At 37.6% G+C, this 552,304-nt stretch overlaps 26 protein-coding genes, 1 long non-coding RNA gene and 1 pseudogene across 45 annotated transcripts; 15 read left to right on the forward strand and 13 right to left on the reverse strand.

The window, feature by feature from the left end:
- Window positions 1–6,268: 6,268 nt before the first annotated feature.
- LOC6040229 (ribosome biogenesis regulatory protein homolog) lies at window positions 6,269–7,683 on the forward strand. The gene is made up of 3 exons (XM_001849620.2): window positions 6,269–6,552; window positions 6,618–7,364; window positions 7,433–7,683. Exons 1-3 carry the CDS (start codon window positions 6,404–6,406, stop codon window positions 7,593–7,595), a joined length of 1,059 nt encoding a protein of 352 aa, XP_001849672.2. The 5' UTR covers window positions 6,269–6,403; the 3' UTR covers window positions 7,596–7,683.
- A 1,740-nt stretch (window positions 7,684–9,423) lies between these two features.
- LOC6040230 (lethal(3)malignant brain tumor-like protein 3) lies at window positions 9,424–34,944 on the reverse strand. 4 transcript variants are annotated; one of them, XM_038262193.1, is made up of 8 exons: window positions 34,815–34,944; window positions 30,642–30,885; window positions 29,838–30,371; window positions 14,703–17,438; window positions 10,946–11,177; window positions 10,558–10,884; window positions 10,326–10,491; window positions 9,424–10,262 (listed from the first exon to the last, which is right to left on the reverse strand). In XM_038262193.1, the coding sequence occupies exons 3-8, from the start codon at window positions 30,255–30,257 to the stop codon at window positions 9,671–9,673; spliced, it is 4,473 nt and encodes a 1,490-aa protein (XP_038118121.1). In that variant the 5' UTR covers window positions 30,258–30,371; window positions 30,642–30,885; window positions 34,815–34,944; the 3' UTR covers window positions 9,424–9,670. The 4 variants fall into 4 exon arrangements, with proteins under 4 accessions (XP_038118121.1, XP_038118123.1, XP_038118124.1 ...); XM_038262195.1 differs by lacking the exons at window positions 29,838–30,371; window positions 30,642–30,885; window positions 34,815–34,944 and adding an exon at window positions 29,288–29,579; XM_038262196.1 differs by lacking the exons at window positions 29,838–30,371; window positions 30,642–30,885; window positions 34,815–34,944 and adding an exon at window positions 29,284–29,579.
- Window positions 34,945–40,590: 5,646 nt separating this feature from the next.
- LOC119770257 lies at window positions 40,591–49,799 on the forward strand. The gene is made up of 2 exons (XR_005278736.1): window positions 40,591–42,054; window positions 49,255–49,799. It is a non-coding gene; the product is annotated as an uncharacterized LOC119770257 (long non-coding RNA).
- On the forward strand, window positions 42,054–49,008 carry LOC119770256. The gene has a single exon (XM_038264778.1). It carries the CDS (start codon window positions 42,469–42,471, stop codon window positions 48,886–48,888), a length of 6,420 nt encoding a protein of 2,139 aa, XP_038120706.1. The 5' UTR covers window positions 42,054–42,468; the 3' UTR covers window positions 48,889–49,008.
- LOC6052250 (homeobox protein 5) lies at window positions 49,708–307,981 on the reverse strand. 6 transcript variants are annotated; one of them, XM_038264780.1, is made up of 14 exons: window positions 306,793–307,981; window positions 223,610–224,824; window positions 201,887–202,054; window positions 199,005–199,103; window positions 198,639–198,734; window positions 194,434–194,970; window positions 81,832–82,077; window positions 81,041–81,595; window positions 72,289–72,529; window positions 71,632–71,661; window positions 53,120–53,306; window positions 52,888–53,053; window positions 52,552–52,828; window positions 49,708–50,159 (listed from the first exon to the last, which is right to left on the reverse strand). In XM_038264780.1, exons 2-14 carry the CDS (start codon window positions 223,941–223,943, stop codon window positions 50,144–50,146), a joined length of 2,952 nt encoding a protein of 983 aa, XP_038120708.1. In that variant the 5' UTR covers window positions 223,944–224,824; window positions 306,793–307,981; the 3' UTR covers window positions 49,708–50,143. The 6 variants fall into 6 exon arrangements, with proteins under 6 accessions (XP_038120708.1, XP_038120707.1, XP_038120710.1 ...); XM_038264779.1 differs by having other exon boundaries at window positions 223,601–224,824; XM_038264782.1 differs by lacking the exon at window positions 198,639–198,734 and having other exon boundaries at window positions 223,601–224,824; window positions 306,793–307,980.
- On the forward strand, window positions 62,398–64,109 carry LOC119770696 (annotated as a pseudogene).
- A 3,667-nt stretch (window positions 307,982–311,648) lies between the features above and the next one.
- On the reverse strand, window positions 311,649–313,161 carry LOC6047561 (protein nutcracker). Its single transcript, XM_001864571.2, has 2 exons — window positions 312,581–313,161; window positions 311,649–312,432 (listed from the first exon to the last, which is right to left on the reverse strand). The coding sequence occupies exons 1-2, from the start codon at window positions 312,669–312,671 to the stop codon at window positions 311,711–311,713; spliced, it is 813 nt and encodes a 270-aa protein (XP_001864606.2). The 5' UTR covers window positions 312,672–313,161; the 3' UTR covers window positions 311,649–311,710.
- A 200-nt stretch (window positions 313,162–313,361) lies between these two features.
- Window positions 313,362–314,008, forward strand: LOC6047560 (dihydrofolate reductase). Its single transcript, XM_001864570.2, has 2 exons — window positions 313,362–313,451; window positions 313,521–314,008. The coding sequence occupies exons 1-2, from the start codon at window positions 313,372–313,374 to the stop codon at window positions 313,990–313,992; spliced, it is 552 nt and encodes a 183-aa protein (XP_001864605.2). The 5' UTR covers window positions 313,362–313,371; the 3' UTR covers window positions 313,993–314,008.
- Window positions 314,009–316,069: 2,061 nt separating this feature from the next.
- LOC6047556 (FACT complex subunit spt16) lies at window positions 316,070–331,586 on the reverse strand. 2 transcript variants are annotated; one of them, XM_038262258.1, is made up of 9 exons: window positions 331,306–331,586; window positions 330,971–331,234; window positions 322,689–323,964; window positions 322,425–322,623; window positions 321,503–322,369; window positions 317,252–317,520; window positions 317,053–317,182; window positions 316,903–316,956; window positions 316,070–316,795 (listed from the first exon to the last, which is right to left on the reverse strand). In XM_038262258.1, the coding sequence occupies exons 1-9, from the start codon at window positions 331,372–331,374 to the stop codon at window positions 316,567–316,569; spliced, it is 3,357 nt and encodes a 1,118-aa protein (XP_038118186.1). In that variant the 5' UTR covers window positions 331,375–331,586; the 3' UTR covers window positions 316,070–316,566. The 2 variants fall into 2 exon arrangements, with proteins under 2 accessions (XP_038118186.1, XP_038118187.1); XM_038262259.1 differs by lacking the exon at window positions 316,903–316,956 and having other exon boundaries at window positions 331,306–331,584.
- A 3,135-nt stretch (window positions 331,587–334,721) lies between these two features.
- Window positions 334,722–337,142, reverse strand: LOC6047555 (protein arginine N-methyltransferase 7). The gene is made up of 3 exons (XM_038265371.1): window positions 337,019–337,142; window positions 335,189–336,814; window positions 334,722–335,132 (listed from the first exon to the last, which is right to left on the reverse strand). Exons 2-3 carry the CDS (start codon window positions 336,812–336,814, stop codon window positions 334,731–334,733), a joined length of 2,028 nt encoding a protein of 675 aa, XP_038121299.1. The 5' UTR covers window positions 337,019–337,142; the 3' UTR covers window positions 334,722–334,730.
- Window positions 337,143–337,520: 378 nt separating this feature from the next.
- LOC119769305 (speckle-type POZ protein-like A) lies at window positions 337,521–338,576 on the reverse strand. Its single transcript, XM_038261286.1, has one exon. It carries the CDS (start codon window positions 338,574–338,576, stop codon window positions 337,521–337,523), a length of 1,056 nt encoding a protein of 351 aa, XP_038117214.1.
- Window positions 338,577–338,876: 300 nt separating this feature from the next.
- LOC119770068 (protein roadkill-like) lies at window positions 338,877–340,011 on the forward strand. Its single transcript, XM_038264255.1, has 2 exons — window positions 338,877–338,942; window positions 339,003–340,011. Exons 1-2 carry the CDS (start codon window positions 338,896–338,898, stop codon window positions 340,009–340,011), a joined length of 1,056 nt encoding a protein of 351 aa, XP_038120183.1. The 5' UTR covers window positions 338,877–338,895.
- Window positions 340,012–346,547: 6,536 nt separating this feature from the next.
- Window positions 346,548–347,069, forward strand: LOC119769306 (speckle-type POZ protein-like). The gene has a single exon (XM_038261287.1). The coding sequence runs from the start codon at window positions 346,548–346,550 to the stop codon at window positions 347,067–347,069; it is 522 nt and encodes a 173-aa protein (XP_038117215.1).
- A 344-nt stretch (window positions 347,070–347,413) lies between these two features.
- LOC6047554 (ubiquitin-conjugating enzyme E2 variant 2) lies at window positions 347,414–355,544 on the forward strand. The gene is made up of 4 exons (XM_001864564.2): window positions 347,414–347,838; window positions 353,912–354,054; window positions 354,120–354,245; window positions 354,313–355,544. The coding sequence occupies exons 1-4, from the start codon at window positions 347,823–347,825 to the stop codon at window positions 354,451–354,453; spliced, it is 426 nt and encodes a 141-aa protein (XP_001864599.1). The 5' UTR covers window positions 347,414–347,822; the 3' UTR covers window positions 354,454–355,544.
- Window positions 355,545–359,228: 3,684 nt separating this feature from the next.
- On the reverse strand, window positions 359,229–364,614 carry LOC6047563 (cytochrome c1, heme protein, mitochondrial). Its single transcript, XM_001864563.2, has 4 exons — window positions 364,451–364,614; window positions 363,861–363,905; window positions 359,970–360,545; window positions 359,229–359,907 (listed from the first exon to the last, which is right to left on the reverse strand). The coding sequence occupies exons 1-4, from the start codon at window positions 364,520–364,522 to the stop codon at window positions 359,680–359,682; spliced, it is 921 nt and encodes a 306-aa protein (XP_001864598.2). The 5' UTR covers window positions 364,523–364,614; the 3' UTR covers window positions 359,229–359,679.
- Window positions 364,615–372,083: 7,469 nt separating this feature from the next.
- Window positions 372,084–390,925, forward strand: LOC6040243 (protein LSM14 homolog B). The gene is made up of 8 exons (XM_038260005.1): window positions 372,084–372,392; window positions 377,073–377,423; window positions 378,656–378,945; window positions 379,011–379,193; window positions 383,293–383,424; window positions 383,864–384,105; window positions 389,067–389,413; window positions 389,476–390,925. The coding sequence occupies exons 1-8, from the start codon at window positions 372,272–372,274 to the stop codon at window positions 389,481–389,483; spliced, it is 1,674 nt and encodes a 557-aa protein (XP_038115933.1). The 5' UTR covers window positions 372,084–372,271; the 3' UTR covers window positions 389,484–390,925.
- A 3,660-nt stretch (window positions 390,926–394,585) lies between these two features.
- LOC6053695 (protein lin-37 homolog) lies at window positions 394,586–395,304 on the reverse strand. Its single transcript, XM_001869702.2, has 2 exons — window positions 395,277–395,304; window positions 394,586–395,214 (listed from the first exon to the last, which is right to left on the reverse strand). Exons 1-2 carry the CDS (start codon window positions 395,302–395,304, stop codon window positions 394,586–394,588), a joined length of 657 nt encoding a protein of 218 aa, XP_001869737.2.
- An 8,130-nt stretch (window positions 395,305–403,434) lies between these two features.
- Window positions 403,435–412,013, forward strand: LOC6040245 (YTH domain-containing protein 1). Its single transcript, XM_038260006.1, has 3 exons — window positions 403,435–403,915; window positions 408,083–408,310; window positions 411,009–412,013. Exons 1-3 carry the CDS (start codon window positions 403,879–403,881, stop codon window positions 411,911–411,913), a joined length of 1,170 nt encoding a protein of 389 aa, XP_038115934.1. The 5' UTR covers window positions 403,435–403,878; the 3' UTR covers window positions 411,914–412,013.
- Window positions 412,014–421,088: 9,075 nt separating this feature from the next.
- On the reverse strand, window positions 421,089–425,946 carry LOC6040246 (transmembrane protein 134). 2 transcript variants are annotated; one of them, XM_001849635.2, is made up of 2 exons: window positions 425,296–425,946; window positions 421,089–421,780 (listed from the first exon to the last, which is right to left on the reverse strand). In XM_001849635.2, exons 1-2 carry the CDS (start codon window positions 425,505–425,507, stop codon window positions 421,462–421,464), a joined length of 531 nt encoding a protein of 176 aa, XP_001849687.2. In that variant the 5' UTR covers window positions 425,508–425,946; the 3' UTR covers window positions 421,089–421,461. The 2 variants fall into 2 exon arrangements, with proteins under 2 accessions (XP_001849687.2, XP_038121871.1); XM_038265943.1 differs by having other exon boundaries at window positions 421,089–421,816.
- A 2,624-nt stretch (window positions 425,947–428,570) lies between these two features.
- Window positions 428,571–445,612, forward strand: LOC6053181 (citron Rho-interacting kinase). Its single transcript, XM_038262166.1, has 6 exons — window positions 428,571–428,851; window positions 429,562–429,659; window positions 429,723–429,869; window positions 429,994–431,849; window positions 441,835–444,104; window positions 444,444–445,612. The coding sequence occupies exons 1-6, from the start codon at window positions 428,629–428,631 to the stop codon at window positions 445,487–445,489; spliced, it is 5,640 nt and encodes a 1,879-aa protein (XP_038118094.1). The 5' UTR covers window positions 428,571–428,628; the 3' UTR covers window positions 445,490–445,612.
- A 3,401-nt stretch (window positions 445,613–449,013) lies between these two features.
- On the reverse strand, window positions 449,014–457,902 carry LOC6050833. The gene is made up of 5 exons (XM_038261288.1): window positions 456,928–457,902; window positions 454,660–454,670; window positions 453,753–454,387; window positions 450,365–450,473; window positions 449,014–450,268 (listed from the first exon to the last, which is right to left on the reverse strand). The coding sequence occupies exons 1-5, from the start codon at window positions 457,800–457,802 to the stop codon at window positions 449,238–449,240; spliced, it is 2,661 nt and encodes an 886-aa protein (XP_038117216.1). The 5' UTR covers window positions 457,803–457,902; the 3' UTR covers window positions 449,014–449,237.
- On the forward strand, window positions 453,407–454,614 carry LOC6050834 (pupal cuticle protein). The gene has a single exon (XM_001867327.2). The coding sequence runs from the start codon at window positions 453,507–453,509 to the stop codon at window positions 454,383–454,385; it is 879 nt and encodes a 292-aa protein (XP_001867362.2). The 5' UTR covers window positions 453,407–453,506; the 3' UTR covers window positions 454,386–454,614.
- An 18,045-nt stretch (window positions 457,903–475,947) lies between the features above and the next one.
- On the forward strand, window positions 475,948–477,047 carry LOC6050831 (alcohol dehydrogenase). Its single transcript, XM_038264985.1, has 5 exons — window positions 475,948–476,097; window positions 476,163–476,399; window positions 476,456–476,629; window positions 476,687–476,844; window positions 476,902–477,047. The coding sequence occupies exons 1-5, from the start codon at window positions 476,005–476,007 to the stop codon at window positions 477,032–477,034; spliced, it is 795 nt and encodes a 264-aa protein (XP_038120913.1). The 5' UTR covers window positions 475,948–476,004; the 3' UTR covers window positions 477,035–477,047.
- Window positions 477,048–477,122: 75 nt separating this feature from the next.
- Window positions 477,123–478,492, reverse strand: LOC119770322 (lectin subunit alpha-like). The gene is made up of 3 exons (XM_038264986.1): window positions 478,353–478,492; window positions 478,012–478,290; window positions 477,123–477,271 (listed from the first exon to the last, which is right to left on the reverse strand). The coding sequence occupies exons 1-3, from the start codon at window positions 478,431–478,433 to the stop codon at window positions 477,167–477,169; spliced, it is 465 nt and encodes a 154-aa protein (XP_038120914.1). The 5' UTR covers window positions 478,434–478,492; the 3' UTR covers window positions 477,123–477,166.
- Window positions 478,493–481,075: 2,583 nt separating this feature from the next.
- LOC6053183 (alcohol dehydrogenase 1) lies at window positions 481,076–482,656 on the reverse strand. The gene is made up of 6 exons (XM_038264987.1): window positions 482,411–482,656; window positions 482,114–482,350; window positions 481,883–482,056; window positions 481,791–481,822; window positions 481,292–481,420; window positions 481,076–481,224 (listed from the first exon to the last, which is right to left on the reverse strand). Exons 1-6 carry the CDS (start codon window positions 482,552–482,554, stop codon window positions 481,107–481,109), a joined length of 834 nt encoding a protein of 277 aa, XP_038120915.1. The 5' UTR covers window positions 482,555–482,656; the 3' UTR covers window positions 481,076–481,106.
- A 6,933-nt stretch (window positions 482,657–489,589) lies between these two features.
- LOC6050837 lies at window positions 489,590–516,997 on the forward strand. 4 transcript variants are annotated; one of them, XM_038264434.1, is made up of 6 exons: window positions 489,590–489,771; window positions 492,748–492,837; window positions 505,795–506,454; window positions 511,549–511,623; window positions 516,031–516,284; window positions 516,352–516,997. In XM_038264434.1, the coding sequence occupies exons 3-6, from the start codon at window positions 506,281–506,283 to the stop codon at window positions 516,551–516,553; spliced, it is 705 nt and encodes a 234-aa protein (XP_038120362.1). In that variant the 5' UTR covers window positions 489,590–489,771; window positions 492,748–492,837; window positions 505,795–506,280; the 3' UTR covers window positions 516,554–516,997. The 4 variants fall into 4 exon arrangements, with proteins under 4 accessions (XP_038120362.1, XP_038120363.1, XP_038120361.1 ...); XM_038264433.1 differs by lacking the exon at window positions 489,590–489,771 and adding an exon at window positions 492,200–492,294; XM_038264435.1 differs by lacking the exon at window positions 492,748–492,837.
- Window positions 516,998–518,192: 1,195 nt separating this feature from the next.
- On the reverse strand, window positions 518,193–548,767 carry LOC6050838 (RNA polymerase-associated protein LEO1). The gene is made up of 3 exons (XM_038261464.1): window positions 548,270–548,767; window positions 543,148–543,279; window positions 518,193–519,539 (listed from the first exon to the last, which is right to left on the reverse strand). The coding sequence occupies exons 1-3, from the start codon at window positions 548,342–548,344 to the stop codon at window positions 518,337–518,339; spliced, it is 1,410 nt and encodes a 469-aa protein (XP_038117392.1). The 5' UTR covers window positions 548,345–548,767; the 3' UTR covers window positions 518,193–518,336.
- Window positions 519,836–543,080, forward strand: LOC6050839. 6 transcript variants are annotated; one of them, XM_038261467.1, is made up of 3 exons: window positions 519,836–519,926; window positions 519,986–520,348; window positions 542,306–543,080. In XM_038261467.1, the coding sequence occupies exons 2-3, from the start codon at window positions 519,994–519,996 to the stop codon at window positions 542,983–542,985; spliced, it is 1,035 nt and encodes a 344-aa protein (XP_038117395.1). In that variant the 5' UTR covers window positions 519,836–519,926; window positions 519,986–519,993; the 3' UTR covers window positions 542,986–543,080. The 6 variants fall into 6 exon arrangements, with proteins under 6 accessions (XP_038117395.1, XP_038117397.1, XP_038117396.1 ...); XM_038261469.1 differs by lacking the exon at window positions 542,306–543,080 and adding an exon at window positions 539,389–539,984; XM_038261468.1 differs by lacking the exon at window positions 542,306–543,080 and adding an exon at window positions 538,549–539,313.
- Window positions 548,768–552,304: the final 3,537 nt, after the last annotated feature.

Genomic DNA, 552,304 nt, shown 5'->3' on the forward strand with positions numbered 1-552,304 from the left:
GTACATTTTGACACTTTCTGGGTTATTGCATATTCTGAAAGTACTCCTAATAAGCTACCTCTCCACCAAAAATGAGCAAAAGTTACTTCAGTAAAGTCTGTTTAATCATGATTTTAAATAAAGTAACATAAACAAAAGCTCTGCCATCAGCAGTCCCTGTTTATATAGCCCTGTCAACCTGTCAAACAAAAGACTACACCCAAAACTGGCAGCGCTAGTCCGAGATAATGATGGTCTCGAGTCGAGAGAATAGTGGTACCATTCACGGACGCAGAGAACACAGCTCGAGATGGGCGATAGAACTATTCTCTCGAGGTTCATTTGCAAAAAAAAGTTCATCCGTCAAACAAAAAACTAAAAGTGTTGACTACGGGAATCGAACCAGAGACCTTTGACATACCATTCCAATGACTTAACTGCCTCGGCCACCACAGCTTGGTGACCAAGGAGAGGTCAGAAGTCGATGTATGACACTTGTTGGAAATTTATTGATTCAACTAACGAATGAACTCATTTGTTATGATGGTGTGAGTTGGTACCATTATTCTATCGATTTTGGCACTGATCCCTCAATAAATTTTGAGAGAACGATTATCTCGACTGTGAATTTTGGGTGTACATAAACCTCGTGACGGAAAAAAAGCTACATGAACAAAGCGCCATGTACATTCGGCGAAGAAAAACGAATCATAACAAAGCGCCCCCCTCAATGACAGCAGGGTGATATCGACGTTGGTGATTTCAAAAGGAGTTATGTTTGTTTTACTCAAATAAAATTACGAAAATGATGTTTTATTGAATTTGGATGGTCAAGTATCAATAAAAGCAACGTTTTTCATCATTTGTTATCATTAGAACATCTTATATTGCTTTTATATTAAAATGGGAATTGAAAATGGATGCTCAACATTCAAATGCGTTTTTCTCAAAACGCATGGTTTGTACATGATGCTTTTTGAAATGTTGGCGTCGATATAATGTTGGGTTTCAAGCAACTTTTGTATCACAGCTGAGTAAATCGATTAAAGTAACAATTAACCATAACAACTATCAATATGGAATACTTAATCATTAACGTCTTTCAATTTAGAGGTTTATCTTTCAAGAGAGGACAACTCCAGTTTTAGTAATAGTGACAACCGTTTTAGTCCTATTCGATGAATTTAAAATCATTTTTTTATGTAGTTCACAGACATAACGGAAAAATACATATTGCTTTATCTGTGGATACCAAAAGTGCTCACTTTCACATTTAAATTTATTTATTCATTTTCTTCGGTTAATTTCTTTTGTGATGTTAAAGACGGTCCTTAATTGAATGAAAAGATTTGCTGAACAATATATTTTAAAATCCATAAGGCTCCTTCTGCGAAGTTATTAAAAAAAAAATCATCACAAAAGTCTGTCGGGTTCCTTTATCGAGGAGATTGTTATCTGACTGCTTCCGCAAAGAACTCCAGCACAGATTATTCATCATTTTTTTTTTTTTTTTATCTGACTACCATTACAGAGGTCTGTCAGGCTCCAACACAGAGGAGACTTTTTTCTGACTACCATCGCAGAGGTCTGTCAGGCTCCAACACAGAGGAGACTTTTTTTCTGACTACCATCGCAGAGGTCTGTCAGGCTCCAACACAGAGGAGACTTTTTTCTGACTACCATCGCAGAGGACTGTCAGGCTCCAACACAGAGGAGACTTTTTTCTGACTACCATCGCAGAGGTCTGTCAGGCTCCAACACAGAGGAGACTTTTTTCTGACTACCATCGCAGGGGACTGTCAGGCTCCAACACAGAGGAGACTTTTTTCTGACTACCATCGCAGAGGTCTGTCAGGCTCCAACACAGAGGAGACTTTTTTCTGACTACCATCACAGAGGTTTGTCAGTCTCCAACACAGAAGAGACTTCAAAATTAACTATGACTAATCAATTATAACGGCAAAAAAACGTTGCTCAAATCAAATTTCAAAGCAAAACATTGTTTGTCAATTTCTAAAAATTTCATTAGAATTCTAAAACGATAGTTTTCAATTTCCACAGCATCAAGCAACAATCTAATATTGCATCAAATTCACAGTAAAAACTTCTCGTCAATAATAACAACAATCAAATCTTCATTCAAATGAGAACTAAACATTTTTCATTAACCATAAAATTAATAATCAAATTTTGCATCAACTTCAAAACAAAACATTGGTCATCAATTACCATATAAACAATCAAATATTGCGTCAAATTTAAAACTCAAAATTGCCCATCATAAAACAACAATCAAATATTGCATGAAATTTTAAACCGAATAAAAATACCGTTCTATAATAACAATACTCAAATTCAGAAAACAAATCTTGGCCTTCGATTGCCACAACAAAAAGCAAATCTTTCATCATATTCAAAATAATAACTGGTTTTCGATTACCACAATATCAATCAAACCTCGTATCTTACTCGAAACAAAATATTGGTTTTCATTTATCGCAAAAATAAGCAAATTTGTCATCTTATCATAACAAAACATTGGTTTATAATTCCTCATCAACAATCAAATCTTTCAATCAAAAATAACCCTGTAAATTTTGTAATTTGTGATTTTATTGGACTTTGCATCAAGTCATTGCCACAACAAGCATATCTTTCATTAAATTTAAAACAAAACTAACAAGAAGCAAATATTTATCTTATTCAAAAATAAACATTGGTCTTCAATTACCAAAGTAACCAGAATCCAATCCAAAATAAAAAATTAAAATAATGATCATGATCATCAATAATAACAACAATCCATAACAATCAAATTTTGCATCAAATTCAAAACAAAACATTGGTCGTCAATTATAATAACAACAATAAAATTCAAACAACAAATTTGATTTCAATTACCAAAACAATAACTAAATTAAAAACAAATTATCTACCTTCAATCGCAAACTAATCCTCCATCAAATTCAAAACGAAATATAAAAAAAAACGAAGTTGACTTTATAGCTGTCGGCCACCATTGCTAGTACCAACCACTAGTGTCTTCCTTTTTATCTACAAGGACTTCGCCGCCCTGGGCTCCTAAGTGTATGAAAGTATGGCACGGAGCGACGGCGCCGAATACCCATATTTACACAAAGAATTTTAGAGCGCCCGCCGCGGATTCGAACCGGCGACCTCTGGATTGTGAGTCCAGTGCGCGGTCCGATTGATCCACACGGGCGGACATTCAAAACGAAATATTGATTTTCAATTTCCACAATCTTGTCAAATCTTTTGTCAAATTATAAACAAAATATTGATTTTCATCAATCACAAAAATAAGAAAAAAATTGAAGTCTAATTCGTAACAAAACATTGGAGTTTAATTTCCACAACAACGATTAAACATTGCATCAAATTAAAAACAAAACATTGGTCGTCAATCCAAACAACAACAATCAAATCTAAAGCAAAAATGTGATTGTACAAAAACAATCAAATTTTGAGCAAATTATTTGCCTTCAAATTCCACCATAAACTCAGTTATCACAACGAAAAGCCAAACTTACTACTTCAAAACAAAACATTCGTTCCCAATATCACAACAACAAGCAAATCATTCATTAAATTCAAGACCGTCAATTATCGCAGATAGTTTTATGCCTTTTATCAATTTCAAATAACAAGTTCAAACAAAAATCTACCTGTTTCAAAACACAGGCAAAACAACAAAGCGAAACTTTGGACCTGCATCTTGGCAGGTAAACAAAACTGTTGGATTTCACAACACAACAATTCAAGCAAAACAAATGATCTTTCATGAATCAAAAAGGTTCGACTTACCGGACTGTGCCATTGTCGTGATCGGGGACTTTCTTTTATAATAAAAACACAGATATTTTGCAATTAACAAACAACACGTCTTATTCCACAGAAATTAACCACAAAACTGATTTGACAATCTTCATTCTCTCTTTCGCCGGCCGCGCGCATCTCGTTGTTTCCACGCTCGTTGTTCTCTCTCGCAGCTCGCTAGCGCGCTCTCGCACTCAATCCACAATTAGCTAACAAGGCAATATTCATGAAGGTGCGCACTTTTTGTTGCGCTCTTAACTCTTATTTATGAATTATATCAATCTTATAATAAATACTCATTTAATAATTTATTACATATTCAATCCTGCAACCCATAATCCCTACAAAGGTGTGCATGCCTGGCACGAACACTCAAAGCGTGTTCTAGCGTGCTGCTCGTACTGACTCAGAGCAAGGGTGAGATGTAGGTGTAAGGGCAGTGCGTGTTCGTCGGGAACCTGGTGCATAAGATCGGTCAAGGCCCGTTCTTACACTGAAAATTGCGAATTGCGAATTGCGAATAACTTTCAAAATTCAGATTGCAAAAAAGTATAAAAATTGAAATATCAAGCCGTAGTCTCAACATTTAAAACAAAGGGTTTTAAAATGCATTTTACACTAGTTCAGTTGTTTAGCAATCATTAGTTTTCAAAATATGTAAGATTTGACGAAAACATAAAATTTAGCAAAACAAAGTTGTATCGACATTTTTTTAAAATTCTAAAGATTTTTTGAATAGCTCAAACATGTTGAAAATAATTAAAAACGCAGGGGAATGCATTTTAAATTGATTTTAGCTTTAAGATTTAAGATTTGACGAAAACATAAAATTTAGCAAAAAAAAGTTGTATCGACATTTTTTTAAAATTCTAAAGATTTTTTGAATAGCTCAAACATGTTGAAAATAATTAAAAACGCAGGGGAATGCATTTTAAATTGATTTTAGCTGATTGCACTCATATTTCCAATGACATTTTGACGTTTTTTGAAGACATATTTTATTTGCCCCATGATTTTGACGGGGTGACAACCTCGTTTAAGACAATAGCTTATAGGACCTTTTATTGCACACTTTGCACCAAATTCTCCACCCTTGCAAATCATAACTGCACACCAAATATTTGCACACTTGAAATCCTACCCCTTCTCCCCCCGCTCGCCTTGAGTGGTGCGTGTCTCGACTGAGCTTTGTTGCTTTCGAACACTTTAGAACAGTTTCAAACTAGGGTGTGTGTCTTAAACAGTTTTTTTCTGCTGTAGTTTGAGGTGTGCACTTTTGTATAGAGCTTTCCACAAGTTGCACGATTGTCTAAAAATCTTTGCAATCTGCAATATTTAAAAAAAACTCTAGATAATGTTTTGAAAAATACATGAAACCATGAACTGCCAAGTCGACGGTAACATTTCAAAAGGCATCATATACATTTTAAACACTTTCTGGGTTATTGCATATTCTGAAAGTACTCCTAATAAGTTACCTTTCCACCAAAAATGAGCAAAAGTTACTTCAGTAAAGTCTGTTTAATCATGATTTTAAATAAAGTAACATAAACAAAATATCTGGCATCAGCAGTCCCTGTTTATATAGCCCTGTCAACCTGTCAAACAAAAGACTACATGAACCTCGTGACGAAAAAAAAAGCATCATGAAAAAAGCGCCATGTACATTCGGCGAAGAAAAACGAATCATAACAAAGCGTCTCCCTCAATGACAGCAGGGTGATTTGGACGTTGGTGATTTCAAAAGAAGTTATGTTTGTTTTTCTCAAATAAAATTACGAAAATAATGTTTTATTGAATTTGGATGATCAAGCATCAATAAAAGCAACGTTTTTCATCGTTTGTTATCATTAGAACAACCTATTTGGCTTTTATATTAAAATGGGAATTGAAAATGGATGCTCAACATTCAAATGCGTTTTTCTCAAAAAAGATGGGGTGTACATGATGCTTTTTGAAATGTTGGCATCGAAGTGATGCATACAAAATAGAAAATTGTATGGCCTTTTTATTAATATGAAAAAAATCTTTTTTGGTCATAGGGAAGGTCTCCTCAAATTTAAAGTTACAGTGGACTCTCTCGTTGTCGATATTGAAGGGACCGTCGAGAGCGGGAGTTATCAAATTATAATTAGAACGGAAAATCAAAGCAATCTATTTGAAGGGACTGAAAAATTTATTGACAGCTGGAGCAATACTGATATCGAGAAGATCGACAGCCAGAGAGTCCACTGTATTTAAAACTAAATTACAAACATTAAATGGAATCTTTAAAAATCCGGTCGATTTCGTCGGAAATTTCTCATGAGGGATTTCTAAAAATAACACGAACTGGCAACCGCGTATAATGAACACAAATGTTCATCGGGTTCGCCAACCCAGCACCAGATGTCGCTTTCGGTGGTAAACATATTTCAAAGCGAGGTTATGTTTACAAAACTTTGACAGCAGCAGCCAGGCAGCATGTTCGTGTCGTCCGCATAAACATCAAAATACCGACGTGCGTTCGTAACTTTAAAACGTGTTTTGTAGCAAATCTTTAATTTGTGGCGGATTTTCAAAGTAATTCCGCTCAAAAAGTGGCAAAATGGACATCGTTCAGGAAGTTCTGCAAAAGCAGAAGAAGGATTTGGAGAAATACAAGCCGATAACGGTGGAAAAGCACCTGGAAGTTACCGTCGACGTCGGACACTTGATGGCCACAGATCCCAACTATTTCGACGACGATTTGTTCAAGTGAGATTTCCGGATTGCTTTGGTTTTGTGGCGATTTTGGTTCTAATTTGTGTTATTTTTTTTAGGAAAGACCAGGAACAGTACCTGATGGATTTGACCCGGGACAATACACAACTGTTGATCAATGCCGTCTGGGAACTCCCAACGGAACGGGAAGAGGAAGCCGTTGTCGCAAAGATGCCTGCCCCGAAGACAGCTCTACCTCGCGCCCGGAAGCTGCCTGTGCCGAAGCCGCTCACAAAATGGGAAGAAATCGCTAAAGCAAAGGGCATCAAGAAGCGAGTCCGGGACAAGAAGGTCTACGATGAGGTGTTGGACAAATGGGTTCCCACCTACGGCTACCAGCGGTTCAAGGCCGAAAAGGAGAAGGATTGGGTGCTAGAGGTGCCCCAGAATGCGGACCCCAACAAGGACATGTTCCAGGAGAAGCGAGATCTGCGCATTGACAGGATAGCCAAGAACGAAATCGCCCGGATGAGGAACATTGCTCGCGTGAAAAAGATCCAAACCCCGCGTACGGGCTTCCTCGGACCGGACGCGGCCTCGGCCAGAGAGCTGGTGACGGCTGCCAACGTCGCCAAGGCGTCCACGGCGTCGGTCGGAAAGTTCCAGGAGAAGCTGACCAACGAGAAGCAGGCCCGCGGAATCGGCGTCAAGGAGCTGATGCCGGGACTGAAGCGAAAGCGCGCCCCAATCACGCTGCCGGGCGAGAAGAAACGCAACCTGGAGATTGTCAACAAGGTGCTGAACAAGAAGCCACTGATCGACGTCGAGAAGGCCATTTCGCTGCAGAAGGCCGAAGCGAGGGCAGAGTAAGAGATCTGAACTTTGAAATTGCAAAAGTTGTTATAAATTCTAACATAATTATTTTCTATTACAGACGTGACAATGCGGACCAAGAGGGAGGCCCGAAGAAAAAGAAGAAACAGCAGGGCAAGAAAGCGGCTAAGAAGGGTGGCGCGTTCGGCCGGAAGAAACCGAAGGGAGGCCAGGGCAAGCGCGTTGCGGGCAAACGGTCGGTTGGTGGGCGGAAGAGGCGTTGATGGGAGTGCTAGAGTGTGTTTATTTCGGATTAGGATAAGTTGAGTGTAAGTAATAGAAGAGAATATACATGTACGATGTAGAGAGGAAGATGCCTTCTAAATGTTAAAATCCGAAAATCTTTGTTTTGGGGGAGGGGCCCATTTTGGTCGTTTTGGCCGTCATAGTCATTTTGGTCGTTTCGACTATTTTAGTCGTTTTGACCATTTTGGTAATTTTGACCATTTTGGTTGTTTTGACCATTTTGGTAGATTTGGTAATTTTGGTCGTTTTAGTCGTTGTGGTTATTTTGACCATTTTGGTAGTTTCGGCCATTTTGGTCGATTTTGTAATTTTGGTCGTTTCGGCCATTTTGGTCGATTTGGTATTTAATTTTCGTTGTTTTGGAAATTTTGGACGTTTTCGTCGTTTTGGTAATTTTGACCATTTTGGTCGATTTGGTCATTTTGTTCGTTTTAGTCGTTGTGGTAATTTTGGTCGTTTCGGTCATTTTGGTCGATTTGGTAATTTTGGTCGTTTTCACCATTTTCGTCGTTTTAGTAATTTTGGTCGTTTTGACCATTTTCCTCGTTTTGGTCATTTTGGTCGTTTTGACCATTTTGTTCATTTTTGTCGATTTGGCCGTTTTAGTCTTTTTGGTTGTTTTGACCATTTTCGTCGTTTTAGTAATTTTGGTCGTTTTGACCATTTTCCTGGTTTTGGTCATTTTGGTCGTTTTGACCATTTTGTTAATTTTTGTCGATTTGACCGTTTTAATCTTTTTGGTCGTTTTGTCCATTTTGGTCGTTTCGGCCATTTTGGTCGTTTTTGCCATTTTTGTAATTTTGGTCGTTTTGACCAATTTGGTCGTTTTGGTAATTTTGACTATTTTGGTCGTTTTGGCTATTTTGGCATTCTGGTCATTTTGACCATTTTGGTCGTTTTGACAATTTTAGTCGTTTTGGTCGTTTTGATCATTTTGGTCGTTTTGGTAATTTTGACCATTTTGGTCGTTTTGACCATTTTGGTCGATTTGGTAATTTTGGCCATTTTGGTTATTTTGACCATTTTGGTCATTTTGACCATTTTGGTAGATTTGGTCATTTGTCGTTTTGATGATTTTGGTAATTTCTGTTTATTTTGTCATTTTGGTCGTTTCGGCCATTTTGGTCGATTTGGTAATTTTGGTCGTTTCGGCTTTTTTGGTCGATTTGGTAGTTTTGGTCGTTTTGACCATTTTCGTCGTTTTGGTAATTTTGGTCGTTTTGGCCGTTTTGACAATTTTGGTCGTTTTGACCGTTTTGGTCGTTTTGACCATCTTGTTCATTTTGGTCGATTTGGCCGATTTATTCGTTTTGGTCATTTTGGTCGTTTCTGCCATTTTGGTAATTTTGGTCGATTTGGTCATTTTGGTCGTTTTGACCATTTTCGTCGTTTTTGTCATTTTGGTCGTTTTGACCATTTTGGTCGATTTGGTAATTATGGTCGTTTTGGTCATTCTGAACATTTTGATCGTTTCGGCCATGTTGGTCGATTTGGTCATTTTGGTCGATTTGGTAATTTTGGTTGTGGTAATTTTTGACGATTTGGTAATTTTTATCGTTTTTGGTTGATTTGGTTTTTGGCCTTTTAGATCGTTTTGGAAATTTTTGTCATTTTGGTCGATTTGGTCATTTTGATCATTTTGGTTGAATTGGTCTTTTTGGTTGAATTGGTCATTTTGGTCTTTTGGTCTGGAGTTGTTTTTAAGTTTTTTTTTCCGATATTTTTTTTTTATATTTGATTTTTGGGTGTTTAAGAATAGAATTTTTTAAGGTTGGTTTTTTTTCGGATCATCAAAATAGCTCAGACTTTAATCAACTACTTCACGAAGCTGCAAGATTTATTATCTTTTATTTGCTCTTGATTATGTTGCTTGATTTATTCTCAAAACTTGGAAGAAATTTCGTAACGACACTATTTACAACTCGAACGACGACAAAAAGGGGGCGAGAGGTATACCTTAAATAAGCAAACTTTTTTGCTGGTTCTGCAAACTACCTTTAATACACTACAAACTCATAACTTAAGCTCTCCGACGCCGCCACTCGATGGCATTTTAAAACTTGAGAAAATGCTTCTCCACTTCGAGCCGCAGATGAATGATGCGGTTGTACAGCTTGATGGCCGGTCCCAGCTTCACGTCCAGATACTTGACCAGATCGTCCTGCGTTAGACTCAGGAACGCGGCTCCGTTGATCTGCTCGTCGCGAATCTGACTGGCGACGAGGCCACACCCGGGGAACCGCTCGACGTACGAGGCCACCTCGTCCACCGACCAGCGCAGCGGATTACGGTCGTACTCGGAGAGGCCGTCGGTGCAGCGATCCAGAATGCGCGAGCTGGCCTTCCACAGCCGGTACGATTGCTTGAGGCGCGGACCAAAGTCGGAGATGACGGGGAGGGCCGTCCTGACGAGCGGGTCGAGGGCGGCCGAGGTGGTGATGGTGGGGGCGGATGTTGGTGGTTCTTGGGTGGGTTTTGCTGCTAGTACGGCAGGGGATGAGCGGGAGACCGGAAGGACGGGGCTGGGTTCGTCGAGTTCCTTTTTGATCTTCTTCGGAGCGGGGACGTCTGGCTGGATGGCGCCCGCTGGGGGAGGGGCAGCCGCTTCCGGTGAGGGATCGTGACCGTTGGTCGTTACGATTTGTCTGAAGAGGGGGAATTACATTATTTGTAAAGATATTTCTTAGTTGAAGAAATGTAAAACTTACTCATGAGTAACTCTCAACTGTTTGCGGTCCTCCAGCAGCCAGTTGTTGGTCCGGTACGGACATTCACCCACTTTGGTGTGGTTCCGATGGCTCAGGAATTTCGCGTTGCCCTGTCCCAGGCAGAACGGAATCTCACACGTGCTCTTGATCGATGCTGGCCGATGATCTACAATCAATCACATTTGCAATTAGTTATCTGAAAGTGACCAACGCTCGTTCCAATAATACTCACTTGGCGGAAACTCGATCGGATGGGCCGTCCGCTTGCACCAGTTCATCGGGTGAATGTCCGGGCTGTCGTCCTCGATCCAGAACGAGTAAAAGTTGGGCCACCCGTCGAAGCACACCTTGATCTCGTACCCGTCCGTCTCGATGACGGTCGCCGGCCGGATCAGCATCTGGTTCTTGCGGTCCACCACCTCCAGCTTCATTTCCGGCCGGAAGTTCATCGGGTCGCGCGTCTCAAACAGCGTCTTGTCCGCCGGAATGATAAGCCGGCCGATGCGCCGCGACTTGATGCGGATGTACTTGGCCCAGTCAAAGTCACCCTTGGTCCAATCTAACAGAAAAGTATCGTCAATTTCTTGAAATACAAACTCTCTCCCTAAGTAAAAACCAACCTGGCGGCGCCGTAATGCTGTACCCGTTCTCCTGGTGCCAGTTGATGTGGTGGATGTACGGCGACCGGATGTCCACCCAGTAGTCGTACCGCTCGTCCCACCCGTCAAAGTGCACCAGGATGCGGTTGTCGATCTTGTCGGTGACCGAGGCCACGCACACCTTGCCGGACTTTTTCAGGTCGTCCGCCTCGAGGCTCATGCCGACCTCGAACTTGTTGGTGCTTTCAGATTGCTGGGGTAAGAAGAAGGAAACGGGATTAGGTTGAGGAGTTGATAAAATTTTCAGGATGGGCAATCTAATTACATTTTTGAAATACTAATATTTTGAATATTATGCACGTCTTTTAAAAACATCTAATTAGGCACATTTTTTTCCTCAGTTTGCAATGAAATCAACAGGTTTTTCTTTTATCAATAAATCGATACCCGTGTGCTCTCTTGTACTAGTTAGATAGGAATCCCAGCAAGTTTAGTACAAGAGAGCACAGGCATCGAAATATTTTTTTAATAATGCAAAATAAATAAATGGTTCAAATTTAAAATTCGCTCATTTTTGCCTTCCTCACCTCAAAGAGGAAAGGCTATAAAATCACTCGAAAAATGAACTTCTTAATTCGACCTCGTTGACCCACCTTCACGTATACCTATCGACTCAGAATAAAATTCAGAACAAATGTCTGTGCGTGTGTATGTCTGTAAGTCCGTGCACCGAAAAATATGCACTCAATTATCTCCGGACTGGCTGAACCGATTTGGACCGTTTTGGTCTCATTCGATCCGTCTTGGGGTCCCACAAGACCCTAGTTAATATTATGAAGTTTAGAAAAGTACTTCAGAAGTTATGCTAAAAAAACGATTTTAGCTAAACTTCGGAAGATTGTAAAAAGGGTGGTTTTTGTAAGAAAACCCGTGAAGCTATATATTGTTAGAAAGGTATTTGAAAGACCTTTCCAACGCGTTCAAAAGATTGAAGATCTGACAACCCCATCAAAAGTTATGAGCACTTAAGTGTTATTTATACATTTTTTTGAGGCCGGATCTCAAATATTTTGATAAAAAAGTTGTCCGGATCTATCATGCAACCCATCGTTGGATAGGTAATCAAAAGACCTTTCCAACGAGCCCAAAAGATTGAAGATCTGACAACCCTATCAAAAGTTATGAGTACTTTAGTGTTTTCAATACACTTTTTTTGAGGCCTGATCTCAGATATTGTGATAAAAAATAAGTGTTATTTATACACTATTCTGAGGCTGTGTAGAGTATTCACTTTATGAATGCGAGGAAGGCACCAACCACCTAAAGGTGGATTTAGTTACGTTTTATTTATAACTTTGTAGCAAAGGTTATCACAAATTGCTTTATAGGTACATTATAGTAGCTGTCAACATTTGGAGAATAGCAATTAATTAACGAAAATATAGCAATTAAAAACCTAAAATTTAAGATTTTTTTAAATATAATCCAAATTTCTAAAATTCTGATTTTTTAAAGTTAGTTTTAACATTTTCCAAATTCTAAACATTTCTGAGCCATAATGCGTGATGGTGCAAAATCAGAATCTGAAAAACATATTTTTTTCAAATTTGTGAATTTTATTTTAGAATTGTAGAAAGTGAAAATTTAAATAGAAATTCAAAATTTTTGTACATAGATTCTCAGAATTTAAAAATTTTACACTCTTAAAGAGTATAAATTTTAAAAGCTGAAAATTTTTGAAGATTAAAAATTTAGAATCTGAGATTTTTAAAATTTCAATTTGATTTAAACATTTAAAATTATATGATTTTACAATTTTTAAATTTTAGAAATAATATTTTATTTATTTGTTTATATTTTAGAATCTTGGAATTTCAGGATTATAAAATTGTAGAATTTTGAGAGTTTAATTTTAAAATTTAATTTAAGAATTGAAAAATAAAAAAACGATTTTTAGAATTTTTAAAATGTTAAAACTAAGTTTAAAAAAATCAGAATTTTAGAAATTGGAGCAATTCTATTCTATTTGTATTGTAAAATTGTAGATTTCATAGTTAAATATTTCCAGAGATTTAAGGATTCTTAAATTTAATAAGGTAAAATTAGGAATTAGGAAATTTTAAATCTAGATTAAATTTTCAAAAAGTCCTATCTGTATAGTAAACCCATGACTCATAGGTTGTTTTGAAAATCCATTCTAGAAATTTAAGATTTTTAAAAATTAATATTTTTTTTAAATTTAGCTTGGGCGTTTGAAAATGGTGGTTCTAATAGTGTTCTAATTTTAAGAATTTCCGAAATCTTTTAAATTTCCGAAATCTCAAAAATAAATTTACGTCAGTACCTTGCAATTTTTCAAACTAATGATTGCAAAACAAGTGAACAGGTGTATAATGCATTTTAGAACACTCTTTTCATTAATATGTTGAAACCATGGCTCTAATTTTAATTTTTATACTTTTTTATGTTTTGAACATGAATTTGTTTTTTTTTATTCTAAGTCTTGGAATTTCAGAATTTTAAGAGTTGAATTTTTAATTTAAATTTTAAAATTCGATTTAAAAATTTGAGAAATTTTAAATTAGAAATTGAATAGAAAAATTCGAAATTCTAGATTTTTTTTTTAATTTTCAAATTAAATTTAAGAAAAAATTGAGTTTTAGAATTTTAAAATTCCATATTAGAGTGTAACAAAAATGACTTTTTGGCGGGCATTCAGGGGTTTGTTCCGGTGGGCATACTGAGCCCAAATCCCAAATATGAGCTCGATTGGACGTAACAGGAGCTGGCGCTCCGCCCTTCAATTTTAAATGGGATTTAACCCGTAAAAAAAGATTTTTTCAAAAATCACAATTTTTGAGGCATTTTGGCCAGTGAAGCGTTTACCAAAAACATCACTGGCATGTAGGCCAGATCCTTGCGCATCTTTTGGTACATATAACATTGAAGTTTGGAGCTCGGTACAGACCTTCAAAGTTTGGCATTTTTTCGAAAAATCGGTCCCAGCAAATTCAAATGGCGTCTCGAGCGTCGCGAGACGCGACGCATATCTTTTTTGCCGGGGCCGGTTTTTCGAAAAAATGCCAAACTTTGAAGGTCTGTACCGAGCTCCAGGGTGCACCAAACTTCAATGTTATATATACCAAAAGATGCGCAAGGATCTGGCCTACATGCCAGTGATGTTTTCGGTAAACGCTTCAGTGGCCAAAATGCCTCAAAAATTGTGATTTTTGAAAAAATCTTTTTTTACGGGTTAAATCCCATTTAAAATTGAAGGGCGGAGCGCCAGCTCCTGTTACGTCCAATCGAGCTCATATTTGGGATTTGGGCTCAGTATGCCCACCGGAACAAACCCCTGAATGCCCGCCAAAAAGTCATTTTTGTTACATCCTATTCCATATGTTTTAAAATTGTAGAATTTGAACATTTTAAAATTTTCGAACTTAATTTCATAATTAAATATAAATAAATTCCAGAATTTTAGTTTCAGAACTTCAGAATGGTAGAATTTAAGAATTTCATAATTCTAGAATTTTAGTTTTAGAATTTTGGAATAGAAGAATTTTTGTTTTAGAAATTCAGAATATTAGAATTCAAACTATTAAAAACAGAACTTAAACATTTTAAAAATTAGAATTTGAGAAATTGAACATTTGATAAATTCAGGACTTAAGAATTCCAGAATTTGAAAATTTTAGAACAAAGAGCTGTAAAATTTTAAAATTTTTGATTATTAAACCCATCTGAATTCTCTCGACTAGCTTCTTCAATAACTTACCGTGCCATTCAAATGCCCAAACAGGTACCGCGAAGCGGCCATCGAGCGCGTCTTCGTTAGATACTCCTGCCAGCGGAAGTTCTCGTCGTACCCTTTGGGCGGCTGCAGAACGCGTCCGGTTTTGCGACACCACCCGGGCGGGAAGATGTCCAGCGAGTCCGCGTTCACCCAAAAGTCGTAATCGCGCGAGTACCCATCGAAGGTGAGCTGCATCCGGTAACCGCGCACTTCCATGATGGTGCACACGCAGAAGAGCGAGTTGTTTTCCGGGTCGATCGCTTCGAGCTTCATGCCAGGGCGGAATTTGTTCGTTCCGGTTGGGTAGGGGTTCACGAAGAGGTTCAGGGGGGAGGGGGTGCCCTTTGTTTGGGCGAGGTAGCTCTCCCAGGCGAATTTGGGTTCGGGGTCGGTTTGGGGTTCGCGCTTGGGGATGAGGTTTTTCTCTTTGAACGCGTTGGTGAAGTTGAGGGAACTTGCGAGCGAGTCGTCGTCGCTGGTTGGGAGTGGGGTTTGGGTGGACAGGGCTGATTCCGACTCGGACGAGGCGACGCCCTTGCGTTGGAGTTTCTTGGAGCGGGCAATGCTTGAGAGAAGGGGTTCGTTCTTGGTTTGCTTCATGCAGGCGACCGAGCAGTAGTCTGGGGTGGCGAACTCGCGGGCCGTGCCACGGCACTTGCAACCTCGGCACTTGTAGGACCCGTCCGACGGGTTGAGTTTACGCTTGTTCTTGCCGGAGGTGGTGATCCTCGTCTGGAGAGGGTCTTTCACTGATTCGTACACGTTGGTTTTAACGTGCTTCAGATATTCCTTAGTTTCCATCGGTTCTACAAGCCCAAACTGGTTGAACTGGAAGTGAAGATAGCTGTTCTTGATGTAACCTATGCCGTCGTCCCACTTGATCAGATCTGATGGCGTCGATCCTATATCGCCATCAACGAAGTCTTTGTCTTCTTTGTCCTCATCCTTTGCGTCTCCTCCACCCTTCACCGACCGTGACTCGGAACGACTTTTCTTGCCGCCTCCGCCCATCGACTTCTTGTAGTTCTGGATGGCCGTCTGCAGCTTGTCCTGGTCGTAGGCCGGCGGTGATTCCGACGACGTCTCCTCCTTCTTTGGTGGACTGATCGTGTGCAGGCTGGACGCCGATGTCTTGATGCTACGACTCTCGTCCGAGGACATTTCGAACTTCTCGCTGCACAGCAGTGACGAGTGGATCGTCTTCGTCGAGCTGCTGCGCCGACTGACCGACGAGCTGCGGCCGGACTTCTTGATGACCGACAGTGGCTTCGGCATCGGCGGAATTTCGTCCTCCGGTGGAACCTCGGGCGCCACTTCCTGCTGGAGTGGCTCGGAAAGCCTCCTAGCAGGAGCGACGACTGGCGCTTGCTGGTACTCCGAATTCGCACGCTTCTGAAGTCTCGGACTCTTGATCTGCTCGTTGAGCAAATCTTCAAGCGTGACTTCCTGCTCTTCCGGCGTCTTCGGACGCTCCTCCTCATTCACAATCTTCTGCAGCACCGTCTCTTCCACCTCCTCCTCCTCATCTTCCTCCTCTTCCTCCTGCTGCTCAGCAACCTCCTCACCAACATCTTCCTCCATCGATTCCGTCGAAATCACCAAATCACTGCTGTTGAAGCTCTCCTGACTCTCGACGACTCCCCCAGCCGCAATCAGCAGCTGTTCGGAGGTCGTGGACGAAACTTCCGCCTCGGAAACATCCCCCATCGTCGAGTTGCTCGCCAGCTGCACCACTTCCGAAGTCGTCGGTTCCAGCGGAACTTCCTCCACAGTGACCGCTGCCACCGGAGTGACCAACGGAGTCACCGTGATGCTGCTGTTGTTGGTGCACGAGTTCAGCACGGCCTGGACGCTCGTGGGAAGGTGATCGATGCGGGGCAGCGGCACCGAACTCGAGCTCTGCACGATGATCTGATTGCTGGAAGGCGACGGCATCCGCTGCCGTTGACCGCCCTGCGGGGCAGAAATGATAATTTTGCGCTTCAAATCCGGCATCGAAACGGGCGAAAGCGGAGGCGTGGACACAATCCGCGACGCCACCTGACCATCCGCCGGTTTGTAGTAAATCTTGTTGATGATCACCTTGTTCTGGTTGGGCGACAGAACCGCACCCTGCTGCGGCACAATCGTGGACGCAACGGCCGCCGCAGGCGAAGCCGGACGAATCTGCTTCAGCAGCTGCGCAGTCTGGGGAGATTGCGGTTGGGTTGGAACCAGCTGCGGAAGTGGCGGTCCCTGTTGAGCTTGCTGCAAGGAAGCCGCCGCTTGGATGAGCTGCTGGCCCTTTAACATCGGAAGCTGTTCGTTCCCGGCCGTCACCTTGATGGTCGTTCCGAACGGAAGCACGTGGTGGCACACACTGGATGGGCTTCCAGCGGCGGCGGCGGCGGCAGCAGTGTTGCCACTGTTGGCGGCCACCACCTCCTGGGGTTGAGCCGGCTTGATGACCGTGCTAGTGTAGTTGATGACCGGTTTGGGCGCGATCGGTTTGAGGATTTTAATCGACGAGGGAAGACGGCCGGCAGGGCCTGGAAGGGTGAGTGTGGGAGGGTTGGACGACGAGGATGTCGACGCTTGGATCATGGTGACCTGTTGGGGAGCTGGTACTGTTAGTTGCTGCTGCTGCTGGTTGATCACGGGGCTCGTTGTGATGAGCTTCTGCTGCAGGGACATAATGTTGGTGTTGCCGATCTGCAGCTTGAAGCCGGGGGTTTGCATCTGGAAAAGAGATAGAATAAAATTTAAACTCGTTAACAATATGAGCAATGTTTGGAAAAACGTCTTTATTGTTCCAATATAGGAAAACAGAACATAACTCGAGTTTTTTTTGAAAAGGTCCTATAAACAAAATTTTCACTTTTTGCTTTTTGGGTGTTTTTGAATACCCCTGACTCAAGGCGGTTCTAAAAACACCCAAAAAGCAAAAATTAAAAATTTTGTTTATAGGACCTTTTCAAAAAAAACTCGAGATAAGAACATTATGATGAGACTTTGAACAACGATATTTCTGCTTTTTTTATTTTCATCAAACATTGCGGATACTTTTATGTTGCCAAAGAAGCTTTTTTGCCTCATTATTTCATTCATACAAATTTCCATACAATTTAAAAAAAAATGTGCAGTGGTAATGTCACAAGCATAGCCGAGCTCCTCTCGCTTTGGCAGTCGACTGTCAACTAAACAAAAAATAAGGAAGTCCCTTGCTTAAGTAAGGAAGCCTATTTCAATCAATCAAATTGTCATTAAAAGTAAGGGTTCTAAAACCCTTCGTCAAGCCGTTACAGTCCAGACTCAATTATCTTAAGCCTTAATTATACGAAGTCTTGAAGTTAGATTATCCGAAGGTTTGCATGGGACTTTGAAAAATAAGACCGCCAATCACCACCATTTTGGCCGCCATCATGGATTTAAAAATTGAACTTTAGTTTAGTTTATAGGTCATACTTAGGCTCGACAATAAAAAATAAGACAACGAAAAGTTGTGATTCGATTATCAAACTTCAAATCAAATTTGCGATTCGATGTGGAATATTCAGTGCAATATTCGTAATAATTTTGAACAACAATTGGTTTGATTTTGTACATTCCGTTCCGCTTTCACAGTTTTTTTTTCTAAATATTTTAAAATGGAAATCCGCAAAAATGTGAGATGTTGGCTTGAGCACTTAAGCATTTTTTAGAATCTGTCCTGAAGGCAATGAAATATATATTTTCATCCATTAACAAAACAAATTTGAAGGCATTTGGCTGAATCATTGCTGAGATTAGAGGTGGGCAGAAAAAAAAGAGCAAGTCGCTCAAAAATCCGGTTCACTAAAAAGAGCGAACGAACTATGACTCACAAAAAAGTGCCTCGATTCGTTTTGAAACTCTGGTCTTTTGAAAGAACCGTTTCATGATGGAATAATTATTAAACTTTTGTCTTTTTTAATTATCAAAGTAAAATATGTCAGAATTGTGTATACGGTGTACTTTTTCATGTACTAAATTACTTCAAAAGTGAATGATTTTCTGAACAAAATAAGGAACTTTTCATTGAACTGATCGTAAAGAAACATTAGAGAATTGCCCGAGTACAAATTTGATTATTTCAAAATGCTTAACTTGGAAAATTTTGCCGAAAAACTACTAGGGGAGCTGGGGGTAAGACGGCCAGGCGGGGTAAGACGGCCACCCCACTGTTTTAATAAGTATACTAATGAATATTACAAAAATGTTTAGCAATACTGTTCCTCATGCTAAATAATGCATATGGAGTCACCTTTGCCAGAAATATTGTTTGAAATAGTATAAAAATAGCTCAAAATAAACAAATAATTTTTGAACTTGAAACTGGACGTAATTTTCATGAATTACAACTTAGGCATTTTTGTTAAATAACAATATGTTTTTCTGTCTTCAAATATTTTTTCATGTTAAATTGAAGTTTTCCCTAGATTATGTCCCTCGAAAAGTTCAAAAATGCGATGAACTGTTTACAAAAATGTTTAAAAAATAATTTATTTGGGGGCAAGACGGCCACCTCCTCCGGGGTAAGACGGCCACCCGTAATTTGTAGATTTTATTTGATATAGGTTATATTTTTGACGGTTTTTGACTATTAAGACATATTTGTAGATAAAGGAAAAGCATTTTCAATAAAACTATCCATTTTTAATCAAAATGCTGTTAACTACCGTTTCGACAACATTCTTTACTGTGATATAGCAAAACTCATTGAATAGTATGAAATCCTATCAAACTTTTCATAAAAATCGCTAATTTAATATTGTTTACATAATTTTGATTTACTTATTCTAATCGAAATACACAAACTAATTTTTTTTTGTATCAAATTGTGTTTGTTTTGTAGTAAAAATTCAAAGTTTTTCAATAAATGTGGTCGCAATAAAATGAAATTCACTGAGCCAAAATATGAAATTTTTTAAACAGCATTTTTCTTCACATTTGAAACCTGATTTTTTACAACCAAAAAAGTTATGATGTTCAGAGAAGTCTGTTCAACCAACCTTGTAGGAATTTGGGTGGATTTAGCAAAGTTATTAAGTTAATTTATAGCACTGGCCGTCTTACCCCACATGGGTGGCCGTCTTACCCCGCGTATTTCATATATATACGATTTCAATTATTTTTTTAAAATTGCAGAAAAGTATTGAAAATTGGTTTTAAGACCAACTAATTTATGTCATTTCTATAATGGACTAGTAGTAGAACAATATGTACGTAATTTGAGATCAAAATGATCTGTTGTGTAAATTTTATTAGACTTTTCCCTTAGGGTGGCCGTCTTACCCCCATCTCCCCTAAGTATACATATCCGAACTGCTCTTGCCCGATTGAACTTTTGCATTTATAGACTTTTTTGAATGTAAAAAAGAGTTGGCAGAATATTTCCTCAAAATAAAATACCAGAATTTGTTTAATTTGAGCAAGACTAAACGAAATTTCGTAAAGTTAATAGCAATTTTCTTCAAAATCCTTGATTTAAGTTTGGCTGCTCTATCAATCCAATTATTCTAACGTTTAGATCTATGGTTCTCAAGCGAATCTTCTCGTGTTTCGCTTTTTTTTTTAAATTATGTATAAAAGTCTAATACAAACATAAAAAATCACACAATTCTATAAACTAGAATGCAAAATTTTGAAAAAGGGCGAAAGAGCCGTTCAAAAGAGCGGCTCATTTTAAAGAGCGAGCGAAAATGAGCGGCTCCAAAAAAAGAGCGGGTGTCGTCATGCACACGACATATTTCTTGAGAGTCTTCACCCCAAATTTCAGCCAATTTGGTCTATCCTATCTTCAGATATCGTGGCACCCGTAAATAAACTCGGTGATTCTACTCCTTAAGGAGTGTGAAAAACAGCTGTGGCGGTGACTTCAGAAAATCGAGTCTGGACTGCAGTACAAGTACAGAATCAGAAAATTCCTTCTTGTCGTATGATTTCGTTTCATACGAAACATCCTCATTAAAACAGATACGATGTGGAATATTCAGTGATTCGTAATTGGTACCATGCGTCTCCATGAGTATGAGAAAAAAAGACGGAAGTCGGATTCGTGATCAGGGACAAAAATCACCCCTTAGGACAAAGTTACACGCAAATCGTAGAAGAGTCGGGGAAACTTTTTACGATTTCGTGTGAGCTGGCGGAGAATCACCCAACTAAAAGTATCATGCTTCTCCATCAAAATGAAATCCCAGCACATTTTCCTGGGGTTGCATGGTACTTTTAGTACGAGTACGATTAAGGTGACGACTTCTATCATTGCCACGATTTTTATAAGTTTTGCTTCTTTGACAATATTTTGATAAATTTCCTTCTAGGGGAAATTCTCGTATGTTTGGCAGGTTAAGCACTCGCTCCTAACTCCATCCAATTTGCTGATTTTCACTATTTAACCAACTTATTTTGTAAAACTGTTTATAGAAACTTGCTTGCTCACTTCCTATTGAACTTTTTATCATTCGATTTTAGTTGAAAATGCGTTTCATGAACTGTAATTGAACGTCAAAGTGCGGCATATGTTGACGGCCTCACCTTAATGTATCAAAAATCGTATTTTATTTATTTATTTTTGCAGAAAGCGTTAAAAACATGTTTTTTAGCCTTAATCGCCAAACAAAAAATGGGGTTAAATTATGTCAAATTGGATTCTGCTGGTTTGGCGTGGATAGAAAGATCTGTGTATGCATTGCACGTGTTGTATTCAGGGGAATGCCAATGGAATGAAGATTTAGCACTTGACTCGAAAAACTGTCCCAGCTGTTCCTCAACGCCATCATAGTTTTCTTATTTTTCTCCGCAAATCTGTGTGTATGTAATTTTCATTATCCAACGACGCGTTATTTGTCCAATGAAAACGACAGCTTATTCGAGCCTCTATTACACAGTGCTTGAATTTATTAATACACTCATCACAACACCGAGCACAGATAACACCCATCAGATCCAGCCCATCATACCCATGAAAGCTGTAAATGAGGGAAAACACGCAACAAATGAACACTTTTTTTCGTTGTTGTTGTTGTTGTTGATTTGCGATTTAACAGTTTGTTGCTGAAAGTTGTTGCATCCCAGACTCGGTTACAATTCTAAATATTGATTTTAATTACAGTCAGTCAACCAACCATGCGGCTACACTGCTACAGTCGCTGAGCCAAGTAAAACACGAGAATTAGCACGTTTTGAACAAGCACTACAGTCTTCGCGATGCCTTCGAAGCGACCGACCTTCACCAAAACTGTTCGGCCTGCTCAAGGTGAGGAGATTCGCCAAGTTACGCACCTCACACAACCTGAAACTCTCAATCGGTCCATGTTGCCAGAAGAAGCTTGCGATTGAAACGGAATCGGAAAAAAGCAGCAGCACAATATGTTCTTAAATTGAAGCACGATTCGATCTGACGTGAAACTTGCATCACCATCAGCCATGTTGTTGGTCGGTCGCACATTTGCATCTCACATTAAGGTTCAGATTCAGAGTGCGATTTGGAGACAAGGATGAAAACCCACCTGCCGGTCAAGCAGCACGCTCCTTCCTGTGTTGTGTGTTACACCATTACCATCGATTGGAGCTGACCAACCTGGACTGAATATCGCAAAGTTGCTTATCTACACTCGACGATGTTGTGCCTGTGCCAGAGTCTTACGTGAATCACAAAACGAAAAAGCATTCCCACTAAACTCGTTTATTCGCTCTCGCTTGTTTCTTTCGCTTTTCCACACAAAAGTTCTACAACACTCGCGGGTCTCGCCCAATTAGTCTGAGGCTAAACTAGATTTTCGAATAGTCTGCTGACAACACATGATCTTCTCTGGCGTAAATTTTTGCTAGCTCATAATGAAACTACTACCGAACGCTGGATTGGCTCAACCGACTGCTTACTGCTGACTGAACAAGCTGAAGTTGGTGTAGTTGCGTGGGTCCGCGCTCTCTCTCTCGGTGTCGGCCACCCGGCACTATTCAGTGTTCACTCTCCTCGTGTGCCAAACTCAACTGAACACTGTGCGAATGACGACGATATGCGGCAGGCTCATTGGAACACTTTGCTCCGATAGCTGTGCTGTGGGGATGTTAGGGTAAGCGGATGCATGTTGGGTTTAGATGTGGTATTTTTCAAAATATCTCGTATTACCACGGAATCATATTTGTAGTCCACGATTCAAAGGAATAAAGGCATTAACTTAAGCAAGGGACAAGAACAAGAGATTTGGAAGAAGAGAATCGTTGATGCTCTACTTTTTTAACAGGATAAGGGAAAATCTCCACGGTATCCTTATGCAAGTTTTGCTTAGAGTTGAGAAAGCTTTCACATTTTCTCATCTCTTTTTGAATGAATTCTATAAGTCGCCCAAGTAATAATTTTAACGTGTTAATGTAGATTCATTTTCAAATGCACCTGTGAGTTATGCAAAACTTGTATAGTTCTGAAATTCGAACTTGCATTCAAACTTGCATTCTGTTTCCGATTCTTAGATTCATCTTTATCTTTATCAGTACAAGTCCTTCTTATCTTCACTAAACTCCACGGTCAAGTGGATAGCATTTTTGCTTACCAATCCAAAGGACGGGGGATTGAACCCTGCCGTGAGCTCATGTGATTTCAGTCATTTTAGAATTCAATGAGTCCAGAACTTTCTCGAAGGGAGCAGATGGCAATCGAATCGAAATATCGCGACACTTTAGGGAAGGTGACCTATGGAATGTTAATATTTACTTTAACATTTTAACATTAAGTTAAGAAATAGCCACTGAATCCGCTTTGTAAATGCGGTCCCGAGATTCTTCATGGGTCATGGGAAAAAATACTTTGCTTTTACCTGTTCAAATGTTGCTCCAGAAATGATAGCGGTCAATATTAGGGTGGTCCGAACTTTTTCAGAAGCACTCCGGTGTCTTCAAAAAAGTTTTTTTTTTCATAAAATTATTTTTATTAGGTCCTTTTCGGTACTGGGACCTGGTTAGGACCGAGTCAGCTTTTGTAACTAAATTTTTCTTAAAGCTAAGAGTAATTACAGAGGATCTTGTGTGTAAATTTTAGTGGGAGGGGAGCCGATTACCCGCGGCTTCAGAAAAGTTGTAGGAAAATTTTAGAGCATTTTACTGATTTGTGTTAAGGTAATTATGAAAAATAGTTTTTTTTTATTTATCAATTTAGGCTTACGTCGCAGCGAGTTACTGTTCTCTAGACATTTGTAGCTCATTACAACAAACATTTCTGTTCCAAAAGAATGGAATTTGGACTTTTTTTTATCTGAAGATATAGCTATTCTAGTTATTCTCTACAATTTCACATTTTTTTTCGCAATTTCTAAATTTTTGATTTTTGAATTGGATGAAACATTGTCCATGCATGTCCCTACCTCCAATTTGGCATCATTCGGTTTTCCACACAAATATCCATAAAATGTTGGGGACTGTTCATGCAAAATGGGTATGAAATGTTGTATCTTGAGAAAAGATTTTCTGATCGATTTGGTGTCTTCGGCAAAGTTGTAGATTATGATTAGGACTTTTCAGAAAAAATAAGTACACGGAAAAACTTTTTTTTTATTTAACTTGCTATCACTAAAAGTTAAATTCTAAAAATACGTATTTTTTTATCTTTAAAATTTTGATATGTTTAAGGGGACTAAAAAAGATATATTCTGGGCCATAGTGCGTAATGGTGCAACATCTGGTTAAGGAGTTCTTTTTTTTAAATCGTGTTTTTTGGAAAATATCAGAAACTCAATCCAAAAAAAATGTTAAAAATAATTTTTTAAGCAAAATTTGATATTCAATCGAAAATTACTTCAATATTGTTTTGATAAAATGCAACGTTTTCAAGTTATAGCTACTTTTAGGCAAAAATCAAACCATCCACATTAACGACCCCCGGGTCTTTTGTGGTCCCTATTGCAAGTTTCTGCTCGAACCTAGGAGTCCGTAGGCTTGAATGGGGAGAGCACTCAAACCTCTTTCGAGTCCAACCGCCGCCAGCGATTCCACCGGAGTAGGCTTGGTTTGGTGTGTTGTTTGTACTTATGGCATGGAGACGACTCATACACCTGGAATGACTTAACGGCCTAACAACAACTAAGGCCGGGACCGACATTTTACTTCCTCATCCGATGGAAGGTTGGGGCAGATGGGAATCGAACCCAGAATCATCCGCTTACAAAGCGGACAGCGTAACCATTCGGCCACGCGCTGCCACAACTTTTAGGCATGAATGTTCAATTTCTTTTCGTTTTTCTTTGCATTTTTAAAATCGGACAATTAGTTCTTGAGATACAGCCTCACAAATAATTCAAATAGATGCTAATAATTTTTTCTAAGTCACCTAATTAGCCTGTATTTTTCCACTGACGATGTCTCGGGAACTATCCGATTTTCATTGTTAAAAAAATGAAACTCTGAAATTGTCTGATCTCTTCAATAGACATATTTGAAAAAATATACAATTTGGTCAGAACTATGTAATTAGGAAAATTATCTATTTGTAGACCTTTTTCAAAAGTAAATCTTGATTGGTATTTCAATTAGAACCTACTTGGAAGCAAAAACATTTATTTTAAAATTTATTTTAGGAAGAAATCAATAAACTTGGAAATATTTTTGAACATTGGTTCAATAACATTTACAACTACTAACTAACAGCCTCATTTTATCGGAGCTTAGTAGAAAATATCCGCGCAATATTTTTACTGAAGAGCTAATGATTTAAGATTCATGAAAAAAACGTTACTTAATCCACCAGAAGGTGGTTGCTGCCTTCCTCCTAAAAGCCTTGCAACCACACACTACGAAAGTTTTGGCTAACGCTTACTTAGTAAAGACACTATACATCTGAGTGCTGCCATCTATGATAAATTTATTGAACGATTTGAAAGCACTGCAGTGTTTGTGTGCGTGCACTGAGCGGAAAGTTCCGACAGCCTTTCGTCGGAGCTTTCAATTTATGTAAATAATGACCCTTTTTATTATCAACCAAAACAGTTTTTCGAACATAACTTTTAATGTACTGCACCAAACCGGATGAAATTTAAAAAAGACTTAAAGAACCTGAAGATGAATCCAAAAACAAAGATCCGGACAAAATCGGTCGAGCCAGTTCCGAGAAAAGTGAGTGAGAAAAAAAATTCTACGTCCATCCACACGCACAGACATTTGCTCAGAATTCGATTCTGAGCCGATATGTATACGTAAAGGTATATCTTGGAGGCTTATTTTAAAAGTTCAATTTCTGAGTGATTTTATAGCCTTGCCTCAGTGAGGTGAGGAAGGCAAAAATGCACAGCAAAAAAAGTGACTTGAAAATTATGAAAAACAGAAAATAAGTCAAAGATAGTAGCATAAGAACAACCAAAAATTATGATATCGATTTGCACATGCTTATACTGCATACGGCACATTATACCATCGCCAACTTTCAGACTATAGTCACGTGTCACAGTTTGCATACCCGGATTAGAGAATCTTAATTTTTAACTCTTTTTTGTTCCTATATAGATGGTGACTGCTCGCTCAACCTAATTAACCACGCGGCTGATTCGATGGCACTTCAAAATCATAACTCGCGAGAACCCCGGAAGGAACAATGTTTGCTATAACTTCCACATACCTGTGCTGAGCTGTGGAGCATGTTTTATTCTATACGACATGAGCATAGCATATCGCAAGCGATCCAGCAACCATCAGGAGAACCCGGTTTTGAAGTGAAAATTCATTACACACACTTGGCTGGCCAGGCAAGCATGCTACACTTATACACGAAAATTGTGTCCATGTGATATGGGAGGGAATATGTATATTACGCGAACCGGCACACCGAGTATGGGAGCGCAGAGGTAGAACAGGGTTAGTGCAGTTAGTGTTGAACTAACAATTATTTAATGAAAATTTTAATTAGTCAGTTTATATATTAACTTTTATAATTTTGATAAAATTTATTAGAGCAAATAAAAAAATATAGTTAATGTTTTATTTATTTACTTTTGATCAGTGGGAGCCAATCATCTGGTCACCGTTTAACTCCTGAAGATCCCTACTTAATTCGTCAATACCGGCGCCTTTCCAAGCTACGATATGGGGTGGACTTTAATAATACAAACTTACTGGTCAGTACAAAAACATAAATGCGTTTTTATGTCTAGTAAATATAATTTTGCACGACGATTAACTCGACGACCCAGACGTCAGCATGCCTTTCGATCATTGATGATATAGAATGGGTTTATTTATAAAGCAGAATAAATTTGGACACTTTACGCATTAAATACATTACGACGTTGTGCCTTCTGATCAACGAACGAGCAAAAGATAAATTTTCCCATAATAAAGAAATCCCTTTTTACTATAAATAATTATTTCACAACCACGCAGTATCACTGCTCATTAGGCACACGACGAAAAAAAAAAAACAGTAAACGAAAAGAACAAAAGAAAACAAATGACCCGGTGGCATACAAACAAAATCAATTTCACTCGATTAATATTATATGAGCCTCTACTCCAAAGCAAGCATTCTTTAGTTGGAACCGTAAAGTTTTTATAGAAAATGCAATTTCAATCTTGTATGCTGCGGCAATGAAAGGTGTGTAAAGAGTAGGTTACTCTATTGCAGGGTCTAATTCAACGGGTGTACTAAGATTGTATCCTAAATATCTAATTTTTAAATTATGTGTAGTTGGTAGACTAGTCAACTTAATAACCGTTACGGTTTACGGAGTTAGAGACATACGACAAGTGCTGAAAAAATCAAGGTTTGCATATTTGTTTGCTATTGTGATTGCAAAAAAAAAAAAAACAAATCCTATCCAATTAAAATTAATTTCTGGCCTCGACAGATTGCGTGCTCACGTCCGTATGCCACACGGATAATTTTGCTGTTTAAGTTACTTGCCTTAAAGGTGCTCTCAAAAACTTTAGTCGACTTATAAACTTTCATCCATCAAGTAATCTTAAAAATTAAAAAAATATATCAAAAATTCAAATGATTAAAAAATCTAAAAACCAAAAAATTTTCTGTAATTTCTGTAAAAATAGAAAATATATAATGAGAAATGAAGACATAAACTTTGAGCAATATATAATTTTTTTTCGGATTTCAGAAGTTTTAAATGTTTTGACATTTAAGATTTTTAATCATTTAAAATTTTTGATTATTGAATTTTGAAATTTTTGGCAGATTAATTACTTCATCAATGCTAAAAAACAAGTTTAAGGCCTGAAATTTTTAGTTAAGTTTTTTTTTGCTTTCACTTTACAATACAAGTGTTGAAAAGTTCAACTCAAATGGATGCTTCAATAGTAGTTAATGCAACAAGTTGCAAAGAGAAGATTTTTTCAGCACGAGTCGTACATACCCATTTCAGTGCTGAAAAGTAGAACTTTTCAGCACTGGTTTCGAAGGGTATTAATTTTCCATTCTATTAATTTTTGTAGAGAAAAGTAGGCCACTCGCTCGAGAATGACAAGAAAAGTAAATAGTTTCACGACGGAATTGCAAAAAGTACATAACGTTAATGTTATTTTGCCAATAAAAAATATCGTTTCAACATTTGAGAATGATAAGAAAAGTAAGCACAGCAAAAAATCCGAAATAAAAATTCACTTGGGACGGAAGGGGCCACCCTTTATCGGTATACAAAAACAATCATTTTTTAGCGTATTGCATCGAATCGTGAAATGTTAAAATGTTTTGTTGAATCAAATCTCGTACAGGCTGGTAGCACAAAATATTTTCTCTGCGTGCTGTTAAGGGACTATTTTTTTTATAAGTGTGATTAAACCATATCGAAAATGAGTTGGAAAGCTCACAATCACTCTTGAACCAAACGGAATGGCTTGGAGAGTTAAGGAGCTATTACACTATGGTAAACAAGCAAACAAACTCGCATATTTTGACAGTTTGTCTGCGTTGTCTGTTCGCAAACTTTTGGTTGCATAAACGTCAGCTTGCATTCATTTTGTTCTGTTTGCGAGTTTGGCAAACTGTCAAACGCGAAAAAGTGCGAGTTTGTTTGTTCATTGCCATAGTGTGATAGCTCCTTTAGTCGACAAATCTTTTTTTTTATATTTCTTCAATTAACATTGAATTGGACATTTCGAAGCTTAACCCTACCTCATGAAATGCAAGCTTTTGTAAGCATTTCTAAAATTTTAGATCATTTTTACTGAGGTGGTTCATTTTACCCCCTGGCTCTACAACTCAAATCACTTTATATGGCGATACAGGTCAATTTTTTTTAAGTAAATGAGATTTAGTGTTTGTCAATACAAATTCCCATTAGAATTGCATAGAATGTCCTTATTTAGACTTTAGATTCGCCGTACCTGTTATTTTAATCAAGGAACTTTTGGTGAACAACACACATAATAATACACGTGTTTGTCAAATCTCTTCTTTGTTATACGCTAGTTGCTATCACACAATCCTCTCGCAAGTGGCATTGATTTGCTGGAGTAAAAACCGTATGGTTGTTGTTTTGGTATTTTCGTGGAAGGAATGTCTCACAGGTGTACTAGCATGTTGTGGCCCAAGTTATCCTAGAGACACACTTTAGAAAAGAGCGTTTACTTGCCAACGTTCCAGCAGCACCGATTCTGGAGCCCAATGTGCTATCACTCCTCACTGCCCGACAAAGACAGCAACCACCATCTTATGTTTGCTTCCAGAATCAAAAACGACACGACACTACTGATGGTTACCACTGCAATACTTCTTCCACCTCTTCTTACAAAAAACACTAACTAGGCATCCGCATAAATCTGAAAAACTCGTTTATCGAAACAGCAGCAACACCAGCGGTGGTGGCCTCTCAGAGCAAATGTATCGAACACACAAAATTGCCAAATTGAAAGTACTCACTCGCGTATACACAACAGAGGCAGGCAAGAGGCAACAACGTGACAGTCAAGCCACGAACCGCACTAGATAAGCCTTGGCTCGAGCGGCGACGACGACGACGTGTGTTTGTGAGTTATAAAAATAAAGCGTTCAAAAGTGCTGAGATGCGCTGAAAATGGTCAACGCGACTGCCGAACTCGTGGAACATATCTAGAGAAGCAATCTCTCTCCTCTGTTTTGACTCCAATTGCTGAATGCATCGTATCAATAGCGCAATGACTTACCTTCTGCTGGAGGCACTTCATGGTTCCGGCGGGCATGAGCTGTACGGAACCCGCTCCGGTTCCGGCAGCCATCACGACCTTCTGCATGAACTGACTCGACGGCTGGTGCGATGTTTGTTCCGCCGTCACGACGTTGATCGGAATCGCCATCGGCGTGGAAAGCGAGTCCTTGTTGAGCACGATGACGGACGTGGCATCGACGAGGGACGGTCCGGCGGCCGCCGTCCCAAAGGACAGCTGCGGCGGTGGCTGGACCGACGAGTTGGGCACCAGCAGCGAACTGGTCGCGTTCAGCGTCAACGGTCCGCCGCCGGGGAACAGAATCGGCGAGTTGCGCTGCACGATGACCTTCTGCTGCGGGGGCTGAGACTGCTGGGCCAGAGCGGCCCCGACGAACTCTTCAAACTCGTCCGGATCCATCGAGCCGCTTCAAGGACACTCGCTCTCTTCGCTACTCGAGCAGGGAAGGAAGTGGTCAAACGTCAAACGCGTAACTTCGGAACACACTTCCAAGGATCGTCAACACTCTGCTCCCTGAATCGAAAGTAAGAAAACACAAACACTGGTTATTGTTCAAGTTATGTAAATTAACAGTCTGGACCCGAAGCCTGATTTTTCTGTTACATTCTTATTGGAATTCCATATAAACTGTAACGGGGATTGCAGGCACCGGGTCCTGACTATTAAGGACAACTTTACGCAGCGTTCAAAGGGAGAATCGAAAGTACCTTAAGCGAATTTGCGAACCTTAACGCGACTTTGTACGTAATTTGTGTGGCTTGTGTGTTTTCGAAATTCACTCACCTTCAACTTTTTGGGACACGCACCAAAAACGGGACAGAGGATGGCCGACACCAACTTGGCGATGATGATTGCGTCTGGACGGGGACGATCAACGGAATCCGTAATCTGGTGGCAGGTGAGAAATAGTGGCAGCATAAATCCTTCTGCCTGTTTATGTTGCTACTGCTTGCTGACTGACTCTGATGGGTCGACGTTGGTGATCAGTGAGATGATGATGAGTGCGGCGGTGAGAGAGTGAACGTGACTAAAGGAGAGCGAGAGAGAGAGTTGTGAGAAAGGAGAAGTGGGGTTCATGAGTGAATGGTGTTGTTGTTCAGCTGGATGAAACCATGAATGAAAATGTTTGATTCGAAAAATTCAATGCTGATAACGGAATCAGTCTACAGTGCAGGCTCGATTTAATGAAAAATAAAAACACTTGTTTTGAATTAAACTTCAACTAAAAAAAAAAAAATAAACTGCTGATAAATATACATATTTATCAAACATAGGAAAAATATACCCATTCCCATCACTCTAAGCGGTGGATGTTCGATAATCAGGAATGTTCCTTGAAATTTACTAAAACCAAGTATACCAACCAGTAGAACAGCTTTTTGTGGACATTTTTGGTTTATTTGAATTTTACCAAAAGTTATTCCTATTCCTTTTACAAGCAATTTACAAGAAAATTTCTGAGTCTATTCTAGTCAGACGAAAATGCACTGGTGGTGGTGGTTGTTGATTTATATGAGGCAGCTTTAACTTTTGAAGCCCACGCAATTTCTACACTGTAACTGAAAATCACACTTTGCTGAGTTCGTTTTAACTTTATATCCGAAGAAAAGGTGATTTTTAAAGGAGTGTCAAAATTACCCCCACTGTCCATATTACCCCAAACTCCCCTACCATTTTCATAGAAAGTCTCCTGGCATAACTGGCTCTCATTGTCATGTTGTGCAAGTAGTGTTGCCGGCCTTTGTTCTTTATTTGCCTTCGCTTTTCGCTCGTTTTTCGTCAGCCTTTGACGAGAATAGGCAAAACGTCAAATGACTCAGCACAGCAAAAAAATGAAAAATCCGATGGTAAAATCGCATGCAAAAGCATGCACATCACCTTCGTCAAAAAGACACTGCATGTACAATTTTTGTAAACACAAAAAAAGTTGCAACCGACGGGATTTAAACCCAGCAACAACAATACGGACTAGGGCGCTTGATATTTAATAACATGTTTCTGAAAAAATGATATGGCGAATTAACAATTAATTAACGATTAGAGGGTGACGAGCGGGAATTCCCGGGAAAAATTTTCCGGGAAATCGACCATTTTTGGACCTCTCGATTCCCGGGAAATTTGGTCGAGAGTCCCGGGAAATTTTATACTTATGAAAATCGAAGAAAAATGTTCTAAATTAATCAGAAAAACATTTGAAAAATTCGAAATGGTTTAGAACATTGGCTGTTCACTTGTCGTACGTTCCAATAACTATAATTGAGAGAAGCCCAAAAAATGTGGATCCCAAAATTTAACTTAAAGCATACTTAGCAGAAATGAAATATAAAGTTTATTTTTTATTTTTGTATTATTAATAGTTTTGAAGAAAACCCTTTTCAAAATGTTCATTTTCAATATTCTCTCTCAAGCATAGCTATTTCATTGTTGATGTCAATAAGTCATTTTGTGTTTCACATCATCCTCAATATTAGAATATATTTTGGAAGAAAAAACTCTGGCAATTTGTAAAGATTGCCTCAATCTTTGTTAAGGTCCGCCAATTGTGAACATTCAATTTTTTGTCCCAAAAAGCTCAAAAACGATTTTGTATTTGCAGATTAAAAAAAATATCTAAAGGTTGAAATAGTTCCTTGAAGTAATGAGGCTACTAAAATTAACGTTTCTTTTAATAAGTATGAATAAATTGTAACTGAATTCATTGAAAAGAAATAAATTAATGACTTTTCTATTTTCAATTATTGGCATTATTGGCATAGTTAAAAAAAACTCCCGGGTCCCGGGAATTCCCGGGAAATGGCCAAATTCAACTCTCGATTCCCGGGAAATTCAAAATCTCGAGAATCGTCACCCTCTATTAACGATCAACGCAACAGATTAAAAAAAGACCACAGACACCAATTTTTTTTTCTACAGACGTTCATTGATACTTTGTAATTTTTCATAGTATCACAACTGTTCAATGTTTAAAGCATTTTGTGATTTTTTTTTGTTAAAAAATTATGGAAATAAGGCCTTTAGCACCTTCAAGAAAGATACAACTAGCATATGCTGATTAATTTTGGTGCAAAAATTCGATGAATTGAAAAAAGTATAAAAATGCAAATTACGAGCCATGGTTTCATCATTTAAATGAACAAAAAAATGTTTTAAAATTAATTATACACCTGTCCACTTGTTTTGCAATCATTATTTTCGAAAATATCTCAATATTGACGATTTTTTTTCGAAACGACAAACGTTTTTGCGGTGCTAAATGTTGGAATTTCAAAAAAAAAAATCCAAATATTTTTGAAGGAAATCCAAACATGGTAAATATGATTATCAAAGTAGAAAAATGCATTTTAGATTGTTTTCAGTTGATCAGACTTCTAAATACATGGAAAATATTTGCAACGGGCTTATTCAACGTCAAAAATTGGACAAATAGATTGAGCAAATTATTGCTCCCAGCTATTTGATTCTTTTATCAAGGGTGCCTTATCAACTTTTATTAATTGAATAAAAAAAATAAGACAATTTTACCTTGGAGTGGCAATTACAGTCCAGACTCGATTATCCGAAGCCTCGATTATCTGAAGTTTAGATTATCCGAAGGTTTGCATGGAACTTCGGATAATCAAATCATGAGCAAAAAAGTTTGTTTTGTATATATTTTTTATTTTCTTGCTTTTAACATCAAATTCGAGTTCTACGACCCGATTTTAGTCAAATTTGAATGGTTGATTGCCTATTAAATTAAAAAATGCATTTTTCCAATATTTCATCATCGCCATTTTGGCCGCCATCTTGGATTTTAAAATTCTAAATCACTTTAGACTTTAGAATAGTTAAGGTGTCATACTTAAGCTCGACAATCAAAAATAGGCCAATGAAAAGAAAAATTGTGATTCATCTATACGAAGTAAATTTTTTCCAATGCCTTCGGAAAATCCTGAAAAGTATTTGTATGCATGCTGATTTTTAACAGGGGTTTGAAAAGTTGCAACAGTTTTTTTAAAAGAAGAAAATCTAATTATCTCTTTTCAAAGTAAAATTAACACCATCGTTCCGGTTGAACGCACCAATGAGAGTCACGCAAAAGCATGCTTTCAAGTTCACTCACCGCTCACTTTGTTGACTTTTTTGGGGGCTAAAACTATTTCACTTCTCAGCCCTCACCCACTTTACTGCGAGATAAGGAAGTTCTCATAATTTGAGCCACGCTCCGTAAATGGGATTCGATTTTTAATTACATGCATTGCGTAAACTGATTCATCCTCAATGATCAATGATCAAGGTTGAGACACGTTGGCCCTCGCTGGCATCCCTGCTAGGTGAATTGACGGTTCATAATTTGCTGCTGGCATCACTGCCAGCATGTTTGTGTTGTTGAATGAAATTTGTACAGGACCAAATTATTCCAGAATCACATTAAAGTGCTTTGTTTACAGTTACACTAAAATTGTTATTATTTGGCTACGATATCCAGTTATTCTGACTTTTTATCAGGGCGCGGTTCATGCTTTTCAATAAAAACTTAGACGAGTTTCATTGTTTGCTAATTTAACTAAACGTAATTGTTGCAGGAGAAATTTCAATTCAAGGACAAGACTAACGCTTATTTTAATGGACATAAGTTTCACGAGATCGAATAGCATAGTTTTGGTAGAATTTATGTGAAGTTACGTTACACATGATTTTGATTTGTTATTCAATGCTGTCAAGCAGTTGCAAGTCAGTAATTAATCGTATTTCGATCATAAATCGAATTATACAAACTTAAGCTACGTGATTTAAAAGTAATTCACATCGATCAAGCGTTTTGAACAATAATAAGTAGACGGAAATTGGCGAATGCCGCTGTAATTAACCCAAATTTGACAGTTCTTCAAGTCCAAATTTAGCATCACAAAAGAGATCCAAAATGTGATCAAATCTAATCCCACAACAGCCCCAACAACTTCCAACTAAACTTACCGAACGTTCCTCCTGAATTATTGAGAACTTCCCAGGTAATTTCCCCGTAAAAATCGCACTTGTTTTCCACACACTTTACACAAAAGTTTCGCACCAAAAACTGATTAACTCTCACTTGTGACTGCTGTTGCGACGCGAGACCGAATGAACACGCAGAAAAATGCACCTAGCCTTCTGTGGACGTGTGTGTTTGTGTGCACTTGCATCCCCGTGAGCTGGTTTCCTCCAAAGGGTATGTGTGTTCAACTGTCAAAGTTGTCATGTGCGTCATCTTTTTCGTTAAAAATTGTGATTTTATACAGAAATTTATAGGAAAAGTAATTAAAACATAGTATAATTAAAGGTAATTAGAATTTACAATGTAATTAAATCTTATTTTTCCAGTTTTTACCTTTCAAAAATTTAGCTTAAATTTTTGACTCACAGTCCCTTTGCAAAAATCCTTTGTTTTGACGGGTGATAGAACAGTTTTTGAGAGGCTCTCCGAGAGAGCTAGCGCGAGTAGCGGTCAGGATGTCACTCACACTATTTAAGAAACGTGTTTTCCTTTTTGGATGAAAGATATTGCAATGATCGAAAATATACGCAATTCTGTGTCAAATTTCTTCAATAAAACGCCAAATTTCACTTTCCTTTCTCACGTTGATACGAAACAAACAATCAATTATCGAAAAATCAAGCACCGTTCGCCAGTGTCACGCGTTAAGCCAACCATGTGAGAGAGTGGGAGAAAGTTCACTCACGCACGCGTGACCTTGTAGTGGTGAGAGCGAGAGAGTTCATTTGTGAGAGAGAGTCATTCATTCATAAGATTACTCGTGTGCCGTTAGCGCTGTTGATGACTTTGCTCACATGGCACACCGCCGTACACACCGTTTTGTTTTGACGATGCGAGCGCGCACCCGCGAAACGGTGTGCTGACGAACTAGCGGGCGGAGCTGTCAAAGGTATTTGACAAGGGTAAGGGGAGATATTTTTGATTCGGCTTAAAACTGCCAATAAAATTTAAAACATGTTTAAAAAAAATGCAAAGCTGTGCTGAAGAATAGTACGTTTTTGTGCAAAATTGTAATTTTCCGAAAAAATATCAACTTCGAGAACCATTGCAATGTTTTGGAAAGTATGTTTATATGAACAAAATTTATGTATCTCAAGAATCTGCGGATCTCCTCGAAGGGTTTTAAAAGCATGAAGGGCAAATTTTTTATCAACCAAATTTATTTATTGCGGGAATTCGATCAAACCCTTTGGTATTAAGAAAAATGCAAAAAATGGGCTTGAATTGAGATGGACACAAAAAATAGAAAAAAAACAAGTCAGAGTTTAAATATTTCAAGCAGAAACCGAGGCAGAAACATTGACAAATACTTTAGGAATTTTCGATGTACAAAACCGCAAAATTTTTTTTTGTCGTATCTTGCATTTTTTGCAAACTAATAACAGCATATCTAAGGTACTTTTTTATAAAGTCCTATGCGTCATGGGTTTCCCCCAGTCTTTCTCGAACCCGGCCAGAGTCTAAGGCGTGGTCTAGGGACAAAAACCATGAAAAATATTTGCATCGGCCTGATCGAATCACAAAAAAATATTTCTTTTATTTTTAATTGTCGAGCTTAAGCATATCCCCTAAGTGATTTAGAATTGTCAAATCCAAGATGGCGCCAAAATGGCGGTGATGAAATATTGAAAAAAAATGCATTTTATAATTTTTAACCCTCTACAACCCAACCCCGCCTCTAGACGGGCTTCGATTTAAAAAATCGCCAAAAATCCATTTTTCAACCAATTTTTGATCTTCAAAAAGCATTGGAAAGAAGAACTTTTAAAATTTTGGAAAATTTTAGGGTTGGAAGTTTGACTTGTTTTATGTGACTTTGCCAATGTTTTAAAAATGCAATATTTTTGGGGGTCAACTTTGGCTGTGTTTTTTACTAACATTTCCTATATTTTAAGTAAAAAGAAGTATGCAGTAATTTTTGTAGTGCCCCAGCATTTATTTACAATTTAAATGATAATGGTTCCATTTTATAGCAGAAAATGTGAAAAACATGCAAAAAATTGAAAAAGTTACTGTAAAAACATGAAAAAATTAGATAGACGAAATGTAATTATATTAGGTGGTAGAGTAGGCCAAATACTACCAAAAACAAACATAAACTAAACAAGATAAACGCAAATTAAAATACTTAAAATGAAACAAGAAAAACATAAAACAAGAAAAGTAAAGTTTTTCGTAGAACAAAAGTTGCTCAAAATGACCTCCTGAACACGGGAAAAATAAAAAAAATCGAAAAAAAAATTTGGGCAGTAGAGGGTTAAAGCAATCAACCATCCAAATTTGACTAAAATGGGGTCGCTAAAATCGAATGGCTTCGGATAATCGAATCTGGTCTGTATTGCTTTTTTTGAAAATGTTAAAAAAGGTTGGAAAAAATATTGCGAAATTATTTTAAGATTAAAAATTAAATTTGCAATCGAAAATTACTTACATTTCGAAATCGTGCACCGTTTTAGAGTTATATAAAAAAAAATATTGTTCGGCTTCAAAATGTGTATAATTTACACTTGATCATAACTTAACCCACCGGAGGTCGCGTACGTGTACTTTGTGCACAGTTTGTAAGGGCACTTGTAAGTAAGGCGAAAACACGCGACTTCCCGAAGGAAGATAAAGTTGTCAGATCTTCAGTCTTTTGTACGCGGTCTTTTAAATAACTTTTTAAAAATATAAAAATTACCTCTTTTTTCAAAAACCAAACCAGGACTTAAGCCAAAATGATTTTTTAGCATAACTTTTGAAGTACTTTACTTAACTTTATAATTTTTTAATAGGGACTTATGGGACCTTACGATGGATCGAATTTATACAAAACAATTATGCAATTATTTTAATCAACATATCACCACACACAGACATTTGGTCAGAATTTTATTTTGATTTTGTATACGTGAAGGTGGGTCTAGGAGGTCAAATTTAGAAGTTTAGGAAATCAAAAATCATGTTCTCAATTTGCAATCTAAGTAGGCGTCTTTGGAAGTCAAAACAACTCTGGTGAAAATTTTACCGACATCGGTAGTGATTTCCGAAAATCTTAAAAATATCTAGGTTATGGATTTAGCCCAAAGTTTAATAATACATAGTTCGATGAAAAAAAAAAATACACTAAACCCACGATGGATAGACACCAACTGTTGTCAAACGAACGGGATCACTTTTTAGTTTGACACCCCCCTTTTACACGGAGTTCACACACACTACAAAACGTTTGCTTTGATAGAGTGCGTGAGCGCCGTGTAAAAAGTGACCAACCTCCGAAGGGTGAATTGTATAACAAATGAGGTAATTTTTGAGATTTCTATTTTTAAAACTTGTTTTTTGTTGGGTTTTGCAGGAACATTTGTGGCCCTTACCTCTATGTCTCAAAAGATGTATGTTTCTTCCATCATAAATTAAAAAAAAAAATCGTGCGTCTAAAAATCCGAGTTTTGAATATTTATTTAAAAGAGGATTTTTTTTTCAATTGTAACACTTTTTTTTTCTTGAAGGTCGAAATGGTGAAAATTGATCAGAAAATGCCAGTTTCCCATAATTTCGCTGCCTGCCAGCGGGTGTTGGATTGAACCACACACACATTATGGGTAAGCGCTTTGCTACCTTCCAAAAAGTTATAGAGGCCGCTATTCTGAACATTTTTCTCCTGGCAGAACTTTCAACAGTAGTTTTTGGATAAAGAAAAAAAAAATGTTGTGGAGAGCCCCTAAACACTAAAAGGTTGAAGACAGACTTGTGATATATTTTTGACATTTTGTTGGCAAGGAGGAGGAGGATAAATTTTCGGCACACAATCATCGCAACCCCACCGTCATAAATTTATCATTTGTTTTATTTGTCATTATTTTTCTTCTGTTTTCTTTCCTTCTCAGTTTGTGTTTTCAAATTATTGATTTTAATTTCCTTTTTTTTCTTTCTTTCATCAATATAATATATGCATGACGCACTTAAACGCTATGTGTTTTTTCCTCTTTCTTCTTTTTTTTTATAACCTTTTTCCACTATTTTTGTTGAAGTTGTTTTTTTTACTGCCTTTCTGTCAGGTTATTTTTCAATCCTGTTGCTTTTGTTGTTGTTGTTGCTAGAAAGTAATAGTTACGTCCAAAAGTGTTCTCTCGTCTGGGGGAAAGTCCTGCGTCCGAGTTTCTGTGTATGTTTGTGTCAAGCGGAAAGAGGGACTTTTCGCGGTTGTATTTTTTCCAAATTGAGTTTGTTGAAAAACTGATCTAATTTTTTTTGGTTGCAATTATTAGGAGTACACACGGCCTTTGTTTTCTATACATATTTTTGTTTAAACTGTTCAAATTTACGTTTGTGGCTTATGCGTGTTTTTGCTTTCGTTTAATGTGTGTGTTTTTTTAATGTTTATTTTGACTTGTTTCTTCCCCCACATTTTTTGTTTGTTTGCTTGTTTTCTGCTATATGATTAGATGATCACGGTAATTTTGAAAACGTCACTAATTGAATGTTTGTGTTGTAAGAGTGTATTTTACTTTTTACAAAATAGTTCCAGCTTATTTATAGTGTGTGTGTGTGTGTCTGTGTTTGTTTCACTTCAGCGTAGTTTTCGCCACTTTCGTCCAATTAAATGTTTATTTTCTTGTATTTTTTTACTTTCCTACACGATAATACAACGAAAAAGCGGAACAGTCGACTTTAATGATTTTTTTTTCTGCTTTTACTTACTAGCATTTTTGTTGTTGTTTATAAACGTTGCTCTTTCCACGACAATTGCCACTGATTTAGAATTTCTTCAATACGATTTACTTTCAGCTTTATTTCTTCTTCTTTAACTTCGATGAGTCGAACGCACCAAACGCTCCACGTGGTGGCGACGTCGCTATTGTAATGTATTTTTTTGTTTTGCTAATGCGTGTGAAATGTGACGCATCTTCAAATTGGCAAACCGTAGTATTGAGACGAAAAAAATACAGAACAACGGTATTTGCTATTCTAAGCTTACAGATTGTATGAATCGATTTTATTTTCTTGCTACGGAAAATGAAAAAAATAATTAAAGGGAAAACGTCCTTGATTTTTTTTCCTCTCTTAACTACACTTTACAGATAAAGTAACGTAAAACTTACAACGAAAGTAATAGATGAACGAAAACGAAAAATTAAAAGTAATTTGTATTGTGTTGATTTCTCTCTTATCGTTCTCTCAAATCGCATTAACCTTTACAACTAGTGCAAAAAGAAAGAAATAAAAACGGGAACAAAACTAGTTACTTTCGCGTCCTGGAAAACGATTCGCCGAAAAATCTCGATTTTTCGCTTTATCTCACTAAAATATACACAAAAAACGCCTTCTTCATTCAAGTTTTGTTCGTCCCCGCTTGCATCGCATTGTTTTTGTTTACGTTGTTATTTTCGCCCTATTTTGATTTCCAACTGCTCCCAATCAAGAATGGTTCGATTAGTGTAATTGCTTATTTTTGTTGTGTGTGTGTCGTCACTTCGTTTTCTCACACTGCGCGCTGCTCTTTTTTCGCTTGTTTAAATGTTTTATTGTGTTTAATGATTCCACTATAATTTTACTTGTTTTTATAGTATGAGAGTGTGTGACTGTTTTCTTTTTTATCTGTACGTTTAATTTGTTTTTATCAATTTAAAAAAATATGTCCATCCAATTAATTCTCTCAAATTGTTCTCTCGATTTGTTCTATTTGCTTGCATTATTTTGCATGTTTTTTGTTTAGTGGTTAGCAATGTAGTAATGTTTCCACAAGATATGTACAAATACAGAGCTTTCCATGTTCCAACCTATTTTCTCTTTTCAGAGTTTTTCCCCCCAAAGAAGTGTGTGAGGAGTTAGGCTTTTTTTGCCGCAAACATCGAACGCTTGAAATTTGGCAACCATGCCAGCCGCTGGAGGTTGACCGATTTGCGTGTCAAAAAGGTGTTTTCTTCTTCTTCGCCTTCTTTTATTATGTTTTTTTTTCTTGTGATAATACAAGATACCGTTGTGTTTGGAGGTGTGATATCTGCGTGAGTGCTGTTGCTTTTAATTTTTGCTCCAAACAATCATTTTCGGTAGCATTTTCGGCGGCGTTATGCTTTTGTTGGTTAATATCTGTTTATGTTTCAAGAGAAATAACAACCAAGATTAACATTTACCAGAGCATCTCTATCTGTAATTGTTAGTTTAGCAATAATTTATTATGAGTTTTAATTTGGCAACGTTTGATTGAAGTCTTTTCTTACCGACGAGATGATGAAAATCTGTTCAAAATTCTCAAAAGAACATCCATGAGAATATCATTTTCCCATGAATTTCACTTTCATTAATCGTCAGCCAAAATTTACGTCAATATGTATTGGTGAGATCGAACCATAGAGCTATCTAAATGTAACCTCACTTTTTTTCGTGTACGTACACGCAAACATGCGCACGTAGATAACTCTATTGAGTCTACATTTTATCTCACGCGAGAGAGAGCTCTTTCGATTTTCTCTCTCAGTGAATCTCTTTAATGAAGACTCTTCTAACGATGGTGCGTGCACAAGGTATATTGACATATGTAAGGCAGGGAATTTCAGAAAAGTGAAAATTTGACAATTTTGTGGATTGAAAAACGCTTTAAGAAGCATTATTTTTTTTTTGAAAAAACAAATCCGCTCAAAAAGTGGTTTTGATCCAGGTTGGCCACAGAAAAGAAAATCTGTCTTAATTTGTCTGGAATATAAATATAAAATCCCCTTTTTGGGAAAACTACTTTTTGACAGCTGGAAAACCTGCCTCAATCAAAATAAACAATACCTCCGCCATTTTCGAAAATTAACAACAAACTTAGGCAACTTCTGACATTTCATCTTGTGATCGTGAGAATAAATTTTGTCTCGCGCGAGAGGGAAGAGAAAAACTGGTCTCTTCGATTTTCTTTCACAGTGAGTGCTCAACGAGTCTCTATCAAGCGGGTGCTACACTTATTGTCAACTACAAACAAATAAGCCTAAAATGCATTGTGTCTAGACGTCAAAATATCTAGAGTGACATTTAAAAAGGGCGTGCTATCGAATTGTGTAAGATGAAGATTTAAAATAATTTAAATTCAAATTGGCGTAAAACATAATTTGACGTTCCATCTGTGTATGTATTGGTGAGATCGATTTTTCTCGAAAATCTCGAAACTATTTTTTTCACCATATCTCACAAAAGATAGAAGAGGTGCTCGTTCTCTTTTGGGTTTTGTTGGCACCGCCGTTGGACAACACCGCTAAACGCACCGTGCCGACTCCGGCCGCTGCGCCGCCTGTCAACCTGACGTTGTCAGCCGACTGCGGAAGTACGATTGACAAGAAGACCGCGTCGTCACATTAACTCACATTTTGCAGTTTACGAAGCGAAGAACAGTTATTCTAGTTTGCAAGAAGATTAAAATTGGATTTCTTCACATTTTTGAGCAGGGGCTAAATATATCGATTTGTTTGATTTCGGATACGTGAGTTAAAAAGGGCGCAAAAATGTATTTTGAAGCTAATTGTTTATTCTAACACGCAGGTTGAATTAAATAGCAGGTGGAAAATTGTATTGTTCGATCAACCCAGTATCGAAGAAAACTAATTGATGTAAGTTGGTAGATTATATGGCTTAGATTCGATGAATTATTTCTCTCTAAATAAACTTACAGTTTTGAGCTGTACGTACACACGCAGCTGCAAGAAGTTTTCATTTGGTGATCGGAACAATTTTCAAAAATCAATTACGATGAGCGCACCCGGGAAACATAACCTCACCGGTTACGAGTGTGCTCTGTGCGAAGAACCCCCCAACGAGGAAAGCCAGATGGTATTCTGCGAGAAATGCCAGGGCTTTTTCCATCTCCAATGCGCCGGGGTCACCGAAGCCAACAAGGACCTGTCATTCACTTGCAAGAAGTGCACTGGCCTGGGTGATACGGTCGACCAAACCGGCGACGAAGATGACGGAGCAACCGTCGTGGACGGCTCCAAGAAAGTGGACGAAACCCTGCCAGGCAAGCCCAACCCATCGGTCATCAATAAGCCGGATGGGTCAACAGAGCAGGAGGACGCGGAGCTGCAGCATCGGCTCGAAATGCAGCAACTCCAGGAAGCTTTTCAAAATCAACTCCGTCGAGAGCAGGAAAAGCGATTGATGATTCTTCGTCTGGAGCGGCAGATGCTGGAGCAAAAGGCGGCGCTGGATGCCGATTTGAACCAGCGGAGAAATGAACTCTACGTGGAATTCAGGCACGTAGTCAACGGGTCGCAAGAAGAAGAAGGTGCTGTAGGCGGAGGAATTGTGCCTTTCAACGACTATCGTGGAGCGTTCCCGAAGTATTCTACCCCTATCAAACATCCCGACGTGAAAACTGGCAAGTCAGCAGAGAACTCGTTTTCCAGACCACCGGGGCCGAATCCACAGAATCAATTCCAGTGGCCAGCACCACCGCTACCGGCGCCGTCTCCGCGGCTGACTCCGAACCCAGCGGCGGCTCAGAACCCAGCGCCGGCCCCGAATCCAGTGCCGGTTCCGAATCCAGCGCCGGTTCCGAATCCAGCGCCGGTTCCAAATCCAGCGCCAGCTCCGAATCCAGCGCCGGCCCCGAATCCAGCACCGGCTCCGAACCCAGCGCCAGCCCCGAATCCAGCGCCGGTTCCAAATCCAGCGCCGGCCCCGAATCCAGCTCCGGCTCCGAACCCAGCGCCGGTCCCGAATCCAGCGCCGGTTCCAAATCCAGCGCCGGCTCCGAATCCAGTGCCGGCTCCGAATCCAGCACCGGCCCCGAATCCAGCGCCGGCTCCGAACCCAGCGCCGGCCCCGAATCCAGCGCCGGCCCCGAATCCAGCTCCAGCCCCGAACCCAGAGCCGGCCCCGAATCCAGCGCCGGTTCCAAATCCAGCGCCGGATTTCTACGACGTGCCCGAACTGACTAGAGCGCAGATTGCTGCACGAAAAGGACCATTTGCGAACCTACCAGTGTTCACGGGGCGGCCAGAGGACTGGCCCATGTTTATCAGCAGCTTTAACAACGGCAACCGAGCCTGTAACTGGACCAACCTCGAGAATCTCGGTAGACTTCAGACAAGCATCCAAGGACGAGCGCTGGAACGAGTGCAGACCAGTCTGCTGTACCCGGAATCTGTCCCGAGGGTAATCGAGACGCTCAGACTGCTCTATGGCAGGCCGGAACAACTACTCCACTGTCTCATGCAAAAGGCTCGGAAGGCGGAGTCCCCACGAGCAGATCGCCTCTCCACTTTCATTAATTTTGGCGTAGTCGTGCAACAACTGTGCGACCATCTGGTGGCCTCGGGACTGGTGGATCACCTAGTTAACCCAATGCTTATCGCGGAACTGGTGGAAAAGTTACCCGATCCAACCAAGGTTGAGTGGGTTCGGTACAAGCGTCAGTTCGCTGCGGTGAACTTAAGCACGTTTGCAGACTTTCTCTCGGAAAGAGTGTCCGAAGCGACGGAGGCCACAGCCTACTTCGAACCGCAGGAGGAACGACGCCCAAACCGAGACCGCCATGAAAGGAAGCTGAAAGGTAGAGACGAGGGATTCTTAAACACACACGTAGACGCCGAGCAGCTGTCGAAGCAGAGCAGGGGTGATGATTATGGAGGTCGCAGACCATGCCGCGCTTGCAATCGAACCGATCACCGCATTCGGTTCTGCGATGATTTCCTTAAGCTGGCTTGGGAAGCTCGAATGAATATTGCCGAGGAGTGGAATTTATGTCTGCTGTGTCTCAATGAACACGGGCAAACGCGTTGCCGTTTCAAAGGGCACTGCAATGTTGGAAGTTGCAAAGAACGTCACCACCCCCTGCTACATCCTTCGGGTCCGGCGGCACCGCTTTCGACGGACTGTCACGTGCACAGTTCGGAGCAACACCCCGTAATCTTTCGTGTGGTCCCGATCAAGATCTACCACGATGGTCGCTCGTTTGATGTCGTCGCCTTTCTTGACGAAGGTTCGTCTTTCTCTTTGATGGACAGCAGCGTTGCGGATCAAATGAAGCTAAAAGGAACCAGGAAGCCGATACTCGTCAAGTGGACAGCTGGTATGAGTCGGATGGAACGAGATTCAAGGTCGGTGGATGTGACGGTTTCCGCGGCGGATTCTCAAAACCGATTTCTGCTGCGCAACGTGCACACGGTACAACACCTGCAGCTTCCAGAGCAAAAGGTGCAGTATTCGGAAGTGGCAGCTCGCTTCAAACATCTACGTGGTCTCCCCCTGGCCGACTTCGCAAATGGTTCACCGCAGATTCTGATCGGCCTCAAGCATCTACACGTGTACGCTCCACTCGAGTCGCGCATTGGAAATCCTGGAGAGCCAATAGCTGTTCGGACTCAACTCGGTTGGACAATCTACGGCCCTCAAGCTGGTGACGATGTAGTGTCTGGGTATACCGGCCATCACGCTGCCGGTAATCTGTCGGACCATGACCTACAAGAACTACTTCGTAGACATTTCACCTTAGAAGACTCCGGACTGGCCATCTCTGTGCTTCCCGAATCAACAGAGGACGGCAGAGCGCGAGAACTGTTGGAGAAGACTACAATCCGAGTCGGCGATCGCTTCCAAACGGGGCTCCTTTGGCGCAACGACTACCCGCAGCTACCGGACAGTTTTCCGATGGCGCTAAAGCGCATGCAAGCGCTGGAACGGAAGTTGGCGAAGGATCCGGCTTTGCAGAAGAACGTGGATGATCAAATCGTCGAATACCAGCGGAAAGGCTACGCCCACGTCGCTACACCCAACGAGCTGAACCAAGCTGAGCCGGGCAAGATCTGGTACCTACCCTTGAACGTCGTTAAGCACCCAAAAAAGCCGGAAAAGGTCCGACTTGTCTGGGACGCCGCAGCGTCCGTCCGAGGGAAGTCACTGAACACAGAGTTGCTCAAAGGACCAGACCTTTTGACAAGTCTGCCTACCGTGTTGAGTCGCTTTCGAGAACGCCCCATCGCTTTCGGCGGCGATATTGCCGAAATGTACCATCAGCTGCAGATTCAACCGAGTGACAAATCCGCCCAGAGGTTCCTGTACCGGTCCAATGGATCCAGCCAGCCGGTGATCTTCGTGATGGATGTCGCCACCTTTGGTGCGGCATGCTCACCCTGCTCCGCTCAGTACATCAAAAACAGGAATGCGGAAGAGTACTCCGAGCAGTATCCGGACGCTGTTGAGGCAATCGTTGGAAGTCATTACGTCGATGACTATTTGGACTCGACGTTCACCGTTGGAGAGGCCATCAAGCGAGCTACCGAGGTCGCGTTCATCCACTCCAAAGCTGGGTTTCAACTACGCAAGTGGGTGTCAAACAGCCCAGAGTTCCTGCAGCATTTTGGAGTTCAAGTCGAAAGCCAGCTGGTAACCGTCGGCGGCGACAAGAGCAGCGGTATGCAGCGAGTCCTGGGCATGTCCTGGAACACGATCGACGACGTTTTCGTGTTTGTCACGAACCTGCGCGATGATCTTCAGCCGTACCTAACTGAGGGAAAACTGCCGACCAAGCGGATCCTGTTAAGTATCGTCATGAGCTTCTTCGATCCCCTCGGCTTGTGGGCGCTATTTACTATTTTCGGCAAAATCATAATCCAGGACCTGTGGAGAAATGGGTGCCCGTGGGATCAAGTCTTGGACGAGACCTCGGCAGCAAAGTGGTACAAATGGATAGCGCTTCTACCTCGCGTGCAAGCCATGACCGTCCCTCGCTGCTACTTCCTCGGAGTTAAACTGTCGGACTACGTAAACCTTGAACTCCACGTGTTCACTGACGCAAGCGAGGAGGCCTACGGGGCCGTCGCGTACTTTCGAATTTGGGTGTACGGAAAGCCGAGAGTGTCGCTGGTGACCGGAAAAGCGAAGGTAGCCCCGCTACAGTACATGTCTATTCCTCGCCTCGAACTGCAAGCCGGAACACTAGGGGCTCGGATGGCGGCGGCGATTAAGGCGAATCACACCCTCCCCATTAAGCGAACCGTTATGCACACCGATTCCGCGACGCTGTTGTCGTGGATCCGGTCAGACCACAAGAAGTACAAACAGTTTGTAGCCCATCGAATCGGAGAAATCCTCAGCCACACCGACGTGGACGACTGGCAGTTCGTAGCGACCAAGTTCAACATCGCTGATGTGCTGACCAAATGGGGAAAACACGGACCACCACTGGACGGCGACAGCGAATGGCTTGGTCCGGAAGAGCTGTTCATACCAGAAGAAGACCTGATCCTGCGGGAGCTGCCGGCGCCCAACGTCCGAGAAGAACTGCGAGCTTTCCACCTCTTTCACGAGATCGAATTCGCCTCGTGCCTCATCGACCCTACTCACTTCTCACGATGGAAGATCATGGTAAGAACCGTCGCCTGCGTGTTTCGGTTCATCACCAATCTGCGCCGGAAGCAGAAAAAGCAGCCAATTCAGACACTACAAGCCACATTCAACCTGGAACGGTCCGTGATGCGGACCGAATCGCTGGTGAAAGTCCCTCTTACCCGCGACGAATATCAACGAGCAGAGAACCACCTGTGGCAAGCTGCACAACAAGAAGGTTTTCCGGACGAGAAGAAGATTCTGCTTAAGAACCGGGAACTGGAACAGCAGAAGTGGCACTCCATCGAACGTTCCAGCCCACTACACCGGTTGGCACCTTTCCTGGACGAGTATGGAGTCATCCGGATGGAAGGACGTTCGGCCCACGCCGAATTCTTACCCTTTGAACAGCGGTTCCCCATCGTGCTGCCGAAAGGACATGTCATCACCAATAAGCTTCTTGATCTCTACCACCAGAAGTTCGGCCATGCAAATCGAGAGACGGTGGTAAACGAACTGCGCCAACGGTTCTACGTCCAGAACATCAGAGCTGCAGTCCTGAAGGTGATGCAGACCTGCACGTGGTGCAACAACAACAAGTGTCAACCAGCAGTTCCCAGGATGGCCCCTCTTCCGGTGCAGCGCCTCACACCCCAATTGCGTCCATTCAGCTACGTAGGTATCGATTATTTCGGTCCCGTAATCGTCACCATCGGCAGACGCACCGAAAAGAGGTGGATATGTCTGTTTACGTGCCTTGTAACTCGAGCAATCCATATGGAAGTCGCCCACAGCTTGAGCAGCGCGTCGTGTATGATGGCGATCAGGCGTTTCATCAGCCGGAGAGGTGCACCACTGGAGATCTTCTCCGATAATGGCACTAACTTTCAAGCCGCCAGTAAGGAACTGGTCCAGAAGGTCAAGTGCATCGAACTGGAATGTGCGGACATTTTCACAGACGCGAGGACTCGCTGGAACTTCAATCCTCCGGCGGCGCCGCACTTTGGTGGAGTTTGGGAGCGGCTAGTACGATCGGCGAAGGACGCACTCAAGGCTCTACACGACGGAAAGAAGCTGACGGACGAGATTCTTCACACCGTGCTGGCTGAAGCTGAGGACATGGTGAACTCACGGCCCCTCACCTATATCCCGCAAGAATCTGCTGAAGACGAAGCAATAACGCCCAACCACTTCATCCGCGGTCTTCCTGCTGGGGAGCGAGAAGAAGCCAACGTTCCGGCGAGCTCAGCAGAAGCACTGCGCGACAACTATAAGCGGTCTCAACAGCTCGCGGATATGTTGTGGCAGAGATGGCTGAAAGAGTACGTGCCCACCGTCAACCAGCGGACCAAATGGTGTGCAGAACAAAAACCGATCGAAGAAGGAGAGCTGGTTTACTTGGTCGACGGAAACAACCGCAGAACCTGGATTCGGGGTATCGTCGAGAAGGTCATCCGAGGAGTCGACGGGAGAGTACGTCAGGCAATGGTGAGAACTTCGAAAGGCGTTTATCGGCGTCCCATCGCAAAGCTAGCGATACTGGAGTGTAGGAGTAAATCTGACCAGAACCCTGGTCCTGGACCAGAGTTACGGGAGGGGGAGTTGTTGGCACCGCCGTTGGACAACACCGCTAAACGCACCGTGCCGACTCCGGCCGCTGCGCCGCCTGTCAACCTGACGTTGTCAGCCGACTGCGGAAGTACGATTGACAAGAAGACCGCGTCGTCACATTAACTCACATTTTGCAGTTTACGAAGCGAAGAACAGTTATTCTAGTTTGCAAGAAGATTAAAATTGGATTTCTTCACATTTTTGAGCAGGGGCTAAATATATCGATTTGTTTGATTTCGGATACGTGAGTTAAAAGGGCGCAAAATGTATTTTGAAGCTAATTGTTTATTCTAACACGCAGGTTGAATTAAATAGCAGGTGGAAAATTGTATTGTTCGATCAACCCAGTATCGAAGAAAACTAATTGATGTAAGTTGGTAGATTATATGGCTTAGATTCGATGAATTATTTCTCTCTAAATAAACTTACAGTTTTGAGCTGTACGTACACACGCAGCTGCAAGAAGTTTTCATTTGGTGATCGGAACAGGTTTTGCTCTTGGTTTGCTACACCCTCAGTAAACGTAAAACTTATACAAATGAGAACAATTGCTCAGCGAAACTTATTGGAATTTTCAAAATGTTTCTTTTCATGAAAAGAACTTTTTTAAATAACTCTTTTAAAATTTTCATTTGTTTCAATCTGAAAAAAAAAATCATAAAATTTCCCCCATTTCAGATAACCAACCGATCCCACGAGCACTCGCTGCCGCCACCAAGAAAAATGCTACCGCCGATTCGTGTGTTTTTGCTCCGTACTAATTTCTTCCACAAAGCCACTAACCGCTAAATCTCACCACGTTTCTTATGTTTTGTGTTTTCATTATCATTTTTTGTTATGTTTGCTCGGTAACATTCTAATAACGTCAACATTATCACAGTATTATTATTTTTTCCTTTAATATTTTTTTTGTTAGGTTTCCTTTAATTTCTTACTGAAACATTTTTTTTGCTGTGTTTTTTTTGTTACTGCTTTAATATTTCTGTTTCTTTTTGCCGTTCCCATCCCCCGATGACCCAGAGCGAGTTCGACTACAAACAAAACTTGTAGGACCTTCTGTTACGGTGCAAACGCCGTACCTTACCTGGGTGACCAGAACCTGGAATCTGCTGCTGCTGCTGCTGCTACCAATCGTCAAAGGGTTAAAAAGTTGCGGCGTGATTCAAAAATTTAAGGTTCCGATTGGGTTGACAGGAAGTTCCGACTTCACCAGGGTTGGCTGCTAATTATTTCAATTTGTGTTACTGTTGCTGCTGCTGCTGATGGTTGGTTGGTTGATTTATATGTACACAATCAAATGGTTGTTGTAGTAGTTCTTAATAAGAAATGTAAAGTAATGAACGGCAAAATGTCTCTGTTTGATCCTGCATTGCAGCTGTCATGGCCTATGAAACCTGTGAAAGAAAAAGTGAAAGAAGATTGTAAGAATTAATGCATAAAAAGTTACGTGATTTAAATTTAAGAATGCGTATGGAAGAGCCATGAATAAAAAAACAAAATCCCGACTTATTTTCAGGGCATTATTTTACAAAATACAGCACAATTAGTAATACTTTGTAGTATTACAAAAAAAAAACATTTTTAAATCATTCAAAATTATTTTAAAAAATTGCAAAAAGACTTACGCAACATAAAAATAAAGCAATCCAAAATATTTCAAACTATTGAAACATTTTTAAACTTGGCATTTCATAGGGATGAAATTGAGTCTGGGGGTGAGATTAGGTCATATAAAAATGCAGAAACCCCGATGGTTTGACACCAATTGTTGCCACTTTAGTTTGATACCCTCTTTAGCAGAGCTGCCAGGGTTGGCAGAATGCCAGTTTTTTCGAGTACAGCCAGAATAAATATAAACCATTATCTGTTCAAGATGTTGACAGACTTTGCATTTTCTGCAAATTTGGACGACTTTTTGATTAATATGAACGATTTAAATGCAAAAATGAAATTTTCAGAAAATATTTAACACATTTTAAATGTAAATTCATCCTTTTTGAGAACCAAAATTCAAATAAACCATCTGAATTCAACAAAATTTTGAACTACAGTAGTTGTTCGGTAACTGGGCTGAGAACGTAGCCCAGTCACCGAATGTTGCTCGTTAACTGGGCTGAACAAAAAATAACGAGGGGAATACCGATGCATAATATTTATCAGTTGAAATATAAAAATAAAAGTTACTCAAATTTATTTACAATGCTTACTTTTCATTTTTCTTTAATTGTAACTTGAAATTAAACAAAATTTTGAAAAAAGTGTTTTTATTTATTGAATATGATTTTTGCATCCATCTCGGTCATTTTGATTTGTTTTGGTTTTTTGACGTTTGTCTGCTTTTTAACTGGGCTACAGCCCTTACTTACTCAAATTCGGTAAAACACAAAAGACAATGAATACCAAATTTAAATAAAATTTTACCGTTATCGAAGAAACGAAGTTGACTTTTTATAGCTGTCGGCCACTATTGCTAGTACCAACCACTAGTGTCTTCCTTTTTTAACTACAAGGACTTCGCCGCCCTGGGCTCCTAAGTGTTTGAGTACGGCACGGAGCGACGGCGCCGGATACCCATATTTACACAAAGAATTTTAGACGGGCGGGACATACCGTTATCGACAGCTTGAATTTACCGATCGCTCGACAGCTGAAAATCGAACTCGGTAAAAATAAGTTTTACAAAATTACATTTTTTGTATCAATATCGGTAACCTTTTACTTATAACTGCTGAACGTAAACTTAAAACTACAAATTTCGGTAAAGCTAACACGTAGCAACTATCATTTTCGTTCATTTTTCTACTGATTTTCATTTTGATAGAAGGATTACTGATCTTAACTTAACTTTTTCAAGTACATTTGAATGAGTATTCACCGAAATCGATAAAATTTTGATCGGGTAACCATTTTTCAAAACGAAAAAAGGAGGTATTAGACTGTTTTTTGTTTGTCATAGTCTAATAACTCCTTGAGTTTAGTAAATTTCAAAATTACCAAATTTTAGATAAATTTTACAGAAATCAGTAGCTTTTTATTTACCGATATGATCAGCAGTGGAACATTGGGTTCAATAAATGTGTTTTGGGAAAGTTCCTTCCATAATTTTAAAATATTGATGCAAACGACTAAAAATTCAAGGAAAATTGAATGGTGAAACATATTTATTTTAGTTTTAAATAATTTACAGTGAAAATATTACGTATCGGATCCAATTAATTCTTTCGCAGTAGTTAGAAGTTTAATTCTCCACTTTACCCATCCGGGAGGAAAAAGTGCACAGACTAGTAGTAGAAACCACAGTGTCAGTATCGAGAATCGATCACCAGACCTTCTACACATAATATCTGTCCCTTTACAGTACCGACCAACACGGTTCGATGGTCATTTGTCAATAGTAGTCACTCAATGGGATGAACAGTTTCAATGAACGAATGAACATAATTTCGTATTGGTGTGCGTTGGGGAGAATTATTCTCACGTAATTAGTACTGTTCGCCCAGTCGTCTGTAGTGGGTGGATAAAGAATCGTTCTGATCGGATGAGTTTCGGCCGAGAGCAAGTGAGTTGAAGTTGCTGTTTCGACTTTTTTATATTCTGTGGCATTCTGTGAACTCTATTTTGATATTTTTTTTAGGTAAAATATCTGAAAAGGACATCAGAATTTAAGTATATTTTTTTTTTGTCAATTTCAAGATTCAAATAAAGATTAAAAATAATCAAAAAAAAAAAAGTGAAAAGATACAAAACATGTATGTGTATTTTCGCTCAAAACAAGCGACAACGTACCTGGTGAGATGTCGACTGCCTTCGTGCACCGCCATCTCGGAGCTTTTGAACTCGTTCAGCTCCTTCCGGATGGCGGCCTTGTCCTTCGGGGTGAGCCGCGTCCACGGTTTGTCCGCCCGCCGGTCATAATCGTGGGCCTGCGTCACCTCGATGTAGTCGTTAAAGCGGATGATCTTCTTCTCCTTCAGCTCGTCCACGGTGGGTCGGAAGCTGAGCTTCCGCAGCAGGTAGCGCTTCTTCTCCTCCTTTTGCTTCTTCTCCTCGGCCGGAGTTTGCGCTACAAATTGGGGAAAGGTCAGTAATTTTATCTAGCGAATTTTAGTTGTTGAGACTTACTCTTCAGGATGTTCCGCTCGACTAGCTCCTCGGCCGTCGGTCGCATCGACAGCCGCCGGATGAGCCGCGCCCCGATCGCTTCCTTCGACTCTTGCTTCTCGTTGTCCGACTGCATCTGCAGGATGTTCCGGTTGATCAGCTCCTGCCGGTCCGGCCGCAGGGCCAACTGCAAGTTTAATAAACAAAATTGTTAATTAAATTTTAAATTATTTAATCACGTTTTAGAACCCACCTTGATCGAGAGGCTCTCCTTGCGGGCGATCTTGGCCGCCCGGTCGGCGTCATCCTCGCGGTAGCAGATCGGGCCGTCGTTCTGGTCATCGTTGTCCGCGTGCCCTTCGCGGATCACGTACGGCCGGGTGTTTTCCTTGTTCTCGATCGTACTCGGTAGGCCAATCTGGAAACGCATCGGTCGCGAGCTGCACCGAGAGAAATGGAGAGAATGTTAGTTGAAAGAAGTTTACAAGTTTTTGAAACAGTTGAGTTTGTTCTCCCAGCACTCTTGAGGGTGTCGGTGTCGGTGAAACGTGGAACATCGGTTGAGAGTTAGAAAAATAAAACAAAAATGTAAAAACAATGCATGATCGATTGTTAAGAAAATCAATGAGTAAAGTCAAATCAAAGGAAGAAACGAGAATTGGTGCTAAGCGATTTTCATGATCACTTTGGTCGTATTGGTGGCGCAAAGTTTGTTCACGTTTTTGGTTGGTGAGTGAGCATTTTGAGTTCATGAAATGATGCTTCTATTTGCTATAACAAAAATTAAATTAAATTATATTGTTAGCTAACAACATTCAATACAACATCGAAAATAACCTAGAATAAGTAAATAACATGCAGGGGTGAACACACACACGGAAAAGTGCAAAGGTGTAAGGTTTGCAGAAATATGTAATTATGTCTAACGATTTTGTTTTGTAATCTTTGTAAAAAAATTAAATATAATAATATAAAAGTTTAAAAAAAAGTTGCTCGACTTATGTTCATCTATGAAAATAATCTTGATTCAGTACTTGTTCGGAAACTGAACTGCTTTCTAAGAAGGTAAATGACAAATAAACAAACCACAAAGATGAGACATTAAAAACGCTAGACGGGCTCAGTGGATAGTATATCCGGCTTAATCTTTATTAAATCACATAATTTATATCGCTCGATATTGTCTCCCACGGACAATAAATAAACTATACAACTTCGGCGCGACCACTTCCTTCATTAGAAGAGAGGCAATTTATTGTCGCGAAGCCAGTTTACGAGTCCCCATAAATCTTTGTCTCATTTTTTTATGAAGCCCCACCCCCTTACTTAACTAATCGGTTCTCCATGGAACGTAAACACAGGAAAAAGAAAAATTGCGAACGAAAGACCAAACAGCAAATACGACCACGACGTAATTGAATTTATGGAAAATCCTTAAACCGCACTATTTATACCTTTGGCACGACCCATCGCGAGCGGTACATTTTTCATCAAGCTCAAGCTTTCCACCGTCGGCGGGCTAATCCGGGACAGGATTAGCCTCCGAAAGAAAAGAAAAACGGATCCTTTTCTATTTTATTTTTTTTTTGCGCCAGAAAGACTTGGTCGGTCTGCGGTGGGAAAAACAACCAACAAAGGAGTTATCTGGTGGAAATCGCAACCCCGAAGTCCGACCGGATCTTTGCGCTTTGAGGGTGGGGACCACGGAAATCTTGTCTTGATTTAGGTACTCGACTGAGCGAGCTTAAGCAAAATGTTATTTTTACTTGGAGATAACGTTGCTTTTATTTGATTAAAATAATCTTAAAAATAAACAAATATTGAAAAAGCCGGCTCATGTCTTGCTCACATAAGACACCTAGGTTATGTTATCCTCCTGCAAGTGTTTATCAAGAAGAAATTAATCCCAGCTTTTCCCATAGAGCCCAACCCCCAGATGGATGGGGGTGTTAAGAACGCCGTTTTTAATTTTGCATACCTAATCATCATAATTCCTAACGATACAAGCCACTCAGCGCTTTTGGTAAACATAGTTTTCCAAGGATCTTTGGAGTGACAAGGTATCGTTGTCATCGTCAACAGCCTGCGGAGTGGAATCGCAGGGTGGCCACCTCGGGAAAAAACCGGGAAAACCGGGAAAAAACCGGGATTTTTATCCACCGGGAGAAAACCGGGAAAAACTCGGGAATTCGACTGACAAACCGGGAAAATATTTTTAGTTTAGTTAAAATTTGACAAAAGCCTCTTTAATTTATTCAATATGTTCTTTTCTCAATTAGAATATTATTCCTGTTATTATAAATGAAGAATTCGTGAAAACTATGTTTGAATTTGTGTAGTAGACTCATGCTTCTTGGTTATGGATGTTTTTGTATCCTATTATATTTTTACATGGCGATTTTTTTCATAAAGCAAAATGTTTCCTCTACCAGCGATTCTCAACCTGGGGTACATGTACCCCTGGGGGTACCACGAGCAGTCTCAGGGGTCGGAGGACAAACCCACAATGGCGAACATTTGTCCCAAACAAAATATTTGAGAGAATAAAAAAACAAATTGCTTTGAATAAAAAAATAACAACCATGCTTAAGGTGCAATGAATTACGGGCGAATTGTTTTTGACCAATCAGAAAATGTTTAAAAAATATTTGAATGATAAATCTATAATTTGCATTCGTTTAGAAATTTTATGAATTTGAAGTAAAGTGCACCGTTTTTGAGTTTTTTTGTTTTTTTTTTCTACAATTATTTGTTTCAAATTTGTATATGCAACAAAAGAATCGATCAAAAATGTTCAAAAAAGAAAGCAGAAAAGATTTTTCTCAACCATTTAATAGAATAATTTTTCAATTGAAAATAGCTACAACTTCAAAAAAATACTATTTACAAAATTTAAATTTACATAAAAATAAAATTTAAAAAAATATGGGGGATGTTTGTAGAAATGAAAAAGACAACGAAAACTTAATTTATAAAAAAAAAATTCTCTAAATTTAAAGAAATTTTCAGTAGATAGTTTTAAAGAAAAACAGGGAACAACATTTTATTTTGAAGCATTATTGAGAGCGAGTTTTTCACCAATGTGTAACAGGTCGTATTTAGGTGCTCCGATTTGGATGAAACTTTCAGCGTTTGTTTGTCTATACATTGTCTATACAGATGAACTCATGCCAAATATGAGCCCTCTACGACAAATGGAAGTGGGGTAAAACGGGCTTTGAAGTTTGAGGTTCAAAAAACATAAAAAATCTTAAAATTGCTCGCGTCTGCGTAAAACTTCATCAATTTTAACACTCTTAGATGCATTCGAAAGGTCTTTTGAAGCACTTCAAAATGAGCCATAGACATCCAGGATTTGTTTAACTTTTTCTCATAGCTTTTGCAAATTACTGTTAAAAATTGATTTTTTTAAAACCTTAATATCTTTTTGCAACAGCCTCCAACACCCATACTCCCATAGGTCAAAAGTTAGGGAATTTCATGGACTATAAGCCTACGGTAATAACTTTTTGGCCAATCGCATTTTTTCTCATAGTTTTTCGATTTTTCTGTATCAAACATTTTACAACGTTAGTTTTTGCCCTGTAGGCTTCCATAGCGGCACTTTTTAGTCCCATTTTTGTCATATTCGGAATCCTCGGAAAATTTCACGTAAGTTAGAAGTATTGGAGTTGTAAAGTTTTATCCAAATCGGAGCACCTCGTTACGACCTCTAGAACAAACCGAGCAATATTTACAAAAACTGCCTCTGAATTGAAGAAATGTACATGGACGTTGTGTGGCCTATCCAGTACATGTTTTTAAACAACTCTAGAAACAAGATTTACGACATTTTTAATACTTCAAAATTCATGTTTCTTTCTTCGTGAATTGGAATGTAAAAAAATCTCATGCAAACGAAAAATTTCATGTATGAACGCTAGGGGGTACCAGCAGCTCAAGTAACACGAAAAAGGGTACCTAGCCTAGAAAAGGTTGAGAACCGTTTTTTTTTTTTGTTCATAACTTATTTTTATTAGGTCCTTTTAGGTGCTGTGACCAGGTTAGGACCGAGGATCAAAAATAAAAAAAATAATAAAAGAAAAATAAAAAAAAACCGGAACTGATCTAGATTATCATTTTCTCGTGCCATGTGTCAGCAAGTGTGCGATCACGTCAATCTGTTCCTCGGGTGTCTTGCACTGCCTCAAGCGACCTCTGTATTCTCTGTAAATGGACCACAGCTCCGACTCGCTGTACAGCTTCGGTTCGCCTTGCTCCGCCTTCGGGGTTGCACCGGCGCCGGCGCCAGTATTATCTGGACTTCTTCCTGCGGGACGAGGATGTTTTTCTTCCGTCCCGACGGACGGCACCGCTCCAGGTAGCGGAGGAAAATCCGCCGCGGTAAACACAGCTCCTGCCGGAGTCTGTTTGTCCTTCTTCCATGCTGGCGGCTTCGGCTTGGACGCCTGCTGCCTCGACTGGATGAACTGCGCACGTTTGGGACAGCTGCGGTCCAGACCCTCGTGAGATCCAGAGCAGTTGACACACTTCTTGGCTTCCGTTTCTTCTGCTTTGCACTTTTCCGTGCTGTGGGCACCCCCACAGCTGCTGCACCTGGGCTTGAGATGGCAGTTACTGGTTCCGTGACCGAACTGCAAGCAGTTCTTGCACTGGGTCACGTGCGGTTCTTTGTTCCGGTAGGCCACCCACCGGACGACGACTGGTCCCACTTTCTTTACCTTGCTACTCAACTCCTTCAGACTGGTGTGCCTTGGGGAAGAGCACGATGAAAGGCGTCTCATCGATGGCGGGAAGCTGCTGCTTCCGCCTGATGGCGTGTACTGCCAAGACGTCCAGCTGATGTTCCGTCTTTAGCAGCTCCTTGATGTAATCCGGTTCCACGTTCGGGAGACCTCGCATTACTACCCGGTGCGGTCTCGCACTGCGCTTTCCGTGCGTGTAGAACTGCACCTTGTTCTTCTTCAGGTGGGCTTGCACCGTGTCGAAGTCGTCGCTCGAGAAGCACGTAATTTTGGTGCCGTTCCGCGTCAGTTTGTGTTCCGGCTGGACATCACATGTCGACATCACCTTCGCAAGACGGGCGAAGCTCGTTTCTTTCACCACCAGCGGCGGCTGCTTCTTCTCTCCGGTCGACTTGACGGGTGCTGGTACCACGGGGGTGGATTTTTCTGCTACTGGGTTCGCATTGTTGTTGTTGTTGCTCTTCTCCGCGAGCGGGCTGAACTTGTTGTTGCTGAGCAGTTTCTCCACTTCCTGGCCATTGCCGTCGTTGATCTCCTCCTTAGCCTTCCTGCGCCGAACCTTGATCACGGGACGAAATTCGCCCCCGTCCTCTCCTCCTCCTTCGGAGTCTTCCACCTCCATGCCCGTCGCCGCCTGCGTTTTGGGTTGGAACCCGTCCGGTTTCTCCCACACACTTTTCTTCATGGCCGCATTCCAGTAGAACGGCCTTCCATCCTCAGCCCTATGCTCCGTCCACTCACTCTCCGCCGTCGCGGCCGCCGCCATGGCCGTCGGCGAAAGTTAAAAAAAAACAACGTCAAAAACGCGCTCAAAAGACACACGTCTGCTCTGAGCAAGCTGTCAAACTGGAATGGTTGAGAACCGTTGAATTATAACATATTTCAACATAAAAAAATAATATCATGGAGTTTCTGTTTGTAAATATTATTTTATTTGATAATATTTGAGATTCTCAGCCAGACAAATTATTAAGGACAAATTGCAATGAATTTTTTTTTGCAAAGTTTTTTTTAAATGTCATTTGAAATTTATGTAAAATTTTCAGATATTTTAAAAATACAATATATTTAGAATTCTGCTACAAAAACGTCACTTGAAATACAGGCAATCACTTTTAGGTGGTTACTACATCAACACAAAAATTGAGATCATGTTGAAAATAAGGACGATGCTAATATTTTTCAAAATTTTTGTCCCTCGGCTCTGGCCGGGGTCAAGTGGGGGAACAATCCATAGTCCTAACATTTGAATGCAAAAAGTGTACATTTACACTAGTTTATTTGTTTTGTCTTCAAAAAATTTAAGATTTGGCGGTAACAAACAAAAATAAAAGATTATTAAATTAACCCAAACATGCTTAAAAATGATTCCAAACGCAAGGGAATGCATTTTATATTGATTTCAGCTGGTTGCACTTAAATTTCTATTGAAATTGTGATGTTTTTTGAAAAATATTTTTTGCTCCCTGATTTTTCGAGGCAACTAACGAATTAACGAGCATTTACATAACTGTTGATAACAATTTATTTTTGCAATTCTTTTCTTTAAAATTAATAAATTGTAGTAATAATTAATCTCATTCTAAAAAATAAAACGATTTTTTTATTTTGAGGTTATACAATCTACATGTATGATGATGAAAAATCCCAATCATTATGGAAATTAGATGTTTGGATTGGAAACAGATAAAAACGGCTTCGTTTACAACTTACTTACTTTTTACTCAAGATTTGAAAGCTTTCTTGAGGAATTCAAACTTTGAATCAAATGTATGCGTTCAAAAAGTATGTTGGTACTAACGTTAGCCTAAAAAAACATTTCGGAAAATTCCTTCTGCGCTCGGGAGAAAACCGGGAAAAAACCGGGAAATTGAAAATCGAAATCTGGTGGCCACCCTGAATCGCCTATAAAGAGACTGTTTGGCATTACTAGTTTTTTTTTTAAATTTAGAAAATCTCTAAAAATATCAGATTAATTTTTTTATTTCGGGCATGGTTTTATAATAACAACATATTTTTTATTGATAAAAAATAAAAATTAAAGTAACTTTCAATTTTTCCGTGTATTGTTTGATTTGGATGAAACCATTACCATCGATTCCTTATGTCCATAATCTTAAGAAGAGATGGTCGATTTAGTATATCCGGCAAAGTTGCAGATTATAGATCCAGGACTTTTTCAAAAAAATATCTAAGGGGGTAAAATTAATTGGGTAGCACCAGACATCCGATACATGTCTGGGTAGCACTTCGAAATACTATTTTTCCTAATTTTCTTTCTTTGAAAGGGCAAATTTTTGTTGTTAAAGGTTTGATCAACAGTCTATACATATCATAACTTGAAAACAAAATATCACGAAAGTACTTTTTGTATGCACATTCAATTTTAAATCCAAAAATGATTTTTAAAATGAATCGTCATGCACTATACTGCCCCTGATCGCATAAATGTCCCATATGCATTTTCATCGATTTCGAGTTATTGATACAGTTTTGTTCAAAATTGTGTGCTCTTTCAAAAGAGCCTATAACATCCAGTACTTTGTTCTAGAAATCAGGAGAAAATCCAGTTTTTTCGCGAAAACTTAACACGTAGCCTTATGTATGGGACAAACTTGAAATGCGTTTTTCTCAGCTTGCTGTTTTTGCATATGGGACATTTATGCGAACATGGGCAGTATACTGCTCTGATCGCATAAATATTCCATATAAAGCGATGAAAATGCATCGATTTTGAGTTTATGATGCAGTTAGGTTCAAAATCGTCTAATAATATGAAAAAAATCGAAGGGAGTAAATTTTGTTAAAATCGAGTAATTTTTATAAAAGTTAACTAAAAATAAGGATTTTTTCCGTGTACTCATTTTTTCTGATATTCCTGACTATAACTCACAACTTTAACGAAGATACAAAATCGATCAAAAAATCCTTTCTCAAGATACGGATTTTTGAACGTTTTCATTGAACTGTTTTATGGACAGCATCCAAGTTTGTATGAAAAAAAACTAATGATGCAAAATGGCTCATTTGGACATAAAGAATCAATGGACGAAAGTTCATCCAAAAAAAAAAAAAAAAAAATTCAATTCAATTCAATTAGTTTTTATTAGTAAATAATCAATTCACAATTTCGTAATTCTTATAACCTAATAGAGTTTTGGAGTACCTTTCAACTATGATTTGTACTATAGTTCATTTTGATGTAATTGGATATTCTAACAATGGATTTGCCAACAGAAGGAAAAATTATTAAAAAAAAAACCTTCTAAATTTGCTAAGGAAAAGGATAGAGATAGAAAAGCTTAAAACTAGATCACAGTTTGTTTTGTCTTTTGACGTCGAAAAACTTCGCTGCACAAGGCAGCTTATCCGTTGTAGATATACTTCATCATAAGCTCACTCAGAGCTTGGAATTGTTCTGCCTTGTTCCGGCAGGCACGAAAGCGCGTGAGCATCTCTCCAGCAAGAGCGAAAAACTCGGGAAGCGTGAAGAGATCATCTCCGGTAACGTCTGCTTGTCCTGGTGAAGTACCGCTCCCAGAAGCGGCTACTCTAGCGTACGAACCTCCCCAACCGGGAGGGAACGCTGGGTTGGTCGATGGAACCGCTCCGCCGCCAGCTGCTGCAGCGATCGTGCTCGAAGTCTTTGGAGGTTGGCGGGGCGCTGGCGCTTTCTTCTTCTTGTCCTGCTCCTCGAGGTACTTTTTCCGCGCGGCACAGCCACGGAAATTCGCCGTGTGGTTTCCACCACAGTTCGCGCACTTGACGCGCGCCTTGTGCTGCTGGGCGTTTTCCCCCAGCTGGTCTTTCCGCGGAAGATTGCACCTTTCGGTGAAGTGGGTCTCACCGCACTTTACGCACCGGGGCGGAAGATTACAGTTTCTTGAACCGTGTCCGAATTTTTGACAGCGGTGGCATTGCGCTGCGTCGGTCGGATTCTTCGTGTAGAATCGCCACGTCACGAAGAAGCCGTCCAGTGCCGAGGGGCGCGAAACTGGCCTTAATATATTTAATTTGCGCATTTAATGTATTAAGGAATTAAATTCCTCTTGTCAACTAACATTTCGACGCCAACATTTCAAAAAGCATCATGTACAAACCATGCGTTTTGAGAAAAACGCATTTGAATGTTGAGCATCCATTTTCAATTCCCATTTTAATATAAAAGTAAAAGAAGATGTTCTAATGATTACAAACGATGAAAAACGTTGCTTTTATTGATATTTGATCATCCAAATTCATTAAAACATTATTTTCGTAATTTTATTTGAGTAAAACAAACATAACTCCTTTTGAAATCACCAACGTCGATATCACCCTGCTGTCATTGAGGGGGGCGCTTTGTTATGATTCGTTTTTCTTCGCCGAATGTACATGGCGCTTTGTTCATGTAGCTTTTTTTCCGTCACGAGGTTCATGTAGTCTTTTGTTTGACAGGTTGACAAGGCTATATAAACAGGGACTGCTGATGGCAGAGATTTTGTTTATGTTACTTTATTTAAAATCATGATTAAACAGACTTTACTGAAGTAACTTTTGCTCATTTTTGGTGGAGAGGTAGCTTATTAGGAGTACTTTCAGAATATGCAATAACCCAGAAAGTGTCAAAATGTACATGATGCCTTTTGAAATGTTACCGTCGATTTTACAGCGCCCAACCTGCTTTGTCGAAAACATTGATTTGTTTTGCGTCTCCTTCGCACACCCGCCTGTCAAGTTTGTGTTGATTTGCAAAAATGAGGAGATGCCGGTCATTTGTTATTGTTTTTAATTTATTTTCGCGAATGTTTCCGAAAGTAATTACATAGTAAATTTCGGTTGCAAGGTTCAAAAGGTTTCGAAATGCCGCTCGGTTGGTCTCGAGGCTGATTCAACCCGCATCAACAAGGAGGTCATTGAGCTGAAGGGCAAGTCCATCGGGAAACTGATCGCTTCCGGCCGCGAGAAGCTGTCCTCGATGTCGTCCGGTGGTGCTGTGCCCGCCATTGCCGCCGAGGAAAAGAAAGAGGATTAGAAGATGGAAGAATCCGAATCCGAGGACGACATGGGCTGCGGTTTCTTAGAACAAGGGAATTCCCCGTGGCCACATCGCTGCTGGCGGTTGCACTGGCGTTTTTGCCCCGAAGACGGCACTGTTCTAGCAGTGGTTCCGAAAGTGCACAAACTGTTTAATTCTACGAAATACAACGAGAAGGAAAAAGGTCGATGCTAATAGCACATGAACAAAAATAAGTGCAATAATTATTTATTTCATTTTTTTATTCAGCTGCATGTTGGTACTTTTGGCTTTGAGTTGTTGAAACTGAAACAATAAATAAAGAATGATCTGCTTGTGTTTATGCTTCCCACGATCAGCACGATCGCGGGTCCGTCGAAGTTTCCGCCGGCACGGCGATCAGCTGGTATAATTACTGTGCGTTGGAACTGGAATCGGTTGCTTCGACAGAGGTTCCCAAGGGACTCACCTTGGACGAACTTCTAAAGTCGGGTTCCATCTCGGCGACGGTTGTTTTGTTCTTTTCGAAGAATTCCGGCATGGCAGGTTCTTCCTCCGCTACTTCTGTTCGGCTCGCAAAGCAGGTGGGGATTTCTAATCAGATAAATCAGCTGCGGCGGCCACTATAACTTCGGCTGGTGCGTCGCTTGACGGGGGAGAGGTATTGTTGCAGAGCTGCTGCTGCTCATGGAACTGGCGCGATAATGCGATGGCCGGATTGGAGTGGGTGGATTTTCAATCCGCTCGACGACTACTCCAGCTCAACAAACAATAAATATAGATTAAAAATACAGAATAATGAGGCGTTGTATTTTCCAAAGAATTAGTTTGTTCTTTCGCTTGTTATTCCATCGCCATTGGGAAGAATCCATTGTGGTCGCCACCGTTTGGTGATTGCTTTGGCGTTGTTGGACTCGGCCAGCATTTCGATCACCGAGTTACCATTTTTGGTGAAAAGGTCGGTTAGGTTTTTGGACCTGGGCGTAAACACGGTCGGTGGCATGAGGGCCGATTTATTAGCGCTTTGTTTTAAGCATCGGCTGAATTTTGTTTCGAACCGTGGCCACATTGGTGGAACTGAGAAACGTTGCCAGCGAGGAAATGCCGAGTTCCTGAACCGGCTCCGGTCCGCTTCTGATGGGAATGCCCATCACCTTGAAGGTCTTTTCCAGATCGCTGACCTCGGTCGTTAGCTTTCCGGTCACGATGGCAAAATCCTTCTGCGGCGTCGTGGCCCGCTTCTGCTTCTCGATCTGATCGTGCGTGTGCACCGGCTAGGACATCAGCGTCTGGAACAGTTAACATTCGGAGGCGGCCAGTTGCTTTGCGCACACTCTGCATTGTGTCCAGCTGCTGCTGGGGCGCCGGCTTAACGATGTTGATCGCCGTAGACCAGTTACGACTCAAAACAAGCTCCTCCTACTGTTGGGAAGGTAGCTGCTTCCCGGTGCTGTTGATAAATTCCTCCTGGGCCTCTGCCAGCATGATGAAAATGTCCAAATTTTTACCTACAACAAAGATAGAAACAAATTGTATGTTTTTTGTGAATTTACCACGTTGGTAGATAACCCATATCGTACATTTCCATTTGCACCGGCCTTTCCCATGTCCAGTCCCGGAAAAGCACTCGTCACGACTTTCATTAATTCACCCAGTCCTCCTCCGTCGATGTTGCTGTTGCACTCGGCTTCCCGCTTCGAGATTTTGTCCCGGATCCGGTGTTGTTGTAGAAACAGAAGCCTTGCATTCGTGCCAGGAGACCGCTCTTTACGGTACAGCAAAGACAGTGGCAGGGGCTGCAGCTCGGTCTGGCCGTTGATGGGCTAAGGATCGTTTCGGTCACGGCGGTTTTCTGGAAGTTAGTGGACGATGCGGATTTGGCGGTTGTGTCGACGAAAACGTCACTGGAAACCGCTTCTGGCAAGCCGCCTGCTGCGCGGCCAAAGCATCAGCGCAGGACACTTCATTTGTGAATCTGGGCCCTCCGGATTGTCCGCCTTCTAGAATTGGTTCCCTACTAGGTTCCCCAGCACCGCACGATCTTTGTAACAAAACGTTTCTACAACACAACAAAAACAAACACGCGAGATGTCAGACTGTCAAACCCGATATCAAACCAATGTGGTGTAAAAAGAGGTGGCAATGTTTTGATCGTCCACAAAAGTTAATTCCTCGTTAATTAATTAATTTTGGCAGTTAATTAATTAATTTATTTAATTTTTTACTACTGTCCCGCCCCTCGTCCAGTGCTTTGATCCGCCGTAGGTCCTGGATTTTGACCGACCCACGATCGAAGTACAGGAGGTACAATGTATACGTACCTGTCACCGTTGTCGATTTCGAGAGCACTTTAACCTCTCGAGGCTTAACCTTGACGCCCGACAGGTGTTCTTCCAGGTCGGAGATCGGGCGGTCCGGATATCCCTGAAGGACGATCTTCACTGGGACCTTCTCTGCTGGGTCAAATGTGAAGAATTTGAAGTTTCGCAACTTCAACTTCTTCACCACCAAGTCGAAATTCTGTTTTTTATGCGTAATCACTTGCACCGAAGTTTTACTAATTTTAAGACAATATTGGAGTCCCTCAAGCAACTCGTCAACATCGTCCGCCAACGTATCAACAACAAAAATTGGAGGTGGTCGTCGTTCCTTCGGAGAGTTACACTTTTTCTGCTTTCCTTGCTTGCGCGCAAGTTCATCATCATCATCGTCGTCGCCAGTACTGCTGCTGTCACTGGCGGTGTTGTTTTCTTCTCCACTCAGCATCTCAAATTCGTTGCTGGTGGGAACGTTGGAAGTGGTTGTTGTCGTAGTGCTGGTGGACTGCTGCTGCTGCTGCTGCGGGCCGGAAGTGCTTCCGGATGCCCGGGTCGATTGTCTGACACGTGTAAAAAAGAAGGATCGGTGACGTCACCGGGCACGCTCCCGTGCGCGATGGCGGTCGATGCGGCGTTGGTGTGTTTACCTTTCTGCACTCTGCCGGTAGATGAACTTCGCGGGTTTTTCGAGGCCGCACTCGAACTGCCACGGCCACGGCCGGCCCTTGGCATGCTGGAGCAGCAAACTCGCGGGTAAACACTGTTAATTACGGCGAAAAAATCGAAAAGTTTGAGGAGCTCCAAACAGTTGACTGTTGCTGGCTGGTGTTGCCAGTCCCGATGAAAAAAAAAAAAAAAAAAAAAAAAAAATAAAATACGCGAAAAAATTGCATAAAGCTAGATAATTGCTCACTTACAAAAATTTGTTACAGTCACTTACAAAATTTGTTAATGGTACAATTTTAAAGTCTTAGTGATTAAATTTATTTGATTTCTAATCCAGAGGTCGAGAGTTCGATTCTAGTACCGGGATGACGAAGTTTTTTCTTAAAGAAAATTTTAGGAAATTTTATAAGCTTGTACGTTGCTGGGGTTTGAATTCCGCAGGCTTGAATAAATATTTTTATGGGTAAAGAAAAAAAATACATTCAATATGTAATTTACCATGATTTTTCTTTCAAAGAGACGAGCATGTTTCTTCATGCGATTTTACCTGTGTTTGATAATAATTTTAAAACAAACCTTATTGAACAACCAGTACACCACCCAAATAGACAAAACTTGTTTCTACTAGAAAATTAATTCCCCAAAACCTAGACTACACCACAAAAGTTGTTATCCCGTCGTGTCGCCATCAGCAACTCAATTTCCACTTTGTGCTGCCGGTTCGAGCTTCACTGGGGGAAAACTTTAAGCACCCAGGTTATTAAATTTTCATTCAAACTGCCGGCGGCCCGGTTTTCGTCGCGCGTAGGTTTTGCAAACTTTTGACAAGAGACCTACCGAATATGCTTAAAGGGGACATCCGGTGATCTAATCAGTTTGCTAGACTTGAGTCCTTGCGAGAGTTCGATTGAAATGATGGTAAAAATAATTTCAATAATAACTTTTTAAAAATTGTTGCATGAGGAAGACACTGCCAAAAAAACGATGCAAAAAAAAAAAAACATTTCAGATAACAAATCTGATTGCATGTCAAGGGTTACTCCTAATCACGTGTACACGGGTCCTTGTAACGAATAGACACGACACTTAAGCTTAACTTTTTTTTCCGAGTTTTGCCAAAATACAATCCCTGCGTGACCAGGCGACGAAGCAGGCTTGGAAAAGTTTTTTAAGTAAATTATGTACCAAAGTTTGTGCTACACGTTCTGAGTAGACTCCGCCACTCCGACTGTGGTGGGCGGAATTAATTTTCCTATTGTGAGTTGAGCAACTCACCCATCATCGACAACTCTCGAGTGGGAATAAATTGCGCCGAAGTGTTGAACGGAATTGATCGTGATGGCACGTTTTTGTTTTTGGCGCACGACAATATGAGCTATTTGAGAGAAAATTTGTCAATTTCATGTGTTCATGTGTTTATGTATTCTTGAACATTTGTTCATGACATCATGAATCATAATTTGATAAAACCCGAGAAACAAGGCTTACCTGCTATAATTCCCTAACGTACTTAAGAGGACAAACAAAAAAAAAAGTTAAGGTAACAAGTGCACCTTCCCCAAAACAAGTCCCAGAATTCTAATCCCGATCCTTGCCTGTGCTCGTGAATTTGTGTGGCTGTGTTTATCTCTGTGTTATTTGAGACCGCACAAAAGGTAAACACGCTGCCGGGTCCTATTTTCTCTGATGAGATATCCTCCTCCTAGACCACAGATACCGGTGACAACGGTTGTGTTGTCGTCACGGACGAGGAGGTGGGCCCCGTAGGCACTTTAATCCCGGAAGGTACAGGCAAACACGCGCCGGAAAGGGGGAATAACACACACATACATGAAAGCAGCACGGTACGGCCCGATGTTGTGTTTGTTGTGGTAGCACCCCGAGGACCAGTTGTTCAACTTCTTGTTCAACACGTCCAATGTTTGGAGCGGTGTGTGACACGTGCGAATGTAGATTTGGGCACGATGTTGCTGTCTTAAAGATAGGTTGATTTGCTTCAAATCAATTTTTATTTTCACAGAGTTGATTTGAAAATTATCTCTTATCGTCCTATTATTCCTATCCAATCATAAATTGAAGCCCAGATTGCCCAACATTCATCAAGTCATCTTTAAATTATGATCATTGCATCATCAAATAACAAAAACTCTAAAATTAATAAAATTTTATTGCAGCATGAATGTTATTGCAGCATGAATGTTGTATAATTTCCAAATTTGTAAAATTGTGTAAAATAACTTTTATTTCACAAATCTCCGCATTTTTAAAAAAAGCTCCTTAAAAAATATCTCTTGCGCCCTGCCTTTGATGAACTAAAAGTTTAGAAAATGATGGATTTGGATTCCGTTGAAGTTTTTGAAAAAATGTCGATTCCGGCTTTTGATATTTTGCTGACTCCGATTTCAGGACCCCAAAAAGAATCGAATCCAATCCGAATATTGAATAATGGAGAAATCCGTAGTAACTTTTCAAAAGGGCGAAAACTTATATGTAAACAAACAGTCTATCCACAGAGTATCCCAGAGTGTCATTTTAATTTTTTGGCTCCATAGGGTTTGCTGGTAGCAGGCGTGCGATGTACGATGCATTTTTTTTAAATCAAGACTAACATTTCAAAAGAACGTAATAATGAATGTTTGACCCTTTTTAAATGTTAGTCTTGATAAAAAAAATTAAAATATTGTTTTCGGAAAGATCGGAAAATTTTACGAATGTTTCATGTTTTAACAGTGAAAATCGGACCATTAGTTGCTGAGATATCGAAATTAGAAAATGGTGGGTTGTTTGGGAGAGACTTTGAAAACATACATTTTCCTGTTTTTAAACCTTTGCATGGCAATATCTCAGTAATTAAGGGTCGTACAAACAAAGTTCAAAAAAGCAAAATATAGATCATTTTCTCAGCTCTTCAAAATATTTTTTTTATTTCAAAAAATGGCAAACATTGGTACTAATTTTTTTAAATGAATAACTGCGATTTTTTTTTCAAAAAAGTAAGCTAAAAGTAGCTATAACTTGAAAACGAAAACGAAAACGAAACGTGTCTAAATCAAAATTTCATTGAAGTACTTTTTGATTGCAAATTCAATTTTATATCGAAAAATGAAAAATTGTTGCAACCAATATCTTGTGTTTTTAAAAAAATCAGTATTGATTCAAAAAATCATAGCTCGGTCAAAGATTTTTTGCACATTCTGGAAATTTCTGAAAATTTGGCATTTGGAGCCTAACATTTCAAAATGGCACATAACTTTTGTAAACAATAGTGTATCCCTTTCACTCGAATGACAGTTTACATAAGGTGTGAAAGGGACACACTCTTGTCTTAAAAAGTTATGTGCCCTAATGAAATGGCAAGCACGATTTGATGTCACCTAAAACATAGAAAAAAAAATAATAAAAATAGTGTATTTTTGCAAATAAAGTTTTAGTAAAAAAAAGTAAAATTAAAAATCACCAAAAATAAATTTACGGCGTATCATTTTTTTTCAGTTTAGTCCTTATCCATACCTACAACTTTGCCGAAGCCACCAAATCGATAAAAAAATTCCTTCAAAAGATACAGATTTTTGAATTTTCATATATCATTTTTGTATGAACTGAACAGCTGCTAAATCTGTACGGAAGATTATATGGACAAACAAATGATGCAAAATGGCTCCTTTAGGCATACTGAAGCCACCAAAAAAATATCAGCTGGATTAAAAAATACAAAAAAAGTCGAAGAGACGTAATGCATTCTGCTGAAACGCTCAACCAAACCACAAAAAAAGTCGAATGACCGAAATCTCAGAGAAAAAAATCGTTCCCGAACTTTTCAAAAAGAATGTCAACCAGTTAAAGATTTTTTGTGTATTTCATTGTAAGCACCACTTGAATTAATTTATTCCGTATTGTTTACATACATTGTTCATCTACGAAAGGGCCATTTTTCGATATGTGACGTTACACCTGCAAGTGAAGTAGTGAAATCGATGTTCCGCCGAATAATCCAGACGAAGATTTTTTGAGTTTCATTTTACCAATCTTTCATGCGTGAGAGAGGAGAGCCATATTCTCTTCCGAGTTTTTCTCTTGATGTGCGTCAAAAGATTTTCTTTTGATGAATATTCTTCCATCGCTGATTACAAGTATTTATATTTTTAATTATTTGAATTAATTACGCAAATTTTCAATTTGCAGTACTTGTAAGTCTTTATTCAAGACTCCGAGAATCAAGTTTTTCTGTTGTTAGCACTCACTCCGGGCAGAACCGGGCGCTATCTAAGTGAGTTAAGCTTTTCCCAAAGAGATCGCCCTTAAACGAATCTCACCCAAATCGGGCCTGGTGAACCAGTGCTGAGAAAGTATTCTTTGGCTTTTTGTTGGAAAACTTGTCTACCTCGTGTTTCTGTGTGTGGGTGTGCGCGCACATTTGTGTGTACAGGGATATTCTTCCAAGAATAATAAATTATTCCATTATGATGGTAATACACTTCTTATATCTTGTTTGTGCACATGGGTGTGTGCGAGTGGGCAAGTTGTGTGCACCTCATTCAGCCCAGCATCCGTGTGCGACACAAAACTTAAGTCTGGAAGCATACATTGTGCTCAGAAGGATTACCGCAATGCATCCAAAGACTCCTCCGTTTTAGGGTGGGGTGACCAATTGTCGTACTTGAAAGTTGCAGGATCTTTCCAAGAGGAAGGATTCACATTTTTAAGCGCAGACAATAAAGTGAACAAAAGTCCCCACAGAGAAAAGTATTATGTTGGCACGAGGATGCTGCACTTGTTTATGTTTTAGGCAACCGTACCAGTGACAGCCAGAAAGCGTATGACAGAAACGTATTTCTCCTCGTTAAGGGACGTGGCTGTCTGGCACATTTAGAGATATACCAACCACCTACCCCCCTTCTTTTTCTTTGGGGGTTTAACCACAATGACGACGGGGATTAAAAGTCACTAAACAATGCATCTGTGGTAGGGGTGGGTTGCTTAAAATTTGCTGTAATTCTGGCATAACTAACTGTAATCACAGAGATCATACTTTTAAAGGTCTAAGGGGGGATTACAACTCGGCATTACGGATGTTTCGGTGGGATTATATCGCATGGATTGCGTAACTTTTACCTTATTGATGAAATGAGATGATTGTAATTGTCTAAGGAGATTAGCTTGCAGTTGCATGCGCAGTCACATTCTTGGACAAAACACTTTTAAATTCTAAAAATGTCTAGAAAGCTAAGCCGATTAGTTGAGGATAAATAGGGGTTTGCTCACACAAACTACGGATTACGATGAGTGCATTTGTATGCGTAGTTAAAAAAACTAAGAAGTGGAGGATTTCCATGTGAGAAAAATGTGTGAATGTATGGCGTGTAAGATTGGCGACAAACAAATTTACCACCGTTCCACACAAATTTTCGCGGGGCCAGAAAATGCCCAGGCACTGTAAATGTATCAGCATATTCCAGGTCTAATAAAACTTGTATTTTCTCATAATTTCGCTGCCGGCCATCCTTTTTGAACGAGAAGCCAAAGGTCAAATACTGGGTGTAAAAAAGTACAAAAACAGCGGTGAGCACTAGACGGCTATTATTGTTAGGTTAACTCCGAAAAAAAAATCAAGACAAAAAAAATATAACGGGAATCGATCCAATGACCTTTAACTCTACAATGCTGGGCCTTTACAGTTTCGGCTAGCACGGCCAGCTTCAGAAGATCTTAAGCCAAAATATGACGAATATGTATGCAGAAGAGGCAATCTGAGAACATTATTCTCACGCGATTAATATTATTTTCTCAGTCAAATTTGAGGTCGTATTCCTCTCGAACGTCTGCTGTGGGTGTAGAAACTTCGTTTTTTTGTGTCATACCAAGAGTGTAAGTTCAAACAAATGGGATGGGGGATGCAGAAAATGCAGCAAAAAATCAAAAAAATAATACTAAAATAAATCACAACATGTTGCGTTAGAGTGAAACAAACAATCAGTGTGAGTGTGACAGAGAGAGAGGGAGTGAATGAAACGTAGAGACGGGCACTATAAGAATGAATTACCATATTCTAATCCGTGGTCGTAAAACTGGCCTAAAATGTACAGTAAAGTGGGATAGAAATATCGTTTAGTGTGGTGGGCTATATAGTTGGTATGATGTTTATATATTTATTTAGGTTTTTGACTGAAATTGTAGACTTCGTTTTGATGGGTATGAAAAAAATAGGAGAAAATAGAAAAAAACAGAGAAGCAAACTCTTTACGAGAGAAAACTTAACCAATCAAAGCCCAATTTTTCACTGCCACTAACTTTACAGGGAGAGTCTCAATCACAAAAATTAGATCGAGAGAAGATTTTGGTACATTCCAGAGAGTTACAAGGCTAGATAGCACGAGAGAGAGAGAGAGGGGAGGGGTACCACACGCACACACATACTATCTAAGACACAACTCTAATTCGTTTGCAGAAAAGTCGACGACAAACGAAAACGGGTGTGATAGATGTGTTTTTGATGAGGATCTGTTTGGAAAGTATTTTCATTTTTGGGGAATGATTGAGGTTTTCGGAATTTTTGATTGGAATGATTTAAAAATCCTGTTGGGAACTTAAAATTTCTCCTTAAAAATTAAAATTCTTGTAGATGATTTACAGCAAATTTGCTGTCAATTTGAAAATTTTAGTTAAAGTTTACAAAAAAATCAAAACCGTCAAAACTTACTTGATCGTGGCCGTCGCGTTGTTGTCGTACCGGACCGTGAGCGTCCGGTTGTCCTGCGTGGGCGTGCCCGGGTTCGAGCCCTTCTTCTTTAAAGCTGATTTCAATGGCACTGCGTTGAATTTGGGCTCCTTCGCAGGGATTTCGTCGATACGGTTCGTATCGATGGCGGGATTTGGTTGCGACATTGTATACATGTACTCCTCGTCCGAGTCGAGCTCCTCCTGATCATTGTTTTCATGATCTGTGTTTGTTTTTTTTCGGTGAGTTTGGAAAAGAAGTAAAAAAAACCGGAATTAGAATTAGAAAATATGATAATTTTAAATTAAATTAACTGTTGTATTTTTTTAAATCCTAAATAATCTTTAACAGCAGCAATCAACCCAAATGATTTGACAAAGTTTGTCAAAACGTCAGTGATTTATTAAAATTCAATGAAAAATGTATAAATCTTGGTATTTATATTAACCTCAAAGAATCATCTCTTCTGTGAACACTACGCAGTAGGCCTGGCCAAACCAAAACAATAATATTTATTTCATCACGCATAAACCGCCAACTCATTGAATCAACAAATACCCAATTCCGACAATAACCTAATAATTTCCACCCAAATTTATTATTGGCAACGCCAATAACAATGTTCATCACACACACATACACATTCTTTCCAGACATTCTACCGCCAAATTTGGGGAAACGATTGCGGCATCGCGTGCTTGTTAGTGATTAGTGGGCACAAAATCGAAAATCATCGTCGTATTGTGCACGGTGTGTGCGCGGTATGATTAATTTGTTTTCATGTTTTAGGGTACAAAAATGGTAAACCTACATCAAACCAGCGAAACGCTTAGCAAACATCTGTTGCACATTGCATATTTTACCCCAGTAATCGGAGGGGTGTCACGTGTCAATCACACAAACACATACAGAATGGATTTCGTTATTAATGAAAGAGCACTAGAAAAAAAGCAAGCTCAGCCAGACATGTCTAATGCATTTCATTGCAGCTGTCAATTGGCATAATCGAGGAATGCAAATCAACAGGACGAGGATTTTTTGTTGCTTCTGTTAAATTCTGCTAAGTGGGAAATGCTTCTATTCGTACTACGGTGTCAGGTGGGTTGTACCTCAACAGGTGGCAAATTTGCGTCAGCTCTAAAGTCTACGAATTGGTGAAGGTGAAAGGCTACTTGGTTGGCTATCATATACAGGTAGGGTGCTGCTAATGTTTACAGCTTTGTGTGGAGGTGTGTTTCCGAAAATAGCTTTCCCTTCAAAGCCATTTTTAAAACAGTGAAATATTGCAATTGAATTATGCGTCAAAACAGAAAACAAATCTTTTCCATTTTTGTAGATTGGGGTGTTTCTAATTTCTAAGTATAAAATATTAAATTTTAAAAGCATTACATGTGAGCAATTCTCTACGAAATCGGTCTTTTTTTAGAATTTTAATTTTTGTGTTTTTTAATCCGACTGAAATTTTTTTGGTGCCTTCGGTATGCCCAAAACATGAAAAACTGCGACTATTTTCAAAAAAGTCACCTAAAAATGGATTTAACTTGAAAACGGTGCACTTTATCAAAATTTCACTAAAGTACTTTTTGATTGCAAATTTGATTTTACATCAAAAAATGAAGTTGAAAAATTTTTGCGACCAATATTTCGATTTTTTTTTAAAATCAGTATTAATTAAAAAATTCATAACTCGGTCAAAGATTTTTTGCACAACCTTGGAATTTCTGAAAAGTTGTCATTTGATGTCTTCTAAAACATATCAAAAAATGAAAAAAAATAAAAATAGGTTTTTTTTGTTTTAGTGACAAAAAGTTAAATAAAAAATCACCAAATTTTTTTATACCGTGTATCATATTTTTTCAGTGTAGTCCATATCCATACCTGCAACTTTGCCGAAGACACCAAATCGATCAAAAAATTCCTTCAAAAGATACAGATTTTAGAATTTTCATACATCATTTTTGTATGGACAGCTGCCAAATTTGTATGGACAAACTAATGATGCAAAATGGCTTCTTTGGGCATACCGAAGGCACCAAAAAAGTTTTAGTCGGATTAAAAAATAAAATCGAATGACCGAAATCTAAGAGCACTGCTCATGTGTAAAGTTTTTCTATCCAAATGTTACAAACCTAGCTTATACGAAACATAATGGGATGGTTTCTGACGTAATTGTCATAAAAATGGAACAAATTCGTTTAAACTGCCAAACCAATCTATTATTATGGGCCAGTTCTGGAAGTATTTTGTATGAAAAATTGTGACATATAAATTTGCAAAATCGTTATATTTTGTTTTTTTTTATCTTAGATTTTCGTATACAAGCTGAACAAGTCAAAGGACAGGGCAAAAATTACCTGCTTAAATCTGCCAGCATTTTTTCAGCTATAAATTTAGAAAAATCAACTAAATTTTAAGATAAAATTTACAGTTATACGAATTCGTTCAAACTATCATATTAATATAATTTTGAAACAAGCTTGGAAATTATAAAAATCAACTAACTTTAAAGCTAGGTTATCAAGTTTTAGAAACTGGTTCATACTGAACAATTTTTAGTTAAACATAGAAAAATTTAAACAAAAAGGTTGAAAAACTAGCAATTTTTCTGTAACATTCACGAGACTTCCCCTTCTGCTGTCAAAACATTGTAAAATATTTATGAATTTATGAAAATATATCTCTTCCCTAAATTTTAAAGTCTATTTCCGATTTGTGGTCCCACATTTGAACATTTTTAATATGATTATACGAGTTTTTCCCAGTGCTTATACAAATTTTTAGAAATATTTTTTGACCCCTATTTTTTTGGGAAGAGACAAAAAGTTGAAAAGAATACATTTAAGAGTTTCCAAATTATTATATTGTAAATAAATAGGGTCAGGACCTTCCTGATAGAATGTCTCTTTTTTACAGTTCCATCCATCGCAAAATGGTGATCAGATATTGTTATGCATGTATATTTTAATTTCAAGGCAAGTCTTTTGATAAGTATAAAATTGAGTATTTACAAACACATTATTTTGCTCTAAGAAATTATAAATCCCAAAAGAGCGTTTTTAAGTTAAGCATTTCATTTAAAGTTTAAAACAAATGCTTCGAAATTAAAAACAAATAAAAAGGAAAATAAAGCATTTTTTTCATTCACCAAAAATCTAAGATCCGGGAAATAATTCTAAACAGAAAAAGTTGAGATTGGTTAACCGTCAGATACCAGATTACCGAAATTAATTTTTGAAATACAGTCCAGACTCGAGTTTCGAAGTTCTCCAAAAATTTGAATCCGGATCAGCAAATATTCAGATAATCAGTTACCGTTTTATTTTAGATATACTTTTTTTGATCGTTGCTCCAAAGTGATTTAGGAATAAATCATCCAGAATGGCGGCCAATATGGCGGTGATGGACTATTGCAAATAGTCATTTGGTAATGAAACAGGCCATTGACTATTTAAATTTGACGCTAAACTCGAATTTGACATAAAAAATTAGAAAATCAAAAACAAGCGCTTTGAAATTTGAAGATATTCGGTTAATCGAAACTTCGTATATTGGCGTCTGGACCATTTTTGCATTTCGATTGTTCGAATTGGTGAGAAAATCTATTGAGTTAACAAACCAAAAAATTTAAGCAATTCACCTAAAAATTAGAAAGGTTAAGAAATTTTAAATATTTTAAATCATTTCAACCGAACATTACCCACTCTCAACACTCCCATCTGCTTAATGACGCACAGAGAACATTTTGGCATTACGCTCAACTTTGGCGCGTACACAAACGAGCACTTTGCCGAAAATAATGACGCATTTGTACGGCGGGGGTAGAGTAGCCGCCCCGAGGGAGTAACATTGTGGGACGGTTGAGGAGTTTACAATTTCCAGTCGGTCGTCTCTTGACCGACCGACAGACGGACTATAAACAGACCCAGAGAAAAGAAAAAGAAAGGAGGATTCATTCAACAGTTTTCGCGAGATTCTGGAAAATTGGTTGGTTCTAGAGTTTCATAGGTTTATGCATCGTTTACTTTTTTTGGTCGAAAATATGCGCAAAATGTTTATATTTGTTTTTATGCCAAGCTGACGCTTCTTGCCAAAACGGGTTGGTTATTTTTAAAGTGATGTGCTGTTTATTTCTACGCAATGGTTTCAAAAAGGATCAAATAATTTATTTATTTTGAAGAAATTGTAATAATCATTCAAGTTAAATACATTTAAAAGAATCGTAATTTCTAAGATTTCCTAAAATGAGATCTTTCACAAACTTAATCAAAATGTGAAAAAAATATTCCCTTAAGATGTGTGTGACGATTCATCATCGCTGTGGTATTTCGATTGGAATGAGACTTGGCGTCTTTTTTCGCGTGCGTGGGTGGTAGCTTTTACACATTTTTTTACTCTCTCTCTCTCTCGTCTCAATCTCTACCCATACATGAGAGAAAGAGCTCGAGAGTGAAGAGGAAAAAATTGCGAGGAAAATTGGGTGGTGGTGAGGCGATGTAAATGTGAGAATAAATAAATAAACAAATTGTTGGGACCGCGCGCGCGACTGCGAGTCGAGAGCCATCTGACGAGTGGTTCACTCCATACGCAAATTTCACATTTATTTATTGCGTGGTAACAGGATGGAATGTTCATTCATGGACTAAACATTGAATTGAAGATGCTCACTTGTGTGAGGAGTGTTTGGGTGTGCCCTAGTTTGGATGGAAGTCGGTCGATCATGTGTGGGAGGTGGGGTTTGATCGGATTTTGATTGGATTCACATTAATTGTGTGCCTATTAGGTGGGTTGTTGCTAATGATTGTTTGGAAAGCCTTTTTAACGACATTCTTTTGTACCTATTCAAATGAATAGATACAATTTCAACGGATTTCTCCACTCCACCTAATTGATATTGTGTTGACATTTTAATTACTCTACTCGTTAACATATTAAAATAAAAACGAATTCTAACTCTCTCTCAATCGAAAAGATGAGATTACTAAATATTCGAAAACCTGTTACTTTTGAAGGAATTTTCTGATCGGAGGCTGACAATTTCTGGGTGCCAAAAATTTGACGTTTTTCTTCGGTTTAGATTTTTTTTTCATTGCCAATTTCAAGAAAGTTTCTGATGTTTTTTTCTCGGATTTGTTTGTGCTGTAAGTGAATCTACATGCTGAAGACAAAAGTGAAGCTCTGCGAGATTTTTTTTTGTGTGGCGTAACGGAAAGGATTTCCGTTTAGTTCCAGCCGTTCCGGCAAGGCCAGAAGTTGTTCACAACCCGTGGATGCCTGGATTCGATGATGTTCTAGTGAAGCAACAGCATCTCAAGTGAAGCAACAGCATCGTATTCGATGTATATTCGGTTTGTCGAATGCATTGAGGACCCTTGGTGAGATCTTTCCATACGTTTTTTTTGCCAGATTATTCATATTATATTCTATTTATCAAATGAAATATCCTTCCTACCTCACCCCATCCTCCATGTCCCTCATCCAAATTACATCCCCACCTCCTCCCTCTTCCCCCTCCTAAAATAATCATAATTACTTGCCAAATTTACACTTACACACCCAACCACAACTCATTCGGAGCGTTTGGTACGGTATGTCCACGCATCCTTCCTCCCCTGTTGATTCTGTGAAATGTGATCCGTTCTCAGAATCTGTCTCTGCGGTTAATGCAACGCAGTAGGCCTGGCCGCTTTAATTTTTGCAATACATTTTCGGGGTTACTCGGATGTAATGCAATCATTAATATTGACAAGAAAGGACTTGGGGCGTAATCTAACCAAAAGTTCTTCCAGGATGCTTTCTTCGGACTGGCTGCGCTTGTGTTTGATTAGATTAGATTAGATTAGAAAACCTGTTACTTTTGAAGGAATTTTCTGATCGATTTTATGTCTTCGGCAAAGTTGCGGACTATTCAGGAAAAAATAGGGACACGGAAATTACCGAATTTTAAATTAACTTTTATTTACAGAAATTCAATTTCCTAAAATCTGTATGCCTTAAAAAATATATGTTTCAGGGGACAAAAACCCGCAACTTTTAAGGGTGCACAGCAACGAAGGATGTTGTTGTCTTCTTATTCCAAAAGTGTCAAACTTACGGACCCAAGCCATAGAGAAACATGGACAGAAACTTTTAAGCTCATTTTTTTTTGGTTTTAAAAAAAAATGTGTTTTTTGTGAAAAATAGAAATTTGAGCTATTTTTTAAGTTTTTGATGAAAATCAAATTTGCAATCGAAAAGTACTTATTAGGCCGATGCAAATATTTAAAAAAGTTTTTGTCCCTCGGCCCTGGCCGAGGTCAAGGGGGGGGGCAAAAAAATAAAAAAATATAAAAATTTTAATAACAAGCCATAGTCTTTACATTTAAATGAAAAAAGTGTTTTAAAATGCATTTTACACTAGTTTAGTTGTTTTGCAATCATTAGTTTTCAAAAAATCTAAGATCTGACAAAAACAAAAATTGTATCGAAAAAAAAGATTTTGCATCGAAAATTTTCAAAAAATCTAAAGATTTTTTAATAAACCCAAACATGCTAAAAATGATTTTAAACGCAGGAGAATGTATTTTAATTTGATTTCAGTTGGTTGCACTTGAATTTTCATTGAAATTTTGAAGTTTATTGTAAAAATATTTTTTTTGCGCCCTGATTTTTCGGGCCAATTTTGAAAGGGGGGGTGACAAAAACTTTTAAAAATATTTGTACCAGCTTTAAAGATTTTTCGATAAAGTGCACCGTTTTCAAGATATTGCAACTTAAAGTTTGATTTTTAACTGGAAAATTCCCGTTTTTCGATATTTTTAAATAGTGGCAATAGTGACTATTGACAATAGTTTTTGTCAATTTCTAAAAACATTTGTTTCGAAAAGCAAAAAAAAAAAATGGAGGAAAAAGAAACAAGAAAAATGTTTTTTTGTAAGTTTTGTAAGTATTTGAGCTATAATTTACTAAATTTAAGTGAATAGGTCCAATATAGGTTCTAGGCTCAAAATAGGGACATATACCCTATTTCAACACTTTCTAATGCCAATATCTTAGCACTAATTTTCAATGTTGAAAAATGAAACATTTGTGAAATTTTGTGATCTCTTCGATTTTTTTTTTGAAAATTTTGGAATCAAGAATAATATTTTAAAAAGGCCAAGCATTAACTATTACGCCCATTTCAAAATTTTCAAAATATTTATTTCGATATGATCATAATATTTAACAATGTTTCATTTTGAAACAGCTTCAAGATACAACAATATCTAATTTACGAGATACAAAAGTATTTATTAGGATGTAACAAAAATGACTTTTTGGCGGGCATTCAAGGGTTTGTTCCGGTGGGCATACTGAGCCCAAATCCAAAATATGAGCTTGATTGGACGAAACAGGAGCTGGCGCTCCGCCCTTCAATTTTAAATGGGATTTAACCCGTAAAAAAGATTTTTTCAAAAATGTCACTTTTTGAGGCATTTCGGCCACTGAAGCGTTTATTTTCAACATCATTGGCTTGTAGGCGAGATCCTTGCGCATCTTTTGGTATATATAACATTGAAATTTGGAGCACCCTGGAGCTCGGTACAGACCTTCAAAGTTTGGCATTTTTTTTTCGAAAAATCGGTACCGGCAAAAAAGATATGCGTCGCGCCTCGAGACGCCCGAGACGCCATTTGATTTCGCCGGGGCCGATTTTTCGAAAAAATACCAAACTTTGAAGGTCTGTACCGAGCTCCAGGGTGCTCCAAATTTCAATGTTATATATACCAAATGATGCGCAAGGATCTGGCCTACAAGCCAATGATGTTGAAAATAAACGCTTCAGTGGCCAAAATGCTTCAAAAAGTGACATTTTTGAAAAAAAATCTTTTTTTACGGGTTAAATCCCATTTAAAATTGAAGAGCGGAGCGCCAGCTCCTGTTACGTCCAATCAAGCTCATATTTTGGATTTGGGCTCAGTATGCCCACCGGAACAAACCCTTGAATGCTCGCCAAAAAGTCATTTTTGTTACATCCTAGTATTTATATAACTAACGCCCTTTTCAAATGTCATCCTCAAGTGCAACTAGCTCTATATACACATAAATGGCTTACATGATCATATGATAACATGAAAACATCGCTGTATAGTTGTTTCGGCCAAAAAAGTGACAGAAAGACGATTTTTTCAGCACGAGTCGTACATGGATAAATACGACTGAGAGTTTAAATAAAAAAACAAGTTTTGCTAGTTGAATACCTATTTTTTGCACATTTTGTACTTGTTTTTTTCTCGGGCCGTCAAGATAAGTGTCAAACTCCTAAACAGTATTGGAAAGGATTGACTTTCGATACAAATTCACCACTCAAATTGATGCTGAAAAGTACTTTTCAGTACTGTTATTCTTTGGCGATGAAAAATAGGCTGTTTCGTCATTCGAGGATGACAGAAAAAGCATGATTTTGTAATTTAGAAATAACTAAAAGCATATAAATTATTGGCCAACCTATGCTGATGGTAACTGATGTTATCAATGCTATCAATCGAGTAAGCAAATATATTTTGTGCATTTTTAGTATTAGGGTATGACATTTTTGAAGGAAATTTCAACTTTTTTTTTTTTAATTCTCGATGTACAGAGATGTAATTAAGCTTGAATAAAGCAATTATGATTAAAAGTGTTGCCCCAATGTATACCGTTTCTAAAATGATTCGACACGTGGCATTTCGCTGCCCTACGTGCAGTCGTGCGTGCGTGCAGTGTGTGTACTCACCATCGTAATCGTAATCGTTCATATCTAACGGTATAATGTTACTCGCGCTAATACTATTATTGCTACCGGTAGTAGTGGAATGCACATTAGTAGAGCCATGCAGCTGTTGTTGCTGTTGTTGTTGCTGCTGCTGTTGCTGCAGCGCTTGTTGCTGCTGCATGTGTTGCTGGTGTTGTTGCAGGTGCTGCTGAAGTTGCTGGTGGTGTTGCTGGTGGAGTGCCTGCTGTTGCTGCGTCATCGACCGTCCACCAATCAGCGTGGGACTCGGGGTGGAGAACATTGGCGGTGGCGGAATCGGACCGATTTCGGACACCGGAATCGGCGGTTCCGGTAGCTCCGACAGCATGATGTGGTTCGCCAGGTGGTGTGAGTGCGGGTGCTGGCCATGGCCGTGGAGTTGGTGGTGTTGCTGGAGGGCCTGCTGGTGCTGTTGGGCCACGGCAGCCGCCGCCGCGGACAGGGCCGCTTGCGATGGGAGTTGGTTGGATTGCTGCTGGTGCTGGTTCTGCAGCTGTTCGCTGTTCGGCGGTGGCGTCTTCCGTTGATTATCTTGAACTGTAAGGAAAGAGAGAATGGCATTTTGGGTTAGTTCTTTTTGATCAATGGTGGTTCAGTTTTGCAGTTCAAATGTGTATCAAGCCTTTTTACTAAACAAGTCTGGTAGCAGAATGAATCAATGTGTGTGTGTGGGTGGGTGTAACTCAGCGGTCTATGGTGAGACGAACGAAATGGACAAGAAGCAGCTACGAGAGCAACATCAACACGCGCAACGCAACGCTACGAGTACTTACAACCATCGCTGTGGTAGCAGTGACCCCGGCGGGTCGCAACGGACAGCTTGGCCACGGTCGCCGGAGGTCCGAGCGAGTTCGGACGTTCCGGCTTCGGCTGATGGTGGTGGTGATGGTGCTGCTGCTGCTGCTGGAGTTGGTCGGCAATGGTCGCCACCTGGGACGATCCTGCCGACGACGAAGTCGACTGTTGATCGACGCCATTGGCGCTACTACCCTGGCCGTCAGTCTTTTCTTTCCGTGGCTCTGTGTACGTTTGTGTTTTTATGTGTTCGAGGTTACATTTGTTAGTGGGTCACACGGACGAGACACGACAACATTCAAAATTGTTGGTGGATTGTTGCAAGAAGTGGTTGTGGTGGTTTATTTGTAGTAGTGCGAAGTTTTGGAGGTGCGCGCGGGCATGTTACGGTTAGAATTGGGGGGAAGAAAAAGAAGAAAAAGGGAGAAAAACAATGTAGCAAAAGCGACTCAACAAACACACTAAAACTATTCAAACGGGTGGGTTGACTTAAAGGGGTTCAATTTAGTGGCTTTGTACACTAGTTTTAAAGTAATTCTAGTACTTCGAAAGGCGGTGTGTTAGTGGCGGTATCTAGTTGCTAGTATTGGACGGTATTGTTTCTATTCATTTGTTTCGGTGTTTCTGACTGGAGCTAGAATGTTAGAGCTGCGTGTTTGGCAATCGATTGTTTCCTGAGAAATTCTCATTGTAGTGTGGCTTGTGCCGCTCTAAACTACACGTTGTGCAACAATATCACTCGTTCATACCACAATTTCTCATCATTCAACCAATTTTATCTGAAATTTAAAGAAAGTTTATGAGAACTACCATGCGTCTCCACCAAAAAGTAATCCCAAGGAGACGCACGGTGATTCATCTCAACCCTATTTAATAATTTTTCCACATATTCCATACGTTTTTGTATGGGGAAAGTCACTTTTTAATGTATTGTATTTTTTTAGTATTTTAGCCAATCTTACGATTCTTGTCAAAATAGCCACAGTAGATGATCGAGAGTAAAATGGTCACTTTTTGGAATGAGAGGTTGCCGCTAGAACCAAGAGATTATGCGCTAGAATTACACAGTAAACAATATAAAACTTGTAGGTAAAGAACGGTGTAAATTTAATCCAATCCATGTAATTTTATATCAATTTACCCCGTAAAAAAATGAATAGAGAAGGTCTGAAATTTCATGGTGTAGTATTATCTCTTGTGTTGGTGAAAATCTTTATTTCAATTTATATTGAAAAAATTTAATTACTCCGGAGAAGACGTGGATTAACACATTTTTAGAGGTAATAGAACCAATTTTTCTGAATTGGAAGATGTAGCAAATTCTAGGTGTATTATTTCCATGATTTATTTTTTAACTTTTTGGGTTCAAAAAATACAATTACACGTAGAAAGGGTAAATTCATATTTTATTAGAATGAAGGTAAAACAGTTCTGGATCCTACACAGAAAAAAAGAAGTTTTTCAGTTGCATGTGAATGACCTTAGAGCAAAAAAAAAAAAAAAAATGCAATATTTCATAAAACTGTATGTAAAATTACTAGTTTTTGCTGTTAAAATTGAAAATAAATATTAATCATTTTTTGAGGCATTGATACACATTTTTTCTAATACAAGGTCTGAGATGTTGATTTTTTTAGTGTAATTTTACATCAATTCATGAAAAGAAAAAGTTGGTATAAAAGAATATAATAAAACTAAGATTAAAAACAAAGTAAAAAAACAGTTTCGTAAGGAGGAAAATTTGTTCAATATTACCCCATTTTCGATGTAATTTTCCTTCAATTAACGTGGAGAAAGTTCAATTACCTATTAAAAAATGTAATATCACCATATTTTTTACTGCGAAAACTACCTTATTTTCAACTTAAAAATTGTGTTAGTCTTTGACGGTATAAATAAACTTTTTTGTGATGTAGTTTTTCAAAATTCTTTCTTTGTGAAATTACACATAAAAAGAGGTAAATTTTATTTTTTTTAAATATGGATAGCACATTTGTTTGCAATTAAACTTTTAAAAATTTTCAGATGTAATATAATTATGATTTTTAATCTGCACACAGTAGAAAGTGGAAATATAAAATCTGTATAACTTGATGGTTTAAATGTACATCTTTATTAATGTAATTTTGTCACAATTTATGTTGAAAAATGAAATTACGTTCAAAAAGCTGTGAATTTACACAGTTTTGAGGTAAAAAACAACATTTTTTTTACTGAATTATTAGATTTACCAATTTAATATGTCATTTTTCTTACTATGAGTAATTGTGCACAATTTTTGGATGTTTAAGCGCCATTCCCACTAAAGAGAGGGTTCTTCGCGTTCAATCAAACACTTTGAAACCGACATCTTCCCGCCAGCTGTTTCACACACGTACACATCGATGCGAGACATGTAAGTAACACTCGTAACATGTGTGAACCTCGCGAACGTTTACGTGCTCCAGGGCCATTTGACTCTATTACCGATATGGGTTCGTGCTGGAAGTTGATCGTTAAAATCGTAACAATTTCCCCAACGCTCTGTGCGAAGAAACAAAGTAACATTAAGCCCAGCGGTTGTCGTCTTCGTTGGGGGGCAGGTTATCCGTTCAAATTGTTTGGCTATTTTTGGCAACCAAAGTCTCAAACAGTCGTCAGCACTTGGCTGAATAATACCACGGTTCGATATTCGTGTCACTGAGGACGACGGCGGTGGTTTGAGACTTGACTGACGCCGAACGACCTGACTCACCGCGGAATTTGGGCCATTGATCCTTTGAGACACCGTCGTCGTCGAAGCGAAACGGTTCGATTTGGTTGATTTGGTAACACTTTGGGTGCAGTGTTTTGGGTGTGCTGATTCAGTTTTGTAAAATTACATGTAATGTTGTGTAAGACAAGCTTTTAAAATTCATCGAAATTCATACGTTTCCGAATGTTACATGAAAGTAATTTGGATCGCATGTAAAATTGCATGTAAGTAATTTGGATTGAATGTAAAATTGCGCGCTGCAAATTTTACATGAAGCTAAATTTTTAAATGCTTTTTTATTGAGCATGCAAAATTACTAAAATGTGTAATATTACATGTAAAATATGCAATATTTTTGTGGTAGCAATACACTTCACTGTACGACAATAGAAAGCCTAAATTTGGAAATCGAGCTCGACCTTGTATTTTCGATTTGAATTTCACCTTGAATTTAATGCCATCGCAAAACGAAGGCAATAAATCATAATGGATCAAGAAATAACAACCGGGTTGTTGAAAGCTTTCGGAAGACAAGTCGGTGAAAGCCTCGCATAATAAGTGGAGCATATCTATTCTTAAAAACCACTCCACTTCCTAAAGAATCGCGCACCGTCCTGTCAATTTCAATCGTGCGCAAAGTAGCACAATTTTAGCATTTTTGAGTAGAACAAAAAAGTTGCATAACAGTCGCGAAACTTTGCTCGCCAAATGATAAAGTTAAATCCGCTGCGTTTTTTTCCTTTCGCGAATAAATGTGGCAGCCTTGAAAGTTTTTCGTACGGCGAGCTTTTCGCGAGAAAGCTTGCGGTTCACCGCGCATAAATAAAGTGCGAAAATATTAATTCACTCCTTGTGCGGTCCTCAAACCAACCGAATCGTGGTGGTTTTATCGCCAGGGTTTTTTTCCGGTTTCCAGACGAAGGCGTGAACATTTTTGAGTGATTCAGAACTAAATTATAAATATTTTTGCTATTTGACAAAAAAAAAACTTGTAACTTTACATGCAAATTAATGTAATGTTTTCAAAACATTCGAATCGTTACAATACTGACATGTGATCAGTTTTTAATCTAAGGCATCATAACTTGTTTTTTTATTCTTTATTTTCATTAATCTGGCACACATCTTTACATGGAATTTACATGCAAATTTATGTATTTTTTCAAAGCAATAAATTTAATTATGAAAGAGGATATTCAAATATATGTGATTTTCACAAGAATTTTCCATCACTGCCCCAGCAATCCCTTTTCCAACGTGGGGAAATTGATTGGAGATTTTTCTTTCCGTCGACGAGAAGCAAAACCGCGCACACTTGGAAAAAGCTTTTCTGCTCATCACAAAGCCAAAGTTTTGCGTTTGCCACCGCGAAGAATCAATGATGCAGGGTGGATGCTTAGTAAGTTTCTTTCTTAAAAGGACTTCCTCTCTCCTGGCAATCTCCCTGTTGAGATCCGCCAAATCGGTTGAGTAATTGACAAAGTTTTGCGCACCACAAAAAGGGGTGATAATCGGTGAACACACGCAAACACGATGGAAACTGTCTGGAATTTTCAGAGGGGATTTGTTTTTTTTTTGAAAATATTAGAAATTTCTGTTCATTTCTATGTAAGAATGGTAGGTAATTTTGCACATAACTGTAAGTAAAATTACATGACTTGCCTCTTCTTAAAAAATAAGCAAAACTAAGCAATCATTTGTTTCAATCACGCCTCAAGAAGCTACTCAGTAGACGGTATCGAACCGAATAAGAGGATTTAATTTTATGTTCTACATTTTTACACTTTCTCATTACGTGCTGACGAGAGAGTAAAAAAACGGAAAATCTCAAGTTGGCTGGAAAACCCAACGATAAGTGCAACACTCATAACGGGAATGAAAAAATAAAACGAAGAAAAACGCAACCATGGGGTGGTCATAAAAGCCACCGTGCAATGTTTCCCTGCGGGAGTTTTTCATCAATCTTGCTGAACCGCCACCGCACCGGCAGCCACGGTAATAAAAGGGGATGACATTTGCGCGCTGGGATGGCCCCCTTCTAAATGAGCAACAGAGTTCGATTTGAGAGCTTTTGCGTGTTTTGATTCGAACTGTTGCTTGAAAAACATGAAAACGTTTCTTGAAGGGTTTGAAAAAAATACATGAAAATGACTGTAATTTAACATTTAGCTTGACTTTATCAACTTTGAGATCTAATAAAGTTAAGTTCATCTTTTTTGTAAGATTCAAAATTATGCATTAAAAATCGAAAATTTGTGTTTGAAAAAATTACATGAAATTGACAGTAATTATGTATTCTACGTTTTACTTTATCAAATATGAGTTCCAATAAAAGTTTATTTCGTCTTTTTAAGATTCGATAACATGTTTTAAAAAAGTGACATTTGGTTTGAAATTGTCAGATACAAATTTACATGGAAGTGACTGTGATTTTATACCTGATTTATTTTCCTCTTCAACTTACTTCAGAAACGAATTAATGCTTGGTATTCGTTCACGAGATGACACTCATTCCACAACCCACGCCATTAAGGAGGGGCGAAACTTTTCCCACCAGTAATTTTGTGGTTGTCCCAGCTGCTTCATAACAGCGTGTGTGAGGGGGTGGTTAATGAGTTTAACGATAAATGACAACACAGTTGAAAAAAGTGTAATTTTAAGAAAAAAATTCAATAAAAATCTTTTCGGAATTTCTATAAATGTCATATCGATAACTCCAAAAACCTTATCCCAAAAATTTTGCCAACCAAATGGAGCAAAAAGTCCTTCCATAGAAAGGGAATCAAATCACGTAAAAAGAATTATGCTCAAATTATGCTTTTATCTTGGAAGCAGGTGGCACAACAAAGGCTTTATTAGTTTTGTCACACCCACGGCACGGGATGACAGATCTACTGGGCTGGAAACAGTTGCAGTGGTTTTCGCAGGCTGTTTGCATGGATGGAATTGCGTAGGCGGGATTCTTGGAAGAAGAGAGACCTCGTTGATTAGAAAATTGAATCAGTTGGAAGAGGCTTCCATTTTTTTGGTCTTCAGTTATGCACAAAGAAAACGTGGTTAACGTAAAATTGAATGAAAATTTGTAATTTTACGTATAATTTGATGTAAAATTTAAGAGAAAAAACTACATTTAAATGTTATTCCTTTTATGATAAAAGATTGAAAGATTACACAACTCTTCATCAAATCGCCAAATTAAATTCCCTCCTCCAGCAAACAATTTTAATTGCAAAACTTTGCAACCGAAAAGCCGAACCGCCCACGAGCAAATTGAATCACAAGTCCTTTCCCCTCCAATCAATCTTTCGGTAGCCCCAACCAACAGAGGCCCCGGATATCCGGACGCGATCAATCGAACCCCTCTCGAAATTGAATCGCAACTGTTGCGAGCATTGACAACATTCACTAATTTGATTCTAATTTCATTGGACTCTCGAATTTCCCAGCGTCGAAAAAGAGCACACAAACAAAAAACAGCGATTCAAGGAGCAGGTCAAACGTCTGCGAAACGACGACGATTCTCGAATCGAATCTTCCACTTGAATGATTATCACTGATTTTCCGTTTCGCAGGCGATATTTTTTTTGTGATGTTCTTTTCTCTTTAGGACGATGCACTCCTAGACTTTGGGACGTCGTAGAAATCGAACGTCGAAAGGAAAAAAATCTTTTACTATTCGAAAGTCATCGGCTTGGCTGAGAGAGAGGGTAAAGTGGGATGATTCTGGACAGTAAAATTACATGCACTGTGATGTAATTTTTTTGATGATTTTCACATTTGAAAAGATGGTTTATTTGTACATATTTTTGAGTTTTAATTCAGGGTTTTTAACCAATTACATAAAAAATCATGTAAACTTTATTATTTTTGTTTCTAAAACCTGTAATGGAACTATCGATTTAATGTTATTTAAATTTACAAAAAAAGTAACGTAAATATTACACTTATCTCTCGTAGAAAAAAAAAATTGCGTACGGCTTTCCTCTAATGTTGAAATAATAATATTGTCCCAATTACAGATTCCTCAACCCTACAAAAAGATAGCACTCTTTATCGATATTGTTGAGATAAAACTATAGCAGAAGACAAAAAATCACACCAAAATAAATAACACAAAAAAGCGAAACAACGCCGAAAAGTTTCTGACGCGAGAAAACTTTTGGCTAAGGCAGTTGTACAAACAGAAAGACAAGTTTTTTTTATTCCCATTTCTACTGCTACTTTCTTTGTTCCATGGTGGGAAAGTTATTCCCCGCACAAAAAAAAAATAGTGACTGGAATTTCGATAGAGGGAGAAAAGGGGACAAGACATTTTCCTGTCGGACCAGCAAAGAGGCAAAATTGGCCAATCGAAATCCCGAAGGGATGGGTGTGTCTGGTCGGCCATCTGGTTTTGGCGATATCGAAATTAGTTTCTGTCAAACTGTAATGTCGAAAAGGGGGTGTGTTATCGGGTGGAATTTATCGGCGGTGACACTTTGTGATATGAATGTTTTCTTTGCAGTCGGTTATGAATTTAAGATTGCAAATCTTCGTATTTATTGCAAGTAATTAGGTAAAGTTGCATGTAAATTTAAAATTTTCTCCAAAGAAAAAAGTACATGATATATCATGTACCAGAAAGGATTATGACAAGTGATGTAAATTTTAATTTTTATGGTTTATTTAAAAAAAAAAGATTCATGACAGATAAGTTTTTTGAAACACCACAAAAAAAACTTAAATTTTACACTTCCTTCAATGTAAATTTTCTTCAAAAACAATGTCAAATAATTTGTAAACGCGAGAAATGAAACCACTATCATTTCTCGCGCTTACAAATTTTTTAACAGAACATGTTCATTCCAACTGCAATTATGTTCCAGCTCATTCGATACGTATTGAAAACTCATAATTGGTAGAAATTGGACGGTTGCATTGAAATTACATTTTCACACGACTCTCATGTAACTTTTAGTTATCTGTTACATGACATAAAAAAGTAGCATTTTTAAAAATTACTTTTGTTTTGATGAAATTTATTTACAAGATAAACAAGAAATAAAGTTTTTTTTGCAGAAATAATCTTTATGGAAAAAATTACAGTTACTTTAGTGTAAATTTACATGAAAAGCGTTTATCGTTCGCGGATTGATCCATGTCACGCCTAAATATTGGAAATAAACATATTTATTTCATTTCCAATTACATTCCATCCCTCGAAAGGTGTTTATGATGCTTTCCAAACACCAATTTTCAATTTACTTCCGCTTCCGGAAATCAGACCAAGCGAAAAAAAAACTGGAAATAACCCAACATCGATTTCCGGTGCCAGAATGCCTCGCTAAGAAATGATGGGAAGGTTTTCCTTTTGATTATAATATAATGCCATTTCCCCGTGGCCGATTTTCCCCGACGGCCGGAACTTTCTGCGCCAACCAAGACATTCCAATATCAATCCGGACTATTTCCGGTGGTGGTGGCAGATCCCCTTCTCGAGCGACGGTTGTTGTGAAAAAGAGCGGTACAAATGTTTATGTATGATTACATAAGCATTCCCAGGGTCTTCTTTTTATTGAGGGGAGAGAATAAGAAAAAAAAAAAAGGTTCGAGGAACAGATGTGCCATGCAGTGATGGCAAAAGTTGAAATTTGGAAAACCTTTGTTCACCAATACACTGTCATTGAGATATTCGAAAAAAAAATTTCATTTCTCCAAGAAAATTGTTTTCTCTTCACAGAGCTGAACAGCTCGCCAAGAGTTAATACATTGCTCACAAGAAGAAAAATTGAACAATGCTTAAACATGTCACCACCTGCTCACTGTGAGCACTTCTAAAATTTGTTTGGCAACACTAGCTTTTTGTTTGAAGAATAATTTTTAACGTTAAATTTGACAAAATTGATATTATGTCAATTATACTTTTTTTAAGTTCAATTTATTTGCAATGTAGTCAAACTTTGGCACCTCTGACACCACTCCATGGAGACAGAAGGAAAAAAAACTATTTCTGCAACTCTTTATTATAATTTGATTCGTTTTATGTCTCCTGTCAGCTCTGTTGGAAGGAAAAAAGGGGCAGGGAATTTCCTTTTCAAACATCGTCTTGGAATCCTGCACCGGAGGAGAAAGCACCGGCTCAAAACTAGCTCCATTTGCAGCAGTACAAAGAAAGAAAAAAAAACTTGAAATCCGGAAAATGAAATGAAATTTTTATGCTTCCTGCGCTTCTGTGTGTGAGTATTGGGTCGTTTTTCCCTCTAAGCTCGAAAACATAACCCCTTTGGTCTAGCTTTTCCCCTCGCTGACGGCCATTTGGTCGTTTGTTTGTTTATTTAATTTTTTATTGACATTGAACTTCGGATGCGACTGCCGCGCCGTGACGAGGGAGCTGGCGTTTGGTCTTGAAAATTTCAGTGCCAAACGGAATTGGAGGAGAACTTGATTTCGACCTAGTTGCTTGCAATTTTAATGGTATTTTTAAAAGAATTAATTCACTTTTTAGTGAAGCCATGACCAAAACGTGGCTGAGAATAGTTGCAACTTGTATTCAATATCATATTAAAGCAAAAATCGGGTGTAGCTTGCATACAATAAAGGTAAGATAAAAGCACGACATCTAGTGGTGAATAGACGCATCTCCAATACTCTAAATGCAATTTTCCAACAATTTCAACTCCATTATTTCCGATGATAGGATACCGTCAAGTTCAATAAGCGTCTTTCGCTACCGCGATCACATTACGGATGGTTTCAGGGAAAATTCGATTTATCGAGGACGTCCCTTTCGACTATGAATTGAATAACCCTCGAGAGTCTGAAAAAAAATCCAAGAAAGTAGGGCTTCTTGAAACATTTTGAGCAAGTCAGTCGAGGGTTTACGGGAAAAGCCTCAATTGAGATATATGTTTCCACTCCCACTTCCATTTCCGTTTTCCCTGGAAGCCTACTCCCTCGAAAATTTGCCCATTCCCACAAAACGATTTGTCAATTTTATTTGTTTTTCCTCTTACGAAACCGGCGTGGCGTCGTCGCCGTTTTCGACGTCGTCAGCGCCTAGATCAAAGATAAAACGGCTCCTAGAGACTAACGCTTTCCGTTCCGCTTGGCTTGCCTTAAAAAGGACACACTTTGGGGATTCGGTTACCTGGTAGAGGGAGCCCCCCGCCTTGATTCCAGCTCAAACATCATTACAGCGAGCCGACATCAACAAGGCACCACCAGTCGGGAGCAGGTCGTTATCGAATTCAATTTATCGAAATTAACGATCCATTTTTGTGACTGTGTGTTTTGCTGTTTGCGTCCAGGATTTCTAGTTCAATGCCAATGGAACCATTCCCGTAAGGGCAGACTCGGCCCTTGACACTGATTTCTCAGAGGAAAACCAACTTGATGAAAAACGATTCAGGGCGAGGCTGCCAAGAAATGGTTGTGCCCTCTGCAGGGCAATTAAACGTTGGCGAAGGTAAAGGACACGAATAAATGAATTGTTCAATTTCCTGAAGCAATTATGTGGTCAGATATAAAAAATGTCCATGAAAATGTCAAAAACAGTGTTGAATTAGATGGAAAATCGAAATCTCGTGACAAAAATGTGGTAACTTGTATACAATGTCATACAAAGACCACAAGCAACTTGTATGCAATGAACGTTAGATAAAAGTCCGACATCTGGTGGCGAATATGCGCAACTTCAACAAACACCACTCTAAATGCCATTTTCCTAAAATCCAGCCATGTCTACCCCATCAAACAATGTTTTCTGAGCCTTTAACAAGAAAAGCTCTTTAGAAAAGCCAGCCCCAACTATTCCACTATTCCAACTTTTAGTTCAAAGCCGTGACAGTTGAAAGCTTCCGTCCAACACTCTTCCGAAATGGCACGGAGGCTTAGGAGGACTTTAACGGTTGCGACATCCCGTTCTCAGCTGAGCTGAGTCGTAAAGTGACCGGGGTTTTTTAAACATTTTTAACTTGCGTCACACGCCGACTATGTAACTGACAGCTGTGACCGAAATGCGAAAGTTATGAATGACTGGCCCCGGCTACTACTATGCTGTGTCGTATAGAGGAAATCTCGCACGCTTGAATGAACTCGAATTCTTGGAAATTGAACTCATTTTCTGAGAAATAAAAAGTACACCAACGACGTACACAAAGGCGATATGCTGGTTTGCTCGCTTGCTGTGAGCAGAGCAATTTTTGCAGCCATAAAAATTACCGAGACGGAAAATGACTGGCCAAACCCAGATTTCGCTGGCGAGAAATGACTCCGGGGTTGTTACGTTCTTGCGATACGAGATTCGTGGAGAAGCTGATATTTTTGACAAATTTTGCTTAAGTAATTTGCTATTTTAAACAAAGACGAACCAATTTTGCTTTCTAATCTAATCTAATCTAATCAGACCCTAGCGCAGCCAATCTTTCGAAGGGATCCTGGAGAGTGCCTTAGGTTAGATGACGCCTAGCACTCTTCTTGTCATTTATTAACATTTGTAGTGCGCCATTGCATCGGAATGCATTGAAACATCACAAGCGTTAAAGCGGCCAGGCCTACTGCGTAAAGCCGTATCGCAGAGATGACTCGTAACTGGGTTGAGTTTGAGCACTGAGTGTTCGAACAACAACACAATTCTGAATCGACAGGGGAGGAAGAAGCGTGGGGACACACCACCATACGCTCCGAGATTTTGGGAGATTCGTTGGGAGCACCATGCTAAGAAGGTTTGGTACTCCGGGACCCTCTGGGATGGGACATTGTATTTCCACGAATGCCCTGGACACTATTTGCCGTGGTTATAGCGCCACAACTCGCTCTCTGTAACAGTATTCCTTTTTTTTTTTTTTTTTAATTATTAATTATTAGTTCGAACATTGTGTCACGTCACGGTGCACTGGTCGATAACGTTCCCAAGTCACGATGATGTTGAAAATTGCCCGAACTGCTTTCAGCTCAGACGGCGTTGTCGATCCTTTCTCGAGATGAACCAGGTACAGTTGATCACGATACTTGATGTCCTTGTTGTGTCTCGTCATCTTGAAGACTTCGATCACGTTCAACTTAAGAGTTTTGAGCTCTTCTTTCAACACACTCACATCCATGTCATACAGGCCTCGGAGGACCTGTTTCATGGGGCGTTTACCTGGATCGTCATGGCTGTAGTATTCAATCTTTGTGTTGTTCAGGAAATCCCGAACGTAGTTGTAATCCTTTCTGGTAGGTAGCAGAATTTTGAGTCCATCAGCACACAAGCGAATGGAAGCTCGTAAAGCACCAGATTTGTTAAATCCGGTCAGCCACTTTCGCACCGAATCCGATGACGATGTTTTCACAAAAATGGGTGGCAACTTTTCCCGTCGTTCAAATTCTTCCTTCTCGCTCACGTCCACAGGGAGGGTAGCGAACTGGTTTCCAGACGAATTTCGAGCGTCCTTGCTCAAACTGCCTGGCTTTGCAGGTAGCGCTTCGGCATTCTTTAGCTTCTTCAAATCTGCCGATCCTGCTGGTGAGGACCGCCTCTTTTTCTTGCCGTGAGGCATTTTTGCACTTTTTAAGCACTTTTCAGGAGCTAATATCCAGGAGTACCTCACTGATTGGTGAACAGTATTCCTAATTCCAGTCCACTCTCACCAAGTCGTCATGGCCTAGTGGTTAGCATTTTTGCTTACCAATCCAAAGGACGGAGGATCGAACCCCGCCTCGAGCGACTTTGATTTTTCGTTCATATTCATCATTTCAAATTTATGTGTTCTTAAATTTCTCGTTGAGAGCAGATGGGAATCGAGAACCCAGAATCATTCGCTTACAAAGCGAACACCGTAACCAGTCAGCCACGGCCGCTTCCCAAAAAGACGAACCAATTTTGCTTTAAAAAAAAAACACAAATATTTGAAGCATAATTTTAAGCTTAGAAATTAATAAATACTTTTTTTAAACAAATTGTGTTCTATTGACCCAAAATTGTTTTGGTCGGGTTTTGAAAATTAAAATTTTGCTATAAAAAATACAAATATTGGAAGCTTATGCTTTGAAATTAAAAAAGTATTCTTTTTAACAAATTGTGTTCTGATGACTCAACATTATTTTTATCGGGTTTTGTAAAGAACTTATTTGCCATCAAAAGAACACAAATATTTGAAGCATATTATCTTACTTTGAAATCATTAAGTATTTTTTATTTAACAAATTATGCTCTAATGACTCATCATTTTTTTGGTCGGGTTCCTAAAACTGAAATTGTAGCTGCCTGAATACAGCTTGTAAGTTTAGTTTCTAGAAGACTAGGAATTTTCTTTAGCAAACTAGCGATGAAACACGCTTTTACGAATTAATGTTGAAGAAAAATGGATTATATCAGTTAATTTGCAGACACACTTTTCCGTTCGTCGAGACAAAATTGAATGTATTATCTTTCACAAAAAAAAAAACAAAACTTGCTAATCGAATGCAAAAACTAAATTTGCTATTAGTTTAACAATCAAAACAAGGTGTGATTAGTTGTCCAAAAGCAACACATAATTTTTGGTAGATTTTTTTTATGGATTTTATAAACATATTTTTCTAACAAATTATGTTTTAGTAATCCATAATTCTCTTGGTTGGTTTTGCAAACACCTTCAAAAACAAAATATGCAATCTGAGAGATATTTTTGATTTATGGTTTAATACCAAATGAAGCTTAAGTTTCTTTACCCAGCACTGGTTAAAAACATTCAAAATTATGCAATTTCCACCCAGGGTTCATATTAATTATTTTTGCCATAATTTTCCCAAACCCGTCGGTGACGAGATTGCCATATTAGCGAGTCTGCGGCACGTGTGGGAAGAATAAACACCACAATTTTTAGTACCACCACCACTCATTCGAGAGGGCGCAGTAAAATAATACTCTCTGAGTTTTTCTTGTTTTCCTGCCAAAAAAGGCACGTAAATGTGTGTGTGCATGTGTGATGCTGCTCGTCATTTCCCTAATGATGGCAGACGAAAGGAATGTTTTCCTTTCCTCGTGGGAAGAAAAAATAAGTGGAAATAAATCTCCCATAACTTTCCTTTCCCCCCGCTTTTCACTCATCTCATTAAGTGTGTGAATGTGTGTGAGTGCGATTTTCAAAAGTGCAATGACGTTTAGTTGGGCATGTATTGGTAACCACTAGCTTAGATGGGATTTTCTTTTATTTTGTTTTCGCTACTTTGCTCAAAAATGCGCAAAACCAAACAAACATTGGAGCGAGAGGGCAAATTTTACTACTATTTGCTCACAAAAATTTATTTTCGGGTCGTAAAGTTCGAAAGAGCTCAAACATTGCCGCCGTCGGCATATGGGTAAACCAAAACAAAAAACCAAACAATATATTCGCGCAAACCGTACAAAGCGGAATTTTTATTTGTTTTCAATTTTCAAACTGGCTTAATAAAGAGCGCACTCACACAATTTTACGTGTAAATTTACATCGCAAAGGGCGCAAATGAAAACATGGTGACATTTTCGAAATTACCGATGGCTTTGGGAAATTGCTGCGATATTTTAACGATTTTTCCTCTTCTATCAAATCCATCCTCTGATAGCAAATGTGGCGAAATTAATCGGAACGGCTTGCCGGTTAAATGTTTGTGTGCGACCCTCTGGCAATTTGGCCGCCATTTTAACCCATCACGAGCCATTTAGCCAGCTGGGCGTAGATAGGGATGCTATGAAATGTTATTAAAGAATTCAGTTTTTCAAGTTGTGTAAGAACATGATTTGTTTTCAAGAAAAAAAAAAAAACACAAGGTGCTAAAATTAACAAAATGTGTTATTACAATTCATGTTTACTTGTATTGTTAGTGTTGCAACGTTGATTCAAAACTAACAGAAAATGTTTAAACTAACAAATATTGTTATTTTGAATTCATTGCTATCAAGAAATGTTATTTTTGACATTTTTTATCAGTCTCACAATTCAAATAGAATTATCATCCATTTTAAAACCAAAAAATGCCTTCAAAGTATTGCGCACTAAACCTTGTTTATCCCCTTCTAACCAAGCTTTATGTATTCTGTCAAAAGAATTCTGCTGTTTGTATGCGCAAAAAATATGGTTCCCCAGAACCAACACCATCATCCCGATTCGTCGCCGGAGACGACAGATAAATCGAGTCAAAATAGCAATATATTTCGCAATATGTGTGCATGACAAACCCCGACAGATCAGCCCAGCTTCAAGTCGTCCCGAGACTGCCGTCGTCGTTTTTCCTCACTTTTATTTATTTTATTTATTTTTTTGCCAATTTTTCCCGTGTGCGTTTTCTTTTGTGTTGTGAGACGCCCCGTAGTATCGTTTTTTTTTTCGTATGATTATAAACTTGGGTCGGCAAAGGCGTCTCCTTTTATTGTTATTGTATTCAGCAGCTAATAATACGAAAGTGTGGCAGAAACATTCGAGATAAGACAGCAGCAGCAGCATCAGTAGCAAAACCAGCAGCTGTCACTGTCTGTCTGGTTCTGAACTCTTGCTGGTTTGGGGGCGATAGTAAGTGGAGATGAGACTTTCCAATCAAAATAAAGAAATGTGTAACGCCATAAGAGTTTGTCTAGAACATAGTTTGTTAGATTTGTTATCGTTACAATAACTTGAAAACAAAGCTTGTAGAAGTTGTTAAACAAAAAATATACTGAAATATCGTAGATTGCAAAACAAAACATTGAAAAAAATTTGTGGCTAAAGGAAAACTTTTAACAAGATATGCTAGTTTTGAAACTTTCAAGCAACAAGAAATGTTCCGCTTAAGCTTCATTTCTCAGATTACACGTATCATAGTGTGTAGAAAATTATTCCCGAGCAAAGCCAAGCAATGGATTGTTTTTTCTCACTTGTCATCTGACGCCCCGAATCATTTGACATTTCTGATGTTAAGTTACTCGTGAAATTCCCCGTTTCCTTTTGCATTAAAGTTGATTGCATGAATGTTACGTCTTCCTCGACATGCTCGCTCAAACCTTACTACTCGTTTGTACAAAAAACACGATTCCGTCACTCTCACCCCGGTAGAACTTTTTTTCCCGGACTTTTCCTCTTGCTTTCCATTTCAGCTATCAGACAACGCAGCGAAGAACGTGTCGTAAACATGTTTGAATTAATGCGGAATGTGAACAGGGGAAAATATGTTGAGTTGATTTTTTTTTCTATTGTAAATGTTTTGAGAAAATTTCGTAAAATTGTGTAATTTTGAAAAATATTTAAGAAAATTCTGCTTTCCGTGTTTAAAGCTTTCGCAGTAATTTTTTGTATTTGTGATTCTTAGCGGGCATTTTCCTGACTAAGTCAAAAGACAAATAAAAAGTTATTTTTTTTCGTCAATCAGAAATTAAACAATTATTTTTCTTAGAAAAAAAAGAGCCAATTTTTTCCTGCGACACGTTTGATTGGAGTCTCAAAACAAACCCTAACCTTTTGTCCCAAGGTCTCGCGAAAATGATGTGAGGAAAAATGGTACACACTGAGGCGCAAAATCGCGAAGATAAATAGAACCACTCAAAAGGCGCTCAAACAAATGTGAAATTTTAATTGCCATGTTTTCTAGTTTGTTTGCAGCACGATAAGTGCGTGTGAAGTAATTAATTTTATTAAATTGTGTCACATTTTTCTATGGGAAATCAGTGTATAAGAATTCAGTGCAAATTCTGTCTGAATTTTTACATCAAATTTAAGTAACTTTCGAAGCAGTTCACACTGTTCACCCTAAAATTGGCTTTCTTGTTTGCGAAATCAAGCCCGGGAGGGGGCAAACACAAATTTCCCATAATTTATGCGCCACCCATTTTGCTGCCCTTCATCGAACACTTGTCTTCCAAGAAGCAGGATTTCTATATACTGTTTGTTGCACCCACGCGCTCAAAACCTTGAATGAATGCATTAATATTCAGCATAAATCCCGGATTGGATCCTTTATCTCCCACAGTTCCAACGGCGAGGATCTTCCAACTCATGGACCAATTGGACCAAAAAAAGGGAAAGAGGAATCGTGTAAAGGTTTTACCCTCTAGTGTCCAAATATATTTTTTGAAAAAAAAAATCTACTTATCATGATATTTTTTTTTTCAAATTTCCCCAGTTTAGAGTTCAGTTCTTCAAAATTTAAGTGAAATTAGCGTTTATTTTTTTTAAGGTAATGCCAGCCACTTTTTGTCGCAACCAATTTGGGTCACGCCCCGTTTCCAGATTGATTTGAGAAGATTTAGCTAAACACAAATATTTACTTTTTAGAAAAAGCATACAGGGATATCGGTTTTCACCGTCATGAGAAGACTACTTGAGACAGTTTTGGGGCAATTTGTTTTTCATCCCCATCAAAAGAGTGACGGCTTTCGGTTGGACAGTTGAGAAATTTTAGGGTGTCCCGTGAAGTCACTTTGTTGGAAATAGAGTGGAACTAATTTGGTTTGAGTTTTGCGTACACGGACCGAATCACAATTTTCAAAAAATAATCTTGAGCGATTTCTTTTTCTAATACAATTGTTTCGAGAAAAAAGGTTTGTTAAAAAGTCACTTGTCCCTTTTCAATTGTAAATACAGAAAATTTTCGTAATCCAATATTGCGGAAATTCGTCACATTCCTCAACAGAATCTGTATCGCGAAAAGTATTTTCGCGTCGTCACGTCGCGGCCGAATCATTTTTAATATCTGGCTCAAGGTAAGATTCGCCGCCTCTCTTTCGGCGCCGATTTAATTTATCCCCGCGATTTTCCGCCGCCTCGAAAAGGCTAGTACGACACTGCTGGCTGGAAGGAGTAAACAACGGAATGACAAAATTTTCTCACGAGAGATTCACCAACACACACATGTGAAAAAGTTGAATCCGGGTGAGGGTCGTGAGCTGCACATTTAAAAAAAATGGTATTATTACATCGATTGCGGTTTAAAAGAAGTGTAATTTTATCTCCAAAAATATGTAATTTTGCATATTTATATGTGTAAATTTACATATTACACTTAAATTGAGTTTTTTTTACATAAATTGAGTAAAATTACATCGAAAAATAGATAATATTCGAACACTACATTTTCAACCTTCCATTTTTTTTATTGCGTTAGGATTGTTTCCAGCAATTTCCATCAAATGTAATAAAATGTTGGTCATTTCACATAAAGTTGGAAACAATCGCCAGTTTGGTTCGCAAAATTCCACCGAAAACCAGATTCCCCAGCAGTAGCAGCCAACAATGTAAACTTTATAGCTAATCAATAAATAATGTATTTTCAAACAAAAATGCCACACCTTCTACTCCCAACGCCGGAGATAGCTGCTGCTCTCCCAAGTAAGATAAGAGAAAATATTCAAGGAATTTCCCTCCTGCCACGACTGCTGCCCGGCCAGATACCAAAAACCGTAACAGCCATTTATCTTCGAAAAACCCAAAGTGGTCCGAACGTCGGCCAGCCAGAGCACTTCTACGGAATGTGCACCGGTGAAAAGGGAGATTTTTCAGTTTTCTATTTTTTTTTTCTTCTAAGTAATATATTTTTTATAAATAAAGAAAATATTTGAGAAACTAACAAAATTAAACTTATTCTTTTACACAAAGTTTAGTTGAAAATTGCAACCTCAATTGTTCCCTTTTGGTCTAGAGGTATTTTGGTTATTTGGTCATTTAACACTGGAACGCCCAACGCATGTCCAACTTACACGGACGCCCAAGCCTCCCAAAAAAGTTGGAACGGTAACTTCAACTCGCTGGTTCTCGGGCATAACTCAACCAATCGGGACGATTCTTGTTTCCAGTAATTTGTAAGAATGTCTAGATGATTCTAGAACTTTGCAGAACTTAATTTGATCAAATCTGTAATTTTTGCGACCGAAAACATCGTTCCACCTTTTTTCAAAACAACTGCCTCCGCGGAATTTTTGGCGATTTTTTTTTTGTACGCGAAAAAAAAAGTTGGAACGATGTTTTTAATCGCAAAAATTACAGATTCGATCAAATTAAGTTCTGCAAAGTTCTAGAATCATTTAGACATCCTAACAAATCACTGGAAAGAAGAATCATCTTGATTGGTTGAGTTATGCCCGAGATCCATTGAGTTGAAGTTACCGTTCCAACTTTTTTGGAGCCGTGGGCGTTGGAATGTTAATCTTCTGGTCTTTTGGTTATTTGATCATTTGGTCATTTGGTCACTTTGTCATTTGATAATTTGGTCATTTGGTAATTTGGTAATTTGGTCATTTGGTCATTTGGTCATTTGGTCATTTGATCATTTTATCATTTGGTCATTTTATCATTTGGTCTTTTGGTCATTTGGTCTTTTGTCATTTGGTCTTTTTATCTTTTGGTCATTTGGTCATTCGGTCATTGGGTCTTTTGGTCTTTTGGTCACTTGGTCATTCGGTCATTTGGTCTTTTGAACTTTTTGTCTTTTTGTCTTTTTGTCTTTTTGTCTTTTTGTCTTTTTGTCTTTTTGTCTTTTTGTCTTTTTGTCTTTTTGTCTTTTTGTCTTTTTGTCTTTTTGTCTTTTTGTCTTTTTGTCTTTTTGTCTTTTTGTCTTTTTGTCTTTTTGTCTTTTTGTCTTTTTGTCTTTTTGTCTTTTTGTCTTTTTGTCTTTTTGTCTTTTTGTCTTTTTGTCTTTTTGTCTTTTTGTCTTTTTGTCTTTTTGTCTTTTTGTCTTTTTGTCTTTTTGTCTTTTTGTCTTTTTGTCTTTTTGTCTTTTTGTCTTTTTGTCTTTTTGTCTTTTTGTCTTTTTGTCTTTTGTCTTTTTGTCTTTTTGTCTTTTTGTCTTTTTGTCTTTTTGTCTTTTTGTCTTGTTGTCTTTTTGTCTTTTTGTCTTTTTGTCTTTTTGTCTTTTTGTCTTTTTGTCTTTTTGTCTTTTTGTCTTTTTGTCTTTTTGTCTTTTTGTCTTTTTGTCTTTTTGTCTTTTTGTCTTTTTGTCTTTTTGTCTTTTTGTCTTTTTGTCTTTTTGTCTTTTTGTCTTTTTGTCTTTTTGTCTTTTTGTCTTTTTGTCTTTTTGTCTTTTTGTCTTTTTGTCTTTGTCTTTTTGTCTTTTTGTCTTTTTTTCTTTTTGTCTTTTTGTCTTTTTGTCTTTTTGTCTTTTTGTCTTTTTGTCTTTTTGTCTTTTTGTCTTTTTGTCTTTTTGTATTTTTGTATTTTTGTGTTTTTGTCTTTTTGTCTCTTTGTCTTTTTGTCTTTTTGTCTTTTTGTCATTTGGTCACTTGGTCATTTAGTCATTTGGTCATTTAGTCATTTGGTCATTTGGTCATTTGGTCTTTTGGTCATTCGGTCTTTTGGTCTTTTGGTGACTTGGTCATTTGGTTATTTGGTCATTTGGTCATTTGGTCATTTGGTCATTTGGTCATTTGGTCATTTGATCATTCGTGTCTTTTGAGGTTTTGGTCTTTTGGTCATTTGGTCACTTGGTCACTTGGTCATTTGGTCATTATTCATTTGGTCATTAGGTCATTTGGCCATGTAGTATTCTATGTTTGTTTTCTGCCTTCTGTTTTCTGTTTTATTTCTTCTGTCCTTAAAATGATGCTCAATTTCTCACTGTGCATAAATTTGTTTTCTGGCCAGGGCAGGGCACTTTGGCTTTCTTGGCAAATTCACCCGCCCAACCCGGGTCCCGCAGCGCACTTGAGGAATGCCGTGTGAACGGATACATCCATCAGCGGCTAGGATTTTCGCCGGTCCGAACCGAAGCTCCAAATCATGCCCAACTCAGCTGATGGTGGGCGGTAGGGTGGTACTCAAATTTGAGTGATTTTTTTTGTAAATTTTTGTGGACAAAATTGGTACTATTTTTTCTTACTATTTAAATTTTCAGAAAAATACTAATTTTTTTTTAGATTTTCAGACGTAATTTGGTTTAAAATGTTAAAGAACCTCCCTAATTATTAACGTTTTTCAAGAAGGACCAACTCTGCAACACTGCTTGATTGATATGCTTTTTCTCGACTTCGAGCGCGGTTTCACTTTTCTACTATGAACAAAACAAGGAAAAATCAATTGTGTAATTCGAACCACAAAACGAACAAAAGCATTTTGGCGTATTGGTATGTTTATCAAATTTAATAAAATTAAAATTTACTGCCAACACTTTTGCCTTTCCTTCGGGCAGACACAGGAGGATTATTAATGTTTGAGAACATTTTTCAAGCTGGCAAGAAGCGACGAACTCGAACGGTCGACCTGAGGGTGGTGTTTTGTCAAGATCAAGGCGTCACCCTGTAGACGATGGCGCTCGACAACGGCTAAAGTATAAACAGAACAACTTGCGCAAAGCCCGTGACAGTGAAATGATTAATTATTTTTGGCTTGAGGCGAAAAAGGAGCAACTGATGAGAAAGCACTTTTGGGAAAAGTTGTACTTTTTGCTTTTACAAAAATTCTTGAAGAGGAATTTCCTGTAATGTTCCAGCAATGCCTTTCAAGAACATTCTGCGTAATATCAAATCCCGCAAGACCACCTGCAGTGCTGCCATAATCGCTGGAAAGCACTTTTTTATGGCACTCGTTATTTCAATTGTCTTCGGGCATCCATCTTGACAGTTATGGACTTCGCCACCACCAGTTTCCTCCCTTCCGGTGACATCCCTAAATGAGCTTTTCATGGCCATCAGCGATGGCTTCGCCGCCCTCCGGAGGATTCCGAAACGCTCGCGGGAGTAAATAAATGGACGCTGATAAAAGCGGCAAGTATGGTGAGTTTTTCCTGGGGATTTTCCCTATTTAACGCTCTCGCTCTCGTAGCCAAAAAAAAAAGCTAGCATACTTTAAAGGGGGTACGCCGCGGTGTGATTGTAATGTATCAAAGCACACTTTCGAGCGGAGAACTTTGCTCCACCTTGAAGCGGCGGCTCGTAAAGCAGAACTGCTCCACGCCGAAAGTTTTACAGGGCGCAGTCAATTTTGTTAAAACCAGACATCGCTCGGGGTGGGTCTGGAAAAGCTGACAGGGCGTAAGGAAAGTTATACGATTCACGCGGGGCAAATCGAAAGTTCATCGGCAGAAGTGCACCGCCCGCAAGAAGGTGCGATTTTCCAGGTTTATCTTAGGGAAAGGGATGGGAAATGTAAAATTTAATTTATTTTTATTAAAAAAAATGTTCTAGATATTCAATTTATCTGACTTCATGAAATTTATTTTCTTTATAAAAAAAGGTTCGAAATAATATTTTTTCACTTTAAAATTTTTATGGGTAAAGTCGATTTGTATTTTTAACATATTTATTTGTTTTGTTTTATTCATTAAAAAAATAATACCTATCGATTAAGCACAAATTTACATTGGATATTAACTTGAATAAACTTTTTTTTTAAATTAATATGTCCATGTTTAGGATAGATTTAAAGATTGGTCCGCTATTTTCATTTATCATATACATGCATAAAAATTTCTAGAAGAGATATTTTTTTAATCTTAAATATTTTATATTCTCAATGTTTGAAATGCGCAAACATTATTCTACATTTTTTATACCAATTTTAAATTGATCTTTATTCAACAGATTATATGTATTCGCTAAATGGTCAAATGGACAGAAGATCGAGACAAAAACGTTGAGGAAAAAATGGTACAGGCGCCTAAAAAAACATGCATTTTCAATTTTTCAATTTCTGTATTCTTTAAAACATCACAAAATTTTTGAAGATTTAAAAAAAAAATTGGATTTTTTCAAATTGTTTTCTAAGATTTTTTACATGTTTGAAACATGATCATTTTTTTGAAATTTAGCTTGAAAGTGAAAAAGACATGCGAAAGTTAAATTTCGATATAGTGAAAATATATTGTTCTAGAAATAGTCAGCATTATTACAAATGGAAGTTTCAATAAAAATAATATTTAATATAATTCTGTCAGTTTTGTAGTCTTCTGAATAAAATAGTTTGGAGTTTTGACTAATTATTAACGGAGATTTTTGTTTTATGAACAATAAATATATTTTTCAATGTTATAATTGTAAATTTTACAATGTGAAGGTACAAAAGTTTTGAGAACATTTTTTTAGTGTACGTGCAAAAAAATGTAACAAACTCACCATGTTTAGGTGTTTTTTTATTTTTAAGTTCAGTTTCATTCGGAAAACAAAATCCGGCTGATTTTTTTTATAAAGAAATATTTCAACTAAAATAGATATTACTGTCAATGAAATTGAATGAAAAATTTCATTATCGCCATACATTTTTCAAAAGCAAATCAAAACTGAAATAACGATTATAATCATAACTTATAAGTTATGTTAGTTGTTTTTTTTTAGAATTTTAAAATTTGAAATTTTAATTTCATGCATCCTTGAAAATGTATTATTTTCTGATAGCATCATACAAACATTAATGATTTTTTTTATATTTTTCGCTCGAAAATTTGAATTTTTTAAAGGTTTTTTCTTCTTTTTCATTTTTGAAAAAGATCAAACAGTGGAAAGATTGGAATAACCAATGATCAAACTTGAAAATTAAATTTAAAATTTAAGTATTTGATTAAATTGATATGTTAACAAAGTTTAGCATTGCAAGATTTTGTTTTAGTTTAGAAAATAATGTTATATTTCAGATTTTTTTAAGTAAAAAGAGTAATTTCCAAAAAAATCTTTTTATCCAGCGATTGATTTGAAGAAGAGTTTTCATGTTGGTAAAGTTTTTAATGTTCTGTTATTATTGACAAGTTAAAAAAAATATATATTTTTTTGTGTTTTTTTTTTCAAACCAAATTTCCCAACCCTGTTCACTGCATCTCGGTGCATGCTTTCGTGTACTTGAAAAAAAAAAAAACTTTTTCCCTTAACTTTTCCCGACACTCCTTCCCCGATGGAAAGCGACGCCTGCTTCTGCAAGTAGTTTTCCATTGTTTCGCCGGGAATTCCAATTTAGTTTTATTCCACCATAATTAAATGGCATAAATCATCGAAATTGTTTCTGACAAGGAACGTGGTGGGTTTTTGCGTGGGGAGGGGGCACGAATCTAGAAATAAAATAGTATTTTAGAAAAGTTGAACCAACTATGTGCTGTGTGTGCTGTCTGCGGTGAGCAGGAGGAGTAATTATTTGCCAATGTGGGGGATTTTGAGACTAACTTTTAGCCGGCGCTGGGGATGAGCAGTTGAAACTTTTCCCGAAAGCTTTTAAAAACATTTTAGAACTGTGTGTAGTAGTAGCTCCTTCCGCAGCGCATCGAACGAAGGCAAATACAATTAATGACTTTTTACCGGCGCGGGGCGAGGGAGATTCAATTATCCTAAGAATAACTTATTTATTTAAATAAACTTAATTTCAAATCGAGTGCTTCTCAAGTGCTATTTCCAGTGCAAACAGCCATCTAAATTCCAAACAATTCCAAAATCAGATTAGTCTTGCGATACGACATTCCGTACAGCACCACCATCCATTTTCGCACGAACGCACACAGACACACCGACGAAACACTCGTACACACTCTAATGTCAAAGACACCGTGTAATCAAATTGTACACACAGTTTTCCGCACAAAGCGCTTTTCCAGACCTGCTCCCAGCCCTCCCATGAAAGCTTTCTCTCTCTCTCAGTCCCAGCATCCACAGATGAGATCCCCGTCTTGGCCAGATGTGGCCACGTGCACGCATGCGGACCGAGACCTTGAATCTGTCAGAGCGATTATGACGGGGGGAGATTGGGGGGAGCATCCTGGCCAGGGACAACATTGTACCTTTCCCCCCGGCCCTCTTGTCCTTCAAAAAGAAGTTCAGAATCATAACATAGACAGGCAGAGAGAAAGAGCGTGAGCGAAAAGGGATGCCGATTTTGTGTGAGAGAGAAATTGTGAGAGAGTGAGAGACGCGTGGTAATGCTTACGAACAATGTCGTTGTGGAAAATTCTGAGTTTGAGAGAACTGAGCAATTCTTTTCACCGGTCAGGTGGTTGCGTTTACAACTAGGCTGTGGGGACTCAATGTTGAACGAGTATTTATTAGCGTGATTGGGAATGATTTTCTGAAAAATAATTTGAGATTTGGATCGATAATCCGCCAAATATACTTATGGCCAAATGTTTCCATACAAGAAAAGAAACTTTTTGTTTGTGTGAATCGCAAACAATAAATATCCCTTCTTGATGATTTCAAAGTTTTCAAGATTACAAAATTTTAAGATTTGCAATTGAAGAACTTTTGAAGATTCGAAGATTGAAATTTTCAGGATTTAAATTTTTTTTCTGCATCATTGCATTTTTTCAACCTGGTTCATTCTGCGTTAGTTTATATCGAATGTTAGCTTATAACCATTAAAATTTCATCCGATTTGGTCGGTCTAGTTACGAGTACTGGTGAAAAACGTAAAAAATCTCGATTTTGCTCTGGGCGGGAAGGGGTTAAGATAAGAAGATTTGAAGTGAGGAAGATTTTAAGAATAGAAGATTTAAAGATTTGAACATTTTTCGGGATATAAATTTAAGCTTTCGTGTTCTTCTTCTTTTACCCCAGCAAAGTAGCAGATGTTTTATATAGTTTTTCTGCTCTCACTCAATGAATTGAGATCTAATGAATTTATTTCATGCAATTATTGTATTTGAATGTTTTTGCTGTAAGGCTCCAAAACTCTGCATTTTGTCATTAGTTAAGCAAATTGTATTATTCCTAGAACAACAAATAAACATGAATTGAATTGAAGATTTGAAAATCCAGAGACATTAACAATTTAAGATCATGAGGTTAGAAGATTTGATGTGAGGAAGATTTAAAGATTTGACGATTTAAAAATTTAGAGATAGGATTTCAAGATTTCAAAATTTTAAGATTTGGTGATACGATGATGTGACGATTTAAAGATTTGAAGATTTGAAAATTTTGAGATTTGAAGTTTTGAAGACTTAAAAATTTTGAAGTTATAAGATTTGATGGTTCGAATACGTAAAGATTTAATTTTTTTTATGTTTGAAGATTAAAGATTTGAATATATGTTTTTTTTTTATAATAAACATGTCTGGGGAATGCTTCATCAACAAATATATATTTCTCTTTGATAAATTATGATCATTTTCTACACAAATCAAATAGAAGAAAAAAAAAACTTTCAAAGGTTTTTTTGAGCAACTTTCATGTAAATTTGATTTTTTTATATCCAAAATATTTTTCAAACTTTGTATTAGTATTTTACAATTATTCCTGACAGTTCAACACAACTTTCGTGAATATTGATTTTTTAAATGTTATTTTTACCAAAAAATAAAAAAAAAACAATGCTAGGTACTTTCTTTCTCCTCCTTTTTTTTATCAAAAATTATACCTTTGCAGTGTTCTTAAGGTATTTGAAAAACCAAATATACAAGCTCTGAAATTTACACCATCTGGTCTAGTATAGCTTAATAAATTTTGTAATTTTCCTAAATTTTATTATCACATGAAAGGGTTTCCAGATCATCAAACGTTTGTGACATAATGGAAATATATCAATCAAATATCAAATCAAATATTCATGACATCTGGCTTCAAGAAGTCGGTTTTTTTTTTTTTTTTTATTTATATTTATTCAGATTTTCTCTTCCATGTACATTCATTCAGTTAAAATATTATTGAGTGTCCAATCACAATCGATGACTTTTCACCTCAATTTTAAATACTAGCAACTTTCATTTATTCATGAAATATTGTAGCTTTCGCTATTCAGTGATTTCAAATGTAGGAGGTCCTACATGTACAAAAGGGAAAAGGGATACCTTAAAACTAACTTATAAACTATATAAAGAGCGGATTAATGCAGCTGAAGACTGCAATGATTTTTGTCGAAATGCATCAATTATCTTATTGGACATAACATCCAAAGTGTCAACTTCGGCTAATTGATGAAGTTCACTGGTGCTGAACCAGGGAGGAAGTTTCAGAATCATTTTCAGAATTTTGTTCTGAATCCTCTGAAGTTTTTTCTTCCTGGTTAAGCAACAGCTTGTCCAGATCGGCACAGCATAAAGCATGGCAGGTCTGAAAATTTGTTTATAAATTAACAGTTTATTCTTGAGACAAAGTCTAGAATTCCTGTTTATACAGTATGTAAAAAAAGTATTTACACCCCTTGGGCACTATGCACATTTTGTGATGAAACATGTAAAAAATTTAAAGTTTGACAGGAACCTAGTACTACGTTTTGTTCAGAAACTCATGCCAAACATTTTGCTACAAAAAGCTCATGAAAAGATGATTTCTATAAAAAGTTATATAACAAATACTATTACGAAAATAAAAAAGGTGCAAAAAAAGTATGTACACCTTTCGAAAAATTAACATAAATAATGTTATTTGTTGACAAATCACCATAAATCCAGTCTCCCAACTCCAAATAGGCATCCTTGACTGATTAAAAAAAGAATTTGGATTGAATATAAAGTTTACTAACTACTTAGTATAAAAGTTTATATAACTCTGGAAATTCTATATAAAACTAATCTAAACTTAATTTTGCAAACTTTTAATTCAACTAAATGTCAATATATTACCATATAATTGCTAAATAAACATTTTGGAGTGGGTATAACACCGTTTTGGGGGTATTTGTATCGATAGAATAGATTTTTCGTTGGAATTTCGTACCAACCCGGAATTACGTCGTAGGAAAATCCGCCGGCATCCGAACCGGTCCACGATTCACAAGTCAACCTATGTGGAATCGGAAAGGGCATACAATTTCCGATCTTTTGATACCCAAACATCTAGGTTTTCTTTAAAACCTACGTTTTTAAATACCTGGGCAAAAAGTAAGTTTGATCCACGAGAACAAAAATTACGAAATTCCATACATTTTTGGCAGGTTGCTCAAACGAAACCATAACAACGTTTTTGCTTAGGTATTTAAAAACGTAGGTTTTAAAGAAAACCTAGATGTTTGGGTATCAAAAGATCGGAAATTTTATGCCCTTTCCGATTCCACATAGGTTGACTTGTGAATCGTGGACCGGTTCGGATGCCGGAGGATTTTCCTGCGACGTAATTCAGGTTGGTACGAAATTCAACGAAAATCTATTCTATCGATACAAATACCCCAAAACGGTGTTATACCCACTCCAAAATGTTTATTTAGCAATTATATGGTATATTGACATTTAGTTGAATTAAAAGTTTGCAAATTAAGTTTAGATAAGTTTTATATAGAATTTCAGATTATATAAACTTTTATACTAAGTAGTTAGTAAACTTTATATTCAATCCAAATTCTTTTTAATCAGTCAAGGATGCCTATTTGGAGTTGGGAGACTGGATTTATGGTGATTTGTCAACAAATAACATTATTTATGTTAATTTTTCGAAAGGTGTACATACTTTTTGCACCTTTATTTTCGTAATAGTATTTGTTATATAACTTTATAGAAATCATCTTTCATGAGCTTTAGCAAAATGTTTGGCATGAGTTTTTGAACAAAACGTAGTACTAGGTTCCTGTCAAACTTTAAATTTTTACATGTTTCATCACAAATGTGCATAGTGCCAAGGTCTAAATACTTTTTACATACTAAGTGGATACAAACATTTAATATATTTGTTACATTTAACCTGGATACTTTCAATGTGATCCTTGTAAGTAAGGTTTTGTCAAAAGCAAGTCCAAGATATTTCACTTTATCCTCCCACTTTAAATTTACCTCATTCATCTTTATAATGTGATGACTTTTTGGTTTAAGAAAATCAGCCCTTGGTTTGTGAGGGAAAATAATAAGTTGAGTTTTGCAGCATTTGGAGTAATTTTCCATTCTTTCAAATAAGAATTGAAAATATCCAAGCTTTTGTAATCTTCTTGTGATGACACGAAGGCTTCTACCTTTGGCGGAGATGCTTGTATCATCAGCAAAAGTGATTTCTGACATCCTGGGGGCAAATCAGGCAAGTCAGAAGTAAAAATATTGTATAAAATTGGACCCAAAATGCTTCCTTGAGGGACGCCGGCACGTACAGGTAGTTGATCAGATTTGCTATTCTGATAACATACCTGCAGAGTACGATCCGTCAAATAATTTTGAATAATTTTCACGATATAAATCGGAAAATTAAACCTTTTCAATTTCGCAATCAAACCTTTATGCCAAACACTGTCAAATGCTTTTTCTATGTCTAGAAGAGCAGCGCCAGTAGAATAGCCCTCAGATTTGTTGCTTCGAATCAAATTTGAAACTCTCAACAACTGATGAGTAGTTGAATGCCCAAGGCGAAATCCAAACTGCTCATCAGCGAAAATTGAATTTTCATTAATGTGCGTCATCATTCTATTAAGAATTATTCTTTCGAATAATTTACTAATAGATGAAAGCAAACTAATGGGCCGATAGCTTGAGGCTTCAGCAGGATTTTTATCCGGTTTCAAAATCGGAACTACTTTGGCATTTTTCCAACTACTGGGAAAATATGCCAAATCAAAACATTTGTTGAAAATTTTGACCAAGCTACTTAAAGTTGCTTCTGGTAATTTTTAATTAAAATGTAAAAATGCCATCCTCACCAGGGGCTTTCATATTTTTAAATTTTTGATAATAGATTTTATTTCATTCAGATCCGTATTAAAAACTTCATCTGATGAAAATTCTTGTTCAACAATATTCTGAAATTCTATTGAAATTTGATCTTCAATAGGACTCAAAACATTTAAGTTGAAATTATGAGCACTCTCAAACTGCTGAGCAAGTTTTGAGCTTTCTCCCCATTAGTTAATAGAATATTATCACCATCTTTTAAAGAAGGGATTGGTTTTGAGGTTTCTTAAGAACCTTTGAAAGTTTCAAAAGGTTTGGAATAAGGTTTAATTTGTTCGACATCTCTTGCGAACTTTTCATTTCGCAGGAGAGTGAATCTGTGGTCAATAACCTTTTGCAAATCTTTTGAATTCGCTTCAGTGCAGGATCACGAGAACGTTGATACTGTCTTCGGCGAACATTTTTCAGACGAATCAGAAGCTGAAGATCGTCATCAATAATGGGAGAATCAAATTTGACTTGGACTTTAGGAATAGCAATATTCCTAGCATCCAAAATTGCATTAGTTAAAGATTCCAAGGCTGAATCAATATCAGCTTTGGTTTCTAAAACAAAATCATGATTTAAATTATTCTCAATATGATGCTGATACCTGTCCCAATTAGCTTTGTGGTAATTAAACACAGAACTATTGGGTCTGGTAACTGCTTCATGAGAAAGTGAAAAAGTTACTGGAAGATGATCAGAATCAAAATCAGCATGAGTCACTAAAGGACCACAATACTGACTTTGATTTGTCAAAACCAAATCAATTGTTGATGGATTTCTAACAGAAGAAAAGCAAGTTGGCCCATTCGGGTATAAAACCGAATAAAGACCAGAAGTGCAATCTCTGAATAGAATTTTACCATTGGAATTTACTTTTGAATTATTCCAAGATTGGTGTTTGGCATTAAAATCACCGATGATCAAAAATCGAGATCTATGCCGAGTAAGTTTATTCAAATCCCCTTTGAAATAATTTTTATTTTCCCCAGTGCATTGGAATGGCAAATATGCAGCTGCAATCATAATTTTCCCAAAAGAAGTTTCAAGTTCAATGCCCAAACTTTCAATAACTTTTAACTTAAAGTCACGTAACGTGCTATAAGTCATACTACGGTGGATAACTATTGCAACTCCACCGCCATTTCGATTCATTCTGTTATTAGTTATAACTTTATAATCTGGATCACTTTTCAAATAAGTGCCAGTTTTTAAAAATGTTTCGGTTATAACAGCAACATGCACGTTATGAACTCGTAAAAGTTGAAAAATTCATTTTCTTTCGCTTTTAAAGAGCGAGCATTAAAATTCATAATATTGATGGAATTACTTAGATCCATGATTAAACTTCAGGGTAAGAACAACATCATTCGCAAATTTTAATCCAATCTGGATTGCTTCCATCATGGATGTAGCATTACTCATTGTTTGAATCAAACCAAACAGTGAGTTTTGCAAAAAGTCATTTTTCAAACGTAACATCGCCGAGATCAGAAGATCCCAAAGCGTTGCCAGCAGAAACATTTTCAAATGAAATTTGAGGTACCTGCCCAATTTCAGGAAGATTGGTAGAGGATTTAAAATTCGTGGATGAACCCGAACCCGAAACGACGTTGGCATAAGAAATGCCATTGTGTTACCTAACTTTTCCACGGTAGGGGTATTTCTAGCATTGTTCGAGTGAGACAGCACGAACGTTTGATTTAAAGATGCAGGTACAACCTGACTTTGAGAAAATTTCGGTTTGGATTTCGGCTGATGCTTAGCACGAGAATCCAAAACCTTTTTCTGATGGGGCAATCCCAGAAATTTGATTTGTGATTTCCACCACAATTTGCACATTTAAATTGGGTGACTTCTTTCACGGGACAATTGTCCTTGTCGTGAGAAGAATCCCCGCAAACCATGCATTTTGGAACCATGGCGCAATGATCAGTACCGTGACCGAATGCCTGGCAACGCCGGCACTGGGTCAGATTCTGGCCATTACCGCCATGTTTCTTAAAATGCTCCCACTTTACCCGTACATGGAACAAAAACTGAACTTTGTCCAAAAGTTTCAAATTGTTGATTTCATTTCTGTTGAAATGAATCAGATAAAATTGTGAAGTCAAACCAAAGCGAGAAATATTCCCGTTTGATTTTTTTTCATTGGTATTACTTGGGATGGGGCAAAGCCAAGCAACACCTTAAGTTCGTTTTTGATCTCATCCACCGACAAGTCGTTGGAGAGACCTTTCAGGACCGCCTTGAATGGACGAGCATTCTTGGTCTCATACGTGTAGAAATTGTGTTTGTGGTTTTTCAAATAACCAACAAAAGTTTGGTGATCTTGTAAAGATTCCGTCAACAAGCGACATTCTCCTCTTCGACCAAGCTGGAACGAAACCTTCAAATTGCAAGTTTCCTTGCAATTCTTCAGTTGCGTTCGAAAGCTGGCCAAATCGGAGACAGAAGTCACTACAATTGGCGGAGCCTTTACTCGTTTCTCGACGGCAGAAGGCTCAGTACGAGGAGAAGGATCCTTGTCAACAGTTTCGGATAAAACACCGAAACTGTTTGTCAATGGAATTGGAGGATTGACCTCACTTTCAGAATCAGAATCAGACCTCAGAAGAGGCTGTTTTCTTTTTCTGTTTCCGTTAGCCGGTTTAGCGTTCAAACGCTTCACCGACGTAACGATCAAATCTTCAGAAGATTTGCGTTTACCTTTGTTTTGACGCATTTTGCAAGCAAAGTTCTCTTAAAAGATGGCTTCGTTTGTAAAATACAACAAAATTTCAGGTGGGGTTAGTCTTGAAAAGACTGTTTAGAATTTTGGAAAGTAACTCAGGTAGTCTTTAAAAAGACTGTGAATTTTGTTTGAAATAACTCTGAGCTTTGGTAGTAAAAAATACCGCAGCTCTAGTGTCCGTTCACCTCGAAGGTTCGCAAGACACTGTTCAAGAAGTCGGTAAATATTGCTTTTGTACTATTAACTTTGATCAACCTTGATTTTCAAACTTGAATCTAATAAGTATAAGAAAGAAAAATGTGTAGTAGGTTTGGAAGTGCTAAGCAACTCTTCAAAAAACACCCAGAAAAAGCAGTCAAGAGCAGTCATAAATCCCTAATTCTTCAACCTATACCTCGTAAAACCTCCCTCTGATAACGCCTAACGAGCTTTTTCGCGCACATCTACTTTAAGCCTGCCCTGTGCAGGGCTCCCCTGGCCCTTGATTTCAAGTTCATGAATATCGCTAAAAATGTGAATCTTTGCACAGTGAAAAAATCAGGGCAAAATTTGTTAATAACGTATAATTTGATCAAATCCATGGTAAATTTTCAACACTAAATTTCAAAATTTAAAATGTTATGTTTTTTTTCAACAGTGCACCAAAGCACATCCCTTGCCCGAACCGAGATGCAGCCAACTGTGTAGTTTCACATCCGGCCTTTGGACGACCCAGCAACAACAAAAAAAAAGCTCTCTCGGTGCGGTTGAGCTGCAAAAGCTCTCCCTCTGACTCACTGCTGCTGGTTATCTCTGGGAATTCCCCGTCCTGGTTCCGTCGTTGTGGCGGGGCTTCCTGGATGTACTTTTTCGTCGTCCTCGTCGTGTTCTGAAGGCCTTTTGTGTGCCAAGCCCTGCTGCTGGTTCATGTGATTTCGGGCAAGGTCGAACGGTTGGGCTCATAATTTTGGAAGGGTCGCTCGCTTCGACAGTGAGGAGTGAAAGGGTGGCAAAAAAGTTGGTTGGAAATATTGAAAAGTGGCCCTTTTCGCAGATGCTTTTAAATTTTTCGAACAGTTTGCCAACCCATAATACTTCAAATATTGTCAAAGTGTTTCAAACTTTCAATTTTCACTGTACTTTGCCACTTCAAATGAGGATTACCAGCGAACACCACCAGGATCAATAGCAAATCGGAATGCCGGTGAACGCGGTGCAGCTGGATCGGTGCCAACCCCGGAGAAGGGAGCTGATTTGAAATATTCGAGGAGATCCGTGTTTACACTCCACAGTTCCAAGGATTTCGCCTCATACGTCCGCCACCTCCCAAAGGGTATATTTAGCGATGAAATTCTTCATACTGTAATAGCAACTGAAGTAAAAGGGTGAACTCGGTTCCATCATCGTTGGTAACGAAACGTGAGAGTGCGGAAATCGCCAGCCACGGTAGTTTAGAGTAAATAAACCGATGGTGGCGAGAAATTGGACCAAAGTTATACTGGACAGCTGTGAAAACAGCATTTCCTGGACCACTAAGGTGCAGCAGTGCATTGAACGGCTAACGGGAGTTGCAGCTGTTGGTCAGTGCCAAGGTAGTTACTATGGAAGATCGTGACTAATCAAGTTTACGGGTGAAACTGTTTTCGTCGAATTATCTTGAAATACTAGAACACAAAATATTCAGCCAAAAAGACGAGAGCGAAACGCTCACATACAATCTGTTAGTATTTATTCAGAAAATTGCGATGGTAAAACAAAAACATCACAAAACAAATCCTTGAAGCAATCCGAAAAACATTGCTCAACCATAAATTTAGCAACCAAAAATCTCCACTACTCAGTACTGGCTATCAGCTCAATCCCTTTACTCGTTCCAGCTAAAAACCAGCACATACTTTACGTAATCCTCACTGGAAACACACACAAGCACACCCACAAACATTGTCCGGGAATGCAACAGAGTTCTGTTTGTGTGTTGTGTCGTCACCATCATCAACATCTCTCTGTTCACGAGCGGGTCAACATGTGTTCACAGTAAAAATCGTGTAAATTTACACGATTTTCTTTAGCAAAACTGCTTGGTGAGTACCATAGCTTTTTGGTATCGACAAAATATTTTAGAATTCATGCAGATTTAATATTATTTATAATTCTTCATCGTGTAAGTTTACATGAATATCATGTAATAACAAGCATCATGAAAAAAATACGCAGTAAAAAGTTTTGTTTAACGTAAATTTGTATGTAAGATTTTCCCCCTCCAACTCTGCCTCTTTTCAGTATTTTCTCCAACATTAAATTTTGCAGTGCCCTTCAAAGTACAACCAGTTCAGCATTGTCCATCGGATTCTGCGGGGATTTCCCGGAAAACACAACAGCACCGCAAAATTCCACCCGTTTCCCCCCCTTTCGTATTTCCTCGGAAGAACCTCCGGAAATCCTCGTCGAATTCGACCGGTTGCGATGATGCTTCGTCATTGTCACTGACAGGACCAAAGCCCGTCCCAAAGCAGAGAGTCCTCCACATTTGAATGTTTGCTTGGTTGTTATTGTTGTCCCGTGTCCATTTTCGCTCTAGTTTTTTTCCGCATGGAAACGGCTGGTGAAAGAGGTCAGGGGAAAGTGTGGGTCACAACACCAGCTTGTCCAACAGTTCTAATTTTCAATGTCAACATCGTATTTCGTTGGGAAAAACGGGTATTTTCTGGGTAGAAAGCAGGGTTCTGATGGTTGGAGCAGGGATGGGAATGTTACATGAGCAAATGATTACAAAAAAAGCCTTTCAAGCTACGATGATAAAGAGAGGACTTAAAAAATCGTGCTGAACTTAAACCCGTTAAAATATTTTCACAACTCTGAAATGTTCTACCTACTACCTTAAAATGCGGCTTTGGGCTGAACCGAGGGGGGGATTGTTTACGGAAAATTTGTACACTGTCCACTCTCGAAGCTCCGGGCTAAAAGCGTTTTTCGGTGCCTGAATTATATGCGAGGATGCGAAATCGCAGTGGATTAGACCTTGAATCCCGCAGGGAGCAAACCAGCCGACTCGGACTCTGAATATTGTAAAATGGGGCGATGACTCCCGAAATTGGGGACAATTTGTTGAATGTTTATGCTAACGATCCGGGGGATCGCTTTTTGTCAGGTTTAGTTGCGAGGTAAAACAACTGGGATGGGTCCTTTTTATGTGAAATTCCATTCAATTCTGAAATTTTCACAAATCAATATTTAAATTCTTAAAAAAATGAATCATTAATTGATATCCAATTAATGATAAAAAAGGAATTGAAACTATAATTAAAAATCCACTTGAGCTGGAAACACTGTAAACATTTTCCTCTGCAGAATCCGAAAAACAATCAAGTCAATAATTTTTATTGCACCCCTGCAGCGGCGCTTCCCAGCAGTAAGGGTGCCAATGAATTACCACAAAGTGGCGTAAATACAGCGAACCCTTCACAGTGAAAAAATAAAAATCGTAAAACTGTATTATTTACTGAAATTTCACATGTTTTTTATGTAATTTTACATGATTTTGGACGAAAGGATCTAAATATGTAAATTTACATACTTTTTGACGTAAATTTGCGCTTTTTTCAACTGTGCATCGAGGGCGGCACCCGCAGCAAAGTTTCCCGCGGAGCGATTTCGGCACCGATTTCAATTACATGCGAAATCTGGCCAAAATTGAAATCAAATTACCACCTTGGTTGACCAACCTCCCAACCCCGATGGCTAACCAGGGCGAGGTTTAAATTTTGCATACACGTGCCGGTAGAATTTTTCGAACGACGACGACGACGAAAAATCGTGAAATGGCGTGACAGGTTTTAAATTTCGAGTCGAAAAACAGTTTGACAGATTACGCGACCGGGCATTAATCCAGTGCGGAAAATGCCAATTAAAAGTTGTTTGACTGTCGAATTTGTGTCCTGGTACAAAAAAAAAACCCCTCGCTGTAACGAGCTGGGACAGAATTTTCGTTAATTAAACTGGGGAACTTTTTGGAGTCATCGTTTGGACCAGAAAGCTTGTGGCACTGTAAAATTGGATGTTACATCAAATCGCATGTAATTTTTTCAAAAACGTTATTAGTTGGAATTTACTCAAAATAATCAAAACGAAACATTGAAATAAACACAGCTTAAAAAAGTAGTAATCCAGCTGCGTGTAAAAGGCCTGGAAGTAAAATAAATTTTGCATTATTTTATGAAATTCTGTGTAATATTACATCCTGAAATATGTAGCCCATTAGTATGGTAAACCTACTTGACCGAAATGTCAAGCTCATATATGCGTTTATCCTTACAACTTTTCATCGGTCTGATGGCCGAGTGGGCTAAGGCGCCAGTCCTTACTGTTGGTGCTGGGTTTGAATCCCGTCGATTGCAACTATTTTTTTGTGTTTACAAAAATTGAACATGCAGTGTGTAATATTAAGTGTTTATTTTGACGACGGTGATGTGCATGCTTTTGCATGCGATTTTACCATCGTATTTTTTGCTGTGTAATTGTAAAAATTACTTACTCTAATTTGAACAATGATAAAAATTACGAAAATTTGCTTCATACAAGTTTATTTTATAAAATTAATACTTTCTCAAAATCCCCTTCTTAGAATTTTTATGTCGCGAATGTCATAATTTTCTTCTTAACCTCGAAAGAAATCTTCTCTCGCGCGTCTGAGCAGCAAATTGTGACTAATTAAAAGTGTTGTTCGACACCGTTCGCCGATCTTCTTTCTTACAGCAGCTGATTCACGCCTCGAGCAGACGCGATCCTGTGTGTCACCGGATCGTAAAGAAAACGATGGCCACAGATCGGACAGAACGCGACACAGTAAAAGTCTAGGTCGGGGACGATCTCAATCAAATTTGAGGAGCACTGTGGAAAAAATTACTTGATCTTGATTTTTGCAAAATTTACTCAAATTTAATTTAAATTCAAGAAAAAAGTAACTTATAATTAAATTTGAAATAATTTAAAAAAAATTTTAACCAATTTTACGTTAACATTTTTCCCACCGTGCACCGCCAATAAACAACCTGGTGGGGGTGCCAAATGGCTTTCTTGGGCAGATTTAAGTGAGTGAGAGTGAGTAGAAATGCCAAAATATTACACACGTTTTGTTTTTCCTTCGAGTGCACGTGTCCCGTTTGCTGTGAATGTATGCGAGGAATAATTTTTAAAAATACCATAATGAGTCAATTTAGCTTTACAAGCAGAAAAGGTGAACTGCCTGCGAGGAAAGTTCAACGTATGGAAGTAAGTGATGATGTGAGAGAAACGGATTGCATTTTAATGTTTGGGTAAATTTGGTGTCACAAAAGGTGTAATATTACACCGAAAATATGTAATTTTTTTTGCACATGCATTTTTTTGCTCATAAATTGAGTCGAATCACATCGAAAAAGGGGTCCAACATTAAACTTTTTATCACATTGAAGCTTATAAAAAAATCGCAGTCGCAATAAAGATTTGAAGAAATTTAGTCTAATCCATCATATTTAATTGAATTCGCCCGGTGCCAAAAATAAAACAATCTGCAGACCTCGTAAGCTGTTCCGTCTTCGAAAGCTCACAGAAACCATTTTCTTCATTGGGAACGTTAATCCTGTTTGCTTAAAAGTTTTCCTGAAATTGCGTGTCCATTAGTCGATCAATCTATTATTTGTGTCGAGGACAGTTTGGGAAATTTCCTGCTGAATGATTTTAACCTTCTACTGCATTTTTTCATATGCAAAGGTGCAAAAGCTGCTCTACAAAAAGTGACATGTCATGATTGATTTTTTTTTTTGGTTTTGGACAGTCTGTAGAACATTAAACGGCAGAATTTGTCATGACATTTGTCAAACATGTGGAAACGGTTTGACAATTTTTGATAAATAAAGCTCAATTGAACGGAAAATAGCCAAGCAGAATGACTTTCGGCAGAACGAAACACGGCAGGAAAACAGATAATAGAATGGTAGATAGATTTATCGGCAGAATATCATCAGACGACCGATTTCAGCCATCTGATGTTCTGCCGTTTTACATTCTGCCAAAAAACACTTTCCAAATTTTTTGTTAGATGGGTTCTTTAAAACATTATTTTTAACGCAATACTGTAGTTTGAAACTCTGCCAATCGGCCCAATCATATTTCTGCCAAAAAGTGATATTCAGATCGATCAAATCTGCCATTTTAAGTTCAAATTCAGCAAAAAAAAAAAAAATGGCAGAAAATTATATGGCAGAATTTGGTAACCAGCAGAATATAATTAGGCAGAACGAAAAATTTATTCTGCCATTATTGGTTTTCAACCAGCAGAAACAAATTTCAGGGAATCAAAAGGCAGAATGAGTCTAGCAGAACTGGTTAATCGGCAGAATATCTATAGGCAGGTTAAAATTACCTTTTGTGCCTTCTGGCAAGCAGTATTCTACCAAAAACAATCAATATGATTTTTAAATTTCTGCCGTTCGTCAATTTCAAAAAAATATTTATAATTATCTTCTAAATTAGGTTTGCTGGTTGAGGGTTAATGACAATCGACAAATTTAGTCCCTTCAAAAACACGTCAAAGAACACCACACCGGAAAGACGGCTCGCAAAATGCTCCTTTCTCTGCGTGGAATATACCAGCACCAGGGCAGAAAAAAAACAAACAACTTGTGCAAACTTGGTTGGTTTTGGCAATGGCCCCGAGGCCCTCCACGTTGAAGACTGGTGACGATGGAGTGCTGCTCGAAAAAGGAAGTCACTGCCGCTTTAACGCCTAGCGCAAATATTTGACTCCCGAGTTTTGGCAGTTTGACTTTTGTGATGGGAAGAAAATTGTTGGAATGATTGAGTTAAAAAGTAAAGCAAAACTGGGTTATGACAGACTCTAGTTTTTGTCTCAAAATAAATTTTAATTTTATGGTGACATTGATTATTTTTATTATTTCGAAACAAAAACTCTCCAGCCTGAATTTGTACAAATTTACAGTTTTTCCACCCGCATAAAAACAGCAAGCCACTTTTTCGTCTACGAAATGTGCCCACTTTCCGCCTGAAGCACCCTCTCACGCTCAGTTCCGCCCAAAATTTACAGTGTGGAGGGCCTTTCCGAGAAGAAAGTGCTGTTGTTATTGTTGTTCACGCCAAGTTTTCCCCAAAAATTTCCCAGCCCTGAGCTGCTGCTGGTGATGGAAAACGGGCCAACTTGACACGCAAAAAAAAAGTTTTAATGATGATTGCACGATTGCTTCTGATTTAATTTCCCTTCGCCATATATTTTTTCTGCAACATTTTTGCTGTTGTTGACTCGGACCAGTAGAAGGTTGCTGAAGAAAGGGGGAGGGGATCCCTAGTTTTCCTCCTGATGAAGTTCATTTCCTTTCAGACGGGCAAACAGGAGGAAGGTAAAAGCCAAGCACGTTCTTCAGTTTGCTACGTCCGGAGTGGAAACGCACGTGGGTAAAATATTCTGCTCGGGTAGCGAGCTTCAGCTTTCTCGTCGGGGGCTCATTTCAGCAACTGATCCCCAGAGTGTGATGTATCAACTTGGAATGGCAGAACGGTCATGGCTGCTGCAACGCCAGGATATTAAGAGTAATGTGAATTTGTAGCATATTGCAGGTTGGAAAAGAAATCGGCAAATTTGTTGAGCTTTCTCGACTTATGAATACGAAAGTTTTTTTTTAAGTTGAAAAAACCTTACAAAGTTTCAATCATGTTTTTTCTGAAATACTTGAGGTCATGTTAAGATGGAATTACCCTTACAACCCTAAACTGGAGAGATTTACTGCGAAACTTTACCAGGAAAATTTCAATCTTGAGAACATCTCTCGTTTCCCTGAAATAAAAGAAAAGCACAAGAAAACCTCCCAATCCATCCTCCTCTTGAACACTAAGTACCCACCACCCTTCTCCCACAATCCCCACCAATTTTCTCATCCTGCTAAAAATAACAAATGCGAACGGGGTTAACCTTTCGCTGCGGACCGGTGCTCGTTCATCAACTGAATCCACACCAATTAATTAGTTCTCTGCGCTCTCTGGTCGTTACGGCGACTGAGAAGACACGGGGGAGGGCAGGTTGTCCTTGCAACCAACACGAGACATCTACTGCTACTTCTCCTTGGTAACTTCCGGAACCTGCAACCGGATGTGAAATCTCTGGTGCAGTTTTAGCGTATTTTGATGTTAATCCAAAATAATACTAAAATCGTACTACTTGAGAATATTTTTACAAAAATATCAACAAATCAAATCAACAAATGTTAATTCATCCAAAGAAGCAATATCTTTTAACACGGTTGCCATATTTTTCATTGGATAGAACTTTCAAAAAACTTTTCAAAGATTGAACAACGATACTGGGAGTTTCTTACATTGAAATTTACGATTTTCTTTGAGAAGTTCCATAAATTTCTCAAGTAACCATAGTTCATGGCAGGGTTGCCAGATCGTCAAAGTTTATTATACATCCGATAAGTATTTAGAAAACCTACTCGACATGATTAAGAGAGATGATTTGGAAATGCATTTTTGACACTTAAAAAAACAACGGGAAAATTTTCCTAAGGTCTCGTTTTTTTTTAAATTTAAACTTTGAAATGTACATTACAATTTTCAAAAACTCGTTTCCTTCTTTTGAGATGTTTATATATTTCCACATAGTGCAATTGAAATTTTGAAGAAAAAAATGGCTTGGAAAAAGAATAGAATGTCTACCTGTTTTTTTCCGACACGATTATTTTGATTATTTTTCCTCTCAGAAATATTTCATAATTTTTTTGAATCTTCGTAAACGATGGTTGAAGTTATAAAATGAAAAAAAATTGCCCCATTTTTGACAAGTGGAAACCATTTTTAATGAAAGGTGATTCGTAAAGGTTTTGTAAGCAAAACAAATATTGTTGCTGATTTTCTCATATTTGTATGACATCTTTTCATGATTTTATCGATTTCTCTCTACAATGTTGCAGATTGTAAGAATTACTTCCAAATGTGGAAATTTGATATAGGTACAACTTAAGATAGAGTTGCCAAATATTAAGTTTATTACTTATTGGAAAAATCCTTGAAACAATAATTCGCTTGGAGACGGTAATTTGTTGAATATCTGTAGCTTAAGAAAAGACTAAGAAATTGATTATTGTGAATAAAATCAATTCCACCATTAGGAGAGTGGAGGAAAAAGGTTTGGAAAACGGGAGGTGTTGACGCTCAATTAAGGGGATAAGGGAAATTCTTCACCGTGTATCCCCTAGTAAGTTTCGTTTGGATTTGGACTGTTTTGGGTAGGTAAAAGGTCTGGGATGCGCCCTTAGCAAGCGAAACGACCACTGACATAATTTGATTTTATTCTCAAGACTAGCAATTGGATTCTGCTGTCGAGACATTTCTTTATTATTTTTGAACAATGTGTTTATTTTTTAATTCAATAATATTTTGAACTACAAACTTGACTTTAAAATATGAGTTAAGATTTTTTTTCAAAAACAAATTATTGAATGCAAAACAACATTCCTTGTCCAAGTAAAACTGGGTGCTGCATTATTATTTTATTTTTATTTTTTTTCATTTAAAATATATGTTGTGATGAAAAAATATCACAAAATTAGCTGTACGAAGCCAATCTGCAATCTGCAATCGAAAAGTTGTCTTTCAAACTCACACCGTTTTCATGTAATATTTTACTTGTATTCGGGTAATTCTCTACCAACTCACACGAAATCGGGAAAAGTTGCCCCGACCCCTCTTCGATTTGCGTGAAACTTTGTCCTAAGGGGTAACTTTTGTCCCTGATCACGAATCCGAGGTCCGTTTTTTGATATCTCGTGACGGAGGGGCGGTACGACCCCTTCCATTTTTGAACATGCGAAAAATAGGTGTTTTTCAATAATTTACAGCCTGAAACGGTGATGAGATAGAAATTTGGTGTCAAAGGGACTTTAATGTAAAATTAGACGCCCGATTTGATGGCGTACTCAGAATTCCGAAAAAACATATTTTTCATCGAAAAAAACACTAAAAAAGTTTTAAAAATTCTCCCATTTTCCGTTACTCGACTGTAAAAAAATTTGGAACATGTCATTTTATGGGAAATTTAATGTAATTTTCGAATATACATTGACCCAGAAGGGTCATTTTTTCATTTAGAACAATTTTTTTCATTTTAAAATTTCGTGTTTTTTCTAACTTTGCAGGGTTATTTTTTAGAGTGATCAGGGACAAAAGTTACCCCTTAGGACAAAGTTTCACGCACATCGAAGAGGGGTCGGGGCAACTGCTGCGTGAGTTGGCGGAGAATTACCCATTCATTTAAAATCTAAAAAAATACATTTTGAAAAAAAAAATCACTCAGAAACGATGCAAACAGTTCGGTGAACTTTGCATCCAGTACCTCTGAGCACGATCCAGAAAATTTCCACAACGTCCACGACGTTTCCGGTGGACACGTGGAGGAGCTTCCCCGGAACTTCTTCTTTTACCATCACACCACTAGTACTGCGGGAGAAGCTTGTTTCCGGAAGGATAAATTTTCCGCCCTTTTTGGAGTGAAAGTTATCTCGGCGAGTGAGTGGTTCCTGAAATGAATTTTAAATTTTTGGGCTCGTGTTTGTTTTACGAAGGGGGCTGGTTCCCAGATTTTAGAGGCTTGATTAATAGTTTGTTGTAGCAGGGATGTTCCGGGTTTTGTTGAATCTTAAGATTTGCCTCGTTTGTTTTTGAAGTTTGTCCCGACAAAACAGTTAATTTGACGAAGGGTCGTGATTAGCAAGTTTTTTTTTGCATGAGATTGCATGTAAAATTACAAAGTTACGCAAATCTTGCTAAACTCGCATTTCTGAACTTCAAGACATTCAAAAAAGATTGAGCATGCACTCGCTTTCCAAAATGAAGCCCAACTAGTTAACTTCAAGTCCCGCAAAGCCATCAAAAAGCTCTCCGTTCTCCGATTGGCACGTCCCACCGACCGACAATCATTTCACTTTCGGTCAACTCTACACAACAAATCACGTCACGTTCCCGGTGTTTTCAAATAATAACGATGATGGGTCTGCCGAATATGATCACTGCTCCGACAACGATGATGGTGATGGAGGCCCATTTCGATTATTACACGTGTCTGGGGCTGGGCTGGGACGTGGCCACGTGGACTTTAGGAAATGGCAAAAAAAATCCCGGAAAAGTCCCCATTACAAACGACGAGACGTGGTGGTGGTGTGAAAGAGGTCGTTAACTTCAATTTTTGGCGCAGGGTGTGTGTTTTGGAAGGCAACGATCTGCTTTTGGCAGATCCTTTTGAGGGGCCTTTGATGGTGAGAAATGAGTTCCGGTGTGTGTCAAAGTGACAGGTGGTGGGACGGCATGGTTCGTCCTTTTTTTATGGTTACATCCAGAGATGTGCAGCACTAGAGAGGAAAGAGCCCTCAAAATAGTAATTGAACAAAATGAGAGCATTTTACTCTCAGGTTCAATCTAAAAAAGTTTTATTCCAGAAAAAACCGAAATGATGACGAGTTTCGATCCCGTAATATTTGATTCAAGAGTAGCTTGCCTTTACAGTATCAACCAAAAGGACTAAACAAATCGGTAAATTAAGAGCACAATACTCTCAGTGTCACCTTAAACCTCTCAATAAAAAAAATCGAGAGCATTTTCCTCTCAACTGTCAGCTGTGGGTGTAAATATGAGTATTTTTTTTTTGTTATTTTTGTTCAATCAACTAAACCAGGATATCATCTCAAAACACCCTAAAGAGGACCCCCCCTCCTTTTTTGCCTTGCGTCAAACGCCTTTTTGTCACTGTCATCGTTAAGCAATAGAATGTCAAGTTCATGTGTTTTCCGTCACATACAGGGGACAGACACACGAGCGCGAATCCCAGCCAAAACCCGTCATCATTCGCACACTCGTCACTCGTCAGCAGGTGGTGGCGCCACCAGGGAGGTTGGGGGGTCAGTGGGGTACAGGCAGACTCTTCGCACCGTCATCAACGGAGAGAATTTCCCTGAGAGAGCGAGAGAGTGAGACAATGACAGTGAAAAAAATTCACGTTGGAGGGGCGGAATTTTTCCTCCCCACGAGCATTTCTGGCAACACTGACAAGTCAAGTTCAAAACTATATTTTGTTTTTGGGATGACGGTCTAAATTATGTAACGGTAAACGCAGTGATGCTGGTCAGAAATAGACCCGCGAAAAGACACTTGTTGTGTGACGATGATGATGAGTATGAGAGGGGTGCGTTGGAATTTGTGTAATTTTCAAAACGTTTCTCGTTTGCCAAAGTGCCAAAGCACCTACAGAGGATGTGTTTAGCGCGGTAGGTAATGGTTTAAAATTTTTGAGCGTCAAAAATAGCTTCTTGTTAAAAAGCGATGCGTTAAATATAAATGTGAAAATATTTTCAATGACATTGAAACAGCAGTTGGCAGTTCATGAAACCAGATCCACACTCAACGAATAATAGCGAGTGAGATCAAAGCGATTTGGCACCCTCCACGAAATGTTATTCTATGATCAAAAGAGCTTTGAACCAGTCAAGGTTCTGGCTTGACATTTAAAACCCAATTGAAATTATTTTATTCAATCAGGTAGAAAATACATCATTTTATGCAGTTCTGGGTAACTGGTCAGGTCCCAATCAACAACAAGTGAGCAAATTCAAATTGAAAATTGTGGTTCCAGCAACTGTTCTGACCAAACCAGCAGCCACATTTTAATTATTTGCTGAAAGTTGCAGCCACGTCGATTAAAATTAGTTTAAATGACCTGTCAACGGCGGTGAAAGCTCGCGCAACAAAATGATTAGTTATACAGTAAGCCAACGTTGCAATCATGAACGTGCAGAGTTTGCGAAATTCATTATCCAGAACTGGAAATGATGTGGTTGCCCTGTGATTTTCATGGGGACCTGACTTTGACAGGGAACGAGTTTTGTAGAAAACACTCTTCTTAAAAAAGGAAATTAATTAAAAAAGTCTTTTGAAATCGTCTTTGGACAGTGTTGCCAAATCATCAAGATTTATGTATTTTTATAAAAGTGTTCCAAATGGCAAAACAAAATATTCCAGAAGTCATTCAAAAATGCCCTCCTTCACACAAGATTGATATATTGTTCGAGAGCAAACACATCTCAGAACAGTGTTTCCAGATTTACAAATTTAATAATTTATCAAGGATATAACAACACAGTCAAAAAGAGATTTAATTTTGGAGGGTTGAAACATTTTATGGTTGAAAATTACTTGTTTTTCACCTCATTTGTTCATGATATGTGAAATCACACATAAAATTATGTAAATTTACATGATTTAAAATTATGTTCAGTTTTAGACATCACACATTTTTGGACACAAAATCGATCATTATTCTCCGAAGTAATATTGCCGTGATTTTTAACTGAAAAAGGAAACAAATGTTGTTTTAACTTGTTGATTTATATGCAGAATTCATTAATTAAATCATAATTTGGTTTATTCACACATCGCGTGAAGTGTCAAATATTTACTGCCTACTACCATTTGCCTATACCAGCTTTTTAAGAGTCCTCCAGAAGTCCTTTCTCCTCGGATGAGCACCTCACATCATCCAAATCTAGATCATTGAACTTGCTCCGTCTGCATGCTGTCATTCACTTCAGCACAGTTCAAACATAATGAGAAAAAGGGGTCTGACACAACTCTCACTTATGATTGGGCCTACCATTTCTCGCGGTTTGAGGTACTCAAAAAAGTTACATCGCAAGTTATGTGCCAAAAAGTTGCATGTTAAATCATGTAATTTTTACATTTTTTTTTTCAATAACGTCACCAAATTTACAGGTCACGTAAAATTACCCATTTTTCTCTCCGTGCAAGCTGCGATGTTTCTCCAGACCACTCGACGCGCTTTATTTACTGCACTTTTGAACAAACCCGGGGAGACCCCGGTCTAATGAGGCACTTCACGGGGAGCATCATCCTTTGCGCTGGAATGTTACGAGCGGCGTGCATTAAAATGCAAAAGGGAATCCCGTCCGGCCCAGAAAACTCAAAGCCCACTTGAAATCCTTTCATTTCGCTGGCCGAAATTCCATCACTCGTGAGTACACAGCAAATTGCATCGATTCGTGGTGAAATTCGCTTTTTTGTTTGTTCTGTTAGCAGTCAAGGACGCTGGGTGGGGTCCAGTGAAGGCCTGTCTGTGTTTTTGTCAGACCCAATGACAGTGATTTCTGTTTTCTCCGCAAGTGCTCGTCTGCTATCAGGGCGTTACACGGTTGACAGTAAAAAAAATGGAGCAAAACATAAATTAAGTAAAATAACATGGAAGACACGTAAATTTTCGCCTTCTCGATTTTGTTTTAATTTGCTGGTGCGTTCAAATAAAAATAATAACATAAAATAAATGAACTTGCAGTAAATTGCATGTAAAATTACAAGACGTAGATTTAAATGTAAATTTACTATCAACAGAGTAAAAATGACTGAAATAAAAATTCTTCGCAAATAAACCTGATTTGCACTGTGCATCTCCAGCAGTAGTTAGTAATGCTGGTCGTGACGAGCTGATTGCACGTTGATGCAAGCTGGGTTGGGTTGGAAAATTTCATTGGGATTTTTTTTCGCAACTACCGAGTTTTTCCCACAGAGTAAGGCAACGCTGCGGTTGCTGTCCTTTTTTTTAACGAGAACACTCGTAATTTTACTTACAGGAATGTCATGTTTGTTTGGAGTAAACATATAATTTTGATTGAAAGTGTCGTTTTGATTTTCGCATGTAATTTTAAACTAAAAACACTTTTAGGTAGATTACTTAAAGTTTTTGGTTTCGACGTGGCATTTGTATGCAAAGTGAGACAAAGAGTGTGTGTGTGTATCAGTGCCAGTAATAATGGAATAATAGATGGCATTTTCTCTCGCAAAATCCAAGTTTCAGCGAAAGGGTAACGTCCTCTCGTTGAACGCAGTAATGGTTAGGTAAAGTAAAGTCTGGAAGCGTAAAATGTCTGTGATTTTGGATAAAATTTATTTTTTAAAAATGTGTTAATTTACATTTTTACGTCAAATTGCACATTGTCTACATGAATTGAGGTATAATTACATGAAAAATCATGTAAAGCTCTTTTTCTCTGAAAAAAAGATTAAAGTTTTTTTCAAATGATTTAACATGATAAATGACCAAAAACTCAATCAACCTGCCCTATGCCGTCCAACCTCGACCGAATCTCCCAAGATCAAGAGCACTGATCTTGAGGAATTTCAAGACCGCCGCCACCAATAACGACGTGTCCGCCCTTTTTCTTCAAACAACGATTTTCATTTCACGGTCAACTCGAAAAAAATATGTGTGCCACTACTGAATTCCTTCCCTTTTTTTTCCACAATTCGTTCGAAATCCCAAGAAAATCGCTGGTGGTGATTAAGAAAAACTCCATTCGCCCTCCCACTGAGAGCGCCATGACGATGCTGAAAACGACGGTCGTCGTCGTCGTCGCAGGAAAAGTTTAATTTAGAAACTACTAGAACTCGGACTAAGCCATACACATCCAAGTGTGTATGACAAGTCGTTGGACAGCGTGGAATGGCGACTTGAGCGACACCTCCCACTGCTCCACTTCTGCGCTGGTTAGCGAAGCATTTTTCTTTGCCCGTCATCACGTGGCGAAGATTAATCTCTTCATTCTCCGTGTTTTTTTTTTTGCGCTTCGGAGAAAAACTCGAAGCGATTCTCGGAAGGAATGTTGCTAAAGGGAAAATGCTTCTGAACGCGTTGCATGACAACGCTGTCAAGGGTGTAATTTTACACGGAGAAACGCCCTACATGCACTCTGGTTGCAACGGGGACTGTAATTGCAAATGTTACGACGACTTAATGATTCTTTGGCGAAACATACTGGAATTTTAAATGTCTAAATGTCTAATTGTCTAAATGTCTAAATGTCTCAATGTCTCAATGTCTCAATGTCTAAATGTCTAAAAGTCTCAATTTCTCAAAGTCTCAAAGTCTCAAAGTCTTAAAGTCTCAAAGTCTCAATGTCTCAGTGTCTCAAAATCTCTAAGTCTCAATGTCTCAATGCCTCAGTTTTTGTCGCTTCGCCTTCAAGACGAGAATGTCTTAGTTTCCTAAATTGATCTTATAGTTTATAAAAAAATGCAGCTTTCACTTCCTTCAAACTCATGAGTTCTGAAATATTCGCATCTCAAGCGGTTTGCTTCTTTTCCAGTCGTCGTCAGCAGTTTTGGGTTATTGTACTAACAACCGCCACAGCCAGCAGCATGCTGCCAAGCTCTCCTTATCGGATGACTGCGAAAAAGGGAAAAAAATCTTTCACATTTTTCATTGCGAACGCCCCTCCTCCAACCCAAAACAGCTTGCAGTATGGGTATGACGGATGATTTTTATCTCACTGTGGCATCGCTTTTCCCGGGCAAGATTGTGGGAATTTTTGGAAGGGGCTGGACACCAGGCTGTCTCAAGTTGCGATGATAAATTGTTCGCGGAATGAAGCTTTTGTCGATAATTTGATGTCTTTTTGCGACTTTTAGACTAAATGTATACATTTAGGCGCATTTTGTATTGAGAATCTAAATTGTACATCAAAACCACGAAGAACGCATCAGCCAATTACGTAATCAATCAGCCAAATTAATTCAACACTCTGGAGCTGACCCGACCTCGACAGCCAAATGAAAAAGTCGAGGGCGCCCTCAAAATATCCTACAAATAAATTGAACCCACTTTCTACCAATTGAAAGTCCCAATTTCCCACCAATCGCGCACAATCCTTGACCGAAGATAAGCCTGCCCGCCTCGGGCAAGGCAAAGGTTAAAGTGTGCTTTGTCCCGTGGTGGAGAAATGAGCAGCTGGGATCAGCGCCATAATGAAATCACTTATAAATAGTCACGTTTTTATTTTATCGACTTTTGATGCCCTGTTGGGTGAGCGTACGGGGTTGAGATTCCCTCGTGGATACACCCTGAGGAGTTTTCCGAAATTAGACTGAAAATTCGAGTAAAGAGACTGAAGGGTTAACGGTTTTAAGAAGTATGTAATTTTTACATGTAATTTATGTAAAATATAATTGGTGTATTTGAATGTTAATTTCTACACATAGATTGACAGAAATGTCAATTTAATTTTTCCCTTGGACATGAAACATTTGTAATTATACATGTCATGCATGTAAAATTACTATTATTTTTTCCAAAACTCTCCTAAACTTTAAAGAATTATAGAAAGATTTAGTCATCTTCAAAGAATCTAATATTCTCCAGACGAGGAAAAAAATCGTACCTTAAGACGTGACGGTAAACTGGCTGGTCGCGTTATAAGCCCGCAATCGATCCCAGATAGAGTCGTCGTCTGGCTGAAATTCTTGAGAACCTTTTCTCCGAAGACACACACAACACTCAGGTCGTCGTCTCTGAATCCCCCGGGGGAGTTTGTAGCCGACGACGACGACCTGTAACGACCCATCGGGAGGGTTAATTTATTCGGGGACATTCCGAAAGTGATGGTCCCGGTTCCCTGGATATGGGGAGCAACGAGGGTGGCGTCCTGACTGATTGGCGGCGATTTCTTTTTTTCGGAACGGGTTGTTTGAAAAGAATCAACGAGCATACTTAAAAGCTCGTAAAGTGCCAAAAGGCAGCAGCTAATATTTAGTGGATGTTGGTATAAAAATGATGTATTCTTCGAGCTGTTTTTGCAACAGAATGGTCAAAATCGAATTTTTACAAGAGATTCAATGTAAAATTTGAAAAGTGAGGATTCTTCAAGATATGAATGAAATTCGAAACCATGTAGTTTTGAGAAAGTGACAAAATCATTGACTCGCAACTCTGTCCTAGGTTCTCACGTATTCATACGAACGTATAAGTTTTTCTCAGTTTGACTGTTTATGGGCACCATTTTGTATTGGATTTTTTCGTTCATGTCCTCCACTCCCAAGGGATCACTCCCGACGTAGGGTGATCCAATCAGTCTGTTCTTTCTTCCTATATCGAAAACGCTACTTTGGAGTTTACGAGCCAATCTACTTTTAAAACCCGCTGGAGGGTCATTAATATCCGATCTAGGACGACCGTTGGATCGTTCCAGTAGCACTGTGAAAATGACCTAAAGGTTGAACACCATGTAAAATACATTAAAGTAACTTCACATGCAATCTAGTGTAATTTGTTTTTACTACCTAGAATGAAAAAATATGTTTTTACAGTGTAATACACAGCAAAGTAACTTTAACTTTACATTCAATTTAGTGCATTTTTTTCAACTGTGCTCCAGAATGATTACATACCAAGAACATCTGACTGACGAAGACAAGATTTGTCTGTTACTCGAGCAATTGGGCTCGTAAATCGTAGCTAATTCCAACAGCTTGAAGCTGGATAGGATAATGGATTCCTTGGAGCAAGCGGAATCATTCATTATTCCCAAGGTCGATCCAAAAGGACCAGGATTCCACCAGTATGCAAGCAAAACCGAATGAATAAAATATGTAATTTATAGTTTTCCGTAGCGTGTGTAGGAGGAGTGGCATTAGGAAGAGTCAAGCAACAGGGAAATTAGATTATAAAACTTCTGTGCAGCAGCTTCAACAGTACACACCTGGCCCGACCAGGTAGAACACTCTGTTGCATGGTAGTAACGGCGATAGAACACCTACGCCGAGTAATCTCCTCGTCGTCGTTGTTCGCCATTTCTAGCAGTCTCTAGATCCAATCTAGCTAGTGACTTGACCTTTTTCTCTGTTTTTTTTTTCTGCCGAAACACGGCCGTCACGAACAGCAGCTTTCCCAGAATCCTGGCCCGCAGACCCCTGCTGCTACTCGGGCATGAGGCACAAGAAAAAGGTACGATCACATCAGCAACCATTCAGGCTCGACTCTACGTATATGCAAATTGACGTCATAATCTGTGGGGCCTCCTCGTGATTACTCGGAGAAAACAAGGAAAATTGTTCTGAGGGGGGCGTAGCACCAAAAATAAAAGAAGAAGGATTCGCAGTGTTGAGTCTGACCTTCAACATTGATCCATTTTCATTACAACCGGAGCAAAAAGTTACTAAAGGTGAAGAGTGTTCTCGTGTAATCCTTAATTGAATTTTGAACCAAAAAGTTGCGTGAGATCTTTGTACTTTATGGGTTGAAAAGTTGCAAGTTGAAATTAATTGAATTTTCTGGAATTACTCCCAAATTCTCCAAGTTACGGTTAAATTGCTTAGATTTCCTTTAAGTCATCACAGTCACTGAGTAAATCGAACGATTTCCTATAAATTTGCATTGCGTCTAGACTGGGGTTTTTGTTTTTCGATACATGGCAAAATTCATCGATTCACATTGAGATGAATTCTTTATGTTTTATTCAAACTCAGAGTGCTAGAGCCTCCTGGCGTATACGATCAGTAGTGAAAGGATTTCGAGAGCAATAACGAAATTCCTGCTAGCGTTTCCATAATCATTGTAGCACTCGTAGCGAGTACAGTGATGGAAAAGGTCGATTTTGAAGGTTCTAGAGAAGATTGTAATTTTACATGGAATTTTATGTAAAACGATTTTCTGTGTATTTTAAATGCCAGTGTTTAACTATAGATCCAAACTAATGCCTATTTTATCTTAATCTTTAGCCTTCTATTTACTGAAACAATTTTACATGTTTTACATGTCTAACATGTAAAATTACTTGTTTCCTAAAATACTTCATTTTAAGCGACCTTTGGTTTTTAGGTACTTTCAAATTCAGAAAAATACAAGAAATTGGCCAGGTAAGTTTCACATCACTGCCCCCCAAAACAAAGGCTTTTACCAGTCGATGTGATTTCCTCTCTTCCAAGATGAAGTGTACCCCCATGAATGAATATAAATCACCAGGCGGCTCCTTCCCCGCCGTGCAAAACAAAACCAAATCCAGTCCAGTGGCGAAATTCGGCAGTGAACCCGACCACGACGACGACATTAGCATAATATCGCAATAACCATTGAAATTTATTCCTTTCTGATACGGTTAAAGGACGGGCGGCCAGTCTTAAAGTGTTTATTATATAATATCTTGTACGACGGTGATGTCCTGGCGTCGAGACCACTGCTCGTTTTATGCTCCGAGTAGAATCTCTTCTTTTTTTTGCACATCGTTATGAGGTTCTGTGCCCGGGTTTCTTTTTATGCACAGAGCGAGAGCTTTATCAGGTTGAACTTGGCGTGTGTGTGTGGGGGTGGACTACACCGCAAAAATACCGGCAGCTGGCAAAAATGGCTTAGTTATGGCTGGAAGACGACGCTGAAGACGAACGGAGCAGTTTAGTAGCAGCAGGATGACATTCGGGCGCGTCTTCGTCATACGGAACCGACCGCAGGACCTGTCACGACTCCCGAGCAAAACCAAAGTGACTTTGGCTCTTTTATGTACATGCAAACCGTCTTAAGGGTAGCTGGGAGGAAAGTGAGAAGAAAGTGCCACCCCTCTTTGAACCACCTTTTCACCCTGCCGGAGGAGGTTGGCCAAAAATGTTTTCACTCCATTCCTTGCTTTCATCCTTGGGATGTTCTCACACATATCACATGTACATTAGGGTGGCTAAATGAATCAGGATAATGGTTTTTGATTTCATTTGGGCTTCCAAAAACATTTCAGAAGAAAGCATGATGTCAAAATGCTCTTAACAAAAGATACAGCTAGTTCAAAACTGGTATAAATTATACCAGTTTTTAATACGCTCTATCTCATGTCTCAAGCATTTTAACGTCATACTTTTTTTGACAATATTTTAGAGCATTTTCTGGACTGCAATTGTACTGTATTGGTTTTATATTTCGCAGAAGATTGAAATTTTAAATCAAAACAAACACACGCAGAATTTTGAAAATTTTCAGAAAGGCTATTTGGCGACAAAATTAAACCGAAAAGCGTGTTTTATGATTAGTTTAAACTATTCTGAGCATAAAACAAATGAGCCACCCTAAGCAAACGGGGTTGTCTCAGGACCGAGCATGAGAGCGTCTTTTCCCACAATCTTTTTTCGTTAAGCTTTAGTAATTTTGCGCTGGGCCTACGCAATGGCCAAGGGCCCGGCTGCCAAGGGAGAGCTTAATCATTTCAGTGGCAGAAAATTCACGTGTACACACATGTTAAGGTATGTTCTTCCTCTGTGGACCAGCTTTCAACACAAGAAGTTGGTACTTGATTGAAGTCTTGAATAAAAAATTGCAGGTAAAAATACATCAAAGTTATGTAAAAAATAATCTTTTCAAACTTTTTGGAAAATTTTCCTTCATTTTTTGAAGGCTGTAATTGCGATAATAAACGTTCAAAATCCGTTTAGCCTTTAACGATACAAAGACGTTCCACGTCGAGACACGATGACTACAAGAACCAGGACATGTGCCTAAAGGATGATTGAACCGCGTGTGCGATATACCAGCTTCCGGCGAGGTTAATGTGTGCGAAATTTGGGTTTTTTCTCGGCCGCATTTTTTTTAATTAAAAAAAAAATAAAAAAGCTTACAAAGTCCTTTTTGAATATTTTTTATTTGGAGCTTGCAAATAAAAAAAAATATTTCGACATTTTCGACCACATTTTCGTTTACTTTCTTTCAGTGTGCAACCTCATGACGACGAAAGGTCGCGGTTTCACGTCAAACTGAAATCGTGACGTGTGCGGTTTTTCGGTGACATTCCGGTTCATTGGATGCTCTTGATTCCTTCGTCATGCATGAAAGGGCAAGTTGAGAAAATAGACTTGGTTTTAACTCTGAATTAAAAAGTTATTTTATTAACAAAGTCTAAATTTGCTCAGATTTTTTATTTTTATGATTTTTAAGCAATGAAAAGATAAAAAAAATATTACCAAATTAACACAATTTTAAACTTTTTTTTAGATTTTAATAAAAAACTGATCTTGTTCGAAACTTTTGAAATGGTGGTTTAACGAAATTTCAACAATAAATTTCTTAGAGCATTTGTTTCTTTTCCAACCAAAATCTACGCAAAACTTTCTCCCTATATTTTTGTTGTTTCCGAACAAACCAGCACACCACAGAAAAGCGAAAAAAAAGACCCCGGTTTCGCCTTCCGCCTGAATGTAAAATTGGCGTGAAATTTAATTAGCTTTTCTTCAGAAGAAAGAGGGGGAGAAACGCGTCGAGGTTTTGCTACTAATTTTACATTTCCAGCCCCTCCAAAAAAAAAAACGAGAAAAGCCCAAACTGTGGCGTCGAATCCTAAGTCAACAATGCGCGCTGACGTCCCGCAAAATTTCTCAAATTTTCCACCACCGCTCTCGGCAAGAAATGTGAAAACCACCCTCCGGAAAAAGGCTGGCTGGAATGATTTATCGTGGCGTTCGTAGCTAATCAAAATTCCGACCCAGGCCTCGTCGAAAGATTTCGCGCCAACTTTTTCTCACACACGTTTTGGGGAAAAACTTCTTAAATTGAAAGGCGAAATTTTGAGCGACCATGCGTCTCCATGGATTTGCTTTAAAGTCAATATTTTCGGTGGAGACGCATCGTGCTTCACGAAACAAAAAGTTGATTAAGTTCTTAGACGTTTCTCAAAGTGCATAGTGAAGCTCTTAATGGTCTGCACGACCTCGAAATGGGCTAGCTTTTACTGCCCAGGTTTCTCGTTAAGACTGAATTTCAGGGCGCCGGATGAAGTCTCGTCCCAGCGATAGCATAGTTTATGGCATTTTCCTAGGATGATGTTACAAACAGAGTCGTAAAGATAAAAATGTTTGGCACTCCGTGCACAATGGGAAAAATCGTGGAAAAATTTACGAAAAATTTATATTTTACTTATCAACTTCAATAAAATTGAAATTATTTTGTTTTTTTTTTATTTGAAACTTTCCAGATTTCATACCAGTTTCACGCACCGTGCAGCTGACAGCCACTTATGTCCCGAGGCGCCTCGAGACCGGAATCTACATAAATTTCAACACCTGCTCGAGCAAACACACAAACTCAGAGCTCGGAAAGCATACTGCTGTCAGCTTTTTCATGACTTGATTGATTTTCGCCATAAAAAAAAAATGCGCGCTCGCGCAAAACAGAGCGCCCTCTTGGGGGAAAAATGTGTGTTTTTTCAGAACCTTACACTCAGTTGCAATAAACTTAAAATTTGACTTTAGCCTCAGTAAAATAAAATTTATTTTTGAAAGTCACTGCAGATTATGCACTTATTTTTCATAAGAAAACTAAATTATAAATCAGAAAATCTAAAGAGGTCCATTTTCTACCTAAAGTCAACAAAAAAAATACAACAGCATTTTAAAATAAACTACAAAATTTAGAAAGTAGATGGATAGAAATAATAAATATATACGAAATAATAATACAAAATTAGAATAAAAAAAAAATAGTAAAAAACTGCATCTCACAAATGCTTTGTGAAAAATGTTATAAAATTATACCAGTTTTAAACTCGTCAGATCTTTCGCCTAAAGCATTTTAGCTCCATACTTTCTTCAGCAAGATTTTATAAGATTTTTTGGGCTAGACTTCTGTAATGCTCAAATGAAAAAAAGATTCAAATCAGCTTTTTCAGGCAGCAAAGTGTACCAGCGTCTCTAGTCGATGACAGAATGGTTTCGGCGATAAATAAATTTTCTCCGGACGGGAAAATGTGTCAAAACATGAGCTCTGGCGATGATGAATGTGACCGGGCAAAAGCTGTGATGCGCGATCGGAAATTGTAATGAGCTTCGGAGGGGTGAAAAACACGGGCATTACAGAATCACAAAAAAATGCTCTTTGATAAGGTTTGCAGAAACTGAAAAAATGTTAAATATGAAAAGCTATTATCAAATTTTATTCAAATATGAACATTTAAATAAGGAAAACTGTGAAGCATTTTCCAGTTTTCTTCAAATTGTTGACGTAACCAAACCAACTATGTGGTCGACCCAAAACCACCCACTTTCAAGGGCAGTTTCAACATTTGCACACTTCAAGACTTCTTTTGCACAAGAGCTGGAGGAGAAGTCTGTCGCAGCACATTTTGATGCGCTTGATCGAAAAATAACAATTGGCTCAATATAGAATTTATAGCATGGACCCACTTTCGGAAGTGCCCCCTCCTTCGCCCGTTTCCCCTTCCAAAAACTGATTGAACAAACAAAGCTTACCAATAACCTAAACTTGATCTGCTTTATGTACACTAGGGTGGTTCGTAATTTTATCTGCAAAAATCATTTCTTTCTGTAATAACTTTATTTGTTGTTCTGAAATAGCTTTATTTGTTGACCAAATTTTTATACTAATACAGTAGAAGTGTAGTTCGACAAATGCTCTAAAACATTGCCCAAGAAAGTATCGTGCTAAAATGCATTCGATAGAAGACACAGCGTGTTCAAAACTGGTATTAAACAGACGTATTTATACAGGTTTTAAAAACTCTGTATCTTTTGTCAGAAGCATTTTTGCACTATACTTTCTTTGATAACACAGTTCAACAAAAAATCAAATGTTTCTTGTCTCTGAGACGAAAATATGTGTTCCTAGTAGATATTTGCCTGCTGAATCCGAATCCGGGTCCAGAATTGCTCCAAATGGTCCCAATTTTGAGATACACCAGTTTGAAATGTTAGTTTAGGCCAAAATTAGCTACTTTGTCGACTATTTTACAAAACTATTGAATAAACAAATAAACAATACATGTATCTTAAAGTTCAAGTTTTCCCCTTTCTGAAACACCCTGGTTTTAAAATGATTGTTTCTACATATTTATAGCCATTTTAAAATTATAATTTGGCTCATGCAAGTTGGAAAAACTTGAATGAGAATAACTAGTATCAAATTTTAAAATGGCTATAAGCAATGTTATTGGACATTCATGTTTTTGAACAGATTTTTAACAAAAAATTTACGTTTTTGATTTTAACTTTCTTCTGAAATACAGCAGTTATAAAATTGTTAAAAAAAAATCTGTTTCATTAAGACTTAAATGTAAATTTGAAACAAATTTAAAGAAAGTTAACAATCCATATAAAATATCCAAGGGTTGTTCAGTGACCAAAATATAACCCATAATAAAATGTTTGAAAAATCGAACCACCCTAATACACACACAATAAGACTGTTATGACATTTCTGTAACGACAGCAACAAAAAAATGTGTGTGTGCTCCTCGAAGGTCAAGCCAAAAAGTGCTTTTTCCCAAAACTCTTGAATTCAAAGTTGTTCCTTGCAGGGAAGAGAGTTGGGTGTGGGGAAATGCGATTTATTGATTTATGTTGCACAATTTTCCTCCTGAGGGGAGACACGGGCGTTTGGATGCAATCCGCTGGAAGCCAGACACTTGCTGCAGGAAGTCGAGCAACAAAAGGAGACGATTCTGCAGAACGGATTCTCTCCCCTTGTTCGAGTCAATTTCTGTGCACAGTTGTGAAACGGAAATTTTCCAGGAAAAACTCTCTTTTCAACGGGATTTGACTGGAACTTTTCGACAGTGTATTCAATATTGTGCACTTCAGGCAAGAAGATAAATTGTATGCAAATAAACGAGTTTTACGTATGCAAATCGTAAAAGAAGAGAAACTTTGATTCGGGCAGCATCATCATGGCCATCATTACCGTCAGAGCACATCTTGCTACATCTTTTACAGAATGGGAAGGATACCCAGAAAAAAGTCAGATTCAAGCCAAATTCAACCCAACTTTGGGTAACAATATTTGCGCTCGATAATTGATTCAATTATGCTGGGCTTCGCCTGCTTCCAAACGGATTATCACGCGGTAAAAATGGGGCTGGTTTGCGGATCGAAATTAATCGAATCAGTCTAGCGTAAATGTTTGTGCACGTGGGGGGCTCCACATAATAGAATCCACGTGTGCGGTTGGTGTCAGCCAGTCAGCAGCGGTTTGATGGACGGAGAACAAAGTACCCTTCGCAGGGATATCCAGGCACATACGCGCGTTCAATCAAGAATGACGTATAAATTGCGCGCTCGCGAACAATGAGCAAGTCATGTGTGATGAATGGCGAAAGTCAGTGTTAGGGTGGTTTGGCAGGTTCGATCGATCGAAATAAGCGATATGCGATTCCATTAAAGTCTTCAAACAACTTTACAAGTTTTTTGCAAAACTTTGACATTTGTGTGATTTTTTTTTTCTTGGTTTGACACAAACTATACTTTCCCATAATTTAACTGCCGGCCAACGAATTGGACCACACACACTCACACTTTGAAGTTTCCGAAGGAACTATGATGCTAGAATGCATCTGACCAAAAATGCAGCCTGTTCAAAACTGGTATAAAATGCGATGATCGTGTTTTCGGTGTGGTGTTTTATACCAGTTAACACGATGTATCTTTTATCAGATGCAATTTAGCATCGTACCTTCTTGGAGAATATGATCAAGTATATCATGGACTATTCATTATGTTGGCTTGTAAATTATTCGTTCTCTGGTATGGTATAGTGTATTCAAAACTGGTATAAAATGTAAAAAAAATTGTTTAGCTCTATTTTGAGTTCAGAGTAAATTCTAACAAATTTTGGAAGAACAATGATGCTAAAACGCTCCTGACCAAATATATGACGTGTTCAAAACTGGTATAAAATACGAAAATATTGTTTTATATCAGTTTTGAAAACGCTATAAATCTTGTCAGAAGCAAGTAAGCTTCAAGCTTTCTTCGGAAAACTGTTTTTCGCTTTTACATGATTGTAATGAAAAGCGATCAAAGCGATTGTTTCTAAAAATCAATACCTCTCTCTGGTTGAGATCAATACCGGTCAACTTAAAGAAAGGAAGTTTAACTAAGTAATTGAGAAAATTCATAGATATTTCAAAATTTTCAGCTCTTTTGTTCAATGCCAACCCCAAATTTCAATAAATCTATTTTTTGACACTTTTCCGATAAACTCCACCCACAAAGAACAAACTTTTGACGAACAAGTGAAAATGATTAATTACCACTATTGACAGCAGCGAACCCATTCGTAACCAAACCCCTTTTCTGATTAATGCCCAATTCCAGCTACAAAGTGGCAACAACTTTCTCCGAAAATCGCTTTTCCCAGACAGCTTTTTCGTTACACTTTTTTTTTTGCGCGAATGTTCATTAATTCATATAAAACACTAAGATGGCGCAGTCCAGACTAGAATTCCAATGGCCACAAAAAGGATCCCAATTTGCCGCCGGCAAATCTGCACCGAAATTGACCTCCCCCAGGCTCGAGGTCTTCTCCTAGGTCTGATAAATGATGGCTCGTTTACTACTCGGGCAGGAACCTTTTTTTTCCTTGAGTGGACCTTCTTGCGTGTATTAAGAGACAAGCCCCGGTTTTTAGGGGGAAATATTGTCATTCAACCCTCTCTGAGAATGTTGGGGAGCATTGATGGGAAAGATTTTTGAAATTGATCATTGGTGGTCTTCGTCAGGGTCTAAAATGTATTTAAAGTGAAAAATTGCCCTGAAAAAGATCTCAAGTGGTCCGAAACGTCAATATTTCAAAACAATCAAATTTTCACATCCCTGAACGATTTTTCTCACCCAAAAAAGGAAAAACAACACCAAAAGAAAGCACTAAACCCGAGAAAAAGGTTGCGCATTTCTTTTCTTGCCAATGTTGTGGGGCCCTCCGAAGAAAATCGATTCCATTAGGGGCGCGAAAAGGGACGCCTATTAAAAGCGGAAAATTGACCTCGGACCCTAGTTTGTCCTCCGGCCCCTGAACACGGGGTGACCTTGATCCGACAAGAACGGCCGGCCGATGCGCCGCCTCCGCAAATAAATGATTTATTCGCTACCTTCATGATTTATGACAGCCTGCGGAATCCTGTGTTGGCGCAATATCTGGATCAAATCTTGAGGGGCAAGGTCGGCATAGCTGGAAGGTGTATCTAATCCGACATAAATTTAGATTGTTGTTTCGCCAATATTGGCAGCGGTCCCGCGGCCTTACAACAATATATCGCACAGTGGGATTGGGGTTGGCCAAAATCGAAACCTTTGGCACGTGAGTTCCGTTTGGTGATCTGGGTTTAACCCCCTTCCGTGGCCAACCGAGTGTGGTCGTTCCGGCTGCACGGTCTGCGGAGTTAATGTGTATCTGACACTAACGAGCTTCTGGGCTCGACCTGGCAGCTGCGACTATGATTTGTGGTTTTTACGTGTCGACCACCGATTAAATGGTGCTCTCTTCGGTTATGGGCAGATTATATCGATTGCGAGCAGCAGTACGATTGCAGTGGTTTTGTGCTGCTGTCATCGATGGCAGATCTGATGCAGTGGTTTTTAATTGGTGTCAGCCAGTTGGTCTCAATGCCGGTTAACAATGTCTCATTAGTCAAACTACAAGTTTGTAAACATTTTGAAACATTTCTGGTATATGAAAAGGTAGTACAAAGAATATCTCTTCAAAACGCTTGAAGTTCATCAAGGTCAATCTAACATTTGAATAACCATGCGTCTCCACTGACCTTTCTCTCTCAAGTTAGCGACTCACTTCAATTCAATTTCCGATTCAATCAAAGTCACAAGCTCATTAGCCGTTTTACAAATCCCGCTACGTTTAATACAATTTCCAGCAAAGCTCCTTCTAAGAGCTTTCGAGCCTATTTATAGCTGGCTCGACTGGTATTGATTGTAGGCATTTTCCCCATCGGCAAATTGGCACCAATGAACCGAAATCAACAGTTTCACGGCGCGGCAGCCAAAAATTGAAACTTTCCACATCATTGCGTTCTCGGATCGTAATGGTCTACTGCCCAAAGCTCGACCCCTCTCCTCCCCTCCCCCAACCTTCGTCATTAATCATAGACCTCGAAGATCCTTTTTCCTTCAACAACCCCCGCCGGGCCAACTTTCAAACAACAGCCCCCTCCCTGTTGAAAAAGGGATTGATTTTAACTTTTGCTTCGTCAGTCGCAAAGACGACGATTGTGGGGGGTAACCTTCAATAAAAATCAAATCAAATACCGATCGAAGTCCTGTGGCCTCCAGCTGTCAGAGAAGTAGGGTAAGGAAAGGGAAAGAGGGGGAACAACAACCCTCTTTCACTTTTTTTTGACGTTATGAAAATTTCGCACTTCAAGTTGAATTTGGTGAAACTGAAATTGATGATAGAATTCTATACAAATGAGTTTCATTAACCTTGTAAAATCACACAGAAAAAATGTAAAATTACTCGACACGGAAATTTTGCAATCACATGTAAACTCGGCTGTTGTAAACATAATATTTGATGTAATCGGCTGAATCACACGTAAGATCCTGTTTTTACGTATGATTTGTTGCAAATTTACATCAAATCGCACACATTAAAAAAAATCATGGTAATATTACGTCTGGGAAGGGGTACACCTTTTATGTCAGAAAAATGTGTAATTTTACCACTAAAAATGTGTAATTTTACCACTAAAAATGTGTAATTTTACCTCTATTCTGGTGTAATGTATTTTTTTTCAGTCTAAACAGAGGTAAAATTACATCATAAAAGAGGTAATATTCAACCTTCCAAAATTACACCTTCCAAATGTACAATATTTTTTAGTGTGCATTGATATTTAAATGATTAACGACGTGCAATCTTTTAACATTATCATTGATGTAAGATTCTCTCTTGCTCTGATCAAGGCAAGCTTATGAGAGAAAGGGATGACAAGGCATCATGGTAAAAATTCATTTTGCCTTATTATTACAGTTATGCTACTGTACAAAATTTGCAAAATGTTAATGAATTTATGAAAATATTAGTTTTCCTTAAGTTTGAAGTCTTTCTCCGATCTCTGCTCCAATAATTAAAATTTGGTAAAAAGACTAAGATTTTTTTTTGATCAAAAATGCATAAATTATCGTTTTATAATATATTTTACATAAAATTATATATAATATAATTTATAGTAAAAAATCAAGGTAATACATGTTATCGATAACATTTGTAGAAAGATGTTGTGTCAGAAAAAATATAAATTTAAATTTTTTACGTGTAATTGCACTTTCTTTAAATAAACTGAGGTTAAATTTCATCGAAAATAGGTTACAATAAACCATCAACTTTATTTTATTTTACTTTTGTCATTAATTAATCATTTTGAACCCCACAAAAAATCCAACAGCAAAATGCATATCACCTTTTTGAGACAAGACATTAAATATTTAACGCTGATAGCTATTTCGGACAAGAAAGTTTCCCATACCTATTGGCTACATATTTTTGAATGTAATTTTACATAAAAGATCGGAAAATAGAGCACTCTTTATTTAAATATACTCAGTGTATTTTTTTTTCGTTGAGATACGATCATTTTCAAAATCTGAAAAGGCTATTAGGCTACATATTTCTGCATGTAATATTACATAAGATTTCGTTAAATAATGCAACATTTTTTTGATACTCAGACCTTTGATATGCAGCTAAATTACTGTTTTTTGCTGTGTATAAAAATAACATGAGAATATAAAAAAAAACTATGGTGTCACGAAAATAGTAGAACTTAGCAAATTTAAGTATTTGCAAAAACGTATTGAAAAGATATCTCTGTTTATTTCTGGTTAAGATGATTTTAAAATTTGAAAGGGCTTTTCATAGTAGATATTGATGAATTTAAAAAAATCGATTAACTACGATGATTTACGACCCCAATTATTATGTTCCATTTGAATTGAGTGAATAATCAAAAAGATGGTATACTTAAGATTTAAAAACTTCTGAATTGAGTTATTTCCAGTAGTATTAACTTATTCTGACCAAAATTAAGGTTCATCCCACAATAAACCTGAAACCACTTTTGCACACCAACTTATTCCTCTCGGCAATCCAACCCAAAAAGGCAAAAGTACCACCCACACCCAACAAGTTATCCATTACACAGCCTTAACCGCACACCGCCACCAGAAAGAGCTGGGAAAAGTGGCCCTGGAGCGTAGATACCTCTTCAGTGAGAGCGAGAGGGAAATATAGAGAGAGTACGAGAGGCCTTACATAACACATCAACCACCTCCCTTCAACGATCCCTCACGGCCACTTCTTCATCTTCCACGAAGAATTTGTGGACCTCCCGCGAATCTTACCCTTCATCGAGAGCCGCTTGTACCCGGGCGGCAGAAAGGCCGCCGGCGGCGTAATCGGCGGCACAATGTCCCAGCTGCCCGCCGGCGAGATGACCTCGCCGACGCCGTGAATTCCGGCCGCGATGCCACCCCGACCGGACGACGTGACGGACAGCGTTTCGCCGCCGGTCGGCGTTGTGGCCGCACTGCTGCTCCGCGGCTGTTGCTGACCGGTCCCCGCAGAAGACGACTCGTTGTTGTTGTTGTTATGTAACTCGAGGTTCTGCTTGTCAACGCGGCGGCGCCGCCGGATGCTGGGCGCGAATGTCTTCATCGTGGCCAGGAAGCCCGAGGAACTCATGGTTCTGGGGTTTGGAGGTTTTCACGAGGGGTAACTTGGTAGATCTTGGGTAGAACTAGGTTCTTTAAACACTGAGAAGGTTGGGTGTTCAACGACTCAATAACACTTTGGACAGAGTTGACTTTGTCACAGATCTACGCAGGATGCCAGCTCCTGTTGTAACGATGCACTGCAGGACAAAGAATCTTCATCGCTTCACGTCGCGGAATCGACCAAGGTCAACGACACGAACTCTACGGGGACCAACTAGTGAATAGCTGCACTAAAATCCCTGCATCGATAATCCCAGCAAAAGCACTGTTTTCGTGTACAACAGATCGTAGCAAAAATAGTTGTATCTCTCTTCAACACCCGCTACCGGTTAAGCTCCTCTGAACGCTTGGAAACCTCTGAACTGACCGTAACTAGCTCTACATCAACACTCTAGAAGCTTTAAATCGCCCGGTCACTAAACTCACTGTCGCTGAAGTGTTCAGCGACTAAACACCGTTTCTGGATATCTGGATGAAATCTGCCTCTTACGGACAGGAAACACCCACCCTCTTCAAGGGCAAAACAAATCGGCGTGAAACCGAAGAAAAACAACAACACTACACACACAATTTCTACACTGGGGGTTGCGTTTCTTTGCGGCTGTACGCCCAAGATCAAAGCACTTCACGGGAATCTCCCCAGCTTTGATACGGTTGCCTTCTTCGAATTTCCCCGTCACTAGCGCCAGCGGGACCCCGAGATAGGAGGACGACACGGTTGGTGGTGTGTTGCTATGGCTTTGGGAATTCTGTGTGAGAGGACTTCAGGACCTTAAACGAACGCGCGCGCGCTCCCGCGTATACGTGTAGCGAACTGAACGGGATCCGGAAAATGACTGAACCGCGCACCGGGACCGTCAACCGTGGTCAACGGTCTCGTCCTCTCATTTTCCCAGTTACTCTCTCTCTCTCTCACACACACAAGAGATCCGCTCACCAACACCAACACGTAAGTTACAACCACCAGTTGACGGCGCTCTCCCGCGTTCTCTCGTAAGTCCCGGCTGTCAAGAGGCCGTTGACGTCACGGGTCGGGGACCCGGTCCACCGCGCCCAGTTTGTTGTTACGACGGCGACCCTGAAGTTCTGAACAACACACAGAGAGAACGGATGTCAGAGCGAGAGCGTCTACAACTTGTTGTTGTACCGGAAACAACAACGAAAAGTGACAGTTTGTACACAGTGAGAGAGAAGGAGATTTGAGCTACCTGGTCTGGGTTTGGGGTTTGGTCACGAGTTACAAACCTGGGATGGGGAACTGAAGAAGCACCACATGACTCTCTGTGACTTGGGGAATGTTTGGGTTGTTGTACAAAGAACCATGCGGTCGCGCGCTTTTCGTGGGTGTGTGAGGGAGAAAGAGAAAGAACAAGAAAGAGCGAATAGGCAGGCAGGTGGTTTTGAGTGTAAACAATCGGAGAGAGGAACCACCGGCGAGCCGATGAGAGGCTTTGAACTTGATGGGATGGATTCAAGGGCTACGTGAGAGGTTATAATTAGAAGCTTGAGTGGATTGAAAATATAAATAAGTTCGTTTGATCAGTGAGTTACGGTACGTACGTACGTTGAACGCCTATGGTAATTAGTTTTTATAAAGCTTAAAATGTCAAACTTGTGTAACAAAACCAGTTTTTTTTTCAAATTGAATTATCAATTACCAGACATTTTTGATTTGAGTTGCTTTGGAGAATTTGAACGGTTCGCGTCGCGGTAAACAAGCCGGATTTTCGTTGCCGCTTCCGTCTTTGTTTCCCCCCCGATTGTGTGTTTATTTCGACCCGGGTGATTTCGGGATGTTTGACAGTTGCTTTGGAGAATTTGAACGGTTCGCGTCGCGGTAAACAAGCCGAATTTTCGTTGCCGTTTCCGTCTTTGTTTCCCCCCCGATTGTGTGTTTATTTCGACCCGGGTGATTTCGGGATGTTTGACAGTTGCTTTGGAGAATTTGAACGGTTCGCGTCGCGGTAAACAAGCAGGATTTTCGTTGCCGCTTCCGTCTTTGTTTCCCCCCCGATTGTGTGTGTTTTTCGGTCCGAGCGGTTTCGCATTTTATTTGGTTTTATCTTTCCACAGCCGGCTGTCTAAGATTGAATCACTTATGCTAAACTCAACACCAAATAACCGGGAATAATCTCATCCGCATCCTCCGACTGTTTGCCTTGAGAATGCATAATACATCACATCATTAAACAAAATTTATTGATTATTGGGTCGCATCATCATCCTTTATGATGAATCCTGGCCATTACCCTTTCCCACTAACAAAATCCCAAGTAGAAGTAGTTTTCCGGCACACGTGGGGGTGTGGATATCGTATGGAACCCACCCTTTGTAGCAGCCTGTGCTAACTAACATTCCCGTCCCATCCCCTCGAGATCTACAAACTGACATGGCGGGCGCCGTTGGTGGCCAACGACTGTTACCTATCTACAGCAGCTCTAGTTTTGATGATCTTGATGTTTTATCTTTTCAGCGCATTCATGCATGCTGTTGATAAGGGAAACATCACTAGATCGTTGAAGCGTATGATCGCTTGTGCTGATAGGATACTACGGTCCTGTTCAGCAACGGAGAAGGACAACCATGGGTGGTCTCTCATGCTCATGCTCATGCTCAAATTGAATTATCAATTACCAGACATTTTTGATATTATTTCTTCCCTTTATATGACTTTTATTAATTGGCAGCGTTCCCAGATTGCAAGAATAGAGATTCATCAGCCATATCAGTAATCGCAAAGCAAAGGTAGAGCAATGCTCTTTAAAAAGAGCAACATTCTATAGTTTTTCTTGTTATTATTTTCAATTTTCAATTTACATGATTTGTTTCGAACCATTGTTGGCAGCTCTTATGAAATTGCTATCAAATTATTTAAAAATCGATACTGGGAACGGATTGTCTGATCGTTTTGGTGTCTTCGGAAAAGTTGCAAATCCCATCATTTCGTACCTTAGCACTCAGTAAATAAAGATGAAGCTTAAAAAAAAGATTCACATTTGTAATTCTATAAAAAAAAAGCAAAGCAATCCACTTTAACGACCCCCGGATCTTTTGTGGGCTCTGTTGCAAGTTTCTACTCATTTCTAGGCGTCTGAAGGTTATGTGTGGTGAGTCACTCAAAACCTCTTTTACGCTAATGGACCGACGTTTTACTTCCCCATCCGATAGAAGGCGTGATCAGGCAAATCTCGTCTCGAAAAATGCCACCGGGTCCGTCTGGGATTGAACCCAGGCCATACTGGGGTGAGAGGCTACCACGCTAACCACTGCGCCACCGGACCCGGTGGCTATAAGCATTTTTGAATTTTTCAACATATTGAGATGTTTAATGAAACATTTAAATTTGAAAGCACATTTCAAAATGTTAAAACATTTGAAATTGATTCTTATGAGAGTTTTTCCTTTCGAATTTTATGGTCAAACTTTGGAAATTATTTTTACGGGAAAAACCAGGAAATTTCGCAAACGTTTGTATGTTTGCTTCAGCGATAACGTTTTATGTTTTTATATGTTTTTTAATTCTAAAACACAAAAAAGCAGTAATTTGAACTGCGAAATGTGAGTTTTACAACTCAAAAAAGGCATACATGGCCGAAAATGATTTAAAATAGGCACTCTTCCAGGAAGGTTCAACCGATGAAAGCAGCAGAAACTCGTTTAACGAACCTCACTTTAGCTCAATTCTTCATAAAATCTGGCCCGAGATAACACGCTTCCATGAAGATTTTTCCCAAGTGCCACAACCAATTAGTTGAATGGGCAACAGGAAAGTAGGGATTCGCTTTACTCCAGTGGAAAATTGTGTCGACCTTCGCTGGTAGTCTTCCTTTGCGAAAAAGATTGCAGTAGGTTTCCGGTTAAAATGTTCCTGGAATTTGAGGTTTAGGGGTTTCATGGAGACGCACGGTACTTCACCAAAAGCTCACGTAATACACAATCCTGCTGAAGATTGATGCCTGCCGGCAACAACAACTGACGCGCTAATTACGAGCAATTTCCCGAATCGCTCAATCTGATGAGAACTCGGCGTGGTCGTTCCAACTTGGCCCAGCAGTGTTCCTATGGCTAATGCGAAAGTTCGACAGGCTGAGAACAAGAGGCTCATCATTGCCAGCGCTGATTGCATCGATTCCATTTCATTACACTTGACCGTGAACTTTACCACCATACACCACAGCTCACACTTCCTGTTGGTTGGTCATGATCTGGGGGCTTTTCGGTTAGAAGCACCAAACATCAGACCAACCGGAGAGAAGGGTTTGGGCTACCACCAACAGCCCTTGGTACTAAATCATCTTCCAGAGTGGAGCTAGAACGGCCACGACTAGAGTGGATCGCACAAAACATTGAATGTCTGTAAATTTATTAAAAAAAAAAAAAAAAAATCTGGTTAAAATTTAACCATGAATCCTTAGTTTCGACCTGCCCATTCAAGGGTTCAAACCCCTCACGTGCCAGCGGAACTGTTTTCCGATCGCACGCGAGTGCAACGTTCGTTGCATCAGCTTCGAAAAAGCACTTTTGAACTCGACAAAGGAAAGTTTTTCCAATTTCGCCCTCGAGCTTGCCCGTAGTGCCCGTAGAGAGTCATGTGGTCAACCCCTAGCCGGGACGACCACCATCATCACATCAAGTGGCCCTATTCTTGGTGTCTGCTGGTTTGCGTGGTTCTGGTTGAGTTTGATGGCCATGTGGTGGGGTGTGCACGTGCCGCACGTGCCTAATTTGGAGCTTGCTTTAGAGAAACTTTGAACTATGATTTTTTTGAAAGTTTATGATTGCAAGACAACTGTAATCGTGTTTAATGTAACCAGCAAAAAAGTGTAATTTTGGCAGGTTGAAAATTTGATGGTTGAATATTCTCTCTATGTTGTGTAATTTTACCTGAAATAATGTGTAAAAAAGTGAAATTCAACAGACACCGGTACAAATTTCACTAGTTCTTAGTGTAAAATTACACATTTTTTTACCACAAATCTCTCATGAAAAATGTTCCTCAGTTTTTTTTGGATTTCAGTTTTTTACACATCATTATAGGTAAAATAACACAAATTGTCAACCTCCCAATATTAAACTTTGATTTAACTGTAGGTTTATAACCCTTTTTTTATTTCATGTTAAATATTTCCATTTTTTGTACTGAGTAGTTTAAAATTAGATGCTGTTCCTCTATATCTTGACAGTTTAATTCAATCCCCATTTTTTTAATTTTTGTTTTGGAAAACAGAAGCATTTTAAGAAAAAAAAATCAGAAATTTTTTGATTTTCCAAAGTAGTAATCAAGCTTTAATTAGCATTTGCCTCATTCTATGAAAAAAAATCTTTCCATGTCGAACATTTCATTTTTAATTTTTAGATTTTTTATATTATTTTTTGATCTGGCACACAGCAAAAAATGTAGTAATCCAGTTGCGTATAAAAGGCCTGGGTGTAAAATAAATTTGCATTATTTTATGAAATTTTATGTAATATTACACCCTGAAATATGTAGCCCATCAATATGGGAATCCTACTTGGCCGAATTGCCAAGCTCATATATGCGTTTATCATTTCCATTCTTCATCGGTCTGATGGCCGAGCGGGCTAAGGCGCCATTCCTTACTGTTGGTGCTGGGTTTAATTCCCTTCGGTTGCAACTTTTTTTGGTGATGTGGATGCTTTTGTATGCAATTTTACCATCGGCATAAGTTTATTTCTTTTATTAAAAAATACAAAAAGTCTGAAACTTCAAAATAAAAAAAATGTTTTTGAAATTCCACAGTTTAATTTTCTTAATTTCCTAGATTTCTAGAATTATAAAAATGTCAACACTGTTTGCAAAAATGTTTTTTTTTTGCTGTGTATTATTATGTTTTACATACATGAATAAAAAAAATAGTAGTTTTATGTGTATGGTTTTTGTGATAAGTTCATTGTTAATACTTGCAATAGCTGAAGCCATCAAATTGGTCAGAATGCCAGTATTTTCAATATTTGAATTCGATTGTATATGGCTACCAAAACTTTGTAAGGAGTTGTTAAAAAATGGATTTTGGGCGAACGCCTAAGTAAAATTTCATTTGAAAGAAATATGATTCAAAAAGACTTCACCTAGATCATAAAAAAATTGGAAGAGTTTTAGATGACACCGCAGTATACATGTAGTTTTTTGTTTTCTTTAAGATTTTTTACTGTAAAAAAACTTAAATTTATCTGCATGAAATATTTATAAAGATTTACGAAGCAACATATAATGTCCTCAAGCTATTGCTTTCAAATTACCCCAATGAAAATTTCGAGCCCAAAATCGGACGGCACCATGAATAAAATTCAAATCAAAGGTAATGGAGCATAACTTTTATGGGCTCGTATAAATTAAACAGGGACGTACAGCTTTAAAGTACCTTCCCGAGAAAACTTCCACCATATGCTCTCTGCATTAAAGTGCCAATTGGGCAAGCTTTTTTTTTACAACTTGGAGACCGCATCAATCAAGCTGACAGAGCCCATTCCGGGTAGGAAAACCTCGAACTTTGGCTTCATTATGGCTACTCTAGTCCAAAAAGTTCGTAGGTCAGACGCAGAATCACACCACCAAAACAACCCCATAAAACTTTGTTCAGGTCCAACCGTGAAGGACGAATTGGAAGCTGTGTATAAATTGCGAGGGTGTGCTTGTGTGTGTGTAATAAATTAGCCCCAAAATAAGCACATTCACTCTTCACACAACAGCAGCAACGTTTCGAGAGCACGCTGGGCAGGGAAAACACATTCCACACTTGGGGCCACTTTCGCAAATCACCGAGGACACTCCAGGACTGCTCTCTTGCCGACTGTGAGCGGGGAGAGGGGGCGGACGCGGGCCCATCAAATTCATTGGTCCTTGGACCGCCCATGTCCTTGGCGCGAGGCCCGGGACGTGGCTAAATGGTGTGGCCTGTTCTGTTGAATGTGTGTGTTTGTGTTTGGTGGTGGCTTGTGAAAGTAATTTTGCTAGAGGTGATTTCTAAATGGTGTGTTTTTTCCAACGACTCTTAGGGATGTTCAGAAGTTTAGATAAAAAAACAAAATTATTAATGATAAAGTTCGATTATGCAATCACTAAAAATCTGTTGAGTTGAAAGACTGCGCGCAATCAAGTAGGCACTGTGTGCCGGCAGCTTGGTTACAATTATTAGTTAAAATAAACTTCTACCGATTGGACGTGTTTTTAATCCACTGCGTTCTCATTACTCTAACAAGAGGTTATGAGCCCGGACGTGCGCGAAGACTAGCGGAAGATGTCCGATCGGATTCACGGGATCGAGCGACTGGTCGGTCGGGAGAACTGGTCCGACTGGAAGTTTGCGGTCCAAACCCACCTCGAAGTTGAAGATCTGTGGGATGCCGTCGAACCGAAGGTGAAGGCGGATGGAACGGTGGAAGCGGTCGACCCGGCCAAGAGCAAGCTTGCGCGAGGGAAGATCATCCAGTTCCTGGAACCGGTAAACTACTAGGGGCAGGGGGGGCAGAATGGCCCGCCTTAGTAAAATGCACCAAAAACCATAGAAAAACATACAAATTTATGAATTCAGTGTAGTAGGCTTATGCTTTGGGATGTTTCCATCAATGTTGTATACTTGGTTGATGAAAATTTTTAGTTTAAAACTATTTTTGAGCCACTTTGAAAAAATGTGTTTTGTCGACAACTTTTCCAGGGTGCGGGGCAGAATGGACCACCCTGTGGGGCAGAATGGGCCACCTTAGAAAACAAGCCATTTCTTCCAATACAACGTTGAAGGGAGATAATCAATGACTTAAGGGACCTTTCTTACATAGTTTCCATGAAGTTAGACCACTTTTATGAAAATAGTCACTTACCAAAACAAACATTTTTGAAAATAGTTTTAAAATGTTGAAATAAGACACTATTTTTACAAATAAACCATCAAAACAACTAAAAAATCAACATATATTGCATTAAACGTGATTTGTGAAGCTACCAGGAGTGAAATAAAACATTTAATCCAAATTTCATATTTTTTGATTGTTTTTATAAGGCAGGAAAAGGGTGGTCCATTCTGCCCCCAAGTGGATTTTAATTTAACACTTCCACCACTAAGCCTCTAAATGATTTGAAGGTTCCGTTGTTGTTTGCATACCTTGGTAGTAACATCTAGTAACATTAGAAGCATTGTACAAACTTTTTCAAACAATCCATTTTTTCAGAAAGCTTATTTAAAAACCTCGAAATAAACAACATTTGCGTGGTTTTTTCAATAAATTTACATTTTTGCTCATAATTCGAAAAATACAATGATTTCGAACTTCGTTTTCGGTGTGGTGATGTTATTTGACGTCCTTTATAAGACCCTTGGCTTACAGTTGGTCTAAATCCATTCTAAAGTCCAAACCCAAGGGTGGCCCATTCTGCCCCCATGGTCCATTCTGCCCCCCCTGCCCCTACCACGTTCGCGAAGCGAAGACGGTGCAAGAAGCTTGGAAGAACCTGGTCGACGCGTTCGAGGAGAGCGGACTCACGCGGGAGGTCGGATTGCTGCACAAGCTCATCAGGACCGATCTGGACAGCTGCGGAACGATGGAAATCTACGCGAACCAGATCATCTCGGCGTGCCACCAGCTGAAAAGCATCGGATTCCCGATTCCAGACAGGTTCGTAGGAGCGTTACTGTTGGCGGGGCTGCCGGACCGGTTCAAGCCCATGGTGATGGCGCTCAAGAACTCCGGAATGGCGATCACGGGGGACTCCGTGAAGACGATTCTGCTGCAGGAGGAGGACGAGCTGTTGCCAGGTGAAAAAACTTTCGTTGCTAAGCGGCGAGTCAACAAGCCAGGTGGTTACCGACGCAACACCCAAACAGCGGGCGGTTTCCATGGCGACGACCAAACAGCGAGCGGCTCTCGTAGCAACCACGGTTCGCGAAAAAGTCAGCCGGAGGAACGCGGCCCACGGTGCCGGAAGTGCAACAAAATTGGCCACATTGCGAAGCACTGCCCCGAGAAGGATGCCGTGCGTGGGAAGCAAGCGTTGTGCACGGTGCTGTCTACATTCAAGTCGGCCGGGACGGACGACTGGTACCTGGACTCAGGTGCGACACAGCACATGACGCGGAGCCTGGAGCTGCTGGAGGACGTGCGGGACAGGAGCGGAACGGTTGTAGCTGCCAACAAGGAGTCGATGGAGATCCAGGCATGCGGAACGGCCACACTCTTCCCGTCGTGTTTTAATGGTGAGGAACCTGTTCCGGTAAGCGATGTGCACTTTGTCCCAGATCTTTCGACAAATTTGCTGTCGATCGCACAAATCGTACGGAAGGGCAACACGGTGCTGTTCAACGCGGACGGCTGCATTATCCGGAACGCTGATGGCGGCGTCGTTGCGACCGGTGTTATCGAGGATGACCTGTTCAAGGTGGACCAGCGCAAGAACAAGGCGCTGGCGTGCTCGCGCGTGGAGACCCTCGAGACTTGGCACAAGCGCCTGGGTCACCTGAACGTGAGCAGCATCAAGAAACTGGCCAACGGTGTAGCCAGCGGTGTGCAGATCAACGGAGACGGCATGGACGATTGCCAGATTTGCCCGATGGGGAAACAAGCTCGATTGCCGTTCAGCAAGAGTGGTTCCCGCGCTGAGGAGTTGCTTGAGGTAATTCATTCCGATATCGTTGGCCCGATGGAGTTGCCGTCCCTCGGCGGTTGTCGGTATTACGTTTCGTTTATCGACGACAAGTCCCGGCGAGCGTTTGTGTACTTTCTCAAGACCAAGTCGGAGGACGAAGTACTGTCTTGCTTCAAAGAATTCCATGTCCTGGCGGAGCGCCAGACAGGCCGGAAGTTGAAGACGTTGCGTACGGACAACGGCAAAGAGTACGTCAACAAGGGATTCCGGGAGTACTTGAAGCGGATGGGCATCCGACACCAGACCACCAACGACTACACTCCAGAGCAGAACGGGATGGCCGAACGCTTCAACCGGACAACGGTCGAGAGAGGACGCTGCATGTTGTTCGAGGCCAAGCTACCGAAACCGTTCTGGGCCGAGGCGGTGAATGCTGCAGTTTACCTCATGAACCGATCGCCAACCAGCGGTCACAGTCTCACACCGGAGGAGATGTGGAGCGGAAAGAAACCGGATCTCTCTCACGTTCGCGTGTTCGGAACGAAGGCGATGGTGCAAGTGCCGAAAGTCAAGCGCAAGAAGTGGGATTCGAAGTCGCGTGAGTGTGTGCTGATTGGATTTGAAGAGGACACGAAGGGGTACCGCCTGTACGACCTCGCGAGCAAGACTTTCCTGAAGAGTCGCGAAGTGACTTTCATCAACGAAGGCTTGGGCGAGAAAGCGGCTGTCACGAAGAAGAAACCGGAGGTAATTTCCCTTGACTTCGGTACAACTCCGAAGGTTGATGCCGCGCAGCAGCCTGGACTGGTTCCGCCGGAAACGGTTGCCGTTGAGGAGGAGCAGCCTCTCGATGTTGATGATGTCCTCGAAGACGACGGCGACGAAGAGCCTGTGGTGAAAGCTGTGGTCCCTGGGCCTAGGACCGATGCTGTGGTCGATGACCAAGTAGCTGGCAGTAGTTCCACCATGACCAACGTGCTCCCTCCGCAAAACATTTCCAAACCACCCGGGTCAGGGGTGTTGGGGCGCAGCGGTCGGGAGCACATCCTTCCAGGCAAATACAAAGACTTTGTCGTTTCTGGCAAAGGTCTACCCGTGTCCACCATTTCTCAGGCACTCGAGGACGATTCGAGCGACCCCAGCGAATACGATGATGCCGACGATGTTGAGTTTGGAGGGCTAGCAGCTGGCCACCGAGACGATCCACTTGCGGAGCCGCGGACCTACGCGGAGGCGATGGCGTCGCCGGACGCGGAGCGCTGGAAGCAAGCGATGGTCGACGAACTTGAGTCGATCAAGGCCAACGAGACGTGGACCCTCGTCGACCTGCCTCCGAGTCGGAAAGCTGTTGGCTCGAAATGGGTCTACAAAATCAAGCGGGACGCGGATGGACGCGTGTTGCGGTTCAAGGCACGGTTGGTTGCACAAGGATTCAGCCAACAATACGGGACCGACTACGACGAGGTGTTCGCGCCGGTGGTGCGACAAACGACCTTTCGCGCGCTGATGGCTGTTGCTGCGAAGAAACGCATGACCGTGAAGCAGTACGACATCAAGACCGCCTTCCTGTACGGCGATCTTGAGGAGGAGATTTACATGCGTCAGCCACGCGGATTCGAAGGCGCAAAAGGCAAGGTGTGCAAGCTGAAGAAGAGCCTGTACGGACTGAAGCAGGCGGCGCGGTCCTGGAATCAGAAGCTTCACGATGCCTTGAAGCGACAAGGATTCGAGCGGTGTGTGGCGGACACGTGCCTGTATCGCAAGCGACGAGCTGGGCGTTGGTGCTACGTTCTTGTGTACGTGGACGACTTGATTGTGGCGAGCGAAGATCCGAAGATGATCGAGGCCTTGGCTGGAGCGCTGCAGCAAAACTTCGAGATGAGCGTGCTGGGAGACATCCGGTTCTACCTCGGCATGGAGATCGAGAAGAACGCACAAGGTGACTACTTCTTGAGCCAACGGAAGTACATCGGAGAGGTCGTCGAGTCGAGCGGACTTGCGGACGCGAAGGTGTCCACTGTTCCCCTGGATCCGGGGTACATCAAGCGCGAGTCGGAGGAGGAGCCTCTTCCGGACAACAAGGAGTACCAGAAGTTGGTTGGGAAGCTGCTGTACATTGCCGTCAACACGAGGCCGGACATCTCGGCGGCGGTGTCCATCTTGAGCCGCAAGACCAGCAGGCCAACGCAGGACGACTGGAACGAGCTGAAGCGGGTCGTGAGGTATCTGAAAGGAACCAAAGATTACCGATTGCGACTGAGCCAGAACGGAACCGACAGCGGGATCGTTGGATTCTGCGACGCCGACTGGGCGGAGAACCGAGAGGACAGGAAATCCAACAGCGGGTTCGTGTTCAAGGTCAACGGCGGAACAGTGAGCTGGGCATGCCGGAAGCAGAGCTGTGTGTCACTATCAACCGCCGAGGCCGAGTTTGTATCGCTTTCCGAAGCGGTGCAGGAGGCGCTGTGGCTGAAGGTGCTTCTGCGAGAGTTGAACGACGAGCAGCAAGTTGTTATCCAGGAAGACAACCAAAGCTGCTTGAAGATGTTGTCTGCCGAGAAGTTCAGCAACAGGACGAAGCACATTGCCACGCGATTCCACTTCACGAAGGACCAGATCGAGAAGGGGGAGGTAAGCTGCGTTTACTGTCCAACGGAGGACATGGTGGCGGACCTTCTCACGAAGCCACTAGCCAGGATCAGGACGGAGAAGCTGGCTGGGATGATCGGCTTGACCGCAGCAGTCTAGGAGGAGTGTTGAGTTGAAAGACTGCGCGCAATCAAGTAGGCACTGTGTGCCGGCAGCTTGGTTACAATTATTAGTTAAAATAAACTTCTACCGATTGGACGTGTTTTTAATCCACTGCGTTCTCATTACTCTAACAAGAAAATCTTCTAAAATGAAGTTGATAAATTAATTAATAGCAAATTCTAGCAAAAATCAGACAACCCTACCTGGGGAACATTTCAAAAGGACCCCCTTGGAATGTGCATACTTCAAAACTGCTTTGGTCTGCGAGGTTTGTTGTCGAATAAACACACCATCAATTATACGCTTGCCGTCGTTGGTCGACTGTTAGCATATTTTGCACTGGAGTTTGAATTTATGGTTTAAAAAAACTGTGTGATACTGTGTACACAGTAAAAAATCGTGTAAATTTTGGTTTAATTAAACCTCTTTTATTATGTAAAATTATCTCAATTTAGGCTGAAAAAGTGCCATTACAACGAAATGTGGTAATATTACACATTTTTAAAGGTAAAATTACATATTTTTTTCTGACATTAAAGATGTACTCATTCCCAGATGTAATATTACCATGATTTTTTTTACTGTGTAGGCAAAACCATCCATCACCAAACTGTGATCTTTTGATGAAAAAACGGTTTTTTTAGAATAAAAAACCTATAAAAAGTTAAACTTTAGTTTCTTGTTTTGAAGTAGTTTGCTATTTTGTTTGATAAAATGCATAATTTTCAAGTGATTTATTTTGTATGGAAATTGTCCACGAAGGGAAACGAGGGGGAATAATAATTTGCAAAGATTTGAATGCAGAAATCGATTAATCGATAATTTTTTTTTGATTTTTTAAACAGGGATGAAACCAGGAATTTGGTATCATGTTTGTATACAATTCTGGGAACCAGGACCAAAATGGCGGTGTTAAAATACTGAAAAAATGTACTGTACTGTACTAAAAAGATGTATTTGGTGTGCTAAAAGGCAATCAACAACCGAAATTTCACTAAAATTGGGTCATAGAACTCGAATTCAATGTTTTAAGTAAGATTTTTTTAATTAAATACGAAAAAAACATGTTTTGTTTATGATTCGATTATCCGAAGTCGATAATCGAGGCTGAACTGTACTCAAAAAGAAAAATAAAACAACTCAGTCTTTTGTCATGTTTAATCACATTTACTTAAAATCATCCAGCTATTTAAAATTCTTCCCTCACCCTCACCAACGCGCGGTCACTCCGGAGAACGTGACTTTCGCCCGATTCCACCATCAAGATGCCGGCGGCGGTGGGCGTTTTATTTACAATCACTTCAAACGACACGAGTGATTGCCATAATTCTGAACCTTTTAATGCACTCTCCCCATCGTCCCGTGGTCTTCGGCTGTCCTTCAGGCAACCCCCACCTGGACTTGTTCCGGAAAAATTACGACTCTTTGCTCACCAACTTTAAGCTTCAAAAAAAAAAAAACAACACCGCGAGTCACCATCGCGGAATTTACGACACCACCCACAATGACGAAGAGGTGAAGAAGAAGAAAGAGAAAAACAGGAGAGAGTTTACAAACAAGTTGGAAAATTCGATAACGACAAACAAGGGAAAGTTTTATTCCTGAGCGGTTACTCACTCTCCCGGTTTGATCGGAAAATGCCGCGCATGTTTTCTCTTCCTCACTCTCCTTCTCTCATTTTCTTAGATTATCATAACAAAGAGAGAACTGAGCTACAGAAATGGTTGAGGGGAAAATGAGCCTCACTCTCCCCTAGCAAATCTTCAAGATTAAAGAGAGTGAGTGGCTATCCTTGCTAAAAATAGTCGCCATTTAAATCCCACAGTGTAAATCCGTACAAACATTCCATTCTCACTCTCTTGATCCAGATGATTTACGATAGGTCGACGTCAGGCAATCATAAGTTATGAGAAAAAAAAGTCAGAAATGAGTTCCTCGTTGATTTTTTCTTCCATGTTACTTTGTCGTATTTCAGGAGATTCGCGCACGTCTGAATGAGTCATTTTTCCAATATTGATATTTTCCCCCCAAACTCTCATTCTTATGAGAAAAAACATGTTTTGTTGAAATTCCTGAAAATTTGAGTCAACATTTTCTACCCACCAACACCGATGTTTTTTTTTTGTTGCAAAAATACACACAGCTGAAACATTCTAGCTTACCAGACTTGTTGATAGTGGTGGAGGCTTTGTCTATATGTACAGGGAGTTGAAGATTTGTTGTTTTTCACCAACAGAAAACGTCACAATGAGGCACATTGAGGGTGTTTGTGTGAGTGTGTTGTAAGGAATGGGTTGGGCGGCCCAGTGTACGTACCTGGAATAGAAAAAAATGGAATAAATTAGATTATATTTCGATAAACGAGCTCAATGTCAATGGTGGAATAAATATGGGTAATTCTCTACCAACTCACAAGAAATCGGGAAAAGTTGCCCCGACCCCTCTTCGATTTGCGTGAAACTTTGTCCTAAGGGGTAACCTTTGTCCCTGATCACGAATCCGAGGTCCGTTTTTTGATATCTCGTGACGGAGGGGCGGTACGACCCCTTCCATTTTTGAACATTCGAAAAAAGAGGTGTTTTTCAATAATTTGCAGCCTGAAACGGTGATGAGATAAAAATTTGGTGTCAAAGGGACTTTTATGTAAAATTAGACGCCCGATTTGATGGCGTACTCAGAATTCCGAAAAAACGTATTTTTCATCGAAAAAAACACTAAAAAAGTTTTAAAAATTCTCCCATTTTCCGTTACTCGACTGTACAAAATTTTGGAACATGTCATTTTATGGGAAATTTAATGTACTTTTCGAATCTACATTGACCCAGAAGGGTCATTTTTTCATTTAGAACAAAATTTTTCATTTTAAAATTTCGTGTTTTTTCTAACTTTGCAGGGTTATTTTTCAGAGTGTAACAATGTTCTACAAAGTTGTAGAGCAGACAATTACAAAAAATTTGATATGTAGACATAAGGGGTTTGCTTATAAACATCACGAGTTATCGCGATTTTACGAAAAAAAAAGTTTTGGAAAAGTTACTTTTTGCGTTTCTCTTTGTTTTGTCGTCCGTGTCTGTCGCTGGTGACCATGAACGGCCATGATCGATGACGACCAACTTTTTCAAAACTTTTTTTCGTAAAATCACGATAACTCGTGATGTTTATAAGCAAACCCCTTATGTCTATATATCAAAATTTTGTAATTGTCTGCTCTACAACTTTGTAGAACATTGTTACACTCTAAAAAATAACCCTGCAAAGTTAGAAAAAACACGAAATTTTAAAATGAAAAATTTTGTTCTAAATGAAAAAATGACCCTTCTGCGTCAAGATTCGAAAAGTACATTAAATTTCCCATAAAATGACATGTTCCAAAAAATTTTACAGTCGAGTAACGGAAAATGAGAGAATTTTTAAAACTTTTTTAGTGTTTTTTTCGATGAAAAATACGTTTTTTTTCGGAATTCTGAGTACGCCATCAAATCGGGCGTTTAATTTTACATAAAAGTCCCTTTGACACCAAATTTCTATCTCATCACCGTTTCAGGCTGCAAATTATTGAAAAACACCTCTTTTTTCGCATGTTCAAAAATGGAAGGGGTCGTACCGCCCCTCCGTCACGAGATATCAAAAAACGGACCTCGGATTCGTGATCAGGGACAAAAGTTACCCCTTAGGACAAAGTTTCACGCAAATCGAAGAGGGGTCGGGGCAACTGCTGTGTGAGTTAGCGGAGAATTACCCATATAGAAATCGAACAAAAAAATAAAACGCAGCAGTAGAATGGTGGAGAAGGAGGCACCATAAGCAATTGTTTATTGTGGAACACTAAAGTTTATGTTTGATTTGAGGAAGGATTGTGATTGAGTCAGTAAAATTTTACGGTTTGTGGACTGTTTTTGGTCACAACCACAGTCACAATCACAGTTGAAAGATTAGTATGCATAATAAACATAATACATTATTTAAAAATTAATAAACATTTCTAAATATTTGTGGAAATTGTTGAAGAACGATGCAAAACAGTTTGATTATCAGTTACAGTTACGTTTCCGTAAAATTAACTGAGGTTTGTTCTTAACACATTTTCATACTTTCACTCTAAAAAAAAGTTCATCCGCAAGAAAAAAAAACCTAAAGATATTGAGAATCGATCCCGAGACCTTTGAAATATCGAATTTGCTTCTTTACAGTATCGTCTGTTTGAGTCTGAGGTATTCAAAAACATCCAAAAAGCAAAGAATGGAAATTTTGTTAATTGGACCTTTTAAAAAAGCCAGAAATGAACACAATTTTTTGTTGGTATGCGTTTATGACAAATATTCTCTCAAAATGAGCACTATTCTCCCACTTAAATTTGTTAACTTTATTCTCTCGGTCGTAGCTATTATTGAGCCATTATAATCATTTGAAAGTCTAACTTAAACAAAAATTGCTTAACTTTTCAATAATACTGATGAATTATAGATTTGAAGCGGAAAAAACAATCGAAAATTGAGCTTAAAACATTTTATTTGGCAGAATTCCGAACACAATGTATCAAAATAGGAAGCCTTGTAACTTCAATCAAGAGATATGGAAAATAGACCCAAGATTTGTGATCGGAAACTTAAGCTAACTCTAGAAACAAATCACGAAAATTGGGGTCAATACACCTGTTTTCGATCGAGTGTGATTTGAAAAAGTTTGACCTTTATTTGTGAGTTTGAAAACCAAGCACAAAAAACAAATTCCTGGACAATCATAAAAAAATAGAATTTTGGAGAGTACCGAGACAAAAGAGAGTCAAAAAAAAAACAAGACAGTGAGCAAAAGAGCAACTCTCATTCGTTGGGATACATCTCTTTTCGACTGATTTACTACCTTTTTACTAATAATAACTTATAACAATTTATTGATAGTAACTGTTAAAGATCGTTTAAAAATGTTTGTTTTTATTAATTTAATTTGAAATTTATTCAAAGAGAAAATGTAAAATAAAATTTGTTGTTGTCCCTTACTTTACTGCACATAAATACAGGAAAAAAAGAAGAGATTATCACATTTGATTAGAATTTTTACCAAAACTATTTTTAAATGATTTTGACAAATCTGACAAAAAATATTTACAGGTAAAACATTTTAAATCTAAGCTGAAGTAAATATAAATTTACATTAAAGAAAACTTTTCACTCAGAGTCCTCTCAACCAAACATCCCCCAATCATGCGAAATCGGAAAAGTCAATCCTCTTGGTGGCAACACATGTGTAGGTGCTTTTGCTGTGCTTGACTTATGGTTCCGGTGAAATCATTTTTCCGATGTTTTTTTCCGCTGCTTGCTTGCGGTAATTCCCAGAAGGATCAACACTGGCTGGCACCGGAATTCCAATCTCACATTCGTTCCTCAAATCATAAAGGAAAAAGATTGAGAGCAAAATAAAAAAAAAACCGACGGATATTTGATTAATGGTCCCCACGCACACAAAGTCGAACTTTTTTTGGGCTTTTTAAATGTTGTACATGGGCAAAGACAACAAATATAGAACAACAGCTGTCCTTGAAATATTTTGCACTGATAAAAATAATTTGTTGGCTGATCTTAAATATCATTTTGAGTATAATTAAAGTTCTTAATGCGATTTTGAAACATTCAAAATATCATCAACTGTTATCACCGTTCTCCGTTCACTCGCAAAATCTGATTTGCGAGCAACTTCTAATTTTAGAATTCGCTAGCTAATAAACTTCACAAACACACAAAACTCGCTCACTTTACTGACTAGCAGTAGTTAATAGAAAAATCAATAGACCCCCCCCCCCCTTCTTTACGGCGCACTTTATTTACTCTCCATTCAAGTGTGTAGTGTGTGCAAAGTGGTTCCTGCTGCTGCACTGCCGTGGACGGTTCTGAATGGGAGCCCCTAAAGAGGCGATAAATAACTGCACTATAGCCAGCGAATTGGGTCCTTAAATGAAGCTTAGATTGCTGATATTATTGTTTACAGCGATAAAGCTTATTTTTCTGAGTACAATGACCCTTTGTACGACCACAAAGAGTTTAAAATTGATTTTTAAATCAATTTGGAAAAATTAACCTCGCGGTCCTTCTTGACAGAAAAGTTCCTACTTGACAGCTCGTTCCAAGGGGACGATAGTTGATCCATCGAAAAAAATGTTGTCTTGTCATTATTATTTTTTGCATTAAAATGAAAAAAGTGATCAGATATGGTTTTTAATCGTGTTTTTTGCCGTTGTACATAAAAATTAACATAGGGCTTTAGTACCCAATTTTCCCTGTTTTGCATTTTTCCGTTGGTGTTTAAAGTGCCACCTGCTGGAAAATGAGTTTGTTGTGTTTGCGTGGGTAAATAAAGAGTAGTGCAACAGCGACCACTGAGTTCTGGGGTAAGTTTGTAAAATGTGGGATATTGGATCGGGGGAAAAAACGGTGGTAATAAATTAAACGTAGAAGAGTTGTTTGGTTTGCATTGAGTGGTTTTCGTACAAAAAAGCAATTGAAACTGTTGTTTTGAGTGTCATTGTTAAAAAGTAAGGGAAACTTGAAAAAGATTTTTCAGCGGATTTTACTCATAAATGTTTAAAATAGTATTTGAAGGACATTTTAATAATACAAATATATTGAAGATCTGGCAACCCTTTCTTCAGTTGTTAGCACAAATCAGATAAAAACAAATGGCGACTCCACGATAACCCCCCAAAACAGGAACCCAATTACCTTTGAAACAAGCACAACCCATGATGTATCCCATCATTGGAACCGCCGGTGTCCTGAGGTGCCCTGACGGCGCTTCGACCGGAGCTGGGACTGGGACGAAAACTGCTACGACAACGCCGACTGCGACTCCGACGCCGACGGCCTCGACGCTGCCACCGACGACTCTGGTTCTGATCACTGACGGTGGACGCTAGTCGTAGTCCTTCGGTGCTGCTGCTACTGCTGCGGGAGGTGATGGTCGTCGTAGTCGCCGTGGAGGTCGTGAAGGATGGTGGTGCAAGAAGCCGCTGGTGAAGACGATTGATGACTCTCATCTCACAACCCCTCGCAGGGACCGCGGTGAAGTACACGCGCGGTGGAATTTGGAGACGGCTGGGGGTTGGTTTGATTGCTCGAGATTGGGCTGACCTTGGTGGGGGCCGTCACGAGGGGCGTGATTGATTGAATTCGAGGTCTGGTGGTCGCCGCGGCGGTGTTATCGGAGCGTTTCCGACGACGATTTGATTACCAGAGCCGCTCCCATCAATCAGACGGTACAAAGTCGATGAACTGTGAGCAGCACTTTTACGGCGAATTTGATTTGAACTACTTAACCAACTAACAACTACCTAAGGTTCATACACGATGACGGTGACGACGACGATTAACTTACAATTCACTAACTTTGACTTTGATTGCACTTTAACTGTTTCTCACTCGTTGATTCAGCTCACTCCGCCAGGGGTTCATTTGATCACCAACGGTAGCAGTAGTAATCGTAATTGCACTTGTTTCAACCGCAGCATCATCTTCCCCGAGCAATCTTCCCCCTCAGCAACAGTGTTGCCAGTGTTCTCGTTTTGGAAGGGGAAGCCGGCGCTAGACATGCCTCTTTTCTTCTGCTGTCGGTTCCATCAGTTTTCACCCCCTGGAAATCTGCAACACGTAAGACACAATTCTAGTAACGCGTAGGCCTGGCGGATTCAACTCCACGAGTCATTTGCTAGTTCGGGTCGAGATGACAAATGGTTCCCGGAGCAGTGGCAGACAGCTTTTCCTCCCCTCCCCACACAAGCGTTCAACACAGATTGTGATTTTTCTTCTTCACTTCTTTTTTTGCACTTGATGGAAAATGCAACTCACAACTTGTCCCAGTTATGCCTGCGGAGCCTAGCGAAAATATTTTTCCTCGACGTTGCTGTTTGGAATGTTGTTTGTGCTTCACAAAACATCCGGGGCGAAATATGAAGGATGATGCCGAGGCTGGATATGGGACTCGGGGATGGATTCTTGACGAACGGTGAGTTCGATGGGAGATTTTTTGTATAATTTTAACAGTGTTCAAATTGCATTTTGCGACCTGTTATGGAGTTCTGCGATTCCATTTTAGCCGATTTTGAGGTTGTTACATTACAAAATTAATTTCTAAATATTTCATCACCGCCACTTTAGATCATATTTGGAGCCATATTTGAGCTCAGAGACTTTCAGGATTCGATTATCCGGAGTATTTTTTTGGGACTTCGGATACTCAATTCTGGGCTGTATAAGAAAACTTAACTTTTAATATTTTAAGCACAATAATTTGATCCCTGAAAAATACATTTTAAAAATTAACCACTTAGATTTTTAACCGAATTAGGTAATTGAAAACTCGAATTTTCGATGATTTTAAATTTTTATGGTTGAATATTGCCTCTTTTTATGCAATTTTACGGGAATTATATATGTACATAGGAAAAACTTAGTATAAACTGATAAATATTTTGGCAGCTTATGATTTAAAATAACACTTTTTCACAAAAAATCTACAATTATTTTTATACTGTATAACTGAATGCTGAATTGGTTAGCGGAAATTTAAAAAGAACACTGCCAAAGTTGACACAAAAAATAAACTGTTTTTATTTCAGAGCATTGACCAATTCACTTTAAACAAGTAAACTCATCAAATCCACGAATTAATAAGTTCTTTTTTTCAATACCAATGAAGACCCAAAATTGGTTCAAAAATGTTTTTCCTTTGATTTTTTAGCTCGAAACCCGTCTAGAGGGTCCCTCCAAGTATATAAATATGAAAAAATAAAATATTATTCTTACAATTTGTTGGTTAGAGACGTTTATTCAAAAATGATATTAGATTTTAAAAATGTGTGTTTATAAAAATAATTAGCATAATAATAAAAACTGAAATTTAAAAAAAAATAAATAAAAAACATTCTTAAATGAAAAAAAAAAATTAAAACATGTTATTGATTCCATAAAAATTTGAAAAGTCACAGAAAATTGAACCACCGCTTACAAAAACTATCTAAACATTTCTAAGAAAAGTATTTCCAACCGCCACAGGCAACACTGATATTCGTGCCCCACTTTTGTCATCGCATCATTTTTTTATGCTACAACAATGTTGTTCTCTCCAAGTCGTCAAGCCTTTCATGCTGCAGACCGGAGCTCAACAAGGAAAAAAAACACACTTTAAAAATTCAACCCAAAAGCCCCCCTCCTGTTTCGCCATAAAGCGCAACAATTTTCCCACTTAATTTCCACCGGAGCACTTTTCATCAATTTTCCCCCTCGCCACCCCACCCTATTTTCTCCCCCGTTCACATAACGAAGTTTGATTGCTAACGAGTAGTAAACCTCACCGCTCACTTCTCACTCGAAAACAATGCGAGAAAATGACGCGTTCGCAGCGAAAAAAAAAAACGACAAACGTCATCACAATGCAATTATGGCTGTCACGCTGTCAAGAATAAAAAAAAACAACAACAAACACATCCCACCAACAAAGCAAGCTGACAGTTGGACCTACACAAACAAGCAACCCCAGAAGCACCAACACATTTGCGGCGACCAAAACAAGTTTTGTTATTGTTTTGCTTGCGCGGTAGCGCCACGGCACAAACACAAACTTATTGGTCCCCCCTCCCCTCTCTCACCAATACCATCGCAAAACTGTTGGGGCAGCGAACGCGCATGATCGTCGCAAAATGCATTCGTGCTCGGTGGTATTGGTGAGCTAGATTCTCGTTCGTTTGTGGTGGTGTGCTTGACGAAGTAATCTGACAGCTATTCCGCCCGGCCGGGTAATGTGACATTACGGGGAGTGGGGGCGGGGGCGGCGGCTTACACAATCTTTTGTTTTGATGAGGTTTCGAACGGGATTGTTATGGGGCGAACTTACAAATTGAGGGGTCTATGATAATTTCCGTAGTAACAGTTCAATAGGGCGAATCTGCGTTTGTAAACAAGCAGTCTATCTCTTTTGCTCAGTTCACGTAAAGTAAGAGGGGGATAGACTGTTTGTTTACAAACGCAGATTCGCCCTATTGAACTGTTACTACGGATTTGGACTAATGACAGACAGCATAGTTTATTTGAGCATGAGTCAAAAAGATTATCAAGAGATTGAGATATTTCAAGCAAAACAATGTAAATGGGCCAAATAAGAAGTGAGAACAAAGATTGATCACGTGGTCGGTAATCATTAAACAATGGTTTTGAAATGTAAACATTAGTGCGACAAATGTTTTATTTCATCATTTGCGGTTGTGCATAAACTACGCGGATTTTTATTTTTTAAGAGAATCTTACTTTTGGGAATATTAAATTCTTTAGAACTAACGGCACCTACTGACAAAATTCTTATGAAAAAGGTTTGAGAGGTTTTGAAAAATATATCATTTTCTGGGCTCCATACTATACTGCAAAAAATGTTAACATTCTTGAAAAATACCTTTATAAATTTCTTTTTTGCTTTCAAAAAACCGGGTTGGAATCAATTTACTTTCTCCGATGTAAAAAAAAACCTGATTTAGTGAACAAAAAATCTCAATTTTTTTATAATGTTCGAAGAACGATTTGTTGCAGGAATTATAAGTAAAAACAGTATCTTTAAGGAAAATATTTAAATAAAATATTAAAAAAAACAGTTAAAACTCACAAGATGAAGAATCGAATTTATATTCTAAAACACTTTTGTAGAATTTTTATAGAGTGAATTGTTTAAAATTAAAGTGAGTATTTTTTCTTGTAAAAAGCTTTCAACTTCATCTTAAATGGAATAGTTTTGTTCAATTTGAGAAGAGATTCTCTGATCGTTTAGGAGTCTTCGGCGAAGTTGAGTGTTATGGTTAGATATTTTCAAATAAAATAGTTACACGGAAAAATCGCGATTTTTTTTGCGTTTTAATCATCAATTATTTTATATGTTTGAACTGACGAAAAAATGTAAATCTGATATCAAAGCCATGATTTTTATTTTTTTAAATATAGTTTTTTCAAATAAAACTTTTTAAATAACAATTTTTGTACAATGTTATTTTTTGTAATTTAAACATATTTAATTAAGAAAAACACTCCTGTCAAAAAAGCAGAGCAAATTTCTCAAATTTTTGTTGACTTTTTTGATAGGCTGCTGTTAGCTGAGATAGAGCACCTTAATTTTTCCTTTTTTTCTGTAAGTTTTTTGCAAACTTTTTCTTACTCTTGTCTATTCTATAGTTATAAGTAATAATTTTTCGATTGAATTATGATGTAAAACACAGCTGAAAGGAACACCAAAACTCTGTTATGTACCTAAATGAACTCATTGTAACTTGATTATTCACAAATAAAACCGAATTGAAATTGAAAAAAAAATTTTTTTCCTTTTTATGAAAGTCAGTTTATTTCAGTGTCACTCACTTTTTTAGTCTAATTTTTCAGCAATCGATATCTCGGAAACTATAAATTCGAATTTCAATGTTAAAAAATAAAACTGGACCTGGGTAGAAATTTTCTGCATTTTTCATTTTAAAAATAATTATTTTAATCAAGCTTTACATTAAAAATGTCCAGAATAAGCGTTTTAACCCTTTAAACTGTGACGTGATTTTAAAGTTCAGTTTGAAGTTAATTTAATTTAAAATTTAACCTGAACTATAAATCCTGTAGCTAATTTAGGTAAAACATAGAAACAATTTTTAATGTGTACTAAAGTTGTAGTTTTTTTAACGACAAAAAAACTATTTGGCTGTTTTTGTATGTTTGGATACAGACAAACATGTTTCCTTAGTTTGATTGGTCGACAGTAAAGATTCATTGGCTATTTTTTTCCTGACACTTTTTCCTTGGAGAAACTACTCTCTCTTTCAATTGCTCATCCTCTGGGTAATGAAACTCATCATTTAAACGAGGGACAAATCTAGCTCAGCGCTATTTTCTTTGCTCCAATCCCTCTAACTCTCAGGTGGCCCAGCTTCCTGCTCAATCGAGACCGCATCGAAGGCCATCCAAGTGTCCACCGCATAATCCCATGATTGTTTGCCATCGAGACTACGAAGCTTTGGAGCAGAAATTGATTTCCTCCGCAGCGTCTTCTGCCGTCAGACACACACACAGACGTATTACTTTCATTCTGTGTCGGAAATGAGGAAAAGCTGCGGGAAAACTGTTTTCCACTGCTGCACAGCATGCATCTTATTCCAATGAGAGTTTTTCTTGAGTGGCGGAGCAGGTCCCTGTTAGTCATATTGCTTGAGAGTTTTTTTTTTCTTGTGCACGTTTTACGCGATGAGGAAAATTGCATAAAAAGCTCGTTGAGAGATTCGCTGGATGACTTTATTGTGTGTACTTTTGGCATACAGTTTGATGAAAACCAGGAAAAATGCAAATTAAATAGCTAACAATGCACTGGTTGACTAAACTTGATTAAATTAAAGTTAGAAACCGTAACAAACGTAATTTGCTAGATTGTTGATGTTCCAGATCAACGAACTTGACTGCAACGGCAGTTTCGTGAAACGTAAAAAACTTTAATAATAAAAGTTTTCTTCACGCTCACAACATGCTTCTTCTCGGAAATCGTCACCATACTGCTGCAGTTTACCCAAAGTTTAATGTTGGTTTGTCCAAGTTTTCCCCTTCCCAGAATGAACGTCTCACCGCCTTTCAACCCCATAACACAATTTTTCGTAATGGGAAATGTGCAACAGAAGCAAAAAAAAAAAGGACAACGATGGCCAAGGCCTTGTCCTGCCGGCCCGCGTGAAAGTAGCTACAATAGAAAGGTACTACGTATATCCAGGAGTTCAGGTCGGTTGGGGGCAGCAATTTGTCCATTGCCATCGTTTTGCTACTCTCTTCTGTGGCTTCAGCACACCTTCTGTTCTGCAGTTTTCCGAGCTAAGTTGTGAGCTCAGTGAAGAGTGGTGCACACCTGTACACTTTTTTTGTTACAGAGAAGAACAAAGTTTTTGAGATATTTAAACATGTCAAAAGCATGCAGGTTTTACATATTAAAATTAATAAAGTGAAAAATGGATATTTCATCAATTCAATTTAAATTTGAAGCTGCAATTTTATTCCAACCAGCTATTTTCCAAAGTGGAATTTGGCGAGGACTTCTGATAATAGAGTACGGACTTGTACCTTGAAAAAAAATCTATCCGCTGACACAGTCATTATCAAATATATTTGCAATGTTCAATTCATAGCTAAAAATTTTACATTTAAAAAATCAATAAGATTTTTTTTTTAAATTTGAAGAATAATTCCAAAGAACATCGCCGATAAAGTGATAAAGTGACAGTAGGCCAAAATGTTCCTACAACTTTTCTTTTTGTTTTTTTTTTAACTTTTGTGAACAAATGTCCATGTTTTTTTATTTGCATTGAAATGATCAACTTTTATATATTTTTCATTTTTCAATCGAAATTTACTTAAGTTTTTTTTTAAATAAATTAAAGTGTTTTCAAGTAAATCAGGTTAAAATGTTCAGTCCTTTTTTGTGATTTAAGGAGAAAAAGCCAGAGTTACCAGGACAAAATTTGAAAACTCTAGCAAAGTATCGATAAAAAAATCTGGAAAAACCTGGCAGATGAAAATCTAACAATTCTTAATTGAGATGGGGAGGGAGAATATTAATAAATTCAAAAGTTTGTATAATTCATACGGTTTAACTGATTTAATGGCTTCAAAAATGATGAATTTACATTTTTTTTTTTTTCAAGAAAAACACATTTTATTTTTTTTAATTTTTGATAAAATTTGTTCGTTTTAATTAAAAAAAAAAAGTTCAAGATGGGCATGAAGTGAAAATCTGACAAAATCTGTCCATATCTGGCACTGAGATGGGTGAATCTTTATTCTGGCTGACACTTAAAAAATCTGGCATTCCCTGATTTATCTGGCAACCTGGCAACCTTGATTACCACAAAAAAGTCAGAGAAGCTGCAAAAATTCTTGGAATATTTTCGTTTCAGACTTTGTGTTCAGAAAGTAAAATTAAAATTAATAAAATTTAAGAAATATTCTTGTTTCTCAGTGTCACATTTTGCTAGGGCCACCCTAATCGACAAAACCTAGAGAATAACTTATATCTCTTAATATTCTTTATAACTTTTAAGGTTGAGATGTAAAGCGAGGAACTCCAAAATTAAAAGCTTTGGATCGAAACTTGGTAGAAGCGAGGAGTTTATTGCGTCCATATTTTTTTGCATATTAAGAGCTTTAAAAAGATTTTCTGCAAACACAGAGATCACACATTTTCAGGATTATTTGGTGGCATATTTTCAATATAAATTTTATTCCCATTTACACAGAAAAAAAGATGTTAATATTCAGCAGGAAATTGTGACAGATATTGTGTCAAAAAATGTGTAAAATTACATCAGAAAATGATGAATTGTCTTCAGTTTCTGGTGAAATAATTAGGTTCACATTTTTACACATTTTTTAGGTAATATTACTCAAAAAAAGAGGTGATATTCAACCTACCAAATTTTTAACGTTCCAAAATTCAACTTATTTTCGCTGTGTAATTAAGATATCGCAAATTTGATTACAATACAAATATTGGAAATTACCACACAATTTATGTCTTCTGTCACTCCTACTGGACGATATTGTTATCCATAAAAGGATCAACATTTTCTTCATATCAAAGTATTCCCTCAAAGCCACTAAAATCAGTTCGAGCAGCACGTGCAGTCTCGCCCGACAACAAAAACCCACCAGAACCACATGTGTAGTGTGCAACAAGAGGAGCGCCATCGTCTGAGCATTCAACGATTAACTAATTAAAAATTTACTGCCACCAGCAACAGACGTCATAACATTCGTGCACTAGTCGTTCAACCATGGTCTCAACTCAGCTGCTCAACAACCAAGAATACATCCACACATGACTCGTCGCGCGCGCGATGCCTTTCTTCGTCCTTGTTCAAAAGGGGGGAAACGAAAGGGGAACTCACATACGCCAGAGCATCGTGAAATTTTAATGTAGGTCGTCACATAATACACATCAGCTCCGCCTAGCTCAACTCTCGGAGCTCGTTTCGCTGGAAGCCCTCGTCTTCCAGACATTCCGGACCTACACGACTTGAAATGGGTGTAAAATACTCTTTAAAAAAAAGCAGACATTCACACATAGGGTTCTTTGCAAGTTAAGTTTCGCAACAACAACAACTAGGCAGTAACGTTGCAACGGCAACAAGGTAATCTAGGAAAGTATTTTTTCTCCTTCCAGCGAGTGCACAGCGCACTCCTCTGCCTGGTTGCCATTGCCTGCATCTGTTGCTGACTTGTTGGAAATGAGCGTTACACTGGGTTGCGATAGTTAGGCGAAACGTAAAAGTGCAGTGTTGTTAAAGGAGCTTAAACAGAGCGCTGTTGAAACACTGCAGTTTTTCAAAATGTGCTAACCAGTGTTAGTAGCTGCTGTAAAATTGAAAAAAAAACACAAAAATTGCTACAGTTTCTGGCAGCTCGAAAAATGGCACGTCTGCTGCTTTGGAATTCGGTGGTTTTTCATTTTTCCGGCTATCTGGCATATCGAGCAGTGGAAATTTTCTATGCCACTAGTTCAAGTATGTTTGGTAACCAGAAACTGGTAGCAATATCAGGGTCCGGATATTCGTCACATCCTGGCTGGTGCCGACTTGGTGTGGGGATGGCATCGATTTCAACCCTAGTCAAGTTGGAGTTTGTCTGCATACTTTTGAATGTTTCGTGTTGACCTTTACAAAATATTAAAATATTCCCAAAACGAGAAAACCTCCACTTTGTAAAAATAAAATATCGGAATATCTCATAAATAATAATTTTTCTAAATTTATGAGGAAAAGAATAAGTTTTTCTTCAAATTATATGGTAACTTGAATGAACGCCCCAAAGTTGCAAAATTGCCTCAATGGACATGAAGAATAGATTCACATTTTAACCAAACAAAAAGTCCAACGAGAACACCCATAGTGCCGTATTTAGCTTGGATCTACAAAGGCTTACGAAAAAATCATGAGCATTTTCTAGGATTCCAAACACAATATTAAATCGCAACATGGGAATCGGTATCCGAGACATCCGGAAAGGCCTTTTTTAGCAGGAACTTGACAAGGATACTAGACAAGGATATTTGACAAGAGTTGTAAAGTAAAATCTGGCTGTTTGAATTAATTTTGAAGTATCGCCTGACCATTTTGAGTGATCGTAAGGAATGGCCACATGGGAACTGGTATCCGGAATATCCTAGGTGGCCATATTTGAACAGTATTTTGTCGAGGACATATGAAATGTATTTTATACAAAATATCTCACTTATTCCACGATGTTTGAAGTGCCACATGACCATATTGAGTAGTTCTGAAAAGGGCCTCAAGGCAATCGGTATCCGGAACATCCGAGGAGGACACTAGAATTGAGTTGTAGAAAAAAAAATCCGTCTAGCTCCACGGCAATTTTTAAGTGTCGCTTGACCATTTTGAGTGATCCAAAAGACAAAGCCCCATTGTAACCGGTATTCGGAACAGCCCCCGTTTTTTTATAAATATTGTTTTATTGTTTTTACAGTAGATTTTGACCGTCATTTTTTCAGTTAGTCCTTTTTCCAAGTGTAAGAATTTTTTTTCACTAGCAGTCCCTTCCCTTCGAAATAAATTTGCTATAGATTTTTTCGAGGTCATTTTCATATCCCGTAATCCAACATTTTATCATACGAGTATGTAGAGGAGTATGTGAAATTACACATAAAAATATGTAAATTTACACAGATGAATACGACACATTTTTCTGACCTCAAATCTCACAGCAAAAAATACGATGGTAAAATCGCATGCAAAAGCATGTACATCACCTTTGTGAGAAAAAGCATGTAATATTGTATGAGAAAACGTGTAAATAAAAAGCATTTACCGAAAAAAAAACCAGGTCTGCTCACTCCAAAAATAACATCAATCCGGCGAAAGTCAAATTCAAATTTCCAAATCTGCACCCCAACCCTCTCGGCTATCTCGCCGCTGAGAAAATGGTCGGATCAATGCCAATGTAACAATAGAATTTCCGTACTCCGTATACTGTGATAACTGCATACGATGTATGGGGATCCTTCAGCTACATCGGTGAAGATCCAACTTTAAACATAGCGGCGAGATAGCCGAGAGGGTTGGGGTGCGGATTTAGTAATCTGAATATGACTTTCGCCGGATTGATGTTATTTTTGGGGTGAGAAGACCTGATTTTTTTTCTTCTTCGGTACATGCTTTTGTGTACACGTTTTCTCATATAATATTACATGGTTTTTCTCACAAAGGTGATGTGCATGCTTTTGCATGCGATTTTACACAGATTTTTTTTTGCTGTCCTGGCAACATGCATGTAATAAGAAAATTGAAATTTTAGGAGAAACCTAGATGAACTCCCTATTTTCCCCATTCGATTTTCTCATACTAACTTCATCGCTGAACAACGATTTTTAATGATGTTTTTTTTATTTTCACCCTAGTCAACATTCCCCGACAATTTTAAACCATGATATTATTTTACTACCGTCAGTGGGGGTGACTATGGTTCAAAAAACGATACACCTCTCGAAATTTGTAATAACAAAAACAATTTAAATAACATCGAAAATCTTTCAACGTAGATTTGTTCGTAGATAGTTTACTAACATTTTCCCAAAATATGGTGGATTTTGATGAATACTACCTTAAATGCCAATAGTTTGAAAATTGACCCAATCTCACCCCTTAGAGGAGGTGACATTGGGTCAAATGAAACTAAAATGATGCTCAAATACAACGATATGGTAAAAACAAGTCATCCAACAGTGTTTCTTGTTCGAGGGAATCGTATTGACACGCTACAATGTTTGAAGTGGAGATTTTCAAACATTTGGGTAGTTTTCGAGCTATTCTAACAAAAATATTAGAAAAATGATTTTTCGAGAGGTCATTTTTGGCCAAAAACGTACCCCAACTTTAGACATCTGCCAAAATAACAGGATTTGTTCTAGGAACGATATTTTTTCAGCGAAGTCATCTTAAGATGTCCCCTACACAACCTTTTTAACAGAATTCAGTTTCATTGAAAATAACCTGAAAAATTGTAAAATCCGTAAAAAATCACTTTGACCCAATCTCACCCCCCAGACCCAATGTCACCCCCACTGACGGTATGTATCAAAATCCCTGTTGAATCCAATTTCCTCCGCTAATCAACCAGAAATCCACTAAAAAAACCCACCTTTCCACGACCACAAAAAAAAAGCAATGAAAATCCCGCTTTATTTATCACCCACCACGGTGACCCACATTCTGTGTTTTGTTTTATTACACAACATTTATCCTGCGGGCGCGATGCTCCAGCTTCCGATCACTATCAACGTGCTTTCCTTACGCGCGAAAACCCAGAGGTCACGTCACACCCACGAGTCGTGTCCTTTGGATGTCATATTTCCGGAGGAGTTGCTCGCATAAAACGTAATTCAATTTACTGAGCTGTTGACTCTCTTTCCTACTACACAGTAAAAAAATTAATTTGAGAAATGTAAAATTACATCCTTGTTATGTAACTTTACGTCATAAAAAAATAAACTTTTTGTACTAACTTATTACTGTAATATTTTTTTTTTTTTTACTGTGAAACATTGCATAAACGAACTCAGACAGGCGAGAAAAGAATGCTGGCAAAAAAATCACTGCTCGTTAGAGTTACACTTTTCCACACTTTTCACGATGACGCCACCCCTACCGTGTCAGGCAAGAGTTATCCGGTCACCCCGTTTAAGGAACTTTTTCTTCTTCCCCCTCCACGAGAAAAGTGAATTGAAAAACTTTCGGAGCGTCCGCTCAACTGAGCTGTAAAGCAAAACACTTCGATTTGGGGATCTTCCAATTAAAATTTTCTGTCAAAGAAGCAAAGAAGGATTGCTGCAGGCGTACAAATGAATCCAATTTGGGGAAATTTGTTAAGCAATTTCGTTACTGAGTTATCCTTTTCAAGACGGACGAAAAAATACAAAACAGATAGCGAAATTTAATTCAGCACGTGAACTGAGTAGTAAAACTGCTTAAGAATGAGTTGAGCATAAATTTGTAGCTACACCCGAACGAAAGATCTCTGACATCCGATGGGACAACCTTATCGTAACATTTTATGGCAGCTGTTCAGCTGCTCAATTATGCGAATTTAGAGAACAAAGAGCATGCTTGCGTTTTTCCTCAATGCGTGCATCACAAACTTGTAGCGCATTGGTACAGAGATAGTCTATCACTCAAAGAGCCGTGGTTCGATTCTCGGTAGAGAAGAGTTTTTTTTTTCTACGACGAAGATTGAAACCCTTGGGTGCACAAAACCCTACCGTGACCACCAACTAAGCCCACGCCAAAGTGTGTAGCTGCATCTCGTTACGCCCTGGTGCTTCTTAATCCAATAATGTCCCGAAACCCAGCCGCATAACCACCCGGTAGGATACACTTGGTCACCCTCGAGGACCACGACGACGACGACGGTGGTGCGGTTTTGTAGCAGCTTCCTGGGCAGCACGAATCACAGAATCAGAACGTGACTTTCATTGCAAAATAATTTTGCGAAGGGGTCGTCTCCCGCAGCTTAACCCCGAGTGTGCTGCCACCTGGTGCATGCTGGGCAAAGTGATTGACATCCATCGATGCAAAGCGACATTGGGGGAGGGCATCAGGGCGCGATGGACCGACCTCGCGCGACCTTCCGGAAGGTTTGCGAGTGCAAAACAATAGGTGCACCGAAAAACTTCATATTTTTATTTTATTTTTTATGGGTAATTCTCCGCCAACTCACACAGCAGTTGCCCCGACCCCTCTTCGATTTGCGTGAAACTTTGTCCTAAGGGGTAACTTTTGTCCCTGATCACGAATCCGAGGTCCTTTTTTTGTTATCTCGTGACGGAGGGGTGGTACGACCCCTTCCATTTTTGAACATGCGAAAAAAGAGGTGTTTTTCAATAATTTGCAGCCTGAAACGGTGATGAGATAGAAATTTGGTGTCAAAGGGACTTTTATGTAAAATTAGACGCCCGATTTGATGGCGTACTCAGAATTCCGAAAAAAACGTTTTTTTCATCAAAAAAACACTAAACAAGTTTTATAAATTCTCCCATTTTCCGTTACTCGACTGTAAAATTTTTTGGAACATGTCATTTTATGGGAAATTTAATGTACTTTTCGAATCTACATTGACCCAGAAGGGTCATTTTTCATTTAGAACAAAATATTTCATTTTAAAATTTCGTGTTTTTTCTAACTTTGCAGGGTTATTTTTTAGAGTGTAACAATGTTCTACAAAGTTGTAGAGCAGACAATTACAAAAATTTTGATATAAAGACATAAGGGGTTTGCTTATAAACATCACGAGTTATCGCGATTTTACGAAAAAAGCTTTGAAAATGTTGGTCGTCGTTGATCATGGCCGTTCATGGTCACCCGCGACAGACACGGACGACGAAACAAAGAGAAACGCAAAAAGTAACTTTTTCAAAACTTTTTTTCGTAAAATCGCGATAACTCGTGATGTTTATTAGCAAACCCCTTATGTCTATATATATAATTTTACATAAAAGTCCCTTTGACACCAAATTTCTATCTCATCACCGTTTCAGGCTGCAAATTATTGAAAAACACCTCTTTTTTCGCATGTTCAAAAATGGAAGGGGTCGTACCGCCCCTCCGTCACGAGATATCAAAAAATGGACCTCGGATTCGTGATCAGGGACAAAAGTTACCCCTTAGGACAAAGTTTCACGCAAATCGAAGAGGGGTCGGGGCAACTTTTCCCGATTTCGTGTGAGTTGGTAGAGAATTACCCTTATACAAATCTTGAAAAAAATGTTGAAGTCTTAAGAAGTTGAACGATTGTTCATAATTCCATGAACATTTATTCATGACTTTGCGAACGCATTTTCCTCCGTGTAGAATCTCCCCAACGAGAAGTAGCCACACCGCATGCAACCATCGGTCCGGAACCAACGTGGACACGTGTCGCACGTTCGCGGAGGTGGTAGGGTTATATGTAATCAATATCCGGACCGAGAGTAGTCTGCAAATCAATTTGAGCCATTGGAGTGTGCAAACAGAGAGGCTAATAACTCTCGTCACTATGGTTCTCGGAACATCATCGCATCGTGTCGGTGGACAGCAGCTGCGTATCGGATCCGGCCAGGATGATGTGATGTTAATGTGGTCAAGTGGTTCACCACGGGATACCGTAACGGAGGGTGAAAGATGAAAGATTGGACAATTTATGTAAATAAAGTTATTATCGATTTAATTGTTGTATAACTTTAAACCATATTTGTTTTCAGTAAAAAAACATAATTCATTTGTTAAACTTGTGAATACACAAATACAAAAATCGCTTTGCTTCGCTTGAAGATGATGATTTTGCTGGTTTGCTGACTGGATTTCGTCATGTTTATCTGATGATAATCTTAGTCCAGCCTCTTTATCGATTGTTCATTGGGAATAGAACCAATTCCACCTGAACCAGATTCTCAATATCAAGAGGTAGTGGTAACTCTGTGTTACTCTGTGCCATGACAGTAGGCCATTGGTCATTCCCATCTTCACGACAAACCAAGGGTGATTTGAGGGAAACGTTGATGCGACGAAAACGAAGTTGACTTTATAGCTGTCGGCCACCATTGCTAGTACCAACCACTAGTGTCTTCCTTTTTATCTACAAGGACTTCGCCGCCCTGGGCTCCTAAGTGTATGAAAGCATGGCACGGAGCGACGGCGCCGAATACCCATATTTACACAAAGAATTTTAGAGCGCCCGCCGCGGGATTCGAACCGTCGACCTCTGGATTGTGAGTCCAGTGCGCGGACCGATTGATCCACACGGGCGGACGGAAACGTTGATGCTCCACTTTTTAAAAGGGGACAAGGGAAATTCTCCACAATATATCCAAGCAAGTTTCGCTTGGAGTTGGATGGTTTTAAGAAGTTTAATGGTCTAAGGAAACATCCCAAGTTAGTGTATTTTGTTCAAATTCTTCGAGTGTTTAAAATTCTTATGAGAAAAGTTTTAAATCGTCTCATCTTCTATCGGATGAATTTGATAAGTAAAAAAGTTTCTATTCTTCCAAGCTTTAGTCGTTTTGCCTTCCTCACTGTGGTAAGGCTATAATCCTGCTCTAAAAATGAACTTTTTATTAAAAGCTCAAAGACCCACCTTCATGTATACATATCGACTCAGAATCGAAAACTGAACAAATGTCTGTGTGTGTGTATGTGTGTGTGTATGTATGTATGTGACCAAAATTCTCACTGAGTTTTCTCAGCACTGGCTGAACCGATTTTGATCAAACCGGTTGCATTCGACTTGGTTCATGGTCCCATACATCGCTATTGAATTGTTTGAAGTTTCGATAACTAGTTCAAAAGTTATGTATAAAAATGTGTTTTCACATATATCCGGATCTCATTTATATGCATGTAAACGATGTCCGGATCCATCATCCGACCCATCGTTGGTTAGGTAATCGAGAGACTTTTCCAACGAGTCCACAACATTGAAGATCTGGCAACCCTGTCTCGAGTTATGACCACTTAAGTGAAATTTATGTACTTTTCTGAAGCCGGATCTCACTTAAATGTATGTAAACGCTGTCCGGATCCATCATGCGACCCATCGTTGGTTAGGTAATCGAGAGACCTTTCCAACGAGTCCACAACATTGAAGATCTGGCAACCCTGTCTCGAGTTATGACCACTTAAGTGATATTTATGTACTTTTTTGAAGACGGATCTCACTTAAATGTATGAAAACGATGTCCGGATCCATCATCCAACCCATCATTGGTTAGGTAATCGAGAGACCTTTCCAACGAGTCCACAACATTGAAGATCTGGCAACCCTGTCTCGAGTTATGACCACTTAAGTGATATTTATGTACTTTTTTGAAGACGGATCTCACTTAAATGTATGAACACGATGTCCGGATCCATCATCCAACCCAACGTTGGTTAGGTAATCGAGAGACCTTTCCAACGAGCCCACAACATTGAAGGTCTGGCGACCCTGTCTCAAGTTATGACCACTTAAGTGATATTTATGTACTTTTTTGAAGCCGGATCTCACTTAAATGTATGTAAACATTGTCCGGATCCATCATCCGATCCATTGTTGGTTAGGTAATCGAGAGACCTTTCCAACGAGTCCACAACATTGAAGATCTGGCAACCCTGTCTCGAGTAATGGCCGCTTAAGTGATATTTATGTACTTTTTTGAAGCCGGATCTCACTTAAATGTATGTAAACGTTGTCCGGATCCATCATCCCACCCATCGTTGGTTAGGTAATCGAGAGACTTTTCCAACGAGTCCACAACATTGATGATCTGGCAACCATGTCTCGAGTTATGACCACTTAAGTTATATCTGTGTACTTATTTTTCTGGATCTAAAAAAAATAGCTAGCAAACCACATATATTCAAAATGAGGAAGGCATCAACCACATAGGTGGATTAAGTTAGTTTTTTTTATTTTGTGAAAACAATTTTTTATTAAAATATTATTCTTTAAAAATCAACTAATCTAGTTTCAGAAATGTTTTTGAATGTTTTTTCATTCTTTCAAAATAGTATTCAGTGGCATTTTTATTAGTTTTTTTCATTGTTATCTTTATGAGAATAAACAAGATCGAGTTTTTATCAGTATAGTTTGCTTTGATTCTAAACTAAATAAATGAAAAACTTGTTAAACGGAAAAGAGAATCTTCAAAAAAGACTAAGAAATAAACGATGATTTTTTTTAGATTTTTTCTTAGAATATTTCTTCAATTTTCAACCTCAACTAATTGCACGGTACCAAATGAAAACCCATTCCCAGGTCACATTCCCGTGGAATGTACGGCGTGGGTCAATAAATTACAACTTTAGCTATACGAGCCACAAATCACCGACAAATATCAACTCTCTGGTCCAAGGAAAAGACCTTAACTTCTTGCGAAAAAGAGAAATCAATCTAATCACGATGGCTCTTCATTAATTTCGTCACATTAAACTTCCATTACGGATACGTTGATTGAACCGTAAAAAAATGCAATTCATTTCGTACCCCCCTCCACAGCAACCTTGAACTTTAGTGTCTGTGTGTCAAACAAACGAATCCAAACATCGCTCAAATTGCTTTCAAATCGCGCCATGACCTAATTGGATCGCCGTCGAGCCTCCTTCCCCTTGTCTACCAGCACTACATTTTAGTATTGATCGGCACAACATTTCACACTCCCTTTTTTCTACGCCACCACACTCAATTTCCATTTGTTTTCCAATTTCACACACAGACACACCACGCAAAGCTTGGAACACGCAAAGTTACGCATTTCTGATGCTCTGACACGAAACGTGACACCATCGTTTTGAAGAACTGCGCTTCGTGTTGGATGTTTTCAATCAACATCAGAGAGACGAACAACGACGTCAAAATAATCCTCGACCTTTCTCCTGCGGTGCGATGAATTTAAGTAATTCCTTGGATTGTGATGGACGGGTGCGTTTTCAGGCACATTTCGAATTGAGGGTGTTATTGGCTCATCAGCTCCAAAACAGGCAAACATTCTGTGAATCACTTTCCGTTTTTCAAGAAAGTAGATCATCGGTAATGGAGACAAGTGCATTCACTACTGGTTGCGAGACATGCGAGGACAATGCGTGCCAATTGGCCTGAATTTGAATAATTTTTAGCACAAATGTTATGTTAAGATATTATTTTTGTAAATACTAATAAAAACAGTACAGAACACCCGAAAATGTATTACAAAAATCAAAGCGGACAGCCCTACTGCGTCGTTTTTACCGCTGAGAGAGTTCTGACAACGGATCACATTTCACAGAATCTACCGAGGAAGGAGGATACGTGGACATACCGTATCAATTTTAAATCAACCAATTACTACAACAGAGATCCACATTCCTCAAATTCCAAAACACGTGCTCAATTCTGCCAACCAGCACCAATTACCCAACCCGACTCAACGCAATGAAGAAAACGACAACTATTCTGCGAAAACTTGGAATCGTCCATTTGCTTGGTTGGCCCCGGCTTCAAACGATGACAGGATTTAATAAATTGTCGCCCGAGAGCGCGCGCGCTCGGCCGGCCGTCTGGGCCATTTTCGAAGCGATTTGTGAACCGATTAGGGCGGCTACAACCAGGCGGTGACAAAACCACGTTGTTGGTGAGTAGTGCAATGAACCATACATGAATGACGCCATAGCCTCTGAATGTGGCGGTACCGATATGGTTTACGATGTGACTCTAGCTTAGGAGAACTTGAGGGGGAATTTGGTTTATGAAGTGCCCATCGTGATTATTCTTAGATTATGGGAAAAGAGGTCATAGAAAAAAAGTCTGCGAAAAATCATGTTTTGTTGTTTTTTTTATAAATTTCTTTTATTTTTAATGATTTAGCCTTATTTCTTGCATTCCTAAATTCTTCGTTTAAACAACGAAACTCACATTTTCATAAATATTGATTCTCCTAGAAGAATTCAATACGTTCGATGTTTTACTATGCAAATCTCATACAGTAGAAAAAAAATGTTTTATAAAACAACTTATTTTAAATAATCAATTTTTATTACAAAAATATTTTTGTATTCTCTCAAACATAAGACTTTATTTAAAAAGTTTTTATAAGAAAATTGTAAATAATTGGTAATTTAACATTATTTCATAGTGATGTATGCTGTAACTATTTTGTGACTTTTTCAATTCTTGTAAACATGAATAGTTTTTAAACTAATTATGATAAAATATTTCAATATTTTTGTGCAGTTTTTTGAAAAGTTTGAAGAGATTTTTTTCATATTACATCTTATTTTAATATTGTTCAAAAGTAGTGGATTCTCATTTAAATGATAGTACTGTGAGTTTTTTCCAAAGTTGTTTCTTTCATTTAAACAAAATTGTATGATCAAAAGTCTGAATCCATACATACATTATTAATTTATTATTTATTCAATATTTTTGGAAGTTTTTCAAGTTTGCTTAATATTTATGTCTTCTAAAATGATTCTTGTTTCTGAAATGTTTCTGTGAGATTTTCCTTTCATTTCAAGTCCAATCTGCTTTTCTAAAGGAGCAATTCTCTAAATTTCTAAAAAAAAATCATGCAAAAACAAATTTGAAGTAATTTTTTTAATGTAAAATTGAATTTCCAATCGAAAATTAGATAAAGGGCTCTGTTTTCAAGATATAGCCACCGAAAGTTTGATTTTAGCTAAATATTTTCAGTTTTTCGATTTTTAAAAATAGTGGCCATGAGTGACCATTTCTAAAATTTGCTATCAAACTGTCTAAGAGACATTGAAGATTGGACCTCTGGAAAAAAATATATTCGAATATTTTTAAATCAAGACTAGCATTTTAAATGGGCGTAGTATTCATTTATTTATTTGGCCCTTCCGTGTACCTATTTTTTTCTCAAAAGTCCTCAACAATACCTACAACTTTGCCGAAGACACCAAATCGATCAGAAAATTCACTCAAAAGTTACAGCTGATTAAATATTTACGTACCATTTTTAAATGGACAGCAGCCAAAATTGTCTGGAGACTTGTATGAGTGAACCAATGGCACAAAATAGCTTATTTGGTCATAGGGAAGGCCCCCACAAGGTTTGAGCCAAATCAAAAAATACAAAAAATAAAAATGGTCGAAATCGGCCGATTTCGTAGAGAGTTGCTCATAGTTGTATGACTATCTGTTTTCAAACATACTTTTGGAATGTACGATTAATTAAATTTAGAAGAAGGCAGGGTTCAGGAAATTTAAAAAATATTCGCATTATTATTCTATTTGGATTAAAGTTTGGTATTGTTTGATGATGATAAACTTGAAAGTGTCAATTTACTTCTTCCTTCATGTAACTTTACCTTAACACTAAAGCGGCCAGGCCTACTCTGTAGAGTTTTCCGTAGCGATGACTCATTAAATGGATTTAATTTGAAGATTAAAAAGCATACATCAGTCTGAGACATAGTTATCATTTCCATATTTTTTTATAATTCAAAACTTTTAAATGGTTAAGATTTCGCCGTACAACAATAATACTTTTACGAATTTGTGGGTCAAAGTTAGATTTGCTTTACTGATTTTATATTCAATTTGCAATCAATTTTATGTTCTGTTCCATGACGAACACACTTTAAAATACAGATGAACATTGGATAAACACAAGATTTTGAAACCGTCAGCCTCCAAGACAAATTTTCAATAGTTTTCGCCAATTTCCATCAAATACATTTTCAACAGCTGCATTCACCATATTCCCTTCTCTCTTTTACTAGAAGCACACTGACAACATCCTAAAACTTTTATTCTTCACCAAGCTCCCATCACGTCGCACTTCCTTCACATCAAACTAAACAATTCTAAAAATATGTTGCCACAAGTGTAGTTTTTCTTCCCCTGCAAGACAAAGATTTCCTTGTTGCAGAAATTCCACCAAAATTGTAATGAACATTTTCTCCGCTTGTTTTTTCCTTCCAAACTTCCGTTTGGTCCTCCAAATCCTTTCTCCACCACAAACGCACACATACACACACTGTGGGTTGTTAGCATTAATTTTCCTTGATTTTTTTTCTTCTTTTCTTTCGTGACCAAATTTCCGCCGTCAACTTGACTCCTTGTGCTGCTCTGACCCAACCCAAAACTAGAACCAAACTACTGCTGCGCTGCACCCGCACCCTTGTTTGGAGTTTGTGCTGCGTTGGTAATAGTTTTATGGACATTTATTTTTTCGTTGTTTTACTTTGCGTCTCATTTTCACCATTAAAACACTAACCCTTTTCCACCCACATCCCCCCCAAAAAAACACTGCCACTGCTCCAGGTCACCAAGCCAGGACCAAGCCTTTTTTAATCGATCCACACGCGCGCTCTTCACGCTGCTTTTCCAAGCAATTTTCACGACAACCCCCCTTGCTCAACCAAGTTTCGCCAACTTTTCGTCTTCTTTTTTTTTTGTTGCTGTTGTTTGCAAATTTTCCAACCGTTTTTCCTCGCCAGCCGTGTTGTTTCCTCTGTCTAGTGTTGTGACGGTGAGCAGGAACAAAAAAAAGATGAAAACACTCACTCACACACACTTTGCAAGCTCAAAATTAATGCCTTCTCACATTTCACTTAATCTTGAAACACGATTGCTGCTGCTGCTTCAAACACGGACTTGAACCGGTGAGAAGATTTTTCCACTGCCAGGTTTTTCCGACCTAGCAATTTTCCTTCGTACTCCCCCTTTTTGCGTTCATCCTTTTAGTCTGGCGTTTGAGTCATCTTTTTTTAAAGTTCACAAAATTCTTCACGGAAAAACTCCGCCACTTCCAAAAAGTGACAAGTGGAAAACCGTGGCGAGACGGGCGGCAAGCTGTCTCAACCACATTGGTGGAAAATCGAGGAACAACTTAAGACAAATTTTCACGCCGCCCGACGACCAAATTCCGAACATCACAAACCAAACAGCAAACACGCACACACACACACTCGGAAAAGGGGGTGAAATTTTTCCGCGTCACAAGGGAAAATGCTTGCGGGAGGAAAATCCAGCCTCTTTTCCCCCCAGCGACTCACTGCTCACCGGGTGGGAAATCAGAAGCCGACGACGACGACGACCACGTCGCGAGATGGAAAATGAAAACTAAACCTGGTGGCGGAAAAACGGCTTTTCCTCTGTGCACGGTTGCACGGCGGCAGGTTTGTGCACTGTGTGAGCACCAATACTTGTATGGTTTTCTCGGGTGATGGTGTGCGTGCAGCAAGGAACGTAGGAGACAAGTGAGAAGGGAGGGCAGTGTTGCCAGTTCGTATCGTTTAATTTTTTTGTACTTTCTTCAAATTAAAAAAAAGTGATCAATTTGAAATAGAACTTTACACAAAAGCATTTTTTTTTTCAGATGTCAAATTGAAATAATAAAATTTGAGAAAATAATCCTGTTTAATTTATATTCAGTGAGTTAAAAATTTGTAACAATGCATCGCAAAATTAGGTGGAATTGGATATCCGAAAATGCAGCTGTTTCATAGCTTGGTTTCTTTGGAAAAGATTTTTTTTTTTTTTTGGTCTTAACTTATTTTTATAAGGTCATTTAAGGTGCTGTGACCAGGTTGGGACCGAGGATCGGTAAAAACAATATATAATAAAAAAAAACAAAAACAACTCCTTAGATTCTATACTGGGAGATCATATAACTGACGAGAGTAACTTGGTCCAAGCGGGTCCTGCAGGTCTTGAACCTGCCGATGTATTCGGAGAAAATGCCCCGCAGCTCAGCCGAACTGTAGAGCACCTCCCTAGCTTCCTCCTTCGTGGCTCCACCGTCTGGAAAAGATTTTGCCAATATAAAGTGGCAACTTTTGGTTTGGTTCAACATTAGGGTGGCTCCAACATTTTATGACGAAATGTATACATTCTACATTTTTTTTTATTTTGATCAATCTATTTTGAATGCATTGGTAAACAAACAACAGCAATTTATTTATTTTTATAAACTACATTTCTTGTAAAAAAAGATGCAATTGTATAACTCAAATATCTCGAAGCGCAAGCCAATTTATATTCGCTATGTTGCATTCAAAATGTGAATTCTAGTGCTACAAATGCTAAAAATCAGGCAAGAGTGTTTTGATACAAACAGATTTGGTTAACAAATCTGTCAGCACAATACTCAGAAAGAAGAATGACCATTGAAGAAAATTTTATTTTAGGGGGAAATTTTACAGAAATGTTTTAAGTTTTATGGAGAGGATCAAAATTTTTTAAATCGATTATGGTATCTAATAAAACCGTTGCAAATATTTTTCAAGGTTTTTGTTCCCGCTCCTTTAAATATTACCTCAAAAAATCAGAAGGTATTTGTTTTCAAAAAACTTTAAAACATTATTGAAATTGAAAAAAATAAATAAAAAAAAATAAAAAAAAAATTTAAAAAAAAATTAAAAAAAATTAAAATTAAAAAATAAATTGTACGTGCAATTAACTGAAAATCGTTTAAAATGCAGTTGATAATAATTCTCAGCATGATTAAAACAGTTTGAAAATATTTTAAAGATTTGTGAAATTTCGATATAATTTGGCCAAAGGCAAGGAACATAAACTTTGGAAAAAGATGTGCAACGGTCTAACTATTTTCACAAATAAGAGGATTATGTTTATTATTTTTATTTTATTTTTTTTGGTTTAACTGAAAATTAACTTTTATATTTTTTCATAGCACACAAATGAAGAAAAAGCACTAATTTGTGGCAGCTGGAGCTAAATTCCACGTAAATTTTGACCTAATTAGCATAAACATAAGCAAGAAAAATATACAAATTAAAACTTTAAGAAATAATTTCATATTATTTCAAATTATTTCCCATTTTTGGTTTGAAAGTTCAAAAATTTTAGCAAATATTTTTCTATTTCTTTAGTAATTGTGTTGTATAGAAGTAAATTTTTCTACTTCAAATTAAATTTAATAGAACATTTTTTTTTCATTTAATGTTCCATTATGCAAAAATTAAATTTATAGCAAGTTTTTAATTTTTTTTAGAGGTTAACTGATTGCATTTTGAATATTTGCTTTTTGTACTCATTACTCGTTTTGCAAAGGATGAAAAGTGAAAAAATATTATTTGTTGAGAAATTTAAAAAAAATGTATATATCTGTACTGCTTTTTAAACATTTTATGTGTGTCAAGTTTCAAAACTATGAACAAGAATATTTGTTTTTGGCTGTTTAAAAAATAGTGCATATTTAAAAATAAATATTTATGCACTGTAATTATTGTGTATTGTCCTTCACACACAAACTTAAAAAATACTCGCATTGGAATAATTTATTTATAAAAAATAAAATAGGTTGAGTTAAAAATGATTTCCTTAAATTTACCCTTAAAATGAAGACATGGTTTATAGTTAAAATAAATCTCGTTAAAAATATTATTCAAGTCTTCGAAAAACAAAATATTAAATTTGATAAAAATATGTAGACTTATAATTTTTTCTTGTTTGAATTTATTTAAGCCAAATCTACAATTTGGAAATCGAAAAAAAAAATACGATTATAAGAAAAATGTGTTAAAAAAAAGTTTCAATTTGTATTATGAAAGAAGCCAAATTCAATTCGAATAAAAATACATAAACTTATTATGCGTTGCTTAGATACATAATACAAATTTAAAATGCTAAATTAGATTATTTTTCTAACTTTTCGTACATTGCTTTGGAACTACATATATTTTTTTATGTTTCTATTAGTAATTATTTATTCAGATGTGTATGCTCTGGAGCCAAAAAACTAAAAATTAAATTGAACATTGGACTCTTAAAAAAATCATAATTTTCCTTACAAAATAGTACTATTGTGCCATTACGTTTTTTTGGCAACACGACTTTTCAACACATTTTCTTTCATCAAAAATGACTGATGAATGAGTCTAACTTTATTTTTCTTCTAAATTGTTGATAGAAAACCTATCGAAAACTTCACTCAATAACGAACAGTTCAACAATAGAAGTTGGTTTTGCAGAATTGATTGGTTTGCAGAATTGATTGGAATTCGTGTTGCCAAAAACGGAATGGTGCTGCATTTTGCTTTTGAAACAAGCCAAATCAAAGTTTCCCCTTTTTGCAATGCAATAACCTTAAAACGTGGAATTTGGAGTCACATCATCATCATTCAAATATCTAAAAAATACAACATCAACAAAGTATTTCCTAATTAGCGGTTACGCCATATCGTTTTGCTCCATTGTACAATCGTCAAGTTTGATTAAGATTCCAAAACGCTGCGCTGTCACACAAACTGGATGATATTCTATCGTGCAAAAAGCTGTGAATCATTCGCAGTTAACCACTGTTCGCAACGAACTATCCCCCGGGGTTGTGGTTAAATTCCAGACATATTTCCATTGCGAATCATATCTGCAGATTCTATACTAATGTGATTGGCAACACTGCCCTCACGCTGTTTCACAATTTCTCTAGAATACCACGAACAAGATTTGCAACTACAAACAACAAAGGTTATTACAACGTTGTTGTTTTTTCAGTGTATTGGTATGTCAGACAGCGGAATGTTCCTGCATATTGGAGCGGAAAATGCACCCTAGGAATTTCCATTATTTATGCTCACGCATACCACCATCATCCGAGAATCACTGGCGCGCGCGATGTTTTCCACCTGCTGCGATGTCTTTGTGATCACCAATACCAAGCGCAATTCTAAGGGGGGTGGTTGTTTGAAGATTAGGATGTTTTACGGGTTGTTAAAATGTCAAAATTCGCCGACATTTCTAAGCACGGTGAAATATTCAGTTAGAGGGGGGTTAGCCTCTAAATCGTTGAATAAAACATCGTGGCGACATCGCAGGGGGTTGTTGTCGTCGCGTCGATGAATTTTTAAGGAACTTTTTGGCACAGTTAGCTCACCCAACGCAACCTCACGGTTCACTTGTCACTTTTGGGAGGTTTTTTTTTCTTGCTGACCGGCAGTGATTGAATTTTTTCAACCGCGATTTGCTCGTAAATATCTGTGCGTTATTGATTTATGATCCACTGTCGACGGGGTTGACGAGGCTGACTGGACTCGAGCCAGATGTCACGAGTTGAACGAATCTGTCGCGTTACCTAATAAGCTCGATTCCGTTTTTAAATTGTTCCAAAACCGTCCGGGCAAAACGAATCCATCAGGTTACGTCGGAGACCTGCCAATACGCGAACTCTTCAAAACTGACTGATTACTGATTAGTAGAACCACCAACCAACCCCGTTCGTGGCCCCTTCTAGCCCATATCTTATACAGATAATACACACAAAAACACACTTCAAGATACGCTGAACGTTCTTCGAAGCGTCGTCGCACTACGAATTTGTACCGTTTCGTCGATAGCACGTAATCTTTTATTGCTCAATTGTTTGCACAGAAACCCGCACACCTTCTCCCCGCAAAGCACCTTTGTCTCGAGCCCAGACTGTCCCCCATTCAACCCGCGGGGTGGACCCAGTTCACTGAATTTTTCAACAGTACCACCACCGCGAACAGCTCCAGACGATGACACCCCCCTTCTTTTTCCGTGAGGAGACACAACGACGACGGGGACCGCTTCTTAAGGATCGACCTCCGAAATCGCGACGACGGCGACCATCGCGAACATCTCACCGAGACTCACTGACCTATACTGCGAGCCGGAGCTGATTCGCTTGAAACGCAGCTCGCAGCTCAGTTTTACGACAGTATGTGTGCTGCTGGCTAATGTGTCTCATGGAAAGGAGTGAATCCTTACAAAGAACGCCGGTAGGTGAGCGGGGATGGGGGATGGTCAACCACCCACTTACCTCCTCCCCCGAAAATGGTGTGTTGCATGTGTGCGTGCAGTGGAAATGTGATGGAAATAGGGTAAGAGGGCGTCGATGTTTGATGGGAACGTAGTGCTGTGGAGTTAGTGTTGCCAGAACTTCTGGAAATCGCGTTGAAGATTTCTGCTTTGAAAAATCAATCTAGAAAAATTTCAACCAGCAAACACGCAACAGAAAATCTCTTCCGAACTTTTCGAAAAAAAACAATCAATAGATGATTTTTTAAGATTCTCAATGTTGGCACCACTTAGATCAATAATTTCGTTTTGTTTACAATCATTGTTCATTTACGAACAGTGACAGGTCATTTGGTTGTGTGGCATTACACCTACAAGTGTAGATGTTCCGCCGAATAATCCCGGTGGTGATTTTTCATCTTCGTTTTACCTATTTTTCATGCGTGAGAGAGGAGAGCCAAATTCCCTTCCGATTTTTTTTCTCTTGATGAGCGTCAAAAATTGTCTTCTGATAAAGAGTCTTCTATCGCTGATTTCAACAAAAAAAAATCTACAGTTAAAAACGGCGCAATTTATTTAAGTAATATTTTGCATCTAAAATTAATTTCAAAACTATGTAAAAATGTCAATATTTTCTAAAAACCTTTTTTTTCAAAAAATCATGCAAAAAATAAACAAAAATATGACCTCAATTCAAATCGAATGGTATGGAATGAGCTTGGTAGAGAAGTGTTCAAAGTACCTCAAAAAAAAGTTTGGAAATGTTTCAAAGATTAGTTATTTATTACAGGGACCATCCATAAACCACGTCGACACGTGGACAACTTTTTTGTATGGAGCGTGAACAACGCCAACCGACTGCTATAAAATCAATTTTGTTTTCGTATCTTCATAAGGATTGGACTTAGGATGATGGTCAGACCTTTATGTAAAATTGTCAAATTGTCTGAAGAATCGATTCCCGCGTTCGCAATTTTAACAATTAGACCACTTTTCAAACAAACAAATGATTTTTGTATTTTTTTTAAGGAGAGACATACCATCCTGAATTGGCGTGAACTCTTTTTAAATTTTGAGAAAATCTTGAAGTTGATGATTTTCCTTGTTTTATGTAACTTTGTCAATTCTTTAAAAAAAATCTGGGGTCAACCTTAGCCATGTTTTAAACTAATATTTTGTTTTGTCCCAAATAAAAAAAAATCGAAAAAGTTACTGGAAAGGCCTGATACTACCAAAATATAACAAAAGCTGAACATGATCAATACAGAGCAATTCTCTACGAAATCGAAAAAAAATTGTATTTATCCGTCTGAAACTTTTTTTTTGCATCATTAGTTTGTCCATATAATTTTCCATACAAATTTTACAAATTTGATCTTTTGAATGGTTTTTTTGATCGATTTGGTGTCTTGGGCAAAGTTGTAGGTATGGACAAGGACTACACTGAAAAAAAATGATGCAAGGTAAAACAAAATTTGGTGATTTTTATTTCATCCTTTGTCACTAAAACTTGATTTGCAAAAAACACTTTTTTTATTTTCTGATATGTTTTAGGAGACATCAATTGCCAATTTTTCAGAAATTTCAAGAATGGGCAAAAATCTTTGACCAAGTTATAAATTTTTGAATCAATACCGATTTTTAAAAAAAAATCGAAATTTCGTTCTCAAAAATTTTTCAACTTCATTTTTCGATGTAAAATCGAATTTGCAATCAAAAAATACTTCAGTGAAATTTTGATAAAGTGCACCGTTTTCAAGTTATAGCAATTTTTAGGTAACTTTTTTGAAGATAGTCGCAATTATTCATTTTTTTAAGCTAGTGCCCATGTTTGCAAGTTTTGAAAAAAAAAATTTTTGATAGGCTGAGAAAATTCTCTATATTTTGCTTTTTTGAACTTTGTTGATACGACCCTGGGTCGTCGACCCATAGTTGCTGAGATATTGCCATGCAAAGATTTAAAAACAGGAAAATTGATGTTTTCTAAGTTTCACCCAAACAACCCATCATTTTCTAATGTCGATATCTCGGCAACTAATGGTCCGATTTTCAATGTTAAAATATGAAACATTCGTGAAATTTTCTGATCTTTTCGAAAAAACATTTTAATTTTTTTTAATCAAGACTATCATTCTAAACGGGCGTTATATTGAATGTTTCATATTTTATCTTTGAAAATCGGACCATTAGTTGCCGAGATATCGGCATTAGAAAACGCTGGGTTGTTTGGGTGAGACTTAGAAAACATAAATTTTCCTGTTTTTAAATCTTTGCATGGCAAAATCTCAGCAACTATGGGTCGTATCAACAAAGTTCAAAAAAGCAAAATATAGAAAATTTTCTAAGCCTTTTTTTTCAAAAGTGGACAAACAAAAAATGAATAACTGCGATTTTTTGAAGAAAGTAACCTAAAAATTGCTATAGCATGAAAACGGTGCACTTTATCAAAATTTTACTAAAGTACTTTTTGATTGCAAATTCAATTTTACATCAAAAAATCAAGTTTTAGTGACAAAAAGAGAATTAAAAATCACAAAAAAAAATTACCGTTATCATTTTTTTCAGTGTAGTCCTTATCCATACCTACAACTTTGCCGAAGACACCAAATCGATTAAAAAATTCCTTCGAATGATACAGATTTTTGAATTTTCATATATCATTTTTGTATAGACAGCTGCCAAATTTGTAACGAAAATTATATGGAACAAATTATGATGCAAAATGGCTTCTTTGGGCATACCGAAGGCACCGAAAAAGTTTCAGTTGGATTAAAAAATTCCAAAAAAATCGAATGACCGAAATCTCTGAGAATTGCTCTACAAACAAAAATACTGAAAATAATTTATGAAAAACTTTTGAACGCAGAAAAAAATTAAATTTTCGAATAAATGAGCAGTAGAGAGTTTAGCTATTTATTTGATAATATTGGAAGAAAACGATGTTAAAGCTGAAATTGAACGTCAAAGTGCTGAAATGCATTCTTAAAAGTATAATCAGATTATATTTTCTTTTAAGAACCTTATGACCGAAATCCCCTTCGTTGAACAAATACTTACAAACCAGCACAGATACATGCACAATCCATGTATCCGTGTTGGCCTTGTTTCATGCAAAGCACAAGTCTAAACCCTTTCGTCATATCTTGGCATGTGTTGGTTGTGAGGGGAACACACCAAGGAACACCCGATGGGTCTAAACTATTTGTGCATGGAATGCAATTTGCCAGAATTTCCACCGAGCAGTGCAATATAGTTATGTGCAGCACGTAATCCCGTTGCAAATGTTGTAAGTAAAAGGTTTCGGGTTCAACGCATCACGATAATTAAATTAGGACAGGAGAAAAAAACGGGGTGACGAAGCTCACTGACCCAGCAATCCCCAAAGATCGGTTTATTGGTTTATTTTGAAATGCTGCTTGAAATTTAACTTTTGTTCGTTTTGGTCCTTTGGACATGGTTCCAGAAATTGCATCCTACTACTCACTGACCAAGCCACTGAATTTTTAATTATTTTTCCTAAAGAGATTTTTAATTGCGTTCTTTTGAATTTGCGATCACCCCTCCAATAATTTTCATTTTAAGAGTCGAACAAAAAAACTTTCGGATGCTAATTACAAGTTTTTCACACTTTAGAACAAAGGATTCCTCGTCCCCCATTCTACTGCTTTCCGTTTTCATTAAAATTATGACTCAAAAGAAAAAAAAATGCTCTCCACTCACCTAAACTACTACTGTTGCCGGCAACGTTGGCAAAGTGCTGCTGCAGCTGCTGCTGGAGCGCCTGGTGCTGCGAAATCGGCGCATGGCCACCACCGGTCACTCCGGAACCGATCTGATGCGCCGACTGCGAGTGGGACAACCCACCTTGTCCTCCGCCGCCACCACTCCCACCTATACTATTCCCGACCGAGTTGCCCGTCAGTATGCTGGCCAGTGCCTGACCGGCCGTTCCCCCGCCAATCATGTTGGCACCGATGACGGCGTTATTTCCGGAATTTCCGCCGCCCAGAATCGACGCCAAGCTCAGCGGGCCGTTACTATTACTACTACTAGTGCTGTTGTTGTTGTTGCTAGGGTGGTTCAGACTGCTGTTGCTGAGCACGCTGCTGATTTGTTGAGCCGATTGTGATAAAGGCACATTGTTGGTTATACTAGTATTTGGTGCTGCTGCGGCGGATGATGATGCGTTCGCGAGATTTGGCAGGACGGCTGAGTTGGAACCGTTCACCGAGTTGTAAATGGTATATTGTTCTTCGTCTGGAAATTGAAAGCGGAAAATTGGGGAAACATTGTATCAATCTTGTAACATGTCCGGAAAACTGTTGGAAGAGACGTAACGCTTCTAACGCCACTGAACAGGTATGGTTCGGGAACGTGGTGACCACCTAGCGGGCGATAGCGCAGCTAAAAGCAGCACTACAAGGGACTAGCTCAAACTCAGAGGCGTTACACTGGCAATGTTTTACAGTGAGACAGTGAAATCGAATAAAAATGGTACAAGAGTGGAACGTAGAGGTTTTAGTCTGGGGAGTGTGAATGTGATCTAATGCGTACATGTGTTAGTGAAAGGCGTTACGAAGGTTACGTGGGGTGAGCTGTGTAACGTGGAGTAACAAGAACGTAGTCAGTTACTGAGGAAAATCTTTGACAATAAATGAAGTAACCATTTTTTTAAATATATTTTTCAAAAAATCGTATCTCAGAGTATCGAAAACATAACTTCACCATTTTTTTATATATTATGTGAAATTTTCCGAGGAATCCGATAAAAATATTTTCAGACATATGCTCTTTGGTCCCGAGACCTTCAAAACAGCATTTTAAGTTTTCATACGACCTTTTCAAATGTTAAGCTAGATTTTTGAAACTTCTTACTATTTTTCCCAAATAGCCAAACTAATCACCTTTCTTTTGCGTCTAGGACAGCTAAAATCGGATGAAATGGCGCGGAGATATGATTTTTTGAAAAAAAGTGGTTTTTGCGAAAATCGACGAAAATTGCCATTTTTCGGACCACCCTAGCACGGCGTAGGTCACCCTAATGGCCAAACAAAAAAATACGGGTCTAATTATTTCGGCCAAGGATCCCCCAGAAAAATGTTGAGCCCGATCGGAGAACTTTTTTTTCGAATCATGCTGTTTTCGTGGGGAATTGCTGTATAGGGGCATTTAACAGCGTTCCTAAACAATTGATTTTGAACAGCTTTCAACTCTACACTTCGCTTTACTTTTAACTTAACAATTACAGTTGTTCAATATGATTCTTTAAATAAGAGTAAAATCATGTTTTCATCAATTCAGAAATATTCATGTATCTTTTCATGCAATAAAAAAATCTTTTTTTAGATACTTAAGCTATTTTTCACTTTCTTGGCTGCTGCCAAAATTGGTAAAATAAGACAAACAAGAATTTTAAAGTTTTACCTTTCCCCCTTCGAAATGTCCATTAAGTCAGAGGGCAATAAAACAAATCAGTAATTAAACATTATTTTAACTTGAACACTCGATCGTTAACTTATTCTTACGTCTTTTTCCATAAAATGGAACTAGTTTAATTTTAAAAATGAATGTTGAGTCCACAGATAGCAAATTAACCTAAAACTTCAGGATATAAAATGTTCATGATTTCTCATATATTCTAAATGATGAAGGCTTGAAATTTTAAATTAAGTTTTTTTTTGTTTACTTCAAAGTATCAAAAACTGTGAAATGTACCTCAAAATCTGGAAAATAATATGTCTTAAGCATTATATTTACGTGAACATTAAGATTTATTTTTTAAATGGATAATGGATATTTACAATGTTTTCAAGTTTCTGTCTCTAAAAAAAAAAAAAAAAATCAAGTTGAATATTAAGTTGTTGCACTTTTTTTTTTTTTTTTTATACTGTCCTTCAAAAACGGCCAGAAAATTCAGGGGGAAAAAAATATATTTTTCAAAATACTTCAAAATTTTAACGAAATGTTGAATGCAATCAGCTGAAAACAACCTAAAAATGCGTTTATAAACATTTTTAACATGTTTGACTCCATTTAAAAACATTTTCAACTTAAGTGTATTTTCGATGTACAGTATGGCAACACACACACAACAACAAACTCACACACTCACAACAACAACAAAAAACTCTCACACAATAACAAACTCACACACAAACAACAACAAACTCACACACAACAACATCTCATAAACACATACAACAATAAACTCATATAACAAACTCACACACACGCAGAAAAAACTCACATGCACACAGAAAAACTCACACACACAACAAACTCTCATACACACGCACACACAACACAGTCACGCACCCACACAAAACTCACACTCACAAACAACACAATCACACACCCACACAAAACTCACACACATCCACAACAAACTCACATACACACAATTAACTCACACACACAGCAAACTCTCTCACACAAACGCACACATTCAAGAAACTCACACACACACACACACACACACACACACACACACACACACAACAACAACAACAACAACAACAACAACAAACTCATACACACTCGCAAACACATTAAATACTTACACACACACATAACAAACTCACACACACAAGCACACAACAAATTCAAATTTCTATGTGATGGTAATACTCAAAAACAACACAGTAAAAAAGTAGAATTTTGGATGGTTGAAAATTTTGTTGGTTGAATATTACCCAATTTTTGAGTAATTTTACCTAAAATAATGTGTAAAAATGAAAATTCAACGGAAACTATATTTTTCCAGAAATCATCATTTTTTTTTATTGTGTACTTTAATTCTAAAGTTATATCGAAAAATAACGTTCAACATCTTGTTGTTATAGAAAACCCAATGCTAAACAAAATTACACCATCATGTCTTAATTACATCCAAACTAGCACCGTGCCCTTTTCTGCTTGATGTAAACAACTCCGACCTAGTAACATCCAGCTCTGGCAACGCCAATCCAACTCCTAATCAACAACCTGGAGGTGTTAAATTAATTCAAAATGGTAAACTAATTATTCCAAAACAACCATTGATGGGGTGTCGCAACAACATGCAAACGACCCGTCATAACTTTTTCCAGCGACGGGGGCGAACCTTTATTTTGCAAATCTAAACAGTGTGCGTTTATTATTATTATTGGTTATTTGTGCTTTTGCTCCTCACACGTTATAGTGTAGTTACTTTGATTCGGGTGTCGGGAAACAAACAAGACCTTCGCCTAAGGAAAAGAAAAGCGCACCAAAGAAAGGCAAATAGTTCGCAAAAAAATAGACAAACCCACTTATGTGTGTAATGGTGGAGCTTTCTTGCTAGTGTAGACAGATGTAGGTGAGCGATTCATTATTTTGTGGTTGTTGTTGTACCCGCTAAATAAAACACAATTAGGTTTTACACCGTGACGTCATTTGACAGCTCGTGTGCAAAATCGACGACCGCATCGAACTGTGCTAAGTCCATGTAAACAGTGCACTCCTTTCTAACCTCCAAATCGAGTCGGCGTAAAACCTAATAAAGCACACTCTAGCAAGAGAAAATGCCGTGCGTAGTTTTTTGTTTGTGTATTTCAACGTGTACTGAATGAGTGAAAGATGAACAACGTTTGCAACGAAGGGTGAGAAAAGATGATCACACACGTACTACACACATGGAACAAGTAGTGTTTTGTTAGAAAAGAAAATGAACAGCACAGTATTTTGCACAACTGGATGAACAAATAGCGCACAAACAATTTTGTACCTATTTTGGACCCAATTAGGTCGAAAATAGAAACAGCAGTTTTTAAATGACAGAAAGAGGTAGAAAGAAGAACACACACACACTTAATCAAAAATATTCAGTTTATGTTTATCTTGTTGCACAAGCGCCAACTGCAACAACAATAAAACACCACTAGAACATTTTTTGGCTCTAAACTTACTTTGGCTTCGATAATGGTTCGGCTGATGGAAGGTTTGTAGCTGTCTATGGGATGATGTTGACCACGTCAGCGATTCCGTGGGACTGATACAAATGGCTTCATGGGTTTGATTTTTGGTTGTTTTTTTTTTTGTTTCGAAATTACAAGGAGTTTTTTTTTGTATGAAACAGGGAATGAGAGAAACAGACAATAATATCGAAATGACTTTAGTATACAAGATGGTTAGCGAAAATACACTAGCGAATAACAAGTTAGTATATGTTTTATGTTAGCGCCAGGGAATGGAGGAATCTTACCACGGGAAAAGAAACCCTCGGGGATTTTACTCTAAAAGAAAGTTTAAACAAACAATTAAGTTAAACTCACCAGCTATGGACAGCGCCGACGTTGGACTCTCGGGCAGCAGGATACCTTTTTGTACAAGTTCCTCGCGATTGGCACGTACTGATATTTTACGCTCTAGAGCTGCAGGTGGATGATGGGTGAAGAAGAAAAGGAAAAGTCGAAATCAAACGAAAAATCTTAAAATTAAAGAAGAAAATGTAAATGAAAATGGCAAGTGAATGTTGCTTTCAGTTTTAGCTGCAACCTTCAAAAACATTACACATAAAAGGTGCGATACAGGCAATGTCAAATGATTCCATTTAATGAAATATGCCAATGTTTACTGATCATATTGAACACTGATTTGTTTTGATTGGGGCTTGATTTCGTATATACCAAATTCGGGTTGATAAACGATATAAACAAAATAATTAATCAAGTTATTACAAATTTAAGTAATTATTTCTATTATTTCAAAAAAAACGTAACTAATAAAAAGTAAATTTATCTTAAAATGGCTAAAACTTGTGAACTACTAATGCTCAGCTTATTGCTTAAAACTATTGAAATTTGTGAACCTTTAACACCTAAACTCCAAAGCTCGAGAAAAAAGGGAAATTTTCATATCAATTTCCCCCTTTGGAGGTTTAGGTGTTAAAGATAACTCATATGAGCAATTCTCTACGAAATCGGTCTTTTTTCTTCAATTTTAATTTTTGTATTTTTTAATCCGGCAGAAACTTTTTTGGTGCCTTCGGTATGCCCAAAGAAGCCATTTTGCATCATTAGTTTGTCCATATAATTTTCCATACAAATTTGGCAGCTGTCCATACAAAATGATGTATGAAAATTCAAAAATCTGTATCTTTTGAAGGAATTTTTTGATCGATTTGGTGTCTTCGGCAAAGTTGTAGGTATGGATACGGAATACACTGGAAAAAAATGATACAGGTAAAAAAAAATTGGTGATTTTTTATTTAACTTTTTATCACTAAAACTTGATTTGCAAAAAAACACTATTTTTATTTTTTTTTATTTTTTTGATGTGTTTTAGAGGACATCAAATGCCAACTTTTCAGAAATTTCCAGGTTGTGCAAAAAATCTTTGACCGAGTTATGAATTTTTGAATCAATACTGATTTTTAAAAAAATCGAAATATAGGTCGCAAAAATTTCTCAACTTCATTTATCGATGTAAAATCAAATTTGCAATCAAAAAGTACTTCGGTGAAATTTTGATAAAGTGCACCGTTTTCAAGTTTAGGTGACTTTTTTGAAAATAGTCGCAGCTTTTTATTTTTTTAAATTAGTGCACATGTTTGCCCGCTTTTGAAAAAAATATTTTTGGAAAGCTGAGAAAATTATCTACGACCCTTAGTTGCTGAGATATTGCCATGCAAAGGTTTAAAACAGGAAAATTGATGTTTTCTAAGTCTCACCCAAAAAATCCATCATTTTCTAATGTCGATATCTCAGCAACTAATTTTGAAAATTAAAAATAAAATAAAAATAGTGTTTTTTTGCAAATCAATTTTTAGTGATAAAAAGTTAAATAAAAAATCACCAAATATTTTTTTCCGTGTATCATTTTTTCCAGTGTAGTCCGTATCCATACCTACAACTTTGCCGAAGACACCAAATCGATCAAAAAATTCCTTTAAAATATACAGAATTTTTAATTTTCATACATCATTTTTGTATGAACAGCTGCCAAATTTGTAGGGAAAATTATATGGACAAACTAATGATGCAAAATGGCTTCTTTGGGCATACCGAAGGCACCAAAAATGTTTCAGTCGGATTAAAAAATACAAAAAAAAAAAATCGAATGACCGAAATCTGAGAGAACTGCTCATATATTTTTAAATACATTTTGAAAACCAATTTTCAAACCTCAGCAAAAACATCCAAAAACTCATATTTAGTAACTTTGTAAAATGATTTTTTTCAAACAAAATCTTCTCAAACTACTTTTTTTAAATCATGTTTCAAAGTATTAATCTAGGATTAGTATTCAATAGATCTTATCAGCGATTATCACTCTACCACTAATTTGCATTTATCTTTAAAGCAAACTGACTTTTAATTGCTTTTAAGTTGAGAGTATTTCTTTAACATTTTTAAAATTGATTATTCGTACACCGATCAAAATTTGACTTTGTTTACAAATGGCGGTTAGGACCTAATGCAAACTAACCCGAGGAATACGCATAATCCTTCAAAAAAACCGTATGTTTTTTGAAAATACAAAAAAAATATTTTTTTTTAATTAAACAAATTTTACATAAGTGTGCATTCGTCTCTTAAATTCAAAATTTGAAATAATCAAGCGACGATATATATTTTGTAAAATAATAAAATGTTCACAAAATACGGTTTTTCTATGCTGAGATTGAAAATTACGATTTTTTTTACTTAAACCCAAAAATGAAGTGAAAATCTTTTAAACATTTGAGTTTTTGAAAATTATAAAAAATAGGATATTTTATGAAAGTATGAGCATTTTACATAGAAAATTTTAATGTTTTGTGAATCCATAGAAAAAAAATCGGCACCAAAATAAGTTGACGTATTTTAAAATGAAAATATCCAAGAAGAAGAATTTAATTCCAAATTCAAGAAATCAAATCATTAAATAAACTTCCAAGTTCTCAAACAGCATAAACGCTCTTCAATTTGAAAATCTTCTTCAAGCACCAATCAAAATCACCTCATCTCGTTGACGAGGCTCAACAAAAAGACAGCAAGAACAGTAGCAAAAGCAGCGAGCGGGCGGGAAAAGCTCGGCCCATAAAGGAAAAGAAATTAAAATTTTTTCAAACAGATAGCAGATCGTCGTATTTGGTCGTCCGTCCCACCTTCCGGCGACAGGAAAACATCCCAATTCTTGGGCAAAGATTAAAAAAATAAGAAGCAAAACTTACACTTGGAGGTGGACTCGAACTTTTCGCTTTTCTTTTTTCTCCGCCACTTCCACGGCTTGAAGAGTCGCCCGAACGCGCTGAACTTGCTTTTCCGCTCGAGGGGTGGCGTCCGCGAGCCCGAGTTGAGGCTGTTGGACCGCAGGGTGGCACCGTTCTGTTTCTTGGTAGCTGCAGAGGAAAATGAGAGAGAGAGGGAAACACGGAGGGTTAGATCGGGGGTGTCAAAGGTGAGACTGTTTTTAATTATCACTATCTTAAGATTATGAAAAGTTCCATTCAAAATTCAGTCTAGCCTAAATTGCTGAAGCTTGCCTGGATGGTTGAATTTTACCTGATTTTTTAAATGTAAGTTTACGGAAATTTTTGTGAAAAAAGTAAAATTGCACATAAGATATGTAAATTTACACATTTTTGCAGGTGATATTAACATTACAAAACTCCATCACAAAAATTAATTATGTTGAACAAAACATGAATTATTTTGAATAAAATATCATTATCAACCAAACATCCATTTAAATTTCGGCACCTCCGAACCAGAAATTTGAGGACGAAAGTTTAATTTCAACGTGAATTGCGTCAGGACGACGGCAGACTCAAGATTCATAAAATCATTTCCAAATTAAATCGACGCCATCAACAGAAATATCTCCAAGACGTGATTGAGTTGTTCAAGATGTGCTCAAAGTGACTGATAAGAGAGTGGAGGAGAAGTGGTCCAAGTCCACAATAGAATCCATCTACCCATCTCACCCCCACCAATTCTACTAACTATACTTTGAAAATGATAGCTCTTGCGATTCGCTCGCGGTTTTTCCGCTAAAAATAGAAGATAACAGAGAGAATGGATCTGGCCGCTGGCTTGAGCGATGTGATGCCATGACGGTTGTTTGTTCTGGTTCAATGGGCCTCTGAACTGATAGTGCTGCTGCTCTGCCAAAGCCGGCCTCTCGCCGGTGTGTGAGGTATAGTTATCGTTTGTTTGTGCAAAGTAAACAAACAACACACACAAACAGGCCCGAGCTGCAGGGCTTCAGTCGAACAGAGGAATTCATGTGTACATAACCACAACGCAACTAGTAAGGTGTAGGTGAGAGGAATGTGTTTTTATCTGGGCATGTGACAAGTTTCAAAGATAAAATTTAACTTTTCAACTAGTTATCAACAAAGAAATACAAGTTTCGTTTTATGTAGTTGTGAAGAAACCAGAACATAAAAAATTAATGCATTTTTTAGAAAATTAATATAAGTCCTTTTGTGAATTTCATAATTTTTCAATGATTTAACTTCTTTCAATTCTATGAGCCTAATAAGTCTAATAACAAATTCCAATCAATTTCGAGCAGTAATCCAAAACCGCTTTCGTAACCAATAATCTCCCTTCATGATATCTCAGTTACATCTCTCAAATAAAAAAAAACACCCGCCAGCAAACGTGCGATGACACGTGCCCTCTCAAAGCAAAAGAAGAAATAAAACGAAGCTCAGCCACAATTGAACTAGACACTGGATTTTTTTTGCGAGAGAATGAGTGTGTGCCTCAAACACACATTCACACACCTAAAAAAAAGACGAACGGTTTCATGAGTAATAATAGATGTCGTGTACACTTTATTTACAGCTCAAGCTGGCGGAGACACCGACAAAAAGCTTTCCCACAGCACAGCATTTACAACAGAAAAAAAGACATGGAAAAATAGCACTAGGCACACTGTGAGACTATATGGCGTATTGCTACTACTTTTGCCCACTAACCCACTCCTCTGACGTTGACGCATTGTCTGGGCATCTTTTATGCTTGTTTTTTTTTTTTTTTTTTTTTTTGCAATCTCCCATTAATTCGAATGTTATAAGTTTAATCTTCATGCAAATCTACTTTTCTGCTTTTTTGGGTATTTATAACATGAAATATATTTTATCATAACCTATCATTATTCTAAAACTCAATAAATCCTATAGATTTTTTCGAAATCCTTGACATTGATAGGATTTCAATATTTGGCAACTGTTAAGAGCGTGTCGTGATTTTTGCGTAGGTATTTTTTTTTGCTTTCAGTTGTTCTGGAAAGATTTATTTAGAATTCGGGGGTGACTTTGATCAGTCGCTGTTTTTCTTGCAAATTTAAAGTTAAAAGTCTTCAAGAGAATTATTTTTGCCAAAAGAACCATAACAAAGGCTGTTGTTCATCTTTTATTAACTAATTCGTTTCAATGTTTGTTTAAGTTACTAAGTATTTTAACGGTTTAAGTTCAAGTTTATATACATTTAAATTTAAGGTTAAATTATTAAAAGTTTTTGCCAAAACGTTTTTTTTGTAATTTACCTCAAATTCATTTCAAAATATTTTTTCATGAAATTTTTTACATTTGTTGCTGTTTTAACTAACTTTGAAGCATGAATCATAATTTGTTCACATTTAATATGAATTTGTTTTAAAAAAAAGCCTTAACACCTAAACTCCCAAGCTCGAGAAAAAGGGGGAATTTGTATGGAAATTCCCCCTTTTTCTCGAGTTTGGTAGTTTGGGTGTTAAAGATATATAAGACATTTCTAAATCCTGTACTAGTAAAACTTAAATCATTTTGTTGTAAAACTAATTTTATCTCCTTTTAGTACAAAGTAAGGACCCCGCAGCGCGGTGGTTAGCGGCTTCGGCTGCCGATCCCTCATGTGTGCTAAGGGGCCCGGGTTCCATTTCCGCCCATCTCCTCTGGGTGTTCTGTGTTTGTCCCGTTAGTTAGTAAATTCAGTCTGAAAAGACGGTGTGATGTCATTTAAACAAAAGAAATCGAAAATTCTGTCAGTATTTCTATTCGTACTCACTTTTAAAAAATAATGAAATCTTGATATTTAGTTGAAAAGTGTTAACTCAGCATAATTATAAGCAATTTGATTAGTTTGTAAAAGTTAAACAGCTACCAACGTCAGCCGACTATCAATGTCATCCTGATTGACGGTATATTATAAGAATTAAGAGCATAATATTGCACAGTAAAAAATTGTGTATGTATAGAAGATGTAAAATTGGAAGGTTCAATATTACCTCTTTTATGATATTCGATATTACCTAAATTTTTTATTTTTTATTATACTGAAAATGTGACATATTAACAGAATAATCGTAAATTCACAATTTTTTAGATGGAAAATTACTATTTTTTTCTGACAAAAAAGATGTACTCATTCCTAGATGTAATATTACCCTATTTTTTTAACTATGCGTATCATAGCAAATTTTGGTAATGTCTAAGTTCAGATACTAAATTTTGGAATTATTGTGATATAACGGTTTTTACCAAATTTATCTGAAACGATGGTAAAAATGTTTACAATTTTAACAGTGTTATAAATTTTCATCAAAATGTCGTCCTTAAACTTATGATTTTATTAAAAGTAAAAAATTATAAACCTGTTTTTATCACATTAAAAAAAGTATAATTTTCCAAAAAATATGTATCTATTTTACTGTAGTAAAATACAACGATATAAAAAAAAAGCAAAAAGTAAAACCTAATAATGAAAATAATAAAAAAAAGCATCACAACGGAACAATTCCGCCACAAATTTAATTTTTATAAATGTTTTTTTATATGCCTTGCACTTTTCAGGGGTTTTTTAAACGTCTTTCACAAATTAAAAAAAAAAGCTTAAAACAATTGAACGCCTTGAAAAAGGATTTTTTTCAATATGTTTGCCCTTGCTCAAAAGTTGTCTTTTTGATATTCTCTAAACCAAATAATTCTTGTGAACATCTTTTATTATTGTGTAAAAAATTAATAAAAACAAATAGTTCATTGATTTTAAATAGTATTTTTTACCGAATAAACTTACAACTTTGCTGACACAAAATTGGCCAGAAATTCCGTTCTTATGATCAGATTCTATGATATTTAAATACCAATTTTGCCTGAATATCAAAAGCTAGGTTTTTTTTTCTAAATAATAAGGTAAAATTGCTGGTATTTAAAATTGAGTCGGAAAATCATCGATTGGGATTAGACGGACACATTATATTTTTAGCGAATAAATATAAATGATAAAATCTGAATAGATAAATACAATTTAATTTTCTAAAGATTTTTTAATTCAAAAGAATTCTGCAGTTTTCGCTGAAAAAAGGGTTCAACTTCATTAATAAAGATGCAAGATACGTAGCACTTAAAATCTGTCCTGATTTATGGTGGGTTGGGATTTATATAAGCGTTAAGACATTCCGAATACCGATTCAGGATACATTTGCAAATTTTGGAACATTTTTTAAAGGTTTATTTCAACTAAACTCAATTAATTTCTTCTGACGTACACCCTAAATGTTGCAAAAAAGAACAATCCATCACTCAATATGTGTCCCCAAAAATGATCTAATCAATGTCACAAGCATTCGGTCGTTTGTCATGCCAACAGGGCAGCTTCATCAGTTGCACAAGGACGATGTGGCAAACCCCTTGACGAGATGAGCGATGATTAATTCATTTCTCTCTCACTTCTGAGAAAAAAAAAAGCAAGCTCAAGTAAACAAACCAACCATCAGTCGGTCGAGGCACTGGCGAAATTTGAAATTTTATTCGGCTTTTTTAATCAATTCACTTTTATTTTATTTTATCATGCTACAGATGTCTGACTCAATCAGCTAGCTCGAATAGCAATTGTTGTTTTGATTTCGATTCTGAATTGCAAGCACCATCTGACAACATCCAACGCCCTGCACAATGTGGAGTTTGGTGGTTTGCAGAAGACCCAAGGTCATCGGAACAGTGCATCAGCCGAAACCAACAGGTTATGGCCATTTCCAATCAACGCGTTTGTTTCGGGTCAAATTGGGGTGGTTAAAAATATTGTTAACCATAAAATGATTTTTTATTTATTGACTGATCAATTTTTTAAAATTTGTTGCAAATTAAAAATACTGTTAAAATTTGTTGAAAATCAAACGTTTGTACAAACCACCCTAGCAAACCTAAGGTGCAAACGCATGAATCATAACAAACCACCACCAACAGCAGCTGCTCATTCAGAGGAACCTACCCATGGTGGTGTGATGTAATTTAGCCGGTTCAGCACTGCGCACACCCACACCTTGAAACACAACGGTATGGCGGTGTTGTTGCTGGAGTTCAAAAAAGTTCATCAACAGCAAACAAACAACATGTGTGCGCGCGCCAATTTGCCATGACCGCGACGACGACCACGAGCGCACACGTGTCTCGTGTTGTGTTGGGTGGGAAAATTCGATGAGCTGGTAAATTGGCAAATGGAAATACAGTACCGCAGCACCGGCGTGTGTGACGACAGGTGCGCAACATGATAAAAGGATAACAACAAGCAATCCACCCACGGGAGTTTGCTGGCCGCCTGGTTGGATCAATGATGGTCGTTACGGTAGATTCTGATGAAATAGGAATACTCCAAGGGGACCAATAACAAATTTATAATGCTTTTTTATGCAAAGCACTAAAAGCGTTGAATTTGTTTGTTTCAAATTACACTCAACCCTCATATTCGGAACAGTTTACAGATCGGCCAATGTTCAACAAATCATATAAAGTCGATAATTGAACATAATCAATTGCTTTTACCTTCATGTGAAAGCTTTTCTTGCGATCTTTCGATTGATGTATAGACCGGCTGTACATTTTTACGTTTTATATCAAGTTTTCAAAGAAAAACATTGACGCTTGAAATCCACAAATTCGGAACACTTTTTTCTTACGATGTAAACAAACTTTTTATTCTTTACAGGAGTACATATTTTTTACAAAACAATGACTTCGCAATCCGAAACCAATAAAACTCATGCTTAGTAATGTTTTATGAATGGTCTCGTAACTTTTTTTGTGAAAATATCAGTTAAATACAGGTGTTCCACAATTGTGGGAGGCACAATAACATCCCACAATCATGGAACAGGCAATTTGGAGGCAGTGTTTTGCTGCTCTGGATAAAATAGTCTTGAAATGAAGTTTTTTGTTCAGAAAGTACTACTTTTACTAGTGAAATAGCAAGAAAATGACCAAATAAAGGTCATAAAAATAGTAGGGTCGAGAGAAAAGCTGCATTTGGCATGCTATTGACAAATCATCACAAAAGTGTTCCGAATTTGTGGGTGTTCCGAATATGTGGGATGACTGTACATGTGCATTGATTTTATTCCGCTACTGAGCAGTTCTCTACGGAATCGGCCTTTATTCTTCAATTTTAATTTTTGTATTTTTTAATCCGACTTAAACTTTTTTGGTGCCTTCGGTATGCCCAAAGAAGCCATTTTGTATCATTAGTTCGTTCATATAATATGCCATACAAATTTGACAGCTGTCCATACAAAAATGATATATGAAAATTTAAAAATCTGTATCTTTTGAAGGATTTTTTGCTTCGATTTGGTGTCTTCGGCAAAGTTGTAGGTATGGATATGGACTACACTGAAAAAAATGATACACGGAAAAAAAAAATTGGCGATTTTAAATTTCACTTTTTGTCACTAAACCTTGATTTGCGAAAAAAAAAACACTATTTTTATTTTTTTTATTTTCTGATATGTTTTAGAGAACATCAAATGCCAACATTTCAAAAATTTCCAGATTGCCAAAAAATCTTTGACCGAGTTATGATTTTTTGAATCAATACAGATTTTTTTCAAAAAATCGAAATACTTAATTTTTCGATGTAAAATCGTATTTGCAATCAAAAAGTACTCTAGTGAAATTTTGATAAAGTGCGCCGTTTTCAAGTTATAGCCATTTTTAGGTAACTTTTTCAAAATCAAAATAGTCGCAGTTAATCAGTTTTTAAAATTAGTGGCCATGTTTGCCTACTTTTGAAAAAAATATTTTTGAGAAGCTGAGAAAATTCTCTATATTTTGCTTCTTCGGACTTTGTTGATACGACCTTTAGTTGCTGAGATATTGCAATGCAAAGGTTTAAAAACAGGAAAATTGATGTTTTCTAAGTCTCACCCAAACAACCCATAATTTTCTATCGTCAATATCTCAGCAACTAATGGTCCGATTTTCAATGTTAAAATATGAAACATTTGTGAAATTTTCCGATCTTTTCGAAAAAAATATTTTCAAAATTTTCAAATCAAGACTAACATTTCAAAAAGACCAAACATTCAATGTTACGCCCTTTTGATATGTTAGTCTTGATTTAAAAATTTCGAAAATAATTTTTTCGAAAAGATCGGAAAATTTCCCGAATGTTTCATATTTTAACATTAATCGGACCATTAGTTGCTGAGATATCGACATTAGAAAATGGTGGGTTGTTTGGGTGAGACTTAGAAAACATCAATTTTCCTGTTTTTAAACCTTTGCATGGCAATTTCTCAGCAACTAAGGGTCGTATCAACAAAGTCCGAAAAAGCAAAATATAGAGAATTTTCTCAGCTTTTCAAAAATATTTTTTTCAAAACTGGGCAAACATGTGCACTAGTACTTTTTGATTGCAAATTTGATTTTACATCGAAAAATGAAGCTGAAAAATTTTTACGACCAAAATTTCGATTTTTTGAAAAAATCAGTATTGATTAAAAAATTCATAACTCGGTCAATGATTTTTTGCACAACCTGGAAATTTCTTAAAAGTTGGCATTTGATGTCCTCTAAAACATATCAAAAAATGAAAAAAATAGGGTATTTTGCAAATCAAGTTTAAGTGACAAAAAGTTAAATAAAAAACACCAAATTTTTTTTACCGTGTATCATTTTTTCCAGTGTAGGACATATCCATACCTACTACTTTGCCAAAGACACCAAATCGATCAAAAATTCCTTCAAAAGATACAGATTTTTGAATTTTCATGCATCATTTTTGTATGGACAGCTGCCAAATTTGTATGGAAAATTATATGGACAAACTAATGATGCAAAATGGCTTCTTTGGGCATAACGAAGGCACCAAAAAAGTTTCAGTCGGATTAAAAAATTCAAAAAAAATCGAATGACCGAAATCCTAGAGAACTGCTCAATAGAGCAATTCACTAAAACTTTGAACAATGATTTTTTTCCAATTTTTCAATTTGGTGAAATTTTGTGTGTACTTTTCATTAATTCGTCCATACATGTTTTCATACAATTTTGGGAGCAGTCCAATACTATAAAATAACTTTTAAAAAAATCTGTCTGTTGAGAACGGATTTTTGATCTATTTGGTGTATTCGGCAAAGTTGTAGATATTACTAGGACTTCTTTAAGAAAATACTTACACTATTAAAAAATACAATTTTTTACCCAAAAACAACAAAATAACCGTTTTTTGAAAATGTTTTAGATGACCAAAATGGCATCTTTTAAGCTATATGGTACAAGTTGCTCAAAATTTATTTGGCATTTTTCGAAAAAAATCATGATTTTTGAAAACCTTGTAAAAATTTATAAACATATTTTGACATTATTTTTAGATGTAAACTCAAATTTACAACTGAAGAGTACTTCACGTATAAATTTTGATATCGTGCACCGTTTTCTAGTAAATGCTGTGAAATACCGCAAAATTCGAAATAATCTAATGTGAAATTGTACCTTAGTGAATTTAAACTATGATTTTTTTTTAATTTAAATTTCAAAAATAAGAACTCTTTTTTTAAAAACGATGGAATACGGATATTTTATGGAATATTCCGGAATTATCATTATCGAATGTTAAAAAACTGCTATGAATGTAGTATTGCCTAAACTTTTTAAATTACTCAAATTTCCCTTTTGCTGAAAACCGCGTTTCGCTAATTTTATTGATTGTAATTATGGTAAATCTGTTGTTTAGGATGTCCTTTTTATGGAGAAATTTTGGCAAACTAAAGATCTAAAATCAAAATAAAATAAAGATCATCAACACCAAAAAGCGAAGAATTGTTAAGTGAAGATAACTTGCGTCCAATTTCCAATGTTAAATAATAATATGGTCGAAAATAAACGTTTTGGGTCAAATATTAAAAAGCATACAAAGAGATCAGTAACTAGAAAACTTGAACATTTTTATTTCCATCACAGACACTCACGAGCCGACTCCGGCCAAGGTCAAAGGTTGGAACCGAATCTTGAACTTTTAACATCTCCAAAAAACAGAGAAGCAAGAAAAAAAATAGCCATCGCAACTTTAGACGCGTGGGAGTCCGCATACTTGCGCGCTGCCACGAAAAACCATTGAAAGTAATCGCTGCCATTAAGACAAAATTGTCGTTTTGTCTTTTGCACACCCCAGCCCTCCCCCGCCAAAGACTGCCGTCAAAAGTCTTGAAAGAGAAGTGCGCGGGGAGTCGCAAAGTCTCGCGTTGCTTTTTTGAAGTGCGAAATGAAACTCAATTAAGTTTTTCGCTGAACCGCAAATTGAACCCAATGGAGCTGAACGCGGGGGTGGGTAATGTGGAAGAAGGTTAGGGGAGGGGGTCCAAGTGTGGGTGTTTCGTGCAACAGACTGCTAATGGTTAGCCCTGTCTTTCGGTTTTGGATGAATGAACGAGCACGCGGTACTAATGGACATTATCCGGTGATGATCTGTTTGGCGTGAAGTAATGCTTGAAATTTGGAACCTGCTAACGAGGATGGAATGTATGACAACGGATAACTTGCTATGAATTTCGGTGTGATCATCTAGTATCATACAATCATCTCTAGAATTGTTTCATTCGACTTTATAGATTCGTCATTATAAATTCTATTAACAATATCAAGATGAGAGCTGAGTCATGAAACCTATTGGCTTTTTCTACCTTACTTAATCTAAACGAGAACCGGATAATAAATCAGCACTCAATTTGCATAGCCCTGTTGAAACGTTCAGCACCATTCGAATCACAACAGGACAGTATCACTTTGCTAATTCCAATGTAATAAATTCAACCCCCAACGAGGGAGATTTAAACCTGTAATGCTCGTGTGCAACACCACATTTCAAAACAACGAGACGTTTCGACACTATCAATGTGTTCATCAATTAATATCGAGCCACGCACTGTGCAATGTTTTCCCACACAATAAATATAAACTCTAAACGAGAGACAGAGTTGCCAAACCGGGACATCACCTGGCGGTGGTCCGTGTCCTAACCAAGATAATTGACATAACTGGTGACCACTGGACCGAATCGTACGGGCATGCAATTGACGTCTCTTGTGTTGTCTGTTTCCCCCTTCCTCCGTCGTCCTCCTCTTCTTTCCGAACACCGGTTTTTGAGGTTGGCTCTAAATAATGATGATGACGATGGTCACCGAAAATGCAATTTCCCATCGTCGTAATGTCATTGCGAAGCCGTACCACCAATGGGTCGCATCATTTGGTTGTGGAACCCAAGCCTAAAACCACCAAATCAATTGCGGTGATCACACAACCGGTACCTGCGAATAGTTTGCTAGGGGGTCATGAAGGCAATTATTGCCCGGTTTAATAAAATTGTTGAGAATTAAATCATTACAAATTATCATTACATTACGTTATCCTGCATTACATCTTCCCATCAAATAAGTTAATACTTTTTTATAATCCTGAATTACAAACAAATGAGTTGTGTAACTTTGTAAGGCATCATCCATAAAGTATGTCACGCTAAAATCCACCAAAATTTAAACACGACTTTAACTGTAAAGTGCTTTTGAATTTTTTGCCAAAATGGTGGTGATGAAATGTTGAGAAAATTAATTTGGTAATAGTAGTTTATGCAACAAGTTGCAAAAAGAGGATTTTTTCAGCACGAGTCGTACATTTATCCAACGAGGTTCACCGAGTTGGATAAATACGACGAGTGCTGAAAAAATTAAGTTTTGCAACGAGTTCCATACAACATTTTTTGCAATTTCGAAAAACACCCATTGTGTGAAATTTTAAGTCGAATTTTCATGCATTTTGTCAATAAATCGTTTAAATCAAAAAAATGTTGAAAAGTGTTACTTTTCGAAACAAGTGCTGAAAAGTTCAACTTTTCAGCATCCATTTCAGTGCTGAAAAGTAGAACTTTTCAGCACTTATTTTGAAAAGTGTTGCTATTCGATTCTGTTATTTTTGGTACAGAAAAGTAGGCTATTTCGTCGTTCAAGAATGACAGGAAAAGTAATTAGTTTCACGACGGAATTGCAAAAAAATACATTCCAGTTTTAAAAAATAAGGTAGCAAAATTTAAATTTGATGTATAAGAAAATAAAAAAACATAACAAATTTGGTCTTGATTCGATTATTAGAAGTCAAACCTTCGAATAATCGAGGCTGGATTATAGTGCTTTTAAAAATAATTATGTAAAAAAAAATGTTGGAAAACTTTTATTTTGGTTTACAGAGTGAAAAAGACAAACTGTCAGAGCTGTCAAATACAAACTTGTGGGAAATTTGACGAGCTTTCCAGTAAAAATATTTACGAGACTGAAAAATCAAATCTGTCATATAGAAATTGCCAAAAACCACCGAAAACCCTATTTTTTCAACCTTTTTTTTTTTTTAACACTCTACTGCCAAATTTTTTTTTCGAAAATATTTATTTTTCCCGTGTTCAGGAGGTCATTTTGAGCAACTTTTGTTCTACGAAAAACTTTACTTTTCTTGTTTTATGTTGTTCTTGTTTCTTTTTTAGTATTTTAATTTGCATTTATCTTGTTTAGTTTATGTTTGTTTTTGGTAGTATTTGGTAGTATTTCGCCTATCTAATTTTATCATGTTTTTACAGTCACTTTTTCAATTTTTTGCATGTTTTTCACATTTTCTGCTATAAAATCGCGCCATCATCATTAAAATTGCAAAAAAATGCGTAGAGGCATAGTCTGGGACACTACAAAAATTACTGCATACTTCTTTTTACTGAAAATATAGGAAATGTTAGTAAAAAACACTGCCAAAGTTGAACCCTAAAAAAATGACATTTTTAAAAACATTGGCAAAGTCACATAAAACAAGTTTAACTTGCAACCCTGAAATTTTCTAAAATTTTAAGAGTTCTTCTTTCCAATGCATTTTAAAGATCAAAAATCGGTTGGAAAATTGATTTTTGGCGATTTTTTAGATCGAAGCCCGTCTAAAGGCGGGATTAGGTTGTAGAGGGTTAAACCGCTGTATCTTCACAAGCATTGGACATATGACAATGGCCAATATGGAGACTTTTATGTAACATTGTCTGGAAAATCGATTCCCACTATCGGTTTTTAAAAATTTTGACGTTTAGACCACTTTTCAAAAAAAAAAAAAACAGTTTTAGCAAATGATTTTTTTGTATTTTTTTTGCAGAAGAGACATACCATCCTGCATTTTTCTTGAGTCTTTTTGTAACGTCTTAGGCTATTTTCTCAAAAAATTTGAACGAAAAAAAACGTAACATCACCTTTAAATTTAACTTTGTTTGTTGCTTGAATTTAATCAACTTTAAATGTATTTTTTTAAGAAGCGAACAAAATTAACGTACAAATGGTATGACTATTTACAATTATATTCGACATTATTCGGATAAATGTTTTTTTTTTTTCATGAAATATAAAGTTTTATTACATTTTTATTGAGAAAATGATGACACTATTAAGATATTTCAATTAAAACATTGTAGTAATTATTGTTGACTATTTATTTAAAAAAAAAAAAACAAAAAATTTAAAAACATGCTTCTCAAGGTACTTTGAACAGTTCTCTACCACGTTTAGTATGATTCAACTGAAGAGCCTTATATGGAGAGGCAAAATGTTACTCCAACCATGCTGTCAAAACAGGGTTCCATGCGAGCAACAAGACCTTGCAAGAATTAGTTAGAAATCACTTTCAATTATTTTTAATCAATAAATATGAGCAACTCTCTGCAAAATCGGCCGATTTCGACCATTTTTATTTTTTGTTTTTTTTTTATTTGGTTCAAACTTTGTGGGGACCTTCCCTATGACCAAATAAGCTATATTGTGTAATTGGTTCACCCATGCAAGTCTCCATACAATTTTGGCTGCTGCCCATACAAAAAAGGTACGTAAATATTCAAACAGCTGAAACTTTTGAGTGCATTTTCTGATCGATTTGGTGTCTTCGGCAAAGTTGTAGGAACTGTTGAGGACTAATGAGAAAAAAATAGGTACACGGAAAAAAATTGCAGATTTTTTAATCAACTCACAAAAACTCAATTTCCCAAAATACATATTTTTTGATTTTCGAGATTTTTTGATCTGTTTTAGGGGACAAAAACCCGCAATTTTTTAGCCTTAGAGAAACATGGTCAAAAAATATGCCGCCGATTTATGCATTTTTTGAAAAAGATAGTGATTTTTGAAAAAATCTCTAAAATAAAAAAATACTTATTTTGGGAAATTGAGTTTTTGTGGAAAAAAAATTGATTTAAAAATCTGCAACTTTTTTCCGTGTACCTATTTTTTTTTTCTCAGTAGTCCTCAACAATACCTACAACTTTACCCAAGACACCAAATTGATCAGAAAATTCACTCAAAAGTTACTGGTGCTTGAATATTTACGTACCATTTTTGTATGGACAGCTGCCAAAATTGTATGGAGACTTGGATGGGTGAATCAATGACACAAAATAGCTTCTTTGGTCCTAGGGAAGGCCCCCACAAAGTTTGAGCCAAATAAAAAAATACAAATAAAATCCATTTCCGGTTTTGGTGGAGAATTGCTCATATCATTTTGAACATCAGACATTATGTTAATATTTGGTTTACAAAAATGATTATAATAAACAACAGTTTCAAAACATTTTTAATGTGCAAAATGATGTTTATTGGGTAAAAAATAGAAAAGCCTATCTCTTGCAGGGTCTTGTCGCTCGATTGGAACCCTGTTTTGACAGCTTGATTGGAACCCCGAGAGTAACATTTCGCCTCTCCATATAGGCTCTCTAGATCAACGTCTTTTCTATTGTATTTATCTTATATTTTTTTAATTCGCAAAATAAACTTCATAACTACCACTGTCACCATTGACCTGACAGAAAAAAAAATTCAATAAGGTTAGTACTAGCCTTATGAAATTTACGATTTTTGTTGCTTTTCAAGAAAAATAAAGTTGGTGATGGTCAAAATGCCCCCTTAAACGTCATTTATTTAAAAATATAACAATCGTCATAATAAAAATATTCCAACAAAATTTGCATTCGCATTCGCATTCGCATGGAGATGCGGGTTGCAGACTGGATTTCGTCATGTATATGTGAAGATTGTCCAACCCAGGTTGCCTAGAAATTGATTAAAGGGGATTAAAACCAATTCTACCCAAAATTATTTCGATGTAATCAATTTCATAATAATAATTTATTAAAAAAAAAACAAGCAAACAAACAAACCAACAACCTCCCAAATCCCCCAAAGAAAGAAGTAGTAATGACACTTGCAAGTGGTAGTATTCATTGCGGTTTTCCTGGAGTGCATCACCGCACAACTCAGTAGGTAGATGGGTACAGCTGCGGTTGATGAGCAGCATCAGCAACCAACCAACAGTAGTGGCAACAATCCACCACCATCCGACGTGTACTACTATGGGAAGTTTTAGCAGATTTAAAGTTAATTTCCGATCGTAACAATAAAACTAGCCACCGCCAACTTCAACACCAGCAAAGGCTTAATGACATCATAATGGATCTCCGCGGAATGGTGGCGGTGGCGGCTGTCCGGAATCAGTTTTATTTTTTCATTCGAGGCCATGCCAAGTTTTGCAGACGAGACGGGAGGCCTCTCTCTTCAAGTGACACTGACATGCTCTCGAGCTCGAACTCTGCGTGTGTGGTGTGAGCTGCCCCTGAAGATTAAGCACTAAAAAAGTATCTACATCATCGAATTGAGATAGATGAACGATGAGATGCGATGGTTTTTATGATTCAGAAATGTTTCTATGTTTTTATTTTATTTTGAATGTTACAATTCAAGAACTAACATTAATACTGAAACTACTGTATCACCATTCCTTTCCAAGAATCAATTGTTTAACTGTCGGAGCCCAGTTGAAGAAGTGCTCTCCGTCAGCCAGACAGCACAATCAACCAGTCCAAGTGACCAGTCAACTTCCAGAGATGGCCGCCACCACGCCGTCATAACCCGTCACTGTCCATGACTGACTGGTTGCTGCTGGTAAAGTAGCCTGTTATTAAAATAAATTGAATTTATCTCTCTCACTTTTTATATGCCCTCTTGCGTGCTTCTTTTGTTAAGTAATCTATCTCTTCCCCTTTCCACAAAATGTATGCATGTTAAGCAATACAATTAGCAACGGTTCAAGGCATGACCTCGACCAGTAAGTTGTGGCCACCACTAGCTTTGTGGCCTCGGAGGGTCGAGGAACCCATGGTGAAGAGAAATTTTGCATAGTTCAAAAATTATCATAATTTAAAAATAAAATGAATTAAAAAACAAAGCCAACTTATGAACATTTTGTTTGTATAAAGCTGTAGCAAAGAATGTTCAAATTTTTGTCATAAATTTACAAAGTTCTTTCCTGTGCATAATAAAAAAATGAATAAATAAAAAATACTTCTTCTAGTTATTGTGGTGGCATTTTTCGAGACGAGATTTGTCTGATCACGCCTTCCGTCGGACGGGAAGTAAATGTTGGCCCCGGACTAACCTAAAAAAGGTTAGGTCGTTAGCTCAGTCCAGGTGTAGGCGTCGTCTCCCTGGGTCCTGTCTCGGTGGAGTCGCTGGTAGGCAGTTGGACTAACAATCCAAAGGTCGTCAGTTCGAATCCCGGGGTGGATGGAAGCTTAGGTGTAAAAAGAGGTTTGCAATTGCCTCAACAATCAAGCCTTCGATCACTTAGTTTCGAGTAGGAATCTCGCAATCGAGAACGCCAAGGCAAAGCTGTAGAGCGAACAATTTGATTTTTTTAGTTATTGTTATATGTGAGACTTAATCCATACCGATGAGCCATTTGCTTCACACTAACAATAATACAATCAACTGAGAGGATTCTTATGTCCACATTAAAACGTGCTTCTAAAATCAATCGCAATTGCCGCCTCTGAAACGCCATCCAAACCCCTCCCCCAAACTTAAATAAAATTTTCTCTCCACACTGCACAATTCGAACTACATTCGCCCCAGTCTACCCCCAGAGTTTGAATTGACACACGTTACGTGCAAAATGTGCTAATTGAATTTAATTATATCATCACCTCACTCGATGTCCCAAGTTCGACTGCACTATTTCTGATATGGGAGGTTGCCCGGGGGGTTCCTCCTTGTCCACCCCTACAAAACATACACGCCATCGGTGACAAATACCGCCACCCGCTTCACCAATATTGTGCGCCTCCTCCCACACACATGACATGACACATCGCACTGCAGCAGAGGCAAACTTTTGCGATTTGGAGAAGAGTATAAACGCAATTTAGTGCAGACACAAACACGATGTGGAAAATACGGTGTGTGAATCGTCTCAATTTTTGCAAAGAATTAAGTTTAAAAATTAAATTTCAAGAGAAAAGAAAAAAAGTCCTGCTCGAGTTGCTGAGAGCATTTTTCTTTATAAGTGCCTCTCGAGCCGTTGAAGTGTATCCCCCTCTTTGGCACAGAGTGTTCCGACCCGAATTGAGCGAAGCGAATGTCGTTGAGGAAGGCGAATTTTGCCAGTTCTCTTTCGTTTACATAGTTGTTCCTTTCATTTACATAATTATTATTTGCAATAATTTTGTAAGCTTTAAATTTACTTTTTTCGTGACATTATACATGTGAGAAATCACAAAATTTCGTATTACAGAAAATTTATTGAATCCACTTAAAAGATGATTTTCATTCACTCCTGAAAGTTTCATGAAGATATTTCCTGATTAAACTGAGTAAGAGACGATTTAAGCCCAAAATTTTGCCATGCGCAAAGCAGACTATCAAACTTTCTAAGCGTTTTACTCAAAACACCGAGTTGTTTTACGGGTGCCACGATATCTCGAGATGGGATTGACCAAACTGGCTCAACTTTGAGGTGAAGACTCTCAAGACATATCCCGTGTGCATGACGAAGCCCGATTTTTAAACTTTGCATTTTAAAAAAATACAAAAATCAAAAACTGACGATTTTTTATATGAAAAACATAAAAATATTTTTTATCTTTTATTAAAATAAACTTTTTGAAAATCGGTCTTTGTCATGCACACGGGACCGGTTTAACAAGTCTTCACCAAAATTATGAGCCGTTTTGGTCAAAGCAGTGTTGAGATATCGTGGCAACCCTTTTTTTTAAACTGCTAACTTAAAATAGCTATATCTCGGCAATGATACAACCAAATGTCTTCAAATTTGTTTTGTTAATACTTGAAAATGTATTTTTTTATGTCTTGAAAACAGATTTAAAAAAAGTTTAAGTTTGTACTCAAACCAACCTGAGAAGTGTTCAATGTTCAACTAATTGGTATCAACGCATAAAAATCATAAAATTGGCATTTTAATGGTTGTAGATAGTGTAAATTTAACACAACATATTTTCATATCGCAAAAAATATTACAGGGCTTAAAGATTTCTTTTCAACATTTTTAATTGTCTTCATGTAAATCCATTCAATTAAACCACTCTTGTTGACTATTTAATACGGAATTCAGCAAAACATCACAGAAATCAATCTTAATTTTATGTTTTTCAAAAAAAACAAAAACAAATAAGAAGTCAAATAAGAAAAAAAAGTTGACTACTTAAGGTTCAAGGTTTTCAAGGAAAATGTTCTCATCAAATCGAAAGGATCGAAGGAAATCCTTACAAATATTGTTTTTAAATTTAGCTCTAGTTTAAATATATTCAAATTTAATTTGATTTCCAAGGTATGTTTAAAGAAAAACAGAAACTTACACGAAAAAAAAACATTCTCTTGCACTTGATCGAAACAATCTAAAAACTCGAAGAAATGCTTGAAAAAAATCTTTGCATATTTAAAAAAAAACTCATGTTTTAAAGAATCCGAAAACTCACATTTATCTTTAAACATCTTAAAAGATGAAATCTAAGAAAAAGAAGACATTCAAAAAGTAATTGTACACAGAAAAAAATCATGGTAATATTACATCTGGGAAGGGGTACATCTTTTATGTCAGAAAAAAGGTGTAATTTTACCTCTGGAAATGTGTAATTTTACCACTTTTCTGGTGTAATGCCACTTTTTCAGTCTGAATTGAGGTAAAATTACATCATAAAAGAGGTAATATTCAACCTTCCAAAATTACAGCTTCCAAATTTACATTATTTTTTACTGTGATATGTATAATTATTGAGGATTTTGGCAAAAACGTAAAACAAAACAAAAATACGAATTTTACTCAGTTTTATCTCATCACCATTTATATTTTTTTTAAGTTCACAAATAAATATTATATATCAGCTTCAGCTATTAACAAAAAAACATCTATTCAAAAATTTACTTATTGTTAACCTGTAATGAATCATCAAAGGTTATAAATTGAAAACAATGCATTTTATTGCAAAAAAAAATGGAAAGAAACTTTTTGACTACAAATTGGATGTAAATAGATCAGAAAATCTCATGTCAATATTGATATTTTCGAATATTTATATACAATTTTTTGCGTGGACAGCAGAGTGCCCACAATATAGAGCTTATTACTAAATCTCGCTGGCTGAATATTGTTTCTTGAGCTATTTTAGGGCTCTGGGTCAAGTATCAGCAAAACTGGTCAACATTTTCCCATTGATACTTGAAGGCGAAGTTTGTATGTGAAAACCGGAAAAATGCATGAAAAACCAATTTTTACGGTATGGTCTGCGTAGCGTGTGCTACTTCCAACAAAATATTTCTAAAAGTGAGATGTATTGCGTCCATCCCGCTAATTCCCGGGACAAAATTCCCGGGATTTTTCCAGAACCGGGAATTCCCGAATCCCGGGATTTTTTATAATTTATCCCGGGAATTCCCGAAATAAAAAAAACCAAATTATGGTCTGGAAATTCAGATTTGGTTATGGAAATAGATGAACAGTTGAATTGTATTCGGCATATATCAGCATTTATTTGGTTTATTAGGGAAAACTGTTAAAATTCTAGTTTACCGATCTGCAAAATGCCTAGCGTTTTAAATAATTCCTATTTGATTTTATATATTTTTAAAAGGTTGAGATATCTACGTATATTTATGATTAAACATTTGGGAAAAAACAAATCATTTTTTTTTCATCAAACACCGACATGTGGGACAAATCAAGACAAATAAAACGAATTAGGACAGCTATTTTTTTTTTTTTTTTTTTGCATGATGTTTTGAATGACTTTGGTTAAAACAGGAACAAAACAATTTCACAAAACACCGATTTCCAAATTTATTGCTCTAAAATCTCCTTACCTATTCAGACTGTATTCCTGTTTTTTGGTTGGCAGTACTGCCCACCATCGAAAAAACGGCTAATATCCACTTTTGGCAAAAACGAGATATTAGCACCAGGTGGTAGAGGATGTTCCAACGCATCTTCTGCAACTTGAATTTCACTGAAATAGTGTTTAGATTTGGCTGCCGATGCGAAAAACCAAACGGCTAATATGCCACTCTTATGGGAAATTACCTTGACGGAGATTTGGTGACAAACACTAAAACGCGTTTTTCTCGGAATACTTGATTTGGCATAATAGCCGAATTTTCAATTATGGGCAGAGTAGAAAATTAAAGATAATTTGTAAAATATGTTTTTTTTTCAAAAGTTTTTTTTTTCATAAGTAATTTTTTTAAAATTTTAACGGCGAATTTATTTAACACATGGATGTTCGCAAAAGTTCCATTCAAAGGGCGTTTATTCGGGATTGCAAAAAATGTTGTTGTAAAACTTGTTTTTTTTTTAAAATCCAAAGTACAACAAAGAACAAAAAAAACATATTTTAATTTCATTTAACCTTTTTAAAAACTGTCGTCCTTGTTTAGAATGAATGATTGAGCTAATTCTATGAATTTAAGCTTGAAAAACATTGCAAATAGAATGAAAACATAGATATATGACTGTTTCAAAAAATTCCCGGGATCCCGGGATTTTTTTTCCCGTTTCCCGGAAAATTCAAAACGCGGGAAATTTGGACGCCCTAGCAGATGAGCCTTGGAAATGTTATGATCTAAAACTTTGTCGAACATATTAAAACTCGATCTAAAAAAGATATTAGCGATTTCAATTCAATTCAATTCAATTCGGTTTATTTGTGAATAATCAAGTTACAATGAGTTCATTTAGGTACATAACAGAGTTTTGGAGTTCCTTACAGCTGTGTGTTACATCGTAAAATTAGCGATTTCAAAACGACAATTTTGTATGAAAAACTTTTTTTCACCAGGCCGGGTATCAATGGGTTAATCTTAACCAGTTTCGCACAAAATTGACACAGATGCTTTTAAAATAACCCAAAAATCCGTTTTCCGTTTGTAGAGTAGTTGCCAAAATTGTATGGAGAATGGAACCTATGATGTAAAATCCATGAATCACATGGACACTTTTTTTTAAATTTGTTATATTAGGCTGCATGTGAATTATTTTTCATTTCCGTTTGATTTTAAATATAAAAAAAAACACATTTTAATTTGTCGATAAGCTGATAGAAAGAGTAGAAAAATATAGGAAATGTGGAAACTATTATGTAACGAACACTAAAAACATGTATTATTTTCATGTATTATGTCTGTTCTCTCTGTGTTCAAAATAAACGTTGCATCACAAAGCTTAGTTATAACCACTACTCTCGTCGAGTGCTCGTACGATACGCTCACATGCACTCGTTCTGACTCGAGAAACGGAACTCTATAGTGGAACTTGATGTTTACATGCAGCCGTGACTCCAAGATTATTGTTCCGGCCAACTGAGTACGCTTTCAACGGATCCCAAATGTAGTATGCATCAACAACGGTTGCTCGACTTTGAAGCACTGCGAACTGGGTATACCCTATAGGGGAAGAATACCTTTTTTAAAATTGTTTATGTCTAAACAATTTAAAAAGTAGATTGCATTGTTGGTTTTGGAAACACTCCAAACAACAACAAAAGATTGACAACAATCAACGATTTTCCCCTACTTTGCAAAAACATCTAGTGAGTTCAGGACATATTTCCTTTTTTCCAAATGTCAACCCGGTCAACAATAGAATGTATTAATCTGAAATTTGAAATCTAGAAGAGTTTGGAAGGCAAAATTTGATCCAGCTCAACCGTTGAGCAACAAAACCCTTTTTGGGGCAAGTAGGAAAGCCCGAATAACGAGAGAATTGTGATTGGGAAGCAATCTACTGGATGAACGATTGCAGTCGGAAAGATTAGAGTCAGTGAGGCGGTGCAGTATTACATTTCAGATGTGCTTTTGCCTGGGATGTGGAAGAGTGCACATACCGAGATTCGTATCAATGTGATTGATCAAATCAATACTATACGCATCAAGTAGAGAAACGTGTCGTGACTGGGGAGACGAGAACTGAATGTGAAATTTACTGAATGGAATTTGAGATTGGTAGAATGTGGAGAGTTTTAGCAAGTAGCTGTGCCTTTTTAGACTAGGGAGAATTATTGAATTTTGTTTGATTTATGATTTGAGGAAAGTTTCAGCCAAATTAATCTTAAGTTGGTAATGGGGGTTGCCTATTTTCGGATTTTTTGTGTTTTTAGAAGAAATTATCGTTTTTCATCTATGCAAAGAAAGGTAATCAAAAAGTTGAAAAATAGCTGAAAAATGAAATTGAAAACAATCATTTGAAATATTTCCTAACCTAGTTGTTAACCTAACCCTACTCTCTAACCTATCTCGAGTCATGTCGTCAGCCGTCTTAAAAATACCGTAAAAAATTTGAAGAACCCACCAAACTCACCAATCACCGTGCTGGCGGCCACCTCCTTCGCAACGTGGGCCGCCGCCGGGCTGACGTGCAGGATGTCCGACAGCGACAGCGAGGACGCGATCAGCTGTCGCTTTTCCTCGAAGTTGAGCAAATCCATCGAGTTGCTGCGCTGCGGCGTCACCGTAATCGTGACGGACTTTTGCATCGTCAGTACGCTCTGGTTGTACTCCGGAGGCGGCTGCTGCTGGGGTGACAGCTGCTGCTGTTGCTGGAGTTGCTGCTGCTGCTGCTGTAGCTGCTGGTTGAAGTGCTGAAGCTGCTGCTGCTGCTGCTGCTTCATCAGGTCTCTGCCGTTGAAGGACATTGCGATGGGCGAATATCCCAACGGAGAGGACGTTTTTTGCTTCGTTTAAACTTCGATACTAGTACTCATTTGGGGATGCACAATTTCCACCGGAAGTGGGGAAGGACGTGGAAGCGCTTCCGGTTGTACACATGGATTCATTGATCAGCCAACCGTCGATGGCGACGACGGATCGGAGCACACTTCACTGCACCTTAATTGCATTTATGTAAATTTGATTCCACTTTTTTGCCGCGACTCCATGCCAGCGATCGGCGTTTTATTTCCTTTCGTTTTTCTTCTTTTTTCCTCGTTTTTTCACTCACAGATACTATCTCAATTGGTATGCATATCGGCGGAGGGAAGCTTTTTGCCGTGAAGCTGTCGTTGCGGTTACACGCCGCAATTATTCTCCTCTCAAAAGAGCAAAAAGTGTAGTAGGAAAATATTCACATTAAAAAAAAGATTTCTTCTTCTTTTTTCCTCTTCTAGGCGCAAAATAATCGCCAGACTACGACGACGACACGGAAGGTTGGACTTGAACGGTGTACTTCTTGCGGTAATTTGGCACTAGAACACACTGGAACATCCACACTCACACACAGAGAAGGACAGACTTTTTTTTAAAAGCTACTCTCAAATTTACACGCACAAATTCACGGTCATATTTGCACAAGTTAGGCTAATTAGCGGTTTTCCGACAGGCCAACGACGATGGCTTATCAGTGTTGCCGGTTCTTTTAATCTTTGTGCGTGCTTTTTCTTCGTCGTCTTTTTCTTCTGCTACTGCTACTGGTTATTATGGCCGGTGTTGTTTTTGTTGTTGTTGTTGTTGTTGTTTACACTCGGTGATGGAAGCTGCTTAGCTGAGTGCTACTGTAAGCTCGTCGGTTTTGCCATATCTGCAAAGGGGATAGAAAAACAGAAAGAAAGACTAAGTTTTAGTGGGTACATTAATTAATGAGTTTTGGGGGGAAAGTAATTAGCTGATATCGGAAGCCGGATGTTGAAGATGCGAATGTTAAGACGTGGTGGGGTTGGTGAAGTTTGGTTTGGATGAAAAGTTGTGCAATGTTAAATGTTTTGAAATCACATAAATTATTTTGTTTAATATTACATATAATTTCGTTAAATAATGACAAAAACATTTTTAGCTATGTCTCGCTTTTTTGCTTTCAAAAAGTTTTGAGTTCATGTCTAATGTGTTCCAGCTGAAAATTATCAAAAGATGTTTTATTTCATTTCATTTCAGATTGTTTTAACCAGGGCTGTGGAGTCGGAGTCGGAGTCGGAGCCGGAGTCGGTGGAGTCGGGTCTTTTTGAGGACCTGGAGTCGGAGTTGGAGTCGGAGTCGTCAAAACTCGAATAGCTGGTCGGAGTCGGAGTCGGCTAAATTTTATGAGCTGGAGTCGGAGTCGGAGCCGGAGTCGAAAATTTCTGATAATCCCGGAGTCGGAGCTGGAGTCGGAGTTATTTTAAATTCAATATAATTTATAAACTTTATTATTGTTCAGTTTTTGTTATAATGCAAATTAATTTACAAAACTATTATGAACCTTTTTTTTTGTTTTACCCTCGTTATGATTTTTATTCAGTTAATTTATGTGTTGGTTCAAGAGATTTATCAGATGCCATTATGTTTTTGAAGCATTTTCAATTTGATTGGATAGCTCTGTCTGTGTTATTTCAATATGATCAGTAAATGATAAATGTATCCTCTTTTACCCATGTTTGTAGTTTCATAACTCATAAAATTATAAAAAAAATTGGTTGTGCACTTTTTTTTAAATATTCAGTTGATGCTTGACTCCCTCCTTTTGCTTGTAATTATGTATTATCTCAATTCAAATTTCACCAAATTTCACCAAATTTCACAAAAACAAAGGATCAATATTAGTACTTAACTTAAATGATAACGTTTTTTAAACATTGGTAAAATTGACCATCAAATTATCAACTATAAGGGGAACAGCATCTAATTCCTCTAATGTTGTCATATCAGCACATTGATGTTCAATTATGTAAACTAAATCTTTCCCAGTTCCTGAGGGGAACACCCTTGAAGAGTATCGGGGCCGGCATTTACAAAGCGGATTCAGTGGCAGTTTCTAACTCAACTAATATTAACATGTTAACGTTTTAACACAATGTTTTCAAAAAATAAATAAATCAAGACTAGCATTTCAAAAGGGCCAAACATGCAATATTACGCCCTATTAAAATGTTAGTCTTGGTTTAAAAATTTTGAAAATATTTTTTTCGAAAAGATCGGAAAATTTCACGAATGTTTTATAATTTAACATTGTAAATCGGACCATTAGTTGCTGAGATATCAACATTAGAAAATGGTGGGTTGTTTGGGTGAGACTTAGAAAACATCAATTTTCCTATTTTCAAACCTTTGGAAGGAAAAATATAGATTTTTTTTAATTTAAAAAATATTTTTTCCAAAAGTGGGCAAACATGCACACTAGGGTGTAATATGGTTGTATGGAAAAAAATAAAGTTGTCCAAATATAGCGAGCACAGCAATTTTTCAGTTCCTTTTGGGGTCCTGAACAACTCCCAAAAGTTTGGGAACGATTGGTTTAGTTCTTGCTTTGCGCAAAGCGATTAAATTTTCGATATAAATTTGTATGGAAAAAAACTTTTTTTTTGATCTTGTTATTTATAAAATCCACGTTTCACGCTGTACTAAAACCGGATTCATATTCGGATGCTCTGAAAGGTGCTCTACAACTTTCCCGAAGAGAGTATGGTGCTAACTTGCTCTTGAAAAAAGATACAGCGTGTTCAAAACTCGTCTAAAACGTGTTTTTTGATCGAAAATCACGTTTTAGACGAGTTTTGAGGACGCTGTATCTTCTTTCAGGGACAAGCTAGCACCATACTCAGTCGGGAAAGTTGTAGAGCACCTTCCAGAGCATCCGAATATGAATTCGGTTTTAGTACAGCGTGAAACGTGGATTTTATAAATAACAAAATCCAAAAAAATGGTTTTCCCATACAAATTTATATGGAAAATTGAATCGCTTTGCGCAAAGCGCGGACTAAACCAATCGTTCCCAAACTTCGGGGAGTTGTTTAGGACCCCAAAAGGAACTGAAAAATTGCTGTGCTGGAAAATCGATTTTGATATTTCACCCTAATGCACACTAATTAAAAGAAATTAAAAACTGCGACTGTTTTCAAAAAAACACCTAAAAATTGATATAACTTGAAAACGGTGCACTTTATCAAAATTTCTCTAAAGAACTTTTTGATTGCAAATTTGATTTTACATCAAAAAATTAAGTTGAAAAATTTTTGCGACCAATATTTCGATTTTTTGAAAAAATCAGTATTGATTAAAAAATTCATAGCTCGGTCAAAGATTTTTTGCACAACCTGGAAATTTCTGAAAAGTTGGCATTTGATGTCCTCTAAAACATATCAAATAATGAAAAAAAAAATAAAAAAAATGTTTTTTTGCAAATCAAGTTTTAGTGACAATAAGTTAAATTAAAAATCACAAAAAAAAATTTACCGTGTATCATTTTTTTCCACTGTAGTCCGTATCCATACCTACAACTTTGCCGAAGACACCAAATCGACCAAAAAATTCCTTCAAAAGATACAGATTTTTGAATTTTCATATATCATTTTTGTATGGACAGCTGCCGAATTTCTATGGAAAATTATATGGACAAACTAATGATGCAAAATGGCTTTTTTGGGCATACTGAAGGCACCAAAAAAGTTTCAGTCGGATTAATAAATACAAAAAAAAATCGAATGACCGAAATCTGAGAGAACTGCTCGTGTACGTACCGGTTGTTGCGTTTGAAACGAAAAACGTAAACGATTCGAATTGAATTCCGTTTCAGAATTCCGATTATTATTTAAATTTTTTTTTAGATATTCTTAGTGTTGGAGTCGGATTCGGAGTCAACAATTTGTTAAAAGCTGGAGTCGGAGTCGGAGTCGGCTAGAGTTGGCAGGCTGGAGTCGGAGTCGGAGTCGGAGTCGTATGAAGCTGAAAGCCGGAGCCGGAGTCGGAGTCGGAGTCGGCTTAACTCAGAAAGCCGGAGTCGGAGTCGTCTAAAACATGACCCGACTCCGCAGCCCTGGTTTTAACAATTAAATTTGTGCAGTTGTTATCTTGAGCTATGATATGGACTACCTTTCAACATCTGAGCCGTATAGTTAAACAGATTTCGGTAGATCCGTGGTAGATTTTCTTGAAATAATTCGTTAGCTTCAAACTGTCAAAAATCTATCACATTGATCACACTAAAAAACTGTGGTAGAAAAGTATTTACCGCGATCAATTTTGACAATTCGCCACCTACGAAATATTTCAAGAAAATCTACCACGGTAGACTGAAATCACTTCAACGTATTGCTCAGAATTGTTCGAAATGAGAAGAGAGTTTGCTGGTACTGAGAACAACGAATTTATTAGTCAGAGAAAAATAAGTTGAAAAGAAAGAAAGATTTTCTGTTGTTAAAAAAGAAAGAAAATTTTCTGAACATTTTTTCAGAAAGATTAGAAAATTACCTATTATTTTGCTGCGACGATATTGAAGACAGGTCCGACAGAGATAAAAGTGGAATCGAAACATTTTGTAAACGATCATGCAAATATGTTTTAATAATTTTAAACTTAACTCTTTTATTGACAAATTGTCAAGATTTTTGTTTATATTACATTAATACAAACATAAACTTTTTTTACAGAATATATTTTTTTTTCACGAAAAAAGATTTTTTTCTACGTAAATTTAAACGTTAAGCTCAAAGCAGACAATATGATAAGAAAATACATTCTACAGATTCTACAGTTTTTATGTGTCATACTTTTTTTTTAATGACAAACTTAAACAGTATGAAGACTTGTATGGAAGAATCGACCCTTATTCGAATGATTACAAATGTAACATTTTTCGATCTGAGTTTACCTCAATCTATGTGGAATGTGTGAAATTACACATAAAAATATGTAATTTTACAGGTTTCAGAGGTAAAACAAATTTGAAGGAATTTTATTACCGTAAAATGAAAAAAGAAAGAGAAAAGTGTCTAATGCATCATCCAAGTACATAGCAAACCCAGTTGATCGGTTAGCATCAGCGCTAACGGAAGCTCTTGCTAGTAGTAGTAGCTACGTCTAAATGTTTACACGTCCACAATTTCTTTACGGACCACCGCCACCAGACGTACGCTAATGCCCCGGACACTAATTAGCTGACAGAGGTGCACTCATGGTTGGCACTCTGAGAAAAATGAAAGTTGAAGTAGAAAAATATCATTACTTTTTCAAGTCGCATTTTTAACTGTGTTTATGTGTTCCCGCCCGTGTGGATCAATCGGACCGCGCACTGGACTCACAATCCAGAGGTCGACGGTTCGAATCCCGCGGCGGGCGCTCTAAAATTCTTTGTGTAAATATAGGTATTCGGCGCCGTCGCTCCGTGCCATACTTTCATACACTTAGGAGCCCAGGGCGGCGAAGTCCTTGTAGATAAAAAGGAAGACACTAGTGGTTGGTACTAGCAATGGTGGCCGACAGCTATAAAGTCTACTTCGTTTTTTTTTTATGTTTTTTATAATTGCATTTTAAGTACCAAATACTTTTTTTTGTTTTTTTTTTAAGATGAAAGATTGTTCTGAAAACTTGATATTTATTTTTGAGGAAATGATTTGTCCTCATTTTTAAGTTATAATATGAAACTTTGAATAAGTATTTTGCATCTCTGCCAACGATTCTCTGTGTAGTGAGTTTATGAAAGCTGTAATTGAAAACTTCTCCCTCCCTTAAACACTTGAATGGATCCCAAAAGCTGCTCAAATCCGCGCGCAGAGTAGCATAAAATGAAATTAAAATCCTCCTATGCTTCGTGGTGAGCCTTCCGTGGTCATTCCGTTAGCAGGTTCTGGTCTTCTCCCAACGCAAACATAAAACTGTGCATCCTCCTCCGCTTGTACGTGTGTGTTTGTTTGTGTGCGGCGTAGTGTACTACTACGTCGGTTGTTTGTGTTTACCCGCTGGTCCGTAATTTATTAGAGTGAATTAAATTATTCTTTGATGAGAATGTAAATATTGTATAAAACTAATAAAACTCTCCCGTCTCCTCCTGCCTGGTTGATGGAGAGTTGTGGCGCTTGGTAGAGTTGAGAAAAAACAAACGTGTGGCGAGGAACTTTACGAGATGGCCAATGGCCAATGACTCAGCCGTGGTGTGTGTGTGTGAGTGGTGGAAGAGAAAGTTCCCGTGCATTATTATGTGAAAATTGCATCTTTTTATGAGCTTTTTTATGTTGACATGCGAGATTGAAAAAAGCTCTGTTGCGGTGCGATATTGCTTTGATGGGAACTTTGAACACTTCATAAGTTTATGGTTCTTTAGGATTATATTGGTTTTTTTCTGTCCAAGTAAAAATAAAATGCCTCAAATATAAAATTCTAAAAATTGTATAAAACTACAAAAAAGTAGTTCTCAACATAACGTAAAGTTGTTTTGAAATGTTTTGCGTAATAAATGATATTCAGTATAAAAGTGAAGTACTCAATGTTTATTAGATTTACATTATCTAAAGATCTTCAAAGAGAGAGAGTGTAGAGTTCTAAAAGTGAGGAGATGAACAAAGTAGAGTTGTTGTTCTGTGTAGAGTTCTTCATCGGCAGCCTCCGTAAAGTTTGTTTATGCAACCAACGTATCTCATAACTCAATAATTGACTAAAAAGTTCCAATAATTACCGAAAGGAGAGCCAAATCAATTAAAGCGGCACCCTTTTCCACTGTAAACAAAAACAGTGGCATGAAACATTTGATTTCCTTCTACTCCCCGAAAGAAAAAAAACAAATCTCGTGCGAAATTTCCGATTAGATAATTTACCGCTGCGTTGGTCGAGAGCTTTTTTCACGTGATTGGCCAGAAATCATCATTATCTCTGGGGCTGGGCCGAGCAATCGTATGCGATACGTGCTAAATTACCCTAAAGAGGGGAAACGAATATGGAGAGCATTGAGAGCCACGAAACACGGGCCAGGTAATTAAATTAAATTAACCCCATCGTGCAAACAATTTTTCCGCCCTGTTTGTGCGAGGCAATGGGAACGGGGATTTGGAACTTTTTGGATGTTTTTCGTTTGCTTTGTACGCTTTTTTACATGAAGTTTAGTCTAAATAAAGAGGTGTGCAGAGAATTTAATTCTTCTCAGAAAGCGTAGAGATAAGCTATGAGTAGGGATCAAGAGAGATGTTTGAAATCTCAATAGGTTGAAAATCTCCAAGTGAAGATTACTCTAAGACAGTGAGATTTCATTTTATTGAATTCTCCATATTTGGAAATTACCAAAGCGTGGAAATCTCTAAAATGAGGAGTTCTCCAAAGTCAGGAGATGGTAAAGTGTAGAGATCTCTAAAGTGTGGAAACCTCCAAAGTGTGGAGACCTCCAAAGTATAGAAATATGCAAAGTGTGGAAATCTCCAAAATGTGGAAATCTCCAAAGTGTGGAAATCTCCAAAGTGTGGAAATCTCAAAAGTGTGGAAATCTCAAAAGTGTGGAGATCTCCAAAGTGTGAATATCTCTATATGTTGGAAATTTTAAAAGTGAGAAATTCTCTGAAGTGGGAAGGTGACTAAAGTATGGAAATCTCCATAAGTTGAGAATCTACAAAGTGAGAAATTCTATAAAGAGAGGAATTCTCCAAAATGTGGAAATCTCCAAAGTTTTGCATATTTCCAAAGTGTAGAAACCTGATGCCTTGAAAATGTCCTCTAAGTATAAAGATTTTCAAAGTGTCAAATTTTCTTAAATGTTCACAGTGTGCCAGTCTCCAAAGTGGAAAGTTCTCTAAAGTGCGTAATTTCTCCAGAGTATTAGAAATCTCTAATGCGTGGAAATCTTAATGGGTTAAAAAAAATTATAAGTGAGAAACTTTAAAGTGTAATGGTGACTAACGTGTGGAAATCACCATAGGTCGGAGATCTCCAAAGTTTAAATATTTTCAATGTGTGGAAATCTGCAGAGTGAGGAATTCTAAAAAGTGTGGAGATCTTCAAAGTGAGACAGTTTTGAAAGTGTGGAGATCTCCAAAGATTTGCATGTCTCCAAAGAGTGGAAACCTATGATCTTGAAAATGTCCTCAGAAATTTAGGGATTTTCAAAGTGTGAAAATCTCCAAAGTGAAGGGTGCAAGTCTCCAAAGTGGAGGGTTCTCTAACGTGCAAAAATTCCCAAAGTATGAGCATTCTCCAAAGTGTGGAAATCTCCATAGGTTGAAAATCTTAAAAGTGAGAAATCCGAAGTGTGGAGTTGACTAAAATGTGGAAATCTCCATAGGTCTCCAAAGTGAACAGTTCTCCAAAGTGTTAAGTTCTTCAAACGTATAGAGATCTCCAAATGAGGAGATTTTCAAAGTATGTAGATATCTAAAGTGAGAAAATCTTCAATGTATGAAGATTTTTAACGAATGAAGTTCCCACATTTCACCTTCAAAGTACATTGGTCTAATCATCTCAAATTGCGAAACAAAGCCAGCTCAATCGGCAATTTCCCCCAAAAATTTCCCACATTGTATTCCAAGACGTCACCAAAATAAGAGTTGACTCTGCGCCACCGCCATAGATGATTGCTTCATCATCCTGTGTTCATTCACTTGTTATGTTTTTTTTCCTCTCCTTCTGTTGTCATTTTCATAGAAGGTGAAACTGCTCATTGCCTGTCTCGACGGTGCTTTTTTTTCCTCTCCCTACTGGTTTTCTATTTAGAGCAAAAGCAAAATCAACAAGGACTTTTTTTTAAATTTTGGTCCCCATTGTTTTCCCTTCCCCGCTGGAGAAAAGTAGGAAAAGTTGCAGACGGAAAAAGTATACATTTTGCTGACTGACAAGTTTTTCTCCCGACATGTTTTTGCCGACATCGTCAAGCGTAGGTGTTTTTATGACGAGGGAAAAACAAAACTCGTTTTACCGAGCCACTTTTATCAAAGAGGAAATGTAAAGTTGTCAGTTTCTGGAAAGGTTGCTATAGGAGTTTAGTAAATGATAATTTTAAAAAACAACACCCATCTAAAAAAACTAAAACATGAAAATCAAATCAAATGAAAAGATAAAGCAAAAATAAAAATATTCCATCACGCCAGCAAAAATATTTTTCAGGTCTCTTTGCTCAACCATAAAAAACCTGGAAAAACTTTGACTAAAGCATCGTCGCGCTAGTTGGCTGACTGGAAAGCAACTTTATTGGATTATTGCGAGCAATTAAGAGACAAATTGTTGTTTAATAGGGGCTCCACGCCTCCTACTACTCCTTCGCCGTGTTTGCTGTAACTTGCGTGTAGGAGTCGCGGGCGTGGCCACTTCTAACTTGTTTTTTTTTTTTTTTTTTTTTTTTAATTTATATTTATTCAGTTTTTTTTTTCCATGTACATTCATTCAGTTAAAATATTATTGAGTGTCCAATCACAATCGATGACTTTTCACCTCAATTTTAAATACTAGCAACTTTCATTTATTCATGAAATATTGTAGCTTTCGCTATTCAGTGATTTCAAATGTAGGAGGTCCTACATGTACAAAAGGGAAAAGGGATACCTTAAAACTAACTTATAAACTATATAAAGAGCGGATCAATGCAGCTGAAGACTGCAATGATTTTTGTCGAAATGCATCAATTATCTTATTGGACATAACATCCAAAGTGTCAACTTCGGCTAATTGATGAAGTTCACTGGTGCTGAACCAGGGAGGAAGTTTCAGAATCATTTTCAGAATTTTGTTCTGAATCCTCTGAAGTTTTTCTTCCTGGTTAAGCAACAGCTTGTCCAGATCGGCACAGCATAAAGCATGGCAGGTCTGAAAATTTGTTTATAAATTAACAGTTTATTCTTGAGACAAAGTCTAGAATTCCTGTTTATAAGTGGATACAAACATTTAATATATTTGTTACATTTAACCTGGATACTTTCAATGTGATCCTTGTAAGTAAGGTTTTGTCAAAAGCAAGTCCAAGATATTTCACTTGATCCTCCCACTTTAAATTTACCTCATTCATCTTTATAATGTGATGACTTTTGGTTTAAGAAAATCAGCCCTTGGTTTGTGAGGGAAAATAATAAGTTGAGTTTTTGCAGCATTTGGAGTAATTTTCCATTCTTTCAAATAAGAATTGAAAATATCCAAGCTTTTTGTAATCTTCTTGTGATGACACGAAGGCTTCTACCTTTGGCGGAGATGCTTGTGTCATCAGCAAAGTGATTTCTGACATCCTGGGGGCAAATCAGGCAAGTCAGAAGTAAAAATATTGTATAAAATTGGACCCAAAATGCTTCCTTGAGGGACGCCAGCACGTACAGGTAGTTGATCAGATTTGCTATTCTGATAACATACCTGCAGAGTACGATCCGTCAAATAATTTTGAATAATTTTCACGATATAAATCGGAAAATTAAACCTTTTCAATTTCGCAATCAAACCTTTATGCCAAACACTGTCAAATGCTTTTTCTATGTCTAGAAGAGCAGCGCCAGTAGAATAGCCCTCAGATTTGTTGCTTCGAATTAAATTTGAAACTCTCAACAACTGATGAGTAGTTGAATGCCCAAGGCGAAATCCAAACTGCTCATCAGCGAAAATTGAATTTTCATTAATGTGCGTCATCATTCTATTAAGAATTATTCTTTCGAATAATTTACTAATAGATGAAAGCAAACTAATGGGCCGATAGCTTGAGGCTTCAGCAGGATTTTTATCCGGTTTCAAAATCGGAATTACTTTGGCATTTTTCCAACTACTGGGAAAATATGCCAAATCAAAACATTTGTTGAAAATTTTGACCAAGCTACTTAAAGTTGCTTCTGGTAATTTTTAATTAAAATGTAAAAATGCCATCCTCACCAGGGGCTTTCATATTTTTAAATTTTTGATAATAGATTTTATTTCATTCAGATCCGTATTAAAAACTTCATCTGATGAAAATTCTTGTTCAACAATATTCTGAAATTCTATTGAAATTTGATTTTCAATAGGACTCAAAACATTCAAGTTGAAATTATGAGCACTCTCAAACTGCTGAGCAAGTTTTTGAGCTTTTTCCCCATTAGTTAATAGAATATTATCACCATCTTTTAAAGAAGGGATGGGTTTTGAGGTTTCTTAAGAACCTTTGAAAGTTTCCAAAAGGTTTGGAATAAGGTTTAATTTGTTCGACATCTCTTGCGAACTTTTCATTTCGCAGGAGAGTGAATCTGTGGTCAATAACCTTTTGCAAATCTTTTGAATTCGCTTCAGTGCAGGATCACGAGAACGTTGATACTGTCTTCGGCGAACATTTTCAGACGAATCAGAAGCTGAAGATCGTCATCAATAATGGGAGAATCAAATTTGACTTGGACTTTAGGAATAGCAATATTCCTAGCATCCAAAATTGCATTAGTTAAAGATTCCAAGGCTGAATCAATATCAGCTTTGGTTTCTAAAACAAAATCATGATTTAAATTATTCTCAATATGATGCTGATACCTGTCCCAATTAGCTTTGTGGTAATTAAACACAGAACTATTGGGTCTGGTAACTGCTTCATGAGAAAGTGAAAAAGTTACTGGAAGATGATCAGAATCAAAATCAGCATGAGTCACTAAAGGACCACAATACTGACTTTGATTTGTCAAAACCAAATCAATTGTTGATGGATTTCTAACAGAAGAAAAGCAAGTTGGCCCATTCGGGTATAAAACCGAATAAAGACCAGAAGTGCAATCTCTGAACAGAATTTTACCATTGGAATTTACTTTTGAATTATTCCAAGATTGGTGTTTGGCATTAAAATCACCGATGATCAAAAATCGAGATCTATGCCGAGTAAGTTTATTCAAATCCCCTTTGAAATAATTTTTATTTTCCCAGTGCATTGGAATGGCAAATATGCAGCTGCAATCATAATTTTCCCAAAAGAAGTTTCAAGTTCAATGCCCAAACTTTCAATAACTTTTAACTTAAAGTCACGTAACGTGCTATAAGTCATACTACGGTGGATAACTATTGCAACTCCACCGCCATTTCGATTCATTCGGTTATTAGTTATAACTTTATAATCTGGATCACTTTTCAAATAAGTGCCAGTTTTTAAAATGTTTCGGTTATAACAGCAACATGCACGTTATGAACTCGTAAAAGTTGAAAAATTCATTTTCTTTCGCTTTTAAAGAGCGAGCATTAAAATTCATAATATTGATGGAATTACTTAGATCCATGATTAAACTTCAGGGTAAGAACAACATCATTCGCAAATTTTAATCCAATCTGGATAGCTTCCATCATGGATGTAGCATTACTCATTGTTTGAATCAAACCAAACAGTGAGTTTTGCAAAAAGTCATTTTTCAAACGTAACATCGCCGAGATCAGAAGATCCCAAAGCGTTGCCAGCAGAAAAATTTTCAAATGAAATTTGAGGTACCTGCCCAATTTGAAAATTGGTAGAGGATTTAAAATTCGTGGATGAACCCGAACCCGAAACGACGTTAGCATAAGAAATGCCATTGTTGTTACCTAACTTTTCCACGGTAGGGGTATTTCTAGAATTGTTCGAGTGAGACAGCACGAACGTTTGATTTAAAGATGCAGGTACAACCTGACTTTGAGAAAATTTCGGTTTGGATTTCGGCTGATGCTTAGCACGAGAATCCAAAACCTTTTTCTGATGGGGCAATCCCAGAAATTTGATTTGTGATTTCCACCACAATTTGCACATTTAAATTGGGTGACTTCTTTCACGGGACAATTGTCCTTGTCGTGAGAAGAATCCCCGCAAACCATGCATTTTGGAACCATGGCGCAATGATCAGTACCGTGACCGAATGCCTGGCAACGCCGGCACTGGGTCAGATTCTGGCCATTACCGCCATGTTTCTTAAAATGCTCCCACTTTACCCGTACATGGAACAAAAACTGAACTTTGTCCAAAAGTTTCAAATTGTTGATTTCATTTCTGTTGAAATGAATCAGATAAAATTGTGAAGTCAAACCAAAGCGAGAAATATTCCCGTTTGATTTTTCTTCATTGGTATTACTTGGGATGGGGCAAAGCCAAGCAACACCTTAAGTTCGTTTTTGATCTCATCCACCGACAAGTCGTTGGAGAGACCTTTCAAGACCGCCTTGAATGGCCGAGCATTCTTGGTCTCATACGTGTAGAAATTGTGTTTGTGGTTTTTCAAATAACCAACAAAAGTTTGGTGATCTTGTAAAGATTCCGTCAACAAGCGACATTCTCCTCTTCGACCAAGCTGGAACGAAACCTTCAAATTGCAAGTTTCCTTGCAATTCTTCAGTTGCGTTCGAAAGCTGGCCAAATCGGAGACGGAAGTCACTACAATTGGCGGAGCCTTTACTCGTTTCTCGACGGCAGAAGGCTCAGTACGAGGAGAAGGTTCCTTGTCATCAGTTTCGGATAAAACACCGAAACTGTTTGTCAATGGAATTGGAGGATTGACCTCACTTTCAGAATCAGAATCAGACCTCAGAAGAGGCTGTTTTCTTTTTCTGTTTCCGTTAGCCGGTTTAGCGTTCAAACGCTTCACCGACGTAACGACCAAATCTTCAGAAGATTTGCGTTTACCTTTGTTTTGACGCATTTTGCAAGCAAAGTTCTCTTAAAAAGATGGCTTCGTTTGTAAAATACAACAAAATTTCAGGTGGGGTTACTCTTGAAAAGACTGTTTAGAATTTTGGAAAGTAACTCAGGTAGTCTTTAAAAAGACTGTGAATTTTGTTTGAAATAACTCTGAGCTTAGGTAGTAAAAAATACCGCAGCTCTAGTGTCCGTTCACCACGAAGGTTCGCAAGACACTGCCTTCTAACTTGTTTGTTTGCCACTTCGTTAGTCATTGTGCTTTAGTTCTTTTCCTATCTGTTTGTCTTTTTTATGATTGTGCGAAAGAAATCGTTTGGAGGAGCGCATGATTGAGTTTTGATTGGTGCTTTATATGGTATTTGTTTTATTTTCAATATGTTGACAATGTTTTTAAATACTAAAATATTAACTTCAAAATGCTTCATTTCCTATAACTAAACTGCAAACTCAATCAATAATTTAACTTCACGAGTCTACACTTTGCTGCGCACAAATTGGTTGTTATCACTGCAACAACAAAAACTTGCCATACAATATATAAACAACAACAAATTGCCGATCCCACAAAAAGAGACGCGCCACAGTGACGTGAACATGGATAATTTTTGCATGCAAACTGACACACACACACTCATACATCCAAGCCAATGGAGCCTTCTCAAATAACGTAAGTAAAACTTTCAAAAACTAAAATAAAGAAAATTATCAATCAAACCTTGAATAAAAATCTTTTTCACAAGTGCAACAGCCGCATAAAACCGAAAAAAAACGAAAAAAAACCCTCTTTTTTATAAACAAAGCAAAATTTATTTCATGTATAGTTTTTGATAAGCGATTCAAACTTAATTTGAACAAAACATGAAACAAAGATCAAATAAATACAAAAAAGGAGTTTCGCGCCAGGTTGGAGAGAAGTAGCTCAGAACCGAAGAAACTGGAAAAAGTTCTTGAAACAGCTAATGACTTCTCATAACCTCATAACCAAACAGATAACAAACATTAAAAACCTAAACAAATTTCAAATAAAATCTATCGTATTTTATCTTAAATAAGATGAACAGATGAAAACCAAGCAAAAAGAAGAATAACAAATTGGGCAATTTATAAAATTAACTTAAAAAGCGAAACACAAACAAACTTAACCAATTAAATAAAAAAAAAACAAATATTGAACTAAATGAAAATTAAACAAAGTACAAATGAATAAAATAAAAAAATTAAACATATTCAAACCTAAATTTTAAGATATAAAAATTAAATTTAGAGATATAAAAATTAAAACCAATTACTAAACAAACTCAAAATAAAATAGGGACCAATTAAGGTACAAGGCCCAATAAAGAGGCAAATAAAATCAAACAAATCAAAAATTAAACAAATAAAAAATTAAACAAAGAAAAGTTAAACAAATCAAAAATTAAACCAGTAAAAATTGAACAAATTGAAAATTTATCAAATCAAAAAATTATCAATTAAAAAATAAAGCAAATCAATAATTAATCAAACTAAACAAATAAAAAGTTAAACAAATAAAAATTTAAAAAATCCAAAATTAAACTAATAAAAAATCAAAGAAAAAAATGAAACAAACAAAAAAAAGAAACAAAATATTAAACAAACAAAAAATGAAACAAACAAAAAAAAATAACAAATAAATCCAACTAAGGCCGTTGCAAATATTTTTCAAAGTTTATGTCCCCCCCCCCCTCCCCTTCAAAATTGGCCTGAATAATCAGGGGGCAAAAAAAATATTTTTTCGAAAAACTTTCGAAAAACAAACAAAAAGTAAACAATTCTAAAACTAAACAAATCAAAAATTAAACAAATGAAAAATCTAACAAATGAAAAATCAAACAAATGAAAAATCTAACAAATGAAAAATCTAACAAATGAAAAATCTAACAAATGAAAAATCTAACAAATGAAAAATCTAACAAATGAAAAATCTAACAAATGAAAAATCTAACAAATGAAAAATCTAACAAATGAAAAATCTAACAAATGAAAAATCTAACAAATGAAAAATCTAACAAATGAAAAATCTAACAAATGAAAAATCTAACAAATGAAAAATCTAAAAATGAGAATCTAACAAATGAAAAATCTAACAAATGAGAATCTAACAAATGAAAAATCTAACAAATGAAAAATCAAACAAATGAAAAATCTAACAAATGAAAAATCTAACAAATGAAAAATCTAACAAATGAAAAATCTAACAAATGAAAAATCTAAAAATGAGAATCTAACAAATGAAAAATCTAACAAATGAAAAATCTAACAAATGAAAAATCTAACAAATGAGAATCTAAAAAATGAAAAAATCAAACAAATGAAAAATCCCACAAATGAAAAATCTAACAAATGAAAAATCTAACAAATGAAAAATATAACAAATCGAAAATCTAACAAATGAAAAATCTAAAAAACTAAAAATCTAACAAATAAAAAATCATACAAATTTCAAGTCTTACAAATTTAAAGTCTAACAAATTTTTAAATCTTACAAATTTAAAGTCTAATAAATTTGAAGTCTAACAAATTTGAAGTCTAACAAATTTCAAGACTAACAAATTCAAAGTCTAACAAATTCAAAGTCTAAGAAATGTGAAGTCTAACAAATTTGAAGTCTAACAAATTTTAAATCTAACAAATATAAAATCTAACAAATTTAAAATCAAGCAAATATAAAACTAAAAAAATGAAAGTAACATTTAAAGATTTTAAAACGAATTCGTAGAAATGTCACGAAATTTCCATCAGCTGAACGATCGGTGAATTGTAACCAACGGATTTTGTTCAAATTCAACTGAATTCTATTAGAACAATTTATTATTGTTCAACTTACAAACGATTTTCGGTAAAATTTGGTTCATTTTGACAAATTGTTTGCCGACCTAAACAGCACTGAAAACGGATGTGAAATGAAGCTTTAAAATCAAAAATCCATGCACATTTAAAAAAATAAAAAAGCATATGAATAATAGTACACAATATTTCAAATAAAAAAATATCGTTGAAAGCACATAAAAAATATGGAAATCTAAAACTTACAAACCAAAGCTAAAAAATAAAACTGGCTGAAGAACAAACATTAATAAAAACACATTCAAAGATAAAAATCTAAAACTAAATTTCAAAATTCCAAAAAGCTACGTCATTTGTGAACAACCCATAGATCAATTGTCTGGCAACTTTTGCAGCAGATAAGGCAATGTGCTCACGCACACACGCACATACGTGCGTAGGAGTGAATCAGTTTAATTTGGTTTGTCGATGCCAATCGATCGCCAATCAAATCAATGTGTTGTGCAATCTACTGGCGTCCAGTGAACGTGTTTTTGTGTGTGGATGCTGGTGATTTTTCGGCGAGGTAAACAAACTGATTGGGGCAAATTGTGTTCGGAGTTATCGGGAAAATTTGGAATGTTGTTGTTATTTTGTGTATCTTGTTGTTGTTTCGAATGATAACATTTTGAAATCTAGTTTTATCACGAATAGGGTTGTTTCTCGATTTTTTTAAATGTTCGAAAATTATTATAAATTTTCAGGTACACAGTTTAAAAATTTAAATTGTTCAGCTCAAATTTCAAACAAATCCCACTCACTTTCAATCTCGTTCATAAATGTTCATGAATAGAACAAACTTCCCCTCCTCGTTTTTCCTCGCTCAATCCATTTTCCATCACATTTACTTTTAGTGCACTGGCTGCCGCATTCAAAAAAAGTATATTTTTGTATCAGACAAACACACAGCATCGTCATCATGGCATTGGCCGTGGTGCGCCAAGTTGGCCGTGTCCGTCCTTGCCACTTGGCTCTCCGTCGTGTTGAGGAAAACTTCACTTTTCTGCATCTTTTTTTTTTCGCAGCCAGCAAAGTGCACGGTGAGGGTCAATTCTCGTATTAATCACATGAAAAGTGCATTTTTGTTAGTTTTTTGTTTATCATGTTTTTCTGTTTTAATTTGCGTTGCGCAGATTTTTTTGCTGAATTTATGAGATTGTCTTCAATTTGAATTGATTTGTTTATTAGTGTTGTCTTGTTTATATTAAAATTTCTTCTCATCTTTTTTGTGGAATTTTCAGCTTTTTCCGTTTATTTCTATAATTATATTTTTTATTTTATACATTATACTTTTTCTGCTTTTCCTTTTTTAAAATTTTTACTTTCTTCAGATCTTACATACATGAATCCATCACCAGCTGTGCCTCCATTTCGTTCTAGCATCATTTAAGTGCCGTCGCGACGTGCTTAATTTTTGGTCTAGCAACTTCGTTAAACTGTGTACGGGCGCGTGTGTCGCGAATTTTCGCGTTCTCGCTATAATTAGTGCTTCAAAATTCGCGGAGGAGAGTCTCCTCTCGGAACTGGCAGGGAGGAGGGGGAGATCGAAGAAGAATTCCCCGTGAAGAGCAGCGCACCCGCGTTTGGCAGGAAATTGCGGCGAAAAAAAAGATGCTCTTGGGAATGGACGTTACACCAGGGTTTTGGGAAAGTGAGAGGAGAAAAATTTGCGTTTGTTTATTGCATTTTTAATTAAAATTAGCCAGAAGTGAGCTGAATGGTAGCCGGAGGTTTTTGTTTTGTTGAAATGAACAAATGGGAAAATGTCACATTTCAGTGACATTTCGGTTATCTGCTGAGCAGTTCTCTACGGAATCGGTCTTTTTTCTTCAATTTTAATTTTTGTATTTTTCAATCCGGCTGAAACTTTTTTGGTGCCTTCGGTATGCCCAAAAAATCCATTTTGCATCATTAGTTTGTCCATATAATTTTCCATACAAATTAGGCAGCTGTCCATACAAAAATGATGTTTGAAAATTCAAAAATCTGTATCTTTTGAAGGAATTTTTTGATCGATTTGGTGTCTTCGGCAAAGTTGTAGGTATGGATACGGACTACACTGGAAAAAAATGATACACGGTAAAAAAAAATTGGTGATTTTTTTATTTAACTTTTTAACACTAAAACTTGATTTGCAAAAAAACACTATTTTTATTTTTTTTTTATTTTTTGATATGTTTTAGATGACATCAAATGCAAACTTTTCAGAAATTTCCAGAATGGGCAAAAAACGTGGCAAAAAATCTCTGACCGAGTTATGATTTTTTGAATCAATACAGATTTTTTCAAAAAATCGAAATATTGGTCGCAAAAATTTTTCAACTTCATTTTTCGATGTAAAATCGAATTTGCAATCAAAAAGTACTTTAGTGAATTTTAACTTTTTTAAAATTTGTGCCCATGTTTGCCCACCTTCGAAAAAAATATTTTTGACAAGCTGAGAAAATTCTCTATATTTTGATTTTTTGAACTTTGTTGATACGACCCTTAGTTGCTGAGATATTGCCATGCAAAGGTTAAATAACAGGAAAATTGATGTTTTCTAAGTCTCACCCAAGCAACCCACCATTTTCTAATGTCGATATCTCAGCAACTATAGGTCCGATTTACAATGTTAAAATATGAAACATTCGTGAAATTTTCCGATCTCTTCGAAAAAAATATTTTCGAAAATTTAAAATCAAGACTAACATTTTAAACGGGTCAAACATTCAATATTACGCCCTTTTAAAATGTTAGTCTTGATTTTAAATTTCTGAAAATATTTTTTTCGAAAAGATCGGAAAATTTTACGAATGTTTCATATTTTAACATTGTAAATCGGACCATTAGTTGCTGAGATATCGACATTAGAAAATGGTGGGTTGTTTGGGTGAGACTTAGAAAACATCAATTTTCCTGTTTTTGAACCTTTGCATGGCAATAACTCAGCAACTAAGGGTCGTATCAACAAAGTTCAAAAAATCAAAATATAGAGAATTTTCTCAGCTTGTCAAAAATATTGTTTTCGAAGGTGGGCAAACATGGGCACAAATTTTAAAAAATGAAAAACTGCGACTATTTTTAAAAAAGTTACCTAAAAATGGCTATAACTTGAAAACGGCGCACTTTATCGAAAATTCACTAAAGTACTTTCTGATTGCAAATTCGATTTTACATCGAAAAATGAAGTTGAAAAATTTTTGCGACCAATATTTCGTTTTTTTTTTTAATCTGTATTGATTCAAAAAATCATAACTCGGTCAAAGATGTTTTGCCCATTCTGGAAATTTCTGAAAAGTTGGCATTTAATGTCATCTAAAACATATAAAAAAAATTAAAAATAGTTTTTTTCTGCAAATCAACAAGTTTTAGTGACAAAAAGTGAAATTAAAAATCATCAATTTTTTTTACCGTGTATCATTTTTTTCATTGTAGTCCATATCCATACAACTTTGCCGAAGACACCAAATCGATCAAAAAATTCCTTCAAAAGATACAGATTTTTTGAATTATCACATATCTTTTTTGTATGGACAGCTGCCAAATTTGTATGGAAAATTATATGAACGAACTAATGATGCAAAATGGATTTTTTGGGCATACCGAAGGCACCAAAAAAGTTTCAGCATGATTGAAAAATACAAAAAAAAATCGAATGACCGAAATCTCAGAGAATTGCTCTGCTTCGGTCGAACAGGCCATGTTATGGTAATGACATGATGATGATGACAGACAATAATATCATTGACGTGACCATTTTTGAAATAATTTTAGTTATTAAATCACGAATAACAGAAGAAAGGTATTCGCAGTTTTTTTTTTCTATATATGTAAATCAATAGTGAACTAAAATAATGTTCTTTTTTGCTAAGCATTGTGTGTTGGGGTGGTAAGCGTGGTTGCCTCTCACCCAGTCGGTCCTGGTTCAAAACAAAAACAAAAACTAATCTAAAAATTGGTTCTTAAGATATTTCGAACACTTGATTCTCTACAAAGCTAAAATACTTCTATCTAAATAAGTATGTTCAACACGTACTTTTATTGCATATTAAACGCCCTACTTTAAAAACAAGAACATAATCTACATTCAAGAAACCATAACATCGACAACCCTGTCGATGGCTTACAAACAATGCTTTGTAATCTCACTACCAAGAAGAAAAAAAACATGATTGACAAGATACAAACACGGACCAAACAACTGCAGTCATTATGATAGTGCATCATTACAATGACCCTATTAAAGTGCACTCTGTTTTACCCTCCAGCGGCACACACAGCCAATTCCTGCGCCATTGAAAAAAAAAATCGCAGAACATTCCAAGTAGCATGACGACATCACCCACAACATCATCATCATCGCCACCGTTGTACTCATGATTGGCTCCCTGAATGTTTACGCATACATGCATACAGCAGAACAGTGAAAGAAAGATGATTGAGCTGGCCAGCGGCTCTCACGACAATGCATCGCTAATGTACCACTTCTTCTCTTTCTGCTTATTGCTTACTAAAAACCCCTTCCCTTCTCTCTACCTCCAACCAACCACCAATCAAGTAATATCATGTCTATTTTTGTACACGTGTGATTGTGGGATGGGGATGTTCCCGCGTGTGTATGCTGAAAGAATGCATTAATTTGCATTGGCACATGCACTGCGAGAAGAAGAAGGTATTTTAAATTCTATTCACGCTCGGGTTGACACTGCTGGAGGGGAAATGCGCAATTGGTCAGCACTGCAGCAGCAGAAAATTGCAAGTTATATTCCGAATTGCTAAGCAATTTTGCACGATAGAGAGCAGCAAATTGCAAGGGCACAAATATCGACTTATTCTAATGAAATGCCAAATACGTTAACCCTCAACGAACCACCATAGTCTTCAGAAAGGTGAATCCTAAAAAAAGTACCAAAATTACCTATGCTTAAACAACTCTTTTTTCTTTGGAGCGATTTTCTACGTTTTTGCAGATCGATATGTCATTGTATTTTTAAATTATGAATTTTTAATAATTTGTTCCTCCATTCCATTTAAACATGTCCATCTAGAGGTGGGCAAAACCGCTCTTTTTTAGGAGCCGCTCATTTTCGTTCGCTCATCAAAAAGAACCGCTCTTTTGAACGGCTCCTTCGCTCTTTTCCAAAATTTGGATGAAAAGATTTTTTTGAGGAATCCTGTGATTTTATAAGTTATTTCACATTGGACTTTTATGAATTATTTGATAAAATAAATTAAAACTGAAAACGAGAAGATGCCCTTGAAACCCATAACTCTTGGTGGTTTCTATGTCAAGATTTCTACTCGAACATAAACATTCGAGTAATTGAATGGTGTCCAAACTTAGATCTAGGGCGTCATCCATAAAGTATGTCACGCTCAAGGGTGGGAGGGGGGTCTGAGCAAGTGTGACATGACATTGCATGTTACAAGTATAGGAAAAACGTGTCAAAGGGGGGAAGGGGGGGTAAATTTTGGCTGATTTTAGCGTGACGTACTTTATGAATGAAGCCTAGGATGCTGGAAAAAATGTTTTTAATTTAAAAATTGCGCAAGAATTCTGCAAGAATTGTACTTATGCTGGTATTTAATTTGGAGAAAATATTCTTTGAACTCTTTTCCTCATTCTGATTTAATCGATAAAGTCTATAAATGCTAAAGTTTGATCGGACAAAAGGGTATATTTTTGTTCAAAAATCTCTAAACTATTCAGTAGATGTTTGGGAATACTTTAAAAATTATGCAATTTGAAATGCTCAAATTTGTATTCCGGTAAAACTTCAATGTACAATCAGTAGTACCGTAAACTAGGGTGACTTTGATTGCCCGGGGTGACTTTGATAGGTTTTTCAAATGCCCGTCAAATTAATATCTAAACATTTTTGAGAATTTTGAGTATGTAAGCATTAAGGGATAGCTTATTATCGAACATATATGCAAAAATGTGACTGTTACATTGGATGTATCAAAATTAGTGGCCTAATCAAATTTCTATCAATGTCACCCCGTGCTATCAAAGTCACCCCAGTTTACGGTACATAGAAAAGTTTTTTTCATTTTGTTTAATTTTTACTTTTGGAATTAATTTTTATAAGCATTGAAATATTTAAAATTGCATTTCTCAATTCTCAAAAACAAATTTAATACTACATTTTTTTTTTGGAAATTCAATAAATTATATTTATAACATAAATCATGCCATCTTGAAACGGTTCATTCAAAAGACCGAAGTTTAAAAAAGAACCGCGGTTCTTTTTTTGTGAGCCACGGTTCGTTCGCTCTTTTCAGTTAACCGGCTCTTTGAGCGGCTCGCTCTTTTTTTGCCCACCTCTAGTCCATACGAAAATGCTATGAAAACATTCGAAAATGCATATCTTTTGAGAAGAGATTTTCTGATCGATTTAGTGTCTTCGGAAAATGTGTAGGTTATGATTAGGACTTCGCTGAACAAAATGGGTAGGCACACGTAAGGAATAATCCCGATTTTAATAGTTTTTTTTTTTCACAAATACTCGATTTTGGCAATTTAACCCCTTTTGTTTTTATTTTGTTTTAAAAAGTTTAAATAGTTTTAGTTGACCAAAAGCGAAAATGACCAAAAGCGAGTGCATGACGGACATTTTTGTGTCGGCCATGTTTTGAACATTTCAAATAATAGTGATTATTGGAAAGTTAAAAAAACGCTGGAAATATTTTCAAAACTCATTTTAGGATTTAAAGTTATTTTGCAAACGAAAATCTGTAAAATTTTGATAAAGTTTTCAAATTATTACCATTTTTGGGTGACATCTTTTGAAAAACATTTTTTTAGATGCCTGATAAAGAGAAATGAAAATTAGGAAAAATACATATTTCTGTGTGCTTTTTTATGTCATTTTTAGAATTTCAAAATAACGACTAATATTTCAAAAGATCAAGGTTGATCTGGCCAAAGTTTGTAAAACAAACACTCCAATGAAAATGACAACAATGAAAATTCTCTGAAGCCTAAATTCTCATGCTTTTTGACACTCGAAAATTTATTTAAAAAAATTACCGTAGTCAAATTATATGGGTTTTTCTCTATCAACTCACAAAACTAATTTAACAAAATCCGACTCGTTCTTAACATTTGTTAAACTTAAGGGTAATGTAATTTCTGAGTAGGGACCGTCCATAAACCACATGAACACTTTTTTGGATTTTTTCTAGCGTTTTTTATATAATCGCGATAAATCGTGATTTATATTTAGAAACCCAAAAGATATATTCTGGATTGATATGATCAACAAATAATATGATAACTTACTTAAGAAGTACTTACAATATTAAGATATCGTAAAATTTTCATAGTTATTTTTACCGGTGCTCTGTCACTTACCTAGAAAGAGAAGTAAAACAATAAAACGTGTTATTCATTGCTGACATAAATACTTGCTATATACAGATAACTAAAAAATCGTGTCTAAAATTTAGTTTATGGGTTCTTTAAAATATCACGTAACACACAGAAGGAACAAATATTTAAATTTTTGTATTAAGTAAAATTTTAGCAAGCTCATATTATGAAATAAGTATTACTCAATTTTAAAAAACAGTATCGATATATTTATGTTAACATTTCAAAACTGTTAAACGATATTTTGACTAGTTTAAAGCAGTCATGCAATTTGAACGGAACCCGTTCTGCGTTCGTTCTCTTTCTTCAAAACTAACTGAACCCACCGCGCAGGAGCCATTGCTTTTCGTTCTAAAAACAGAACGTCACTTTTTCGTGCCGTTCTCTTCAAAGTTTGGAACGCGTTCTGTGAACCGCCTATAGCCAGAGGCTCTCTATGGCAACTGTTAAACTTAAATAAACATTCAGTAGAACGATTTGTACAGAGCTTAGTTAGCTCGGTGGTAACATGCAAGAACAGTATTCGAAGGAAGTGAGTTCGAATCTCAATTTTTTGAAATACTTTTTTTGTGTGGTTGGGTACCAACTTTTTGACGACGACTGAAATTACATTTTATACAAATCAAGGGACACTCCAGCTGGGAGGCTAGGAAGACTAAATGATACGGTTAAAAAGCAAAAAGCACCCCATCTAAAATGGAGACGAAAACTTATTGCCACCGTGATTTGAAAAAAAAAAGCTTTCCTAGTTCAGGAAAAAAGAGATTCGAACTCACTACCTCTGATTACTAAACCTAATTGTTACCACTAAGCTAGCAGTAGAGCAATTCTCTACGAAAGCGGTCTTTTTTCTTCAATTTTAATTTTTGTATTTTTTAATCCGACTGAAACTTTTTTGGTGGCTTCGGTATGCCCAAAGAAGCCATTTTGCATCATTAGTTTGTCCATATAATTTTCCATACAAATTTGGCAGCTGTCCATACAAAAATGATGTATGAAAATTCAAAAATCTGTATCTTTTGAAGGAATTTTTTGATCGATTTGGTGTCTTCGGCAAAGTTGTAGGTATGGATACGGACTACACTGGAAAAAAATGATACACGGTAAAAAAAATTTGGTGATTTTTTTATTTAACTTTTTATCACTAAAACTTGATTTGCAAAAAAACACTATTTTTAATTTTTTTATTTTTTGATATGTTTTAGAGGACATAAAATGCCAACTTTTCAGAAATTTCCAGGTTGTGCAAAAAATCTTTGACCGAGTTATGAATTTTTTAATCAATACTGATTTTTTCAAAAAATCGAAATATTGGTCGTAAAATTTTTTCAACTTAATTTTTCGATGTAAAATCAAATTTGCAATCAAAAAGTACTTTAGTGAAATTTTGATAAAGTGCACCGTTTTCAAGTTAAATCCATATTTAGGTGACTTTTTCGAAAATAGTCGCAGTTTTCATTTTTAAATTAGTGCACATGTTTGCCACTTTTGAAAAAATATTTTTGAAAAGCTGAGAAATTCTCTATATTTTGCTTTTTCGGACTTTGTTGATACGACCTTTAGTTGCTGAGATATTGCAATGCAAAGGTTTAAAAACAGGAAAATTGATGTTTTCTAAGTCTCACCCAAACAACCCACCATTTTCTATCGTCGATATCTCAGCAACTAATGGTCCGATTTTCAATGTTAATATATGAAACATTTGTGAAATTTTCCGATCTTTCGAAAACAATATTTTCAAAAATTAAAAACCAAGACTAACATTTCAAAAGGGCCAAACATTCAATATTACGCCCTTTTAAAATGTTAGTCTTGGCTTAAAATTTTTGAAAATATTGTTTTTGAAAAGATCGGAAAATTTCACAAATGTTTCATATATTAACATTGAAAATCGGACTATTAGTTGCTGAAATATCGACATTTAAAAATTGTGGGCTGTTTGGGTGAGACTTAGAAAACATCAATTTTCCTGTTTTTAAACCTTGCATTATCTCCAGCAACTAAAATCGTATCAACAAAGTCCGAAAAGCAAAATATAGAGAATTTTCTCAGCTTTTCAAATATTTTTTCCAAAAGTGTGCAACATGCACTAATTAAAAAATGAAAAAATACGACTATCGAAAAAGTCACCTAAATAGTTTAACGAAAACGGTGCACTATCAAATTTTACTGAAGTACTTTTCGATTGCAAATTTGATTTTACATCGAAAATGAAGTTGAAAAATTTTGCGACCAATATTTCGATTTTTGCAAATCGTATTGATTAAAAAATTCATAACTCGCTCAGATTTTTGCACAACCTGAAAATTTCTGAAAAGTTGGCATTTTATGTCTCTAAAACATATCAAATAAAAAAATTAAAATAATGTTTTTGCAAATCAAGTTTTAGTGATAAAAGTTAAATAAAAAATCACAAATTTGCCGTGTATCATTTTTCCAGTGTAGTCCGTATCCATACCTACAACTTTGCCGAAGACACAAATCGATCAAAAATTCCTTCAAAAGATACAGATTTTTGAATTTTCAACATCATTTTTGTATGGATAGCTGCCAAATTTGTATGGAATATTATATGGACAAACTAATGATGCAAAAACTTTCTGAAGCATACCGAAGCCACCAAAAAAGTTTCAGTCGGATTAAAAAATACAAAAAAAATCGAATGACCGAAATCCTAGAGAACTGCTCAGTACTGATATGTAAACGGATGATTAACAGCCAATGAAGTTTAGCTAGTCTACTGAGGTCTTATCAAAGGAAAATGTTGAAGTTCTGAACTGGGTTCTCCGTTCGTTTCAAAAAGGCCTACTGAACGAACGTTTCTTAGAGACTAGTGTTCGTTCTCAGAGCTGTTATTTTTCGTGTTGCTGTGTGAACTTGAACGAACCGAGAACCCGTTCAAAAGCATGACTGGTTTAAAGTAACCCATAACCAAACTCAAATTTGAAATAAAAATTCTGCCGCACCGAATACAAGTCTTAATCTAATAATCGAAAGCTTTCCCGCAAGAATTTCCCCATAAATCTGTGGACTGTAAAGAAAACTCGTAATCAAGTCGTTATCATTTCCCACAAAACTTATCACGCCCCGGCGGAATGTCTTTGCCTTAAAAATCATCAAAGCTCCAACGAGCCCACATCGCCGCAACGCTCCGCCATTAACCATCGTCAGAAAGCCGCAGGAAACTGTCGAAAAATTAACGATCAAATTTACGGAGCGCCCCTTGAACCGCAGAATGGGATGTTGGGTGTTCTCCATAATCAAAACCGAGACAACAGTAAAACTCGCATACACACACACACACGTCTCTTTCACATTTGCGTACGTGTGTGCGTTTGTGATCTGCAAGTAATGTGAACACGAACCCAGCAGCACCACACAGACACACAAGGAAACGCAGGATAATGTATTCCTGGGGAGCACAAGTTGTAATATTCCGAGTCTCTTACCTCCTTTCCTCATCCTTTCCTGATGCTTTGTGATGAGCAAAAATAAAATGAAACAGAGGAAAAACACCTGCACGTGCTTTCAGTTCCAAAATTTTAAACAAGGAAAAGGATAATGAATCTCTTTAATTCGGTGTTCGCTGTTTGGAATTCCCTGGTAAACTGTTTACAACAAAATATACATGGAAAATATGTAATTTTACACGAAAGCCCAATTTAAACGATGACTACTGTTTAAGTTACAATGATTCCACCAAAATATTTGTAATTTTAGATCCCAGGAAAACATGGTCTTAGTTAAAGTTTCAGAGCAATCTAAAAGTTACTTGAAACTTCATGTAAAATTACACACTCTTTTTTACAGTTTACTTTCCAACCAGAGGACGTGACAAGGATCACTGGTGGACGTGTGCGTGGGGGTGGGGGTAAAAATTAAACCAGCTTTTATGCTCAAAAGTTGGTCGGTTGTTTGCACCCCACCCGAAGCCCCGGTAACCTTCTCGAGCTTTCAACATTTGAACTTCCTCCTGAGCGCTGGTCATGTAAACAACTTTTGCAATAACAAATGATTATCGGGATTTTGTGTGTGTGAAGGAATGTTGATGCAAAATTCGAGATGTTCAGATTTAAACTTTGTAAGCTCGATTTTTTGGAGTAGTTGGTATTATTTCTTGTACTACTATGAAGTTGAAAAAAAAATATAAAAAAAACACCATCCATACAAAACATTAATGTAGAGTGCAAACATTAAAAATTCAATTTACATTTTACACATGAAATCAAATCAGTTGTTTTTTTTTCGTTTTTTGTAAAGCCACAATGGCTGGAGAAAGGTGGCCGCCTCATGTTACAGGGCCATTACCGTAAGACTTGAACTTTTACTTAACATAAATAATAACTTTTTTTTTGCCTCCGGTTCCGACCGTTCGTTGGCGGCGGGGGAGGAATTTTTTTCTGGCAGACACGCATCGGCGTGGGTGGGCTCGGTCGTCCAAGACTGTTGCTCTTTTGAATAATTCAGTTAGCGAGGGGAGGGGAGGGGGGTCATGTTAACTCGAAGTGTTTTCGGGAGGATTTTGGAGAAGGTTCAGGTTGGGCGGAATGGAATGTTTGAATTTTGGTATCTTTTTCGGCGAAGATATTCTGTTGGTTGGATGCTGGCAGATGTTTTATTTTTATCCGAAGTTGGTAGAACGTGAAATGATTCTGATTCCGATGTAGTGAAACAGGTTTCTCTTCTCTCTTTATGAAGTGGTGGTTGATGCTGTGTGGCAGCTGCATTATGTCGAAGATGCTCAATGAATCGGTAATTTCGATGCGGCTGATATCGACGAGAAACAGGTTTTGAGGCCTCTCGGCGGTTGAAAGATACTTCTTGTTCTTTTACCAACAAAAAGTATCCCAAAAAGTTCAAGTTTCTCTTCAAAAGAACACTCAGAAGTTTGTCAACAACGATTTCCGATCACCGTGACACCTTTCCGTGGTAACTTTGACACAGTTCCAAGAGCTCGGAAAACCAGTTCACCAACCGTCCTTGGGTCGGCCTACCTTGTACTAGTCCAAAATACCTGTACAAAATATACGATTACGGCTTGCTTGCCGTTGTTGTACTCCCCTATTATGGTGTGCCACTATAATAGTGGAGGTATCATGATCGAACACCACTCATTCATCGAGTTCAACCTACGTTTTTGGGGCTGAACACCTCAATCACGACCACCACCAACACAAGTGCGCAAATTTCTCCAATACTATTGAACTCTTGCGGCACCCGTAAATGTTGAGTTTATGCCAAAGGTTTAAGGTGCTCTCTCGATGACCTCAATTGAACTGTCTGTGTATAAAATACATCGATTTGGAGTTTTTGGTATTGTTTGGCGAGGGTCGTTGTTTTCTGGCTGTAATTTGTTTAATTTTGCTGAGTTTCTAGATTTTTCTTTAAATTCTTCAGCATAAGTATTACCCTCAACCTTTTAAACTTTTAAATTTTCCTCAAGGATTTATAACTTAATCTCGAAATAATTAGATAATTGAGTACTGAGCAGTTCTCTACGGAATCGGTCTTTTTTCTTTAATTTTAATTTTTGTATTTTTTAATCCGGCTGAAACTTTTTTGGTGCCTTCGGTATGCCCAAAGAAGCCATTTTGCATCATTAGTTTGTCCATATAATTTTCCATACAAATTTGGCAGCTGTCCATACAAAAATGATATGTGAAAATTCAAAAATCTGTATCTTTTGAAGGAATTTTTTGATCGATTTGGTGTCTTCGGCAAAGTTGTAGGTATGGATATGGACTACACTGAAAAAAATTGATACACGGTAAAAAAAAATTTGGTGATTTTTAATTTAACTTTTTGTCACTAAAACTTGATTTGCAAAAAAACACTATTTTTAATTTTTTTCATTTTTTGATATGTTTTAGAGGACATAAAATGCCAACTTTTCAGAAATTTCCAGAATGGGCAAAAAATCTTTGACCGAGTTATGATTTTTTGAATCAATACAGATTTTTAAAAAAAATCGAAATATTGGTCGCAAAAATTTTTCAACTTCATTTTTCGATGTAAAATCGAATTTGCAATCAAAAAGTACTTTAGTGAAATTTTGATAAAGTGTACCGTTTTTAAGTTATAGCCATTTTTAAGTAACTTTTTTGAAAATAGTCGCAGTTTTTCATTTTTTAAAAATAGTGCCCATGTTTGCCCACTTTTGGAAAAAATATTTTTGGAAAGTTGAGAAAATTCTCTATATTTTGCTTTTTCGGACTTTGTTGATACGACCCTTAGTTGCTGAGATATTGCCATGCAAATGTTAAAAAACAGGAAAATTGATGTTTTCTAAGTCTCACCCAAACAACCCACCATTTTCTAATGTCGATATCTCAGCAACTATAGGTCCGATTTTCAATGTTAATATATGAAACATTCGTGAAATTTTCCGATCTTTTCGAAAAAAATACTTTCAAAAATTTTAAATCAAGACTAACATTTCAAATGGGCGTAATATTGAATGTTTGGCCTGTTTGAAATGTTAGTCTTGATTTTGAATTTTTGAAAATATTTTTTTCGAAAAGATCGGAAAATTTCACAAATGTTTCATATATTAACATTGTGAATCAGACCTATAGTTGCTGAGATATCGACATTAGAATAGTGGGTTGTTTGGGTGAACAGAAAACATCAATTTTCATGTTTTTAACCTTTGCATGGCAATATCTCAGCAACTAATCGTATCAACAAAGTCCGAAGAATATAGAAATTTTCTCAGCTTTTCAAAATATTTTTTCAATAGTGGGCAAACATGGGCACTATTTTAAAAATGAAAACTGCGACTATTTTCAAAAGTTACCTAAAAAGGTTATAACGAAAATGGTGCACTTTTTCAAAAATTCACTAAAGTACTTTTTGATTGCAAATTCGATTTTACATCGGAAAATGAAGTTGAAAAATTTTGCGACAATATTTCGATTTTTGAAAAATCTGTATTGATTCAAAATCATAACTCGGTCAAAGATTTTTGCCCATTCTGAAATTTCTGAAAAGTTGGCATTTTATGTCCTCTAAAACATATCAAAATGAAAAATTAAAAATAGTGTTTTTGCAAATCAAGTTTTAGTGACAAAGAGTTAAATTAAAATCACCAAATTTTTATCGTGTATCAATTTTTTCAGTGTAGTCCATATTCATACCTACAACTTTGCCGAAGACACCAAATCGATCAAAAATTCCTTCAAAAGATACAGATTTTGAATTTTCACATATCATTTTGTATGGACAGCTGCCAAATTTGTATGGAAAATTATATGGACAAACTAATGATGCAAAATGGCTTCTTTGGGCATACCGAAGGCACCAAAACAGTTTCAGCCGGATTAAAAAATACAAAAAAAATCGAATGACCGAAATCTCAGAGAATTGCTCTACTGCAATCTTCAACCTTTTTATTCCGTTTGACGATTTCAACCTTGGATCCTGAATCTCTGCCTATAAAGATAACCTATTAAATGACACCACCAGGCATTCGAATCCAACTCCTCATTCCAAACGAACCCAATCAAAAGTGATTACTCCTTCGCACCATTCATCGAAATACCGACGAATCGCGAGCTATTACCTACCCCCCAAGACAACAATTACCTCGAGCTTTGCCATTAACGGCGCAGAATAATTGCCTCAATTAGGAGCGGGGTTGACAAAGAATCGACGTGCCGATACGGATCTCTTCTGCGACGCGGGGGTTCTCGTACACACAATTTGGACCACCCCCGCGCGTCGCACTTCTTGGAACATCACTCTCTTCCAACTGTGACTTGATTGATGGCTAAAAGGATTTCCGTCGGGAAACTTAGGGAGCTACAGTCGGTTGCTTAAAAAAATAGAGTCAAAATTCGGAATTTAAAATACCGTATTTTTTTCCAAATGGTGTTATATTTTTAAAAATCTGGACAATTCCAAAACTTGAACAATTTGAAATTTCTCAAAAAAATAAATAAACGCAAAATGTAAGATGAATATTGAGGCGATTCTAAAATCTGTATCATCACGAGAAAATGTATTTCAATCTACAATGTGTTTTGGACAAAGTCGTAGATGATGATTATGATTTAAAAAGAATAGTTGCACGGAAAAAAAATCGATTTTTTATTTGACTTTTTATTACTAAAAGAAATTTAGCACTAAATTAAAACAAATAGGGGAAAAAAAATCAAAATATCTGAGTTAAGGATAATGCAATATCTGGTAACGGAGCTACGATTTGATAATACGATAACGATTATTAGATCATACAAAATTTTGAAATTAATTTTTTTATGCAAAATTAAATTTGTAATGAAAAATAACAATTTATTTTTTTTCAAGCAGTGGACCGTTTTAAGCATTTATATGATTTAAACTATAGTAAAATGTACATTTTTTTTAATTTGAAAATATATTTCAAGAAGAAAAAGCAACGATGCAAAAGAAATTTTCCGAAAAGCAGTGTAAATTTCCTAAACTTTTTTTTTGTATTGATTTTATAGATTTTCTTAGACATTTTTGTCTACGGAAATAACACTTTAAAATGGCTGTATCTCGAGAACTACATCAGCAAACCTTCTGAAACTTGGCCCAGAGATGCTTGACAATTATATGAAGCAAAATCCATCATTATCTCGAACTGCATATCCTTTAAAATTCTCAAATTTTATAGATTGTTTTGGTTTTCTTATTGAAAATCGGATGTAACATCTTGAAAGGGCTGTATCTCGACAACTAGATCAGCAAATGTTTTCATTTTTGCTCTGAGGTGCGTTTTTGTGTAAGGAATCGATAGACACCAAAATCTCGGATTGATTTTTTTTTATTATAACGGTATTTTGAGCACCGTGGGAGCCTAACGGTAAAAAAAATGAGTTCGCGTAAACGTGAACAGAGTTCATGCCACCGGGAACCAGGAAGAAAACTGTTCAACTTTTATAGTGCATTGCACCATGAAAGTGAACAGTTTTCTTCCTGATTCCCGTTGGCATGAACTCTGTTCGCGTTTACGCGAACTCATTTTTTTAAGCGTAAAAAATAAATTATGTTTAGAATTAGTTTTCCTCAATGTCACCCAAAAATTTCAATTAAAAATAATTTCAAAAGTATAGAATCAAGCCTAACATTTGAAAATGTCCAAGATAAGTGTTTGTAGATCTTTTAAATTGTTATGCTAGTTTTTAAAAATTTGAAATGAAATGTTATAACATTGAATTTTAGAACGACACTTAATAATGTAGCATTTCAAAAAAGCAAATAATGATTCCACTTTGAAAATTTTGCAGCCAACAGTATAAAAAAGTAAAACCTAAGTTCTTTAAATGCGGCCAAAAACACTACGGAAAAATTATTTGAAGGAGGTTTCTACACAGCTAAAAACGTAGTAATCCAGCTGCGTGTAAAAGGCCTGGGTGTAATATAAATATTGCATTATTTTATGCAATTTATGTGATGTGATTTTACACCCTGAAATATGTAGCCCACCAGTATGAGAAACCTACTTGACCGAAATGTCAAGCTCATATATGCGTTTATCCTTACAGCTTTTCATCGGTCTGATGGCCGAGTCGGCTAAGGCGCCAGTCCTTACTGTTGGTGCTGGGTTTGAATCCCATCGATTGTAATTTTTTTTGTGTTTGCAAATATTGTACATGCATTGTGTAATATTAAGTGTCTTTTTTGACGAAGGTGATGTGCATGTTTTTGCATGCGATTTTACCATCGGATTTTTTCTGTGTAGCGTTTATTCATTTATTAAATAAATAGGTTGAGTTCTTTCAAACATGGAATATGTAAAATTACACCTGAAAAGATGTAATTTTTTAAGAAAGAAAAAATAGCGAACAGTATGTAATTCTATCGGGGTGATGAAATATTAGCAAACTGACATTAAATTACAACTTCTCCTAAATCCTCATCTTAAATCAAGTGATAATTAGCTCAATGAGAAGTGACCAAGCAAGTTTCTCTAAAAAAATTGTCAAATAAGTCGTTAAAATGGGTGGAATTAGGACCGATTTCTTAACTTGCCAAACATATTATAATTTCCCCTAATCATATCTTAATTGTGTGAAAATACAAAACTGGAAACCTATAAAAGCATCGCAGAAGTGAACTTGCTCCAAATAAATTTCAATTCACCTCATTTAACACACCTGAGTGCACACATTTCGTATACGAGCAGTCCCTCCCACGGGACTTCCTTCAGGGTTAAACTTTTGTCCTGGCAAAGGATTCTCCGCTGCTCCGTTTCCGTTGAGTAGCGTGAAACCAACTCAGCCAGACAGGGTCAGGACAAGGCTCTTCCTTCCGGTTCACGTCACTCATCTCGGGCGGAGGTGGGGTAGAGGTTACTGAAATAGATGATTTCGCCACAAACGTCGAACAAGTTTATCGAAACTTTTCCTTGATGGATGGTCTGGACGCTAGGACACGGAAGGAAATTGTTTTGGGAAAAAATGGATTGAATTGAAAATAAACACAATTGAATGTTCTAAAATTACGATTATGATTAAAAAATTTGAAAAACACCTTAAAAAAAGCGATGACGATTTCTCGCCGTGTCAGAAGCGACCTGATGAAGTGATGACTCAGCAGGAATGCGTGTACCTTATGATGGGACAAGTTGTTATGGATAACGATTGTCCATGACAGGACAAAGTATATCAATTAACGTTTATTTGGGACTATCAATCAGGAGAATATTGTTCCTTGCTATTTTTTTTTCTTTCAATAATCTTTCGATACTTTTTTAAAAACTTCTTTCAAACAACAATTAATCTTCTTTGCTTGAAAATCTCATTACTGACCTAACTTTTTTCCTCCCCAAGATTTCCGTTTTCCAATTTTAAATAAATGTCAGTTAACGTTGGCGCGAATCCGTTTTTCCACCGCCCCCAGGGGAGTAAAACGGAGTTAAAATACAACCAGCTGTTTCAATTTTCCGTCTGTTTGCCCGAACGGGGGCAAAACGAACGTCTTTTGGCCGTTTTTCATTAGCCTGAAGATTTGTGGGACGTTTTTTCTTTCTTCTTGGGAGTGTGCAATTCCGTGGGAATCTTGAAGGAAGTCTCCAATGAGGGGAAAAAAAGTGTTGGCAAGGAAAAGGGGTCACAGTCATTCTTTGCAAGGACTTTTTTTTTGCTCAAACAATCTTAAATGAGATAAGAGACCTTCTCACTAGTATGGCTGGAAAAGACTTCAGAGAAAGGAAGGAAAAGGGGAAATTTTATGGCTGTATGCTAGACATTAGCATCAAGTGGGTGTCTGGTTCTGTTTGCTGACAACTTGAGAATGGGTTTGCTCACTGGAAGGAATAACAGCCGGCGATGGGTCTTTGTTCAAAGGGGGTTATCACGAAGGGATATCTGACTATGGAAAAATAGTTTAAACAAATCTTTATCTTGAAGTTATGCTACTTCAACTCCTTTTGACTTTGATCAAGTTTTAGATGTATGACTTGAAAAAAAAAGAAATGCCTGTAATTACATGTTGAAACTCCAGTGACTGATTAAAATTTGCATTCCCAGCACATTTCTCGAGGAATAATTTAACTGAACGACCGGATCCTCATTCAAATTCGCAACCTTCTGACAAACTAACTTTTCTATTCCCACGTGATGACCTTCTTAATGTATTCTACATTTGGTGATATGTTCGTTTACCTACACAAAGCACTATGCGAAATGTTCGGACATTGTCGTATTAGAATTAATTATTTAATTTCAACTTAATGTTTCGAAAGCAATTTACAAAAACAAAATATTCAATGACTGTAAACATTGTTTTAAAAAGTTTCAAGGTGTCTTCTAAAACAATACTTTCCCAGTTGGCACAGCTAAAAACCCCAGCCCTCGTTATGAAAAGGACTCCCACAGAGCACACATCCCACAGACCTGTGCCCGAAAAACCACCTCGTTTCGTGAAAGCGAAAGCACGTCATTGCACGATGTCCCCCGCCCTCGCGGAACCCACTTCTACCATATACCCACCTGTGTCCCGTGTCTCCCCAGATTTTAATCTTGAAGATGTCCGCCCAGACAGGGCTCATTCTTCACGGAGCACGTAGGATTATGTCGTCGTCGGCGGATGACGAAGACAACGAGGCCGACTCCGGATAATGGTTCCATACGCCTTGTTGATAAAATATTCACGCGCGTGGTGCCGTCTTTATCCTGAGCTTCTGAAAGCAGGGCGGTTTATATGGGGGAAGGATATTTACTACCACCATGAGAGTTCTGAATCTTGGGGCACAGTAAAAAAAACTTATTTTTAGACTTGACTTGGCAAAGTTGTCAAGCGAACCAGGGAACCTTCATAAATTTGCTTGAAGATCACGTGAAAAAAAATCCTGCTAATAAGTATAAACAATTAATTTCCACAGTCACCCTAAATCTCAAGCCCATTTTCTACCAAGAATCTGCTCAGAATTACTTATTGTGAGCAAAACCACTATTTGCCCCCGAACCTATTAATCACAGCACCTTTATATGTGCTTGCTCGTAATGTCTCCGTTCGTGACCACACGCTGGACAACCCCCCCGGGGAAAGTGGTACACCGAAAAGTGTCATCCGTGCCAAGGTCCACAAGCCTGGCAGGCAGGGCATCCTAACCGGGTCGCTCGCAAACACTCCGGCAGGAATAATTAACCGGAGCACTTTGGAGAGTTGGCGGCGGCTTTCCTAGAGAGTCTCTGTATGTTTTGGCTTGAGCTCTTGGCGTGTTTTGAGCCGAAGAAAGCCATGCGGCTTCCTTGGGCTCTACACGGGAAGCAAGTTCTGCAAGATGTTTGGGCGAGCACCTTGAAGGAAGCCGCAGCTTTGCTCTCGTAGCTTGTTGTGTGTGCTTGATGAAAAATGAATGAGATGAGCCTGCAGATCCTGAGATTCCGGCCAGGACCGGAATGGGCAGAACATGTTTTAACTGAAATCTTGAAAAATTAAGATATATGTTGTATATAAGTGATAGAAAAAACTATCATTTGACGATTTCTGCACCAAAATATCAGATGGTTTAGCGACCGTCACTATAGCTTGTGAGTTCTCTTCTTTTATTCCGAGATTGCCAGCAAAAGCATTCTCTTTCAATCACTCCTTCTCTTTCCCTCGTTTACGCAAAATCGGCGAAGATATTTTTATTTTCTCAGAAAACAACTTTGAAGGAGCGCAGGAGTAGGATTGAAATGAGAGATAAAAAGAGAATATTACACGGGATTGTGTAAACATGAGATAGAGACCAGCAATTCTTGGTGCTGAGAATCTCGCGACGGAAAGAAGGGCAGTGAAAGTTGAGAGATTAGAATTCGGGCATGATAATTGTAGTCGCTGAGAACTGAATGTATTAACAACCCTGAATGTAGGAAAAGTGTTCGTGCAAGACGGTATTTGTGTCCATCCCATGTGTATTTACTTCTGTACCTTTTCGAGAACAATAAACTTGTATTCTGCCTCTTCGCGCTCTGACCACCGTCCAAGACGGTTGGCTCTGCAGCCACACGAACTAGTTGTTTTATTTCTATTCATTTGGAGATTCTACGCGCCTGGACAACAACAACAACACAACGTAGGGAATTCGAAGTCAGCCTCTGGCTGAACAAAAAGATGTATTCGTTTTTTTTTAGTCCATTCCCAATCTATATCGCAAGTTGTCCCGACTTCTTTTTAATTTCCTTGAAACTTTACTTAAAGGGGTAATTTTGGCCCCTGAACACGATCCCATTTTTCAACATCTCGTGACGGTGAGGCGGTACGACCTCATTCATTTTTTCTGTATTTTTACTAAGACACGTTTTTCAGTGATTTGTAGCTCGAAATCGTGAAGAAATAGAAATTTGGTGTCAAAGGGACTTTTGTGTAAAATAGGACGCTCAATTTGATGGCATACTCAAACTTTCGAAAAAAAAAACGTATTTTTCATCCAAAAATTAAAAATGGCCTTACAGTCCGAACGTCTGATGCGAGATACCGAAAAAACCTTAAAAATGCTGTATCTTTGGCCTCTTTTGACCAAATAAGTTCGTTCACCCCTCAAAAGAACCGGACAAATGTATTTTTTCGGAATCTACAAAGAAATCCGGAATCGGACACTTGGTCACGGAGATATTCCGGAACCTAGTGGGGTAGGTTTTTGTCCTGGTATGCAACCCAATCTACAAATCAAGATATTATTATCATAAATTCTTCAGAAAAACCATCCCAATTTGCTCCAAGACCTGTTCTGGACATATTAGGCATATTCCTTTGATCCCGGACCAACGGATATGAATTGGCCACCCTTCCGGAACCGACTACACGGGAACGGATGTCGAATTCTTCATCAATTCTAATATGGCTTCCGACATGTCAAACGACACTAATTTTGGCTCAGGAAATAAAATTTGACATTCTCAGTACGTTCTGGTGCCATTTGGCCACCCTGCCACCAACCCGGAATATTCGTAACATGGTTCCGGTGGACCAATTACGGTAATTTCACAAGTACACTTTCCGACATGTCAAACAACACTGATTTTTGCTCAGAAACTCAAATTTGACATCTTCATTACGATCTGGTGCCATTTGGCCACCCTGCCACCAACCCGGAATATCCGTAACATGGTTCCGGTGGACCAATCACTGCCATTTCCCGTTACTCAACTGTGAAAAATCGAGACACATGTCATTTTATGAGAAATTCAATGTACCTTTCGAACCTGCAATAACCCAGAGAGGTATTTTTTTATTTAGAACAAAGTTTTTCATTTTAAAATTGCGTGTGTTTTGTAGCTTTGCAGGGTTACTTTTTAGAGTGTTCAACAAAGTTTTAGAGAAGACGAAAACAAAAATTTTGATTTATAAACATAAGGAGTTTGCATGTATTCTTAACGAGTTTTCAGATTTTTTTTTTAAGTTTTATAAGTTTTTTTTATTAATGATTCCTAGAACTCAATTGTGTGCTGTAGAAATTTATTTTTCGGAAAGTTAAGGGATTACATACATGTAGAAAATCCCAAATTTCATATTACAGAAAATTTATTAAATCCACTTAAAAGATGATTTCCAATCACTCCTGAAAGTTTCATGAAGATATTTCGTGATTTAGCTGAGTTAGAGACGATTTAAGCTCAGCATTTGCCATGCGCAAAGCCAACTGTCAAACTTTCTGAGCGTTTTTCTCTGAACACCAAGTTGATTTACGGGTGCCACGATATCTCGAGATGGGATGGACCAAATTGGCTGCAATTTTGGGTGAAGACTGCCAAGACATGTCCCGTGTGCATGACGAAGCCCGATTTTGAAATTTTGAATTTTCAAAAATACAAAAATCAAAAACTGGCGATTTTTTATATGAAAAACAGAAAATATTTATATCTTTTTTTAAATAAACTTTTGGAAAATCGGCCTTCGTCATGCACACGGGACCGGTTTAACGAGTCTTCACCAAAATTTTGAGCCGATTTGGTCGAAGCAATGTTGAGATATCGTGGCACCCGTTTTCTAAAGTAACATTTCAGCATTTTTCTCGTAAAACTATTCAAAGTATTGATTGATTGAGAGAATATAAAACTCATAAAAAAAACTGAAACAAGATTAATTGAATTTGAAGGAATATGAAAATATTTTTTAAAATTTTAAAATCAGAAGAACATTTCAAATAACTGTTCTATTTTTGAAAGTATGGCAAAACTCTAAAAAATATTAAAAAACTTGAATACATTATTCTGACGGTTGTAAATTTCTTTAAATATGTCTGAATGAAGACTTAATCTCATGCAACCATTCAAAAAAAACTGCTCATGATTAAAATAATTAGAAAAAAATCCGATCAGAAAAAATCTGGATTTAGAATTTTATTTCAGCAAACCTTTAGAAAAATGCTCAATTTTGAACCCACAAAATGATACAAAAAACAGTTTAAAATAATGATTAAGTATGTTGATATAAGACTTTTTCTCACATATTATATTCTTAGGGCTGTGGAGTCGGATCGTAGCCGGAGTCGGTGGAGTCGAATGTCCCGGAGTTGGAGTCGACAAATTCTGAGAAGTCGTAGTCGCTAAATCTACAGAATCTGGAGTCGCAGGCGACTATCTTTATGCACAGCCGTTTCACTCTCGCATTTCCAACTCAACCTGCAAAAACCTGCTGCCCGGGGTTCAGAACGTCATAACCAGTGTAATTACCGATTACACAATTTTCTGCCGGCACGGCACTGGTCTGCCTACAAGTGTTTTTCAAAAACTCCCAAGCCGACACTTTACACTCGAGCAGCAGCAAGCCAGCAATTAAAAGTGTCCCATTCATAACGACACAAGCTTTTATCGCGCCACTTGAATATCTCCACTACAAGATCTTGACAATCTCTCTCGGCGACCGGCCACTCCGGACGACTCTTCATAGTCGTTTTTCAAGCAATCAACTGTCCGCGTCCACGTCCGCTCGTCCGGTGGAGCAGTCCAGTGGATGCATTCTATAGCTCAATTAAGAAATAAAAGGGAAACACTCCGACCGGCTACAACAGCCGTCACCATCTTCATAACTTCATGACGAATGCGACAAACTGAAACCGACGACTGAAACAGGCCCCGCCGCAAGTACAATTGCAATTTGTTGCAATAAACTAGAATTAGTGTGACGTGTTTTGTAATATGCCGAGGCACTTGTGGGGCAACGTTAACTAGTTGACGTTAATGGTACAAAATGCTTCAACACTCTTTCTGTAATATCTGCGTAGGTTAAAAAAATGAGCTTTCACTTGTTCATCTCAGCACAAGACGGTAGCGCATTTTACCTAATTACTGTTGACGCTCACGGCTTTTCACGTCGGAGGTCGAATTTTAATTGTCTCATTAAAGATTCATCACCCTACCTGCTACTGCTGCTTCCAGTGAACACAGTAACAGGTCCTTCGTGGCCCTTGAGCAGTTCTCTACGGAATCGGTCTTTTTTCTTTAATTTTAATTTTTGTATTTTTTAATCCGGCTGAAACTTTTTTGGTGCCTTTGGTATGCCCAAAGAAGCCATTTTGCATCATTAGTTTGTCCATATAATTTTCCATACAAATTTGGCAGCTGTCCATACAAAAATGATATGTGAAAATTCAAAAATCTGTATCTTTTGAAGGAATTTTTTGATCGATTTGGTGTCTTCGGCAAAGTTGTAGGTATGGATATGGACTACACTGAAAAAAATGATACACGGTAAAAAAAATTTGGTGATTTTTAATTAAATTTTTTGTCACTAAAACTTGATTTGCAAAAAAACACTATTTTTAATTTTTTTTATTTTTTGTTATGTTTTAGAGGACATAAAATGCCAACTTTTCAGAAATTTCCAGAATGGGCAAAAAATCATGGACCGAGTTATGATTTTTTGAATCAATACAGATTTTTTCAAAAAATCGAAATATTGGTCGCAAAACTTTTTCAACTTCATTTTTCGATGTAAAATCGAATTTGCAATCAAAAAGTACTTTAGTGAATTTTTGATAAAGTGCACCGTTTTCAAGTTATAACCAATTTTAGGTAACTTTTTTGAAAATAGTCGCAGTTTTTCATTTTTTTAAATTAGTGCCCATGTTTGCCCATCTTTGAAGACTAACATTTCAAACGGGCCAAACATTAAATATTACGCCCATTTGAAATGTCAGTCTTGAATTTAAATTTTTGCAAATATATTTTTCGAAAAGATCGGAAAATTTTACGAATGTTTCATGTTTTAACATTGTAAATCGGACCTATAGTTGCTGAGATATCGACATAAGAAAATGGTGGGTTATTTGGGTGAGACTTAGAAAACATCAATTTTCCTGTTTTTTAACCTTTGCATGGCAATATCTCAGCAACTATGGGTCGTATCGACAAAGTTCAATAAAGCAAAATATAGAGAATTTTCTCAGCTTTTCAAAAATATTTTTTTCAAAGATGGGCAAACATGGGCACTAATTTAAAAAAATGAAAAACTGCAACTATTTTCAAAAAAGTTACCTAAAATTGGTTATAACTTGAAAACGGTGCACTTTATCAAAATTTCACTAAAGTACTTTTCGATTGCAAATTCGATTTTACATCGAAAAATGAAGTTGAAAAAGTTTTGCGACCAATATTTCGATTTTTTGAAAAAATCTGTATTGATTCAAAAAATCATAACTCGGTCCATGATTTTTTGCCCATTCTGGAAATTTCTGAAAAGTTGACATTTTATGTCCTCTAAAACATATAAAAAAATAAAAAAAAATTAAAAATAGTGTTTTTTTGCAAATCAAGTTTTAGTGACAAAAAGTTAAATTAAAAATCACCAAATTTTTTTTTACCGTGTATCATTTTTTTTCAGTGTAGTCCATATCCATACCTACAACTTTGCCGAAGACACCAAATCGATCAAAAAATTCCTTCAAAAGATACAGATTTTTGAATTTTCACATATAATTTTTGTATGGACAGCTGCCAAATTTGTATGGAAAATTATATGGACAAACTAATGATACAAAATGGCTTCTTTGGGCATACCGAAGGCACCAAAAAAGTTTCAGCCGGATTAAAAAATACAGAAAAAATCGAATGACCGAAATCTCAGAGAATTGCTCCCTTGCGAGGATTCACAGCTACCTGCGTCAGGTATGGCCCGCACCAACAGGTTGAAAAGTTTTTAATCAGACCCACGTTTAGGGCGACCTTCTTCAAGGTAGATTACTGTCGACCCTCGCCCCAGCATCTCAAATGGAGCTTAATCAAAGTTTCGAGAACCGGCGAACCTGAGTTGAAAATTCCCCGGAAAAGATGCTGAGTGTATCAACAGCTATACAGCCTGCCGCAAAGTTTGTGTTTTTCTTCGGAAGTGTCAAAAGTTTCTTCTTCACCGAAAAACAACAACAAACACAAATCCAAGCTCGAAAGAGGGAAAGCCGTTTTCCCAGCTAATCTTCTTCCGCTGGGAATTCAGCGTGGTTTGACTAGCCGAAGCCGAATTATGTCATACGCCAGAAATTGTCCAAACAAACAGGCTTTTGCTCTCGATTTGGTCAAAAAGCTTATTCCGTCTTTTTCGTCCGGAAACTCTTACATGAATACAGAAAACATGCCAGGGATCAACGATGGAATCCCACCACGTTCAAAGTTGTTGCCTGATCCACAGTGACACCCACTGTGTGAGTGTGAGTTTGTGTGGCACATTCCGGAACAAGCTTTGACTGTCATGTGTCATCGACAGTGGCAGTGTTGCGTTCTATTGCTCAGTTGGGAAAAGGACTAAATATGGATATAACTTTTAGGGTAGAGCATCCAATTTTAGGCGTAAACACAATAACTTGTAGAAAAATATAATGAAACTCCAATCCTTATCAAGAAAACATTTCATCAAGCAAATTTATTACCCCGGATAACATATCATAATCAGAAAAAAAGCATTTTATTCTACAAAATCAAAAGGATTTCGTTAATACTAGCAAGAGAAAATTACTTTAGAATACCGTGGAAAGTTTCCCATATCCCTTTAAAACAGTGGATCATCAAACTTTCAAACCTATCCTAAATGTTTATCACATTTATGATGGAGTCGAAGTCGGAGCCGGAATCAGTGGAGTAGGCTCTTCTTGAAGAGCTGGAGTCAGAGTCGAAACCGTCATATTCTGAGAAAAGGAAATGGAAGTGAAAAAAATTTGCCTCAGAGTATTATATTTATGAAGACATAGTGTTTTTTGAAGCAGAAAAAAAAATCAAACGAAACTATTTTTTATCAACATCTAATTTCAACCCAAAAGTAGTTTACACATTTTTTAACAAAAATAAAATTGAACATTTTTCGAGTTAAGTTCGACTTTCAGAGAAAAAAAAAGTCTATTCTTTATTGAAAAAAAAAAAGTACCCATGGGTGCCCTTTTCTGAAGCTATTTTTTCGAGAGAGCTGAACATTTTTCTTAAAAGATTCGTCAAAATATTGTAGATTGGTCTTGAGTCCCTAAAATACAGTCACTCAAAAATTAAGAAACAAGTTTGGATTTTTATAAGTTTAAATCAAATATTTATCAATTTTCAAATGCCGATATCTCAGAAACAAATATTCAGAAAATAACCCTACGTAAATAATTTTAAACTTTCAAAGTCTAGACATACATTTTAAAAAGAACAAACATTCAATATGACGCACTTTCCAAATGTTAGTCTTGATTTTAAAATTTCTAAAAAAAAAATGGGGGATCCGAAAATATCACGAATGATTCACTTTTAAGGCATTGAAAATCGAACCATCAAGTTCTGTGATATCAGCATTTGAAATTTAAATTAGAATTTGAAATATACGAATTCGATTTACTTCAAAATATCTTTAAAAACAATGTTATAATGAACTTCGATATTTTAAAAAGGGGTTTTTGTAGCTCCAAAATTGCCTTTTTTGATTCGCTAAAACAAATAAAAAAAATTTTAAAATCTTAAAGTTCGGATTTTGGGAATATTACCATGAAAAACGTGACTTAATCCAACTTTAGGTAGTTGGTGCCTTCCTTGCATTCATAAATTGAATACACTACACAGTCTCAAAAAAGTGTATAAGTGAACTTCATAATATTAACTAGGGTCTTATGAGACCCCAAGACGGATCGAATGAGACCAAACGGTCCAAATCAGGTCAGCCAGTCCGGAGATAATCGTGTGCATATTTTTCGGTGCACGGACTTACAGACATACGCACGCACAGACATTTGTTCAGAATTTGATTCTGAGTCAATAGGTATACTTGAAGGTGGGTCTACGAGGTCGAATAAAGAAGCTAATTTTTCGAGTGATTTTATAGCCTTTCCTCATTGAGGTAAGGAATTTGAATTGAGCTTATTATTTTCTGAATTTTACTAACCAACACCTACAACTTTGCCGAAGACACCAAATCGATAAGAAAGAGATATTCTAACATTCACTTGCAAATTTTTAATGGATATCTGTCAAAATTATATATGTGAAAAACAATGGTGGAGAATGGCTTTAGTCATAGAAAACCCCCCAAGAAAGATAAGACAAATACAAAAAAAATCAAAAATATAAATCTTATGAAATTTGTTAATTTGGAGAACTGCTCATCTATTAAAAATCAAGATTAAGAAATATAGTTAGAACATGATATAGAGAAAGCAGATATACTTTTGAACTATTGACATACGATGATCATAACTATTCTTTACAACTTATGCAACTAGTTTCACAGCAAGCAATCAAATAATTTTCAATTACAAAACAGATTACATTCCATATTTATAATGAATCTTTAACTGAGATATCATCTGAAGAAACTTTGGAAGAACTAGTAAAATTTCACTATAAAGTGCCTTTTGTTCGCAAAATTGTATTTTGTTCCCGAAAATAAATTTTAAAAATGATACTCGAAAGTTTATATAAAACACCATTCTTAAAAAAAAATATTTTTGGGAATTATACTTTTGAAGATGATTAGTGCAGTAATTTTTGCAGTGTATCTCTTTTTTTCAGTATAGTATAACATTCACTAGCGTGCCCAGATCCTCAAGGAAGGTGGGGCAATAATATGAGCGTTTTGAAAATTTCTTCGTTTATGGACACCCCCTTAGCAATTTTAGAACAAATTTCTGAGGATAGTGGGGCAACTGCCCCATGTTGCCCCACCCTGTGCACGCTAGTGATAACATTGCTAAAGGTACCAAATCGAAAAAAATACCTACTCAGATTTTTATCTAATAGATTTTTGTGAAAACTTATGAGGCAAAAAGGCTTCTTTAAAGGAAAATTATGTACAAAGTGTCAACCAAATAAAAAAAACGCTAGTAATCTGCAGAAATATAGAGGATTTCTGCGACCACTAGCGTGCACAGGGTGGGGCAACATGGGGCAACTGCCCCACCATCCTCAGAAATTTGTTCCAGATTTGGTCAGGGGGTGTCCATAAATGACGTAATTTTCAAAACGTTCATATTATTGCCCCACCTTCCAAAATGAGCTGGGCACGCTAGTGTCTGCGACAGAAATGTGACTCCATATTTTAACCATTCCATTGACAAGTTAAATTTAATTCGAGATTTTATAACATGTCAGAAAGTTATGATAAGTTCAACATAAGAATGTTCAAATTTCTTCAAAAGGTAATAGTTCTTCTGACAATAGATTTTTTTTATTTGCTGATCTCTTATTTATTTTTTCAGAGATGTAATAACAAACAAAATCTAAAAATGGTCACACAACCTTGAACCTAGAGGAAGGAAAACACATCGCACAAACTGCATTCCCAGAAATTCTCTTTGAGTTGCATCACACTCTGTGGTAGAGTCCCAACATCTGGAATTCTGTAGCTGATGGAAGTTCAGTTTTTTTTTTTGCATCCACGTACAACGTTCAACATGCAAAAACGCCATATGCACCACATTCCAGACGGATTACTCCGCAGTCGGAGATGATCAAAGGGACTTTATCGCACCAAATTTCCGGACAGGTCAGGTGGGTGGAGATAGTTTTTCGAGGAATCCCGTGGAAGGCCGCCTGCGGCAGCTGTCTCCCCCGGAAGAAATCGACCAACTTTTCCTCGAACTCGCACAGACGGATTTCCTGGTCATATCCTTTCTATTCCAGTCGTGAACCCCGGGATGGAGCAATAACGCGTCCAGATTGGTTCGATTTATGCCAGTGGGGGGGGTCGTCTTTTATGGGCCACCCCCTGTGGGCACTGTTGGAAACTGTTGTGCATTTGATACACCGCAGAGCAGATTCCTCCTGCCCGTCCCCGGGGACTGTCTGCAAAGTTTGTCTATTGACTCACTGTGTATAGGTTTTGTGTGAAGCTGAGGATGTCGTTCAGCCAAAGTGGTTCGGGAAAAAACTGCGGGGGTTGCACCGAGTTCAGCCAGTAGCACCCACAGAAACAAAGAGGTAATCACGACAGGGCAGGATCACCGACACAGCCAGTACGAAATGACAGACCGAGAAGGAGTGTGTCAGCGTGAGTCCTCGCTCGTTTAACTCTTGATTTTTACTCCTATTTTTTCCTCTCGATAGCTTGAATGGCTTTCGAGTGGGTGGTTCGGGAGGAGCTTTGTGATTTAAAAATAGAATATGAGTCACCAATGGACAGTCAATGAAAGAAAATTGACTTCCTGAAATTTAAACAAACATTCCATCAGAAAATAATTAAAACATCTTCATTATCTTGAGCTACTTATTAGATTGTATAAGATGCCTATCTAAATGTCTAAGTTCAAACTTTCATAATTTTACAAAATAATCTCTCAACCGTTTGAAATCGGCAAATTATACGAATTTATCAATTTCGTGTACCTAATCACCCCATATTATTTCGTTCAAGCATCTTCACCTCAACACTTTAACTCGCACACGCCAGGACCCACCAAAAAGAACAACACCCCGCTCCCTCATAAACCACAAAAAGATGTTATCATCCGATGAGCTTCCAACAAGTTATTTCCGTTGGCCCACCCCCTACGGGGGTAGCGTGCCTAGCCACAGCTAATTAAGGTCCTCCCATTAGGGGAAAACGGTTTCGTGAAAAAACGCCAAAACACAGGCAGCTGTGAAAATTGTAATCCATTATTTACTGCTTGTTTTCACCTTCACCACGCGATCTGTAAGGCTCTCTCTCTCTCGCACCAGCTGAGGAAAATTACTTTTCACGAAGCAACTAGTAAAACGAAATTGGGGGGTTTGTTCCTTGGGAGGATCTTGGTCCGCTCAAAGGAAATATAAACTATGCTCAGCTGTGTTGGGTGGTCTTGGCTACCAGCATAAATTACACGTCATTCTTCATTAGCACTTGTTGCTTCGACTTTTGCTGCAAAGCTTCCACGGTCATTATAAAAGCTTGGTGCACAGACAAGAAGACGTGGTCGTTATTCTATACCAATATAAATCATGAAGAAAAACTTCCAACATTATTATAGGGATGTAATTTTTATCATCCTAAAAGACTGTAAAATTGGAGCCTTAACCACTTTCTTTCCAGCTAACCAAATGACCCCTGACGACATCGCCAATAAAAACTGCCTCAACGTCTTAGTGAGTGTACAAAGTTATGCAAAAATTTGATGCCTAATTAAAAACGTTACTTAATCCACCTTTAGGTGGTTGGTGCCTTCCTCATATTCATAAAGTCAACACATTCAGTAAAAATAGCAACATTCCCCCTTAACATGTTTAACAAATCAACTTTATTACTCATTTCTTTTGATATGGTTCGCAGACCATCAATATTTCTGGCTCATCGGCAAGGTCTGATAAAAAAAAACCTATCCAACGATAGTTCGCATGGAAGATTCAGACAATATTTTTATCACAATATCTGAAATCAAACCTCTAAAAGTGTATAAATAACACTTAAGTGCCAATAACTTTTAATAGGGTTGTCAGATCCTTGATGTTTTAGGCTCATTTGAAAGGTCTTTCTATTATCTAACTAACGATGGGTCGCATGATAGACCCGGACATCATTTTCATTGAAATATCTGAGATCCGGCCTTCAAAAAGTGTATAAATAACACTTAAGTGCTAATAACTTTTGATAGGGTTATCAGATCTTCAATGTTTTGGGCTCATTGGAAAGGTCTTTTTAATACCTTTCTGAAAATGTATAACATGACAAGGTTTCTTACAAAAACCACCCTTTTTACAATCTTCCGGACATACGCCAAAATCGTTTTTTTAGCATAACTTTTGAAGTACTTTACTAAACTTCATAATTTTCAATAGGGACTTATGGGACCCCAAGACGAATCGAATGAGACCAAAACGGTCCAAATCGGTTAAGCCAGTGCTGAGATAATCGAGTGCATATTTTTTGGTGCACAGACCCACATCCCTACACACACACACACACACACACACAGACATTTGCTCAGAATTTGATTCTGAGTCGATAGGTATACGTGAAGGTGGGTCTACGAGGTCAAATTAAGAAGTTCATTTTTCGAGTGATTTTATAGCCTTTCCTCAGTAAGGTGAGGAAGGCAAAACGAGAGCGTAAATTATCGCTGGCACGCGATGCCCAAAGAAGAAAATTATAAAGGAGACTCCATTAAAGCTGAGCTGGTCGTCATATTCCGAAAAATGTCACGCGCTCTTTTTCAAGCTAATTTTTCAACCAACACTTCCGAGAAGGTCCCCGGGTCCGGTCGGTATGATGGTTCATATTTTCCCTCCAAACTGCGTCGGGTGGTGTTGGCTATCATTCATCCATGCGGGGTAATAATGGAGTTCCGCGAAGGTCACTGGAGAGGAGATATTAAAAAGCTCGCACTTAAAGTATCAATAGAAAGTCCCGTAAAACTTTTTATCAACAAAATGACTCGACAAGATAAGGGTTCAATTAAATATTCATAGCATTATTTCAGAATGTTTTTGATAATGAATAATTATTTGAATTAGGTTTTTTCAAGAGCCGTGATTATTTTGGTAGACGTCCCGATTTCAAGCTAATAAGCTCTTACTCAGTTTGATCAGTTATTAAAAAAACAATTTAACAATAAAAACTTTGAACTGATTTTGAATGATTTTTGGACCCCAATGAAAAATAATTACAACATTGAAATTTTCAAATATTCTAAACTCAAATCATAATAATATTACATCTTAGAATGAGAACTTTGTTTAGATAATAAAAAAAAAGAAAAGAAAAATACTTCTAAAATGTTGTAAATTAAGGGTGCACAGCAACGAAGGAAGTTGTTGTCTTCTTATTCCAAAATTGTCAAACTTACGAACCCAATCCTGCAATAACGGGATTGTAAAATTAATCAAACTTTGTTGTAAATTGCTTTGTGGACAGTACTTTAGGGGATGAATAAAAAATTATTTCGATAGTACCCGTAGTTTTGAAGATACTAAAATGTCTATAACAAAAATATGGGTGCAAAAGCTCTGGTTGATGTGCACCGTTAAGTAAAAAAAAGTTAGTACAGTGAATTTGAATTTAAAATGATTGAACTTGTTCTACATAAATTAAAGTAAAATAACATCGAAAGAGAGTTAATATTCAAACATAAACCTTTTCAACATTCCAAAATTAAAAGTATTTAGGGGAAATATGCCCATTTTAAGCCTAATAAGCGGTCGTGTTTGAATGATGCTGGATAATCTGGATTGTTCCTTGAAATTCACTAAAACCAAGTACACCAACGAGTAGAGCAACTTGTTGTGACATTTCTGTTTATTTTCACTTTTATTAAATGTTATGCTATTCCTTTTACAAGCATTTAAAAAAATATTTCAAAAATGCATTCTAATCAGTCGAGTGCATTGGGCCACGCCCTTTTTTCTATTTTCAGCTTAGTTCTTTTTTTCTTCCAGCGCTCTGGGTCTGCTTAGTGCTGCCAAAATTGATGAAATTTTAAGCGAACACTCACGAAAAGTAGCATTTATAGCGAAAGTTTTCTGGCAGCATTTGCTCACTCCAACATGCGCTGCACCAGCATGTTGGTGGTGTTGGTGGCCACCCTTTGTTCTTTATTTGCCTTCGCTCCTCGCTCGGTTTTCTTCAGCCTTCGATTGGAATGGGTATTCAAAATTCAAACGTCAGAAGACTTAGCGCGTTTGTTTTTTTTTATGGTGCTTGCTAATTATTTACATTTTTCGGGATTATTTTTCAAGTGGTGGCTAAGTAATGGTCAAAAGAACATGTTGCCTATATTTTGAAGCAATTTTATATCTTAAGCGCTTTGAAATCGTTAGCGCAAGTGAAAAGATATTGATGGCGACTTTCGTTAAGCAGTTAACCTCTGATCTTGCGTGTGGATGTGTGTGCCACCAAAATGATGAGAAATGGTCTCGCAAAATAGAAATTATGATCAAAAGTGCATTAAATTTGATCTTTTTGGCCAGTAAATGGCATAAATTTGCGTGCTTACTCGAGGCGGTGCTGTTGCTGGTAGGTTTATAGCCTAAATAGTATTTTTGGAGCTTTAATCGAGCATCAAACTCTCCATATGACGAAGATAGGTGTTTGATTAGGAAGGGTATATTTTAACTGTGCAGTGTAAATCCACGTTTTATTCCTAAATTGAGGTAAAATTACATCATAAACGTTTAAATCTTCCAAATCAACAAAAAAAAAGTTTTCCCTCCTAATCCAAGTATGGTTGACAGAAGCGAGCATGGAAGATTGAAACATTTTTTATGGTTGGATGTTGCATCTTTTTCAATCTAATTTTATCTCAATTTATATGGATTTTTAAGAAGTCCTGACTCGATTATCCGAAGTTTCAATTATCCGAAGTTCGATTATCCGAAGGTTTGTATGGGACTTCTGAAAATCGAATCACGAACAAAAATATTTTCTTTTATTTTTATTTTCTTATTTTTAACATCAAATTCGGGTTCTGCAACCCCATTGCCAATTAAACTGTAAAATACTTTTTTTTATATATTTCATCACCACCATTTTAACCGCTTTTTTGGATTTAAAAATTCTAAATCACTTTACAGTAGTTTAGGGTCATACTTAAGCTCGACAATCAAAAATAAGACAACGAAAAAAAAAAAGTTTTTTTTTGTGATTCGATTATCCGAAGTTTCAATTATCCGAAGTGAAATTTTTCAAAGGCCTTTGGATAATCGAGTCTGGACTGTAGTAGGTATTACTTTAACGATTTTTTTTACTTCGAGACTATTTTGTTATAAATTCCAATTTTTTTAATTATTGTATTACATTAAAATTTAAAAAAAAACATCAAGATGCTGAATACTGAACTTTTTCTAAAATTTCAAAATTTAATTTCTGCCTCAACTTTAACACCCAATTTTTTCATTCATCAAATCTATGATTATTTAGAAAAAGAAAAATTTAGAAGAATTTTGAAGGTTTAAAATTGGTTTAAAATGATTTTTGACAATTTTTTCACGTGAAATCCAGTCTATTGGCAGGGTTAATGTTATAGTATGTTTGCAAATTTTTTGTAACTACAGTTAAATTGTAAAAAAAAAAATACAACGAGAGTTTCAAAATCGGATTAAAACCACTTTTCAAATATTTCAAATATTTCGCATCCCTGATTGTTACCTTATATAAAACCTGATAAAAAACAGCCTGAAATCTTCTTTTTTTTTCCTTTCTTTTAGTGGCTTTCTAAAGATCGGAATTAAATTAGTTCGGATTATCGAGAATATGGATATTGAAATCAGACAATGAGTCAACTAGTCTACGTTTGATTCTTTGTAATGGACGACTTTTGCAATAGACATGCTTTTTTAGTTTTAAACTAACCATTTATAAAATATTGTTAACATATAACTTACAAGAGTGCAAATAAATTATGATATATTGATGAGTTCAACACCACTTACCTAAAAATGAAAGAAGAAAATATAATTAGATTTTTGTAAAAACATGAACTTTATGAAGAACTTTTTGAAGAGCTATTTGCATTTTGTTTTTTTTTTTAATCAATTCAATAATTAATTCATTTCTATACTGCATAACACAAACCCCCAATCTGCGCAGCAGCACTTTCAATCTTGAAACGAAACCGTTTCTTCAATCAGCAATTACCCACAAGTAGTAAAGTAACTGTATTAGAGCACACTTAGCCGCTACAGCTAAGTGCTCCAATGTGTGTGCAAAATCCAGCACAGAAGCGCTGCAACGTCCGTTGGCTACCCCGAGTTGCACTTCTGAACCCGGCGAGAACTCCACACTCCATCACCGGTTCAATAAACCGAACACAATGAATGCGCACGATTTTGCTGGGTTTTTTTCTCTTCTTAGCTGCAAAGTCGTGCACGCTGCTCGGGAGAAGTGGCTGGACCATCGACTTGGACCATCATTCGCCGACGACCGGAGAGTAGTGGGTTGATGACTTTCCCTCGCGAAGCAGTTGACCCAGTTGAAGTTATTTCCATCCAGCTCGACTGCGAACTGCAGTGGGGGAAGGTAGTTGACCTTTTCCGAATGGCAGTCTTCGACGGCGGCTATTAATGATTGGGCACGTATTGTGTGTGAGCGAGCAGAGTTGCCGGAAACATAATACCAACAACCGGGCTTCTCGGTGACACACACATGTCATCGACAACACTTCAGCAAGTTCTCCTCCCCCTTGGTAATACGATATCCTGCAAGGAGGGTGGAAAACGGGGCCAATTGGTGCCCTCTTGTAATGAACTTCAAAAAATGGGGTAGCGAAAGTGGCAAGGTTCATAAAGTAGTACAAACTGGGGCCGAACCGATTCACAGTGCCGATTTAAACGTTACGTGGTACTTAGCAGCCAATTTGCTTCTACAGTGCTACCGAAGTTGTGTTGATAAATGTCGCGATCGATTATCTAACCTGGTGCTACTGCACACTACACTGAACTGCACACGTATCATTCGTGTAAAGTTCTGTAGTAATCGTATTACCAATTCCAAGCAAACTACAGGACTTGGATCACATTTCACATTTGCGACGACCTGATATTGACTTGTTTTTTGTCTGTTATACACGTCAACCAATGCAATACAAAGGTTGAGCTTTTTAAAGTTGACTTGAACATAAATTCACGTTCTGAAAAAGTCATGTAAAACGTAACAATTTGTTTAAAAAAAATAAAATATTGAGATAAATGAGATTGTGCGTTTGGCACGGTATGTCCACGCATCTCTCCTCTCCTGTAGATTTCTCCCTGATTTTTTTTTTTTAATAATATTAGGCCGTTGCTAATATTTTTCAAACTTTATCCCCTCTGCCTCTGGCCAAGTTCGAGGGGGGAGCAACAAAAATACTTGCGAGCAATTCCAGCTCAAATCAGGTATTTTTCTGGTACTTTTGTACCCGACCCTCTCCGATTTCAATGAAACTTTGTAGACATGTTATCCTAGGCCTATATAAGCCATTGTTGTGTATATGGAGCCAATAGTACTCGAAAATAACATTTGAGAAGGGCGTAAGGTATTTAAATATTTTTGTATTTTGTAATTTAAAAATTACTGTATCTCGAAGCCGTTGCGTCGTATCAAAAAGTGGTCAAAGACAAACTTGTAGGAAATTGGACGGGCTTTCTGAAAAAAATACACTGAAACAAAAATACACGCCACATCTATGAGATTTTTCGATTTTTAAGTCTGAAACTTAAATTTAAAGGTGATGTCACGATTTTTTTTCGTTCAAAATTTTTTAAGAAATAGCCCAAAATGTTACCAAAAGACTGACGAAAAATGCAGGATGGTATGTCTCTCCTAAAAAAATACAAAAATCATTTACTAAAACTGTTTTTTTGAAAAGTGGTCTAAACGTCAAAATTTTTAAAAACCGGTAGTGGGAATCGATTTTCCAGACAATTTTACATAAAAGTCTCCATATTGACCATTGTCCTATGTCCAATCCTTGAGAAGATACAGCGGATTAAAAAATACAAATGTTGAAAAAATTGGTTTTTTGGTGGTTTTTGGCAATTTCTATATGACAGACTTGGTTTTTCAGTCTCGTAAATATTTTTACCGGAAAGCTCGTCCAATTTCCCATAAGTTTGCCTTTAACAGCATTTCAATTGGATGTAAGGGCTTACAGATATAAGTTTAATTACATTGTTAACAACTGAAAATAGAATATTTTTTTCAGTGTTGTAGAAACCAGGATAGTAAATTTGCTTACGTAAATATAAAAACGATATAAATCAAAAAGCCCATAAAGGCAAACTTATGGGAAATTTGACGAGCTTTCCGGTAAAAATATTTACGAGACTGAAAAACCAAGTCTGTCATATAAAAATTGCCAAAAACCACCAAAAAACCCATTTTTTCAACATTTTTATTTTTTAAACCGCTGTATCTCCCCAAGGATTGGACATAGGACAATGGTCAATATGGAGACTTTTATGTAAAATTGTCTGGAAAATCGATTCCCACTACCGGTTTTTAAAAATTTTGACGTTTAGACCACTTTTCAAAAAAACAGTTTTAGTAAATGATTTTTGTATTTTTTTAGGAGAGACATACCATCCTGCATTTTTCGTCAGTCTTTTGGTAACATTTTAGACTATTTCTTAAAAAAAAATTGAACGAAAAAAAATCGTGACATCACCTTTAAATTTAAGTTTTAGACTTAAAAATCAAAAAATCTCATAGATGTGGCGTGTATTTTTGTTTCAGTGTATTTTTTTCAGAAAGCCCGTTCAATTTCCTACAAGTTTGTCTTTGACCACTTTTTGATACGACGCAACGGCTTCGAGATACAGTAATTTTTAAATTACAAAATACAAAAATATTTAAATACCTTATGCCTTTCTCAAATGTTATTTTCGAGTACTATTGGCTCCATATACACAAAAATGGCTTATATAGGCCTAGGATAACATGTCTACAAAGTTTCATTGAAATCGGAGAGGGTCGGGTACAAAAGTACCAGAAAAATACCTGATTTGAGCTGGAATTGCTCTTGCCTATGTTTTCACATTTCAATGAAAAAAAGTGTTTAAAAATGCATTATACATACATCTGCACTGTACCAGTTGTAACAGTTTATTTAACATCATTAGTTTTCAAAAGATCAAAGCTATGAAGAAAAAAAAATTTTTTTTTGCTAAAAAAAAACTTTAAGCGACAGAAACTTTGTAAATATTTGCAACGGCCTTACAAAAAGGAGAAATTTTAAAGAGAATATTCTAAAAGCAAATAGCTACTTCAGTATTTTCTTAAATTTAAATGATTTTAATAAATGTTATGTTTGGAATACTTTTTTCGCGTAATATATTCAATTCAATTCGGTTTTATTGGTGAATAATCAAGATACAATGAGTTATTTTGAAGTGCATAACAGAGTTTTGGAGTTCCTTACAGCTGTGTGTTGCATCATAATCCATTTAGGAACAATTATTTCTTTAACAAAGGCACTAGCAAGAGCAAGAAAAATTAAAAAAAAACTTGCTAAAATTCGCGTAATATAACCAACAGTAAAAACGGGCTAAATATTTTATGTCGATTTTTAGCCTTTTTCGTAAATATTACGAAAGTTTTCTTTTTTACAGTGAATACCATATTTCAGGGATCGGAAAGAAGGAAACTATTTCAAAAACATGAAAATACAATATTTTTAAACAAAAATAAAATTGCCATAAAAATTACTTTAACAGGACCATAAATTCAATTTCTTTTTTTGATTGTTGTACTGAAATTTTGAATATTTTTCTGATTTAACCTATAATATAACAATTTAAAAAAAAATCTTAAATGATCAAATTGGATTAAGTCAATTCTATCAAAAATTGAAAATCACTAGCAAAAAACAATCAATAAAGAAAATGTTATTTCTATGCTATCTGATATTTTAACAAAATTTTTTTGGGAAGGGGCAATTTTTTGACATATTTGAATTTTCCCAAACTTTACAAAACAAATGTATAAGAGATAGAATTTTGTATCCAATAAAAAAAAACGAGCAGAATATTTTTTTTAACAAAAACTTATCAAAATATAAAAAAAATCTATAAATACAATGTATACGTTACAAGCAATGTAAAAAATAAAACTTTTTAACAAAACAAACTATCAAATAAAATCCAAATTTTGCGTGTCCTACCCTCACCAACATTCCAGGTTCTAATAGGCCCCCCGTCAAGTTTGACCTGTCCTCGCCAGTGACGAAAAAACTTGCCGCTTTAGCTACAGTCCAGTTCTGCGGAGAAATAAACTTTGCCACCAACCAATTGCGACATGTTTCGTGCGAGAAATTAAAGGGCATTAGCAAAAAGAAAACGACTTGCGGGACGGACTAACATAAAGCTTTTAAATGGCTGAACGATTTTTTTTGTGTGGACTGAGCGTGGAAAATTATGGCTACGACTATGTGGTGTAGGAATTTGTCTGGAGTGACACAATCTAGTCCAATTTGTAACATTGTTCATTTTGTATGAGGTTATCCGTGTAGATTATTTAAAAGAAACTTAAATTTTAGCCAAGAGATAATAATTGAAATTTTCCAGCACACCTCAATGACCGCACAAAGGCCCTCCCCGCGAACCGATGCCGGAATGTTTTATTCATCACCAAACCGCACAATTCCACGTGCCAATTGCTGCCGATGGTCCATAACGGTTCGCTTCGTCGAATAAATCAACAGCATCACCAGTGAACCAGAAATACCCGCAACTCTGTTCTGTCTGGAAATGCTCGGAGAACAACATGAGACCTCCACCCTGACAAACATTCCCACACAGCTTAATAAAAGACAGATAAAAAAGATTGCTAATCGAGCCAAAAGTACCACACCACCCTTCCCCTTCCTTTTTCCTTTTTTTTTTTTTTTTTGCTGTATTTATTTTTTTTCCCCTGTTGATGTCAGTCAAAGGTTGGAAAAGTTTCCCCCATTTGTACGACCCGAAACACACTTCCAGGTAAGTCCCACCCACCCACATGATTTATTACGTTCTGTTAAAGTTGAAGCAGTGAGTGGGAGAAGGTTGGGGTGGCATCATGTGGATAAGGTTTCTGGGGAAAACAATTCAATATCTTTCCTGATGAAAAGCACTCATATCAAAAGCAGTGCTGAGTGTTTCTTCAATCGAACTCTAATTACGGTAATGGTATTTTCTTCGTTTATTCATTTATTTGTTGAACATAAAAAAATAAATCCTTCTTAAACTTGTCGTTAGCTAAGCTTTGCGGCCAACTAAGCTAAACCTAATTAACTAATCAAATGTTCATAAGAGAAAGTAGCTCAAATAATTAAAAAAATTGTAATACAATTTTCGATTCTCCAGAAAACATATACTTTTGACTTTTTGTAAAATCTCGAGTCAGATTTCAACGTAACTTAAGCGTCATTTTCAATAAAAACCATTTTGCGATCGGTTTTCGATTAGTTTTCGAATTGTTTATTTAAAAAAAATTATACCCGTTTTATTGGTCCTTGAAGTGCTATAAACTGAAAAAATACAAAAGGTAATAGCTAGAGGGTGACGAGCGGGAATTCCCGGGAAAAATTTCCCGGGAATTTACCAATTTTTGGACCTCTCGATTCCCGGGAAATTCGGTCGAGACTCCCGGGAAATTTAAACTTATAAATATCGAAGCAAAATTATGTGAGCTAATCAGAAAAAAAAACATTTAAAAAATTCAAAATTGTTTAGAACATTGAATGTCCAATGTTCGAAGTTCAAGTTCGAATAAACCAATGTTTTTCTAATCTTCTTATTCAGAAAGTGTAAATTTTAACTTGTCAAAAATTCCAATAACTATAATTTAGAGAATCCAAAAAAAAGGTGGACCCAAAAATTTACCTTAAAAATTATTTAGCAGTTACACCCCAGGTATGAAATCATATGTTTTATTTTCAAATATTATTTTTCTAATTATTTGTAAAAGGGAAAAGCTTTTTCAAGTAAAGTTCAATTTCCATATCTTCTCTTGAGCATAGCAATCCAATCTAGTTTTTTGTGAACATTTGGGTTTTCCTGATAACTGTAAATATTTTTTCAATGAATATTTAATGTTGAACTAAAAAAATTAAAAAACAATTTAATTTGTTGTTTTGAGTCGTTGTTTATCATAATGCAAAATTCCTGATAGTGGGAAATTATATATAAGCTATATTAGTCTTTTTTTTACAAAAATCTAATAACAAGTGTGTGAACCTTTTGAAAAATCACTCAGTGCGAATTAAGATTCGTAAATATTTTAAACTACAATTTTGAGTCTTAAAAAACTCAAGAAACGATTTAGTTTTTGCAGATTCAGAAAACAAATAATCCAAAATTTTATATAGTTCCTCGAGTTCCTCAAAACAATGAGGCTGTTCAAATTAACATTTCATAGAATTAGTATGAATTAACAGTAACTGAATTCATTTAAAAGAAACACATTTATTACTTTTCATATTAAATTTTTGACACTGTTGGCGTAGTAAAAAAAACTCCCGGGTCCCGGGAATTCCCGGGAAATTGTCAAGTTCAACTCTCGATTCCCGGGAAATTGAAAATCTCGAGAATCGTCACTCTCTAGTAATAGCTGACAATACATTCAACACAGTAACAAAGAATAATTTGGATTTTAATGTTTTATCTAAATTTTTGATGAATATGTAAAAATACACATGTACATTTTAACATTTTAAAGAGAAAAATAGATAATTAATAGTTTATAACTTGAGTCAAATGCAAATTTAATCTGTTGTGTACTCTCTCCTTTTTTTCTCTTTTTTCGAAAAATCAGTGGGCAGAGAAATAACTAGGGGAAATATACCCTTTCTAATCAAACACCTATCTTCGTCATATGGAGAGTTTGATGCTCGATTAAAGCTCCAAACATACTATTTAGGCTATAAACTTACCAGCAACAGCACCGCCTCGAGTAAGCACGCAAATTTATGCCATTTACTGGCCAAAAAGATCAAATTAAATGCACTTTTGATCATAATTTCTATTTTTAGAGACCATTTCTCATCATTTTGGTGGCACACACATCCACACGCAAGATCAGAGGTTAACTGCTTAACGAAAGTCGCCATCAATATCTTTTCACTTGCGCTAACGATTTCAAAGCGCTTAAGATATAAAATTGCTTCCAAATACCGGCAACATGTTCTTTTGACCGTTACTTAGTCACTCACTTGAAAAATAATCCCGAAACATGTAAATAATTAGCAAGCGCCATCAAAAAAACAAACGCGCTAAGTCTTTTGACGTTTCAATTTTGACCATCCATTCCAATCGAAGGCTGAAGAAAACCGAGCGAGAAGCGAAGGCAAATAAAGAACAAAGGGTGGCCACCAACACCACCAGCAGCGCTTGTGGTGTTGCCAGGAAACTTTCTCTATAAATGCTACTTTTCGTGAGTGTTCGCTCATAATTTCATCAATTTTGGCAGCACGAAGCAGACCCAAACGAGCGTTGGAAGAAAAAAAGAACTAAGCTGAAAATAGAAAAATGGGCGTGGCCCAATACACACGACTGATTAGAATGCGTTTTTGAAATATTTTTTTAAAATGCTTGTAAAAGGAATAGCATAACTTTTAATAAAAGTGAAAATAAACAGAAATGTTCACAAAAAGTTGCTCTGCTCGTTGGTGTACTTGGTTTTAGTGAATTTCAAGGAACAATCCAGATTATCCAGCATCATTCAAACACGACCGCTTATTAGGCTTAAAATGGGCATATTTCCCCTACATTTAAAAATATAAATTTTCCAGAAAAAAAACATTTGGAGTTTTTTTTTTTTCAAATATGCAAATGATACACAGTGAAAAATAAACACATCTGAGAATGCTGATAGATTTTATGTGACAAATTTTTCTCTGGTACACAGAAAAAAAAATCATGGTAATATTACATCTGGGAAGGGGTACATCTTTTATGTCAGAAAAAAGGTGTAATTTTATCTCTGGAAATGTGTAATTTTACCACTTTTCTGGTGTAATGCCACTTTTTCAGTCTAATTTGAGGTAAAATTACATCATAAAAGAGGTAATATTCAACTTTCCAAAATTACAGCATAGCACTGGTGTCTACCCGTAGTTGCTACTCTGTTATTTACCAGGACCTCCAAGAATTGCTCCGTGGACCACAGATGAAGAGTAGGAACCAATCATCACCACTTCGCAACTTTCAAATGTCCCTATCATGCTAGCCAATCACAGCGCATGCCACGACCAGTGGTAAGACACGGGGAAGTGGATAGGAATTTTAGTCCAATACTTGCGTGATGAAGACCGCTAAATCGGCTGCGTCTTCGATAAAGTATCACGTGACGTTTGAGGGTGTTAGTAAGATGGGTGTGAAGCCAGGATTCATCGTGGTAAGTGATGCGGCCGGTCAAATCTATTTATAGTCCTTAATTCTTCGTATGTTCTTGGATTCATTTTGGAAGCTTTCCAATTCGGTTCACCAAGCTTTTTGTGGTGAATTCTGGTCGTGTTGGAAGTTCAATATTCGCCTAACAATTATGCAACCAGTAAGTGTCCTTGAATTCAACTTGCATTCAATATTGCATTTCCTGTTCTTAGGTACACAGATTCCAATCAAGTTTCTTGGATTCTTATAGCATTCTTAATCCTTCTAGTCAACTAAGCCTCAATGGTCTGGTGGTTAGCATTTTTGTCTGCTGACCCAAAGGACGGGGGATCGAACCCCGCCGCGAGTTAATGAATTTTTCGTTCATATTCAAGTGTTCAGAATTCTTTACAAAGCATTTACTACACACAGAAATGTATAAATGAAATTACTAGGAATGAAAAAAGTAACGTTTTTATGATATTTACTTTCGAAAATCGAGGAATGCAATGTTAAATTTACTAAAATAAATAAAAACGTTTTCTTAAATTTGTCAACAACTTAAGTGAATTTACAAGGCGTAATTTATCAAGATGTTTATGAAATTATTTTTATAAGAATTAATTTTTTACGAAGAATAAAAATTTATTATTTAAATTCATAGAGAAGTTCTAAATATGCCTATTGGTCTTGATAGAAACGATAGTAACTAAACTCTTAATTAGGTACCTAAAGAACAATAAATTTCAATGTAAATTCAGCTTGTTTTCTGGATGAATATTACCATTTTTTATGTTCGCAATTACACATAAAAGATTTACATTTTTTCGAGATAATATTTCACATTTTTTTAAACAAAAAATCTGCTTATGTTCTCAAAAGTAATGTTTTAACAAATATTTTTGCGAAACTGTCATTTTTAATATTTTAACTAACCTTTTTAGAATGCAAAAGGCGATAAAAGAATCAGGGTGGTTTCTTCACATGTATTCATTCAATTCTTATTAAGGTTGAAGGCTTTTCTACCTTTAAAAAACGCCAAACATTATTTCTTTACAAATTTTGAAACTACAAAAAGAATTGGAAAATAGAACTTTTACATTTTTAGAAAACCAATAGGTTCAAATATTTATATTTAAAAAAAATAAAACACTCAAAAAATCATAAAAAAATTGCCCGTTTTTTTTAAATCAGCTAATAGGCAAAAGAAAATGATTAGAGTTTATAGAATAGGACTAAAATTTCAAATAAAAACAAAAATTAAACGAGATAAATGCATATGAAAATACTGAAAATTAATGAGAAAAACATAAAACAAGAAACGAAAGGTTTAGCGTAGAACAAAAGTTGCTCAAAATGACACAGCAAATTGAGTGCAACAAAGATCGCCAACCAAACATAGATAAACTCACAACAATATGATGTTTTCACAGCCCTGTAGCAAATTGTCAAATCTTGCCAGGTAATTGAAGAGACGTGTCCAAACAGGCGCCAACTCAAGCCAGAGCTAACAAAATTAAGTCAAGTGTGAAGAGTTGGAGCCATCACCGGCGAAATTGTTTGCAGGGACCAGCGCCAAATCGTGGCGATAAAAACGGACAACATCCCGTCGAGCCAGGTCCTAAAAATACACTCTCCGCAGATAAAAACGACGCTGATATTTTCTTTGCCGCGCGGCATGTCTGCGCTGTGGAAAGTTGTCCCACAAGAGTACGACTTCGACGACGACTCACTATCGGATGGGGAAAATCTAAGGCTTTGATCTGCTGCTGCAGACAAACGGTTTGTCTGTCTCCAGCTCAGAGAAAGATAAGTCCTTTGAGGGTGACTTGCCGCAAGAAAAGGAAGAATTAGCCCCAGGTTCAGGGAAGGGGAGGCATCTCCTCCCGTGTGGAAATGTAGCGGAAAAGGTCACACCGTTTCGGTGGTGGTCGACTGTATCAACAGCTTTCTTCTGCTTCTTCTTGTTCGCTTTATCTATTGAATCCATTTTCTTCGAAAGGGAATTTGCTGGTTTTTGGACTTCGGGCGACCTTTTTCCTTTTGGACAGCTCAAGTGTGGGTTTGGGTGAGTGGTTTTTCCTTGGAAACGAAAGGATTATCTATAAGTGGTCGGGTGGATCACATAGATCTGTGTGATGTTTGTGGTTCCTGTTTGTCAGGATTTACAGAAAATTATCGAATACGGGCATTGATTTGAGATTTATTTTGCCTATTTGTTTAATTACTTTATTTCAGATAAAAACGCTTATCCAATGTAATATTATAAAACCAGACTTTTTTACTTTTTTTTTTTGGGTCTAAGGCTCTTTCACGAAAGCTCATCATTCTCTTACCTTACCCAAATACACCTACAAATTGAAAACCCATTCACCAACCTATTTTCTTTAACTTTAAAAATATATATATATAATTTTAAGGAAAAGCGCCAACACTCAACCTTCAAGCCATAAATAATTTTCGTTTTTGCACACCTCTCATCGGATAGAAGTTTAAACAACAAAAGTAGAAATAAAAACTGCTGAAGACCTTTTCAAATTGAAGAACCATTTGTAAAAGGAGAATCCTCCCCCCCTCTAACTAAGCGTTTTTCAGACATCTTCTCCATTGTCTTTAAATAATAAATAATCGCAAAAGATGGAAGAAAAAGAAACGGAAAATAGGGTTAACCAGATGGCACTAGGAGGCTTGCTTCCGATAGGGATCCAACGAAATGATAATAACGAGCAACGATGTGCCGAACCCGATAACGGAAAAGTTAAGGACGTCGTGAAAAATGGGTCCTTTTTCGTTTTGCTGGCAGGAACGTGTCACTCCAGCAATAAGGACAACGAGCGCGCAATTCATTGACCTGGGAGTTTGGACGAAACCCCCTTCTTTTGTCGGTCCTTTTTTTCTCCAAATCATTTTCTTCTTGTTATTCAAATCGCTCCTTTGTTGGTTTGTTATCGATACTCGGAGAAAATTTCAAAGTATTTGACTTCCTCGTGCCCCTTTTCGACCCAGCTGGACCCCGGGGGAAATTTGCGAAAGTTAGGCAAATGTTCAAGAATAGAACGGCGATTGTGTAACTTTTGCACAGGAGGAATTCCTGCGGGTTGAGGAATTCCGCACACCGGAAAGCAACAATTTGTTGAATAATTGTACCCGTTCCTCCAACGGGTTCTTGGACGGGTTCAAGTTCTAGAGTTTTTCAGGCTTTACATTTGTGCATGTTTCGTTCGTTGGAGAAGGTCTGTTTTAAAATATGCATAAAAATAGAAAAATATTCTCAAGTTTACTGGCTAGAAAGGATCCTACAATATCTGATCAAATTGGCGTATATTTTGTATAAGATAGAAGAAAAAGAAAATTGGAGATATCCGTTTCTGAAGACTAGAAGTCCAGAATTAATTTTCACTTTATTTTTTTTTAAATTACTCCGATTCGACTCAAATGGAGACCAGAATTTTTGTTTAGACCTCCACAGATCCCTAAAATTCTATTTCAATCCTGAGATATTCAATAAAAACCGAAAACACTCCATGCATTGTTGTCACTTTTCATATGAAAGAAGTTTCAATCTTGTCGTGCTATCTTTACACATCCTGAAAATTGCTGTAACTGCGACAACTGACCAAAGGGATTTCAGGTCAGAACGCGTTTGACACACTTACATGCCCGACTACTGAACACATGTGTAATTATAACTCGAAATTCCGGCAACCAAATTCAACCAAACTTCGGGACAATGCACAGAATGGTCAGCCAAATAAAACGTGTTTGTTATTGTTTACATTGCGTGCTCTATTTTTTTTATTATTCAAGGTTCAACATTTAAACGCGCTTTTCTCACAACGTCAAAAAGCGACATGAGACAAGACGACAACGTCGATGGGTAGAATTTTAATTATTTTTTTTTTCAAATATTTTTCAAGTTCTAAGACTTTTCTCAAGATTGCATTTTAAAACACTTTTAAAAAAAAAATTAAAAACTGTGGCCTGAAATTTCAACTTTTATGCTCTTTAATTTTGGATTGTTTTTGATTTCGGAAATTATCTTGCAATTAAAGATTTAAAATTGCCAGATACACAGTAAAAAATCATGTTAATATTACATCTGGGAAGAAGTACATTAGGGTGACAAGAAAAAATGAAAATTTTTGAATATCCTGGTTCGATTCTTTAGGTAAAAATAGGCAATTGCAAATATTTTTCCAAAGTTTATGTCAGTCCAAAAAATCAGTGGCATTAATAATATTTTTCAAAAAACTTCAAAATTTTAACAGAATTGTGAGTGTAACCAGCTTTATACATTTTAGAATGCATTCCCCTGTGTTTATTAACATTTTTAACATGTTCAAGTTTGTTGGGAAATATTTTCAAATTCTGTGAAATTCCGTTGAACAGCTCCAAAAAGTTTTTTTTTCGGCGAAAAAAAATCGTCAATACTTAGATTGCAAAACATTAGGTCAGGTGTGAAATGTTTTTTAAAACACTTTTTTCATTCAAATATTAGTACCATGGCCTGTGATTTGAATTTTCATACCTTTATTATTTTTATGCCCCAAAAAATAATTAAATCATAGTAAAAATTTACCAATTCGTTTAGTCACTACAAAATTAACCACTTTGTCAAATAAATGGATGAGTCGCCCGAGTTTAATTTAATGAAAATAATATAAAATTAAAGAAATTACAGAAACTAAATTTATTTTCATAGCAGTATTGTAAATAAAACAAATTTGTCAATGATTACGTCATTATTGTTAAGCCCACTTAAAAAAAAATGAAAATTCTTCTACCAACTCAAAGACTCTACAAAGACTCATTCGAATTTGTTCACAGTTTTGATTTTTGAATGAGTAATTTTATAGAAAGTGGCTGTTAAAACTTTTACCTACCGACGCTAGGCACCAAATAATGACGATGAAGTAGTACCTGCGCTACATACAAATACGGACACACCAGCGACGCAGCTTCAGTTGAGGACCGACTCTGATGAAGTCTGCTAGTTCTAGACGAAATACAGATTTATCAAGAACATCAACCGAGATCCAGATATAAAGGAGTCGCTTTTGAATTTGGGACAAAAGCAAGACGGAATTAGAACGGAGTGATCATTCAAAACACATACAGCACTCAACTCTTCATCACGACCATGGCTGAGAACGTGGCTCGTCAGCAGGCCATCAACCAAGCAGATGCTGCCCCCGGGCGGAAGGCTCCTGTAACAGATATTGACGCAGAAACTAAATACTTGATTCAACTTAGGAATGTATATCGGAGACAATACCAACGGACTCGGGACGATGAAAAGAAGACTACAGTGAATCGGTTGAACAAAATTATAAAAAGTCGACTTGATATTCTACGAAACCAAGAGTCTTCCAGACATGCAAGTCGGCTTGAAAATTAACTGCTACATAACTACTTTGTAAACTTTCCAAAGGGCCTCAAAAATAAATCTGAGCATGTTCCTTCATAACAAACTAGACTTTTTTATTATTGCTATAACTAAAATGTAAAGCAGATTTCATTTCGATAACGCAGATAATAAATTAAAAAAAAAAACACATTGTTAAAATTGGTCTTATTTGTGTCAATCAGGTTTTTTTTAAATAAAATTATTAAAATAAAACAAAATATTTTTTCAGATGATGAAAAAGCACAAGTATCTCAACCGTTCCATAAACCGGCTTTGTCACCTAGCAGCATCAGCAGCAGCCAAGACCGTCTCGCATAATTGAGGCTGCAGAGAGAAAAAACGGAAGATCAGCATTTATCGTCTTGTGCGACTACTTCTGGGCCCTGCGGGACGGTGCACACACGTGCGCGCCTTTCTCTGGGGAGCAATTTTTCACTTTCCCGCGAGTAGGCGCTGTTTTCACTTTTCATTTGGGGGAGGGCTTGTCCACGTAGGGAAAAACGAAAAGTTACATGAGATTGTATGTAAAATTCCATGCTAGTATAATTTGCTTTCGTAAATCTTAGTTTTTAACGTCAAAATAAAAGTTTTTTTGACATAAAAAATGTTGAGTACATTTTTTAACTGTGCTTACTCTCCAACAGTTATTATTAGACCACCACCACCGTCATCATCGCTAAGGGCATTGCCACCGGACAAAAAAAAGGAGCGAGGAAGGAAGTAATTTTGCGACTGGCTGGACACGAAAGCAAACAAGGAGTATAAATTTTAATTTCATTTCGCTGTTAATTTGTTTTGCTTTTTTTGTGGTCACCATCGGGAGGCTGGGCTATAGGATGAGAATAAGCGGGGTGGTTTTGGGGCCTCAAAGCACCAGTCTGGCGTGCAATCCGGATTGGATCCTTCATCCGATTTTAATGAGGTTGTTCTCCAATTCCAGACATAGCTGCAAATTCAATAGAAAATAGAAGAAAATCATTTCAAAGGAAAGATCTCCTCTCCAACTGACAAGCACAATGGCAGTGAGTGTTATTCCATTTCGCTGAAAATTGCTTGGAAAATTCCGCAAACTCATTCACCGTGCACAAAGTGCACTCTTCTCGGGAATGCAACTAACGATAAAAACTGCACTATACCTCCCTGCCCCACCCACTATTCAGCTCAATAATGCGTAAAATTTTAACGTACAAACTCACTCACCCTCCGTGGCGGCGTCGTTAAACAAGATGCACAAAAAGTGAAAATGAAATTCATGCATTTTTCTACCCCTTGAATGCATTCAACTGATAGCAAAAGTGAGAAGTTAGGGAGGGAACTCAAAGTGCCATTATGGCATCGAAGAGTGGGCAAAAACTAAACAACTCTTTCATCGATCTTTGCGAAAAGGGTCTTGCGTAGAGTATAAGCTGCAGCTGCAATCAACCTTTCCAGCGGAGAGTGCACTTCAAGTCTTTGTTGAAGGAAAAAATGTTTTTTTAGCCCAGATTTTCCGGGTATCCGGCTTCTGGGAGAAGTGCAAGTTGGTTACATTTTCTCGATGTAATTTTACCTCAATTAATGTGAGATAAAAAACAATTACATATAGAATGATGTAAATTTACAATTTTTTAAGGTGATAAAGGTTTTTTTTTATTTCCAAAAAGCCTTAAGTTGTCTTATTTTATTTAAATTACATAAAAAAAGTTTTACTTATTTTTAGCAATTTGAACTGCCGTAACAACATCGATAAGAAACACCCCAGGCCGTTTCAAATTACCTTGTCCAACATGGAAGAACCTCCTCAAAAAAAAGTAGGAAGGAAGGTCACTTGTTGCATCCACAATTTTGCAATATCTTGTATGGCCCGTTACCGCCCTCTACAACGAGAAAACGGTCGCAATCACTGCTACTGCTATTACTAGTCTTACAGCCAGCAGCACTGAGGACGGAGGTGATGATGTCGGTATTTTAAGAGCACACCTCCGCGCGATAAAGTGCTGCCCCAGACATCGGATATTGGTGCCAAGCCCTTCCGGAGTTGGCAACCAGACAAAGGTTGTGGATCCTAGAACTATATGGCTGCAAGTCACTGCACTATGTGGCTATGGAAGGTGGACGTTGAGAGTTTCTAGTCTAGAGTGATCGTTGAAGCACAGCTGAAAAGTTTGGTTTTACATGTAATTTAACGTAGAAATTTTTCACAGTAATTTCACGTTAAATTGCATGTGACTGGCGTTGTATTGCAGCTTCAAAATGCTCCTCTCACTAGCACAATACATCACAATTTTCGTTCGAATCAAAGTCATCTCTCTGTCTTCACAGGATCAGATGACAACTATACGGTTACGAGAGGACACACACACACATGATAAAAGACTTCACAAAGGGCGTGTCCCGATGGTGCTGTTTTGCTCCTTCCAAAGATGTTGGATCGAAAGAACGACTCACACGTGTGATTTATTGCTGTCGTTAGGTTGTGCTGTGGAGATTTCTCAACTTCGTACAATTTTAGACAAGGGCTGTATGTGAAGTTTGCATTTTATAAAATCATAAATGGCAGACAAAACATTGAATATGATTGACTGTAAAATTACAAAAATGTCACAATTTTTGCCTAAAGGAAACCTTATCTTAAAAACTTACATACATTTCATGTAAAATTTTTAAGTGCCTTTACATCGATACAACAAGGTTAAGCATTACATTAAATTCTCCGCAATCCATAGCAATTTATAGCGAAACCGTTCTCCAGCAACCGCGCCCTCAAGTGGCAGCTGAACATAAACAAACCCGCATCAAGTATCGTTTCCCCCAGTTAAGTTGTCGAAGTTACTGGTATCAGTTTCCGCGTAATTCGCACGCGCCCCCTCTCCGCTCTTCCTCCGAACTTGATCAAATATCGAGCCACGCAAAAGTTGAGTGCCACGTGCCGCACATGATTGAGTGAACCATGATGGTAACTCGAGGCACGAAGCAAACTTTTGGACGGCGATTTACTTAACTGCTTTTGGGGAAGTTTTCAGTTTGAGAAAAAAACGGAAGAGAGTAAAAGTTTACACAAAAGTTTAGTGAAAATCGATCCACAAGAGCTTCTAAATTTAGCACGATTTCAGGTAGGATCGAATGTCCTAGAAAAACCATCACATGAAAAGGTATGTAAAATTGCAGATCACTTTAAATTCAATATATCTAGATTTATACAATCTACCAATCTCTGACTTCATCAATTTGCCGAAATTGGTCTCATTCTTCACTATTTGCATACATTTTCGACTCCGCTTTCTTAAATCTAGCCCTTTTTAACTTTCACATAAAGAATACCAAAAAAACGTCGTACCCTTATCCCAGATAGCAAAGGGATGATTCAGGAGCTTTCCTCACCTTGGTAAATTATGCTAATGCACCAGCAGCAGCAGCAGCACCAAGTTATAAAAAACGCTGAACTGGGTACTCGCTCTCTCTTTCTGTACTCTGCCCTCGCTGGATCAACCTAGTAAATATTTGATTCGCAGCCTTGAAGCAGCATCAGCAGGTTTGAATGAAGATATCCCGGTGGAACATTACCGGAAACCTACTCCAGAAAAGCGCGTTTGATGATGAGAATGCGATTTTCAATTTTTTAGGTTAGTAGTTGAGAAGATAAAAAGGATTAAAATATTTCGATTTTTTTTTTGTTTTAAATATTTTTTTTGTGAATTTACAATCATAGTATTATTTGTATTTTTATCAGCTTACAAGAAAGAAATTTACTTTTTGCATACACCTGGACACGATACAGAATCTGTAAAAATGATGGTATAAATTTATAAATTCATGTAATGTTGTCAGATTATTTATTTTTTTTAAACATGGAAGTGGACAAAAAACTCGTAAATTTACACATTACTTACGAAAAGATGTAAAATTTGTATGTTCACATAAGCAATAAAATTTTTAACATGACTTTCGACTGCACAGCAAAAATGTGTTGATCCAAAAAATCAAGAAATTAATTGTGAAATTGTTTATGATGTGTGTATTTTTACATGAAAAACGTGTAAAAAATTAATTACGCTTAAAATGAGGGAAAATTAACATTGTTTTTTTTAGCAAAACAACAGTTTTTCGGCAAGACATTTTCGTTATACGTTATACGTTACGTAAAATGTCTTAAACAAAGGTTTAAATGCCATTATTTACCTTTACACATATTTTTTTCAACTGGAATTGGCAAATCCGTTATCTAACATCTCACAGAAGCGTCCCACATTGACCAAACTGAGTTCCAATCTGTCCATTCGGAGCAATTAGCTTTACGCACGACTACGACAATTATCCATCACTGTCAACCGCGGAGATACCATATTTTGATACACATACATCACTTCCGCCGCTGGGGAACATTATCACAAGTGAAGGCCCCGGAGCGTTTGGTTTATATCAATGACCGACCGATTGACGGTCAGATGACGTCTGTTTTTGCATGCTAAGGGGGATTTGGCACAATTTCGGAATGATTAATTACTTGTTCTGGGTAGAGGTTGAAATTTCAAATTCAGTTTAATTTGCTGAACATTCTGAAATTCTGCTCCCCTAAATAATTGAAAACTCAAACCGGCAAGATGTCAGATCCATTCCTCGCCGGTTATTTGAAAGTCATTCCTTTGTGCAAGAATACAGCATTGTGAATGAATGATAAAAGACTAAAATCATCATGTAATGAAAACGAGAAGAGCACGGTAAAACAAACCCATGTAATTTTACGTGCAATTCCATGTAGCTTTGTAATTTTAAGCTTCCTTAGAATTTAATCAGTTCCCACAGCGCGCAAATATCAATTTTTCATCACCCACAAACAACAGCCGTAACATTTTCCTCGAATCAAGAACCATATTCCCTTCGTCAGGGTAAAGTTCACTTCCCACAAAGTGAAGCATTTCTGGAAACCCTCCTTCAAAGGCAAACATTGCTGCTGGTTTATGCGTGCTGGTGGTATGTTTGTGTTGGAAATGTTCATAAAGAAAAAGTGCGAGCAATTGATAAAAACAGCACTCCCACGCAACATAGCTGGTGGCTACCAAAAAGAAAAACATAATTCTTGAAATAGAGATCTTTGAGCTCGAATGATAATTTTGCGAAAATGAATTGTGTTCAGAAACATTTATTCTAAGATGTAATAACATTAAGTTCACAGCAAAAAAAAATAGTAATCCAGATGCGTGTAAAAGGCTTGGGTGTAAAATAAATTTTGCATTATTTTATGAAATTCTATGTAATATTACACCCTGAAATATGTAGCCCATCAGTATGGGAAACCTACTTGACCGAAATGTCAAGCTGATACATGCGTTTATCCTTTCCATTCTTCACCGATCTGATGGCCGAGCGGGCTAAGGCGCCAGTCCGTACTGTCGGTGCTGGGTTTGAATCCCGTCGGTTGCAACTTTTTTTTGAGTTTACAAAAATTGTACATGCAGTGTGTAATATTAAATGTCTTTTTTGACGAAGGTGATGTGCATGCTTTTGCATGCGATTTTACGATCGGATTTTTTGCTGTGTTGATTACTGACACCGAACTGGGGAGGCAAGGAAATTATAGAAATCTGTATGTTTTTTAAAGCACTTGCAGCATGATTTTTTTTGATTTTTTCTCAACACATTAAAAAAGAGTAAAATTGCAGTATGAAAATGTGAAGGTGTAAATTTACCTCATTTCATGTAATTTTACGTAAAAATAAACATAAACGACGAAAGTGTCACTTCACTCATGTAATATTACACATTTTTTATGTAAACCACGGAAAAAAAAGATTATTTTGCCTCAGAAACAGGTAACCTTTTATTTTATTTTTTCGATTTTTTTCAGGACGAATATGTGTTAAACAATTAGAAACTTATAAAGGAATTTTGGTTATTAAAATTTGTATTTATTTATTATTGTTATTAACTAAAACAACTCTCAAATTAAAGTGAAGTTCTTCCTCAATACTTTTGGACTTTTTATCAGCTTTGGAAAAGGGCAAAAAATAACAAACGAAACACGAACAGACAAATTCCACACAAAAAAAAGTTTTGATTTGTGCGATTGAATTTCAAAATCGACGAGCCTTTGAGTGCTGCTTTCCAGGGCGTCCCGAAGCGATTCCCAGATCAAAGTACTCGAATCAACGTAGAACGACGATGATGGATTACCGTGCTACCGGCGGAGAGATGAGTGCTTCTCCAGGTTGAGGCACTTTTGCCGAAAATGGATCGCTCTCTCGTTGTTGGTGGTGTTGTTGTTGTTGTTGATAAATTGGATCCACTGTCCGTTAAATGGCTTTCTAAACGTTGAGCTTGATCCAGTTTCGCTCTCCCCGGTTCGGATTAGAGTTGTGCACGGAGGAAAATGTTGTATTTTTTTTATAAAGAAAATCATGTTTTTCATTATTTTTATTTGTAATTTCGACAAAAACTAAATTTAAAAAAGCAAGCTTTTTTAATGCCTCCAAAAGTTGTGCACCAGGTGAAAATCCAGTTTGCGGTTCACGGGCGCCAATCCCCGGGACAACCCCGCCCGATGACCGTCATCAAGTGCGGCCGAGTCTGGTGCGTGTGAGAAAGGTCCCATAAAATGGAACGAGGCCAGGGGACGAGAAGGGTGGTGTTGTTGATAAGTCGCTGCTTAGGGAGCCAGTTGTGGGATGACGCGTAGCCTGACTAATTGAATGGCCGATAAGCCTCTCTTCCTGGCGGGGGTGATAATCCGAGGTGTGCGCTTCCGGTGTGACGGGATTAGCGAGACGGCCTCGGAGTAGAGTTTTAGAAATTTGATGGTTGGCTTGTAACTACACCCAAAACTGGCAGCGCTAGTCGGAGAGAATGATGGTCTCGAGTCGAGAGAATAGTGGTACCATTCACGGCTCGAGATGGGCGATAGAACTATTCTCTCAAGGTTCATTTGCAAAAAAAAGTTCATCCGTCAAACAAAAAACCAAAAGTGTCGACAACGGGAATCGAACCAGAGACCTTTGACAAACCAATCCAATGACTTAGCTGCCTCAGCCACCACAGCTTGGTGACCAAGGAGAAGTCAGAAGTCGATGTATGACACTTGTTGGAGATTTATTGATTCAACTAACGAATGAACTCATTTGTTATGATGGTGTGAGTTGGTACCATTATTCTATCGATTTTGGCACTGAGCCCTCAATAAATTTTGAGAGAACGATTATCTCGACTCTGAATTTTGGGTGTAGAAATTTTCCTTTTTTGTTCAGGATTTTGTGAACTTAATTGAATTTGATGATCCATTTAAAAAAATAGAAATTGATTGTTGGAAAAATCCAGCCAGTAGTGCATCTGGAAATGGTTACAAATTGTATGTCAAAAAGTGTGTTATTTTACTTCAAAACAGGTGAAATTTTTATGAGTTTTTTACATTATTTTAGGAAGATTACTCAAAAAAGAGTACATATTTTTAAGCCTTGCAAAGTTCAACTTTGCAATGCTTGAATTGTGCAATTACACAGAATAAGATGTAAATTTACACCTTTTGATATGCAATATTACACATTTTTCTCAGTTGTAGAGGGTGACGAGCAGGAATTCCCGGGAAAAAAATCCCGGGAAATCGACCATTTTTTGACCTCTCGATTCCCGGAAAATTTTAATTTTATAAATATCGAAGCAAAATTATATAAACTAATCAGAAAAAACATTTGAAAGCTTGAAATTGTTTAGAACATCGGAAGTTCAATGTAAGATGTTCAATTTCGAATGAACCAATGCTTCTCTTATCTTCTTATTCGGAAAGTGTAAATTTTAACTTATCAAAAATTCCAATAACTATAATTGAGAGAACTTAAAATAATGTGGACCACAAAATTTACCTTAAAACATACTTAGCAGTCTAATGTTTTTTAAATATATTTTTTCATTTGTCATTTCTAAGAGGGAAAAGCCTTTTCAAGATAAGTATAATTTCCATATCCTCATTCAAGCATAGCAATCCTTATAATCTAGTTTTTTTTTTAATTCTTATTTAGTTAATTCCGCTGTATCAAGGTAATTTCCTTTTTTGATGTCAATAAGTCATTTTGTGTTTCGCTTTAACCTCAATATTAAATTATATTTTGGAAGAAAAAAACTCTGGCAAACTTTGTAAAGTTAAGATCCGCCAAATGTGAACATTCGGGGTTTCCTGATTACTATTTCTTCAATAAATATTTACAGTTGACCTTAAAAAAGAAAAAAACAACTTTAAATAGAATCGGGAATCGGGACTTACAGTCTGAATAGGGTCAGCAGTGTTTAGAGCACTTAATGGATTTAAATTCGGAAATGGATTTACACATTTTGTTGGTCTGAGTCTGTTCTATCCGAAACCAATCAGAAACATCAAAATATTGTGCTCTAACATTATTAAAACTGCTGTCCCAATTCGCCCCACTATTTTTTTACTTCACAAAAATGTGATAACAAGTTCATACAACAAGTTGTATTTGCAGATTCAGAAAAATAAAATCAAAAGGTAGATCATAGTTCCCAAAAATAATGAGGCTACTTATTAACGTTTCATTGAATAAGTACCGTAAAACGGGGTGACTTTGATAGCCGGGGTGACTTTGATAGGTTTGCGATTTTTCCACAAAATGAACAGTACAATTAAAATACGTAAGGAATGGTTCAGAAACATACTGACCGTGGTAGAGAAGTGTTCAAAGTACCTCAAGAAGAACTATTCATAAATTTTTGAAAGGTTTATAAAGTTAGTTAACTATAGTTAAGAAAATGTTGATGGAAGTCATTATTTTAAACTTCTCAAAGTGTCATGATTTTCTCAATGATCGTTCAGTCTGCGATCAGCAGAGAAGCGAGTCAGACGTGCGTCCCTCACAAACCAAAAAAGTGCTTAAAAAAGTGCAAAAATGCCTCACGGCAAGAAAAAGAGGCGGTCCTCACCAGCAGGATCGGCAGATTTGAAGAAGCTGAAGAATGCCGAAGCGCTACCTGCAAAGCCAGGCAGTTTGAGCAAGGACGCTCAAAAATTGTCAGTTCGCTACCCTCCCCGTGGACGTGAGCGAGAAGGAAGAATTTGAACGACGGGAAAAGTTGCCACCCATTTTTGTGAAAACATCGTCATCGGATTCGGTGCGAAAGTGGCTGACCGGGTTTATCAAATCTGGTGCTTTACGAGCTTCCATTCGCTTGTGTGCTGATGGACTCAAAATTCTGCTACCTACCAGAAAGGATTACAACTACGTTCGGGATTTCCTGAACAACACCAAGATTGAATACTACAGCCATGACGATCCAGGTAAACGCCCCATGAAACAGGTCCTCCGAGGCCTGTATGACATGAATGTGAGTGTGCTGAAAGAAGAGCTCAAAACTCTTAAGTTGAACGTGATCGAAGTCTTCAAGATGACGAGACACAACAAGGACATCAAGTATCGTGATCAACTGTACCTGGTTCATCTCGAGAAAGGATCGACAACGCCGTCTGAGCTGAAGGCAGTTCGGGCGATTTTCAACATCATCGTGACTTGGGAACGTTATCGTCCAGTGCACCGTGACGTGACACAGTGTTCGAACTGCTTGCAGTTTGGACATGGTGGAAGGAACTGTTTCATCAAGAGTCGTTGTGCAACCTGCGGAGGTGAGCACAAAACTCAAGCTTGCGAAACAATCAACGAGAACATCGAAGCGAAATGCTTCAATTGCGGCGGCGACCATTCTACCAAGAATCGAAGCTGCCCAAAACGAGCTGAGTTTGTGAAAATTCGGCAGCAAGCGACGACGAGGCACCAACCAAATCGTCGCAAAACACCACCAACTTACACGGACGTGGATTTTCCTGCTTTGGCGTCACCTGGAGCGGGATCTGTTCGAGTGGTTCCAAATCTGCAGCCATTGCCGTTGAATCAGCGGCAAAAAGTTGCAGAGAATACAACACCTACTGGTTTCAGTCAGCAACCGAAGGAAAACCAACCAGCATCAACGGATGAAGGCAGTAGTGACCTGTTTTCACCACAAGAACTTCTGAACATTTTCATCGAAATGACAACAACACTGCGTGGTTGCAAAACTCGTGCGGAACAAGTAAGAACGCTTGGAGGATTTATCTTAAAATACAGTTCGTAGTTTACTCGTTCTGATGATTTTGAATATTTCAATGAATTTACTTTTTTAGTTTGAAGTTAGGATTAGTTGTTAAAGTGTTTTTTTTTTCTTTTTTACCCAAATGTATTCGATTCAATGCAAAAATGTAAAACAATTTGAAGTAAATAAATAAATGTGAACAGTTAATAAGAAAACGAAAAATATAACAAAGATGAAGAGCATGTAGCCATACCACTTAGAATGTAAATGAAATGTAATTATTATAAGAAAGTTCAATAAAGACATATTTAATTTCAAAAAAATTTCTCAATGATCGTGATTTTAAATCGGAAAACGGAATGCATTTTCGGATTATTTGGACAATTTTCCACTAGGAGAAGGTTAGAAAAGTTTTTAAATAATAAATAATATGTGTTTTTAAAACACAATATAAAAAAATCTCCAAATTTATAGGCAATTTCAGTTGAACAAATTTCATGTAAAATGTGAAAACTTGTGATTCGTGCTTCGAATTCAGTATAAAATGCAATAGAAATCGATAAGTTTGTAAACAAAACTAGTTTTAACAAATTTCAGGCAAAATTCCGACTTTTTAACAATTTTACCTAAAATTTATATGTATTTTGTTAAAAAGCTTATAAACATAGTTAACTTAACATAAACATTGATTTTTTTTCTTACAAACTATATCAGCTACTTTAGTGATGGTACATTTAACGTACAAATAAAGTTTAACATCTTAAATATGATTTTAACAAGAAAAACTATGACTATCAAAGTCACCCCGGAATTAAAACTAAGAATTTTTAACGTAACTATTTTTCTAAACACTATTGAAAAAACTTTTTTTCCTAAATAGTGCATGGACTTTGTGTGGCCTACCCCAGTACATGTTTTAAAAATAATAATCTTGAGAAAAACCTTACCTGTTGGAAAATATTCTAAAAACAAATTGAAATCCTATCAAAGTCACCCCGGTTTACGGTATGAATAAATCGTAACTGAATTCATTGAAAAAAACATATTTATAACTTTTTTTAATACATTATTGGCAATATTGGCATAGTTAAAAACACTCCCGGGTCCCGGGAATTCTCGGGAAATTTCCAAATTCAACTCTCGATTCCTCAGATGTAATAAATACTGCCATGATTTTTTTTACTGTTTAGCGCTAAAACACTTAATTCACATTTGATTCTCGACATCCAGTCTGGTAAATTTCACTCAAGTACTCATAGCTTTAGGCAGCGTTGCCAGATCTTCACAGTGTTTGAAGTTTTTCCCCAAAGTTGTCTCCACTAGTCCAAAAACGTGCGAAATACAGGTTCTCCACTTCATCTCTTTCGAATCTCTGAAAAACCCCACGACGCAGCATTCGTTTCAAGAAGAGCCACAAGGTTACGGAAAAGCTCAGCCGCAGACCAGCTGGCCGGCCTGCCTGATTGCTGATGCTGATTGCTGATGATGAGATGCTTCCGACACACGGAGCAGAACTCCGAGCTGAGCCGCCCCTCGCTCGGCTGGAAAGACAAAGCCTCGTCGAGATGACTCTTTTGTGATTCTGCTGCAGCAAAACAATCACACACACACACACACAGAGTTGTAAAGAAGAGGAGACGAGCCCCAAAAATGTCAGCTTTTGTACCATCAACAGCAGCAGTGGAACCAGAGGAATGAGGAAGGTCAATGGGTAATGTGAGAATGTATTTGTGATGGGGTACGTGTACGCACATTTTGAATTTACGCATACGCACGTACGCACCAGGGGACCTCTGACTGGGGACATTCAGTGGACACTGGGCAGGGTTGGTCCGGACAGTGCTGAGTTTGACCTGGAATTGATTTCATCGATAAAGTTTGATCAACGACGTCCATAATTTCATTTAAATGATCTCTCTGATTTGCTGTGTCCAGATATCAAAGTGTTCGTCTCGAGAAAGCACTCGAATCTCTGCATAAGCATCAAGATTTAAACTCACTACAGTCACGAGACAGGCTACAAAGCTACCATATCTTTTGATTATGAATTTAAAGGTAGCAACCGCCTCTGCAAGTGATAATCTTTTACAACTAGCTTATCTAATCAAAGGTCGTCACCGTATTAGTCACTACAAACGGCTACCTTCCCGACGGTGTTGACAAATACCAGCCCACAACAACACGCAAAACAAAGTCCAAATCTATTCCACAGAGTCCAATTCCAACTGGAGCTATAAAAGGCTCGCGTCCATTAACGCGAGGTACCACTTTAATTGCCCCGACAGGAATGTCGTTTGTTTGCAAATGTGCTGGACGTTCTACCAACAGCAGCAGCAATCACAGACCCAATTATTAGCTAATCAGAATTATATTTTGGCCACACCACCATCCGATTCATATTTAATAGCTGGCCCACATGCAATCAAAGCGCCGAATAAATTTCGCCAAAATAAGGCAGCAAACAGGTGTGACGTGACGACAATCATGACAAACGGCGGCGGTCGTAATAATTTGTTGTTGTTGCTTGTAAACAGCGTTGAGTGCGGGTTTTGTTTTGGTTTGGGAGTTTTCCACCCACCCCGCCTGGAACAAAGTCTACAAAGAAAGACGGCAAATAGACGGTGGTGAAGCTTATTGATATTTAATGTTTGATCGACCGATTGTGGAAACTCATTAAATATCCATGAGCAAATGGAATCAGATGGCTATTAAGTAAACCGGAAAACCGATTTTGAAAACAAAATTGTTCAAAATACAGCGTGAAAATGATCAAACACTGAGGTAAATTTGAGACAAAACAGTGCAATTGTATTGTCACATAAGACCTCTTGAAAAGTATGTTAGGAAAGAAAATCGAAATTTATTTTTGAGTTGGACCTGTTTTATGTTATTGTTACTCAACTATTTACTTATTATGTTAAGATTTTTTTTTGTGCTCCAGCGGTAATTTTTTTTTTCTGAAAATTTTCTTAGAACTCGACACAGAAATATTCAGAAATGAAACAGAAATGCTGCAGGAATTGTCACCTTAGTCAAAATATGCATGCTTTTCGATCGATATGTTATTTGAAAAGTTTGATTTGATATGCTCGACAAAGATTCAAAGGGTAGCCACTCAAAGGCCTTTTTAGAATTCCGATTTTTCCCAAAGGCAACCTCAAATAAGGCTGGTACAAATGTTGTGCGTCTTAAAAAACTTCTATTTTATTAATTTGAAAACTACAATAATAAGCAGGGCTGTGGAGTCGGAGTCGGAGTCGGAGCCGGAGTCGGTGGAGTCGTGTCTTTTTGGGAATTTCTGATTACCCGGAGTTGGAGTCGGAGTCGGAGTTATCTAGAATTCAACAAATTTTTTTTTTTTTATCAGTATTTGCTATAAAACAGCTTAATTTACAAAACTTCTTATATTTTTAATTGTTTTTCATGTCACATGCGCTGCGTTGCCATTTTTCATTTTTTTAGAGATCTATGATCACTAAATGATAACATGGTAATCAGCTCTTACCCAAGTATGTAGTATCATCATAACTCAAAACAATTAAAAACAATATTGGTTTTGTAGTCCAAAATATTAATTCCTTTTTGACTGCATCCTTTTGCCGATATTTATGTACCCTTTAAATTCAAATTTGACCAAATTTAATCCAGTTCTCTCTGAAAAAAGTTCACACACAGTCATCTTATACCCCGATAGTGAATGTCTTGGAGGTTTAAAGTAAATCAATGTTCAGGAAAAAAGTTACGAGGTACATCAAAAGATAAAAAAAAATAATCATCACTATTTATGGAAATCGGAAAAAAATCACTAACAGTATAAAAATCAAAGTGTCGCGCATAAAATATTTGAAACTGACAACAAATATTTAAAAAGATAGCAACTAATTTTGAAATCATCACTGAATATGTTAAATATATCGATTATCGTAATGTTTAATATTTCTCAACTAAAATCTGAGAATGTTGATTCTTAGGCAAATTATTTTGATATTGTTGCAAATTATTGTTGAACAAGTTTTAAGATTTCAGCATAGGATAGGATTTCAAGATACAAAATATATATAGAAAAATGATAGGATATTAATTTATATTTCAAATATCATTCGTTCATTCATTCATGTTTTTTGTTTTGCAGCATTAGTTCGTTTACAATTGTTATTATTATTTATAGCGAGTAGAGTTATGGTGTACCGTTCAACAACGATTTAATTCATTTATCAGGAGATACATTTAGGCAAGGATTTGGGTTTAACAAAAAGCCGAAAAAGTTCACAAAAAACTGCAAATCAAATATTATTTAAAAAATCAAATTGTTGTTCAACCGGTAAGAATTTTTTCATACATTGCAACTAAATGTACTTAAAAAAATTATATTTTTTTTATTTTTTATTTTTTTTTATTTAAATGCTTCTTGGAAAGGTAGCTTAAGGATCCTTTTGAATATCCGTGACCTAGAAAATATTTAACATTGTGGATTTTAGTTATTTATCCAAATCTAAGTTTTTTCATACATTTTGATGGAGGCGCACGCCCATTAATAAAGCTTCATTTTAGGTGAATATGCAAGTAGTATAGCGCGCCTCATTTTGAATATAGAAAAAATTCAAAAATCCAAACAAATCCAAAATTCCTTGGTAAAATATTTTCTAGGTCACGGATATTTGAAAAGGACCCCTCAAGCGTCCTTACCACGAGGATATTTTTAGATACATTGATTTCTAATAATAATCTTCTTCAGCCATGGCATGATGTCCATGTACGTCTTGAAAATATAAATGGAGCTTTAAAAATAGTTTCGTTTAAAATTGTTATTTAAAAAAAATAAGGTGACTATGATAGTCACTGTCCTTCTTATAAATGCCAACCTAAAAGTGAGCAAATTGAATTTATAAATTAAATCGATCATTAATCGATCGATCGATTTAATGATCATTCAAAAAATAACAATTCAATATTTTAGCTTTTAATAAATTTAATAAAAAATTGAGGTCAAGTACATAAATCCAAATTTTCTTACCAAACTGTTTTTTTTTTTCTGAAATTGCCTTCAAAACTGAAGATTTTTTTTTATTGCTGTTTCAATAACGTCTAAAACTTGTAAAACTAGAATTTTTTTCCGTTTTTCTACACTTAGAGTGTTTTTAAATAATCTTATTTGACAATGTTTTCGAAATAATAGTTAACTAACTTTTGAAACATTTAAAATATGTGGAGTCGGAGTCGGAGTCGGAGCCAACAATTTTTTGAAAGCTTGAGTCGGAGCCGGAGTCGGAGTCGGCTAGAGTTGGTAGGCCGGAGTTGGAGTCGGAGTCGGAGTCGGTTGGATCTGAAAGCCGGAGCCGGAGTCGGAGTCGGCTGATCTCGGAAAGCCGGAGTCGGAGTCGGAGTCGCTTGAAATATGAGCCGACTCCGCAGCCCTGATAATAAAAAAAGCATAAAGTTTGAAACTTATTTGCAACAGCCCAAGAGAAAAATATATTTATAAAAACGCGTAAACACGATAATAGTAACAATTTTAAAGATTTCAAAATATCTAAGAATTTGTGATACAAATGTTAAAAAAATTGTTAAATTCGCAAAAAAAAATAGTTTTCGAGTTTTTTTTTCAGTTTTAGTAGTGCCATTGCAAATTTTTATTTCAAGTTTGTTCAGAATTGTTTTACAAATATTTATATATTCAAAATTAGCTCTATCGGGTATTTTTTTTTAAATGCTTTGTTGTATATTTTATATTTTAATCTTTTGTTTAAAATTTTTTATTTGTGAATTCAATAAAAAAATCAAAATCATTCAAATCAAACAAGTTATTATATAGTTTTATTCAAAATCTATTATCAATATAACGTGACACCCCCTTCACATTTTAAAGTAGTTAAAATGATGTATGTAAATGACAACATCTGGCCTTTGAATTATCTAAAAACAGCTGAACTTTTAGGGATTTTTATGACTCATCGGGAAGGTATTTTGATTGCCTATCAAATGCCGGTTTATATTACTTATCCGGCAAATAGCAGTCAAGCGAGAAAATAAAAAAAAATACTGAAAAATCTCTGTCCAAAAGTAACTTTCGGAATAGCAAAAATAAATTACTCAACTCGTCACAAAACTTGATTTTTTTCAGCCCTCTTCGTATTTACCCAACTCGGTAGACCTCGTTGGATAAACGTACGAGGCTTTTTTGTGCAACTTGTTGCATAAATTACTATTTTTTTTTTGGTTCAAAATTACAGTGTTTACAAACAAGCAACAAAAGGGTTTTTTTTTAAATTATGTGATACTTTTTGCTTAAAAATATCAAAAGTTATGCTTAAAATCTGAAATTTATGTTATTGCATTGCAAAATTTCCTTTTTGTTAAACATGATATATGTTTTATTTATTTTTTTGTAAGACAACTCATTTATTAAACGAAGACAACACCTTCAAATTCAAACACACGAAAAGTGGCCACGCAAACATGACGCTAAACGTCGGCGTCGTTGGACTCTATCAAACAGAAATTATTCAGGCAGAGGTAAGCAAAACCTGTTCCCTTCAGCAACAACAACAAGCTCAAAACGAGAATCAACACACCAAAAAAACGTAAACCGCGCTGATAAAACTGCTATCGCAGCATCCATCCCAAACCCAGAAAAGAGGATAGGAGTACAAACACACGCACAAAAACAGCGAGAAGAATTCTGGGGATAAAGCGAAAACAAGAGGAAGTGAAAGAAACAACAAACAAAAACTATTTTTCGGGACAAAAAACTTGTTTTTTGACATTCTTCTACACTTTTTTCGTCTCTTTTTTCTTGTATTCAATTTTCCTTGTTTTATTTTCGATAAGTCTTGACGCGTGCTTGTGTTGGTATGTTTGTACTCTTTGCTTGCCTCTTTCGCCGTGTTTACGAGTTCGAGTTCGTCAAGCTTTTGCGTGGAGTCTCTTGTACAAAGGTATAAAAGAAAATCATGGCACTTACACATGCTTAACCAGCTTGGCTCGGTCGTCGGTGTCGCGCCTTCCACTCCTTTGCTCTCCGTTCCTCTGCGTTCACTCTTTCTTCTTTCCAGAGTTGTGTATATTTATCGAACTCGCCTCTATAATCGCTCTCTTGCTTCACCTTCCTTGCTTCTTCCCCACGAGCACTTGCACGACCTCTCACGCATACGCCAAATTGGCCTTCTCCACTCTTCACACACAGCTTCCTTTTCTTCTCATTTAAAGCACCCGATTCTTTCTCTCTCTCTCTTATTCTTCTTGCGCGATCGGGTGACCAAACCTTGGGTGCCTCTTTAACACGACTTTGCGCTTCTTGTACCACTTCCTCACCACACCAAAGCTCCAAGTGTGTCGTACACTCGCGCGCGTGCTGCTATCCACCGTATTCGTATTCTACGCTACTGCTTGTCTGCTTGTCATCCACACCTCAGCTTCCTCAGCCAGCATTCCTCAGCCTCTTTACCACTTCATCCCTCTCTCTCTCTTCCAGAGTATTCACTCACAACTTGCGAATGCAGCGCTTTTCTCTCCCTCTGCTTCTTCTCACACAATCAGAATTTTCCCTTCATCCAGACTGCTGGTGCTGCTGCAGTCGCTGCCCCAACACTCTTTCGTTTCACTCTCTTCCTTCTCTTCTACTGCACCTGTACCATGTCGTGCTCCATTTCTCGCCGTTTGTCGGCTTCCACCTTCTTCCGTATATTCTCACTCAACAACACAAGCTTCTATTGCTTCAGCTACCTTCACACACACACTTTCTTCCTACAACCCGTCAACCTTCGGCGGAATTCGGCACCACCAATCCCGCTGGACATTGCCAAATTGCAACAGCCTCGCCACCAACCAGCTCCCCAGCCTTTGTGCTAGTAGTTGTACCAGCAGTCAGCAACACTGTTGTTGTTGTTGTTGCTGTTGTAGCAACCTCCTCCGTTCTCCAGCGCACGAGCTGTGCTGGATAAAGAGGAAAACGGCTCTCCAGCTGAAACGACGCACCGTTTCGCGACGGATTCAGACGCCGCCGCGGTCCCCTTTTTGGGACACAACCTGGAACGAAAGGACCTGCCCCCTTTCCCACAGGTTTTCTCTGGACACCCGGATTAAACGCACGGTTACCCGCTGGAAACACAACGGTGTACTGCGCACCGTACACCACGTACGAACGACGGCTGACGACTGACTCTCGCTACTACATACTACACGAATTGTCTGACGATGCCACTACTACAGAGACCTAAAGCTGCTTGCTGTTTGCGTGAAGTCGCTCTTTCTGAATGATTTTCTCTGAGAATGAATCGAACTGTCCCAGTGCTAAGGGGATGGCGAGGAGGGTTTATTTTTGACAATGACAGACGGTTGGACAATGGATCAATCGGAATTTTGAATGAATGATTGAAGAAATACTCAATGAAACATAGTGCAGATTCATTTCAAAACGATTTATCTATATACATTTTCAAGAAGCACTGAACAAGTTCGACCACTCTTCTCTACTAGACCTTGTTTGCTTAATAATAATCCTTAGACATCTGTTTAATTCATAAGTGGGTTATTTAATTGAGAAATCCAGTGGAAAATCATTTACAGGGATTGAGCTGAAATACATTTTAGAACCCTTTTGCATTTATTACAAAAGAAAATTTCTATAGTTTTTTGTCTAGTGCTATGAAGCCTCAATTCAAATTAGGCTTAAGTTTCCCTTAATATTGTATATCAATGATGATCAATTTCAACATTTTCAAAAAATCTATATTCACAAAAACTGAAAAATCTCAGCTCAGAGTTGATGAAACTTCAAAGTTGCTTAGACGAAAACCTTCGGCCGAAAATTTCCTACAAGATGCATGTATCCTCACAGATGAGAAATTTGTTGTGTTCAATGCCGAAGGATAAGATTGTAAAAAAGAAAAGCAAAAACTCGTATTTTACGACATAAAAGCTAACAAGAATGTGAAATCAAGGTTTTTAAAAGCCAAATCGATACACAATAAAAAAAATTATGGTAATATTACATCTGGGAAGTGGTTCATCATTTTGTCAGAAAAAATGAGTAATTTTACCCATTAAAATAAAAATAATTCAGGTGTAATGTAACTTTTTCAGTCTAAATTAAAGTAAAATTACATCATAAAAGATGTAATATTTAACCTTCAAAAATTACTCCTTCAAAATTTTACACAATTTTTTACTGTAAACATTAACTTGTTTATTGGAACAAAGGCCATCATTTAACAGTAATGCCATTTGAAATTCTTAGATTTTCACTTTTTTCTGTGCAGATTTTGTGAAATTCTCGAAAACCTTACTTTAAAAAACAAACCACCCATGGTTAACGATATTTCCGAAAGTTTTCGTATATGAAAGAGTTATTTCTAACATGAGTATCTATCATTTGAGATCTGAGCCCATTGATTTCCTCGACTTTGTGTGTGTGTGTTTTTTTTTTTTTTTTTTTGGACACGCTACTGTGTACTCTTTATATTTTTCCAATTATATAAATCAAATATGGTATTTATTTGTTAATTTTAATCATATTACAACCCATAATTTAACACTGAAAACTAATTTAAAAAAAAATCTCGCATTTAAGTAACATTTGTTACAAAACTAGCAAATTGCCCCAATTTGTTTTTTTAAGTGTTTGTAATGTTTAAAAACACATTAAATTTAAAGAAAATTACTTCAATTGTTGACACTTGGAACGCCCATTGTAGCACCAGTGCTTCACTTACTTATTAATTTAAATTTCTCGAAGAAAAGAAAACACCCAAAGAAGTAAAAAAGGGACCAGAAAATAAAAAAAAAGAAATTAGGTAAAAGCTAATTATTAGAACTTGTAGATATGGCCTACAACCATTAAAAACAAAAACCTATGCAAATAAATGTATTAAAAATTAATAAAAAATAATTCAAGGGAAGTACAGTTTTTCGTAGAACTAAAGTTTCCCAAAAATATGGAAAAATTGGCATGAATTAGGCCAATGCAAATTTGATTTCGTCGTTGGTCTCGAGCAACAATTTTTTTATTTTTTTTCCGATTTTTATGGGAAAATCAAAGAATTCATGTACACATTCATATTTTTTACGAAAACACTCAACCCCCGGTGGTTGGTCACTTTTTCGTTTGACACTTTTTTAGTTTGTACCCCGTTGGTTTGCCAAAGTCAAACTAAAAAGTGACGAGCTGTCACTTTTAACACGGCGCTCACGCACACTATCAAAACAAACGTTCGGTAGTGTGTGTGAACTCCGTGTAAAAGAGGTGTCAAACTAAAACGTGGCCCCGCAGTTGGTGTCAAACCATCGGGGTTTGATTGTATGTTTTTAAGAGATTCTAAATTACACATTTCACCAATAGTTGACCTCCAATAAAAAGTTTCAGAAACCAAATTTACCAGATTTCAAGCTTTCATTGAAATTACCCCAAAATCGATGCTGGAAGAACCAAGACAACCGAAAAAACATCTTTACTTTGTACAATGTGTCATAAGTATTAAAGACCACATATTGTCCAGCCCAGATATAACTTTGACGAGCTTAGAGTGTTTCACTAAAAAGCTATTTATTACTCAATAGGTTTCCAAAATTATTATATCGATTCTCTGTCACATGACATTTTAAAACAATTTCAAAGCAATCAGATTGCAGAGAACAGTTTCTAGAAAAAAAAAAGTACAGTTTTTGTTCAATGTTAGCAGAGATATGCCTTATCTCGGAAAATTACACTTTATTTTCTACAAAATTTTAATTTAGGCAAATTTAGTCTCTGAACTTTTAATTGGCGGTCAAATATTAGTGAAATGTGTAGTCTTTCAAGGCATGTTTTTATAATATTTCGAAATATTTCGATTTACCCCGAAAAATGTTGGGAAAGAGCCTTTCTTTAATTGTGCCAAATATCAGATTACCCGATTTTTTTTATCTTAAAGTTCTCGGAAAAATACACCGTGATTGAGCTTGAAATTTGAAATGTTTATGTTTTGTTTGCCCAAACCTTGATCAATAAATAATTGATTAATACGCCGTGATTAGGCTTAAATTTAAAATGTTTATGATTTTGTTTTCCCAAACCTTGATTATTTGATTGCAGTGTGGCATTGTATCAAAACATTACAAACACGGCCAGGCTCACTGCGTAAAGTTAACTGCGAACATGATTCGTTAAAGTGAGTTTGGGCACGAAGTATCAAACAACAGTACATTTTTGAAACTACAGTTTCAATTTTATTCGCAATAAATTGTCGGGACCATCATGCTAAGAAGTTTTTGGTGCTCCAAAACCCTCTGGATTCTATTTGACATGGTTATAAGGCCACAACTCGCACTGCAAAACTGACATCCTTAAAAATTCTTCAAGTCATTTTCCACTGGATTTCCATCAACAAATAACTGTTCCTTAAAAGTACCCCCTCTCCCGTACTTACCACCCTCACTGTCCCGGCGCAGCGTCAGCGGGCTGTTGTTCTCGCTCAAGCTGATCCCGTGCATCAGGGGCACCAGAATGCCCTCGTGGGGCGATTTGCCCTGATGTTGGAGTAACGAGCCATCTTCCCCGGAAGAGGCTGCTGTCTGTGTCGCTCTGGACGAAGAAGACGTGTCGTTCTCTGTCGGAAGACCGTGACGAAAAAGGTTTTGCGAATTTTAAGGGTTTGTTTTAAGTGGGTCTTACGACTATTTTAAGCCACCCTAATGCCACCGTAACCAGGAAAGCAATATTTATAGGAGCAAAGCACGCTTAGGAATATATACAGCAGTTTTTAAGAATAGTTTAAACCCAACCAAAGCAGTTCGTATTTACAAAGACAGTTCTTTCCTTTCCATTCCAGGGAAAAGCAGCTCTACGGTTCAAATACCTTTTATTTCAATATTACCACCACTAGTCTACGCAACCTCCCAAGCTTCTACCTTTCCTCCGGCCGATACATCTTCACCAGCTCCCTCAACCGGCCACAAGTGGCCCCCAACCGAGCCCGATCCTTCCTGCCGAGATACCGCCGCACCAGCAGCGCCAAAACCTCATCCGGCAGTCCGTACAGCGACGGATACAGCGCGGCATCCGCGTCCTGACACAGATCGTCACGAACCGGCGTAAAGAGTCCGTTTTTCAATTTATGGGACAACTCTAGGAGATTCTGACAGAAAAGCGGGAGTTTTTGGAAGTTTAGCAGAGGAACGAAGCGAGAAACCGGGAGAAACAGACTCCGTCCGGGGAGGTCCGTTCGGTTGAGGATTGTAAAGGTTACGCAGAGGAAGTCTCCACTTTTTATGCCGACCAGGGAGCAGCGCTGCTGGTCGTCGGAGTTTAGGGTAATATCTAGCCGGTAGCTTCGGCTTTCGCGGTTGTAGAAGTTTGAGGGGATGATTTTCGAAAAGATTGTGAGGATTCTGCGGTCAAAGGACGCGTATCGGGAGAGGGGCTGGTTCGAGGTCAGTTTGTGGCCGACGGGGACGTAGCCAGCTTCAAGGCCGACGCAATACGCGATTGTGAAGAGTACATCGAATGTGGTTAGCTCTCGTTGCGGTTGAACCTGGCGGTCCAGCTGTTGAAGCAACCGTGTTAGTGGCCAACTCAGCTGTGATTTGGTGCTATCTTCCACGAGCAGGGGCCACTCTTTGAAGGTATCTGTAAAGAAACGGAACAGATATCAGGGCATTGCTCGTGTTGTGGAAGTTAGCACCAAATCGCAGCTGCTAGAAGAGTACCAAAGCCCTTAAATATATGGTTAGTAAGCGTTTCCCCCCAAAAAGCCTAAACGAAAAGTAGTCCAAACCTTCCTCCTCGGTGACAGTCTCCAGGTTGTGAATCTGGTACGAGTGTTCAGCAGCTTCGGCCACACCCTGACCGCTGGAGCCGGGCTCCATGCTTCAAGTTTCCAGCTGATAAGAATTTCTTCCTTTAAAACTCATTAATCATCGCAAACTGGCAGCTGCAGCGAAGTCAAAACAGCAAAGTCAACAACTCCCTCTTCGTCTGCCCAGGAAATCAATAATCCGCACTTTGGAGCAACAAGTTGTGGCTGGTTCCGAGCGCGAACCGCTATTTCACGAAAAAACTTAAATATTTACGGTTACCGGAGGTCTTTCAACACAAAAACATTGCAGAACAAGAACGTCAGCGGAAAGAGCTGGAGCAGAAAATAACAAGATTCGCGACGTTTATCATCCAATATCGCATTTGAGAGAAGCGAAATCGTATTCTGAGTATTCTCGTTTCAAAGACACTAAAAAACCGCGAAAATCACGAAAAGAAAATCAAGTTTCGCGTCGATTTTGCAAAATTTGCACCTGCGCCGACCGATTAGAACCTGCGGAAAATGACTCAAACAACAAAGTTGACGTTTGAATTTTGACATTCTCCAAACAGGGTGACCGCACTCGGGTCGGCTGTCAGCCAGGAAAGCGTCGATGTCGAACTGATGTAGAGTCAAAAATGGATAATCGACTGCCCGACAACGGGTTGAGATGCCAATTTTTGGTGTTATCAGATTTAACGTGTTCAATAATTCTGTTATTGTTATTTATAAATTAAATCAACAGTTTGTATCATAACTTTCAAAAAATCATGAAAAAGTTTTCCCTGATCGTGGCCGTTTGCTCGAACGGTGGAATCGGTATCAAGGGTGATCTGCCCTGGCGGTTGAAGTAATTCTACCAACCAACTTAAAAATACTCAAAATTTTGACAAATTTTTAACAAAAATCATTCCTCTAGATCCGAGCTGCGGCACTTTGCCCGAATGACCAAACGGGTCGCAGACCCCGGCAAGCGCAACGCCATCATCATGGGCCGCAAGACGTACTTTGGCATCCCGGAAGCCAGACGTCCCTTGCCGGACCGTCTGAACGTTGTGCTAACGCGTGACCCCGCCTCCAACACCTATCCGGAAGGGGTTCTAGTTTGCACCAGCTTGGAGGACGCTCTGGCGAAAATCCAGGACCAGGTGGAAAACATCTGGATTATTGGAGGAAGCGCGGTCTACAAGGAGGCCATGGAGTCGCGGCACTGCCATCGGATTTACTTGACCGAGATATTGGCCCCGTTCGAGTGTGATGCGTTCTTTCCGGAGATTGGGAAGGAGTTCCGGCAGGTGGGGAACGATGCCGATGTGGCGGAGGAGGTGCAGGAGGAGAATGGGGTGCGGTTTCAGTATAAGATTTACGAAAAGAAGGCCATTGATTTATAAGAAGTTGCCAAAGAATAAAGTATAATTTACATTTCTCGAGTTTTTTTTTAATAGGACCTATAAACATATGAAAGACAATAGCTTATTGGTCCTTTTCAAAAAAAACTCTGGATTTAAACACATCTCAACATTTTTTTGTTTTTTCAAATAAATTAGGTTACATTGATCTAAATCCAGGTAAATTCTAGATATCAAGAATTCCTGACAAATTACCTAAATCGTTTGAGCGTGTAAAAATTCCGATAAACGAACGATGCACGCTAAGCCAAAATAACTAATTTTTACTCACACGCACATCGTATTAAAGTACTGATTTTTTTTTAGTAAAAGCGGTATACGCACTTCGGAAGGAACCGGTCAAGAAAAAAATCAAATGTGCAACAGCGGCAGCGCAAGCAAATCAGAGAGGGTGAAGAAAAGCCCCAAGAAATCGCTCCCTCTCCTTTGTTCTGCTGTTCGTAAAGCTGTTTCTTGACCCCTTTCCTTCCGATCTGCATACTAGCCTAAAATTTGAATTTGATTTGAAAATTTTCCGTTGATGTTAAATTTGAAAAAAAATGAATTAAAAATAATTCAAATTAAAAAAATCTGACTTTTTAAATATATTTAAAAAGCATAAAATTTTAAATTAACAGGAGAAGATGTTAAATTTGGAGAGCTGAAGTCGGAATCGCTAAATCTTCTGCCGGCTTATTTTTTCAGCTGAACATTACTCTGAGATTTCTGCCTTTCTGATGTGGAATTTTCACATACCATTTTTTCATGGATATCTGCCAAATTTGTATGCAAAATGATATGGACAAACTGGCTACTTTTGACATACGGAAGGCACCTAAAAAAATTCCTCCGTAAAAAAAATACAAATTAAAATTCAGAAAAAGGCTTATTTTTTAAAAATTGCTCTGCTTTGTATGGAAGCGCAGTGAGAATTTTTGATTTAGGCTCGATCTCGAAAGAGAAATCGACTCGAGGCTCGAGACAAAATTCTCACTGGGAGTTGTTTTCAATTTTCAACTATTGCTGTTTATTTCTAAAATCTAAAAAAAAATTATAGGTAGTAAAAAAAGGAATTCCAAAATTTAACAAAAAATCAAAAAATTTTAACCTAACGCAATGAAGATTCTAAGGCAATTTAATAATTAAATTATAAATTAATATATTAATTTAAATTTTTTATGTTCTTGTACTTTTTATTTTGAATTTAATTTTTTGTATTTCTAATTCAATTTGGTGAAAAAAAAGTCTTTTTTTAATTTAGAAATTTATTTTTTTTATAAAAAATAATAATTTCTGAACTGTTGATTTTTTATTAAACGGTGCACATCAACCAGAGCTTTTTGCACCAAGATTTTTGTTACACACATTTTAGAATCTTTAAAACTACGGGAACTATCGATATATTTTAATTCATATCCCAATCTACGAATTGAGTTTTCGGATTATTAATTTTTTGAAATTTTTAATTCAGGTTTTAAAATTCGTCCCGCCCGTGTGGATCAATCGGACCGCGCACTGGACTCACAATACAGAGGTTGCTGGTTCGAATCCCGCGGCGGGCGCTCTAAAATTCTTTGTGTAAATATGGGTATTCGGCGCCGTCGCTCCGTGCCATACTCTAGTACCCTTAGGAGCCCAGGGCGGCGAAGTCCTTGTAGTTAAAAAGGAAGACACTAGTGGTTGGTACTAGCAATGGTGGCCGACAGCTATAAAGTCAACTTCGTTTTTTTTTTTTAATTCTTAAATGAGCAATTCTTTACGAAATCGGCCGGTTTCGATCGAAAATCGAAAAACCAGAATTTTTAAATCAATTTTATTTTTAATTTAATTTTTAAGTTTTCTATTGATTTCAAATTTCTGAACTGGATTCTTTTTTTTTTTATTTACAAAATTCCAAATTAAGTTATTGGATTGTTGAATTTTTCAATTATCTGATTCACATTTTTCAGATTCCTAGTTATTTTATTTCTTGATTATTTCGGAATTTTGGATTTTTGACATTTTTTGAAGAATACATTATTTTGAAAGAAAAAGGCGGGATTCTTTTTCTCAGTTATTAAATATAAGCAGTCAAAATTTATGTAATACTATTGACATTTATTTTTTTGTAATCATTAGTTCCAGCATCACACTCTCCCCGGGATTCACGCAACCGTTCTTTCTCTGAAAGTCAAAGTTGTTCAGTTTAATTTTTTTCGAGCTCCTAATCTCTAAAGCTGATTTTGCTCCAGCTCCTTATCAAAATTAACTGTTTCCGGTCACTGTTTTTATGCGTGAGTTTTAGGTTGTAAAACTATGGGTGGTTTTGAAGTGTCTTACTCGATTTCTCAACATTGTTTTCCCAATTGGAAAAGAAAAACCCATCAACGACGCTTGTACAACTGAGGTTTTAAAACATAAACTTAGCCAGCTAATTTTAAACAATAGAAGAAGAAGGAAAACTCAATTTCTCGTGTGAATCTCTCTCTTTCTGTATGTGTGAGGATTTTTCTCTGTTTGTGTGTGTTTGTTTGTGTATTTGGAGAACTGTTTAAAAAGGATTTTTCAAAAACATTCACGCCCTTCCGCTTCCGCTGCTCACTTCTTTGACTTTTTACTCTTGTGGTGGGACGAGCCGTCTCTGCTGTCGTCGCGGGACCGCTTGTGGCTACTGCTGCTGCTGCTCTTGTGCTTATCCCCGCCGCTGCTGCTTCGATGCTTGTCCCCACCGCTGCTGCTGCGGTGCTTATCCTTGTGCCGGTCGCCGCTGCTGCTGCCGTGTTTGTCCTTGTGGTGGTGCTTGTCGCGACTGCTGCTCTTCGATGAGCTGGGCGGGGGGTGAGGAAATGTTGAGTTAGAAATTTATAGCAGATCTTCGCGGGAATGAGATTTGAAGCGTGCAAGCTGGACAGAAAAAAGAGTGTGAAACCGAACCTTCCGTGTCCTTCGGACGACCGCTTTTTTGCGGACTCTACTCCGCGATCACGTCTGCGCAGCAGTGAATGAGAAATGTGGATTTGGGTTTTTGATGTGGGGTTTTGCGTTTGTACTAGCAGAGCTGAAAAGGGGGACTCTTGAACTCACCTGTGGTGGGAACGCTTCTTGGTTCTGGGTTCTTCGGCGTAGCCGTCCTTATCCCGGTTGCGATCCTCCTCGGCGGCTTCACGCTCCAGATCGGACCAGTCCTTGCCCGATTCCTCTTCCGAGCCCAGATCTGAAAGAAAGAAATGACAAGCCCTCTAATACCAACTGTCTTCAATGGTCAAAACCAACTCAATCCCACCTTCATCGCTGGCCGAGTCGTCTTCGGACGCCTCCGAGTAGTCCTCCGAATCGTCCGACTCTTCCGGGTCGTCGTCGTCCGTCGGTTCGTACGCGTCGTCCTCCTCGTCTTCGGTTTCGCTGTTGGCGGCGCCCTCGCCGTCCGACTCCGGATCCAGGAACGTCCAGCCGCCGTTGTCGAAGAAGCCCTCCGGGTCGTCCACGATGGTTTTCATGATTTTGGCCCAGTTGAGCGACTGGATGCCCTCCGAGTAGCGGATGTCGCACGAGCTGGAAGGAATTGGCGAGTTTAGTTACGGTTGCAGCTTAGTACGGAGCTCGGAAGGCACTCAAATTTTTAAAACCTTAAATTCTAAAATTCCGAAAATTTTAAATTTCTTTAATTCTCAAATTCTTAAATTCTTTAATTCCTAAATTCCCGAATTTCTAATTTCTTAAATTCCTGAATTCCTACATTCCTAAATTCCAAAGTTTTTTTTTTTTTTTTTTGAAAAGGACCAATAATTTAAAAAAACTCTAGATTTTCATAAATTCTTAAATTCCTAAATTCTTAAATTTTTAATTTCTAAAATTCTTAACTTCTTAAATTCAAAAATTCTAAAATTCTAAAATTCTAAAACTCTAAAATTCTAAAATTCCAAAAATTCTTCTAAAATTCTAAAATTTTAAAGTTCTAAAATTTTAAAATTCTAAATTCTTTAGAAAAATTCTAAAAATTAAATTCTTAAAGTCTTAAGAGCGAGTTTTTCACCGATGTGAAACAGGTCGTATCGAGGTGCTCCGATTCGGATGAAACTTTCAGCGTTTGTTTGTCTATACATGAGATGAACTCATGCCAAATATGAGCCCTCTACGACAAAGGGAAGTGGGGTAAAACGGGCATTGAAGTTTGAGGTCCAAAAAACATGAAAAATCTTAAAATTGCTCGCATTTCCATAAAACTTTATCAATTCGGAGTCTCTTAGATGCATTCGAATGGTCTTTTGAAGCCCTTCAAAATGCGCTATAGACATCCAGGATTGGCTTGACTTTTTCTCATAGCTTTTGCAAATTACTGTTAAAAATGGATTTTTTAAAACCTTAATAACTTTTGCCAACAGCCTCCAACACCCATACTCCCATGGGTCAAAAGTTAGGGAATTTCATGGACTATAAGCCTATGGTATTAACTTTTTGGCCAATCGCAGTTTTTCTCATAGTTTTACGATTTTTCTAGAACAAACATTTTACAACGTTAGTTTTTGCCCTGTAGGCCTCCATAGCGGCACTTTTTGGTCTCAATTTTGACATATTCGGAATCTTCAGAAAATTTTACATTAGATTGAGGTGTTGTAATTTTGAATTTGATTGTAAAAAATGCCATTTAGAATTAATTAAAATATTATTTAGCATTTTGTCGGATTAGGGGTAAAACAAGTTTTCGCCTACTTGATACAGCATTTGACGTATTGATCATAGGGTAAATAAGATCTATTTCTTTTTTCAAAAATGTTTTATTTAATTATTTTTTAAAATCAATATTACCACTCCAATACTTCTAACTTACGTGAAATTGTCCGAGGATTCCGAATATGACAAAATTGAGACCAAAAGTGCCGCCATGGCGGCCTGTAGGGCAAAAACCTAACTTTGAAAAATGTTTGTTACAGAAAAATCGTAAAACTATGAGAAAAACTGCGATTGGCCAAAAAGTTAATACCATAGGCTTATAGTCCATGAAATTCCCTAACTTTTGACCCATGGGAGTATGGGTTTTGGAGGCTGTTGGCAAAAGTTATTGAGGTTTTAAAAAAATCCATTTTTAACAGTAATTTGCAAAAGCTATGAGAAAAAGTCAAACCAATCCTGGATGTCTATAGCACATTTTGAAGTGCTTCAAAAGACCATTCGAATGCATCTAAGAGAGTTGGAATTGATGAAGTTTTACGGAAATGCGGGCAATTTTAAGATTTTTCATGATTTTTGGACCTCAAACTTCAATGCCCGTTTTAACCCACTTCCCTTTGTCGTAGAGGGCTCATATTTGACATGAGTTCATCTCATCAATCTACAAATACTGCCTCTTAAACTCTTAAACTCTTAAATTCTTAAATTCTTAAATTCTTAAACTCTTAAACTCTTAAATTCTTAAATTCTTAAATTCTTAAATTCTTAAATTCTTAAATTCTTAAATTCTTAAATTCTTAAATTCTTAAATTCTTAAATTCTTAAATTCTTAAATTCTTAAATTCTTAAATTCTTAAATTCTTAGATTCTTAGATTCTTAAATTCTTAAATTCTTAAATTCTTAAATTCTTAAATTCTTAAATTCTTAAATTCTTAAATTCTTAAATTCTTAAATTCTTAAATTCTTAAATTCTTAAATTCTTAAATTCTTAAATTCTTAAATTCTTAAATTCTTAAATTCTTAAATTCTTAAATTCTTAAATTCTTAAATTCTTAAATTCTTAAATTCTTAAATTCTTAAATTCTTAAATTCTTAAATTCTTAAATTCTTAAATTCTTAAATTCTTAAATTCTTAAATTCTTAAATTCTTAAATTCTTAAATTCTTAAATTCTTAAATTCTTAAATTCTTAAATTCTTAAATTCTTAAATTCTTAAATTCTTAAATTCTTAAATTCTTAAATTCTTAAATTCTTAAATTCTTAAATTCTTAAATTCTTAAATTCTTAAATTCTTAAATTATTTAATTCTTAAATTTTAAAATTCCTAAATTTTAAAATTCTTAAATTTTTTAATTTTTAAAATTTAAAAATTCAATTTTTGAAAATCTAAAAAATCAAAATTTAAAGTTTAAGTTTTTTTAATTTTCCAGTTTCTGTTTTTAAAATTCAAATTTTTTGGAGTTATTTTTTTGAATTCTTGATTCTAAAGAAATTAAATTTCTGTTTTTTTAATATCCTTGAATATTTTTAATTTGCAACTTAAAATTATTTTTAATTTAATGTTTTAAAATGTTGAAGTTTTAATTTATTATTATTATTTAGTTTTTGATTTTTTTGTTTCAAATGCTTGTTTTTTGAAATTTTCTTTTTTTTGCTATTTAAAAATATTGTTTTTTTTTTTAATTTGTTAATTCTATAATTTTGTAATTCCTGGATTTTAGCTTTTCTATTTTTAAGTATTTATTTTTAATTCGAAATTTATAATTTTAAAATTTAAATTTTCTAATTTTTTTATATTTATTTTTAAATTTTGAATGTTTTAAATATTTTTTTATCTAAGTTTTAAAATTTCAAAATTCTTAATATTTTTTCCATTGTTTTTTGACCATTTCCTTGATCGTTTTTTACATGGTTTTATTGCGTTCCTTCCGAGCTCCGTACTAGCCTTACGGCAAGGTGAATTAACATCAGAGCAATTCTCTGAGATTTCGGTCATTCGATTTTTTTTTGTATTTTTTAATCCAGCTGAAACTTTTTTGGTGCCTTCGGTATGCCCAAAGAAGCCATTTTGCATCATTAGTTCGTTCATATAATTTTCCATACAAATTTGGCAGCTGTCCATACAAAAATGATATGTGAAAATTCAAAAATCTGTATCTTCAGAAGGAATTTATTGATCGATTTGGTGTCTTCGGCAAAGTTGTAGGTATGGATATGAACTACACTGAAAAAAAATTATACACGGTAAAAAAAATTGGTGATTTTTAATTTTTTTTTTGTCACTCAAACTTGATTTGCAAAAAAACACTTTTTTTTTTTTTTGATATGTTTTAGAGGACATCAAATGCCAACTTTTTAGAAATTTCCAGAATGGGCAAAATATCTTTGACCGAGTTATGATTTTTTGAATCAATACAAATTTTTCAAAAAATCGAAATATTGGTCGCAAAAATTTTTCAACTTCATTTATCGATGTAAAATCGAATTTGCAATCAAAAAGTACTTTAGTGAATTTTTGATGAAGTGTACCGTTTTCAAGTTATAGCCATTTTTAGGTAACTTTTTTGAAAATAGTCGCAGTTTTTCATTTTTTAAAATTAGTGCCCATGTTTGCCCACCTTTGAAAAAAAATATTTTTGAAAAGCTGAGAAAATTCTCTATATTTTGCTTTATTAAAATTTGTTGATACGACCCTAAGTTGCTGACGGGCAAAAAAATAAAAAAATACAAAAATTAAAATTAAAGAAAAAAGACCGATTCCGTAGAGAACTGCTCCCAGATAAAAAAAAAAAGATAACCATTAGCTGAATGTCAAAAATGGAATCCGACAAGTGCCCAGATAAACAGATCGTCAAAGATACTCACTTGAGCCACTCCTTGACGTGGTCCAGCATGTTCATCGGGATCGCGTTCACCATGCCAATCTTCTGGTTGTAGTTCTTAAACACAAACACCATATCGAAGTTCCGCAGGTGGAACTGTACGCGCTCAAAGTGAACCAACTCGACGTCCTCCAGCGTAATCACAAACGGAGGCCACTCCGTAAGGTTGACCAGCGAGCCGGACGTTGGCTGCAGCAGCACCGTACTGCGGAACGGTGCCCCCGGGAAGCCCAGATCTCGGAACGGCGTATCGAACTCGATCTGCTGCTTCGTCATGGCTTCGACCTTCTCGCAGAAGCTCTTGAAGGCCGTCTTCAGCTTGTGGCGCAACTCCCGCTCGGCCTGCTCCGCCGCCAGATCGTCCCGGTCGTGCATGTGCTGGTGCTTGCCCAAATCCGTCGTGATCTCACCGACCTCCGTGTAGAACTGCACGTCCAGGTGCTTCTTCTTGCCGAACAGGATCGCGTGCCGCAGGTGGAAGTGCAGCAAGATGATCATCTCGCCGTCGCACGGTTGGAAGTACGAGTTCTTGATGTTGTTGTACAGGATGTCCACCTTGTCGCCGCGCACCGACGTGTACCGGTAGCCGTTGACGTGCGCCTCCAGCGAACCCGTCATACGCTTGCTCACGATGTTCGGCCGGATGTACAGATCCTTCAGCTTCGGGTTACCCTTGTTCTGGGACAGCACCAGCGTGTCCTGCTTGACCAGATCTTCCTTTTCACGCTCCTCGGCCTCGCGCGTCTTGAACCGCTTCTGCACCTCCTTGATCAACCGGAACGCCGTGTTCAGATTTGATGAGGGCGGCGCAATCTCGCCCGGCTCTTTCATGTTGGTCGAGCGGTATGTCCTGCAATCATCACCAGTCAGTAACACTATAAAAGGCTAGCTTTACCAGTACTCACACTTCCTTGACGAAGGTCGCATCCGGCGACGGGTACATGCCGGTTTCGGTCTTGCCCATCGTCGCACCCGGGTGGAAAAAGTTGATACGCAGATACGTGTAGTCGCCCTCGACCGACTGCGAGATGTTCTTGATGGTGGAGATGTGGAACGGTACCGGAACGCCAAAAATCGGCATGATTACCGTTTCGTACTTGCGATCTGCAAAAAAAAAGTCCAATTAGTATGAATTCAACAAGCCAGACACCCCCAAACAGCCAACTCACCCACAAACAGCTTCAGATCCTTAACCTCCGCCTCCCGCGGCATCTGATTAACTCCCTTGTACGACACCGTCGACTTGCGCACCTTCTCCACCTCCTTTCCGTCACCCTGCTTCGCCAGCCGCTCCTTGGCCTTCTCGTTCAGCGCAATCGCCAGCTCTTTCTGGTGCAGCTTTCGCTTCTCCTCCGAGTTCTGCTCGTTACGAAGTTTGCTCTCCAGCACCGTCGAGCGCTTGCCGCTCCGTCCCAGAATCTCCGGCCCCTTCTTCGTTTTGACCTCCTCCTCTTCCTCCTCGTCATCATCGTCATCCTTCAAGAAGATGCCAATGTTCTTGATCTTCTTCTTGGACTGCGTCAGCACGCTGGCCGGCGATTCGTCGTTCACCAGCACCGTATCGCCCACAAACAGCGCGTACACCTTCGACTCCTTGTCCGACGCTTCCTTGTTCTCCAGCCCGGACAGACCCACGTTCACGCTGAACGCCATGCCCTTCTTCAGCACTGCCGCACACTTTGGCCCGATGATCATCGAGTTCTCGCGAAACTCCAGCCCCACCGCGAACCCAAACGTCTTGGTCAGCTTATCGACCAGCTTTGGTTCCTCCTTCTTCGCGTACTCCAGCCCAAACTCGTAAACGTCCGAAAGTTTCTTCCCCGGGACCATCACCTTCAGCAGCTCCTCCTCCAAGTTCAGCAGGAACGTGTAATGCTTCTGAATCGTGTCCGTCGGGTTGACCAGCAAAGTCCGGACAATATTCGAGCAGTACGACTTATACCTCGCCCCAAGCGCACAAATGATCGATCCAAAGTGCAGATAGTTCTTGTCGCTGAACGCGCTAAACTTCAAGCTGTAATTCCCCCCACTCTGGATGATCGCCGGGTAGCACATGTCCAGCTGATTCACGTCCACCCCGCTTACGTACTTCTTGTCCGTGAGCGCCTGCTCCACGCCCTCCGACAGCTTCACGTGCTTCACCTTCTTGTCCGCGTCGATGATCTCCATGATGTGGTCCTTCAGATACTTGTTGAACACGTCCACCGTCACCAGGCACGCCTTCTTGATCGTGATGATCTCCGAGTCCTCCTTGGCGCACATGATGTACCCCATCGGCACGCTAATGTCCACCGACTCGAACGACTGCTCCTTCAAGAACTTCTTCCACGTCTCGCAGAACTCGCCCGGGAAGTTGTCCTTGCTGAACACGCCCAGCGTTTTGCCCCCCTTCGAGCCCTTGATCGCCTCCAGCAGCTTCTCGAAGTTGGCTTTGTCCTTGTCGTTCTGTGGAAATTTAGAGCATTACAACTCGGTCTTAATTTATGTCACGGCATATTCAAAATCTCAAAACAACCAATGCACCATGGCTTTTCTACACTGAGGAAAAAGAATGTAAGATTTTCATAAGACTACATCTTATGTGCTGCCTGATTTGAGTATCCACTAGGCTCTCGCGATTTTCATAGACAATCTTATGACCGTCACTATAAATTCATATGGTTATAACTAAACTTTACTTATGTATTTGATCCACTGTTGATAGACTATGGACTTCATGAGAAATTCTTATGGAATTCATCTGTAATTTTTCAATGGTTTTCGCGAGTGATGCTAGTGTGGAATTTTTTGACATTTCAAGATGGCGAAAGGACAGATCGAGCAGACAATTTTAAACGCTCGCTACTCCAAATCGCCCCGTAGTTTGTTCCGGTAACTACTTCACAAAGCTGCCGCCGCCGCTATGAGTTTTACCGCGACCTCCAAGACACAGGTAAGTTCTGTGGCGGGTGTTTCGTGGGTTTTGGTTCGAAGTTGAATATTTTGTTTTGGTATTTTAGGTAATATCAATGGCCGTTGGTTCCGCCGGCGCCACTCCCCAGCATCCTCCAGAAGGATCTGGAGAATAGCATCGGTGAGGACAGTTCCGAGCAGCGGTCGAAGGTTTAAGTTTGATGGACGCGGTCATGCCGAAGGTGGTGGCCATCCGGCAGAACATGCCGAATCACCAGCAAAAGAAGATTAAACCGGAGGCTGCGAAACCAACGGGACGACGAGCAGAGGAAGGAAATGAAGTTTTGGGTATATTACGATAATTTAAAAATATATACGTTCAAAATTTAAATAAATTTTTGTTTTCATTCAATTAAAAATAAGCAAAAATGGGTATAAAAACAATGTTTATTAATATAGTCTCCATGAGCATTGCCATATATTCTATACACAATTCCATCTATGAATGTCATAAGATAACTCAATAAAAATCTTAATTGACGGCTTTGTCAAATTTCCCCTCCCAGCCATAAGAAAATCTTATGACATCCGAATAAAATCCTGATGTCGAAAGGTCATAAGACGTTCTTACGGATTTTGCCAGTACTTTTTTCTGAGTGTACATACATAGGCAATGTATGCAGGCTGACGTTTGTACAAACAAATTCAGGCAAACAAACAAGGCAGGCAAACTGGCAAAAAGTGGGAGTTTGTTTGTTTGTTGGCTCCTTAACAAACAGTGAAAAAGTGCGAGTTTGTTTGTCATAGTCTAATACCTCCTTCAGAAAAATCTTGAATTTTAATCAATAATTTTAAAATTTTCAATATTTAGCAATAATGCATTTTTTAATTTAATTTTTTTTTGATTCTGTGATTTTTGATTTTTGCCTTTGAAAAATGAACTTCTTAATTCGACCTCCTTCACGTATACCTATCGACTCAGAATCATGTTCTGAGCAAATGTCTGTGTGGATGTGTGTAGGTGAGTGGACAAAAAAAATTGTCACTCGTGATTGTGTGTGATTTTTGATTTTTGCCTTTCTCACCTTACTGAGGAAAGGCTATAAAATCACTCGAAAAATGAACTTCTTAATTCGACCCACCTTCACGTATACCTATCGACTCAGAATCATGTTCTGAGCAAATGTCTGTGTGGATGTGTGTAGGTGGGTGGACAAAAAAAATTGTCACTCGATTATCTCCGGACTGGATGAACGGATTTTGACCGTACTAGTCTCATTCGATCCGTCTTGGGGTCCCATAGGTCTCTATTTAAAATCAGCAAGTTAAGTTAAGTTCTTCAAAAGTTATGCTAAAAAAACGATTTTGGCGTATGTCCGGAAGATTGTAAAAAGGGTGGTTTTTGCAAGAAACCCTATCATGTTATACATTTTCAGAAAGGTATTAAAAAGACCTTTCCAATGAGCCCAAAACATTGAAGATCTGACAACCCTATCAAAAGTTATTAGCACTTAAGTGTTATTTATACACTTTTTGGAGGCCGGATCTCAGATATTTCAATGAAAATGATGTCCGGGTCCATCATGCGACCCATCGTTAGTTAGATAATCGAGAGACCTTTCAAATGAGCCTAAACCATCAAGGATCTGACAACCCTATCAAAAGTTATTGGCACTTAAGTGTTATTTATATACTTTTTGGAGGCCGGATCTCAGATATTTTAGTAAAAATGATGTCCGGGTCCATCATGCGACCTGTCGTTAGTTAGATAATCAAAAGACCTTTCAAATAAGCCTAATACATCAAGGATCTGACAACCCTATCAAAAGTCATTGGCACTTAAGTGTTATTTATATACTTTTTGGAGGCCGGATCTCAGATATTGTGATAAAAATATTGTCTGAATCTTTCATGTGAACTATCGTTGGATAGGTTTTTTTATCAGATCTTGCCGATGAGCCAGAAAAATTGAAGGTCTGCGAACCCTATCAAACGAAATGAGTAATAAAGTTGATTTGTTATACATGTTAAGGGAATGTTGCTATTTTTACTGAATGTATTGACTTTATGAATGTGAGGAAGGCACCAACCACCTAAAGGTGGATTAAGTAACGTTTTTTTTAGTGTTAAAATGATAACTTTTTGAATAGACTAAATATGTGTGTTTAAATAATAGGTAAATTTAATTGCCAAATAATAAATTGTACCTTTAACAGTGCTACCAATTGGTATTCTTATTTGAACCAAAAAATGTGATGTAATTTAGTCGAATTCTTAAATTTTAGGAAGTTTAAATTCTAAAATTCGGAAATTCTTAAATGCGCCATCTTGAATCACAAAAAGTACATTTTTTTGAGTCGTTAGAAAATCAGGTTTAGAGGATTTAGAGATTGAACATTTTGACGAGTTCTTTGGAAAATAGAGTACGAACTGTTTCTATTTTTTTAATATTTGAGTTTTCATTTTTTATGTACAGAATTTTAAAATTTTACTTATTTTTTTTTTGTTTTAGTTTCTTTATTTTTTATTTTTTTTAACTGTAAATTTTGAATTTTTGGTGTTCTGAACTTTGAAATATTCAAACTTTTGATTCATTTATTTCGAATTTAAAAATATTAGAATTTTAAGTTTAGGAACTTTTAAGTTAGAAACCTTTATTTTTTTATTTCGAATTTTGAAAATTAAGATTTTTTTGAAATTTTCAATGTTTAATTTTTTATTATTTGAATTTTCAAGCTTTGAATTTCTGATTTATTGTTTTTTTCTGAAATAAATATTTGCATTTTTAAATTTCTCTAATATCTGATTTATTTTTTTCGAGTTCCTCAATTTAAAAATAGTTCTTTTTATATTTTTAATCACGAATTTCTTAATTTTCAGATTTATAAATTTATGAGTTTCAAAATTGTAGAGTTTGTGATTCATTTTTTTTTATTTGTCAATTTCGCTGCGTCACCGTTGTTCTTCGATGTGAAATCCAATCATAATTTATTTATGTTATCTTTCAAACATTTTGCTATTAAACCTTTTTCTTTTTTTTTAATTATGTTTTTCAACGTACCTGCCATTCTCATTTTTTAAATTGTTTACCTAATGTAATGTTTTGAGTTGTTTCTAATATAAAATGTCTAAGCATTATTAATTTCTAGTTTAATAGATGGTACATGCTTGATTTTTTAGATAAGATGTTGATTTGCATGAAAAATAAGTCCCCGTTCTAGAGTTAAACTTCTTTCAATTACAATTTTTGTCAATCCATTTTTTTAATTGTTTTGAAATAATTTAAAAAAACTTCAATACCCAATTTGATTAAATCCACTCAATTGTGTACAATATTGCAGAAAAAGTACTGGAACGCGCTACCCAGGCAAAAGTTTTGCGGCTTCTCTCCTTGCAGAACTTCTGCAAAAGAGAGAGATGAAGAGAGCGAGCTGAAAAGTACGGGAAGGTGCTGCAAAAAAAGTGACTTATGCTGGCTGCAGAATTCTGCAGAAGCTGCAGAAATTCTGCAATTCTGCAAGTACGGGAATAGACCTATTGTTTTGCCTGACTTTTGTTTTGCTAAACTCGCAAACAAAGCAAACGTATGCAGTCTGACGTTTCTGCAAACATACAAACAAACTCGAACTTTTTCGTGTTTGACAGTTTGCCAAACTCACAAACAAGGCAAAATCTGGCAAAATGTATGCAGGCTGACGTTTGTACAAACAAATTCAGGCAAACAAACAAGGCAGGCAAACTGGCAAAAAGTGGGAGTTTGTTTGTTTGTTTGCAGTGTAATGGCTCCTTAACAAACAGTGAAAAAGTGCGAGTTTGTTTGTCATAGTCTAATACCTCCTTTAGAAAAATCTTGAATTTTAATCAATAATTTTAAAATTTTCAATATTTAGCAATAATGCATTTTTGAATTTTTTTTTTTTTTGATTCTGTGATTTTTGATTTTTTTTTTTTTTAGTTTTTGGATTTTTAATTTTTTTATTTTTAGAACTTGTAGAAAGTTTAATTTATAATCTAAATTCTTTTAAATAAAAAAATAAAAAATCGGTTTACATTTACATTTTTGAATTTAAAATTTCTGTTTTTCAAAAAAAAAACATATTAGATTTTTTTTTATTTGTGTACAATTTTTTCGTTATTTTGAATATGGAGAAATTTGTAATTTCTGAATTATTTTTTTTTTAATTTGTAATGACAAATTTCAAAATGACGGATTTTTTGTAATTTCAGAATTTATTTTTTTCCAAAAATACTTATTTTTGAATTTTGAAATTACAGTTTTGTTTTTATTTTAAATTTTAGTTTTTATTAATTTTTGCATTATTTTTTTATTCAAAGCTTCTGACTTGTATTTTTTTTTTTTTTTGTAATAGAAAGATATGGCAATCTACTCAGTCATTTTTTATTTTCGAGCTCGGCAGAATTCTGCCGAAAACAGAACAACTGATTTTTTCGGAAGAAAAATGCCGAACTTCGGCATATCAACTGTCATTTTTCGCCGAGAATTCAGTAGAATGACTTCCATTTTGCCGAGATTCGGCATATATTTCTGCCGAGCGATAAGTTGTTCTGATATCGGCAGAATTTTGCCGAAGTTCGGCATAAAAATTTAAGTGTGTATGGTTATACCGTTGGTCCTTGATCCATCCTGGTCACCCTAGTAGGAACTTGGGAACATTTCTGTATTTTTTCAATCATATTAATTTTTTTTTATTTCCAAATTTCCGCTTTTCCAATTTTTTGAATTTATGAATAAATTCTAAATCTCATTTTTTTTATTTTAAGAAAAAAAAATATTTAAGTATAACTTGTTTTTTTTTGTTTGTATTTTTAAATTAAAAACTGCCAGATTTTAATTTCTAATCTTTATTTTTTATATTTTCATTTTTAGGTTTTTAGTGTTTTAAAAATTCTGCATTTATTTTTTTATTTTTGATTATCTGAAATATTGATTCTTTGAATTGCTTAGTTCTAAATTTTCATTTTTTATAAATTTTAAAATGTTTTTATGTTTATTTTAATAAGTTTTAAACTTTGTTTTATTTTAGTTATTTATTTTTGATTTTAAATTTCAGAATTTATGAATCTTTGCATTTTTTTTCAAATTTGTATTTTTGTATTTTTGAATTTCAAAATACATAGCAGACTCTAGTTTATTTCATTTCAAGCAAAAAAACCAAATCCGTTCCTTTTTACTTTGTTTGAAGATTTTGCGTTTTAAAATTTGGCGTTATGGGCAATTCTGGATATTCAATATTTTAAAAATTGATTGAATACAAATTTATTTAAAAGTTTGTAATTTTCAATCGCATTCAAATAAGCAAATTTTTATTAAATATTTTTTCATCAAATCATTGGCAACTAGAACAAGCTAAGAAAAATCTTTTCGTGACCTTTTCTTGGTGTTTTTTATATGTAGTATTGCGTTCATTCCGAGCTCCGTATTAGCCTTAAGGGCAGCATACTGAATTCATGTTCACAGATAAATTAAAAGAATTTCGGGGTCATAAGTCAGCTAGAAGACCCAACTTAACCCTCTACTGCCCAAATTTTTTTTTCGAATTTTTTTATTTTTCCCGTGTTTAGGAGGTCATTTTGAGAAACTTTTGTTCTACGAAAAACTTTACTTCTCTTGTTTTATGTTTTTCTTGTTTCATTTTTAGTATTTTAATTTGCATTTATCTTGTTTAGTTTATGTTTGTTTTTGGTAGTGTTTGGCCTATTCTACCATCTTATATAATTACATTTTGCCTATCTAATTTTTTCACGTTTTTACAGACACTTTTTCAATTTTTTGCATGTTTTTCACATTTTTTGCTATAGAATGGCACCATCATCATTTGAATTGCGAAAAAATGCGTAGAGGCATATTCTGGGACACTACAAAAATTACTGTATACTTCTTTTTACTGAAAATATAGGAAATGTTAGTAAAAAACACAGCCAAAGTTGACCCCTAAAAAATTAAGTTTTTAAAAATATTCGCAAAATCACATAAAACAAGTAAAACTTCCAACCCTAAAATGTTCTAAAATTTCAAGAGTTCTTCTTTCCAATGCTTTTTAAAGATCAAAAATTGGTTGAAAAATTGATTTATGGCGATTTTTTAGATCGAAGCCCGTCTAAAGGCGGGGTTGGGTTGTAGAGGGTTAAGACAGCAACAAAATTAATTTCGTGATTTGATTATCAAAAGAATATGAAAATTTTGCAAAGTTTGAACTGACAAAATCCATAACGAAATTAAAACTGAATTTATTTTATTTCAGGTAGAGTTGCTTTTCCGTGTATTCAACTGTTGACAATTGAGACTGTTGTTGGTGCATACCGACCTGTTTTCTAAAAAGAAAAGCGCAATAAGTTTTGCTGGCAACACTATCCAATCCGATGCATCAAAATATTGGAACTGCATTTTTTTGGTCAAACTTTGGCAACATTTTCATACATTTAAAAGGCAGTTTTGGTGACTAACCCACCTTCCTATTTAACAGGAACCAACAGGAAAAAAATTCCGTCCTCACTTCATCCTTCCCTTCCCTACCCCCTCCTCACCATCCACACTCACCTTATCCCGCACGAGCAGCTTCACCGTCGGAACGTTCTCCTCCGCTTCGCGCTCGATCTGCTTCAGGAAGTCAATCTTCTTCTTGCTCGTCAGGAAGTAGATGGCCTTCTCGCACAGCACCGTGATGGTGTCGGTCAGCTCGTACCCGAGCAGCCAGGTCTGGAGCGAGGTCGATTTGCTGTAGATCGTCTCCTCGTCCACTCCGACCGCCGTCACGATGCAGTCCACCTTGGAGAGCGAGTCATCGTGGCTAAACTCCGGCTCCTGCGCGATGGGAATAGAGTTAGAAGCTAGAACCGGTTCCGGCCAGGCCCCGCGGGCCGGAGCTTGCTTACCTTCCAGTTGGCGTAAAGCCGCTTTATCCGGCGATAAAACGAATCCTTGTCCAGCACAATGTTCGACATGGCGACGACGGCGACACCGTTATTTGTCTAGCGCGTCCACAAGAGAACCGATCAAAGGGGGGACACTCTTTCTCCAGCGGAATTCCACCACTCTGCACCGGTGAGATGAAGATCCGCGGAACGCGTTTTTTGCACACAACAAAATGACAATATGGCGGCGACGGCGGCACAAACAGAACTGACAGACGGCAGCCAGTGCCAAAAGCAACGCCAGAAAAGCCCTCTCGCGCCGAACACCGGGCTAGTGGGGAGCGTCCTTGAGTTTCGCCACGGGTTAGTTTGGTACGATTTGGAGTGGTTTTTGAGCGTAATCGCTGGTGGAAGCCCGATTGACGCGCGAAAACAACATACAGGGCCGAACTAGCGGGGAGAGTGTTTTGACGGTTTTGACAGACGAAGGACGTGAAACACTAACCGGTGTCAAATGACCCAGGTGGTGAATCTTATGGTACGTTCGTTTGATGGCTAGTTCGGCACTGAGTGCCGCACTCAGAGCTGTCAAAGTGTTTGTTTGAAGAAACTCGCGCTAGTTCCGCACGAGTTTCGCCGCCATCTTGGAACTGAAACTCTAGTGCCGCACTCGATATTTTTTCAGTTTCAGGCGAGTTCCACGCAAACTGACAAATGACGTTCGTTTGAACCAAAACTGGCACCGACAAGTGCGGCACTCAGTGCCGCACTGGCTCTTCAAACGAACGTACCATTAGCGAAATGTCATTTTTGCAATTTTCCACACGCACATTCAAAATTATTATTCATCTTTGTCAAAACCGAACCTACTCGGAAATGAGTAAATGGGACATAAATCATATTTGAGTGAATTGCACTCAGAATTCAACAAAATCATTTCTAGTTTTTTTTAAAAGGTCCTATTATACACATATGAAACACAATACACTCAAACCCCGATGGTTTGACACCAACTGTTGTCAAAGTGTACACTCAACCCCCGGTGGTTGGTCACATTTTCGTTTGACACTTTTTTAGTTTGTACCCCGTTGGTTGGTCAAAGTCAAACTAAAAAGTGACGAACTGTCACTTTTTACACGGGACTCACACTTACTATCAAACCAATCATTTGGTAGTGTTTGTGTGAGCTCCGTGTAAAGTGGGTGTCAAACTAAAAAGTGAGCCCGTTCTTTTGACAACAATTCGTGTCAAACCATCGGGGTTTGAGTGTAGTTTATAGGACATTCATAAAAAAACTCTAGATTTGGTCATTTCCGCGTAGGTTCGACATGTTGCAATTTATCAACTACAGTCCTCTTGGAACGCGCTTTCAAACAAGATACACTTTGACACTTTTAAGTTTGTACGTTTGTACCCCGTTAATTTGACTAAAAAGAGATACTATCGAGAAACTAAAAAGAGAGATGTGAGCCGGTAACATGGAGTGAAACTTTCACAACTGTCAAGGGAAAACTTCACAAAAACTTGACAGTAAGTTTAACTCCATGGTGCACTTTAAATTTCTCGATTAGAACAAACGTACGGTAGTGTGTGATAGTCAAACTAAAAATGGATCCTGATGGTTTGGCAACAATACTTGTCAAATCATCGGGGTTCAAAGTACTTTCTGTCAAGAAAGGCCGCAATTGCATGGCGGCCCATGGGCCGCGATATCATTTTTTTTTTAATAAATTTAAAATCCATTTTGAAATTTTGGTACAGTCAAAAAATATAACTGTATTTACACTTGTTAACGCACATAAGAGCGTAATCAAAACTTAATTGCTCTTGGTTTCTGTCGGTTTATTGAACTGTACTGGACGGTAATTAGACGAGAAAACTGTAACTTTCTACATCTTGAGCTGTATTTCAGAACAGGACGGTTCTGTTCTGTCTGATCTGTTCTGTACTGTGTCTCGCGGAGCAAGGGCCACTTCTCGAAAAGATTCTTGTGACCAAAGCTGGTAGTTCTAGCGGGAAATTCTTTAACAATGCCAAGAACTCATTTGGAGATGCTTAGAATTATTCTGTAGTACTAGATCTAACTGAACTGATACAAATCTACAATCTGAACCTTTTGCATGCGCAAACAACACTGTATGTACTTTATATGAGCGTTATACGCACTTCGGAAGAAATCAGTCGAGAAAAATTTCAAATCGACAGCAGCGACAGTGAAAGTAAGCCAGAGAGGGTGAAGAAATCGTTCCCTCTCCTTTGTTCTGCTGTTCGTAAAGCAATTTCTTGACCCCTTTTCTTGGAAGGTGGGTATTGGCCAAGGTATTGGCTCATAACTGTAAAGTCGAAAGTAACTTACTTTTGCAATAAAAAGTTGCGAAAATTCGCACAATCAAAAGTTTTTTTCTTCTCTTGTTTAAAGAAAACGCATTAGAGGTAGGGGAACAGCATCTAATTACAGCGTTCCTCTAATGTTGCCATAACAGCACTTTGACATTAAATTACAGCTCATAAAAAGCGTTTTCAACAGAAAGTGAGTGATAATCAACTCAATAGAAAGTGAGCAAGCAAGTTGCTATCAAAAGTTTTCCCGAGAATTTCCCCTACTAAGTAAGGTTAATGTTCTATACAGTCTGGTTCTGGTTTTAAATTAATAATGATAAATACAGTATACATTTTTTGTTTCTTATTTGCGATATCATTAGTTAAATAAAATTCTTCGGACCTTTTCCTAATATCCTAATAGCCTGTTCTTGTTTGCAATGTTTTTTAATAAAACAATCAAGTAATTCGGATTTGCTTTTTCGAATGTGACTGGCAATAACAAAATGTTTAAATAATGTTGTATTTGATATTCCAGAAATGCCTCATAATACTAAACCTCAAAAAAGCAGAATGCCTTTAAGTCCAAAAATCAAAAGGATGATTTTTGTTTTTTGCTCAAAATGAAGTAAAGTAATAAGACATTTTTTTTATTGGCAGAAAAAAAATCATGATTTATAAAACAGTTCGCAATTATTTAAACAATTGTAAAACCCAAATTAAAGTTAAAGTGAAGTTTAAAAATTCTATGATTTCGAAATTCTAAAATGAAGAAAAATAAAATTTTATTGATACATTGAAAAATAGATGTGAGCAGGTAACATGGAGTTAAACTTTTACAGTTTTCAAGGTAAATTTCACAGTCGCTTGACAGAAAGTTTAACTCCATGTTGCACATCTCGAATTTGGGATCGCTGCCGGGGTCGGTTGTGTACTGGTAAGCGTGATTGCTCTCACCCCAGTTGTCCTGGGTTCAATCCTTGTCGGCTCCGGTCAGTTGTCGGGTTTTCTATTCAAACTTTACATAAATATGAGGATTGAAGGATTGAAACATTAATATTTACCGAATATGCCTTGCCAAACCAACATAAAATAAGCCACATTACTTTAACCTTTTCCAACCAACTTTATTCAAACTGAAAATAGCACGCCCTCAACTGTCCGTTAAATTTCACGCTCCACTTGACGATCCCATCCCGCGGGGGCTTCTTCACCAAATGCACTCCCTGCCGCCAGTTGGCATTCCACCGGATTGGCCGTTCACTCTCCACGATATCGTCCAACGGTCCCGTCGAAATGGTCGTTTTGGGACTGCCCGAACCGTCCATGTGCCAATCGGCCCAGACGGCAATTCCGTTGCACTTTTCGGGGGTTTGGGTCAGCTGGAACTCGCCTTGCCAAAGCTGGGTCTCCGGGAGGTCTTGGGAAAGGGGGAGCGAGAGTAGCTTAGTTGGGGAACCAAGGGCAAAGCACGGATATTCCCAGAGGGGTTGCGCCTCCACGGGGCTGTCGGTTTCGTTGGAATGTTCCTGGAAAATGCTTTGAGTAAGAATTGAGTGACTTGGGATATCTTGAAGGGATTTACCTCAATCATCCGATCCATCGCACTTAGATCGAATCCCTCGCAGGTTCCAAGTGGCGCGTTGATTTTATGTAGATCGAGGAATTCCACCGGAACGGCGTGCAAGCTAAACGAGTGCGGGACGAACGTCACTTCCGGTGGTAAAAGTGGTCGAATTTGCTTAGCCAGCGCACCAAATTGGATTGCATTCTCCCAGGGTAGAATAGCGGATCCAAAGTAGGGTTCACCGTACACGTGACTTATCGCTGCACGCTGGGACGCATCAAGTTCTGCAAGGTCGGACAGAATCGAGACGTTTTTGAGGCCGTTGAACCGGATGTAGCTTTCCATGCAGGTTCGGGACAGTTGTCCCGGCTCCAGAAGGTAAACGTGGGACACGCCAAGTGCACCGATGGCCAGTCCCAGTAGCGAGCCATCGCCGATGACGAGTACGGTGGAAGATTTGTCCAAGATTTGCTCGAGATAGTTCAGGGTTCGCTTGTTGCGCAGACCATCGTTGAGTTGACCAATTCGGGACCGTGAGTAAGCGATGTGGAATCCACACGAGCAGTGAGTTGGTGTCAGATTTGGGGATTCTAGGCCAAACCAGAGGGAGAACTCGTCGTGGAAGGAATCTAGGTTGACACGTTGACCTGGGTTCAAGGTATTCTTGGTGTAGGGAAGGAAGTAGATCGCTTGCATCCAATGGTCACGCCACGGAATCAGGTTTTGCTCAGGGATTTTGGGGTTCTTGTTGGACTCTTTCAAGCTGCTGAAATCAGGATGGGCCCAGAACGGCGCACAACTAAGCATCACGGTGCCTTCCAGATCCATCTTAAGGTCCCACCACATGAATACGGCTTGCGGGACTCCCCCTCGAATGATTTCAACCGGTTTTCTTGAATGCCGTTTCACCTCGAGTTCTTCCCGGTTAGACCACTCAAACCCAAACACCGGAACCGGTTCCGACAGCGCGTTGAAGCTCGTTTCCGGCAGTTGACTCAACTGAACGTCGAAAACCGCTGAAGATCCTCGACAATCGACAACGTCTTCAGGCGTCCTCAACAGAACATCACCATCGGCGTTGCTCAAGACCTTTGGAACCTGCCAACTAACAGCCAGCGGACACTCCACCAACTGAGCATACACCGTGGCAGAGTGCGGAATCGTCAAGCACCCCGGTTCCAGCAAGTGCTCCAACGCATGCCTGTAAGTCGCAATTGCACCCTCCCCAATCAACTCCGTATCGAACAGCTCCGTTACCAGCACGTTTGCCTTTCGCTCCATATCCAATCCAGGACCGACCCGCACCTCGGTTGACCGCTTCTTCACCAACCGAATCCTGCCAAACCCATTCGCCGCCATGACCCGCTCGGCACAGTCGGCCATCGGTCGGAACGCCTCGCAGGCCACCACCGAGTCCGCTCCCGCCCGGACGGCCATCATCGACAGCAGACCGCTGCCCGTGCCAATGTCCAGCACGTGAGCTTCCCGTCCAGCGGCGTGCAACCGGCCGATGGTCAGCTGCAGGGCTTGGTCGTACTTTTGGTTGCGCTCCCAGTCGTGGCACATGTCGGCGAAGGCCGACCGGGCAATCTCCTGGCGCAGGTCGAACCCGTCGTCCGAGTCGGAACCGGCGTCGTCGTACATCTGGGGAATTGTAGATACATTTTATTTTGACGAAGAACTTCGTCTTAGACGAATTGGAAACGCCTAAAGATGAAACATCCTTTCTCATCCCGGAACGTGCTATTCAAGTATCTAAAGTTCTTCGTCATGATGGTTATCCTTGTACCATTAACACTGAACCTTTTTTAAGGTAATCTGCTCAATTCAACAGCCACTTTTAATTACCTTACAAATTTACACCGAAATCACTGCAAATAGTCGAGAAATCCGTTTCACCGGTTTTGCGTTCCGATGAGATGTTTACAAACAAGACCGGCACCCACGTGTTGGCCCTGGTGGTGATTTTCACTGTTTTGACGTGTTTCACGTGCTATTGCGAGCGGTTTTGCACAGTGGATTAAATTGAGAAAATTTAAGTTTTAATTCAATTACTTTTATTTCAGCGAAAAAACTTTTTATTTATATTTTAAATATATTGGCTCAAGGTTTAAAGCAGTTTGGAGTGGCTTGCAGGTATTTCTTTTTCACTTTAAGCTTTAAATAGAGAATTTCAAAACATTTTTTACAAAAGCTAGCAAAAATTGGCCAAGCAATCTGTAAATCAACTTTTTTTATTGTTGTTTTACCATCATATCATATTTTCGAATTCATGGTAATTTCACTTCATTCTTAAGAGTAGAAAACAGGTTTGGATATCAATCAGCAATTCATTTCATCTGAACTGATTCTAGCTGAAACTGTACTTCTTATTCAGATCACTTGCCAGCATGAGCAGCAACTCGACCACCTCGTTGGCCAAGCTTGGGTGCGCTTCGACCAGCTCCTTCCAGCCACGGGTCTGCGTAAACCCAACCGGTCCTTCTTCAATGTAGCACAAAGCGTATATCTTGACTGCAGGTACTTCATAGATCGACCCCGCTATCAGCGCATCCGCAAATGTGTCCAGCGAAAGCTCCCCCACTAAGAACGCCTGCTTGCAAAGTTCTATCAATGAGGCGATGTTGTACCGGTGAGCGGCGCCCATTAGCTTGAACTTCATACTTCCCAGATCAGACACCTGGTCGGTGTAAATGTAACGAAGCACTTCTTGGAACACTTCCGGTTCCACGTCGTCGACGGTGAAGCGCTTAGCCTGCCCCTGGAACATGTTCGCAAACACGGTGCTGCGGGCAGCCAGAATGCCCTTGTACGTCGTAAACGTACGATTTCCGACCACCAGCTCCACGTCGCCAAACTTATCCATGTACAGCAGCTTTTCCATGTCGGCGTTCAGCTTGGCGTTGGCCACGTGCAGCTTTTGCACTTTTTCGCAATTGTCTAGCGATCTAAGCTTTTCCATGATCGTCACAATACAGGCAAACTTTACCGTATTTCCTCGTGGTTCGTTATCTGCGAGCAGCTTTGGCAGATCGTAGAAGCCCTCGTAGCCAAGAAGCTTATCCGTTGGCGTAAAAGACAAGTCCAATTCTGCCATACGTGGCACGTACAGATTGTCATAGAACATGAAATGGAAGAAAACCTCCAAATTACTCGGTCCCATCAACGGGCAAAGGAAAAGCGAAATCTTTTCATCGCCGTCGCGTTCCCTCTCGATCCGGAACATCAGCTTCCACTTTGTAGGGCACGGTTCGCGCGGAAAGAGCGGCGAATATGCGACCCACTCCTTTTGCCGTTTGATGGTTGCAATCCACTCGCTGAAGTTACTGATGACCCAGGTGAAACGAATCTCCGGATATTCGAGCATGGACCAATGGTTGTACAGGTCAACTTCGACGGATTCCATGACGACTGCACTGCAAGCAAAAAAAAATGGATTAGCATTAAAATTAGTAAATTTTAAAATACTAACGGCTTTTTACTCTTGAACCTCTCGAACGAAGATTACTAACGGAACAGGGTTCGACTTGTTTACCGTTTTACGCGCCAACGCCAACGTAATTTGAAGATGTTAGCCGTGTTCGTTGAACTGCAGGTTGAACTGCGAAACGTCAAAATCGTCATACATCTCCTATTTCGACACTTGGCCTTTTTGCGGGCAAAAACATACCAAAATAATTTTGACAAATTTCCGGACCGATAAAGAATCTGTTCCAGCCGTCGTCATGTCACGAAAGTCTGAGAATACTCCGAAGTCCCGTGAACCAAGAGGGTATGTAAACATTGTGCACTAAACTCCATTAACTTCATAAAAAACGACGTTCCGTCCCAGGCCAACCACATCCGTCACCCGGAACTCGTACCTCAAATGGACGCAGCTTGGTTTTCCGGAGATACACTTCAGTTGGGTCATCGAAAACTTCAGCATCTGGATTGCGAGCGTTAAGCGGCGTAAGGTCAAGATCGCGTACTCACCGGAATTCCCGGCCGGGCCAAGCGCCACCAAGTGGAGGATGGTGTTCCGGATTGACGATCGGCAAACGTCGCTGTTCCTTGACCCGGTGGAATGCCCAGAGAACATGCAGGTTCAGTTCTACTTCAAGGTGTACGGCAACTGCCGGGTGCTTGTGACGGGAGGATTCACGCTGAAATTTACGCCGGACGCAGATGAGTTCCAGGGATGCAAAAATCTGTACAACGTCTACCGCTTGGTTGAAGAGGCTAAGATACGCGGGAACGAGCTCACTATTTCATGTGAAGTGGTTATTGAGGAAATTTTGAGGAAAAACGTTCAAAGCAACAGCGCTGATATTCAGAAATTCCACGTGGCAAACGCCAAACTACACGCCGACATGGGGAAGCTTCTGCAAATGGACAACTTTGGCGACGTCGAGCTGGTGGTCGGAAATCGCACGTTTACGGCGTACAAGGGCATCCTGGCCGCCCGTAGCTCCGTGTTTGCGGACATGTTCGAGGGGCAGGGCAATCGCTACCAAATCGACGACATGGAACCTAGCATGTTTGAAGAAGTTCTCCGATACATTTACACCGACCAGGTGTCCGATCTGGGTGTATTGAAGTTTCCTCTGTTTGCAGCCGCCCACCGGTTCAACATCGGATCGCTCAAGCAACTTTGCCAGGACGCGATCCTGGCTGGACTTTCCGCGGACACGGTTGTGGAAGCGCTTAAAACGGGCGCAAATTGCGAGGCACACGAAATGAAGCATAAAACGCTGGCGTTCATATGCAACGAGTCGATTGAAATGCCAGAGGTGCGTGGTTGGGATGAGCTGCAACAATCGCTTCCAGGGCTGGCCAGCGAGGCACTTTATATTTTCTGAAAGGCTGACGAAATTCTCTTATCGTATTTTCAAATCGATCAATAAAATAAAAGTTTGAATTAAACTAAGCCTAATGGTTTTAAAATTTTCATCCCCGTTCGTTGAATTCATAGTGAAATTTACTCAAATCTGACTGATGCCCGATTTATTCATTTCTGATTAAAGAACTGTCAAACGGAGGCAATCGAGTAATCGAGAAATTAAAAGTGCAACATGGAACATACCCACATAGAGTTATCTAAGCCCGCTCTCACGCCTTGTCTCACGCACACTAGCACGCCATTTGTTTTGCTGGACGGTACCAATTTTAACCTCACTTTTTTTCGTGTACGTACACGCAACACATGCGCACGTAGATAACTCTATTGACAGGGCAGCCCGCCGGCGGTTCGCTGATCAGGTTCTCTACACTCAACCCCCGGTGGTTGGTAACTTTTTCGTTTGACACTTTTTTAGTTTGTACCCCGTTGGTTGGTCAAAGTCAAACTAAAAAGTGACGAACTGTCACTTTTTATACGGCGCTCACGCACACTATCAAAACAAACGTTTGGTAGTGCGTGTGAACTCCGTGTAAAAGGGGTGTCAAACTAAAAAGTGACCCCGTTCGTTTGACAACAGTTGGTGTTAAACCATCGGGGTTCGAGTGTACTGCTATCCATATCGAGAAATTAAAAGAGCAACATGGAATTCAACTTGCTGTTAAGCTGCTGTGAAGTTTACCATGACAGCTGCAAAAGTTTCACTCCATGTTACCGGCTCACATCTCTCTTTTTAATTTATTGATATGTCACGGCGTGAAACTTTCGCAGCTGTCATGGTAAACTTCACAGCAGCTTGACAGAAAGTTTAACTCCATGTTCGCAATTCGCAATTTAGATTTGATTGAATGATTGTTTTTAACCCTCTGAAATGTTATTCCCGGAACAGCGCCACCAAACATTTGTGAATTCTTTCAGTGTACGTCGGTATCACGGGCCTGGTTACAAGGGAGCGTTCTTTTATTACTTAACACAGTTGGGGAAGAGGGGGGTCGGAGGCCATGTTACTTTCGTTACAATTTCATTTAAAATTTGTATGGAAATATTGTTGGGGGTCTAAAAATCCGATTTTCTGCGTTACGTAATAAAAGAACGCTACCAGAATTCCTTGATTGCTGGATATTTTCCGTGCACACATTTGGCATTAATCACGGCTCACATCTCTTATTTGGTTTGGCGCGAAAACAAGCACTCATATTTTGTTGAAATTGTTGAAAAAGTTTAAAAAGCATCTGTTTCGTTATGCCAAAGCGGTCAAAGAAATCGTCGGTGTCCAGCGGACAGAGAAAGTTCGTAAAGATATTCCGTCATTTCTATCGAAGTAAAATAATTACTCAACCAATTCCAGGCCAACCACTTCCGTCATCCGGGACACGAGCTACAAATGGATCACGTTCGGATTTCCGGAGGCACAGTTCACCTGGGTCATCGACGACTTCAGTGTCTGGGTTGCAAACCGAAACCAACGAAGGATCGCGTATTCTCCCGAATTCCCTAGCGAGCCTGGTTCCACCAAGTGGAAGCTGGTATTCCTTATTGATGAAGTCCAGGATTCATCCGAGGACGTTGACACGGATACATCTGACGACGATGAGGTGGTTACACGCGACCCAGCACGTGACGAAGTTATATCGCTGTACCTTCTACCCGTGACGGAGTGCTCAGAGAGGATGGAAGTTGAATTCGACTGTACGATGTATGGGAACCACCAGAAGATTTATGTTGGAGGCAAACTTCTTGAATTCACACCGGACTCTGATGAGGTGCAAATTTTCCGGAAACAGACGAGTCTTGTAACGTGTGTAAAGAACCGAGACGATAAACTCGTTATTTCATGCAGAGTGGCAATCCGAGACGTTGAAGAGAAACGAGAAACGAGCAGCAGCGAAGACTGTAAAAGGTGGAGCGGCAGTAGAAATAAAAACCGCGTGTACGTTTGTCAAAGTTTAATTCGAGAGTGAAAATATCTGACAGGAGTTGAGCTACACGCTAAAGGGCGTTTACTCATTTCTTCTTGTTTACTAATCTACCACAGACAAGTGGACAGCTTAAATCTCCAACACACCTCCTTAAGCTGATCCGCTGATTCCCATCGCTGATCGGTTGCGCTCCAGCTTGATCCGTTCCAGAGACTTTGTCAGGCCGTCCGCCGTCTGCTCGTCCGTGCTGACGTAGGTCAGCTTCACGATCTTCTTGTCGAGGGCGTCACGGATATAATGGTGACGAATGTCGATATGCTTGGTACGCGGCGTGTAACCTCCATTCTTGGCGATGCAGATGGCGCTCTGGTTATCGCAGCGTAGCTCGATCGGTTGCTTTCGTCCCAGTTGAGCCAACAATCCGTGCCACCACGAAGCTTCCTGAACAGTGGCAGCCAGAGCCATATACTCGGCTTCACAGGTTGACAGCGCGACAGTCGGCTGTCGTTTGCAGCTCAAGCAACTGCACCTCCTTGCAGCATGAAGATGTAGCCACTTGTTGACTTCCGGTCGTCCAAATCCGATGCCCAGCTTGCGTCGGCGTACCCGACTAGCTCTGTGTTGCCGTGCTTCCTGTAACGCAGCTTAAACCCGCACGTGCCTCGTAGGTACCGGAACAGGTGTTTGACTGCTTCCCAGTGCTTCGGCCCAGGATTTGCGTTGAAACGACTCAGTTGGTTCACTGCGTGCATGATGTCCGGCCGGGTACAGGTGGCCAGGTACATCAGACTTCCTACGGCTTCGGGGTAGGGAACTCGTTTCATCTTCTCCGCCTCGTCCGCCGTTTTCGGCGCCATCTCCTTGATCAGCTTCACGCACGGGTTCGATGGTGTCGACACGGGCTTGGCGTTCTGCATGTTGAACCGGGTAAGCATCGATTCAATGTATGCTTGCTGGTCTAGCGCGACACAGCCTTGTCCGCGGGTGACGCGGATGCCCAGGCAGCTGCTGACAGGTCCCAAGTCCTTCATCCGGAATGTGCTGCTCAGCTTGGCCTTGATCTCGTTCTTCACCCCTTCGTCATTGGAAACGATCACAACGTCGTCAACGTAGATTGCGACGAACAGTATCTTTCCGTCGGCGATCCGGTTGTACAGGCACGGGTCGTACTTCGAGGAATGCAGACCAAAACGTTTCAGTGCGGCGTCCAACTTTCCGTTCCACACTCGACTTGACTGCTTCAATCCGTAGAGCGCTTTGTTCAAGCGGCAGACCAGGTTGCGTCTGGTCGGGTCCTCGAAACAGGGTGGCTGCTCCATGAAAATTTCCTCTTCCAACTCGCTCTGCAGGAAGGCGGTTGTGGCGTCCATCTGGTCCATCGACAAGTCATATCTGGCGGAGAGCGCGAACAGATATCGCAGGGAACTGTGACGTACGACTGGCGAGTAGGTTTCGTCATAGTCTTCCCCCTTTCGCTGCGAAAATCCTTTCACAACCAATCGCGCCTTGTGCCGATCTACATTGCCACTCGCGTCGTGCTTGGTCTTGAAGACCCACCGACACTTGATGGCCTTTCTGCCCTTCGGTAGTTCCGTCAGCGTCCAGGTGTCGTTCGCCATCAGCGCCTCGTACTCGTCGAACATGGCCTTCTTCCAGCTTGCAGAGTCCTCTCGAGATAGCGCATCCTTGTGGGACAAGGGATCGCCGTCGACTGCCAGACTCCTGGCTGTGGCCACCACGCAGCTCGTGTCGCGACTCGGCGGGACCGGGTCATCGGATTCCTCCGACGAGTTGTCCTCGCTGGCGTCGTCGTCGCTGGTATCGGTTGATTCGACCTCCTGTAAGGGATTGGGACGCGGCAAACCTCTGAGCGAAACATGGAAATCATCGTACTTGCCTGGAAGTTTGTGCTCCCGACCGCTGCGCCTCAACTCCGGTGACAACGGAGGATTTGAAGATGATTGCGGTGGGAGCACGGAGGTCACGTCGGTCACTGAGCCAGCTGTTTCTTCGAACCCGAGAAACTCGTCCTCGCTGTTGTCGACATCCGGGACACGGTCCGTGTCGGGATTCTCCAGCTCGTTCTCGGCGGCGTCGTCGATTTCCACGAAGCGATTCAGCGAACCACTTGCTGTCGGCGGCACGTACGGTTCGATGTCCAGCCGCACCACATGCTCTTGACGTTGATCCTCCTGCTTCTCCAGTACGCCTTCGTTGATGAAGCGGACCTCGCGGCTGCTGAAGACTTTCCGTGACTGCGGGTCGTAGAACCGATACCCTTTCACGTGTTCGTCGTAGCCGACAAAAATGCACTCGTGCGACTTCGGGTCCAGCTTCCGTCGCTTCTGTTTGGGGATTTGGACCATCGCTTTGGTGCCGAAGATTCTCAGGTGCGACAAATCCGGCTTCTTGCGTGTCCAAACCTCTTCCGGCGTCGATTCGTGACCTTGCGTGGGAGACCGGTTGAGAAGGTAAACAGCTGTGCCCACGGCCTCCGCCCAGAACTTCTTCTCCAGTCCAGCTCCGAACAGTAGACATCGAGCGCGCTCAACAATTGAGCGGTTTCCGCGCTCGGACATGCCGTTTTGTTCTGGAGTGTAGGGGTTCGTCGTCTGGTGCACGATGCCGTGCTGTTTCAAGTAGCTTCTCATACCGTTGTTCACGTACTCCTTCCCGTTGTCACTTCGCAGCACCTTCAGCTTGCGCTCGGACTGGCGTTCGACCATCAGGTGGAACTCCTTGAAGGTTCTCAAGACTTCCTCCTCCGACTTCGTCTTCAGGAAGAACACCCACATCTTCCGGGAACGGTCGTCCACGAACAGGATGTAGTATCTGCTTCCAGCCATAGATGGTACTTCGAACGGTCCGCAGATGTCGGTGTGAACCACATCGAGCATCCCGGTAGCGCGCGAACCCTTCTTGTTGAACGGCTGTCGTGTGTGCTTCCCCATCGGGCACACCTTGCAGTCCTCCTTGTCGGCTCCGACGATCTTGATCCCGTTGGCGAGTCCACTGGCTAGCTTTCGAACGCTCGGCAAATTCAGGTGTCCCAGGCGCTGGTGCCAGACCTCGAGACCAACCGCAGACGAGCAAGCGAGTGCGCTCTTCGTTTCCTGCGATCGCAGATCGAGCTTGAACAGTTCCCGGTAACGAGTTCCAGTTGCCATGACGTCACCGTCCGAGTTCAGCACCTTCACTCCAGCGGAGTTGAAGATTACCGTGCAGCCTCGCTTCACGATCTGGTTGACTGACAGCAGGTTCGATGACAGCTCCGGGATGACTTGCACGTCATTCACGACGATCGGGGAATCCGGGCAACTTTTCGGGGTGAGCTGCATCCGCCCCTTCGCCACGACCTTCATCGCCCCTCTGTTGGCTGCAACCACGGTGCCTCCATACTGCTGAAGATCCTCCAGCATCGCGTCCGACTTCGAAAAATGGTTCGATGCGCCGGAGTCAAAGTACCAGTTGTCATCCTCTTCGTTGAGTGCCGACAACACGGTGCACCAAGCACTTCCGTCCTTCTTCGGCTCCTTCATCTTGCAATCACGAGCGATGTGACCGTAGTTGTGGCAGCGCCGACATTTCGGTCCTTTGGATGTGCTCGGGTGACTGCTGGGTGGATTGCTCTGGTGGCTTTTCGTCGACTTCTTGTGCGCCTTGTTGCTTGCGAACGCGGCCCCCTCCGACGGAACAGACACCTCCTGCAGCAGCTTCGTCTTGATTAGATCCCCTGTGATTGCTTGGCCGCAATTTTCCAAGGCCATAATCATTGGACGATACGATGCTGGCAATCCGTTGAGCAGGAACGATCCGACCCACTCGTCCGTCACGTCAAAGCCGATTCCGCGCAACTGGTGTGCGGCCTCCAGGATGTCGGACACAAACGCTTGCATCGACTCGCTGTTGTCCAGCCTCGTCGACGTCAGTTTGTTGATTAGCGCCATCCGTCGAGTCAATCCGGAATCCTCGAAGACATTTTCGAGCTTCGTCCAAGCTTCCTTCGCCGTTTGCACCCCCCTGAGGTGGTGAAAGTTCGATTTGTGGACCATGAGGATGATCCGCCCCTTGGCCAACATGTCCATCACCAGGTCGACCACGGCGCCTGCTGCCGGTTCAACTGCGTCCCAAAGGCCTTCAACCTCCAACATCGTCTGCACAGCAAACTTCCAATCCGGCCAGTTTTCACGGCCCATCAGGAGCTCCATCGGCGGCAGATTCGACAGGGTTTGCTTTGTGGCAGCGCGCCCGGGAGCAGCAGCTCCGTCCCCGCCCGTGGACATTTCGATCGCGAAACTTCCGAAAAACTCGCGGCGAAAACTTTTTTAACTCGAACAAACGCGTTCGAACAGGCCCATAACCTGTAAAAGGTGGAGCGGCAGTAGAAATAAAAACCGCGTGTACGTTTGTCAAAGTTTAATTCGAGAGTGAAAATATCTGACAGGAGTTGAGCTACACGCTAAAGGGCGTTTACTCATTTCTTCTTGTTTACTAATCTACCACAGACAAGTGGACAGCTTAAATCTCCAACAAAGACATTCAAAAGTTCCACGTGGCAAGCGCCAACCTAAACTCGGACATGGAAAAGCTGCTGAACACGGAATTTGGCGACGTCGAGCTGGTGGTCGGAAATCGCAAGTTTACGGCGTACAAGGGCATTCTGGCCGCTCGAAGCACCGTGTTTGCGGACATGTTCCAGGGTCGGGGCAAGCGTTTCAAAGTGGACGACATGGAGCCGGCAGTGTTTGCCGAGTTTCTGCGATACATCTACACCGACCAAGTGTCCGATTTGGACGGTATGAAGTTCGGCTTGTTTTCAGCTGGCTTCCGATACAACATCGGATCGCTCATGCGGCTCTGTCAGGACGCGATTCTGGAGTCGCTTTCGCTGGACAATGTCGCGGACGCACTCAAGCTGGGAGCAACGTGTGGGGATCTTGAACTGAAGCATCGAGCGCTGGCGTTCATATGGACAGGGCCAATGGGGCTAACGAAGACTCGTGGCTGGAAGGAGCTGGTTGTTACCCATCCACAGCTGGTTGATGAGGCACTTGAGGTGCTTGTCAAGAAACTTTCCCTACGCACTGAAACTATTGAGTAAGCTGATCAATCTTGTGATCAATAACTGTATTATTTGATGTTGAAACAAACAAGCCGAAAGTGAGCAAAGTTTGATGAACCAAAAGAAAGCAACATCAATTTGAAAAACAATAACTACAAGTAAAAATCTACATACTTGAATTAATAAACTGCAAAACAACATTCTCTCCTAAATTTGCAAAATGGTCCCAACCTTTCCATTTAGTACCCTGATTTGCCGATTTCACCCTCACAAAAGCCCCTCGCTCGACTGTCACTCGACAACGCGTCCATCACTTGACGCCTCAACTGACAGCACTCCGCGCAAAAAAGGCACAAAAGTCAAACCCGAGCGAGCAAGCGAAAAAAGAAGAAGAAAACCGCAGAAAAAGTTTAGTCACGGCGGTCCATCGACGACGAGCCTTGCGCCCCAGGAAGAGGAAACCTCTGTGTTGGCCAACGTCGGTTCCCCTTCGGCAGCTCTCCCGCTGCAGCCAGGTTCCAAGTGTGTGTGCGCATTACGCGTGGGACAGAAGTGCCCTCCCCAAGTCGCGCCGGAAGTTTCCAAAAGGATCGATTCCGAGCTTTTCCTCCTCGAGGCAGCCACACAAGCGAATTTTTCTTCCTCTTGCGCTCTGCGGCATTATCGGTGTGTGTGTGAGGGTGCGTGCCCCCCCGTGTCTGTGTGTGTGGAAAAGGCCCCAAAAAAGTCTCCTAAACGGGTGGGATCCTCAGCACTAGCAGTTCCGGCGGCCGCAGAAACCCGACGGCGAACATGTCCTCCGGCGTCGGTAAGTTTTTTTTTCTGTGGGGAAGGGAAAGCTGGGGGTTAGAAAATTGGATGACCGAATGACAGCTGAAAGGTCGGCGTAACACACGCACTGGGTTGAACTGGGAAGGGGGATTGGTGGGTGGGGGAGTTGTACATTTTGACAGACGGAGTCAGATTCCGGAGATCCGGCGGAACCGATTACCGGAGGTTTCTTGTTATGAACAATTACTACGGAAATTGGCCAAAAAAGTCACATTTGCTTAGCCAACTTTGGAATTTGAGAGTTGTTGTTGCTGTTTCTGTCCTTTCCTTTTTCCGTCGTCATTGCCTTCGTCGTTTTTTTTTTTTGTTCGCAAAAGTCATTCCGTGTGTGTCGGATGTTCGGCTAATCGATGCAATCCTCACGACGGGTGCGAAAGATTTTATTTTGTATTTTGATTGAAGAGAGGTGTGAATGAATCTGATGTTCTTTTTCAAAAAGAATGTCAAATTTCTTTTTAAGTCTAATTATATTATAATACTTAGGCCGATGCAAATATTTTTCAAAGTTTTTGTCCCTCGGCTCTGGCCGGGGTCGAGGGGGGGGCAAAAAATAAAAAAAATACAAATATTGAAATAACAAGCCATAGTTTCTACATTTGCATGGAAAAAGTGTTTTAAAATGCATTTTACACTAGTTCAGTTGTTTTGCAATCATTAGTTTTAAAAAAATTTAAGATTTGACGAAAACAAAAATATCAGCGAAAAATTTTTTTTTGCGATTATAAACATCGACAATTTTCAAAAATTCAAAGGATTTTTAAATCAACCCAAACATGCTAAAAATGATTCTAAACGCAGGGGAATGCATTCTCAATTGATTTCAGCTAATTTCACTTCAATTTCCATTGAAATTCTGAAGATTTTTGAAAAAAAAAAATTTTTGCCCCCTGACTTTTCGGACCAACTTTGAAGGGGGGGGAGACAAAAACTTTAAATAAAATTTGTACCAGCCTTAATAAAAAAAACAAAATTTAAAAAGCAATTTTATGAAAGCTCGAAAAAAAGAACTCCAGAGTTTTTTTTAAAGGACCAATAAACTATTGTCTTTCATATGTTTATAGGACCTAATAAAAAAAACTAGAACTGTAGATTTTTTGTCCTTAATTAAAACATTTTTCGGAGATCTTTCTTAACAAGCAACATTCAATCAACTTACATACATTATTGACTGATTATAATACTAGTCTATCAAACTACTACAAGAGGTTTATTACTGTTATTTACTAGCGTTTCCAACAAGGCATTACTAAAAAAACTGCCTTTTAAAAGATTGAGGTAAACTAGGCTAAACTATTTTATTTCACATAAAACCACAACTAACAGGAGTGAAAAATAGCAGGCCAAGGATTGATACCTAAGAGCATGCAACCTTGTTGCGTGCTCTTCGGTTGACGTCCACGTAAGGAACATCCTGGAAGGAGCGTAACTAACTACATCCGTAGTTCTGTTAGATCATCCGAATTATCTTGATCAGAACAGTATAGCTCTGGTTCCTTGCGAGTGTCCTATTTTCTTACCTCCACGTTGGCTTGGTTTTCATGATGACCTAGTTGGTGGCCTGTGGAAACGGATCGTAAACCTTTGACCACCGCGGGTCAGAGTCGAGACGGCTAAAAGAAAGGGGCGCGACAATGTGGGCAAGGGAAGTAATTTGTGATTGTAGACGGTATTGTTTTGATTCGCAGTATGTTGAGTCAACTGCTGTGGATGTACCTGAGCATCGGAGAACGGGGTTACTCTTCTCTTCATTCTCAGCTACCACCTATCTCCTATTTTTATTTTGCTCTACTGATTCTCAATTCCTAAAAATATACTTTTCCTTAATGTACTAGCAATTTCAAGTCTATTTATCATTTGTCTAATCTTTTTTGATTTTATTGCGAATTTATTTATTTGAATAATTCTTTATCTGTACTATAAATTATCATTACTTTAATCTAAGCTTGTTTTGTATCTCTATTTATTAACTATTGTCTAATTTTACATCTAATACATCTAGCTTCTCATTTTAATTCTTTAAAATACGCTCATCATTCTCTTACTATTGATTCTTGATTTTTATAAAATAAATTCTCTTTTACTGTCTATTGTTTTCAATCTTCACCCTTTTTTTTTTAAACAAGTGAGGTTTGAGCCCTTACTCAATTTATGGAATGGTTGAAGGATTAACACAAATATTACTATTGTATTTTTGGTAAACTTTTATAACATGCTTAGGACCAAAAATTGTAACAAAACACCGCGACAAAAGAAATAGCAACATATAAACACGCCTCAACACTAGTAAAGATTTCAGGAGAAAACAATACACAGTAAAATAACAATTAGTTTTTGAATTCAAACTAAAAATAAAACAGTTTTTGCTTTAATGAAAGTTAATAGGCACACTATAGATGGTTAGGCGCTTATACTTACATCAAACCCTACGTAATGTACCACCCCCGGCCGAGTTAAAATGCGTAACCGGAAAAGAAGGTGTGCATGCCTGGCACGAACACTCAAAGCGTGTTCTAGCGTGTTGCTCGTACTGACTCAGAGCAAGGGTGAGATGTAGGTGTAAGGGCAGTGCGTGTTCGTCGGGAACCTGGTGCATAAGATCGGTTAAGGCCCGTTCTTACACTGAAAATTGCGAATTGCGAAAATATAAAAATAAAAGTAACTTAAATTTGTGTTCAAAGCCATTTTTTCAAGTTTCCTTGAATTGTGACTTGGGACCGTGGTGTAGGGGTAAGCGTGATTGCCTCCCACCCAGTCGGCCTGGGTTCGATCCCAGACGGTCCCGGTGGCATTTTTCGAGACGAGATTTGTCTGATCACGCCTTCCGTCGGACGGGAAGTAACCTAAAAAAAAAGGTTAGGTCGTTAGCTCAGTCCAGGTGCAGGAGTCGTCTCCCTGGGTCCTGTCTCGGTGGAGTCGCTGGTAGGCAGTTGGACTAACAATCCAAAGGTCGTCAGTTCGAATCCCGGGGTGGATGGGAGCTAAGGTGTAAAAAGAGGTTTGCAATTGCCTCAACAATCAAGCCTTCGGACACCTAGTTTCGAGTAGGAATCTCGCAATCGAGAACGCCAAGGCAATGCTGTAGAGCGAATAATTTGATTTGATTTGATTTGAATTGTGACTTGAAATTTCACAAAAACATGAAAAAAGTTTTATTTATTACACATGATTGTTGCATCCTATGACCCCTCGGTCATTTTGGTTTGTTTTTGTTTTTGACGTTTGTCTGCCTTTTAAGGGCATCTCCACCGCAGGGACCTAATTGCGTTGCAAAGCTAATTTGGCACCCGCGTCAAGCCCACCGCGGTACTTGTGCGAGAGCTAATTTAGGTTCTTGTTCATCCGTGTTCATCCGAATCTAAACAAAACTCAGGTTAGCTCCGGGATCTACCGGGAGCAAATCGTCTGACGAATGGTTTTTTCAAGCAAAACAATGTAATTAGGCCAATGTGAGTTTGTAAACAAAGAGTTCATCCTGCTCACGTCAGTAAATGTTTACATTAGGAGTGATGATTGATTTTTCGATTTCAATTCTTCGAGTTTGGAGATATTTTCCCTCCTGTGCTGCAAGTTTACGCATGAAAAATGACTTTTGGCCACCTTTTGGCAATCTGGGGTGATGCAGTTTAGTTTTTGAGGTCAGATTGGGGCTGTGTTTGATTAATTTTGGTCAACGCATTGTCGATCAACTGCTGGACATGCAAGAGACAAGTCATTTGTATTGAATAAAAAGCAAAATTCAAGCAAAACATTTTAAATAAGCCAATACGGATTCTAAAACATGCAATCCTGATCTTAAATTCTTAAATTCCTATATTCCTAAATTCCTAAATTCCTAAATTCTTAAATTCTTAAATTCTTGAATTCTTAATTTCCCAGATTTTTAAATTCTTAATTTCTTAAATTTTTCAAATTCCTGATTTTGAATTCAATTTTTGGTATTTTTGATAAAAATAGTGTTTTTTTCACGGTTTTTTTCTTAAATTTTTATTTTCGAATTTCTAAATTTCAGAGTTTTAAGCTTTTGGAATTTCGACTTGTAATTTCTGTTTTTTTTTATAAATTGTTGAGCTCTTGAATTTATAAATACTTTAATATTGAAATTATTATTAAATTCTGCATATTTTCAATTTTGAATTTCCAAATTTAAGATTTTTTTTATTGAGTTTTTCAGTCAGAAAATAGATATTTGTATGATAATTGTCAAGTTTTTTTTTCACTCTGGTTTACTTCATTTCGATCCCGTCCGTGTGGATCAATTGGACAGCGCACTGGACTCACAACCCAGAGGTTGCTGGTTGGTACTAGCAATAGTGGCCGACATGTCTGCCGACAGCTATAAAGACAACTTCTTTTTTTACTCCATTTCGACCATAAAACTATATCTGTCCTTTTAATTTCAAAATTCTGCATTTTGAGATTCGGCGGGGATTTTCAATATTATTATATCGTATACAAGATTATTAATACGTTTGTGATTTTCAGTCGCATTCAAAAAGGAAAATTCCAATTCTTAGATTCATATTGCAAACAAGCACCGTGCGAAGAAACGTCAAACGCCACTTTTCGTTTTTGTTACTTTTTAGTTGCGTACCGCTTAAGAAAAATCTTTTCGTTGCCCTTTCCCTGACCATTTTTTATATGGAGTTTTGCCTTTACGGTACTACTATTCAAAATATTTTTAAATCAAATGAAAAAAAAATAATAATAAAAAATGTATTCGTATTTTTATTTTACTCCCTACCCTATATTTAAATTTTAATAAATAATTTAAAAATGTTCAAATCGGTTTTAAGTAATTTTTAAATTTTGAACATTCATGTTTAAATTTTTTGTGATGGTTTGCTTATATTAAACATAGGTGGCTGATTATTTTTTATTTAAAAATACCAAAATAAATAAAAATTCCACAATTTTTCAATTAAATAAAGTCGTTTTGAACCAAATAACTCATTTCTTTAATATTTATTAAAATTTGATAATCAAAATAAATGCATCTTCAACCAAAACAAATACAAATAATTCTAAAAATCACTGAAAAAATTAGCCACCGGCAGCTCGGGGACTTCTCGAGCACCTATCTTGGCTACTCGACGGATCCCCGATGAACTTTTTCTTCGCTGAATGAACTCGAAGGCTAATTTAGCTTTAGCTTTGCTACCCGCGGTGCGAATGTTGGGGTGCAAACATGTCGAGAGCAAATCGGATGAACTCTTTTAAAAATTTGAAAATGATATTTTATAGATGTAAGCAAACAATTAGGACATATAATGCAACTGGAAGCATGTTCTATCATACTAGAACATAGTTTCATTGAGATTGGTCAACAAAACGGCTAAAATTGGAAAATGAATAAATTAGATCCCCGCGGTGGGCTAGATTCAGTAGCCAAATTAGCTCCCAGCGGTGCGGAAACGTGTATTAGCTACGGAGCAAAGCTAAAACTGGGGATCCAACCGATAGGTTTGCCACGCAATGAGATCTCTGCGGTGGAGATGGTTAAAATCGAGTTATCGAGCGCCCAGTTAAAAAGCAGTCCAGTTAAACAATGCCCAGTTACCGAACAACTACTGTATATCAATGAACTTTTACGATTTTAACCAACGTGCGGTCTCGAATTTTTTTTTTTTTAGAGATTAAAAAGTCTATTTTTGCTTAAATTGCCTAAATAAGTGTTATAGAATGTATTGTACGGAAATGAAAATGTAATGAAAATTTCAATTGCAGTCATAATTTTGTTTACCCTCGACCCCTGAAGATAAGTACTTTTTAGGTCAATATCGGTGCCCTCCCAAGAAGCCTGCAGTTTAACAAAAGGAAGGAATGTTAGTCCAATACTTGAATTTGCAGATTTACCAAACATGCAGTTTGTTGCTCTATACCTGATTACGCATGAGACCGTTGAATACACTGCATCTCATCCAAGCATCTCTTGAATGATTTGAAGTTATTTTGATACCTCCCTTCCGATTGGATTACAAAACGTCGTTTGTTTGGTTGTTCAAAAAGACAGCCATTTTTAATCTCCTCTTTTTTCTCTTTCCTCCTTGCAGTGGTCCCCCGTAACTTCCGGCTCCTGGAGGAGCTGGAGGCCGGCCAGAAGGGCGTCGGCGACGGCACCATCTCGTGGGGTCTCGAAAAGGACGACGACATGACGCTGACGCACTGGACCGGCATGATCATTGGCCCCCCTCGGGTGAGTCTTACGCCATCAAGTCTTTGAACTGTAGTTTCATGATTTTGTCTTCTTGTCTTTCGCAGACACCGTTCGAGAACCGCATGTACTCGTTGAAGGTCGAGTGCGGCGAGCGTTACCCGGACGATCCTCCGACGCTCAAGTTTCTCTCCAAAATCAACATCAACTGTATCAATAATCAAAACGGAGTGGTATGTTTACGATTATCTACTAATGCGAAAAGATTAGGACTAAATTTGATTCCGTTCTGCCTTCCAGGTCGACAACAGGATGGTCCCCGTGCTGAACCGCTGGAATCGTGACTACACCATTAAGACAATTCTGCAGGAGATTCGCCGGATTATGACGTTAAAGGAGAACCTAAAGTTAACACAGCCACCGGAAGGCAGCTGCTTCTAGTGGCCTTAAGCCGCTGTGTCGCGAATCTGAATCCGAGGAAGAGAGAGAGAGAGAAAGGGAGCGAGAGCGGGTTTCCGTGTCCGCCGAGAAGAAGCAAAGAAGAAGAATAAAATTACGAGCGCTTCGCTATTAGTGCTGCTCTCAGAGAAAAAGAAAACAGAAGAAGAAGAATACCTTGAACAAAATGAAAATCCAATGTTTGCGTTGTCGTCGTCGTCCTCGTCACCACCACCACCTCCTACAACCTACACCAAACCAGCAAGTTCCCCGCGCAAGTCTCCGGCCAATGGCCGGCAAAGGGTAGACAGGAACTTACTATCACACCACACTCTATTACTACTCACTATCGCTACGACACTATTGTTGCTAATTACTCTATTTTTGTTTCTTTTTTTTTGCGTTTTGTTACGTGGTTCTGCTGAATAAAGAACAAGGAACGTTACGTGAGAGCACTTTTAGAAAGAAAACAAATATGATAAACTCACTAAAATTGGCCACAAGTATGGAAACGTGGTAGGAAGGGCTTGCTGGACCGGATTAAGAAGATTCCCTTAATTAGTAAACTTACTGCTGATGAAAAGAGAGAGGAAACAATAAACATAAACACCTACACACTATTCTTTACTGCTGCTATCGAAGTTACACACCTGTTTTTTTCTTCTTATCGTCCTTAGAAAGAGAAAGAGAGAGAGCCCATACAAGTTTTCATTTCCGCGTTTCTAGCTTGCACATGAAAAAAAAGTTTGCATTCCATCAGACTCAGTTTCCCCGTTTTCCCAACACCTTGTCGAGTGTGGAATTAGCAAAGAAAAGAAAAATGTGTGTCGCGACAGAACGAATTGTAAAACAAAGGAAAACTTAAACAACAGAAAATATTCGTTGCTAATCTCTCCCCCCATTATAAACCCCTCTCTGGAGCTGTATCGATTAAATTAAAACAAAAGAAACATAAAGCGAGATGAAATGAAAATTAAGAAAAATGAAAGCAGAAAATTAATAACAAAAAAAACAACAAACATACAATGAGATAAACAATGTGAAGCTTTTGTTCTTTTAAAACTGGCATTAAAAGGTGAGTAAAAACGTAAAAAGAACGTTGTTTTGTTTGTTGGTATCCGAATTATCCAAGTTATCCTTATATCAAATGTTGCACCACCCTAGACCCAGCAACCTTTAGCGAATCCAATCGAAGCAAACATCGTTCGCTAGCTTCACACTTTTTACCATTCAGTTGTGGCAACCCAACAGTCCAGTCAGAAATAAAAGTTTCTCTTCAGATTTGGTACAACGCGGTTTCCTTCCGTTCCACATCCGGATGCCACAATAAAAAATACCATAACGACAAACACCTACGCGGGAGCGTTGAAATAATCGCCCATAGCTTGGTTAACTACATCGCCGTGAAGAATGTTTACCATATCTACCGGAGGAGAGCCAGTGTAAAACATGCGAGGGCTTCTTTCGATCAGCAAGATCATTATCCAGTACGGATTCAGCAGTGATCAGTGGTCACCTTTACGATGAAAGGCTTTGAGTCAAAAATTAATTTGATACAAGTAAAGGCGGAAATTGATCCACTTGTAGATCAAACGAAGACCGACACAGCATGACAATCGACTATACCCTGCCAACGGTTTCCGAGGCACAAGAGGCATTTGTAAAGGCGCGAACTGAAGAAACCGATACGCGGAAAGACCCTCTGAATCATCGTCGATGAAATAGATTTCAAAAAATCCATCGAACCAAGGAAAAAGACTGAACCCAACTTTGTGGATTCAAATACTGGAGAATTCAGAGGAATCCGCAGACGACGTAGAAAACTCGGCACATCACTGTCAGTTCGTGAAAAAAACGAATCAAGCGCCGAGCTACCACTATCCGAGGAGAATGACAAAATTTATGATGATGCCGAAATCTTCAAAAAATCACCGAAAACTTTCGGCATTCGTTCAGAGTGAGAAAATCCGGCGGGCAAATATTTCAACTAAACATGAACACATGTTTATGACTTATCCTTTTGTTATCTTTCTCGCCTGTGACTTTTGTTGCAGAAGAGGTGCAGCGGATAACCATAGCGACGATGGACTTTAGATACTTGAACAGCACGTCCCGAGATGGGAAAGGGTGTTGTTTAATTTCTGCCTTCCTCACCTTACTGAGCAGCAATTGGGTACTAAAGCCCTACACACAAAAAAATATTATGGTAATGTCAAAAGTAACTTACTTTTGAATTAAAAAGTTGATAAAATTTGCTACATTAAAAGTTTTTTTTCTTGTTTTGAAAATGAAAACTTTTACTGCTACAGTTTTTGAAAATCTCATTGGTCACTGATTTAAAAGTTTTTACTTTTAATTCGACTGTAAAATTTCTTTCATTTTGACGTTCTCGTGTAACCGCCCCGTAAAAAATTTGACAGTTCTCGACCTAACGAAACACCCTTCGAAATCGGGTAATCAAAAACAACCAACCAGTTAGCCGATTTAGTCGGGATTCGTCAGGAGTAAGATTTTTAATCGGCCTACGAATAGACCGATTAAATTGGGTTGAGTCAGATTTTATTTTATTCACAGAATAAATCGGTAAAAAATCGGTTGTTTTTGTAACCGATTTCGTCGACCGATTTCGACAACCGATTTACCACCAGACGCTTATGTAGAGATTACACAGAAATCTGTTGCCCGGTCGGCCGATTCGTTGGCCAACGAATCGGCTGAAACCACCCGACTAGACCCGACTTAGTTATGCGAAAAGTCGGATTTTTTTTTACGGGGCGTGTACGCATAAGTCGCAAATGTAAACAAACACTTTGGTGGGTCCGGTGGTGCTGGTGAGTCTAGGACGCAAAGCAAAGCCGACCGCGGCAGCAGCCAGGACTCGGACGCGGAAAGCTTCGTGAGCCAAACAGCAGCAGCGGAACGCCTTCGAAGGAGGGTGGTGCAGGAGTGGGACGAGGTCGAGTGCTCGAAAAAGACAAGGCCAGCTTCCTGCAGGAACTGCAGCTGTTCCACGGCCGGAATGCGTAAGAAGGAAGCTTGGGTGTTTTGTGGGGTTTGTGATTGATTTTGTTTGTTTTTGTAGGATGAGAGGTAGGAATGTGGATTCGCACCGGTGGTGGTGGCCCGGGTCAATTCGCGTGAGGACTGGGGCGAGATCATCGAGGAGATGGCGCTGCCGAAGCGTTGCGTGAACAACGAGATTGCGTTGAAGAAGATTAACTTCCGGTTTTTGGACAAGTACGCGAAAGTTTATTTTCACGATGGGCCTCCGACGAAGAGGAGGACGACGAAAAGCTACATAATCGGAGGTGGTCAGCGCAGATGTTGCACTCGGTGCCGGCGGTTTACAGCACCGGTGAGCATTGAGAATGTGTGCAGTGGCTAGCCAACTTCACTTACTTTCCATCTCTTTTAGCAACTTCCTGCCCACAAACACTCACGTCGCGACGACGCAGCTTCAGCCGAATGAATCTGGACAGTGAGCCAAAAAAAATCTGTGTCATTCTCGAAGTAGGAATACGTGCTCAAAATCGAACTCCGTTCCGAGGGCCTCATCAACTCCATGTTCCGGATGCGCTTCCAGGATCGGGAACTCCCCGTTCAGGCACTTTACTTTCCAGCCGGGAAACGTCGACCACCCTTCCCGAATCAATGGCCAACTCCTCCAAGACTGTCCTGAGGCCTTAAACGTGACCATCGTGTTACACTGCTATCGCAAGTCGAAGCCTCCATCTGGAACCGTCCAGCCTGGGGTATTCGGAAGTGACCGGTGACGTACCGTATGATGCAGAAGCTAGTGGAGAAGCGTTAAATACAATAAAAAAAGTGTTTTTCTAACATACTGTTTATTTTTTTTTAATAAATGTAAAAAACCAAGCACATTTTTCTGAAATTAAATATCCCTGTAGTGCTAAATGTTGTATATTCTTGCCATAAAAGGTTTCTTTTCCAATTAAAAGTAAAATACTTTTACCAATACAACGATTTTGTTCCATAAATGCATGGTAGTATCAAAAACTTTCCAACTTTTAAATTGAAAAGTTTGAACTTTCTACGAATATTCACCAACGCGAACTTTTAATCCAACGAACGATCTTTTTAAATTTAGAGTATTTTTTCTTTGTGTGTATGTAAATTTTTATGTACAACGGTAAAAAACACGATTAAAAACCATTTCTAATCACTTTTTTTTTATTTTAACGCAAAAAAAATATTGGCAAGATAAAATTTTCTCGATGGATCAACTATGGTTCCCTTGGAAAAAGCTGTCAAGTAGGACCTTGTCTGTCTTGAAGGACCGCGAGGTTAATTTTTCAAAATTGATTTAAAAATCAAACTCTTTGTGGTCGTACAAAAGGCCATTGTACTCAGAAAAAAAGCTTTATCGCTGTAAACAATAATATCAGCAATCTAAGCTTCATTTTAGGACCCAATTCCCCACGAAAACAGCATGATCTGAAAAAAAAAAAAGTTGTCCGATCGGGCTCAAAATTGTTCTGAGGGTTCCTTGGCCGATATAATAAAACCCGTTTTTTTTTTGCCATTAGGGTGGCCTACGCCGTGTTAGGGTTGTCCGAAAACTGGCAATTTTCGTCGATTTTCGTAAAGTTTTAAGTCCAGTCTCCGGTTTTAGGTTCATCTAGACATCTGTAAAAATTATTGAAAAAAGAATCGTACCAATTGGGTGAGTTAGAGCCGGGAACCAGCGAGTAACAATCGCTACCCAATAGTATTTGTTCAAAGCCGTGATATTTCTCCGTTATTAACAACACCCTTCGTTGGTTGAATTTATACTAACAACACTTTGCTTTATTTTGCAGAACTGTTCCTTGCCGTCGTTGGTTCGGCATTTTCATGCTCGCGCTCTTGATCTCATTAAGCCGTCGTTTCCCGTTCCGTTCCTCCTGTCCCTCTCTCGCTGTGTCCCTTTTGCATGCGAATGCTGGCGGTGATTTTGGTTGATGGTAGTGTGCTCTTTATTCTCAATTGTTTTACAATAATTTACGTTAATGCAAGGGGTATTGCAGAATTGTGGATACATTAAGAATAATTAGTTTATACGGTTGAACGTTCTTTTTGGTTCCGCGTCCGTGTTTTTTGCTTTTTTGTTTTCGTTACTGCTCTGCAAGAGAATGATGTTTAAAAGTTGTCTCCGCCCCACCCACACACGCTCTCTCTCTATTACTATAGTCTCCTTCTCCCCACTTCTTCACAAGCGCAAACCTCAGTTTACTTCTGCTTCGGGTAGAAGGAAATCTTTCGGGTCTTGAGGGCGGCCCACTTGTGTCGCTTGATGTAGTACGCGAGCGAACCGAGCACCAGCAAAATTCCCAACGACTTGATGCCCATGCGTTTGCGCTCGTCGTGGCACGGATCGGCCGACCACACCAGGAACGTCGACACGTCCTTGGCCAGCTGGCTCGCCGTCGGTGGCGTTCCGTCCGAGTACTCGGCAGCCTGTCGGTAAGGAGTTGTTAGTTTACTGATTTTCTTCTACTAGTAAGAATTAAGAAACCCACCTCGTTGTAGAGCGCCTGGGCCATCGAGATGGCACCGCCCGGGAAGTACGGATTGTAATACTGTCCCTCGCGCAGCACGATACCGGCCGGGGCGTCGACGTACCCGGTCAGCAGCGCAAACAGATAGTCCTCACCGCCGTGGCGAGCCAACGCGATGTAGCTCAGATCGGGCGGGTAGGCACCGTTGTTGGCGGCACGGGCCGCCTCCTCGTTCGGGTACGGGCTCGGGAAGTAATCCGACAGCTTGCCCGGTCGCATGAAGTAGTTGCCGGCCTCATCGGGACCGTCCTTGACCATGATTTCGGCCGCCTCGGCCTTGGCCTCCGCCTCGGTGTGGGACACTCCGATCAGGTTACGGTACGCCAGGAAGCGCATCGAGTGGCACGCGGCGCAGACCTGCTTGTACACCTCGTAACCGCGCCGGATTCCCGCGTGGTCCAGCGAGTTGAACACGCCCTTGTGGCTCCAGGGCATCTCCGTGGGGTGGACCTCGGTGCCGGACGCGGACACGGACTGGTCCAGCGCGAACAGGAGGGCACCGGCACCGCCAATCACCAGGCCACCGGCGGTCGCGAGCTGTGAGGATTGGGAAGGGAGTCGGGGTTAGCTTGAGTTTGTTTTATCTCTATTTTCAATTTATTAATTAAAATATACGAGGAGATCGGGACATATTTTTAACATGCCTCGTTTTGAAGCGCTGATTTCTTTTCTATTTTGTTGCACGTTGTTTTAACCTAACAATGTCTTGTTGTTATGTTCTTTGTCATACTGGTCATGTCTGTAACATACCCTCCTGAATCTTTTTTAGGGCTAACTATTCAAATCAAACTTAAAGATAAGTGCTAAAGAAAAATCTCGATCTTACTCGGAATGTGTCCAATGCCGACTTTTCCCAAATTTCAGTGCTTGAGTGGTTTCCCTGTAATTTTCCAGTTACTTGTTCGGCAGACAAACGTCAAAAAACAAACCAAAATGGTCAGTGGATGCAAAAATCAAGTGCAATGAATGAATAAATATGTTTTCAAAATGAAATTTTACGTCAAAGTTAAAAGAAACCTAAAAAGTTAGCTCTGGGCACGAATTTGAGTAACTTTTATTTTTATATTTTAGTAAGTACCTATTTATTATGCATCGATCCGAAGGTCCCATCGGCGTTTTTCGTTCAGCCCAGTTACCGAACAAGTACTGTACTCAGCAGGGTCAAGGAGGTGTTAGACTATGGCAAACAAACAAACAAACTCGCACTATATGTGTTTGACAGTTTGCCAAACTCGCAAACAAAGCCAAATGTATGCAGGCTGACGTTTCTGCAAACAAATGCAGGCAAAAAAATAATGCAGACAAACTGTCAAAAAGTTTGTTTTGATGCGAGTTTGTCATAGTCTAATACGTCCTTCAGAGAGAATTTAAAAACTTTTAGTTTTTTTTCTTTCTATTTATTCCGACGTTTTGACGTTACTCAACTTCTTCTTCAAGGGCTTTCAAGGGGTTTGGAATTCCAGCTTCAAAGTGCGGGGGATTTTTAAGCTAAAACTGCATTTGTCAGGGAAATTGGCATCAACGGTGTGATCCAGACCGCTCTTTTAAACTTTTGTTAACCCTTTACAACCCAACCCCGCCTCTAGACGGGGTTCGCAAAAAATCTATTGTTTAACCAATTTTTGATCTTTACAAAGGATTGAAAAGAAAAACTCTTAAAATTTCAGAAATTTTTAGGGTTGGAAGTTTGACTTGTTTTATGTGACTTTGTCAATGTTTTTAAGAACGTCATTTTTTTAGGGGTCAACTTTATCTGTGTTTTTCACTAACTTTTCCTATATTTTAGATAAAAATAAGTATGCAATAGTTTTTGTAGTATCCCAGACTATGTTTCCACACATTTTTTTTTTTACAATTTATATTATAATGGTGCCATTCTAGAGCTGAAAATGTGAAAAACAGGCAAAAAATAAAATAAAAAAGTGGCTGTAAAAACATGAAAAAAATAGAAAGGCAAAATTCAATGAAAGGAGGTGGTAGAATAGGCCAAATCGAGCCAAACATTTCATTAGGGCACAAAACCAAAAACCGCGATTCGAGAAAATCGCTTGCAAAAAAATGGACAATTTTTTTCAATTCCTATTTAAAAAAATAAGCTTGACTGATGGTATTTTTACTGATGATTCGATAAAACACATAATTATCCTCAACTCTGCTTTACTGCTTCTTAATTTATGTTGATTTTCACTATAAAACTCATAATTTTTAAAAATCTCGTTGTTAGGTCCTTTTAGCTTTCCAACTGCTGTTCTAAATGCAATTTCGAAGAGAACTAAAAGGGCACTAAAGCGCTGTCGCCGGATTGTTGTTTTGAATGATGTTTATGGGCCCTTTTGTTTAGTTAGAAATAATGAGGAATTCAGTGGAAATTTTGATAATTGGTGAAGTTTTGTGATTGAATGGTGTAGATAAGGTATGTAAAACATAATTTTTTTTTCAAAAGTGTGCTGAACAGCAGCCACGGGTTCGTATTAAATAGTGTATTTCGATGAAGTTTTTTTTTCTGCAGAAATGCTTGGTGAAAGTAAACCAAACTTTGCTTTGAAGTAAATTATTGTTAAGAATGTATGAAAAGTTTACTTTATAACACAAAAAGTTTCACAACTACGAAAAACTAACGAAAAACAAAAGGGCACATTTGAACTTTCATTTTGGGTTTGGAGTGAAAATTGTTATGTGCCCTTTTGTATTTTTGATTTTTTCAATGGTAAATTGTTTGCTATCAATCTGATTCTTGCAGGGCATGTAGGGATTGTACTAATGAGTGGAGTAGTGGAATAATCCCGAATGTTTACGTTTTGGTTTTGTGCCCTAATGAAATGTTTGGCTCGAAATACTACTGAAACAAAGATAAACTAAACAACATAAATAAAAATTCAAATACTAAAAATAAAACATGAAAAACATAAAACAAGGGAAGTAAAATTTTTCGTAGAACAAAAGTTGCTCAAAATGACCTCCTAAACACGGGATAAATAAAAATTCCGAAAAAAATTGGGCCGTAGAGGGTTAAAGGCAAATTTGATAACATCTTCAAAAATGATTTTCAAAAATCGTTTGCCAAACCGTTGTGCTTTGTAGCTCGATATTTCTCAACTAATCGATCTGAAAATTGCATTTATGATTATGACGCTTCAAACCAAAGACATCAAATCGATCAGAAATCAGTCCAAAGACACACATTTTTGAGTATTTGTATAGCCGAAATTGTACTTCATTAGACGGACTATGCCATTCTTTAATCATACAGAAAATACCTACAAAGTTTCAGCCGAATTTAAAAGTACAAAAAAAATATCTTTGTTCAAGATTTCAAAGCTTCTTGAAAGTGTTTTCTAAATTAAGTAGAAAATATCTCAGTAGGAAGTGAACAAACAAGATTCAATCAAAAGTTATGCGAAACAATAAAGAATCAGTAGATTAAATGGAAACAGGACCGCTAAGACTAGCAAATTGTGAAGGCGTAAAGAGTCAAAAGTTCTAACAAAGCTGTTTTAATCGATGTTAAACAATGTGATATCGTATTCCTTTAAAACATTAGATCACTCTTCAAGACCGTCGGATATCCATACTTTTTATTCCAAATTTAAAATTTTGAATAAGCGAAAAAGAAATACACAACAAGCATAACAAAGCATCAACAAATAAATACTGTTTTAATAAGTTTGTTATTGCTGTAAGAATATTATTGAGAACTCAAGTCTTCTTTCAATAAATCCAGAAAACAACTCGTTTGAGTCTTCATTACATTCAGACCAAGAATCGAATATTGTGCATTCTGTATCAATCCTCCAGACTGGAACTTCCGGAATTAACTGTTTATCCTTGAATCCTTCTCGTTTGTTGACTCACCTTTTGACTCTTCGTCCAGGCTCGGCTCGTCGAGAAATTTTGTACCTGCAAGGCAGAGGGAGAAGACGACTAATTAGTTGCTACATCTTACCATAAACCACTTTAGCAAAAAAACAATATTCCAAAAATTCAGAACCAATCTTCCAGAACCACGGGAACAAACCGGAAGAGAGCATCACGAAACTGGCCACACTAAATTGCACAAACTGCAAATCGTGTTACATAACGCACTGTGCGGGAGCAAACACTGGCGAATCTTTTTGTTGTGATTTGAAACCACTGTGGGTCAGAGGCCATTGCAGGCGATGTTCCGGCCAAGGTCACAACTCCAGGAACTCGCAGCAGCACTTCTTCAACATCTTCACCATTGACAGCTGATCCAAGCAGGCCGAACCAGGCAGGCAGTTGATTTTTTTTTTTTTCTTTTTTGCTGCTGACTTTTCTGCTCGTCCGCGAGAGCCTGCTGCGATTACACAACACACACTTTTGCTCGACCGCCCCGCAAATCGGTCCAGAGGGGAAAAAAACCACGTTCCGCGAGCTCTCTCCGGCACCGATCCCGGGCGCCGTCCACGGCCACCGATACCGACCTTCTGCAAGGTAGCTCCATTTCGCGGAGCGAGTAATCCGGATCCAACTTTTCGTACTACAAACGCCGCCATGATGGGAAAAGTGGCCAACTGCGATGAGGGAAAAAAGGATCGTTCGTCTGACGGTGGTGGGTTCGCTGCAGCGCTGGCCGACTGACAGGAGCGAGCGAGAACTGTCATCTGTTTCTGTCACGAAACGCGATTTTGACAGCTTCTTTCGTTTTGATCGTGACCAAGGTTATGAAGGAAAGGTTCGTGCGTTTTGTTATTGAAGTTTAGAGAGTTTGAAAGATTAAATTTAGAAAAAGAAGTTTCATAGACAAATTTATTGGATTTTTTTTAGTTTTCGTAAAAAATATTTTCAGATTTTGGTTGCAACCATGAGCACTATAGCACGCAGAAAAATAAGGCTTATTTGAATCAACAAAACGTTTTGTTGATTTAAAAATTAAATTTTTTGTTGAATTAACGATAAACGTCAAACTTTTTCAAAACAACAAAAGATTTTTATGGAATTGATAAAATCGGGTCTCCTATGAAAGGCCGAATCGCAAAAGGCCGAATCCCGAAAGGCCGAAATTCAAAAGGTCGAATTCTCGTAAGGCCGAATCCCAAAAGGCCGAATGCTCATAAGGCCGAATCTCATAAGGCAAACCGCGCCTGAAAAGGCGGAAACGCATTCCAAACTTCGTTTGTAATGCGTTTCCGCCTTTTCGGGCGCGGTTTGCCACTATTATTTTTATAAAACTTAGTTATGTAACAAAAATTGGTTACGAAATAAAGAAGGTATAACTTTCTAGCATTGCTGCTAACTAAATTTTTAAAGCTTCTATTTATTTGGCGCAAAAAATTAGTTGTAATTATTTGAATTCATTTAAATAATTGGTGACGAATGGTCAAATTCCGGTTATCGTCACCATAATAATTCAATAAACAACAAGATTGAAACACATTTAAAATGCGTTAATTCATTCTACTCTACTCACTTGTATGCATAGTACCCACGCAGAAAAATAAGGCATATTTGAATCAACAAAACATTTTGTTGATTTGAAAATCAAGATTTTTGTTGAATCAACGCTAAACGTCAAAGAAACTTTTTCAAAACAACAAAAGATTTTTGTGGAATTGAGAAAATCAAGGTTTGTTTCAACGCAAAATCAGCGTTGATTATATTCAACAAAAATTTTGTTGAAACAAACCTCGTACAGGCTGATTCTACAAAACATTTTTCTGCGAGTAATGATCGGTAAAGATAAACAGAATGAACTCATTATGTACTTATTTTACTTAAAATTACAAAAAGAACACAGTTCTTTAGTTTACTGTATTTTTGAACATCATAATCAATGAAAATCGTGAAAATATGAACAAAATTCTGAATTCCATAATCATTCTGCCTTTCCAGAAATTCGGCCTTTTGAGACGTTCTGCCTTCTGAGCAAAAGACAAAATTCGGCCTTCTGAATTTCGGCCTTCCGAGATTCTGCCTTTTGGTTTCGGCCTTTTGAGGCAATCCCATAAAATCAAGGTTTGTTTCAACGCAAAATCGGCGTTGATTGTTGACGTTTCAACCCCATTTTTCGTCAATTTCCGAACACGTGGTTTTAAGCTTTTGACAGCTGTCAGTCGTTCCAATTCGCGAATTTGGATTCGCTCATTCGAATGCAGTTCAATTCGAATTAGCGAATCCACTCTGTACTTTTTAAATTCTGTGTTTTTAAATCCTTAAATTATTTTTTTTAATTTTTACAGAAAATATTTTTTTTAAATGAACAAAATTTATTTACAAAAATTCTAAAACTCTATCAGCTGCTGAAATTCTTTATTTTTAAATTTTAAAATTATGATATTTATAAAATATACAATTGAAGAATACTAAAATTTGAGCCTAATATTTCAAAAGGGGACATGACTTTTGTAAACAAGACTGTATTCCTTTCACTCAAATGACAGTTTACATAAGGTGTGACTCTTGTTTACAAGAGTTATGTCCCCCTAATGAAATGGAAGGCACGTATTCTAAAATAGGGTCCTAAAGACCTTTGTAAACTTTTTTATGTACAAGAAGGCCGTGAAGTATTTTTTTTTTAAATTAATTCAAATATCAATTGTAAATCCTTTGCGGTCATACAAAGGGTCATTGTACTCAGAAAAAAGCGGTTGAGTGCTTTTTATTTCGAATACGTTCAAATTGGCCAGCATTCGAAGTAGCAAAATTCGAATTAACGAATCCGCTAAAGCTTAAATTTGTGATATTATTGTTCACAACGATAAAGCCTATTTTTCCCAGTACACTCAACCCCCGGTGGTTGGTCACTTTATCGTTTGACACTTTTTTAGTTTGTACCCCGTTGGTTGGTCAAAGTCAAACTAAAAAGTGACAAACTGTCACTTTTTACACGGCGCCCACGCACACTTTCAAAACAAACGTTTGGTAGTGTGTGTAACTCCGTGTAAAAGGGGTGTCAAACTAAAAAGTGACCCCGTTCGTTTGACAACAGTTGGTGTCAAACCACCGGGGTTTGAGAGTACAATCACAGACAAACAGACGTGACTCTTCATACAAATTATTTTTGAAATCCATCGTCCTTCATCAAACCACCAAATCATGGCGACGCCAGCGCTGCCTGGTGAGCTTATGCCGAAGCGCAGCCCAAACACACCAATACAAACCCATTACTGTCATGTGTCATGTTAGTGTATGCGTGAGACAATCAAGCTTTAACGATTGTAAACATTATCAGCTGTTTCGAAATAATTTTGTTGTTGCTGATCATCAGTAACAAAATCAAAATAAATAAATCAAGACCGACGGCCGAAAATGACGGTCGGTTCCGTTTCCAATGGTAGAACCTCATGAGGCAAATCATGCGGCAGCACCTGCAGCGATGCAAGACAAACACAATGACAGAGACCACACCACTGGTCCTCTCCGTTGCTTGCATGTTCCGTCCAAGATTCCTCCTCCGCCGAAAACATGAACCATTACACCTGACATCAGATATCCCGGTCACGAAAACAGCAGTAGTGGCCGCCGGAATAGGAAAATCCAATTCAAAACTAACGGAATTGAACCCCACGATGGGCGTTTGGAAGCATCTGCGGGGAACGTGTCCACGGCGCAATTAAGTTGCCAGCCAACAATGGCCGAATGAGACGAAAAAAGTCGCGAAGAGTGGCGTTCACGATCGACGCAACATCGTCAAAATGCCAAAAGGACGACCAGCAGCAGCAATTTGAGCAGCAGTCCACGAAGGATAAGCAGGTTGCTCCGAAGGAGATGACTCCACCACAGGATCCGGCATTCTCCGCAGTAGCAGGCTCCTCAGCTGCAGCCTCGACTTCGGCAGGCAGTGGAGCAGGCCTATCTGGTTAATAGTGGGGTAAAAGCAAGAGTGTGCCACTTCAGGTTTTCGGCACGGTTCTGGCACTAGTTTTGCCTCGTTGTACTACTCCATCATGTCCGACCGCTTCCGGTCCGTCACGCTGTCCGAGTCGCCCTCGTGGGGTAGATTCGCATCCGATTGATACACCCAAAGTCGTACGTGTCAAAGAAGTGCCCGTAAATGTTCGTTTGCTCGTGTTTCCGCCGGAACACTACGTCTGGGACCGCTGGCTCTCGTCGTTCAGGTGCATTCGGCCGGATTCGAACTCTCCACAGATGAAGCGACCTTCCGGCAGGTTGAACTGGAGGCACTCGAGGTGGAAGGCTGTTTTTTTTTTTGCATTTGCTGCCTCACACGTGCTCACGCTCAACTTAAAAACAAAAAAACACGCATCACACACACTGAGAAAAGACGGGCGAGCTGTCACGACAGCAGCGCCATCAGCGCCGGGTGAGTGGATGCCGAAACAAAATTGAATTTGAAATAACCGTTTTTGGAGGACCATGGTTCGGCACTCGAGTGTCCCGTCTGTTTGTCTGTGATAACTCTATGTCTGTTTTGACAAAAATTGAGTGATTTTAAACGTGCGTGCACAGAGTTCTTTAAATTCAAAACAAAATTCTAACAAACCGTTCTAAAAAACGCGTAAAAAAATACGACGATAAAAATCCAAAATTTCGTTTGAATTTTCCTCAAATTACCCAAAAACTGTTATTTTCTTTAAAAGTGTACCGGCTTGACAAATCTGTCAAACTCGCCATTTTGACTCGTCATCATCGATCAAAAAATCGATCAAAGCTTTTCCCCAACCGCATCGCAGCCTACTTCAGTCGGTTTCGGAGTGTGCGTTGGTACGGCGTTTGACGGGATACTTTTTTCGCTATTTACGGGTCGAATTGACCGCTTTTTGATTGGTTTTGTGTTCCGGCGACGGTGGACGGATTTGTGGAAGCGGTTCCCGTTGGGCGATCTGCTGGAGAGGTAAGATTTGTGCCGGAAAAAGCGTTCAAATGTACCGTTACTGGTGTTTTCCTGTTTCGGTCGGTGTTAGTATGTGTTGGTGTGGGGTCAGTAGCTGCTGGTGGGAGGGGGTGGTTGGGGCAACGAGAGGAATCTTTGCAATTTTTCACACAACGGCGGGCCGAAAACTGTCATCGCGGCTCGGATTGCCCCAACACTTTCAAACGAAACCGGGGCGCTTTTTGGACTGGTTGGCAAGGTTGCCAGTATTTTTTTTTTCATTTTATTCTAATTTTCAAGATTACCATTAGGGTGGATCAGATTTTTGCCTTCCTCACCTCTATGAGCAAAGCGTACAAAATCACTTGAAAGTGACCAAAGTGAACCACCTAATGGTGTATTAAGTAGCGTTGTTGAATGACGAAACCCTTCCAATATTTAGTCATTTGCCAAAATCTGTTGAAAAATTACTATTATTTTGCCGAAACTCCAAAGGAAAGAGATCAAGAAACAGCTTTACGAATAGCAGAGCAAAGGAGAAGAAGCGATTTCTTCACCCTCTTTGGTTTGCTTCCGCTTCGGCTGCTGCCAACTAAAAAATAAATCTTGACCGGTTCTTTACCAAGTGCCTACACTCCTACACTGCTTGAACTAGGCCTGCGATGTACCAAACTTCGTGATTGTTGATGAGAAGTCCAGAGTTTTCTTTTTTTTGAAAAGGACCAATAAACTATTGTCTTTCATATGTTTATAGGACCTAATAAAAAAACTCTGGAAGTGTTCTTAAGATGTACTTTTGTCTTCTGGACTACTGTAAGGTTGTAGGAAAATATCTAATAAAATGTTTTCCATAAGTTTTACGAAAAATCCGATCTGCGGCCAGAAATTAGGTATGACTTCATGGAATCCTATAAGCAATGGGATTTCTTATGTTATAGGCCCTTTTGAAATAAAACTCTCTAACTCCCTTTTTATTTATTTTTGTTTACAATCGAATGCACAAGTTTATTTGTAAAAAAAAAATGTTTCGTGTGTTTTTATTTTCTTACTTTTAACATCTTGAATTTGTTCTGCAACCCATTTTGATCAAATTTGAATATTTGATTGCCTTTTAAATTGAATTTTTTTTTTCAATATGTTATCACCGCCACTTTGGCTGCCATTTTGGATTTAAAAAATCTAAATCAGTTTATAGTAGTTTATGGGTCATACTTGAACTCGACCTGGCTTGACCATCAAAAATAAGACAATGAAAAAAGTTCGATTTATCCAAAGTGAAATTTTTGCGAGGTGACGAGTTGGCGTTTATTCGGGGAAAGAGGGCTAACACAGAGTGGGTGGTGTTTATATAAAATATGCGCATGGCAAAGCCTACTGCGCCTAAAGCTAAACTAAACTAATCACCAGGGCCGCACTTAGGGTTGACTTCCAACACCCCCTCTCAAACCTAAAGTGCTTCGGTGCTTCTCGGTCGAAACAGCTTGGGCCCTTGGTGAACACATCGGCGAGCTGGTCACTTGTCAGGAGGAACTGGCAACTTGGTGAGTCCTTCCTGACCAACTATCACGGATGTTGTTGTTGCGGATGCTCCGAGGTTCATCCGCTTCCGGTCGTGTAGATCTTCTTCGTAGTGTACTTGCTCTCCTCTTGGCTTGCCACCGGAGAGTTGATGGCGGTTCCGATCGGTTCGCAGGCAAAAACCTAATGTTGAGCGGCGATCGACGACGTCGCTTCCATCCGGAAACTCCAACACGGGAAATTCGTCCCGTCGAACACGTGCGACACAAACTCGTTTTCCATCGCACTGTTCTTTTAGCGTCTTACTCCCGAAAACACGTGGAAAAACTTTTTCCTTCCGTTAGCGGTTTCCTTGGCGACGCGCCACGCGATTTGCTGGGCCACACAACCTGACGAGTTGGCGTTTATTCGGGGAAAGAGAGTTAACACAGAGTGGGTGGTGTTTATATAAAAGAATGCGCGTGGCAAAGCCTACTGCGCCTAAAGCTAAACTAAACTAATCACCAGGGCCGCACTTAGGGTTGACTTCCAACACGAGGCCTTCGGATAATCGAGTCTGGACTGTAATTATGTTTTTTTTTCGAAAAGTGGTCTAAACGTCAAAATTTTCAAAAACCGGTAGTGGGAATCGATTCTCCAGACATTGTTATATACAAGTCTTCATATTGACCCGTGTCCTATGTACAATCCTTGTGAAGATACATCGGCTTCAAAAATAAAAATGTTAAAAAATAGGCTTTTTGATGTTTTTTGCCATTTCTATATGTCAGAATGATTTTTCAGTCTCGTAAATATTTTTACCGGAAAACTCGTCACGCACCGGAAAGCTGAGCCACATATGGTCCCACATATAAGGATTCGTGTTTTCGCGAAAAAACTGGATTTCCTTTATATTTTTAGAAAAAAGTACTGAATATTATTGGATTTTCTGAAAGAGCTCACGTTTTTCATTTGTTTTGAATGGTGACATTGCTTAACACATGAATGTTTGACATAAAATTCAATTCTAGAGTTATTTTTTTAAAGGTCCTATATACATACGAAACACAATAGCTTATAAGACATTTTCAAAACAAAACCTCTAGATTTTCGGAACTGCAAAAAATGTTGTAAAGCAACTCGTTGCAATACTTGATTTTTTCAGCACTTGTTGTATTCAAACTTTCCACTCGTGCTGAAAAAAAATCTTTTTGTAACTTGTTACATAAACTACTATTTAAGACAATCAGGGGTTGTTTTCAAGATTTCAGAAAAAAACGTCTTGATTTCTTGACTTTTTTTTGATAAGGTCCTATAAACAAAAGTAAACATTGAGTGTATCCCGCTTACTCCGATGGACTTTGACATAAGGTGTGAAAGGGATACACTCAATGTTTACATTTGTTTATAGGACCTTATCAAAAAAAAGTCAAGATTTTAACGATGTTTGACAGTAGTATGGAAAAATCGCTAATTTGCCAACACTGTTCTCTTTCCAGCTGGCGTTCGCCGCGTTCACCAACACACGCGCGCACGGCCCAAGACACAACCAAATCGACGAAGGGGTGGTGGAGCGAGAAGAAGAAACCGACCGACGACCATCGCAGCACAGTCGTCGATCGTCGTCCATCTTTGAATGCTCGGCTGGCCTTTTTGAACGAAATCTCTCCTCGGTGGTGGTGTGTCCCGTAATCGTGTCATCCCGTCCCGATTGGGTTACTTTCGGTTAGGCCGCGATTCCCCCCGGACGGAAGTGGATAGATTGCTTTTGGTGCAAGAGGACAGTTCCGGTCGCGAGTTCGGCGTCAATTTCGGAGTGAAAGTTTTCGAGTTTTTTTTTCTCTGTTCGGAAAAGGAAGAAGAGCGGAAGTGGTGGCAGGAACAGCTGGCCTGCGTCGGATGATCGTCGCTTCCGGAAGTGTACTTTGAAGAATCTGGAAGGAGGAAGCAGCTGCGAAGCTAGCAAGCTGCCAAGATGAGTTGCCCAATGCCAGAGATTGGCTCGTGCATCTCGCTGATCTCGAAGGCCGACATCCGCTATGAGGGTCTGCTGTTTACGGTGGATCCGGACCGGTGCACGATTGCCCTGGCGCGAGGTGAGTGGCCACCACAGAAACCGCAGATTTCCGCAAATCAGTTTTGAACATTTTCCTTTGGTTTTTTTTTGTGCCTCCCCAACATGACGACAGTGGTGTAGGGTGAGGAAAGAATCCTAACCTCACTCTGCTTGGGGTACCTTTCTCCACGGCCTACTTTTCCCTTTGGAAAGAATGTCACACTTGGAATGTGACGCGCGTCAATCGCTTCTTCTTGTGCATCAAAACATAATTTGCCGATTAATCAATCTCTTTGTGCGCCTGTTTTTTTTCAGTCCAGCAGCAGCACAGAGATTAGCAAATGGGGGGAGTTTCATTTCGGTTTCGTCATGGCACACAGGGCATCAATACCACCGTACACACCGTCTCGTTGTGTGCTTTACTTACTTTGTGTACTCTCGCTGGTCTGGCTGGCTAGCTTTTGCCTGTTTTTACTCTGCTGCACTAAAATGTGTACACTACATGAGCCACCAGCAGCCAGACAGCAAATTTAAGCTTGGGTCCACCAGACAGAGCAGATTCACGTTGGGCCAGCAGCTGGGCTGGCTTTCTTTTGTCTGTATTTAAATTTTGCTGATTTGGCTCATTTGATGCGTTGTTGTTGCGAGTTTTTAGCGGGTTTTATAATGAATGAAAATATCTTTATCAGATTAACCAGCAAGAACTGGTTGAGGTTTTGCTAGTATATAATTTTGCATTCAGAAGGGAACATTGTTGTAATGTTTTCGAGGAATTATAGCTTTTTTATTTTTTGAAGTCCGTTCCAGAGTTTGATTAAATTTTCCCTGTAATAATTTTTATTTTTTTTATTGCGAATATACAAACTTGCTTTGAGATGCACTCACAAGAAGACCAATTTAGATCGTTGAGCAATACTAGTTAATCTTTTTTCTGGAGATACCTAGATAATAATGCGTTCAAACTGGTATATATCTAGAGTATTTTTTTTTAAAAAAAGGTCCTATAAACATATAAAACACAATAGCTTATAGGACCTTTAAAAAAAACTCTAGATATATTTCATTCAAAATTGTGACCCAGCAAATCGGACTAAGATTCGTAAAGGTGAAAAAAACCTATTGGACGATTTCTCAAGGAGCTATTACACTACTGCAAACAAACAAACAAACTCGCCCTTTTTGACAGTTTTCCAGTTTGCCTGCTTTGTTTGTTTGCCTGGATTTGTTTGTACAAACGTCAGCCTGCATACATTTTGCCTTGTTTGCGAGTTTGGCAAACTGCGAGTTTGTTTGTTTGTTTGCGGTAGTGATATAGCTCCTTCAGACCTTAGTCAATCGGCCAGCATTCGCTCGGGTTCCAACCAAATATAATTATTTGGAAGAAGTAGTCTAGGTTGTCTACCCTTTTTTGAAGATCTTTGCTAAACATCATGCAATCTGGATTTTGGTCTTTTTCAAAAATATTCGAGTCGAACTTTTTGTTACGGAGGTACTGCACTATAACAAACAAGCAAACAAACTCGCCAAGAAAACAAAATGTAAGCAGGCAGACGTTTCTGCAAATAAATGCAGATAGACAAATAAAGCCGGCCAACTGTCAAAAAGTGCGAGTTTGTTTTATTTCTATGTCTACCATAGTCTAATACCTCCTTTACAAGTTCTAGTAGACTAAAAAAAAGAACGCTTTGTTTATTGTATCAAAATGTTTTTAATTACAAAAACCTTGGCAAGTAGTACTCAGATAGATTTTGACATATTTTACTCATTTTTATTTTGTTATTTTGGCCGTATCGAAGGCCGTGTTATGCTCCATACATTTTTGGAACCGAAACTAACATTTCGAAAGGGCTAATCATTCAATATTAAGCCCTTTTGAAATGTTAGTCATGATAAATATTTTATTAAATATTTTTTTTCGAAAAGATCGGAAAATTCTACGAATGTTTCATTTTTTAACATTGAATTTTTTTTTTATCAAGCTTTCGTAGGCTATAATCTTGAAAACGGAATCAAAAAATCTGTAAAGTACTTTTCGATTGCAAATTTAATTTCACATAAAATTATTAGGTTTTTTTTTTGTATAAGATTTCGATTTTTTCCAAAAATCACGTTTTTTCAAAAAATTGTAACTCGGCGGCAGATTTGTTGACCATACTTTTCTATGGCTCAAAAGTTGCGGGTTTTCGTCCCCTAAAACACATAAAAAAATCTCGAAATTAAAAAAATACGTATTTTCGGAAATCGAGTTTTTGTAAATAAAAGTTAATTTAAAAATCGGCAATTTTTTTCCGTGTACCTATTTATTTCTTTTAATAGTCCTCAACAATACCTACAACTTTGCCGAAGACACCAAATTGATCAGAAAATTCACTCAAAGGTTACAGCTGTTTGAATAATTACGTACCATTTTTGTATGGACATCAGCCAAAATATGTATGAGTGAACCAATCACACAAAATAGCTTCTTTGGTCATAGGGATTCCCCCACTAATTTTGAGCCAGATCAAAAAAAAATAAAAAATAAAAATGGTCGAAATCGGCCGATTTCGTAGAAAATTGCTCAGATGGTTAAAAGAGTTTGCTTTTTGGGGAATTATTTATAAACTACTTTTTTTTTCGCTGTGAAATTACTTACTTTTTCGTTATTCTCGAATGACAAAACGCCTTATTTTTCATCACCAGTACTGAACATTACTTTTCATCATTAATTTAAGTGCTTAAAAGTTTGAGAGCGGCCGTGGCTGACTGGTTACGGTGTTCGCTTTGTAAGCGAATGGTTCTGGGTTCGATTCCCATCTGCTCCCAACGAGAAAGTTAAGAACACATAAATTTGAAATGATGAATATGAACGAAAAATCAAAGTCGCTCGAGGCGGGGTTCGATCCTCCGTCCTATGGATTGGTAAGCAAAAATGCTAACCACTAGGCCATGACGACTTGGTGAGCGTGGACTGGAATTAGGAATACTGTTACAGAGAGCGAGTTGTGGCGCTATAACCACGGCAAATAGTGTCCAGGGCATTCGTGGCACTACAATGTCCCATCCCAGAGGGTCCCGGTGTACCAAACCTTCTTAGCATGGTGCTCCCAACGAATGGATATATCCACGCGCGAGAGTGTGTTAGTTCGTAACAAAATTGACACGCATACATAGGCAAATCGAGTAGAATGATTCGTCTGTCAAAATCAGCTGTGTCCTTTGTTATACCACGAGCACGTGGTAGACAGCTGGTTTTTACAGGCGATTGATCTACTCGATTTGCCTATGTATGTGTAAAAATAGTATAAACAAAATCAGCTGCTTGGAATTCAACCAATCACAATCGATCAAAACCAAAACAATAGAGATCTCCACGGTTTCTCTCACGCACACCATGATTCTGTGTTAGTATTCGTATTCAAAGTATTGTTTTGGTTTTGATCGATTGTGATTGGTTGAATCCCAAGCAGCTGATTTTGTTTATACTATTTTTACACATACATAGGCAAATCGAGTAGATCAATCGCCTGTAAAAAACAGCTGTTTACCACGTGCTCGTGGTATAACAAAGGACACAGCTGATTTTGACAGACGAATCATTCTACTCGATTTGCCTATGTCTGCGTGTAACTAAACTCCAAACTAACACACTCTCGCGCGTGGATATCTCTATACTTTGAATACGAATACTAACACAGAAACATGGTGTGCGTGAGAGAAACCGTGGAGATCTCTATACAACCAAATCTCGGAGCGTATGGTGGTGTGTCCCCAAGCTTCTTCCTCCCCTGTCGATTCAGAATTGTGTTGTTGTTCGAACACTCTGTGCTCACACTCAACCCAATTACGAGTCATCTCTGCGATACGGCTTTACGTAGTAGGCCTGGCCGCTTTAACGCTTGTGATGTTTCAATGCATTCTAATGCAATGGCGCACTACAAATGTTAATAAATGACAAGAAGAGTGCTAGGCGTCATCTAACCTAAGGCACTCTCCAGGATCCCTTCGAAAGATTGGCTGCGCTAGGGTCTGATTAGATTAGATTAGATTAATTTAAGTGCTTAAAAGTTCAACTTTTCAGGACTTGTCTCAAAAAGTAAAACTTTTTGATATGGTTCGAGGGCTTACACATTTGGATTTTTTTTACCGAATTCGGTAAAGTTTACCGAATTTTCAACTGCTGAACAGTTATTAACTGAAAATTACCGAATTCGGTAAAAACCTACCGAAAATAAAGTTCATTATTATTCATCGTACAACCAATATTCGGTCAAATTGTGTTCATTTTGACAGATGGTTTACCGATTTTCAACTACCGAATTCGGTAAATAAATCTATAAAGGAGCTATTAGACTATGGTCAACAAACAAACTCCATCTTTTTCGTGTTTGACAGTTTGCCAACCCCGCAAACAAAGCCAAATTTATGCAGGCTGACGTTTCTGCAAACAACTGCAGGCATACTGCCAAACTGTCAAAAAGTTTGTTTGTTTGTTTGTCGTAGTCTAATACGTCCTTAAGTGTGTATCTTGCTTGAGGGCGAACAACATTCAGGCGGGGAAGCAAACTTTTCAAACTTTTGAAGCGCAATCATATACAAATAGTATGCTTTTGCAATTATTGATTTTGTGAGGAAGGCATCTATCATGTTGGTGATTTACCTAAAAGATTTTACTATAGAGCTTTTATTCTAGGACATGTGAACACAATATCTAATTCATTATTTATTCTATTTTTTACAGTGAAATCGTACGGCACGGAGGACCGCGAGACGCAGTTCCCGATCGCGCCGCAGAACCAATGCTACGACTACATCCTGTTCCGCGGGTCCGACATCAAGGACATCCGCGTCATCAACAACAACCCGGTGCCGAACGATCCGGCCATCATGCAGATGCATCTGCCGCCGCAGCAGCAGCTGCCCCCGCCGCTGCAGAACAAGCTCGGCCAGGCCGGCTTCCAGCCGCAACCGGGCGGCTTCATGATGCCCCCGATCGGGGGTCCCGGTGGTCCGCCGATGGGTGGTCCCCCGCCCGGCCACACCCCGATGGGCGCCCCGTACAGCTCGTTCGGCGGCATCAACAATCTCGGAGGTATGCTATCGTCCGCGAACGAATTGGTTTCCAAGAGTCCGTTTCCCCCCTCGGGTGGTGGTGGTGGTCCCCAGGCGGTCAATCAAATGCAGCAGCAGCAGCAGGCCAACCAGCAATCTCAGCAATCGTCTGGTGGCAACAACGAGCTAGGGAACTTTTTAGTAGGCACCTCCTCCTCCGATCAGCAGTCGTCTTCTGGGACGGCTGCTGGCACCACCGCCGGTGGTGCCGGTCGGATTGGATCTTCCTCAGAGGTTAATAACATCGATGGCGCCGTCGTCGCCGAGCACCGCGATCAAGGTGGGAGGCCCCACGGGATGTGTGATGCGGCTGCTTTTTATTTTATTTGGGCTGTTTTCACACATCGTCGTGTGTGTTGTTTTTTGCTAGGCTTGTTTTACTGTTCTCTCTCTCTCTATTTATTTTTCTATTTATTTATCATGTTCATACATATTTTTGGATTCATTTGCTCTCCGTAGAATCTGGCTAGTGTCATTTGGCATAAGATTGTGGCAGATACTACTTAAAAATAGGAGAGAGCTTATTCGTTTGCCTGGAATCATTTGAAATATAACGCTTCTTGGCATTCATACTTGTTTGGCTTGGTTTCTTTGCCGGCAAAAAGGTAGCTTAGCGTGTGAACTTTATTACATACTCTATTTCCTACTTACATGTACAAAGATTTATTGATTCTTCTTCTTTTTTTTTCTATAAATATTGCTAGTGTTTCATGTTTTGCTCAGTTATTTTTATGAACAAGATAAATAGTTAGTTTAGGCTGTTAAATATGCGACAAAAAAGGACTAAACTGACGAACTGTAAAAAAAGGAAATAATTTCAGTAATGCTATTAAGCTGATTAGTACACAGTAGCTAGTACCATCGACTAACATCAGATAGACCATTTGTAAGTAGACTACAACAAAAAACCATCGAATTGCATGCAAAAGTTGAGAGCACATTGAGCGAAAAGGCACAGGCAGTCAAGGAAAGTTTCGTCAGGAACGCAATTCATGTCCCTTTTGCAGCCATCTTCCCACACAGATGTTGTTCCCGATTGTTCTTTTTCTTCCCAACCAAACATATTATTCATCTTTGTATATTTGCTTTGCTGCCTGCTTGCTACTCACAACGTCTTCTGTATTTGAGTTTGATTTTTTATACCGCCCTCTCTTCACCACATCAAACCTTACAAACCCCCCTTAACCAACTAATCTCCCCCTCCAAACCCAGATTTAATCGGAGCTGGAGCTGGCGGCAACGCCGGAGGATCCCGATCCACCACGCCGAGCAACTTGCTGTCGCGCAAGAGCCCCACCGTGGACATGGCCGTCCAGACGAACCAGGGCCAGCAGCAGCAGAACCGTGACGGAAACCGCAGCGGCGGAGACGGCGCCAACCTGGAGCAGCGAGGCGGCCACCAGCGCAACCGGAACAACAGCCAGCGGAGCCAGGGACAGCAGCGCGAGCGGCGCGACTCGGGCAAGAACGACGGCGGCCAGATGAAGGAGAACTTTAACAAGGTGAGAGTGCCGTATGACTTTGAAGTTTGGGTTGATTTTCTTGACTCATGTTATTTTGTACGTAGAACAACATGCAGCAGCAGCGGCAGGGAAGCCAAGGAGGCGGCCAAGGTGGTCAGGGTGGCCAGAACCAGAACCGTGGCGGCTGGAACAACCAGAACCGTGGCCAGAACAACAACCAGAACAACAGCCAGAACAGCAATAACAACATGCGCGGACGTCCGCGTGGACCTCGCGGTCCGGCTCAGGTGAGTCCTGCACAGTTTCTTGCTTTAGGCAGAATCAGCACTGATTTTGAGCTGTCTTTTCACTAGCGGAAGCGTTCTGTGTGCATTTGTTCGAAAATAACGGTGGAATTCAAGGTTTAACGGGCTTAAATCCAATCTTGTACTTCCAGTATTGAAACATCAGTCGGATGAAGTACTAGAATGTCAATTGGGATGGGTTCACCGGTGTCCGGTAAAAATAGTCACGTCACGGTCGTTGAGCTCAAATACAACCCCAATAAGGCTTTCTAGTCAGAAATTTACGAACACATTCAAAGTTTTGTTAAACGTCAGCTGCGGGTTTGTTTGCATCAGATCTGCTTTCTCTTTCTAGCAAAAGTTGTTATGTCATGCGACTTATATTTTTCACTGGGTCTAGAAAGCCGTTTATAGTATTTTCAAGTGGTTTGGAATTTTAAAATTCAAAATGGCATAGATGAAAATTTGTATTCTAATCTTTATTTTGTAGAAATTTTTAATTTTTAAATTAGCTTTTTTCTAATTTGGTTTTTTTTTTGGGTTTTTATTGTCAAATTGCTATTTTTTTAAAAATTTCGAACTGTTAATTTTTTGAATTTCTGAATATGTATGATAATTGACGAACTTAAAAATTTCTTTTTTATTTTTCCTAATTTTTGATGTTTTGAGATCTTCAGGGTGACCACTCAAATCCCATTTTCAAATTCCCGACTTTTTCCCGACTTTTTTCCAGACTTTTCCAGAAAGCTCAAATAATAGGCATTTATTATCTAAATAATGATTTCAAACAAAAACTCTCTATAAGAAAAGTCAATATCAACCACCGAAAAAAAAATCTAAATAAATTTAAAAACATCCAATTATTGGCAATTTTTGTTAACACAGAAATTGAAATAAAAAAAAAATACTTCAAAAATGGAAATTCATTGTTATGATTCAGAGTAGAAACACAAACAATTAGTCCTCAAAAAAAACTTATAACTTCATGTTATTTTTTAAATTGACAAACGTATAGTTTTTGATACTTCGTTTCAACTGGAAATTGCAAAAAGTTAAAGATAACTGAATTTAAAATTTTATTCCTATTTCTCCCATTTATTTGAAGCAAAATGTTTGAAGACTCTCGTCGTGGTGGTACGTGGACTTTACCGGGAAGAACTCCACATTTCCCAGCAGCAACACCGCCGACAGCACCGCAAAACAATTTTGCAATAACTCAAAATTTCTTGGTTTTTTTTTTTTTGCAATTTCAATACATTTCTCATGTTTTCAAAACGTAAAAAAGTTTTTCAATTTTGGATTTTATTCGATATTTAAGTTTTCCGAAAACTGAAAATCTAGTTTTATCTATAGAAGATAATTTACTCACAAAAAAAGTTCAAGGGCAACATTTGGAAAAAGATATATTTGAAATTACTTAATGAATATAGTTAAACAATTAAAAATATTTACAAAAAATACCGTTGCCAAACTCAAGTTGGAATCAGTTCTCAAATATTCAATCTATGTGACAAAATGAAATAGAATCATTACTCTAAGCTGGTCATCAGGCTCTATTTTATTAGTTTATATTACATTTTCATTAACTTTATCTCTTGTTGATAAACAAAAATGATAGAGATCATTTGATTCATCTAAAAAAATATGAAAATCTGTGTCAACTGCATCCAATATTTATTAAGATTTTGAATGTCTTAAACAGCTTTTCCATACTCAAATATATTGAAATTGTGAAAAGATCCTTAAATTTAAAGTAATTTACAAAAGCAGAATTGAGTGAATTTTATTTGAAATTGTACAAAATATTACAAAATTATTCAAGAGTTAACATTAATTTTCAAACAAGTATGCTTGGAATTCCCGACTTTTCCCGACTTTTTGACAAAAAATCATAAATTCCCGACTTTTTCCCGACTTTTGGCGGATTTTGGCGAATTCCCGACTATTTCCCGATTTCCCGACTTGAGTGGCCACCCTGGATCTTGAATTTTTAGTTCACTTTGAAAAGTTACTCGGATTTCAAAAAAATAAAATTTCGGGATCCAAGATTTTTTTTTACTAATTTAGAAATTCTGAATTTTTTTAAGTCAAGAATTTCAAATTAAAAAAAAACATATTTCATAACTTCAAAACTTTCAGAACTCGATTTGTTTTAAATTTCCTTATTTTTTTTTCCTATTGTCGTGATTTTAAATAAGGCTCAAATTTTCTTTTAATTTTTGCATATTTAAAAAAAAATTGAATGCTGATTTTTTAAATTTTTAACTGTGCAATTATTAATCTGTCCAATATTATAAATTCAGAAATTTTCGGATTTAAAAAAAAATCAGTTTTCTTATTTAAATTTTGTAATGCTCAAATTTTAAATTGTTAGAAATTTGATAATTTTAAAATTTAAAAGTTTTTAAAGTGAATATTTTAAATTCACGCATGGCGGTCGTTGGTCATAATGGCGGTCAAAAAAATTTGTATTCTAATTTTCTTTTTTTATTATTTTATTGTTTTTAACTTGTTTTTGTGCTTTTGAATTTTAGAATTGCTGAATTTTCAAAATAACGAATTGAAAAAAAAAATTGAATTGTTAAATAGAATAGATTATAATACATACATGAATTTTATAATTTCTTGAATTTTAAATTCCTGGATTTTAAAATTTCTTAAGTTGAGTTTTAAATGTTGAGTTTTTGATTGGTTTTTGAATTAGAAATTTTAATATTTTCGATTTTTTTCAGTTTTAGCATTTAAAAAATTGATTTTTTTTATTATTTAATTCGGAATTTTTTAATTTTTAAAGCATTACATTTTCGAGCTCAAATTCTCAATTTTTTAAATTTTTAGAGTTTAGATTTTTTTAATTTCCGAATTTTATTTTGTTATTGTTGTCGAGGTTTTCAACAATGTATGAACTTATCTTTTAATTTTTGTTTGTTTTTTCATTTATGAAATGTTTTGATTGTTGAAGAATTTTAAAAATTGTAGAAATGTCTACATTTTAAATTGCAAAAAATTGGATTTATAATTTTCCAATTTTTAAAATTTAGTTTTTTCTTGTAATATTTTTTTGAAATATTTTTTATATTTTTTTTTATTCAAGTTCTTTTTATCGAATTTTTGAACACGGGTATTTTTACCTGATTTCCAACTTCACGCTTATAGCCAAGGGCTTGTAAACATTTGAAAAGTTGATTGAATGATGACTGAGCGCCTTCACTTCGTCAACCTGAATTTTACATTCCGCTGTCGTTCTTTCACACACAAACACACGAACGAATGAGCGCAACGCAACGCGTCGCTCACACAGTCATTTGACTCTCATCACTTCTCTCATTCGCGCAGAGCTCTTTCGAATCAAATGATTGCTGCCATCACGCATTAGCGAACAAACAAGAGAGAGAGAGTAAATACAATTAAAGAGCATGTGCCTTCATGTCGCGCGGCTGCTTGAGTGTAGAGTTTGGGATTCGTTCATTTCAACTTCGTGTGCGTTCACTGACGGTATCTTCGTAATGACGATCAAGGCTCAGTCAGCATTTAAAGGGTTAAACAGGGTTCTGGTTTTTAACTAGGAACTCATATCAACTATCGAACAAATGCATACAGAAAAAGCGTTTTTTATTTATTTATTTTTATTGTTTAGACGATTGGCGTTACAAAAAGCTTTAAAAAATAAGATTGCATTGCCTTTTGATTAGATTTTGTTTCTCGAACTTAGGCCCTAAATTGCATTTGCTTCAACACATTCTTTTAAGTTCCACCTTTGAAGTAAACACATTTGAAATAAAATTTAAAGGAAAATTTCTCTCTGTCTTTTTCTCTGTATCTCTTGCTTGCACCTTTTACCATGGATTTAAACCAAATATCCCCTCTCCTGTCTCTTCCCTTGATCTACTTTCTTACGCCGGGTTCAAAAATCTAACAAAAAAAAAAATCCAATCAAAAGGGCACCAATAACCAATCGTCGAATGCAACGGCCGCCACGTCTAGTGACAGCAAACAGAAACAGTCCAACAACAACAATAATAACAATAACACAGTCTCCAACCGAAAGTCCAACAACAGTAATAATAATAACCATAACAACAATAACCATCACCCGAAACAGGGCGCCAACCGCACCAAGAATCTGCTCAAGTTCGAGAACGATTACGACTTTGAGCAGGCCAACAACAAGTTCGAGGAGCTGCGGTCCCAGCTGTCCAAACTCAAGGTGGGCGAAGAAGTGAAGCCTGAGCAGGTATTATTTTTTGTTTTCTTAACTTATTATTTGCGATCCATCCACCCACCCACATTGGTCATAGAATTGAACAAATAACGAGATTTTATAGTTTTTTTTCACCCCACGCGGACTCTAAAAATTGAGCCACAAACCAAAAAGAATCATAATCGTGTCACTCTGTGTGAGCCTTTTTTTATTCGTTAGTTTTCGTTTAGCTTGTTTTTTTATCAGTATAATACTCTGCTCGTTGGTAATGTTGCTTTTTGATTCACTAACCGGAAACTGGTTGAGCGAGTAAGCAAACACATCCGTATTAGGCTCTCTCGAAAATTCAAAAATCTTGCTTAGTCGATTCAATCGTTTTGTTTCAATTTCTATCGCTATGTGACAAAATAAAGAGATAAAAATCCTAGCTCGCTCAGCAACTAATCTGTCTACCTCCACAAAAAAAAATCAGCTGATCAACAACGAAGTCAGCGTTGACACCAAGAAGGACGATTCGGGCAATGAGACCGGCGCCGGAGATCACGAGCCGGAGGAGGACGACGTGCAGTGCTACGACAAGACCAAGTCGTTCTTCGACAACATCTCGTGCGAGGCGATGGAGCGGGCCAAGGGCAAGCAGCAGCGTACGGATTGGCGGCAGGAGCGCAAGCTCAACACCGAGACGTTCGGCGTTGGGTCGACCAGGCGCGGAGGGTGAGTAAAATAGAAGAAGTGGATTGGGGAAAACTAGTACTTCACCCGTCACGTTTCTTATTTTCCTGTAAATTTTGAACTGTGTTGTTGTTTGAACAAACCGTACTCAAATTTAACTCAGTTTAACGAATCATCTTTGCGGTGAACTTTAGGCTGTTGGCCTGGCCGCTTAATTGGGAAACCTATGTGAAATTGTCTTTGTTGGGGTCAAAATTAAAAAAAAAAATCCAAGAAAATGCGGAGCTTTAGAGTGGTTTTTAAACGAGGGGGTGCTTTATTGACAGTTCACGTTGAGTAAGGGGGATGAGCTGCTTTTTTTAAATCCAAGGTTTCGTCTTTGAAAATTTACTACGAAATTATTCGTCGACGTGCCTTTCGATCCGCGATGATGCAACATTTAATTTAATAAAACGATTTGTGCCACATCATGCACCCTAAAAAATATGCGTCGTTGTGCCCTCCGATCAGCGATGATATAAAACGAAGTTGACTTTATAGCTGTCGGCCACCATTGCTAGTACCAACCACTAGTGTCTTCCTTTTTATCTACAAGGACTTCGCCGCCCTGGGCTCCTAAGTGTATGAAAGTATGGCACGGAGCGACGGCACCGAATACCCATATTTACACAAAGAATTTTAGGGATGATATAGGGGGACTTAATAGTCAGGACCCGGTGCCTGCAATCCCCGTTACAGTTTATATGGAATTCCAATAAGAATGTAACAGAAAAATCAGGCTTCGGGTCCAGACTGTTAATCAAGCAAGACGACATGTTTGTCTCAGCAAAATTTGGGTAATTTCTCTCGGAAACATTACAAAAACAAAACATTATAACAACAAAAAACAAGTCCTTCAAAATCTTTACGAAACTTGCTAATCAGACGCGCGAAACGCTGATCGCGATCGACTCATGACAGCCATCGACCGTGCCTCACCGTAATCACTCAGAAACAAAAAAAAAAAACCCTCGAAAACATGACAAATCCTGCAGAAAATGGACTGATCACAAAAAAAAACGCTGAAAACACGACAAACACAAAAAATCAACCACGTCAGCAAGGATACCTTGCACAGAATTCAGCTTAAAAAAAGTCCAATAAAACAAATTTTATTTTTTGCTTTTTGGGTATTTTTGAATACGCCTGACTCAAGCCGGACCTAGATATCGACAATCTTCAAAACAAGATTTTTTTGCAAACAAAGCCGTTTTTCGATCGGTTTTCGGTCAATATACGAATAAACAATGTCAAAAATTCTTTAAATTGTTCATCTGCACGTTCTTTAAACTTTAAATTTATAGAGGATTTAAAAAATATATGTTCTTGCATGTGTTCTTAGATATTTAAATGTTTTAATTTTGAAAGATTGTAGCTTTACCTCAGCGTTTCTAAGAATAAGAACACAATTCAAAATTTAGTTAATTTTGACTTTTTCAATTGTTTTATCTTTTCCTATGAAAACCTAGAAAAAAGTAAAAAGAAGTTTGTTTTTTTTATTCACCATAAAATTCAATATTTAAGGTTTCTCTCAGATTCAAAAGTTTGAGTGCTTCCATTTGTGTGCTGACAATAAAAAAAAATCGTCGTCAGGGATACTCCCTGCCTCGATTCTTTAGGTAAAAATAAGTTCCTGTGCCAAATTTGAGCCGAATCGATTAAGGTTTAAGGGTCGCTATTCTGTGTAAATTTTTCTCAGGAACACGATAGTGAGGTTCTATAGTATTGGTGAAAAAAATCTTTTCATACAAAACCGCCTTCGTTAAATCGCTAATAACTCGTCAGGGTTATCTCGGATCGTTTTGCGATCTTTGACAAAGTTGTTTATCATATTTTTTTACAAATGAATCTCACACCTGGCAACAGTTAACGCCACCTTTTGATGAAATTTTGAATTTTTTGCTTTTCCCCATATTTTTTTTTATTTTTCCCATGCAAATTCAAGGATCAATAGCGATCCTTAACGGAATCGACGTAACACCTTATAATGTGGCCCTCTTAAACCTCGCGGTTTCGTCAACGGATCCACAGGCGTGTATCGTTCTTTTTGCGACAAGACTCCGCCTCCCGGGTCTCCTAAGTGTGAAGGTATGGCACGGGGAGAGGGCACCGAATACCTATATTTACACTTAGAATTTTTTATGCGTCCGCCCTTGCGTAACCCTTGAACCGTAACCGAATCGGAACCTAAAATTGAGCTTAAATTTGTGATATTTTTGTTCACAACGATAAGCTTCTGAGTACAATGACCCTTTCTACGACCGAAAAGGATTTAATATCGATTTTTAAATCAATTAAAAAACAACTTCGCGGCCCTTCTTAACAGAAAAAATCCAACTTGACAGCTAATTGGGTCCTAAAATGAAGCTTAGATTTTTCTGAGTACAATGACCCTGTGTACGACAACAAAGAGTTTAAAATGGATTTTTAAATCAATTTTGAAAAATAAACCTCCCGGTCCTTCTTGACAGAAAAGGTCCTACTTGACAGCTCTTTCCAAGGGGACTATAGTTGATCTATCGAAAAAATGTTGTCTTTTCAACTTTTTTTTTGCATTAAAATAAAAAAAAAGTGATCAGAAATGATTTTAAAGCGTGTTTTAAATCGTTGTGCATCAAAATTTACATAGGGATTTAGGACCCTATTCCAAGGGGACCATAGTTGCTCCATCGAAAAAATGTTGTCTTGTCAGTTAATTGTTTGGCACTAAAATGGAAAAAGTGATCCAACATGTTTTTTTCGTGTATTTTTAAGGTTATACATAAAAGTTTAGATAGGGCTTCAGGACCCTATTGGCTCAAAATTGGTACAGTTACTTATTTTAACCTAAAGAATCGAAGCAGGGGGGCTTGTCAAAATTTGGCACATTTCTATCGAGAACTACTAAACCAATAAGAAACTTTTGTGTCCTGATGTGCGGTCCACTTCGGACCACGTCCCACTTTCTTGGACGGACAATTGCACAGGGAACACAATTAAAACATCATAGTTACTACGAGCTAAAACACATGCGGTTTACTTTATTGACGAAACGAACAAGATAAACAAATTGAACAACATATTAAAATGACATTGATGCGCTTGACAGCGTCACAAAACAGACAGCCTTGCTGTCAGCTGAGAGCCCAGCGGCGTTGTGAGTGTGCGGATTGAACTCCACTCAGCGCAGTGTTGCTGTCCACAATAGAAACAATCTCAAAATCACTACGAAACATGCAAATCAACCGCGCGGACCTGCTGCTCGCGATCGAATGATGTTGCCGGGAAAATAATAAGCACTCAACAGAATGGACGCCTGAAATCACGTTTAAACATGCGAAGCAACTACGTGGTCCTACTGCTCGCGATCGACTTAAATTAACATGTTATTTTGTAGCACAATAACTTCGACGAACACAATCGGCGGCGTGCCTTCCGATCAACGATAAAGGAAGCACAATAACCGATTTTGTCACTGCTTACAAGAAAAAAGGACGCCAAAAACAGGAACAATACTGCGGAGCAACCGCGCGGCCCCGCTGCCCGCAATCGACTCATAAATTTACATTTTGTAAATTCACGAAACAAAAGTCAAATAACGGGAAAACTGCTTAGCTGAGTAGAACTCTACAAAAAGACAAAAAAAAAAAAATCTTAAGGAACTTATTAACTAACTGGGGCGATTAGGGAAACAGGGCGAATAGGAACCCACGGGACAATTAGGGGCAGGGGGGGCAGAATGGACCGCCTAAGAAAAATGCACCAAAAACCATAGAAAAACATAAAAATTTATGAATCCAGTGTAGTAGGCTTATGCTTTGGAATGTTCCCTTCAATGTTGTATACTTGGTTGATGAAATTTTTTTACTTAAAATTATTTTTGGGCCACTTTAAAAAAAAGTTTTTTCGACTAACTTTCCAGGGTGCGGGGCAGAATGGACCACCCTGCGGGGCAGAATGGGCCACCTTAGAAAACAAGCCATTTCTTCTAATACAACGTTGAAGGGTGATAAGAAATTACTTGAGGGACCTTTCCATTATAGTTTCCATGAAATTTGATCATTTTTATAAAAATAGTAACTTAAAAAACAATGATTTTTGAAAATGGTGTAAATATGTCGAAAAAAGACACAATTTTTACAACTAAGCGTTGAAACAACTAAAAACTCAACTTTTGTTGCATTAAACGTGATTTGTGAAGCTACCAGGAGTGAAATAATCCATTTAGATCATTTTTTTTTAACTTTTGATTGTTTTTATAAGGCAGGAAAAGGGTGGTCCATTCTGCCCCCAAGTGGATTTTAATTTAACACTTCCACCACCAAGCCTCTAAATGATTTTAAGGTTCCGTTGTTGTTTGAATACCTTGGTAGTAGTATCTAGTAACGTTATAAGCATTGAGCAAACTTTTTCAAACATTCCAACTTTTCAGAAAGCTTATTTAAGAACCTCGAAATAAACAACATTTGCGTGGTTTTGTCAATAAATTTACATTTTTGCTCATAATTCGAAAAATACAATGAATTCAAACGTCGTTTTCGGTATGGTGATGCTATTTGACGTCCTTTATAAGACCCTTGCCTTACAGTTGGTCTAAATCCATTCTAAAGCCCAAAACCAAGGGTGGCCCGTTCTGCCCCCATGGTCCATTCTGCCCCCCCTGCCCCTATGCGTAGAAACACAGAAATCGGTCGAAAAATTTCAATCGCGTTTTTCTCAGTTGCCCTTTTTTGAACATGGGACAATTATGCGTAGAACGGCAGTTAAGGCACTGGAATCTAATGAGGTACTAGATAAGTGCATGCAAGGTTTGGGACATGGAGTTTGGAAATCAGTGTACTAGATTGTTAAAATATTATTGTGTCATCTACATACTCCCTTTGAACTTGAAATATGAACATTTGTTTAGTGAAGTACTAGTTTCGTATCAAACCAACTATGCCGCGCATACTAAACATCCTTTTTTCCTTCCTCCCATCTTACAGATACAACAGACGCGGCGGTTACTACAACCGCGGCCCGAACAACTACCGCGGCAACAACCACCAGTACCGCGGCGGCAACAACTACCGGGGACGTAGCCACCACAACAACGGCGGCGGCCAGAACCGCCAACAGAACCACCACCAAGGGCAAGGGCAAGGGCAGCAGCAGCACCAACAACAACAACAGCAGAACGGTCTTCCTCACAACGGCAATCGCAACATCACCAACATCAACACCAACCAGCAGCAGCAGCAGCAGTCCCAGCAGCGGGAACAACAGGCGTTGGCCGCAGCCTCCTCCCAGCAGCAGCAGCAGCAGCAACCGGCTGCCATCGAAGTTGGAGCGGGTGGGTTTGAGAGGGTGTTTTGAGCGTGTTTAAAGTTTGCTGATGATTTTTTTCTTTTTTAGGTAAATAATGCCACTCGACAACTAAGGATGTACTTTTACTTTTAAAAAGCTGACCAGAGTTCCGTTAAGAAGTAATCACCAAAAAGAGAGAATGAAAGAGAGAGTAGCAGCAGCAGCAGAGAAGAGAGGACACCAACTGTAAACACTACGCTGAAAGCCGTTGTTCCCACCCCTGGAATCGAATCGGATGCCGAGAGAGGACGCAAAAGCAAACAAAAAAATATCGCGACTCGTTTTCGAACGAGTGTCGGACGAGGAAGAGACCGCACCACCACCATCGCAACGACCCACAGAGAGGCAGCCCCTAAACGAGGACAACGCCGCGAAACGGCGTGTGTCCCCACCTGCGTTGATGTCGGTTGGCGGCGGCGGTGGCGGAAGAAGCAAGCAACCGGAGAATGGAACCGTCCTTTTTCCCTTCGATTCCCGGTTTTCCCACGATTTCGATTGCTGGCAGTCGGAATGGATGCGACGACGACGGCGCGGGACAAGGCTTTCACAACACACACAGGACGGCAGGGAAGGGCGCGAAGCGCCCGAAAGGTGAACGAAGAGGGATTTTTTTTTATTGAAAAAAAAAAAAAGTTTGGAGAAGGATTTGGGTGGAAACTGCGCACACTGTTTTTGTTTTTGAAGTCGGTGAAAGTGTGCGCGGGTTTTTGAAGCGAGAAAGAAGGAACTTTATGAATAAGGAGAGCTGCAAATTAGTGGAAGCAAAACTACAAACAATATATTATACACACACTTACACGAGAGGGAGAGAGAGAGCGCGAGCGAGAGAGAATTTGTGAGCAGCATCAAAGTGTGAAGCGCGAAGTACGGTACAAGCGAGGAGAAAGAGCTGGAATTTAGGAATTTAATACCGTCGTAAGTTTACTCACACACAGAGAGAGAAGTAGTAGAACGCCAACAAATGAGATGGGAGATAAAGTAGTAGAACAGCGCGCAAGTGTGTGTGTCGCGAGGGGGAAAGAGAGCGCGCGCGCGCCTCATTGAACTAGTTAATTCAATTGAGAGTACTTACTTGAGTAGCCGATTACAGAGAGAGATCGTTCACTTTTTTTCGATTTTAGTTTCATCCCTCGTTTGTTTATTTTTTTTAACTCAACCAAATTGCATGATTTCCTCGAAAGCGCGAGGAAGCTTGGTGAGGTTAATTTTTTCCCCCCGTTTCGGCTTTCCCTCCGACTGACGAAGATTGAATTTTTGAGAGCGCGCGCGAGCGCCGATTTTCCCACCCAAGTTTAGTTAATAGTTATTGTTTTTTTTTCGAGTGGAATCGGCGACCTCCCCACTTGTGACACACAGCCAAGAGTTTAGAAAACCGTGAATGTTATTTCAACAGGTAGAACCGTAATCTCGCGTAGCATTTCGTTGGCGCAGGAGAAGAATATGAACAAGATACATGTAATAATTATGATTATGATAAATAATATTGAATAATTATAAATATTATATTTAAAAAAAAACCCGGAAAGCAGAAAGAAGAGGGCTTCACACTTGAAAAGGGAGGGGAACACACACTAGCTAAAACCGCGAAAGACACACCCAACTAAACTAGAGTTTAAAACAAACCGGAAACAATAATTCTCGTTCTCGCGGCGGAGCTGTTTGTGACCTGGACCACGCACGCACATCTCACCCCGCAACAAATCAGCCAACACTCGCAAGCGGTGTTGAAGCTCGGAAGTAGTAAATTTAACGCTGGCTAAAACTTCCGGATCGCCAATTGGGCTCCTAACGGCCTACGCGTGATGCCCGGGATGATTCAATGAAATAATGGGAACGATTACAAGCTAAGGATCCAGTTTATGGAAGAAGATGGACGCAACAGTGCGGTGAGCTGCAGGTGTGTCGTGTTGTGATGGTCACGAAGGGACGCGAGAACCGTTTAAATAAAATATATATGTAAGAAATTTATATAACAAAAACAAGTTTACGTTTCTTTTCTTTCGAAAGAGGGAGAAAAAAACGAGTGGGGAAAACAAAATTCGTAACACAAGTTTTAAACATTCAATCCTCCCCCCACGCGCATAATCCAGACCGAGCACGATCCCACGTGTAAAAACTGATATTAAAGTTAAGGTTCACACGGCGATATTCGAGGAGAGAACGTAAAACACAAAGCCAAATTCGGTCCAATAGCAGCGGCAGAGGGAAAGAGAGAAGCAGGTTTAACAGAGTTGTAGCGGTAATTTTTAGCATGAAACAGAAAAAAAAATCCGGCTGAAGCAGAAATCTATGTACTAACGAAGCTACCTAAAACAAAACATATTGAAAAGGTGAAAAATACGAGTAATTACTGCGTAAAATAGTGCGCAGAACATTTTATTCCAGTTGCGATTCACCGAAGAAAGTTGAACGCAACGTTTTTTGAGATCTAGTACTTCACTTTTTCTGTCCAAAATTTTCTCACTTACTAAAACATTTATTATTTATCCATTCTAGTACTTCAATTGAACATCAGATGATGATTTGGTCGATCAAGAGGTGTGATCAACATGAAAAGAAGTACTAGAATGTAAAATTTTTCATTCAATCGTTTACTTAAAATTTTCTGTAACAACTTTTCTCATTTATCTTAACGCTCTACCGCTCAATTTTTGTTTAAATTAAGAATCTTTGTTTTTTCCGGGTTTATGAGGTCATTTAGAGCATATTCTGTTCTACAAAAAACTTTACCTTTTTTTCTTCATTAATTTTTAATATTTTGTATGCGTTTATCTTGTTTATTTTTTAAATTTGTATTTGTCGCAATTAAGTTTTTTCTACATAAAAAGAAGGATGGCGAGTTAGTTTTCAAGACCCTAAACAAGCCACAAGTTGTAAACAAAGCCGTTTTTCTATCATTTCTCGATCACTTAACAAATTATCATATCCAACTTTAAATTTTTAATCTGCATGTCTGAAAAATAATGAAAATTTGATTTGCTTTAGAGAAAAAAAATCAAATAAGTGTCGGAGTTGGCGATGGCTGTTAAGGAGGTATTAGACTATGACAAACAAACAAATTCGCACCTTTTCGTATTTGACAGTTTGCCAAACTCGCAAACAAAGCAAAATGTATGCAGGTTGACCTTTCTGCAAACAAATGCAGGCAAACTGTCAAACAAGTGAGAGTTTTTGTTGTAAAAACGACCAAAGTTGACCCCAGAAACTAGTTTCTTGAAGATTCAAAATTGGTAAAAACATGATTTTGGCGAATTTTTGGATCGAAGCCCTTTACAAAACATTCATGAAAATTCATTCTAGTACTTCAATTAACCATCCCCAATCACAAAATACTCTAGGAGAGCTGGTTCTGTTAAAATTCCGTCTAGAACGGTTGAACATTTCAGCTAGAATGCTGTAAGATTATCCAGCTCTGGCGTGCATGGTTAAAATGTGAAAGGAAGTAATAGAATAAGAAATTAAATTGATTTTTTTTCTATTCATTGGTTTAAACAAGCCAACATTTTAACATTCTAGTACTTCACTTGACATTTTAGGCAAATTCTGTTGAAAGCAGGGTTGCCAATTTTGGAAAAAAATAATGTATTCCAAAGCTTGTAAAATTGTGATGGTTTATTTGATTTTCGGCCATAAAAAGGTTAAATTTTCATTTTCATAGAAACAAAAATATACTTTTTTTTTTATTTCTATTAAACTCGTTCATTTGATTCAAAAAGGTGTTCTTTATTGACAGAAAATGTAAAATCTGTCGAATTCAGTCAAAATCTGACACATCTTTATCCTGGCATACACTTTAAAAATCTTGTATTCCCAGATTTATCTGGCAACCTGACACCCTGGTTGAAAGTGTGATGAAGGAAAAGTGAAGTCTACAACCAAATTAACTTTTGGAAACAATCCAAACTTTATTTTCTTTCCAAGCATGCAATTGCTCTAGTACTACACTTAAAATGTTGCCCTTTCCAAAACTGTAAACATCTTAATTTATTATTAATTTTTCTACTTCGATTTTCCAGTCTATCCGTAAATTTGATTTTTTTTACCTATGAAGTACTAGATCGAAACAAATACTTATCTAATGTCCTTGTTTAGAAACATGTCGTCTTCTGCACTTTAAAGTTCCTTAGCATAATCTATTTCATTTCAATTAAATTTCCTCATTTTTTTAATTTTTATAACTCAATGAAAGCGCGAAATCAGCGAAAAAATCCTACTTACTGCAGTACCAGATCGCGCACAGCTCAATCATGTAAGGGGAAAATCCATTTCATCAAACACTCGCACCTGCGCTGAAGGAACTAAACCTATTTTATCTTAAAGAGAAAAGAGTAGAAGGAGAAAGGATGGTCATACCGATTAACTAACCAGCCTGGTTTTAAGAAACCGTGGTATAGAAAAGAATAAAAAAAGACTAGAACGAAGTGAGAGAGAGAGAGAGAGAGGAGCGTACGGAGGTAGAACACATTCGGGTGAATAAATTATTTTTGTTACTCAAACTAACAAACAGGAAGAAAGAAGCAACATTTCAACAAACGAGCAAAAATAGCAACTGGGAAAACAACACTTGTAATCGAAAGGGGGAAAACAAAAACACGCTTTCGCTGAACGAACTTCTCGAAATTGTTGATTTTTCAAAAAGTAAACATGAAGTAATCCGATCAAAATCCAGCGAGTGGTTGGGAGCAGCGACGGAGCGTGGTTTTGCCGAGCCGAGCAGTGTTTGTCAAACATTATAAAACCATACAAATTTGAAAAAAAAAACAACATTTCAAAAAAGAAAATAGAGCACTGAAAAGTAAGAGTTAAAAAATACATGAACTCTATACAGAAAAAAAAAAAACAAGCAGCAATGTTGGTTTCAATTCAATCGAAACAGTCCGAAAGAAAATGTCCGTGACTCTAGTACTGCAGGCGGCTAGTACTACCATACAAATGAAATATGGTTTCGCGATTGTCCGTTTTGACAGTGGTGGCGCCACTATTCGTTCGAAAATACGCTAAACCGTGATTAAATAGATTTCACTTCGTTCGAACTTTATTATTTTTCAAATATTTAGTATATAAATGGTAAGAATACACTTTAGTTTAATAAGGACTTCCTCCTTAAGCCTCGCTAGGGTCTGATTAGATTAGATTAGATTAGATAAGGACTTCCTCCTTAAGCCTGCTTCATCATGATCGCGTCCAGCAGATCAAAGCTCTGCTGATACTTGCCCAGATATTTCCTCCGGTGGCCAACCCAACGACGCTTGATTCCGGACCAGCGCTCCTTGTGTCCCTTCAGCAACTCTTCCCTCCCCAAACTCTCCTCTTCCCCCGTCCCCATTTCCTCTCCCCGCTCCGCAAATCGTTCCTCACGCACAAACGGCTCCAACTCGCTCTCCGCCGGCCCCGGCATTTTCTCAATCTGGTCCAGCTCCTTCCGATTATACCGCTCCAAAACATCCGCCTGCAACTCCCTCGGCTCCGGCACACCCTCCACCACCTCGTCCCTCCTGGCGACCCGCGGTGCATTTTGCATCCACGCCCGGCAAACCGGATACAGCGGCGTTGCTTCAGGAAAGCGAGCCAAATCGACGCTCCGGTCGAACAGCTTCATGATAAAGGTGGACGAGTGCTGGTGCCGGATCGCCGCCGACATGTACTCCATCTTGACGCGCTTGGAGGGGCGGCCACGTAGCGGGAGTGATGGGTCGGAGGGAGCTGCGCGAGAAGCGGAAGTGGACGGCGACGCCGCCGCCGCCGGTCGCATCATCAGCGAGTAGCGGTTTATTTTAAGGAGGCTCTCTGGAAACAAGGGTTTTTGAAGTAGCGTAGAACAAAAAGCTGTTGAATTTCGGATTACTTACGCCTTCCCGGGAAGTTGGGATTCGACATTTTGGGGACTGTTTTCCTAAAGTTGGACCTGATGTTGATTCGATGCCGACGCCAGTGTTTTCAAATTTGAAATTTTGTTTGACATTTTACACCTTTACAAGAGCAGGGGCCAAATTTGGAAATATAAATAGAGGTCTACCCAATTTAGTGTAGAATTGAGGATGAGCCATTTTTAGAGAGCCTGGAGCTTATTAAGCTCCAGGCTCTCTAGCCATTTTGACAGAGTTAATTTGCTTTTACACTGATAGAAATGTTCATTGTAATATCACATATTTCGCACATAAATCTGCTCCATACTACTTAGAATGTGAATGACCAAGAAGGCTAAAGCCAACGATGCCAGATTATTTTTTGGGGAATCTGTATTTTTTCAAAAGTAAATCTGTGTTTTATCTGTATCATGTGGAGTTCGAAGCTATAAAAGACATTCATAAATTTTTAACAGAAGATTTGAGCTTTTTAATCACATTTAAGCATAATTCATTTACTAAATTGATTAATTTTTTAAAAATAATCATTTAAAAAAAAATCTGTATATACAGATTTTTGTGATTTTTGAGATCGAAAAATCTGTCAAATACAGATTTATCTGTATATCTGGCATGGCTGGCTAAAGCTGTCAGAAATAAATGAATTAACTACAACTTAGAATGTGAATTCCATGTGAGTGGTGTTGTACGATTTCGCAAATCAACTTTTCTTTGGTTTTTTTTTTCTATTTGGATGAAATTTTGTCCATGCATTCCATTATAAGACAAAAGATGGAAGTGTAAATGTATGAAAATCTGTATCTTGACAAGGAATTTTCTGATCTATTCGAAGTCTTAAAAAATAGGAACAAAGATTATTTTTTTCATTTAACATCTTCTAGGCTCATAGTGCGTAATCGTGCAAAATCTTGTTTGGAAGATGAAAAATGTCGTGTTTTTAAGAAAATATCGAAAACATGGACAAAACGCATTTTTTTAACATGTAAAATGGAGTTTGTAATCGTAAAGTATTTTCCTTTTTTTATTTATAAAATACGTACCGTTTTCAAGTTATGGCTACTAAGTAAGAAGTTTTCTAGGTATAAAATTGAAAAAAAAAATGTTTTTAAAAAATGTCCTGCAATTTTCACCTTGAAATTTTTAAAATCGTGCAATCAGGTTCTGAGATACAGTCTCGCAAAGGATTCGAAATGATAAAAATGTTTTCGCCTTCCTCGCGTTACTGAGGAAAGGCTATAAAATCACTCGAAAAACGAAATTCTTAATTTGACCTCCTAGACCAACCTTCGCGTATGCCTATCGACTCAGAATCTTCAAAAGTTATGCTAAAAAACGATTTTAACAAAAGTCCGGAAGATTGTAAAAAAGGTGGTTTTTGTAAGAAACTCCGTCATGTTATACATTAGTAGAAAGGTAATCAAAAGACCTTTCCAACGAGTTCAATAGATTGCAGATCTGACAACCCTATCAAAAGTTATAAGCACGTAAGTGCCCTGAATTATGAAGATCTGACTAACCAATCTGATGGTATGAATAATGAATCAAGTTGATAGAACACTGAAAGGTCCTCCCTTTTGTATCTATTTTGGATAGCATCACCCTCTAAATGTGAGGAAGGCACCAACCACCTATCTAAGGGTGGATTAAGTAACGTTTTTTTCTAGGTGTCACCAAATTAGCCTATCCTGTCTGATTTTCAATGTTAAAAAATAATTCTTGAAATAAAATAATTTCTAAGGTCTACAAACAGATAATTTTCCTAATTTTATAGTTTAGACCAAATTATAAAATTTTTGAAATATTTTTATTGAAAAGATCAGAAAATTTCACTGAACGTTCCTTTGAAAATCGGACCAATAGTTTCCGAGATATCGTCGGATAAACGAAACTATTGGCACTACGCCCCCCGGGGCATGGCCTTCCTCTAACGTGGGATTTCTGCTCCAGCGCCTCTGACGAGACAGGAGAAACCGGGACCGACGTTTTACTTCACCATCCGATAGAAGCTCAGTGGATAAGGCGGGAATCGAACCCGCGTCTCATAGCATCATCGGGATCGGCAGCCGAAGCCGCTACCCCTGCGCCACGAGACCCATCGTCAGATAAACATTAGATGCTAATTAAATGACACTTGAAAAAAATCATTTTCATTGATTCGAATTCTTGTGAGCCTCAGAAACTAATTGCTCGATTTTCATAGTTTTAGAGAAAAAGTGTAGAGAATTTTTTAAGCTCTCAAAAAAAAAAAAAAATCAGGGTTGTATTTTTTCAAGAGGTATTTTAGCTTGCTTTTCTTTCAATGTAATAAAACTTTACAAACGAAGACACCACATCGATAAAAAAAATTCTTCTCAAGATACTGAATTTCATACATTTACATACCCATTTTTTATGGCCAGCCCCTCAAAATTCTATGGAGACATTGATGGAGCCTTGTATAGAAAAACTTATGAGGCAAAATTGCTTCTTTTGAACAAAATTTCAACCAAATCAAAACATGTAAATTTTAAAAATCGCGAAGAAACTGCGAAATCGTAAAGAGCTACTCATGTTAAAATCACATCTAAAAATTTAAACACTCGATGCTGTAAATTCTAATGAAATCTTCATCAAAATGAAATGAAATGAATGTTAGCTTCACGTGGCATACCACATGATTATCACGTGAAACTAACTGTTTAAAAACATGAAATCTTATACTCAAATAGAATAAAATATTTCAGTCTAATACCAAAAAAAGAAAAATTAACTACTATCGACCAATGGAGAAAACTGCAATCAAGAATTTCTCCATCTAAATTGCACCAACTTGTTATCTTTCATCTTTAATAGCATGAGCATGAGCGGAGCATGAAACATGAAATGCTAGAACCATTTCACCACAATTATTCTCTAATGAACCCCCCAAGATTGACCACCGCCGCGCAAATTTATGAACTCAAGCAAAGCCACGTGGCGTGCTGGTCGAACGTTGCACGACGTACGCCAACCGTCGTAAAAAAGGGGACCCTCTTTCCTGAATGAACAAATGGCAAACAAAAAAAACTACCGCTAAAACAGTGATGAATGAACTGCCTTCCGGCGGCCGGCTTTCGTCCGTGTCGTGATGGCGTTCTCGAAAGCTCCCAACAGCATAATTACCATATTTTAGCCATTAATTATATGGTTCTGAGGTGAGCTGCTGGGTTGACGCGGACGGCCACATCCTTGCCGCAGAGTGGCGTGTGTCATTTCGCACAATGAAGCTCGTTATCCGGCTGGGTTAAGGTTGTGGTGAAAGCTTAATTAGGGTGTGGGAATTTCGGCAGAAAGAAGAACGATGATCTAGCTGCTAAAGAAGTATAAAGAAGGAAAATAAGTTTTCATAAAATAAATAAATAAAATTAAAAAAATACAGCTTTTAATCAACATTTCAGGTAATTCAGAATTTATCGAACTCAGTGTTAACCAATATGTTCAAAGAGCCAGAATAATTGAGTCATAAAATAATAAAGCTTATGGCCGAAAAGGATTTGCAATGGCAATGACCACCAAACAACTACGATAAGGATAAAACATAATATAGCCAAAGGTTAAGGATAATGAATATTAAGGCAAAACACGTTACTGGAAGTAAAGCTTCTATTCAAAATTGCTATACATTTGTTGGAGGTAATATTCAATTTCATTTATAAGCTAAAAACAGCTCAAAACATGACATTTTTAGCATGTATTCTAAAAAATAATTGTGTAATTTGTTTTTTTTTAATATTGTATTTAGAACGGCTAATGTGTTTTTAAGGTGTAACTATTTTGTTCTGTTTAGTCCTCGTGGTGATTATTGCATTCAATCGTAATATTTCAATCGTAATTTCTCGACTCACGATCGATATTTCTCGATCGCAATATTCTGAAAAATATTCTAAAATTACTAAAATTACTAAAATTACTAAAATTTCTAAAATTTCTTTGTTTTTTTATTTATTTTTTTATAATTTCAAAAATTTAAAATTTTTAATACATTTAAAAAAAAAATTTTAGTCTATCCAAAAACTTTTTAATATTTAAAAAAATATCAATGACGAAAGAAGATCTGCTATACTTAGGGCATGATAATCAGGCTTGATAAGGGCGTTTAAGAACATTAGCAGAAGAAACATAAAACTAAAAATAAAGATAGGTAGCTGTAAGATAACCATACATTTTTGAAATTTTTGAATGTTTTAAAATATTTAAAAAAAATTAAATTTTAAATTTTTTAAAGCTTTTAAATATTTTTAAGTTTTTTTTTTATAAATTGTTTGAATTTAAAAACGAAATTTATCAAGAATTTTTTAATTTTGTTATTTTTTCACTTAAAAATTGAAATTGAACTTAGATTTTTTTTAAATATTCCATTCAAATAAAAAAATATAAAAAAAAATAGTATTACAAATTACGATCGTAATTTATCGATGTGGGTCGAGATTTGTCGGTGGTAAATCGTAATCTTACTATCGAGAAATCTCGATCGTGAGTCGATTACGATCGTAATATTACGATCGAATGCAATAATCCACGCCTTTCTTATCGATGTATCCAACTTGTTGAAGACATCAAATCGATTAGAAAATCTCTTCTAAAGATAGTATTTTTGTATGACTCATCAAAATTTTATGAAGATATGTATCGGCGAACTTATCATGCAACATTTTTTTTTGGATCTCGAGAAGATGTTCACAAATTTTTAGCTGAATAAAAAAAATGTTTTTGAAAAAATCTTGGGAGAAAAATAAAAATAACGAATCGTTTTCGACCCATAAAAATCCATTTCTCCACAATCTTAAAAAGATCAACGACAGCACACCAAAAAGTGTACAACGACTTCCTCGACCCAGTTTTAAAATTTATAGCTGGTCAGTACCAGAAGTACCCGCAAAAAAAAAAAAACTAACCTAAACGAGTGCAGTTTTATGCAACTTGTGCCCAGACCGGAAACTTGAACCTCCGCCCGTTCCCGGGCCGCACCGGAAAAGGGCGTTTCCTCGCGGCCTCACGCCATCAGTCTCATGTGACAAAGCTTTCGTGAGAGGGTTTTTGCAGACAAATAGACAAAATTTTGATCGGAAGACATTTTTTCTGTCTTAAGAGTTTTAAAATAATTTTGATTAAAAACTTGTAGGTACTTAAAAAATACGTTAAAATGGTTGGGTCTGATTGTCTGTTACCACTTTTCCAACTGTGAAAATGTGGCTTCAAATTCCATGCAGTCTAGCCCAGTCAAATCAATCCGAATTCTGAAACGGAATCTAATTAGAATCGTACACAAATTCCGTTTCGAACGCAACAACCGGTTCGAACACGGAACCGGTTGTTGCGTTTGAAACGGAATTTGTATACGATTCTAATTAGATTCCGTTTCAGAATTCGGATTGAGTTAACTGGGAGTTGCTGCCCCAACATCAACCACGGGCTTGAGCTTTATTCTAATGAGCCTTCTGCAATGTGCATATCGCTTCGGAAATATATTCATAGTTTCATAGTGTGTAACAACGTGATTGCCTTTTTTTTTTTTGTTAAATCTACAATACCTTTTTCGAAAATGTCTACGAGGAAACGTAAAGCTCATGAAATTAATTGTGCTTTTTCAAAATATATTTTAAAACATTTATCTAAAATTCAATTTTTCTTTAATTTACCAATTGTTTGCCAAAGCAGCAGGGACTGTAATAGAACATGTGCATCTCGCGCCACTAACAAACGACTATGAGCAAGAGCTGGAATGTCTTCGAGTCCTCACGTGGATGGATCACGAGTTTGATCGATATGGATGCGGGGGTGATGTCTGGATTGGCAATTGGTTGGGTTTTTGTCTGGCGAGTTTTCCCTCGTGTGCGTTGTAGGATTTTGACCCAAGTGAAGATTCTGAATAATATGTCCCATTCGCCCATAAAAATATTATTTTTTTCTTAAACTGAGTTTGAAAAATTAAAAATGTTTTTTCAATGAAACTGTTGAGCATTGTAAACATAAATTATAAACAAGAAATTTAAAAAATGTTTACTTTAACAAATTAGGAAGCGTTATTTTATTACGTAGCGCAAAAATCGGATTTTTAGACCCCCATTCCTGATTTTTTTTTATTTTTGATTTTTTCAAATATGAAGTCAAAACCCCGCATCTTTTAAACCATTCAGAAGTATGGACCTAAATTTGTAAAAAAATGAAATCTAGTAATTATAGTTTGTTGCCCTCATTTTTTTAAATGTAGAATCGAATTTGCAATCGAAAAGTACTTTACTTTTTTTTATTAAGTGCACCGTTTTCAAAATATAGCCATTCAAAGTGAAATATTGTCCGATAAACTCCGGTTTTTGACTTTTTAAAATAGTGTCCATGATTGTCCATTTCTAAATTTTTTTTTTTAAGTTCAGAAAATTTTCTATAACAGTGGCTCAAAGAAAATGAAACAGGAAAATTGAAGTTTTCTAAGTCTCACCCAAACAACCCATTATTTTCTAATGTCGATATCTCAGCAACTAATGGTCCGGTCCGATAAAAAATTAAACATTCGTAAAATTTCCGATCGAAAACAATATTTAAAAAATATAGTCAAAACTAACATTTTAAAAGAGCTTAGTATTGAATGTTTGGCCCTTTTAAAATGTAAGTCTTGATTCAAAAAATTTGAAAATATTTTTTTCGATTTTTTGTATCTCGGCAATCAGTCAGTGGTGTAATCTTAAATGTTTCTTAGACAAAATTGTAGGAAATTTTCAGAACTCTTCGAAAAAAATATTTTCAGGAATAGACAATCATGAACACGATTTTAAAAAGTTAAAAAACCCGGAATATATCGGAGAAAATTTAACTTTGAATGATATACAGTGAACCTCTTTTTACGTTACGTTTTTCTAATTTGTCGATTTCTCTGGAACGACGCAAAATTTTTGCAATGTTTTAAAAGCAATTTTTAGGTTTTGTTCAGATCTACAAAACGCTTTTTGAATCTTGTAAAAATATTGTATGGTTTAAGGGAAATCTACGAAACAAAAAGCGTAACGCCACCGCCTAAAAAGTTGTTCTCTGTATTTTGAAAACGGTCCACTTAATCAAAACAAATTGTAAAGTACTTTTCGATTGCATAGGTCAAAAAATTGTAAGTACAAAATTTAATATTTTTACAAAAATCACTATTTAAAAAAATCATAACTCGTCGGCAAAATTTTGGTCCATACTTCTTAATGGCTTAAAAGATGCGGGGTTTTGTCCCCCAAAACATATAAAAAATATAAAAGTACAGGTTTTGGGAAATTGAATTTTTGTGAAAAAAATAATAAAAAAAAACCATCATTTTTTCCGTTTACCTATTTTCTCTGAGTAGTCCTCATCAATACCTACAACTTTGCCGAAGACACCATATCAATCAAAAAATTATTCCCCATTTTTGTATGAACAGGTGCCAAGATTTGTATGGGTGAACAAATGACACAAAATTACTTCTTTGGTCATAGAGAATTCTCTCACAAAATAAAAAAATACAGGTAAAATCTATTTCCAGGTTTGGCGAAGATTTGCTCAAGTGCTTCAATCCTTTAAGCATTCATGAGCAACGCTGTTTACAGTTTTATCATAAAAAGTTTTATTTTGTAATAGTTTTGTAAGTTTTTTATAATACAGTCCAGACTCGATTATCCGAAGTTTCGATTATCCGAAGGTTTGTATGGGACTTCGGATAATCGAATCACGAACAAAAACAACTTTTTTTCCGGGTTTTTTTTCCTTTTTTTCATTTTCTTATTTTTAACATAAAATTTGAGTTCTACGACCCCATTTTAGTCAAATTTGAGTTGTTGATTGCCTATTAAAAAATAATGCATCACCGCCATTTTGGCTGTCATCTTGGATTTAAAAATTATAAATCTTTTTAGCGTAGTTTAGGGGTCATACCTAAGCTCAACAATCAAAAATTAGACAATGAAGTAAAAATTTAAATTTCGTATATCCAGGATATAACTTGAGCCACTCACGTGTTCAGAGTTCATGCTACTACTTTTTTCAATAACCCCTTCCGAGGTCCATGGCAACACATGGCGCCCGCGCCTGGAGTAAACATCGGTAGCCCGGCAGCGGTTCTGACAAGCCCCCGAACGGCTGCTCCTTTCAGTTTGTTTAGATCGGTTCCCCGGTTCGGTTGACGAGGTTTGGCAACTGTCCCGGGAATGTATAGTTGACTGTTCCTAGTGGCGGTTGTGGGATGATTTATTCGTTCAGATTAGATTTTTTTTGAACACAGTTTGATTTATGAGTGATTTTGTGAAATTCAACAGTATTATTTCAATCCCTAAATTTCAAATTTATAGCTCCGTCGAGCTTCCGTGACCGATACACGAGTGCGGAAAACCAATATCCTCTTCGGATAACCTTGCGACTAGGTCGTTACCAATCAAAAAAAAGGTTCAATAAAACCCAACAGCATTAACATTCTGGGGGGACATCGAAGCTTCAGGGCAGCAGGCACCCTCAAAAAAAGCTCTGGTGGTGGTGCGGGTGGTGGAAGTGTGCTGGAAGACTTTCTCGGCATTTTCGCAAGATTGGCAAGTTTTGCCAGTCGGAGTGCGACGTGATGATCGACGACGACGAGGATGATTTCGAAGGATACTGTGAGTAGTAGTGTTTGGGCAAGTTTGGTGAGCTTACCACGTGAGTTGCAGTGAAATAAGTTAAAGTAGAACACGTGTGAAACAAGTGATTAAGTGATGATAAAGATCGTTTTTATTTATTTTTAATCTAGTTATTTTTTGTCCTGGTACAAAATGAATTAATAAAATATTGAAGATTGAAGGTTATTAAAATAATTGTGTTGGTACAAGTTTTCTTTAGTGCAATCTCGATGAGTCTTTTGTCTGTTTTTGCCATAAGATGGCCCAACGCGTTGTGAAATAAAAATTAGTTAATTTTTTGCCAAGTTACAGTTATTGATTATATTGATCACACACACATGCAAATGACATCGGTGGATGATTATAAATCAGGGCACTTTTGATTAAGTGTAAATTTAAAAATCATTGCTAGAGAACATTTCAATTTAAACCTTTCTGCATAGAGCAATTCCAGCTCAAATCAGGAATTTTTCTGGTACTTTTGTACCCGACCCTCTCCGATTTCAATGAAACTTTGTAGACATGTTATCCTAGGCCTATATAAGCCATTTTTGTGTATATGGAACCAATAGTACTCGAAAACAACATTTGAGAAGGGCGTAAGGTATTTAAATATTTTTGTATTTTGTAATTTAAAAATTACTGTATCTCGAAGCCGTTGCGTCGTATCAAAAAGTGGTCAAAGACAAACTTGTAGGAAATTGGACGGGCTTTCTGAAAAAAAAATACACTGAAACAAAAATACACGCCACATCTATGAGATTTTTTGATTTTTAAGTCTAAAACTTGAATTTAAAGGTGATGTCACGATTTTTTTTCGTTCAAAATTTTTGAGGGAATAGCCTTAAATGTTATCAAAAGACTGACGAAAAATGCAGGATGGTATGTCTCTCCTAAAAAATACAAAAATCATTTACTAAAACTGTTTTTTTGAAAAGTGGTCTAAACGTCAAAATTTTTAAAAACCGGAAGTGGCATTCGATTCCCCAGACAATTTTACATAAAAGTCTCCATATTGACCATTGTCCTATGTCCAATCCTTGGGAAGATACAGCGGTTTTAAAAATAAAAATGTTGAAAAACGGGTTTTTTTATGGTTTTTGGCAATTTCTTTATGACATACTTGATTTTTCAGTCTCGTAAATATTTTTACCGGAAAGCTCGTCCAATTTCCCATAAGTTTGCCTTTGACAGCTTTTTGATTTTACTCGTTTTTATATTTACGTAAGCAAATTTACTATCCAGGTTTCTACCACACTGAAAAAAATATTATATTTTCAGTTATTAGCAATGTAGTTAAGCTTATATCTGTAAGCCCTTACATCCAATTGAAATGCTGTCAAAGACAAACTTATGGGAAATCGGACGAGCTTTCCGGTAAAAATATTTACGAGACTGAAAAATCAAGTCTGTCATATAGAAATTGTCGAAAACCATCAAAAACCCCGTTTTTCAACATTTTTATTTTTAAAACCGCTGTATCTTCCCAAGGATTGGACATAGGACAATGGTCAATATGGAGACTTTTATGTAAAATTGTCTGGGGAATCGAATGTCACTTCCGGTTTTTAAAAATTTTGACGTTTAGACCACTTTTCAAAAAAACAGTTTTAGTAAATGATTTTTGTATTTTTTTAGGAGAGACATACCATCCTGCATTTTTCGTCAGTCTTTTGGTAACATTTTAGGCTATTCCCTCAAAAATTTTGAACGAAAAAAAATCGTGACATCACCTTTAAATTCAAGTTTTAGACTTAAAAATCAAAAAATCTCATAGATGTGGCGTGTGTTTTTGTTTCAGTGTACTTTTTTCAGAAAGCCCGTCCAATTTCCTACAAGTTTGTCTTTGACCACTTTTTGATACGACGCAACGGCTTCGAGATACAGTAATTTTTAAATTACAAAATACAAAAATATTTAAATACCTTACGCCCTTCTCAAATGTTGTTTTCGAGTACTATTGGTTCCATATACACAAAAATGGCTTATATAGGCCTAGGATAACATGTCTACAAAGTTTCATTGAAATCGGAGAGGGTCGGGTACAAAAGTACCAGAAAAATTTCTGATTTGAGCTGGAATTGCTCCATAGCAGATTACTGCCGCTCGAAGCAAGTCCGTCCCATATGTAATTTCGTCAATTTTGAGGTAATGATACAGATCGGTTCAAAATCATGTAAACTATCAGAAAAACTAATAAAATTTAGTACTTTGTTCTAGAAAATCAGAGAAAATCCACTTTTTCGTGAAATTTTAACACGTAGCCTTATGGGTGGGACAAATTTGACTTTCGTTTTTCTCGGCATACTGTTTTTACATATGGGACGGACTAAATTACAGCGGCAGATAAGCTTGAGGTATAGAAAATTATTCTAGAAAAATTATTTATCTTTGTTGAAACTTAATTTAAAACTTAAAAATCTGCCAGCATCGAATAGCCATGTTCTTTTATCAAACAGTAGTTTTGTGATATAAACCACTAGCGTGCACAGGGTGGGGCAACATGGGGCAACTGCCCCACCATCCTGAGAAATTTGTTCTAAATTTGGTCAGGGGGTGTCCACAAATGACGTATTTTTCAAAACGTCCATATTATTGCCCCACCTTCCTCAAAGAGCTGGGCACGCTAGTGATACAAACATAATTAGTTAGTTATATTATTTAATTTTATTTGACAATTTAACCGACTCAGTCTCAATTTAATAAAATCTGAGTATATTTATTTATTTCTATAGTTGATTTTTTTAAACTTTAAAACCCGATTAAATAAAAAAAACTCCCTTGAAGATTTTCATGTTCCTGGGATTGAAAAATATGTTTAAATTTCTTTCACACAGAGTAACTAAGTTTTGAATTCTGCGTTGTTTTGTGTGTGAGTGAAGAAATCAATTTAGTATTTTTTTGGTCTAAATTTTTCCTTCATTTAGATTTACATTTAGATTTTTTTTTACCGAATTCGGTAGTTGAAAAATCGGTAAACCATCTGTCAAAATGAACAAAATTTTACCGAATTTTGGTTGTACCATCAACAATAATGAACTTCATTACCGAATTTTGGTAAGTTGTTACCAAATTCGGTAATTTTCAGTTTACCGAACTGTTCAGCAGTTGAAAATACGGTAAACTTTACCAAATTCGGTAAAAATCTAAGTGCTCTAACCCTTCTTAAAAGTGAAACAAATCAGATCCTTTTTAACCAATGCACTCATCCTTAATGTATGATAACTGTTAATTGTAACTTAACATTTGATATTAAATAATCAAATTTTTGTACTGTCGATTTTATTACCTCTAATCTTCATAATTACAATAATTAAAAAAAAAAAACTTTTAAATAAGAATTAAAACAATATTTTTCTTAAGATATTTTGATCCAAATTACTCTAAAATCAGTTGATATTTTCTCCCAACATTAACAGTGAACAAAAGTGGTAAAATATCTATTGAAAAAAAAAAATAAACTGTGAATCTCCAAGTCAGTTAAGTTTTTGAATTTTTCTAACTTAATTCTTTATGCCCTTAATTTTTTCGAGAGGTCACTTTTCTATTTTAGATTCATAGTTGACCGTATTGCTGTTCTTAATTGGTAGATAAAAAGTATTAAGCTTTTATTTCACTTTCTACTGCACAGCTAAAAAAGTAGTAATCCAGCTGCGTGTAAAAGGCCTGAGTGTAAAATAAATATTGCATTATTGTATGCAATTTTATGTGATTTTACAACCTGAAATATGTAGCTCATCAGTATGGGAAACCTACGTGACCGAAATGTCAAGCTCATATATACGTTTATCCTTACAGCTTTTCATCGGTCAGATGGAAGAGAGGGCTAAGGCGCCAGTCCTTACTGTTGGCGCTGGGTTCGAATCCCGTCGGTTGCAACTTTTTTTTTGTGTATGCAAAAATTGTACATGCAGTGTGTAATATTAAGTGTTTATTTTGACGAAGGTGATGTGCATGCTTTTGCATGCGATTTTACCATCGGATTTTTTGCTGTGTGACCTTGGCTTTCAGTAATAATTAATTTAATTATTACTAGAATATCAACACTTAAAGTGCAACAGAAAAAAAAACTTTTAATGTCTATTTTATTCTCATATCACAAAAACAAATAAAAAAAATACAATACTAATTCTAGACATCCTTCCCCCATTAAATAACGTGTTTCAGTTCTTCGACCGGCCAACGAGTACAACATCAAGGAGAAGATCAAACTAGCCAACCAGGAGTCGTTTGCCATTCCGACGCCACCGTCGCCCAAGTTTCTGGCCGGCGAGCGACGGGTCACGTTTCGCGATCAGCTCGTCGATTACGAACCGGACGATTATAGCGCTGGGGAGGAAGAGGAACCGGACGAAAACGGCGGTAGTGGCAGCGGGAACTTCCGGGCAGTTAACGGTATGTTGGAATGTATGACAGAGCAATTGAGATTTTCTGAGAAATGATTTTTCAATGGTTAAATGTTCTCTCATCAATTTTGATTTTTAAAGCATAAGAACAAACGATTTAAAATTTTTAACCATAGGTATTTCTACGTTTTTTTTTAAACAAAGTTTTTTGAGGTTTTTGAAATTCAAATGAATGATTTTTTAACTATTACGAATTTATAAACGAATATTTTTTATATTAAACTTTTGACATTTTTGTCACTTTTTTGACATTATGAAAATATCAAAACTAAACCCATCATAATCCTTCTTACTTTGCAGGATATATGAGACAACGTTTACATTTGAGACAATTGTTTAGCTGCGTTTCCGGTTAGTGTACACAGGCAGTAAGATTCTCGTTTATTTTCCAAAAGACTCGTGAATCAAAAACACCAAAAAAACACGAATTCCACGCCAAATTCAAACCAAATCAGTCAACTGTAAAAATAGACAGTTTTTCGCAATAAAAACAATAACCTTATAATTTTATTAAAGTAAACGAAAATATTTCCAAACCATTACATTTATAAGTTTATAAAGAAGGGATTTCTTGTCGATTAATGTAGGTTATGACTTAAAAAAAAAACGACTTTTTATCATTGAACATTGAATTCCCTAATTACTATTTTTTTACATCTCTGAGCCATATACGTGATGAATATGATGGAGATATGAGTGTTTTGGAAAATATTGAAAACCTGGCCAACAAATTAAGGTCGTAGAAGGTGTCCTCCTCTTTTGGGGCAATGACTGTCAATGATGGTTCTGAATTCATGGTTCAGAAATAGTAAATTGAAATGAAAAAATAATCACGATATGTGAAATGCTTCTACAAACAACACAAAGAAAAACATTTTTGGATTGAAACATTCTGATTCAAGATTTGAATGTTTTCCTAAAACAAACATGGCCGCCAAATGGCCGATCTGGAATGATGCCTTCCAAAGCCTTAATTACATAAGCAAAATCAAATTTTCAATCGAAAAGTATTCTAAATTTTTGTCTGATGAATGTACCGTATTCAAGTTATAGCTAATTTTAAGTTTAAAATTCTATTTCTTTTCGTTTTTTTTGCTTTCTAAAAATACCAACTTCTTGAAAGAAAAGCACTTCCGAAAATATTTTTTAAGCCGAGAAAATTTCCTACAATTTTCTCTATGGAACTTTGAAAATCGAGCAAGTAGTTTATGGGAAACAACCTCATAAAGAATTCAAATCGATGAAAATGTTTGTTTTTTCTAAGTGTCATCTAATTAGTCTGTAATTTTCATCTCGGAAGTTATTGGTCCGATTTTCAATGTTATAAAATGAAACTTTTGTGAAATTTTCTGATCTGAATTTTTTCAGGGGGCTTTTCTTTCAAAAAGTAAAAAAAATCCTAAATGTATACCTAATAGTAGCTATAACTTAAAAACAATACATTTTATCAAAGAAATTGTAAAGTACTTTTCGATGGCAAATTAAATTTTGCCTAAACAAATATTTTTAATATTTGTTTGACCAGGTTTTTGATACGTTCCAAAAAACACGATATTCTCAAAAAAAGCATAACTTGTGTTTATTTTCAAAACAACCCATGAGTCATGGGTTTCCTATGGAGATAGGACCTATTGATAATTTAATCGTGACCAGATTTGATGTATTTTTTATTCTCCTAAAACATAACTCAAATTTTAGAAAATTAAAAAATATATATTTTGGGAATTTTATTTTTAGTTATAAAAAGTTCAATAAAAACCGGATTTTTTTCGTTCCCCTTTTTCCCGGAAAGTCCCTATCCTAATCTACCACTTTGCCGAAGACGCCAAATCGATCAGAAAATCCCATAGATTTACATACCCATTATGCATGACCAGCCCCCAACATTGTATGGAGACTTGCATGGAAATCTAATGATGCAAAATGACATAGGCAGTGCTTGAACAAAGTTTCAGACAAATAAAAAAATACTAAGAAAAGTCGATTAGCGAAATAGTAGAGGCTGTATAATAAAATTCACCCAACATAACAAATATTTCTGCAACTCCGTTACTAAAACACTTTTACTACAGCGGGAAACAAACTATTCACTGAAAAATGCTTTTTAGAAGTATGTGTTTCAAATAGCAAAAAAAAAATTATGCATCTCTTTGAAAAACTCGATTTTTTCAGCACTCGTCGTAATTATCCATTTCGGCAAGACTTCGTTGAATAAACGACGACGACTCGTGCTACAAAATCGTCTTTGCAACTTGTTGCATAAAATACTTATGTCTGTTGCACTTGAAAAATGCCCAATTAACTGTTAGTTCAACAAATATAAGTCAACATTACGAAAATATATAGTAAAATAAGATTGGTAATGCTAGTAACAGATTTCTAAATATTGTTAGAAATTATTCTGAAGAAAAATCATTGTAACATTTTATGAGATTGGTTTGCAATGTTGTTCTTTCTGAACAATTTAGTGTACCGTCAACAGGGGTTACATTGGGTCTGGGGAGGTGAGATTGGGTCTTACAAAAATGCAGAAATTTGTACGACACAATCTCACCCCCAGACCCAATGTCACCCCTGATGACGGTATGCAAAATAACTTTTTTTATATTTTATTTGTGAAAGTATCTATTTATATAATTTTAATGTTTTAAGTTAATCTAATTTCTGAACATTATATGTGTTCCCAGGCGTTCTCCTCGAAGAGTCGGAATCGTCACCGGAGTTGAACGACCGGTCACAAAGTAAAGCCACCAACGGCGCCATGGACGAGGTGGACGAAGACATAATTGAGGAGCTGAGCATAAACGATGCCGCGGAGGAGGAGATCGAATCACGTGTCCGGACGACTGTCGAGGACGATGACGATCCAGGAGAGGAAGACTACGAGCAGGGTGAGGAAGACGAAGAAGAGGTGGAACCGGACGGTGAGGATGGTGAGTTGGAGGAGGAAGTGACCGAGTCGAGTTTAGACACGGAGATCCATAATCCGGAAACGTTGAGTGAGGACAGCAGCAGTCCGACCAAGGCCAGAGCAAGCGGAGAGGGTTCCGGGTCTGGAGAGGGGCAGGAGGTTAACTATTCGGAGGATTCGCAGGGCGATGAGGACAATTCGGAGGAACGGGCAATCTTGAAAGAGCAGCTTATGCGGGAATCGCTGTCGTATGATCAGGAAGACGCCACGGAAGATCAAGACGAGGATCAGGATGGACGGGACAGTCCGGTGCCGAGTCACCTGAAGAATCGATCGGCCAAGTGCCAGCGGCAGTGTTGTCGGCACAAGCAGAAGATCGTGAACGAACGGTTGCCGTACTACAACGGGTACCACTCGGAGTATGGCCTTTCGAAGAAAGAACTGGACTTGAAGCAGAAGCGAGTCGAGGCGAAGAAGAAGCGCTTCCAGGAGCGTCACCAGAAGAAGGTCGAGCAGCAGCAGATTAAGGCGCAAACCAACGAGGAAGCGTTCGCCACGTGGCTGAACAAAAAGCTGAAGAGTTCGATCAATAAGTACCAGAACATGTACGATTACAAGGGAAAGAAGCATAAAAGGAGAGTCTCGAACGATGACAGCATTATGGGAGTTACAGTAAATTGATGTTTTTTTTTGTAAGCCAACATTTGAAGTGAATTTGAATTTGTGAACACTTGTGGAAATTTGTGCAACATAATACAATAAAGTATTCGAATAAATTGCAGTCATTCAATCTTCCAAGAGAAAGAACACGCGCCGAAATCACGACACCGCGATACAAGGTAAGTTATATCGATCCTAGTACTCCGGGTGGTTGCCAAAACAGTTGCTCAGTAACTAAGTCAACGCGACAACTAGCAATCTAATCTGCACTGATGGAATGTCCGTTCACGGTGTACTCGGCTCGGGTTGATGTTGTAACTGGAATGGTTATTGATGGTTGCAAACAAGGGGGGAAATCGGGTACTGCAGTTAAGTTTATGGAAACGACCCAAATGCATGCGAAAAGAAGGGGGCGAAAGATGTCGCATTTTGCTAATAGTTTTTTGAGGGGTTGAACTATAAGAAGTAAGAGTGGTTTGGTACACCCGAAACAAAGACTTCTGACATCCAATGCGACATCATCGATCGTCGTTTTTGTAGTTTGGTAATAATTTTGAAAAAAGATAAAACAATGACGAAGAGAATCTTTGCGTTCTGCCAACCGTTATTATTAATTATCGTGGCATAGACCTGTAATGACAAAAGGTCACCTGTTAGCATCTCGGACCAGTACATATTTAAACCTTTTAGGCAACTAGTCCACATGTTAAAGCTTCTAACATTCGATGTCAGGAGGACTGTCAATCTTGTCAGGAGATTTGTCGTTTGGGTGTATGGTTGAGAGTAGGGGTAAGAACCGTTCATAATTCTACTCTCTGTTGAGTGTTTAATTTTTTTATGATTCGTGGTTTTGTGCAGAGCAGCACCGGAACTTCCTTGGCTGATTAGAGCTTATTAAAATTATTTCTTGGAAACGGTAGTTACCACGCTAATGATGGTTTCATGGTAACATGAATAGCAGGTTGTTCTATAATAACAGTAAAAATAACAGGTGAGAGAACAAAGAATACACAAAACAACTTTTTGCCTTCCCTTGTCTTTTTTCAAGTTAAAATTTATCGGTTTCTACAAAAATAGCAATATATGGAAAGAATGAGAACTGTAATTTTACTTGAAAGGTGTATCTCAATACGCATAACGGCAAACTCGTATTTCTGAGAGCAATGAAACTTTGTATAAATACAATTAATTGAAAATGTGTTTTTTTTTGCTTTGTGGTCTATATCATGACAAAGTGTTATTTTGAAAGCTGAGCGATGCTTTACGAAAACCAGAAATAATTTTAATTGAATTTGTTTTATTCAACTGAATCCTTATGAACAGTTTCCCTATGAACAAAGATTTTGCATGGTATGTAAATATTTTTAAAATTATATTTCGTAAAGAAATTATCTGAACGACAAAAAAAAAAAACAGAGAAGTATGGACAGCAAAAATTGGAAGGAGATATGAACTGATGATTTTTTTTAAACATTGAAAAAGGCACGCTAATTTTTTTTACTAAATTTTTGAACGCAAAATTAAGTTTGCGAACGTAACGTAATAATAAGCCGCTTTCAAGTTATACCCATTTCAAGTTTGAAAAATACAAAAATATATATTTTGGATTTTTTCACGTATGTAAATTTTTTAAAATGGTATTTTCAAGAAGCCAATAAATTTCCCAAAAGATAGGGAATTGCAAGGAATTTACATTGAGAAAAATTAAGAGGGAAGAGTATTTAGTTGAGAAGCGTTAATTTTTCAACTTACCGATTTTCTTATGATTTTCAACATCAAAATTGTCAAACAAAAAAATGAAAGTTTTCAATCTTCCGAATTATTATAAAAATATTTAAATAATGCCTAACGAGGATCAATCAGGGCTTAAACACAAATTGGTACATTGAAAAGAGTCCTTTCTATATGATCGTTAATCGGAGGGCATGGCGTCGTGTGACATGAAAACACATGTAAACTCGGTCGATGTAAACTTCAGATTCAATGTAATCGTCTGAGTCACACCTAAAATCACGTTTTAACGTATAATTTGTAACAAGTTTACACCAATTTGCGTTTAAATTTACATGTTTTATGAAGTGCAAAAATGTTGCTTTATTTATTATCTTTTTGTGTGTTGACAAGAAAGACCTTCCCATAGCATCGTAACTCGGATGGCATCGAATGTAAAGATTTAAAAATTCAATTATTCAAAGATTTGAAGAAACCGCGTTGACCTTAGCAGGTGTAAAGTAGGGTGACAATTAAAAAAATCGACATCAGGGATACCCCCTGATTCGATTTCCTAAGCAAAAAAAAAGTAACTGTGAAAATTTTGAGCGAAATCGACTAAGGATTAAGGGTCGCTTTTTAACAATGAAGTTGATAAAAAATATTTTCATACAAAAACGCCAACTTTAAATCTTTAATAACTCGTCAGGGTTAACTCGGATCGTTTTACGTTATTCGACGAAGTTGTTTGTCATGAAATTTTACATAAGAATCTCACACTTGACAATTATCCGACAAATTAAACACCACCTTTTGGCGAAAATTTTAAAATTTTTACTTTTCCTCATTCATTTTTTCGATATTTCCCATACAAATTTGGTCGAAATTGGCTCAAAATTGGCACAGTTCCTAATTTCTATTTTCTTATGATTTTCCAAAACTTTATTTTTGCTTGTCACCCTAAAAGCAAAGCAATCCACTTTAACGACCCCCGGGTCTTTTGTGGTCTCTGTTGCAAGTTTCTGCTCATTTCTAGGCGTCCGAAGGTTATGTTTGTGAGTCACTCAAAAACTCTTTTACGCTAATGGACCGACGTTTTACTTCCCCATCCGATAGAAGGCGTGATCAGGCAAATCTCGTCTCGAAAAATGCCACCGGGTCCGTCTGGGATTGAACCCAGGCCATACTGGGGTGAGAGGCTACTACGCTAACCACTGCGCCACCGGACCCGGCCTCGTGTCCGGTGGCGTCTTGTCACATTAGTGTACAGCGATTCCACACCAAACCAGCAGGATCCAAATCAAAACTGCTCAGATTTGGCTCAAATTTGGCATGAGAGTTCTTTGGCCAAAATAATCAGACCCGCATTTTTTTTTTTTGCGTTGAGCGTGGTTCTATCCCAAATAAGGTTCTCGAAAAATTGCATTTTTATCGCATGACCACATTAAAAATAAAACATTTTGCGAAATTAGTTCCAAAACGCCATTTTTTGGACTATTCAATTTCGGATAAGATCACCCTAATCGCCAAACAAAAAATACGTGTTTAATTATTTTGGGGAAAGAAATGAGCCAAATCGGAACAATTTTGATCTGGATCCTACTTTTTTAAAGTGGAGTCGCTGTACAGATTGTTCCCAAAGTTATATGGTCAAACCAATGATGCAAAATGGTTTCTTTGGTCGTAAGAAAGCCACTCGGAAAGTTTTAGACAAATAATATGAGGAATTCCTGATATTGATTGTTTTTTGTTATATATTTTTCAAGACCTTCCTAAAGCATCGGAGATAGGAAGGCAGCGAAAATAATACCTTGTTATACAAACCCAATAAAAAAAAAAAAAGGAATATCTTAAACGCGAATTTTAGATGAGATACTTTGGTGATTCAACGGTCGATATGCTGCCCCTGATCGCATAAATGTCCCATATGCATTTTCATCGTTATTGAGTTAATGATGCAGTTTTGTTCAAAATCGTGTGATCTTTCAGAAAAGCCTATAACATCCAGTACTTTGTTCTAGAAATCAGGAGGAAATCCAGTTTGTCTATAAAAACGTAACACGTAGCCTTATGTGTGGGACAAACTTGAATTGCGTTTTTCTCAGCTTGCTGTTTTTGCATATGGGACATTTATGCGATCATGGGCAGTATGTATGCTTTGTAAGGGCGCCGGTATTGACTCAAGAAACTTATGCGTTGAAAGCAGAGGAGGAACTTTTTTTGTCTGTTTTAATATTTTTTTTGAGGTCACCCAAGGATGTTAGTGAGGAAATTTTCTTTCATAATGATAAAAACCCGCAAATGTTTCAAATACTTGTAATAGTTTACTAGCTTTATAAATGTTTACTCAGAAGTTCACCAAACTTTTCTCTCCCCTTTTCTTCTCTGCGTTTAGTTCGGTTTTATACCTTACATTAGTGAATTGCCATTATACCGGGTATAATCCTCTAGTCGAGATTAATATGCCTATAAGTTAGTATAATTTCAGCTTAACATAACCATAACAGTACATTTACAAGTGTGTATGTGTGTGTGTTTTTTCCTCTATTTTTTTTTTTGCCTGACGGTGGTCCAAACCACGTGTGAGTGTCTTAAATGAAGTATCAAATTTAAAGTTTGACTTTTTGTCTGCTTTACAATCTTTCTAGGACCATTTCCTACTGGAACAAAACTACGTGAGAAAGAAAAAAAAGTACGCAAAAGTAAATCTCTGCTCAGTCCAATGTGTTGTCATGTATTTCTTTTAAAAGGTAGTGTTTATAGGCGGTATTGAATACTTAAATGTAGGGGTTTACTTAGTTAGTGTTGTTTCTAAATATTAGGTATCAATCGAGAATCGTGTGTGTGTGTTTGTGTGATTCGCACTTGATGGTTCGTATTTTGTTTAGTGAGCGTTAGTTGCGGTTTTATTCACAACACGAACAAATCAAGGCGATTAGATCACGCGGAAGCCTTTTTGTTTTTTTTTTTATAGGGGAAATGTTATTCTCCTAGGAGTGCATTTATGTTCGGTACAAAAGACGATAAACAAGTGCTCTGTGATTGTTTGCTTCATGTAATGCTACTTTTAACGATGATTGCAAAACAACTGTGTAAATTTTGTGAATGTGGTTTTTTTTTATCTTTATCTTTCTTTTTTCTACAATTAGTAAAAAGCTGCTACAGTATAAATGTGTCGCTCGTCCAGTCTCACCTTTTTCCATTGAGTCGTGAAATACTGCTTACTTTCAGTTTTACTCCCTTTCAATGTTGGACAAGTTGAGTAATTCGGTTCTAATTACCCTTCCAAAGCCTACACACGACAATTGCTTTTACGTTTTTTGTTGTTTGCTACTAATCCTTATCATTTTCTGTCTCTATCTTTTTCTTTCTCTATCATATGCGTGGTGTTATTTTCTCTAAATAACAAAACAAAACGAGTCTGTGCGCTACACACATAAAATTCTTTTCAATCAAAGAAAATCGTGGAAGAACTGGCCTGGCATACAATCACATCCTGATGTTTAATTGCTCCTCTCAGTTTTGGTTCGAGTCTCAAGAAACGACAATGGCACAATTATACAGTGTGTTTCACGCGTCAACTTTTCGTTTTCACTTTTAACGAAATGCACAATACTCCCTCCTTCGGCGCTGAGTGAAGCGCGAGAGCTCGCGTGGATATCATTTGAATATTAATAAGCCGTTTAAGTTACTGCATCAGCCTGTCTCTATTTTCATATTTTAATTTCTGTCTCCACACTGTGCTGTCGCTACATTTCCATATTTCGCCCGATTTTACGCGATATTTCTGAGCACTGGTCTGAATGTGAGAGTGTGTGTGTGAGTGTTTGGTTAAATCAAATATTTGCGTGACAAAGTTTCCGGCCTTTTATTTCGGCGACGTCGTAAGCCCAAAATGCTAGCGTGACCGGTAGTAGTAAGGGTCTCGGAAACTCTTCTGCCGACAAATGTCGTCGTCGTCCAAATGGTGTGTCAAGCCGAGAGTGTTTGCCAAAATAAAGCGGCAAAGTGGTGTTCGGGGATTCCATGTGAATTGGATATTCTGTCTGCTGTTTAATACTATTGTGTTAGATTTTATTTTGCAATATTTACGAAATTCGAAATTGAGATAACAAATACAAAAAAAAACGTAAATAGTAATATTTCGATCATTTTTCTCGACTCACAATCGAGAGCATCGATAGCACCATCGACAAATAACGATAAACATTTCAGAAATTCGTTAGAAATTTTACTATCGAGACATCTCGATCGTTGATCGAGAAAGTGCCATCGAAATTTGTTATAGCATTTTTGCGTTTGTTTTTATTAAAACTATAACAATGTATGGGTCTTGGGTTTAGATTCGGGTTATAAATACAGTCCAGCCTCGTTTAGGGGCTATATGTACGTAGACAAAGTGGAATGTTTTTTGAAAATTTTATCAAAAATCACAGAAATAACAAAAGCAAAATTTAAAAAAATTAAAATAAAAAAAAAATTATAAAATTTTAATTATTTTTTATTTTAAAATATTTTAGATTGAAATTTAAAAAAAATCTGATTTTTGATTTTAGTTTGTTCTTTGTTGTCTTTCTTTTGTCATACTTTCGACTTAGGATAATAATGGTCAATATGGAGGCTTTTGTGTGGAAAATCGATTCCCGTGGTCATTTATTTAAAAAAAAATTACGGTTAGACCACCACAAAAATGGTTTTAAAACATGATTTTTAATATTACTTCAATCTGCACATTTCGAATGAAATGAATTACCTCATCCTGCACATTTCGTGAGATTTTTTTTCAAACATGTCAGACCATCTCAAACAAAAAAAAAAGTCAAGCAAAAAAAAATGCTTCAAAATTGACCTTCAAGCTTAAAAATAAAAAATCTCATTGAAATGGCAAGTAATTTTATTTTAGTGTATTTTTTCAGAAAGCTTACATCTTTATCAAATGCCATTCTCAAGTGCAGCTGGCTCCATATACAGTCCAGACTCGATTATCCGAAGTCTCGATTATCCGAAGCCTCGATTATCCGAAGTTTCGATTATCCGAAGGTTTGTACGGGACTCCGAATAATCGAATCACGAACAAAAAAACAGGTTTTTCGTATTTTTTTATTTTCTTACTTTAAACATCAAATTCGAGTACTGCGACCCGATTTTAGTCAAATTTGAATGGTTTATTGCCCGTAAAATTAAAAAAGGATTTTTTTTCAATATTTCATCATCGCAATATTGGCTGCCATCTTGGATTTAAAAATTCTAAATTACTCTTGAGTAGTATAATGGTCATAGTAAAAAGCTCAACAATCAAAAATTAGATAACGAAAAAAAAAAATCTCGTGTTCGATTATCCGAAGTCTGGACTGTACACAAAATGGCTTGAATGAGCCTAAGATAACACATCTACATACACACCAATTTCTCATTACTGAATTCAGTCAAATTTAATGAAATCTGCACTACTGAAATTTTTACTAAAGCTCAGCGAAAAACTAACTGAAAATTTCAGTAGTGCAGTTTTCAGTAAATATTAACTGAAAACGAACATCAGAATTTGCTGTGTAGTTTCATCGATATTGGAGAAGGTAGAGTAAAAAAGTACAGTACTTATTCGGTAACTGGGCTGAGAACGTACCGAACGTAACAGAATGCTGCTCGCTAACCGAGCTAAACGAAAATTACGAGGGGACCACCGATGCATACAATTTTCTCTATAACATGTAAACATAAAGGTGACTTTAATTTGTTTTCAGAGTACACCTTTCAATTTTCCTTTTCCTTCATAAAAACTTATAATATAATTTTTAATTTGTTAAACTTGCTTTTTGCAATTCCGTCGTGAAACTACTTAATTTTCCTGTCATTCTTGAACGACGAAATAGCCTACTTTTCTGTAACAAAAATAACATAATCGAATAGCAATACTTTTCAAAATAAATGCTGAAAAGTTGAACTTTCGATAAGTAACACTTTTCAACATTTTTTTTATTTATACGATTTATTGACAAAATACATGAAAGTTTGACATAAAATTTCACTCAATGGGTGTTTTTCGGAATTGCAAAAAATGTTGTATGGAACTCGTTGCAAAACTTGATTTTTTCAGCACTCTTCGTATCTATCCAAATGTACGACTCGTGCTGAAAAAATCATCTTTTAGCAACTTGTTGCATAAACTACTATTTTGTATCCACTGGCCCTTAGTTCATTTCGGTTTGGTTTTGTTTTTGACGTTTATCTGCATTTTAAGTGGGCTACAGCCCAGTTGTCGATCGCCCAGTTAAAAATCAGCCCAGTCAAACAACGCCCAGTTACCGAACAAGTACTGTACCTGGAAATTTTCTATTTTGCGGGTCAAAGTTAGGAAACCTGCAAAAATGAAAAATTCTAAATTTGATATTGCATTTACCATTTCATTATGCAATATTTTAAATTAATGAAATGAACATTAAGTTTTTAAATAAGTAATCAAGACAAATTTGGTAAAGTTGTTCAATGTTCAATAAAATATATGGTTGGGATTCTCAACTTTTTGACCAAAAATCACAAATTCACGTTTTTTTTCATGTTTTGGAAAACTCCCGACCAATAAATATTTTTTGTCACATCTTAAAAATTTGATACAAAATAAGGAGGCAAAGAATAAAAAAAATAGATAAAAAAAATTAAATACTATTTTTCAATATATTAGGTGGTGATAAAGATCAATGTTGTTAAGAGACAACATTAAAATGAACTGATTGAAATAAACCTTTAAGGCTCTAAAATCATTTACAAAAGTTCAAAATACAAGTATAAAAAAGTCTCTTTTTTTCAACACATTTTTTTTCTAATTCGCATTATAGGTTTCAAACGATCCAAAAATAAGATTAAATTGTTGAGTTTTCAGTACAAAGTACTAACATTTTATCAAATTAAAAAAAATGCACCTTTTCGTGCTGAAATTAATTTTCATCGTAGGAAAATGTATTTCAACATATTTTAAGTTTAAGTAGGTACTTCTATTCACGTAAAAAAAAATCTCGGATTTTTCGGGCTAATTGTGCAGGCCTTTGTAGAGTATTGAAAATACTCAACTGTCCGACTGTGTGCCATATGAGTGTCAAACAACACGTTTTAAGCGTTTTTTTTATTTTCACAAAATCTCGTATTTTTTGAACATATTATTTTCATAATTTGAACCTTTGAACTAAACGTCACAATAATTTTAACAACAAGAGTTGGCCCCTTTATCCCCTTTTTTCAAAAAATTATACTGAAGAAAAAACGTTAGAATTTTTGAAACATTTTACAGCGGGATCATGTTTAGGACGGAGAGATTTTTAAGTTGTTTTTTTTTGCCTTTTTTCTCAGGCAACGATTCAAAAGGGTGATAAAAATAGTTTATGAAATTGCAACAGTTTGATTTATTAAACAAATTTTGAAAGAATCTCTTGACACACCATTGTACGAGTATATTTTCGTGATCTAGAGTGACAAGCAGTGTGTTTTGTTAGTCTTGGATTTCGCTAAACTCTTGTAAAAATTATATATATTTCTATACATAAGAGAGTCCGTCAATGAACGTATCGCTTAGCTTGTCTAGGGTATTATAAGGTCGTGTATGATAATTTATAAGTGCTCCTTTACGCCATCATTAACGTATGTAAATTTTGAAAACCAGAAATAAAGTAGGTATAGTATAAATAGTACTAAATAAAAAAAAACCTTACAATTAATCACATTTCGAGCGGGTTTCAAGTCCGATTTCTGCACACTCCACTTGTCGATTTGCAACAGCGAGCGCGGTTGGTGATGAGCATGATTTCGCCAGCATTGAGTTGAGTGCGTTGCCTAAAATCGTTTCACTACTTACTTGCGCCGGCGACGATTTACGTAAACAGTGGCAGATGGTAAAAGTCAAAGCCCCGGTAACCGCGGGCCGCTAGCCAGATGTACACCACGTGGTACGCCCCAGGCACGAAGCAGATGAATCCGGCCACGAAGAACACGGCCGCCTGCGATCCGTTGTGGGGCTCCGCAATGGCGTACGCGCCCATCGCGATCAGTCCGGTTCCGATGACGAGCAGCGTGACCGCGGCCAGCACGGTTCGCCAGTTTTCCCGTACCTTTGGGTGGCGCCAGCAGTAGGTGTAGTGTTCGCCGGTGCCGGACAGGTTGCCGTACTCCTGAATCAACGAGTCGCTGTCCCTGGAGGTGGTATCATCGGTGTACTTTAGACTGGTCCTAATTACGGGATTGTGGGGGGAATGGGGTCCAACACCAGATAGTACAGAGAGGGAGCAGTAGAAAGGAAATGGAGAAAGAAATAAAACATACCAGAGAAGACGCTTTAGAATTACACACTCGAACCACGGAAGTCGAGAGGGACGTCGTGGGTGGTGGTCGTGGCGCATCAATTTGTACGATGGCAATAAGTAGTCAATATCGTGGCTGGTTCTTTTCTTTTGAAGACTACGACGATGTTTAAAAAGGGCTAGCGGTAAAGCGCGATGAGGAGAATGTGCAACTTATGCAGCCAGCGGTTCTCAGCTTTAAACACTTTTGATCATACTATTGAATTTGATTTTTACCTTTCTCACGGAAAAAATCTATAAAATCAGTCAGATCAACATTCATCTACTCAGAATCAAAAACTAAATACGTGAGCACAATTTTTTGATAATTCCGTAATGATGCGTTTATGGTAATAGTGATTTTCGGTAAAATGTTGTTCTTTTTGACAGATAGTTCCATAATCTAAATTTTTCTGATTCGGTTTGATGTCGATTGTTACAAATTTGTTTTTTTTTCAAATTAGGTATTTTTATCGATTTTAAAACATTATGCATAATTCCGATTTAGGTATAATTTTACAAAAAATACTAGTTTTTTTAAACCTGAAATTTTCTAATTGTTACACGTCACTCAGTTGTTGATCAAATGCCACAAAATTTGGAAATCCAACTTACTTTACTTTACTTTTACTGCTCAGACAACCCCCGGGTCATGAGCTGTCTCCAAATGCGCTGCCACTGAACTCGGTCTTGGGCTGCTACTCTCCAATTCCAACTCGGAACTCCCACACTTCGAAATCCAAATTAACATGTATGTTGATATTTCTAGACCTTCTACGCAAGGCCGAATCTCGAAAGACCGAAATTCAAAAGGCTCTAATTTACTCTAAAGGCAGAATTCTCATAAGGCCGTTGTTGTTTGTTCAATCTAATGTATTGTTTGGTTTATATATAATTAATCAGATTATCAGAAATTATGATATCAGAATTATTTCTGGTAATATTCATTTTTGAAGCAACTGGGGATAGATCTTGCTTAATGAGTATTAAATTATTACAATTAGGTAAGCTTTTAACAGATTGATGTTATTTCATCAAAGCAATATAAACTCCTTACCTCCAAATTAAAATTGAGTTTTTTTACGTTTTTGTTTACCATGATCAAATGAGATGAAAATCTAATTTGTGCAAAAAGAATTAATTCAATTGGTTGAATACCTAGTACTAAAGAAATTACAATTTGAAGTAAAAGAATTATGGAGCACTGGTGCAACTACAGGTGTTAGAGGGTTAAATGTGAAATTATAACAATTTCCGAATTGTTTATCCAGTGCATAGGACATAAAGTTTCCACAGGTTTTGACGAAATTAATGATGAAATTTTGTTTTGAGAATTGTTTATTTGCATGTTGAAAATTTTCAAAATCTTTGGATTTATAAATCTGACTATGTATTTAGAGAAAATTAATAAGCATTCCAAGTGAAAAAAGCTTGCCAACTTATTTCATTTTATTTGTCGCAATAAGAAAGTTATCATCATCTGATCCACCCCTTCAAAATTGGGGCAAAAACATATTTTTTCAAAAAACTTCAAAATTTCCATGAAAATAGGAGTCTGATCAACTGAGAACAATCTAAAATGAATTTTTCTGCACTGACAATCATATTTAGCATGTTTGGGCTTGTTTAAACATGTTTTGAATTGCAGCACCGCAAAAATTTCGTTATTCGCAAAAATAATTTGTTTGTCAATACTTAGATATTTTGGAAACTAATGATGGCAAAACAACTGGACAAGTGTATAATGCATTTTCAAACACCTTATTCATTAAAAGGTTGAAACCATGACTCGTAATTTATGATTTTATACTTTTTTTTTATTTTTTTGCTCATTAGTAAAATATCTGCAAGTGCTTCTTACATCTTTATTGTAAATTCCTTAACTGGAAGGAAATAAATGAAAAAAGATTTTTGGAAGCCCATCGGCGAATAATCAAAAGACCTTTCCAACGAGCCCAAAAGATTGAAGATCTGACAACCCTATCAAAAGTTATAAGTACTTTAGTGTTTTTAATACACTTTTTTTAAGGCCGGATCTAAGATATTTTGAAAAAATAAGTGTTATTTTGAGGCTGTGTAGTGTAATCACTGTGAGGAAGGCACCAACCACCTAAAGGTGGATTGAGTAACGTTTTTTTGTTTATAGGACCTTTAAAAAAACTCTAGATTTTTATTATAACCTTTGAAATGCTTATCGAAAATTCAACAATTCAATAGCGACGTAAGGGAGCCTTAACCAAGTCGAATGCAACCGGTTTGAACAAAATTGATTCAGCCAATGCTGAGAAACAGAGGGAAATTATAAACTTGAGTCGAACTATTAAGTTCATGAACAAAATTTAAGATTTTAGAAAATGTATGTTTCAGAGCGGATTATTTTTAATTCAGTTCAAAAAAAAAACTATAATATTGAATTGATTCAAAAAAATATTTTGTAAAAAAGTTCTGCGTTGCTCTTCATAAATATGTTCGATTTCAAAAATAGTGTTGCTTGAACACAAAAAAATTGCTAGCAATTTTCATGCATTGAGGAAAACATTTTAGAAAATATTTTTGAGTCTATATTCAATTTAATTCCATTTACACACTTAGACTTTTTTTTTACCGAATTCGGTAGTTGAAAAATCGGTAAACAATCTGTCAAAATGAACAAAATTTTACCGAATTTCGGTTCAATAATGAACTTCATTACCGAATTTCGGCAAGTTTTTTTTTTTTTTGAAAATTTGTACTTTAATTTCGCGAACCCCTTAACTACTGAGAATATTTTTTTCTCGTAATGAACAGGCAATCACTCACTTAAATTTTACCCAACCAAATCTCGGATAGTCTGCAACGCCAAAACACGAATAATAAAGCATGCCAAATTTTTACTTTAGAAAAAAAAATCTGTAAATTGAAAAACATCTTTTTCCAAGCTAATAAACAAAACTTAAGAACCTCACATTTCAACGGAGAATCCTTGCATAATTATCAATTATTTTCAAATCTGCATTTTAACACATTCAAATTCTTCGAGGTCGCTCCTATTTGCTATTTCAAATTTGTTTTAGCTTAGTTTTTTTTACTCATTGCATTATTTTTTTTACGCAGAGCATTACTGAGAACCGCTGAACAACTACCATACCAAGAAGCAAACAAACAAAATAATCCTTCTCCATCGTTTTCACACAACGGATCAATCATCCTTGACCGCGCCGCGCCGCCTCCAATTACTTGTCTTACAAGTTCAAACAGAAAGTTAGGAAAGATTCCCAAGCACCACTATTACAACATTTCGAGTCTACCATCAAGTAAAAACCTATTTCTACGATATATCTAGCCACCACCAGCAACTCTACCCACATTTTTTTTTCACCCAACACTTACCGCTGGTCATGATGCACCCGAATGGAAACATCATCCGGTGATCTCGCCTTGGCCCGCATCGGCGTCGATATCACCGTGGAACCGTACACCTTAATGACCTCGTCCGTCTCCTCCTCGAACGCGTCGTGGATCGAGAAGCGCTTCGAAGGTTCCTTGCCTGCGCCACTTCCGGCACCGCCTAGCCCACGGCCATTTCCAGTGGAGTTCATCATTCTGATTGCTGGTTTTTATTTATGTACGCTTTTACGTTCTAATCTACGAACAACTCCGCACTGGTCCCGCGGATGAGCACTATTCTTCGGACGGCGGATTTGAATCAATTTTGGCGATTTGTCACCAAATAAAAATATTTTCACTTTTCGCGAGTGGGCAACAACATAATTTTATTTATTATTCAGTTCCACCTTCTGCTTGGCACGGACATCTTTTCCTTTCGTTTGATTTCTCTCACGCAAATTGAGCACTATTATTCCTCCCCCCACAAAAAAAAACTTCCGGCACACGGGGATCAGTACTTCCGGCGTTAATGAGCAGCGAGTATTTGCATTTTCGAGATTTATGGCTTTTTTTTACGGGAATTATTTTCTACGAAAAAAATAAAGTTATGATTCAACTACGCGACGAGTAATGTTTTTGTTCGGTTTGACAGGTGCAAATTGGAACAAAATGTCATCCTCTTTTGTTGATGCACGCATCACCCCCTGTTCGTCGAGATGTCTGGCTTGATGTTTATGAAAAAGTCGATGAAAGCATTCAACGACCGAGGGGATAGCCAATGGTTTTCTTTATGCATCAAAAACTTTACATTTTCTAAAAATAAGAAATAAAATTCTAGATATTTTAAAAAATTCAACAAAATTTTAAAAGTCTAAAAACTCTAAAAATTCTAAAAACTCAAGGGGAAAACCCTTGTAAAAACTCTAAAAAAATTAAAAAATTTAAAAATTCTGAAAATTTAAAAAAACCTGAAAAATCTAAAAAATTTAAAAATTCTAAAAAGCTATAAAAATTCTAAAAAATCTAAAAATTCTAAAAATTTTAACAATTTTAACAATTCTAAAAATTAAAAAAATCTAAAAAAAAATTCTAAATTCTAAAAATTCTATTTTTTGCAATTCCGTTGTGAAATTACTTACTTTTCCTGTCATTCTTGAACGACGAAATAGCCTACTTTTCTATACCAAAAATAACAGAATCGAATAGCAATACTTTTCAAAAAAAATGCTGAAAAGTTCTACTTTTCAGCACTGAAATGGGTGCTGAAAAGTTGAACTTTTCAGCACTTGTTTCGAAAAGTCTCGATTAAATTTTCAAAAGGCCCTATCTGCATAGGAAACACATGAGGGATAGGTTGTTTTGAAAATTTAATCTAGAAGTAACACTTTTCAACATTTTTTTTGATTAAAAGATTTATTGACAAAATACATGAAAATTTGACTTAAAATTTCACTCAATGGGTGTTTTTCGGAATTGCAAAAAATGTTGTATGGAACTTGTTGCAAAACTTGATTTTTTCAGCAATCTTCGTATTTATCCAACTCGGTGAACCTCGTTGGATAAATGTACGACTCGTGCTGAAAAATTCCTCTTTTTGCAACTTGTTGCATAAACTACTATTTTTTAATTCTCAATTTCAATTTCAATTGTGTTTTTATTAGAATTTAACAGTTCTGCTCCAGGATGTTACATTTGCAATTCAGAGATTTGGAGAACCTTTCAACTGAGATCAATTCATAAGCCTTTGCAGGGAGGATACATATTTCTAAGTTTAGATTTTGCTAACTGGGTGTTCTTTTAGGGAAAATAAATTTTGAGAAAAAACCCTAGATCTATGATTTTTTAATTCTATTTTTTTAAATTTTAGAAATTTTAAAAATTTTAATTTTAGTTCTTAAAAGTTCTTAAAAATTCTAAAAAAATTAATATTAAAAAAATCAAAATAAAAAAACATAAAATTCAAAAAAATTAAAAACACTAAAATTACCTCAGCTACTATTTTTTTTTGAAGTAGGTTACTAAATGAATTGAATTGAATTTGAAAATTGCACAAAGTTATTCAAGACTTAGAAAATATTTTTAAACAAGTACGCTTGAAATCCCCGAAAAATTAAAAACACTAAAATTACTTAAGCTACTATTTTTTTCAAATTCTAAATCCTTCAAAAGAAATTTAATATTTCAAAAATTTTAACAATTTTGAAATTCCTTAAAAAATTTAATATTCATTTTTTTCAAAATTCTGAAACTGGTATAATTTCAAAAAAAAAAAAAAAAATCTAAAATTTAAAAAACAGTTTTTGAAAATTCAAAAAAATATTACATAAATTTTATCAGCAAATATTTTAAAATTCTAGAGTTTTTTTTAATAGGTCCTGTCTAGGGTCCTGTAAACATATGAAACACAATAGCTTATAGGTCTTCAAAAAAAAAAAAACTGTGGAATTGTACAGTATGTTACCTTACAATTTTAAAATGTTTGATTTTAAAAATTTAAAATAACGGTTAATCTAAATATCATCATTATTTACAAAAAATCTAAAAATAAATATTTGTTTCATCAATTTTCTAAAGTTCAGTAAAACCAACCGTCCCCTAACATGACAGTTTTCGTGAGTTGCGCGTATCCACCGACAGATGGCAAGTGGGCCTCTTCGGAGTACGCCCATCAAATACGCAACTCAAAATTTGCATAGGAAACTTTTTTTTCGTGACGGCTTTTGTGGCACGCTCACTTCAACAGTTCTAGACAAATATTTGAACGTGGTTTATCTCTAAACAAGTTTTTAAAGAAAATGATTCCATAATGCTTATTTTGTCGTTTTAAACCAAAACAAGGCAAAAAATATATTTAATTAAACTATTCGCCATTTTCAAAAATTTGGCTAGATAATATCGAAGGCCGCCATCTTAAGCCCACTGGGCCCACAAAACGAGGAACGCTCAGTTTGTATGGGAGCTGTCAACATGAGCTGAGTTTTACACATAACACATCCATCGAGGCGCCCCTCGTCCAAGAAATTGTTCATCGACTTTGCCGGTCTACCTAACAAAAGTTCTACTACCGACCGCGAACTCGCCGATCGCCTGGCAGCACTGCAGTTTACAACGGTTTTCAAATCCATTCGGCGGCAAGCAAAATGTTCGGCGGAAATAAACAAGCTTGGAATTAGTGTTAAAATGTCGTTTATTTCTGTTTGATTCATCAAATTAAAAGATAGTGTCGCGTCGCGAAGTGCAAAATGTTAAAATAAGTGCGCGGGGAAGTGAATTAGTTACGGGATTTTGTGGATTAAATTTTTGCTGTGAACGAACAACGAAAACAAGAAGACCAAGATGAACAGTAGTAAACAGATTAGCGCGCGCACGGCGCGTCTCAACAGCCTGATCCTTGGCCAGGGCGCTACGCTGCCGGATGGTTCGGACGGGTTCGATATTCCGCTGGAAACGGCCGTCTCGCGGGAGGGTTTGCTGGATTCGCTGCTGGTGCTGTACGACGAGTGCAGCAAGGATGTCATCAAGAAGAAGGACAAAAATGTGGCCGACTTTGTCACCAAGTGTGAGTTACTTACTAGAAATTTTGAATAATAATTATTAGTTTTTATTAAAATATAACTACCTATTTGTTGTTTCAAGAAACTAAAGGGTTAATAATAATCTGGTACATTAAAAAAAAAAAAAAACGATAATTATAATTAAAGCTAAAACGCTGTCTAAACGCATTTTAGTTTGAAGTACAAAATACTTGCTAAAATGCACTTCGAATTAATTGTAATAGGTTGTTTATTTGCGACAAGAGTCGTTAGTTTATAACTTTCTATCCCGGAAAGGATGTAATTAATCCTAAAGAGACCGTCTTAATACATAAGTAACATTGGAGCCTACACAGAAAAAAGTGTAAATTTACTCGACATGGAAATTATGAATCACATGTAAACTCGGTTGATGTAAACTAAAGATTCGATGTAATCGTCTGTATCCGTAGTTGTTGTAAATTCATTTATTTCTGGCAGCTTTAACTTTCTTGGTCATTCGCTGCCCTACTATCCCGCGTAAAATCATTGTTTTCCGTATGATTTGTTGCAAATTTACATCAAATCGCATTTAAATTTCAATGATCGATGACGTGCAATTGTTTCTTCATTAATGATGTAACAATAAGAATTATTCTTTTCTGTGTAGTTAGATGTAAAACAAGTTGAAAGCTATGTCTACGTTAATTATTTTAAAATATGCTATATCCGTCTAATCGTCATCTTCCCGACGCAGATCGTCCCATCATCAAGGAGACCCGCACGCTCCGCGTCAACGTGGCCGACTTTGACGTCAAGAACCTGATTGGCAAGGGCTACTTTGGAGAAGTCCATGTAAGTCTTCTTTATCGCTCTTCAAAATGTTTGTAAAACAACGTCATTTCAAATCCTTTCCAGCTCGTATCGGAACGACAAACCGGCGAGGTGTACGCGATGAAGACGATGCGCAAGTCGATCGTGACGGCGACCCAGATCCGCGAGGAGCGCGACATAATGGCTTCGCGACGCTCGGACTGGCTGACCTCGCTGCAGTATGCGTTTCAGGTGAGTTGGCGAGGGGACGACGAACAGGATTTATCTTGTTTACTATGCAAAGGGGAAAAGCGATGGCAGCTGGGCCGGGCAGATGTGTGCTAAGAAGGTTGTTTCTTTGTTTTTCTTCTCGCAGGACCAAGAATGTCTGTACCTGGTGATGGAGTACCTTCCGGGGGGTGATTTGTTGAGTCTGATGATACGGACTGGGGTGTTTGACGAGGAGTTGGCCCAGTTTTATATGGCTGAGTTGACGGAGGCGCTGCACGCGTTGCACAGTATTGGGTATGTCCACCGGGATATTAAGCCGGAGAACATTCTCCTGGATCGGTTTGGTCATCTGAAACTGGCCGATTTTGGAAACGCAACGGCGATCAACAAGGATGGAAGCGTGACGAGCATGACGCCGGTGGGAACGCCGGACTACATTGCGCCCGAGTTGCTGCAGACGTTGTCGACGACTTCGCGTACGAGTGGAAATCACGACGTGACTTGTGATTTCTGGTCGATGGGCATCATCGGGTACGAGTTTGTCACCGAGTCTACGCCGTTCCACGATGAGAACGTAAACGACACCTACTCGAAGATCGTGGCCCACTGCGAGGGTCGATTCACGAAGAAGCTGGAATATCCAGCCCACGTGTCCGTCACCTCACACTATCGAGACCTGATTGATCGACTCGTGACGAAGGTCTCGAACCGGATGGGTTACGCAGAGATCAAACGCCACCCGTTCTTCAGCGACGTCAACTGGGACAAACTGCGCTATCGCATTCCACCGCTCATTCCGACCGTCAGCAGCGAAGACGACACGTCCAACTTCGAGGACGTGGACAAATCCCTCAAACGGAACGCCTTCTCGAGCAAACCTACGTACCCGATCTCCAAGGTGAATGACTTCAGCGGCCAGAACTTACCCTTCCTCGGCTACACCTACGTGTACGAAGAATCCGACCCCGCCGGAAAGTACCGCGACACCGACGAACACATGGCGTCGGCCCGACTCTCCCAGAAGATCAAAGAGCAGGACCGCCTAATCAAGGAACACAACGAAGAACTCCACCGCCTACAAAGAGATCTCCTCGAAAGAGACCGCAAACTAGCCACGCTGAACGCGCACAGCAAAATCTACGGCGACACCAAGAAAGAAATGGAAAATCTCCAAGAACTGCTCAAAACCAAAACCGCCGAGCTCGCCGCGGCCAAAACCGACATCAAAACGCTGCGCAACCGCCTCAAAATCGAAGAAGAGCAACGCCTCAAAAACGACGCCACGATCGCCGACCTCCTCAAGCAAACCTACAAAAAGTGGGAAAAGGCCAAGCAAACCTCCGACCAAAACTACGAAAAGCAAATCGCCGAACGGCGCACCGAAATCGGCGCCCTCAACGACAAGTTCCGCAACCAAACCAACGAACTCCGCGCCAAGGTCGACGAATGCACCCAGCTCCAAACCATGGTCGAAAACTACAAATCCCTCCTGAAAAAGTCCAAAGACCAACTCATGGCCGACAAGGAAGAATACGATCGCAACCACCAACAGCTCGTCCTCGCTTACGACACCAAACTCGCCGAGCACCGCCAAAAGTGGAAGTCCGAAAAAGAACTCCGCAACCGCCACGAGGAGGAAATCCGCGTCCTGCGCTCCCGCATCCAAGAGTACGAGCACACCGCCAAGAACAACGAACAGCAAAACGCCAAGTTCGTCGACAACCTCAAACGCCGCATGACGATCCAGCTCGAGGAGGCCCGCCAGGTGTCGGACAAGATGAGCGAGGAGATGCAGCGCAAGTGCTGCGACCTGAAGAAGGAAATCAACAAACTGCAGCAGGAGCAGCAAAGTGTCACGAGCAGTGCCAACAGCAGCCAGCGCAGCAGTTCGCTGTTCAGTGTGGCCGAGCCCGAGTTCAAGAGTGCGCACTCGAGCATTCAGGACCTGCCGGCGACGGCGCAGGCGGAGGATCAGCTGCGGAACGATTTGCAGAGGGCGAGGTAAGTCGGGTTGAGGGGTATTTGCGGGGCGATTTGTTTCCAATTGTGTGCTGGTATTGATTAGAAAGGGATTAGAATTGTAAATTTCCTTTAATTGGTGATTTGTTCATGGCGTAGAAATTTCCTCGATCGACCAGTAAGCGATTGGCATGGGGAAAGGTGGTATCGTTTTTGCGCTGAATCAGGTGCGCGTTGGACCGAGCAGGTAGGTAGTATCAATTGTACATTATAATTTTGCGGGATTTCTGAGAGGTTTCATTGCTCTCATACCTTTCTGACATAAATTCCCTAAACACGATTTTCGAAAAAATATGGTTTTGGGAACTGAAAAATACATTTTTTTTGCTAGAGGTTAACACTTAAACTCCCAAGCTCGAGAAAATGGGGGAATTTTAGCATTAGCATTAGCATTAGCATTTGGAGGACGCCCCACCACCGGAAGGCTCCACAACGCTTATCCCACTGTTTGGTCTGGTTGTGTTAGACCCTCATCCGGAACAATAATCCAACACGGGAGATACCATGTCTTCATCTTTTGATGAGTGTGTAATACAACCCAGGGCATAAGGGGGTCCTGGTCGGGTCCAAGCTATCCTCAGGGATTGGGAAGGATCGTTAGTAAACACCTATCTAAAGTGCGCAAGGACCCCTACGTCACCTTAGTGGTATAGATGTTTGTAGGGAGGTTTTGGACTCAATGTTAGTAGGAGAGGTAGAACCCTAGGATACACCTCGAAATGCGTTGCGGGTTGGTTGTAACAGTATTCTTAATTCCAGTCTATGCTCACTAAGTCGTCATGGCCTAGTGGTTAGCATTTTTGCTTACCAATCCAAAGGACGGGGGATCGAACCCCGCCTCGAGCGACTTTGGCTTTTTTCGTTCATATTCATCATTTCAAATTTCTGTGTTCTTAACTTTCTCGTTGGGAGCAGATGGGAATCGAACCCAGAACCATTCGCTTACAAAGCAAACACCGTAACCAGTCAGCCACGGCCGCTCCTCTCGAGAAAATGGGGGAATTTGTATGGAAATTCCCCCTTTTTCTCGAGCTCGAGCTCGAGCTGTAGGTGTGCAAAATTTAATACAGGAATTACAAATTTGTATTGAAAGTCCAACTGCCTACGGCCTACCAGCGACTTCACCGAGGCCGGGGCCAACATTTACTTCCCCGTCCGACGGAAGGCCTTTTTTGATATCCGAAAAAATAGTTGTAAAAGGTGAAAAAAATCGGGTATTTTTTTTCTCCGTGTGCCAATTTGGAATATCATGGAAGAATACTTACACAAGTCATAGATTGCCTTGAGTTTTTTAGTAAAATTTCAGGGACTTTTCAAAACAACCCAGGTTTACGCCGCTGTAAGGCAGCTCGAAGCATTAAAGTTTTAGGAACATAGCATTTGTCAACCGACCATAAGCTCCTGTCAGTTAAGGTAAATGCAAACCGTGATTCCTGGACTTTTATTCGATAAGGTTCGATAAGCAAATGTAAACATTGAGTGTAACTCGCTTAAGGTGTGAAAGGGATACACTTAATGTTTACATTTTGCTTTTTAAATCTTACTAAAAATGTCCACATTAATTTCATCCCAAATCACGATCCGGTTGTACCTGACTATCTTTGATTCCAATAAAACAGGGGTGCTCAAAGTTTTTGAATCGCGGGCCAACTTTGAAGCTCACATGAGCTTGCGGGCCAAATGAGAAAAAAAAAAATAAAAAAAATGAAAGAATTTCAATTTATAGAATTGAAAAAAAAAAAAAACATCTGTCGGTTGAAGTTTTTTTAAATTTCAGGTAATTTTGGAACATTTTCGTCATTTATATATTCAATTAAAGAGTTTTTTTTTTATAGGTCTTTTAAACATATAAAAGACAATATCTTATAGGACCTTTAAAAAAAAAAACTCCAAAAAAAATTCAAAACAAATATTATTCATCTGATTTTCGTTGCAACTTTCGTGCATCAACAATCAATGAAATCAATACATTATTTTTGACTAAATAAAATCGTGATTAAACAAATATAATGAAATTTAAAAGGTATTTAGTTGAATATTTAAGGGGCCTCGTGGCGCGGTGGTTAGCGGCTTCGGCTGCCGATTCCTAAGTTGCTATGGGGCGCGGGTTCGATTCCCGCCTTATCCTCCTGGCCTTCTATCGGATGGGGAAGTAAACCGTCGGTCCATTTGCGTAAAAGAGGTTTTGGGTGACTCACCACACATTAACCTTCGGACGCCTAGAAATGAGCAGAAACTTGCAACAGAGACCACAAAAGACCCGGGGGTCGTTAAAGTGGATTGCTTTGTTTGTTTTGTTAGTTGAATGCACTTCTCTTTCAAATGACTTTGTTTCTATTATATATTTTTTTATATATATTTCAGAAGGGGTGGCACAAATATTGTGAAAATGCGTAGTTTTATTTTTAAAAATTGTGCAACTCTAATGATAAATCGTGGCTCAAAGATTTTTCAGATCCTTAATCAGATGTTAGGTACTCAGATCCGTAACCCACACGTTATGAGATCAAATCACGCGTTGGTATGTTCTAAGTGCGAAATAAGTTTGAGGCCCAGATAATAAAAAATCGTACGTAATGATCTTTGAATAATTATATACCTATATTTTATCTCCTAACAGTTTCCTGCTTTAATCAAATTCGAACGTTCTACAACTCATTTCCAAAAATGTTTGATGAAAATTGGGCAAAAAAATATGTTTTTCAATCACATTTAAACGTGTTACTTAAATTGTTTCAATAAGATAGATTGTTCTACACAATATTTGTTTCATAAAAACAAAAAATCACCTCGCGGGCCATACTTTGGTCACCCATCGAAGACATCTGAAGTTTTTTTAAAGGTCCAATCAACCAAATATTATTTTTTTGCTTTCTGGGTGATTTTGAACCGCCTTGAGTCAGGAGTGTTCAAAAGCATCTAAAAAAAATGTTTATTGCTCCTTTTTTTCTTAAAAAAAAACAAAACAAAAAAAAACGGACATGTTATCCTAGGCTCATATAAGCAATTTGTGTGTACATTAAGCCAGTTGCACTCGAAGATGACAACGACGAAGACGAAGACTTTTCTCATGATTTATATTTTTAAAATATGTACTGGGTTGGGTCACAAAAATCAAACCATCCACATTAACGACCCCCGGGTCTTTTGTGGTCTCACATTAACGACCCCCGGGTCTTTTGTGGTCTCTATCGCAAGTTTCTGCTCGAACCTAGGAGTCCGAAGGCTTGAATGGGGAGAGCACCCAAACCTCTTTCTACTCCAAGGAACCTTCCACCCCAGTGTTTGAACTGATGACCTTTGGATTGCGAGTCCAACCGCCGCCAGCGATTCCACCGGAGTAGGCTTGGTTTGGAGTGTTGTTTGTACTTATGGCATGGAGACGACTCCTACACCTGGAATGACTTAACGGCCTAACAACAACCAAGGCCGGGACCGACATTTTACTTCCTCGTCCGATGGAAGGTTGGAGCAGATGGGAATCGAACCCAGAATCATCCGCTTACAAAGCGGACAGCGTAACCATTCGGCCACGCACTGGGGTTGGGTCACACAATGCCCAAGTACAGTGCCATCCCGTTTCTGGCATCACGAAATTTCCAAACATTCAAGCGCTGAGAATCACGAGACACAAGAAGAGATCTCACAAGCTGTAGTGACGGTCGCTATACTCTCTGATGTTTTTGACGCAGAGATAATCAAATGATATTCTCTTCTTCTTTCTGTTTTTTTTTTCATTAAAAAATAAAAAAAATTGTTGCCACCAAACCCAATTTTGTAGCATGATTCAACAAATTTTCAAATTGACTAAGAAAAATCTTCAAACTTATCACAAAAAAAAACTTTTTTGTGAGATCTGATAACTCCTAAAGAGAACATGCAAACCCCTTATTTATGCATAATTTATTTGTTTGTGTCTGCTCTACAACATTGTATAACATTAGTACACAGTAAAAAAATAATCCGGCAAAGTTACAAAAAACGAAAAAAGAAAAATGCTAGATTGAACAATACCTCTCTGGGTTACTACTGATTCAAAAACTACATTAAAATTTCTATAAAATTACTTACACTGCCGCTCTAATCGAGTCCGTCCCATATATGTAAAAACAGCAAGCCGAGAAAAACGCATGTCAAATTTGTCCCGCCCATAAGGCTACGTGTTAGAATTTCACGAAAAAAGTAGATTTTCTCCGGTTTTCTAGAACAAAGTACTAAATTTTATTGGTTTTTTTCTGATAGTTTACATGATTTTGAACCGAACTGCATCATTACCTCAAAATTTACGAAGTTACATATGGGATGGACTAGCTTCGAGCGGCAGTACATCTCTCTCGATTTTTGACAGTTGAGTAATTGGAAATTGATGCGATTTTAAAACTATTACCGTTCCACCTTCACAACTAAAATTACTCTTTAGAGCGAAATTTCACGACGTGTGAGTTGCTGGTGAATTGACCATATACAATATTCAACAAAAAAATCTTCTGGATAAACCAAAATTTGGATCGTTTCTAAGATATTCGCATAAAATGCTTCAACATCGCTGAACTATTTTACGTGTCACAACTCAATCAGCTCTTAATGTTCACACCTTTTTTCAGCTGCGTTTATGATCACCTATTATAGTTTTTACGACCCATTGCGTGTAAAATACGTCCAATTATCCAATGATTCGCAATGAGCAAAAATCGTTTCGAACCGTAGTTCACGCGTTTGAGTGATTATAAAAATTATAATTTGTGCACTGCTTGCATGTCATTAGCAGTCGCAGTTGCTAGAGAAGCTATAGGCTAGTACGGACAGATACACAAACCATCAGCAATAACGACACGACAATTATGCCCGATTTCGAGCGATCGATCGCTTGATAATCTGGGTAGGTGTGAATGTGTGTAGTTTAGTGTGACGCTGATCACTTTATTACACAGTGCTCCAAAGTGTTGGTCGGTCGCGGCGTTTAACCGCACTACCGTATAATAGCCTCTAAGTAAGTTATTGTGTGTGTTGTTAGCCGGTGGGGAAAAAACGTGTGAAATATTTTGGTCTTTTTTTCTGTTTCTCTATCGCTCTATTTTGCACTCGTTTTTTTTGTGTGCGATTCTATAACGGAGATCCTATCGGGCGAATATGTTTGCGGGCAAAAAGACGCGTGCTCGCGCAGCTGATCGACAATTTTGATGATCTCTTTTTTTACGTGTCTTGGGAGAGTTGGTGTGTGGTCACCACCGCGCAGGGGTTTCAATGTGTGTGAGCTAGGGTGGTTTAAAAAATACAAATGATATTTTTTTTCTGTTTAAATATTGAATTGTAAGTGCAAGCTAGATTTTTTTGACATTTATTATTTAAATTTAGGTACCCATTTTTGTTTACTTTGGAGCATTTCTCAATCCACCTTTATTCAATTTTGATGGAAAAATTTGGTAAGTTTGAAAGTTTAAAAGCATTGGTAAAAAAAAACGTATTACCGAGTGGAAAATGCACATCAAATAGTTTTCAGGTGACTTGACTTATATTTTCATGGAAATTTTTGAGGTTTTTTTTAATATTATTTTTGTTTCCTGTTTTTCGGCATGATTTTGAATGGCGAGACTTAGGCCACTTTGTTATTCAAATAGACTTATTTTATTTTTAAATTTTTTAAAGTTTTAGATTGTCTGGATTTTTAATACCTTATATTGAGAATATTCAGATTTTTTAATTCTTGGTTAATGTATTGTTTTCGATTTTTTTGATTTTATTTAAATTCTTTAAATTTCTAGAAAGTTTTGAATTTTTTAAAGTTTTTTTAATACAATTTTTATTTTATGCATTTTTTTTAATTTAAAAAAATGTAGTTCTTTTTATTTTTGGAATTTTCAGAATCATCTGATTTTTTTCAATTTAAAAAAAACAAATCAATTTTTGGTTCCTTAAGCTTTGATATTTCTAAAATTTTGAAACTATTTGTATTTTAATGAAATACATAGTTTTCGATGAAACAACATGATTCTGAGAAACTTTACACTATGAATTTAAAGTTATGTGTGCAGGCTAATTGAACGAAATTTTGGATAAATGCGACGAATGTAACATTTTTTGCAATTTCAAAAAGCACTTTTGTAAATACAATATTGGATTTTTCAGTGAAACTTTTGTTTTCCCGTCTTAGGTTGGCGTCCGTTTGTTTGGTCAGCTGAAAAACAAAGACAGTTTCGAAAAATATTGTTTTTCTAAACAATTGCTGAAAAGTTGAACTTTTCAGAACCCGATTTAGTGCTGCAATGAAATTTTTAGCACTGTTAATTTTGGTACTTACTTTTATTATATTTTATAATGACGAAATGGCCTACCTATCCTCACCAAAAATTACAGTACTAAAAAGTACTTTTCAGCATCCATTTGTGTGACACTTTTTGATACTTTTTTGGAATATGACACAATTCACTGTTCTCCGAAATAGCATCAAATGTTGAATTCAACTCGTTGCATAACTTGATTTATTCAGCACTCATTGGTAAAACTTGTTGGATAAATGAAATCATTAATCTAACTGATCGTAAAATGACGAGGGGAACCGCAATGCATTTTATTTTCTTAACAAAAAATTAAATGAAAGCAACTCAAAAAATATAAAAATCAGAGGATTCCCTTTTAATCAGGGCTGTGGAGTCGGAGTCGGAGCCGGAGTCGGTGGAGTCGGGTCTTTTTGGGGACCTGGAGTCGGAGTCGGAGTCGTCAAAACTCGAATAGCTGGAGTCGGAGTCGGAGTCGGAGCTGGCTAAATTTTATGAGTCGGAGTCGGAGTCGGAGCCGGAGTCGTAAATTTCTGATAGACCCGGAGTCGGAGCTGGAGTCGGAGTTATCAATATATTTTATATAATTTATGAACTTATTTATTGTTCAATATTTGTTATAATTCAGATTAATTACCATTTTTTTTATTTTGCTGAAAACATTTGAAACAAACAAAAAATATCGAAAATTAGTTGCAACTAATTTTGAAATAATTATTGAATTTATTAGATATATCAATTACCTTAATGTTTACAATTTCTCTTAAAGTTTTGACCCTTAAGGATCCACTACACGCGAACATTTTTTGCTTCGACTTTTTTATGGAAATTGTCATAACTCTGAAAAGGAAACAGTTAGAGTCCCACTTTTTGCATTAGATCTTGTAGAAATGTTATGCAAAGTTAACGAGATTTTCAACAAGTTTTTATTTTTTATTTTTGAAGAAACTATTTAAACAATCAGATCAGTTTAGGTCTTGTTAACTTTGCATAACTTTTCTACAGGACTTAATACAAAAAGTGGGACTCTAACTGTGTTCTATTTAGAATTATGACAATTTCAGTAAAAAAGTCGAAGCAAAAAATGTTTGCGTGTAGTGGATCCCTAAAAAAATTATATCTTTGAACAAGTCTATTTTTTTTAAACACCTTAAATTGGGGTGATATAATTGCTATAATTTTAATTTATTTTTCAAATTTTAGAATTTTATCATTATTTATATGTTTAAAGTATGTACTGGGCTGGATCACACAATTTCCATGTACGTCCTCTGAAATAAATTCAAAAGAGCTTTGAAAAATAGTGATTTTGAAAATTGTCTATTTCAAAACCAAGGTATCTTTGATAGTTTCTGTGTTTCTTCAAAATTTCAGCCTAAAATTATGCAAATTGATTTTATATGTCAATTTGATCATGAAGACTAACTTTCTTTTAATATTTCATTAAAAAAAAAGTACAATTAAAAATTAGTTAGCTAGCATATAAATTTAAAAAAATCAAAGTTAATTTAAAGTAATTAAATAAAAAGTTCCAATTTTTCAAACAACAAAATTTAAATTTATTGAGAAAATTGTTGTGCAGAAAATGCGTTTAAATCTGAAGATATTTATGATTTTTGGTTAATATAACGCTGAACATATGTAACATAGAATAACGAACACTTATCTACCAAGCTTAGTATGGTTCCATACCATTCTGTTTGTATAAATAATTCGTATTTATAATTTTGCGAAACACCCCAAACATAAATGTCACCCCGGTTTACAGTATTCGCGCAAGTGTTAACTGAAATGTGAGTGATGTGATTAATTCAAATTTTTCAAATATTTTAAATAAACATTAGGTGTCGGAGTCGGAGTCGGAGCTGGAGTCAACAATTTGTGGAAAGCTGGAGTCGGAGTCGGAGTCGGCTAGAGTTGGAAGGCCGGAGTCGGAGTCGGAGCCGGAGTCATCAATTTGTGGAAAGCCGGAGCCGGAGTCGGAGTCGGAGTCGGCTTAACTCAGAAAGCCGGAGTCGGAGTCGGAGTTGGAGTCGCTTGAATTATAACCCGACTCCGCAGCCCTGCTTTTAATATCCTTTGAATATGACATTTAATTTCATTAAAACTTAAAAATAACATTTTATTTGTTGATAATTATTTCTTGACTTTTTTTTGATAAGGTCCTATAAACAAATGTAAACATTGAGTGTATCCCGCTTACTCCGATGGACTTTGACATAAGGTGTGAAAGGGATACACTCAATGTTTACATTTGTTTATAGGACCTTATCAAAAAAAAGTCAAGATTTTTACTTTGACTGACCCCTCGATCATTTTGCTTTGTTATTGTTTTTTGACATATGTCTGTTTTTTTTAACTGAGCTACACTGCCGTTCTACGCATAATTGTCCCATGTCATTTTTGGTCGATTCTGACTTTTTGACATTTTTAGGTTTAGTTTGACGTTTACTTTTCGAAAAACACATAAAATCTAGTACGTTGTTCGTAAACTCATTGAAAACAACACCAAGTCTGTTTGTCCCATCGTTGTACCTCTACGCATAATTGTCCCACCAAGTATTTTCTTTCACGGAATCATTAGTTTTACTAAGTATTGTGTATTGTTTAGCTATTGTATAGCAAGAGGATTACTAATAATAGTGATAAACTGCTAACTGGAATGATTAGGGACTTATGGGGTGAATAGGGACCCACGGGACAATTATGCGTAGAAACACAAAAAACGGTCGAAAAATTTCAATCGCATCTCAGTTCTAGAGTTTTTTTTTGATTAGGTCCTATAAACATATGAAAGACAATGGTTTATTGGTCCTTTTCAAAAAAAAAAAAAAACTCTGGAGTTGCACTTTTTTTAACATGGGACAATTATGCGTAGAACGGCAGTACAGTAAGATACTAAATTCGGCAAGTCTTATATTTTCTAGTAAAAAATAAAGACAATTTCAAAGTTCAAAAAAATCTAATGTAAAAAAATCTAAAATTAAAATAAATTAATTGGATAAACAAAAGATTATCGCATACATAAATACATAATTTTAGTTAGTTGAAAATTTGTAAAACATCAATGAAATAATGATAATATTTATTTTTCTAAACTTTTACGTCTTTTAACGATCTGTGGTCCCAAAATTCAAGTTTTGTAAGAAATTGAAAAGTTTTTTTTTCATTAAAAATGCACGAATAAATGTTCTAAGAGTTAACATACGATTTTTCAAGTTTTTTCCAACGAAAGTTTAATTTTTTTCGGTATTCTGGTAATTTTACAAATGTTTTTTTAAACAACCACCCTATAGACCATTCTAGCACAAAATAACCGCAAAACGTTGAATGAAATTGTACCTGACAAAACAGCAACTCCAACAACGCGCTAAAAAGCGCGTACACAACACACTTCTCATTTCCCCCTCATATTTTTCGGCACCACTCTGCTGCTGCTATTTTATAATCGCCTCTTAAAGTGTTTCGCACATATCTGTGTATGGTAATTGCAGCTTGCAGCGAACGGCCTCTGCGCGAGACCCACATATGGCGCAAAGAAGCGTTAGACGCCCCCCAAAAAAAGCCACACGCCAGTTGCATTATTCAATTGGAAACAAATCGAAAGTGTATCACACACTCACACTTCAATTCGCCTCATCAACTTGAATGCAAAAAAAAGATGAATAACGAGATTTTTACCTCCTCCACAGAGAAAGCGAAGATCTGCAGCGCAAACGGGCGGACGGGTTGGAGCAGGTGGTCGCTCGGCTCGAGAAGATCATCGATCAGTTCAAGGCGTCAGGTGGCCCGTCAACGACGACGACTGCGACGACCGCGACGACCAGTGTTCGGGTTAGTGGTGGCGGGACTAGAACCAGTGGAAGTGGTGGCACGACGTCGCAGCTGTTGGAGCGCCAGAACGAGCGGCTCGAGGACAAGCTGAGCGCCATCCGGGAGCAGTCGATACTGGACAAGCAGTCGGCACGGACGGCCAATTTGGCACTGTGGAAGGTTGAGAAGGAGCTGGAGCGGGCCAAGTTGGACGCGTCGATTTTGGGGCGCAGGGTTGAGCAGGCGGACGAGCGGACGGTTAGGGTGAGGAAGGAAAAGGAAGAGGTGGAGTTCCGGGCGAAGCAGACGCTGGAGACGTTGGCGGGGAGGGAGAAGCAGATTGAGGATTTGAAGGTGGACATTCAGCAGTTGAAGGATGAACTAAGACGGGAGCGGTACACGAGGGAAACCGCCGATAGGGGAAGGTTGGCGGAGAAGGCCGAGTTGATTGCGTCGACGACCAAGTTGGTGAGTTTGGAGGAGCGGTTGGAGGAAGCTAAGGCGAAGGCGAACCAGGCGAATGAGAGTGCGAGAAGCATGAGTTCGGAGAGTGCGAGATTGGAGCGGGAGTTGGGCGAGTGCCAGGAGGAGCTGAACGATGCGCTGGAAGCGAACAAGGAGCTCGAGCAGAAGTTGGCGGCTGTTACGAAGAACTTCAACATGTTGAAGGGTGCTTGCAGCATTACGGAGACTCAGCTGACGGAGCTGGAGATTCTGCTGGAGAAGGAGCAGAGGAAGAATAAGGAGAGCCAGGAGAAGATCGAGGGGTTGTTCAAGCAGCTGAAGGAAAAGGATGGGGAAGTGTCGAAGTTGCGTCACGAGTTGCACCATGAGCGGACGTCCAAAACGCTCAGCGAATCCAAGTCTTCGCAGTTGCTCGGGGAGTACGACGAGCTGCGAAACAAGTTTGAAGATCTCCAGAAGCAGATGGTTGACCAGCAGCGGGAACTGATCGAGAAAACAACAAGCTTATTCGAGGTGCAGGAACGCATCGAAATGCTGAATCTCGACACTTCCAACCTGCAAAAGGTGGTGTCCAACTACGAGCACGAGCATCACATCCTGAAGGAGGAAAACTCCAAAATCCTCACCGATCTCTTCCTAGCCAAGGAACACATTACCAAGCAAAACAACGACATCAAGGACTACAAGAACCACATCAACCAGCTCAACCACGAACTCGACCACGTCAAATCGGTGCTGACCGAGCAGAAAACGTTCTACTCCGAGCGGGACATCAAGTCGGAAGCGACGCTGGCCCAGCACAAGAAACTCATCGACTACCTTCAATCGCGCGTCGAAGAAAGTGCCCACAAAAAGAAGAAAACCCTCGCGGACAAGATCTTCGGCACCAGCGGACACGACCGCAAGGAGAACGTCCCCCCGCCGAACCCAATCATCGTCGAAAACACCACCAGCTACAAGAAGCTCCAGGACGAGCTCCAAAAAGAACGCCAGCGAACCAACCAACTCAAAGAGCAACTCCTGCGCGCCAAAACCGACATGATCACGATGCAAGGATCGATTCGCAAATCGCTCAACAACGAGGAAAACGAAATCGTCAAGGAGAAACGTCGCTCCAGTCGATCTCCCCAAAAACCCCACAACAAACAGCAGCAGCAGCAACCGGAACCCCCAAAACCCCAACCTACCGGCAAACCGCACGTCTTCGACATGACGCTGGAGACGCCCTCGTCCAAGAACCCGGTCCAGCTGTGCAGCGTCTGCGATCGGCACATCCTGGCCGGTCACCCGTACTGGAAGTGCACCGTTTGCGCGCGCAACGTCCACCGCAAGTGCCGCTCGGGGGCCGGTGAAGATTGTCGCGGCCACGACGGCGATCTGGACTCGCTCGCGAACGAGCTGGTCGAGCAGGGTGCGGGTGCCGGCACCAGCGATACGGAATCGCTGCAGGATCGGGCGAGTTTGGCGCCGTCGGAGCTGAGTACGGCCGAGGAGGGAGCGACTACGGCGGGTGGATTCGGGGTGAGCGTGGAGTACAAGACGATCACCGATGACGGGGAGGAGACGGAGGAGGGGTCGGAAGGGAACCAGTACGTAGGTGAGCTCCTGTTCAAGACGAAGCGCGTCGAGCCGAAGCTGACCATCAACGATGTGTACGACGTGAGCGAGAGTGTGGTGCTGTTGGGTAAGTGTGATATTGAGTGCTTTTTTTTGCTTGTTATGGTTCTCTGATGTGTGCGGCAGGAAATTGTTGGTTAGCGGGTCATTGATGTTAAGTTATTGGCTTCGATTGATGCGCCGTGAAATGCGGGTCAGGAAGATGAATGTTAACGATTTGTGATGCATAAGATATTCGTGATGATTATTGCACTGGATCTAAACACTTTGATCGTAATTTATCGAGCCAGGAGCAAGATCTAACTAATTAAGATTCTTCTGCCCCTCAAGAATTGTTTTTCCCGTTTTGTTTGAAGGTATTATAATGTAGATAACAATACCACTTTCTCTTTCTCATCCCTCACAGGTTGCGAAAACGGTCTCTACTCGTACAACGTGGACACGTGCGACTTAGTCCCGATCAAGGGCATCACCAAGGTAAAGTCCTTCAGCATCTCGCAGCAGGTCCCCAAGGCCATCATCATCGGCAACGACGGTGAGTATCTGTACCAGTGCGATCTGCGGCACCTGCAGAGTCGTGCCCTGGCCGGTTCGTGTCTGTCGCCCAAGCTGGACACGTTCGTGCTGGATCTGTCCATTGCGAATCGAACCCACAGCGAGCGGTGGCACATGGTGCGCATGATGGACGAAATCCCCAGCCAGCAGCTTATCGATGCGATTGCCATTGCGGCCACTTCGTCGCGCATCGTGATCCTCAAGTTCGACACCACGCTGGGACGGTTCAAACCGGTACGTGGACTCGACACGGTGCGACCGGTTTCGTCGGTTCTTTTCACCAAGCACACGGCCATCGTCAGTTCGGACAAGTTCTTCGAGATCGACCTGACCACCTTCGGAGCGGAGGAATTCCTGGACATGTCGGACGCAAGTCTACGGGACATTCGCTCGTGCACTCCGATGGCCGCGTTCAAGGTCAACAGCCAGGAGTTTTTGCTGTGCTTCAAGGAGGTCGGCATCTTCGTGGACGAGTTCGGCAACCGGTCCCGACCGGACAACATCAACTGGATGCAGGAACCAACCGACTTCAAGTACCGCGACTCGTGCCTATTTCTTGCCCATTCCGATTGCGTCCAGGTGATGTACGTTAGCAAATCGTACACCAAGGAACTGGAGCGCAAGGAAGCCGCCGAAGAACGGCGTGCCTTTATTAATCTGAACGCGCCACGCTTGCTGGCATTCCAGGACTTTGCGCGAACCTGTGTCTACGTCAGCTGCGAGTATCGCGGTTCCCAGGAACAGGAAATCATCAAGCTGGACGGATACAAGGCATTGCAGAGTACTTCGCCCAACGGGATTAGCAACTCGATGGAGACGCTGTCCAGTCTGGCCAGCTATCCGACCACGGTGACGCAGAGCAACGAAACGTTAGACGGGTTGGGAAAGGCCGTTTGAGAGGAGTAAGATGTGATTGAAGTGAAGGAAGGGTATTTTACGTTACTTTGTAAAGGACTGTTTTAAGAAACATTAACTACAACGTTTGGTTTGTTCTAAATAAATATTTTACCCTTTGAAGTATTAAAATGCTGTGCTGTTTATTTTATTTCATCTGAAATTCTAAATCAGTTTTTACTTTCCCGTACCGTCGAAACAAATCCATACACCGAAAACCGTACTTTTATTTTTATTACCATATCTTAAACGTTGAAGGTCGTCAATCTTGAAAAAATATCAGCAATATTACCTTAAATTGTTTGTCTATTGTGTACTTACTATGGTGGCTCGATATGCAGAACAGCCATTTTGGGAGAGATCTAAGCAGACTCGGATTTCCGCAAAGCATTTTATTTTTTTAATATGGAAAACTCTTTTTTTTGTTATTCGATTTTTGTCATTTTCATTTTTCTGTCAATTGAAATCTGCATTCAAATTGAGAAAATTTGCTAAATCTTTCTCGAAGAAAGTATGATGCTATCTTGCTCCTGGCAAAGTAAACAGATTGCTCAAAACTGGTCTAAAATGTAAAACTCAATGCTAATGGTAATTCTAGTAAAATAGTTGGTTTGACTGATATCAAAGAAGTGAAAATTATCTAAAATTTTAAAGTTTGGCCCTGGACTGGAAATAAACCTATGAGGACTACACTCAAACCCCGATGGTTTGACACCAACTGTTGTCAAACGAACGGCGTCACGTTTTAGTTTGACACCCCTTTTACACGGAGTTCACACACACACTACCAAACGTTTGTTTTGATAGTGTGCGTGAGCGTCGTGTAAAAAGTGACAGTTCGTCACTTTTTAGTTTGATTTTGACCAACCAACGGGGTACAAACTAAAAAAGTGTCAAACGAAAAAGTGACCAACCACCGTGGTTTGAGTGTATTCTGAAAAAAAGGTACACGTAAAAATAGTAAATTTTTTAATTTACTTTATATTACATAAATTTCATTTCTCAAAATCCATATTTTTTATGTTTTAGGGGACAAAAACCCGCAACTTTTGAGCCATAGAAAAGTTCATTTTTTACTGGAAAAATAAATTTGCAATCAAAAAGCACTTTACAGATTTTTTATAAAGTGAATCATTTTCAAGGTACTAATAGCAATTTAAAGTTAATTTTCAACTGAAAATATTTTTTCCTTCATTGTCCATTTTTTGAGAAAATTTTCAATAAAATTGCAGAACAGACATTGAAAATCGGACCTCTGGTACAGTCATCCCACATATTCGGAACACCCACAAATTCGGAACACTTTTGTGGTAATTTGTCAATAGGATGCAAAATGCCACTTTTCTGTCGACCCTACTATTTTGAGGACCTTTATTTGGTCATTCTCTTGCTATTTTACTAGTAAAAGTAGTACTTTTTAAACAAAAACCTCAAGACTAGTTTATCCAGAGCAGCAAAACACTGCCACCATATTGCCTGTTCCATGATTGTGGGATGTTATTGTGAGCACAATTGTGGAACACCTGAATTTAACTGATATTTTCACAAAAAAAGTTATCGGACCATTCATAAAACTTTACTAAGCATGAGTTTTATTGGTTTCAGAGTGTGAAGTCATTAGTTTGTAAAAAAATAGTATTCCTGGAGAAAAAAAAAAGTTTGTTTACATTGTAGGAAAAAAGTGTTCCGAATTTGTGGATTTCAAAGGGTCAATGTTATTCTTTAAAAATTGATATAAAACGTAAAAATATACAGCCGGTCTAAACATCAATCGAAAGATCGCGAGAAAAGCTTTCACATGAAGGTAAAAGCATATCATTATGTTCAATTATCGATTTTCCATGATTTGTTGAACATTGGCCGATCTGTAAACTGTTCCGAATATGAGGGATGACTGTAGCTGAAATACAGTGAATAAAAAAAAGAAACAAGATAAATAATTGAAGATTTTTCATGTCTCATCCAAACAGCCTTTTGTTTTCTCCTCCAATATCTCAAAAACTAATGGTATTGTTTTCAAAGTTAAAAAAAGGAACATTTGTGAAATTTTTTTGATCTCTTTGAAAATGCAAAATATTTTTGAAATATTGGAATCATCTCTAACATTTCAAAAGGATTTATGAAAAATTTGTAAAGTTCTTTTCGACTGAATTTTGAGTTTTACGTTCTTAACTCAATTTGACCAAAAATAAACGTGCGACAAGTTAACACGATGATTTTTAAACAGGTGACCACGTGGACATTTTTTTTATAAATCTCAGCCCCCCTCTTCCCCCTTCGTGGACAATTTTCATACAAAACAAATCTTTTTTATATGGAGCGTGGACAATCGCTAAACCCCTCCACTCCTATGGTGCCCACGTGGTTTATGGATGGTCCCAAAGATAGAAATTCATTCAAAAAAAAATAAAAAATAAAAAATGAAAAATGTGCACACCCACGGCTACACCACAGAGTAAGACAGAGTCACTACTGCCATTTGATTTTTGGTTCCACTTTGTGGTACATCGCACGCCTGCTACCGGCAAACCTTATGGAGCCAAAAAATAAAATGACATTTCTTCGGACTGCTCGCTCTGTGTTACTCTGTGGCTACACCACATAAAGCGTCGGAATATTTTTCAATGTTAACAATATAAATGGAGACGCGTGGTATTTTCACGGTATGGAGGAAGCAAAATATTATAAATTGAAAACACCCATGGGATATTTATACGTAGAAAGTTGTGTTTCACCTTCCTGATTAAGAATATGTTCGATTCAAAGCATTCCAGCGGTGAAAATTGCGTTTTTCAGAAAAAATAGGTTTTCCCATATAAAATACCTTGGGAGGAGGCGCATGGTGGCTCAAGTAAATTTTTTATGATGTGTTAATAAGTCTTATTACATGTCATCTATGATGTCGTGTACAACATGTTTTACATTTCTTCTACCTTTGGAAAGCATAAACTTAAAAAAAAGTATTTTTTAATCAAATTTTTCAATTTTTATTCAGTACCAAGCGTCTCCATTAGTATTAAAAAACACACATTTTCTGAAAAGCGCAATTTTCACCGATGTAATATTTTGAATCGAACATATTCTTAATCAGGAAGGGGAAACACAACTTTCCACGTATAAATCTCCCATTGGTGTTTTCGATTTATAATATTTCCATATCGTGATTTTATGTGTGGTCATTTTTGGACAAAATGTATTAAGTTTAAATTTTGCTCGTAACTTGATTCGAATCATCAATTAAAAAATCAAGCCCTCGTAAGAATTAGATTGAATCTAATTTTTAAAACATGCTTTAAAAATAATGGATAAAACCAGCTCGACTTGAATGTCAACTAATCCATCGCGTACGAGAGCCGCGTGTGATGCCCACCACGCTAACATCCAAAAGTTTGATTGATTAAGGCCGATCCCGGAAGACTTACGCCGCTAGCACCAGAACCGGGTATAATCTGCCGCAAGAAGGTCGTCGGGCGTCATCATGTGTGTGGTTGATTTTAAAAGAATGATGAAATAAGATCACTTTTTTTTTGTTGATTAACTTCTTCTCCATTTTTTTGTGGTTTTATTTTCTTTGTACATTTCTGCGCTGCGATATTATCTTTGAACGTTTTGGCTAGTTTAGTACACACGTGTACGCCGTCTATGGCGGGCTTTTACGAAAAAAAAAACCTGTACATTTTTACAAAATGTTCCGGTTTGAGCTAGATTGCGTTGCTGGTTTGTCCTGTATCACGATGGCACACACTTCGGTTTACTGGGCGTTGCGGGCCTTGACCTGCTCGAAGGTCTGCAGGAACTCGGCCTTGGCCTGGGCGACCTCGGGAGTGTCCTGAACTGGTTCGGGCAGGGCAGCGGCTTCGACGACCTCGGCGGCGGTCTCAGCACCTGCTGGAACTGAGGTTGGCAGGGCACGAGCAGCGAAGGTGACTGGAGTGGCCAACTGGTTGGTGGTGGTGTAGAAGGCCGGGGCGCCATAGCTGTAGGTGTAGGCGGGAGCCTGGACGTTCAGAGCGTAGGTGGTGGCAGCTGGAAGGGCCTGGACGAATGGGGCAGCAGCGTACTGGATGGCAGTAGCTGGAGCCGACTGGGAGTAGGTCGAGTAGGAGAAGGAAGCGGGGGCTGGGACCGGAGCGGCGGCGTAGGTGGTGTAGGCCAGCGGTTCGTTCTTCAGGGCAACCGAGGAAGTCTGGTAGGCAAATCCGGACGCTGGGGCCAGAGCGATTGGGGCAGCAACAGCGGAGTAGGTGGTGATCGGAGCAATAGCTGGGATGGCCGGAACTGGAGCAGGCTCGGCACTCTCAACGATTTCGGCGGTCTCTTCCTTCTCGGCGGCGGCCAGACGGACCTTCGCATCTTCAACGGCAGACATGTGCTCGGCCTTGGCCTGCATGACTTCGGGGGTGTCCTGAACTGGTTCCGGAGCGACGCGGGTCTCAACTGGAGCCACCGGCATGTTGCTGGCCTCGGCACGGAATCCGTTGACGGCATCGGCAGTGTAGGTCACCGTCTGCAGCTTGTTCTCGGCGTCCAGGTAGTGGTAAGCTCCACGGGTCACTCCGTCCAACGACTTGGCTTCGGTCTTGGCCGACAATCCTCCGTTGTATCCGTAGGTGTACTGTCCCAATCCATCCTGGGCGTGGAACTGGCTGGACACTTCCGCTGGCGCAGCTACGTATGTCGTAACAGCCGGAACGGCCGCGTATACGCGCTGAGTCAGCAGTTGAGGCGCGGCAAAGGCCACGGCCAGCAGAGATGAGACCACGATGAACACCTTCATGATAACTGATTACTTGGCGCTGCTGGAATACCAGGACTCGCTAGTACGGAGGATTGAATGCGATTGATGCCTGGAACAACGCCTCGCCCGACTATTTATACCGAGCGATCCAGTTTCGCCGAGCTTCCCTCCAGGAAGATCTTCGCACTGGTTGGTTCTGTTCTTTTCATTTCTTCCCTCCTTCGCCAGCAAACGAACTTTTGGCCATATCTGTTTTAAGAAGTACCAACTGAAGCAAAAAAAAAAAAACAAGTGAACCCGATACCGCGACGCGCCACAATAAAAGTTGTCTGGAACCGGCCTTCCAGGCTATGATGGGGCGTTGTCCATCAGGATAACAAGGCTGCGTCCCTTCTCGACGAGGATAAACCGGTTGTGGAGGCTCGAACATCTCCAAGAACAATGTCTAAATTGGTACGTTCTGCCCAGTTAATGATGACCTTGCTACAATTCCGGATTCCACGCCGAGTGGTCAGTTCACTACAGTACTACGCACGCGCGTATGTGCGTAGAAAAAGAAAGAAGCGTGCCGCCAAAACTCACTTTTAACCCTCACCTTGTCCTTTGCGTGCTGAACTCCACGCGCTGCGGAGACAAGTTTCAAAAAATTACGTTGCGCTGCTGCAGCCAAGGTGAACCTACAGCTGTCGGGGTGTAATGGATTTGCAGTTTGGAAGCCGGCCTGGTTTAAACTCTCTTTTTGTGGTGGGTTGATTTTTTCTTTGCCGGGCTATCAAATTAATCGAACAGGTTCAATCTTTATAGTCACGGGATCGTAGCAATTATGGTATGTTTAATGGTGGTTATTAATTTATTATGGCGTGTCTTGATGTCCTGGGGAAGACAACATTTGCAGCAAGATTTCTTTTAGATTCTTTTTCTTTAAATATACTTTAGTAAAATTTTACTCAAAAAAAAGAAGAAGAGCAATTCCAGCCCAAAACAGGTATTTTTCAGGTACTTTTTTCTCGACCCTCTCCGCTTTCAATGAAACTTTGTAGACATGTTATCCTACGCTTGTATAAGCCATTTTTGTTTATATGGAGCCAGTTCCACTCGATAATGACATTTGAGAAGGGCGTAAGTGTTTTAAATATTTTTGTAATTCGGAATTTAAATATTTCTGTATCTCGAAGCCGTTGCATCGTATCAAAAAGTGGTCCAAGACAAACTTGTAGGAAATTTGACGGGCTTTTCGATAAAAATACACGGAAAGTAAAAAACAGTCAACTTTTATGATTTTTTTGATTATTAAGTTTAAAAGTCAAATTTGAGGGGGAGCCCACGATTTTTTTTTCGTTCAAAATTTTTGTGAAGATAGCCTAAGATGTTACAAAAAGACTCACGAAAAATGCAGGATGGAGCAACTCACCTAAAAAAATACAAAAATCATTTACCGAAACTGTTTTTTTGAAAAGTGCTCTAAACGTCAAAATTTTCAAAAACCGAATACGGGAATCGATTTTCCAGACAATTGTACATAAAAGTCTCCATATTGACTACTGTCCTAAGTCCAATCCTTGTGAAGTTACAGCGGTTTTAAAAATAAAAATGTTGAAAAAATTGGGTTTTTGATGGTTTTTGGCAATTTCTATATGACAGACTTGATTTTTCAGTCTCGTAAATATTTTTACCGGAAAGCTCGTCCAATTTCCCATAAGTTTGTCTTTGACCACATTTCAATTGGATGTATGGGCTTACAGATATAAGCTAATTTACTATCCAGGTTACTATACTACACTGAAAAAATATTATGTTTTCAGTTATGAGCAATGTAGTTAGCTTATATCTGTAAGCCCATACATCCAATTGAAATGTGGTCAAAGGCAAACTTATGGGAAATTGGACGAGCTTTCCGGTAAAAATATTTACGAGACTGAAAAATCAAGTCTGTCATATAGAAATTGCCAAAAAACCATCAAAAAACCTATTTTTCCAACATTTTTATTTTTAAAACCGCTGTAACTTCACAAGGATTGGACTTAGGACAGTAGTCAATGGAGACTTTTATGTAAAATTGTCTGGAGAATCGATTCCCGTATTCGGTTTTTGAAAATTTTGACGTTTAAAGCACTTTTCAAAAACACAGTTTCAGTAAATGATTTTTGAATTTTTTAAGGTGAGTTGCTCCATCCTGCATTTTTCGTGAGTCTTTTTGTAACATTTTAGGCTATCTTCACAAAAATTTTGAACGAAAAAAAATCGTGGGCTCCCCCTCAAATTTGACTTTTAAACTTAAAAATTAAAAAATCTCATAAAAGTTGGGTGTTTTTTTCTTTCAGTGTATTTTAATCGAAAAGCCCGTCAAATTTCCTACAAGTTTGTCTTTGACCACTTTTTGATACGATGCAACGGCTTCGAGATACAGAAATATTTAAATTCCGAAATACAAAAATATTTAAAACACTTACGCCCTTCTCAAATGTCATTATCGAATGGAACTGGCTCCATATACACAAAAATGGCTTATATAAGCGTAGGATAACAAGTCTACAAAGTTTCATTGAAATCGGAGAGGGTCGGGTACAACCGATTCCCTATTTGGCATGGAATTGCTCAGAAAAAAAAGAAAAAGATGAGGGTGGGGATAAAATATTGTGTTTATTTATGTATATCAATCTATCACAAAAATTTGACTTATTTGTCACTGAACACGTCAAATTCGAAAAAAAACTATTTTTTACCGATTCGATTATCTCTCATTAATGATCTCCAGATAATCAATACTTTTGGTAATCGAGGCTTCGGATAGTCATGCTTAAATTAATAGAAAAGACCGGAAAGACAATACAATTTATATTCTAGGTTTAACTGCCAAGACAAACATCACATTTGTATGCTTCAGTTCTACACTCAGAGATCATTGCACTGAACGCTTATGCTGCGCGTCCTATGCTTACAATGCAATCCTGTTGCGCGTCTTCAAAGCAGTTGTGCAGGAAGTAGGCATCTTCTCAACTATGCTTCCAGAAGAAATCAGTTCAACTTTCACTTTTGCGCGCCAGCAGTTGATATGCGCAAGAACCTTTTTGAATCTCGCTTATGTGCTATCCTGAAACGAATTCTTTACCCGCGCGTAGAACATGTAGAGTTAAACTCGGTGGTCGACATTGACGTTGATATATAAAGTGGTCGCGTTTGGTCCGAAAGAGTATCAATCGTTTCCAATCCTCCGAATCAGCGAGTGCCTGGTTATTCTTTTTACCGAGCAGCGCAGAAATAATCAAGTGTCAAGTATCAAATATGAAGGCCTTTGTCGTCGTTGCGTCCCTGTTGGCTGTGGCTTCTGCCTCGACTACCATCCTTGCGGCTCCCCGTTGGTACGGATACGCTCCGGCGGCCACGTACTACGCTGCCCCAGCGGAACTGTCCAGCCAGTACCACGCCCAGGATAGCCTCGGACAATACTCATATGGATACAACGGAGGATTGTCGGCCAAGGCCGAAACCAAGTCGTTCGACGGAGTGACCCGCGGATCGTACAGCTACCTGGACGCCGAGAACAAGCTGCAGACTGTCTCGTACACCGCTGATGCTCTCAACGGATTCCGCGCCCAGGCCAGCAACCTGCCCCAGGCTCCGGTCGAGACTCGTGTGGCTCCCGCCCCAGTTCAGGACACCCCCGAAGTTGCTAAGGCCCGTGCTGACCATCTGGTCGCCGTTGAGGAAGCTAAGGTGCGCAACGCCAACGCCGCTTCCAGCGATGAGAGCGCTATCGTTGTGAGTGCTGCCCCAGCTGCCGTTGCCCCAATTGCTCCAATTGTCCCCCAAATCGCCACCTATGCCGCCCCAATTGCTCTGGCCCCAGCTTCCGGATTTGCCTACTCGCACTCGACCGTTAACCTGAAGCCGGAAGTTTACGCCGCCGCCCCAGCTCCAGTCGCCACCTTTGCTGCCGCCCCGGCCTCTTTCGCTTACCAGACCTACTCCGCTGCTGCCCCTGCCCTCTACAACACCTGGAGCCAAGCCCCAGCTTACGCTTACAGCTACGGTGCTCCGGCTTTCTACGCCGCCAACACCGCTGCCGTTCCCCTGCCCGTTCAGGACACCCCTGAAGTTATGCAGGCTAAGGCCGAGCACTTCGCTGCTGTCGCTGAGGCCAAGGCCCGCAACCTGCAGTAAATCTGTAGGCCGTGATACTACCGTACCGTAACCTACACCAAACACAGGACCTGATTTCCGCAAATTTTCTCCGGATTATGCCGATTCCGTTGTTCGGAACCGTCTACTAACAAACAAAAAACCATCCACCGCAATGTGTGTAAAAATGTATAAAAAAGTCTTTTTGTTTAACGATAGTTGAAACGATTGAGTTATGTAGTACTGCAAAATATATTTTTGAAATATGAAACTTTGTGCTTCTTTTTACTGCCGTTGAAAACCATCTGAATATTACCCTTGCAGCCTCTGGAATGCGGAAAGGTTTTGGATAAATCCTTTGAGGTTGATTAATCAGCTATGAAAGAATGTGTATTCGATGAGATTAGTTTTAAGTTTCATATGAAGTATATTCCATTTACATTTTCAACAATATGTTGTTCGGAAAAGAACAAGGATCAAGCTATTTGAAGAAAACAAAATATGATTTTATTTTTTGTATTTTGCATTTCTATGGGACTTTGACATTTTTTATTACATAGAGTCCACGGTGTTAACATTTGAATGAAAAAAGTGTTTTAAAATGCATTGTACACCTGTCCAGTTGTTTTGCAATTATTAATTTCCTAAATTTCTAAGTATTGACGAAAATTGAATTTTGCGAGAAAAAAAGTATTAACGGTGCTGTACATAGTAATTTCATAAAAGTTCTAAATATAAGCCAAAACATGCAAAATATGACCATCAATGCAGAAAAATGATTGTTCTCAGTTGATTAGGCTTCCCGAGCAGACGGAAATAAAGTGGGAATAACATTTTTTGATATTTGAAAATACTAGGCCAATAACATTTTACGATATTTATCACAAGATTTGTTATTCGCCGTTATGATTTTTTTTTATTGGATTGTTATTGTAATAACAGACTAATAACACTTTGAGCTATTCTTCGAACAAATCTTTGTTATTATTTTTTGATATTTTAACAACTAATCCGATCATCCCAATAACAGTTGGAGTTATTTTTCCATAACAAAAAATGTTATTCCAAAGTTGTTTTGGCTTTCAACCAATATCAGACCAATAGCAAATTTTGTTATGATAACATAAACTGTTAATAAACTCTTATGCAAAAATGAATTTTGCAAGAATATTCCATAAGAGCAGATCTCTAGGATTTCGGTCATTCGATTTTTTTGTATTTTTTAATCCGACTGAAACTTTTTTGGTGCCTTCGGTATGCCCAAAGAAGCCATTTTGCATCATTACTTTGTCCATATAATTTTCCATACAAATTTGGCAGCTGTCCATACAAAAATGATGTATGAAAATTCAAAAATCTGTATCTTTTGAAGGAATTTTTTGATCGATTTGGTGTCTTGGGCAAAGTTGTAGGTATGGATACGAACTACACTGGAAAAAAAATGATACACGGTAAAAAAAAGGTGATTTTTTATTTAACTTTTTATCACTAAAACTTGATTTGCAAAAAAACACTATTTTTAATTTTTTTTATTTTTTGATATGTTTTAGAGAACATAAAATGCCAACTTTTCAGAAATTTCCAGGTTGTGTAAAAAATCATTGACCGATTTATGATTTTTTTAATCAATACTGATTTTTTCAAAAAATCGAAATATTGGTCGCAAAATTTTTTCAACTTCATTTTTCGATGTAAAATCAAATTTGCAATCTAAAAGTACTTCAGTGAAATTTTGATAAAGTGCACCGTTTTCAAATTAAATCCATATTTAGGTGACTTTTTTAAAAATAGTCGCAGTTTTTCATTGTTTTAAATTAGTGCACATGCTTGCACACTTCTGGAAAAAATATTTTTGAAAAGCTGAGAAAATTCTCTATATTTTGCTTCTTCGGACTTTGTTGATACGATCTTTAGTTGCCATGCAAAGGTTTAAAAACTGGAAAATTTATGTTTTCTAAGTCTCACCCAAACAGTCCACCAATTTTTAATGTCTATATCTCAGCAACTAATGGTCCGATTTTCAATGTCAATATATGAAACATTTGTGAAATTTTCCGATCTTTTCGAAAACAATATTTTCAAAATTTTCAAATCAAGACTAACATTTTAGAAGGAAGTTATATTGAATTTTTTTCTTCAAATAGCTTGATCCTTGTTCTTTTCCGAACAACATATTGTTGAAAATGTAAATGGAATATACTTCATATGAAACTTAAAACTAATCTCATCGAATACACATTCTTTCATAGCTGATTAATCAACCTCAAAGGATTTATCCAAAACCTTTCCGCATTCCAGAGGCTGCAAGGGTAATATTCAGATGGTTTTCAACGGCAGTAAAAAGAAGCACAAAGTTTCATATTTCAAAAATATATTTTGCAGTACTACATAACTCAATCGTTTCAACTATCGTTAAACAAAAAGACTTTTTATACATTTTACACACATTGCGGTGGATGGTTTTTGTTTGTTAGTAGACGGTTCCGAACAACGGAATCGGCATAATCCGGAGAAAATTTGCGGAAATCAGGTCCTGTGTTTGGTGTAGGTTACGGTACGGTAGTATCACGGCCTACAGATTTACTGCAGGTTGCGGGCCTTGGCCTCAGCGACAGCAGCGAAGTGCTCGGCCTTAGCCTGCATAACTTCAGGGGTGTCCTGAACGGGCAGGGGAACGGCAGCGGTGTTGGCGGCGTAGAAAGCCGGAGCACCGTAGCTGTAAGCGTAAGCTGGGGCTTGGCTCCAGGTGTTGTAGAGGGCAGGGGCAGCAGCGGAGTAGGTCTGGTAAGCGAAAGAGGCCGGAGCGGCAGCAATGGTGGCGATTGGAGCTGGGGCGGCGGCGTACACTTCCGGCTTCAGGTTAACGGTCGAGTGCGAGTAGGCAAAGCCGGAAGCTGGGGCCAGAGCAATTGGGGCGGCATAGGTGGCGATTTGGGGGACAATTGGTGCAATTGGGGCAACGGCAGCTGGGGCAGCACTCACAACGATAGCGCTCTCATCGCTGGAAGCGGCGTTGGCGTTGCGCACCTTAGCTTCCTCAACGGCGACCAGATGGTCAGCACGGGCCTTGGCGACTTCGGGGGTGTCCTGAACTGGGGCGGGAGCCACACGAGTCTCGACCGGAGCCTGGGGCAGGTTGCTGGCCTGGGCGCGGAATCCGTTGAGGGCATCAGCGGTGTACGAGACAGTCTGCAGCTTGTTCTCGGCGTCCAGGTAGCTGTACGATCCGCGGGTCACTCCGTCAAACGACTTGGTTTCGGCCTTGGCCGACAATCCTCCGTTGTATCCATATGAGTATTGTCCGAGGCTATCCTGGGCGTGGTACTGGCTGGACAGTTCCGCTGGGGCAGCGTAGTACGTGGCCGCCGGAGCGTATCCGTACCAACGGGGAGCCGCAAGGATGGTAGTCGAGGCAGAAGCCACAGCCAACAGGGACGCAACGACGACAAAGGCCTTCATATTTGATACTTGACACTTGATTATTTCTGCGCTGCTCGGTAAAAAGAATAACCAGGCACTCGCTGATTCGGAGGATTGGAAACGATTGATACTCTTTCGGACCAAACGCGACCACTTTATATATCAGCCGACAACGGTCTAGGTTTGCAAGAATGATTAAACCCGTATCAAGGAAGAATGGTTCGGTAGCCCGGTTAACTGGTTCAGAAGCATTTCGCTTGTCATAAGATTTTGATTTTATTTTTTACTGACATTCTTCTCTTCTGTGATGTAATTGATTGACTTTATTGCCTTAAGTTTTTTTTGCGCTTGTCATGTTTTTTATGTGAACTTCAATGTTATTTATTTTTTAGGCTTGATCGTGCTTTTTTTCAATTATATGTTTTCTTTCTTATTTTAATTTAATTGTTTGTTTCGTTTCAAATGTAAAACAACTAAGTAACTAATGTAAATGTAATAGTATATTCTTAATGGTTTGTCTGTTTAGTTGGTTTAATTTTAAATGTCAATCCAGGTATTGCTTAGTTGAATATTGAGAGTGAGTTGAGTGTTCTTATATTTTTTTAATTTAATTTTGTTTTGGCTAATAATAACCATCTTCATTAATAAAAGAAATATTTCAATTCAAATATTTATGCTCTACAGTTTTTTGCATTCAGATACTGTCTGCTTAAGCATCTTTCTTCAATGCAACCATTTATCAGTTACCAATTTGATTATTATCTTTCTATAGGGCGGGAACAAGCCGTTTCATGTTTCCCCTTGCCTAGGAGGATGCATTTAATTGGCCACAAGAATAGAACAATTTATCTTCTTTCGCTGAGCATACAATTGCGAACCAGTGCCTCATCTTGTTGCTGCAAACAGGACAAAAAAAATAAAGAATCGCTGCTCAGGAGCCGTAATTGAAACTGATGGGGTTCGTCGCTTGGAACGACATTCTTTCGCAGTGCAGCCGGTCTCAAATATCACCACATGCTCTACTCTGCGTCTTGGGCTGCCAGGAAAGAGGGGCGGTTTGGATGAATTACCCCCGAACTTGAACTTAAAGTTTGTTTGAGCTTGTGTTTGGGTAAGATTAGTGCTGTAGTCTATCAAATCAAAATCAAATCAAATCAAATTATTCGCTCTACATCATTGCCTTGGCGTTCTCGATTGCGAGATTCCTACTCGAAACTAGGTGTTCGAAGGCTTGATTGTTGAGGCAATTGCAAACCTCTTTTTACACCTTAGCTTCCATCCACCCCGAGATTCGAACTGACGACCTTTGGATTGTTAGTCCAACTGCCTACCAGCGACTCCACCGAGACAGGACCCAGGGAGACGACTCCTACACCTGGACTGAGCTAACGACCAACTAACGACCTAACCTTTAGGTTAGTCCGGGGCCAACATTCACTTCCCTTCCGACGGAAGGCGTGATCAGACAAATCTCGTCTCGAAAAATGCCACCGGGACCGTCTGGGATTGAACCCAGGCCGACTGGGTGAGAGGCAATCGCGCTTGCCCCTACACCACGGTCCCGGCACAAACAGCTGTAGTCTATAAAATTCGTAATTGAAGTGTGGGTAAATGTTCAGTTGAACTGAACGAAGCTTAAGACAAGCAATATTAAAATTAAAAAGTACACTGTTAGGTGACCTACTCAGCGTATAGCGCGGGTCAAGTCGCGATGCCGGCAAGTGGTTTTCACTTAGTCATTGATCCAAACTAATATCGAGTTTATTTTTGGAGCGAAGTTCCTCCTATAGTCGGGCGATACGCACCAGGAGAGTATGAGAAAAAAAATTTAAATATGTGGTTGGACATGTTTTAGGCGTCATCGACTTCTTTTCCTTGAGGGCAGCCCGACGCACGTTGCCTCTAAAAAGTAACATAGGTTTCAACTGATGTGCTTATGTACGTGTGTGTCTAATCCGTCACTAGTTAAATTTATAAGAAGCCGTTTAAAAACAAGTTCTAACAGTACATAATGGGTTACAAAATCTCAAATTAAATGTTGTTTTATTTTCAACTACACAGAAAAAAATTGTTATATACATCAGGAAATGGTGACAGATTTTATGGCGGAAAAAATGTGTAATATTACATCAGAAATTGGTGAATTTTTATCAGTTTCTGACGAATATTCATCAGGTTAACATTTTTACAAATTTTTTGAGTAATATTACTCAAAAAATTAGTAATATTTAACCAACCAAATTTTCAACATTCCAAAATTCAAATTTTTTTTGCTGTGTAGATTGCTGAAGCTTGATTTGATATGAGGAATTGTTAAACTGATTAAATTCTTCTTTGAAAAATCTAGTTTTTCTAGATATTTTATTTATGCCATTTTTCGGCTTTCTAACGTAATGATTCGAAATCCGGACACTTAGTAGCATATCATTTTTGCTATAGCTGGCAGAAAAACATGTAAAAGTTAGAAATGTAGAAATATCATCAGGATGTAGTATAAACATTCAATTTAAAGTGAATGAATGCAAAATATGTCTTTTCTAACCATTTTTCCTCACAATTTCTAAATTAAAATGACTTGTTGTGCTTCGAATCCCGGACACTGATAAAAGTTGATTCGAATTCCGGATACTCGGTTTTGCTTATGAATCGCACAAATTTGGGCCCAAATTTTAGTGAATGGCATTCTTTAGGTCTCAAATAAGATGTTAACATCAAAACAATTGATATTTTGTATAAAAAATTGCTAGAATCTAAGGAAATCAGAACCAAAAATTTCTGCTTTGCCTTCCCGGTGCTTCGGACTCCTATGAAATATTTCAGTGAAATGTTTCACAGGTTTAGTAATCTCATGTTTTATTTAATTTATTTGTTTTAGCATTGGCTACAGCGTCCAAACATATTTGAAATGAAGGTTGATGTTAGAATTCATCAAATAACGCAGTTTTGACAATTATTATGAGAACTTATATCCACATAATTGATAAAACAAGATTAAGTGTCCGGATTTCGAAGCGTCCGGGAATTCGAATCATTACGTTATACACAGAAAAAAAAGTTGAATTTTGGAAGGTTGAACATTTGGTAGGTTGAATATTACCTCTTTTTTGAGTAATATTACATATAAAATGTGTAAATATGTGAACCTGATGAAAATTCACTAAAATATGATGAAAATTCACCAGTTCCTAATGCAATATTACACATTTTTTTGACACAAAATCTGTCAACATCTCTTGATGAATATTACCATAATTTTTTTTTCTGTGTAGCAAAGTATTGTAATTTTCAAAAATCTATGAATTTAATGCCTGATGAATATTTCCATCAATGGCCACCAATTACCAAAATGGCCAAGAATTTAGCAAAATGATTTACTCATAATTTAAATAATGTTATCAAAAATATAACAAACTATTGCAACAGAATTGAGACAAAAAGTCAATCAAATATTTCATCATCCCTTTGACCTTCCCGAAGATTCAGATCTAAAAATAAGCCACCATTGCCAAAAGGATGCATTTTTTCTCTCGTAAATACTTGTAATATAAGAACTCAAAACCTGCTGTTGTCAACGCGTGTCGGACGCCCCGAACAACGAGCTTTGAGCAAAACAAGACAACAAAATAATCCAGTTGATATTTAGAGCTGAAAACCGACAACTGCATGCAGGCTTCATACAACGAAATGTCGTGCTTCCAATAAATTTTATCAAATAGTATTATTGGCTCACTTGTAGTAGAAGCTTGTAAAAGTTGGCTGATAATAAAAATAAGTGTGGAAAAGCTTGCTCTCATTGTCAATCTACAGGTTTGCATCTTTTGGACTGTAAGGTATGTATGGTAGCTCTGCTTGACGAACTAGTAGAATGAGCAACAGTAATCGCTTTGTTATGTGAAACTTAATCTAAATGTATTTATTTGTTTAACCACAATAATTAAATTAAATAATGAAACATGAATGAAACATTATAATCATTCATTTCTAATAAACTGATTTGGAATTTTTTGGGAGTTGAATTTATTTTACTTTTAGCACGTTATTCGATTAAATATTCTGTCAAAAAATATTTATTTTATATTTTATAATCTAACCAACGAGCAGTGACTGTAGAGTTTGATAATCATTAGGGGAGAGTGGGGAGACTTGATCCCTTTTTTTTGTATCGCACATAACTCTGTCAATTTCTCACAAAACTATAAACTTTTTGCATGAATTGAAAGCTTAAACATTCATCTATGTTTGCAGCAATTCCCCACGAAAACAGCATGGAAAAAAACAAAAGTGCTCGGATCGGGCTCAAAATTTTTCTGGGGGTTCCCTGGACATTTTTACATAACATACTAAAAAATGGGAGGAGTTCATTAACAGGATTCCGAGATATGATTTTTTCAAAATAAAATCCGTGTTTTCTGACGAGCCGCGCGCAAAAACCGGAGAATGACGAAATTGGCAAAAAATCAACTTTTTTCACTAAAACTGCGATAACTTTAAAATTTCAGCGATGACCTATACATGTCTGGGTACCAAAAGATGCGTCTTTTAAACACCCCAGACAGTATAGGTCGCAATTTTAGTGAAAAAGTTGATTTTTGCCAATTTCGTCATTCTCCGTTTTGCGCAAACACGGATTTTATTTTCAAATCATATCTCGGAATCTCTTAATGAACTCCTCATTTTTAGTATGTTATGTAAAAATGTCCGAAATCCGATAAAAAAAATTCCAGACATAGGCTCTTTGGTCCAGACACCGCCAAAACGGCATTTTAAAGTTTCATACGCCCTTTTCATATGTTAGGCTAGATTTTTGAAACTTCTTACTATTTTTCTTTGAAAGGCCAACTTATCACCTTTCATTTGCGTATAAGACAATTGAAATCGGTTAAAATGACGAGGAGTTATGATTTTTCGAAAAAACTGGTTTTTGCGAAAATCGACGAAAATGGCAATTTTTCAGACCACCCTAACACGGCGTAAGTCACCCTAATGGCCAAACAAAAAAATACGGGTCTGATTATTTTGGCCAGGGAACCCCCAGAAAAAATTTGAGCCCGATCCGAGCACTTTTGTTTTTTTCCATGCTGTTTTCGTGGGGAATTGCTGTTTGGCTAATAAGTATATTTCATCAGATGAACTCTTCGAATCATGTCAATCGTTTTAAAAAAATATTTTAAACCGGCATTTTAAAAATGTTAGGGGTAACTTGATCCCCCTTTCAACATTTTGAAGAAATCTTAAGCAAAATGTTTCTTATTCATCCAAACTTTTAATTTTCTATAAGTTACAGCAATTTCACATAAAACCTGTACGTTTGTGTTCAAAATATAACAAGTTTGGTATGTAAAATATTTAAAAACTTAAAATATTATTTTTTAGACCAAAATTAAGCATGTTTACAAAAGCTGGAAATTTTTGTTTACAAAACTTTTGAAAAATGGTTCTAACTGCAGTAAGTTATGTACAACTATACTAAAGGAAACTATGTATGAAAACCCAGCCCAATTGATTAATCTTGAAACTGATTCCAGTGACTGTAAAAATGCAGGGATCAAGTCTCCCTAAACGCACTTTTTTAAACAATTGATTGTAAAAATAGTATGACGATAAATTTATCATCAAATGCGTAAGGGTTTTGGAGTTGATAAGTTTATCAAACAATTCATGTATAAAAAATATTTTTGTGAATAATTTTTGAGTGTTTTCTATACATATCAAAACAAAGAAAAAAATAAGTTTTTTGCAGCTTGTTTTAGAAAAATGTGTGTAACTCAATCTAAACATTTTTAATTTTTTTTCTTTGTTTTCTACAATGAGTTTTAGTAAATTTCGCACAACTTTCTAGAACAAAGCTAATTGTTTTACCCACATGCTGACGAGATACAGGTTTGGGATCAAGTGTCCCCGGGGATCAAGTCTCCCCACTCTCCCCTACTGTTTGAAGCCTCCTCATCCTGTTTTCCGCGCATGCTTCTGCTTCACGAGTTTGCTCTTCGCTGATAATCTCGTACTCCTCGTTGGAGTGATTTTTTTTGTTTGTCTTCGCTCCGAATGCTATGCCACACTTTAAGCTCGGAAGACATTTAGTACCTTATTTTAGCGCCTACCCCGCTCTATCAACCTGTATTAAAGTAAGACTGGTTCAAAAAAGTAGTGAGATTTGATCAGGTTATCTGATAATCAGACATTTTTTTTGTATTTTTTCAAGCAATTTTTTGTTGGAATTTTGCTAAAAAAAATTTTTTTAAACTTATTTCAAAAATACATACATAAATCTGAGTTTCCCCACTAGTTCACAAAGCATTGAACCAGTCTAACCGGGATGCTGTGCGTCAGGTTCTTCGTGGGGCGGGGTCCAAGGCGGTTCGCGGTCACACACTCCGGCTGGACGAACAATTGCCACGGCGGACAGGTTGCACGCGAGTCCCAGTGCAGAGAAAATGAGCAAGTGATACGTCCTTGAACTAAACCCGTCCGGGTTTGTTGGTATTTAGGAAGATGAATAATTCGAGATGTTGAAGGTGGTGGGATGGGGAGGAGGAGGAAATGGAGGAGATTGATGGAATGTTCTACATTGCTGGGTTTGATTGATAAATATATGGATCAAGATTCCGGCGATTTTTTTTTTCGTTGTTACAAGTGTTTGATATATAGAAGATGCCTTCTCGCTAAAGGTCATGAAACAGGTATTTGAGGAGTTGAAACTATATTAAGGAGCAATGTGTGTAGTAGGATTCTAAGGACATCTGTCATTTTTGCTGTAGAATTGTTCTCAATTTCAACGTTGTGATGATATCTACCAAATTGACTGCAAAAGTTTGAGCTGGTTTGTCCTCTTGGAATATGCCAGCCGCGTTCACCAAAATGTCGATGCTTTTCAAAACACTTGAACACGAAACATTTTTACGAGTGATATTTTTATAACATTCATAATTTTCCGTACACAAATTACATGTTTGAGAAATTCCTCTGCAGTGGCAAATCCTGTTCCGCGGGCCCCACCATTGATAACCATTTCAGTTATAGGAATCAAGTTGCTCGTCCATCAAATGTCTAACGTGACTTGTACATCTGTGTATGTTGCACTGTGGTAAGCACCATTGATTGCATTTCGGCTTGATAATTTGTAATCGGCAAAAATAACGACTCAAGTCTAACAATAAAGTTGAGGTTTATGAACACATAAAACGAGACGAAACTCTAATTAGAACTCTGAAACTGACATTATTCTCTTCCCTAATTCAGGGCTGAGCTGTAGATTAGTCGAGGTTAGTCGTCGACTAACAAGTTCTTTAACAAAAATGTCGCCCTCCTTAAACAATTTGGCGCCCTCAGCAGGGCCCAAGAGAAACTTTGTATTTGCAAATTTGCCAAGTTGCCGATTTGTGCTGGGCCTTCATGAAAAAGATATAGCGCCCTCAGGAGGCCTCAGAGCGCCCAAAATGCATTTTTTTTGCAAATTTAAAAAAAGAGCCTAAGGGAGAATAATTGACAAATTGGATATAATGATATAAGCTACAAAAAACGGACACTGCCATTTCACATCTTCGCTAAGAACTTGTTGGGCTGGAATGTCACTGGAATTATTTGATTCTCGGATGCGATCCAAACAGAGCCATTGTCACCTTCGGTGATGATCTTCACGACAGCTTTGCCAACCGCCTCAGGTCTGGAACGAACATGAATATGTTTAAAACTTCAGTACCAATTTGAAATTTTGCTTTGTTCAGCATACTTTTGGGTTTTAAACACCTGACACAGTTGATCGCCGTAACTAAACATCCACGGAAAGGTTAGAATTGAGGTACCAGCTGTATTGTAGATGGCCGTTTCTGTTGCTCCCGGACATATCGTCATCAGCTTAACTCCAGTTTTATTATAAATCATCTCTTGCTGTTTAAAGATATTTTTAATGTTATTGAAACATTCAGATATTATTAGTTTATGCTTACACCCAAACTCCTGGTGAACCCAACAATACCAAATTTGGTAGCACTGTAAGTTACCCAAAACGGCATCGGTTCGAGTCCGGCAATTGACGAGATGTTTACTATAATTCCTCCTCTTCCATCTTTATCTCTGGACATCAGATCCATAGCCGTCAATGTGCAATCTATCAATCCAATCTTATTTCAAAATATATAGTAACGCTCGATAATTTAAATTTTAATTTAATACCAAATTAACGGTTACACAAATAGCTGGATCACTTTCATTCAAAATCCCTGCCGAATTGACAAGAATGTCAATCGTTCCAAGAAATTTTACAGCATCCTGGCGAAACGATTTTGCCACGTTTGACTTGACGGAAACATCACATTTGCAGTAGAAAGTTGTAGCGTTTGGATTACATGCTTTCAGCTGAGACTCCTGATCGGCGCTCAGATTTTCACAAAGATCAAGAATGAGTAATTTCTAGAAAAGCGTAGGTTCAATGGATTTAATGATTTTCTTCACCTAACTACTAATAATCTTACAGATATTCCGTTTTTCAGAAACTCTTCCGCCGTGGCAAAGCCAATTCCACTGGCTCCACCAGTGATGATAGCATTTTTTCCTTTCAACGACATTGGAGAAGAAAAGATGTACAAAAGATGAGCTCCAAATCAGTACTGACATCTAAGCTAATATTCAAGACCAACCAAAAACGGCAAGAACCTAGATGTTGAAGGTTAAAATAAGCTTCTGACTAGATTTGAGTTTGGTTGTGCAAACTTGAGAAAACAGTATAAAACCTGGTTATGACTTTGAGTCACAAAGCTGAGTCAACAAGTTGGGTAAATTACACAGTGTAACACAAATGCAAGTTGATTTTTTTATAAGTAAACACTCAACCCCCGGTGGTTGGTCACTTTTTGGTTTGACACTTTTTTTAATTTGTACCCCGTTGGTCGAAGTCAAACAAAACAGTGACGAACTGTCACTTTTTACACGGGACTCACACATACTATTGAACCAAACGTTTGGTGGTCTGTGTAAGCTCTGTGTAAAGAGAGTGTCAAACTAAAAACTTGTTCGTTTGACAACAATTGGTGTCAAACAAAATTCAAACAGGGCTGCGGGTTCGGAGCCTGATAGAGCGTTTAATTTCCTGGGCTTACAAATTTCCCGGGAAACGGGAAATTTTCAGTTAATTTCCCAGGAAATCCCGGGAATTCCCGGGAAATTTTAAATATATTGAAAATTGTTATGATCTTGGTTTTAATTAATATTATGCAACAAAATTGTATAGGACATCAACATTAATGGTTTAAATAAGTGTGAAGATCAATTCTCGATTAAATTTTCAAAAGGTCCTATCTGCATAGGAAACCCATGAGGGATAGGTTGTTTTGAAAATTTAATCTAGAATTAACAGCTTGACTGCATGTAAAAAATCATTCAACTACAAGAAAATGTATTTTGGTATTTTTTGATGAGAAATATTTTTTATCTATGTGTTAAATCTGTGAGTAAAATGAATCCATAATCCACAATCATAAAATTTCTTTTAAACTTGCCTCTGTGACCAGTTTATTCAAATGAGAAAAAAAACATGCAGAACTTATGTTTTTCATGACAAATACTGGTTTCAGCTCTTGATCAAATAGTAAAGCTTTTTAGTGTTGGTTTTACCTCATACAACCCAATGTTTTCAAATATTTGAAGCAAGCTTTGAATATATTTTTGCATTTTTTGAGAACATACAATAGAAAGTAATTTTTCAATGATTTTTGTTGTATTATTATGCAACATGATTTAAATTATACGATAAATTGACATCATTTCACAAAAAGTCTTCTCTTTTTTCACATTTAACCCTCTAACACCTGTAGTTGCACCAGTGCTCCATAATTCTTTTACTTCAGATTGTAATTTCTTTAGTACTAGATATTCAACCAATTAAATTAATTCTTTTTGCAAAAATTCGATTTTCATCTCATTTGATCATGGTAAACAAAAACGTAAAAAAATCTCAATTTTAATTTGCAGGTGAGGAGTTAATATTGTTTTGATGAAATAACATCAATCTGTTAAAAGCTTACCCAATTGTAATAATTCAATACTCATTAAGCAAGATCTATTCCCAGTTGCTTCAAAAATTAATATTATCAAAAATAATTCTGATATCATAATTTCTGATAATCAGATTAATTATATATAAACCAAACAATAAATTTAATTTGAACAAAATCATATTGATGATGATGATGGTCCCACCTCTTACCCCTACAAAGGTTTGAGCTGGACGAGTTATCGTTATGATATTTTGTTTGAACATTTAAATCAGTAATGCAAAAAAACGAGCTGATTTTCAAAGCAAATATAAATTAGCCTTTCAATTAACTCCGTCATTACAGTTACTATCGTAGATTACTAATTGATAGGCCTGTAACTGTATCAGCTTCAAGGAATCACATTTGGTACTAGCTACTGTTCGGAACACATATAGTTTTACTTGTGTCTATCTGAACTGGGTTCCTACTAAGTGACAAGTTAACAATGACATTGCCCGAAATCGTACCCTACTATTTTACCTGACAGAGTGTACGTAACGAGTTTTGCCCGAAAACATGTACTTTTCGAAACCCTATCTTTCGACCGCCAAAACCTACTAAACTAGCTTTCCCTATAGCCTTCCGAGCTCTCCTGTCTTCAGAGCAACTACCAATTTTTATCATACTCAGTAAGAAACATTTACTTTCATCATCGTCAACTTAAGAGGCACATTATATTTGCATTTCGCGCGCGATTCTCAAACCTTTGTAGACTTCTCATTTTTTTTTAAACTCTAATTTTAAACAACTTTTCAAAAAACAAAAAATCCATCATCATCATGTGGTCATACTGAGCAATTTACTTGTGCATTCGTTTCAGAATTCCGTCAATATATAATTATATGAAGTCAAACTTAAAATACTAATTTAATGTGCGAGCAACACCGTCTTTTGAACTCTGCTATTGTCGTTGACTGTTTAATTTGTCTTGGCATCGAGTTAAAAATATTCACACCTTTATAAAACAATGAATTTTGTGCAGCTCCAAATAAAAAGTTTGGAGTGCGTGGTGCATCTGCATTTCTTGTGAAATGATCATGAAGATCACTACCTCGTAAAATTCGATCACATAAATATCTAGGCAACAAACCATTTATTAGTTTAAACACAAAAATCATAGTGGAAAAAATTATTCTTTGCTTCACAGATAGCCATTGCAGTGCATTTAACATCCATGCCGAAGAAGTAAATCTGTTACATTTTAAAATTAAACGCATTATTTTATTTTGCAAGCGTTGAAGCCTAGATAACTGTGTTTCATTTGCCAAGAATATTATCGATGAACAAAAGTCTAAATGTGGTGAGATTATAGATTTATAAAGTTGAATTTTGCTCTGAAAGTTAAGATCATTTTTTAGTCGGCACATTACTCCATACTTTTTAGCAATTTTTTTAATTGTATTATCAATATGAATATTAAATTTTAAGTTTTCGTCAATAGTAACCCCAAGATATTTTATTGAAATCACCCGATCTATTTGCTCCCCATCAATTGCAATATGTGCATCATGTATGTTTTGATGTCGTGATGAAATAATCATGTATTTAGTTTTATTTATATTTAATTTCAACTGTTTGAATTTTAGCCATTTGGAAAGAGCATCTAAATCTTCGTTCAAGTTCAATACAGCTTCGACTGGATTTTTTGCTGCTACAAAAATAACAGTGTCATCCGCAAAAAGATTAATGTCACAATGTTTCAAAACTAGTTTCATATCATTAATATAAATTATAAACAAAATGGGCCCTAAAACACTTCCCTGAGGAACACCAAGGTTGTTTTCCCTAGTTTCTGATATAGTATCATTAAAAATTGTACGTTGAGTTCTCAAATTTAAATAATTTTTAAACCATTCAAAAGCTGCACCCCCGATACCAAAATTTTGAAGTGTCTTTAATAATAAAGGCCTGGAAATTGTCTCAAATGCCCGTTTCAAGTCCAAAAATACTGCCAGAGTGGAGTTTCTGTCCTCAAATAATTCTTTCCATTTTGCTAAAACCAAATTTAAAGCAGTTTCACAAGAGTGGCCTTCGCGATATCCTGATTGTTCTGGTATTAATAATTTGTTTATGTTCAAGTATTCCAGCAATTGAGCTTTCACGACTGTTTCTAGAATTTTTTCCAACGTATGTAACATGTTGATAGGGCGAAACTCTTCAGATTTTTTTGTACCAGCAACTTTTTGAATCGGTATAACTAAAGATTCTTTCCAGACTGTTGGAACTTGACCCGATAAAAGTGATACATTTATTATTTCAAGCAAAGTGTAACCAATGACATGAAAACAGTCTTTCAATACTTTTGCATTTATGTTATCGATCCCTGCTGAGCTTCCTAAATCAAAAACAATCTTTTAAGTTCAACATAAGTTACGGGATTAAAGATTTCTAGTCTGCAGTTTCTATTCGTCATATTCCTAATTCCAACAGGTTCATCAGTCCTTTCTATGCTCTCATTTATTTCAACAACACTCTCAATGAAATAATCATTAAATTTACTGGCAATAACATCATCAGAACATTCTTCAATATCTCCAAAAAGAATAGTTCTTGGAAGACTGTCTTTGGATTTCATTAATTTTTTCAATATTTTCCATAGTTCTTTACTGTTATTTTTATTTTGTTCTATATTGTTTTGAATGTGAGTACTTCTTGTTGTTTTTAATCTTTTCGTATACCTGTTTCTTGCAACTGTGTATTTTTTCCAATGTCTAGTATTATTTGTTCGACAGAATTTCTTGTAAAGTTTATCTCTTTTTTGTTTCAATCTCATAAGTTCTCCACTGTTCGAATCTTTCTTGTTTATGTACTGCGTAGTTACTAATTCATTTGTACAATTTTTCAAAGTATTCGTCAATATTCTTGATTTGAGGTCGAGTTCTCCAGTTAATGTCCTAAAATTTACACGTCTTTCCAAAAGATCGCACAAAGCTGAAGGTGTATAGTTTTTCCAAGATTTAATTTTAATACGGTCTTCCGGAGATTCAAAATCATAATCTGAGATCGTAATAACCAGTGTTTCGTGGTCTGTTATTTTCCATTCACTTTTAACGACAGCTTTAACGCAATCGATGTTGGAGAAAACGCAGTCAATCATTGTTCTACTATTTCTCGTTATTCTTGTGAAAGCAGTTACTTTTTGTGTTAAACCTAAATATTCTGTAAGACTCTTGAGATGTATAGAATTCTGCTCATCGAGCCAATTTATATTAAAATCACCAGCTATCAAATTAAATTTACTCATATCTAAGAAATTTTCCAACCAATTTTCTAAAATTTTAATGAATCGCTGGTCACTAGAACTTGGCGAATGATACAAAACTCCATAATTACCTGATTTCAGGCCTTTTTCAACTGTAATGCCCAAAAACCAGTTATTTTCAGAAAACTCGTTTAAGCACACTTTAAGATAAATAGATTCTTTATAATAAATAGCAACTCCTCCAGTATGCCTAGAGTGTGACAAACAAAATACAACTTTATAACCTGGAATGGAATATTGATCGAATGCTTCCGGTTCAGTAATATGCGTTTCAGAAAGTAATACTAAAAGAGGTTGCGAACTTTCCACTAACTGCCGTAATGATACGTAATTTGTGGTCAGTCCAGCAATATTCAAATAGATTATATCTGTAGCATTTACTTTTCTGAAAGCATTTGATTGCTATTCAATCTCGTACAAACGATCCCTTTTAATTGCAGCCAGGTGTCTAAAAACTGGACATTTTGAACTAAATGCAGCATGATTTACATCAAGATTCATTTTTTGCTCCTTATTCTTTTTCAAACAATTAACACATTTCATTACAGTTGAAGTACACTCCGCAGTCTTATGGGATTCACTACATTTTGAACAAGTTTCGCTGTTAGTACATTTTGTGCTCATGTGGCCAAATTCTCCACACTTAAAACATCTCAGGACCTTAATAGCCTCAAAAACTGAACATCTATCAAATCCTATGTTGACTTTTCCAGCCGTTAACAATGCGTCAAAAGTATCATTATTAACTTCAATTATTATACTAAATTTATTGTATTTAATGCGTGGATTTTCGTAAGAAGATATGACCTTTACATGTTCAATAAAAATATCGTCATTCTGTGTGGTCAATAACTCAACAAAATCTTCAGGAGCATACTTTTCACTCATCCCAACAATTTTCATCTTAGGTAGGCCAGTCGAAACAATTGCAGTATAATTTGTACCAAGTCTGTTTTCAATGTCACTAATTACTTTAGAAAGATTTTCCCCTGGCGCGCATTGGGCAATAATGGAACCATCCCTGCCATTTTTTAAGTTATTTATTTTATGCAATTTAGGATCAAGGTTACATTTCAAAAAAGTCCTTGTTTGGTCATTACTTTGATTTGTTTCGTTAGGTTTAATAACAATTTTTGGACGATGAACACGTAATTTTTAATTTTGAAGACCATTTTTAATTTCTGTATTTCCTTTTAAAATCTCCGCAAAAGTTGGCGTTTCAAAAACGTTGTCCTTTTCTTCATCGTCAACTAACATCGGTTCTAAATCATCGGTATCAACGGCACGTCTTTTACTACCGGGGAGCCCGTCGGATTCTGAATGGGTTCCTCTTTTTCTTATTACTTTTACTATTCTTTCATTTTTGCTTTTTTGTGAATTCGATTTTATTGCTTTTTCAATTTCAGTGGCCACACTGCTTTCTACAATCGTTTTGATATTTTTCTGAAACATTTCACTGCATGACATCATTACATCTTCTAACCCTTTCTTGATGGCTTCGTCGATTCGAGTAGCAATGCTTTCTTTAATGTCAGAGATGAAATCAGAAATGTCAGAAAGGTTCTTCATTTCTTCTTTTATCTTCTTAACATTAATGACAAGCTCCGTAATCTCAGCATCAACACCGCTATCAAGACACGGGTCGCACTTGTATTGCACATTTGGCTGGTCATTAATAGTTTTTGCCGCGCTTTAGTCAAGGTAGTGCAAGAACGATGAAAAAACGCTCTACACTTCCCCGAACAAGGTACGGCATCTTCAAAACAAATTTTTTGCTCGCACTTGCCACACAAACTCATCTTGCGCTTTCGAGCACAACCGAGCTAGCCAAGCAATACAATAGCAGGGCACAAAAGACCCAAAAAAAGAAAAAAAAAAACAGCTAACAGCAGCCGCCACCGAAATCGATAGCAAACCGTTGTTGCCGGTGAAAATAAAATTGATAATAATCAACTCGATAGTAACGATCGTTTTAAAACTTCTACTTATCCGTGTTGACAGCTTCTTATTTCACACATTAACAATATTTTGAACAAACTACTCGCACTTTAACATGCAAAATTTATAGGTTTTATCACAACACAGTACAAGTAAACTACTCTGTTTGACACAACAACAAATCCGTGAGATTGTTCATTTATTATTTTTTCAGAGCATTTTCAAAAAATAGTTCCTAAAATTTAACTTCCGCTTAAATTTCGGGAATTCCCGGGAAATTTACAAATTTCCCGGAAACGGAAAATATTTTTTTTGGGAATTCCCGGGAATTTTTTTCCCGGGACGGAAAATTGGACGCTCTAAGCCTGAGTCTACACCCAAAACTGGGCATCGCTCGTCCGAGAGAATAATGGCCTCGAGTCGAGAGAATAGTGATACCATTCACGGACACAGAGAACACAGCTCGAGATGGGCGTAGAATTATTCCATCGAGGTTCATTTGCAAAAAAAATTCATCCATCAAAACAAAAACCAAAAGTGTCGACTACGGAGATCGAAACAGAGACTTTTGACAAGCTACCCAATGACTTAATGACACTTGTTGGAGATTTATTGTATCAATTAACACATTTGTTATGATGGTGTGAGTTGGTAGCATTATTCTTTCGATTTTAGCTATTAGCCCTCAATAAATTTCGAGGGAACGATTCTATCGACTCTGAATCTTGGGTGTACAGAATAACAGCAATTACAAATTTGAAATGCTCTGATTATGATGATTAAGTTACGCTTTGGTTTAGGAGATCTTTGACTAAAATCAAAAGAATTGTCTTTCTGATTTGATTAAGGGTAGTTCAAGTTTTGTTCCGATAGTTAATAAATTGTGGTACACAAAGTCTTTAAAATATCAATATTCATTTTTTTCCAGCAAAAAAAAACTAATTTACAAAGAAAAGACCAGTTTAAAAAAAAATTATGGAACCCCAAAAACTGTCAGTTTTCGCTATTTCACTACAATTTTGCGGCAAATTTGTTAGACCCAAAAGTGACCGGATTTATCAAGTCCTCGGAAACAACCCAAACCAATCCGTTGTTTCCCTCAGTGATGATCTTCACGACAGCTTTGCCAACCACCTCAGGCCTGGAAGGTAAAGATTCTTAGAATGCAGCGAGCGAATTAGTTTGGTTGAACAAACTTTTGCGTTTTATATGCCAGAATTAGTTGGTCGATGTATTCACTCATCCAAGGGAAGCTTAGGATTGAGATTTCCGCATTGTTGTAGATGGCCGTTTCGGTTGCTCCGGGACAGATTGCCATCACTTTTACTCCAGTTTTGTCCCGTTCGACTTGTTGGTAACGTCACATTTAGAGTAGAAAATTGACGATTTTGGATTGCATGATTGGTTTGCATGAAAAGGTTTTTACTTCAATAGTTTTTAACTTTATCCAATGCCTCAATCCTACAGATACTCCATTTTTTAGCAACTCTACCGCCGTAGCAAATCCAATTCCACTGGCTCCGCCGGTAATGATAGCAGTTTTTCCTTCGAGTAACATTGCGTTCACTACGGATTGCACCCAAAGCAGTACTGAATGTTCGCTAACGAGAAATTAAGCAAGTGCAGGTGTAAAAAAACAATTATTGCTCTAAATTTGACCTTTGCTGTGCGAATTTAAAAGTTTGAACATGACCTAGCCTCGACTGAGTGCGCGCCATCATAGAGTCAACGGGTCGATTTGATTGAAGTATAGATCAAACATAGGTTTATAGACCGTTTGAACGTAAGACAGATTTAGCTTAATCATATTCAAAACTATGATAATTATACTGCCCATAATTGAAGATTCGGCTATTATGCCAAATCAAGTATTCCGAGAAGAACGCGTTTTTGTGTTCGTCACCAAATCTTCGCCACGGCAATTTTAAAGGGGAATGGGATATTAGCCGTTTGGTTTTTCGCATCGGCAGTCAAAACCAAACATGAGTTTAGTGAAATTCAGGTTTCAGAAGATGCATTTGAACGTCCTCTATCACTTGGCGAGATAATCTCGATTTTGCCAAAAGTGGATATTAGCCGTTTCTTCAATGGTGGGCAGTATAGTTCAAGATAATGCATGAGAATTGCTCCCATGCTTTTCAACAATGATGCTTTTCCGGTGTAAATGTTTGCATTTTTTAAAACATATTTCCTAATTGAATAAATCTGAAGAAATAGAAGCTAAACTGTCGTACCAGTATGTTATTTTCTTTGACATCGAAAGAAAGACACTACTAGGTTTAAAATGCATCATTTCCGATCGGCCATGTTTGTTCTGGAAAAAAATAACATTAAAATCTAGATTCATAATGCATCAATCAGAAAACTATTTTCTATATGCTGTTTGTATTACAATTCACAATTTCTGAGCTCTTTATCCAGAACCATAATTTACAGTCTTCACTTCATGAGTAAATGACGCCTTCTTAATGCGATTAATTTTCATTTTCAGTTCTGTGCACACAAAAATTGAAACTGATTATTTTCTTGTGAATAAATAAATCCGAATAAACTCCTTTCTTAAATCTTGCTTTGTCCCATAAAACAAACCGTTTCAATCTAGGGGAAATCCTCATACGTTTGGCAGATTAAGCACTCGCTTCTAACTCCATCCAATTTGCTGATTTTCACTATTTACACAACTTGTTTTGTTAAACTGTTGATAAAAACTTGCTTGCTTACTTCCCATTGAGCTATTTCATTGAGCGATTTCAGTTGAAAAAGCTTAATATTAGCTGTAAGTGAACGTCAAAATGCTGATATGGCAACATTAGAGGCACGATGGAGTTAGATGCTGTTCCCTTATATCACACAAAGTTGAAACTGGGTTCAACACATCAAGTTGACGCAAACAAGGTCGAATCTGTACTTATCAGCTTATTAGGCAATTTTAACCTATGAACGAACACTCGCTAGGTTGTGCATTAGTGCACGTTCAGTGCTGGTTTGGAGTTCATCTGGTGCACACGCAATGTCGCTGGAAGGTAAAACGGCTGTAATTACCGGTGGAGCCAGCGGGATTGGCTTTGCCACGGCGGAGGAGTTTCTCAAAGGTGGAGTTTCGGTATGAGTTTGATTTTTTTGTGTGAACAAGCTCAAATTGAATTAATATTTAATTATTCTTTCTAGAAAATCCTTATTCTAGATCTTTATGAACGTCTAAGTGCCGACCACGAGTCTCAATTGAAGTCATGCAATCCCGGAGCTTCCATTTACTACTCAAAATGTGATGTTTCCAACAAGTCCAACGTGGAAAAAGCTTTTCGCCAGGACGCTCTGAAATGGCTTGGAGCGATTGATATCCTCGTCAATTCGGCGGGAATTTTAAATGAAAGTGATCCAGCCGGATGTGTTGCGGTCAATTTGGTATGAAATTTGACGAAATAACTTGATGGCTAATTGATTTTGTGTTTTCAACTCAGACCGGATTGATAGAATGCACGTTGACGGCGATGGATCTGATGTCCAAGGATAAGGGTGGAAAGGGAGGGTTTGTCGTGAACATTTCGTCGATCGCTGGACTTGAGCCGATGCCGTTTGGAGTGACTTACAGTGCTACCAAATTTGGTGTTGTTGGATTCACCAGAAGCATGGGAGTATGTTTATTTGATTTTTTCTAGTTTTTTTTAAACAGTTCTAACATTTTCCAACAGCAAGAATTGATCTTCAGTAAAACTGGAGTTAAACTGATGGCGATCTGTCCGGGAGCGACTGAAACAACGATCTACCAAAATTCTAGAAACTCTTGTCTCACTTTTCCATGGATGCTTGAATATTACGACCAACTAATTCAGGCCTTCAAAACGCAAAAGTTTGTTGTTCAATTCAATTTGCTCTAAGCTGTTAAAAAATGTATCGTTTATTCCAGACCCGAGGCAGTTGGCAAAGCTGTCGTGAAGATCATCACCGAAGGTGACAATGGCGCAGTTTGGGTTTCATCAGAGGACAAAATAGTTCCGGTTTCGTATGGCACAAACAGTTTTCTGGCCGGAATGGAGTGAATTTATGAGATTACGAAAAATTAATATTAATTTTATTAATGCATTTTCTACCACGAAATTACAAATAAAATGTTACATGTATTCGTGTATTTCTGTTCACTTTTCAATAGCAACAATGCCTCAAACCACCCCTTATCGAAACGGCTCAATACAGCGATCGGCCACACTCTCACAGACAAAGTACGTCGTGAATCCCCGGCAGTCGTGATCGTTCCACTGCCAGCGAATGTTCACGTAGGGGGAGAGGGGGTAATATGCACCCCCTAAGGGAAAACGGTGATTTCTCAACCATTATAGCATTACTGTGGAAGAATTTTGTTCGATGTTCTAAAACAACTATTATTCTTCGTCATCCATGTGAAAAAAGTCTTAAAAAACCTCAAAATTGTTCGAAAATATCAAATATCTAAAAACATTTTTAATTCATTTCAAACAACCATGCGGGGCAATATGCACCGCAACATTGGGGCAAAATGCACTACAACAACGGGGCAAAATGCACCACAACATGGGGCAAAATGCACCGGGTAAAACCAGTTTCCACTAGTCACCACTAGATGACACCGCTGTTTTTACTAAGCAGATTCACAGCGGTGCATTTTGCCCCGACCACGCTTTTTGCAAAAAAAATAATTAAAAATGCATTTTTTGAAGTTTTTGGACTCATCTATCTACAGAATAATGAAGATTATGGCAAAAACTATTTACCTCAACACTTACAATATCAATAAATACTTTTTAGCTTGTCCAAAAATCATAATGAAAGTGCAAAGAAAATTAGATGAAAACACAACATTTTAAAGTTTTGCAAATAACTTGAGCTGTTTTTATACTGCGATGCTCGAATTTTTCCATCATGGTTTAGCAATGTTAAGCTTCCAATTTCTATGATTTTTCCCCGGAAAATTCTTCCAAATACCGAGAAAAGCAGGAGGTGCATTTTGCCCCGGGGGTGCATATTACCCCCTCTCCCCCTACGTGTTGTGGATAATCTCGATGCAATTTTCCGTCCCGTTCACGTTATTCGGCTCATTTTCGGCCCAAGCCGCAAACGTCACAAGCCTTCCGGTCGGAGCCCACACAAATGTGCCCTCCTCGGCCAGGTCACTTCCACCGAGCCAGAAGCGGGACGCGTTGGAGAACTTGTCCGTGGATTCTATGAATTTTACCAGCGATTGATGCTTTTCGACGGATTCGACCGACGCCAGGGCCATGTCCTGAGAGTTGCAGAATTCAGAAGCTTTGTACCAATTTGCCTGAATGATTTAGGTAAACCATGCTTAAGAAGGTTTAGGATTTGTATTGAGCTGATATTTACCTTTAAATTTGGTATGAAGTAACGCTTGACGCCAATCACGACCTGGGCAATGAGCAGTAGCAGTACTATCGAAACTCGCATCTTGTTGACTGACTGAGCGCTCGAAGAAAGTAAATTTACTTGCGTGTGATAAGGAAATGACCGCGCTACTGAAATCTCAATCACTTTATAAAGATGATGTGTAATAGAATTTACTATCTACCGAGTTGCATTTTAAATATATGTTATTTAATTTGAACAAAAATAATGACACAGAGAAACCACTTTTTACGCGGTGGCGTTACGCTTTTTATTTCGTCGATTTCTCTTAAACCATACAATATTTTTGCATGATTCAAAAAGCGTTTTGTAGATCTGAACAAAACCTACAAACTGCTTTTAAAAGATTGCAAAAATGTTGCGTCGTTCCAGAGAAATCGGAAAACTAAAAAAACGTAACGCATCGCATAAAAAGTGGTTTCGTACCGTGAAACCTCTTTTTACGCGATGCGTTACGTTTTTCTAATTTCTCAAGCGGGTTAAAGCTGTAATTACTACTATGGATTACTATGGAAAAAATTAATTATGTTCAATTACTCCTACAGGTCTGGGAAAAACAAGCAGCAACTTCTAGTAGGGCGAGATTTGATCGAAATTGTCTGGAGAAGAACTTTACCCAAGGAAACATATCGATTTCGTATCGAGCTCAACGGCAATTCAGCCCTGGTCGTCGGAATCAACTGGTGTTCCCTGAAAAGCACATTTTTTGTTTTCTTATTTTCGATTGATAAGCTTAAGTAGGGGAAGGTGGGGCATGAAGACCATATGGGGCAAGAGGAACAATCGCTCGTAAGGCCGTAATTTTTACAATTTTGATTATTTCCAGTATGAGGAATTGTTGGTAGCAGTGCATTTAGCTGATTCCACTACCACATAACCGCCAAAACGACGTAAACGCCACGGGGCATAAGATTTATTGAAGTTTTTTCAAAATCTTTGTTTTCTTATAATATTTGGAAAGTACAAAATAAGGCTTAGGGTTCGTTTTAAGGCTCATTTTATCAATATGCTATTTTTCCTAGATCAGTAGTGTCCCTACTAATGACTTGCACCTATTATAAAGTAAGATTTAACTTTTGGTTATTTTTGTTGAGAGCTTTTAAAAATATTTGTTCAGGTGGGGCAATTGTACCAACATATTTTATTGGGAAATAAATACATAAAAGTACTTTAAGTGATGAAAAATTGTTAAAAAAAATTGTCCTTATAAAATACAGTGATATTATGAAAATTTACTATCTATCATCTAAGTAATATTTGTTTTCATAAAAACGATCAAATTTTTTGTGAAATATAATTATTTAGTCTAAAAATGAAAGAAACGTTTCAAATACATTCTGATCTGATGTATCTAAGAGCAATTCTCTACGAAATCGGTCTTTTTTCTTCAATTTTAATTTTTGTATTTTTTAATCCGACTGAAACTTTTTTGGTGCCTTCGGTATGCCCAAAGAAGCCATTTTGCCTCATTAGTTTGTCCATATAATTTTCCATACAAATTTGGCAGCTGTCCATACAAAAATGATGCATGAAAATTCCAAAATCTGCATCTTTTGAAGGAATTTTTTGATCGATTTGGTGTCTTCGGCAAAGTTGTAGGTATGGATACGGACTACACTGGAAAAAAATAATACACGGTAAAAAAAATTTGGTGATTTTTTTATTGAACTTTTTATCACTAAAACTTGATTTACAAAAAAACACTATAATTATTTTTTTTTATATTTTGATATGTTTTAGAGGACATAAAATGCCAACTTTTCAGAAATTTCCAGGTTGTGCAAAAAATCATTGACCGATTTATAAATTTTTTAATCAATACTGATTTTTTCAAAAAATCGAAATTTTGATTGCAAAAATTTTTCAACTTCATTTTTCGATGTAAAATTGAATTTGCAATCAAAAAGTACTTTAGTGAAATTTTGACAAAGTGCACCGTTTTCAAGTTATAGCCATTTTAATGTAACTTTTTTCAAAATAGTCGCATTTTTTCATTTTTTTAAATTAGTGCACATGTTTGCCCACTTTTGTAAAAAAAATTTTTGAAAAGCTGAGAAAATTCTCTATATTTTGCTTCTTCGGACTTTGTTGATACGACCTTTAGTTGCTGAGATATTGCAATGCAAAGGTTTAAAAACAGGAAAATTAATGTTTTCTAAGTCTCACCCAAACAGCCCACCATTTTTCAATGACGATATCTCAGCAACTAATGGTCCGATTTTCAATGTTAATATATGAAACATGGGTATATGAAATATGGGTATTCGACAATATTTTCAAAATTTTTAAACCAAGTCTAACATTTTAAAAGGGCGTAATATTGAATGTTTGGCCCTCGGTCAATCGCGAAAAAAAGAATTATTTCAAACTCAGATAAAAATACCGTTATCTGGGGCGAATCGGGACTAATTGGGACAGTTGTTTCATCCTTGTTACTGCACAATTTTTGATTGATTGGTTCCAGATAGAAAAGACACAGAACAACAAAAATAGTCCATCGTTTTCCAAATATCAAGCATTCAAGTGATCTTAACAGTGTTGTCTCATTTCGCCCCAGTTTCATGAGATTCTTTTAAAGTAAATGAGTTGACAATTGTTTTTGATAAAGAAGAATTATATAATTACATTTCTACACAATGTATTCCAATCTTAACAATATTAAATATGAAACGAAACTGTTATAACTTAAATCGTCCACGTCCAACAACCTTGCTACTACTCCAAATTCAGCGGCATCGTAACTCGCTCGATTTTCCCCGCGGTACAAACCCACACGGATCCGGTTTCACCTTCCACCAGAGCTCGTATGACACACTCGCCAACGACACTTGGACTGAAATTGAGAGTACAGCCCGTTTTCAATCCAAGATCTTTACAGCATCTGCTTACAGCATTCTTACCTTTGGATTGGAATCTGCCTCATCAACCGAAGACCAGCTTCCTCCATCCAAGGCAACAGAAACACGTTGCCCATGTTGTGCTTCCGGAACAGTGCCGTTTCTGTGGCCCCGGGACATATCGTGATGAACACAGCTAAAAAAGTAGCAATCCAGCTGCGTGTAAAAGGCCTGGGTGTAAAATAAATATTGCATTATTTTATGCAATTTTATGTGATTTTACACCCTGAAATATGTAGCCCATTAGTATGGGAAACCTACTTGACCGAAATGTCAAGCTCATGTATGCGTTTATCCTTACAGTTTTTCATCGGTCTGATGGCCGAGTGGGCTAAGGCGCCAGTCCTAACTATTGGTGCTGGGTTTGAATCCCTTCGGTTGCAACTTTTTTTTGTGTTTGCAAAAATTGTACATGCAGTGTGTAATATTAAGTGTTTATTTTGACGAAGGTGATGTGCATGCTTTTGCATGCGATTTTACCATCGGATTTTTTGCTGTGAACTTCACTCCCGTTTTGACTAAGACAGTGTCAATCTTGAGGTTTAAAGAAATTCAGTTTAGAAATTTTTCCAACAAAAAATTGGTGGGTATTACCCCTAAGCTTCTAGTGAATCCCACGACACCATGCTTGGAGGCCGTGTAGATCGAACAATACGGAAATGGTTCAAGTCCAGCTACGGAAGCCACGTTGATGATGTATCCACCAAGTCCAGCGTTGTCCATGGACATCAAATCCAATGCAATGAGCGAACTGTTGATGGCTCCTAACTGAAGTTTGAATTTTAACTACATTTTCTTGTAATTAAAATAAAATGATGATTTTACCAAATTTACTGCCAACACCCGATCCGGATCTTGCTCGTCAATAATTCCCACCGAGTTGATGAACACATCGATAAAGTGCAACCTGCTCATCACTTCTTGGCGCAGCAGTTCCGAAAGGCGGTCCTTGTCCGTTACGTCGCACTGGCGGTAGTAGATGGAAATATCGATGTTGTACGCTTGAAGTTCGGCACGCATTTCTCCGTCGAAATTAGCCGAAATATCCAACAGGAATAGTTTCTACAAAAGCATTTTAACTATTACTGAATAATTGCATACTTGAATAACTTGAAATATTACCGAAATGCCATTTTTCAGAAGATGCTTTCCAATCTCAAAACCGATTCCGCCAAGTCCTCCCAGTAGTACGGCAGTTTTATCTTTCAACGACATTTTCTGAGAACTGTCCCCGTTGAGATATATGTTAGAACTGACAGATCGCATCGTAGAATCAAGTCGACGAACCAGGTTAGTGGCTTGTTCGATATGGTTCTATTTTGTTGTGAAACACGATATGGTTGCTCCAGATACTTGATACTTGCTGTATTTGTATGATGTTAATGCTCAGTATCACTATTTAGCTAAAGTAGCCAAAAGTGATTCCATTCCGATGGATGTCCAGTAGATTCAATTCAATTCAATTCGGTTTTATTGGTGAATAATCAAGATACAATCAGTTCTTTTGCAGTTCATAACAGAGTTTTGGAGTTCCTTTCAGCTGTGTTTTGCACCATAATCCATTTTGGAACAATTATTTCTATAACTATGGCACTAACAAGAGCAAGAAAAATTAAAAAAAAACTTGCTAAAATTGCAAAGGAAAGGGGAAAGAAAGAGAAAAAGCTTATAACTACATCACAGTATTTTATCCTTTGTAGATGTGCTTGATCATCAGCTCCCCAAGGGCTAGAAATTGCTCCGCCTTGTTACGGCAGGTCCGAAACCTCGACATCATCTCCCCCGCGAGAGCAAAGAACTCTGGCAGGGTGAAGAGATCTTCCCCGGTGACTTCTTGCTGGGCCGCATTGCCGCTACCGGCAGCGACCACGCTGGCGAACGATCGCCCCCAGCCAGGGGGGAATGCTGAGTTGTCCGCGGGAACCGTACGCTGCCCAGCAGCCGGCACGGTAACGCTCGTACTTCGCTGAGGAGGGTGGGACGCTGCTGCTTTCTTCTTCCTCTTTTCCTGCTCCTCGAGGTAATTTTTTCGTGCACTGCATCCACGGTAGTTGCTGGTATGGTTACCTCCACAGTTGGCGCACTTGATGCGCGCCTTGGTTTGCTCTGCCTTGTCCCCCAGGTCCGCCTTGCACGGCAGTGCACACGCCTCAAAGAGGTGTGTTTCACCGCACTTCACACAGCGGGGCGGAAGGTTGCAGTTCCGCGAGCCGTGGCCGAATTTCTGGCAACGGTGGCATTGTGCTGCGTCCGACGGGTTCTTTGAGTAGAACCGCCAGTTTACCCAAAAACCGTCCAACGCCTTAGTCCGCCGCAGGTCTTGAAGTTTGACGGTGCCGCGGTCGAAGTACAACAGGTACAGTGTGTGTGTACCTGTGACTGTTGTCTTCCGCGAGAGGACTTTTATGTCACGCGGCGTTATTCCAGCACCCGAGAGGTCCTTCTTGAGGTCGGAGATCGGGCGGTCTTGGTACCCCTGCAAGACGACCTTAACGGCTGTCTTCTGCACGGGGTCGAATGTGTAGAACTTGAAGTTTTTACCCTTCAATTTCTCCACAACCAGGTCGAAGTTCTTGTTGTCAAATGTGTAGACTTGCACTGACGACTTACCGATTTTCAGACAATATCCGAGGCCTTCCAGCAACTCGTCAATATCGTCCACCAACGTGTCCAAAACAAAATTTGGAGGTGGTCTACGTTCCTTTGGAGAATTGTTCGATTTTGGCGTCGGCACTTTTTTCCGTGCACGACGATCGTCATCGTCGTCGTCGGTAGTGCTGCTACCGTCGGTGTTGTTGTTGTTGTTTTCTTCGTCGTCGCTCAGCATCTGGAACTCGTTCCTGATGGGAATGTTGGCGGATGTTGACGTGTTGGTCGTGGCACCGGAAGTACCGGAACGGGTTCGCACTGGTGATCTTGGAACATACCCGGGATGTAGCAACTTTTTGTCGATGCCTTCTGCGCTCACGCTCCCCTGCGCGATGGCGGTCGACACGGCGTTGGTTTGTTTACCTTTTTGCACACGGCCGGTAGACGAACTTCGCGGGTTTTTCGAGGCCGCACTCGAACTGCCACGGCCACGGCCGGCCTTTGGCATGCTGCAGGAGCAAACTCGCGGGTAATCACGGTAATTTACGACGAAAAAAATCGAAAAAACGATGGAGCACTGAGCACTTGACTGCTGCTTGCTCTCGTGCTTACACGGAGGTGATGTGCAGTAGATGTCTCGATACAATGGTTTATTCTATGTTTTAGTAATTTTGTATGCTTTTATTCCATGTATTCCGCAGTACCGCACATGTATTTCTTCATTTATTAACATTAATTAATAAAGTGTACTTAAAATCCGACTACACTCATTGTAACCCAGTTGACCATTTTGAAAGTCAATGTTATTACCTTCTGATGTTTCATCAGTCTGAAATTTTGTATGTAAACTAATAGTTTATGCAATAAGTTGCAAAAAGAAGAGTTTTTCAGCATGATTTGGACGTTTATCCAACGACAAGTTGCATAAATACGACGAACGCTGTAAAAACAAGTTTTGCAGCGAGTAGATGGCATTTTTTATGCAATTCCACAGAACACAATTTGAAATGGACTGTTTTAGAGAAACGTTTGTTTGCCCGTTTGAATGTTTTTTGCTGTCAAGATAACTCTAAACCAATATCGAAAAGCACTACTTTACAAAACAAGTGCTGAAAAGTTTAAATTTTCAGCACTAAAATGGATGCTTTTCTGTACTGTTATGTGGTTAAAAATATGCCGTTTTCACATTCGAAAATTACACGAAAAGTAAGTAGTTTTGCAACAAAATTGCACAAAAATATGTGTATGCATTGCTTATAGAAACTCAAATTTCACAGATTTCACGCGTTCGCTCAACCAAGCACGCGTGTGCTTTCAATTCAATGCGCCTGAATGGCTGCAACACTCATTGGAGTGATTTGCTTTCAATTTATTACACACTTAATTAATTTTGTACAATTAACTTAAAATAGATTGCTCAATTTTCAAATTCAACAAAAAAATCCAGCTGATGAAATAAAAAAAAAAAAAAAATTTCTATTTCAATTCTTATTTTAATTTGAAATATCAAGCGGTTTTACTGCGTAACTATTTTCAAACAGGTTTGAGATAATTACAACAAACAAATAATATTGAAAAAGTTTTATTTTCTTCTGAGGTTTATGGAGTTGATGGTCAATGTGTTCTTTTCAACTTATGTATCTTTGTTTTTCATAACTTTTGTTTTATTCGTTACGATAGCTTGTTAGTATGAATCGTTGTACAAGCAAAAGATATTTTTTATCAATACTAAAATTTTGAACATCTACTTTCATATCTATCTCAATCACAAAACAAAGAAATTGACAAAACATAAAACAAAAAAAAAAACAGGTCATGCACTTCGTTCCCGCATGTTCTGACTCATTTGAATTAATTTGCATATGAGGAAGCCTAGCACTTTCACCGTCGTTGCGTTCTTGCTCACTTGTTTACTTCCTATTTGTCTGATCTCGCCTCTACTGCCTTCATAAATGGCTCACTTTAACCGTTGTTATGTTCTTTACTTTCAAGCTGATTTCGTTGGCATTGACGCGAGCTATTTTTTATTTTTTTTTAAGATTATTATTTTTACTCAGTTCTAGATGAATTTGAATGATTTCTTTTTTTCAGAAAGTCTGGACTGTAGCGGTTATGTAAAAAAAAACATGTTGAATCAATTTGTTAAAGATATTATGTTTTCTCGGGGTTATTCTTGATTTTGTAGCTTGTTTTCTCTTGTTCTCCACACAATCATCATAACTCAGCCAGTGAATCAAGTGACGATGCACGAGAGAGTGAGAGCGAGAGTGACTGTTTGAAATTTTGAAATTAAATAAAGTGATGGAGAGCGCGCATTCAAGAGAAAACGAAAAAAAAGAATATCAAAATTGCAAGTGCACCGAGCATGAAACGGAAGAGGATCAAGCTGTTATTTTTAGAGAAGCAGTTAAGGAAAAGTATTGTGAATTTAAACAAAAAATGCTGAAAATCTATTAAGGAAACAAGCAATTCCTGGAAATATGACAATTTTTAAATATGTTACATAATTGTTTTACATAAATTAAATATTTAAATATGTGTGTTTATTGTCGTTGTTTTTTTTTCAACTCGAGTTCTACCCTGGCCTCATGTTAAATTTACCGGACTGTCTGACAAACTAACATAACTGACTAACTAACTGACTAGCTAGCCGTCTGACTGGTCTCAGTGGAACGGGCGAGAACGATTTCGAGCTATCAACGCTGTCAGAAGCAACGTTTTTTTTCTCTGTTGAGCGAACGGGAGAGCAGTGCTTCGAACCGATTCGGACGCGGCTTTTGGCTCGTGATCGCGTGAGTTAAGCTTGGGAGCAGTTTGGTAATTGTTGTACACAAAAATGCATGACAACATTTTGATTTTTTAAATAAATTTACTGTAAGTAATTCATAGTACGTAGCTGATTATTTTAAAAAGTGATTCAAAATTAAACTCACATTTTTAGAAAGAAATATTTACTTTCATCTTCCCATTTTTCAAAACTGTGCAATAAATAATCGACATCTTAGGCTGGTACAAATTTTATTTAAAGATTTTGTCTCCCCTTCCCTTCAAAGTTGGCCCGAAAAATCAGGGGGCAACAAAAAAATCAAAAAACTTCAAAATTTCAATGTAAATTTAAGTGCAATCAGCTGAAATCAATTTAAAATATATTCCCCTGCGTTTAGAATCATTTTTAGCATGTTTGGGTTGATTTAAAAAATGTTTGGAATTTTGGAAAATTTTCGATGTTTATTATCGCAAAAAGTTTTTTTTTGCTAAAATTATTGTTTTTGTCAAATCTTACATTTTTTTTTTGAAAACTAATGATTGCAAAACAATTGAACTAGTGTTAAATGCATTTCAAAACACATTTTTCATGGAAATGTTGAAACTATGGCTTGATATTTAAATATTTATATGTTTTTTTATTTTTTTGACCTCCCCCCTCCCCTCCCTCGACCCCGGCCCGAGCCGAGGGACAAAAACTTTGAAAAATATTTGCATCGGCCTTAAGGAACTGTGATGAAAAAATCACGTTCCTCGAAGAAATCCTAATTAAAGTCGAAATACGTTTTTTGCCAAAAATCAACCTTTTGAAATATTTCTTGTAATTGCTCGAAAAGGACTTCAATGTTTGTAAAACTGTACTTCCAGCATTCTGGCATGTTAATACGATTCCTTCGAATGAGCAACACAACACAAACAATGAGGTAATGAGTTGTTTTGATTAATTCTTTAAATTACCATTACCATTTTTATAAACCAAATGTAATTCTCTTTAAGAGGTAACACAGGGTTTAATGCCTTACTTCTAAAAAGGTCTTGAACTAGATTAATTTTTTTAATTGAAAATACTTTTATCGGAAATATGAGAAAATTTCACGAATGTTGAATTTTTTTAACGTATTGAAAATCAGCAAATATTTGCTGAGATTTTATTTCTTTTAAAATTGGCCGCTATTTTGTTGACACTCAGAAAACTTTTTTTGCTTCTGCATGTTTTTCTCTCGGATGCTGTAGCTAAGTAACCGTTAGACCAAATAGAGCAAGTTTATAAGAAATTTTCTACTTTTTCGCATATTTTAGATATGTCAAGCTTGGCCAAGATTTCCATAAGTTAAAAAATAACGATACGCAAAAAAAAATATTTTTAGTATCATTTGAAAACTGGCCAAAATATAACAATTTCTTTAACTTTGCAAATTTGATTTTACATTTTAAAATTAATTTAATTAATTGATCACCTTTTACGACCAAAATAAAATAAAAAATGCATTTTTGAACATCTAGGGGAACTATACCCTTTCTCATCCTATTTCTATTATCGGCCCATCAGCACTTTGATCATGAATTACAGCTTTCATAAGTGTTTTTGACTGTTCCAAAGTATTAAATAGCTCAAATAAAAGTGAGCAAGCAACTCTCCATTGTTGATACATCTGAAAATTTTGATTTAATAGCGGAAAACGGCAAAAGTGATGAGAATTGGTTGAACGGCTTAGAGTGATTAGAATGGGTATATTTCCCCTACAACAAATAAAAAAATAGAATTTTAAAAATGGTTGTTTATCGCAGTTAATTTTGTTGTGTCAAATAATGCAATAAAACGGACAAAGTTATTTTTGAGTGTAACATTTTTTCGGAAACGTTTTAAGGAATATACCTAATAAAACTTTGCCAAAGACACCAAATCGATCAGAAAATTGTGCTCAAGATAAATAGTTTTAAATATTTTTAAAGCCTCTTATATGGACAGCTGCCAAAATTGTATGGAGACATGTATGGACAAGCTAGTGATGTAAAATGACTTCTTGGGTCATAGAGAAAGTAACAAATAAAATACGGAAGAGGGGATTGAATTTATCACAAAATGCAATAGCTTTTTTTTTGTTTTTTTTTTCTATAAAAATGCAAATTGATGAATGTTGTCATTTGACCGAAAACACGATTTTGGCATTTTTGACCAGTTTTGAACATATTCGAAAAATATTTCAGGATATTATTGGCTATACCTTTACTGTATATATATTTAAATCTGTTGAAAAAAGAAAAGAAAAAAAAACAACGGAAAACCAATTAACAAAAAGATGGTTGATGGTAAATAGGATATGTTTTTTTCTTAACCCAATTTCGGTTGACTTGTAGCAAATAATGGAACTATAAAACGGTTGAAGTTTGTGTCCATGTCAAATTGACGACGTTTCAAGCTTTGATAAAATCAAAATAAATAAAACTATTCCACTCTTCTCCAAATTACCCCAAACAAAACACACCACTGCACTGTCCGATTATGATGATGTTCCCAATGACTACACTGCAGCGGTGTGCCCTCTTCTAATGGGAAATGGCAACTCACGCGCGCCGAGGGGTTGTTCTTCCCTCCGCACATTTCACGTGGCCACCGTCAAAGTCAGGGCAGGTGAATTTGTAGCTCGTTTTTTTGCCACCATTCAACGGTTTGTTTATATAAATTTTACCTTTTGCTTACATTCATTCGCAAATCGACCCCTTTTTCCACATTTTAGCCTCAACTTGCCTAGAAGTTGGCCCGCGCGCACATGTTTTGTCGACGCCGCCGTTGTTGTTGCGTTGCTTTACGCGTACCAAGCCTACTAAGTGCGCTTAGAGCGCTCGACGCTCTCCCTCTCTCTTTGCTCTCTTCTCCAACACCCAGTGAGTGAGGCGACGCTTCTCTGTTTGGTCGCCGCCGCCGGTGGCCAGTTTGATTTTGGGGCCCAAACAGTGCAAACAGTGCGCGTGTGGGTGTCGGATGCAATTGCCGCTAAATCTCTTTGAAGTGCTCCTAGTGCTGCCGGAAGTGCCTAGTTTTTTTTTTTTTTTCTCCCGACGGGTGTCGTCCGTAGTAGGCTTTGCGTGTTTTGTGAGTGTACGTTGATGTAATCTTGCCCGAACATGTGAGTAGTGTGCTGTGCACAGTAGATTGCGTCGTTGGACGTTTGGTTGATAGTGCTTTATTGTTGTTTTGTGACCGTTCTCTGAGGTGTAGCGTCGCGACGGCATTACTAGCTAGGGTTTGTGTATCAACACATAATTATCAACGCGAATTACTAAGTGGTGTTGTAACGAGGTGGCTACGAGTGGCGAGTCTTATTGTGAACGACAGTATTTCATCCTTCTATTTGCAACCAACGTTGTTATTTTGTCGCTTGTGTGCTATCTTGTGACACGTCGTATCTTTTTACAGCAGACGTGTCACAAGCAGGGAAGGGAAATAAGAACCCGCACTTGTAGTAAGGTAACTTTGATAAGCACCGCACTTCAAAAAAATCAGGTGCGGTGCTTGGTGCTCATATGAAAATTTGGTGTCTAAATTCTTTCATGCTTAAAGTGTTGTAAATAAAAGAATCCAACATGAAAAATTACGGGGAAATGGCAACACTTGGAACCTGGTTCTGTTTCCACCTTTCTAATTGTTTTTTTCAACTTCAAAAGTTAATTTCTTAATTTATGTAAGTTAGATAACTTACCTGCAGAAATCTCCATAAGCATGGAACAAAAACATGAAAATTTCCATTGAGCAAAATTGTGCAAAAAAATCATTTCTAAACGTTTCGGAGAAGCTAGGGGAAGCACTTTTTTAATTGTCCGAGACTGGACCAAAATTTCATTCACCTTTGCCAACATTTAAAAAAAACACTGATTCTCATCGCACAACACTTCACACAGAAACCTTTTTCGCATTTCTCTTAATTGATTTAGAATATTTATTATTCTTTAAAAATCAGTTTAAAATAAGCACCTTTAACCTGAGGTGCTTATAATAGGCACCGAAAAAAACTGGGGGCAGGTGACATCTAAAGCACAGCACCCTTGACTTTTTACAAAACTGGGTGGCTAAGTTCGTTCCCTGGTCACAAGATAGCACACAAGCGACGATTTAGTAAAAATTTAAAGACTTATTTTTATCCAATTTTTTTACCTTTGTATCCGTAGTAAAACATAACAATCATCGTGACCTTTGTTTTGAATTTGCATTTTTATTTTTTCGGAGTTTTATTGATTTTATGAAAGCATTTTAAAATGTTTGGGGGAAAAGCAACGCTGATGGGATTTATTTAATGCTATCACGCCTATTAAAAAAAGGAGATATTTTACAATATGATTTCCAGGGCAATTTAAAAATCTGCTGAAATCAAATTAGTTTCATTAAAAAAAGTAAAACTTATCACAATAAAACTGGATCTAAACCTTGGATCTAAAACTATCATAAAACTTTATTAAAACAATCTATAATTCCATCCATTTCAAAATGTTCCACCTAATTCAAGATTCAGAAAGTGGAATCAACTTGTAATGTTGAGTTTATTTTGTTTAATTTAAAAAAATATTGCATGTTGGTGAAATTCTGATGTTCAGTACCACAGAATTATTGTGTAAGCAAAACATATATTTTTTATTTTGTGCTTAAAAAATTGAAGATGATAGGGGTTTTACAGTTTAAAACCCACAATTTAAGGGGTTACATACATGTAAATCAGCTAAAATGTCAGAGGATGGTATGGGCACACATTTAAACTTTCATTAAAATTTGTTTTCAGGGCATTAAAATATACATTTTAATCTATATCCAAAACAAGTTTGAAGACATTTGGTTGTATCATTGCCGAGATGTAGCTATTTGAAGTTAGCAATTTTAAAATACGGGTGCCACGATATCTCAACACTGTTTTGACTAAATTGGCTCAACCTTTTGGTGTAGACTCGTTAAACCGGTCCTGTGTGCATGACGAAGCTGATTTTCAATAAAAAAAATATAAAAAAAGATAATATTTTTATGTTTTTCATATAAAAAATCGTAATTTTTTGATTTTTGTATTTTTTTTAAAATCCAATTTGGTCCATCCCATCTCGAGATATCGTGGCCCCCGTAAATCAACTCGGTATTTAGAGAAAAACGTTCATAAAGTTTGACAGTTCGCTTTGCGAATGGCAAAACAGTGAACTTAAATCGTCTCTTTAGTTCAGGCACGAAATATCTTCATGGAACTTTCAGGAGTGATTGAAAATCATATTTTTAGTGAATTTAGTTAACTTTCTGTAATATTAAATTTTATGATTTTTTACATGTATGTAACCCCTTAATGAAATAAATTTAAATTCACATTCATTATGCTGAAAACATATTTATTCTGTAAATATACCAAATGTTAATGTTAATTATCACATTTTTACCACTTTACGTAACCCTCAACCGACTGCGAAATTTCCGTTTTAAAATGCACATCACTTCTCACACTAGCGCGTCTGGAAATTACATTTGAAAACAAAATTGATAAGGATACAGCACCGCGCGGCTCTCTCACTCTCTTCCATTTTTTTTTTTTTGCGCGTTGTTCAACTGCTCTCGGCCAGCCGTTTTGGTTCGTTTTAGTTCCATTTCTGCCCGTCAAACAGCTGGTTGGGTGCACTGCTGATTGGTAATATAGTTTGTTTTTCAGTGTTATTCTTTTGTCGCATGCGAGATTCGATCTCGGTGCGTCGAGAGTGCTAAAAACTGATCGATCGATTGCGCCCTCGCTAATTTTTCTAATTAGATACTGCTGAGTTTTGGTCCGTAAACACGCTCAACAAGGGGATTATAACTATATTTAGTGAGTGATTACGAGCTAATGTGAGTGAGTGAGTGTGTGAACCCAAGTATAAACAAATTTTTAATAACAGAAAGCATTCACCAGTCGCGTTTTGGCTCGGCGGATTCGGCTAATTGGCTGTCAGTGAAGTGCGAAAAAGTGGCGCGTTGTTGGCCGGACATGGATCTAAACAGAGTGATTCACGGCTGAAGCGAACTGGAGTACTTGTTAATCGCGTTCCAAACTGAAATGCCCATCTGGTTGATGTTGAATATGGTTTCTTGTCCGGCTTCGTTTTAGGTTTTTATAGCGGCTTTGTACGTGAGGTTGATGGCGCGATAATAGCTTGCGAATAAAATCGACGTTCCGGACCATTGTGTCACGAAAAAGGTGAGTAAGACGTTTGTTACCTTTTGAGCGTGGAACATATGGGCAGTTTCTAAAAAGGATTGAATGCATTGCGATAAATTTTGACTCAGCTGGTCAATAAATTTTCCCTTTTCTATACTGATTAAGTTAAATTATATTGAAAAGAGATTAAATATCGTCAACATTTAAGATTTAAGTTTACACGAATTCAAATGTATTGTGAAAAAGTGACCTCATTTAACAAACAAGTGCAAAAATAATGAAATGAAACAAAACAAACACCGTGATTCATTCTCATTTGCTGAATGGTGAACCTAAATTGCAGGTAAATGTAGGTGTATAAAATGTCTGGTACATTTGTTATCTTATCAGCACAGCACACGTTGCCACAAAGGGCAGCACCGGCTGTCTTTTCTGCCAGGTTGGCACGTTGTTCCGATTTACTTGGCCGTGCACTGAGAAGTAGGCTTTGTTTTTTCAACCGTTGGTTCTTGATTTTTTTATTTTTATGCATGTTAAATTATGATGGATTTCACAAATTTAGAATACATTATGTGAAAAATCAATTTAAAGCTCTCAATCTTGTATTTTTTTTATCAGCCTCTTCTAACAGAAAATGGTACATGAGTTTGATTTTATACCTTATCAGTCCCTTGATTGCCATCAGTGGCAAATGTCTTGATAAAATGTTTGTTCTTCGCTATAAGTAGCTTTAATTGAAGGGTCTAGTGTTAGCTACTCATTCGGCAACCTTGTACACCTTTAAGCAGGTGTTGCTAACGAAAACAAGACTCCCTAAAATTCATTAAATGAATACCGTCAACTGGGGTGAATTGGGACACATGGGGCGAATTGGGACAGCAGTTTTAACCATGTTAGAGCACAATATTTTGATTTTTCTGGTTGGTTTCGGATAGAACACACTCAGACCAACAAAATGTGTACATCCATTTCCAAATTTAAATCCTTTAAGTGCTCTTACTACTACTGTCCCTATTCAGACTGTAGTTCCAATTCACCCCAGATGACGGTAAAAAAAACATTAGGACCTATTTCACTACGGCAAACAAACAAAACAAAAACTGGCGTTTTCGTGTATGACAGTTTGCCTGCTTTGTTTGTTTACTTGCATTTGTTTTCAGAAACGTAAGCTTTCATACATTTTGCCTTGATTATAAATTTACAGGATTGGCATAGTAACTATCAAACAAGAAAAAGTGCGAGTTCGTTTGTTTGTTTGCCGTATTGTACAGTAACTTTTTTCAATATATTATTCCTAAATTTGGTTATCTTGATGTCAACAACCTAACATAAATGTTGACCCTTTTCAAATGTTATGCTTGAATTTGCAATCTTAAAAATATGTATTTTTTAAGAGATTGAAAATTTTCATAATGATTTTGCATTTTGCATTTTTAAAAGTTGCCAAGATGCGGTAACGTCATGACTCGAATTCCCGGACGCTTCGAAACCCGGACACCTCATCTTGTTTAATCAATTATTTGGATATAAGATCGCATTATGAATGTCAAAACTGTGTTATTTGATGAATTCTAACATCAACTTTCATTTAAAGTTTGTTTGAACGCTGTAGTTAATGCCAAAACAATTATATAAAATAAAATTACAAGTTTACCAACAATTTTAAACATTTCTCTGAAATATTTCATAGGCTTCCGATGCATCGGGAAGGCAAAGCAGAAATTTATGGTTTTGATTTCCTGAAATTCTAGCAAATTCTTATTTAAAATATCGATTGTTTTGATGTTAACAGCTTATTGCCATTCACTAACATTTCAGTCCAAATTTGTGCGGTTCATAAGCAATATCGAGTGTCCGGAATTCGAAGCAAATTTGTCCGGATTTCGAATCATGACGTTTTATCACATTGTTAAATTGAGGAATTTAGAAAACAAATAGCAAATTAACAATGTCTTGATTTTAATTGTAGGCAGACACACTATTTCACGGTTTACAACTGAAAACGGTACATTCAATTGTAGAAACAATTGAAAGTACTTTTCAAATGCAACCTTCAATTTGCTTTTAAAATGATTTTGATTTTTTTTCTGAGAACGTTTAATATTTATGTATATCTTTGATAATTCATGATTTTTTTGAAAATTCATATCTCTATGAAATTTGTTTGTCAATATTTTTTTTTTTTTTGTGGCTCAAAAGTTGCCACATTTTAAGAATGATTTTTTTTTTCCTAGCATAAGCTTTTTCACAAAATTCAAAATGTTAAACAATAGCTTTCCTATTTTTACCTTTTTGCTCCAGAAATAATGGTTTCCAAGTTTAGAAAAGTAAATATATTTAAAAAAAAAAAGCTAATTGTAACAAGAGTATTCAAATCAGCCGAGGGTGGGAACTTGTGGTCCCTTTGGGCACCATCCCCATTCAGCTTCCAAACAAAGTGTACTTCATCACGCGATGCTTGAGAGCCATCTTCTTTCGGGTATATTGCTCTGGCGGTGGGTGCCACGAAATCAAAAGAAAGTGAAGTCACTTTCGTCCACGGTGGTCGCCGTCGAAAAGTGAGATTTACACGGCAATCTGTGCATGCATTTCCAACGTGCACACGTAATTGAGGACCACTGCCCACCAACGGCACAGCTGGTTGTTGGACGAAGATGATGAATCGGGGTGAAGAGTTTGTACTTTCATCAAAAACGGAAAACAACAACCCCGGTTGGCGCCATATTGCATTAATCGGTTGGGGAGCATCCACGGTGGTGTTTTTGTTGGATTTCCACTTCATTCATGAAATTTTGGTGGAAGGAAAAAAAAAAGACTGGGTGAAGTTACGTAAATTAGGAAAGACCAGGTGGTACTTGGGGCCTCCGCCCTACTACCCAAACCATTAGGTACGGCCCAAAAATTTAAATTTTAGGAGATTCATTTTGATGATATCGTGTGGATTTGTCTTGCTCTGTGCCGTATTGTATTGTATGAAATGATTGTGTTTGATTTTTAAGCGAGGTTTCTGATTTTTTAGGTCACCAGTTTTTTTTACAAGTGATACATTAGTTTAGCTCAACAACATTTAAATTATATTTAAACTTCACGGAGAGACCGGCCAGGGCAAATCTAAGAAAATCTTGGTTAATTTAACTAAAAGTATGGGTTATTTTTTTACACAGCTTTTTTTCAACAATCGATTGTTGATTTTGTTAACCCGAAATTGCTGACCACCAGTTGCTAAAAGTAACTAAAAAAATAGTTAGAATTGCCATTTTTGTTGGTTAAATGACCGAAAAAAATTCTAGCAGTCGACTGTTAGAATATTTTTTTCAGAAAATTAACTATTTTTTTTTTGTTTTCAGCTTAAATATTGTGGAATATTCTGTAAAAAACAGGCTGGACAATATTTTTCAACTATTTTTTAACATTTTTTTTCGTTGTAACAACTGAAATATTTTTGCATGCAGCAAATTATTAGTGGTTTATAACAAAACATTTCTTATATAAACACAATTTATGTTAGTGTCTATATATATTTTCTTTAATTATATAACGATACAGGCTGGGCCGAATTTCTAGCTATATTTTAACTAATGTCTTACTTGAATACAGAAAAATATTCGTACATGTAGTCGATAATTAGCTGTTGTTAGCAATATTTTTATTGATATTGCAGTAAATTTTATATTAATGCCTCACAATTTAATTTGTTGTACTTGTACTTATTTGTATTTTATTATTATTATAAAACATGTAAAGTTTGATTAATGTTTTAAAAATTAAAATTGAAAAAAAACATTTTACAAATTGTGTTAAACATATTTATGAAACATGTTAAACTCTCGTGAATTCCTTAAAAGTAGAAACCGTGCAAAATTTTCACCAAGTTTTAAGCTTATATTTTTATTATTTTGTATACAATTAAGTGTTGTATTCACTTACCATCACTGTGGAATCATCCAATAAGTCATCATCATCTACAACGGTCTCAGGTTTAGTTATTTTTCTTGTGGTGGGACACAGAATTTTCACCAAAGTGAACCTTTTGCTGCAAATAGACATGTGAAATAGATTAGTAATTTAATATACAAAATTCTTAATTTTGGTTATAAACTGAAAAAAAAGAACGTAAATAAATGTAATTATAATGAGGAAAGAAGAAATATCAATAATGCTACTTACCAAGCTTGCATTAATTTAACAATTACTTTTGACAACACACTTTCACTGCATTTGATTCAATTTATTCAACGTTTTCCGATTCCTGAAAAAAATATTATGAGTTTTGAGCAGTCTTTTTCAACAGCATTTTTAAAATATTAATATCTTTTTTTGTATATATTTTATAAATTTTATTTTTTTTACATTTCCCATCATCGAATTTTTATTTTGATACTATGCGCATTTCCATGTATTTTATGGTTGATGATTCTGAAAAAATAATGGTTCATTAAAATTGTACCCATCGTAAGCACGAAGGTTTTTGATGATTCAGTTTTCTTAAAATCACAACAGATACATTGTTGTATAAAAATAAACCCATACTTGCTTAGATTAACCAACATTTTGTTAAATTTGCCCGTGCAAGTGTTGGCCCGCCTCATCCCTCCACTGCCCCTCTCTTTCCTCCAAACATTATCATAAAGTCCCCTCGCATCAGAGGTCCCCATTGCGAATGTCCTCGTCTTGCTCTTCATAGTTTATCACCTGCAAAGAAATCATCAACAAACTTACTCACCAATTGCACCTCCACAGTTGCAGCAGTGTGCACTTCGATTTGCCACTTCAACTTAGCCAAATAGTGCGATTTTCACCTTTCTCATCCTCTTACTTCACAATTAACAACACAAACTCAACAAATCGACCGCTCTTGTTCGAATCCTGACTTCAAATGACAGACGTAAACAAACCCAAGTTCATCATTTAAATATTTAACCAATTGTTAATTATATTCAACCAACAAAATTTTTGATTTTCATAAAACCAAAGCTAACAGTCGAGCACGTTCATTCGAGTTCGGGAAATCTGTTAGCTTTTTGCCTCTAGCATTTTCAACAAACAGGTTAGTAAATTAATAGTGAATTTTAGTTATTTTAACGGAATATTGGCAATAACAAGTACGTTTTTGTTAAAATTTACAAAAGTAAAATCAACAATTCCAATTGTTAAAATTTCTGGGCACAGTCTCTCCGTGTTCAAGCTAAATTATACATTGTCATGTGTAGAAGAGCAAAAAAATGAATCCATAATTCTTGACTTTTTTTTGATAAGGTCCTATAAACAAATGTAAACATTGAGTGTATCCCTTTCACACCTTATGTCAAAGTCCATCGGAGTAAGCGGGATACACTCAATGTTTACATTTGTTTATAGGACCTTATCAAAAAAAAGTCAAGAATTGTTTATCTACAACCAGCTGCTGATAATTGGCTATAAACAATCTCGAAACCGAAACCACCCCAGTGGGAAATCCGAAAAATCTTATGGATACCCTTTTTGCTCACCGCCTAAAAGTGCATTTGTCTGCATGATTTCAGGAGTGAGTTCAAAATGAGTTCGATTGTTGTTCAACATTTTGCCCTCGACATCGGTCTCTGACTTTGGACTTTGAATTTAATTATTTTGCAAGAAATGTATTGAATGATCTGTCCAAAAACAGGATAGAGAATCAAAACCATTTTTTGTCCAACAAGTATCAAATTGCCCCTCTCTAAACAATGCCCAAGTGGCAATTTGTCTTGCAATTTGTTTGGAGTTCAAAATTTGAAGCTTGTTTCGCACGGCCACGCTTCAAATGCGTAAATTGGAAGAAAGCGCAATGATATTTCCCTCGGATAAACACATACTTCCAATACTGCTAGCTGCCTGCTGTGGAAATTTTAGTAATTGTTTCGTGGGCGGTAGATTTTCCAAACCGTTTATAAGCAGCAACACGTGTGGAAGCTTAAGGCGAAAGAAGAGACAAGCAACAGGTGGGAAGGGGAGGCACACGACCTTCACTGCGGAAATCTAAGTCTAATGGGATTTACGTGTAGAAGGTGTATGCAAAAAGTGAAGTTGATGAGAACTGGCATTGAAGGGTGTTCGGGCAAAGTTCTTATACGCAGGTATACATTTACGTGAATAGCGCTAGGAACAAGTGGAGCTGGGTGCTAGCACCGACAAATATAATCAAATTATATTAAAAACAGGTAAATGATCTTAGAAAACTGTGCTGAAAGGCAGTTTTTGTAGAATTCTGACTGATAGAGATTTGGGTCCACTCACTATCATAGGCACACTTTCTTGTTCACCTCAAAATCAGAAACTGTCAGAATCTTATATTTTGCCATTTTTTCTCTAAATGTTCTCGAACGTTACTCTCTTCTGAACCAAATATTTTTGTTTTTTTTTGCAAAAACCTCATGAGCTCATGTTTTGCTATTCAGGGAACAATTTTACCAAAGAGAGTGAAAAGATTGGTCCACTATTAAGAATGTTACAGAATTTATTACATTGTCTCTCAGACAGAACTCATGCCAAATATGAGCCCTCTACGACTTGAATTTTGAGGTCGAAAAACATATTTTTTTATAGCTCTGATTTCTCTTACTTCATCAATTCAAATTGTCCCAATTGCATTCGAAAGATCTTTAGTTTCAAATTTGGAAATGGATGTACACATTTTGTTGCTTTGAATCTGGTCTACCCGAAACCAGCCAAAAATATCAAAATATTAGGCTGCAACATTGTTTAGACAGCTGTCCCAATTCGCTCCATGTGTCCCGATTCGGCCCAGATGACTGTATTCAGAATCCTTATAAATAGTTCTTAATTTGATTGGAAAAAATGCTATTCAGAATGGTTAAAAATATGTTTTAACAATTTGTTAGATTAGGGGTGAAATGGGTATTCGCCTAATTGATACAGCTTTTGACGTGTTGATCACAGGGTAAACAAAATCTATTTTTTTTTTAAATGTTTTATTTATTTTTTTTAACTCAAATTTACAACTGGGTAATTCTCTGCCAACTCACACAGCAGTTACCTCGAGCTCACTTCGATATGCGGGTAACTTTTGTCCCTGATCACGACTCCGAGGTCCGTTTTTGATATCTCGAGACGGAGGGACGGTACGACCCCTTCCATTTTTGAACATGCGAAAAAAGAGGTGTTTTTAATAATTTGCAGCCTGAAACGGTGATGGGATAGAAATTTGGTGTCAAAGGGACATTTATATAACGCCCGATTTGATGGCTTACTCAGAATTCCGAAAAAACGTATTTATCATTGAAAAAAACACTTAAAAAGATGGAAAAACTCTGCCATTTTCCGTTACTTAACTGTACAATTTTTTGGAACATGTAATTTTAAGGGAAATTTAATGTACATTTCGAATCTACATTAAGCCAGAAGGGTATTTTTTCATTCAGAACAAATTTTATATATAAATAACTTTTTTCGTAAAATCGCGATAACTCGTAATGGTTACAAGCAAACCCCTTATGTTTTTATATCATTTTTTTGTTATTGTCTGTTCTACAACTTTGTAGAACATTTTTACACTCTAAAAAACCCTGCAAAGTTAGAAAAACACGAAATTTTAAAATAAGTCTCAAATCAGTCTGAAAAATTTTAAGAGCTTTTTGCCAGGTTCTTTGTCACATTAGTCATGTGTAACATAACCACCTGCACCTTGTTATCCCAAATTATGAAAATAAGTGCGCATAATTTTTGTTTTGTCTTCGAATTATGATGATAATTTCACAGCAAAAAAAAAACAATCAAATTTTCAACGATGGTAACCAGGAAAAAAGAACAAATAAATGAATTTAAAATATAAATTAGAGCATAACACAGGGAATTTAAGCTCATTGTTTTAAACATAAGTTGCTCAAAATAAGTAGAGGATTTAGTGGGTCAACTTTAAAGTCGCTTTAATCAAATAAATCACTAAGTTTGGAAATCTGCTTCAACATTTTCAAACGTATTCAGTAAACTACATTTTAGTTGGGCTCATCCATTTTTCAACTTCACAAATGGTCCGACTTCCCGTTTTAGTTTCGAGTATCGATCACCGCACTTTTTAGCTACCAAGAGTGTCTTATCACCAACCGAGGGTGAGCCTCTCACTGACAAATTGCCGACGTTACGAGTTGCGAAAAACTAAAATTGCAAATCATTTTCATTCATACCCACCTGTATCAAATAGCACTCTTTTCGCGTGCAACAGGTACTCTACTGCGAGTCCCCCTGTTGGTTGTGGTTCATCTTATATTATGCATTATTCATTTGCTCTTTTTTTTTTATTCAGTGCTTTTTGTTATTTTCGGACGGATGTGCGTTACACAATGCTTGGCCGGCCACTGTTCCGTGCTTTATTTTTAATCCAAATCGAGTTGCCAGATTGTTTCCAGTGTTGCCAATTTTTCAACCTGGCAGCACTGCCACAAAACAATTGATTGCAAAGTTCCGTTTGTAGCGATAAGCGATATCGCGCCATTATCGGTGTACAAGTACTTGTCGAGTGTGACAGAGTGCCATAATGGCCGATTGGCGCTGCCATAAAGGCGCGCCGCGTCGCTTGTCAAACCGCCATTATGGCAATCTTGATCAAACACTGCTTTTTTGATTAGAAAATCGCCACCATGCCAAAAACTGACGATAACAAAAACATATTCAATCACGAAAGTGAAATAACCGGAGCTCCGGTAAATTTCCGTGCAATTTTTACGCACTGCTCTCACTGTATCTACTCATAATTCATGGCCGAACCAGAGGGGAGTGTTACAGCACATCCGACTCCCGACGTGAGCGGCGGCTCAGTCTGGGTGAAAAAAGTTTCTGTGTCTAGGCAAAACTGTGCGCAAATGTGAGAAAACATAAAATCGTCGTAATTGAATCAGCGTGCACGGCGCTCCCGTCATCATCGCGATTGCGTCTTGTAATTAAGTCAGTAGACATTAGTAAATTTGAAGAGTAAAAGGTTGTATTATACACGGATGTGTGCCAAGTTTAGGGTACAGTTTTGAGAGCGGCCACATTATCGCACCGTAGCACATAAACCGTAAAAAGTTAAATGTTGCCATTATGGCATCACATAACAATTTCACGGCATTCTCCATAAAAATAAAAACAAGTCTATCGACAATTGGGTCCTAAAATTAAGCTTAAATTTGGGATATTATTGTTCACAACGATAAAGCTTATTTTTCTGAGTACATTGACCCTTTGTACGACCACAAAGAGTTTAAAATGGATTTTTAAATCAATTTTGAAAAATTAACCTCGCGGTCCTTCTTGACAGAAAAGCTCCTACTTGACAGCTCGTTCCAAGGGGACCATAGTTGATCCATCGAAAAAATGTTGTCTTGTCAAAAAAAAAATTTGCATTAAAATGAAAAAAAGTGATCAGAAATGGTTTTTAATCGTGTTTTTTACCGTTGTTCATAAAAATTTACATAGGGCTTTAGTACCCAATTTGGCAAGTAAACGTACTTGCTATAAAACAACGCGTTTAACCTGAATCCACGCGAATCTTGCCGCCATTATGGCAACTTGTCAAATTCCTAGAGCATGTTTGGAAGCTATCCAAAACACCACAAAAATAGAACCGCTGCCAGATTCTACACTCGGACGTGATGTTCTACAAAAGTTCATAGACGTCCAAACAACAACAAAATAAAAAAAAAGCCGGCGCATGAGAGATCGCCGTAAACATAACCTCGCCAAAACTCCCAGGAATGCCCTGAGACGGTGCGAGACACTACAGGCACTGTTTGCTGCCAAATTGCACCCTAAACACGCCAAGGTGTGCGAAAATCTGGCCATTCGCTCAGACTAGAGATGCAGTAAGCAACACTTTGCGATCCGCATTTTTTTTTTATATGTATATTTTTATGGCAAGACGATTAAATTGAACCACATTCATTGAAAGTAAAAGTTTTTTATTCGTTTTAAATTCAAAGTTTTCTTTCCAAAACTTTAAAGTTGAGAAATCGGAAAGTGTTATATGAGTAAATTTAATGAATGAACCGTCAGCCTCAATCCTCACCGTCTCTCAAACAGATGATGCATTGGATGTATGCATAACCTGGCACTTTTCCAACCTCATTAATCTATCATAAAACGTGATTTTTCAAAGTTAAGCTGAAGGGGTGGATGAGAGAGTAATATTTGTGCACAAACATTTATAAATTGCTGACCTAATTGAAAAATATTAACTTTTGAACAAACTTCTCTGTTTAAACAAAATTCTCTTCTCTCCTAATTCTTCAAAAATATTAGTTTCACCCCGATCTCACTAGGTTTTTTGGCCAATTTTTCCCTAGTTTTTGTTTAATTGCATTTGAAGAACCTTCTGTTACCAAGCGGTTAATGAAAAGGAAATAGTTGCAAGGAACACCAAATCTCTATGAACCAGCCATTCACACAAGTTGTAAAATTGTTATCTCGGTAAATAAAATGAATTGAAAATTAGTTTCACCCTTAACACAATTTTACATTAAACAGAACCCAAAAAAATCTACGGTGTCGCGACGCAATTTGATAAACAATAGGTTCCACGTTCACTTTTATACACCTACATAGAGCGCTATTAAAAACAGATTCGTATTAATTTCCCCATCAGCAAGTTTGCCTGTGTGTGGTGTTCTTCAAACACATTGTTGAAAAAAAAATGCTTCAGTGGAAGAGAATGGAGCGATGGAACAGTGTACTATTATTATGTTTTTTATTGTTGTTTTCATTATAGACTATTATGTTTTTTGATGGTTCTAGATAAGATATTTAAAGACTGCTTGGTGGGACAGGGCTGCCCAATTTTTGATGTTTTTTTTTCTAGAATGATGGATGTGCCTGATTGATCTCAAATTGCATGGCAAAAACTTGTTTCACAAAAAAAAATAATTTAAAAACTTACTGGAGAATAATTTAGAATGTTTATTTAGAAAAAAAAATATATCCCACCGCTGAAACTGAAAATATAATCTATCTTTTATGAAAAGACGAGATATTTTTTAAGAAGATTATGATATTTAAACCAAGGGTCACGACTTTCTACAACATTGAAAAATTAAAAACACAACATTTGGAGAAAACAATGAGGTCTCGAATTTTGTGGAAACACCACCAAAATTGTATAACACTAGTTTACAAAATTTCAAAAAAGTTCTGAACTTTGTATGATCATAAGAATTTTCGAAGAGGAATCTTGCGTAGAGTCCGTAAAAAATCATCGGGGTATGATTCTGATTTTTTTAAAGTTTTTTACGATTTTGCTGACAAAGAAAGCTTATGAACAGGTTTTTATTTCGTCTGAGTAGCATTTTAATGTATTTTTCAGATTTTTGTGGGTTTATTTCATATTTGTTTTAAATTAAACTTTAATCAAATTTTGAAACTTTTTTAAAATTCTCGCTAACTTTTTTAACACTTGTAGCCCCAACGGGGTCAAAAAAGTTGGAAATGCATTTTCACCGGCTCATACAACCCTTAGAAAAAAAGTTGGAAATGCCTTTTTTAATATAATTTAAGGTAGACGCATCTGTTTTGGATCTACCTTGTTGGAGGTGATTCTTGACATTCTTCCGGATCGAATGCAACAAGAATCATCCAAATCGGTTGAGTTTTCGCCAAGATACAGCCGGTTGAAGTTGCATTTCCAACTTTTGTGACCCCCTTGGTGCTTCGCGTAAGTTTTGACCCCGTTTGTGCTACAAGTGTTAAAAGCTCCTATGAACATAGGAAACCCATAATGCACGGGTTGTTTGGAAAATGTAAACTAGTATTTACGTAAATTTATGGAGTTTATCTTTTTTATTTGCAACAGTCATTCGGGTCCAGCTGGAGTTTATTACAAACATAATGCTTTGTAAATATCAAAAATTTGTTATAAATTGTAACTCGGCGTTGAAATCTTGAAAAAAACAGTTTCAAAATGACAGGCGAGACTTTGAAAAATCTTCAAAACGTATACAAAAAAAACTAGCTAAAACTAATATAATACCACTTTTTCGCAAGATCTTGAAACCCAAAAAAACATCTCGGAATCAGCGCTACTTACGATGTTTGCATTTTTTTCGGATTGTAAGCAAAATTTCCCTGTGAATTTTGATATTGCCGTACCGGGGTCGGAAATTTTAGAAACTAGTGTTTTTCACAATCTGACTAGAACACCGCCAGATATATTTTTAATGGGTCTAAGAAACATGTTCCATGTGTTTCGTCACAATTTGATATAATTATAATTATCTTAGTAGGCGGTGTTCATCATGTAAAATAAAATTAAATCCAGAAATTTTTGGCTATTTCTGTTTAGGCTGGTACAAATTTTATTTAAAGTTTTTGTCTCCCCCCCCCTCCCCCTTCAAAGTTGGCCCGGAAAATCAGGGGCATAAATTTTTTTCTCAATAAACTTCAAAATTTCAATGGAGTTTGAAGTGCAACCAGCTGAAATAATTTTACAATACATTCTCCTGCGTTTAGAATCATTTTTAGCATGTTTGGGTTGATTTAAAAATCTTTTGATTTTTTGTAAATTTTCGATCTTTAGTATAGCAAAAAGTTTTTTTTTTGCTGAAATTTTAGTTTTCGTCAGATCTTACATTTTTGAAAGCTAATGATTGCAAAATATCTTAACTAGTGTAAAATGCATTTTAAAACACTTTTTCCAGGCAAATGTTGAAACTATGGCTTGTTATTTCAATATTTATATATTTTATTAAACGAAATGAAAAATTGATTTTTAAACATTGCCCTATATTTTCAAAAAAGAAAGAAACCCTGGTGCATAAATATCTTGGTCTCCGCTAAAATACATTTTATGCGGGCAACCATTCGGTTATGAAATTTGCTCCATTTTGTCCAGTTCATTTAAGTTCAGTTTAGTTGATTCACCAAGTCGGAACATCACTTTTATTTCTCGTCATTTCCTGTCCAAAATCTCCACGCCATCCACTAACCTAGTGGATGACAAATTGTTTAATTTTTTCATCATTGAATCTCGTTTTTTTTATCGTCGTTACTTTACAGTTGACCGCCCTCACCAGCGACCAAACTCATCATCACCAGACTGGCACGGTCCGGTCTATAGGGTGGGGAACAACCGGCCATAGCAGTTTCCAATGTCATCAGTCTTCCCCGAGGTCTTTCACGGTACAAACGGTAGAAGCAGTAGTGGTGGCCGCCGCCACAACAACAACGGAAAAAGTCGAAAGTTCACAACCGACGATTTTGGCGAGAAACTCAGGCTGTGATATTGTTTGCTGAGGAGCGAGCGTGATTAAATTTTCGGTTGCAATTTTCGGTGGCGGCGCGAAAACATGAAATAAGTGTGATGAGATAGTGCGAAGAAAGTTCATCATCGGTGAGTGAGAATCATTTGAGATCTACGCGCGACGACCAACAGATAAGAAGAGGGAAAGAGTTAAGTGATTGTTTTGTGGTAGTGTGCAAGAAGTTTTTTGTGTTCGGGGAGAAATTTTGGAAACGTGACACGACAATCTATGTGTGGTTGTGATGAGCGTTGCAACGGCCACCACCACCATCATCCCCGCCGCCAACATGAGTGCTACCACGAATAACAATAACGCCAGCAACAACAACAACAACAATAGCATCGCTACCAACAACAATGAGGCTCAGACGCCGGAGGTGCAAGTTACCATCAAAGATTTACCCATAACGTTTAAGGTGAGTTACGTGGAGCACTAAAAACACCAGGTTTAGCTTGAACGCTTTGGAGGTATTGTAGTGGAGTACGTTTTTCTTGAACTTGGCTCAAGTTAAGGCTATGTGGCTAAGGTCACCTACTGCCTGCAAAGAAACGGTTAGGATCAATGGGCGTGAAAATCGTTCGCATGGAAACACGCGCGTAAAAATGTCAAGGATTTGAGCACAGAGCTCAGTTCAAGGTGCACGTTTTTGAATTTATTACGATGTTATTTAGGCTATTGTAAATAATTTTAATGTTTTGGGTTTTCACAAATAAAATTCCAATCAGATCATTACAAATATTGTTCAAGAGGTTTAGTCTCCAAAATTTACTTTCAAAATTGGAGAGCAAACAAAAGAGTTTCAAAAACGTGAACAATTTATTTGAAAATTTGTTAAACTGTTCCTAAACAATGGAAATAATGAATACTTGTTGCAAAACTTGATTTTTACAGCACTCGTTCACCCAACTTTTGATCTCGAATTCGGAAATTGAAGAAACATATTTTTTTTAATCCCTTTATTGTATCTATTTTGCATTTAAGCCACTGTAAATGTTATTTCAAGTTTTATAAACTAAAAATTCCATGGCTAATCAAAAAAAGCAAAAAGATCGAAAAATTCTTAAGAAAAAAAAACGGCTTAAAATTTTGGAATCATTTTCATTAAAAAGTTCTATTTTTTACATTGTTTCCAAGAAAAATGAGGGCTAGTTGGGAAAAGTAGAACTTTTTAGCACTGGTTTTGAATTTTTCATTCTGTTATTTTTGGTAGAGAAAATTAGGCCAGTTCGTCGCTCGAGAATGACAGGAAAAGTAAGTAGTTTCACGACGGAATTGCCAAATCTCACAATTCACAATATTCACAAATACCTAATAAACTTTAAGAGGCTGTATCCCAGCAACCCACAGTCCGATCAACAATGTCAAAAAATAAAAATTAGGGGAGTTTGGGGCAATATGGACAGTGGGGGTAATTTGGACACCCCTTCAAAATCATTTTTTCGGATATAAAGTGAAAACGGCAGCATAAGTGATAAGACTAGTACTAGTTATGGCCTAGGAGTATGGACAAACCAAAAAACTGGAATTCGTTAAGTAGTTTTGGTATAATATGTAAAAGCTTCCGAAGGCCGGTTGGCACTGCCTTAAGTTTTGAAGGTTGGGAAATAAGCTTTTGCAGGAATTCTATTGCAATAAAGTGGACAATTGTTGTTTAAGGTGGTTGCTTGGACGATGCCTGAGATATGTACGTATAAATAATGTTTATTTTATCCATTTTTATCGTCAAAAAAAGCATTTTTTTATAGAAAGTGTCATGGGGGTAATTTGGACATGGCTTGTGGGGTAATTTGGACATACCTGAAAGACTACCTGTCAGCCAAAAAAAAGTAACTTTCATGGTTGGTTGAGCTTATAAAGGGATTTAGATAAATTTAGAGAGATTTAAAATGTCAAAACACTCAAAAAGGAATGAAAACAATGAGAAATAAAAAAAACCCTATTTTTTAATTAAGATGAATTTATTTTAATATTCGAATAAATGAAAATATGATTACTGCACATTTGGTGTTCAAGTAGACTCTAATGTTGATTGTATTTAATTAATTTCTATGAAATTTCTAATGCTGGTTTACAATAATATTTTAATTTGAAAGGCTACGGAATGTAAAATTAAAAAATGGATCGTTTCAATTTAATTAGTTCTTTATAGAATTATTGGTTTAGAAAATTCTAAACGACACTTTCATCGCTCAAAGCAATACTTGTGCCTAATCCAGAATCAATGTTTAAATCATTTCAGGATGAATGATTAAATTATTTATACTATAGTATAAATAATGTATACTATAGTATAAATAATTTAATCATACACATACACAGAACTATTTGTTATCTTCCTATTGAATTATAATTTTATCAAGAATTTTATCAAACAATTTTTTTTAACCATTGATGAAATATTGTAAGCAAAAAAATACTATCAAAATAAAAGCAATTAAAAAACCTGGTTGAAGGATAAAAATCATGCTCATAGAATCAAATGTTAAACTTATTCTTCAACAAGTGTTCAAATTTGACCACAAAAGGTGTTCAAATTACCTCACAAAAGGTGTCCACATTACCCCACAAGGCATGTACAAATTACCCCATAGGGGTATCCATATTACCCCACCAAAAAATGTGGGGGTAATTTGGACACCTTTTAATTTTTGCGTTAAAAATTGTTTTTTTAATCAAAAATTTCTTATATGAATGACATTTTTCATCGAATATGGTCTCTGGTATCCTCTAATGCCATCCACATTCCTTTAAAATATCTATACAGCCCGTGGCAGAGCAATTTCCTTAGGGTGTCCAAATTACCCCACACTCTCCTATTGCAATTTGTTTCTGTTTTTTTTTTTTTAATATAGTTTTTTGCAGGGATTTTTTCTTTTTGTGATTTTCTCCGGTTTTGTAGAACGAAAAAAAAATGTTTTTGAATCAATCTGAATAATAAGCTCAAAAGTGACAAATATGCATATGGGACATTAATGTGAACAAGGACAGTGATATTAAATGTGATTTTTTTAAATTGTAAGAAATGAACTTTTTCGAAAAATTGCACTTTAATCAAAAAATGTTAAAGCCATTTTCGATTGCAAATTTGGTTTTGCATCTGAAAACAATTATTGCAATTTTGTTTGACATTATTTTAGGTTAGGATTTTCTATAAAATTCATATCGCTGGTACCAGAATTTTCGACCATCCTGATTCTGTTCCCTAATCATGTCAAAATCCAAAAAAAAAAAACAAAAAATACGTACTGCTGGAATTCATTTTTTTCCGCGTGACAATTTTTTCCACAAAAATTGTAATCATATCCTACAACTTTGCCGAAGACATCAAATCGATCGGAAAATCAATTTTTCATTATCAAGATACAGATTTTAATGGCCATTTTTTTACCAGCCCGCAAAATTGTAGGGAGCCTTGTATAGATTTTCCGAAGATTTGACAGAATCGTTTTAGCATAATTTTCGAAGTACTTAACTAAACTTTATAATTTTCAATAGCGACCTGCGGGACCCTAAGACGGATCGAATGAGACCAAAACGGGCAAAATCGGGTTTCACAGACATTTGCTTAGAATCCTGAGTAGATAATATTATGTATATGTGAAGGTGGGTCTAGAAGGTCTAATTAAGAAGTTCATTTTTCAAGTGATTTTGTAGGTGAGGAAGGCAAAAATAAACCGAACTTACTTTCCAACATTTGAGGTTCGTCGCTCACGACTAGTACGCCACACGTGAGTTTCATATTCGATGATGAGTCTAGTCTCCACGAAATTTAAATTGTACTTCCATGCTGTACAGAACAACCAACCGTCCATCAGCTAGTCCCTCAATCAGTCCAGGGAAGGGCCCCAACGCTATCCAACGGAAGTTCACGGTTGACTTCCGTTTCATAATGGAAGAGAGTCGTCGCTTGGCTTTTGATTCTTTTTAGTCGTGTTTTTTTTTTCTTCTTCTCTTTTTTCGTTTGTTGCCCATCCCAAACCATACGTGTAAAAATAATTATCCGTAGTCGTGGTCGGTCGGTCGGTTCTAACTGGATGATCACTGCACCTGTGTGTGTGGCGTTTTGCTACTGCTAGTCTCGACTCGTTTACAGGTTGCAGGTATTTAAATGTTGGTCGGACGGAACCACTTGCTTTATTATGCTGTAACGAAGCTATGTTCTAGGAAAAAGGTTATGTGGGGCAGTTGGGGGCTTTTTGTTTGTAATTTTATTTAATGCCGTCATGAACGTTAAACACAATTGGAACATGACATTATAAACGAATAAATCTCCAAATAAAACTGCCTTTTTGAAAATAACTTAAGTTTAAATTTTTATTTAACCAAAATCAAAATTTGCCTTGGAAAAGAATCAGTATTGAAGCACGCAAACGTTCAAGGATTCAATTTTGGTCGAAAATGGCTTCGAGAAAAAACATGCAAATTCCAATTAAGAGAATCAAACAAATCAAATTTTGTATACAAGATTCATGATAGATTACCAAATTCCTAGTACCACCTATTAAAGACTACTGCAAACGTTTGCTTACAAGTTACTGCTTTTCTACCTTTCACTTTAATGCCTCCAAAAACCGAGCACTTAATTGCCCTTCAAAATTCACTCAAAAGAGCATCATCGAGTAGATCGCCGCTACATCTCACTTCTCCGCCAAAAACTTGATAATGGCTCATTTCCATTGTTCGGCAAAGTGCTGTTTTCCAATGCCGAAAAGCTTTGATTGTTTCGCTTTTATGATCCACGTGTACACCTGAAAAATGGTGGACTAATATAATGGGCTTTGCTGGTATTTAAGGTGATTATTAGCTCGTTCGCGGATCACGCGGCACGAGACAATTTTTTTTTAAATTTCATGAAAAATAAGTTTAATGTAAATAAACTTAGTAAGTAACCAACGGAAAAAAATTTGCTCAAAAGCAAAAATTAAAAAAATGGCCCTCAAAGGGTCAAACTAAAATTGCTTGACTGTAGTTGCAAGTAATTAAACTATGCTCATCCATGGTGATCAATAATGATCAAAAAAACCAAAGAAAGATGTAAACTTAACTAACCTTTTCGTGTTTAATGAATCAGTGGCGTACGCTCACCATTACAGAAGGAAGGAAGCTAATTAACCGCATCTGCCGGTCATTTCTTTCCGTGGGCCGGAACTTTTCTCCAAAATAGAAGAAGGCTAACAAAAAAAAACTCATGTCCAAACACCCTCTTCTGCGAGAAATCGAAAGTGGACAGTGATTTTTTGGAAGTCGCTACTCTTTTGTGCAACGTAATCATCAAATTTGAGTTATGATATGAGCTCGAAGTGGAGTTTTCTTTTGTAATCTTCTCATTTTCGCATGAGTTTTTGGTTTTGTTTTTCTTCCGTTTTGGGTTCGCGCACCGAAGCTAGATTGTGGCTGGCGATTGTGTATTGAAACTTTTGCTTTCTTTTAATTAGTTGTTATTACTTTGTTTTTTTCCCTGTTACTCATTGCTCATTTTTTTTTGGTTTTTCCTTCGGCTTTCACACAGGTCAAATATTTGGGCAGCCAGTTCGCGAGGGGCCTGTGGGGGATCAAGCACACGAGGCGACCCGTCGATCATCTAGTAAGTATTTAGAATGTTGTTCAAAAAATAGATATTAATTATTTCCCATACAAGGTTGATTCTGTAAAAATGCATTTGGAAAAATGCTAATTGTCTAATTAACCCTCTACAATCCAACCCGGCCTCTGGGTGGACTTCGATTTAAAAATCGTCAAAAATCCAAAAAGAATTGGTTTGATGATTTTTCTTGTTTTATGTGACTTTGACAATGTTTTTTTTCGGATTAATAGCTAATATTGCATGTTTAAAAAAAATCCAATAGCTCACATTCGAAAAAGAGATCGGAAACTTATGAAAAACAACAAATAGCCAAACAAATTATTTGGAATTGAAGAGTAGACCCGAAACTTCCAATAGAAAACAAAAACTTAACAAGATAAATGCATAAAAAAAACTCCAAATAAACAGAGGAAAACAAAAAAAACGTTTTGTTTTTGCAAAACAAAAGTTGCTCAAAATAACCTCCCTAACATGACACATATAAAAAAATAAATTTAAAAAAAAAATGGGCAGTAGTGGGTTAACAATCTTATTTTGTATCTATTGTAATTAAAACGTCAACAGTGAATGATAAAAAAAGGAATTTTTGTTTCACCCTAATATATACTTTCTGATATATTTTTAGTTTAAATATATATAAGTTTGAATTTCATAACCGGTTTAACTTTCGACACCAGCTATGAGAAACATGATAATAGAACTTTGGGAGATTGTAAGTTCGGATAATTGAGTCAGGACTTATATGCAGAGTTTTATTTGAATAGTTTACATTTAAAAAAAAAGTTTGGAAGTGTTTTGCAGTTTTTGAATGCATAAAAAATAATAATAAAAGTAGTTCGTATTACATAACATTTTCTATGCAGTCAAACAAAACTTTATTTATGTTTTTAAAGCATTTTATTGTTTTTTTTTGTTTCTGACTATGAGACAAACACTGAAGTTAAAATTTACGTATAATATGTTTCCTGATTCCCTGATGTTAATTTTTTCAAATTTTTGTTGAAACTGTTTAAAATTAGTAAGGACGATGCAAATATTTTCCAAAAATATAAAAAAATTAAATTACAAGCCGCACAATAGAAAAAACGGGCCCAAAAATTAACGAAACATGGTTTTAGGCAAATCATCGATTGTTATACATCGAAAGCTTCGTTTTTGACAAAAAAATGCAACGGCCTTTAATTTTTGAAATTGTTTAAAATTGTATGATCTGTTATTTTTTTTTTTTTTGTAAAATATTTAAAATAATTTAGATTTGTACGAAATTGAATTTTTATTCAATTCAATTCAGTTTTATTGATAAATTATAAAATATGTTTATCGTACAATACAGAGTTTTGGTATTCATTTCAGTGTGTTACATCATAGTTCATATTTGAACAATTGATTTTTTAAAGGCGTTAGTTATCAAAAGTGAATAAAAGTATAAAACTACTCATTTTCAAATTGTTTAAAATTGTTTAAAATTGTTTAAAATTGTTTAAAATTGTTTAAAATTGTTTAAAATTGTTTAAAATTGTTTAAAATTGTTTAAAATTGTTTAAAATTGTTTAAAATTGTTTAAAATTGTTTAAAATTGTTTAAAATTGTTTAAAATTGTTTAAAATTGTTTAAAATTGTTTAAAATTGTTTAAAATTGTTTAAAATTGTTTAAAATTGTTTAAAATTGTTTAAAATTGTTTAAAATTGTTTAAAATTGTTTAAAATTGTTTAAAATTTGTTTAAAATTGTTTAAAACTGTTTAAAATTATTTAAAATTGTTTAAAATTGTTTAAAATTGCTTAAAATTGTTTAAAATTGTTTAAAATTGTTTAAAATTGTTTAAAATTGTTTAAAATTGTTTAAAATTGTTTAAAATTGTTTAAAATTGTTTAAAATTGTTTAAAATTGTTTAAAATTGTTTAAAATTGTTTAAAATTGTTTAAAATTGTTTAAAATTGTTTAAAATTGTTTAAAATTGTTTAAAATTGTTTAAAATTGTTTAAAATTGTTTAAAATTGTTTAAAATTGTTTAAAATTGTTTAAAATTGTTTAAAATTGTTTAAAATTGTTTAAAATTGTTTAAAATTGTTTAAAATTGTTTAAAATTGTTTAAAATTGTTTAAAATTGTTTAAAATTGTTTAAAATTGTTTAAAATTGTTTAAAATTGTTTAAAATTGTTTAAAATGGTTTAAAATTGTTTGAAATTGTTTAAAATGGTTTAACATTGTTAAAAATTGTTTAAAATTGTTTAAAATTGTTTAAAATTGTTTAAAATTGTTTAAAATTGTTTAAAATTGTTTAAAATTGTTTAAAATTGTTTAAAATTGTTTAAAATTGTTTAAAATTGTTTAAAATTGTTTAAAATTGTTTAAAATTGTTTAAAATTGTTTAAAATTGTTTAAAATTGTTTAAAATTATTTAAATATGTTTGACATTGTTTAAAATTGTTTAAAATTGCTTAAATTGCTTAAATTGTTTAAAATAGTTAAAAATTGTTTAAAATTGTTTAAAATTGTTTAACATTGTTTAAAATGGATTGAAATTTTTAAAAATTATTAAATATTGTTTAAAATTGTTCAATTTTTTTTAAATTGATTGAAATTGTTTAAAATTGTTTAAAATTGTTTAAAATTGTTTAAAATTGTTTAAAATTGTTTAAAATTGTTTAAAACTGTTTAAAATTGTTTAAAATTGTTTAAAACTGTTTAAAATTGTTTAACATTGTTTAAAATGGTTAATTTTTTTTTAAAAATTATTAAATATTGTTTAAAATTGTTTAATTTTTTTTAAATTGATTGAAATTGTTTCAAATTGTTTAAAATTGTTTAAAATTGTTCAAAATTGTTTAAAATTGTTTAAAATTGTTTAAAATTGTTTAAAATTGTTTAAAATTGTTTAAAATTGTTTAAAATTGTTTAAAATTGTTTAAAATTGTTTAAAATTGTTTAAAATTGTTTAAAATTGCTTAAAATTGTTTAAAATTGTTTAAAATTGTTTAAAACTGTTTAAAATTGTTTAACATTGTTTAAAATGGTTTAAAATTTTAAAAAATTATAAAATATTGTTTAAAATTGTTTAATTTTTTTTTAAATTGGTTGAAATTGTTTAAAATTGTTTAAAATTGTTTGAAATTGTTTAAAATTGTTTAAAATTGTTTAAAATTGTTTAAAATTGTTTAAAATTGTTCAAAATTGTTTAAAATTGTTTAAAATTGTTTAAAATTGTTTAAAATTGTTTAAAATTGTTTAGAATTGTTTAAAATTGTTTAAAATTGTTTAAAATTGATTAAAATTGTTAAAAAATATTTAAAAATAGTTTCAAAAAAAATCTAAAATAAGTTAAACATTGTTAATAACTGTAAAAATTTGTTAGAAAATAATAAAAATTGTTAAAAATTATTAAATATTGTAAAAAATTGTTAAAAAGTTGTTAAAAATGTTCAAAATTGTTCAAAATTGTTTTTTTTAATTGGTAAAAATTGTTTAAAAAAGTTTTAAAATGGCTAAAAGTTATTGAAAATTGACAAAAAAAAATTGTTAAAAATAGTTTAAAAATGGTTAAAAATTGTTAAACATTGTCAAAAATTACAAAATGATGTTAAACATTTGTTTAAAATTGTTTAAAACTGGTAAATATTATTAAAAATTGTACAAAATTGTAAAAATCAGTTGAAAATTATTAAAAGCTGTTGAAATTTGTTAAAAATGGTTAAAAATTGTTAAAAATTGCTGAAATTTTTTGAAAATTGTGAAAAAATTGTTAAATATTATTATGATATCATAAATATAAATTGATATTAATTATTTTAAAACTGTTAGAAATTGTTAAAATATGTTTGAAATTGTAAAAATTGTTTTTTCATTATTAAAAATGTTAAAAAAGGGTTAAAAAGGGTTAAAAATTGCTAACAATTGTTAAAAAATGTTGAAAATTAATGAAATTATTAAAAAAAATTGAAAATTGTTAAAAATTGTAATTTTTTTAAAAAAAAGTGTTAAAAATTGTCGAAAACTGTTGACAATTGTTACAACTTATTAGAAATTGTTAAAGGTTGTTAAAAATTGTTGTAAATTATTAAAATTGTTAAAAAATGTTCAAAATTGTTCAAAATGTAAAAAAATGTTGAAAATAGCTAAAACTTGTTTAAAATTGTTGAAATATGTTGAAGTTTGTTAAAATCTGATAATAATTGTAAAAAATCAAAAATTGTTAAAAATCGATAAAAAAATTGCTAAAAATTGTAAAAAAAATGTGGAAATTTGTTTAAAATTGTTAAAAAGGTTTTTGTTAATTGTTCAAACTGTTCAAAACTGTTAAAAATTGTTTAAAAATGTTGTTTAAATGAGCATCTTGATTCTATTCTATTAAATGAAAACTTTATATTTATGAATCTGATGCTAATTTCTTCAACCGTTCCTTCACAGGTCAGTGCCGCCAAGAGCCTCCCGCCGAACAAAATCCTGCCGTTCTGCAACCTGACCGTGTCGCTCGACGGGGTCCGCATGGAAACGGTCACTTCGAAGCACAACGCGCTCACCAACTTCACCATCGACACCATTTCGTACGGCGTGCAGGACCTGGTGTACACGCGCGTCTTCGCGATGATCGTGGTCAAGGAAAACTACAACCTCAAGGACGAGAATCCGTTCGAGGTGCACGCGTTCGTCTGTGATAGTCGGTGAGGATCATTTTTGAAAATTTCTGATTTGATTGTGGAATAATTATTTTTTTCCTCAATTTTAAAGCGCCATGGCCCGCAAGCTGACGTTCGCGCTGGCCGCCTCCTTCCAGGACTACTCCAAGCGGGTCAAGGAAGCGGAAGAGCAGGGCGGTGCGACGATCGGCGGCGACGTGAAGGGAAGGCCGCTGCGGAAAAAGTTTGCCATCGATTTGCGCACGCCGGAGGAAATCCAGCAGGACATCACCGAGCAGGAAACGGAAGCGTGATTGCTGAGCTTGAAGGGTTTTGGGGGCAGAAAAGTGCTGGTGCAAAAACCATTTTTGAACAGACCAAAAGATGCTAGGAGTTGGAGAGGATGGGAACGAGAGAAAGCGAGAATTACAGTGTTGCGGCTAGTCCATTTATTTTATTTTATCCTACTTCAAGATGTAATTTATATACAACATATCGCGAGCAGATTCCGTTAAAAGTAAGAACAGAAAGTGAAATGTATACCAAAACAGAGCTACATCTTTTGGAACAGCAAAGATAGCTTTTAAGACACGCAAGATAAACCTGTTTGTTAATTTTGTAAAGATTCTTGAGTGAATCGTACTTTTACTGTTAAAAAAAACTATTTGATAGAAATTTATCAATAAGATGAGTGTGAGTGTGACACAAGTGAAATTGCACCAATACCTGAGAACAATAAAGAATTTATTTTAAAGTAAGCGTTTTTGTTTTATTTTTGCCTGAAATGTATTCGATAATTATCTAATACTCAAAAATGACAAACACATCCCATCGTGACAAATTTTTGTATTTAAAAAATCCAACCAACCAACAGCCAACTATTCAATGCCCAGCAAAACAAAAAAAAACATTGATTTTTTGAATTCGCAAATTGAACAAATTGAACTAAAAACGGCTTTGTTTACAAATGGCGCTTAGGACCTATTGCAAACTAACAAGAGAAGTCAAATTTCAATCCAAAATGCGCCTGAATGTTTGCTAATGAATTGCACTGAAGTTGCATACATGTTTGAGGCCGGTATTCAATGACTGTCTTTCTTATTTCTATAAATATTAATTAAAATATAAATAAACCGCGTTTTTTATTCAGAAAATTTCATCCCACAGATATGTTTTCTTTAATTTTTTCAAATAATAAATTCATAGAAAACTTTGTCTTTGTCTGGATGAGTTACATACATTTTCAAACATATTTCTAAAATATTAGAATAAAGTACAGTGCGGATTCGTTAATTCAAATTTCGCTACTTCGAAAGTCGTACCGCCATCTGGGGTGAATCGGGATTACAGTCTGAACAGGGACAGCAGGTTTCAGAACACTTCAAAGCTTGTAATTTGGAAATCAATGTACTACTTTTGTTAATCTGTGTCTGTTCTATCCGAACCCGATAAAAAAATATCCAAATATTGTGCAACAAGGTTAAAACAGCTGTCCCAATTCGCCCCATGTGTTCCGCTCGTCCCGCTTCGCCCAAGATGACGGTATTCGAATTAAAAAGCATTCAAACTTTAAAACCAGTTATCAAACTGATGTTGACATTTCAACCCCATTGTTCGACGAATTCTGAGCACGTAGTTTCAAGATTCTGACAGCTGTCAGTCATACTTGAGCTATATCTGGACTTTTTATAAGAACCTATGACCCAGTCAACTCAGTCGGAATTCTGAAACGGAACTCAATTTGAATCGTTTACGAAATCAGGTTCAAACGCAACAACCGGTTCTGTGTACGCACCGGTTGTTGCGTCTGAACTGGAATTCGTAAACGATTCGAAGTGAATTCTGTTTCAGAATTCCGATTGAGTTGACTGGGGAACTGCACTCTCACTAACGCAGTTTTGGATGGACTTCTCAACCAGTAGAATCAAAAACAACGAAAACAATTTTATTAAAAACATTTTCCAGACTTTGTTTTCTCGATTTTTCACTAACTGGCCGCAAAATAAATAAACTTAACCTAAAAAAGCAAACGTCAACGTGCTGTGTGTATGCCTTCCTTGTCCTATATCTAGCCCGCGCTAGCCGCCGTTTAATTCCTCACGTTCTGGCGTCCGCCTTGAAGAGGAAAGTTTTCCTCCTCCTCAGCGGTGGCGCCGGCACTCCCTTTCGCAAATCCGCCACCGTCGACACGATAAACTCGGGCAGGTCCGCTGTCCGCGCCGAGGAACCTTCTACGGCAAGGGCGGCCCCACTCGCCACCGGCTCTTCGGCGGGTTCGCTCGGCTGGTCTTGCGTCACTTCGGTTTGCTCGTTGTCGGCAGTTTCGGCCAAAACTAGCGGTTCGCTGACCCTCTCGTCGGTGATTTCGTGACTGGCGTCGCTCAGTTCAATTTCGGAAACCACTTCGTTGTCCAAAACGGGAGTCGCATCATGTGATTCGATTTCGTTTGTCACTTCCGGGTTTGCTTCCTCGATTTGGACTGCTGTTGCGTCGTCGACCTTTTCTGGCATTTGCTCTTCTTCGTCGGACTGCACCTTGTTGATGGAGTCGTCCTCTTGGGTTTGTTCGTCTTGAGGAGCTTCTACTTCCAATGCTTCGGTTGGTTGTTCATCTTGTTGAACATCCTGAACAACCGGTTCACTTTCTTCGACGGTTTGTTCATCGTTTTGCAATCCCGACTGAACGTCCACGTGGTTGTCCTCCAGCAAAACTACCTCCGGGTCGCTTTCTTCAACATCACTCGACTCAACGGCAGCATCCTGTACAGTGCTCTGCTCTTCGTTATCCTCAACGGTTTTGTTATCATCTTCGCTGATCTCAACTTCCTGAGTATTGTCTTGTTCTTCTGCAGCAACTTCCGAAGCTTGCACCTCAGCGACCTGTCCATCGATCACCTCCTGTGCCGTGTTGTCGATCTCCTCAACAGGATCGAACGTATCGTCGTGCATCTGCTGGTGATCGTAGTTATGCACAAAGTTATCGCTCAACACGGGCATGTTCAGCAGTCCCACCTTTTCTGCTTCGTCCTCGTTCTGACTTGCTGCACCATCGGCCACTGGTTCCATCGGTGGAAGCAGTTCCTGCGAAGGCATCGCAGCCTTTGGTGGCACCGGCTCTTCCACGTCCGTAGTTGCCCCTTCAGGTTGCTGCTGTTCGCCCTCGGGGAAGAACATGGGCGAGTCTTCGCACGGGAAGCCTAGCTGGCCTTCGTGCACGCATGTTTGATACATTTGGCTGAAAACGGTCTTCTCAGCACAAATGAAACTGAAACGGGCTCGGTCCTGGCAGCGGTGAAAAATCTGGGGAAGACGGAGATTTTTGTTTGTTAAATTATTGAAATTTAATATTCGTTTTGACTGATTTACGGATGGACCTTGGATAGATTTATAATAAATTATTAAACTTAAGTAGAAACCGCTGAACGCTTTCTACCCGCATTTATCCTGACTGGGTTGATTCATTGTCAACTTTACGCCGAAACATCTGCAGACGAGAAATACAGATAAATGTGTCTCTGGCAACTCTGCGCTGGCGACATTAACGGAAAGCTCCGTTGCAGTTCTGTCAAGCTCGAGCGAGCTTTTTTTTGTAACAGAAAACAACAAACCAACAAACGTGTTAGCAACGCGTTCAGAACCAGACGCTGGTTTCGTCGAAGAATCCGGAACGAATCCTCCGAAAGCAAGGTAAGCATCACCCAACGGCCTTACAGTTCCCAAAAATAACCCGTTTCCCCTGAAACCAGCTCCGAAAATGGCACAAGTTCCGGCCCGCAATCCCAAGTACTCTGCGGCCGACCTGTGGCCACCGGGTTCGAAGGACCGGGACTTCCCGCCGGCGGCCTTCTTCCCCGTCTATGTGGGCAACTTTCTGTGCCAACAGCGGACGGAGTTGGTTGCCCGTGTGCAGCAGTACTTCGCCTCGAAGGGCCTGCTCGCCCGGATGGTGTTTGTGCGCAGTGCGCAGAACGATCCGTTCCAGAGTTACCAGGACAAGACCAAGCTATACGATTGCTTGGTTTACCTGACCCGCGAGAAGGACGCGCAGGACGCCGTCAAGTACCTGCACCGCGACAAGTACTACGGCCATCGGTTGAACGTTTTTCCGGGTAAGTCGAGAGAGAAAGAGAGCATAATCATTGGTCGGGGTTTGGAACTGAACGAACGACCTTGTCTGAAGGTGCATTCAGGAGTTACCTTTGGTCATTTCCCAAAGCCTTTTCGAAGAACTCCAACAAAATACTCTAAAAACCCGATGGTTTGACACCGACTGTTTTCAAGCAAACGGAATGACTTAAGAGAGCGTTCTTTTATTACGTAACACAGTTGGGGGTCGAAGGCGGTGTTGCGCTCTATCCCCGTAAAAAAAAATCCGACTTTTCGCATAACTAAGTCGAGTCTAGTCGGTTGGTTTCGGCCGATTCGTTGGCCAACGAATCGGCCGACCGGGCACCAGACTTCTGTGTAATCTTTACATAAGCGTCTGGTGGTAAATCGGTTGTCGAAATCGGCCGACGAAATCGGTTACAAAAACAACCGATTTTTTACCGATTTAGTCTGCGAATAAAATAAAATCTGACTCAACCCAATTTAATCGGTCTATTCGTAGGCCGATTAAAAATCTTACTCCTGACGAATCCCGACTAAATCGGCCGTTTGATTACCCGATTTCGAAGGGTGTTTCGTTAGGTCGAGAACTGTCAAATTTTTTACGGGGATACATTTATTTAAAATTTGTGTGGAAATTTTGTTACGAGGGGGGTCTTGGAATATATTTTTTTTTGCGGTAAGTAATAAAAAAAAAAGGCTCCTATTACTCCTTAGGGCCTAGGCTCAGGCATTTTTTTTTTTAATTTGAGGGCGCTATATTTTTTTCATGCAGACGCAGCACAAATCGGCAATCTGGCAAATTTGCAAAATGCTAAGTTTTTCTTGGGGCCTGCAGAGGGCGCCAAATTGATTAAGGAGGGCGAGCTAAATATTTTTTTTTCTTAAAAAAAACTGGTTAAGGAGCCATTACACTACCGCAAATTGACCGCAAACAAACAAACTCATACTTTTTCGTTTTTGACAGTTTGCCAAACTCGCAAACTTGACATTTTTACAGTAAATTTGGCATTGTTACATCAAATCTGACCTTTCAAACGCACTAGAATGACAAAAATGGTGCAAACCGAGGAAGAGCGCAATTCGGAGGAGTGTTATTTCGGGGTTTTGGCGTAAAACGGGGTTCTCTTTATTAAAATTATTGACAAATAAACGTAACATTTATATAAGAGGTCATCTACAATACACTGATAAGAGGCCATCCTCAAATCTGGGTATCCAAGAAATTCCAGATGTCATGGCCTAGATAGCTACCTGATCAACGGAGGGGGTAGATCATCAGGTCATAACTCCCGGGAGTTCCTGGAGGACCCATAACAATCCAACATGGCGAAGAATATCCATCGTGGCTCACTAAAGCTACCTGAAGCTATACCGATGGTTAATTCAACCATAGGGGCAGGGGGGCAGAATGGTCCGCCTAAGTAAAACGTACCGAAAACCTTACAAAAACATACAAATGTATGAATCCAGTGTAGTAGGCTTATGCTTTGGGATGTTCCCTTCAATGTTGTATACTTGGTTGATAAAAATTCACAGCTTAACCCACCGGAGGTCGCGTACGTGTACTTTTTTCACAGTTTGTAAGGGCACTTGTAAGAAAGGCGAAAACACGCGACTTCCCGAAGAATAAACTATGTTTGATGTAATTTTAAAAAATGTGTTTTTCGACTACTTTTTCCAGGGTGCGGGGCAAAATGGACCACCCTGCGGGGCAGAATGGGCCACCTTAGAAAACAAGCCATTTCGGCTAATACAACGTTGAAGGGAGATAAGAAGTGACTTAAGGGACCTTTCCATGGTTTCCATGAAGTTTGATCACTTTTATAAAAATAGTCACTTAACAAAACAAACAGTTTTGAAAATAGTGTTAATATGTTGTAATAAGACAATATTTTTACAAATAAACATCAGAACAAGTAGGGTATTTTAACCATTAGTGGACCCCCTAGTAGAGCCGAAGCACATTTTTTACAATTTTTTAATATTTTAAGCACTTTTTCATAACCCTCTGTACAAAACAATGAAATCTGAAGTCTTTTGAACAATTTTGACTATTTGTTTCATCAGTTATTCGTTTTTGAGCAGAAAAATAGCCATTTGAAAAAAAAGTTTTTTTTTGCCTGTTATGGACCCCATTTTCCTATAGTGGACCCGGGTCCATAATCCGATTGTGGACCCGGGTCCACTATAGGCAAACTGTTATTTTTATACCAAATTTAAACGATTTTGGATGTTCTGATGCATGGTGTAGGTCTAATGATAGATATAATGAATAAAAGATGGATTTTGCTCACTTTTCATCATAAGAAAATATGTTTTGTTAACAAATAAGGCTTTAAACAACGAAAAAATCTAACAGACATTTAAACACATTTATTTCCGAAAAAGATCAGAGAAAACTTTTCAAAAACTACTGTAAAAATAAAAATAAATTTAAAAATGTTTTTTTGATTAAATTTTTTTCATATTTATTACATAAATGGTGGACCGAAACTAAACAATACAGTTGCTTTACAGTTGCTGATAAAACCACGCACGTTTATTTAAAAAAAATGTTTTGTTATTGATTTATTATTATAAAATATCATTTCAAACTACAAATATGATGCTTCAGTTAAGTACAATTGACTATAGATTCGATAAATTTTAAATTCTTACGGCTTCAGAATTGTTGGTACTTTTAACATGAAAACAGCTATATTTATACTCACAATTGAAAAAAATATGCGTTTAGGTTGATTACAACAAGCATTTATTGTATGTTTAAGACAAACTTTTGCTTAAATACAACGTTTTCTTCATTTTTTAAGGTTAAATTTACAGGGGTCCACTTCTGGGAAAGTTTGTATTTTCGTTGTCCTATATTGGACCCCCCTAATTTTTGCTCGAAAATGAGCAGTTCTTCGCTTTATTTTAGTAAAGTTCCTTAAACTTACATTATTTCGACTTGCTGAAGTTAAATGATCAGTCATAAATGATTGGATAGTTAATTCAATAATAAAATATAAATGCTGTTTTGTTGTGAAAATGCTAGTGGCCACACACAAAAAAATATTACGGTAATGACAAAAGTAACTTACTTTTGAATTAAAAAGTTGTTAAAATTTGCTACATTAAAAGTTTTTTTCTTGTTTTGAAAATGAAAACTTTTACTGCTACAGTTTTTGAAAATCTCATTGCTCACTGATTTAAAAGTTTTTACTTTTAATTCGACTGTAAAATTTCTTTCATTTTGAGATTCTCGTGTAACCGTGTACGCCTAAGTCGCAAATGTAAACAAACACTTTGGTGGGTCCGGTGGTGCTGGTGAGTCTAGGACGCAAAGCAAAGCCGACCGCGGCAGCAGCCAGGACTCGGACGCGGAAACCTTCGTGAGCTAAACAGCAGCAGCGGAACGCCTTCGAAGGAGGGTGGTGCAGAAGCGGGACGAGGTCGAGTGCTCGAAAAGGACAAGGCCAGCTTCCTGCAGGAACTGCAGCTGTTCCACGGCCGGAATGCGTAAGAAGGAAGCTTGTGTGTTTTGTGGGGTTTGTGATTGATTTTGTTTGTTTTTGTAGGATGAGAGGTAGGAATGTGGATTCGCACCGGTTGTATTGGGTGGTGGTGGCCCGGGATTGGTGGTTGAAGGTCAATTCGCGTGAGGACTGGGGCGAGATCATCGAGGAGATGGCGCTGCCGAAGCGTTGCGTAAACAACGAGATTGCGTTGAAGAAGATTAACTTCCGGTTTTTGGACAAGTACGCGGAAGTTTATTTTCACGATGGGCCTCCGACGAAGAGGAGGACGACGAAAAGCTACAAAATCGGAGGTGGTCAGCGCAGATGTTGCACTCGGTGCCGGCGGTTTACAGCACCGGTGAGTATTGAGAATGTGTGCAGTGGCTAGCCAACTTCACTTACTTTCCATCTCTTTTAGCAACTTCCCGCCCACAAACACTCACGTCGCGACGGCGCAGCTTCAGACGAATGAATCTGGACAGTGAGCCAAAAAAAAATCTGTGTCATTCTCGAAGTAGGATTACGTGCTCAAAATCGAACTCCGTTACGAGGGCCTCATCAACTCCATGTTCCAGATGCGCTTCCAGGATCGGGAACTCCCCGTTCAGGCACTTTACTTTACAGCCGGGAAACGTCGACCACCCTTCCCGAATCAATGGCCAACTCCTCCAAGACTGTCCTGATTGAGGCCGGAAACGTGACGATCGTGTTACACTGCTGTCGCGTGTCGAAGCCTCCATCCGGAACCGTCCAGCCTGGGGTATTCGGAAGTGACCGGTGGCGTACCGTATTAAACAGAAGCTAGTGGAGAAGCGTTAAATACAAAAAAAGTGTTTTTGTAACATACTGTTTAATTTTTTTTAAATAAATGTAAAAAACCAAGCACATTTTTCTGAAATTATCCCTGTAGTGCTAAATGTTGTGTATTCTTGCCATAAAAGGTTTCTTTTTCAATTAAAAGTAAAATACTTTTACCAATACAACGATTTTGTTCCATAAATGCATGGTAGTATCAAAAACTTTCCAACTTTTAAATTAAAAAGTTTGAACTTTCTACGAATATTCACCAACGCGAACTTTTAATCCAACGAACGATCTTTTTAAATTTAGAGTAATTTTTCTTTGTGTGCATGGCTGATTTCAGATGTCGAACTCAAAACACTTATTTTGGTGAAAAGGACGATTCAATGTCAGTCAACATTGTTTTAAATGATGCTGAACATGCCAAATAAAAGATTTGTAGACAACAACACGCTTGAAATTCTGATTTTATTGAATTTTTCATCAAAAACGCTTCAGAGGGTCCACTATAGGAAAGGGGTCCACTAATGGTTAACGTACCCTAAAAAAATCAATTAATGTTGCATTAAACGTGATTTGTGAAGCTACCAGAAGTGAAATAATCCATTTAGCTCAAATTTCGTAACTTCTGATTGTATGTATTTATAAGTCAGGAAATTGGTGGTCCGTTCTGCCCCTAAGTGGATTTAAATTTAACACTTCCACCACCAAGCCTCTAAATGATTTGAAGGTTCCGTTGTTGTTTGTTTACCTTGGTAGTAGCATCTAGTAACAATATAAGCATCGAACAAACTTTTTCGAACAATTTAACTTTTCAGAAAGCTTATTTAAAAACCTCGAAATAAACAACAATTGCGTGGTTTTGTCAGTAATTTACATTTTTGCTCATAATTCGAAAAATACAATGAACGTCGTTTTCGGTGTGGTTATGTTATTTGACGTCTTTTATAAGACCCTTGCCTTACAGTTGGTCTAAATCCATTCTAAAGCCCAAAACCAAGGGTGGCCCATTCTGCCCCCACTGCCCCTATAAACCGTCGTTGATCTGGTAGATATCCAGGTCATGACTACAAGGAGTTCTTGGAAGACATATAACAATCCAACGAACCCTAGAGTATCCATCGTGGTTCAGTGAAGCTACCTGAAGCTACACCGATGGTTAATTCACCCATATAGACTCCCGTCGAGCAGCCTGATTATAGTTGGAATTCAAAGAAAGTACGTCCGGTTCGGGTAAGGGTTCACAGGTTAATAGTTTATTTGTAAAAATAACAAGCTCTCCGTTACCACGTTAACTGCTCAACTACTTTGATCTCTCGTATAAACTAACACTCCTTCTCGAGAAATCCAAAGTTGCTGCACCGTTTGTTACGATACCAATTGGCCTCTTGGTCCATCTGGCGTTTACGTGCTCTGGTTGCTCCTCCTGTTACAGCATAAACACGACCTCCTGCTGATGGATCGCCTAGATTTGTCTCTCGTGCGATGCCTTTTGATACGTACAGCAAACGATCGCAATTCCGGTCCTTCGATCCAAACGACTTCGTCCTGATCAATCCAAATCGTCCAGCGCGTTGTGAATTCTCGATTCGTCCGACAGCTACGTTTGCAGAAGCTGCGTAACGGGATGGTGGTACGCCCTTCGTGGTCCTTACCGATCTGCGTACATCGTTTTCATCTCCGGCCCGCCGCAAGCCAGCTACTTCAGGTTTCCACATTGGCGGCAAAGGCTGCAGAATCTCTTCAATGGACTGCACACGGTTTCGACTTTGCTTCTGCTTCAATGTCTCCTTCTCAAATCGAACCCGTTGCGTTGCAGTTAATCCTTCCAACTTGTACTGACCAGCTGTTTTGCACGCCGCTGCTACAACTTGTCCATCCACGCTGATCTTGCAGTGTATGCCTTCAAATTCAACTTTCGCTTTCCGTGATGTCATCGTCATAACGGACAACATGCTGCCAGCAAGCCTAGGCACGAACAACACTCCATACAGTCGAATTTTGTTGCTGTTACCTTTTCCATCGTTGCAGACTATGTTTCCGCTTCCAACTCCTTCTATCGGCAAAATCCGTCCATCCGCCAGAACGACATCTCCAGAAACTGGCCGCAGCTTCTCGAAAAAACTCCTGTTGGATGTCATGTGTGCGCTGGCTCCTGAGTCGACTATCCATTCCTTCTTCAGCTTTGCTTCCTTAGAAGTTACAGCAAACGCGTATCTTGCTTGTTGATTATCATCTTCACTGTCTTGATCTTGTTGATCCAGATATCGTCTGCAATCCCGCTGCTTGTGTCCTGGCTTCTTGCAAAAATGGCAAATCAGGTGCGTAACTCTCCGTCCAGCTGCGCCGTACGCCATATCTCCAGAAGGTCCTGCGTCATCCCGATTCTGCTTGCTCACCTCATCTAACAGTTTCTCTCGCACCAGACCAAGCGTCAACTCATCGTCAGAGCGAGCTTCCAGAGTTGTCGTTAGCGCGTTGAACGAACGGGGCAATCCACGTAGAATAAACGCTACCATCGTGTCCTCTCCGAGATCCTTTCCTGCACTGCACAATCTGGTGTAAATATTCTCCATTTTGGCGATGTACTCCTCGATGTCATCGCCAGCTCGGTATCGGGTCTCTGACAATTGCTCCAGCAAGGACACTCTTGTTGACAGCGTAGCTTTCTGGTGGTGTTTGGCCAAAGCTTCCCAAGTTCCTTTTGCCGTTCTAGTCGCCTTGATAATCCCGTACTGGTTTTCTTCCAACAGCAGTAGGATCGTGGCCCGAGCCCGTTCGTCGAACTCTGCTCATTCTAGCGGAACTGCAACGGCAGCATCTCCTGCACCTCCTTCATCCGGTGGGATGTCATTCTTCACATATTTCCACAGCCCTTCTCTGATCAGGAGCGCTTCGGTCCGTATTTTCCAGTTCTCGTAGTTCGAATTGTTCAGCTTGGTCGATTCCAATTGCTTCATCTCCATTTTCCTATTTCTTGATTAACGATTCTCCTTCCGAACTCGTCCTGGGCCCATAACCAGTTGGAATTCAAAGAAAGTACGTCCGGTTCGGGTAAGGGTTCACAGGTTAATAGTTTATTTGTAAAAATAACAAGCTCTCCGTTACTACGTTAACTGCTCAACTACTTTGATCTCTCGTATAAACTAACAATTATCCGATGGCCTTGGAAGAATTTAATTTCGGATAATCGAGCCTTTGGATAATTGGTGTGCTTTTCAGTGTAAAAGATTTGGTGTGCAGATGTAATTTGGTGCGATGTTAGCAATACATCGCCCAACTCGACGAACTTGAAACTTTGGAGTCCCCAGAAACACGTGCACTTTAAATTTTTCAACAATGTTCAAACAGAGCTGGTTGGGGATTGGGACAAGGTATTTTTGAAAAATTCAAAGTGCACTTGCTTCTAGAGACTCCAAGGTTCATGCTTCCCATTAAGTTGAGCTTGTGCGATCACTTTTGAAAAATAAAATTTAAAATTTAAATGGAATCAAGTGTTGTAAAATGTATTTCACACCAGTACACTGCCGTTTTACGCATAATTGTCCCATGTCATTTTTGGACGATTTTGACTTTTTGACATTTTTAAGTTTAGTTTGACGTATACTTTAAGAAAAACACATAAAATCTGGTACTTTGTTCGGAAACTCATTGAAAACAACACCAAGTCTGTTTGTCCCATCGTTGTACTTCTACGTACTTCTTACACGAAATTATGAAGCATTATTTCTTGTTTACCTGTTGTATAGCAAGAGGATCACAAACAAGAGTGATAAACTGCTAACTGGGGCGACTAGGGACACTTAGGGCGAATAGGAACCCACGGGACAATTATGCGTCGAAACACAAAAATCGGTCGAAAATTTTCAATCGCGTTTTTCTCAGTTCTAGAGTTTTTTTAAAAGGTCCTATAAACAATTGTCTTTCATATGTTTATAGGACCTATTAAAAAAAAACTCTAGAGTTGCACTTTTTTGAACATGGGACAATTATGCGTAGAACGGCAGTACAATTGTTTTGCTATTAGACATAAAACTCAAAAAGAAAAATGCAGCAACCTTACCTTACAATTCTTACAATTAGGAATATGGCATTAAGCATTGATTCCTAGCACGAACGGAAAAAAAAAATATCTGGAGTTTTTTTTTGTAAAGGTCCAATAAACCAAACTTTGTTTCCTTTTTGGTAGTTTTTGAATACCCCTTACTTAAGGCGGCAGAAAATAAACTTTTGTTTATTTAAAACTCCAGATATGACCAGTTACGAATCCTACCAACGGGTATCCTTTTCCGTTCTCCTCCCGCAGGACGCAATCGGCACTATTTCAGTCCGGACAGTACGGTGCAAGTCGTCGGTCAAGTGCCGGGTGTCTGCGACGATTCTCCAGCACAGATGTTTGAGGACGAAGTTCGAAAGGCAACCTGCAAAGCCATTAGCTGCAATGCCCGAAACGCGCTCGACCAGGTGCTGCTCGAGTTCAAATCTTCAGAGGAGATGGAAACCGGCATCCGATTGGCTTATCGCAAGAGGATCGGTTTGACCTCCATCAAGACAACTGCTTTGAAGCAACGCTTCGTCGAAGCCGACATCAAACAGGAGATCCGTAAGCGTCAGCAGTTTGTGACGGAACTGCCGAGCCCGGACGTTCTACGCAAACTGATGCAGGGAAAAAAGAAACGTCAAGCACGGCTTCCCGCCAATCATGACCACGTGATTCTGGCTTTGAGGCGTATCCAAACGGTTGCTGCGCAGCGCCATCTGAGCATTGACCTGTACCGGGCGATGTTCCCGAATGCGTACAACCAGTTCATGGCCGTTTTGCAGGCGTCGAACGGCGATTCTCAGGCCATTGGCTTCATACAGACGTACGTGGCCCCGTGGCAGTTACGCCAGAATCAGCTGAATCCCTGGGAGTGGATGCACGTCCATCTGCACAACGAAGGACTGAATTACGTCCAGGGCGTGATTACCAAGCGACTGCTGAACTGATTGTAGGGTCAAGATGACTTGTTATTACCACTCTTGAACTCAATAAAACTATTTCAACCTTGACTTGCGAGTATCATTTCGGGTGCATGATAACATGTCCCAGCATTAGAATAGCATGATATTAACTAAAAAGATGTAAAATGGTTTCTTCCAACGCAGGGCGCAAACGGCTCTATTTCGAATCGGACAAAGCGGTAACGGTTCGTCAGCTGGCCGGAGTCGCCAAAGATTCTCCTTTGGAATCTTTTGAGACCGAGCTCGAGAAGATCACCGCTCAAAGAGTCGTGTGCAGTGCACGTAACTCGAAGGAACACGTGCTGGTCGATTTTGGCGACGCCGAGAAACTGCAGCAAGCCTTAAAGGTTGCGAATAAGGACACGACTTTTCTCTTCCGAATTTCAACGGACGTTTGCCGGCAACGCTTCATCGAGCAGGACGTTAGAGGTAAAATTAAAAGAAATAGGTCTTCGACTTTTGCCCAACTTCACCCTGCAACGAGCGCTCTATGAGGGGAAAACAATAGATGTTCATGGTGCGCTGTTGTACGAACCCTCGCCGAGAGCCGGTTCCAACCGGGATTATGTGCAGGAAGCCATGGGCAAAATCCGAGAGCTTGCTGCCGAGCGCAGGCTGAGTGTTGCGTTTCACGCCTCTATGTTTCCCGATTTGGACGAGGAGCTAACGGCCGTTGTGGAAACTGCTCGAGGCAATCTGAATGCCGAGTCCTTCTTGCGGACGTATCGTGCTCCCTGGCGGGTGAAGCAGAAGCAACTGACGCCCCAAGCGACTGCTGAACTGACGCCCCTGGAGCAGCAGCACGTCAAGTTGCACCACGATGGGATGGAGTACTTGAGGCGAATTGTGGAAGGTATCAACTATGAACAGATCAGAATACTTGAAGCCAGTTTCAAATGAATTCTTTATTCTTCCGTGCCCTGATGTAGAGTGTAAGCTAACAGGATGTCGTTATCAAACACAGTTAAAGTCGATGTTATTGCTTTCTAAATAAGGTGAACTAAACATTTTGAAGTAAAATTACTTAAAATTACTTACTTAAAGTAAATTAACAAACAGCGTTCTTTTTAAAAATGTTAAGAGGAAGAATTAATAAGACATTCTGTTCAGAAGTTTACCAACACATTCAAAGTATGTTAAAGTTTACAGTATGTATGTAGCAGCTGGGGGTATGTTTGCATCAACTTTGCTATCTCTTTCCAGCAAAAGTTTTTTGTCAGGCGACTTCTAGCTGTTTTTTTTGACTCACTGAAAATCTAAATTTTTGCGTTCCGCTCAAAATCAGGAGTGCTCCTGAAAGAGGAGCACAAGGTAAACAAACCCTTTTTAAGGGTAACTTCCACCCCTTTTTTCGAGTTTACCGGTGGTAACCCTTTGGTAACGACGGGTAAACTTGAAAAAGGGCTGCTTGATGAAAAATCAGGGAAAAAATTGAATGCGACTGATAATAACAAGCGTTTAAAGAATTTTGTATTCGATAAATATAATAATATTGAAATTCGCAATTTTCAGTGTAAGAACGGGCCTTGACCGATCTTATGCACCAGGTTCCCGCCGAACACGCACTGCCCTTACACCTACATCTCACCCTTGCTCTGAGTCAGTACGAGCAACACGCTAGAACACGCTTCGAGTGTTCGTGCCAGGCATGCACACCTTCTTTTCCGGTTACGCATTTTAACTCGGCCGGGGGTGGTACATTACGTAGGGTTTGATGTAAGTATAAGCGCCTAACCATTTATAGTGTGCTTATCAACTTTCATTAAAGCAAGTACTGTTTTATTTTTAGTTTGAATTCAAAAACTACTTGTTATTTTACTGTGTATTGCTTTCTCCTGAAATCATCCCTATTGTTGATTCGTTGTTGCTATTTCTTTTTTCGCGGTGTTTTGTTACAATATTTTGGTCCTAAGCATTTTAGAAAAGTTTTTCAAAAGTACAATAGTAATATTTGTGTTAATCCTTTAATTATTCCATAAATTGAGTAAGGGCTCGAACCTCACTTGCTTAAGAAAAAGGTGAAGTTTCAAAACAATGGACAGTGAAGGAAATATACTATGTAAAGAATCAATAGTAAAAGAAAGATAATAATTTATGAAGTAGATAAAGAAATTAACAATAGTTAATAAATAGAGGTAACAAACAAGCTTAGATTGTATTGAGGGCAATTTACAGTTGTTAGCTGAAATGGAAAGAAGAGAAACCCCGTTCTGCGATGTTCAGGTACATCCACAGCAGTTGACTCAACATACTGCGAATCAAAACAATACCGTCTACAATCACAAATTACTTCCCTTTCCCACATTGACGCGCCCCTTTATAATAATATTGAAATGCCAAAAAAATAAAAGGACGGATTTTGTTTTTTACTCAGAATGAAGTTAAACAATAATCCTTTTTTTTTTGAAAAAATATAAATTCACAAAATCTAGAAACCTAGATAGCAAATCAATACACATCAAAAAGGATTTAAACAAACTTCAAATTTTGAAAATGCTTTCAAGAATAAAGAGAATGGAAAACTTGAAATTCAAAAACTGAAACATTGTGAAAACAAAAAGCGATCATTACACAATTAAAAAATCTGGAACTTAAAATTTGAATTTTAAGCGAAAATGGCGTTACAAATGGTGCACGCCCGAAATGTCGTTTATCGAGTTTGATCAAGTCTCGAATGTCGAGCTCAAAAGATGACTTTTGAATACCCTGTGTAAATTCAAATTTCATATCTGTTGAGCATTCAATCCCCCGAAGAGGATCATCGTCTACCGAAGGTTCTGAGGTCCCGTTTTTCTCTCTGCTCCCTCGCCAGGCCGCGTCCCGCAATTCTTCGACCCGGCCAAAAGCGTACAGTACACCATCCGGAAGCATTCGGGCTCGGTGACGGAACAGGTGCTCGAGAACGAGCTGGTGCAAAGTTCCGGCGGCAGCACGACGGTGGTGGTTTGCACCGTGAAGCATTCTCAGCAGGAAGCCTTCGTTGAATTTTCCGACCCCGCCAGCATGGAGCGCGCCATCCAGCGGGGCAGTGGCCTGTGCTCGGTACGGCCAGGCCACATGGACTCGAACCAACCGCGGCAGCGCTTCCTGGAGCAGCACGTCCAAAGCGAAATGATGTTCCACATAACGGCCAACCCGCGGTTCATGTTCCTGATGCCGGAGGGGGCCATCCTGGAGGCGCTCTACAAGGGCATCCGGCCACCGGTCTGGGAAGAGTGGAAGGTGGACCAGGTCGATACGACGAGGGATTTGCGAGGACGCAAGCAGGAAAAACGGGTCAAGCGATTGGCGCGGAAAGCCATTAGGAAGGTTGAGAAAAAGGCCGCCAAAAGAGGGTTGAGTGTGCGACGTTGGAGGGATCGATTCCCGGAGGTCGATGAAGAATACCTCGAGGCGGCTTCGGGTGAGCCGGTACTGTATGTTCGGAGCAGTGGACGGCGCGAATCTTCGAAGTATGATGATTTGTACAATCTGGGGTTGGAGTATATTGCGAAGAAGTGGCGGTCCAAGCTGCAGCGCTAATACGGTCAGATTTTAAACTGGATTTTCTACATTTTACAACTAATCATCATTTAACATGAAACTATTTTGTGATCTATTGAGTTGGTAGAAATAAACTGGAACATTTTCACTACTGAATTTCAAAGTATTTGTTAGTTGAGCAATTCTCTACGAAATCGGTCTTTTTTCTTCAATTTTAATTTTTGTATTTTTTAATCCGACTGAAACTTTTTTGGTGCCTTCGGTATGCCCAAAGAAGCCATATTGCATCATTAGTTTGTCCATATAATTTTCCATACAAATTTGGCAGCTGTCCATACAAAATTGATGTATGAAAATTCAAAAATCTGTATCTTTTGAAGGAATTTTTTGATCGATTTGGTGTCTTCGGCAAAGTTGTAGGTATGGATACGGACTACACTGGAAAAAAATGATACACGGTAAAAAAAATTTGGTGATTTTTATTTAACTTTATCACTAAAACTTGATTTGCAAGAAACACTATTTTTATATGTTTTAGAGGACATAAAATGCCAACTTTTCAGAAATTTCCAGGTTGTGCAAAAAATCATTGACCGAGTTATGAATTTTTTAATCAATACTGATTTTTTCAAAAAATCGAAATTTTGGTCGAAAAAATGTTTCAACTTCATTTTTTGATGTAAAATTGAATTTGCAATCAAAAAGTACTTTAGTGAATTTTTTATAAAGTGCACCGTTTTCAAGTTATAGCCATTTTTATGTAACTTTTTTGAAAATAGTCACAGTTTTTCATTTTTTAAAATAAGTGCACATGTTTGCACACTTTTGAAAAAAATATTTTTGAAAAGCTGAGAAAATTCTCTATATTTTGCTTCTTCGGACTTTGTTGATACGACCTTTAGTTGCTGAGATATTGCAATGCAAAGGTTTAATAACAGGAAAATTGATGTTTTCTAAGTCTCACCCAAAAAACCCACCATTTTTCAATGTCGATATCTCAGCAACTAATGGTCCGATTTTCAATGTTAATATATGGAACATTTGTGAAATTTTCCGATCTTTTCGAAAACAATATTTTCAAATTTTTCAAATTAAGACTAACATTTTAAAAGGGCGTAATATTGAATGTTTGGCCTTTTTGAAATGTTAGTCTTGATTTGAAAATTTTGAAAATATTGTTTTCGAAAAGATAGGAAAATTTCACAAATATTTCATATATTAACATTGAAAATTGACCATTAGTTGCTGAGATATCGACATTGAAAATGGGTTTGGTGAGACTTAGAAAACATCAATTTCCTGTTTGAACCTTGCATTGCAATATCTCAGCAACTAAGTCGTATCAACAAAGTCGAAGCAAAATATAGAGAATTTTCTCAGATTTTCAAAATATTTTTTCAAAAGTGGGCAAACATGTGCATAATTTTAAAAATGAAAAACTGCGACTATTTTGAAAAAGTTACATAAAATAACTGTAACGAAAACGATGCACTTTATCAAAATTTCACTAAAGTACTTTTGATTGCAAATTTGATTTTACATCGAAAAATGAAGTTAAAAATTTTGCGACCAAAATTTCGATTTTTGAAAAATCAGTATTGATAAAAATTCATAACTCGCTCAAAATTACAACCTGAAATTTCTGAAAAGTTTGCATTTATGTTCTCTAAAACATATCAAAAAATAAAAAATAAAATAGTGTTTTTGCAAATTAAGTTTTAGTGATAAAGTTAAATAAAATCACCAAATTTTACATCATTTTTCAGTGTAGTCCGTATACCTACAACTTTGCCGACACAAATCGATCAAAAATTCCTTCAAGATACAGATTTTGAATTTTCATACATCAATTTTGTATGGACAGCTGCCAAATTTGTATGGAAAATTATATGGACAAACTAATGATGCAAAATGGCTTCTTTGGACATACCGAAGGCACCAAAAAAGTTTCAGTCGGATTGAAAAATACAAAAAAAAAATCGAATGACCGAAATCCTAGAGAACTGCTCAGTTTGAAAAGTACGGCGAAACTAAGAAAGACAGAAATACATTGCTTTCGGAGGTTTCGACTGAAAGTCTAACATTAAATTAAAATTCATAATCGATTGCAATGTGTCAAAAGTTTCAAGATTTTCCTGCATTTTCTCATCCCCCTCTCAGGGCGCGTGCCAGACTTTATTCTGGTGGATCAGAGCGTTGGATACGACCTTCCAGACAAGATGACCCATTGGCCGGATCATATCATTGTACAGCACATCAAAGTGGAAACCTTGTCCAATATCCGATCCATCAAACGACTCAACCCTTCGCAAGTCATCGTTCAGTACGTCAACGCCTACCAGCGAGAGAAAGCCCTCCGCCGCTATCAGTACTTTATGCCTCACTCGCTAGACGGACAAACTATCTACAACCAACACTTCCTCGAACAGGACGTCATGGGCGAAATCCGCCACCAGATCGCGCACACGCCGTTCATGGTGATGGGTCCCGAGCGGCACGTGCTGGACGCGCTGTGCTCCGGCCAAAAACAAAATCTACCCAGCTATTACAAAGGACACAAGACTCCGAAGCTCGGGTACTACTCGTGTCGCTTCGGCTCCCATCCCCCACAAGTTCGGCTACAGATCGCTCAAGCGGTTCAGCAAAACTTCGGGCTAGTGTGCGACTTTGTTGCCGAACTTACACAAGTTCCGGATGCGGAGCTGCAGCGGGAAGTGCAAAAGTTCTTCCGAGTGGCGGCCAACGGGGACAAAAAGTGCCGCAAGGGTTTCCGCCTGTCGCTGATTAACTCGTACGGCTATCGGAACGGACGGCTGCTGATCCAAATGGCGCTCAGAAAGTAGACGTCGAAAAATGTTCGAATGTTTTATCGAATTTGATCACAAGTTGCCTTGCACACTAAACTGAACTGAATTAAAAATTCTATCAATAAAATAAATAAAAACACATGTATTAACACCCAAAAAGCAAAAACTGAAAATTTGGTTTATTGGACCTATTAAAAAAAAACAAATTTTTCGATCTCTTCGAAAATAATGTTTAAAATCAAAGTTTCGGTGGCTACCTGAAAACGGAGCCCTTTATCAAAAAATCTGTAAAGTAGTTTTCGATTGCAAGTTCAATCTATATACACTCACACCCCGATGGTTTGACAACAACTGTTGTCAAATGAACGGGGTCACGTTTTAGTTTGACACCCCTTTTACACGAAGTTCACACACACTGCTAAACGTTTGTTTTGATAGTGTGCGTGAGCGCCGTTTAAAAAGTGACAGTTCGTCACTTTTTAGTTTGACTTTGACCAACCAACGGGGTACAAACTAAAAAAGTGTCAAACGAAAAAGTGACCAACCACCGGGGGTTGAGTGTATAAAAAAAATTCGACGGTTTTGTTCGAACGCGAATCAGTTCAACACGGAGCGTCGGATCTGTTGACCTTTTCGAGATGTTACGCCCGTAACGTCGTTCGCGAATACATCCTTGCAGCAGTGACAGTAGTCACTTCCGACTTTCATTCGTGCGAGAGACACACAAGAATAAAACACGTTTAACAAGTAGCTCGCGTTCTTTTACTTTGTCCGGATATTCCGTTGTCCGCCGGGTACTTTGGTCCACTGCGCTGTAACCTGCCCATAGGATCGAGGTGCTTTTTGTTGCGTTGGGTTCGTATAAGCCGTATTCTTCCATAACAAAAAATGTTATTCCCAAGTTATTTTGGCTTTTGACCAATATCAGATCAATAACAGGTTTTGATATGATAACATAAATTGTTATTAAACTCTTATGCAAAAATGGATTTTGCAAGAAGATTCCATAACAATTCTGTTATTGTAACAGTATTTGTTATTGAAATGGCATGAATTTTGTTATTACCGGCTGCCCGGGTACGTAAAATCAAATTTAGATCACAGGAGGCTGAAGAAGCAAAAAAGTTTAAAACGTCAACAAACGAAAAAAAAGGCAGAACGAAGTTTGTCGGGTAAGGCTTGTTTTACATATAAAAAATAGGTAAATTTGTTTGTGTAAGATTTAGATTTTTACAAAAACCACTGTTTTTTTTAAATCATAAATCGTCGGCAGATTTTTTGCCCATACTTCTCTATGGCTCAAAAGTTCCGGATTTTTGTCCCCTGAAACATATAAAAAAAATCTCGAAAATCGTATTTTGGTAAATTGAGTTTTTGTAAACAAAAAGTTAATAAAAAAATCGGCATTTTTTTCAGAATACATATTTTTTCTCAATAGTCCTAACCAATACCTACAACTACAACACTCAAAAGTTACAGCTGTTTGAATATTTACGTACCATTTTTGTATGGACAGCTGCCAAAATAGTATGGAGACTTGTATGGGTGAACCAATGACACAAAATAGCTTCTTTGGTCGTACGGAAGGCAAAGTTTGAGCTAAATCAAAAAATACAAAAAATAAAAATGGTCGAAATCGGCCGATTTCGTAGAGAATTGCTCTTGTATGGAAAAACTAATGATGCAAAATTGCTTCTTTTGACCTAGAAATGCATGGACAAAGTTTTATCAAAATAAAGATAAATAAAAAAACAAATTGATGTCTATTGCGAAATTGTATTCTCCAATAGTTTTCAAAATATTATTATCTAAGTATTGACGGAAGAAAAAAAAATCATCGAAAAAATACTTTTTACAGTATGTACTTAAAACATCATAATTTCACTAAAAAAGAAGATAATCGAGCTCACACATTTTTTCAAAAAATTCATTTGACCGGTTCTTAGCGAAGCTACACCAAAATGTCACATTTTTCAATTTTCAATGTGATTTTTAATATGAAAAAAATCATTTTTGTTATGATTCAATAATTGCAATGTACTTTAAATGCGTTTTCTTACCTTAAAAGCCAAGAATATTGACCAAATATGGTCGCAAGCCATTGAACGGGAGAGGAGTTTTTTTTTCATAAATCTGCTCCTTTCGTTGTCCCGTCACGAAAAGAAATGGCTGGCAAAAACTCAAATTTCAACCAATTCTTTCAGTTCAAGGAGCAAAAGATTGCTTTTTTAATTTGTGATAATGTGTAGAAGAGCAAAAGTTTTTAAAAATCAACCTGGAAAAACTGTAGCGATTTTTGTAGTGTGCCTTTTAAAAGTCCAGTTTTACGATGTTTCCCGTCACGCTACATTTTTATTACAGGGGAAGCACAGGTACTATATGGTTCATTCTGCACGATTTTTTTTTGTAGGAAAATCAATTATCTTTCCAAATATGTAATAACATTGGGGGGTTTCTTCTTTTAATTTGCCACTACAGCCAAAACGCTGATAAAAACTTGGGATTTTTTTTAAAAGGAGCCGAAGAATCGGTCATTTAAGGTTTATTACGATCTGTGTTCATCATAACTTAGAACTCCCATGCATTCCAATTTCTCCCCTCCCTTAGGACGCGTGCCAGAGCCAATATGGGCGGATAAAAGCGTCAGATACAACATCACAGAGGCCATGGCTCACTGGCCAGATCACATAATCGCGGAACACATCAGGCAGGAAACCCAAGCCGTGACTCACTCTACCAAGCGACAAGACGAAAGACAGCTGATCGTGCAGTACATCAACAGACCCCACCAGGAGCTCGCCCTTAAGCGTTATCGTTACCTTTTGCCGCACTCGCTGGCCGGACAAGTCATCTACTTTCAGCGGTTCGTGGAAAACGAAGTGTTTTGCGAAATCCGCCACCAGATCGCACACACACCGTTCATGGTGATGGGTCCCGAGAGGCACGTGCTGGACGCACTTTGCACCGGCTGTACCCCGAATGTACCCATGGACTGGGTCCAAAGCTCGGCCCTGCAAGTTGGCTCTTGCATCGTCATTCCGAATGCTCAGTTTCAGCTTAATGTAGCTCGCCTCGTGCTGACCACATTCGGCATACATTGTAACTTTGTCTCTAAGCTCAGAAATAACCGACAGAATCAGAAAGCGGTGAAAAAGTTCCTCAAATTCGCGGCCACAAATGTAAAACAGAGCCGTCAGCGATATCTCGAGTCGTTGGAAGCGTCGCCCCTGAAGGTACCGTTGCCTTGGCGTGCGGCAATGGGAAAATAGGAGTTATCTTTTAAACTTGTACTATTTGGGACAAGCTCGAACAGTTTTCCAGTTTGAATAAACTTGATTAAAGTAACGAAGAAACGATATTTAATGTTGTTTTACCACAATCCATACCAGATTTGGAACACGACCAAACTATTATTTTTTGTTTTTGCATCTTTCCACTCCTTGCTAGGGCGGTTCGCAGACCGTATGAGACTAAATCGCAGCGCCGGATACGTTCTACCGGACGTGTTCGCAAGTTGGCCGGATACTCTCATCGAGGAGCACATCGAAGGCAATACCGAAGCCATCATCACGTGTTCCCGAAGGGCTTCCGGCCGACACCTGATCGTGCAGTACGACGACGTGCAACAGTTGCAGAAGGCCCTGAGCCGATATCCGTACCTGGAACCGTACCGATTGGATAGGGAGACGATGCAGCGCTTTGTCGAGTTGAACGTAATGGACGAAATCCGCCATCGAATTCGGAACAACCCCGGGTTCATGGTGATGTGCCCCGAGAGGCACGTGCTGGAAGCACTGTACACCGGGTCCAGCCCGGACGTGCCCACAGATTGGGCCCACTGCACGGAACTTCCAGCGGTGCAACCCGTTGCCGTGCCCAGCAAGGCGAAGCAACTCATCATTGCGAAAGCGATCAAGAAAAATTTCAGAGTTAAGTGTACCTTCAACAAGAAGCCAAAGAGAAATATCCCCGTCAAAGCTCAGCTGCCGTGGCAGACGGCAATGCAGGAGGAATCCGCGTACGACTAATTTTTGTTTGATCAAGAAATTTGAACACAGTTCTGTACTTTTATAATGTGCAAAATCCGTTACTGACTACATTATAGAGAAAACTTTGAATAAAATGTTCTCTAATTTAAAAAAAACTACATGAAAAGAACTTTTGCTTAAAATATCACAGTCAGACTTGCGTCAAGACAGGAAATCGAAAAAGTCGGGAATTCCCTGAAAACCGCAAAAAAAATCATGGAAAAGTCGTTTTGTGTTTCAAGCTTTGTTATATTTTATCAATGGTCTGATAACTTTTTATGGGAAAATATCAGTTGGGCAAATATCAGCAATGTTTATTAAATATATTTTTTTTATAAAAATCTAAATTTTTGATGCCACCAAATGCAATTTTATAGCATGATTCATACATTTTCTAAATTCATTAAGAAGCTTGTTCTACTGGAAATGCCTATAATAGTAGTTTATGCAACAAGTTGCAAAAAGAGGATTTTCTCAGCACGAGTCGTACATTTATCCAACGAGGTTCACCGAGTTGGATAAATACGAAGAGTGCTGAAAAAATCAAGTTTTGCAACGAGTTCCATACAACATTTTTTGCAATTCCGAAAAACACCCATTGAGTGAAATTTTATGTCAAATTTTCATGTATTTTGTCAATAAATCGTTTGAATCAAATGAATGTTGAAAAGTTTTACTTTTCGAAACAAGTGCTGAAAAGTTCAACTTTTCAGCACCCATTTCAGTGCTGAAAAGTAGAACTTTTCAGCATTTATTTAGAAAAGTGTTGCTATTCGATTCTGTTATTTTTGGTACAGAAAAGTAGGCTATTTCGTCGTTTAAGAATGACAGGAAAAGTAAGTAGTTTCACGTCGGAATAGAGGAGAAAAGCAACTCGCGACAAAATTTTGAGGCTAGGAATTTTGACAGGTATGATTTTCATAAAGTATTCGCCTCCTTTTCTCTCCCACATAAAAACTGGGGACAAGATAGCTGTCAAACTAGGCCAAACTGTTAAAGTCACTCACAAAATGAACTTTGAGTGACTGAGTTCATTTCTGACGTCACGATTTTCTCCTCAATAGACAAGAAAACCGTGACGTAGCAAATGAACTCAAAGAACTCAGTATTCATTTTGTGAGTGCCATTTGAGTGGTTTGACAGGTGTCAAATCGGGACTTAGCATTTTTTTGAATTTGAATTTGCTTCCGATTGTGCGAAACGTCATAACCCGAGTTTTTTTACGTATTAGTGCCCGTGTGCTTGTCCGTGCATCTGGCCGTCTTCGTGTACGCGCACCTGACCACGTAGGTGCCTGTTCCTGGTCGTTCCTGTGGCCGTGCTCTATAGCCGGACTCCTGACCGCGTTCGTGTCCGTGCTTCTGACCGTTTTCGTGTCCCGGGCCGTGTAGGTGCCTGTTCCTGGCCATTCCCGTGACCGTGTCCTTGTCGTGCTCCCGACCGTGTCTGTGTCCATGCGAAACGGAACAGCCGGAACATTTTTTTAATTTTAATGCAAAGTCCCGGCACTGACACCTGTCAAAAAAGTTCATTTAGTTATTTACCTTTGAGGTTAAGTTCCGAGCTTTTCTCCTTTATAGAGGACGTCACGATTTTCTCCTCAATAAAGGAGAAAAGCTCGGAGCTTAACCTCAAAGGTAAACAACCGAATGAACTTTTTTGACAGGTGTCAGTTCCGGGACTTAGCATTTAAAATTATAATTTTGTTCCGGTTGTTCCGTTTCGCATGGACACAAACACGGCCAGGAACACGGCAAGGACACGGCCACGGAATGGCCAAACATGCACCTACACCAGGACACGGCCAGAAGCACGGGCACAAACACGGGCAGGAGCCCGGACAAGGACACGACCTAGAGCACGGCCACTGGAACCAGGAACAGGCATTTACGTGGTCAGGTGCACGTACACGAACACGGCCAGAAGCACGGACAAGCACACGAGCACTAATACGAAAAAAAAAACTGGTTATGACGTTTCGCGCAATCGGAAGAAAATTCAAACTCAAAAAATGCTAAGTCCCGATTTGACACCTGTCAAACCACTCAGATGGCACTCACAAAATTTGAGTCTGCTTTGAGTTCATGCTACGTCAAAGTTCATTTTGTGAGTGACTTTAACAGTTTGGCCTAGTTTGACAGCTATCTTGTCCCCAGTTTTTATGTGGGAGAGAAAAGCCAGCCCGTCTAAAGGCGGGGTTAGGTTGTAGAGGGTTAACTTACTTTCAGAACATTTCAAAATTTGTTAAAAACCACTTCTTGATGTACTTGAGTTCTGAAAAGTTCAAAAGTAATACTCAATCGATTATAACAGGGTCTTTGAACCTTCTCTTTTAGGTCGTACCCCGGACATTATGGACCCAAACCATAGTGTTGTGTACGCACTGTCGCAGAACATGATGCAACTGCCAACACGCCTCATCGAGAATCACATCCTAAGCGCCACCGGATTCATGGCCAAGTCCACCAAAAGATTCTCCACGAATCAATTGATCGTTCAGTACGAGGGCCCCGTCCAGCAGGAGAAGGCCCTGCGCGATTACCGGTACATGTTCGCTCACCCACTGACCGTCGAGTTGAGCCAGCAGCAGGACTTCCTAGAGGAGGACGTAATCGATGAACTACGGGCTCGGAGTCAAAAGCATTCGACCTTCCTGGCAATGTGCCCCGAAAAGCACGTCTTGGAGGCTTTGTACGCCGGGACCAAGCCGGACGTGGGGCCCATGGACTGGGTCGCGGACCCACTTGATTTCGTACCGAAGATCCACAAACCGCGCGAAAACGTTCTGTTCCAAATTGCTGAAGGTACGTTGCGAAAATTCGGCATTACGTGCAGCTTTATCAACAAGACATCGAAAATCCGCGACAAGGAGCGCATGGCAAAGTTCAAGCGAAATGCAGAATCGAATGGTAGCCAGCTGCGGAGCAAGTACCAAAAGGCAATCGAGGAAATGTTCCGTCACGGTAATGCGAAATTGCCGTGGCGGATGACGGTCGGCAGGTGCAATCAGGACTGAGAATTGTTCTCTTGAATATGGACTCTCTGAATCGGTTTTCAACACTTGAACTAAAAATGATTTAAATAAATGAATTATAATTTTCCTCAAAATTATCCCAAGGTTTACCGCTCAATCAATCGCAATGAACCTTCCCACCCACAACGGGGGCCACTCACTCACCTGACAGTCATTATCAACGTCAACGTAGAATCCGTCGGTTCGATTCGCACATACAAATGAATGGTTAATGTCATCACGTATCTCCTCGGCACCGGCTGGCAGCACGTACGCGTAGGCTTTCACCTGTTTGCCCTGGGGGAAAGATAGACAAAATATAAAAATATAAGCATTTGAAAAAAAGTAAAGCAATTAAACAATCTGTTTAAGGGACACCCCTGCGGACGAAAGGGAAATTTATCGGTTCGGTCGAAAAAAGGTGCCGGTGTGTCGATGACTTAATGTCGATGTCCAAACGTGTGTGCGCACACCTTTGAATGGTACAGTTTATATTAGGGTTTGAGCTTTGCCGCCAACTCACGTGGGAGCACAGCTCAGTAGAAAGCAAAAGTCGATGACGAAATTTATTTTCTTTTAATTGTTTATGCACTGCATTACTTCATAGTTTTGTTACATTTTTTCTTTTCGATAGCCGGTCCTTTATAAATATTTTTGGATTTCGAGGTTGATGGTGTGAATCATCGTTCAATTTCAGTTGCAAGAAATACGGAAGACAGTTTTTTTTTGTTTTTAATTTTTAATCAAGACTTTTATAAATACAAGTCATAACGTCATGCTTATGTAAAGGACGAGTGCTGAAAAAATAAAGTTTTGCAATCACTTTGAATAAATTGTTCTTTTTAGTAATGAAACGTTTGTTTCTCAACTTTTTTATCAAATTCCTTAAATCGATTTTCTACCTTCCTTTTTGGAGCCATACAAAACAAAAAACATTATTCATGTCAGAGGAATTAACATTATTCAAATTTGTTCTTTTAGATATAAAAAAAAATTTAGTACTAAAACCAAACTTTCTTCTCACCAACATGGCACAAGAAATCTGCTTGAACATCCAAATGTTTCCACTTTGTCTGGTTTGTCAAATTAGGGGAAATTCTCGTATGTTTGGCAGGTTAAGCACTCGCTCCTAACTCCATCCAATTTGCTGATTTTCACTATTTAAACAACTAATTTTGTAAAACTTTTGATAGAAACTTGCTTGCTCACTTCTTATTGAGCTATTTATCACTCGATTTCAGTTGAAAACGCTTTTAATTAGCTTTAATTGAATGTCAAAGTTCTGGCCTGCTAACATTAGAGGGACGCTAAAATTAGATGCCGTTCCCCTACTTCACTTTCTTTTTTAATAAATTTGGCCTATGTTTCTCCCTAAGCATTTTCAAAGATCGTCTGAGATTGTTTCTATAGCCCAACCAGAAATAGTAGCAATATTTATTAAATCCATTAACATTTTTAATTTAACTTTAACTCCATTATTCATTGTTCCGATACAGTTGTCCATTCTATATTTTCATTTGCCACATTTACCGAAAAGTAGCTGGTTTTATGGCAGCATTCTAGTGGCTTTTCCTGTCCAAGGAAAATTGATCGAATAAACAATCAATAATTCAATGCCGTCAAAATTAATGTCAAACTCCAAAACGGTATCGAAAGTTATTACTTGTTGCTACAAGTGCTGAAACTTTTTAGCACTCAAATGTATGTTATTTTTGGCGATGAACGATTCGTCGTTCGAGAGTGACATGAAAAGTAAGTAGTTTTACCACGAGATTGCAAGAATTTATTTTATGTGTCCTTATCTTTCATCTTAATTAGGTTTATATGGATTTTTAACCTAAAGTGTTTTTTTTAGCAATGTGGCCACCTCAGGAAAAAGTCGAAAATTTAATTTCACAGCAGTCGTTTAGATTGCAAATTTATAATTATATAATTATAAGTGAAAAAATTATTTTTCGAAAAATTATGAAGTTTTTCAGCTTTAGGCTTGGTTGAATATCAGGGTGGTTCACGATTAGGGTGTTTGGTAAAATCTAACTTTCCAGGAATACTTTTGGATTTTTTAATCTTTAACACAGTTTGAGAGTAAAGTAATTTTCAAAGCGCTCTTAAAGCCCTTAAACCAAAAACATGTCCGATTTTATTTTAAATCAATTTTGAACCTAAGGGTCAAAAGGTCATTTTAAGCAAGGGTTTCCAGCAAGGCCTCAGACTGGCAAGTAATTAATAATTACTTTGATTTTTAGCTGGTAATTAAGTAACTATTTAATTACTTAGTAATTCATGGTAATTAGAGTAACTTAATGTAATTAATTGGTAATTAAAGTAATTTTTGAGTAATAAAAGTAATTGATTTTTTTTAATTGTACTTCTTCAACGAAACTATTTACTTTTTTATATATAATCTATTATAACAGTATTTTAATAATTTCAAATAAGAGTGAATAACAAAGATTAAAAAAGACTGGTTCTGTATGTAGAAGGCCTTATTCACCATAGTTCTCTCCTAAAACTCTCCTAAAATTTATTTTTATCATGTTGTTTATCGAAGCTGATTAACAACAAAAAGCAACGCCATGATATATTTCCCAGTGATTTTCTTTTTGTGAATCCGAAATCTATTCATTTTTATTAAATAATTAATTAAATATGTTTTTTTGCAAGAACTACATTAGAATTGATTATTTTTTTAGGCTTTTCCTAAAAATGTGCTATTTTCCCGAAAAATGTACAAATAATAATTTTTAAAAGATCTATCGAATGAGCTATTTATAAATAATTTAGTTTAGAGCCGTAGAAATGAATACTTAAATTTAAATTAAATGTTTTTATCGTAGTGAAAAGTAATTAAGTAATTTATGTAATTAATCATTTTGGACCAGTAATTTGAGTAATTAATTGGCAGACTGGCAAGTAATAAACGCTTCTGGAAACCCTTGATTTTAAGATAAAAAAAAAGATGCAAATTTCTCAAAAAAGGGCAGACTAAATTTTGAGGTCGCAATCGAAATAGAAGATCTAGCACACACGAGTTATCTTCAACACGAGAAAAAATCCCAAAAATGTTCCTGAAACTATCCTGATTTTAAACCAAAAGTTGAGAAGTTCCCATTTGCAACAACTCTTCTAAAGACACCAACAAATCTTTATAATTTTCGGAATATCCATATTCCACTTTATGCTGCGATCTAGACGACTAGGACAAAACTGAGAAAAATTGGAGAATTCGACTGACAAACCGGGAAAATGCCTAAAAGTTGAATTGAAAATTCTACAAACTTTTTCTAATGCTGGGTTATTCTGATTTTGTCAAGTTCTGATAATAGAACAAAAAAACCAACTGCAACTTTTGTACAAAATCTTTCATTTTGAAACGATTGAATTTAGAATATTACAATTAAGGAATCTAAAAATTTAAAGTTTAAATAATTTAAAAATTTTAGATTTTAAGAACTTCAGATTTTTAGAAGTTTAGAAGTTTTTAATTAAAGTTATTTAAAATTTTCAATGTTTTGGGTTGAAGATTAAAAAAATAGTATTTTAGAATTTCTGAATTTTATAATTCTAGATTTCATAAAAAATCTTAATTTTTGATATTCAAGAATTAAAAAAAAGAGCTTTTCACGAGTTCTGCAACCCCATTTTAGTCAAATTAGAGTGCATTTTTCGAATATTTCATTTATGCCATCTTGGAACTCAAATTACCAAATCAGAACGAAGTATTTTTTCCCGAGGACTTTGGATTAAAAGGCACGATTAAGTCGTTAACGTCGAATTGTTAAATAAGACTTTTTTTGTAAACCCGTGAAATAATAATAAATGAATTCGAAAAAAATAATAAATCCCGTTTCTTAAGATTTTGCTTACCATGGAACTTTACTGCTTATAGCGTTACAGAGATCCAAAATTACATCCATTACATATAATCACGCCATTATCTACACAGTAAGAAATTGTGTAAATTTGGAAGGTGTTATTTTGAAATGTTGAATATTTACTTTTTTATGATGTAATTTTACCTTAATTAAGACTGAAAAAGCGGCATTACACCAGAAAAGTGGTAAAATTACACAATTTTCTGACATAAAACATGTACCCTTTTCCAGATGTAATATCACCATGATTTTTTTACTGTGTAGTAGGGTGCCCAGAAAAAATGACCCCCTGCTCCACAAGCGGAAAACGTTTTTTTTTTGTTGTTTTAATCATCTGTGCAAATTTTGAGCGAAATTGGTTGAAATTAACCCATTGATATCCGAGCCTAAAGTTGGTGAAAAAAATGTTTTCCATGCAAAAATTACTTTTTTAAATCGCTAATAACTTTTCCGGATCAAGTTTTACAGCTTTGGTATGTTTTACAAAGTTGTAGAGCATTAAATTTCCAATGAGAATCTCACTTGTGTGTGTGTGTGTGTAACCAACCAAACGGGACCACGCGGCCGCTTCTTACAAATTGAGTTGTTTCCATGTATTTTTAGGTCTACATTCTATACATGCAAATAACTCGCATAGGCATTTGGAAGGTGTCAGCTCTGCCGAGCTTCGGTGACCCATTTCTACGCTGGCTAGCCGAGCGCGAGGTACTTCAGCTTTATCGACAAGCCCCGCCCTGAAGAACGTTTGCACCAATCGGGTTCAAACGTTATTTAGAACTTCCGAACCCTTGTCAAATGGACAAGGACCCAGCGCGTATATAGTTGATAGTAACAGTATTCCTAATTCCAGTCATAGCTCACCAAGCCGTGATGGCCTAGTGGTTAGCATTTTTGCTTACCAATTCAAAGACGGGGATCGAACCCCGACTCGGGCGACTTTGATTTTTCGTTCATGTTCAGAGTTTCAAGATTAATATTTCCTATACTTTCTCGATGGGAGCAGATGGGAATCGAACCCAGGACCATTCGCTTAGAAAGCGAACACCGTAACCAGTCAGCCACGGCCGCTCCTAATTTCCAATGAGAATCTCACTTTTGGGAATATTTGGATGTAAGTAGCGCACCGTGTAGACCAAACCGTAAGAAAATTTGGTTTTCCATACATTTTTTTCTATTTTTCCCATACAAACTTCACCCCCGAGTATCAATGGGTAAATGTTACCCGATTTTGCTCATATTTGGCCTAGAGTTCTAAAATAGCTCAAGGAATAATATTCAGCTTGTGGAGCGAGGTTTTGAGAAAAAGTCCCATATTCTGGGCACCCTACTGTGTAGTCATCGCAAAAATGCGCGCCAAAAACTGTACTTATTCTCTCTTTAAAATTCAGTTCACACAGGTTCAAAACACTTACTCGATTCGGTAGAATTCTAGCCTCGGTCAATCCTATCGCGATCGTCACCAGCAGCAGCAATCCAACACGTTTCATCGTTTGTTTTATGATTTTGATGGGGAGTTTTAACGAAACAGTTTATTTTTGCCAATCCTTCTCCGGTGAAAGTTCTTCCAACAAGATGAGTCACACACACTTAATTGTTAATGTTCACTTAAAAGATTCTAACTGGAACCCGCCAGTTTTAGAAACCGGAAATAATTTAAATTCACACACAAATGCACTCTTTGAAACCTCAATGTTCCTTCCGGCGGAAATACGTCACTCAGACCCACACACAAACACACCAACAGCACACATACACCCCTTGCACACACAGCTGTAATCCTCCTAAGCAAGATGTGTGCCGGTCACTGGTCACTAATATTATGTGCGAAATTTTCGCCAAAGACTTTAATTTATAGTGAAATTAGTCGCAAGCTCAAAACGATCCACCAATACCACTGACGCTTGTAAGCTTAAGCCGGCGCTAGTAGTGGGTGGTGGTGACTAACGTAAGGACCGGGATCAAGTGGTTTGGTACACGCGCACGGAGTAGGGTTTTTATTATAGTGACACATGTTTTACTGCGCTGCAGAGTGGTGGTGGTGGTGATTGTCGTGGAAGGAGTCCGTGGGGGCATAAATTTAGACAGTGTTTTGGAAAACCAAAGAATGAATGAAGAAGCAGCGATTTTTTGTCGACACCTCCTGGTATTTTTTTTCTGACGAATTTGCGTCATTTAGGTTTATGGTCTGACCAATGCTTTTGATTTCCCATAAAGATACCGTTGATTCGAACTTTTGTTTAGAGTGAATCAAACCTCCATTGTATTTGTTCAAAAATAATCGAAAATTCAAAGAAATAAGTCAGATACAGCATTGTTTTATAGGTATTGTTTGTTTAAAGATAATTTTTAATATTTAAAATTTAAGGTTGTGAAACTATTTTCATAAAATTATTCTCAAAATATTAATTCTTCAGCATCTAGAATATTTTTTTTCTGCGAATATTTTCACGATTTCTTATTTTGAGTTTTGTTCAATTTTCATGTGGCAGGCATGGCCGAATTTTTACACAGTCCGCTTCGTAAGCGGATGATCATGGGTTTGATTTCCATCTGCTCCAGCCTTCCACCGGATGGGGAATTGGTTTTAAGGAAAATTAAAAAAACCTCTCGATATTTTTTTCAAAAATCCTTTTTAGTGTAATATTCAATTTGCAATTAAAAAGTAAAAAAAATGATAAAAATGAACCGTTTTTAAGTTGCAACCATGTTGAATTTAGGATTAGGAAATGGAAAAGGGAAATTCGAATTTGTAATTGAAAGGTTAAAAAAAGTTAAATTTTGATATAATGAAACCATGTTCAATTTTCTGGAAGAAAAATGTTTGTCTTTTTTCTAAAATAAAAAAGTGCATCATCGGCTTGAAAAAAAAAAAACATTTAAAGAAGCGATTGCAAATTGGGGATCAATCGGATAGAAAATTAAAAAAAACGCATTTTTGCAATTCCGTCGTGAAACTACTTACTTTTCCTGTCATTCTTGAACGATGAAATAGCCTACTTTTCTGTACCAATAATAACAGAATCGAATAGCAACACTTTTCAAAATAAATGTTGAAAAGTTGAACTTTTCAGCACTTGTTTCGAAAAGTAACACTTTTCAACATTTTTTTGATTTAAACGATTTATTGACAAAATACATGAAAATTTGACTTAAAATTTCACTCAATGAGTGTTTTTCGGAATTGCAATAAATGTTGTATGGAACTCGTTGCAAAACTTGATTTTTTCAGCACTCTTCGTATTTATCCAACTCGGTGAACCTCGTTGGATAAATGTACGACTCGTGCTGAAAAAATCCTCTTTTTGCAACTTATTGCATAAACTACTATTTTGGTAATTTGTATGATTTGTAAGACCATATCTCAGCAATCAAAGTTCGGATCAACAATGCCAAAAAAGCGAATTGTAGAGAATTTTCTCAACCTTTCCAATATATTTTTTTCAAAGATGGACAAGGAAAAATAAGGCTGGTACAGTCATGCCTCGGTTTTGCACGCCTCGGTTTTGCACTGCCCCGGTTTTGCACCGTTCAGCTGCCTCGGTTAAGCACGGCCCAATGCTTAACTGAAGCACAGAGCTTATGGGTTTTTGGCGATATGGGAGACATTGGCTATAATCGTATGAAAAATCATGCAATCATCAAACAATTATTGTTTTTTGGAATCGGGATGATGTCAGTTATTCATTAAAACTATTATTTAACGAAAATTTTCACAAAAATAGGGGAGCTGGGGGTAAGACGGCCACCCCACTGTTTTACTAAGTATACTAATGAATATTACTAAAATGTTTAGCAATACTGTTCCTCATGCTAAATAATGCATATGGCGTCACCTTTGCCAAAAATATTGTTTGAAATAGTATAAAAATAGCTCAAAATTAACCAATAATTTTTGAACTTGAAACTGGATGTAATTTTCATGAATTACAACTTAGGCATTTTTGTTAGATAACAATATGTTTTCCTGTCTTCAAATATTTTTTCATGTTAAATTGAAGTTTTCCCTAGATTATGTCCCTCGAAAAAGTTTAGAAAATGCGATGAGCTATTTACAAAAATTGTTTAAAAAAATAATTTATTTGGGGGCAAGACGGCCACCTCCTTCGGGGGTAAGACGGCCACCCGTAATTTGTAGATTTTAATTGATATAGGTTATATTTTTGACGGTTTTTGACTATTAAGACATATTTGTAGATAAGGAAAAGCATTTTCAATAAAACTATCCATTTTTAATCAAAATGCCGTTAACTACCGTTTCGACAACATTCTTTACTGTGATATAGCAAAACTCATTGAATAGTATGAAATGCTATCAAACTTTTCATAAAAATCGCTAATTTAATATTGTTTACATAATTTTGATTTACTTATTCTAATCAAAATACACAAACTAATTATTTTGCATCAAATTGTGTTTGTTTTGTAGTAAAAATTCACAGTTTTTCATAAAATGTGGTCGCAATAATATGAAATTCACTGAGCCAAAATATGAAAATTGATTTTTTTGAAACAGCATTTTTCTTCACATTTGAAACCTGATTTTTTCAACCAAAATAGTTATGATGTTCAGAGAAGTCTGTTCAACCAACCTTGTAGGAATTTGGGTGGATTTAGCAAAGTTATTAAGTTAATTTATAGCACTGGCCGTCTTACCCCACATGGGTGGCCGTCTAACCCCGCGTATTTCATATATATACGATTTCAATTATTTTTTAAAATTCCTGAAAAGTATTGAAAATTGGTTTTTAGACTAACTAATTTATGTCATTTCTATAATGGACTAGTAGTAGAACAATATGTACGTAATTTGAGATCAAAATAATCTGTTGTGTAAATTTGATTAGACTTCTCCCTTAGGGTGGCCGTCTTACCCCCATCTCCCCTACGTATTTTTCCTATATTTTGCATTTTTTTTTCTCTAAAGAATCCAAAAATATATTGTTATTGCAATATGGGTATCAAATGATCAGGTTTTTTTCATACATTTTGGATGTATTAACAACATTTTTTGAAAATACTACAAATTTTCACAAAACTACGTTTTTTCGAACAAAAAACTCAAAATTTCAATTTTTACAATATGGGTATCAAACGAACGGGATTTTCTCATACATTTCGAATGTAATAACAAAATTTTTAGAAAATACTCAAAATTTTTACAAAACTACGTATTTCCGAAAAAATACTAAAAATTTCCGTTTTTACAATGTGGGTATCAAACGATCGGGATTTTTTCATACATTTCAAATGCAATAACAACATTTTTTGAAAATACTCACAATTTCCACAAAACTACGTATTTTTGTAAAACTTTTCAAAATTTAAGTTTTTACAATATGGGTATCAGATAATCAAATCATTTTTTTTCAAAAATAAGTAGTTTTGTGAAAATTTTGACTATTTTAATTTTTTTAATTACTTTCGAAATGTATGAAAAAATCCCGATC

This window comes from Culex quinquefasciatus, chromosome 3, assembly GCF_015732765.1.
Source record: "Culex quinquefasciatus strain JHB chromosome 3, VPISU_Cqui_1.0_pri_paternal, whole genome shotgun sequence".
Taxonomy (NCBI): domain Eukaryota; kingdom Metazoa; phylum Arthropoda; class Insecta; order Diptera; family Culicidae; genus Culex; species Culex quinquefasciatus.

What these genes read in the sequence shown, in the direction of transcription:
- LOC6040229 (XM_001849620.2), top strand. Translation starts at nt 6,404, where the DNA reads ATGGACATCGTTCAGGAAGTTCTGCAAAAGCAGAAGAAGGATTTGGAG. An exon ending in TTCGACGACGATTTGTTCAA is followed by an intron (nt 6,553 to 6,617) that starts GTGAGATTTCCG and finishes TATTTTTTTTAG; the next exon opens with GAAAGACCAGGAACAGTACC. An exon ending in AAGGCCGAAGCGAGGGCAGA is followed by an intron (nt 7,365 to 7,432) that starts GTAAGAGATCTG and finishes TTTCTATTACAG; the next exon opens with ACGTGACAATGCGGACCAAG.
- LOC6040230 (XM_038262193.1), bottom strand. Translation starts at nt 30,257, where the DNA reads ATGGATCCGGACGAGTTTGAAGAGTTCGTCGGGGCCGCTCTGGCCCAG. An exon ending in TGAAGTGCCTCCAGCAGAAG is followed by an intron (nt 17,439 to 29,837) that starts GTAAGTCATTGC and finishes TCTCTTTTCCAG; the next exon opens with ATGCAAACCCCCGGCTTCAA. An exon ending in CAGCATTACGGCGCCGCCAG is followed by an intron (nt 10,885 to 10,945) that starts GTTGGTTTTTAC and finishes CTTTTCTGTTAG; the next exon opens with ATTGGACCAAGGGTGACTTT.
- LOC119770256 (XM_038264778.1), top strand. Translation starts at nt 42,469, where the DNA reads ATGAATTATTTCTCTCTAAATAAACTTACAGTTTTGAGCTGTACGTAC.
- LOC6052250 (XM_038264779.1), bottom strand. Translation starts at nt 223,943, where the DNA reads ATGTCCTTCAACGGCAGAGACCTGATGAAGCAGCAGCAGCAGCAGCAG. An exon ending in GTTCGAGTCCACCTCCAAGT is followed by an intron (nt 199,104 to 201,886) that starts GTAAGTTTTGCT and finishes ATCCACCTGCAG; the next exon opens with CTCTAGAGCGTAAAATATCA. An exon ending in GAACCATTATCGAAGCCAAA is followed by an intron (nt 194,971 to 198,638) that starts GTAAGTTTAGAG and finishes TTCAATTTCCAG; the next exon opens with ACGAAGAACAATATACCATT.
- LOC6047561 (XM_001864571.2), bottom strand. Translation starts at nt 312,671, where the DNA reads ATGGAGCCCGGCTCCAGCGGTCAGGGTGTGGCCGAAGCTGCTGAACAC. An exon ending in GACTGTCACCGAGGAGGAAG is followed by an intron (nt 312,433 to 312,580) that starts GTTTGGACTACT and finishes GTTTCTTTACAG; the next exon opens with ATACCTTCAAAGAGTGGCCC.
- LOC6047560 (XM_001864570.2), top strand. Translation starts at nt 313,372, where the DNA reads ATGAAAAAGTTTTCCCTGATCGTGGCCGTTTGCTCGAACGGTGGAATC. An exon ending in GATCTGCCCTGGCGGTTGAA is followed by an intron (nt 313,452 to 313,520) that starts GTAATTCTACCA and finishes TCATTCCTCTAG; the next exon opens with ATCCGAGCTGCGGCACTTTG.
- LOC6047556 (XM_038262258.1), bottom strand. Translation starts at nt 331,374, where the DNA reads ATGTCGAACATTGTGCTGGACAAGGATTCGTTTTATCGCCGGATAAAG. An exon ending in GGCTTTACGCCAACTGGAAG is followed by an intron (nt 331,235 to 331,305) that starts GTAAGCAAGCTC and finishes CCCATCGCGCAG; the next exon opens with GAGCCGGAGTTTAGCCACGA. An exon ending in CGACTCGGCCAGCGATGAAG is followed by an intron (nt 317,183 to 317,251) that starts GTGGGATTGAGT and finishes TCTTTCTTTCAG; the next exon opens with ATCTGGGCTCGGAAGAGGAA.
- LOC6047555 (XM_038265371.1), bottom strand. Translation starts at nt 336,814, where the DNA reads ATGTACGACGACGCCGGTTCCGACTCGGACGACGGGTTCGACCTGCGC. An exon ending in CGATGGATCGGATGATTGAG is followed by an intron (nt 335,133 to 335,188) that starts GTAAATCCCTTC and finishes AGCATTTTCCAG; the next exon opens with GAACATTCCAACGAAACCGA.
- LOC119769305 (XM_038261286.1), bottom strand. Translation starts at nt 338,576, where the DNA reads ATGGAATCCGTCGAAGTTGACCTGTACAACCATTGGTCCATGCTCGAA.
- LOC119770068 (XM_038264255.1), top strand. Translation starts at nt 338,896, where the DNA reads ATGTCACGAAAGTCTGAGAATACTCCGAAGTCCCGTGAACCAAGAGG. An exon ending in AAGTCCCGTGAACCAAGAGG is followed by an intron (nt 338,943 to 339,002) that starts GTATGTAAACAT and finishes GTTCCGTCCCAG; the next exon opens with GCCAACCACATCCGTCACCC.
- LOC119769306 (XM_038261287.1), top strand. Translation starts at nt 346,548, where the DNA reads ATGGAAAAGCTGCTGAACACGGAATTTGGCGACGTCGAGCTGGTGGTC.
- LOC6047554 (XM_001864564.2), top strand. An exon ending in TGATCATTGGCCCCCCTCGG is followed by an intron (nt 354,055 to 354,119) that starts GTGAGTCTTACG and finishes TGTCTTTCGCAG; the next exon opens with ACACCGTTCGAGAACCGCAT. An exon ending in TCAATAATCAAAACGGAGTG is followed by an intron (nt 354,246 to 354,312) that starts GTATGTTTACGA and finishes TCTGCCTTCCAG; the next exon opens with GTCGACAACAGGATGGTCCC.
- LOC6047563 (XM_001864563.2), bottom strand. Translation starts at nt 364,522, where the DNA reads ATGGCGGCGTTTGTAGTACGAAAAGTTGGATCCGGATTACTCGCTCCG. An exon ending in ATGGAGCTACCTTGCAGAAG is followed by an intron (nt 363,906 to 364,450) that starts GTCGGTATCGGT and finishes TCTGCCTTGCAG; the next exon opens with GTACAAAATTTCTCGACGAG. An exon ending in CCCAGGCGCTCTACAACGAG is followed by an intron (nt 359,908 to 359,969) that starts GTGGGTTTCTTA and finishes CCTTACCGACAG; the next exon opens with GCTGCCGAGTACTCGGACGG.
- LOC6040243 (XM_038260005.1), top strand. Translation starts at nt 372,272, where the DNA reads ATGAGTTGCCCAATGCCAGAGATTGGCTCGTGCATCTCGCTGATCTCG. An exon ending in CACGATTGCCCTGGCGCGAG is followed by an intron (nt 372,393 to 377,072) that starts GTGAGTGGCCAC and finishes TATTTTTTACAG; the next exon opens with TGAAATCGTACGGCACGGAG. An exon ending in AAGAAGTGAAGCCTGAGCAG is followed by an intron (nt 383,425 to 383,863) that starts GTATTATTTTTT and finishes AAAAAAAATCAG; the next exon opens with CTGATCAACAACGAAGTCAG.
- LOC6053695 (XM_001869702.2), bottom strand. Translation starts at nt 395,304, where the DNA reads ATGTCGAATCCCAACTTCCCGGGAAGGC. An exon ending in TCCCAACTTCCCGGGAAGGC is followed by an intron (nt 395,215 to 395,276) that starts GTAAGTAATCCG and finishes CCTTGTTTCCAG; the next exon opens with AGAGCCTCCTTAAAATAAAC.
- LOC6040245 (XM_038260006.1), top strand. Translation starts at nt 403,879, where the DNA reads ATGATCGACGACGACGAGGATGATTTCGAAGGATACT. An exon ending in GGATGATTTCGAAGGATACT is followed by an intron (nt 403,916 to 408,082) that starts GTGAGTAGTAGT and finishes AACGTGTTTCAG; the next exon opens with TTCTTCGACCGGCCAACGAG. An exon ending in GAACTTCCGGGCAGTTAACG is followed by an intron (nt 408,311 to 411,008) that starts GTATGTTGGAAT and finishes ATGTGTTCCCAG; the next exon opens with GCGTTCTCCTCGAAGAGTCG.
- LOC6040246 (XM_038265943.1), bottom strand. Translation starts at nt 425,507, where the DNA reads ATGATGAACTCCACTGGAAATGGCCGTGGGCTAGGCGGTGCCGGAAGT. An exon ending in CGGGTGCATCATGACCAGCG is followed by an intron (nt 421,817 to 425,295) that starts GTAAGTGTTGGG and finishes TCCCGTAATTAG; the next exon opens with GACCAGTCTAAAGTACACCG.
- LOC6053181 (XM_038262166.1), top strand. Translation starts at nt 428,629, where the DNA reads ATGAACAGTAGTAAACAGATTAGCGCGCGCACGGCGCGTCTCAACAGC. An exon ending in GGCCGACTTTGTCACCAAGT is followed by an intron (nt 428,852 to 429,561) that starts GTGAGTTACTTA and finishes TTCCCGACGCAG; the next exon opens with ATCGTCCCATCATCAAGGAG. An exon ending in CGCTGCAGTATGCGTTTCAG is followed by an intron (nt 429,870 to 429,993) that starts GTGAGTTGGCGA and finishes TTCTTCTCGCAG; the next exon opens with GACCAAGAATGTCTGTACCT.
- LOC6050834 (XM_001867327.2), top strand. Translation starts at nt 453,507, where the DNA reads ATGAAGGCCTTTGTCGTCGTTGCGTCCCTGTTGGCTGTGGCTTCTGCC.
- LOC6050833 (XM_038261288.1), bottom strand. Translation starts at nt 457,802, where the DNA reads ATGAAGGCCTTTGTCGTCGTTGCGTCCCTGTTGGCTGTGGCTTCTGCC. An exon ending in AGCTTGTTCTCGGCGTCCAG is followed by an intron (nt 450,474 to 453,752) that starts GTAGCTGTACGA and finishes TTCTTAAAACAG; the next exon opens with ATATGGCCAAAAGTTCGTTT. An exon ending in CGGCGAAACTGGATCGCTCG is followed by an intron (nt 450,269 to 450,364) that starts GTATAAATAGTC and finishes CCAAGTAATCAG; the next exon opens with TTATCATGAAGGTGTTCATC.
- LOC6050831 (XM_038264985.1), top strand. Translation starts at nt 476,005, where the DNA reads ATGTCGCTGGAAGGTAAAACGGCTGTAATTACCGGTGGAGCCAGCGGG. An exon ending in TTCTCAAAGGTGGAGTTTCG is followed by an intron (nt 476,098 to 476,162) that starts GTATGAGTTTGA and finishes TATTCTTTCTAG; the next exon opens with AAAATCCTTATTCTAGATCT. An exon ending in GATTCACCAGAAGCATGGGA is followed by an intron (nt 476,630 to 476,686) that starts GTATGTTTATTT and finishes ATTTTCCAACAG; the next exon opens with CAAGAATTGATCTTCAGTAA.
- LOC119770322 (XM_038264986.1), bottom strand. Translation starts at nt 478,433, where the DNA reads ATGCGAGTTTCGATAGTACTGCTACTGCTCATTGCCCAGGTCGTGATT. An exon ending in ACTTCATACCAAATTTAAAG is followed by an intron (nt 478,291 to 478,352) that starts GTAAATATCAGC and finishes TAAATCATTCAG; the next exon opens with GCAAATTGGTACAAAGCTTC. An exon ending in TCGAGATTATCCACAACACG is followed by an intron (nt 477,272 to 478,011) that starts TAGGGGGAGAGG and finishes CCCCTCTCCCCC; the next exon opens with TACGTGAACATTCGCTGGCA.
- LOC6053183 (XM_038264987.1), bottom strand. Translation starts at nt 482,554, where the DNA reads ATGCGATCTGTCAGTTCTAACATATATCTCAACGGGGACAGTTCTCAG. An exon ending in GGGTGTTGGCAGTAAATTTG is followed by an intron (nt 482,057 to 482,113) that starts GTAAAATCATCA and finishes TTCAAACTTCAG; the next exon opens with TTAGGAGCCATCAACAGTTC. An exon ending in AGGCAGATTCCAATCCAAAG is followed by an intron (nt 481,225 to 481,291) that starts GTAAGAATGCTG and finishes TCTCAATTTCAG; the next exon opens with TCCAAGTGTCGTTGGCGAGT.
- LOC6050837 (XM_038264434.1), top strand. Translation starts at nt 506,281, where the DNA reads ATGAGCGTTGCAACGGCCACCACCACCATCATCCCCGCCGCCAACATG. An exon ending in ATTTACCCATAACGTTTAAG is followed by an intron (nt 506,455 to 511,548) that starts GTGAGTTACGTG and finishes GCTTTCACACAG; the next exon opens with GTCAAATATTTGGGCAGCCA. An exon ending in GCGTTCGTCTGTGATAGTCG is followed by an intron (nt 516,285 to 516,351) that starts GTGAGGATCATT and finishes TCAATTTTAAAG; the next exon opens with CGCCATGGCCCGCAAGCTGA.
- LOC6050839 (XM_038261465.1), top strand. Translation starts at nt 519,994, where the DNA reads ATGGCACAAGTTCCGGCCCGCAATCCCAAGTACTCTGCGGCCGACCTG. An exon ending in TCGGTTGAACGTTTTTCCGG is followed by an intron (nt 520,349 to 532,463) that starts GTAAGTCGAGAG and finishes CTCCCTCGCCAG; the next exon opens with GCCGCGTCCCGCAATTCTTC.
- LOC6050838 (XM_038261464.1), bottom strand. Translation starts at nt 548,344, where the DNA reads ATGAAACGTGTTGGATTGCTGCTGCTGGTGACGATCGCGATAGGATTG. An exon ending in CTAGAATTCTACCGAATCGA is followed by an intron (nt 543,280 to 548,269) that starts GTAAGTGTTTTG and finishes TCTTTCCCCCAG; the next exon opens with GGCAAACAGGTGAAAGCCTA. An exon ending in ACGTTGATAATGACTGTCAG is followed by an intron (nt 519,540 to 543,147) that starts GTGAGTGAGTGG and finishes CGTCTTCCCCAG; the next exon opens with ATTTTTCACCGCTGCCAGGA.